The sequence below is a fragment of the Aythya ferina genome (assembly GCF_964211825.1).
Source record: "Aythya ferina genome assembly, chromosome: 10".
NCBI lineage: Eukaryota > Metazoa > Chordata > Aves > Anseriformes > Anatidae > Aythya > Aythya ferina.
Window position 1 is genome coordinate 2,002,192 of NC_140306.1, and position 542,501 is coordinate 2,544,692.

The 542,501-nt window shown below is 41.6% G+C and overlaps 6 protein-coding genes and 3 long non-coding RNA genes across 18 annotated transcripts; 5 read left to right on the plus strand and 4 right to left on the minus strand.

Moving 5' to 3' along the window:
* The first annotated feature begins 9,909 nt into the window (after window positions 1-9,909).
* LOC311441871 (uncharacterized protein) lies at window positions 9,910-88,264 on the plus strand. The gene is made up of 11 exons (XM_084530446.1): window positions 9,910-10,200; window positions 52,590-52,777; window positions 53,603-53,756; window positions 55,750-55,889; window positions 57,535-58,244; window positions 72,736-72,965; window positions 79,934-80,013; window positions 80,386-81,071; window positions 82,163-82,272; window positions 84,731-84,838; window positions 88,103-88,264. The coding sequence occupies exons 8-11, from the start codon at window positions 81,063-81,065 to the stop codon at window positions 88,167-88,169; spliced, it is 294 nt and encodes a 97-aa protein (XP_084386572.1). The 5' UTR covers window positions 9,910-10,200; window positions 52,590-52,777; window positions 53,603-53,756; window positions 55,750-55,889; window positions 57,535-58,244; window positions 72,736-72,965; window positions 79,934-80,013; window positions 80,386-81,062; the 3' UTR covers window positions 88,170-88,264.
* Window positions 88,265-93,144: 4,880 nt separating this feature from the next.
* LOC311441901 lies at window positions 93,145-120,333 on the plus strand. Its single transcript, XR_014696324.1, has 12 exons — window positions 93,145-100,695; window positions 103,901-103,973; window positions 104,060-104,093; window positions 106,884-107,064; window positions 112,958-113,095; window positions 114,143-114,197; window positions 114,325-114,542; window positions 115,844-115,973; window positions 116,646-116,728; window positions 117,272-117,396; window positions 118,367-118,509; window positions 119,244-120,333. It is a non-coding gene; the product is annotated as an uncharacterized lncRNA (long non-coding RNA).
* A 3,458-nt stretch (window positions 120,334-123,791) lies between these two features.
* CRBN (cereblon) lies at window positions 123,792-140,296 on the plus strand. 4 transcript variants are annotated; one of them, XM_084530525.1, is made up of 11 exons: window positions 123,792-123,974; window positions 126,977-127,089; window positions 127,250-127,452; window positions 128,326-128,475; window positions 129,867-130,029; window positions 133,115-133,177; window positions 133,874-133,958; window positions 134,486-134,601; window positions 136,115-136,179; window positions 137,918-138,049; window positions 139,016-140,296. In XM_084530525.1, the coding sequence occupies exons 1-11, from the start codon at window positions 123,908-123,910 to the stop codon at window positions 139,197-139,199; spliced, it is 1,341 nt and encodes a 446-aa protein (XP_084386651.1). In that variant the 5' UTR covers window positions 123,792-123,907; the 3' UTR covers window positions 139,200-140,296. The 4 variants fall into 4 exon arrangements, with proteins under 4 accessions (XP_084386651.1, XP_084386653.1, XP_084386652.1 ...); XM_084530527.1 differs by having other exon boundaries at window positions 123,819-123,974; window positions 127,257-127,452; XM_084530526.1 differs by having other exon boundaries at window positions 123,824-123,974; window positions 126,980-127,089.
* Window positions 140,297-146,582: 6,286 nt separating this feature from the next.
* Window positions 146,583-152,339, minus strand: TRNT1 (tRNA nucleotidyl transferase 1). The gene is made up of 7 exons (XM_084530529.1): window positions 152,105-152,339; window positions 151,407-151,600; window positions 150,668-150,806; window positions 150,292-150,418; window positions 149,386-149,579; window positions 148,962-149,212; window positions 146,583-148,326 (listed from the first exon to the last, which is right to left on the minus strand). The coding sequence occupies exons 1-7, from the start codon at window positions 152,250-152,252 to the stop codon at window positions 148,081-148,083; spliced, it is 1,299 nt and encodes a 432-aa protein (XP_084386655.1). The 5' UTR covers window positions 152,253-152,339; the 3' UTR covers window positions 146,583-148,080.
* Window positions 152,340-152,423: 84 nt separating this feature from the next.
* On the plus strand, window positions 152,424-172,976 carry IL5RA (interleukin 5 receptor subunit alpha). 5 transcript variants are annotated; one of them, XM_084530533.1, is made up of 12 exons: window positions 152,424-152,593; window positions 155,328-155,420; window positions 158,004-158,162; window positions 159,498-159,643; window positions 160,479-160,617; window positions 161,149-161,281; window positions 161,357-161,547; window positions 162,523-162,668; window positions 163,300-163,435; window positions 165,801-165,897; window positions 170,978-171,059; window positions 172,139-172,976. In XM_084530533.1, the coding sequence occupies exons 3-12, from the start codon at window positions 158,081-158,083 to the stop codon at window positions 172,229-172,231; spliced, it is 1,245 nt and encodes a 414-aa protein (XP_084386659.1). In that variant the 5' UTR covers window positions 152,424-152,593; window positions 155,328-155,420; window positions 158,004-158,080; the 3' UTR covers window positions 172,232-172,976. The 5 variants fall into 5 exon arrangements, with proteins under 5 accessions (XP_084386659.1, XP_084386657.1, XP_084386656.1 ...); XM_084530531.1 differs by lacking the exon at window positions 152,424-152,593 and adding an exon at window positions 154,291-154,572; XM_084530530.1 differs by lacking the exon at window positions 152,424-152,593 and having other exon boundaries at window positions 154,291-155,420.
* LOC311441904 (uncharacterized protein) lies at window positions 160,545-168,177 on the minus strand. Its single transcript, XM_084530535.1, has 6 exons — window positions 168,136-168,177; window positions 167,155-167,324; window positions 165,033-165,104; window positions 164,781-164,928; window positions 164,441-164,634; window positions 160,545-160,664 (listed from the first exon to the last, which is right to left on the minus strand). The coding sequence occupies exons 2-6, from the start codon at window positions 167,211-167,213 to the stop codon at window positions 160,571-160,573; spliced, it is 567 nt and encodes a 188-aa protein (XP_084386661.1). The 5' UTR covers window positions 167,214-167,324; window positions 168,136-168,177; the 3' UTR covers window positions 160,545-160,570.
* A 1,249-nt stretch (window positions 172,977-174,225) lies between the features above and the next one.
* Window positions 174,226-471,868, minus strand: LOC311441873 (contactin-4). 3 transcript variants are annotated; one of them, XM_084530449.1, is made up of 24 exons: window positions 471,733-471,868; window positions 434,094-434,138; window positions 321,677-321,816; window positions 292,111-292,237; window positions 290,873-291,048; window positions 269,880-269,975; window positions 250,958-251,161; window positions 244,417-244,519; window positions 243,612-243,796; window positions 235,089-235,225; window positions 233,526-233,655; window positions 229,054-229,204; window positions 209,726-209,853; window positions 188,862-189,037; window positions 186,270-186,387; window positions 184,227-184,385; window positions 183,372-183,521; window positions 182,766-182,836; window positions 180,729-180,963; window positions 180,083-180,198; window positions 179,184-179,370; window positions 178,591-178,703; window positions 177,093-177,261; window positions 174,226-175,981 (listed from the first exon to the last, which is right to left on the minus strand). In XM_084530449.1, exons 3-24 carry the CDS (start codon window positions 321,729-321,731, stop codon window positions 175,881-175,883), a joined length of 3,087 nt encoding a protein of 1,028 aa, XP_084386575.1. In that variant the 5' UTR covers window positions 321,732-321,816; window positions 434,094-434,138; window positions 471,733-471,868; the 3' UTR covers window positions 174,226-175,880. The 3 variants fall into 3 exon arrangements, with proteins under 3 accessions (XP_084386575.1, XP_084386573.1, XP_084386574.1); XM_084530447.1 differs by having other exon boundaries at window positions 186,270-186,390; XM_084530448.1 differs by lacking the exon at window positions 471,733-471,868 and adding an exon at window positions 446,114-446,187 and having other exon boundaries at window positions 186,270-186,390.
* On the plus strand, window positions 214,910-215,679 carry LOC311441874. The gene is made up of 3 exons (XR_014696308.1): window positions 214,910-214,981; window positions 215,117-215,258; window positions 215,445-215,679. It is a non-coding gene; the product is annotated as an uncharacterized lncRNA (long non-coding RNA).
* A 43,876-nt stretch (window positions 471,869-515,744) lies between the features above and the next one.
* Window positions 515,745-527,445, minus strand: LOC311442372. The gene is made up of 3 exons (XR_014696586.1): window positions 527,334-527,445; window positions 516,817-517,000; window positions 515,745-515,997 (listed from the first exon to the last, which is right to left on the minus strand). It is a non-coding gene; the product is annotated as an uncharacterized lncRNA (long non-coding RNA).
* Window positions 527,446-542,501: the final 15,056 nt, after the last annotated feature.

Below are 542,501 nucleotides of genomic sequence, written 5' to 3' on the forward strand. Positions count from 1 at the left end.
ATGCTCTACCCTTTCAGGCAGACTTTTCCCCACGAGCATTCAAGTGAGAGCTCTTCAGGCCGAAACGGCTGCTGGAAGGGGACTTTAAATCATCGTATGCATGCTCTGCCGAAAGGTACAGCGTACACCTCCGCTCAGAAGGGAAGAGGAATCCTTGCTTTTTTTTTTTTTTTTTTCTGGTCATGTAAAACCAAGAAACGTGGTTTTATTGGAGAATGCTCCCAATCCATCTCTGGGGTTGTTATTTTTAGAAGGATGAAATTATTGAATTAAGACAAATAACTGAAATCGAAACAAGGAAGTCAGTTTGTTTATAGATGACTTGTGAGCATAAAACAAGGCTCCACTTGTTGACAAAATTATTCAGGATGAATTATTTGCTCAGCCCTAGTTGTTAAAAGATTTACAATAATTTTCTCTCTTTCGTGTTACCCTGTTCAGCAAAATTGTTGTTTCCTCTGTGGATGTTATATTAAAATCTTTACATACAGTAAACACTATTTCTTATTGCAAACATCTATCCTGAAAGCAAAAGTCAAAAAATAATAATAATAAAAAAAAAGAATTAAAGAAGGAAAGGAAAATGCAGCATGAAGATTGATTTCTTTTATATTTATTGAGTTGAAACTTGCAGAATTGAATTGAAACGGGGTCTCATTCATCATCAGACTTGGTCGCATCTTTAAATAACGCCCTTTTTATCGAAATATGTTCACAACATAATTTATGAAAGTAGCAATTTGGCAGATTGAGCTATTTTTTTCTGAATCGAATCTCTGTTCTCTCTGATTTAATATTTTAATAACTAAAGCGTATCTGCTGGTGAACTAGATAGAAATGACAACTCTTCTATGCGCTCTGATTAGGGGGAAGAAAATCCTGCAGGCAACTAATATCTTAGTTTTCAAAGGATGCTTTTAAGCTATTCACTTCTTTTTTTCTTTGAATTTTTTATAATAGTTTGAACAACCTTGAATTAACAAATGTAAATTAGTGTTTTAAATCAGACTTCTTAAATGCTTACCTAGATAACTTCAGAGAAGTGAGTTCTGGCTTCCTGAAAACAGCTATTTCTAAGGAAGGTCCCCAACCTAATGATCTCTTTAGCACTGCAGTAACTGTATAAAGTATTATGTTTGAAATACAAACATATTTGTACTGCAGAAGTAAGGCCTAGATCCTGCATGTTATTTAAAGACGTATTCCTTCCACCTTTGGCTTGAGTTGGGCCCATACTTACATCAGAAAATGATCTTATTATTAAAATAAATAAATAAATTAAAGGAAAAATTGTCTCTAGTGAAGCTCTTAGATTATTTTTTTTTTGAGAAAATGCATCCCTTAACTCTTACGGATTTAATAGGCTACGGGAGTTGTCTGTGATTTCTGGGCTGTGTAGTGACGTACAAAAAGATAAAACAAGATGGGACTGAAAATCCCATTTTGCCTGAAACAACCCAGGAAGGAACATTTTTGGAGGTCTGTCTGCCTTTGAGTACGCTGCTGTTCCTCGTTGGAAGCCTCGTCGGGCCCTGGTTGGCACACCAATTCTCGCCCTGTTGGGCTGAGAGTCCCGGGACGAAGCTGTACAGATGCCAGGGACACGCAGACGGAGCGAAATACGGGAAGGATTTTTGTGTGCTATTTCTGGCTGACGTGGCTTTCCATGGCCCCAGCTCTAAAGGCACGGCTGGGTTATTTATGACTGCCTTAAAAAGAGCAGTCTGGCTTTGCGGCGGTGTGAATACGACGGGGTAAGCCCTCGGCCCAGCCATCCCCTGCTCTCCTGAGCAGCTTCCAAGTTCCTCAGCTGTTGTCCCCCTCTCAGGGCTGCTGCCCATGGTGGGGGGATGTGGTGCTGCTGCCCCAGGCACCCCACAGGGCAGTGCCATCCAAAATCTCAGATGCTGGTAGCGACCTGGTGTGTGGGGCTGAGCCCATGGCCGGGCCCCGCGTCACCAGCTTGCTTTCCGCTGGGCCCAGATCAATGTGCAGGATGAAATGTGCTTGCCTATGTACTTATATAGCATTTAAAAATATCGGAAGAGTCACAGCAGCGTTCAAGAGCAAAAAGCCCGTTGGCTTTTCCATTAAGCTGACAAAAAAATAGCAAATTTCAATTCGCTTGATGTGCATCCACCTTGCCCAGCGCAGTCACCCGCTGCTGTCTGGGCATGCCATGGTAAGAGTTAAAGAGCTTTCACCTTTCCTTTTGTTGTTAGCGCATTGGCAGCTCATGGGTTTGGCATAAATATTTGGATGCAATTAGAATAAGGCAGTATTGACCCGATGTCACGGGAAGCCTTCGCTTCAGCAGCTGCCTGCCGTTCCCCCAGAGAGCAGCTCCTCCTGCCCGCCGCCCCCACCCAGGCTGTCGGGTGCCAGTTCTGGTCTCCTGGGGAGCAAGAAAGGGCTTTAAAACTTTCTTTGGGATCTCTCCCCTCCTTTAATTGTGTTTATTCCCGTCTTCCTCCAGCACTTAATTGATTTGTGCTGCCCAAGTGCAGCACCTCCTTCCAGATCCAAGGGCTCCAGGGTGGTGGCATCCCTGTGCCAGGCTGGCTGGTGGCACGTGTGCCCTTCTTGGGGACATGTCTCCTCGTCCTGCACCCTGCCCCATGCCATTAACCAGCATTTGCTCCTATTGGGCCAAGCTGGGGCATTGCAGAGTGACAAAATCATCCCTCGCTCCCTGCCGGCCCCGCTCCGTGGCTTGTGTCGAGCCAGGAAAAACGGCAGCAAAACGAAGAGCTGTGTCATGAAAGATGGGAAGAATAATTAACTGTCCATTTATAATGCGTTAATTAAATGTCGGGATCATTGCACACTGCTGCAATCTGTAATCATACACGCGTTATGGGGGCAGAGATTGATGGCTGCTCCTGCAAGGCCCTCGGGACCTCTCCCGAACGCAGCCTGGGCTGCGGGCTGAGCTGCTGGGGACAGCTCTGAAACCAGCACAAGGACAGCAGCGTCCAGCTGCCTCCCTGGGCACTGTGATGCTGTTCACACGGGGACGTGGACAGGAGCAGCCACGGGGAGGCCAGGACGGCGTGCCAACGGGATGCTCCCCGCGTCCGCAGACCGGCTCCGGCAGCTGACAGCACCCTGCAGGCTATTTCTGCATCCTCAGGCACGTGCTCTCTCTTAGAAAATATGGACTGAAAAATAGCTCTTCACAAGAATCCTGGGACAGGTGAAAAATTTAATCCCCGACAAATGGCCAACAAAAATGTCTGCTGGAGGACAGCTTAAAATAAAGCTGTTACTGAGGAGAAATGAAAGCTTAGTGTTGGGAAAATGTAACCAGACTTGTAATATGTAATTAAAACCCAATTTATCAAGACTAGCATTCATTACGAGGAATTTTTTTTTCAAACTGCAGGAACTATGAAGTTCTTTGAGAAGTGATCAATAGCCCATTACAATAGTGACACAAACTCTGAACCTAATTACCAGCAACAGAGCGGTGCAGCTTGCCTAATGAGTTATAACAATTATTAGAATAGGCAAAGGTGTGGGGGGTTAATATCCTCTTTTTTATATATTTTTCTCTATATATCCTCTCTTGAGTGCAACAAAATTCAGGCTAAAAAGGAGAATAATTAATCTTGTCTTTTATCCAGCCTCAAAGTGCAAGCACAGCATCTCGTTTTCTCTGGATAAAACCAAACCCTGCCCTTCTGCAAACGAGAAGTATTCTGTCAGGACTATGGCCTGCAGTGTGTAGACACATCGTCTTTATGACTGCAGCCCATGCACCAGGACAAACAAAAACTGGTGCTGAGGTAAGTGTGACTGGCTTCACGGGGGCTTTGTGCAGCAGCTCTGGGTGCTCACTATTTAAACACCACATCTGCAAGCATCCAGCACTGCTGTGATTACAAACCGCCTCTCCAACACGAGAGTAAGGCAAGCGGCTGTGCTGAGGTGGCTGGGGGTGGTCAATCAGTGTTCAGGCTGAGGAATTTTCACTCTTTTTGCTAACAATTTTACCTAGGGCTGAGGTGCCTGAGCTCTCCCCAGGGAGCACCTCGCGGTGCAGAACAGGCGCTGGGAGGCACCGCTCGGCTTTGTCGGGCTCTTGCATGTGGATGCAAGAAACGCAGCTGCTTTCCTGCTCACCCACCCGTCCCTTTAGGCAAACACGTTGTGTTTGGCCAAGTGCATTTCTTCCTGAAGGACCCCGGTCCTGATTCAGAAATGTGGCAATGGAGAACTTGCCACTTCCCAGCTTTCAGCTGGCCGTGCTGATTAACTTCGTAGGGTGTTCTCTGCTGAGTTTGTCTGCTTCCAGCATCCAGTCCTTTATCCCTCGTGTGCCTCTCGGTACTGGAGTGAAGAACCCTCCAGTGCTGTTTTTTCCCTGAAAGTAGTCTGGGTAATGTAGTGTAATCAAGTCATCTCTCAGTCTTGTTTTTGATTAAGCCAGTTTGAACCTTTCCCAGTTTCTCCCTGGCAGGCCTTGAATCATTCTTTGGTATCTTCAGCTGGCCTTCCATGTGGTTTTTACAACAATGTGCTTGCTGTAGTAACATTGGTGTCCTTAGTGGGGAGGTACAAAGCTGCCTTACACCTCTTGGCACCTTTCTGAGGACCCCAGAAACACCGGAAAGGTTTGAATCTCTTACATGATGGAGGAAAAGGAAAAGCCACAGAAAATGTCCCTTGGGCCCACAGCTGCATATAGGCATGATTATATTTAGAGATGCGTGCCTAAATTGTCTCGGTATCTACTCTATGTGACTGAGCCTGGAGAAATGAACATGTAGCCAGCCCCCCTGAAAATGCTAAAATTGAAAAATTTTTTGAGATCATGTCTTCATGCCAGGAAGTTATGAGCTTTGTATTTGTAACAAGGCAAAAAAATTCCACCCAATTTTTGCTAACAAAGCTGAATTTGGCTTCTAAGGTTCATTTAATCACTACAATGGCTTAGTTAGAAAGAACGCTGCAGAAGGGTGATTTATCTTTATTTGTCAGCTCCCCAGGGGTGAGTTCTTTTGAAGGGCACAAGTGAATAGGAGGTAAGAATAAATTGTAAGCTGTCTAATTTTTGACCTGTGATTTCTTTCAGACATTATGTTTAGGGAGTTTTCGAGCAGTGGCATCACGAGACATCAGGGAAACCTGCGGGGTGGACCAGCCTGGGATTTGGCTGAGCCTGAGAAACGACACTCGTTTGCACATTTTAACCAAGGAAAATGTGTGCAGGATTTAAAGGGGACAGAAAGGAGCGCAGTTCTCTGTGGATCTGCATAGTTATAGTGGGGCAAATTAACTTAAACAATATAAATTGCTGCGATGGAACGACATGCTCTCTGTTTCAGAGCAGCAGCAGCTGCACGAGCCTTACCCCACGCCCACCAAAGTCAATAGAAAGACTCCTATTGATTTCAGTGGGGCTGGAATCTTATTTAATGAAAACTTCACTAAAGACAACTTGCACATGGCCAGACGGTTGTTGTTGTAAGGGAAACTGCTTTCTGCTGTGCATTTTAAAGTAGGTCACTTTTGTGAGGAGTGCTGATACCTCGGAATGCCGTCCTCGCCTGAATGTGTCAGGGTATTTGGGTAGGTTCTTCCTTCCAAAGGGTCACAAAATGGTTCGGCAATCACGGGAGTTAATTGATGTGTAAAAAAACCACATTAATAAAGAGATATGGCTACAAAAATAAAACGGCATTTGGGAAAGGACACGTTCAGGTTTCTAACAATAACCTTTGCTCACTGGCATTGCGCTCCAGGTGTGCTTTACGGAACACAGTTTGGTTTCATCGTCATGTTCCGTGTTCCTCGGTGTTTTGGTTATACCTGACACTGGTTCATTATAAAATGTGCTCCATAATATATTTTATTACGGAATATCTCTTCAATTGTCCTTAACAGAAATTTTTAAAAATGCAGAAGCAAAAAACTGTTTTTCCAAAGCAGTGCGATGAATGTGGCTGTAATAATAACAGAGTTCCTGGCTGGAATAATAACAGGCTTTGATGAGAGGCAGCGTCCTGAGTTAGGATCCACGTTTTACTCTAGCACGTTATTTTATACGATTTATTTTATATTCTCCTATTTTTCTTCAAACATCTCAGTTTGGTTAATGGGACTTAAGAGGTAGAAGTCATCCTGAATCTTTCCTGGAGGAGGAGAATTCAGGAGAAGGTAAATGTCACTTCTCAGCTATTATGAACGCTGTGGATTCCTTGGTTCCCTTTTTCATTTTTCACTTTGTATTTCATACTTTCTTGCCTGTGCTAATTGATCACCAAGGTATCCTGATTTATCATAGTTCGATGAGTTGACCTGGTGTATGTGGTGACAGGGGATACAAGCAGAAAAAGGCAAGTAGCGGGCAGCGTTTGTTTCTAGCAAGTGACCAACACCAAATTCATGATGGATGCTTGTTTTTACATTGCCCATTAAAGCAGCATTCATCCACAGCGGTGTGCAGACAGGGCACACAAATTCCCAGTTTTATGAGGCTCAACTTTGGTCACTTTATGGGGATCCTCTGCTCGTCCTGCACTGGGCTGGGAGCGCCGTGCAGCTCCCGCAGCTGCCACCGTGCGAACCAGAGAAGCGAGGAGCTCACAGGGCTGAGATGTGAGAAGCGAGATAGGTTGACGGCCCTTTGGGAGGCTGGGACAGTAATTAAAGCTGGCAGTAATTAAATGTGTCCTAGTTCAGGCTAGAGGAAGAGCCAGTGCAGTCAGCAGTTGCTCTGGGCTCGCCCACCTGGCTGCAGCGGGGCCGGGGATGCCTGAGGTGCTGAGACCCCACCAGAGCCACCCGCAGCTCAGTCCGTGTGCAAGGGCTCCCGAATTTTCTGCTCCATCATCAGCACAAGTGTAGGGTCAACACAAGAACACCAGCTGGCTGTCTTTCTACTAAATTTTCTCTCTGTCCTTCCTGCCCCGTGCCACAAAGCTCAGGAGCTTGGCAGGAGGGCAGGAAGCTGCAAGGGATGGGGCAGCTCGGTGTGGGCACGGGGGGCAGCAGCGAGAGGGGCTCGGGCTTGCACCGCCCCTGCACTCCTCCGTCCTCGTCAGCTACTGCTGCTAAACGATTCCAGAAATAAAGATCTTTGTTCCCAAAAACATTTTAGGTTGCTAAGTGACAGCAGCAACTTGCCTTTTGCAGCACTTGCTAAGCCCAACCATTGCAATCAAGGGAACGAAGAGTTAAAGGCATCACGCAATTCAGAGAGCTGGGTGCTAGATGCAATATCCTCCCCTGGGGAAAAGCAATGGGCATTTCAGCCAAAGGGAGCGCCCAGCCTGTCCCTGCTGTCCAGTGGGTGCTGGGGGCACTGGGGGCACACAGGGGCTGAGCCCGTCCCCTCCACCAGGTCCTGCCTTCATCCACCCCAGAGCTTTTCTTTTCCTTCTGCCAACAAGCAGACCGTGGGAGAAGTTGCTCAAACCCCTTTTTCAACATCCTGCTGATGTTTTTTCACTTTCGCTTCCCTCCCGGAAAGCCAGGCATCATGGTGAGAAACGGTGCTTCTAACAGGTGCACCCGCTTCTCCTTCTGGAGGGCTTCAGCCACACCAAACCCTGGGCATTTCCATTTTATCTCTAGGACTGCTTTCTCCAGAGATGGATACAAATGAGCATTTTGGAAATGCAGCCATACAAATGCCCCAAACATCCCGAGGTGGCTTTCAGGTGAGTGTGGAGAGGACGGCAGGGCTGAGCTCCTCCACAACACCCCGCTCGCAGCGTGCCCCTCGGGATAGGAAAAGCAAGCGGGTGTCACCTCGGCTCTTGCCTTGAGTTTGGCACAGTGATTTAACTACCTCAGCATGCAGGGGAAAATAAACCATGCCAGATAAACATCTCGAGCTGCACGCTGCCTCCCGGGAGGAAGGGATTGGAATTGAGAGAGCCTAAAAGAGGACTGCTGAATAAAAGCTCATTAACAGTGCCTGCGCCGCTGGTCCCAGCGCTAACTATGACAAATATGTATATTTCATGATCACAGGAAAGCGCTATTCAAATATAAATAATTCCTTCTGCACGGCACATTTGAAACAAAAATTGTCAGATATTTTCAGTCAACAGCAGTTGGCTTTTCAAAACTTCTCATCAGCTGTGATAAGCTATTAGGGGAATGTTTATGGACACATCTAAAATAAACTCCAGAAAGCATCCATCATCTTTATCGTCCCATTCCAAAGCGAAAGGGCGAATTTTGTTTGCAAAGCACTGCCTGAAAGCGGGGAAGATGGAGGGAATTGGCGTGGGTTAGGCGTTCTCCAGACGTGCCATTAGGTTTTGATGCAAGAGAAGAGGGATAATTCATGTTCCCAGACTGCTAAGAAGGGCAGTGAAACGATGCCGGTCACAGCCGTGAGTGGTGGATGAGTGCCCTGCTCGCTGGAAAGCTTTTGTCAGCCTCTCGTGCTGGAAGCAGGCAGGGGCAGGAGGCAGCACGGGCAGGAGGCTCTGCAGCATCGCCGAAATGGAGACCTCGGAGCTGCAGGAATCACCCAATGCCTTGTGGTACTTGGCTTGCTGCAGCTCCTCACACCTCCCCACCCACAAAAAATATAAAAAACGAGCACATCTCAGCTCAGGTGCTTCAAACCCGTCTGCAAAGGGCTTTGTCCTTGCAGTAGCAGCTGGGATGTGCTGGGTTGCTTTCCAGAAGTTTCAAGCAGAGCTGGCATCTGCAGGGAGAGACGGTCACTGAGCTCCAAGGAGCGGGGCTGCTCTCACAGCTCAGGCTCCGCTGGCACTAAGAAGTTGCTTAAAATCTGCAAAACCTCCAAAAAGTGAAATGAAAATTTTAAAATAACAATTATAAGGTAGGTTTGCGCTGCAATCCATTGTGCTTCACCTGATGTGGTAATTACCACCGTTACAGAACAATTTAATTACAACCATGAGTCAGGCTTCTGCAGCTCTTTAAAGCTCCTGACTGCAAAAACTATATTATGTATGCACAGATACAGGTTTTTTAACTAATATTTCCCTTTTTATTTAACCGAGACTGATTTCTGCTGGCACCGGACCCCTGCTTGTTTCAACGTTCCAAGTTTTTTCCAGCACGGTGTGGAAAACAGACACGTTTTCTTAGAGACTTACTAGATTTTTTATGGACCCTCATTTTTACAAACTTGCTTTTAAAATCTAGTAGGGCAGGGAAAGTATTTGATATGGCAATTCTGCAGGCTGCTAGTGAGAGGACTGCAAATTCAGGTTGGAGTGATGTAGCAGATTTGCAGACATTTGGGGAGGGTGAGATTAGAAGTAACGCAGGTCTTTAAAGGAGAACTCGGGGAACATGAACATAAACAGCTTTTCAAAGCTAGTGAGTGCTGTCCCAAAACAGTTGGCTTTTTAAATGAAATTAAGCACCCCCCTCCGTTCTTCAGTTGATTCTTAAAACAGCTATGGAGAAGATAAATCAAAATTAATTTTGCACACCATGGGAAATTCTTAATGGGAAGCTTACGTAAAGCTTATGCATTCAGGAAGCACTCTTTCAGGTTCTCTTTTTTGCTGCACACTTGGCTGTGAAATGACTTTAAGTGATAATAGCTATTTCCAGTAACCACCGTTGGGTTTCATCCTGGGCTACTGATAATTTCAGCTGGAAGTGTTTTGTTGTTCCTCACAGACAGAGCTGCCTCTAAAAGCCCTTCACCGTCACAGAATCACAGCCAGCCTATAAATGGGATTGCGCAGCCCAGCCTTAACTCAGCAGCAAAACTGCAGGTGGGCTGGGAAACGAGGCACTGACTTCCAGGTGAGAAACGACCTGAAGCACTTCAATGAACTTCAGCTTTGGCCTGGGGGTGCTGGAGCCCAAGGAGTGTTTGCCACCCGTCAGCTTCCCAGGTCCTCAGCACTTGTGACCCAGCAGCGTCAGCGGCGTTGGGCAGGTATTTGGGAGAAGGTCCTGAGTCTCCTCTTTGGGGCAGCTGGTAACAAGACCTCGCCCTTCTGGGGGCTGAAAATGAAGTGGGAAGAGGTCAGGTGTGTGATGAAGGGTTGGGTACCAGCTGATGGATGCAAAAGGCACCAACCAACCAACTACCCAGTGATATCCATCCAGCCCTGAAGCAGGGGCTTGGGCTGAGGCTGTCCTTCAGCCTTCCTGATGGTGACCACTGATGGCTTTTTGTTGGGTGCACCCATTGGGGTGGTGAGTCTCTGCGGCGCTGTGTGGTGAGGTGATGAGGGCAGAGATAAGGTGAAAACATGTCTGTGGTCTGTGCTGAGATGTTACAATATTTAAGTAAAATATTTATGAACTGGTATTCATGAGCCCGTGCTTGTTCGAAGAGCACTAGCGTATACCCACAAGTACTTCTCTTTGATGTTTCTTCGGTCTTCAAGATCAAAATCAACCTTGTGGCTAAAAAACATTATTTGCAAGAAGCATTTGGCCATCTGTGAAAAATGGTTGCGTTCCTCTAATCTGCAGTGTTCAGCCAGCCCCGAACCAGGCTTTCTGCGTGACCACCCTTCCCTATTAAAACACTGCCCAGGAAGAATGGGAGAGATGCCTGGTTTGCATTTTAAAAAGCTATTTTTCTCATTTTTTTCATTAAAACTCAGTAGCTGTTGCTCTGTTTGCCTCGTTTGGGCAGGTCAGCAGTGTAGCACGGAGGAGGGTGATGCTGTGGGGTGTGGGTATGACCTGTGCGTGCTGCGGGAGCACCCAGCAGAAGCGTGGCTCTGAATTGTGCTCCTTGCAGTGTGTGTGCCAGGGTGGGGGTGCTGTGGGGGTGCTGCTAGGGGTCACGGTGTTCAGGAAGAGGAGGAAGGTAGTGGGTATGTAGGCAAGAGCGAAGCTGGCATGTTATGGCCTCACGTGGTCGGGACAATAATTCTAGTGAATCAGAAAAGCAGGGACGCTTCTGGCCATCGTGCACTATTACTTATTTATGACCCGCTACTTTATTGACGTGGAAATGTGTGATGGAGAGCAGATGATACAGGTTTTGCAATGTAATTGGTAGCTGCATGGGATGGCTGTGTGTTGAGAACCTCACCCGATGTGCTGTAGAAGGTGTATTTATTATGTGCTTATTATTATTGATCCCTCCCCCCATATTTCTGTAAGGTTCAAATTGATCCTGGGAGAATGGAGCACAAAAACATGCACAGCACCTAGATTTACCACCTAACCATTAAACTACACCTCTTTTTTTTTTTTTTTTTTTTTTTCCAGGATTACTAAGGCAGAATCAGTTCCTCAAAGCATGCCTGAAAAACAGAAATTTCTTTACAAAGAAATTAATGAAATGGTTGACAAAGAGGAATTGTTAAATTCATCACTCTGCCACGAAATAAAGATTTATAGTCAAACAGTTTATGTGAACCAGATCCCATGCTCTAATGTCTTTACTAGAGAAATCATCGCGTTCAAAATCAATACGAGAAGGGGACGAGCCGTGGGCCTATTTCCTGTGAAAATGAGTTGCAAGACTTGAGTGGTTGTTTGAAAATGGACTACTGCAATTAAATAGTACTGTCTACTTACATGGAAAACCAGCAAATGAGTAATTGTGGGTTAGGGTTCTTCAGTTCTGTGGTTGTTTTTTTTTTTTTTTTTAACATTTCTGTTCTCTGTACAAGTATGAAGGAAATGTTTGGGGTCTTTTAAATAAAAAGGCCCTGTTTATTGCAATCTGTTCATCATTTGTTCTTTGTATTCTTGCAGTTGTTCTTGAAGCAAGACAGGCTTGGGGCGTGAGAATGAGGCAGAGACCAAATAGGCTCGTGACAGAGCTGTTTGCTCCCCACGTTTACATCTCTGACTTCTGTCTGCTGGTGCGGAGCAATGGAGCCCTGTTCTGTTATTTATAAAGCAAAGCTGCACCCCACTTGAGTAAAACCAACCCCCAGTTTATCCCAGAACTCGCTCTGGTGTCAGAAATCTGGTGTTCAAACCCTGGGACACCAGGAGCAGGAGGACAATGACGTTTCACTTGAATTCTTACACGTAGGCTGGAAGTTTCAAAGCTGCGCGAGGAATTTGTCCTCTAAGAGCTGAGCACCCACATAGCCTGGGTGCCTTTGTCAATGACATTAAGGAAAATGAAGGAAGGTGTCTCTGGAGTATAGGGAAAACTAGAGCAAATGGTTCTATTTTAGGGGCCAGGTATGTTTTATTGTAATCTCTTTCCAGAGTGAAAATGGCATTAAATGTTCAGGGGAACATCTTTTTCTTAAAAACTAGTTCCTACTTCAGGTTTTAGTGACGATGTTAAAAAATATGTCTAGGAATGATAACACTTTGCAGTTGTATAATAGCCAGAGAAGTCTCAGTTTGAATGTGCTTATAGTTTGCAGATACAGAAATTGTACCACCTGCTGCTGGAAGAAATTAAGCATCAATGAATATTATGGGAAGTGCTCCACAACAGTGTCTAGTAGGGGAAGGCTTGCAAGCAGATGCTTGCTAAGCAGCTGGTAGTAAAATCACAGTGCTGTGATTAACGTCAAGGCTTTTAAGATCATTGGCAGGCAGGGCCTCCATTGTACACCTTGATAGAAATATGCCCAGAAATACATAAAAACGGCAGAAAACGAATCATATTGCCAATTTTCTATGAACAGGATACCTGCCAAGCTCGCTTGCACACACTTAAATTATGGTGTGTGGCTTTTTGTTTTTGTAAAGCAGCTATTTTATCTCTCTTATCTCAAACTGTCCCTGTTAAACAACTTCTGCACCGGCGTTGTTCCCGTGGCTTTGCAGTGTCTGCACAGCGTGTGGCTGCTGTGCCGAGCCCACGTGGCCAGCACTGCTGCTCCCTGCGCCGCCTGCTCGGCACAGTTTGCTCTGGCAGCTCCTGATTTCCTTCTACTTCGGTGCTGGTCTGCAGTGTCCTGAAAAATGCTTCAAGGTCTCCAAGTGAACTGGTCCTCGGAGCACTTTAATGGCATTTTCAAAGTAATATACCGCTAATTACTGCGTAAACTCCTTGCCACCATTAATAAGATAAATTGGTGTTTTCTTGATTCTTATGCACAGTTTATGTTAATTTTAGGCCCTGCAGAAAGTGGCTGTTTCCATGAACAAATGTGGATAATTAGTTGTAGATAGTTATTATGCAAATTCGGTGATCTGCACCTTTGAATGGCAGTGGATGAGCAGGTTGAGCAGAATGCCCTAATTCTGCTTGCAAGGGGAAAAGCTGTGATATGTAACTTGGCCAGGGCGCCACGTTTAAGATCAGCTGCAGAAATTTATCTAGGAAATCAAACCCAGAAACCACCCTGACCTTTTCTTCTACCTCCAATCACAAATGCATGTGGGATGGAAAGCCTTGCAGAGCTGCTCTAGCAAACCATCCTGCGTGGTTTCCCAATGCATGGAGCTGATGGGGACATGGAATAGTGTGCATACTGCAAGCTGCCCGTGGCAATACAGGTTTCCCTCGTGCAGGCTGCTTGCAGTGTGGTGCAGGTTGTGGTGCACAGGACTCAGACACCAGCTGCTTGGCATGGCTATGGCAAACGGGCTCTTCCCTGCTTCGAGTTGCGTGTGAGCAAACCCTGCTATCAGGGGAATGCGACCGCCCGGTGCTGACAGTGTGGGGGCTAATGTTGTGTGTAATTAGGGAGATGGTGCCTCTAACTAGCTGTGCTGTCTCGGGTCAACGACCAGCAACCAGCGCTGGGACATGGCCCTGGTGGTGGCTCAGGTGTCCCCGCACAGGGAGCGGTGTGGGGGCTACAAGGGGAGGGTTCGGCTATGCCTGAAACAGCCGCATGTGTGCTCGTGTGCCAAAGCTGCTCTCGTGCCATTCCCTGAAAAGGGCTGGTCAGGAAGTCCTGTTCTGGCCTTTTATTTATTTATTTTCGTGACCAGAAGCTCTTAATTCACTTTAGTGGAATTAAGACCTTTAGCCAAGTGGTTTTTTGTTTGGTTGGTTTTCACTTCTCCAAGGTTAGATTTTTCCTAAACAAACCAGTTAGGTAATATTTGGTTTTAATGCTTTTATCACCACATCTTTTCATTTGGGTCTGTTCTGAAATAACTTCTTAATGGATGCTTGTCACATACACATACACACACACATTCAGCACACCAAAATGGAAGGGGGATACTTCAGGTTACAGGCTGCAAGGCTCAAACAGGCCCGCAGCGTCGGTTCAGGGCTCCTGCGGAGTTCAGCAGAGGACATTTTAAGTGGGCCTGGGCCCTCCTGTGAATGCAAAACCCGGCCTTGTGCTGTGCCAGGGCCTCCTCACCCCACACAGAGGCCTGCAAGGCCACAGCCATGGGGGCAACTCTTCATCATCCTCCTCCTCAGTGAGGCCTGGAAGGCCGGGGGATGCTCGCTCCCAGCACGGCCCTGAGGTGTCTGTAGGACACGAGTGAGGGCAGCATGAAGTGGGCTCCTGCTCCTCTGCAGGAGGACCCAGCGGGTTTATTTACACTGTGCAATGCGTGCTCTGGCTGACAACGCTGTAAAGTTGTGTAGACACGCTGAAATCTCCACCTGAACCCTGCAGGACTACCTTACCGCTCCGTTATCCTGGGGCGGGGAAGCACATTTCCATAACAATAGCACGTAATGACCAGAGGTGGTGAAAACTCAAGGTCTAATTTTGTATATGGAAATAAAGATACGACTTCTCTGCAGAAATATTTGAAGCTTGTTTTAAGAAAAGATGCTGGTGGAGAACAGATGGCCGCCTCCTGCCATACATATTCATGAGTGCATTTATTTCATTATGTCTTCCCCTGGGAAACTCGGCGCTTCAGCTTTTATAAGTTTGCCTGGCCATCAAATTGAGCAGTCAGAAGCCCTCTGTCAGAGCTCTGCTGCTGTGGAAATTGGAGGAAAGCATGTGAAAGGCTTTAGCACTCCTGTCTTGACTTTTATCACGGCAACACCTGTTATTTTGAGATGGAAAGCAGAGGTTTTTATCAGGTGTAATGCATGTGGTGATTTGATAGAAAAAGTGACATGTTCGCTTTACTTAAAGCACTCCTGCTGGGAAGTTGTGACGGCCTCGGGCAGTGCTGGTGGTGACTGCACAGGGCTGAGCCCTGCCGGTGCCGCGCGGCTCGGAGGTGCTCACAGCCAAAAACTCTTTAGGGGAAATAAATTGTGTGATTCTCTGCTTGAGATAATTGCCCAGAGTAAGTTTTACAAAGCAGCAGTTGCTTAGATGACAAAGAAATGAAACATGGAGATATAATTACAAATAAAATCTGAATTTCTTTTCACGTGGGAGAGCATGCTGGTGGGCACTACTGTAAGCCGAATGTGTTTGGGGGATTATTTTTAATCTACTCCTCAGGCTTTCATGTGAAATCTGATCTAAATATTTTGTATTTTTTATTTTTTTCTCTGATGTGCCCTTTCCCATTAACCTCCAGCTCCATGTGAAGGGGTGCGCCCTGCTTTCTCTAACCACTGACCACAGCTGGCTCTTGATGCACTGCGGGCTGTGCAGGTCTGTGCTCCACGACAAGCACATCTCAGCTGTGAGCTGCCTGTTGTGACCAGATGTGCAGATTTCTCTGTCCTATATGTGCTTGTACGCAGGCTTGGGTGTGTGTTCTTTTATGCATTTACTTCTGAGCGTATCACCAGCATTCAGGGACGCTTGTTTATGTGCCAGTGACTGCAGGTGGTTGTTTTGCTCTGTGGTGGACATAAGTAACGAGCACGTGGTAATTCTGTGGTGCTGCAAACTGCTGAGGCTGGGCCAAGGTCTCATGGAAAAGCTGAAGGTCTGGCAGCAGAGATGCCTCCTACAAGATTCAGGCTCTGCCGCTGAGCCGGACACCAGTGATGCTCTGCGTGCAGCTGGAAGCAGCCCCGTGGGCACAGCCATGGTGCCAGGCTGGGGAGCTGAGCTCAGGGCTGCTTTGCCAGGACCAAAACCAGGAGCCAAGCACACAGCATCAGCGCCCAGGGAGCTCCACGTCCATCCGCAGGAGGGGAGGCACTTGTCCTTCTGCAGCGACTGATTGATGGCAGGGCCAGTGTCCCTGGGACTTCCCTAGCCTCGCATTCACCACCTACCTCCTTTTTTTTAAAGGAAAGTTTAGCAGCTGGTCCTTTGATTTGCAAAATGAGGTTTAGCCTGAAAGAATAGGCCAGGATAGAGGGGATTCTGCAGATTTGGGACTTGAGATTTCTTTTATCTTTCCCTTTTTTGTAACTTCATTCCTTTCTTTCAGGACAGAAGTATTTTTGTGTGCTCTTCAAAAGCGGTGCTGGCATTGTTGCTTGGGCTCCACAGAGGCAGAAAACTTAGCACATGAAATGTGCCATTGGAATTCAGGCCTTTAGCAAAGCTTAAAGGGAGAAAAATTGGTAAAGCTTAAAATGTTTCCTACTTGGACTTGATCGATCATTAACAGGGTATGAGATGGAAGTGTTCTTTTATTTTAGGATCTTTGCTGAAGCTGAATAAAATTACAATGGGCATATTGTGACGCTTTAAGGTGTCAGCTGTTGGGGTTTAACCATGACAATGCAGAGCCTCCGGTATTGTATTTTATTTTTCCAGAAATATAGAAAAATAAGGTTAATATTCTCCCATTTAGTTTAGTTGATAAAGAATACAGTTTAATTAAATAAAATGAGCACAACTGCAATTTTTTTGCATTATGGAAATGTCAGTTTAGTGTACAGTTCCCGAAGGGTACTCAAAGGATCATTTAATTTTCAAATGATTGTAGCTTTGAAATAACTTAAAAGGCACTAATATATTTAATCAAAGGAGGTAACTGGTAATAGAGAAATAAATCATTCATGCATATAAATAGCAGGGTTTCAGCGGGTGTGTGAAGCCATCAGGGAAAATATTTAGGACTAAATTCATTCCTCTGGCCCCTTTCTGCCAATGTCAGTTAGGTTAAAGACCTGATCTGTGCTGTCAAAGGCCAAATTTGGCCTTTCTGTGTATACAGTATAGCAAGAAGCACTGTCAATATCTCTGCCTATCCCCATGTGTAATTTGTGCATGTATTATCCACGTTATGTATTGTTTCCTGATTCGAGGGGTTCAACATCTCTCTAAATGTCAGAATTCAGGTTGCCTGAATAGCCTCAATTCTACCCTTTCATCTTATTCACTGAGTGGGAAATAATGAAGAAAGTCATATGTGGTTGTGCAATTAAAACACCTTTGAGACTGAAGTGATTTTATTTCTGGTATTACCTCATGAGTTTCCCTGACTTTGTATAGGCAATGTTGTTTTAGCAATATGTGTTGTTTTTTTTTGTCGGTGTTGGTGACTTTTCTCCATAAAGGTTTGATTTTCTTTAATTTTATTTTCATTTTTCAGATGGAAAAGTATAATTTAGTATATGCAGTAGCCAGAACTGAAATGTATCTGCTGCACTGCCCAGCGCTCCCATAAGCTCTCTGGGCTCAGCAAAACCAGTCTCCTCTGAACTGATTTCTCATGGTTTCAGGAATATAGATTTCTGTTGGTGGTTCCCAGTTGGTGTTTTATTTTTTAATATAAATATACATTCTTGTGCAGGAGGGCTTTCCCCAGCAGTCTGAGAACAATCGGGGTTTGTGCTGTGCTTACAGCTATTTGGAGTCAATTGAAGTTCACATCAAGTGCACTTTGCATGCACTTAAACATCTGAAACACTCCAAACCTATAAATCTTTTGACAAAGTACCCACCACAATTTGATTTTTTTCTGCTCTCAAGTATTATATTTTCATTTGTAATTTGCAAAGTCTCACTCGTGCTTCGTACCAGCGTGAGGAGAGGAATCGTTCAAGCTGGCCGCTCCTTTCATTACAGAAATGAACATGGAAATGGAGTCTTACAACGCCCAGCGTGTCACCTTATAGAAACTTTGTGTTTTTATCTCAGTGTGCTGTGTAATGTACCTGCTGGTACAGTTTTTCAGCTTGGGAGGACTTTGGCATCTTTCAGGACTAAGCCTTAAAAAGTGTTTGGTTGACCACGGAGTTTGGATTGTACAGAAACCTCTGCGATATCATTTCCTTGGGTTTCACCCAATGCTTTACGTTGAGGGAAAGATGTGCAGTAGGTAAGAAACTGCACAAATGACCTTGTCTAATTCTGGGAAATTTCCCCAGAAAGAGAGGAGCACTGAATTCCCAGTGGTCTGGGGGCAGTAAAGCTGATGGTGGTGCCTTCCTAGCACCTCCCGTCCTGTCCGCTGGGGCTCAAGCACCGGTGTGTCTCGGTTGGTCATGGCTGGAGAAAAACCCTGTCCTGGTGGCAGTGGGGTCAGGAGTTTACCCAGCCCCTGCAGCTGTGAGCAGAGCTTGCTTTCTCAGGGCTGGGGAAGCAATAAGCAAACTCTTGGCCGTGTGCCCCAGGGGGGCTGCAGTCCCTGCTGTATTTCCCTTTTTGCTGATGTACCTTCTCTGTGACCTTTGTGTGATTTTTTTTTTTTTTTTTAAATACTTTTGGTTATAAACAGTGTGTAGCAGTTCAGCACACAAAGTGAGACAGCGAGGAGATGCTGCCCCATACGAGGAAGCAGGGATAAGGGAAGCTAATTTGACAAAAGTGGTAATGAGACATCTGCCCTGGGTATTTTTTTCACTCTTTGGCTGTCATGTATTGTTTATTAGCAGGAGTGTCAGCTTGCTAATTGGCTGAACACAGACAGTCAGCCCTGTCAGAGTTTTCTTACAAACTGTCCATTATAGGTTATCTTTCCTCCTTGAATGAAGTTCAGTTAATTCAAAGATTTTTTTTCAAAGTGATTTAATGAAAAATGAATTCTAGGGAAAAAAAAAAAAAAAAGGAAGATGGCAGGTCATAAATATGAGATACTTTCCATCTGCTCAGGGTACATGACTCAGTGATACTTGCATGCACCTGGACAAAAGACGAATAACCTGCAAATCACGCCAGAGGAGCCTTTAAGCTGGCCAAGGTCGTTTAGGATTCTGGTATAGTACCAGCTTGTTCAAAGTGACATTTCAGCAGCATAACTATACCTCCGAGAGGGTTACTGTGAGGGAGGAACTTTGAGGAGAAAAGCTCCAGTGGCCCCAAATCCCAACCCACCAAGTGGAAGCGACGGCTCCTGGCGTTGTGTGGGCACAGTGCTGGGACCTGCAGCCAGCCCCGTCCTCCCCTTGTCACCTGCATGATCTGCTAGGAAACACGCTCATCCTCCAGCCGTTTTTATTTTTTCCTTGCATGGTAGATAATTGAATTTTGTTCCATTCCAGGATGTTTCTGGGTTTTGGTGCCTGACCTCAGGTTTGATTAGGACACCTAATTGGTGCAGGTTGGAGTATGGATACAGCAAACGCTCGCTGGATGTGGCTACTGGAAGCTGATGGGATTTGTCCCACAGCAGGGAGGATTGCCCCCCTTGTTCCTGCTCCTGCTGTGCCCATAGCCGAGGTCGTGGGGTGTGAGAAACAAGGGGGGCCTCTGGATGCTGAAATAGATGCTGAAGCAGGAGGGGGAAATTCCCAGTAAGGTATAGCTTGGCTTCACATTTCCCTAGAAAGCAGATCTATGACTTTAGTAGATAGAAAAAGATTTTGGGAAAGTGCCACTAAGACATTTTAGGGGAAAAAAATGAAGAATGAAGTAACTGCTGATGCTGTAGAGTGAAGATTTATTTTACTGCCTTGTATGACACACAAGTGATATCCAGTAAGGGGCTGTGAAAACCTTGCCCATGGCTGAAAAGAGGTTTTCAAGCAATAATTTTGCGCGGAATATACCACCAAATTCAGCAGGGCAGAGAGTGGATGTTCAGGGACAAATAAAAGCTATCAGCTTTTAAATCCATTACATTGCATGTTGTTGTTTCCATTCATTTCCCCGGAGTGCAGGTGAGTCGGGCTGCCCCAAACCTTGTGCCCTGCAGTCTGGGTGTGGGTCCAGCCGCATGGTGCTGGGGCTCCTCGGGTCCTGTGCGTCCCCCTGGCTGTCAGGGGGTGGCCATGGACCTGTCAAATGTCCTAAAACCTGCCTGAAAAAAGGCATCTATGATTAAACAGCTGTGGACTAAATAATTGAAGTTCACTGCCTCCCTTAACATAGAGATGATGCTTCCAGATTTCATCACAAGCTTTCCTCAAGCCAGGGTGAAAGATGCTGTAAGGTGACTTCGTGGTGTTGTAGCAGGCACACTGCTGGCTGCTCCTCCTAAGGGTCCCTTTGAGGGTTTGTCTGTAAAGCAATTATTTTTGTGTGCTGGCAGTCACCATTAAGAGGTTATGCTGATGTAAATTTTAAGAGTTTTTAATTTTGTTCGTTGCCTTGCCACTCCCGTTCCTCTCCTGGGGGGTGAGAGAAAAACAAGTGGAGGGCAGTGACCTTTTGGTGTGGTGGATTTTAATTGAAAGTTTTTATATATCTTTCTTAATAAGTAGGTGCTGTAGTGTTATGTTAATGTAAAGGGGAGAACCAAGTGGCTAAAATCCTGTTGTCCTGGGGCTGCCATACCCTGATCTGCCACTCCACGTGCCCGCAGGCTGGGAGGAGATGCTGATGGCACACGGACGTTTGGCTTCTGGTCCTTGGGATTGCAGGAAAACTTGTCTGTGTGCACATAGGCTGAGAGCTAAGTGAATACATGTGTAATGTCACGTTACAAGTGCTCATTCCTACGTGTTTGTTCTTTTCCCTGCAATACCACAGCCCTTTGTCAGGGCCACCTGGTTTAAGCTCTAATGGGGATGCTGAGAGATGCTTGGTGGTGATGGTGTGAGGTTATGGGGGAGCTGCCAAAACCAGCCTCCAGCATCTGCTTCCTCTATTGGTTTTCCACCAGTTTATCATGTCTGGAACTGGAGTGCTCTGTCAAAGGGCAGTGCCACTGGCTGCAGTGTGGGGCATCGGTGGCAGCTTGTGGCTTTCTGTCATTTTTGGGAGCACCCCCTGTGTGTTCTCTGTCCCTGCTGGGTCTGGCTGTCCCCCCCGCCCCGGGGCTGAGCTTTTCTGCACTGTTAAGAAAAATGCAGAAAATACTCAAAGAGATGTGTGAGTGCAGCTTCTGGTTGTTCAAGAAATCAGTCTCAAATAAACAAGTTCCATTTCTCAGGAAATTAGTAAATACAATTGTCTGATCAGTGAAGTTTTCAGTAAGAAAAGCTTTTAAAAAAGAAATTGTTTCTGTATAGAAAATGAGAGGGTGAGTGCCTTGCTGTTGGCTTTATTGCCACTGCCATTCAGTTCTGTCATCGTAAAAATAAAGCCAAGCTTTCGGCATGGGATCCTCATTTACAGAGCAATAAAATTTCAGGAAAAACTAGCAGCGGTTCATAGAAGTACAAACAAAGCAAATTCCTTTCCTGGGGTATGTCCAGCAAGCCGAGGTGATTTGAGAGGTGGTGAGCAGAGGCGCAGGATGGTTATTTTCCAACTGGTAAAACAAAAATCAATGGACATGAAATGAGCTAATAGAGTTTGAAATTTTTCACTCGTGGCACTGCAGGCGGCTTTCGCTGCAGAATTATCTGAAGAAACTTTTCAGCTAGCACTGATGTTTTTTTTTCTCTTCATATTAAATTAGCTTTTGGTAACGCTGGCGTTTAACTGCACCCACATTTTTTCATTAGACAGCTAATGGGGAATTTCACGGAGTGCTATCCAACACTTTTTATATCAGTTCAGATTGCTGTCTGTAACGCTGTGATGCGGCTGAGCCTGGGCAGAGGCACAGCGTTGTCCAAAAAATCCCGCAGCCCAGCTTGGATGAAAAACCAAACGAGCTGCTGCTGACAGGTTTAATTTTTTGCTCAGGCTGCCTGCAGTGACGTGGCATCTCACTGCCGTCCTGGGGCTGTGCAGAGACCTGCGTGTCCCGTAGTGTGACTGGGTGGTTGAGGAGAGCCTGAGGCATACCTTAAAGGTTGGTGTTGGCTGTGGTTTTTGGGGTGGGCTGTGCCCCCGAGCCTCCTTGAGTGAATCACTCACCCCGTGTGGACTCCACTCCCATGCGACACGGGCTGGGACAGGATTCTGCACGGGCTGCTGATGGGGATGCACTTGTAGGCAGATAAACCCCTGCCTGCATTCATCCACGTAATTCATTCTGTGCTTCCTGAAAGATTAGACCGTGGCGAAGTGTTTTGTATTAGAGCTGCTCTTCCAACACATACTCATATTTATCTGGGGAGCATTTGCAAATGATTGAACATTTTAATCTTTTTGTTGCGTTTTCTCATGCGTATTCTAGTAATGTGCATATGGTAACAGCAAGTGGACTATGACCCAAAAGGGATTTATGGGCTTTGGCACAATGCGCCTCTACTGTAATTTCGTTCTCATCTTCATCTCCTGCCGCTGTATTCTCATCTAACTTAATTCTGTGGTTTTCTCAAACAGCATTTATGGCAGTGCTGTTTCCTAGAGGCTCGTTCCCCTGGCCTGAGCCCAGCCATGTGCTTCAGCAGGAGCTCCACAGGAGACGCTGCTGTTAGATGCACGCGGAAATCCTGCTCCTTGGGTAGGCAGCATCTCTGCGTGCAGCTTGTGGGCATGCTATGCGCAAAGCTGTTTGCTGTGTGTGGAAAGAAAAGCAAAGGAAATGGTGCCTCAGCACAGCAGGACCTATATAATGTTCTTTTCCACCCACACTTTAAGTAGTTTCCACATTCGGTTGCTTTATGGTAAGCACTCGTGCAGCAGTGATACAGTGGCTAAGGAAAAGTCTCTGCAGGTAGGGATTGATCCCCCTTGGGGGAACGTCTGAACTGACTTTGAGCTTCTATTGTGGTGTCCACAGAGCAGAGAGCATTCCTCTAGCCTGAGGACAGCCTGCTCACCTCCTTGCAGTCATACGGCAGTCCCAGGGCTCAGGTTTTTCTTTCCCAGCAGTAATAACCATACCTCCGTGATCCCTTCCTCCTACAGCCCTCAGTCCTAAGCCACCAACATTCAGGTGTGCACACAGCAAATGCACTTGGCCATTAAGCTCAGCGTGTGTCCTGGTCCTGTTGGTGCCACAAATCATCTCTGGGACCAAAGCCTGTGTGTCTCATATCATACAGCTTCTGGTTTCTTGTGCTCCAAAGACTGCCACGGTATCCTGCCTGCCTGGAGGCTGGGCCTGCTGCCCCTCAGGGGGTCTCATTGTTTGTTGTATTTTGAGCCAGGCAGTGAGAACAGCTGGCTCGGCACTGAATTCAATGGATAAGGTGATTTTCGTAAACCTGCAGCTATTACTTCCTTGCTTAGTCATCACTCTGCAGGGTGTGAGCTGTAAGCGGTGGCTGCCACTCGTGCGCTGTGCCAGTCCTCACGGCTGCTCCGTGAAGATCTGGCTGATAGCTTGCAGGCTTTGGGAATTGGGTTGGATTTGTGCTCGTTTTTAACTTCATTTGCAGAGCCAACGATAATAACTTGTGGCTCCCTTCCTACAAAGTGACACGCTGCAGAAAGGATAGACGGGATCTTGCTTGAAAATTCAAACCAGCAATCTTTCTGCCGTCCAGCAGGATGATGAACTATCTCAGCTTACATTGAATAATGGCAGGCTTTCCTTCATGTTCCCACCGTCGCATTGTTCTACCGAGTATCACCCGATACATCTTCACTATCGTGACATTTCTTCCTTGACGCACAATTAGAATTCTAACACCTTTACTTTATCCTCTGAAAAGCATTCAATATAATTAAAAAGATTTCTTTAGAAATAATAGAACCCTCGTTCCTCGCCATGGCAAGTAATAAAATTACAGAACGAGTTTTTTAAGGCAAATTATGCTGGCAGTTCGGGCTCTACATCAGGCTGTAGCAGGAGGATGCATTTCTTGTTTGTTGTCAGCTTGCTTTTCATGCCTCATGCAGATTTGTCTTGGGTTTCCAGCGCTGGGGAAGGAAACCTTGATTTAGGAAACCGTGTTTCAATAAAATGAAAACACTTTATGATCTATTGGTGGAAGACTGTCACCTTTCTCCTTGAGTTGCTCCACTGCTTTTGATGTAATTTCAGGCAGAGGACTTGATTAATTATTTTAAGGGTGACAAATTCAGCCTGTGCGATCCTGTACTGCCTCTGTGGAGGCAGTGGGGTCCTGTGGGGGTGTGGGGCTGTGCTGGCAAGGTGTGAAGTCAGCAGGGACCCAAACCCATCGTTGTTCCAAACCTGTCACAGTGGAAAGATTTTGTCAGTCCGCTGCCAAGCCCCTGCCAACCAGCAGCAGCCCCTGGGTTTTGGGGTGCGGGGCACAATGTGCTGGGGGGAGTCCTGCTGTATTCAGGCTTTGTCCCTGGAGTCCCTTCGGGATGATCAGGGATTCTTATATCCATCTTATCTAAATAAACAGAACAGAACAGAGGCACCGTTCAGCTGCTGGATGTTGTTTCTTTTCTCCTTCTTGCACAAGGAACCAAACCAAACCCTACCCTACTGCTCTGGCAGAGCGCCTATAAATACATCGCAGTGTTTGTGCTGCTGAAGCTTGCTCAAAAGTCTGGTTTGGTATCTTTTGTCTGCTAGGGATACTGGCATCTTCTGTCTATTTTCAATTACATGATAAAGGAAAAGATGACCTTCATGCCTCCAACATGCCTTTCATTCGTGTTACTTGCTAGAGCTGCAAGGGGAAAGTTTTGGGTGGAGCCTTTGAAATATATTTTGCTGCAGTGTTCGCTGGCTGATAATTTAACTTTTCTTATTACATTATGCTGCTAAGCAACATTTTAACGGATTGTAAGTTTCCTTTTTGTATGGGTGCCTGGAGAGCATGCACAGTCTTTATAATATGCTTGAAATATAAATAAAAAGTTAAGTATATAGCACTCTAAGTCTTCATAGCACTTTAATAGATTTATTTAATCATCTTTTATGAGCTCGGCTAGCAGTTACTGCCTCCGTTCTACCGGGGTGGGGGGGAAGGATATATCAAAAACTGAATTATTTGCTTTGGTCAGGAGCAATGTCCCTTGGACACGAGCTCCCACCCGTGCTGTCTTGTCCCCAGTCGCCTCCATTGAACTCCAGCCTGTGCTGTGCTTGGAAGGAAAAACCAGCTGTAGGCAGTTGTTTGGTATTAGATGGTCCTTAAGGCCTCTTCCAACCCAAACCCTTCTGTTTTGTTGCATCGTTCCTGGCTGCTGGTTGGGTGCCAGTGGTGGCCGTGCCCTGCCTGCCTCTGACTGCACCACGTGGCAGCAAGCAGGGCCCGGGTTTGCACGGGGTAAAAATCGCTATCCAAGATCTGATTTTCCTCATCTCAGGATCTGACTCATGGTTTGCGAGTTCTGTCAGAATAAATTAGCTGCTAATTTGTCATCTAGTCAGGTGATTCCTGAACAGGTTTGTAAAAGCCAGGTCACATCATGCATATTTCCCATTTGATTCATGCGAAACACTCGTCAGGTCTGCATACCGATGACCGTGGTTACCTGGGCAGGATTATTTAATAACCTCATAAAAAAATATGGAAACAGATACTTAATGAATCAAGATGCACTCAAATTAAATGATTAGAAATTCCTGGTTAATCACCAGAAAGGAAACTAATTAAATTACCATTCAGTTTTTATGGGGGCCTTGGGGCAGCAAGCTAAAATAAGTCCCCTCAATCACTTTTTTTCATTAGATGGGACAGGCATATTCAAGGTTAGTGAAGATAAATGCAATGTTCTTTGCTTGCTCTTGAAATTATATTATTTAAATAGTGTTTTATGCTTCAACACCTGATGTTAAACCAAGGTACACTGGGAAGAAGAATCCACGGCAGAGCTCAATAGACAGGCACTTGCTCAGAGCAGTAGCTGCTCGCCACGACAGCGGTTTCTAGAGGTCTCTCTGCTATTGCATGGCTGGCAAACAAAGGCACTATAACCCCAGGGGTTTCTCAAAAAATGGAAGGGAAATCCCACAGTGCTTCTCACCCAGAAATAAATACAATTCTGTAGCCTATAGCGACCCTGCAGAGAAGAAAGAGTAATAAATCATAGTTTAAACATAGTTCTAACTATTTTGGTGTTCATTTTTTAAATTAAAAAAAGAGGAAAAACATTTACAGGCTCACAAATGGAACAAAAGATCCCAGTGATGCCCCTTTTGTTCGCTGAAAGGGAGGATTTTCACAGGAGAGTTAAATTGGTAAACTCCTTTCACTTTCTGTCTTAGCTTTTTAACATCCATATCCAAGGTTTCTGACATTTAGAACTTGCTTGAAAAGCTCAGAAAAGATAATGCAGCTGCAGGATTTCAAAGCAGGTCACAATCAAGTCAAAATAATCTTACTTCAAAATCTGGGGTCCTTTCATTCATTCTGAGGTCTCCGCTTGTATAACTAATGGAGAAATTAGAGACCCGAGGTCGTTCAGCGTGCTTGTTAGAGTGCTGCAGCGTTACTTACAGGAACCGTAAGTGGCCTTTTGTGGTGAATGATCAACTGTAAAACGTGTTTGCTAACTGAAGCCCGGGAAGCCTTGAAGTGTTGCTGGATTTTGTTTCCTGGTAATGTTGGTAGTTATGCTTATTTTGGCAGCTGGGCTCATACCTTCATACGAGAATCTTCACTTTCATTAAAATAACGTTTCTGGATATGCTAATACATATATTTAACTTTTTTCTCCAAAGGCCTGCGAATGCAAACACCAAGCAGGGGAGGAGCAGCTGGCACATTTTCAGGCCAGTATCCGTGTTGGTGAGGGAGCTCTGGCACATGTTCCATGTTGTGCGGCGGAGCAGAGCAAAGTGCTGGCTCATCCTCCCCAGACAGCCAGAGCTGGCTGCCCTGCGTCTGCACCAAACACCTGGAGGGAAACCCGGGCTGGGAGTGTGACCTGGAGCATTCCTCATCCCCAAGCCCCTCTTCCAGCCTGCACCTTGCTCTGAACGAAAGCCACCCCCAGGAACAGCCCCAGCTCCTTAACCAGATGCACTTTCCATCCCAATCTTTATTTCTGGGGAGGTTTCTGTCCTGTAGGAAGGGAGAGGATGTCCAGGAGCTACTTCTTGGCTCGTGGTTGCTTCTGGAGATGCTTCTTGTCAGTATGGGAGGGATTTGGGAGTATTTTCCCATATGTTTCTTACCGAGACTATACCAAGGAGCAGTGTGCATGAGCAGAATAAAACCTCATCAAAACGTGAAACAGGGAGAGGTTTTCCAGCTGAAGATCTCTCTGTAGCTCTGCCAGCAGTGGTCTGATCTGAAGACACCGAATCTCATTATTTACTCATGGCTCATTGAAGCAAAATTTTACTTCATGATCTAATTTCTCACATGGTTGGTGTTTGTCCTATATTGCTGAGGTCTGGCTTCGGTTAATTTTAGTGGGAGATGGTAGCAATAGATACTAAAGCACCCATGATGAATAGAATGGCTTTTTACGAGTTTGATGTTTTTCATTTCATAGCAGTAGTAGTTCATTATGGCAGTTTACAGAGGCCTAAATATGATTATATCTGTGTTAGTGGTATTGTATTGGTGCCAAAAATGTAATCACAGTCCAGGAATACCTTGGTAAAATTATGAAGCAAAAAAGTGTTGATAAAGCTTTTCAAAAAAAAAAAAAAAAAATTGGTCTTATTCTGATTGCAGTTTTGTGGTGGAAAAGGACTGCCACCCAGGAACAGATCCCAAAGGGTGGAAGGAAACAGCTCCGCATCCCAGCTGCCCATAAGCAGACTTCAGATGAACCTCCTGATCTGCTCTGCAGCCTGCATCTTCAGTATCAGCCTGGGCTGAGGTGGCACAGCAGCCTCATCTCATCCAAAATGATCTTTAGTGTTCAACGGGAGCTTACTCCTGGTTACCGACAGGTCTGAGGAGGTGAATTAATTGCAGGATAGTTAAATGTCTGTTCCCTTTTGTAGCTGCCTTCCACCATAGCTCAAGGATATGGCTTGCATTTTAGGCTTTTGATCATACACTGTTAATTTTGTCATTATTTTGTGAATCTTCCAATATCCTACAGTCAAGCCTGATTGGAATAGTTAAAATAAGCAGAATGAAAAGCAAACAGGTACCATGAGTATCCATGAGTATCCAAGATACTGTAATCTAGGGATAATCAGAGGGCTGCTGCTGCTGAAGGTCATAACTGATTATTTTCATTCTGAGGCTCCAAGGCAGGTTTTGGGATAGTCCCTGCAGCCTGGATGCCCAGAAAAACCCCTGGTGTGTGCAGCGAACGGCTGTGCAAAAGTATTCTTTAAATGGTCACTCTCATTAGGGAAAGCTTGGCCTTGAGTTATGTTGAATAATTGAAAGAAAGTATTTTACCAATTTTATGAAAAGCTCAGAAAAGATGAAAGCTGAGAATCTGGCAAAGTGTTTTTCAATGTTCTCTTGTTTGGAGCCATTACCGTGGATGCTGGGGGAGGAGGGCAGCGCCCAGCACTGCTTGAGGTTCAGCACCGCTGCCTTCTGCGGGCAGGGGCGGTGATGGCAGAGCTGTGTTGGAACAAAGCAGTCTGTGGGTGCACCTTGCAAAGTGGCAGTGCCGTATTAAATTGTTATTATTAGTTATACAGCTGCAGGTGTGGATTTTTTGCTAATTTTTTTTTGAAGACAACTTATCCTCGTGGTGTTTTTGTAGTGTAAATACTGCCACGCAGAGAGGATGAAGGAATGATGAGTTGGTCGAAGTCCTCAGTTCATTAGTGCACGTTTTCCTAGTGGTTATAGCAGGCTTCAGGTATGTAAAGAGCTGCAGTGGGAAAAAAATGTACCAGGGGAAATTGGTGGAAGTGCTGAGGGTTCCTGGTGGTTGCAGAGCTGCTTTACAGGCAGAAAGAAACCTCAGCCTGGTGGGGCGCTCAGCCTGGTGTGAAGGTCAGAGTAAAGCCTGGTGATGCATGCTCAGGAGGCTGAGGCTGGATCTGAAATCGCTGAAGTCAGAGGTGGAGCCAGCAGGGAAGGGACCTTCAGCTGCCCTGAGGCCCCGGGCAGCACCTTGGGGAAGCCTCCAAGCTCAGCTGGCAGTCGGTGTGGCAAGCAGCCTGCAGGTAGCTCATGGAGGCAATCGTGTGAGGACCTCGTCCGTAAAGGATGTGATAGAAAAGAGAATAGCTTGAGTAAATATTGACATATGGGTTTCAATCTGTACGAGTATTTTGTATTAAAAAGATACAGATATTAGATAATTCTATTCCGAGTTGTAGGATCGGTCCACACCAGACTGCTCATATTTGCATGCCTGGTCTCTAACGGCTTCAAAGTAATTCCCAGGCAGGTGTTATAGACTGAATGAGGTCTTCTAAAGTCTTTGGCAAACCAACAATTACAAAAATAAGGGAAATGTAGGGTTTGGGAGCTGTCAAAACAGTGATGATTTTCCGTGTGCCTGAATCCCTTGGCGCAAGCACTGACGCGAAACCTCACTAGCAACTACTTAAGATGAGCAAGGAGTTTTTGGGGTTCTTTGATTGTAAAAGCAGGGTTTGAGCACTGAACACGAAGGTCTGCTCATTTATTCCTGCTGCTCGGTGAGGGAAGTGTGAGATGAGCGAGGCAGCAAGTCGGAGACCTTGAGAAGGCGCAAACCTGCGGCCGCTGGGAGGCTGTAAAATGATTGCCGGGGAGTTCTGCTAACGGCACAAACACTGCCCTTGGGAAGATCAATGGGGTGAGGGATAAGGGAAACGAACCAGGGCTTTTGTCTGAACTGACTCTGCAAGAAGTTCTCAGTGGGTGCTGGGAGGAAAAGCCTAAGAGATGCTGCATCTGTGCAGTGGCAGCTGTGCTGCAACCCCATGGACGTTTCATCCCCTGGGCTTCTTGGACCTCCGAGGCAACCTGCTGATACCAGCTGGGCTCGTGGCTGCTCGTACAGTTTTCTTTGGTTGCTGTACCTAAAATAATGGTTTTGAAGGAGTTTTCTTTCCAAAATGCTTTTGCCCCATCCAAAAGCATTTTTTTCTTCTAGATATTTCACTTCCTTCTGTCTTTGCAGGGATAGAAAAAAAAAAAAAAAAAGAAAAAGAAAACAGTTGATTTTATTTTTTTTAAGTTACCTGATGACATTGGAATAGGAAGACATTTGGAAGAAATATAAATGTTCCTCTTTAAAAGCCCAGAGAATGGAAGCTATGTAGAAACACATTTGGTAGAGAAATACCTTTTGTTTTCCACACCTGCTTTCAGAGAAGCTGGGGAAAGGGCATGCCCTGGGCAGTTAGGGGATGCAGGATGCAGTTGCACAGGGTTTTCCCTTGGCTCGCTGCTGCCAGTGCCTTCAGTGCTGGGAACAATGAGGAAAGTGGATGGTCTTAAACGATTGTGTGTTAGAAGTGCCTGATTTTATTTTATTTTCCATTCAGAAAAGCTATTTGCAGGGGAGTAAAACTGTTTGGGACTCAAATTCTCCTTGACAGAAGCCAGCTGAAACCTTTTGGTGTGTTGGACTTGGAGGAAGGTAAACAAGCAGGAGGCTCCCTGATGTCCTGTGCTGATAATACTGACGCCTCTGCACCGGGGAGAAATTAGCACACTGAAATTTCAGTTGAATTGCTAAAATGCTCTTTCAGCAGATCATTTATGTGAAAGAAACCTGAAAATTATTCTGTTTGAAGCTGATCTGCAGTCAGACTCAGACTGAGACGGGGAGAAATGCCCGGGAGCTCTGGTGGTGGTATGCTAAGTCAACGCAAACAGAAGGTGCCAAAGGTGCCACCTGCTTAAAGACCATCCTGTAAGGAGAGCCTGGTCTGGGGGAGCTGATGAAGGGCTCAGCTACAGGCACAGTCCTGACCTGATGCCCTGGTGATGCCAATGTCCAACACCAGTGAGCTTGGTCCCTGCACCAGGGGGCATCACCTGCACCACAGTGAGTGTGCGACGGGGTCTGTGGCTTGAGAGCATCTGAGAACACGAGTAATTAGATTTCAACTTCATAATAGTCCTCTTTTCTATTCGAAAGGCTTGCCTGGAAGAAAGCTTTGTATTTCATCAAACTGCATGTTTGAGTCCGGTCCCTAAAACACACGCACTCATTCTATTGTGAGGGCCATAGTTTGACGCAAGCTCTCACATCTTCACATCTTCTAACATCTCAGCAAGCTTGAAAAAGCCTTCTCCTTGTTATCCACCAGGCCAAATTGTGCAATTTTTCAATGGATCAGGCCCATAAACCTGATGTAATATAACCGGGTCGCTTTATGCTGGTGATGTCATGCAGGTGACCTTTTTTATTTATTTCTTTATTTTTTTTACAGCTCTTAAATGTTTTTATGCCATCCATGTCTAAATTAGACCTAAAAGAAAACTTCTCTGGCAGGTTCCTGGTGCTCGGGGAGCATCCCCACACTGTGGCACAGAGCGAGCTGCCCCGTGGCCTTGTCAGTGCTGTTTCCTTACTCCAAACTGTGCTCATTTGCTGAAATCTGGGTGGAGTCCCCAGCACGTCCCTGTGCCATGGGTACCCACACACAGCTTTAGAGAGGGGACGGAAAGCCCTGCTGGGGCTGGGGCTAAGGCAGCCTCACCAGGTGCCAAAGCCTTTTGTAAATGCTCTTGGCTGCGCTGAGTGAAGCCCACTCCTCAGCTTCGCCTAGCAGAGAGACACGTGAAATATCCCAAGTCATTAAAACAACAAGCTAATGTCTGAAACGTACTTTGAAGAGGAGAAGGATTAAATAAACAGGAAGTGTTAATATTTTTAATAATGAAAGCTGGTATGATGAAGAGCATTACGCTGTGTATTACACACCCCGTAACAACAGAAGAATTAACAGACTCTCTCCTGATTTCAAGATTAATCTTAGGGCACTGTAGATAGCTCAGGCTTTTATTTCCCTCCAAATAGCTTAAAAATTGTATTCAAGCATTTCTATATTCCATACTTCAAGAAGGGCAACATGACAATAATCTCCATCACGTACCCTCGCCTCAGCCACATAATGGAGCTGGAAAAACGTTTCCAAAGAACGGCTCTGCTGCTGTACTGAAATTGTGTGAAACTCCCTGGGAATAAGACACAAAGGTGGATAAAGAAATCTGGATTGCAGTGATAAGCTCCTGACGAGAGGCCCAGGCACAATAGAGTGAGAAGCAGGAGCGTTATGTAAGTACATTATTTTAATTGAAAAGCAAAATGTCCTTACATTTCTTGGGAACAGATTGTGTCACGGACTGTAACGGAATACAAAAAGTGAGGGCTTGCCACCATCTCCATATATAGCCCATCTTGCCTCACTGAAGTCAATAGGAGGCTTTCACTTACTTAAATTAGGCTTTGGATTTCGCTCCTCAGTTTTCAGCTGTGGCTCTACGTGAGGGCTGCTCTTTCTTCATTGGCCATCTTTGGCTCGGAAGATGGTTGGGAGATGCACTTGCTGCCTTCTGCTCAGCACACTTTGGAAGTTGCAGATAGCTGGGTCTTTGGAGAGCTCGGCTTGAGCTGGAGACCTGCCAGAAAGCCATTCTGCTGGTGCTAAATGGGCTCCATCAGCCCTGGCCTAGGCATGGCCGTTCCCTCCTACTCCTCTTTTTCGTCCTCCTCTTCACAAGTTGGTCACAGCAGCATCTGTGCTGGAGCAAAGTGCCTCCCAGCCAGTGCTCCCCAACGTGATGGTGTCCCACCTCTTGCAGAACAGAGAGGTCCTGTGCTGGAATCAGAGTTCAAGAAGTTTTTAAAGACCAGCTCCTTTCCTGAAGCCACCCAGGCACAGGGAGCCCAGCTGGGGCTTTTGCACAGGGCCAGCATCCATCGTGGCTGCTGCTGGAGCAGGAGAAGCTCTCCTTGCCCAAAGCACAGAAGAAATCACAGCCTGGTCTCATTCATTAGAAAAATCTCTCTTGTGGGCTTAGCATTTTTTCTGGCAACAAACCGTGGAGCACTTCATGTAGCACACGCATGCAATTATTTTGTTCAGTGAAATATATTATGAGAAGATCCACTGTGTATGCAAATAAGGCAACGTGTGAGAAGGAGCTTTGATTATTTTTTTTTAATCACTGGAATAATTTTCCCATGGCAACTATCAAGAAACACTGTTTCTCTGCTTGAAGTTTTCTGAAAAAAATATATATTTTTTTGTTTTCTTTTTTCCCTTTTATTCCATTTACTGTAAAACTGGCAAAAAAAAAATTCTCAAATGATAGCTTGAAATTTAGGATAAATATTTTTCCTTAGCACAGCTCTCCTTGGAGACAAGATTTGCTGACTTCTTTGAGGCTGAACAAGGAGGACAGGGAAGTTCTCAGGATCTCTTCTGTAGCTGTGGCCATGGTTGGGTATCAGCAGTGTTTGCTGGCACCCCACGCCCTCGGTTATGCATGCTGTTCTTGTCGTGGCCAGCTCTGTTCTTCTACTTGAAGATTACTTCCGAATTTGTCTCATAAAAAGAGCAGGTGCATGCCAGGGGGCTGCGGGAGGTGCTGGTGCAGGGCTGGGATCCTCCATCGCCCCGCTCTGCCCGCACTGTACCTGGGTGTCTCTGTTAGTGCTGCAAGGACTTCTCGGGGTGAGAAGCAACAGCTGCTTCGCCGTGCACTCACCTGCCTTTGTGAGCACTCGAATAACCTTGTGTGCTGCTTTCCAGGGAGCCAGAGCTAAACCAGAGGTCATCCTTCAAAAGTCAGGCGCTTCAGGAGTCAGCATGTACCTGTGTACGTGGCCTGAAAAAATCTCAGCAGTGTCTCAAACTATCGCATGTGGCACCAAAAAGTACAGTTGTTTCAAATAATGTGGTATTATGCCCCATAAATTCAGTAAGGTGACCCAAGAGTGTTCATTTGAATTTATTTTAGCCTCACTTATTGTTACTTAACAGACTAAACAAGAACTGATGGCTCTTCGAGCAGTAATAGTAAATTATAGTTATGGTGAACACAAATGCCTCATTACGTCTAGTCAAGGTCTATTTCCCCTTTATAGCGGCAACTGTAGGAAAGCATTGTTTTTAATTTATGAATAAGGATGCACAGGAATCTCAGCTTTCCTATTTACATAAACATGATCGACAATTAATCTTCTGTAAAGTAACTAGAGCAGTGTCTAAAACGCACAGGCTCCTTCCGAAACACGCTCCAAAATGACTGGGGGGTGTTTGTATCATAGTGCCTTTTAATGATAATCACTTACATAGATGAATATAAACAGCAGGAAAATAGACAATTTATTACTTTTATCTTAAGTGTAATTTTATGCTGTATGATCCTTTCAGCTCAGACTGATGCATGGGTTTTTATTTGCTGAGGCATTGGGGTGAAAGTAATGTCAGAGTGATAGAAATAGCTAAGGTAGCAAAATGTGATGAATTCTTATTGCAGTCTGGCTTGTCCCATCTTCCCTACGTGAAATAGCATTAGGATTAAAAAAAAAAAAAAAAAAAAATGAAAACCTTTTATACTAATGCTGCAGTATAAATTATGGAGTGATGGAGAAAAATTGAACTTGTGTAAGTGTTGAGATGAGTCCTGCTTGATAAGCAACTTTTGTTTTTAGCAGTTTATTGTTGATGCATTGCCTATCTGTGTTCTGGTAGCAGCCCTACGACCTACATGGAGCTCTCTGTGTTACAGATGAAACTAAGGAAAGTGCAGCCTTAATGGGGAGAGAGGGCACGAGCAGGTAACACGGGGCTGGCAGGCGAGGCTGTTTTGGTCCAGGCTGCTCAGAAGGGCTGACGGTGTGCCACAGGTATTAGGGAATTTCAGCCAGTGGACGAGAAGGCAGGTTGGGATGGAAAAGGAACAAATTGGAAAACATTTAGGCACTGTAAATACACTGGGATCAGTGAGAGGTGTGGGGACATGGGGGGATGAACTGAGCGGGGGACCCAGGGAAGGCGCAGCGTGTCGGGCACGTCGTCCTTCTGCCTTCCTTGTGCCTGGCACTGCGCTTGGTCTGGGGCTTGTCCCAGCAGCTAAAGGAGGTTAAAGCTGTTTATCTTCTCGTGAGTACATAAAGCAAAAGGTGGTCCCATTAAAATTGGTGTCAATTATTTATTTTTAAAATATATATTTATTTTAAAAAGTACTATATAAGAAGAGGCTACAAAGTAGGGCCCATTCCAGTTACAGAGCTGAATATTCCCTTTATTTACTGTTCTGCAGAAGTTGGCAAGTTCAACCTGAAAATCTTATCCCTCAAGCTGTTGCGTGAGCCAGAAAGAAAATGAATGTGGTTTTCAGGGCTCATAGCAAGACTTTTGGGCTCCCAAGGAGGCAGGGAGAGGATGTTTGCCTGTGTATTGAACGCATCTCACCTCAATGTCCTTGAGCAATAACAGAAACAAACTTGAAGATGTTAAAACAAAATCATACCTGGATGTACTAACTATGTTTCAGGAAGAAACTATTTTTTGCAACCATTTCACTTTTTTTTTTTTTTACTAGTTTCATTTAAAGGTTTGTATTTGTCCGATAAGACCTTTAGTTTGATCCCGTCCACATTTCAACCTACTTTATTGTTACTGCAACAGATACATTTTTTGAATGCCACCTACAAGAAATATACTCTTTTTAATGCTTTGGACATGGCACAGTTGTTCTTTGCACTCTCTAGGACCTCTAAGATCAGTAACTGAGGTATCTCCCAGGGCATAGCTATTTTTCTAAGATTAATTAACTTCCGAACATCTACACTGATCTTTTCCCATGGAGACTCTTGTTTGTATCTCATCCAACAGAAAGTAATAAAGTATGGAAATTGTAATAAATGCAAAGAATGGAGATAACATGAGAATAAATAACATCCATGGCATAGTCGGCGGGGCTTGATGGCTTGCTTGCCAGTCTGTGGATTTAGTCCCACGCTCATAAAAGATTTTGGCACTAAACGGTTTAGGAGATCTTGGCACTGCTTTGGATAAATCGCTGTTGTTTTCAGAACCCAATTATTTTTCTGAATTTTACAGACAGAACTTGCTATCTTTATTCTTGTCAGCAATCTTCTCATTTAAATGGATGCCACTGACGTGATTATTTCTGATTATTTCTGTTGGTAATGGAAAAAAAAATAAGTTCCATTTTCCAAGGGAATAGCATCACACAGGGGCACTTGTAACTTGCCCAACTCCCTTCTGGTGGTGTATTCCTCATTCTCCTTTTACTTGTGGAAAAACTTGTGCTGCTGTCCTGACTCTGCTCTAGCTGAGTTAATGGCAGCTGCTTTGTGCACACCACTGCTGAGCATCTTTTAAAGTTGTGCTAGGATTTACTAAAGCAAGACAAAACTAAAAACAAAAACTGTGTATATATTTTACTCCCCCCCAAAAAAAACAAACAACAACAACAAAAAACTTTGGTATATTTTTTGACATCAGACTGAGTTGCTGTCTTTGTATCCTAAAATTAAATTAATGCAAATGATTATTTAGCTTTTCTTAATAGCTGCAAATAATTCCAATTAATTCAGGCTATCATAATTCACCTCGCTTCGTGCAGAGCCCTTCCTGATGCTCCAGGATGCATTACATGCCAGAGCTTTCAGCCTGGTATTGATTGATTCTTTGCAGCGGACCTTAAAAATCCATTAAGGAAGAAGTTAGAAGATGTGAATTAATTCTAAATCCTTTGTTGGTATGTGCAGCTGAAGAAAGCCTTTTCAAAACCATTAATCATAACTCAAAATAGACTGCTAACTTTAAAATAAGCTTTACAGTAAATTGGAGGACAAATCCAAGCCAGGTATTTAGATTCGCTGTCCCTGTACCCAATGTGCATTGAGAGTTTTCTCAAGTGTGCTACTGAATGTGTTTTCAATATTTTTTCAGTTTGCATTGTTCTGATAAAAAAAAAAATGTCAACATGCAGCCATCTGTGCCAAAAATGAAGAAGATGATTGCTATTTAATAGATAAGATGTCACCAATTTGTAAGATTCTGAATAGAAAAAAACAATAAAACTTGGCATCTCCTCCCAGGTAACAACATTCATCAGCAAAACTCAATTTAGTACAGGAAAAAAAACCCTCCTTCTGCAATCCTCCCCCATTATTAATTATTAAAATTAATTTTGCATTGAGTAGTTTGTACACCCACTGCTCCCCAAAACATCTCAATCATAGGCATAGCTGCACAACCTTTAAATTTATGTGGAAATACATGATGAGTAGAAGCAGAGAAATCTGGACTGAAAGAATAGCTGTGGATTTATTCAAATGGAGCTCTGTTTACATACTGTCTATTTATTAAGCTATGTGAAGGTTGGTTTCGGCACGTGTTTGTGTACAGGACACTGGAGGATGTGTCCCCATGCCCCCTGAGGCCCCAGGCCCATCTGAGCATCGCTTAGAAGGCTCTTCAGGGGACTCAGTGGGCTGCTGGGCTCCAGGACAAGGTGCTCTGGCCTCAGTGGCTCTGGATTTTCATGCCAGGCATTGGGTTCCTCCTGCCTGCTACCTAAATGCTCTGAAATACCCAGCCTTTGGTCATTCTGTCCTTAAAATTACCTCTGTTGGGGCAGTTTTATTCTCCCAGCTGATACGGGAGCTGTGTGGTGCTGCAGTGAAGTGTTCCAGCTCCCACCTGGTGGCAGGTTGTCTGCTGGCTTTGTGTTTCACGGAGTCCCCGCTGTTTGTTCCTGTGTCATTCAGAGCCCGATAGACACTGCTCAAAACAGGGGGAAAAATGCATTTTGGCAGGTAGTCCTTTGCCCATCGAATTCTGGATCCTGCTCGGACTGTGCTGTGCTTTGTCATTGCAGTCACGGTTCCAGGTTCCTGCCAAGGACGTTTCGGTACCCTGGCAGCCGGAGCTGTTGTGGGATTTCTGGAACAGGGCCGGTGCATCCCAGCAGGGCCTCCCCATCACACACCCCGTGCCTTTACTCTTGTCTTGGTTAAATTTTTGTCACCCACTTTGATGCTCTGATCAGCCCCTGGGACTCGCTCATCAGGATGCCTAGGAAGGGCTGTGGGTCGTCAGATTAAACAGGAAGATTTTTCCTAAAATGGTGAATTCCCCCTCAGGGAGGAAAATCAAGAATTCTGCTTCCTAAAAGCTGAAGGTGAACTAAAATAACAGACAAACAAAACCACCAAAAATATTCCCATCATTCCCCAAAGGTCCCATATACAGTAGTAAATGGCTGAAGTAATTGAGATGAGGCTGGCAAGCTGTGTAATAAAGATTAATCCTCCTGCACTGAGAACACACAGTGCCTGAGACAAGTGCTCTAATTTGAGACGTATAGCACAGGGGCACACAGCTAATTTCCAGGCGGTTATGGACTGCATTAGGGCTTCGTGTCAGCCTGAGGACGAATGGGCAGTCGGTTACAGATGTGAGCATCACAGCAGCGAGGTGCTGCGTGGGCTGGGGGCTGCCGTGCCTTTTGGGAATGGGGAGCAGGCAGGTGCTGAGCACCCGCTCGCTTATTGAAGTGATGCATTCGTATGCAAGCCTGCAGAAAATTGGAGTAACATCCCAACATGCCCGTGGAAGCAATTATTAAGCTATGGGAGTTGTGAGTTAACACTGAGGGACCAATGTCAGGGACCTTTCCCAGGAGCTGCCATCGCTTCCAGAAGTCAGCAGCTCAGGCTGCCTGCTGGAAGCAGATTGTCGTGGCCAACAGTTTCCCTAAAGTTTATGCAGCAGAGTAGACGGGAGCCCACACTTGTAGCAGAGTGTGTCACATTACTCACTCGTTAAATATATGTCTATACAACTTGGAATGGCTTGCTGCAAAATGTCTCAAGAGCTAAAGTTTCCATTACTGGTTCCTTATTTATTTATGTATTTTAAAGATCTAGCATTGGAAAACATTTGCATCAAGCTTTAAAGGACAGCATGCAGCACCAATTATAACATAACATCAATGGTACCTGTAGAGTAAAAAAAGGCACGACTGTTAAGCCAGATGTTATTACTTCTTTAAGGATTTGTTTTCCCTAATTTGCGTAGAACTGTCTTAGATTAAAAATTGCCGGTCCCGAAAGTACCTCAGGGATTTTTTGAAGCAGTCATGGCTCCTTCTAATGAGAATGTATTTTATGCAGAGGTACCTTTTCATTCTAAGTGTACTCTTTAATCTTTTGATTGGTTGTATCTTAGCGTATTCAATTAAAAAACTGTGTATCTTGCTGTGTTAAAACTGCTGATAATTCAGCTGCAAGGCTGCGTTTCTGTTAGCGTGGGTCTAGTTAGGGACCGAAGATGTGTGGGTACGTCTGTCTGGAACAGTTTTTGGGTGACTGGCATCACCTCTGCTCCAGAAAAGCTTAAGTGTCAAATACTAGAATGCAATGGGCAGGGCTGAAAAGACAAATTATTGCAGTATCTGGGTGTGCTGTGTCCTCTTCCTAGCAATTATTGTCGATAGCATTCATTTACATGAACAAGTAAATGAACAAAACTAATAAACGTTAAAGGTTGCTCTGTCAGAAGTCAACCAGAACTAAGCAGAACACCTGGAAATTTGGGAGGTCTTACTCAGCTCATTTCACTGACCACTTTTAGTCTCTAACTTTTTTTCTATTTCTCTTATTAAATAGATTAGATTAGAAATAAATAGATTAGAAATTAAATAGATATAGCTAAAATCACCTTAGCCCCTCTCCCCCAGTTATCTTTTCCTCTCTGAACTCCATACCTGCAGTCAAAGGCCATCCGCACAGGCAGTCTGGCTGTGATACCACGTACCTCACACGGTGAGAAGTCTCACTGCGTTTTTTAGCCACACAACGAGAAACCCCCCAAAATCTTAGCTCTGTACTTTCCATGTGATTGATGTTGCATTACCCTGATGGATGGGAAGGTGAAGCCCACCCTGGTTGCTGAGTGGCAGGAATGGACCCAAGAAGTCCCCCTGTGCACCCCCAGTGGTGTGCAGGGCAGAGCAGTCGTACCACCTGGTACAGCTCTCAGAAGAGGTGTTGCCCAATATAGTCATTTGCAACAGGCTGTTAACACTTTTTTTCTTTCTTTCTTTCTTTTCCTTTTTTTTTTTTTTAAATTCATCTATAAATACCATGATGAATTTTTAATGCAAATGCAGAATTCAGGCTTAAAGCAGCAGTGGCTGGATTCAGTTTCAAAGTTTTGTGAATTCTCCGATGGGTTTCTTAGCACATCTACCCAATAGCGATTTTTTAAATTCTTTTTACGGTGCATGTGGTCTGTTTTTCTAGCTTGTAATGGGTATTGACTACTTCCTTCATTTTTTTGTTTATTAGCTTCCAGTCATAAGATTTGTGCAGACAGCTGGTTACAGCACGACCTTTAGGAGTGCATCCCAGTAGTCTGCCCATTGTCCTGGAAGGCTGTCTACGGTGAGGCTGTACAGATATTATTTAAACTTGAGCTTTTTATAGACTTGCAATGTAATCTGCATTTCCCGATACTGAACGCATTCAGCAAATGCTCTGTGCTGAGAGCAGATTGCCTTTGTTTCTGCAGCGCCAAGATCTGCGCTCTCACGCCCCGCAGAGCCGAGCGAGGTGCTCTCCACAAACCAGGCTCTTCCTGGGGTCCTGGCTGGAGCTGGTGCAACTGGCAGTGAGGCTGTGGCACGTGTGAATGCATGTCTCCCTGAAGTGCTTTCTAACCCCGATATATCCGAACTAGAGGAACTGGCAAGGGGCACGAGCAGCAGATGCCTGAGCCCTGCGGGGCTCCAGCACGCAGGTAGGACCCTGGTGCACAGCTGCGTTGTGGCTGGCCAGATGTTCAGAGGGAAGAGAGGGCTCACCAGACACAAGGTGCAAAACACACACAGGTGAGCCCCACCAGCCAGCTCCTTGCCAGTAAAAAAAACCCCTCGCTGTGCAGGGCACCTTGCTCAGAGCACCCAGAGCTTTGGCGGTGTGTTTGTTTTCCCTTAAACTACTATTATTTTTTTTTAATAAGGTTAAAACTGAGGTTTGTGGTGTTATCACGCTTGGTAATTCAGAAAAATACTGTACTTTCTTAGCATAATGGTTCCCACTAAAATTATACATTTTTTTTCTTAAAAGAAGTGGAATTGAGAAAAGCATGTTGATTAATGATATTCTGAGACTTGTCAGTTTAAAGCCAATTTCACACTGATTTTTTGGGTAATTCTCCAAGTGCAGTCATACAAGCGTTTCTAAAAATCCAGAAATACTAACCAGGAGCACAAATAGCAAAACAGACCTATGGTAGATTTTAATCTATTGATTCAACCTTTCTTTTGAGAAATATGGGAAGCCCAAACTAAAATGTTTAGAATGATATTGGCAGAGTATAAACAACCGTGAGATAGACAGAGCTCCAAACCACATAATTTGCATGATTTTCTGTCAAGTTTTGAAGGTTATTGTGACAAACGGGATGTGTTCTTTGGACACTTGTATTGATTGCTAGGAGATTTTGTACTTTAATGCAGATGGCAGCATGAATATACAATGTTATTTCATATTGCTGTTCTGACAGCTGAAGTAAAATTGTGAAGTTAGAAAAAATGTGATGAATACTTCCAGGGCCAAATTTCCACTTAACTTGAGTTTGGAACATTGCTTAGGTGGTTTGCATTATCCCATGCCCTGGGATGAGAGGTGTTTCTTTGCTTTTCTTCCAATAATTAAATATCTGAGAAGAAAACAACATTGAAAGTTAGATGATGGTAAATTGGGGAAACCTGCAAAGGAAAAATCACCTTGGTTGGCATAGTGTGGCCTGTTGATGCTACTTTTGTTGGGCTACATTTCTACTGGCTGAATTCTTCTGTGTGTCAGAAGCATGACCCAGAGCATCATATATTTGGGTATGTGATTAGCAGCAAACTTGTCCCCTTGCCCATATGCCTCCTATTTTCAGAATGAGAGACTTCAACAGTTTGGTCTACTAAACATTTCTGAACTGAAATTACTATTTTCTCCTCATGGTCCCTCAGCAGAATTGCCATTTATTTTTTTTTTATAATTCTCTCTGTACCTTAGCAAAACACGAGGTGAGTGATTCCTCTGCCCATGGTGAACATGTTACACTGGAGGCGTGTTACAGACCTGAGCAGAGCTTTCTTCTCCCACTACGGCTTCCCCAGCTCCAAAGCTGTGCTCTGAATTAGTTAAAGCTCTGAGTCAGAGGCATAATGAGTGGTTCTCAATAGCACTAAAAGCCAGAGAGTACCCAGGGCTACTTACATGAAGCAATATGCTTTACACTAAAGAATTGGATTTGCCTTTTTCGAGATGGTCTATCACTTCACACGCTGTTGTCTTCAAAATGGAATGTGTTTCGCTCAGAAGTGCTCACACCTCATAAGTCTGTAATTGCCTCCTGCATTAAAGCAGTGCTTCAGCAGTTCGACTGTTTTAGTCCAACCACTTTTCACACATGGTTGTCTTGAAAGTGCAATAGAGTTTGAGCTATTTGACTCCATCCGACTTGCAATTCTTGTCTTATCATCTGAGAGGACACCAGCTGAGATTGTGTTCGCTTCCTCTGACTAACACTGGACTTGTTTCAAAATCCCTCTGCAGTATTTTATATCTTACAGGCAAAAGACAGTGCTTGCTAGAAGGGTGACATCTTTTCATTTCCTCTAAGAATGAGGTCAAGTGAGTAATTTGCACAAAATGCCCCAAAAGACAGTGCAGATATTGATGCCACTCTTCATGAACTGGTAATTAAGGAAGGCTTAACTTTTATGTTTAAGATATGATTCAATATCATTAACCTAGTGGCAAGAGTTGTGCCTGGGTGCTGTCCCCCCAAACTTTTGTTTCCTTATAGACCACAGACAGGTAAAAAATACATTTCACATATGCTAGAAAAATCAAAATTGTCTTCATGAATATGCTGGAGAAAATGATATTTTCTTTGACATTAAGGACATCGAGATTAAAAAAAAAAAAAAAAAAAAAAAGTGCAGTAAAATGAACTTTTTTTTTCCCCATGTGGTTTCTGGAAAAGTAAGCACAGATGATGTGTAAATGATCTTTAAAAATAGGGTTATTTCTATTAAAAAAAAAAAAAAAAGGAACAATTTGAACTGTCTTCCCTCTGAAGATCTTGTCAGCACAGATTCATAAAGCTGCGCTAGTCAACAAATTGCTGAAGACTTGCAGTTAAGTTCAAGTATTTATAATTGAGAAATTGTAAAAGGTGCTGTTCCCACCCTCACATATAAAGGGCTGGGATAATGACCCTGAACTTTAGGACTGGAACATTTTGGCTGTGCTGATAAACTTGCTTGATGCATTTTTAGCACCTGGTTGCACCTCTGCCCTGACAGAGGAGCGCTGCTGGTCCTGCACAGGTGTAGGGCCGGTGTGATGGTGTCTTCCACATTAACATTGACTTATCCCACGTGTGGGCTGGCAGAAAGTTTTTCTTTGGGGTGAGCAAAGCCCATCACAGCAGCTCTACTTAGAGAAGGACGAGCTGGAAAGTGGGGCTGGTGGGGTCACGCCATATCCCTCCTTCCTTCTGCTCCTCCAAAGTGGGACTGGTGTGGTGTTGGGCTTGGGTGTGCACCACCAGCACAGCACGGCAGCCCCAGCAGCTGGTTTTCCCCTCCCTGAGGCCAAACTTCAGGTTTTCCTGGAGGGCAGTGTGTGCCTGCACTGTCCACTGCCACGGGCTGTGTCTTAATAACGCGGAAAAATATGGAGATGTGTAAGTGGGTTTTTATTTCTTTGCTTTTAATAAAATGTCTGCAGTGCTGCTTGGGAAGGTCAGGTCTGTTTGACACTGCCAGGATGCTGGTATTCTTGGAACAACCATCTGTTCAGAGCGCAGTGAAAAATTGGTTTGTGACTGCCCAAAGTCACTTTAGCTCATGAATAAAACTTAAAAGAAAAAAAAAAAAAAAAAGGCACACCAGTATTTTGCACCTAAAACAAAGAAATTGCAATTTGAAAAATTAGTGTTTATGACCGTGACTCGGTGAGCGGTGGTTTGTTAGTGATCTGCTTGAGGTGTTATCAGCCAAAAGGAGGATATGGAAAATTGAGCCCCTGGGACCGTCACCGTGTGGCCAAAAAAATCTTGGTCACTGGCTCAGCTGTAATGAGTTGCACAAGGGCACGCGAGAGGGAGGTCAGGGACTAGCCATGGTGAACCACGCTGACTGACAGAGCTTGAAATAAGAAAATAAATAACCTGAGCACCGCTCTCCTGTCTAAAGCAGAAACCAGTTATAGATTATTTTTCCTTTCTCTCTGCTACATTAATACATTATATTAAATTTTGAAAACTTTGACAGTTTGAGACAGTTCTGACTCCTTTCTCCATTTCTTTATTCCTTTCTTTTTTGCTCCTGGCAACTTTAACATTTCCACTTCTCTCTACTTCTCTATCTTATTCCTCTTTGTGGGTTTTCATGTTCTTAGCAGCTGCTGTATTTTCATCTCTGTTTCTCCTCTTCTTCCCTTAAGGCATGATCCAAAAATAAGAGCCAGCGACTCCTGTGGATTTTGTAGTTGTCTGGTTGGGCCCAAAATGTGCCATTTTTCTGTCATTATGTTCTACAAGTCAAATACTTGCAGACCAGCACAGCTTTTATCTGCTGCTTCTTTGCTAACTTGAGACTATATCACTGCTTAAATCAGGGTGAATAATTTTTACTCAAATGTGATGTGTTGATTAGTGTGTGTGTTTTCCAAATATGCTATGGATTATTTTTTTTTCCACTGAAAACAAGTATTGTGGCATTTAAAAACAAAAACAAAAAAAATTAAAGGAATAATGATGTTTAAAAAATTATCTTGGCAATGAAGGGAAGGAGAAGCAGATTGACGTTTCTGCAGGCTGAATGTTTCAAGTTAATGACTTTTCTGGAGGTGTGCCTTTCTGTTCGGTGACACTGGGTGCTCTGTTTGGTGCCGTATTCAGAGAAAGGGCAAAGCAGCGTGTGTAAGGGTAACTAGGGAATAAGGGTAGGCAAGGCAGGCCCTATCCAACCAGCTGGGGGGACTGGCAGACCCCTCTTATCGGCACCCAGCTTGCTTCCAAACCATGTGCGGATGGGACATCGAAGCATGGAACAAGGGGAGCTTCTGCCTGGTTCAGACGGGTCGGTTCATCGCCATAAAGTGGAAATAAGAAGCTTTGGGAAGATACCGTGCGTGGCAGGCTGCTGAAAATGATTAAAATTACAAAAAAAAAAAAAAGCTTTCTGGTGTGGAAAGTTTCATTAAAAGTTACATTGCTGAGTTCAGTCGCAATTTAATAAGAGATAGCGTCTCCGGCTTCTTAAAATTTAATTTGATAGTTTATGAAGGAAATAATTAAAACATACTGTTGCTTCAGTCACTTTTTATTTCGTATAAAGCCTGTATAAAAGTGTGTCACTCATACCACAGTGAGAGCTTATATTGGTCTAAAAATTTGTTTATCCTTATTGACACAGCATCCACTAACCTAAAGTAAATGGGAAGGAAATGATTGGATTTTAAAAAAAAAAATTTTAATAACAGGTAATCTTGACCTTGAGGCTACATAAAGTGGAAGTTAGTGGAAAGTCTGGAAAAGCTGCATCTTTCTGGGGAAAAAATGGATGGTTTTAGTGCTTCACAGTAACCTGTTGCTGCCTGTCCCCAAGAGGTAGGGAGATAAGCCTAGAGTGTGTGGTCCCTTGCTCATCGCAGAGTGTGTTAGTGCACCGAAAGTTGTGCTGTGTCGTGTGGAGAATAACGCCGACAACAGCAATGTGCCCGTGGTCTCCATGCCATGGTCACTAATTAATGTCTCCTCTTCAACACTGCTCGCTGCAGGGCAAGTGTGCAGCTGTACTGGAGAGCAAAATGCAACCCGGCGTCTGTTCACTGATCCGAGGGCTGGATGATTAAAAGCTTAACGCTGCAGGCTGTGTTCCCCTGGGCACTGCCACTGCCTTCGTCCCCTGTCCAGCACACTGACATTACTGACACAGTTTGTTTTGGGGACACGCACCAGAGGAACGGCATCCTCGTAGTGCTTACTGGAGCACCTTTTGTTCAACATTAAACTCCTCGTGTCTCTTCCCAGGCCTCTGCCTCCTGTTGTGACAAAAAATATTCAAGAGCTTCATCTCGAAGGCATGACAATAGCTTTCACAGAGTGTTTTGAAGATTTTATTTGCCTCTGGAATAGTTTTAATCAAAGTATTTTTTTTCTATCACTTTTTGGACACTTTACAGTTTTCAGTAGCTGCCTTGAATCAAGTCCATGAGTATGTCTAACATGCCAAAAATAGATTCAGCTGAAGCCTCTATTACAATTATCACTTTGGATTTCGGTGCCACTTACCACTTAAGTGGTTTACAAGCAATTACAGCCCAAATCTTCGAGAACCTGTTGGAAGCAGAGCGTTTCCTGCCCCTGGTTCACAGAGAAGTGGAGCAGCTCGGTGCGATGCTGGTCTGCCACCGGCTGAGCTCTGGTACCAGAGGAAGGGAAGAGGGGAGGATGCTCCTCGGTAAGCCAGCCCCAGCAGACTTGCCTATGGTAACAGAGCAGCAGGGGCAGAAGAGGAGAATCCAGATTGCCTGCATTCAGTCCTATCCCAAGAGCAAACCAGCTTGAGTGCTGCTGCTGGCAATCCCTCTTCTGTTCTTGAATTCTGCTGGGAAGGGTTAAAAGCCCTTAAGCCAGATAGATGGAAAGACAGATAGATATTCAAGTCAGTGTTCATGTAAAAGCAGCATCAAATGAGAAAGATTAGCTATGTATTTGGCAAGCTGCTTGCATATGTCACATTTAATCCCTTCATCATGGCTTCTTAGTACTGAGCAGATTATTAGTGAGTAATGGAATGGTGTGAGAATACCTGGTGACATTATATCTGCATCTCTCCTTTGTTATTACCTTGAGGAACGGATAATGTGAACATGAAATGAAGAATTACCTGAGGATTGTGTTCAATGCAGGACCTGAGAATCCTCCTGGAGGGGGGCTGCTGCAACAAAGGACTTTGAGCAGACGTTGGCTGGGCTGGGCTGAGCTGTGTTGGGGTCCTGCTGGAAGGGCTGAGTACAGGAATGGTGTCTGAAATGTAATATTGCTTTGAATTCAGAGCACGGATTTGAGAGGACATTTTCAGTCACATCTGGGAACTGTAGGACCAACACTAATGTTCAAAATGTAATGTTTTGTGGTTATGCAGACATGCAGCATTATTCTGCCTTTTCTGCTCCAAAAGCTACGATGTGCAGCAATATAGGACTGAAGAATCCAAGCACTGTTGAAAAGACATCTTATTTTTCCTTTAAGGTTGCTTAATTAATTTCTTTCAACTTCTTTATACTGTTTGATGAATGTTATTTCAAACTACTGTCAAGGGAAATGTGAGGAGGGAAAAATGAACCACCTACATACTGCTTCGAATACAATTGTATCTCCCTTGACAAACAGAATTAAAAAAAAAAAAAAAAAAAAAAGGTGTTAGCCTATATGCATGACAGAGAGGGTTTAGAATAATTGTGCTTGTTTCTATTTTAATTATCCTTGTCAGGACATTTTGTAAAACACTAAAAAATCTATAAGTTAAATAAAAATCAGAGGCAGGCCAGGATATTGGAGGCTCCTCTTTCAAACCAACAAACCCAGCCTGTTTCCATTATGTGTACTCTCCATAGACCCTTCCTGCCATATTCCCTCTGAAAGAAAAATGAAGGCATCTAATTTTTATGAAATTTATTATGAATCTGGTGGGTTTGAAGGTTGGTAGATATCTACTTGAGGAAATCTAACAAAGCTGGAGAGCTGTGCATCTTGTGTTTAGAAGAAAGTCTCCAGACAGAATTAGATGGATATTCTTTCACGCCCATTTCTTATCATGGTTTAAACTGAAAGGCCGTGTTTTTGTTGCTGCTAGTGCTTTAGGTTGTTTGTGTTTGGAGATGTCTCACCGTAGACCCTAGACTGACACAGAAACATGTCCTCAAAGCAGTCACAACGCAAGTGGGTATGAACAGAGAAGGGCCGAGTCCTGTTTTTAGGTTTGGGAATGTCCCTGTGTTGGTTAAAGATGGGGTCAGAGGCTGCTGCAGTTGGTGGCTCTGGGGTTTTGTGCATAAAAACCTGCCAAATGCAAGATTGGGCTATTAGCAATGACTCCAATTAGTACAGTTCTTGGGCTGGGTCCAGGATCTAGAGTTTGCAGGGAGGTTGGTATGAGCAAGTCAGTTGTTTGCTGCCTGCACACAGCTGTGTACTTGACTTAAGCGGAGCTGCAGCTTCAGGCTTAGCTTGCCGGGGTGTTTCTTCCCTCGCAATGCTGAGTGAATAATTTACAGATGAAGTTTGTCTTTTTCTCACATTTATATTTGCCATTTCAAAAATCTTTGCTGAATAATTTATCAAAATAAGCCTTTTTCTTTGGCTTTTTTTTGAGCAGGCCGTACAAGAAGTTTCTGCTGCATAATTGGAGGTTCCCAGAATCAACTTCCTCCTGCGAATGCACACCAATTTAAAGTACCTGCTTCATGAATATTTGCTGTAACCTGAGTGAGTTACTTGGTAAAAACTTTCCGTTCTGATGAATGTTTCTGCCAGGAAAGTTCTCTTTTACAGTATTTGTGGAAAACACACAAATGACAAGGACACAGTTGAAGTCTCTTTTGCAAATGCATTTGAATATTCATGATGCATATTTTAATATTCGCCCATTTTCTACTCATGTGAATGCGGCATTTCTGTTTTAAGGTCGAATACAGCTGTGGCAGTTTATTTTGTTACCAGAAATGTTAATTTCAGAAAAAAATAATGGTGCGGGATTTGGCCGGCAGGAATCCTACTGCATGACCAAGGCCTTAAACAATCCCATAAATCATGGAGCTGGTCTTTCTCCTGCCTGGGTAGAAAATCTTGGGGTAGAACATGTGCCCTGCTTTGGGGGCAGTGAGTGGGGCTGTGCTGCAGGGGATGCTCTGAAGTGCCACCTCCCCTCTGCTGCCTCACTGCTCGTCACCTGCAGTACTCCAGGGACTCACATCGTGCCATGGCAGAAGGAAGACAAGGGTGGAAGCGCTTTGGGTGCAGCAGAGCCAGAAAGAAATTAATTTTCAATTTGAAGCAAATGCTTGTGAAAGCCATTCCCCGCTCTCTTTGCTCGGCACGCAGCGTTCAGCACCTCTCTCCATTCATCTGCTGCCTGTCGAGAGCTCTTCAAATTGTCTTATGGGGAAATTTCCTCCTACGCGTTATTTGAACGTTTTTTCCCTATCTTGATAAATGATGTGGCCAGCAAAGATTACTTTTTTACCCGAATGGCAAGCACTATTTCTTACCTGACGGCTTTCTTAGAATCCAACCAGAAAAAACGCATGAACGCTTTTAGAAAAAGCATGGTGGAATAAAGAGGGATGCCCGTCTCCCACTTAGCAGTTGGAAGCGGAGCAAGTTCCTGCTCTGATCAGCTGTGCAGTGGGAGATTTTTCTTAGATTAAGGTGATTAAGTGAAGCCTTGGTCGGGCTGTTGGCTTCCCCAGGTGGCTGGGGCTGGCAGGGGAGCAAGGTGCCAGCCGCTGCCACCTCGGACGCTGTGGTGTGGCCCCTCTGGTGGTGTGGTGGAGGAGATTTTTTAGTAAAATTTCAGTACTAATTATTTATATAGCACTGATTTGCTATCAATGGAGGGAATATTTATAGATACCCACCTTTATTTTTCTCTGGATATGTCATATACATCCTCCAAAAATGATCTATTTTCAGAAGCAGATAATTCATTGAGTGATTCAAAGGATAAGCTCAAAATCTCAATACCTTGTTTTATTTCTTACTCAGTTATGTCAATAATCCCTTTATTGAGTGTCATATGTGCTTGTTCGTGTATTCATTGAATTGCACTGGGAAATAACGTGTTGGAAAAAAAATTATTATCGGTGATTTTATTACTCAGCCTAATTGCAGGATAGTACTTATATATTAGGGGAGGGAAAAGCTACTAGCCAGGTTTATTGCAAGAAATAAGACACCCTAAAAGGCTTAACTTCCTGAATCACCAGAGTCCGTCCAGTTAAGCAGTAGCCATCCACACAGACACTTGAAACTCTCAGCCAAAGCATCCCTGCTAGGTGGCAGGATATTCCGGCTGGAAGCAAGCCCTAGGGAACGTACTTCTTACTGCATCAGCAGCAGGGGAGAGGAGCTGCACAGTCCTGTGGCTCTTACCTTAGTCCTGGATGAGCAATATGAACGTGAGTGCTTTCTGCTTTTCATGCTGGATCCATATGGGGGAGCAGGGAGGAGAACAGCTGTGAATCCTAAAGCTGGAGGGAGTTCTGAAGAGTCAGCACGTTTACCTCAGACTTTGTCCTGACCTTCAAAATTGCAGGGGAAAGCAATCAGTCCCGAAAAGAGGTTTCTTCAGGACTTAGAGACTGTGTTTATCCTCCCCCTCTCTTATTTCAATTACCTAAACAATTGTAATTAAAAAAATGTATTTCACTGCAGCAAAGAAAACTGTAGAGCAGGAACTCTATTTTCGTTGCTGTGTGGCCCATAACTAACAAAGCATCAATTTCTTTATTACAGGATGAAAGCATATCTAAGAAATATGCTGCCAGTGGCATCAGGAGGAGCGTGGCACACAGCAGCATTTCTGAGCATTAATACTTTCATTTATTTTCAAATAGTTTGCAGAGCAGCCGCCACCTGGTATATACGCTGTGCACCATTAAATCAAATTGAACAAATGAGTCTGAAAGATTTTTTTTTTTTTTTGAGTTATTGTATCATTCAAACTGTACTGTCACAGTAAGGCAAAAGAAAAAACGTATGCTATTAAATTTTCTTCTCACAGGAGGCTGTTCACTCGCCCATGCACTGTTTGCACAGAACTCACTCTGGTAAATTTAGGGTAGCTGCTGCTCTGCATAGCAGTGGAGCAGATCCTCAAGTCTCACTGAAATATAGGAGAAGATGGGGATTACCAGTCCTTCCCGAGGAGCGAGAGCAGAACCCATTAAGGTATTGCAAGCCATGCAGTTCAATGGCCCTCGAAGTATAATTTGATTGTAATTCAGAAGGTTACTAAAAGGAAATCCATAGCAGGCTGCAAGATAAGAAAAGAGGGAGGTGTATTTACTGTGAGTGGTTAAATACGAGGTGTGCGAGTCCCTTATCTCTTTTGTCTGCAGTTTATCACCACTGAAGGCAAGTAAAAGGGGAATAACTTCTAGTTCACAAGGGAAGATTGGATTAAGCTTTACAGAAGGTCTTATGGGAGTTATTTCCATATCACTTTCCTCTAGGTTAGCCTAACTCCTTCAGACTGTATTGACATCTGTAAAGGAGAAGGTTTTGGTGCACAGGAGGGACAGGAGATGGGCACTGCTTTATTTCTTCCTGGAGGAATTTGCCCTGGGCTTCTGTGAAGGAGTTGGGAGGCCTGCAAAGTCCTTCCTGAATGCAGGGCTTCTTGTACTGTGGGGTTCTTGTTTCAGGTTGCATTTTATGGTGCAAGCTTACTGCTTTGTATGGGTGTCTCTCACAGTGGTTCATTAGAATAGTTATTTAGTGAGAGAAACCTGTGTGCTTCAGTATCTTGTTATGCCCTGCTCTACATGGCCACTTCATGTCAGTTTATGCCTGTGACACAGCTAATGAAATACTGGGGTAGCCTTGCCATGGTTCATTTCTGTGCTATGATGCTGATTTTTTTTTCTCTGTTACCGTGTACAGCCTTGGAATAAGCCCTTTGTAAAATACACCTGAACAAATGATAGATGCAAGCAGCGTAACAAAGAGCTGTGTGACAAGGAATCCTGCAGCAGCAGAGCACGGGATGTGCTCGGTCCTGCTCTGAGGCAGGGGAAAGGTGCCTCTGCTTTTCGTATGGTCACATCCCAGCTTTGTCAGTCCCTGCTCCACCTGCGTTGTATTAATTTGGGTAGAAATTATGCAGCCTGGGTGCAGGGTGGCTCTTGATCATGGCTATTAGCTCAGGCAGGGTGGGTTATCCATGTGAAGGGTGATTAAGGAGACGAGAAGATTTTGTGATTCAGAAGTACTTACTGCCCAGATACACTCCATTTCTTATTCTTTCCTTTGAATGCTTCAAATATATCATAACTTTCTTTACATGCGTGTATGTGAAAAAGAGAGAGCACTTAGAGAATATTACATTTTACTCTTTGTAGTGATAGCTGAACTCAGAAGAAGACAGCCCACATAAACACTCATCACTCTGCAGCTCATACCACGCTGTTTGCAAATGGAATGGGAGAGACCCTGTGCATCTCCACGGCTCGGGCAGGTCACGGCGACAACATTTCAGCAGCCCTTGGAGCTGAAACGAAGGGCAGCCTTCCCTGCCTTTGTGCTCTGAGCAGGCAGGCAGTGACACTTTCTTGCCCGCTGATGGACAGCGCTGATCAGCACAGCATCTCTCCATTCACTTCAGACCTTTTATTTTGAAGGGCTGCACTGTGCTTTTTTTAACACTTCTTATTTCTCCGGTTGCTGTTGTAACCGCTGCATCTTCCTTGAGCTCCTAGGCACTACAAGGCATCTCCTAGATGTTGAATCTTGTCATTTTTGATAAATCTCTGTGAACCACAGAGCTCAGCTGAAAGTGCAGTTCAGCATCCTGAAGTGCCAGTTTAATCTATTTCTAGCATTGAAAAAAAAAGGGGGGGGAAAGGCAGGGAGGAGCAAAAAAACTTATAGCTTTAGACCGGTAATAGGGACGGCAATGAATAGGCTTTCAGAAAATAATTTATTCCCTAGAGTGTTGGAGATGGTTTCTGAGTCTCGTGTTTAACAGAGCCTAAGGTAGGGGAAGGGGAAGTGCCTTGTTGTTGTGGCTTGCGCTGAAGGGGGAAAAAAATCCCCACCTTTTTCCTCAAAAAATCATTAAAATGCAGGTTTATTTTACTGTTTTCCAGACTGAAACTGCAAGTGGAACGGCCTTCCCATGGAAATGTTGAGGACTGCTTTGGCCCTGTGGTGGCCTGATTACTTTTCCTTGTGCGTGTGCCCTTCGTGTTGTTTCCTGAAAGCAATCTGAGGCTTCGTTATGAAGGCGGAGGGACCAATGGCAGCTCTTTGTAAGAGATGATTGATCGCTCACCAGGTGATCCTGAGGAAGCTTTTAAAGCTAAAAATGGGTGCTGGCTACCGATTTGCCATTGGTAGCCAGAAAAATTAGGTCACCGTGTTTTAGGCTGAAATTTCCCTCTGGGTTTACGGGCATAAGAGAACAAATTTCACCACTGTTTTCCTAATTCCACCTGGGCTGAGGCAGTCCCTAGCACAGCAGTTGCCATCAAACTAAATGTCAGCCGAATGCCGCAGAAGACGAGAATTAAAACTTGCATGCCTCGTCTGCCTGGCTCTCAGGATCGGGGTTTTGTTTCCTGGCAGATGCTCAGCAGCAGCCTCGCGGGCTCTGGGCAGGCTCAGCAGGCAGTTTCTGGGTGTTGCTGGTGGGAGGCAGCTCAGGTAGTGTCGTGCCTGCAGTAAAATGGTAAAACCCATTCTGGTTGCTGAAAGCGTTCCGGGACATGCTCCTTTTTGCCCCATTTGTACTTACGGATTCCCTCGGTGCCTGGACATCTCTCTCTCCCTCTCTCTCTGAATCAGTAATTCTAATTAAACCTATTCAATGTGATGTCTTGTCAATATTCATGTCTTTCTAAAACAACAACTCTGTTTTGCTCCAAATACCCTTAATTATCTAGAAAATCTGTATCTAGCTACAAGTAAATGCATCTGTAAGAGCATGTAGAGCAGTTACTAGGAATAATCAGAATGACCTGTTTATTAGGAGCAAACAGGATGAATGCTTAGCATTCAAGTTCATCTATCTAAACTACTATTTCCATTTGGACTGTAGTTGTGATGTGCAAATCAATGCCCAGAGAATAAAAATGCTTTGTCTGATAATCCTTTGTGCCAGGGTTCTCTACAGCTTGTTAGTCTGGCTTTGCATCTGTCAATGGAAGTTGCAATTGAGGAAGGGGGAGCTCAAGGAAAGAAACAAGTGGATTCTGTATGGAAAGGAGTCTTCTGCTGTGGTCCCCCTTTCTCTCCTCTCCATCACAGACTGCATGGTAAGGTTGCTTGGCATGCACATTCTCTTTACATTTACAGTTACATTCTCTTGAAACAGCTTAGAGGATGGCATAAAGTTTCATTTGTTCCTGAGGAGCCCCAAAGGGCTGTAGAGTCTCTGAGCTGTATTCACACCACAAAAACGAACGTGTGAGAAACCTCCACAACAGGATCAGTAATTATTTTAGCTGCCCTTTGTGTTTTGCCACTCATCCAAAAGGCAATCGTGTGAAGGCAAGTGTCCCTTCCTGGCTGGCAATCAGCGTGCCTCGGACCGAGCTGACAGCGCGCTACGTGTGACTGATGAGTGCCCCTCCCTGGGCCGTCGAGGTGCTCCTCACTCATTACCCCGGTTTATGGAGCTTGACATGAGAGCTTGGATGTCATCCCAGCAAGGTGGCATGGCTTCGAGCCATGGTATTTTACTCACATAATTTTGCCAAGTTCATCTCAGCAGCTTTTTGTGATCAGGATCCTCTCGATCTGCGTTGCCAAACGCTGCACAACGTGCCAGAGACGGTTTGGGTAGCACTTCGGTGTCATGGTTGACTACAGAAAGCTTCAGCACGCCTTTGGTAGTGTCAGCTCTTTGTCAGGTAATTAGGGCTCTGCAGAGTTCGACCAGGACATCAACAAATAAATTGCTGTTAATTAGATATCAAATAATCAATTTGGCTGCTGGAATGCAACTTGATTTCCTTCACCATGACCATTATATGGTTATAATAGGTTTTACTAATTATTAAAATTAAAATCCATCAAACCAGTAGATGTTGAGTGGTGGAGCAAAACATTTGGAAGTCCCAGTCTCCTGCAGCAGCCGTGTACCCTACAGGAGCCTTGGCTGGGTACATTCACTGGGTACAAATGGGTTTTTTGGTCCTGAAGGGACTTCTGGTCAGCTGGAGGGGGAACAAGGAGGTGCAGAGGCATGGGTGTGTGTGCTGACCTGCAGCAGGGCTGGAGGCAGCTCTGCAGGACGCCACCAAGGCTCCACTGTGACCTGGCAGTCAGGGTAACCCTGACCCTAACCAGCCGGGGTCAATGCAGCACATCCGAGAGCAGACAGCTTGTATAGCCCAAGGAAGCAGCTGCAAAGACAGACCTCAAGGGATACGTAGAGCTTATTCTGGAGGAAAAAAAAAAAAAAAAAAAAAAGGCTAAGTGAGACAAAACCCTCTGGCCTTCTGGTATGCTAGAAACATATCTGTGAAGGTATGCATACCGCGTGTAAGTAGTTAGGTAGACCTAGTGAAAGGTTCTCACCGAAAAAGCATTTTGTCAGCATACTGTGTCAATGAATGTTTCATGAAAGTGTTTTGATTTCTTTAGGTTTTCCTGCAGAAAAACATTGATCATGGTTTTGGGTATTTCTGGTGAAAAAAAAATTCTCCCTCGTCCAATTTATTTTATTTCCTTTTCCTTTTTGCCACAGGAAAAAGAACAGAACATTGAAAAGTTACGGCATCTTCAGCATAATAAACCATTTTCTCATACCCTTTGTTTCACATTATACTGTTGAAAATGACAGAGAAAAAATACCAAAAAAAAAAATTGCAAACTGAACAAAAATAATTTATTTTGAAGTTTCTCACAAGAGGTACATTCCTTTTTGGAAAAGTACTGTTTTTTTTTTTTTTTTTTTTTTTTTTTTGTATGTAAGCTAGAAAAATGTTCTGATACCGCTAGGCTACTGTTGAACAAAAAAAGATTTGTATATAAAGGACTGCGTGAATTCTGAACTTCTTCTTGTGTTGCAGAATTTTCTATCAATATTTCATCACAAAAAGTCATTGCAGAGCCTTGCTTTGAGTCTGGCTTTGCTGGAGCAGGTGAGCTATCTCATGTCATTCTTCGATGGTTTTCTCTGCTGATAAAAGTTAGATAGGAGAATGAAAAGGGTATGATGCTTATAGCTGCGCAGAAACACAAGGAGAGAATGAAAGACCTTTGGTCCTGTTTGATACGAATTCTCTTCCCTTCTGCCTGCAGGATTCCCTCCTCCTCAAAGCGAGCCCCAAGCCTGTGTCCCCCGATCCCTGCGGCTCCCCACTGCAGCGGGCAAATCCTGCCTGCAAACACCCTCTGGGATCCCCACTTTGGATGGGGCAACGTGGAAAGGAGGTGCACGGGTAAGTGGTGCTGGGGATTAGGAGTCTGCACTTGGGAGGATCGGTGACGGGAAGCTTCCGATGTGTCCTCTGCTCCGGGCCAAATGCAGATGTCCGCCTTCCTTAGGAAGATTATCCGGTTTTTCAGCTGAGCTCTCCTCAACTAGCTACAAATTTTATTGTTATTTTTGGAGCCAAAGCTCTGCAGTGCCCTCACCACACCAAAACACAAAAGTTCAGCTCTGGACCCGCATGGCCAGCCGAGAGCGGCTGCAGCAGCGCCAGGCCCAGCCCCAGGAAAATGGGGCGCTTACAAGGGCAGGGGGCTTGGCTCGGTTATCCGCTGCCTGCTCCTCGCCAAACTCTCCCAAAACCTGGCGGTGGCTCTGACTGTCGCACTGTATTTGGAGACCAGCTCCAAGAAATGACTCAGGGCCCATCCGTGTTGCCAAACAACTTCACTCTGCTCGGGTTGCTCGCTGCCTGGCTGTCCATGCTGAAGGCAGCCAGCTTCTTCCCTCCCCGAGGGAGCTCTCCGGGGCCTGCTGCCGCAGATGCCATCTCATCATCACGCTGTTTCGCGGCTCTAATGAGCTGTGAAACGTCTCTGGTATTATCTCAGCTATCTTGGACTAATGTCACCGTTCGGCTTTAGGATTCCCCTGTGGGTCCAGCTGGTGTGTGGCACAAACCAGGCCGTGGCAGTCGAGGAGCTAGTCCTGAGCAATGCCCAGGTCCCCTCCTGGATGGGGGCCGTGCTCATAAATAAAGTATGAGCAAGAGCACCCCTCTTCTGCCATCTGTGTTAGAAGAGGGTGGTGGTTACGGATGTTACCATGGGCGTTCAACTTTAAACGCTGAAGAATTTCAAGGCAAAAAAAGACAACACCTCTGGCATCGGAGACACCTCCTCGGCAGGTTACCTCTGAGGGAAGCAATTTCTAGCACGGCCATGCATCGCTGAGTCGTGATTTGTTTCCTTGGCTCTAGTTACCTATTTTTTACGAAAGCAGGGCCCTGGGGCCTTGAGCTGGTTGGCCACCAGAGGGAAAAAATGTTACTTTAGTTGTGACCAAGGCACATTTTAGTAATAAAAATTTACAGCATACTGCAGAGATAGCTTTGTATGGGAATCCACGGCTCTATTACTTTTTGCTAGTTTTGTCAACCAATATAGCCTTTATTAACAGCCTCTCTACTCTCTTGCCGAGCAATTTATTTTTGAATGTGTTATAAATAGCCAATGCTCTAGATCAGGTCAGCACCCTAGGGGAATAAGTACATGCCACTTATATTAGAGGTTAAATTCTGCCCTGCCTTGTACTCTGCTGAGTGCAGCATTAGGGGAGGTGCAAGGCAGGAGAGAACACGATGCTGTGTACAGAAAATGATTTTAAAGAGTTACTGCATTTTTAGAAACCTTATAATAAGGTCAATTTATTTCAACAAATGACCAGTAATTAATTCTACAGAAGATGTCAGAAGGCAGCAAACTCTGAACAGTGTGCTCTAGCCTGATTCTTGATCTTAGAAGTACCACTGTGCCTGCTGCCTGGGACAGCTGCCCTCTTTGCTTCATGCCCATGAAAGAAGAGTTGTCTTTTTTCTCCATCCTGCTACGTTTCCTGTAGCATTGATCCCTGTTGTGCAACTGCTGCCTGCACAGGACCAGTGTCACAAGGCTGCTGAGAAGATGTGACTCAAAGGAGAAACTGAGAAACATGCTGACCTCTCCCCAGGCTGCACATCACCCACTGGTGTTTTGGTTTGGCTCCTCGCTCAGAGATCTCTGAGAAAATAGTGAGAAAAAGTGAGATTTGAAGACACTGTGATCTGGTGTCCACCACTGTCCACTGGTGAGACAAAGTCCCCCTAATCCAAAATTAACAGCAGTGAACTCTTCAAAATTGCTGAAGTAAGGTAATGTACTCCTTTCCCATAATGAAATATATCTAGATATTGGTGAAAAAAACCTTCAACCTATTTTGACCCTTTAGAAAGTCAAAAGCAAAACCGAACTGATTCAACACTGAATTTTTTTTTCCAAAGGCTGCTGTTGAGGCTTTGCTTTAGCAATCCAGCATAGAAGCAAACAGCATGACTAGAGCCAAGGAGAGGAGTTGAGCGAGTGAATAACGACAGCACAAATCAGCAGTAAAGAAGCAGTCTGCTGCAGCACCTGTACAGAGAGCCTGAGGCCAGCAAGGAAAGTGGCAGAAAGATTGCAGTGGGAAATGGCATGGGGAGCACCATATGCACTGAGCACCGAAATGCTGAGAATGGCATTTTCAGCTCTCCTAAAGATGGGGAAATGTCTGTGTCCTTGAGTAAGGTCAAAGATGGATAGACCAAGACCATACTTCTAATGTCAGGCAAGTGCCGCTTTGCTTTCATTTAAAATAGTGTCTTGGTGCTAATCAGGCACTGCATTTCTCCACAGGGCTGCAGCTTTCTCTGTGCAGACAGGAATCTAGCACGGCTGTTGGGTATTTCTTTAGATGGGAAACAAGTATCAATATGGTTGCACAAGATTTAAAATAAAAACCAATCCATTAGTCAATGTCAATCCAGCAAATTAACCATTCTGAATGCAAATCAAGGAGAGCTTTTGTGTTGCTTTGCTGTGTTCTTGTTTTACCTAGAGTTTGACGCAAAGAAAATGTTTAAGTGGTAATATAGTTGAATAAGATTCTCAATATAACCTCTGCTGCTACTACTAATAGGACACTTAAAATCTGTGTAATGCTAGATTTTATGTCTATATTTTTTTTTCTTCCTATTTTTTGAGTTTCCCTAATCTCCTGCGTTCTCTAGTTGGGATAAAATAAATGTATTCTGGTTGAAATCAAAGCTGGCCATTAAGCCTTCCCATAGGACAGAGCGATAAGGTCCCTTCCCCAAATCAGGCAGAAAATAGGTTATTGTCTTTCCTGGTTTTTGTTTTGTTCTTCCTACTTCTTGTTCTAAATGAGTACTGATGAAGGATGAAGGATGACCACTGACACCCCCGACTTTGCTTGGTACCTAAGTCGGGGAGACAGTTCATGGCAGTGGGCCTCAGAGGCAATTCCCAGGTTTCTGGTCAGGGTGAACTGATTTCATCCCTCAGGCTTTCCTCCTTTAATAAGGCCCTTTGAATGACCTATATATTTGGCTTTTTTTTTTTTTTTTTTTTTTTTTTATTATGTTATTTGGTCAATATACCATGTTGTGAGCCTAGAGCTGAAGTTCAGTGAGCATTTGCTGTTGATTTCCATGCGGTGGGGAGCAGCCAGCACCCCAAGGATATGGGAATGTGCACCCTGGGGCCAGGTAGCACCCTGAGGGCTTGGCCAGAAAATCTCTACCAGAGCCCCACAGCTTCTCCATGTGTTTCCTGGTGCCTGCAAGGCATTTTGCATAGCTCTCCCTTTCTTCTTACCTGCATGTGAACACATGCAGATCAATCAGTGGAGCTTGAAGCGCTCTTTTATGAACATTATGTTTCATTATTCTTTTCATCTGTTCTGGGCAGAACAAGTCAACACCAAGAAAGACATTTTTGAGGATGATTGGAAACACCTTATTTATTTATTTATTTTCTTGCTTTCTGGTTTTCAAAAAGCAGTACATATAAATTGGATGTTGTCTGTACATGGAGCTGCCGTTTTCCATATATAACCGAGGTGTCGTGCAGCTCATTATTTCATAATGTTTAGAAAAAAGCATCACTGTCAACAACCAAAGCTTGACTGTCACTGGTTTTATTAAAAGCACAAATGTTTGATCTTTCGAAGAAAGAAAAAAAAAGAAGTCAGCTCCTCTATTTTTTTTTAAATACTTTGCACTTGGTCTTATCTCAAGGAATCAAAAAGTGAAAAATCTAACGTGACATTATACATTTTAGTGGCCCCTAATAGCCAGTCACTCCACCAATTTCTCTAAGTTTATGTTTAATCTACTACTCCCAAACTAATTAAGGGCTGAATGCCTTTGGACTGATTTTCATTTTGTCGTGAGTTATTGCGACATTTTTACTACAAATTCTTTTTCAGTCTAATTAAATTCCTGCAGCATAAATGTCATTATTAATATCATCACCTTTGGTAGACTAACTTTGCTTTGGTCTCCTGTTAACTCTGCATTGTAGAATAACTCCCTTCCTTCCTGGTTAATATTTGAAAAGTTTGGCTTGAAGTAAGAACATCTCGAGGCTTAGCATAGACAGAGAATCCATTAATATAAATATATTAATTCAAATTGATGGGTCTTATTAAAAAAATCCAACAGTTATGCTATTATAGTAGTTTTCAGAAGAATATTTCAAAACTCATTTTAAACTTTTCTTTTTATCTTCAAAAAATTACTCCAGGATGGTGAGACTTCTAATAGCTTGAGGATTAAAAGTAATTCCCACTTATATGGCTAAAATTTCCAATCAAATCATTAATGTATGTGGAAAGGAGACTCACTAGAAGAGTGTTGCCAGGATGGCAGAAGACTGAAAAATTTTTGCAAAAATGACTCTTTTCTTCAACCCAAGCTTCTGTGGGCTCTCTACAGGGTCAGGTCATCATGCCAGGGATGGTGGGAGCTTGGTGCAGGACTCATAGGCAGCTCCTTTTGTCCTTAGCAGGTAAATATTAAAAAGACCTACCATAAAAAATAAAAATAAAAAATAAAAAAGGCATAATCTGTCCATTAGATTGGCTAGTCTTGATAATTTCTTGTTATTAGTGATCTTAATAATGATTTTTTAAGCTACAAATTCATCAATCAGTAGCAGAGATTTTCTGAAGGAAGCAGGTGATGTTGGATTGCCTCTTGCGGGCAGTGTTAGGAGTAAATCAACAAATTGATTCCTTGTCTAAAGAATCAATTAATTTCTTAAGGTGAAGTTTTGATCTTTGATCTCTTGAAGTTTTGACGAGCATTAGTGGTGTTAGCAGTGTTGCAGGTGCAGACATCCAGGGCAATCTATTAAGTTAACAGGCACTGAGAGTTTGAGATTGATTGCTGTAAACATAGCATGAAAGCAAAGATTTGTTTTGTAGATACGGAGAACTCAAAGTGCTGGTGTCAATGCAGGGATGCGTGTTAGGACAGAAATTGTACGCTTAAATTCTGATTGAAATTCAGGAGAATAAAACACTATCCAGAAAGGCAAGGCTGAAGAAGTGTAGGAAGGCTGTGAACTCTGCATGGTTAGTGGGGAAGATGATGCTACTGCATCATGTACATGAAAAGTCGTGATGCACGTAGGCCACGGAGACCTGGTGCCTGCTGAAGCAGCCCCGTGTAACGCGTGGCCAAAAGCTCTCCAAAGCCCAATTGAATTGCCAAGGTGCTGCATTGAAGTAAATGCACTTCAGTAATTAAATCGGTCCAATGCAGTTGGTGCCTTACAAGATTATTTTTTGACTCGCGTTCTTGCAGAAATTGTGACTATCACTGAACAAAAAGCCACACTTCCAGAACTTCCTTGGTGCTCCCCGAATTTTATCCGTAAGCCCTCAATGCTGCTTCTTCCTCTGTGTCTGTCATCATGAGGCTTGAAAGGGAATGGGGTGGCTCACAAACGCTTGAATGTCTTGGTCCCAAACCATGAAGCTGGGCAGACTGTCTGAGCACACCCCCTTGGCTGAGAAATCCTCGGGTCTGACTTTGAGCAGAGCGTGGTGGTTTATCTGCTAAATAAAATCTAAATGATGAATGTTGATATTTTAATGAAATGTAAGTTTGGGGATTTCACATAAGAAAGCTGCCGTCTCTGCTTTAATTTATATGGGGACAGTTATGTGCAGATGGTATATACAGAGTTATTTCCTGACTGTAGTCCAAAGTAAGTTGATTTGTGGTTTAATGACTTTTATCAAAATGAAATAAGCATTTGATCTTTGGATTTGATCTGGCTATATCTGCAGCTGCTACACCGCTACAGCAATTACTTCCAAACTGGGCTTTTTGCCCAGGCAAATGGAGTTCGTCCTTGTTTCATGTCTCATTGACTGTCCTGATAATACGCACTGTGGTGCTGGAGGTTTTTTCTTCCTCTAAATTTGATAGGTGTGAAAACTTAAGTAGTATGAGAGTAATGCCCTTTTTTTTTAGTGTCTGTGTTGTCTAATTATAATACGTTCACCACCACTGGTTAATTTTATCTTGAAGCTGCTCCTAACTAAAATTGAGTATAAGGATGTGTAATTTTCTCTACATAATCCTGCTATGTCCTTTTTATAGAGAAACAGAAAATTCATTTATGAATTCTAAATCTAGCAACTGTAGCGGTAATCTTCACATCTGTCTGTCTGTTCTAAGGAGGAAATTGTACTTCTATCTTGTATACCCATACTGGACTAAATCCACTCCTAATGCGTTTCCTTTGAGGGCAACAGAGTTACACTAGGAATAATTTTACCACCTATTTCTGAAATAGCGCTCTTTCGCACTACTGGCTAATTACTTACTTACAGCCCTAAATCGCAGTGTGTTAGCGTTAGCAGTTCTTTTTCCAGGACAATAATTCTTTTTCTATTTACTGTTTGGGACGAGATCCCCCAGGTTTCACCCCAAAAGCTCCTGGTGAGAGATGGTGGTTAAGTTGAGCATTTCTTAGCGCTTGATGCTGCCAGCTGTTACTTTCATGAATCGTCCCAACTTGTGCCAGCTGCGTTTCTGACAAGAGCATAGGAGATAGCAGCGAATTTGGCATCTTAAAGCCAGCTCACCTGGGTGAGGATCAGGAAATAAGGCTTCTGCTTGGGTTGGCAGCATGCAGTGTGCTCTCTGGCTGAGGTGATGCTGGGCAAGGCTGCTCTGCAAAGAACTTATAGATACAGCAAGCAGGGCTCAAGGCTGTGGATTCGCGGTGGCAAGTAGCTGCAGTCACAAAGAATTACAAAACAAATTAAACATTTTTGTTCTCCCCTTGTTCAGAGTCACCTTGAGTGAAAAAGCACCATGCTTTGTTTCATTAGAAGCCACGTCTTAAATTGTTGTTCTGTTTTGTTTGTTTTGGCAGGATGTTTCCTGTAAAGAGACATATGTGATAAAATGGATATAACTGGAAAGGGGCTGGTGAATGGGTTGCCTGTAGATCTGTGCTCCTACCAGTGACTGTGTGAGAAAATGGTTAGTCGTGAGTGCTCGGGGAGGACTGCCTGTGCCAGGGCTGCTGCTATATCCTTAGCAAATCAAACTCCTTGTGTAGTACTCGCTTCTTAATCCAGGAAAATTAAAACCACCAGTGATAGCTACATTGTCTAGCCATCTGCTCTTCCAGGTGCTCCCATGCTGGATCAGAAATGAAGAGATGTGACCTAGAATCCTGCTGTGTCGTTGGGATGATTCCCAGCACAGTCCCAAGCTTCAATCTTCTGCATGACATCAGATAAAGTAAACACCAAGATTTGATTCAAGAGCATATGTCCATTGCATAATTCATTAGAATTCTTCTCTGGAACTATTTTTAGATACATTTTTTTTTTTTTCAGTCAGAATTAGAGGGTGAGGATTACTCAGGAAAAAAAATGGCAATTTTCAGAAAAATATTTAGGTACTTCTAGGTCTGAAGGCAAGCTTGGTCACTTAGTTGCCAGCATTTCTTAAATAACCACTTTGGTCTTGTATGGTCCTTTCCTGCAGTTTGGGTGTGATATGGTGTAAGTCCAGTAGTGGCATGGGAATCCTGCTCCTTTTTTACTTAACACTACTGCTAAATCCATTGCCAGCTCAAAAAGTGTAATCATCATCTGACACCGGTTTCATAGCTGTACAACTCCACTGCCTTGAGTACAGTTGTTCCTGGCTTCCAAACATGAGAAACATTCAGAACTATTTACCTTCTGTTTTGCAACTTCCCCACTAAATGCTGGTACTGCTTAGCAGGTGAAGTAAATTGTGAGCCTACCAAGCTGTGCGAACTGCTCTGTGACTGCAAATCATTGCAACACTTACAGCTCGTTCTCTTGTGTCAGCAAGAAAATTTGAAATGCGTTCAGCTTGTGTGGGACACCTGGGATGTGTGTTGTTCTCTAATGAAGCCGTTGCATGCACCCTGCTCCGTGCCTCATTTCACCTGACAGGCAGTGTGAGCCAGTGGCTGGGTGGTTGTTTTGCTGTAAGAAAGTGTTTTTTCTTTTTTTTTTTTTTTTAAAGAAAAACAGCACCCCAAAACCATATTGTACAGTGTGAGTCACTGAGATGAAATGGGAGGAGGAGCTATTTTGAGGGCTTTTACATCTTCCTTATTGCTAGGAGACTGCTTCCCATGAGCGCGGTGCTCTCGAGGCTCTCAACAGCTGCCTCATTTGTACAGCAGTGTTGAGGGCAATTTACAGAGCAGCTTTGTACAAGACAAGGAGAAACAAACTTGGATGGGAGCTTACTGTCATTTCTCAGGCTTCCTGAGATGAATGCAAGAGTGTATTGGAGACAACTGCTGGTGTCAAGGAGAGCAGTGCGCCTGAAACAGCAGGGATCTGGGGCGGATCTTGGCACGTTATCCAAGTGTCAGGACAGCCAGGGGTTGCTCCCTGTGAAGAGCTGTTTCAGGCCTGGGATTCAGAGGAGGAGGGTGCTTCGCACACGGCTTTGCTGCTGTTAAAGCAATAAAACCAGCACCTATCAAAAAAGGAGGATACTGGGGGCAAACCTTGGATTTTATTCCTAATGCTGAGAGTTATTTGCAGGTATTGGGTCTAACATCAAGGGAGGTAAGACTGCCAGTGCATCGGTTTGCTCTGAAGTCATGAGACTGGTGCACGTTTTATGTAAGCAAGTACTCAGTCACATTAACTTCAGGCATCTGAGACTGTATTTATGATACACTAAATCCAACTTTATGCTCCTCCTAGTAATCAGACATGTTGTGGTCCTTTGAAGCAAAGCACCGAGTGGTTACAAGCTCTGCCTGCTGGTTCAGAAAATGCTGATGGGTCGATTCTGTGCAGCTAAGGCTTGGCTTTCATTGGGTTTTGTCCTTCTGCCCACAAACAACATGAGTGGTGCAAGTAATGACGGTTAGATGCAGTAACTAGTGCTTTAGTACGACCATGGTGTGATTATGTATTTACCAGATGTGGGTTACATTTGTAGTGCTAAGGAAGCCACTAGTGCAAAAACACAGTATTACCAACCCTGAAGGTCAGCTCTGGCTCATCCCTGCAGGTTGGTCCAGGAGCTCTGTGGGGAATTTGTGCTGTGGAGCCATCAGTGCTTTGAGTCACACCAGAGGCAGATGCTCAAAGCAGCGTTCAGGAGGAGGTGTGACCGGCAGCCAGGCACCGCACGTGACTCCAGGTTATAAAATTCTCACTTCTGATCGAAAATTGTTTTCTGGGAACCACAGATTTAATAAGGCACCTGAAGTAATCTGATTGTGTTTGGGATTATAAATGGACAAATCTCCTAGGGTTGTAGTCATGGCTGAGTAAAGCCTAGAAAAAAAAAAAAAGAAATCTAGGTAATGAGAATTGTGTGAATTTATCATCCAGAAGGGAGTTGCTGAGACAACCGTGTAATATCTCTTATTGTATTTTTCACACTAATGCCAGATGGCCAGGAATGGGATCCCCCATGTTCTCCTTCTTGTCTAAGACAAGAAAATCAGGAAAATGTCCGTGATGGTATTAGTTGGCTGCCTGATAAGATGAGTCACTGCTTTTGATTGCTAAAATAATCAGGACTGTTTTCTAATTTGATAACCACAGTAACTTTTTCTGTGCCTTATCCCTAGTTTTGGGTTTCCAGCAACAGTTCATCTTTGCCAGTATCCCCTCTCAGACGCTGCCCTCCTCGTGTCCCCATCCCAGTCCTGCCCCGCAGCTCTCCAGCTCCCCGTCACCCTTTTGCCTTCTCCTACTTCGCCTTCTCCCTTCGTGCTCCCTTCTTGTGACTAATGCACATTTTCGAAGGGCAGCCAAACATCAGGTGCCGTCAGCACCGTGCTGTATAAATAGACCAGCAGATGTAAACAGTATGTTAGAAAAGCTTTACTCAACAAAAATTAATAGTTACAGGAGCCAGCACGCCCCAAGGCAGGCCAGATGGCCTGTGCCAGCGGGGGGCTGCCAGCTCATGGCCGGCCCCGGCCTCACCCCAGGGCCTCTCGCTTGGTTTCTTCACACCGGTGGGGTGGTGCAGTCTGTAGTTCTTGATTTTAATTCCCAGAAGCTGGGAGCTATTTGCTAGTGCTGACCCCAGTTAGGGAGCACTGGCCATGGAGTGCGTGGCTGGGCCATGGTGCGCTGTTGGGACGGTCTTCTCCTCAGGGCCGCGTCCTGAAGGAGCACCAGGTTTTCATCTCTTGCCCTGACAGCAAGGCTGTCACAAGATGAAGCTCTGATAAGAGGCTTCCCGCAAACCGAGTATATGTGCCCAGATGCTTTTGATCAAGGCCTGGTCCTTGTCACTTCCTTGTCTCTGGCTGGACTTTGAAAGTGCCTTTGATCCATCTGTGCCAATGAGATGGACTTGTTTGAAGTCTTTGATCCTTTCTTTGGGTAGACTGTGCCCAGGAAACTTGACAGGCTCGGGATATTTATGAGATTTCTTCCATTTTAAGAGTCATGAAAGGCAAGATTGAGCAGCTCTTTCCATTTGTGCTATCTGAGTAAACCCAGAACAGGCCCTTTTACACCAGTCGGTAGGCTGGTGTACCCATCCCTCTGTCCCTCTCGTCATCTGTGGGGCCGTGCCGTGCGTTACCAAGCTCAGCCCCATGCTCAGTTGTCCTCCAGCTACAGGATGAGATTGTGCTAGGAATCACAGGAGGAGAACCACAGGCAGGAAATTTTCAGGTGTAGTTTTAAGAAAGATGAAAATGTTGGCAGAGCGTTTAAAAAAAATACTGCTGTGGGTTTGTTGACAGGCACAGACTGCCTGGATGAGATGGGAACCTGCCAGGTGTGCCCATGCAGGTGTGGGTGCCCTCTGCTCAGGTTTTATTTTGGGGGTGCTCAGCTCACTGTATGATGCCATGCTCCCTGAAATCTTGGCGTGTGTTGTACACTCAGTCTGTGTGCACATTTATTTTTGCGCTATAACATGCTGCCTTTCCTACCCTGACAGCGTACCAAAGCAAGTTTGTTCCCTAGCGAATACCAGAAATAACTGTGTAAGTAAAAATGTGTTTCTAAACAGCCTTGTTTGTGACAAAATTGTGAACTAAATCTTCACAGTACATCAGGGCTGCAAATATTCGAGTCACATTCGGACAGCAAAGCCAACGGCACGCAGCTTTAATTACAATATTTCTCTCAAACAGTCTTTCTCTCATGTTTTTCTGAACATTGTTTAAAGAACTGATGAAAGGGCTGAAAACTTTTCAAACTTTCCTTTTCTTAGGGTCTCTTCAGCTCAGTCTTTCATCACACAGTCAATAAACAGTTGAAAAGGGCTCTTCTGAACTGCAGCAGGAGGGAGGAGGAAGAGGGGAAAATTAATGATATCACCAAACTGAAAACTCTTTCAAGTTCCCTTTAATTGCAGAGGGCACAGGCAGCTCATTCAGTTCTTAATTCTCTGATCTCTTGCACCCCCCGAAGGGACCGTGCCTCTCCTCCCACGTTGCAGGCATTTTTCCTGGAGCGGCTGAGCCCGGTGGCAGCGGGGTGGACGCCCAGCTCCTTCCTTGGGGCTCCTGAATCACGGCTCCAACACTGTCGCCTCCACCAATTTTCCATCACCTTCACTAATTTTTCTCACCTTCCAATTGTACTCTTGCTGTTGATGTCCCCCAGACTCCCACATCCCCATGCAGCACCTGAATTCAGGGTAGGACTTTGTGTTCTTCACCCTCCTGCGGTCCCACACCAGGGCTGGTCCAGCCTCATCACCCGACCTTCGCCTTCACAGTAAGAAAAACTGAAGTTAGACATCCTTTAAACAAAGCTTTTATCACCTGGTTCAAGACATTGCAGTCTTTTGTGCAGCCCTGGGCTGCCCAAGCAATGACCTTTCCCCCATGGGTGCTGGGAGCCCTGGCCCCATGTGGCACCCCGATGCTGGTGCTGTGCAGCACCCGCCTCACAGGGACGCCTCCGTCTCACTTCGGCACCTGCACCTCCCCATTTCCAGCCTTTCAGAGAAAAAGATAAAGTCTTTAGAGCAGCAGGGAGAAGATGTGGGAAGGTAAATTACATTTAGGCTTATTGTATTTAAGCTGGGTAATGAAGACCAGCGTGCACACAGAAGCCTTTTGTCAAGCTGGCATTATTTTAGGAGTCTCTTTTAAACAGTTGGCTTCCTTAAGAACAAATTACGACACTTTTTGGTAACTTTGTGAAATACCACGTGTGTTAGAAACATCCTTAAGTTGTATCTTGCCCTGAGAGCTGCCAGTCCTGCTCACACCCAGCCTGTGGCTGCAGGTGCTGCTGGCTCAGCACCTTGCTCACCCGCCTGTGAGCTGGGACACGAGCTGTGCATCCGAGCAGACCGAGGTTAAAGAGAAAACAGCAAAAATGCCAGGACTGTCAGAATATTGCCACTGCCCACCCAGGAGCTGCTCAACCAAATGTGCCATGTTTGTGCTGCCTGCATTTGTCTCCGTGCAAGTGTCAGTGCGATGGGCTGAGAATTGCTCCAAGAGCCGCTTCCACCATCTGAAGGACCAAGGATTGTGATTGCAGCACGTCCAGGGGCACAAACATGAAGTATAAAGCTTTAAATCCAACTTGCTCTGAGAAGTATGACCAATAAAGAGAACAAATTCCCTTAGAAAATGGGATTACAGAGGCTGATGGGGAAGAAATATTTTGAAGGAAGTTAAGGAGAAGTTAATCAGCTTTATACAATTTGTTTCCCTGTTCTTCCTGGACTGCCTTGCTCCGGAGACAGCTGCTTTCAAGCTTTACGGCCATGCATATGGGTAGGAGGGCTGGAACTGGCAGCAGATTGCCTGACAGAATGATGTCTAAGTGGAAAACTAGCTGGGCACATAACTTACAGACAATATGACCACATCAAAATCAGTGGAATACAAACCGTTCATTTTCAGTCTCCCTCTCACTGCTGTGAGCCGCCGGCCGCCTCTCCTCCCTGCAAGGAGGGGATGAGGAGCATGGGGCGGGGTGAGATGGTGAGCCTACAGGATTTTTTTGAAGCTTGCATTTTGAAACTTCAAAATAGTCCAGGTTTGAACCCCCACTGGCTAAGGGAAGCAGTCACAAATACTGCATGCAATACCACTGGTGGAGATGCAGGGCCCTGACAGTGGCACTCTGTTATCTCTCACTTGAGCAGTTCAGTGGGCTAGCACGAACTGGCTCGAGGTTTTCTAGTTGCAAATTGCTGGCTTTTCCAGGCAAGCAGTGTGTCAGGTCTGAAATACATTCTGCATGGCTTGGAGGGGGTCAGGCCACTGCTGCCGAACCTACCAAAAAATAGCGTTCAGACTCATGCGGAGCACAGATAATATTGGTTTCGCTGGCTGCATTTTGTTATACAGCGTGGCCTTGCAAAGGAGGAAATTACTCCATGGTCTCAGTCAATATAAAAGCTGCCGTGTCATTTAACAGAAGCAGTGCCAGAGTTTTTATGGAGTGTAGTTCAACTCTTTCAAAATTCTGCTGAAGGATGCTTGAGCTACCAGGAGTCAGTGTTCTCCAGTGAGGAAAGCCATGCCCATTAGCTTTATTGTCAAGACATGGTACATAGCATTTATTACTTTTGGCTCGTGTACAACGTCGGGTTATTCTGTGAGTTTACACAAGACTGTCTATTTGTAGTTGAAAGTGAATTATTTGCTCATTAGTGGTTCAGAAAGGTCTGCCTGCTCCCACTGTGCAAGGCAGCTCGGGCTCCTTGTGATGAAATGTGCCTGCGTCCGCCCCTGCTCGACAGAGGCTCGGAGCATCTTCAAGGTGGTCCAGAGGACGTGGCATTATGAAAATCAGCAACTATCGTAAGAAAAATATTCAGCTTTTTTTTTGTTTTTGTTGCACTTGCTTGCAGCACCACCATCCCACTCTGCCTTGGCACCAACATCCCAGCCTCAAGCAGGTGAGCGTTACATGGGGGCTGCTGTCAGCCACCAACTGCAGCCTGCCTTTTTGGGTGGTCCCCTGAGATGCTGAGCAAGCTCTGGCAGATTGCAAAACTGAGTGTCTGAGCAAGTGTTTAGCAGAAACTTCAACAAACTTTTGGAAAAGTACATAAATTTTCCACTGACCCACATTTATTTGTTTCAAAAACTGCAGCACAGCAACATTATATTATTTTGTCCTACTTTTTTTCTGAAAGAAAATACTTATTAGGCTTTGAACAGGAATATTACCAAAGCTGGTGCTGTACAGTAGGCTTAGCATATTTTTACCTTTCCTTTCTGGAGCACTTGCAGCTCACCGTTTTCCTGCAGAATTGTTTTGTAGCACTGGCAGCCTCCCTGCTTTCACAGAGAAACACGTCCAGAACTGCTCTGCCTCGGCACGGGCAATTTTCCGATTCTAGTTAGCTTTTCCTGGTATGATTTCTGTCCTATAGGAGTGGAATATCTAGAAATACGAAAACTGCATTTTATGGTGAGCTGCAGCAGTCCTCTTCTGCCGGCCCCACCAGCTGAGGGGTGAGCACAGAAACTCGGCCTGATGCAGAGCTGGGAGGACACAGGAACCGATGGAAATTTGAGGTGTGGATAGCTGCAGGGGCTGCTTGAATTCCCCTTCCTCTCTATTCTATCTGTTTATCTGATCAAACATTAAAACACATCTGTATTTTTAATATTCAAGGATAGCTTAAGACAATACCACCTTGATGTTAAATGATCATTACATACTAAATTCTATCAAGTCCTCCAGCAGATTTAGTCAAATCAAATCAAACTCTAAGTCCTCAAAGCTTTATGTGTTCTCCAAAATAATGACACCGTGGTGCCACTTTTAAAGCCGTGTTGTTCTCTGTTCATAATTCAATGAGTGATTCTCTGATACATCAGTTCAGGAAGCTCCAGCCAGGTTAGTCGTGGCCCCCTCTTGGTGAAGCCATAAGCAAAACGCCGATTCTTGTGGCTGAGTTACAAAATCACTAAACAAAATGGAAATGTTGATGTTTGTTATTGATTTTATTCCTTGCTGCCGTGGAATGGTGCTAGTGGGAGCTGTTCTAATCAGATTACTTTAAAATTTACTTACAGAATGAAGTGCTTAATTTATCCCCCCTTTTTCCTTTCCTGCAGTGGTATAACTTCAGGGTATCACCTGTGCTTCTTGTAGCACAGCCCTTCTCTTTTCGGTTTTCTCTTTGGGCTTGTGTAATTTGTTTGTTACCACTTCCTGGGGTTTTCTTTTTCTTATTTTTTATTTTTGGGGGGGTGGGAAGAAAGAAAGGAAAACCATGTTTTATTCCCTAAAGTAGTTGCTCATATTTGTTACGGAATAGCACGGATAATGATTTTTAAAGATGCAAGAATGTTTCAGATTCCAGGAAATATCTGTCAAAAACTGCGTTTGCTAACCATTCCTCTAAAGCTCAGTGTGCTGTCAAGTCACAGATGTGTGCGTGTGCAGCCTTCGTGTGCTTGGGATTTGAGGCAGGCAGGTGGATCCCCGTCTAACTGAGGGGCTGGGAGCTGCTGCGTTCAGAGTGATGCACTCTCCTAATCCTCGAGTTTCAATGGGTTTTCTGATGTGATTCTGTACTGCCTTCCCTGTTTTGCATCAGATGAAATCGGGTGTGAAACGATAGGAAATCAAACCAGTAGGCTCACCTGCCCTCCCACCGCTCATTCACACCGGTGTGAGTGCTGGCAGCAAGCACAACAGAGAGCGAGTAATTAGCCCTTAATTGCCCCTGATTAGTCATACGCAGCGTGCCGATATCAGTGGTAATTTCAAGGGGCGATGTGTCTGGGGAAACACCACTCTGTCATTACCCAAAGGGGCTGGTGGGGCTGGAAGGGGTGGTGGGGGAGGCCTGCAGCCATGGGGTGGGCTGGTGGGACCTGTGTGGGGTTTTGGCCTCTAAAGCCAAATACAAGCCCCTCCTCGCTGTGTCCTGGCCACGTTCCCCACCAGGGCTTGGCAGTGAGCATCTCTGCACCCAGCTGTGTCCCCACCACCACTGACCACCCTGTGAGGAGCGGTGATTTGGGGAGAATTTAGCTGAATAGCAGCAAATCCTGATACCTGCCTCGCTGTCTGGCTGGGGGGTTATAATGATGTATTTGCTCGAGCACCTAAGTAAGTGAATTATATTAAGGCTCTGCAAATGGTCATAAATATGATAGTCTGTGTGAGCTGAGGTAATTGCCTGCTTTATACATGTGTTTATCTTCACCGTGCTGCATACACAATGTGCATTATGTCAAAAAGATGATAAGAAGCAGCCATAATACCCCTGAACTGCATGCGTCTCTTTGGTTTATGGCTGAGGTTCCAAGTTATCTTATGCAGTTACCTGCGGCAGGCTTAATGGAAATGAACCTACTTACAAAATGTCAAGGAGCATTAATTGATAATTTCTGAGGCCTACCTCACTAAATAGCAACTCCGTGCTGAAACCTGGAGCTGCACGTTTCCTGTATGGAGAATCACGTGTATTCATGGAGAATAATGCGTATTCATGAGAGGCTTTTATAAGGGAGTTAGCTGCGTGGCAGCCCCAGCTGGCTGGTGCAGGCAGTCCTACAAAACAAGGTGCCGCAAATAAAGTTTCCTTCCCCACCAGGGAGCTCCTGGGATGGATGTTCAGCGCTTCAGAAAACCAGGCCACGTTGTTCTGCATGTAAACATTGCCTCACTAACCTAATTCTGGACCCATTTTTGACAGAGACCTGGCCTACATGAAAGCTTTCACCATCAGCACGTCTCCTGGACTTGGAATGAGTGTGGCAGACGTGTGCCCACGCGCCGGGGCAGCTCCCCCTGATCTCACTGCTCATTGCAGGCAGAAACCTTGCTGTGCTAGGGCTGTACCAGTGCTGTACCCTCCGAGTGATGTGATGCAGCCAGGACCGGCTCTGATTTTCACAAGGCAGGAGAAGGAAAGCGTTTGGGATCAGCACTGATCTCCTTGCATCCACCGCTGCACCTCCAGGACATTTAGGTAAACACGAAAAAAGAAAAGCAGCCTCCTCGTCTGCAACATGGGGATGATGCTGAGCACCTCCAGCTGAAAAAGGTGAGGCAAGCCCAGGTTTATTTATTTGAATAACTAGAAAAATGCTGTGGGGTTCCTTTGCCTGTCCCTTCCTACAGCTGGCGGTGTGGTCATTGCAATGGGCTAATCCTGAGAGCCAGAACAAACATTAACTTTTAATTATGATGGGCCTGGTTTATACAAAACCTCAGCTTCTCCCTTCGGTGCTTGGTGCCAGGCCCCAGCAAGGTGCTGGCATCCCCAGGGGAAGCTGGGCTCCTCCTGCCCATGGTGCCAGGCTGTGCAGTTCCTGCTCCGCAGCGTGCCTCCTGTCAGGGCTCGTGGGACCGTGACTGCCTGCCTGAACAGAGCTGCAGAAGGCTGAAAGATGAAATTTTAAAGCATTTATAGATTTTCCCGTAATATGTTCTTATTTCTTTTCCATCAATACAATATTCGCTTTATCTAGCGCGCTGAGGATAGGCATGCTCCCAGAAAATGATGCCGATAATGTTATTTTCATATACAGGTACGGGGATATAAAATGAAAGATTGCCTGTAGTGCACGTGGTGGAAGTAACACAAGCCTTACTTAGGAAATTTGGCTGTATTAGCACAGCAGCCTGCAGCTTTCCATGCCCCGATTTTCTGGGCTGCAATGGGGTGGGGAGGTGTTCCCAGGGCCCCACGTGCACAGATCGGCTTCGGTAGCATCAGCAGGGGTTTTGCAGCGGGTTTGGGGCCAGAGAGCTGTTCAGTAAGGGGTTTCTGTGGCAATGATGTGGCCAAGCCAGAGATGAGTGTTTTCCCAAGGGGGCTCAGGGTCCTGTGGCCACCCATGTGGTTCTCTTTGAATTCCTTTAAAGTGTTGTGTGGTTTGGTGTATTTTTATTTTTAGCTCTCAGATATTGTGCCATCTTTTTTGGAGATGCTCAGCCTGGCCCTGCGCCAGCCACCCGTTCCCCTGCCAGCCCCCTCGGTGACCTGCGGGGAGGCGAGTCCTTCCTTGCTCAGCACCTGCCTGGAGCACTTCATATAATTTTTTATTTACTTTAACCATTTTGATGGCAGCGCTGAGGCTGTGTGGAAGGTGTTTCCCTCCCCACCTGGTGCTGTGGATGCTGCCTGTCATTGCCAAGGGCTGGGGCAGGAGCAGGGGCTGGGAGCTGTGCGCCCCAAAACACAGCCTGCAGCTTGCCACCGCGATCAGCTCCCCTCCTGCACCAAGCTGGCTGTTAGTTTCGCACACCACACCAGTAATCATTTTGTCTTCCCTTGCTTGAAACATAACAAAAATGCCTTAACCCATCTGCCAAGCAACTGCCTCGAATTAAATTTTGCGATAAAAACAAATGAAGCGTAATTGAGGAGAGACAAGAGAAACTTGCCCTGAGAAAAGAAAGATAAGGAATTCCTGGAGATGGTGGTGCAGTGCACAGTTACCCTCTGCATGCCAAACGTCCCTGCTTGCTGCTGTATTGCTGGCCTTACAGCACGTCCTTCCCATCCCCTTCTGTGTGAGACCTCCCCTCTAAGCCCTTATGCACGTAACTGGAGGATTTAGGCCTGTTGGCTGCCACCAATTAGTCAAAAAATGCACTGACAGGGTCCTGGAGATGAGGCTTGAAGGAGATGCGTTTCACAGAGATGCTCGGATACCTGCTGAGAACAGCAGAACGTCCTCCTGTCCCAGGTGGGCTGCCTGGCCGTGAAACTGCCCGTGAAATGCGAATCTATTGTTTGTCACGCTAATTAGTAACCCAACATCGCTCAGTTAAAGATCGCTAGGAAGCACTGAGAGATGTGTGTTAGTGGGAGAAAAATCAAGGAGTCATTTTTTCCAATTATTTAGTACAATATTATGCTTAGCATTTAGGATAATTTAATGCACATCTCAGAGTAACAGGGGAGTTGAAGGGAAGTTTTAATGTAACTGAGTGTGAAAATAGCCTTCAGAATTTGTTTTATTCAGAGATTTTTGCATCAAAGCTCCTCTAACTATTAATTTCCAAAATTCCAGGATTTAATGGCAAATAAGAGATATTTCAAAGGAACTTTAGAGTTATTACTGCATGAAATACTTCACAAAGTACTGTCCTCTAAAGCACTAGATGGCTTTCAAATGTCATCGAGTGCTTCAAAGAGCAGCATTCCTTACAACATTTCTATACAATATTTCTTTTCAGTTTTCTACACTGGGCACAGCTGACTCATTTCATGTAGCACGGAAACATTCTCAGATGGGCAAAATCAAGTTATTGTTACATTGCAGCAAAATGCTGGACTCAAAGCTGCTTTTGTCTGTTGAGCAGGAAAGTTGGCAGTGAAGGTGGGGGAACTTAGATAAGGGGGTCCAGACCTGGCGCATGCCAAAAGGGGACCCTGAAAGGTTACTGGGGAGAGAAGTTCCTCCTTGGATGCTGTAAAAGAAATAGGAAGATAGGAGAAAAATAAATTTCCTTCATTCACCATCTTACCGTCCCAGCACTGAGCAGGATTTGGGCACTTCCAGTGGCCTGGGGCGGCAGAGGGCAGCGTTAATGACAGCTGGAATCACACCTCAATCCCATTACCAGAGTGCTACTAATTGTAAATTCATGCATGCCGAGGATTAATTGCCAGCAGGTGTCAAAGACATATTTCTCTCTGATCTGGGTAGGGGGTAACTTTGTGGTTTTGCTTCTATTGTTCTGCTCTTACCATTGTTCACTGGAACATAAAATGGATCTTTAGGGGAAGAAATGGGATAACTAATCTCCCTGTCATCAGAAAAGAAAAGAAAAAATAATAATTTGCCAGTGCAAGACTTCAAAGGGCAAAAATTGTTAATTAGGAAATTAGTATTTGAAATAATGTAATTGGAGAGGCCAGACGGTTCTTAAAAGCTAGCCTGTAATTTTACAACCTGCCTGCATTAACGGGCTGTGCATGCTCTGCCCCAGCCATTTACTTGGGCTCCTCGCCTACCTGCGCCGTAAGGAAATGAGTGAATTTAAACCATTAGTGGAGCTGGCGGTGGCCAGGGCCCTCCCAGTCACCACCAGTCTGTCTGATCTCGGAGGTGACTGGTGGCCGCCCTGCTCTCTCCATCCCTGGGCACAGATCCCAGTGAACGTTGGCAGGGTGGAGCAGGAGCTCCTGCTGCCGTGCTGCAGAGGTAAGCTGGGCTCGGTGCTAACTAAATGCTTTAATTAAGGGGCTAGTGCTCACGGACAGCAAATGGAGAGCAAATGGAGCAAAAGGAGCAAATGGGGAAGGACATCACTTAGGAGGTGACTCCCCCCAGCTCCAAATTGCCTTTTTGCTGTTGTCTTTGCAGAGGATGCAGGGGTTGCAGTTTTTGTATGTGTTCGGTACGTGCAGGGCATTCACTCCTCTTGGAAGTGAACAAGCTCACGTTCAATGAGGCACACTAGGAGCACCCACGAAGAGAATTACTGCTGAGAAGTAGCACTCTATAAATTCATGCCTTACTTTGCTCCTTGTCCAGATGGATAAATCTTGATAAAGCTACAAATGAGCTAGTCCTAGGCACAAAGAAACTAATTTAAATAGTCTGGTGGTGGTCTGCAGGGTCAAACGCAGCATCGCAACTGGAACAGCCAAGTTGGAGAGGAAGGGTTTAAAATTCAGTGACTTTTATGGGTTCTTACAACATGTACAAAATATGTCATTTCAATCAATATATTTGAGAGAAAAGGCATGGCACTGCTGCAGTAATGACAAAGCAGATGGAGCAGTCAGCAATAATTAACTACACGGGGAGCATGAGGTTGTCTGACTGGGCTCTTCCAGTAGCTTCCTTACAAGAGTCTGCAGTGCAATAGATGATGCTACTGCATCTGGTATCCTGACGTGAAAAAAGACTCGTTGGGTACTTGAAATTATAAAATAATAGGGCTGTAGGAAATGTTGTCACCTTCAACAGGAGCTGGGACACAGCCATTAATCGGGAACTACTCTACAGCACTTATGTTGATGAGAACAGAGAGTGGACCTTTTGGGTTTACTTTTAAAAATAAAAACACTGCCTGTAGCCTTGCATGCCTTTGCAAGCATAAGGCTGACAGCCCACACACCCCATAAAAAAGCCAACTTTTTTTTTTTTTTTTAAATTAGCACCCAAGTTCTTGCCAAAGGAAACAGAAGTGAGCCAGTCCTATGAGTTTCTCTATCTCTGATCTCCCAACAAGCCAATCCAGCGAAGTATCAAAAGCAAATGCCTGTGAGGCAGGACATTTATTCAGTGCAGAAGGAACTCACTTATTATGCGCATCTGCTGAAGTGTAAGTCTTGACCAGCCATCCAAGAAATGAGAGATCCCTGTGCTCTTAGCATGCCTTATGTTAAAGGAAGGCTGTCGATCTCTGGCTGATAGATTTAGAAAATAGAAATAATGCTCATATGCCGTGCCTTGTGGCATTCTCCCGTTGCCATTTTTCCAGTAAGTAGCAGAGTTAGTGCTTGTGCACGGTCACTGGCATTGAGTCCATTGCAAAGCAGCATATCAAGAATAGGCTTTAATTATTTTACCTGTATGAAAACAGTTTCTTAATAGTATTATGGATGGCTTTTTGTTTAGGTTTCAATGGTAAAGTAATTAAGAACAAACTTCAGCTCAGTGCAATGACATGTTTCTCATTTATTCATTCTCTCAAAGAATGGTACTTGCGGGAGTCACTCCCTCTGAGTATGCTGAGCAAGATCTTTATCTCCTGAAATAGCAAAAACTTGCCTTTGGTCTTTGTCTCTGTATCCATTTTGGACCATGTCAGTGCATATCAACAAAGTGAAGTAAAGCCAAACGTGACTGATTGAAGCACAGAGGAGGAGGCTCTAATGGGCATTTCTCAGTTTGACAGCTGTCCTTGCCGTCATGCCCAGCGATCTCCAAGCCTAACCAGGTGATTCCTCTAGTAGCAATCTTGAAGAGCCCGCTTTGGTGAACAGCAGAAGAGCCAGGTTTCCAGGTTTCCATCTGCACAGGTTTATTTTCCCTTCACTGCAGTTAAAAGAACACTCAGCCAAGCAGGATTTGAAGTCAGTAGCACAAAATAAAGGAGCAAGATCACATGAAGGCAACTGGAGGAACTGCAAAGGTGTAAGCAATGGATGGAATAGTAATGAGAGAATTAGATAAAAGCCAGGGAACACGTAGCACTTTGAAGAGTAAGAGATAAGCAAAACTAAATGCCCAGTGAATGTCCCAGCAACAGTTTCCCAGCAACAATAAATTCTGCTTGTGATAGGGAAGGCTGGGGAAAAGCTGAGGACTGCTGGTTTTCCAATCTCCTGCCAAAACCCCGCGGTCAGCGGCACCACTGCATAATGCTCAGTGCAACGTGTGAAAGTTGCATAGGTTCGTATGGTTCTGTGCAGCAGCTGCTGCCAAGGAAATTATTCAGAGAGAGGGAAGCTGACAGACAGCGCTGATGATCGGCGCTCGAGCTCTTTGAAGATGTATCTGTCTGCTCCGAGAATTAATTTGACTTCCAGTTCAGCTGGAGGATGCTGACAAAGAAGTCATATTGCTAGGTGGGCAATTTGTGGGCTAGGCTTTCTGCACAGAAGTGATGTTGGCCTCTTGCTTATCTGTTACCAAGGAACGGGGACGGGATGGCTTGTTGGCACGTGGGTCGGTTTATCAGTGTAACTGGGTCTTGCAGATTGAAATAAATGGGAATTTCCTGTGGATGAGCATCTGTGTGGCAGTAAAGGGTATCAAGCAGTTGAAGGTTCACACAATTTTTGAGGTGAAGGAGAAATGAGGCTCAGGCAGGTACACTCAGGTATTCTGCCATTGTAAGGAAAGAAAGTGACAAATAGTCAGGGGTCTCAGAAAAGCCTGGATGGAGGAATAATAACCATAAGTAGTCAAAGACATCTGAATTAGATGGATTCCCACTTCTAGGAAAGACTATCAAGATCCTAGGGTTATTATTGATGGCACTGAAAGTTTTACCTCTTTCATTTTTTTCTTCTCCAGCGCTCTGGTTGGTATTTCAACGTGCAAAGGCACGTGATGGAGGGATGCTGGAAGGAAAGTGAAAAGCAACATAAATGGGCTAGAACAACAGCTGTGCACTGGCAAGGAGTACAAAGACAAGCAAAAAGAACTGGAAATAATCCTAAACGACAAAGTTTGTTATCCTAGCAATTTCTAAAACATGGAGGAAAGGGAGTCAGGTAAAAGCAGGTCACCATTTCCATGGGCTTTCTCAGTCTTCTCTTCTCCTAGATAGTGTCCTAGACCAGATTTTAAGGGTACCTGAGCACCAAGAGGTTCTGATTAGCATATAGAAAATTCACTGCTCCCTGCTCAAACTCTTACCCATCTGTCAAGTCAGAAAATTCTGCCCTGCATCCTGCTGTAAGGGATACCAAGATGGGCACCGTGGGTTGTCTCAGGGAGAGCCAGGGAATATTCAGGTGAATAAGTATTGCAGAGACTGCTCCATACCGAAACCGTTTCAGGCAATGAATCATTTCTGGACTTTTGAAAGGTCATTGTGAGTTCCCCTGAACTTTTAAAGTTGGCTGCTTAATAAAATAAAATAAAAAGAAAGAAATGTTAGCAGAGAGAAATGCCAGTCACGGGAGGTACCTGAGGAGCGCTCCGGCAGGTCGTGCCACGGCAGCTTCTGGGGAGAGCAGCCAGCAGCGCTGCTTTGCCCGATAATGGCTTGAAATTAAATGCAGTCTCTCCTTACTGCAACATACTTAAATTGAAGTTCATTGCCCTCCCGGGCACCTAGGTTTTATCACTGAACTCTCAGAGGTGAGGAAGCCAAAATTTTGCCTGCACTTCTGCTGGAAACTGAAGCCAGGCTGGCAGCCTGGACTGGCAGAAGGCAGCCAGGTGGAGGAGACCTGGCCAGCACCTGCCCCTTGTTCCTGAGCCTCCCCAGGGACTGCTCTGGGTGACATCTGAGTGATTCCTGGGGCAGGTAAGGTGCTGAGCATGGCTTTTCTTGGTGTTTGCCCTAGTCTTTAATTCTGCCGCCCTGCAGGTACCGAAGGAATTTAAATACCGAATTTAAAGCAGCACCAATGATGTTTTCCTTTGTTGGTAGAACTACTTCAGTTCCAGGTATGTAGGTTTTTTTTTTTTTTCTTCTTCTCCAAATCAGTAATCAGCCTTTGTCAGAAATGAGGAATGGATTGGTTTTTCAGCTCTGCTGTGCTTTGGGTCAGCTTGATAACATGGGAAATGGCAGCCTAATGACAGTTTAACACCAATTAACAGACCACTTTATAATAGATTAGCATTCTGAGTCTGTTGAATTGATAATTACAATAATTAACTCTCTGAGCTTGCACGCACTTCTGAGCAGAAATTCGGTACCTTTGTTTCTGCTGAAGCAGGAAATGCACAAAGCAGACATGGATCATGTCAAGCACTGCAGTCACTCACGATCATAAATTTGCTAAAATTGGGCTTCCTCTTGAAATGTGCTTGCAGGTGACATCCTTCCAGGTGGAAGTGACTGTAAAGATGACTATTTCGGTCTTTGCTAAGCGCAGCTGTGAGCAGAACCTGTGTTTTAGCATGTTCCTGTAGTTCAGATAAGAAGCAAAAGGCGTTTGTTCTGCAGAGCTGTTCTGCTCATCCCTGCTTCAGGATCCCTGCTTCCAAACTGACAGATTTCTCAGGCATTCAGGCCAGTTCAATGTTTAGTACTCATAGTCGAAGTCAGATTCCCAAATACGTCCTTTTCTGTTGGGAAAGCTGATAATGAGAAGTGTTTTGCTGGTGGCAGCTCTGTACAACTGCTTACAGGGAGACTGAAAAAGGCTCCATGTCCTGTGTGTCTGTGTCCCCCAAGTTCCTTGGGATAACTCCATTTGCTCTTGAACCCTTCAGGAAATGGAAATGCTGCCAGAGAGATTTCTGTAAATGGTTTATGGAAGGCTGCTGACGCCCAGGTGTGACTGCAATTAAACATTTCCTCCGAGGACCAGATGCAGAGCACAAAGTCAGTTTGACAGAGATTTGCTGAGTCTTAGGATTCATGGACAGGTCTCTGGTCACATTGTCTTGGTGGCTGCAAGGTCTTTGTAATTCATGGGCAACTGATGACTGCATGCATCTCGTTTAATTTCACCAACCTCCTCTCTTAAATACTGTGACACCTCCTAATGCACAAGGTGAGCTTTAATGACTATTTCTTCAGTACTTGGGTAGTGGGAAGGGCTAACACAGCAGGGGAACTTTGCAAATATAGCCTGTTTGGCTATTTCCTCAGTCCTGCTCAAATTATCCAAACAAACCACTCAATGCAAGCAGCACCAGCCCTGGAGAGCCCCAACCCCAATCTCACTTCCTTGGAGGGTGCGGTCCCATATCACTAAGGAGCCAGCATCAGGCCTGGCCACAGGGAAGGAGAGTTTTAACAGAAATGTGGATTTTTAATCTAAGTTTTTTTTTTTTTTGGCTTGTATGGATGGATTGTTTTTGTCAAGCCGTGCTGTGCCCAGATAATTGGATGTATGCAGGGCGCCACGACAAGCCTGGGTGACAGTGGGTTTGTCAAGGAGCTGAACAAGAAACCTGAAGGCAGAGACTGCAGATAGAAATCATCAGCGTCTCCCTTTACCCCAGCAGAGCTCACGGCCCCTTTTCTTGACATTTAAATCTCTGAATCCCTCTGGAAAAATTGCATGTTTGACCATCTTGACAGAAAAAGATGGGATCAGTGACAGAGTTATGGTGTGTGTGGAGTGATTAAAGTAACACACCAGGGACATGCAGATAGGGTCCTTAAAAGAGCCCATTTCATAGGGCTGAAAGCAATTTTGGGCTAAATCAGCTGGGAAAAGGAGTATTTGGCAGGAAAAAGGGAGTAATTGGCAAAGGTGACAAGGAGTCCAAAATTCTTTGGTCAAGAAGGGTAGCTGCTGCTGGAAGGAAGCTCTGCCTTGCTCAGACAACTAGAAATTTGTGTTCCTTCAACATCAGGAAAGAACTGTTTTATTTTAACATTGCTCTAGAACTACTTTTTTAAAAAAATATTATTATTTTTTTTATCATCTTCCTGCATATTACAGGGCATTCGCTTTCATCGCTTGCTCTTCAACATAAGGTAAACACTATGCTGATCCACTTAAAATATAAATAAGTGCTGCATGCACTCCGTGGGGTGTGGAACAGATGTTTGAAAGCACAGCTGCGAGACGCTCTTATTTTTAGTCACTCTCAGCTTTTTAGAGGCTAATATCTCTCCCCGGTTATATTACAGCATGTCTTCCAGCCCCAGAAGCTCCTCTTCAGCTGCTGCCCTGGACCAGGAGGGAGCCTGGTCCCTTTCCTGGCTTTGGCTCACTTGAGGAAGACTGGTCGCTGGCACAGGTGATAAAGCAGTTAATGAAACGGGGGTCTGCAGAGATGCATCAGCTCTTCCCTGCCCAGCGGAGGTGCTGGGCCAGGTCCTTGGTCAAGGGGAAGCAAAGGCAGCAGAGCTGTCAGGGATCAGGCTTGCAGGAGCTCAACTCTTACAAATAATATTGTATTCGTGGCCTTCTATGCCATATATCAAATATTGCAGTTGCTTGAGGCTTGTTTCCCGGTGAGTGTAAGAGGAGGACAGATTTCAGACCTCTCAGAGAGCCCTTGTCTGTGATTGAAAGCCCGCGGACAAGACGGCGTTTCTAACAGACGTCTTCATAATACTTAACATTCAGTGGAGTAAAAGGAGAATAATGAGCACTGCAGCTATCCCAGGTTAGTAATTACCACCATCATTATTAATTTTCCAGAGCAATCCCGTCAAATGAGTCATTATTATCTCAATTCCTTAGCCAGGACTGATTGATTCTTTCTCCCTGTTGTGCTTAATTTCATATAATGTCTGAGTACAATATAGGACTATGGAGCCAGTGTAATTCTAGTGCAGAATAATTCTAAATAACCAAATCCCTTGCCTCCAGCGCTTTATAGATCTGATGCTTTATATTAGTTAACTGAAATAAATACCCCCATTCAAAGAAACCTCACGTTATTTTAAAGCTGGTTGTAATTATGCCAGAGGAAGAAAAATGATACCAGACGTGATTCATTTGGGCATGCATTCCATAAATACGTCTGCCACTGCCCTTCACGCCTGGGTCTGGTCTGTGTTTAAATGCTACATCTGTGCTGGCACCTTCCACGAGTTTCGCAGCACGTTGCAGGAGCTGTGTGGAATAGTCTGGAATAAGTGCTGGTAATCTGTCTGGTTTCATTAAATTCATCTTAGCATGCCACAGTGAGGAGAAATGAAAGCCTGTTTCTGGGAAGGGATGTCTTGGTTGGTATTTGGCTGTGTGGGCATTTCTTGGCTGGGATGGTGATCCAGCTCTGCTTCGTGAGCACTCCGTGGTCTTTAGCCAGCAGCCGTGAATATGAAGAAGTTCAGTGCCAGCTGAGGAGAAAGCTCCCTGAGGAAATGCTCAGATGTTTCTAACCTCTACAGAAATAGGAGTAAATAAAAAATAATGTCTTTGTGCATGGTGCAAGGACTGGGTTTATGAAAGCTTCTAAGAAGCCTTCAGATGAGGTGGAACAGTCCCCTTTCCTTTAAAAAACTGGAAATCCACTTCTTGTGTTTTTGTTGGGCGGTCAGGAAGGAGAGGAGACAGCAGTTGTTGTACAGCTTTGACCTTTTTGTCTTCCAGACGTCACACACAGCTAGACTGGAGAGGAAAAAAGGGTAGACTATGAAGCCAGGAACAGCAAGTGGCAGATGATACCCGTAGTGCTGGGCGTTGCTTTTCTTTATTTTTATATTTTTAGACTAGGTAGATAGGATGGCTTGAAGTCTTTGCTGTGGAAGGAAGATCCCTTTGGGAAGGAATCCTTGTCTGCTGGGGAAGGCTCCGTGCAGCTTTGCCACACGAGCTGTGTAGGATCGCAGTTCTGCCTTGCAGAGCTTCCTCTCGTGCTGCCAGGAGCCAGCACCTCTCACAGCCAAGGCTCAAACTCCATGAGTGGCTCTCAAGATGAATTTTACCCACACTCAGCAGGCAGGAGCGATGCCGGCAGGCTGGGTTTATTGCCCAGACACTATTACACGTGAAGCAGAGGAGAGGCTGTGCATTTCTGCCAGGGCACCCAGTGACCTTTCTGCTTGTGCGACTTGCAGGGAAAGGGGGAGAGGCACCTGTGCCACCACTGCGAGCAGCTCTTGGTTTTGCATTTCTAAAGCCAGCCTCGCTCCCCAGCGGCAGGCGAGTCCTGTGCCAGCCTGGCTTGTTTCTGCTCTGACATTTAAGGATATCAGTGTAGGTTGCTGTGGACTGGCTTGGGGGAATTAGAAGTATTGAGTTGGATGCTAAATAAATGAGGAGATTCTTGCGACATTTCGATATCTTGGCCGCCCAGCATTCATTTATTTCTATGGGTCACTTCTCAAGGCAGTTCCGCTTTAGTCTGGTACTGCTGAATTAAAAGTTCTGTGTCCTTTCACGGTGTGTGAAAGCAGAACTTGATTGTGCACTTGGAACTGTTCTTGGCTGGTGCTTGTGAATATTTAAATCCAGCAGGAGCTGGGTGTTGCACCAGGACTGGGGTGGTCCCGCCTCTGTTTTTTGCTATCTGGGGATGTGGGGAGGTGGAAATCCGTACGGGACATGTTGTTAGCTCCGTGCCCTTAGTGCCACCTTCTTGGAGACATTTCTCTCATGTGGGTTTCTGTTCTTTTCTGGTGTTCCTCCTTGCCATTAGGATTTGGCCAGCAAGACGCAGCTAACGTGGTAATTTTACATACCATTTTTTCTTATTTACAGTAAATAAGAATACCCTGTTAATTGTTCCCTTATCAGTTTACTAGGTTTGAGATGTTGAAGCTAAAGCAAACCTTGAATCAATCAGAGGATCCTTATGGGCACATGGAGTCCTTGGCTGAAGTCAGTGGAGATGTCTGGGTTGTTGGCAGAAGGTGAGCACACAGCTGGTGAACAGTTTCTGCCCCCGAACGGGAGCTGATTTGTGTCTAAATCCAAACCTATGCATAGTGCATCTGAAGTCAGTGAAGAGAATGTCTGCAGAAAGGAAATGTTTATAGGTACAACAGTATGAGGATTGTAGCAAGCTGGCTCAGTTAAAAAGGAAAAAAAAAAAAAAAAAGATATTACAGCAGGAATCTGAATATAAGTTAAAATAAATGCAACTTCTTACATACAACCAAGCTTGGAGATAAATCTCCATGCTTTTATAATAAATGTTATTTTATGGCAACCACCATATGCTACCTCTGGTCCTGTTTTGAGTATAAATCATAACAAGTGTGTATCTTAAAATGCTTTATTGTCTTTTTATGGCCACATACGGCTTCTGTTCTTTCCATTTGTGATTAATTTTTTAATGGTTCCCCCTAGAACCTAAAAAATAATTAAAACTAATGAATACTCTGCAGTGACAGTAAAGGAATGAGAATATTGCATCCCTTCTCACTTCCCAGATCTGATCAAAACCAAGCGCAGAGCTGTGAAGTTGTGACACTGACATTTTGTACTGAGCTTCCGACCACCTCCTGAGACCAAACGATGACTTTGGGGAAGATCATGAATTAGAGTTCTCATTGTTTCACAGGAACAGTGCTGAGAGGATAGAATTAAAATTAGCTGAAGTAGCAATGTTTATTTCTTCATGGAGGCTTTTTAACAAATTAACCTAACATATAAAAGATTTCAAGATGGACAGATTTTTTCTTTATTATTATTTTTTTGTCACTGCCTCCAGCTCCAATATTTGATGTGTTTGATGTAATAGGAGTGGCTGGACTATTTGCTTCAACAAAAGCTTGTAAATATCACAGCCCCTCTTCCTGTGAAACACTGCTGTGCAGCTTCCAGCCACCTACACACACATAAGCACGTGCATGATTGAAGTTATGGCGAGTTTTGCATGTTGGCTTGGCAGCCCAAGAGTGTCGTTGGCTTTCCCAAACCAAGTAGCTCCTCCTCCACCATGCCCAAGCAGATCTTCAGCCATCGAGGGGCCGTAGCACCAACCTCTTTGGCCATTCGACTGCTTGGCCTGCTACCAGCTTGGATTTGGCCAAGGAGCTGAAGACAGTAAAATACTGTTCTTTTGCTAAAACAGGCTCAGTTACAAAAATAAGCAAATAATGGGGAAGATGTTTCATCTGATAGCCAAGTGTCACCCAACACGTAAGTAGCCAGCTGTAGGATCAAAATATTGAGTCTCAGTCTTCTGAATGCCAGTTTAATGTCTTAAGCACGATACCATTTCTTACTCATCTACAACTTATTTTGATTAATCTTTGGTTATGAGAGGTTTAGCTATTTAACTCAAAATGCTTTACAAGGGAGAGAAAAGCAGTGCATTAGGAAACTGCTTTATCAGTTCTGAAGATATCGATTAAAGAGGGAGGAAAAGTTATCATTAAAACTCTATATAAAAGGAGAAAGGCCATTGAAGGCAATGCCATGATTCTGCTAGGGGGTCAAATTTTGCTGTCCTTACTCCTTAATTAAAAATAATAATAATAAAATTGGAAGTAATAATAAAAAAAACAAAACATTGATGACCATAAAGTTAACATTTGCTATGCTAGGTTTCCAGTGAGCTTCCACCCTGTACAGTTACACAGTATCATGAGTTAGAGTGAACCAAATCTAAACTGTTGTGGCATATAAAGCAGCAAACAAAGGAAGGCAGCTTTTTTCCCTAACCCCCTGAGATTTATTCTGACAGTTTGCAACTAGATGAAATGGATAATGGAAGTCCCTTGTCACAATAACTCAGTTTAAATGTATTGTCAGATTAATAGACTCAGTTATCCACTCTTCCAAGGAGAAAAATGCCTCGTGGCTCCGAACGGTGCCCTCACTCCTAGCATCCAACCAAATCAACCCAACGGCCCAAATTTAGGCTCCCAGCAGAAGCCAGACAGTTTATATATTGTGCCATAAAAACGAGTTTACTTCTTTGGTTTTAAGGCTGGCCAAATGACCTCCAACAGCCATGGCAATGTCTGTTGGTGACTGCGCAGCCGGGCACCACGACGAGGCCCCGTCACGGAGCCGTCCTGCGGTGTCCCAGCAGTGTCCCCACATGGCCACGCACACCTCTGCCCCTCTGGGGACGTCACCCCAAGCCAGCCCTCTGCTCAGCCATCGCCCAAGGCACACAAGCCATCTGATTGAATTGCTGAATTGCTAAATGGGGTGATAAAAGCTGCTCTTGAAAGGACCGCAGGGCTGTGTTTTGTGCTGCCTGAACCTGATGTCGGGGAGTGGTGCTTTACAGCTGGCGGAAACTTGGCTTATGGACCTGCTGCAGAGGTTTGAAGGCATTCAGTAGGATTTACTGTGGCCAGCTCACAAAAATGCCTGCAGGAAGGCTCTCCCTGCCCTTCTGATCCAAGGGAGGAAGTACCTCAGGTCAGGTCTATTCACACCTCGTGTTCCTTCAACCTCACAAGATAATTTCACTTTCTTCCCAAGGCTACAAGTTCACTCCACGTTGCACCAGCTAGGCAATAAAAGCCCGTGCTGCTGGGGATGTGCCAGGGCAGGCCCTTTATGGGCTGCAGGAGCTACAGCAAATGATTACAGCCACAAGCAGCCACTTTTCCTGCCCTTGGCCTCGCTCAAAGCTGTGATCTGCAGCAGGGTGAGAGCTCACCAGGAGGCAGAGGCCACCCCGGGGGTGCACTGCTGCCTGTCTGCTTGGTGATGCTGCATCTTTATGTGCTGCTGGTTGGGGTTTGGGGGTGCATATATTCTGTTTTACATGTTGTCAGAAAACAAATCTGAATTTCCAGTCCACCAGCCCATTGCATGTGGGGCTGTGTTCAGGAAGCGGTGAATTGTCCCGGTTTACATCTGGAGAGTGGCAAATTGTTGGGTTTAATAGCCGTAAGCTGCTCTGATCTGCAATCACTGTCTGGTAGATTTTTTGATCTGACAAAGCTTTGTGCGAGCACTGCCAGGATCCTGCCTCAGCCTCTCGGGGGAAATCCTGCTGACAGGCTGCAGACGCAGGGCACGTGAAGTGGTAATTTTGAAGTCTGAACCTCTCCGAGCTCAAGATACTCTTAGGCAGCAGTTTGCCTTCAAAGTCGCCTCCCTGGCTGTGCTTGCCACCTCTTGTGATTTAGCACTACAGCTCGCGTTTTCTCCACAGCTAGTCATAAGGTTTACTTGCTAAAATCTCATCTTCTCCTCTTAATTAGGCATTTTCATGCAATGAACCATATGGAAGTCAATGCAAAAGGTGTTGATGTGCGGCAGGGATGCTGATTGATAAAGCTGGCAGATGGGGAGATCATCGGCTTTGAAGACTGTGAGGTTTCCTCTGGAACTAAATAAATAAGGTGGGCAGAACTAGATGGCAATGCAGCCTGGCTTCTTTCCTGCATCATCAGCAATTGCTAGGGTCAGTGGGCCTCCTGCAAGCATCTCAGTTCACCATTTTCCATTTCATAGACCCACAGAATGGTTTGGGATGGAAGGGACCTCAAAGCCCATCCAGTCCAACCCTTGCCATGGGCATTATCTCCTCCCACCAGCCCAGGCTGCCCCCAGCCCCGACCAGCCTGGCCTTGGGCACTGCCAGTGATGGAGCACCCACAGCTCCTCGGGGCAGCCTGGGTCAGGGCCTCACCGCCCTCTGAGGGAAGAATTTCACAGAATCACAGAATTTTCTAGGTTGGAAGAGACCTCAAGGTCATCGAGTCCAACCTCCAACCTAACGCTAACAGCCCTCCACTAAACCATATCCCTAAGCTCTACATCTAAGCGTCTTTTGAAGACTTCCAGGGATGGTGACTCCACCACTTCCCTGGGCAGCCTGTTCCAGTGAACAGGCTAACATCTAACATTTCCTGCTAACATCTAATCTTAATCTCCCCTCTTTTAATTTTAAACTGTTCCCCCTTGTTTTATCACCATCTTACCATGTAAAAGGTCTCTCTCCACTTCCATTTTCTTGTTTTTCCATTTCCCCCATCTCCTCTTTCTTGTGCTTCCTATGCAGTTTCCATCTTCTTCATGTCATCTTTGCATGTCTCCATTGTGCTTCCATTTTTTTCAAGAACACAGATAGTCAGTGACTATTTGGGACTTTTCCCAATGGAGACAGAGACTTGGTGGTGTGATGTGGTCCATGATCTGAATTCCTGCATGTAATTCTGCACATGTTGATTTGGGAAAAGGAATGAAGAGCACATGTTCGCGAGCAGGTTTGAGTGCTGGCCAGCACAGGGCTATTGGAAATATTCTTTCTCCTCTGAAACTTGTCGGTTGTTATTTCTGTAAAACTTCCCCTCGAAGCAGTAATTCCTAGCAACACCTGGAAGTTTTCTCCATGTGGCTGCATCAGAATCGAAAGCCACGGCACAGAGAAGGCAACACTGGTGTGACCCTTCCCTGACTAGCAAAATCACTGAGCATATCATGTCCCTGAGGCACGTTGGAGCTCTTTTACTTTAAACTATAACCATGAAATAGGAAAAAAGCCCAATGAAGCAAAAGCTCCTGCCCTTTTATTTTTGCTCTTAGCATGTAAAAATGGAAGCACCTGCTGCCTGCTGAGCTCGTTAAGGCTTTTTATTTTCATAAATCACCGCGGTAGAATCTGAATTATTTACTCGGTAAACTTGAGGCTACATTAATTTCCCTTATCCAATTTCTCGTAACCACTTTCTGTGCATTAGCTCTGGAGCAGTTTCCCACCCACCTTTTGTTCGGTGCCCACCCCGAGCAGGGTCCCACCCCCCGGTGACTGCGGGGCTGTTGTGAACTTCAAAAGCAGCCCGAAATGCCAGCCGCACGCAGCCCTTCTGCTTCCGCTAAATTATGCAGCAGAATACAGCAGATCAAACATTTCAGAATTATTCACTTGTGGGTCTTTGGTTGGTAAAGTAATAAAAAAGTCAGCGTTTCTTCTTCGCTAATATGTGGGGTGGTTGTTTTACATGCTCGAGAGTAATGTTATCGGGGGTGTGGGGGTGCGTATGTAATTTTTTAAGCGAAGCACTTCAATCAAAGCTTCATTCTCCTGTAAACCCAATTAGCTTCAGTCTGCCAAGTCAGCTTGACTGTCTGCAGGAATGTGTGTAAGGCTATGAATAATTGCTAAACATGGGTTTCTTTCCATCTAAGAAATGCCACGAGGCTTTTGTTACCACTAGATAAACCCTCTGCGCTTGTCTGTGAGGTTCCAGCTGAAGACATCCGTTCAGAAAAGGTAAATGTGTTTGAATAGCATTCTGTGTCTGAAGAGGCTCAATGAAAAGCGTGTGCTTTCTTTGCTTTGGAGCAGAAGATGGCTGAACCCAGGTCCTGGCCTCCTCAAAACCGTCAGGGGTTTTGCCATTAGCTTTAGCGGGAGCAGGACTGAGAATTCATGTGGCTTTATGGCACGTTGCTGCAGAATGAGCCCATTACTGGAGGAAAACACCAGCAGGGCTGTCCCCTGGATCACACGAGAGGAAAGGTTAGAAAATCAACTGCTCCAAAAATACGTGCGGAAAATGGGTCACCTACTTTGTGCAAGGAAGCGTGCAGGATGCGCTCCCTGCGTTTCAATGCGCCGTGCTCTGGTTTCCAGCACTTTGGCCTTGGTTTCAGGGCCAGGATGATGCCAGATGAGGTTACCACCTGCTGGCGCATGGGATGCTGGCTCCTCCATGGCCCTGGCTGGCAGATCATATAGGGGTGACATTGGGGTGCCCAGGTGACTCGGCTGCGCACCCCCCCAGGTCCCTGTGGAGCAGTGGGGGCAGAGGCAGCCGTGGGCATTTCCTGCTGTGAGTTGCTTCAAGGAAATATTTCCTTGTCTTTCTACCATGCAGGTATAACATCCCTTTTCTTCCCTCTCTGTCTATAGGCCATCCGAAAAGTTGTCAGGGGGTGCTGAATTCCCCATCTAACTCTAGCCGAGAAACTGGACCATGATTTCTGTTTAGCATCCCTTGAGGATGGGCATATTCCAATGGCATCTTGAAGACTCTACAAGTGTTTTCTTTCAAAGTGTTTTTGTTTTGTTTTGTTTTAAATATTCCTTTAAGTCCCAGGCTCAGGAAGCAGTGTTATACTTTGTGTGATGGCTACTGGTTATGAGCTGTGCGATGAAGTTTTGACGCTTCAAGGAAAAGGTTAGATGTTTTGCAAGATTTGAAAATGTTTGGATTTTTATTACTTAAGTGTTAAATGGTGTGTATTTACACTGACACACACATACAGGCAGCGTTTTTTTCCAGATATGGCATTATATAAAGCAGCATGACATTATTCCATTTGTCTTTTGTAACATCTGCCAGAGTAATGTGTTTGCACTAAGACTGAAACATTTAGGTATGAAAATATTTGCAATGCTACGGGGGAAGATACAATTTTGACTAATTTTATTATAGCAGGTACGTGAGTGAACGCCTGGCCTGACAGCTATGAACTAAGTTGCACAAAGCAGGAGTGACAGTGTGCTTCCCAGCAGCAGGAGCCGGTGCCGTGCTGGTTTGTCACAGCTCCAGCTTCCCTTTCCTCCAGGAGTGACGCTGGTGTCTGTTATCCTCTGTACACAGTCATCTGTCAACAAGTACTTTCTCAATTACTTCAGTGTGTGTGGGGGTGGCACGGAGGAGCAGATGATACCTGATAATAGTACATCTTCAACAGGGGAAGGCTTCACTCTCTTTAAATAGAAACTATGTCGGAATAGTTGCGAGCCTCCCAGACACTGTGAAATCTAAAGGGGAATTTAAACCTTCTTTCTGTGGGATTACTGAGAAAACACATGTGCGTCTTGTTTCTTTGGGTATTGACGGGCCGATGACTGCTGCTATGTGTGGGCATGAACCCAGATATATAGGGGGCCCAAGAGGACTGGGTGGTCCTCTAATGACTCTTCCAGGCAGTGTAAAGCACGCAGAGTGTGCAGGAACTGGGGGCAGCCTCAAAGAAAATATGGGAGGAGTTCTGGTTGATGGAGGACTTGTCCCAGGCAGTACTTACTCAGTAGCTGTTTGTTGCTGTTAGTGAATTAATGCAGGTTAAGAGATGAGCAATAATTCAGTGCCGTGACTCAGCTGTGTCCTGTCAGTGCCTGGTGACACCACCTGGCACCAGTGTTTGCCGTGTCAGTCCCTATAGCCTCTCTTTCTTGCCGGGTAGACCCCATCCCTTCTGTTTTGCCCAGAAGCCCTTCAGAGCACACGCTGTTCCTGTTGGTCCTCAGTCATGGGGACGTCCAAGTAGGGGGGGTTATCTGGAAAGAAATACTACATGTATTAAACTGGATAGTTGAGAAATGTCTTGAGAAATGTCATTTCTCAAATGTCTATGTCTTGAGAAATGAGGGTTTGTTACATGAGGGTTTGGGGTTTGTTGCTTGCTGTGGATGCTGGCTGCTTTAACTTGAAGAGGAGGAGTGTCAGCCTTCCCTGGTGGTCTGTAAAGGGCGACAGAAATTCTTAATGTACTAGGTGGGGGAGAATGCAGGAAAATGGTCATGCTTCTTCTTCCCGATTTCATTAGTAGCCATTTTGGTACGTTCATTACGCAAGGACATTATCACAAATCCTATTTTGTCCTGGGTGATTATGCCATTGAGTAAAATGTCAATGATAGTGCATAAAACAGCTGGGAAATTAGGGATAATTTCAGTAGCTATTAATGAACTACAGACTCCCTTTGTTGACAGAGTTTTCAGAGAAAGGAAAAACCAAAAGGTTTTGTCTTTTTCAGTCATTATACTTCCAGCACTGGGGTTTGGAGCTGGGGCAGGGCTGCAGGGCAGCACGGCCAGTGGTGGTCCTGCTGCTCAGAGCCCAGGGCAGCGCCCCGTCTGCTCGGGGCCTCTGCCTATTCCCTGCTTTCACCTCGCTGTGTGAGGTGCTGGCCCAACGCTCAGCTTCTGCTCTTCTTTTGCTGGTGAAAAGCTACTGGGAGCCTAGCCCAGGCTGGGCTTTGTGATACCTGCGCCGAGAGAAGATGGGAGTCAGTGGGATGCACGTCTTGGCAGAAATTAGCATGCTTATCTCAGCGATTGTAAATAAAGAGCTCTGCAAGGGAAAAACATGTGCAAGCTATTTTGGATTTTATATATATATATATGAGTGAGAGAGATTATATATATATTCTATATAAATATTTATATATTTTATATATATAGATTTATATATATATATACATATATGTTTTTAAAATGCCATTAGTGAGATTGGGTTTTATGTTAACTCCTTGGAGCATGGCAGACGTAACCGATCCTCCCAGCACAGAGCTGCAGTTTGCCCCACAAAGAGAGGCTGCAGAGCCTCTGCTCCCGTCCCCACGTCAGGGTTAGAGTATTTTGGGGTGGAGAAGCAGGTGGGCTTAAACATTCATCTGCATGTTTAAGTGCGTGCTGCAATTTCTGTATTCATTAGAAGTGGTATGGAAGGATTCTGCAGGATGCAAAACCTCTGCGTGCTGCTCCTGGCTTTGCAGCACCCTTGGTATTCTGGTGAGGCAGAACTTAAAAATGTTGGAGCCCATAGATGGAAATACTCCAAGAACATGCAGTCCGGGTATGAAGCCATACAGGGCCCCAGGCCCTGCAGGATGTGCAGGGATTCTGAGCCCTGAGAGCCAGAGCCCACAGGAGTGCCTCAGCATCGAGGCTGGACCTCCCTGCCCTCGGAGCAGCCCCTCGGAGCTGCCCAGGAGGAGCGGGCACGCTGCGGCCACTTGTCACTTGGGCTGGCTCAGCTCTGCTCAGCTGCAGCTTAGAGCCAATTAATTTTATGAAACCTATTTGTAGCTCGTGTTCCTCCTTATATAATCCTCATTTGTTTCAAATGAGCAGAGAGTGTGCCCCTGAGATTCTAAACATACTTCTTTATTAAAGTTTAAGCAGAAATTGTTACCTACAGAAGCTAAACTTAGCCCTAATTTTTGAAGTCAGATGAAGATGCTTTTAAATCTCCTACCAGGTGTTAAATAACACAGCACTTCAAGGAGAGGCGGGGAAGGTGACTGCACAGCATTAGGAACATCAGCGTTAATGATCTATTGTATTTATTTCTGCAAGGAGCAGAACTAGATTAAAACCAAAAATACAGAAGTTAATTGGGTGATTGCACAGCAATTGGCATTCGCTTTTGTTCTCTGCTCCCTGCAAACAGCAGCACGTGGCCGGGCAGCGCGTTTCTCACCACAGCATCCAGCTCAGGGATGGAAAATAACGTTATAAGGAGGCCCTGTCCTGTTAAACCCTGGGGCAGGGAGCAGCATTATTTAAGGTATTGAAGATTTTAATGAGCCCAAGTGTAAAATGCTCAGCTTTCCTAATAAGCGGGCTGAAGAGCACGAGGAGAGAGGCAGCAGCCACCTCCAGCCCAGGAGCCACCGACCTGCGTTGTCGCCCTGCGGGGCACTGCCTGCTGAAATCAGGGGGAGGCAGCGCTGCCTCGGGGTGATGGATTACTTGGAGATCTCAGTGGAATTTTTCTCCAAAATGCGATGTGAATCGGGTAAGGGCGTTACAAATTATGATAGCCCTGGCCTGAACATACATTAATTTCCTGGCATGCTTTTCATGCCGCCGTGGGAGCACTAGGCAGAGATAAAGAGGACGAGAGGTTATCCAGGGGCTCTCCAGTGGACCTCTGTGCTTGGAGGAGTGGGGCAGCCCAAGCCCTGGTTTGGGGGAAGGAGCTTTCCTTTATGAGTTTTTGGAGATCTGCTTTAGCAAAGTGCTGTCTACTCTGTCCCTGGTCCAATTTAGAGCTGGCTGGATGTGTGTAGAAGGCAAATTCCCTACTACCACGAGCAGCTCGCCCTGCAAAAATTGTTAAGGTGAATTAACTTGGAGGATTATCTATGACAGAACATTTGCTTTTCCTCTAAGGTATACGAGGATATTTGTCAATTCCTTCCCATTAGAAACCTAACAAATTCAGAGTCAAAGATGAAAAGTGAAAAACCCGTGAAGATCAGACGAAGGGATGGAAATTATCATTCAGGTAACCCAGCTACCTTAACGCTGTCACCATGGAGACCCCCGATTATCTCCTGCTCTTTGCATGCAAAGTGCTGAGAAACACTGGTTTCATAATTGGCATCATATTTCTCCGGGTATACTAAGCTTGCCTGTGGAATGAGGCTCATCAGGTTCTGAATGATTTCAGATAACTAGCTATAATATATGGAATCAGATGATTTGGCATTCTGGTTTCCAATCCAGGGATTATTTGATGTGTCCACGCTGTATGCAAGCACGGGGATGACTGTGGTGGTACTAGGGGTGAAGCTGAGGCTTGGGGTCTTGGTGCTGCTGAGAAGATAGCAGTGGGTTTGGGGGATGGCTGGAGCAGTACAACAGCCTGCTGGGGCTTTCTCTACATTCTGGTGTTCACATCTTTCTGTACTCTAACTTGGATTTTCCTGGATTTCAGATTTCAGGAAAAAAAAAAAAAAAGTAACTGCAGTGCAATACCTGTTCAGAAGGGTACAATAATATTTTTTTTTACTTTATTGGTTTTGGTGGTGGTTTTTTTTTTGAGTCAATACATGTGAGTTCAAGCAAGTATTTTGCACAAGATGTACAAGTAAGCTTTTTAGATTGTCTTTCTAATCTGCCTTCAATGCATCAAATAACTGTCTTGGATAACTCAGTCCCTCCTGCCCCATGCAGCATGTTTCAGGGCTCACAGCAGAAAGGTGCCACAGCTGAGGTTGTATCTTTAAGGGAAAAGCAAAATTTGTGTTCTATACTCTTGGATTCCTAAAACAATTTAGTTTTTATAATTATTAGCATTCTCATTAAAAGCTGTTTAGCTAAGAATCAAGACACAGAGACACAGTGACTTCATCAAAGCAACGCAAATCCAGATAAAGCTAGGTTTCTAATTCGACTTCTGTGCTTTGAAATAAATCCTCAGAGCATCAATTACTGTATCTGTTGTAAAGCAATTATGGGCAGCCTCCATTGCTCCCTTTTAGATATATTAATTTAATTATTATTTTCCCTTTAAAATATGGGTAAGAATTTTACAGTTCCTCATGAACAACAACAAAAAGCAGACAACAAAAAATACCCATAAAAGCAGAAATTGCTTTCTTTCGTAATCAGGTTGATTAGACTCATGTATAATCATACGCAGCAGGTGGGAAGATTAACATTTCACTAATTCCTAGTGGTCATTACAGCAAGGAAATTTAATCTGCAGAGTTCACAAGGATTGCAGTTGCATGCTGGTAAGGCTCATTTAAGAGCCAGAGCAAAAACAACACAACTTTATATTCCGGAATCCAGTTTCACTCAAAACTATTTTGGCCTGCAGGCAACACACATACAAACAGCATCTTCTGTTCAATTGAAAAATAGATTTTTATTGATCACGGACACTTAAGAAATACAGTCAAAATCTATGTCTGTTCTCCGTTATTTTGGGGGGAATGCAGTCTGACCCTCAGCAAGTTAAGCACATTAATAAGATAGATAGTTTTGCAGCAATTGTATTTTTTTCTGTGCAGGGGCTATATTAGCACACAATACTAACAGAATCAGCTCTTATATTTTATATAATAAATAAAATAATATATATAATGTATAAAATAAAAAAATATTTTATTTATATATAAAATAAAATGTGACAGTTCTTATGATCAGATTCTGCTTCATTAACCAGGATGTTGTTCTTTGGGTTTCGCTACTGTGAATCCAGCACAGTAGCTGGATTCAGCTTGGTTAGGACAGGATGGTGTTCAGAAACAAATGACAGTGTATTCCTCCAAATAAGACAAGTGCCTATTGAGCGTATGTTTTATTGGTTTTATTGAACGACAGAGACCTTTACTGTGATGATGATTATGATGGCATTACAATGACAATTCTGGTGTCCTTTTTCTTTGAATCTGGGCCCCTGTGGGACTAGTGATGTTTTCCTTCTCTTGCAGGAAAATGTGTCTGTGGCTTAAATATCTCGCCCAGCCCCACTGCTCTGCCATTGCTAGGCTAAGCTCAGAACTACTGACGTTTTAATGAGGATAGCAAAAATTCAAATTCCTGCATCCAAACTCAGTGCCCAAGGTTAGGTCAGGTGGGTACTTCCCTGCGTGTCCTATCTTCAGGTTAAAAAAGATGGACAGGAGCCTTGTGGGGCTCTGGGAGGACTCCAGGGAAGAGTGAGGGGGAAGAGGAGTGAGGGACTGTCACTGCAAAGATAACAAAATTAAACAGTGAACTAAGAGGTAAGTTATACCATCAATATGCACAGTAAAAAATGGCAATGAATCACTGGAGATCTGTTGCTTTAATGATGCTGTTGTAAAAATGATGGCCCTGAGCTATTTCAGACCACGTATACTGAATTTTGGCTGATGCTTATCAGTTTATATGCAAGACAATTTATTGCATGCAACCTAAATGAAATGGTCCTTTGGACAAGAAGAAATGGATTGCAGGTGCAAGCAAGCATGAAATGAAAATCTACTAATGAGTTTCCATTAGCAGCTAAATACATAATCGAATAATTTTAGGCAGCATAGAGCAATGAGAAAATCAATTTATTCATCATAAGTACTACAATATAGATTGATATGGATTGATGCTCTAGTACATCTAAAACTGGTTTTCTTAAGTGAGACCTGAGCTTTGGATAAAGTTAAAGCTCAGCTAATAGCAGCAGAACATGAGTTTGCTTTTATGGAATATGAATGGAAATTATTTTCTTTGGAAACCCTAAATAACATAAGCTAAAGGAGGCATTAGTTAACATGGAGTACTTCTGTCTGAAAGTAGAGACAAAATATTTCACAATGATGGACTAGCTTTGGCAAACCTGAGTTTACCCAGGAATATCATTAATGACATTAGCATTACTTTTTATCTGGTTTGAAGCAATAGGATCCTCAATTTCCTTCCTTTTCGCCTTAAGCAGCATCTAGCCTGACATTTATTTGCGTTGTGCTTTCACTCCTTATTTAACTGCAGTAAATATTTCTCCTTCAGCTATGGAAACCCTCAGTTCAAGGCTCTGGCAGCTCGTATGTAAACGAAATAGGTAGCCAGGCAGCTGCTTGGAAAGTGCTCGCGAGGAGCCTGTCCACTAGGATTTGGGAGCAGAAGGTAGGTGGGTTTCTGTGGTGTCCCCTGGGAGCCACAGCTCTGCGAGGTAAGAAGAGCCCTCAGTGCTTTTCAGGACAAGATACTGAAATGAAGAGGAATTTTAAATGGGGTAGACTTGGAGACTGACATTAAGTTAGTCAATAATTTAAGACCCAATAGTTTATGAATCAATGTATGCGTATTATTTAATAACCCAGCAGTCACAGGAAATAATAATAGTGAAGGAGAAAACCCAAAGTTTTTAGGATTGCTTTTCAAGAACTCATTTTGACGAGTCGGCTTTATTAGTTTTTAAAGACAGCATCAGTGATCGATGTCATGAGGATCTTAAATCAGAAGGGGTTATGCAATAGGGACAGGTTTCAGTGGGCATTATTTCTCAGTGGAGCTTATACATGGACATCAAATCTCACCATAAGTGCATCAGCTGGAAAACAAATGGACTTGCTTGGACATATAATACCAGACAAGCTTTCAATAAAATGCATGGCTGCACATAAATCTCCTATTTTGGCATGGCAAATACATCCCATTGTAATAGAAAGTTCAGCGACCTCTGAATGGGAATGTGCCACCAGGCTGCGGTTCGGGCTAGGAAGATGCTGGAGCCCACGATGCTGATGGCCACGTTAAAAGCCTGGTGTTCAGCCACCAGCTCTACCCAACGAGCAGCACCGTGGCTCGTCAGATTGAATGGGCTGACAGCCTGTATTCACACAGCACTTTGCGTTTGATGGGATCCCTAAAGGATTTACAAATTTGTCAAGCTGAAATCTCATCCATTCACCACTGAAGTCAGCTTCCTCGTGCGAAAAGCACGGAGCTCTGTGAGGCACCAGTTTAGAGCAGGCAGCGATGAATAATAACACGCTATGGAAGCTCTGAGGGGGAATTTGGGCAGGTGCAGTGCAGTGATCTAAGCTGACGTGTGGTAAGAGTGTGGGAGTTTCTACAATTCAATTTCTGAAAAATACAACATGGCATCTCTCGTGTATTCAACATTTCAGGTGTGGGTTTCTTCTGAAAGCAGATCCTCTAGCTTTAGGCAGCTGTCAGATCCAAGGGCTGTAAGACAGCAGGAAAAAATCTCTTTTCACCCCAAAAAAGATGTATAAGAAGTGAGTAACTTGTCTGTTTCTAATACTAGAAAAGGTTATTGCCTTTATCCTCATTTGTACCACTGCCACGGAGCACAGCTTCATTAGGAAATGCTGCTGGCTGAAGGAATGTGGGGTCTCTGTGGGCACTGGTTCTGCTGGGCTGCAGCCTGCCTTCCTCACCCTCCTTATCCTCTGCTTCCCACTGCAGCCTCCTCTGCCTGCCCACAGATCCGCAAAATGAATATAAAGGTCATTTTCAAATCCATGAAGTAGATTTTTTGAAAAGTAATTTTCAAATCCATGCAGGTTGCCATTCACCCAGGGTATTTCCTTCCGATTCGATGTAAGTTAGTGCAGAACAAATGCCTGATAGAAACCCATAAGAAAAGACATCTTTCTTTCTGGTCCTTCCCGATGCTTATTGCAGCACTGGTGTTTTTCACTGATGTTTTTTTTTTGCTTTGTACTTTTGTGTTTGTATTTCTGCATGTCCCACCGGCAGCCCTCATGGCTCAGGACTATGCTGCGCTTGGTGCCTGTTGCTCAAGCAGGCTGCAAAATGAATTTCTCCCCAAAAGCTCACAATCTAAGATCAGGTAAGTGATGACAGACTAGAGATCAGGAACCCGACGGGTAAATATTGCTTTGTTCCCAATTAAGTGTGGTCAAAGCGTTAGGAATGTCTGCACAGCCCATCCAGCTCCACCTCAAAGAGCCAGCTAAGGCATATCTTCCTTCCCATCTTCCTCTGAAAATCCAAATGAGAAACAAATAAAATTTTTGTAACCTTATACAGCCGCTGTCATAGCCCTATGTATCAATCGTCATCCTTTATCTCTCGCCGGCTGGAAATCTCACATTTTCATTGCCCTGAATCACCAGATGCATTCATCAAACATGACAAATGCCTCCAAAACACTAAATCACCCCACTCGATCTCAATGGGCTACATAATCATTGTCATACTGACAATAAATTTAAAAATATCTGTGTTGCAAACTCAAATACCTACAGCTCCTAGCAGAGCTGAGAAACCACAGAAGGAAAACTGAATCCTAAATTAAATTTTAGAGCTTTTCACTCCCTCAGAAATTTGATAACCTCATGCATTTTTGGGAGGCTTTCTGATTTGTTTTTGAAAAAAAATATATATTTTTTTCTACCCACAGGAATGATTCATGGACTAAAAGATGTTTTCCAAGAAATAATGTTATATCTTAGCAAGGAGGAAAATGTAGATGTGAAAAACTTCTCTGCTTTCCTGGGGAGCTGCCAGTTTTGTGGGCTTGCCCATGTGTTGCCCCAATCCTGCTGCGTCCCACGGCACCAAACCTGCCCCGGGGTGGCCTCGCAGGGGGCTGGGAGAGCAGCCGTGCCTTCACAGCTTCCAGGGGACCAAAAGCACCTGAGCAGCCTCCCAGCTCTGATGGGACTTCCTTGCATCCTGGAAAGCACTGGCAGGAAAACCCTGAAGTCATTGCAGGTCAGACTTTGGGTATTACATAAAAAGGAGATTTGGGCTGTGGACACATGAGCACGTTGCCCTGAGGATCCCATAAATCAACTGACCTGTGAGAGCCGCTTCTTATCTGCGGCGAAAACCAGCCCGTGCAAGGTAACTTGATTTCCTTAATTAAAGAGATTCTCATTTTCTTTCCTTGGAGCTGGCCAAAGGCAGTGGAGCAGCAGTACCTTGGATAACCCCATCTTGTGCAGGAGCACACGGGCAGGTCCTGCAGAGACCCCGGCACGGCTGGCACTATGCTCTGCGGCTTCTGCTTGTGCAAAGCCAGGCCTCCCACACTGGTGCGCTTGAACAGATGTTTTAAAGTAAGCTCCACGAAAGACACATGAACGTGAGCATTTCCTCCTCGGTGTTTGTCACCTCAATTCAAGAGCCTTGTGTGTGCATGGAGGATCATATCATGGGCACGTGGGAAGTCTTTGTGCTCAGTCCATAAGTGAATCTTGCATTTTTTAAGGTCTATTCAATATAAGTATGTACTTGCACAAAGACATAAATGTCTCAAAAGCAAGCACATTTGCTGCCATGCAGTCATACAGCGTTTTCTTAGATCTCTGCTGCAAGCTATTTATTGCATTTTTAATTTTAAGTTGGTTCAGAAAGGAGACTCGGCTGGGATTTTTTGCTGCCGTTTGGCCACCCAGTTCCCACTGAAGCTGAGTGTGGGATTTTGCTGTGAAAAGATGATGATTTTGCAAGAACGCAAAACCTGTGCTGACATGGGTGGGAGTTGTGCCTCTGGAATGATTAAAGACCAAAGCCAATGAGATGACTGCAAGGCATTAGCCTGGGATCTGGGAAATCTGTACTCTTTGCTCTGCAACTGTGTCTCCTTAATAAGGGGCAGCTTAAGGTTACCAAAAACTCAATCCTGCTGATCATCTGCATCACGAACTTCGAAATTCCTCTCTCAGCAGTTGCCCGGTTTGACCTTGAAAGCTGCGATCAGCATCTAGGTGTGAGGGCAGCTCTCCTCGAGCCTTTTCGCCTCCATGCCCAGAGCAGTGCGATGAGCCAGGCTCTCCACCTTGCCTGCTCCTCCAGCTGCGCTCCTCGGTGTGTTATTTCTTGGGCAAGTGGAGCCCGAGAGACCACCCACAAGATGGGCTTTCCCATGTGCTGTGGTAGAGGGATCTGTTAAATCACTATGGCTGTAGATCCCTTCCATTACTATTTTTTCCCAAATATCCGATTTGCTCCAGTGATAAATCCAGCGTGCTACATAAGCATTTATTTCCCTGACAGTCTAGTAAAAGTGCCCAGACTTGGGACCTATTATGGCAATTGACAGGTAAAAATGCAGCTTCTGTAAACTCATGCTGTCTGGGTTGCATACCCAAGGAAGGAGAAGCTGCCGTGCATCACAAAGCCCCGGCAGCCTCATTATGTGGAGGCAGCCACGGGGGATGCCCACGGTGACGAGGAAGCCAGGTTCCTTTCAGCCCTTTGTCATAGCCAGAGTGTTAGCAGCGCCAAGATGAAAGTATCAGGAGTGTTTGGTTTTCTTGGTAAGAGCTCTCTGGGCAATGATTCTTGCAGACTGATCGCCCCCCAAACAACCACTTAACCCCGTTTGATGCAGTTTCAGCTGTCAAGCTGAGGAGAGGTGTCAGAAAGCTAAAGCTCTTTAGGAAGCTTATTGCACGTGAAGAGCACGGCCAGGAGCCCACCGTGGGAGGACTCTGGTGAAGAGCATCCCGCTTCGGAGGGGCACTGCGAGGCAGGCACGGACCCCCACGGTACCACCAGGAGCACTCAGCCTCGGTGCAGGGTCGGCAAGGATGCCTGCTGGATCCCAAACACCACCGAGGGGTTGCTTCGGGTTTCTCTTCTTAGGGCTGAAGTTGGAATCAGGCCTGGTGTGCTGAAGGGACACCAAACACCAAGCTTCAGGTGCTGCCAGCACAGACAGCATGGACATCACAGCCACCCTCAGAGCTCCTGCAGAAGCAGTGGGGCCGGGTCCAGCAGGCTGTGCCCTCCTTCTGCTGGCAGCGGCTCAGGACCGGCTGTGAGCAGAGGCTGCTCCAGACCTGCTGGAGTGCAATTACCTCCGGGCTGCTCCATCAGCGTTTTTGGTATGAAGAGCGTTTTAGCGCGGAAAAATGCTTTGTGAGATTTAAATATCAAAGAGGGCTAGGAAGGCTAGAGTGTAAATAAGCAAGTGGCCAAGTCAGCTTTCTCTTCCTGGGGCAGATCCACAGCACAGATGCAGCTGAGCACTTTGTCTTTTGACCGGCTTGGTCCCCTGCCTTCGCAGCGACCGCTTGCTGAGCTGCCTGTCCCTCTGGTTCTGCTGTGGCACCGCGAGGCTCCCTGCATTGCCACTCCTGATTTGTCCAAATAATGGCCTTTTGGAGAATAACGCCCCTTTCCTCAGGGCTGGGGAATGGCTGAGTGGGTGAAAGCAGCTCTGGGAAGCTCTCCTGGCAGGCTGCTGTCTCGGGGGCTGGCAGGACCTCATCCAGCATCGCCTCTTGGAAGCGCTGACACGGCAGCCCCAGCTGGTAGCACTCGGGAGTCTGTCACGTCAACCCCCCCCCAAATAACCTCCCTGCTACAGAATGAAATAGGAACCTCTATTTTTTTGTGATTTCCACAAGTCAACCTGTTAACCTCCGGATACAAAGCTGCTCTCCACGTTGGCGGCCATCCAAAGCAGATGCAATTGTTGAGTGAAATTGTCATTAATGTCACAGTGAGTATAAATCACAGCTTTCTATAGCTGTGTTAACGTGACTGCCTTCACTTAAATGGCCCAAAGCATTAAATCTGTATTCCAAATATGTTTGGTCCAAGCAGGCATGCTATACCCTGTCAGCTGCTGTGTGTGCAAAACTTAATGTAAACCTACATGTATGCCATTATTTTCATTAAATTAATATCTAGATGTTAACGAAGCAGCTATATTTTTGCATCTAACTTGATCTGTTAAATGAAATATTTATTTTAAAAATTAATAATGCTAATATTCATTCTATTATGTGAGGTGTGCATACTCACTGCTTTGACTTTTTCTGTGGGAATACATCACTGCAAGGAAAGGATGCTGCATTTATACTGGCAAAGCTCATCAGCCACAGCCTTCCACCAGAACAAAACAGCCCTCCTTTAAATTAAATGATTTTGAATCAAAACCATTGACCAGCTAGAGTTGAAGTTATAGTTTCACTCCTACAAATACTTAAGGTGTTGCTGCCTCTGCTCTGGAAGCATTTATTTCAGCACAGAGAAGTCATTTCCAACGACTGATCTGAGCTTTCTGTCATTTGTCTCTCCTTTCTGTTGCTGCCAGAAGGAATTGGCTCTTTCCTTCTCTACGAAGATGCATGATCAGACTTCCATGGCACATCCAGCTTTGCTCGAAGGTTTGTGCTTAGCAGAACACAAGAGGCTGAGAAATGGCGCATTATGTGTAAGGTGGTGCATTCACGGAGAATTACATCTCTTCCAGAGAGAGCCCAATCGCCTGGATGCGCTATGAAAAAGTAAGCACCTGCCTGTTTTTATTCCTGAATGACAATTTATGTTGTTCTTATCGGTACCTGCACAAGGCTGAGCACTCTGGCCCCGATCCAGCCGAGTGCTTGCTTTACTTTAAGGCCACAGATAATGTCATTGCCTGGAAAGCAGCGCTCACCTTCCCACAAATCTCATCGCCCCTTCCCGACAGCCGCTCTGAAAGAAGCCCCATAAGTTTCTACCTGGTTCAGTGGGTGGGTGAGCCAGACGGAGGTGACGAGACCTATACATTTATTGCACCTGGTCAGGGATAACCACACACACAAACAACCACCCCTGAAAAACACCGTGGAAAAGTACCATCTGCTCAGGAGGCATTGCTGCTATTTCTTGTGCTTTCCCATGTTTTCCTGGCTTCTCCACTTTAACAAAACCTTTGGTTTAGCCTGTGGAGGGAGAGGCAATTCACCTGAGGCAGCAAGCAGTGATGGCATCACGTTTATCTGTAGTTTCCTGTAGAAAAGAAGAGGAAAGCAATCAGTTCTCCTTTCCCCTCCAAAACCAGGTCCCAAGAACTGAAATAACAAAATAAAGAGCTAAAATTCACCTAATAACAAAATAAGATAAATCATTTTCGGCTTAGTGGAAATGATTAGTGAATTTAGGCACAATTTGTCAAAGTTATAAACAAAAAGAAAAGAAAATGATCACAAAAAATGACAACTTCAAGAGATGTTTCTGACTTTTGTTTTCAAAACAGTGTTTTTATTTTATAGCTAGCTAAAAATGCACTCATAGACTTTAAAGGACTGTAAAACCTACGTGGATTGGAAAAAAAGCTACAAAGTCACCTTGAAATAAGTTTTTCAAATATTTAGCCACTAAAACACTGTTTTGGGGCTGGATCAACTCTAAAATATATTTTAATGCCTTTTGCCTTTCTCCTTTACATGCTTTGGCTACAAATTGAAAAAAAAATAATACAAAATCTCACGCTTCTGTAGACACCATCAGGCTGGTCACATCTGCAACAGCAACTCAGAATTTACCTAACTAGCTCTCCAGTGTCTAGGTTCAATAAAAAGGTAAAACTCTCTCATGAGCTTTTTTTTTTTTTTCATCCCTCTCCCTTTTTTGAAGCCTGGAAGGCACATAAAATGCAATTCTCAGCAGGACAGTAATTGGGAGAAAATGTAATAGATGGTCCACATTCCTCTTTGAAGTTCCCATTGATCAATGTTGCTGAGACTATTTTTCCAATCCATAACTCAGAAACATGAAGAAATTGTCACTTTATTCTTCGGGTATATGTGGTTCACCTCGTAAGAAAATAGACTCTGAGCTCCTGTGTAGCCTTTATTCGGGTTTTTCTTGGGAGATGGTTTAAAATGGGGAGGAATCAAGACCCCCAGTTGTAGGATTTTCTTCAATACAAATGTTCCTGAGGTTAGCCAAAACAATAGTGGTTTTGCGATTTCTTTTTTATGTCTGAAATTTGTGTAAGAAAGTTGGATACATCCAATACCTTCCCCTCAAAGACTGTGCTCTGCAGCCAGCCCCATGCTGAGAGCTGGTGTTAATTAGGAGGCGATTAGCCCACCTCCTCGTGCTGAAAAATGAACCCTTTTTCCACAGACGTGGAAAAACCATCTGTCCAAATGACGCTTAAGAAAGAGATTTTTGTTTATGCTCACGTGAGTTGATCCTACATGTAATAACCTGTTTTCCTAATGAAGCTAGTTAGGAGGATGAATTTCCGTGCCCCTAATTGACAGAGCTGGGCTGCCCATCGCAGCTCTGGCCGCAGCTGTTAGGCAAGACAGGGATTTATAGCCCAGCACCTAACCAGCATGGGGGCGATGCTCCTGGGTTGTGCAGCCAAAATGCACCTGCATTTTAGGTGCTAATTGCACCGAGACAGCCATTTCTCTGCATTGTCACGTGCTGCCTGCTCTTAATCTCTTTGCATTTCTGTATCTCAAATTAAAAAAAATATTAATAATTAAAAATTAAAAAGGTTGGCTGAGCATCTCCTGGTGCTCATCTGCACTCAGAAGGGCCAAAATCTGGGGACTGGGAAACCCAGCCCTGATATCAGCTCTGTCCTGGCCCTATCCTAATGACAGAAAGCCCAAATATTCAGATGCAGCACAGAAGAGGCAGAGGAAAGCTGATCAAAGTTGAATGTAGAGAAAACCCATTTGGATCCTGCAGTCAGGAAAGGCAGGCAGAGGGCTGTGGTATTTCTCTGAGCTTTTAGATTGCCTTGCAGTCTCCAAGCAAGAACACAGTGGATTTCTTGTAAATATTTAAAGAAGGAGTCTGACCCTCCCTGTGCGGTGCTATGCTGCTTAAAGGTAAAGATTGGCAGCGATCTTCAAATATTTAGATGTGTTGACTCTAAAAATGTAGTTAAAATGCCTGCTCCCATCATGGAGGTACTGTTTTTTAATCAGTGTATGACTGTTTAAGGACATAAAACATCTAAGTGTTATTTCTGAGATGCTGGTTAACCTAATCAGTGGAAACTTTAGGTGAGAGTGTGCCAGGATTTCCTCAGAGATGACAAGGGGCTTCAGAGGAGGGCAGCGCATCACTAACCTATATTGGTTAGTCTTGTCTCGTGGTTTCATGCTTTTGATGTTTGCTGTGTAGTGGCCAAGGCATAACCCTTACTCTGCCCGTGGTGGAACGTGACATTAAGGATTACTTTCTGGCTGGAACAGTCTCTCTGAACTGAATAATCTCTAAGATGTTTTTTTTTTTTCTTTTTTCTTTTTTCTTTTTTTTTTTTTTTTTTTTTTGTTACTTTGCAGAACTAGGAAGCAGCTTCCTACGTGTTTTCACAGGAGATGGCATCACTTCCACCAAGGTGTGCAGCAAGGTGCAAGACACTAGGAGAAAATGTTACAGGCATTTCTTCGTCTTCTTGGGCCCATGCTGCAGTACTGATGGGCAGCACTGCACATGAACCTGCCTTTTCCTTTACCCACATCGGTGAGAAATCAGTGCTATTTAACAGAAGCCCAGATATTGTCTGTATTTCTCTTGTGGTGGTGGTGCACAGACACAAACAGCCTCTGAGCTGCTCTGCAGCTCCCCTTCCTCCTTTTCCAGTGTCTTTCCCCATGCCAGCCATGGACCCAGGACCATGGGAGAAGGAAGCCCTTTGCTCCATTGCAGCTGCCAGGCATCATAGTTCTGTTTCCAAGTCTGTGAGCAATTTATTTTAACTTATTCTTGTTATAGATTTTTTCGGTTTCTGTAAATTCTCCACCCAAAATAGATGGCAGTATGGGTTTAAATGCTAGGAAGCAGAATGGCCGGCCAGAGGAATGTGATGTCCTGGCCAACCTCACCTTACATGTCGTGCCATGGAGCTGTGTAAGAGGAGGGAAAATCACGTCCCGGATTGTGTTTGTGCCACAGAGCAATGGTGGGGACAGCTCGTGCTGCTGCTGCTGCCTCCGGGCTGGCGCTGAGCAGCACCCAGGGAGCATTCACAGCACAAAAACCATCCAGGAGACGTGCACGTAACTCGCAGGTTAGCACGAGTTCGAATCGATTAGGGCGACAGTGTCATTTTGTTTTGTGCTGAACAATCCCGTGGCTGGAATTGAGACCTGCCAGAAGCTGAATGAGTTAGCGGAGCAAATTGGAAAAAGCAGGGCTATAAATTGCAAGGGAATTCACTTCGTGGTTAACACTTGTGCGTGCTGTGAGGGACAGGGTGTGTGCAAACTGCCCTTCCATGCAAATCCCAATCAATTTGCTGACAAAGTGTCCTGCTGAACCCTAGTGCCTCGCTCAGTATTTCTGAAAATAGCCATGGGTTAGGAGGCACAGGGAGATGTATTCTTACCTTAAGTGATGCGCTGATGGGAGGCACTGGGGAATTAATAAGGAGAGTATGGATGAGCCTGTAGCAGCCTTATTGCATTTCATTTCCTATGTACTGCTAAACCGAATGAAATAGTTGTAAGTGAAAAAGGACCTGTTTGATATATGTAACACCATTTCCTTTCTCCGGTATGTGTTCTGAAAAGTTAGTACAATGTTTTTTCATGGGTATAACTCCAGGATTTGCCAGAAAACTAGGTCAATACATTCATGCGGGAAGCTAGTCAACCCACACACAGCAAGTTCACGTCGTGCCAGTCACAAATCCCCTTCCACAGCTGGTACCTGAGCAGCATCTCTGCCCTGCCAGGAGCTGTGGGAACCTAAATCCTCCCAGGAGCCCCAGGACTCTGTGCCAACAACCACGCTTTGCTTGGAGGTCTTCCCCGGCTGCTTGAAGGCCCTCCTCAGTTTCTCAGGCATCTCTACCCGGATTATCTTCCCTGCAAAACCTTATTACCCCAGATCACTCTTCTTTAAATTACAGATTTTCTTTGTGACCAGTGGGAATGTGACATGCTTCGATCCAAGAGCAATTGTCCCTTCACTGGGAGGCCCCGAGCAGCCCGCAGCAGTCCCCCCACCTCACCTCTCCCTGCCACGGGCCCGTGGAATTTGGGGGAGGCACGGAGGTGGCTGTGAAAAGTACCAAATGTAAGGAAAAATTTGGACCAACGCTTGACAACTTTTCTCTGTTGTCAGTTCCAGAAGAATTTACGTTGAGTGATATGTTTTCACTTGCAAATGTTTCAGATATGGCATTTTTTTTCTCTTTTCCACTTATTTTAAGCCTATAGCATTGCATAATTTATTTTTTTTCCTCTGTCCTTACAGAAGAACATGCAGATAGCAACATCTCAGGAATTTGTACAGAAAAATAATTCCCTTGGAACAGAGGTTTGGTATTGGCCGAAGAAAAAATAATCCTAAAGATGTTAATAGTTTTGATTTCCAGTTGTGTAGGAGCTGATGCTTCTGGAAAGGCGTGATCTTTAAATCTGTAGTAAACTCAGATGTCCCTTGGCAGAGCTCTGTGGGAGCTCCATGTGTGCTGGAGGAGCCAAACACTGAAGCTGTGAGGCTGGTTTGTCTTAGTCGCTGGTGTTGAAACGCAGCACTTTTTGTTTTTGGAAGAGCAACTGAAGAAGAATAAGGAGTGTTAAACCAAAAGGCCTGCAGTGCGGTGCTGGGCTGGGCTGTGTTATGCTAGGAAGGACAGGAGAAGCCAAATGTTTCAGGAGGGCTGGAAGGGAGTAAGAGACAGCAGTGGGGGATGTTTACATCAACAATAAACAGCCCACTGAGCGCAAGGATAAAGAGACCAGTGGGAGAGAGGCGTAAAGAGAAATGAAGGAGGAAGAAAGGATTCTAACAAAATGCTGAGAGGATCTGGTCCCCAATGCATGCAAATGGGATTTGTGTCCCTCACGTCAGTGCCCACCTGCTCTTGGGGGAGGCTCTGGCTGCCAGCAAGGGCTCCTTCAGGCCCGTGGTGGAGATCCCTGGTCACACCGAGCGAGGTGTGAACACTGAGGTGGGGAGGAGGCCTGAAGGAGATGGGTGCTCTTCTCTCAGGGCCTCTGGCCACTGTCATGGAGGAGGAGAATGAGGAGGAGGAAGAAGAGGATGAGGAGGGCAGATCCTTCATGGGAGAGGAGGAGAATGGAAAGTTGCTGAGGAAACAGGATTATGTTTCCTGGTGTGGTGTGGTGCGGGAGTTTGATCATCTCCCAATAAGAAAAATGTCTTTGCCAAAATTCTGGTTGAAAAAAAAAAAAATCAAGAGAATTTAGTTCTGTGCCCTAGAAAGGAGCTGGGACAGAATTCATGAGGTGTTTGAAAATCCTTTGGGGCATGACACGGTCAGTGTAGCACCTCCGCCTTGAATCCAGCCCAGCGGTAATGCACTGTGAGCAGGGACAGGGCAGTTAGTGCACAGGCACATGGCTCAGTTATCTTCTTTCCTTTTTTTTTTTTTTTTTTTTTTTATATTTTTTCATTACATTCCACTGTTGGAAGCACAACTTGGGTACTGAAAATGAGGCACGTGCCTTCCCCACTAGCCTTTCCTCCTCCTCCTCCTCCTTCTCCTCCTCCTCCTCCCTACTGTCTGGCTGCTGCTCTTCATCGTGCTCTGCCCAGGAGCTCCCCACAGCTGCCAGGCCCGCTTGCCTCTGGCGCTTTAGTTAGGAAAATGAAATCGCTCTTCCAGTGCCCTGTGATGGATGTGAGCTGGTTGCCGTATTTAACATACCCTCGGATAACATTTAAGTACGTACAGGAAACTGAGCTGTGATAAACCTCACACAATGAGGCGAGAGCAGGCTCGTTTACAAAAGTATTGTGGTAGGAATTAAAATAAAATTTCCATTTTCCGCGGTTATATTCTGATTCTGGTTGTCGTTAACTTACTCAAAAAGCCATTCGGTATTTCAAACTTTAGTAAATCATCGTGTCTTCCAATTAACTTTCATATTCCAGACAACATAATGTGGCTAATTCCATCCAACTCTGTTGTTTAATAAACATCTACACAATTCTTTCTTTCGGAGCCGCAAAGAAATGCGCAGTTATGTTACATTTGTACATGTGGTAATGGGCAAAAGGAAAATTGCTGGAGGGAAATTCATCCTGGTTCTGTGGTTTATGGGCTCTGAAGAAGCCGTGCCGTGAGGGTGTTGGGCAGGGCTGGAGGCAGTGCCCTCCTCAGGCAACATTATGGGTTTTTGGCTGTCCAAGCGAGGACCCCACAGGGGGCAGGTCAATGCCTGGCAGCCCTGAGGGTGTGGAGAGGGTAGCAGGGATGGTGAGCTGTGGTTATTTCCAGCCAAGAGCCAGTTTAGGGGATCTGGGCAGCTGAAGCAGAAGGCAGAGGTGGGCTGGGAGACTTATGCTGCTCCAGGGCCAACTGGGTACCTGCAAAGTCATCCAAGCTAAGCAGAAGTAATAACAGATACTGCAGTGATGTAAGCTAAATGATTGTATTTCAGTAGCATAGCTGAGATGCTGCATTATTCAGTATTGAAAAAAACGAGAGAAGTGAGTGCATAACTTTGTTGGTGTAACAGAAAAGAAAAAACTCGATCCCATTAGTTCTTTGTGAATTGCTGATGCTGTCCAACGCGTGCTGTGTGGCCCCTGGTTTGGAGGTGGAGGACTGCCCTGGGTGTCACTGCCCACGTTCAGGAGACTTAGTCTGAACACTATCTGAAACACCCTGTGGTCCATTCTATGCCTGAGAGCAAAAATGTGTGTGTGGTCACAAAATAAGCAACTTGGTACTGCCTAAACCGGGGGAAGACGTTTACAGAGGCAGTGAGTGCTGCAGCTGAACGCAAGCAGGCGGTGTAGGAAAAAGCAGGGAGTTTATTTAGTGGTAAATGAGTTTATGCTCTGTTGTTTTTCTCAAATGCAAGTGTTTGCAGATCCATTAAAAGCTATGTTTAATCTCTGCTCCATTTGCAATCTGATACGCTTTTGATGCTCCCACAAGAGGAAGGCACAGCTCGTGGGTTTGTTTTATGGGTGGCTTTCCTGGCACTGTGGGGAGGCTGGGGAGGGTCTCCCCCCTGGGCTGCATGGTGAGGTGTTCTAGGGAGCAGCCCAGGCACAGGATGAGCTGCTGTCACCTGCTTGTGTGTGCTGAACTCGCAGCATTTGTGACTGCATGAAAACTTACCTGAATTAGTAATGACATTTTCATTTTGAAGGGACTCAAGCTCGGGCAGCATTTTAAAAAATGAATCATGATTTTAGGTGATTTCTCTCTGCATGAATGCTCGGAACTGTCTGAAAATTGTCTGTTAAACCTGCTTCAACTTCTGCCTCTGATGGAGCTACTCACACTCTCTAAACTGGCAAATGCTGGCTGTAGTGTCTCATGCTCCTGATTACGTCCCATGCATTTTCTTGGATATAGAAAGAAAAAGCAAATCAGCAACGAGCAGCACAATTAGAGCAGGAAGAACCGCAGTGCAATAATTGGGCCGGACCCCCAGCTGGCCCCTTTGCAGCGGTGCATCCTGCAGTGCTGGGGCTCCCGGGGCTGGTCCTGGCTCCTTCCCGGCCGCCTCACCCCTGGGATGCACAGATGAGAGATGGCAGTGCAGCCAACAGGGCTCAGGTGCAGGGTGCTGTGGGAGTTTTCCTTTTTGTCTTTTTCATTTATTTCATCAGAAGAATATGAAGCTTGATACTTTAACACTTGGCCTAATATTAAGCAGGGAAACGTAGCAGCTGCACTTCATGGTATTAAAGATATAAGCAGTCTCTAACGGTCTGTTATTAATGTGGGTAGATTGACTGAAAACGTTTCACTCTTAAGAAATTCACAGTTCATTTCCAGTCATTAAAATAATTAGGTGCTGTGCTCTGAGTGCTCGGCTAAGGGCATGGCTCAGGCCCTGCTGCCCCTGGTGCTGTGCTCCCAGCGCTGTGCTCCCGGCCTCTGCCTGCTCTGACCCCACCACTGCGGCAAGGAGCAAGCCCCAGAGGTGCTGAACCAGCCCAGGGGACTGATGAAACCCACAGGGATGCAGCACTTAAGAAGGAGTTTAATGCTTAAATGGCTCTGAGAAGCTGGGCCCCCGCTCCTGCCAAAAAGCACATGAGTAACCTGCCCCCACCGTCCCATTTGTTTTAATGAGGCGGCTTTTATAATAGAGATATTTCCATAAATAAGTGATTAGAGGTTCGAGCCAAAACCAATCAATAAGGATTAGATGTAACTCATGGGATCAAGAGAAGCCCTTAGTTTTATTGGAAGAAAGGGGGGGAAAAATCTATTCTTCTTTGCTGGATCTCGCTATGTATCACCTTCACAACGTAAAGGTCCTTTGAAAATGTGAGTTAACCTACCGAGGCTCCTTTGTGCTGTTCAAGTGCTGTAAAGGATGCGAGTTTGAATGAGCTCTGTAATTGCACTTCTCTTTCTATAGTGTTTTTCAACTAGCGCTTTCTTAATCTACCAATCTTTTATCTGTTTTGAAAGAGCAAAGAGATGTTTCTGCAGTGCTGGTGTTGGGCAGCAGGCTCATGAAAGCATTTCCGTAAATACACTTGGAAAGTACAGAAGTGGGCTTAAGGGAACTGCCAAGCTTTTCTCTCTGCATCAGCAACTTGGACCCAGGTGAGGTTTATGGAGGGAGAAGGGCCTGGGTGGTTTTGGGACCGTGGCAGCAGCATGAAGGCAGTCGAGGTGCTGCACCAGCCAGGACGAAGCTGCCCCTGGTGCTGCTGCAGTGTGCACGAGGGGCTGGGAGCCTGGCACTGTAGGGGCAATTTTCAGGACAGCTATAGTTAAGTGATTAACAGGACCAACGCTTCCACTGAATAAAAATAAATTTATATTACATTAATTATACCGATTACTTAAAAGGCAAAAAGTTATAGAATAATATGCGTTAGAAGATGTATCTATTTCCAAAGTCCTTACAACCATACTTAAATCTTTGGAGTTATTACTCACCTTTAACATAGTTCCCATCAACTGCAGTGTAAGCCTTACAGCTGACACTTCAAATAAGTACATGATATAGTTCAGCCCTAAAACCCTTAACAGCAAATACATCAGGACTTACTGTAAAATTTCATGGAGGATTAGAGAAAATATTAAGTCAATAGTTCTCTAGTTATTAGGGGCTTTTAAGGTAATCAATACCTTCTAGCCATATTAGAGCCTGCGAAGATAAAAGATGACATTAATATCCAACTCTTCTTTTGTTGCTCTACTTATGTATATCCTGTATATCCTTTCTTTAGTCAGCCCTGCTAGAATCAATAGCAATACCAAGAAAGTGGTTATTTTTAAAACGTGATCAATATTGATTTATTTATTACTGCCAGCTTCAAGAGGAACTTGGTTTCAGGTAAAATTTTACTCTTCCATACAGAAGAACTGCCAGTCACCCTAAAACTTCGGAGTACCACCTGATTTGGCTATGGAGGCATTCATGTTTAGCAGTTTGCTAATGCTGCAAAGATGGTTTTAAGAAAATGTTAAATAGGATTAATTCCAAGAATTCTTTATAGTTAAATGCTATTTTATGCCTGGAAAGCGTTACACAGATGATAATTAAATTTAATTGATATAATTCAGTCCTAAGCCTATTTGCACGCAATTATTTAATAATTGTTTTATCAGTGACATGTATTCTTTCCTTTGGTTCTGTTTCAGAAAGACGAGACAGCCGTCCTGTGTGCAGTCTTCAGACTCTGTCTTCCTCACTGAGGTAACTCAGGGATACAGCCAGTCATACGACAACATTTCAGATCTTTTCCAACCACACTGTTCTTGAGTGTCCTTGCTTTTGTTTCCCACTAATCATCTGCTGGCTTTGTTCTGTATTTCTCAAGCAGGAATTTGTGTAAGAGTCCTGTGGATACAGTGTTAATTGTCGCACACCCAGGACCTTGTCTTTGAGCTTCTCATTTCCTCGGTTGTTCCCAACCCATTGCCATCTGCAGACCTGACAAGGATGCCTTCCCTAGGTTATTGCTGGTGCACAGGACAAAGCTGCAGTTGCAAAAGAAGGCTGGCCTCGCAGCTCTGAAGAACACGACTGCATCAAAGCACGGTCAAAATTTAAATTAATGTCTCTGTTGAATGGCATCACTTAGCTCTTTTGTAATTAACAAAATCATAAACATTGCCATCTAATCTAGTCAAGAGTGGCTGTGAGATCTGCAGTGTTTGTTCTAAATATGTTACAGACAATACGTGTCAGGGATAACTAGCAGCAGGTCTGTGACTTCTGCAAGCTCTTGTTTTCAGTGAGATGCAGGAGTTACCCGACCACAGGGACTGCTTGGCTGCCAAGCGAGCGCCACTAACTGACAAGTGCACACATTTAACTGATTGTGGGATGCAGAACTGCAATTTAGGCTAGATTCAAATAATATTGAGCTACAATTTTCATCTTGTTTCCAACCCCTTTGTATGTTCTGAGGGACCTGGGGACCCAGACTCCTGCAGCGGTCACCAGGAGAGATTTCTCTTGGGAAATTAGCCCCCAGATGCCTCAAGATAAGCAATGCTGTTCATACAGCGTCCAGTTTGTCCCTTTCTGGCTAGATCTAAGGCAGCTGGAAAAAGGTTCCTTGATAACCATCATTGAAGGAGCTGCTCCTTTAAAATATCCCTGAATCCACTGATTTTAGGAATTATATTGGGAGCTGTCGCAAACCTACCCCCCAAAATAAAGTGGTTTGAAAGAGCAAGAAATCCATCAGTTGTAGCACGAAGCATGAAGTGCTTGATATGAAGTAAATTGGGCTGCAGCACTTGGAGACTTCCCTGCATGGAAACCTATGAATTATCATCAACTTTCTAAACCTGTGTTCCTGGCTGCCAGCGTCAAAACCCTGTTGTGTCCGCAGACTAATTATGCAGAAAGTACCTTTGTCTGATGAACGGTAAAGCTCGCTGAAGTGTGATGGGGAAAGCATCTCCACTGCGGTATCGATTCTTGCTCCTCTCGCTGTCGTGGCTGCTCTGGGCTGAATGCAATTAGATGTGATCCCTGCACTCAGGGGAAATGGGGCTTCTTGGTTTGTAACTGCGCCTCCTTCAACTCCTAATAAATAGGACATTAAAAGAGAATTATTCCATTTTGTGTTTTACAAAAGGACTAGTCTTCTCCCATTTCATTACCGGACCCTAATGATCCAGTCAGTGAAAACATTTATAGTCAGGCCTCTTTTTTATTTCAGACCCTACTTATCCAGGAGAAAAAGCAAAATATTATAAAGAAAACACGGGGAATTTTGCATTTAGCTGACCTTCCACCATACATCATTTGTACAGCTTTCCCTCCGTGTTTCCAAAAGGCCATTTAGCTTAATGCTCTGCTCCCCATCTCGCTTCCTTACGTTACAGGTGCTGTAGGGATGCTTTCCAGAAGAACAAAGGAATTACATATGTCCCAGTTTGGAAAATGAATCCAGTGCTGCTTTAGGAGTATTGCTTTTTTTTTTTTAGATTTATTTTCCATAACATGGCATGGATGGTAAGATTTTAAGAAAAACATAGGAAATTTTAAATGAGAGAATAAATACAATTTTCTAGCCCACCACAATCTTTCAGACCATTGGCAAGTTCTTTATGTGTCTGCATTTGTAGTAAAAATTAATTGACTGACTGAATTTTCTGAAGTTTAGGCAAAGACAAAATGAATTGGCCTCCATTCTATTTTGTTCAACTTTATGCTAGTAAAAAATGACATGTACAAAATATATTATTTAAAAAGCATTGGTTATCATATAAAAAAGGCATGCCCAGCTTTATGATACTTATATAGACAGTGCCTACTTAAGATCTGTAAGAGCCTACAATATTCAATTTACATGAAAAAGAATGAATGAAATGCAATGGGAAAAACAGGTATTTACCTGGAAATTTGGACTGGAGTATATCTGTATATCAGTATATGTATATATGTATATCTTGCTATTCTTGTTTGCCACTGCTAATGTCAGGTCGCTAATAAAGGTCAGTTCGTTGTGGAAGAGTTTGTGAATGGCCAACAAACTATGATGCATTGCTGAAAAATCCACTCAGCCATTGAAGGAAATTAATCCTAAGTGGGACTTCTGTAGTAGAACTTCTACTTCAATGAATTTTTCATGCTTGATAAATCATGATATTCAACTAATAATGTTAATAACCTTACTGTTTGCAGGTAATTATCCCTATAAACGAGCTGTGATGGTTTGAAAACATCTGTTTCCTTTTGGATTCTCTGTACATCTGCCCTTAAACAAGGTGAAAATTTGGTGTGATAACTCTGAGGAATGAATTGCTGTTTTTTTTTTTTTCCTTTTTTTTTTTTTTTTTTTTTTTTCTGTAGTGCAGTAATTCCCTGCAATTAGGTAACAGCTTAAAATACGATTACTGCATTTTTATGTATCAGTGTGTATATTTTTAGAACGTCTCCTTCCATAATCTCCCTGCTTTATCTAATATTTTAGGCATTAAACAAATCATAGGGTCGATACAAGCTATGTGTTTTGAAGAATTGGTTTATTATTTTGCGTGTGAAATCTATTCAGTGGAGAAACCCTTTTAATGAGCATTGCCACTTCCTACCTGGGGCAGTGCATATCCACCCACCCACTCATCCGGACCTCTGAACCTCCACTGGCACACGCAGCCTGCACTCAGTACACAAATACATTAAAACTCTTCTGAGGTTACGGCTGAGAGCTAATTGGGTGCCAGCTGAATGTTCAGCCAGTCCTTTGAAACCGGTGGTAATCAAATGCCTACAGCATCTTGCGATGAGTAAGAATTTCCATTTTCCAGCAGGTACATTTTCCTCTCGTTCCCGGCAGAGGCGTTCACTGGCACTTTCTCTGAAGCCCTTCGCCGCTGGTAGCTCCGTGCTCCACTCGGAGCCTCTCGCAGGGAGCAGAACCCTCTCAGTGTGACGGGTATGCTAGCAAAGGCAAAGTGCTGCTCTGTAAGTAGTTTTGAACATGAGAGAGGCTTCCTTATCCATACAGTTGGCAGTTGGATCTTTTTTCTTTTAACCTTCCAACGGAGACAAAAGTGGCAGCAGGATGGATGTTAAATGTGGGGCAGAAGGGGAATGAAAGCGCCTCTCTGAGGCTGTGGCTGCGCTCCAGGAGGACAAGCCACGGGTCCCCATGCTGGGTAGCAGCGAGAGCAGGGCTGGGGTTGTCCTCAATCTACACAGCTGCAGCTGGTGTCTGACATGAAGTAGCATTGACTGTAGACTTGTGTGAGCTCAGTGGAGCTGGGGTGCCCAGAATGAGTTGTCAGGCCAGGTTCTGTGATTTCCATCTCTTTCATGTCTCCCGTGTTCTTCAAAGTGGCTGAAAAGCAGTTTAAAGGTTTTCTGAGATTTCTTTCAGTGTGACTGTTCTGAAGCATCGCACCAGGAGATAGCAAAGAGCACGCTGAGGCAGGTAGAAAGTACAGCTAGTCTCGCTATATTGCCCGACATGCCATTACCCAGAGGATCCAGGCTGCCCTCACCTATTTGAGGGTCAAGGGCAATGGAACTGTGAGAGCTGCAAAAGCATGAGAGCATCTCTGGAGTACCCATTCCTCTGCTACCTCAGGCAGAAATTCAGCAGAGTTTGGCTTTTATGTCTATTACACTGCAGCTTACAAAGTGTAAACCTTTTCTTCTGTCTTTGCTGTACAACTACCCCTGGATCGGAGAGATGCAATACTCAGTAGCAGTACTAAAAAAAAAAATCAGGGAGCGAAGCTAACAATCTAGCTTTCTGCCCAAGTGATGGAGAAAACCTGTGGAAGCAATCTGCAAAGAAAGGGTACTCAGTCTCTGCTAGAATTCACTATATTGTCAAGAAAAAAGCTCAGAAAAGGCTTGGTTTCAAAGCCTGTGCTGTGTCTCTTTCACTCCCTTGTCAGTGTTAGCTGTGGCCTGGGTGTACGTTTCCAGCTCCATACTCTGCTGGGGCTACACGCCTCGAGATAAACTGCCGCCATGCGAAGCCAGCAAAACCTCAAACAGAACTGAGGCTGTTTTCCCCAAGATAAAGGACAATATTAACGTAAGTGATGTCACCATATTAACTTCTCTGAATCTTCTTCAGTCCGGAGTGAGTTTTCTGCATTGATAATGGAAGTAGCATGCTCCAATTAGATGGTGCATGAGCGATGGCACTTTTAGCTTATACTTAGCACTCTGTATTTTAAACTGAAGTCAATTTATTAATTAGTTGCCTCTATCTAAATGTATATAAACCACTTACGTTGTTTTACATAATATATGGGAACAATTTGATCGTGTCCCTTGGTTAATATATACAGGTATAAAGCTGTCACCACTTGCACTGTCAGGGATTGCTGAAGTGAGCTCCATGGAAACTTCAGTTCAGACAGATCTTCTTCAGCAGTACTGTCTGGAACTATATTTACAGCCATCTTTTTGCTAAGATGGGTGCAGCCAGATCCAATAAGAACAATGGAGAAAGAAAAATAAATGTAGGATTCAATTGAATTGTCCTCAACTACACTAGCTAAAGCAAAGGCAACCCAAACAACTTTAATGGGAAAAAAAAAAAAAAGAAAAAAAAAAAAAAGGAAAGGGAAGATCAGACCCTGAGCTCTGATAAATGCTTTGGAAGCTTACACCACCTGCGGACACATCAGGTCTGTGTAACCTCTCTCTGAAGCTACAGAGATGTTTCAGGGAGGGCCAGGAGCTGTGAGAACCACAGTGGTCTGCAGTGCAGGTTAAAGAAGCCCCAAGAATTTTTTTTTAATTTTTTTTTTTTTTTTCAAGCTCAGGAATCAGCATGGAGGAACTGGAGCTGTTCTCTGCTCATCTTCCCATGGACAGTTCTGAAGGTCTCTGTAGAGTCCAGTTCCCCACAGCCACAGAAGGAGTCTCTGGAGCAGCTCAGGATCTGCCTTTAGGGCCCATCTCTAATTTACACCAGCAACTGGAAAAGCTGCCCATCGGCTGCGCTGATTTACAGCTCTATTTGTAAAGTAGCAGTCACACAGGGACAGGTCTTGGCCCCTTTTCTCAGACGGGTACACGCATCTCTAAGCTGTCTGGAAGCTCCAGATTTATGCAGAGCCAACAGTCCTAAAGGACATGGGGTCCTCTTGACTTGGTATACCCTTCCAGCTAGCATTACCTAAAATGTTTTTTTTTTTCTCACTTTCTATTCTCTTTATTGAACCGAATTTCTGTTTATAGTCACATTTTCTTTATATCCCATGCTGTCTGTCACTTGTGTTGAATATGGGTTTTGCACACATGCCAACTAGATTGTTACTTGGCGAGAGTTCACTGGCAAGAGAATTTGCTGCTACGCATAGTAATAGGCATGTTTGGCTAATAGGCTCTTTGTCTGAAAGCCTCTTGCATATTCAGAGCTGCTCATTTGTCACGCTAGCCTGACCTAGGCAACAAATATTAAAAAAGAGTCATAAATTTGCCCTGTTCTTTCTAGAATGCCAACTGAAGTAAGCACTAGCTGTTCATGATGAACTGGTCACCTGCTACCCTAACTTCACAAGCGTTGTTCAACCACACTTATTTCTGGAGTAGTCTTCCTGCCCATCACTGATTTTTTGCTTTTGGAAGTGCCTTGCTCCATTCTCTGTGTTCTGGTCGAGTACATTTATATATTGAAATGGACGGCTCTGATGATGTGGCAGCTTTGGGATGGCAAAGTTGACACCCCAGTACTTGTGAAGCTGACAGCCTAGAGCCTGCCCTGGGTTTGCAATTAATGGCAGGGAATGTGCCTCATTTGGTGGGCGGTGAGTGTAGCAGGCTGGAAGCACCGTGCTGACCCTCTGTGCTCGCCTGGCTGCCGTGCTCCATGGATCGGGCACCAGGCACCTGCCCGACCTGGCCCAGCTTCCCAGCGTGGTACCTCTTCAGCTGCTCACTGACTTCTAAAGTTGTGATTTCTGTGACTTCTACAGCCAGGAATTTCCTTAGGCATTGGGAAACGGCAAGTGCTGTTAGTGCTGGGACTGACTGGCTGTTGATATAAGCTGGCTTCACGTATCCATTGTAACTGTTTTTGTTTTTTTTTTTTTTTTCTTCTTTTTTTTTTTTTTTCTCCCATGTAAATTATAGATTTTATTGTCCTGGAACTGCTATCTTATTTTTAGCATTTAATAATTATCTAAAGATTGAGAGTCACTTTTTATTTTGAAATAGTTAGACATACTACTTTGTTCTGCCTAGAACTAGCAGACTTGGTGTATAACAAGCCAATTTATTGGCAGAGTAGAAATCAATGGTGTGCATACGTAGGACTTTTCCTATTTTAATTAGCCTATACAGACTACTTTTCAAACAGTAGTCAAAACAGCATGTTGTAGAAATACACAAAAGCCTAATTTAAATGGATTGGGTCAGAGATCAACCTTTTCCACTGTTGGTTGTGAATCCCCTAAAAATAAAAAGCCCAAAGCCAACAGTGCAGTATAGCTGACAGTCTCGCAAAGAAACAAAATCTGCCAAAGTGTATGTTACAGCACCATCTAGCGCCTCTTAATCCCTGCAATACAGCAAATTTAATGTTCTGCTTAATTCAGGTATGTAGGTGGAGAGGAGGGAGTGCATTGGCTGCTTCTACATTCTGACAACTTATTTTCTCTCAGCTGGTGCCGAGTTAGGAGGGAGTGGAGGGATGTAAATGAGCTTTGGCATCTTACATGGCTGGAGGTTTTGCCAGTACAGATGCTGGTAGCTCCTCCTCTTTATCCTCTTACTACTTGCATAGTTTTTCCTCCTGACAACAGTTGGGAAGAGGACACAGGAGTCCATATGCTGCGTATGGCCCTTAGCAATGCCCAATGAAATTCCAATTATCACGAGATTTTAATGTCCCTTTTTTTTTTTTTTTTTTTTTTTTTCTTTCCAGAAAGGTGATTAGTGTCCTCTGACTCGAAACTGCCAACAGCAATTTTGCAATTAGCCTCTAGTCCCAGCCATCAATCGCAAGGTACAAAAGAAACAGTAACCTCCACAAGGTCTGGTAGCATGGTATTTACATTTGTTTCTAAATTAACACTGTTATAAACAGCCCTCCTATAAAAAAAACGAAAATCCATCACAGCTGGCTGTGTGTATCTTTGATAAACAGCTGCTAAAAAGAAAAAAAGCCCTTCATCATAATGAAGTGCTCCAACTTCATCTAAATTACAGTAATTTGGGCTACTCACAGACAGATTGGCACTGACCAGATTAACATACTTTGGCATACACTTACACTTGCCCTGATCGAATTCAATAAAATAACTTGGGATTTACACAGTTGCTCTTCAGCCTACAACCTGCTGCTTTCTGTCTTTAACCAGACCCTGGGTTAATGCCGCAGGAAGGATACCAAATAGCTCCTGGTGCTCCCAGTACAAGCTGGGGAGCACAGCACTGGGATGGATTGATGTGTGAGATTAGTGAACCTCACACTCTTCAAACTACACACTGGCTTTTGTGATGATAAATTTAAGCATATACATGTTAAATGTACTTTCTAAGAGGTTTAGGTTAAAAATTTAAAAATTAAGCACATATCAGCATATTTAATAAAATAAGCATCCTAATAACAACATGTAATCTGTCAGAAACACAGACCTTAAGAAAAATCTTCACTGTGTCTTCATTATGCCCTTGTAGGAAAGGCTGGTGGATTTGAATAGGCGTGATTTATAGGCAGAGACTAAATTAGAGTTTATGGCCAGTTTGTGGTTTTGGACTTAGATTTGAGGTGCTATCGAGAATTATACATGCTGCACATGAATATAGCTCTTAGCAGTATTAAGGTTAAAAAGAGATGCAGTATCATCCAAAATAAGAATTTTGGGGTTTTGGTCTCAAAATTTCCAGTAGTCATAATTTTATTATGTTATCTATTTATTTATTTAGTTATTATTTTTTTTTTATTTTAAAAAAAGCTCCTTCAGTCATGTGAATTATTTGAGAATCTCAGTAGTCATTAAAAAATAAGTTCTATCCCTCCTAACTGCAGAAACAAGCTTTAAAAAGTGATTGAAATGTACCCATAAGAATTAAAAAAAAAAATCAAAATATATTACCATATCAAAAGAAGCCAAAAATATTTAGCATAACTGTTTTTAATCAAACCCTAGGGTTTGTAGAAGAAATGGCTCATAATTATTTAATATTTCAGTTTGCTAGACTGCCATACAGAACGACAACAAAACTATTATATGTTTTTTATTATGGTTAATATAATAGCTACAATATCCTGGAATTATGTATATTATACCCAGACGGTGCAGAAAAAAGCCATGGAATCACTGAGAAATTGAGTGTTCGTTTTATTCTTATAAATGCTTTATGTATCATCATAGGAGTGTTTGTGGTACTTTCCTCTTTCAGCAAATGTGTTACTGAATCTTGCTCATATGCAGGTCAGTAGACGATGAGTATTTTGAAATTTCCCACCCATGGCGCCGAGGAAGTCAGCATCCCACTGGAAAACTGGGGAACGACAGCCTGGCCGTGGAGATGTGATATAGTTTAGTGGGGGACCGGTTAGGTCAGAGGTTGGACTCGGTGATCTTGTAGGTCTCTTCCAACCTAGGTGATTCTGTGATTCTGTGTTCCCAGGCCAAGGCTGATCAGCACAGAATGACGATGCTCAATAGTTAGGTGGAAGTGAGTGGCCAGCCCCTCGGTTGATATGTGTCTGTGCTTTTTATCTTTAAAATATGTTTCTCTAAAACACCTTAATTCTGAGAAACGTAGGAGCATGCGGTTGGGAGCATTGCATGGGATTTAGTGATTTGTGAGACTGCAGCAGAGGCCAACAGCAACAAAAAGTAAACATTTTAACAGAACGGGAGAAGTCCCAGAGGCCTGGTACGATGGTTTTGTTTTTTTAAAGGGAGAAGGCAATGTATAACTGGTGGCACTGGGCAGAACTGGGCAGCAAACCCACTCGGCCTTTTTGTCGCTGTGTCAGCCAGCCCTGCAGGACAGCTGTGACCTGCTCCTGGGGATGACGCCAGCATCGTGTCAGGACATTTTGCACTTTTAGCTGGAAGCCTGAAGCATTTAGTTTCGGCCGTGCTACAAAACACAGTTTTCATCTTTTATTTTCTGCGTGTAAAACCACTTTTCACTGAAGTTCTCAGAGAGGGAAGGGACCCGTGTGCACCACACACGGCGCTGAGGCACTGAGGACGCCAGGAGGCCATGCCACCACCTCGGGCACCCGCAGCGGGGCAGGGACACCCTGGGGGCGGCAGAAACGCCCTGAGGCCCGGTGCCGCTCCGAGGGACGAGCCGGAGCCCGGCGGGGCTCCCCGAGAGGCACCGGGCACCGCCAGAGGCCGCTGCGCCACCACCGGGGGCTCCGGTGCCGGCCGCGGCTCCTCCTCCTCCTCCTCGCCCTTCTCCTCCTCCTCCGGCGGCGGCGGCTTCCCAGGCTCCTCTCCGGGTAAACAGCGATGGCCGCCGAGGAGGGAGGCGGCGAGCCCCGCAACAACATGGGCAACCACCTGCAGCCGGCGCCCGGTAATGGCCGCTGAGGGGAACGGGGGAGGCGGCGGGGCCGGCGGGGGGCCGGGGGCAGCGGGCGGGGACCGGGCGTGAGGCAGGGCCGGGGCGGGACCGGGGGCAGGGGCAGCGGGGCGACAGCAGGGAGGACGATGAGGGTGTGCAGGGCACCAGCCACACTGTCCTGTCCTCTCCTGTCCTGTCCTGTCCTGTCCTGTCCTGCTGCCCCTGGGCCTTTGGGGTGCTGGAGCTGCTCCTGGGCACGCTGCTGTAGCTCGCCCTGACATATGTGTGAGGCCAGGCAGCAGTGGGAGGTTGTGCAGAGGTTGGCCACACCAGGCAGGGTTCAGAGAAGGGCAAAATCACCTGTTATTGTACATTTTCTGTCGTTTTTATTTATTGACCGAGTCCACCAGTCCGTATTGGAAGAATAGACGCTCAGGCACTGGGCCTTCAGGTATTAGGCAGGTGGTCAGGTGAAAGCACACTGAAAAGGCGTAGTTTCCACCAACATGGGCAAATGCAGACACTTGACTCTGCAAATTTGGGCTGCTGTAAAACCTAACAAAACTTGAGGAAATCATCCGTCATTTTAGAAAGCCTCCACTCCGTCTAAATGCTCTGTAATGCCATTAGTAAACAGGGAAGCAGGATGTCCTCTGTACCGCACTTGAGGGCAGTGTTGAATTCCACCCCGTGTCCACACTTCCTGCAGTATTCGTGCTGGAATTTGTAGAGCAGCCTGGTTTCTCTGTCCTCACACACCGTCATAATTCCTCGTGTAGGTACCCAGTGCATAATAACGTGCATTTTTCTGATTTAGCATATAGGGCCTCCAAACTGACGTGAGCTCATATTTTGGTTTTGGAAGCAACTCCTCCTAAACAAGATAAAAATATTATTTCAGAATAATCATGCACATAGCTCTAAGTCCTTCTGGTAACCGATGCAGTTTGCTGTGGAAGAAGATTGCATGAAAATTGTGCCTTTGGCACTTGCCTTTCTCTTGTTCCAGTGTAATCGAGGTCTCATTAATCATGAAAAAAATCAACAAAAATACAGTGACAAATATACAGTTCCTTTTGTCTTCCGTCTCCTGTTCCTGTAGTGTGACTGAGTAGGAGAGTGAAGCCGGCAGTGTGTTTTCGACATTCACGTGGTGCTGCTGCAGTAAAATGAGTCATCATTCCTCTCAGCCTTCCAGCTTCCCTCTGCCACCACGCAGCCCTCAGTGTGCGATTTGGGAGAGAACGAGCAGAAGTTTGCAGGACGCAGTTGCTCTCAGATCAATGACTGTTAATTTCCTTTGTGTTCAGAAGAGCAAATGAAACAGCCTCTGTCTAAAAGGCTATTAAAACTGCTAATGATTCATGCAATTTAATGAGTGCATGTAAAGCAGAATATAATTTTCGGAGGAGATAGCTTCCCTCCCTGCAGCCCACACTGCTGCACCAGAACCACGTAATATTTCTGTTTGATGTAAATACAGTATTGGCTGGATCTGTAGCATGCGTGTGTCATGCTATTCCTCCTACAGAGAAGGGTCTGTAAACTGCAAGATCTAAAAAAAAATAAGTGAGATAAAACCAAAACATAACCATCAACTAAACCTTTTGTAAAGAGTAGGTTTAACAAATGTTCCTGAAGGCCAAAGAAGGGAAGTACACGCTCTCCAGAGACAGCTCATCTCTTCATTGTTCTCTCGTCCTCCCACTCAGAAGGAGTAAGATCTAAGTGAGCAAGGGTGCTGGTGTTTCTGAAGGAAGGATCCTTCCTTACAAACCCTACCCCTTCATATGGTTTGCTTACAGTACATTTCAGATGAGATAATCGCTCCACCTTTTAAGTTGTCAACACTAATTGCAAAGACAAGCAACTAGACAGCCTGCTGTAAGGACATTTTCCTGCTGACGTATTAGTTTTCAAGATCTAAATGATGTTTTTTTGGCACCGTTGGGATTGTCTTTTACTCAGCATCTACTAGCGTAACAATCCTGCAGATATGATTTGCAAAGTTTACAACAAATCTAATTTAGACGTGTCCTGGCATATAAATATTATTTATGTTCCAAGTGTCAGGAAATAGGATCTAATAATACAGTTACAAATGTGTGTTAATCCCATTATATTTGTTTTGGGTGAGTATTTGCAGGCACACATTATATGGTTATACATGGAATGGTCAGTGAGACAGCATTTTAGAAACACGTTTTTTGTTATTTTTATTTTTTTTTAATTTAACATATTTGTATGAATTTTATACAGATGCACTGGGTATGTGTTTAAATAATAAAACATACTGATAATTTAGCTATCTTCTTGCCCGAAAGTGATTTCAGGATTGATTCCTAGAACTGAGAAATTACAAGAAAGTAGTAATTTATAAATTCTGTTTGGTATCTTAAGATGTATTTGTAGAGTCATAACATTCCCTTCCTTTGTAGTTATCTTTCTTGTGTGTGCCTTCCTGCGTGTGCTGGGTTTTGTGATTGTGTGTGGTACACAGAGAGCAGAGGCTGACAGCAGTGAAAGTGTCTAGAAACATCAGCAAGAGGCTGTGTGAATGTGGAGCTTCAGATTACTTGGAAGTCAGTTGCTTTATGAATAGTTATAGTGTACAGTGTTGTAGCACTGTAAGTGATGTATTCAGCAGCCTGTAAGAAATTAAGTTAGCTGGTATCCCTGCGTTACAGGCAGAACATGTTAGGAACTGTAACTAAAAGCTACTAGTGGGAAAAAAAAGTCTGAACTGACAGAATTTGGATGATATTAGCTGCCCAAAAAAAGGTTGTTCCTTAGCCTTTCAAAAATAAATTACCAGCTTTTGACCCTTTCTATAGAACAGTGGTTTTGCTGTAACAGCAAGAATTTTTCATAGGTTTTACAAATATGCAAGCTGATTCCCTGTGAAGATGGGCTTTAGCCTGGGAATTCTGAATGCGTTTCTATGATTCTCTTGATTTTTCTCCATATTTTAATTTTCATTGATTTGTACACGGTGTTCTGTCTGTGCTTATTAGTAGAGAGTGAGGAAGAGGATGACAATGAAATGGAAGTTGAAGATCAAGATGGTAAAGAAGCCGAGAAGCCTAACATCATTAATTTTGACACCAGTTTGCCAACATCACATGTGGTATGTCTTTATGTGTCTTCTGTTAAATGCAGTTTGAAGAAGTTTTGATTGATTGCATAACTGTTGTAAAAGCCTTAGGTTAAAGGCCTGATTTTATTTTATCCTCTTAAGTCAACAAAGCCTGGTGTACTGCTGTCATTTCCTTACTTATTGTTTTCAGTATTTAGGTTCTGATATGGAAGAGTTCCATGGGAGAACGGTGCACGATGATGACAGCTGTCAGGTGATCCCAGTGTTGCCCCACGTGATGGTGATGTTGATTCCTGGACAGACGTTACCTCTTCAGCTTTTTCGCCCTCAAGAGGTTAGCATGGTGCGGAATTTAATTCAGAAAGACAGAACATTTGCTGTTCTTGCATACAGGTAAAATACACGAGTGGGTTTACTGATGGTATGCAGCATGTATTTGTAGCACAGTAACTTTGGATACTTAATCAAAAGCAGATGATTGCATCAGTTCTGTGGTGAATAACTAAGTTGTGATCTGAAATTGTTAGGCGAAAGATGTCTTCGAGTACATCAGGAAGAGGGTTTCATGTGTTACTGGGTTGCTTCATGACAGTATCACGTTTGTATAAGAGGAGCAGAAAGTGTCAAACATTCCTTGTTTGAGCATCCTCTTCATTTCATTAACTTTGAATGCATTGCCCCATTTTGCTTAAAGAAGCATCCTTGATCTGAAATACAAAAATGAGATTCTTGTTTTGACAGCTTCATTGTCATAAAGGTGTATTTGCTTGCTTTGTGTACAAACAAGCACAGACAATGGGTTTGATAAGAGACTAGAGACATGAGATGTTAGAGAAGTGGAAAAGATAAAGGCTGATATATCCCAAAAGAAGCTGGGAGCATTCCTCCCTCTTCCCCTGCATTTACTATGGTTTAATTATGTAGGAAATGGGAACGGTTGTTTTCTGGAAAGCTGGTCTAAAGAATTTTGGTGCTTTCAATGTTGGCATTTCTAATACAGATACTTTGGTGATCCCCGTGTTCCCAGATTCTTACCTCTACACACTTAAGAAAACCAAATTAAATGGTTAAAAAAGAAAATACTATTAGAAGTTGCTTTTAAAATGGAAAAATAATGGCTATATTTAATTGAAACTATTTTACCAAGTTTAGCTTTTTGGTAACAGTAAGTGGTACAACTGTACAGTCAGTGCAGGTGGGTTGTGAAATCTGGATGAACAGTGCTATTTGGAGGGTAGGTAACCTTTTAAATTCTGTTGCTTTTAGTAATGTACGTGAAAGGGAAGCACATTTTGGAACAACGGCAGAAATATATGCCTACAGAGAAGAGCAGGAATATGGAATTGAAACAGTCAAGGTGAAAGCAATAGGAAGACAGAGGTTCAAGGTGCTCGAAATACGGACCCAGTCAGATGGGTAAGAAAATAACCCATTTAATTTTACCTAATGCAAATTTTCTTTCACCAAGGCATATACCATATATTGGGGGTGCATCTGGCCTGTCAGTCACACAACTGACTGATTAGTGTTTTTATTTTTAATTGGTGATTTCTTCAACTATGTGTTTTAGTTGTTAGAGCTTTGCTCTAAAATTCTCTCAGGAATGCTTGTGTGTATTTGATGTGGTGTGTATGTGAAAATATCTCTCAGAACAACATTGTTTCAGAAAATAAAGCCAGAAAAAGATGTTGATTTGTCTGCATTGTAAGTGGTAAAACTTTCAATACCTCTCACATTTGTGCTTAAACCAGATGTGAAATGAGAAGATATTCTCCTTTATCAGGTATGTGTCTTGTGTTGTCTTGTGGGAAGGCTCCCTGATGCCGTAGATAAGCTGCCTTGGCACCATGGATACCATTCTTAGGCTTTCAGACCTTCAGCTGAAGAAACAAAGAATACCTGTTAAACTAGCTATTTCTTACTATCTAGCCTTTTGGTTACAGTTACCAAATTCTGAATTTTACTATTTAAAAAACCCAGTGTTGAACACAAGATGGCAGCACTTGGATAACTGCAGCAGCAATGGCATTGTTCAGAATGCTGTATCCAGAAGCAGTTACGATAAAGTGTTTATTAGACGTTAAAGCGTTTTATTTTGATGGTTTCTTATCTACTGACTAGGAAAAAACACTTTTATACAGCATGTCCACAAGTTTCATTCATAAGTCTGAATTTTTAAATGTACGAAATAAAGGAAGTAAGATGAATTTTCTCTTCATGGCAAGCTCTAGATTTGTTGGAGTGACTTAAACTTATATACAGTTACTCTGCTTTCAAATACTTTCAAATACAGCAGATGCCCTGTGCTTTAAGATACACAGGCATTCCCATTGTATCCCATGGAAAAGGAAGTTAACTGTGAGAGGAAAAAAGCAAAGTACCTTTTGATGAAAAAGTTAGAGCAGTGATTTTCTGGTTTTGTATGCCGGTGCAAAAATATTTGGTAAGCAGCTAGTTCTGATTTTTAAAGGCAAATGAAAAATAGAGATTGAAGTATCTTCAGTGTATTGCTTCTGTCTTCAGTTTAGGCATGCTAAAGTCCAGTCAGCACAGTGGCTTTAATAATTTAGCAGAGGATGCCTGTATTTTAGATGCATATGTTTGGTTTGCTACAAATATACTGTATGTTCCCTATGGTAATTTGATTTACATTGCTACAGTTTAAAAAAAAAAAAAAAAAAAAAAAAGAAAACTTGGATGAAATGGATTCTTGCTTGAATTCTATAGTACCATGTAGTGATAAACAGCAAAATCAATTTTTGAAACTCTAGTGTATGTGTATATATGTCTTTTTTTTCTTTTATCAGAATCCAGCAGGCTAAAGTACAAATCCTTCCTGAGCGAGTGCTGCCTTCAACAATGTCAGCAGTACAGCTGCAGTCTCTCAGCCGATGCCACATATTTCCTTCTTCAAAACCTACAGCGTGGCAGGACCGAGCTTTACGTCAGTGGTGGCAGAAATATCAAAAGGTCAGAAGCTAATTTTTTTTTTAAATTACTATGTTTGACAGTATTTTGAAAATGAGTATGAAATTCCATCTGTCTTCAGAAGTGGATGCACGACTGGGACACTAGATGCCAACCTCCTGCTTTTTCACAGGCTTTGTGATTATTTATCAGCTGTTAGCGGCAGGGAAATACATGTTTTGTATGCGTTATATTTGTTTTTAATTATAGTAGTATTTGATTAATGCTATTAACATAATATTTCATGTAATAATATTACAGTTGTTACTAATTTATACATAAGCACCTCAAAGAGAATGCTGATCGCTAAAGCGTATAGTGTTCATGAAAAAACAAAAACAAATTAATGTTTTTTTATTCGTAGGCAGGTCAAAGAAACATCTTGATGTTAACAGTCATTGCTGTGGCAATAAAAATAGTGACAGTCAGTGTTGACAGTGCTGTGGGTCTTGTTTTGTACTTACAGTAATGTTTGGCTTTGAAAGTGAGGATGCTTTTATAACTCTTTCTCTGTGGCTGGTTGATAGAGGTAGAAGAGGTTCTTAAAGAGCAGAGGTGACTCTCAAATTCCAACAGTGAAACGGAAGACCTTTGATGTCTAAAACGTAAGAACTTGGTTGTTTGGAATCATAACTACATTTGCTAATTTTGTTTTAAAACCTGCTTCAGTTAGAGAATTGATTTCTGTACCTGCAGTTCCTTATTTACAGAAATTGTGGATCCACTGTAGAAAGATGGCTCTATTTTTTAACTCAGTCAAATATTCCCACCCAGGCATTGGCTAACAGCTAGGCTGAAGGTCAGAGGTGGTCTGAGCATGCTTTATGGTGCACTTTCACCGTCTTATAAACATTTATCTATCTAAAGTTTTTGTTAATTTTTGTGCTTAGTAATTTTCTTTCTCAGTTTGCAGCAATATTTCTATACAACAAATTTATTCAGTCCAATTGCACATGCATTTCTAATTTTTTTTTAAATTATTATTTATTGGTATTTGTTTAACAGACTTCCTGGGATAGATAGTATGGAATCAATTTTGTAAATTTAATTTAGAAATTTTCTTAAATTTTGTTATGTTACCAAAAGTGACACATTAGAAAAAGGTCACAAATCTCTAATTGTTTCATGCAATCTACATATGTTGATGTGTTAGCTAATAGAGGAAGAAAGTGGTTTTACACATGAACAATGTGGGTGAACTAGCAGTTCCATATTATTTCCTAGAGCTTTCAGAACTTTATTTGCTTTACTCTTTGATTAAAAAGAAAACCAAAACAGTAGGAGAGAAATAATCACTATCAAGGTGTTGGTATGGCCATTAGGGAATTAGGCTCTACTTTTACTTCACTGGTACAAATTCTGTCATTGCTTGTTTACACTATTTTTGCAGCACTGCAGCTGTGACAATACTTGGGAGGGAATTTGCACTAAGATCATAGGGCAGAATTTTCAAGACTCCTAAGTGGCAGATGCCAAGCCTAAGCTACAAACTTCTGCATTGCTCAGGGGAATGATAAGGTGTGATTTGTGCTAGAGACATCTGTGCTATTTAAAAGGTGCTAAAATATGCATTTATTCAAGCGAACGTGCGTGCACTTTTACCAGGATACAGCATTTTCCTTTAGAAGTCTGAAATAAAGCATGCTGTCAAAAGGATGGTTTTGCTGCAATAAATTACATTCCTATAATAAGCAGCATGCTAGCATGTTGTACTAGCAGAGCTGCACCACCAAAGCCTTTCAAGTGTAAACCTGGCTCCTTCTCAGGCACAAAGACCAACTGTCATTAGCAGTCAGTAAGTGTGCACGGTGAGGTTAATGGGACAAGAGCTAGCACTGAGGACACGAGAGAGGATGTGGTGAAACTCTAAACAATTCGCCACTGTTTGCTTGGAGATACTTCTCTCACTGTAGAGAATTCATCAACTAATTAGAGAATTAACTAAGCAAATACCTTTTCACTGCTGGTAATTGGTGGCTAACAAATTCAGTTTTGTCAGATGAATGCAGGTAAAACCTAGGGCTTCTTGTCTGCAGGATGTGCGCAGGGTGCACACATGCTGAAGATAATTCAGAGGTATGAAGCAGCCCTTTTTATTTTGTTCCACCTTACCTGCTGTTTTTATGTGTGCAGACGTTTTAGTACACAGTTCAAGTGCACGCATTAGTCATGTGCACAGTGAAGTATGATGCAGCTAGCATGGCTAACTCCTGCTAGTAAAATTTTATTTTAAAAGGCTAGAAGTCAGTAAAAATAATTATGAGACCTTTGGAGCACTTTTTTCTGATGTTCTTGTTTTCTTCCTCCACGTTTGTTTCTTACTCCATAGTCCATTTGGGTATGTAATTTTATTCACAGGAGGCTGCTAGATGGATATTGTGCAATATTTTGTCTTTGGGTAGTAATAATAAAGCCATTTAATAAATTTTCAGTAGGCTGTCATAAGTATCGATGTTCAGTAAGCATTTCTGAAAATATTATTTCCATTACAAATAGATACAAGAACAAGAATGGATAGCAATATGTGATTAAGCATCAAGGCTGCCCAACAGTTTTCTTAGTCAGAAATGGTTCTGCTGTGGGAAGGCATCCTCTGAAACTCTTAACTTGTGTGTTGTTATTTTTAGTTATGTTTTTAACACATCACTTTTCCACTTTAAAAGTATGACCATATATTCTTTGAATTTATAGATATCAGCTTAAGATACCTACTGTGGCCCATTAATCTCCTATGGTGACTAAGGAACAGATGCGCTATCTAATAGTCCTTAAGTTTTTTAACTGTCTAGATTTCAGGTAGATGCTGTTTTGAAATGCGTATTTCTCATCAGTAAGCAGTAAAAATACTTCTAATGCTGAGACAGATTTTCTGAGAAAATCCATGTATAGTTTATTTTATATAAAAGCCTTTATACAAAAGTCCTCAGTGCATCTGAGAAGTGTTTTGGAAGCCTCATTTTGAAGTACTGGTTTTGATGGTGATAATTTGTTGATAGTCAAATATGCCTCTGGTTTATTTGTGTGAACAAGAAATGTTGGTAAGATCTGCCAGTGTTTAAAAAATAAATATTTGTGATTTTGGTTTTAGAGGAAGTTTCACTGTGCAAGTTTGACATCTTGGCCCCCCTGGCTTTACTCTTTGTATGATGCTGTAAGTATTACCAAGTAATATCTAATTACTGGATAATATAAAAGTTTTAATTTTGGCTTGTAAGTTATGTTTTAAAGAAGGGTACAGCTTTCAGTTTACTGGTAAGAGCGGGAAGGACTTGCCTCTGTATAGTTGTTCCCTGGTGCTAGAGCATGCAGCTGGGATGGATAGAAGAGGTTCAGGTTCTTGCTCTTTTATCGTGGAACAAAAAACTTGATCCTCTATCCCACATGCCTCAGATGAGTGTCCTAACCAACTTCAGTCACAGGTGTTGGCTTACTTAAAAAATATATTTTATAGGTATAATATATGTAATCTTCATTTACGTATGTATATATGTATATTAATACATAAAGTAATTACTGTAAGGGAGGGACAGGTAAAGAGGAGGCTAATTCTGCCTAGCCCTGATCTGTTTTATGCATCCCTAGAATTTGAACAGTTGTTTACTTACCTGAGATGAGATTTATACCTACCATTGGTTGATTTTTGCCCATTTCCCATCTCCTTTTACACTTAAGTTAAAAATACACAAGTATGAAGTGTTTATAATTATTGTAAGTCTTAAAAGCTAATGTCCACTAGGGAAAATAGCTTACTCTACATCTTGCTTCCTTTTTTTTTTTTTTTTTTTTTTTTTTTAAAGAAAACAGAAATACCTATGTATTTAAATTAGGCTTTTCTTCTAAAAAAAAGGAAACCTTGATGGAAAGAGTCAAGAGGCAGCTACATGAATGGGATGAAAATCTTAAAGATGAGTCTCTTCCAACAAATCCAATAGGTATGATGTTCTTCAGCTTATGAATTCAAATTTGATTTAGGAAAAAAAAAATCCTAAGAAAATAAGAGTTAGATAATTACTTTCAATTGACAGTCCATTCCTCACTTCCAGTTTCCAGCAAATTTTGATGGCTGATTTTGACAAAAAGACGATAGAACTTTTAAAGGTGTGATCATCTCCAGCTGTTTTGAAAGATGTTCAGTAGAACAAATAGAACTCTATTGTGCTCCATGGCAGGAAGAATGTGATAATCTTTCTTATGAAAGCATGAGCCAAAAGAATACTAGATTTTAAAAATTATTATGTAAGTCCAAGTGGTCCATCACTGGTGATCTTTAACTATAGATTAGACTAATACGTTAGAAGTAGTTTTAGGTGTACGTGATCCAGCTTTAGGGCAGAATGATTTGCTGAGATGACCTCTGGAAGTCCATTATAAACTTAAGTTTTAGCACTCAATCTGTGAGAACTAGTACACTTTATCTCTTCCTTAAGTTCTAACAGGTCTGATACTTTCTCATTTCTAGATTTTTCTTACAGAGTTGCTGCTTGCCTGCCAATTGATGATGCATTGCGTATACAGTTGCTTAAAATAGGTAGTGCTGTTCAGCGACTCCGGTGTGAATTAGATATTATGAACAGAGTGAGTATTTGTTTTACCTGTTACTTACTTTAAATTGTTCTGACACACACACACACACACAAAGTGACTGTTAGAATCTATAACAAGTAATTCATCTAGAGAGTGAGTTTGCAAGTTTTTGTTTTACCTTCACCTTGAAAAGTTGGTTTAAGAAAGAAAATGTTGTTAATTCTAGACTTTATTTGGCAGCAAGAGCCACATTTGCTTTTGTCAGAAATTATTTGAAAACACGCAGCAATTCCTTCACCAAGAGGTGGTGCTAGTAGTCTAGTGTTGTTGGTACTGATCTTCGGAACATCAGAACACCATGTTGCTGTATAACATCCTGCAATCAAGTAGCATTGTGCCATGAAGACTTGATGATTTTGTAACAAAAGATAAATCTTTGTAGTATTGAGTTATTGAGTATAAATCTTAGACTAAAAGGATTTTGGCAAAAGACATGTATTGACTTGTTAAGCAACACCTTTTAAAGTTATTTTAAAACTTCTCTTTTCTTATTTTCTTTCCATTCCATGGCCATGTAATGCTCTAAATGTAGGATGTAGTTTTATTTTTACATAGTACATAGTGTAATAATAACATACTATAAATTATATATTATAATGCAAGTATTTGTCAGTCAAACTCATGTCAAATCCATCTGTTTTCGGAGCAGTGTTTGCTAAAACATCTTGCAACATTTGCAATAGCAGTTCAGATTGCTATTCTCTTTCCAAAGAGAAAACATTTAAAGAGTCATCAGTTAAAATGTGCAAGAGTCATCAATTAGAAGTTTTAACTGTAAACTTGCTTATGTCTGGTAGTGGTAGTTGGAACATTTACTATCCACTTTTTGAATGGAGAGACAAATTAATGTTTTGTTAATGTATTCATATAACAGTGCACCTCCTGAAAATTCATGGTAAAGCGTTCTACTAAGCTGATTTTTAAATGGATATTTTCTTGGTAATGTCAGCAATTAATTGCTTGTTCTGCTTTATAGAAATTATAGGAGAGAAATTGCTCTGTCATAATCTTTAAGAAAAAGGTCAATGCATCTTACATATTTGTCTTGAGAAATTCAAAATCATTGATCTACAGTATTTGCAAATTTTAGCAGAATTTAATGATTGCATTCATCTTAATGATTGTATTCGTCTTTCTTTTGTGTTATATATTAAAAGAGCAAAGTTTCTTTTTTTCTAAGTTAGATTTTAAAGACCTTAGCAAGTTGACTTGCTTATTGTGTAGTCAGATTATTCAGATCCTCTTTTTATTTTAAAAAGCAAGTGTATAAAGATTTTTTTTTATCTTTTGTATAACAATTAACATTTACCACAAGGAACGAAAATGCGTATACATTTTTATCCTTTGGTATAAAGAGAAAATGTAAGTGATTCCTACCCGGATAAACAAAGGAATTGGTACAAAGCCTATTGTGAGGGAAGGGGAGAGAAATTTTATTATTTGCCAGTGTGATGACAAGTATCTGGAAATGAATGAAATTACCATGTTGGTTTTTCTTTTCAAGTGTACATCTCTTTGTTGTAAGCAATGCCAAGATACAGAAATAACAACCAAGAATGAAATATTCAGGTGAGTTTATTGCTCTTAATCTTTGTGAGGTTCTTGATCAGAAACATTGGCACAGCAAAACATATTTTGCCGGGGTATGTCTTATAACTAATGTGTTTTCCACAGCTCTAATAAAATTTAATTAAATATTTATAGGGAATTTTCTTTATAAAACAAACCAGGTTATTTGAGCTTTTTTAATAAAAAGTTAGTAAATTCAAACGTCACCATGTATATTGTAACACAAGGCCTTTCATAGGAACTTCTTTTATCACCTAGTCCTGCATCTTGCCACGTGCACTCAGTGATGAGTTTTGAACTCCAAAACTCTACGTATAAAATTTGGGACCTCATGAAATAATAGGACAAAAAATACTTTCCTGGCACTTCATTTTGACTTTCTGTATGCCAACAAACTTGAGCAGCGGATTAAAATGCACTAATTGTGTGACACAGATAGGATCCCAGGGTGTTGTTGTGTAAGCAAATTACCTGTGTATGTTGTTAAGCATTGTGATACCTCCCTCATTTAAAGAACATAGGGTTTAAACCTAATAACTGTACTAGGCCCTCACTGTATATTCGACCTATACAGTATCTTCCATGTTAAACAATGATAAGACTGTAAGTTTTCCAAATGATTGATACTTCTGGCAGTCTTGTCATTGTTTTCATCTTGGATAACTAATGTCTGTCCATCACCTATGATAATATGAAGGTTAAAAGATACCTTGGTGTAAGAACGTAAGACTCCCCACAGTTTTCTTTTGTCAGTGTGAAAAGAAGCTGATGCGATAATTAAAACCCATTTCTTATCTTCCAATTAAATGATGGATTCCAGAAGTGACAATTCCTGCTGTGTTGACATGATGTACTTTGACAGAAGAATGATGAGATGTTAGTGTAATGAATGCACATTTTTGCTGACTTTTAAAGTTCGATTTAAGAGTAGCAATATAGATGCTACTTGTTTTTATTGGAAGCTGTTACTCAGTAAAATAAACTATGAGTCTGTCATGCTTTTTTTTTTTTTTTTTTTTTTTTTTTTTTTACAACTACTGAGCTGTACTTTTTTGAGGGAAACATTAATAACAACCTTAAGTGGGGGAGTTGCATAACAACATCCTGTCAGCTATCCTCTAATAACTTGTCCTCCTTAGCAATAACTTGTCCTCCTCAGCTGGGCAAGATGCAGCTGAATATTTTAATCTGTACTTGGGATAATATCTTTTTAGCTACCTTTACTGAAGTAGAGACTTTTAACTAGATAACAGGAGTACGTTAAGGCAGTCCCTTCCCTCGGCCTGCCAGCAGTGCTGGGCCTGAGGCACCCCAGGGCATGGCCGGCCCTCCTGGCTGCCAGGGCACACTCCTGACTCGTATTCAAGTTGTCATCAACAGCACTTACTAATTTCCTATCATCTGCAAACTCTGTATGCTTTTGAGTCCCATATGAGATCATTTACAAAACCATTGAAAAGAAGTGGCCCCAAAATGGAGCCCTGAGGAACCCCTCTAGTGTCTGGTCACCAGCCTGAAGTAACCTCACAATACTTGTTTGCTTGCTATTTTACATAACTATTTGCTTTCAGTTTTTAATAACATAATTAAAAGTAGATTTTTTTTTCCACAGACTGATGTAGTTCTTTTGCTGTGCAAAATAGTTTTAACCATCATTGGCTATTTTTCATCTGTTTACATCTGAGAGCTTTTTTTTTCTTTCATGAACTTTGTCTAAATTCTTAATTGTCTGTTGTAGTTTATCCTTATGTGGACCCATGGCAGCGTATGTGAATCCTCACGGATACATCCACGAAACCCTTACTGTATATAAAGCCTGCAACTTGAATCTCAGTGGACGACCATCAACAGAACACAGCTGGTTTCCTGGGTAATACAATTAAAACAAAATTTATGTCACACCTCTCTGGTAGGAATTATTTTGCCTAGATATGCATGCTTCAGGCACACATTCAAAACTTTGAATATTTAACCTCTCAGCAGCAGCTGAAATGTCAAAATATATTTGAGTTACAGTTTAACAAAAACATTATTTATAGTTCTACAAAAATACTTGTTACAGCTTCACCAAATCACTTTTCTGTGTGGCCCTTTCTGTACTGCAATGTCAGAAATCGTTCTTTTGTCCCTTTGGCTATTGTATGTCTAAAGCAGCATAAAATATTACGTTGCTGTATTTCTAGCCAGTCCAAGGTTCTTGACTAATGCATGCACTCATTAACTCTTGCATTTTTTTAAATTTCATTTATTTTCTGGACTGTCACATAACACTGAGTAATGACTTGGAGGGCAGGTGGCATATCTATCTTAAGAATTGCATGCTTCAAGATTCCCTGAGAAAAACTTTTAGCTTATAGTATCTGGAGTTAATTTTTCTCATCCTTACCTGTTTTCTTGGTTCTTTTCTTCTCTGGTTTTGAAATATTCACGTTCTGACTTTTGAAGCTGTTAAAGAAAAATCTGTCTGGAAAATGTGGTTCCCTTTTAATTTATCAGCAGTGCAAAAATCACTTTTATTTCAGTTAAGCGAATTACTCTCCAAGAACCACTTTCTGACTCTTTTTTTATGGCACACAGCATTTCATTATATTGTTGAAATGCTGTGCTACTAAAATACTTCAGTTACTTTCTATACTTGAAGGCTGATTTATTTTTTATTTTTTACGATTTGCAGGGTTTTAGATGAGAGCTGGATACCTTGATTCCCTAAGATTCTTTGAAAATCTAGCTTGAAAGATTATTCTCTGTTCACTTCTGTAAGTGAACTGTGGTCTAGTATTTTGAAAGTGTCTTTTCTTTACACGTTAGCATCAACCTTTTCTTTTGTTTTTGATAGGTATGCGTGGACTATAGCCCAGTGCAGAATCTGTGGGAACCACATGGGATGGAAGTTCACAGCTACGAAAAAGGATATGTCACCTCAAAAATTCTGGGGATTGACACGGTCTGCTCTCCTGCCTCGGATTCCAGAAACAGATGATGAATCAGGCCAAGATAGATCACCGTTACTCTGCCTGTAATCTAGTAACCTGCTTTTGGAGGTGAACAGGCAGTGGTCTGTCTTTTAGATGCATCTGCTCAGTTCTGCATCTGATGCTTACTTAACCTTAAAACAGAATAAAAAACGACCCCCCCCCAAAAAAAAAAAAAAAAAAGCACACACCAAACAAGCAGGCTCACTACGCTTGGATTTGGTGTGCATCCACATTACTGTTGCTTCAGCCACCCTGAGAACTGAAGGTTGAATCTTTAAAATGACAGCTGGGGAGAGAAGGTGGTATGAGACACCAAGAAATCACTTTGATTCGTCTGGACAGAGTTGACTGATCTTTCTACTTCTGTGTATAATTTCAGAAATGTTTACTGCTATCAACCTACAGTGAAAGAAGGAGACAAAAACTAAGATTGCAATTAAACAGAGTATAATTTATGCAATATATGATGGTAGATACCAGTTACTTACTGCGGAGTATTTCCCGTAATATACTTCAGTGTTTTTGATGAGAATCCCTGTTTCTAACTATGTGGAATACTTCCAATTTTATGCTTGTGCTGTTTCTCAATTATTAACTGAATAACCATAAAAAAGAGTACAAGGCTGAAGCATGTATTTTGACTGATACTGTGTTGGAAATGTTAGTGGCAGTATGTAACTGGCAGAAGCAAGAGCTGCCTGCAGCTAGAACAAGCATGTTACAAAATGCCCTTTGAAAAAAAGCTATTATTATGTATATGGTCCGTATAAGTTATCTGATGTATTGAGCATTTTTGACTTTAAAAGTCTTTTAAATTTTAAATTATTTATACAAAACATACAGATCAGTCCCAGAACATAAAATACATTGTCATTTACTGTTGAATGTGCTTATATTTACTTTCCAAAATTATTTCTGTGAAGATTAGTTTACAGGTATGCATGCCCAGGGTTCCATGAAGTATCCTCTGCAATACGAGACTGTAGAGACAAGGTTCTCTGGTTCTCTATCCTTTTGATAAGGGGGAGGCAACATATCATTTTTTTTTTCTTGTAGACTTTCATATCAGAAGGTAAAATTTTGCATTAGCACCTTACCCTACAAAAGGCAAATGTTTCTGAATAAAACAGAAACAAAAGGCAGTGCTTTTCGTTTGTTTTTGTTTTCTGGAGTGCTGTCTGTGCTACAGACATGGGTGCCAAAACGGGGCAGCTTTTGCTGCTGCTGGGTTGATTTTTTCATCAGAATGCACTTTGATGGCGGAAACTGAAGATGGCAAGATTTCTTCAGTTTGTGTGTACATACATATTTTCTTTTTCTTTTGAAGCTTTTTCATTCACTTTATTTCTTCTGTGTAAATCTTTAAGAACTTACATTATTAAATACTATGACACAAAACTGCTTAAGATTGAAGACATAAGCCACTAATTGTTCCTTCTCAGTCACACTCTTACATCAAACATGTAGCATGGATAGATTACTGCAGTGAAAGGCTAAAGCCAGACCTCTACAAGACAAGTAGCTGATTTAAGTGGTAATGTGGTATTTGTTACAGCACAGCTGAGAAAAAATCCAGATGTGAAAAGACGCTAGAAGCTGAAAGGCTGTTAGGATAGTTTATTACGCTAGGTATGTAGAAACTAATGATTGTGTAACTCAGGTTTAGTTCTTTGAAGCCTTCTACCTCTGTGCTTCTGTGATAACTTTTGTTCTCTCCGTAGACATCTTTAATACCATATTTAATTGTGTGTGCAGTGCTCTGACTTGCCAGTGAACCATGAAAAGCAATACTTCTTTGAATATAATTCTGAACAAATAGAGGGTGAACGATGGCTCATTTTCTTAAAGAAAACATTCTCTATTTTGATTATGTTTCTATAATAAGCTTTCAAAAGACTGACACGGGAAGCGCTAGTGTGAGCGAGAGACTGTGAAACTTCTGTACTTAGCAAGCACCTAAGTCATACTTTGCTTTCCCCCTCACTCCCTGCACAGGCACAGACATACATGCAGCACGCAAATGGATGCACACAGACACGTGTGGCTTAGCTGTAGGCTTAGTTTATTTTTTTCCCTCTGAGATACTCAAGTACCTGTTGTTCCTGTCGCCCTCGGTAGGTCTTGTGGGCAGTGGGAAGGCTGAAGGTGCTTTAAAGTACCTTCTGCTGCCATTTGCTTTAAGCATCCACAGAGGGTTTGGTGAGTGGAGCTTTTAAAATGATCGTTTTCTCAGCTCTCACTGAACTTCATAAGGTGTTTTGGGTTTTGGCCAAGTCTTTCAGATTGCCTCAACTGAAAAATGGCATTATGGTGGCAATGTTTGAATACAAAATAAGCATATTTTTGGTATTGTGTATATATAGTCAAATGTAAACTAATATAATCGAGATAAGTCAGAAGTAAATTTCGCTCTAACTTAATTTTATTGTTGATGATGCTTTTCCATCTGCCTAACCTTCTGTGTAATTTGCCATTTCAAAGTCCATGACAATTTCCAGGTTGAAAGCAAGTATAATTCACCTTGCTGCAGAAATGATGAATCCTGCTGTGGTGAAGCTGGCCATTGAAGTGGTACATGTGTAAGAATTCCCAAAATGTACTGCACGTGACTTCCAGCGTGGATGTAGAGTTGTGAATGGTTCAGTACGTTGGTTAATATTTTCTATGCTTTTTTTCTCTTTTTTGGAGAGAAAACTACTAGAATGTTGGGATTGTGGAAAATTATTTCTGACAAATATGGGCATCATACGCTTTTGAGAGCTAAGTACAAAGGAAATCAGCAAATTTTATGATAATAGCTGTATTTACTACGTTCATTGGTTGGCTTGTAGTTTCATGCTGTAATTAATCCAACTGACATGCTGGCTGCTGCCAAAAGGGACTGCTTCTCTCTTCTCTCCCACTGTAATTTGTGTCCGTACGTGAGACCTGGGAATTACAGAGTCACAGGATCGGAGCACTGATCGCACAGCCACATCGTGCCAGGTCTGACAGAGGAAGGATGAAGAAGCATCTGGGAGGGATAGACTGGGGACTGCCCCGTTGAGCAGAAGATCTCAGCTGGGTTGGAGTACGAGCAGCATAGAACTGTTCGTTTTCAAGCTATCATTGCCGTAGCCGTAGAATAAAGACGTCATACAATCGGGGCCTGTAATTTTGCAAGTTTTCATGTATTTTAGTTTAGATGATTAGGTAGAATCACAATAGGACATTTGCACACCTGTTCTGAAATGTTCAAACTGTTCTTTTTTTAAAAAATAATAATGCTATTTTTGTATGTGCTGCAATTAATTTTGTTCCTCATTGTTTTTCACCTTTAATTGCTTTGTACAAGCTGCAGAAGGGGTAGCACGTTCTTTGCTTTAACTCTTCCTCTGTCTGCCTTTTGGGACAACTTTTTCTGAAAAGTCTTGTTGCTTGCAAACATTTGCAAAGAATAAAATTCAATCTGTTTCAAAACTGATCTTGGAGGACGCATTTTTTGCTGACTGGAACAGAAAGAAAATGGGTTTACACTGTGTTTTGAATTGTATTGCTTACAGAAAATGATGCTAAGGGAGTTGAAGAGCAAAGGACAAGGCACAGAACAGCATGAAGATAAAGCATAGGTTGTCATTCCAACTAATAACTAAAATGAACCATTAGGACATTCATCTCAAACTCTTCTGTCTCATCTGTACATGTATTTTAATCTGCGTGAGCAATTCCTAGATAACACTGCTAGTGCAGGACTTGTTCCTACTGCAAGAATGTCCTGCTCTTACTAAAGTTCTGCAGCATGCTCTGGACCTTACCTTCCCCTGTATTTTCAAATCTTAGTGTCTTATGAGAGCTTTAAATGGCTGCATGACAATCCCCCCCCCAAAATGTGCAGGTAGTATGAACTCAGGATGGGTGCCACGCTACTGGAAAAGCCCCACAGTTTTTCTAAGTGTTATTTAGAATCACATGGAGTGTGTGACAAAAGCACAAGGATTACGATGGGGATTGCCATGCCGCTTCTTCACAAAGCCACCTGCACATGCCCCGGAGCACGCTTCCCGGCCTCATATTTCTTTTGGTACAGTTTTATCTGAAGGTACAGTGACTAAATGAGGCTATAGGATTGTAGTTTAGGCTATATGCAGGTAGTGGAGCATGCTGAATTGAATTTCAGACTCTTTGGGAGCTATTGTCTTACCAAGTTATAAAGAAATTACCTAAAATGTCAAAGCTTTAAATCCTTGTCCCCTTGCACAGCCTGGTAATGAAGGATGCTGTTAGTCTTGCTAGCACAATGCTCTCTTAATGGAACATAATCTGCACTGTCCCGTCGGAGCTGGGAGAAGCTTTTTAAGGGAGGAAAAGGAATGATTACACTACAGCCGGTCCTGCTCCACGATATTCTGTTAGATTTGTTAATTTATTGAGGCTTGTAAGAAAGGTCACCCACTTGAACGAGAGCCTTTATAGAAGACTGGATACCTAAAGATGTTACCCCTGATTTTACTGGCTCCATAGAGAAATTATAACTGGTTTGATACGGGAGTGTGTTCTATGGCTTCCTTAATCTTAGAGTGCTCTTCTAGAGAAGGCAAATGTGACTTTTAGAGTGCTGAGAGGCTACACTAATTGAAAAGATTCATCAGTGTCCAAGTATTGTGGCACTTGTCTGCATTCAGTTTATGTTTTCCTCGCTGTACACGTTTTTCCCTGCCCATTGGTACCTCTGCTTCTGGTACATGGGAACAAATAGGTTGGTATTGCCATCAAAAAACTATTTGAGTCCTAATCCCTCGAGATTCCCATTTAAATTAATGAGCCATTTGTGTCTGTACCATATGGGGAAGTAAAATAAGGATAATAATCCTGCTTTTATGTTCAGCTAGATGAATTCCCATGTACAACGCTTATTTATTGTGCAAGCTGTAGATACAGGCGTCGCTCTTTCCCCAAGCTGAACAGAAACAAGGTCTGGGGGGGCTGAGGCGTAAACTTAACAGACCATGGCACAGTTCATAACTGTTTAGGAAGCACAGCTCCCAGAAGTGCATGTGCGCTGGAGATTTCTTTGTGAATCTACTGCACCGTGTTACTGCGTTTGGAAACCCAGCGCAGCGCCTGGCCCACTCTAGCCATGACACTGGGGTGACTTCAGGGGCTGTGCCTGGTTTGTGGGGGCGTGGGGACAGGGCTACAGGCCCTGCACACACCTGCAGAAAATGTTCTTTCAACAGGTGCAGGGAATCTGAAGCAAGGGCACAGGGAACACGTTACTTCAGGCTGGTGACCTGACACACTTGTGGGGTTCCTCAGGACTCCATTTTGGGGCCACATCTCTTCAGTGTTTTTATACAAAAACAGTGTTTTCTGCATTTATATGATCAGGACTCAAAAGCATACAGAGTTTGTGGATGATAGGAAATTAGGAAGTGCTGTTGACGGTCAGGAGTGAGCCCTGGCAGCCAGGAGGGCCGGCCGTGCCCTGGAGTGCCTCAGGCCCGGCACTGCTGGCAGGCCGAGGGAAGGGACTGCCTAGAGTGCAGCCACCATGTGCCGCACAGGCCGGGCCTCCACAGGAGAAGGCCTCCTCACAGCCTCTATACACATATCTATGTATACATCAGACATATATATAGCTATGTAGATGTATACACATAGATGTAGATGTATACACACAGGGGAGGCCAATGTGGCAGTGCCTGGGGGAGCTGCTCCAGACGCTGCCCTCTGGCGCAGCTGACATCCTCCCAAGGGTTTACTGAGCTGCCATGCCTCCCCCCAGGTGGTCGTGGGGCATTTGTGATTATTTTCTTCATATCTTTCCTTCAGGCCTTGGGTTCACAGGCTCTGCAGGGAGAATCAGCCATGCCCTTTCCCCTAAAAATTCATTCAAGCCACTCTGGCCTTTCAATCATTTTTACAGATCATTACATCTTGAGAGAATGGTAAAAACGTTCATTAATCCTCAGAAACCATCTGTGAGGGAAGCCAGTTTGGATTATTTACCATTTTGCCCTTCACACAAGGTTTCCCCCCAGGGCAGTGATGAGCTTGGGCAGGGGAGGCACCTGTGGCTCCCTCAAACACAGGGGCTCTGGGCTGCAAGGATGTTTTTGGTCTGTGCACTCCTGTCCTGCTGCTCCAGACTCCAATTTGAATGAAAATTAGCTTCACACACAGGAAAAAGAGAGTTTATTTCATTATTCTTTGCAAACTGTTAAGACATGTCCCCCCAAGGACAAGAGGGCATATGGGAAATGTTAATCTTTTGCATTTTTTTTTTTTGCAAGAAAAAAAAAAAAGAAAAAACACCAGCCAAACAAACTGAAATAGGTTGATTTACATCAATACTGGCAGCTGATTTTTAAAAGGGACATCACAGTGGGGAGTAGTGGACAGCTACCAACCAGCAAGTCCCCAGGTGTTTCTGATACCTCACTTTTAATTAAAACACATTGTGCACATTGTCTAACTAGTCAGGTAATCCTTTGGAGAAGGGTATTTTACTTGACCATATATGTTTAAATGCTTCATCTCTTATCACCGATGTGATATTTAAATATTTTGTACTCTATAAAAAATGTTTATTCAAACAGATCATTTTCCAGAACTCAACCTGTTACTGCTTGTTTAAAATATGCCATTGTTTTGATTGAATGCAGTTTCCTTTTTACTAGGATTTAATTTCTTTGAAATGTAATAAAACAGAGATGCTGGAAAGACCAAATGGAAAGAAGTATAACAAGACTTTTAAACGAGCTATTTGAGCACATGTGCTAACTACACTTAATTCAGAGCAGGAGTATTTAATTATGATGCTTTCAGAACAATCTGTGCTTTTTTTCAACTGGCACCAGAGATCATAAAGCTTTCAAGTTGCTGTCCTTAAACATCAGAAAAATCCTACCTCCAAGTGGGGTTTGACCCGGACAAGAATTGTGTGTAACATAAAGCATACTCGCTAACATTTTAGCATCTCCACAGAAGTTGCCTTAAAGGATGTAGTTTTGTTAAGTGTTCTTTAAAAGAGAATAGACTACTAAAGCACTAAATTTTATTACTTGTCTCCCTCCCAAGATTTTAGTAGTTCAATAAATTGCACAAGCACGCTTCAATTTAATTACATAATTAAATCAAACACCATTGTGTTATCAGGTTTGCCTTATTAACAGAGAAAAACAGCACATTTTTCCCTCCCTTGCTGTCTCCCTGAAGTTCTTAAGTACCTTCAGAATAATTTAAAGTAACTGATTTCCTAGGGAAAAAAAAAAAGCAGCTGGTAACTTGTCTATATTAAAGCATAAAATGCTGGGGTTCGTGCCACTGCTCTGATGTTACTGCCATCTAGTGTTACAAAATGGTATCTGAGGAAAAGGAAACTATTATAGTAACCATGGTTTTGTAAGAAAATGTAAATGCGTTAATAAAATTTATATACACAAGAGATGCTTTCATTTAGAACAATTTTTAATTTTTTTAAAGTACACCAAAAAAATCCAGGGATGTTATTACATGTTCATTATGACCAGCCATGAACAAATCAGTTTCAAAAGTCTATCTTCCACAGCATTATTTCATGCCTACAGTTCAAACAGACTACGAACTACTCATCAAGTCCAGTATGAGTTGTTAGGTACTACATGAACACAACTCTCTCCTCTTTTGGGTTTCCTTCTCCCCTTACATCCCATCAGCTTTAACTTAGAGTCAAAACCCCTTATTTCTCATATTTTCCAAAATGCTATTGATATATTTATTAATGTTGAGGGGACAAAATATTTAAATTTCCTTTTGAACTGAATTCAGAGTGCATTTTTAATGTGGATCTGCTCAGACAGAAGATACGTATGGACAATTAACACAGAAGCAACACAGCTGTTGCACATACCCTGGGAAGATCCTGTAGTGATAGTAGCAGGGATGGTAAAGATTTCTTCCCCAAATAATTCTACTGATTTAAACAGAATGTCTGCAATGAGAGACGAGGTGAACGCCTCTGGGTGTAACTGCTGTGAGCTACAGAAAAAGATGTGTGGAGAATTACTGAATGCAAACCAGTAATTTATTGAGTGTCAGTAGTTTGAAGGCAACAGATACATGACTTAGGCAAGATTCACTTTGTTTAGGCACAGTAACATCGCCACCGTAATCCCACTTAAGTAACTGGAGAAGAAAAAGAAAGAGTCAACTACTGAACACAAGGAAAAAAACAAGTGGGAAAGCTGACTTCCCCTCACTTCTGCAATTTCCACTGACGATACAGTTCAGTTATATGTTTGAGAACTGCAGGACCCTTCACCAGTTCTCTATGGATTTTACTCCTTATAATGAGAAGTTACTGAAAAACTACTGAAGAGAGAAAGAAGTTCATGAGACTGACTCAGTTAAGAATCCATACTTTCAGAATCAGTTTTAGCTTAAAAGGGTGACTTTTTTTTTTTTCTTAAAGAAAACAGATTTGTTTTACACGGTAAGGCTGTGACTGGGAACTGCTGAAGTGGGTATTTCAGTTTTATACATAGCTTTAATGACAAAAAGATTTATATCACACTTTGTCCCTCTCCTAAGCACAAAAACCCATGAAGAAGATGATTTTATCTACAGAAGTATCTTCTTTTTGAGATGTAGCAAAGTCACAATGAGAAAAGTCTTTGTGTCACCTCTACATTCCCCAAATCAAGATAAAGTAGTAAATATTTATCATTAAAATATAACAAAAAGAGGTAGTTTGTGGACTTTGCCAAATAAGATTTTACATCACTACAAAATTAAACCTCTGTTTGCAGAAAATACTTATTAATAAATGGGAGAACAGTGCTGTCTGTGAAGATCTTAAATACACAGAATACCATATTGGTTGCTAGTATGTTGACAAAATAATTACTGGTATCTCAATTCTACTTGGAACAGGGCACAAACAGTTCTCTATTATTATTCAATTTTGCTATTTCTTCAGGCAACTTAACAGTTCTTCTTTATCCATGTGGTATCCACTCTTCTTCCACTCCTCCCGTAACTGCTGTAATGCTGTTCCGATTTCTTTCCCAGAAGACACACCCATTTTTCTTAAATCGTGGCCGCTAACTGGAAAAGAAGGAACAGTCCATTCCTGCAATTCTTTTAAAAGATGTTCTTCTCCTTGGTACTTCAGAAGCTCCATTATCTTGGAATTTGTGTTAGCTTCCCTAGACTAAAGAAAGAAAAAAAAAGGATTCAGTATGAAACATTACAAACAGCTCAAGCTGTGCTCTACATCATATCACTCCTCTGACATATTATGAGGCACAACAAGTTGGAACTATGTAAGTGAGGATCTTCTGTCTCACAAGTTTTAAAACTCAGTCTGAGCTTGGAGGCTCTGGGAGATCCTTGGAGGCTTCCTGAATTCCAGGTAAGAGCTTTAACCGTTATCTTCAACCTACAACTGGAGAGGGATTACTACCTTTCCTGTGGGAGGCAGGCCTCACTGTGGAGACTGACATCTCTCACCTTAGGCCTCAGGTACTGCAACAGATGTGCAGGACTTCACTTCTCTACTGAATAATATCACAAGTTGCCTACTTAACAGTACTTTTCATAAAAAATAAATACCAATGTCCCAGGAACTACACCAGCTCTCAAAGCACAATTCAACTATTGCTTTTTTTCAAAATAATTTCTTTAAAATGAATTTAGAACCTCAGTCTTCTGGATGAGAAAGGGAAAAAAAAAGAACCCTTCACAGCCCTCTCCTTCCTCTAGGCACTGCCATCTTTGCTGCTCTGTAGAACAGGCAACTCAAATTTACTGTGAAGAACGAAGTACACCAATATGAAATACACTTACATCCATGATGAAATCTTGATACGGTCTAAGAGGTTCTGGACCCACTGCTTTGGTTAACTCCTGCCGGTGTTTCACTAAAAAGAGGCCAAGGTTCTTCTCTTCTTTTGAGATTTTCAGCCTCAAATCAAGGTTTGTGACATCATCCTTCACCTTGAACAATGATGTCAGAACAGTCATAGGTTTTGGACACAAATTTTGAATATTTTTAGTGACTCTGTCAAGTTCCTCTAAACTTCCATTAAGTGGTAGTCCTAAAGGGATACAGACAAGAAAGAGTGTTAATAAAAAAGGAAAAAAAAAAAAACAGCAAAAAAAAGACTAATTTATTTCTGGGTAAAAGCAAACAAGTTTTATCTGTTTGCTATTCTGCAGTTCCTTTGGATTTCCTACTCCTCTATCATTTACAACCTGTGTTCAACTTTACCTATATATTGGGCAACATCCAGCTCATACAGAAGTCGAACCAAATGGTTTACATGGTTTCCAAGAAGAATTTTTTTCAGTTCCACCCAAATCCTTTCTCCTGATATTCCAGCCAAACCTTTGGCATTTTCTTTAATTGCTTCCAGTGTAGTAGGTTCATGATCATCAGGTTTTTCTGCTATTCTTCCATAAAACCTGCCCAAATAAATTTTTTGTATGTTACAACTGAGAACAAATATTCTACTTGTTACTGCTATTCAGAGAATTAATATCACAACAATATAAAGTATTGTACTTTAATATACTAGAGGACACTTTAAAAAAATATGACAACCAACTCTTTTTAACATTTCTGCTCTGCTATCTTTTTACAATATTTTTCTACTACAAACGTTAAAGCTCTTCACTGCATGTCATTGTACCAAGCAGTACTAAGAGAAAACTGAAGAGAGACTACATGACTCGAAGAAGTTCACTGTCAAAGAAAAAGGTGCAACATAAGTTTGCATTGTCCAAAGCAAATAAACTCAGTCCTGATCAGACCAACCCTCATCCCCCTTCTTCCGCTTGCGGAAAGGTTCAAGGCAAGTAATTTTAGTCCTGTTGATTACACGTAGAAAATTGAACTGCATTCAATCAATAAGCTTATTGTTTCCTTTTAAATTACGTTTATTATATTTCAAACAGAATTGTTGAAAAGCCTTATTTTGACGAACAAAGGGTATTCTTCACATGAATGGAGAAAACAGAAGCCAAAACATGTAATTGGTTCTTTCATCATTTTTTAAGGAAAATAGTATCATTTCAGTTCTGATTCTGAACTTTCTCTGTGAACCTACTTTTCTACAACCAGTCATCAGAAATACTTTAGTTCACTTCCTTATCTAGAAAAGGCAAAACCAAGTACCTGAAATATCTTAGGATTCGTAGATAATCTTCTTGTATTCTTGCACTTGCCTTTCCTACAAATCTAATTTTCTTGTTTTTTAAGTCTTCATATCCATTAAAAAAATCATACAGCATCCCATCCAAACCTAGAAGATGAAAAAAAAGTAAGAGTAGAAATCTACAAACATTACTGCCATAATTAAACACTCTCATTTGAAAATGCAGAAAATAAGTTGTATGATTAGAGTGGGTTGTCATGTTATCTCTCATATTTGTACAGACTTTTTGGCCGACAGCAATATAACTGAACAAAATGGAAACAGACTGAGAGAATTTACTGGCCTAATTTGAAAAGCAGTGATATATCTAGATATTTGCCTTTGAAATAATTTTACCTAAAAACATGGAATTGACAGTCAGATCCCTCCTTTCAGCATCCTTTTCCCAGTCGGTGGTGAATTCCACCTCTGCGTGTCGTCCATCGGTGACAACATCTATTCTAAGAGTAGTAATTTCAAAATTCTGTTCATGGAGCTGAAAATCCCACAGATACTGTTATTTCAACATAATCATGAATATAAATGTAACAAACACACATTTTTAAGCCCCATGTTGGTTTGCACGTGTCTGGCTTGAATACTAACTGTACACAAACACATATCATGTTTCCACACAGAGCAGACAATCAAAAAATATGAACACTTGAAAATAATCCTTGCATTATTCATTTTCTAGACAGTCTGCAGAAATCTAGACAGTCTGAAGAAGATGGAGTAAGAAGCAGAGGTACGAGCAGGGCAGAGAAAGCAAGACTTGGGAGGTCAGGAGCAGGAACAGAAAACCCTACAATCAACTTCCCTACTCTGCATGAACAGGGCAGCTTTTCTCGCAATGACGCAGCAGCATCAATGGGTTATGCAGAGGTAAAATGCATTAAAATGTTGCAATTCACTGAACTGTACAAAGAGAAAGTAATCAAAAAACACTACACACTTCAAAGTGGGCTATCACTTAAACTCTTAGTGTGACACTTCGACACAGCATGAGCATGCTACCAGTTTACTATTGGATGTGCTGCATATTAACTGATACATGAAGCAGTTAGAGAAGATCCAAGTCAAATCATAAACCAACCCTGGCAGTAATGGTTCCATGTTTTTCTCCTTTGTTATTGATCAGACGAACACCAGCGGACGTGAACATTTCCTTCATCTCTGCTGGTGTAGCTGTAGTGGCAAAATCTACATCTTGTGGTGTCATTCCGCTCAGCAAATCCCTCACAGCACCTCCTGCTATCCTCAGCTCATAGTTCTTCTTCTCGAACAGCTCTGGGAAGGAAAGGAAAGCCGTAAGGCACAATCCAAGATAAAAAACCACAGCACATGGGCAGCCATAACCAGCCTGCCACAGACTTAGTTCACAGAGGTGGGGATAAATACCTGAATATGCATTACCAAGTGTGTACATACCTGTTTTTTTTTTTTCAAAATGCACAAATTAGGTACACAGCTGAGCACCCACGTGTGTTTTTCAGGTCATGTCTGATACACCTTTCTGGTGCATTTCCACCACGCTGCACATCAGCGGGCTGGCACCACGATGCTGGGGGGCTCAGCAACCCGCAGGGGGAAGGACCCCGGTGCTGCCGGCCCCCCGAACCTGCACCCCGGCCCCCCAAACCTGCAACCCGGGCCCCCCCCGGTGCCTCTCGGCAGGGCCGCGCGGGCCCGCACAGCTCCTACCGGGGCCCTCAGCAGCTCCGTGCCGCATCCAGCCCAGCCCAGCCCAGCCCAGCCCGCAGCCCCCAGCCCGACCCCGCGTTGCTCCCCCACCTGCCACACTGCGGAGCCCCGGCGTGAAGAGCGCCTGGAACTGCGGCGTCTGCAGCCTCATGGCGCCCGCCTCGCCCCGCCGCCACCGCCGCGGCGGGAGCAGCCGCAGCCGGGCCCTGCAGGGCAGAAGGAGCCGCTCAGCCCACATCGGCCACGGCCGCCCCCTCCCCTCGCTCCCCCGCAGCCTCCGCGGCCCTCACCCCCCGGCCCGGCGGCGCTAGGCCCGGCGGCTGCGAGCGGCCTGGCCCCGCCGGGAGCTCAGCGCCGCCGCCCGGCCCCGCCGGGTACCGAGGGCAGGGAGCGGCCCCAAGCCCGGCCCCACCGCGGTGGCCGAGGCCCCGTTACCGCCTGCTGCTGCTGCCGGGGTTCCTCAGTGCCGGCCCGCGAGCCCCTGCGCGATGGTGGCGGTGGAAAGAAGCCCACACGAGTCCTTGCAAAGCACTGAATTCACGCCTTAGGTCGGGCCCCGTGTAGGCAGCACTTCCTAAGGTGCTGCCTTGCTTGTTCTGTAATAAAATAATTAGTAGCTTCTGAGACAAGCACAGCCACGCTACGTTTGAGACGTGCTGCCTCCTACAGGCAGAGCAGATGGAGCCTGTGCTTTGTGGCTCCCTGCTTTCCTCTGAAATAACAGCATTGGTGAAGTATCTTGGACAGAGCTGGTCCGAGCTGGCACGGGGAGCACGGGTTGCATGAGTCGCAGGATGGGAAGGGCTTGGCACACTTTACTCCCGTGGCATAATGTTGTGAAGCCTTCAGAGGCCCACCAACACACCTCATCCATCAGCTGCGGTCATCTGGAGGGGATACCAGTGCTCGTTCATCCTGTGTTTGGGGGTGCAGTGAAGAACGTGCTTCCACTGAGCAACGGGGCAGCGATGTTCAGGCCGCTGGCAGATTGCTGCTCTCCTGGGGACAGCAGAGCCGGTCATGCCGACCTCATAGCTACGGCTATGAATGTATGGGAATGCTGGTGAATGTTTGTCCTGCCAAGAAATAAAGCATGAAAAAAGGGAATAACAAAAGAAACACTACAAAACAGATTTACCGTGGCTTCGTTTCAGCTTAGAGAAGTGTTACAAATGGGACAAAAATAAACATTATTTTGATAATGATGCAGCCACGATCAAAGAAATGGGTTCATTGCTCACACAGGGTTTATAGCCAGTGCACCACTTGTGAGATCACTTCAGCAATCACCAAAGCAGCGTTAAGCTTGGTGGTTGCTGAACTATTTCCAGTAACAACTCCTGGATTGATTTACATTTTCTTTAATGTGTAGAAATATATAGACAAGATGAGAGTCGTGGGGATTTGGCACAGCTCTGGGTATCTGTCGTTCCCTCTTCACCAGTGCCATTTCGCTGCTTGGCCGAGTGCACTTCCCCAGGGCAGGGCAGAGCAGCAGCTCTCCTGGCTCCTCTCGGCCCTACTCGTGCCCAAGAGATTTGGAGCCTGAGAGATTTGAGTGGAGCCTGGAGGAGCTCCTTCAAATACTAGTTAAATTGGGAGCTTGGTTCACTTTGAAGTTTCAAGCCTGAATAAATCTCTGTCTAGGCAAAGATTGCTACAGGTTTGTACCTGAAAGGAGACGTTACGCAGATCTGTCCAGCCTTTCAAGTACCTAACAGATCAGCACCTCACTGTAGAAATCAGAATGCTTGTGAGCATGAAAGGTTTTTTTTGGGGAATGACCTATTCCAAAAAACATCTCAGGTTTACAATAACATAGGCCCATGTAAGAAGGTAAAAACATAACCTTTTTTACCTTTTCTTTGTGACTATTTCTTTTGTTAAATATCCTGCCTCACCTTTAGAAATGATCTTTCTGCTGAAACATTGTGCTGCGGATGTTAGAGCTCTCTACACAAAAATTAGCTGTTTACTCCAGGAGATACAGATGTAGAAAATAGAGTGCCTAACTTAAACTCTGTGCCTCATGGTAGGATTCTGACTTTCATTCCCAGTTGATGTTTGTCTAAAGATGTCCAGTGATACAGTTTCTTTCCTATTCCTTTGTCTCCCTCACCTCAGCAATGAAAACGTTCTCTAATATCTAACCTGAATTTTACCTGTCATCATCTTGTGTTTCTAGTTCCAGCCCAATGGACTTAGAAAATGTGTGAAAGACTTAATATGAGCTCTAAGATTGCACTTTGCATATGTCTTCCCTTCACTTGGTTTGAGGAGTTTCCATGCTGATAGTTCTTAGGCTTTTCCTTCGATGTGTGCTAACCTCTCATTGTTTGCTCCATGTTTTTCTTAAGTGCAATATGTGAACTGGACACAGCGCATGTGAGCGGAGGCTTTATCAGCGCTGTGCAGGGCGGAAAGATTACTTCCTTGTGTCTTGCAGAGGATGCTGCCCCGGGGTACCTTTCTCACAAGTGCATGACATTGTTTACTCCTGTGCAGTTTATGGCCCACCAGGACCCCAGGTCCTTTTTGGCAGAACAGATACCTAACCAGTTAGTGATAGACTATTAATAACTTGTAATTTGCAGTTTGTAGTGCCTAAATGTAGCTAAGAGCTTGTCCATACAGAATTGTGCCCGATTTTCACTGACTTGTCAAGAACTTGAATAATTCTTATCCTATCTGCCAAAGTACTCTCCTCTCCCAGCTTGCCACCTTCACACTTAGTTTATTTGCAGGCCAAGTTTCTAATGAAAATAAGTCATTAACCTTCTCACCTTTCCTATAAGTTGGTTACGAATAGCTGCACTTTCTTTAGGGTTTTTTCTAGACCCCATGGATGGTTTCCACTGCTTGTCCTGGTTATAAGCCTGTTATCCAAACCCATGGATCACAGCTCTCTGCACGTGTTTAGAAAGCTGGTCTTGCTCTGATATTGGTAACTTCTCAAAATACCACTGGTTTCCACATAGCAGGATCATTGATCATGATGCACAGTCTTCTGACAACATCAGGATTTGATTTTCTAGGGAGGAGAACAACTTGGGATATTGGCACTGGTCAGTAGGTAGCTGTCTGTAGGTTATTTCTTTGCAGTCCCGTGTTTAAACATTGGTTAACTCTTGCAAAGTTATTGGAGAATTATCAGACTATGGTATATAACCGTCAATAAATAAAGTAAGACTGTGTGCTAGAATAGAGCCTTCCACCCTGTGGTTAAATCTGTAGTTCCCTTTTTCAATGCATGCTTGTCTAACTTATCATCTGCTATCATTTCTGAAGTACCTATCACATTTGTACTTAAAAGACAGCAGTTATGAAAGAAACCCACAGGGAGATGACCCAGAGGACGTTTGAACAAACAGAGCAGGCTCTTCACGGAACTTTTGAGACTCCACAGGTAACCTTCTGGGATATGTGTTGTAGATTGTTGGTTTTTTTTTGCCTTGTTGTGCTTTGTTTGAAGACTGAAAAGGTCCCACTTTGAAAAGCCATTTTTTCATTATAGTGGGAAATCCATCTGGAATCTGCTTCTGACCAGTTGCCTCTGAGATGGTGGAACATATGTCAGCTAAAAGAAAATCATTACCTTTTAGAGGCTATTTTCTATGGTTTAGATTTATACTGCACTTTAAGAAGGAATAAATTCCCCTTCATGAAGGGAACGTATCTTTTACCTTCTGCTTATGACTTTTTACTGTATATAACCAAAACATAATATAATCAAGGCTTTTATTCATCCTGGGAAGTTATTATATCAATTTGTGTGAGGAGCATAATCCTGTTGTACATTTCTTGTTAACTTCTTTACTTAAATTACTTATTTAGATTTTATTTTCAGTAATTTATCACATGAAACACCCAGGTTATCACATTTTGTGGGATGTTCATTTACTCAGCTCACACAGCTATGGAAATACCTCTTCCAAAAGCTAAATTTCAATGTTAGGCTGATAGCAAGAAAAAGAAAAGTAACATTTTTGAAAATAAGGTAGAGAAAAATAAAATGACAAGAAAAACAAGAATAATTATTAAAATCCAGTCTACATTATAGTAATATTTTATACCAAATTACAAATTAGCAACTGGACGTCAGGAGGGGGTTCTTCACAGAGAGGGTGGTTGCACACTGGAACAGGCTCCCCAGGGAAGTGGTCACTGCACCGAGCCTGTCTGAATTTAAGAAGAGATTGGACTGTGAACTTAGGCACATGGTCTGAACTTTTGGGTAGACCTGTGCGGTGTCGAGAGTTGGACTTGATGATCCTTAAGGGTCCCTTCCAACTCAGGATATTCTATGATTCTATGATTCTATGATTCTAACTGTTTGCCAGGAAATGTTAGATCTCTGCCTAATAATCATATGCTTTTAGACAGCTAAAGTACTTCTGAATCAAAAGTTGATCTTTAGGGTCTTTTCAAAAGTACAAGGAAAAGAATGTGCCTAAGAAGAATTAGAATACTTACTTTTTGAGGGCAAAGTAAAAAATGTTTAGGCAACTGAAGCCAATATAAGCAAAGGAAGGAGAGTGTCAGGTTTTTAATTGTGCTGAATGTCAGAGCCATCCTGAAACCAACGTACTGAGATTACTCAAGTTAGTAGATGTGAATCCTAAGCAGTTGTAAAACATGAAGCTTTTTAAAGACTTTTTTTTTTTTTTTTTAATAATGTACTGAAGTGATTGCTTTAAAAAAAAAAAATAAAAAAAAATAAAAAAGCAAGTACATCCAAAAGTTACAATCCAAAAAGAACAGACTTTTTATGAATGGTAGTGTGATCAAGTCTTAGTGGCGTTGTGTAAGCATAAATGTATGGTGTCTATAATAATTACTTGGTTGCGATTCACATACATTTTGGAATAACCAAAATGTCTTTCAATAACCCAGCTTACATAAAAGCAAACCCTGACTCTCCAGGAATAATCTGTTAGAAAACTCCAGAGGTTCAATTAGCCTCATGCACATTTTGGCTAGCAGAATACTAGATACATACGGAATACGAATATAGATAATGAGTGGACTTGGACATTAAGAAACACACTGTATTGTGGATTATGCATCATTTTAATGAACTAAACATTCATACACCATTTTTAAAAATAGTTACTGCATAGCAGAAGTACCCCAACTGTGATCAATTGGATTGCTTCCAGTCTCTGGGTTATTTATTGGAGGTTCACTGAGAACTGATGGGTTAAAGATGCTTTCTCTGCTCATTACCATCTGAAAATATTATGTTTTCCACACAAGAAATTGCTATAGATGCCCCAGGGAAGCAGTATGATTGGGCTGGGAGGGCGTATTTCTCTTCAGTAAGAACATTTTGGAAAGCTGCTGTTCTGTATTTCCATGTTGTTTATATTAGGTTATACATGAATGATAAGACACAGATTTTTCCCCCCAGTACTTCATGAAACAATCTGTAGGAAGCATAAGAACATGCTGTTTTTAAGCATTAAAAATAGTCGTTCATTTAAATTAGAAACAAACAAAATCGTTTCTCTTACACCCCATAATTAACACTGGAGAATTAGCCTTGAGGTGAGCACTGAGACAGCTTCTTTAGTGAGCGTTATTGAAACAGAAACTGGAAAGTACATTTGAGTAAGTAGCCATTTTATATATAGTGGCAGCTAAAAATATAGATATTTCTGTTCTTGGAGTAAAGGGGACTCCACTGAAAGGCAATATACCTGTACCTGACTTCCTGCTCTCTGTGAAGAGATGTGGTAACTCCGTGACTGCTGCTCTGAACATTCACACATGACAGTGTTGAAAACAGTAGCTTTTTCAAGGGGGGCTGACAAAAGCAAAGGGAGCAAAACAAGATGTGGTTATTGGTACTTAAGTTAGATTTAGCTGCAACAAAACGCATTTTCCTGCAAGGGAATGAGAAAAGTCTATGCAGTTTTGTCCTTTTGATCATGTGGCTATGTGCTCCATGGTTTGTATGCTTAATGCTTGGGCTTGGGTTTGTTTTTAGCTCTCAGCGTTTGATGTGAAATGATGGCAAGCCACGTACACTGATATACAGTCTTTCTCCTTGACCATCTAAACATTATGGCCAGCATGATGAGGGTTTTTCTGATCCTCCTATGGACAATGATTGTGGTTCAGCTACACGTACCTCAAGGTAAAGCAGGTAAGGTGTGTTCCTTCCTACCAACGTGGTGCTTCAGCACTGGGGTGACCAAGGTCCCATGAGGTGTTAGTCAAATGTGCTGTTCTACACGTAAATGAAACAGGCCATGGCATGCCCTGAGGAAAGGCCCACAGATGTCCATGCTGTGTTAAGATGCTTCCTGGGATCATTTTACCCTATCTCTGTGAGATTTCTCCCAGCCAGTGCCCAAGGACTGCTCCCAAGGGCAGTCTGGATCACCTTTGCTGTGAGAGGGGAGGTGTGCGGGGTGTGTAGGTGCAAGCTGTGTGCCACTAGGCCTCCAGGCTGACAGTGGCTCCTGGCCTGGTTTATTTATCCATGTAAATTTGGGCAGAACAGCAGCATCGTTCAGGATTGCAATTTTACTTCCAGGAATAAAACTAGACTTAGGTGCAGAAACTTGATGACATAAAGCATCATTGGCAGCAGTCCTGGTATACCAAGAACCTGAATGTTGACCTTTTTTTGTGGACATCTCAACAAGGAACATTTTAAAGAAAGCAGTTCGAGGCAGTTTGTGTCGGGGTTTTCTGACTCTTTATGAGGCAGTTTTTCTAATGCGAGGCACTTGTTTGAAAATGGAACAAATGGGCATTAAAAGCTGCGTGAGAGATGGCAAATAAGGGAGGACGGGCTCTGAAGAACTCTAGAAATGGAGGGGAGTAGATTGATTATTTCACTGTGTTGCTATTTATATGCTAACATTTTCCCCCAGCATGAGACCTTCATTTCCATAAGAGCTCCAGGAATCCCTCTTGCCCTGTCATTTTAAATTATCATTCCCATCCTTCTATGTTTTCTTCCATTTGTGCTTAATTCCTCTGTTCATCATACTTTTGTTTCTCTCGTGTATGACTTCTTGTGGCTGTCAGCCTTCACTTAGAAAGCCCCCACGTCATGCTGTTCTGCCAGCCTGTGTGGGTGAGAATTGATCACACGGCTGATCACTTGATCGGCCCCATTCAGTATGGATGCCCAGCGCTTATGTAGCTGTCAGGATCAAGATTGAAAAACCTGAAACTAATTAATAAGCGAAATGCAATATGTCATTGTGATTTACAAGTTGAAACTATTGTAAAAAGTCATTTTTTAAGCTAAGTTTTAAGTAGACTCTTATTTGATGAAGTTTTGGGTGTTACTTAAAGATGCTTTTCAAATATTAGAAACATTTTATTAGAAACTGCTGAGAGAATACAATATTGAAATAAAATCTGTTATGGTTTTCTTCTACTACCCTTTACTTATAAATAGCTAGTGGTCTAAGCAATGCACTGGATTATTGCATTGTGAATATTTTTGTTTTCTTCCTTACAGTTCAGGTTTTCCCACCCGTTAACTTTACCCTTACGGTCTCTGCATTAGCACGAGTACTCCTACGCTGGAAGCCAAACCCTAATCAAGAACAAAAAAACTACACTATTAGATATGATGTGAAAATCTTAGCTCCTGTGTCTGAAGAGGTAAAATTAAGTCCAACATCCTAAACAGTCTGAATTCCTGTTACAGCAGCAAATCAGAGTGCAGTATGTGTGATATGTCTCTTGAATGATTGACATATTGAGTCACTTACTCTCTTCCACCATAAACAAGTACTTTGAGCACTGGGTAGATTCCTTTTCATCTGTGCTTATGGGTACAGTTCTGCTGGGACAAGGGTTAGGAATTGCCCAGGGAATTGGCAGTTTCTGCAGCATTCATCTTGAAGGGAAAGTTGTAGACTGGGTTTACGTGATACTGCTCCTCATTCCAGTCAGTTTATTTAATTCAGATTAATGCTAGGTTATCGTTAAAATGTTAGACTGTGTTTTGCCACAGCTATGCATTATAGGCAAATTTAGGTAAGATAAGGGTCCTGTTGTCTTGACTGAGAAACTTTAAACACTTGTGTGGATTATTTGTCCTGTCTAGCTTTATACATTTAATATAACCAGCTCAGCTAGCTAGCTGGTTTGCCTCTGCTCCTGACACTAGATGGCTGGTTTGCTCCTGTGGGCTATTTAAAGCAACTAATTTAAGGCTTTGCTGTGAGTCACCATCTACGGGACTCCTGCTGTGGAAGCACAGGATGGCCAGGGCCAAGCTAAGTGATGAGCAGGTAGACACTGCCTTCAAGGTTTCAAGTAACCATATAGTGAGGCAGTTGCTAAAGGCCCACCCTTTGTAGAAGATCACTCTTTGCAGGTCCCTTAATTCAGCTTCCATCATATGTTGCTTTATTATTATTATTATTATTATTATTATTATTATTATTATTATTATTATTATTATTATTATTATTATTATTTATTATTATAGTATGATACAAAGAAGACTCACAGTTTCCAAACAGCTGCACTTCACAATGGTTTCTCTGCACATATTCGGACGTTACTTTTCCATAATGGCCTTCAGATGACAAGTGACTGGGTTGCAGCAGAACTCCAGCCTCCACCAGGTAAGAAGAAATGCGAGGGAGGTCTGAAGTTTGTGTTCTGTACTCGTCTGTGCACTAGACATCAAAAGGTGACAGGTTTAATACTACATGGCATTTTCCCCTACACCTGCTATGTTGGTTTTACCAAACTATTTAGTCCAGGCCTTTCTCTACAGCTGTGAAGTCTGGAATATAATCTGGAGAGGCACAACATGGATAACTCATACAAAAAGTTTCTAAAAATTCCTTGCTAAGGCAAAGATAACCTACTTTCATACGTTTTATGATAATGAAATATGATATTGCCTTGAATTACAAGGTGTATGTGAAATATGTAATGATGTGTGGTATAGCTTTACTTACAGTGGCTAGGAATATTCATCCTTCCATTGCTGATAGAATCGTTTGATATATAAAACACAAAGAAAATATACAACGTAGATAAAACATACCAAAGAGTTTAACCAGTGTCTTAGAAACATGATTTTCTTACAACTTCTGTAATGAGTTATTTTTCTTGTTTTTCTATTTTATAATTCTGTGATTCTATAGGTGCTGCAAATACAGCTGTCACTAATTTGTCCTGTGCTACTCAATTCACCATTTTTAGTACCGTTTCTCTCCACTGCACTTGGCTTCCTGGCAAAGGGGCACCAGAAGATACCAAGTACTTTCTGTTTTACAGGTTGGTGTCTTCTCCCAATTTACTCAGCAACAAATTTCTTTAAGAACATCATTTATCACAAATGTTTTAATTTAGGTATGAGACCTGCACTGAAGAATGTCAAGATTATATCAAAGACAAGTGGAACAGGAATATAGAGTGCAGATTTTCAGTGACTCATATTATTCCTGATGAGATCGACAAACTCATTGTAATACATATTAATGGGTCTAGCAAGTATGCTGCAATCAGACCTTTTCAGCAATTATTTAACCAAAATGCCATTGGTGAGTAGAAATGCATTTAAAAAAAAAAAAAAAAAAAAAGTAAATGTCTAGCAGGGTTGTCAAAAGATTTGTAAATTAATATTAGTGAACTGAATTGTCCTTGATGCAGGTGAAAGCATGTGCTGGTTTTGCGTGGATGTCAATGAAACTGGAAGGGAGGATGAGACAGAAACTGATGGCTTCAACTAACTTAGATTTTAATAATTTGTTATAGAATGACAAAAATTGAAAGAAAAACTAGAAAGAGAATTAATATTCTGTAGCCTAAGGATTATTTAAATGTACATTTTCTATTGAGTTAATTAATATACCTTCAAGTAGTTTTTACTACCTTTTGTTTTACATCTGTTCTTTAAAAGGAACACAACATTCAGGATAACCATGCCTTAAAGGAAGGCATTAGACTATAGAATAAAAGGTGTTAGCCATCAGTCTCTTCAACCCAAGGAATTTATTTTCCTTCATCATTAGTTCCATGCCTTTCACTTTTTTTGTACACATGTAACATTTCCCTTTCTCATAGCTTTATTAACATATAAAACATTTGACATCGTTTATTTTTAGAAATCAGCCTCATAATAGTTGCCGATCCATTTCTATGATTTTTTCCCCATTTTGAGCAACTTTCCTTCCTGCATTTTCTTTTTATTTTTAATAAAAAGATTTTTTTCTAAACAGTCTATTATTAATTTCACGCATTTGTGAAAAATAATTTAATAAATACCTCCCTCCCCAATAATCTACTTTTTGAAAGCTTTTAACTGGATTTTTAAACTGTTTTCCCTTAATTATTTTCTGTAATATAGTTATTCCTCCCAAATCCTTTTTTTTTTTTTTTTTTTTTTTTTCCCAAAATGTGAAATAAATTCAAGGATTATAGGTCCTACTTGGAAACACTATCAAGTTCTAAACTGCTCCAATTGTTAGAATTTTAGCTTTGCTCTATAAATAACTGGTATGATTTTCTTTTTGTAGAAAAAGTGAATGTTCCCAGAAACGTCTCTGTATTCTTAGAGCAAAATGATCTCCTGGCCACATGGGAGAAGCCAATTTCTCCTTTCTCTAAAGAGTGTTTTGAATATGAATTTTACCTCATCAACTTGAAGACAGGTAACGAGCAGGTAATTGCTTTTCTGGTGCCCAAGTATTACATCATGATCCCTCCTCTGAGCTGAGTGTCCTCAATAGCTAGAAGTTGCCTTTATGCAGCCTTGGGAAAAAGCCTCGTATTCATGGATATGGTACAAATTTAAAATAATTTTAAATAAAACCTGCATCAGTGCATTTTTTGAAACTACGGATTATTGATGAAACGTGTCCCATTTGTGACTTTGGTACAAAAAAGCCAAAGTCTCATCAGTTTGCACATTTTAATTCTTTTTTTGGACATCATTTATGTCTACAACAAACTACTTCCAAGACAGCTTGGAAAACAGAAGGACAAAAAGGAAAGTTTTATTGCATCTAGCTTTAACAGGATGAAGGTAGAAAATTCTGAAACTCCAGCGTGAAGCGTCTTAAGGAAGAATCCAAAATGAAGCATCTTTCAAAAACTTTGCCTAAGACATAGGTGTATTAGGAGAGAAATTACACTTATAAATAGAGTTATTTCTTCAAAAGCAAGGCCTGATGCTCACTCTTAGTCTAGTAAAGATTTTTTTTTAAATAAAAAGATGAAAAAGTTTTTTTTTTTTTGCCTGAGTTGCCTAGCCATAAGTGATCTACAACAGTATGATATTGTTTTTCTAACAGATATGGAACACATACTCAAATGAATTCAGATTACAGATTGACGTTACCTGCAAGTATTCCATACAAATAAGAGCGAACCATCATATATGTTGTAGAAGAGGATTTTGGAGTGACTGGAGTGAAATTCTTTATGTTGGTAAGAATGATATGCCCTTGTCTTGTAAAAAAAACAATACATTGTAGTAATTAATACATTAGAAATAAAAAATATCCCCCCAACTTTTGGGCATGTAGATTATTATTATTTTTTTAAACAGTTTGTTGTTTGTATATGCTTATGTTTTCAGAGTCTATGTCTACTTTAGACTAGCTTAAGGCCTAAGTTCTAGCTAAGGCCTTTTAATTACATTACTTCTTTAGTTTTCACATATATTTCCCTGGCATGCACCATGATACTCATGCTGGAAGTTAATATGAGTGGTCATGTCAATTACTAGTTTAATAGAGCTAGCTTAAAAAAAAAAAAAAAAAGAAAAAAAAGAATAGAATAGAAAAATGAAAACAAAACCAAAAACACAACAAAAACCAAAACAAAAACAGCATGGTTTTAGCATCTTTGGAACATAATAATTTGCCTCACTTTGTTCGTATTTTCTGCTTGCTGAACATGGCTTTTTTTTTTCTTTTTCTTTTCTGGAAATAGCAGTTTTCTTATCATGGCACGTTATCGACTGTTTGTTCATAGACATCCTGCTTTGCTGTTATCTTTTGAGTTTCTTCACTTCCTGGTTTTCACAAAAAGAAAAGAAAAAAAAAAAAGAAAGTAGTCCCTTACTCTCTCCTGTTTACTATACTTTTTCCTGTAGCAGCAGTCCTCTGGCTTTGCTAAAAATTGAAATATAATTCTGCTTCCTTTCCTTGAGCTGTGGTGATCAAACCAGATTCAGTGCAGCCATATGCTGCCAAAAAGAGCATTGTGAAAGTGGATCTTGATGCCATCTATCTCTGAGAGGTTGGTTGGAAGCACTACAGTCAAACAAAGCTAGATACAGAAATCATTAATGCAGCTGAGTAGGCCAGCCGGCCTTATTAACTATGCATGACATCAAATCTGTGAGATGGTAGGTACCTGTGAATAGCTGCTGCCACGACTCACAGTTTAAAAGAAAATCTATAGGTCAAGTTTGGGGCAGAGAAATACCTCGCAGCACATTTGTGCTGTCCTGATTCTGCTTTCCCAGCAAAGCTGAAGCATTTGAAGGCACCTCTACAGCAGCTGAAATGCTTTTGGAGCCATCTCTGTTGTGCAGCGTGATGATAACTGGGGAACCTGGGAACGTCATCGTTACAGACTCCTCCACTAATGCTCAGCAAATACCAGATATGGAAAATCCACTGGGATGATAAAAAGAGATTAAAAGAAAGTTAGTCTTCTGTTAAAAAATGACTAAAGTCTCAGACATACCAGGATGGGCTGTAACACTGGCTTGGGCTGAGAATCCTCAAATCCTACTTTCTTGAATGAAAATTAGCCATCCTACCGTGCTTGTTGAAAAGCTGACTATGTTCCACTGCCACGGTGGTACAAAGGCCCAGGATAGATCCGTGCAGGCATGCTCGTGACATCGCCCTGCTTCTGGGGCCTGCTGTGCCACTGCAGCCTTTGGTGGAGATGGCAGGCTCAGCTCCCTGTTTCTCAGAAAGAAATCAGGCCAAAATTGAATATTGTTTTTTCTACAGCACCAATAAACCCATCAGGCCTGCTGCTGGCCGATTCATGTCCTCTCAATTACCTGGTAATGGCAGAGCTGACATCTTGATGCATGGGACAGGTAGTTATCGGAAGCACACACGGACTCAGCAACCTTTTGAAAATGCAGTTCAATGTAAATGCTTTTGTTATATGGCATAATATGGCACAAAATAATGGTCATGGTCACTAAGCATGCCTTTTTAAAATGGAAACGTTGACCTTGATAGAAATACCTGTCTGCTCCCAGGCAGAGGCAGTAGAGAAATTCTCCCCGAGGAAATGCAGCAGCAACAGCTCACAAGAAAAATTGGGCGTTTCAACATCTTTTTTACAGGGAAGCTAACAAAGTCAGAGAAGTGTAGTTGTTGGCTAGACAGGATTAACAGAAATGAAGAAGGGTTTAATGGAGAACTAACAGGTTGTGCCTGAGGTTATAAGCAAGCAGTGCCTCTGCTGGGTACCAGCCATGCGAATACTGCACGGCGTGGTGCATCCCGGGGTGCGGCGTAACACAGCCTGGCATCCTGGTGGTACTGGCAGAGCAGGCACTTCACACTTCTCAGCTTGGTGGCAACAAAATGAAAGAAATGTATTGATGAAATAAAAAATTCAGCTTCATGGCAACTATTCTTGAAGCTCTACACTTCAGTTTTAAACAGAGGTAGCAGGTCTTCATAGTTTGTGTGTTAAACTGTGATCTGAATATAAAACAGCTGATGAAACCTTTTGTAAAAGATGTGCTTAAAAATAACCTGTGATAAAGTGTATGTTTTATATATATTATTATTTTTTTTTTCTTGAAACTCAGGAGAAAACAAACAGGAGAATTTCATAGCTTGGATTCTGGCTGTGCTCTGTGTGTCCATGTGTGCTACAATCGTGCTTGTTGGTATAATATGCAAAATGTAAGTATCAATAACTTCGTTGTAATTACAGTGTAACTAAATAGTAGGTGTTGAACAGGTGTGGGGTGCCATTAAAAGCTTTGCTTAATTTTCAGGAGGGGCACCAAGTTCAGTATTCAAGCATAATTATGCAAAGCAAAAGTACCGAATCCTCATTACACTACATTACAGTACATCCTCATTAATTATTTATAATAACATTCAGCAAAACTGGAGAGGTAAGAGGGTTGTTCAATTTAATTTTAAGCAAAAAAAAAAAAAAAAATGTATATTTATACTGAGTTAGGAGAATTTCTTAAAAACCTGTTTGTCCACATCTCATTTCCTCACTTAAATGGGTATTGTTGGGTCAACAATTTCCACAGGAGGATTCTGTCTTTAACCCTGGTGAAACTGCTAAGAGAATCTTTCATGGCTAAAATGTACAGTCCGGTATTTTCTCAGTCATGTCTACATCAGCCTGTACAACTACACTCAATACTGGGCTCCAGGCATGTGGTCTGAATTACAGGTGACATCAAGGAGTGTGGTAGATGCTCTGAAGATGTAGAAATTCTGGTCCTTTGAGCTTGTTGCTCCTCCTTACCCCTTATCAGGAGGAAGCGTATTGAACTGTTGCTTGTTATGAGCTTTTTAAACTATTTGTTTAGCTTATTGTTAAATACTACAGAGGCTATAGATGCCAAAACAGATGCTTTACAGCCCAGCTTCCCAAAATGTGCTGTAAAGAAACCCAGCTACATTGGATTTCTGTAGCAGTGACTGATCAGGTCATAAGTGATGAATTAAAGAATCAATGTAATTACAAGCTTCTTCCCTGAAACATGGAGCAAGCAGCAATTATCAGGTCCACAATAAACACAGCTCCCAGTAACTTAGGTGCTGTCCTCAACTCTGCTACTTATTTTAATTAATTTCTTTAATGCCTTTTAAATTATTGGTCATCCTGATAGGTCCATGACTATTTTCCTTTTTTATCAAATAAAGAAAGGTCTTCTCTCCAGGAATGTTATATTAAAATAAATGTTATTAACTCTCCCAAAGCATCTGATATCCATAATAACCTGTTCTTAAGTTAATTTAGTTAGTCTAGCAGGTCTCAACAAATAATTGTCTTTGGAAAAAGAAAGATTAACTATACAGAGAGTTTATATTCATATTGCATTTCATATACACATGTTCTTAAGCAGCCTTAGTATGTTGGTGGATATCTCCAAACCACCCTTGCAAACACCACAGATACCTGTATGGACTGACCTCTCTGTATGGCTGTAGGTCCTCCACTGCTCTGTCACCAACTTGATCAGCTCTCTCATCTCTGTTTGGGATAGCCACGAACATCTTTGTCCAAAAATAGTTAGTAGCACTCATAATGCTCCTTGTTGTCCCATGGAGTTTAGCAACTATTTGGATATTATGCAAATACCCTTGGAAAGAGATGGGGAAGAAATTGGTATAGATTTCTACTCAAAGACTGGCTTGAAGATGCTGTACTAATGCATTTTATGAACTTTAATCCACTGAGCAAATTTAAGCTAGTATTTCCAGGATCAGATGTTTGACACTGCACTGGTAGCTTCTAGGATTTTCTCTCTGCCTGACTGGTGTATAATTCTCTAGCACCCAAAGGCTCATTACATACCATCTTTGCCAAAGCGATTAAAGTTTTATCTGCCTGCTGTACTGAGTTTCATGGTTTTGCTATCTTTCTTCCGTCCATCCCTGGCAGTTTCCTACTCAGTACCTTGTCACTTCTCTACTCCATTGTCCCTTTCTCTAGTCCTCCAGCCCACCCTGGGAGGAGGTAGGAAGTGCGAAAAGATGAAGCGTAGTGCTTAGCCTGCACGTTTATTGAATGTGCAGATATTAAAAGTAGAACAGGTTCCCTAGATCACAATTTCATTATTACTCTCTTTCATTTTTACTGCTGTTGAAAATTCATGAAGTGTACCATGCAATTCAAGCCACAGAATCATTTCAAATTTCATACAATTTGAAGGCATTATAAGGAATTTCATTACACCAAAGACTTCTATAAATTTTTCTGTATAATTCTTGGTGACTACAATCATCAGAAATAAAGACCACTGCTTGGGAAAAAAATATCCCAAGGCAAGACAGCCCTCTGTGACTGGATAATTGCTTGCAGTAGCTGATGGAGATATTTTCTTGATAAAAAGTACAATCGAATGCTTCCCTAGTTTGCCCTCTGTCTTCATGAACGAGCATCTTCTGTACCTCCTTAGGCTGTGCCTCAGAATACCACTTTCTCCTGGAGGTGAGCCCACAGGAGGATGTAGTTAACAACTTGCTCCCAGCGGCTCTCCACTTAACCGAAATCAGGCCAGTGAGCAGCCCTCTGTGCCCTGCAATCAGAGCAGTCATCCGGCCCTCCACCAGGTTCCCCTCCCTCCTCTGCATGCCACACCAGTCCCTGACCAGCAGTCACCAGCCACCCGCTACAGGGAAGTCCTTTGGAAAATGTCACAGGGAATCTCTGGGGAGGCAAGACACTAGAAAAGGCACTCCAACATACTGTGAAAAATGTTTTATCAGCCTCATTGTAGAGGTTAGAAGAGGGAAAAAAGAGCATGTTCTCTTACTTATCTCTCTTTGTTTATCTTAGGCCTTTTAATGCCACAGCCCATGGGAAAGTGGCAAATTTCAGCAAGAGAGACAGCACAATAGCTAGAGTGAAAAAGCTGAAACACCAAGTTAAGCCACAAGGGTCCTGTAGAGTGTTTCTAAAGCCTGAAGGTGCAAATAAATGCTGATGGAAAGGGCCATGATCTTACCCGAATAGAGGCAAACACAGATGTCGGGAAAACTTTATTGGACAAAATATTTTAATCACTTAACTCCAACTTTTCAGTGTCCTGCCAAAAAAGACCAGGACCATACTGAGAGCATCACTGTAACCACCCCACCACCGCCTCACTGCAGACTCTTGCACCTGAGGGGCATGCAACCACCACGAACCCGTGTGCTTCGGCCTCATTTCTGCTGAGCGTTTGTGCACCCCTCCTTAAGTGACATGTAACTTACGCTTTTTGGTGACTCAATAAATAATTTTGGTATGGCTCCATCAAAATCTTTCATTGATAAACAGCACAACTAGAAATGCATCCCTGCTAGGAGTTGGGGGGAAGAGGTAGAGGACAGACCAGGCCCTTGCTTTGCCCCCAGAAGTGCCAGGCCTGCTGCACACCTCGCTACCAAGGGCCCTTTCAGATCCACCCTGTAGGAAGTGATCCTGTTTCTGTTGAGCATAATAAATTATTTAGATTACATTAGATGTGTCCTTATCTAATCTATATCCTAATCTAATCTAATGTCATGTACCAGTGTAAACCTGGTTTCAGAAAGCAAAATGAGCCTTTGTCATGTCACAAGGCAACTAAACTTGCACAGCAGTAGCAAAGTAATTATTGGCTTTCTCCACACAAAACCTTCCCATGGTCAAGAAGAGAGGCCTTGATTTTGACCCTGGATTAGCTGCTCTTGTTGGAGTTTGAAGCTGAACCCAGGGTCTGTCTGGAATTGGTAACCAGGACAGAGGTGAAACCATGAGGCCTCTGGGGCCTGGCCCCTGGAAGGCTGGGGAATTGCGATGGAGTGAGGAGCCATGGAGTACCTGCACACTGCTTTTCCTCCCCATAGTCTAGGTTCTGGCTTCACACCCCCTTCATAGACCCCAGTCCATGTGCAGCAATGGGGAGACGTCCCATAGTTTGCTCAGTCAGGTCTTCTGTTGTGCCAGCAGTGGTACGTCCCTTCCCTTCACCAAGTAATTAGTTATGCAGCAATGTTTCCTTCAAGGCAGCAGCAGCTCAGCCAGGAAGTTTTAGCTCTAAACTGATAGTCAGAAAATACTTTGAAGAAACTCTTGCACAGGGAGGGTGTGGGAGAGAGGGAGAGAGATGAGGATTTTTTTTTTCTATCTCAGAATGAAAGCTATGGAAAAGAGTAAGAGAGCAGCAGGAATTTATTTTAGACTCCCTGCTGAGGAGGAATAACAGGATAAAAGAGAACTTGGCAGAAATCAGAAAGCTTTCAAAAGAATAGTCATAATAACATAAGCGCTCGGCTAACCAGGCACCAGGCAGAATTGTCACCAAGTGCCATGGGCAGGAGCAGCCCTGCCCTCGGTCCCAGCGGCAAGGAGGCAGGAGGGCTGCTGCCAGGCCTCCACACCTGGGCCACGTCTCTGCTTCATGGACATCAAAGCATCTCTGCACACTAATTCTGGGCAAAATCCTCTAATCTCCAGTCAGGCCATGTTCCCATTAAAACCTGACCCTACTTGGACCTCATGCTACCCAGAGGTAGAGACAGTGAAGGCATTTTAGTGACTGAAATGCAAACTCTGTACGCTGGGGTATGTCAAAGCCAAGAAAACGTTTGCTCGGCAGCACTTGCTATCACAAAAATACCCAAGCCTAGTACATTTAGCCAGGCTAAAGAGCGTTGGGCAGGACAGGAGTGTCTCAAAGGGTGCTAGCAGGATGAGTTATTATCCCGCTAAGTGGAACCGTTTACTTGTCAGCCCTCTCTGGCCCCACTCCTTGCCTCCTCAGTGCTCCCTCAGCACACAATTATTTGCACTTGCTCTCCTACCATAACGCAGTGGCAGATTATGTCCAGAAACCATGATCTGAGCAAGAGGCAGCCTGTCCTGAATGTCCAAACAAGGCACATGACAGCGCAGCCCTTGGGAAGCAGCTGTGTGTGAGCAGAGAGATGAGCGCAATTAGTTTCTCTCCAAGATGGGGCTGTTACTGCCTCGCTGGATGGGGCAGTGCCCCGGTTCTCCACTACAGCTGCAGGGGACAGGCTGTTGGGGCCCCTCCTTTTTGTCATCCACTTGTCCCCAGGGTCCAGAAGTGTCCAGTGGACCATTACTCTCTGCTCTGATCCCTTTGAATCCGGTGCTGCTGCTTCCAGCTGCGGATGCAGGAGGGGAGCAGGAGGGCTCACAGGGTAGGACCTGGCTTCTCAGGGAGAAATGCGCTGCTTGTCAGAGGCTTCATCCATCAGAAAGAGCAGTCCTTTCATAGTCCTCTGCCACTGTTTTTCACAGGAAATTTGTATGGCGTAAACTGTTTCCACCAATTCCAACACCCAGCAACAAGTTCAGAGATCCCTTTCCAAATGAGTATGAGGTAAAGTAACATTTTTATTTATTTTTTTAATGATTGAAGGAACATTTGTGCTTTTGTGCTGCTCTTTCCCTGTAGGACTATCAGCACAGTCTGTTACTGCTGAGTTACAGCCTTTTGACCTCTTAGAATTTCTAATGTCAGCATTGAATGTGGGCTCAGTTGCCAAATGTGTTGTGCAAAACCTGTCAAATGGGAAATAGGTGGGTGCAGCTAGTGTAACGCCATGCGTTGCCTTACCTATGGTGTCCCGTGGAGTCAGCCCTCACATTTAGCCATTTGGGAAGCTGTGTGTGTAGGGTCAGAGCCCACCTGGCTTTGGGACCACCTCCTCTGCCAGGGGGACAGAGCGCCACAGATCCAAGCCTGCAGTAGCCCTTGGTTTGACCTTGTTTGTGGAGGATAAAAAACAAATGAAAATAAGCCCAACGGGGAAAGGCCTATTCCAGAGTACAGGGCTGGGGAAGGATTAAGTGCTGCTGTCTGGTTTCTATCATGCAGGGCATTTCAGCCACAGGGTGCCGTACCTGTGGCTCTGCCTTCTGCACAGAAAGCCGCTGGAGCTGCTCCTTGCAGGAGCCAGGCCAGGCAGAGCCCTGCCTTGGCAGGGACTGCAGCTTGGCTTCTGGAGAGCTGATTTATTCTGTGAAACCTAACAGTGAGAAATGCTTGGGTCCTACTGCTAAGCTGGTTTTAAGCCTTATTATGCTTGCTGTCACTTCCTGGTAAATACATTTGCCTTACAGATAAGATAAAACTCCTCATTGTCTGCTCAAGGGAAGTGCTGCTCAGTAACTTGATTTTAATTTGTCCCGTCAGAATACTGGTTTGATTTTCTGGGCATGGTTATTATTCCATGGTCTGGTCAAGGAAACAGGCTTAAAAGATTATAGTATAATGTTTGTTTTTAATTAAAGTTGTTGCTCTAAAATAATATGACTTAGGGTATCACACATAAGAACATGAAAAATAGCAAATATCAACACTGCAGCTAGAAAATGTGAGCTCACTTAGCTAACGGAGTCAGTTGATAACCTCTGCTTACCTGCAGCTCACCACCTAAATCTCCTCTTGCTTTTCAGAGAGCACGCACCTGCACCAGTGAGACAGAGACGGAGCTCGTCAGCTTCGACGAAGATCTCTCCTGCAGTGCCCTGGATGACTCTGTCTTCTGAGGCAGCGCAGGCTCACACAGCAGGGCCATGCCAAGTCCCAGGGCACCCCACGTGGGGATGAGCTGCCCCACAGAAAGTCATGGAGTAAGCAGGGTGTAAGTGCACGGAACTAGTGCCATGGTTCTTGCATGAAAAAAAATAATCCTGGAAAAGAGTTGGTGGCTTTTTTTTTGGTAGGCAGCTTAGTCTTTTGGATTTGTTTATTTGTTTGTTTTAAATACTTCTGACAACAAGGATGTAAAATGCAAATTGGGGTTTTTGTGTAGCAGTAAGGTACATGGTACTGGTGCAGGCAGTAAGGTACATGGCTGGGGCCCCTGGCAACTGGCAACTGTTCTGGGAAATAGCCATGAAACCCTGCAGAAAACTGACAAGCAGCTCCCTGAAAAAGAAAGAAAAAAAAAAAAAAAGGAGAAAAAAAAAAGGGCACATACTGATAAATTTCTTCAATTGCATCTAGAAAACACAGCCTGGGAATGCAGAGTTCTCAATTACACAGAATTACAGAAAATTGCCATGGAACTCTTGGTGGTTTTAACAGGGCTTTCTGAGACAGGCACTGGACGGCTCCTTTGTTTGTAATTTTAAAAATCCAAGCCCAGTATTGCAACCTGTTTTTCTTACCTATCTGTTGTTCCATCTTAAAGGAACCGAGTCTGGAACATTGTGGGTTTCTGTTTGTGCTTTGTGTACTTCTGTTGTGTAATCCACTAAGCAAGTTAACAAATAAACCTCCTGCCTGAAACTGCTTGCCCCACTCAGGCTTTGAACTCATCCGCTGCTGACCGCGATGCTCTGCTCCTCTTGCAGAGTCCCTTTGGCTGCCCAAGAAGCCTCCTACCTACTGAGCTTCCCAGAGGTGGGGTTAAGCACATTAACAGAGAATAAAAAGAAAAAAAAAAAAAAAAAAAAAAAGAAAGAAAGAAATTTGACCTAGCAAGTAAATTGTTTGGAAAGTGCCTCAACATAATGGAGTTCCCAGGTGCTACAAACTAAAAATAATTATAATAAATGAGCCAGTTCTCATCTGGGTGAAATAGCATGGCTCCATCAAAATTAATGTAGCTCATTAATATAACAATGTTTGTGCCTCAAATGCCTCTGCTGCGTGTGATTTTAATGGATTTGAGGTGCCCAATTTTAACAGTCTGAAAATCAGAATTTCATTAGTAAAATCCTAAAAACGAGTTGAAAGAGAATTCATTTACTATAGTGTATTTCATTTATGTCATGCCTTCAAGTACCCTAATAAATAAAATTTCTAAATATAACTTCATTCCCATTAAGGGAAAGATTCTGCAGAGATTAATGCAATGCATTTAAGTGCATTTTGCACTTGAGCTGTACATTTGGTAATTCAAAAGTGTGTGTGTGAATGCTCGGCACTTCCCAGTGAAAGCTCTGCAGCCCTGGGCACTCCAGGCACCAGGGGCTTGGACAGGTCCCTGGCTTTCTGCTCACAGACCTGGAAGTGGAAGTGAAAAATGAGCTTTTGATTTTCCATGTCACTGGTAAGGATGCAAATCGCAAGAAAACCACACAAACAATTGCAATGAGTCGGTGATGATGAGGCCAGCAGCCTGTTGGTTTTTGTGCCCAGCTTTCTGTATTTTTTCCATGAAGCAGCACTGGGAGTCTGTAAATATCCAGTTGGTGCCTCCACCCTCACTCAGAAGTGGGGCTTTTTGCCGTGACAGCCTGTCCTGCTGGCCGGCAGCCCTGGAAGTTGGTGAAACTCTCGGCCAAGCAGCAAGGCTGAGCGTCAGGTGGCCCGGCACCCTCAGCACAGCCCCTGGGTAGAGTCAGCAGAGTGACTCGGATCACAGGGCTTCTCTGCGCTGCCACACCTAAAAATCAGAACTAGAATTGCAAAAAGTTGCAAAAATCCACAAAGACAATGGGAAAAGTGATATCTTACCTGATGTCTCACCCTTAAAAAACTTATCACCAGGTGCAACGAAGCATGGAGGACAAACGTTCCTTGCAGACAGGTATCTTTACAAATGACAGAATATTTATTACCAATACCTTTAAAAAAAGATTACATCTGCTAGATCACTGATAAATATCATTTACACCGGGGAGAAAACTACAGAAGCTTTTTTTTTTTTGTTGTTCCATTTTTTTTGGTTTTGTGTTTTTTTTTTGTCGTTTTTATTTTTTTACATAGAAGTAACCATATCAAACTAAGAAAGGAACACAGCTTGAAATACTGACAATATTTCTCTGGTCAACACCCCTGACTTTTACACAAGTGGAATCCTGATTATGCGTTACTGAATAAATATATTTAGAAGGTCTAAAAGTTAACTGTATTATTTTGTAAGCAAAAAAGACAAGTTACAGGCAAATTCAAGCTATCAGGAAAAAATAATAATAAACCACTGCAGCGCATTTAAACTTGAAAATTTTATAGAAAATTCCATTGCCTTGTACTAGCATTATCCCATCTGAGTGAACTTACAAAATTACCCCGTAGTAACAAACAGTCCTTCTCTTAAGAAGAATGATTTTGCTGTGGATATCCTCTTTTTCCGGCGTGCCTCCGTGACGCCTCCAGGTCTCTCCGAAGAGCTCCTGCAGAACCGCGGCCACCCTGCAGGCCGGGGGGAGCCCCGTGCGGCCAGGTCCCGGCCGGGGGTCTGAACGTTTTCTGTGGTGGACTTGGGAAGAATGATGAGTTATGGGAAAGCACACGTGGGGAGTGAGCGCCGGTGAGCCTGGTGTCAGAGCCGCTGTACCCTGACGTCCTCGGTGCGACAGGCAGAGCAGCGACGTGGGCTGAGCAGGGCTTGCGCCGGGGGCCCTCGGTTCCTGGCTCCTTCTGCCTGCCCCTTGGTGTCAGCAGAGGCAGAGGTGATGTCTCTGCACTACCTTAGTCCCTACCCAATTTAATGCTAATCATGATAAAGCCAAAGCTATTTCAAGACGGTAAAAATTGAACCTTACTGCATGATGCCAGAATATCAGCTACATGTCCTGTAGTCCGCAAATAACCAGAAGCTGTGTGGTTTTTCAAGATTATAGTGTTCTTTCTGAGCCTTTGGAGTTTGTCTCGCTTAGTCCTCCGAATAAAATGTAAAATCACGTGTGTTAGAAGCACTTGATTTAACACAAGAATCATGGTAACTGCCCTTAAATGCAGCTGCATTGTGAACCCGATCTGAAGCAGTTCTGCCTTGCGTAGCCTTGTAAAACTGTACAGGAAAGTTGCAGCCAATTTACTAAGAACAACTTTGAACTCTCGGTCATAAAGGAAAAAATTCAAACAATATTTTCATGATAATGTTGTCCATAGCATTTTATAGCAGAGGAAAAATTAATATCTACATCATATGTTAACTTTAAAAAATTCTATAAAACACTAAATATATAATAAAAAATATGCATATAAGGACATATGTAAACTGCTTTGGTAACATCATATTACAGATGTTTTCAGTGCATTGCAGAGTTTCCAAGGAAACTTCAGACAAAGCTATATTTGCTTTGAGGAAGTACTGTATAATGCCATTCCTAAAGAAGCATAAACATTTTTCCAGTAGTAAGATGTACTCAAACCACAATATTACTTAGTACTGGGTGTCTTCGAAACAACTAGCTAAATGTTGCTTATATTATAAACAAGAAGTCCTTTATGTAATTTTTGTCATAAACTGGATCGAGCTGTGAGCGAGATCATTATCGTGCTGATGGCTGACAGTGTACAAGCGTTGGAGGTTGAAGAACCGGATCCTCTCGCATACGCATCTGAGCAAAGGAGAGAGGGGGCAGATGAGCCACCAGCGCCGAGAGCAGCCCTTACACATCCACCCTCTCCCCACTGGGTTGCTCTGTGCCCTCCGCTGGTGATGGCAGCAAAGGGTCCGACCCCTGCCCGGAGGCCTGCACCTCTCCAGCTGAACGCCTGCTTTTCATTCAATTCCCACCAATCTGGCGCTGAGGCTACTCTCACATTATATTGCTTCATGGCCTCTTATTCTTTAATTTCTTCTTTACATTTATTTTTCCAGCTATACTATATTCAAGCTGTTCTTTATGGCACCAGCCTGGCCCAATCCACAGCCTGAAGGAGCTACATGGATACTCCTGTGTGGAGCCAAATAGGAACTGGCATCTTCCTTCACTCTCCTGTGCCTGCCCATGAAATCCTTCTGTATGGTTTATATGGCTACAGCACACAGCCTGGTGGAGATAATTCTGATCTCGCCCAGAGTTTTTTACATTGCTGTAATTTTAATGCCATATTCCTGCATTGCAGAGGCTTCTGATTTAATGCAGCTTATAAACTGCGGTGTTATTAATGGAAGATGGGACACGGAGATTTTGCAAAAGCAATGTTGAGTAATAAAATACTCTCTTTTCTGTTTGTTCTTCTACACAACCTCATTTCCCTAAATAAATATTTATGCATCCAACACACAATGGAATATTGCTATACAGTAGCCTTATAAATTTAAAAGCCTCTGAACACCGCATTTTATATTTTGTTATAGTGAATTGCAGTGAAACAATATATTCAGTATATACGAGCATGGAAGTAGGAGAGCAGAAAGTGTCTAGAAATCTTAAACACGAATATAACCACTTGTGCTGGTGTTTCTCATGGCTTAATCTTTGCTCGGGATGAAACCAGGAATTTGGGCTCGAATGTCGGCTGATGCTGCATTTTAGCTCCCTGAGAGGCCAGTGCTCAAGCCAATGCCTACCCTGGCTCAGCCCCGCTGGCAGTTGCAGCTGCTCCCTAGGGTGATGCAGAGCTAAATTAAAACCTTTTAAAACTGCTACTAATGAAGAGCTGCCCCATCACGGAGCAGAGGGGCTGGGGCTCTGGCTGACGTACCCCGCTCCCCGGCCTTACTTGAGATCTTTGGGATTCGGATTTGCTCGCTGCTGCTGCCGTCGCCCCCGTCGCTGAAGGGCTTTATCTCTATGATGTAGTCCTCGTCAAAGGGCAGGGAGAGCTCCACCGAGGTCTTGTTGGTTTCGATCACAGAGGCGCTGCTCTGCCTGTTCCACCTGTACAGAACCTGCAGCAAGCAGGAGAGAGACGAGGAGGCAGAAACAGCAGAAAGGTTCATTGCTGTAGGAACATCCAGATTTACTGCTGCTCTTCTCGTGTCTCGAGAGCCTCTGGTCATACCCATCAATGCCCAGACACACGGTCTGGTCACAGAGGTGCCATTCTGACCCCCACAGTCCCTCCTGGCTTCCCAGAATAAATTGCTTTTTTGATTCACCTTCTAAGATCTGGAAGTGGTATTAATTAACATCATAAATTGTGACACAATATAGAAGTTTTCCAGGAAAAAAAAAATAAAAAGATGAGCAACGTTTTGCTCATCTTTTTTTGGGAGCCAGGAAGGAATAAGACTGTGTTATTCTAACAATAAGTTTAAAAGGTTTTTTAGAAACCTGCTAGAAGGATTTTGCTTTTTCAAGGCTGACGAGAATCTCTCTCACCTGTTTCAAGTGACTTCTTAATTTGCATTTCAAACCTAAAAAAACTAGTGAAGAGATGGTCCAAACTACTGAGACTCATCTGAGGTTTTTGACTGAAAACCCTGAGGAATTACTTATTTCTGATAATCCAATAGAGTGCACCAAAGATACTTAAAAGTGAGGGCAGAAATGACAGCTGGCACAGGCTCCCAAGGCTGATGCCGCCAGAATTTCAGATTGTGAACAAAACACGAAGCATGCCCAGGTTCTTTGTTGTTTCCAGCTCTGGTGGAAAACGTTTGCACAGTCCAACCCTCAAGGCAACGGCTGGCAATTGCTCACTGATGTCTTCTTTGGGCCAAATTAAACCCTTGTGTAAGGTGATAGAGCTGAATTCTTCCCAAGATTTCTCTCTGGCTAAATTAAAACCTATTAAAACTGCTACTAATGAGGATTCTCTTTCCTTTCTTTTGGCTTTTCTCTCTGAAGAAAATGGAGCTATTAAAAAAGCATTTTATTTATCTGCAATTAAGGAGCCAACTATAGCCTCTGGAAGGTTTCCACCCAAGGCAGGAGAGCAGTCCTGCAGGTGGGCTACGAGCCTCATGGGCTGAGCTGCAGAGGAGGCAGGGGCTGGGGAAGGGGAACCGCAGGTCCATGGGCTGATGCCTTCATGGGCACAGCCAGAGGGTCACTGTTTCTGGGGCAATGGTCCCTTTTCAACACATAACACCAGGCAAGTACCACGAAAAAACACCTAATCTAGCTTTATTATAAACCTTGAACTTGACATGGGATTCGTGGAAATGTCCTTTATATCCCAGTACAAGAATCTGGAGGCAGCTAAATCTAAATGAGGATTCATTGCAGGTCCCGAGGGAGGTCGTGCAGTGGCGTCGTGCTGACACAATACTCACTTTGTAGCCTCTCACTTCTGACTCGTTATCCAGTGCTTTTACTTGGTCCCAGTTCAGGATGATCTTGGAGTCTGACGAATTCCATATGATGTTCCCAGGGGGCTGACTTGGTGCTACAGCAAAATATAGGAAGGATTACATTACTAAGGGACAGCCTTTCCAGTTTAATCCCTCCCTGTACCAACCGCCCCAGCTGAGCATGCAGAGTCCTACTCCTCTGGCAAGTTAATGAGCTGTTTCACTGAACTGTGTCCTCAAGGTCACAGAAGGTGTGACACAACATACTCCTTTAAATGAAAAAAAGGATTTACTCAGTTGCTCAACATGCCTGAGACCAGAATAAAATTTCTCTTGAAGGATGAGATAAATATTTAATTTTCCTGCACAGCTATGATTTCAGTTTTGCATGCTCTGCTTACTTAACATGGGGAAGAACCTTACAAAAAAAAAAAAAAAAAAAAAAGGCTGGTAAGCCTTGTGCTCAAAGCAGCAGCAAAGAAACATCTCCCAGCTCCTTCAGACTCAAGAAAACCTGCAAACCAAAGGAGAAACCCTTCCAGGCAAGAGCACCGGGTGTTGTCAGGGGCACTCACGTGGCTTCTTTGTGGTGACGTTGACTGTGGCGCTGGAGGGCCCGGTGCCAGCAGTGTTGTAGGCCTTGACTGCCAAGTGATAGAGTGCGTTGCCTCGCAAGTTGGTGACTTTTGTGGATGTTTGGTTACCAACTGTCCTGATCTTTTTCGCGTTCTCTTCCTTTTCGTCATGTCTCCAACATCTGACCTGGAAAACAGAGCAGGTACTTCAACCCCCAGCCACGCATTGCTGCATTGCTCTCTTCCCAAGGGCTCAGCTGCTGGCTGGCCATGGAAGTACATTTTCCTGCCTGCCCCGGTATCACTAAGCCTTTCAGGGCCATAGCTTTTTTGTAGCCATTACTGGCAGTAAATTAAATACTGTGCCTAGTGTGAAGTTTATCTGAACGGTTAATGCGAGCCTAATTACTGCTGAATGGAGCAGGGCTGTAGACGCCATCCTGGAAGTGAAACCCCATTAGGACAATGCTCTGTCTCATCTCGGTAACTCTTGATGTTTTTTCTCTCTCAGGGGAGACCCCAGGGATTAGACATGCTAGCTTCTGTCCGTAAAGCTGGTACTGCTGACCATTGCTTTGCTCTGAGATGGAGAAAATGACACAATTTTTGCACTTCAGTTTCCCACTGAAGCATGCTGACTTCTGAGCAGCCTCTCCCTGCCACCAGCGCACACAGGCATCCCCCAGCAAGCTCTGATCTGCATTTTCAGCCAGATTAGACACAGATAGATGCACAGCCTTTTACCCTGGGAGAGAAGACTCTGTGTGCTGAGGAAACAACGGGAAGCCAGCACGCAGCAGGACCCGCCTGCCCTGCATCGCCACGGCACATTGCCGCGGCACGTCCCCGTGTCTGCTCTACGCCTGGTGCTGAAACGATACCACGGTTCGCTTCCATACCTCATACCCCTGTATTCTTCCTTTATGCTGATTCTCTCGAGGGGGAGCCCAAGAAATTTCAACATCTGAGGCAGAAAGACTTCTGGCGAAAACAGTGGTTGGAGCTCTGGTTGGCTCTGGGTAGACGAGTTAAAATAAAGTCAGTTTTCAATTTTATGTTCAATTAGTCACAAAATTCAAGGGATTTTCGTCACTGCATGCAAAAAGAGGCATGCTACAAAAACAAACTTTCCCATTTCAAATCCAAGTCCTGTCAGGCCTGTGCCAGACGGCGCTTCCCCTCCGCAGAAGAAATAATAAATGTCATTTCTAAACTCAACCCAGGATACCATGTACAGTAATTAGGACAAGAGGGAACATTTTCTAATCAGTGGACATTAATTCATACTAATTCTCAGCTGAATTCTTTCCAGATTACATATTACTTTTCCATTAATATCAAAAGATTTCATTACGATTAATGTTATTTTAATGACTATCAAAAGAATTAATCGTGGCGCGCCATTTATTATAAATCAGAGCAAGGATCGGAGTCAAAGGATGTGTCGTTGCGGATGCTAAACCCTTTCAGGCCCGGTCAGCACCTCACACGGCCAACATGAGGCAGGGGAAATAGAGGGGCGGTGGGGTGGGCTCCTTGCCCTACCTTCCTCTGCCGAGTACACGACCGTCACGGGGCTGAAGGACCCTTCCCCCTTGTTGTTGTACACCCCCACTTTCACTTCGTAGGGGGAGAAAGGCGGCAGGGTCTCGTTGCGAAAGACGTATCTGGAGGCGTCCGGGGAGGCCACGACAGTCTGCATCCAGCTGACAGTGCCGAAGGGGCGGAAGGCCACCACGTAGCCGAAGCCACCTCCGTTCTGCAGCTCCTCGGGCACCGTCTGGGGGCAGGCAAACAGCGGGAGAACTCAGCGATTCATGCATTTATTTCCATTCCCCTACTGCTTCTTGCTCCTTCTAAAATTACCATCCTCAGTAAGGATTTGGAATGGGAGGCAGCTGGAATTCTGCTTTGCATCTAACCCGAATTTATCCCATCCTGATCTTAGGCGCTTTGGTGACGTCTGTGCTAGAGGCCTTGCTGTTCTGTGTGCTCCCTGTGGTCAGAGCAGAAAACATCTCCAGAAGTCACTTTGTCTAGGACTTAATCCATTTCCACAGCTGCCTACCTCCCTTCCCTGACTAGACACGGAGTCTGGTGTGACAAAGTGAGTAATTTTAGGCCCTGCAGTGACTGTGTCTGAAGTTTGGTGGGGTGAACCCAGGACACAACTGCTTTCCCAAGGCATGTGCAGCTGCTCTGAGATTTGGAGTCACACGTGAAGTCCTAAAGAACATGTCCTGACTGAAGTCCCCCCACCGCTTGGGGCAGGTGGCCCCGCACAGCACCCACAGTACGTGGACACACTCACCCACTGTTATAGTGACCTGGGCCTGGTCAGCCGAAAAGTCACATCCCAATGTCACGATCTCTTAGAAATCACGACAACAGAGAGTGATTTGTCACAAACGTGAAGGAGAACAACTAGAAGGAACAACCTGTCACCTCTGGGTCACGTATATGCACACTGTCACTGCCTGCTCGCAGGCTCATAGTGCCCCAAAAGGCCTATCTGAACCCAAAGCTCCAATGGGTGAAAATAATCTGTAATTGCAGGCCACTGTCCCACAGAGGCCATGGTGCTTAAGCACGGTGCAGGGTTACTTTTGGTGACTGCTTCTAGCTCTGTTGTCTGTGGCTCAAAAAAATATCAGACTATTAGAAAAATGGTCTCTGGACATTTACAAGAGTAAACTGACTGTTCTATTGGAATACAAATTATATTTCGTGCAAATTATGAGTCAAAGTCACGGCTGATGTTCTTGTGTTTTTGAGACATATTGGAGTATCTGTAGGAGATACAGCGAAACTAATTAGTCCAATAGAGGAGGAAATTTAGCACATTGAGCTGTGTGGTAAGGAGAAAAACCCATTTATAGTTTTTTAATAACCTTAAAAATATCTCTGGTGATTCATTCTGCCAGCCTGGTCAGGAATAGTGCTAAGTGGAAGTGTTAGCATGTCTAGTGAAGTTCATTATTAGGAAAAATACGCCAGCTGCACTGCATCATAACATGAAAATATGAGCAGACAAATGACTAAAGTTCTAGCCCTGGCTGCCTTAAGGAATGTTAAACATTTTTCATCTCTGTATCTCCTCTTGCTGGCTTTCATTAGCAGCAACGAAAGCCAGCATGCAATGTGTCGTGCTAACTCTTAACTGTTTGCTGCCATGTACTGCAGCACAGGGATGAGGGCTGAAGCTTGAGAGCCAGCTGTGGTTCTCAGCTGGGCGAGAGCATGCCAAGCTTGATTTCTCGAGACTCTGTTTTACCCCTTGGGTGGTTTCTGCCTGTAGGCAGCCCGTGCAGGTTTTGCCATACACACTGTGCTGAAGCAGCAATGGGCACCTTGTAGTCCCCTGCTCAGTGTTTCTCTGCTGCTTCATTGCACCACAGCCTGGGATGGGGCATGGGCTTTAGCTCGATTTCAATAGCTGGACTGTTTCATCACACAGCTGCGACTTTCTACCTCAAACTATTTATAGGAGCTTCACTGGGCTCTGTGGAAAGACACTGGGGTGGAAGGGTGCCTCTAGATCACCACTGTATTAATTTTCCTCTTGGTTTGGACTCCACTTACCTCCCATGTAATGACTAGCTCAGACTTGCTCCCGCCGCCTCCACTGACATTAGCTGGGGTCACTTCAGGAACTGCAAAAAAAAAAAAAAAAAAAGATGCAGCATTGTAGATAGCACTGAAAATGCACGTGATGATTTTGAAACCAGAGAAGTGTGTTGAAATGAAACAACTACAGGACTCTGCTGGCCTTCCCCTGCTGGGTATCAGAAACATTAGCAAATGACTAATTTGCCATGGCAAACAGCACATTAAAATTATGTCAATAATAGTATACGAAAAGTATGTCAATTAACTTGTGTATTCAGTCTCTAATTGTTTAGTTTAAACATTTATCTTCAATAAAAAAAGGCTTTTACTTATTTTCATGTTTCACATTCTGTTCCATTACAAGCTAAAACGGAGCAGAGGAGGCACCTACCACAACTGAGACACGGATCCCTCAAACCACCACCCTGAGCCTAATTCTGGCTGTGACCCCTTTTTGCCAGACCAAAAGACAGGGGCAGCATCAAGGAGTATTACAGTTCTCAAGACTTGGCAGGCATCCTTAAATGATGATTAGCATTCATGCAATGAGATATAACTCAGCTGCCCGACACTACTTACGAGCTTCTTCAGTTCTTCTCTTCTCTGAAGGTCTGCTTGGCTCTCCAATCCCAATTAGGTTGGCAGCCACTACTCGAAATTCATACTCAACCCAAGGGTTCAGACCCACCACGGTCGCTGTGAATGTCCTACCATCGATGACCTCTGGAACTGGGAGACAGCCAAGGGTCAGGAGTGCAGTGAAAACCCACTTAAAGTATTAAAAACAGCTGAGAAAATGTCCTAGCAGATGCCCTTAGAAGTGAGGGTTTAACATAAATAGAAAGCAAATACAGACTGACAAACCCTTTTTATTTTTTTAACATTTTGTTAATTGCTAAAGCTAGCAAATCTACTAAAGCAAGAAAGGGACAGTTAAAACATTGTGCTTTTAGCACGGAAATTCCTTAAGAAGTTTCTCCTAAAAAGACACTTTTTGAAAACAAGGTGTCAAGACAACAGGTTTACATGGTTTTTATTTTTCTCTTTTTAAACTACATTGTTCTCTCTCCTTAACGGTTACTGGAACGAAATTAACCTCTGGTGGAATGAGCAATTACATCATGGAATTTTCCCCTCTATCAGGGAAATAATTCTACTTAAAGATAGGCCAGATGACATGGCCTGTCCCCGAGGGATGTCTTTATAGACCACAATTACTGCTGTATATCTCCAGCGCGGCAACAAAAGATAGGAATTCATTCTGTTTTCCCTTAAACATTCATGAGAAAAATGGATGAGTAATCGCACTGACTGGACCCTAAATCTTTGGGTTGCCTAACTTGAAACTCGTTGAAAAGAGCGCTGTTCTGTAGCCAGGGAAATGACTTTTGGGCAGAGCTGCTCCCCGGGGTATGCTCGGGGCTCGGTGCTTACCTGTGCTCACCGCCTGCCACCCCACCGAGAAGGGGGTCCTGGCCTGCACCACGTACATCGTGATGGGGCTGTGGTTGTCTGCTCCAGGTCTCCAGGACAGCTGAGCGGTGGTGTCGGTGATTTCGTCGATGGTCACAGCTTCTGGTGGGCCCGGGGGACCTGACAGAGAAGTCACAGGGGGAGAGCACTTGAAGCCAGGCAGTGGTTGGGGGAACAGCACCCAGGCCTTCCCTCCTGACCCAGAGAGAGGTGGCTCGGTGTGGAGCTGCAGCTTGGCTGTGCTGGGAGGCTGGTGAACAACAAAAAACCTGCCTGTAATGGGCATTGTGCCTGAGTATGGGCAGTGTTTTCCACTGCTGGGTAACAGGTAAAGCACTGCAGGACACCTCCACCAGCGGTACGATCTCTCCTGCATCACACGGCCATTCCTATCGGCAGGGGTACCGAGGTGACATCTCCCCCCAGGAGCACCACTTCACAGCCAGCTTTCATCTTGTGGTTCATTCCTCCATCCTTGGACTAAAATTGTTCTCAAATGATACTAAGACCTAGATATATTTAAATATCTGAAATACCCCAAAACCTTCCACTATCTCATCTTTAAAATTAAAGTTTCAGCAGGTCTAGCCACATTTAATTTCTAAGACATTAAAATTCTAAATCATATTGCTAGGCTGTGGGGAGTGCAATCACGCAAGGCAGCCTCGCTCAGCTGTTAGTTCCTTCAATCCTTCCCCCCAAGTTCCACAAGAGGAGTGAAACCTCATTGCATCCTTCACAAATTACTCCTCCTGCCTGGCAGATGCTGACATGACCCATTTTCACTTCATGTCTTGGAGCAGTGATGGTTACTCCCAACATTTCCTTATACGCTTCTTAACAGGGTGCAGGGAAATACTGTCAGATTAATTCAGAGACATTCATACAGATGCTATCCCAAAGTCAAGAAAAGGAAAAGAATCTTTGGCATCCTCATGTAATTATCAGAACATACAAGAGGGAACTGGTAGCTGCACACTGACGCAAGAAGGTGAGATAACAGGTTGGGGACTGGGGTGGTCTGTCACCAAGGGTACAAATCCCCTAAACATACAGGACTGCCAAAGACATGCAAGGGGGTAACAGCCTTTCCCTGGGAAATGCTGCGTAACATTATCTTGACATAACTCTAGTGACTGTATTTTTAACAAAATTTAAATTTATCATGGATGCTCTATTTATGCAGCAGCTATTCGCCTCCCCCATCCAGTCTCACAGCCCAGCAACACCTCCCAGTTTGCACACTGTTGGTGGCATGATGCAGCAAAACTCCAGGTGCAGCCATCCCTACTGATGCTTTGGGAGAGGGACAGGACCGGTATTCGTGCTGTCACCAGCGGCCACTTTCTTGTGAGAATTTAATGTTCCTCCTGTTTGTTTACAGAGCCAACGCTAAGGAAATTACCTAACTGAGGTTCTCACAGCAGGCTGTTTTGAAATGTTTGTACAAAAAAGCAAAACAAAACAAAAACCCCGACAGATCTGAAATAATGCTGCAGCAAAAATACAAGAACTGGTATAATGGAGAGCCTGGGCACTCTCGTGCTTCTTACGGGGCCATCGGTCACCGTTGCCCACCACCACGCATGGTCTGACCCTGCTATGCAGTGCAGCCATAAACGTGATGTTAGCGGATGAAAAGAACCATTCAGAGAGACCAAAGCAAAACGACCATGTTCCCTACCTATTTCTGCTGCACGATTCACCAAATAAATGAGCTCAGTTGGTGCAAGTTTTGCATTCTGGACATGAACGTGTACTCATGTGTTTATCTGCTGCGTCTGCTGTACGAGGATGCATATATGAAAGCAGCTTTATACATGCTGCTTGAGAATGTACCGTGAACCACAGCTTGTAGTTAGAGCTTATTTCTTAGATTAATTACAAGATGCTGGGATCCTAATGAATGTGTCTGAGCACAGAAATTGTCTTACTAGCAGCAGAAGATAGGAAAAAAAGAGAAAATTTCCAACAACAACAACAACAGTAACAAAATTCAAATACCTCTTACAATCAGGTCTGCAGCAGCCGATAGCTTGTCCACACTTGTTTGCACCATGCAGACGTACTTCCCAGCATGCTTCAGCTGGATGCTTCTGATCATCAAATCACCAGCTGAATCCTGCTGATAAAGTAGGGAAAAGTGGTTACAATTACTTTTTAATGAGTGCTAAACATCATTATCACATGAAGGACACTGTGACTAATGGATTTATTTTATACTGGCTGATGAAAACATTCGTAATGCAAGCCGTGGACTATTAAAATTATGCGAGTTCGCCTTGAAGATCAGAGCGGGAGCGTTTCTAAAATTACGGCTTCTGCAAGGGGCAAGGGAGCCAGGTTTGGGTCCGTTAAGCAGTTTCCCCATTAAAACAATGTGACAGAGCTTATGTGGGGCAGGCTTGCCTCAATTCCTCCTTCACCTCTCTGGATAAGCAATTTATAGCCTCTTCACTGTTCACATGTCTAAGTCAGGTCTACATCCATTTCACAAGTGCAAACCAGCCCAAATTATGAGGCATCTGCAAGAGTTTCATGGCCTTGTATTACGGCCAGCATTTTGATTGCCTGGCGTTTTTGTACTAAAGATCATGAGAACAGCACTCTCCAAGGAAATCTCACATTACCTAACAGCAGTAATTTGTTTTCCGAACACCAAATGCATGTCTGATTAACTGTTGAATAGAACTAATTACGTTTCTGTATGTATAGGAGGCTCAAAACTCTTTCTAAATTTTTCTCTAGACGCAAAACATTCAATACATTAGAAGTCTCAGGGTAATCTTGTGATCGTGGCTTTCTGACTAAAGAATATTAATAAAGTTTGTAATTTTGGCTTTGTAGCTCAGTCACTGGGAAGAGCTGTCAGTGCTGATGTGCACCCTAGGCATAAATCTTTAAGTGCATCTTTTAATGATTTTTTTTGGTATAAAAGCAAGGCTTGTAAATTGTATTTCCTTTTCCTTTTAGCATCAAATTTCACTCTTGACAAGTGTAAACATAGACTGCCTGTCTGCCCGAAACCCAGTGCAGCACGTGACTTTGTCAAACCTCCCTTAGAGTAGCATGCAAAACTCCCTTCTGTCCTCTACTGCTGAAAAATTATTATACTTCTTTCCATCTTTTTCTTGCAATGTTCACTCAATAAAAGTGGAAAAAAATCATTTGTAAGGATGATGGGAAAAGCAATTTTTAATTGCAATTCAGTTAGAAATTAAACTCCCACAAGGCCAGTACAGCATTGAGCAGGGTAAATCAGATGAAATCTGAGCTGTGAAGGAAAACATGAGAATTACAAAAAAAGTAAACTTTTCACTTATTTTCTACACATAGTCTGTGAATCGTCTGGTCCTGTTTTATCAAAAATTATTTGGAAATTATTTTTATTCAAAAGAATAGCATAAAAAGCTGGAGGAAGGTCTGACAGACAGACATGCTTCATCCTTATGTGAAACCCCTTTCCAAGAGATGGCTTCCTCGGGTATCTTGCATAGCAGTGACCCTTTCCAATTCCCCAAATTTAGTCTGCAACAATTTCAGGGAACCTCAGACTGCCCACATTAGCCAAGGGGCCATGTCAGCGCTGCTGTAGATTGTCCCCTGGGGTATACTCCTCTCTGGGGACCGGGGCAGGGCACTGGCCAGCCAGCACACTTGCCTTGTGAAGACTTTCTGGTCCTAAACCAGAAAGGCAGAAAATAGCAGACCTAGCAGGAAAAGCGGACCTTCTCCTCTCCTAAGGAAGGAAAGCAATGCCTATCTGTACTACAGCTTCTTCCCATACCTACCACTTGATCACGTTCTTGAATGACGGAGATGGCTACAGCTGTAATTAATGGAGGGTCTAAAGATCACCTCACACCTGACTCTTCTCCTAGTTATCAGATTTCCATTAACATCACCTTCAAAACCTTTAAACAAATATTTCATTGGACATTGCAAAAGTCTGCGCTGTCAGTTGGTGCAGACTGGGTTTCCTATAAACAAACAAGGAACCTGAAGATACCAAAATGACATCACCAGGAAACTTGCGCAGATAACGCCGAGGAGAAAGATCATTTCCAAAGGTCAAAGACGGTTCTAACTCTATGCAGATCATTTTGTGTGGAGGAAAAATACTTTTTGCAAGCATGTGGTCACAAGAGAAGGACACAGACATATAAATATGCCAAATAAATATGAATTTTTCCCAATTTCTGTATAAATACAAAAAGTTCTATAGTGTTTGTTTGTTTGTTTGTTTTTATAGATGCAGCAAAACTAGTATGAACTTCTGTGTGGGGAAGTGAGAAGGCAGTTTTTTCAGTTTTTTTGCAATAAGAAAATGCATTGCAGGTCTTCTGACATACAGCTCACCACAATGGTAACACATCATTCATGCCAGCAGATATTTAAGGCATGTCATTAAGCAATTATAACAATTCTACATAAACTATCACAAAGTAGTGTACTGTCAACATTTATTTTCTCAGTCTACGAGCTATAAGATGTCTCCTAGTGTTAACTTAATTCTATGTTATGTTCAGCTATAACTATGACTGTCAATAGAGAAGAGGAACACTTTGGGGGTATCGCTTTAGTATTAATACTTACCCCTCCAACTCTTTCAAAGTGGTCCCCATCTTTTTCAAAGTCTATCAGGTGTCCATTGAATGACCAGGTAAACATGATATCTAGCGAGTGATCGTGAGATACCTGACAAGGCAGGACAATACTTTCTCCAACGGTGACGTCCATGCTGAAAGGTGACACCATAACCCTTGTTGGATCTACAAATGAAGGCAATAGAGAAAAAAAAAATTAGTCCTGTCTTCCTGAGAAAGGGAGGCCCATGTGGAGCTGAAAATGATCCTACATGATCTATCACAATAGTAGCTCTTGAACTTTTTCAAAAAAATGAACTATCACATCTTTGAATTTATCCCGATACCTTTCTCTTTTTGTTGGATAGAAACATTATCAAGAAGTCTTCCAGAATCCTCTTCTAGCTGCAGTCCAGATGAACAAGGAGAAAAGAAAAAGATGGAAAAGAATGCAACAGATTCCTCATTCACAGCTGGAGTTCACGTGGATCCTTTACCACTAGTTTAATTGCCCATTTTTTCACTTCAGTCATGCAGTACGAACAAAATGGTGGCATAGAAAGATGAGCCATGACACATTATGCCAACTTCAGCTCCTCATCTGTGCCTATGAATTCCCTCTGCCTCTAAAGTTAACATTTGTCTTTCATTTCTGTTGATAAAAATGCTATATTTTTTTCTACAGGGGCCACAGAGGAAATGAAAAGAAGAAAAAATATTGCTTAACAATGAGACCAAAAGTCTGAAAATCATATACAGATAGATATTTTTACTTATTCCAAAAGTCTATTCCACACAGCTGTCATGGTAAAATACTACGGGCATTATTCATTCTCTAGTATATGAAACCAAAATCTTAACTACTTCATCCAGGGACTACTGTCCAACTGCTTAACTCTCTGCTAAAATAGCTAGGATATTGCAAAAAATAATTGTCCTGGGCAAAACTGTTTGCTGAAATTCAGTGGACATGAAGCTATTACTGGGTTTTGAGAAACCTCATCAAAAGTCTCCAGGAGGCAGTGAGAAAGGTTTGATCACTGGCTTGAACAGGCTTCAGATCAAGTCCTCAAGGACATGGTGGTATTACCTTGAGCAAATTTAATTAATGTCTATTTTGGTTTCTTTGGTTTCCCTTTCTAACAAAACAAAGTAACTCTTATCATAATCACAGTAGCTGTTATGAGGTTTCAGTAATTAATGCAAGTAAAACATTCCAGATTCTCAGGTGAAAAGCAGTACAAGTACAATTTGCTAAAACAATATTTAATTATTACTTTGTTTTTATTTAACTGATGTGTCAGGATTTTACTGTCGTTTGGGATTGCTACTGCTGAAATGTGGAAGGATGTGAAGCATCCAGAGCCTGGGGTGCTGCAGAGACTCCCCCAAGTGCAGTGGCGTGGAATCACTCACTTACAAAATTCCTCACAGCTTCTGGAGTTTAGTTTCTGTCCTGCTCAAAGTCCATAGGAAATGTTTATGAAGGACGTGATTCTGAGATGCAATGAGTGCCTCCAACAAAGCTCTGATTGTTCCTGTTTGTGTCTCACAACGCACCATATGTGCCGTGGTCCTCAACAAGCATAAGCAGTGAGGTTTTTCTGCAAATTGCCCTCACCTGCCATTCACTTTCTACAAGAGGCGAGAATTCCATACCATAAACCTGATTCTTCCTGATGAAATACACAGAGTTTATAAAAATATAAAGAATGAAGCATGTATGTTTGCTAACGACCTATTTTCCAAAGCAGCTTAGCACAGCTCTTGTGGAAGTTGTAGGAGCTGCAAAGTGCCCAGTGCCTTTGAAAATCAGGCTCCCAGGTTTCAATCTAATCACGTCAAGAAGCATTGCAATCTTACAGCTGGACATACCGGGTTATAGGAGCGGCCGATACGGCAAGATGACAAACGACACGCAGGCAGGGCTCTGACCCAAGTCACGCTCAGCATCAGCAGGAGCCCCCTGTAATGCACTTTACAAATCACCCCAAGGAGAATGCTTACCAATCTCTTCTCAAGGACTAGAAAAGCTGAAAAACAAAACCACCTCCTCCCCACCCCCCCCCGAATAACCTGAGCAGAGCAGCTAATGGAAAATGTTATTCAGAAGCCAATTGAGGGCAGCCAAGTGTAGGCACACCTTGGTGATATGCAGCCAAGTGGTAATCAAAATTATTAGATTTGCATTTTCAAAATCTGTAACATCAGGCACCTTTTAAATTATGGTGAGTGCTTTAATGATACCAAAATTGTGTTGGTTAGCATCCAAGTCAAAAATAAATAAATAAGTAAATAAATTTATATATATTTTTTTTTCTACTAACTACTCATTTATTTATTGTCCACCTGCCAGGCACAAGAGGCAATCTACAGAGTCAAATACCTTGTGTGAACTGAGCTCACCACTCTGTTACTAACCCAAGTGCAGATTATTTTCTTTAGATGTCTTTACTCAGTATGGGCACTGTTACCAAGGACAGCTAATTTAAAGAAAAATTGTGATTTTGTTAATACTCACCTTTAGAGCACTCTGGTGCATTTTGAGATATTTTAAAAAATGTCTGAAACAGTCAGTTACAAATAAAGGGTAAGAATTTCTATCAGTAATGTCACCCTGTGCAGTTGCTTTCTGCAGGTTTGTGGGCGCTGCAGAGGGAGGTGGCATCGGGAACTGCCCAGCAAATGCCCCAGGGAGCACGACTGCTCCCGGTCAGTGCTGTGAAGGTGCATCTGGCATTGCTGATGAGTTTCTGTAGGAGAGACAAGTGAATGCTGAATGCTAAAGGGAATGCTCTCAGGGGATGGAAAGCCCTCATTGTCAGGCGGTAGAATAATCTGGTGTTTGGGTGTTTGGTCTCTCTTGGTGTTGCTGAGCAGAGGCCGGGTGCAGCTGCGGTGCCCCCCTGCCATGCGCCCGGCTGTAGGTGTCACTGAAGGCTTGGGAAGCAGCGAGGCTCCCTCTTTGCCTTCCTTTCACTTCAGCATTTTCACCACTGCAGTTTTTGTGCTTGCCATGTGAAGGAAACACGTGGTGTTTGTTTTACACATAGTTTTTCTCTCATGCCGAGCAGGCTGGGAGCTCAGCCTGCTGCTTGTGTGAGCTGGCGGGGCAGACCCTCAGCGGAGCAGAGCCACGCCGGGGCAGCTTGGCTGGCCCCCAGGCCCCTTCAGGGGCAGAGAAGTCATCTTGGCTTTTCTTACCTGCTGTTGTCTGAGTGACATCCCTTAGTGTTACTGCTGCGGTGCACGCTTGGAGAATTTGCCATATTTCTGACCGATTTAATGCATTTGGCTTATATGAGCAGAGATCTTCACAAAGCTTTCCTAATAGCTTTCAGTCTGGAAGAAGAAACGGACCCGAGCAGCATTTCCTACCCTCAGCTGCTGCTCTTGTGCCCCTCACACCCTGCTAAAGGCAGCCATGGTCAGCTGCCCGTGCTGTGTGTCCCACCTGGGCACGCTGAGCTGCGTTCCCCAGCTGCAGAGCCACAGGCTGCTGGCATCGTGGTATGGGCTGAGGGCAGCAATTATCCGAGCTGAAGAGAAGCCTTCCCACCCCGGCTTGCTATTGATTGGGTGTCCATTAGGGGGGATTACTTGTTTAGGATAAACAGCTTTGCAGGGCTGCACTTGCTTGCTGTAGCTCACGCAGGGCTGTGCTGCGTCGCATTGATCAGGAGGACGTGACACAGCGGGACACCAGCTACAGAGGCACAGCACAGATGACATAAAGCGAAGCAGAGGCTGACACTTGGGGATAATGCTTGTTGGTTTTTATTTTTAAAGTCAGTCCAGGGCATGCAAATGTACCTTGAGTGATACAAGAGGACCAGGGCACAGTGAGAAGCGGCACCGTGTGCGTGGTGCCAGCCAGCAAGGTTCCAGCCGAGCAAAGGGTTTGCACCTACGGGAAGGCTGCTCTGTTTGCACTGCTCGGCTCCTTGGCACCCCCCTTCCAAATACACTCATTTCCAATTTGGCTCAGCTGTGGCGGCTGTGTGCTCAGCTCTGCGGGGAACGGATTCGGCGATATTAATAGGCGCAGTGCCTTTCATTTGTGGATATCAAAGTACTTAGCAAACAACGAGGTCTGCTTTGCCAGCCTGGGGTGGAGGAGGCACACACAGTGCTTTACCACAGCAAAAGATTGAACAGGAGACACAGCTCCTATCGTTGGACTCAAGTCAGTGGACTTGAGCATCTCCAAGACTAATCCAAAGAAGAAATAATGACAGTATTTCCAATGCTGGTTTCTGAAACTTGTGTACCTACTGCTTAAGTGCTTATTTAGACATCTGTCCTGGCACAGAGGAGGAGGTCAAAAGAGATGAAGGAGAAGGGAACACTCAGGCTTTGGATATATTTTTTCATAGTAAAAGAAAATGGAAGGAACCATAATTCATCCCCAGACTTAGCAGTGCCTATAGAGGCAAAGTGTGTAGCAAATATTTGTGCCTTTGAATGGAAAACTGTGGAAATGGACACAAGTCAGAAAGGCAAAAACTGCAGCAGTGGCTTATAGAGAGAAGAAACAAAGTCTGGCTCTTTAAACAGAAAAAAGCAGTGTGCGCTTTTGCAAAGGAATAAGTTCATTTCCTTCAGGTAGATAAGAAATACTCGTGTCCCACATACTGTGCTCAGAGGGCATGGCTGTTGCAGGAGGGACACGAGGCTGCCACACGCAGCATGGCCATCGCAGCACACGAGGCTCCAACTCCCTGCATCATGCTCTGGGATAGCAGCATGCCAGGGCATCTGTTAGCTGCTTAATGAAAGCCGGTGTGGCTGACAAGGTAATTTCAGGTTCAGGCATGAATGCTCAAGTGCAAGAGTTTATGTGCAATTACCAGATGCTTCAAACAAGCAGCTAAGACAAAGAGAGGCAATGCCAAGCACACAGGGCTGCATCCAATGCTAAGGAAAAGGGACAGTGCTGCTTTCCTGGGGCTGAATTTCCACCTACATTGCTGATATTCTTTATGTAGACCTAGGCAGATAAGCACTACTTGCAAGTGTGATTAACCATCTAATTACCTGCTTGTCTGAGGCAGCAATTAGCGTTACCGTGTTAAAGATTCACCTCCATTTTATACTTAATCCGCGTAATTTTACCTACAAGATTAATTTTTTTTTTTTTTAATATAAATTATAATGCTATTTTTTTTTCCTTATGGAAAACCAGAGGAGTTACTGTTTTCTTTTTTGTGTTGTTTTTATAAGAGGGAGTTAATAAATGCATTACAGATCAATGTCCTCTATTTGCAATGACATTTTACATTATTATATTGATTTCAAGGCAAATCATGTCTGGAGATAATAAAAATCAATCTTGGAGGTAGAATCATCTGTTTTCTATGAGCAACTGAAGAATCAAAGGCCAATATATAAGTGCTCAAATGTGCTCCAATGTTTCTTTCTCTCCTGTTTGTGACTGAAACATTTATCCAAGACCATGAAGCCCAAAGCAGCTGACGTCTAGCTCAGCTTCAGGAGCTCTCAGTGCTCTGGGCACCATCAGACACTGTGAAAAATACTAAAAACAGGAAAATATAACCCTAAGCTAAAGAGATTTATAACTGGTGAATAACTAAACACATAGTATGAATTAGCACAACAAACTACAGCTATCTTCATAGATTGTTTAAGCACCCTATGGGGCACGGCCAAAATTAATCTGAGAAAGACATGGGGAAAGCCAAAGATAAATGGCAAAACATAGACTGCTTTACACTATTGCAGACTTGAGCTGTGATGGCCACATACGTGCTTTCAGCTCGTCCTCATGCCAACGTAACTCTTCAGTTCCATGCTGTCAGCTGTTACACGTGTGCTCCTGCAGGACACGTTTGTAAGTGGTTTATAACTGGTTTATAAGGCACATGCCTTAACGGGCACTGTTGCAGCACTTCCTCGTGTTTGTAGTATGGTAGTTCAGCCTCATAAACTGTAATCTTATTAAAAGGGAAAGGGACACCATCAGCTTAGAAAAGGGACTTTAGGCTTAGGACTAAAGTCATTTTTTGATTTTAGAAATATTTGTGGTTAGCGGTCTAGATCTTTCCATGTAATCAGGCAGCACTGATCTTTGGCACCGCTGGCAGTGACACGTGGCCACATATTTTACAGGGATTAAGGGGTGGAACGTTTGACCTTTCCTGGAAGAGTGGAGACTCTTATTCAGCAATACACTCAGTTTAGCTGGGCATTTAAGACGTGCTAAAATTGCTTTCCTGAAAGAGAATCCTTATCTTGCTACTTACTTGGCTTAAATCTTGCCATATCAGAACTACGGCAGGGTGGGGGGCATGCAGTTATTTTCAGATGTGTGCTTCAGCATGTCGCTTGAGCCCGTTTCTCTAAGGAATGCCTCTTTGTTTTGGAGTGGACCAGTTTTTTTTTTGTTTGTTTGTTTGTTTTTGTTTTTTAAGTGAGTATTTTATATTCTGCTCCTTGTGACTGCCCTCCTCAGTAACCTGCCCATCCAATTGCTTCAGCCTCACCTGTGAGAATGGCAGCCTCCTTCTCAGCTTCATTCAGAGCTGAACTGCAGTTGCGGTACAAGTTATTAACATATTTCTTAAACTGACATTGAAAAATAGCTTCCCACAGATTGAAAACTGTCTAAGTCTCCCTCCCAGGAATTAATGCCTCCCACCTCCCAGACAGGGACCCGGCAGTCAATCAGCGGATTGCATTTCTGCATACTCAAATACACATCCTTTGTGTGGCTGAATAATAAATGAAGGTTAATTTAAATCTGAAAACACATTAAGAATGGAATTGTATCAAAGGATACTGGGGAGGGATGTGCCGTTATAACAAATTCAAAGACAAAATATATGAAAATATATCCACTCCACTGAGAGTACAACGAGTGTTACTTAAATAACAAGAGGGCACAATACTTCATTTCAACCTCCATTTTACCCAGTGCAAAGCAATCTTATAAAATCAAGCTCTCCCCATACAATTGTGACAAAGAAAATCATACGTAATGGGGTCTGCAAATGACAGTCAAATCTGTCACTCATAGAAATTCATACTTGTTCTTTATAGCAGCATGCAACAGTGCCTGATTACGCGACAAAACCCAAACATACCTTCTCTCTCTTTGCATTTCAGACTCAAATAAAAGCCACTCCACTTCAGAGGTGCCTTAGATGAAATTGGTATATTTGACAAACGATTGAACCATTTGTGACACACTTTATAGATAACCCAGTGAATCCGAGGTGTCACCTTTTGTGGGCTATTGATTGAAACTAGCTGATATCCATCTTTTCAAGTATGGAATAATCTACTGCCATTACAAAAATGATGGCCATCTTACAGAGAAGGTTAATCAGATACAGGAGAAATCATATCTAATCTTTGATAAATTTCAAGTCACTCAAGGATCAATCACCATTCCCTTTGTACTACAAGCCACATGTAATTGTGCAAATGCAGCACTGTGCAGTCTGTTGTGCAGCCCATGTACGTGGGCTGGGGCCAGAAGATTTTTCTCCATTTGAACAGCTTAACCTGCTGGGATTGTTGATTTATGGGGCTTTTAAATACATTTTGAATGGTAATGACCACAAATAGAAAATTTCAGAAAGAAACGGAGCAGCAATAATATGATAGGCAGGCATTCAAACTGAGACATTATAAAGTGACTGGCACGGTCTTTGCACTTTTATGGTAGAATATGGTTTTAGATTTTTCCTAACTGAGTTCTATGTCTGTTATCTACACCCTCCTCCTCAGGACCAAGATGTTAGGAATAAGCTGACATGCAAGAATAAATCCCAAGTCAAGAGTCATTAGAAGCTGATGTCTCTTGAGCTGTCAAACCTACAGAATGGCATGAAAATCAGTAGCTGGAATTTCCAGCTTCCCAGTGAATGATTCACAGCTTAACCACCCTTAATGCCACCCAGATCAAGTCTTGCATTTGTCATGAATGTCTTGGAATAAGCAAGTCTTGGTGTACAGGTGATTTATCAAGTGGTCCCAGACACACTGAGCTTTTCAAGCAGCTGATGTGAACACAGCACGTCACCAGTCCTACCAGTAAGGAGGGCTGGGCGGGAGCACCTACTGATATCTCTGAAAACAGGAAAATATTTACTGTTACATTAAGATCCTGGGAAAATTTTAGGGTATTCTAATTTATTTCCCATGCATTATAACTTTGTTAAAACAAACGTTTACGCTAACTGCTACATCAATATATTTACCCAGAGTTAGTAAAACTCCCATACATGCTGTAATACAGGTACCTATACAAATACCATTTCATACAGCAATGCAATTTGTAGGAAGTCACCACCTCTTAGTTCTCAAACATAATATAATTAGTTCTCAGTGATACTCTGCTATTGTTGCAATCAGAATGAACATCCTAGAGAGCCATACACACACACAGAGGCTGTCACAGTCTCAATTCTAGCATATATCTACACACACCTTAAAGTAAATCTTTTTTGATTCTTTATTATGTGTGTGTGCATGTGGAACTGTATATGTTCAAGGATGTCACTAAGTTAAGTCCAGCACTATATTCTTTGTGTTGGGATTTTGGCTATCCTATGCTGCAGTAAAAAACTCCCCAACTTCCCTAAAGCTGTAACATAAAATCAGCTGAAGGGAAGCACCTCCTTTTTATTTCATTTGGTTTTCTATTTGGTTTAGGGATTTTTGGCCTTGATTTTCCCCTGAGAACCTCAACATGCTGCAGACTACAAAAGCATGGAATATAAGATTCATTGTGGTAACGAGCTAAAGATTCTCGCTGGGATGAAAAAAAAATTAGAACATAACAATTTTTTGCATGCCTTGCAGACTTCATTACCTGCCCCCTGATGGACCTGTCGTACTGAAAGTGGCTGGGGATACTTTATGAAAGCCAACAGAAAGATGACATAACTTAGGTATCAACACCAAAAGTCACATGTGAAACGACGAGCGCTGTACTGCACATCAGCAGAAGATACTGAATATTTCCATTGCTAATTCAGTATGGTCAGTGTCTCCTGAGGGGTAACACTGCAGGGATGTGGAAAATCTTGCATCCACAAAATAACAAGACAGTTTTGTCCTTGCTAAATCATTTTTACTGATTTCCTATGACTGTGTCTGTCTGTCTTCATTATGGAGGCAGAGAACTGTGACCTACTGAATATACGCTCATTTTTAAGTGAAAAAAGCACCAGGGAGGATTCCTGGACAGAAAACAGGCTACAATTCACTAATTTTAGTAAGCACCAAATATATTAGTTCATTAAATGGTTAGAATCTCCACTGGGACACAAAACTCAACATAAAAACCCCAGGAACAATGTAAAGAGTTTCCCACTTGAACTCCTGGCTATCTGTCATTAGGAAGGATGTCCAGCTCAGTTTTCATTGCTGAGTGTCTGTCTCCTGGTGTTATCTCAATGGCTTAGATGCTGGTTGGGTTGTTGTTATCAATCCCATGAATGCTCTCAATCCAAGTATTTCTCTAAAACATCATCTGCTCCTACTACTTTATAATTAGAATATAATTAGTAGAAGTTCTTGCAAGGAGCTCCCATAGAGAAATGCCTCTACCACACTAAAGCAAAATCTGTAATTCCCAAGCTTTATGCAATCTACACTAAAAAGAAATCTAGGCATTTCTCTAGTGCCTCAGGAAATGACATCCTGACAACAAGACATAATTAAGAAGTTTTTGTCCACTGGGCAGGACTAGACACAGCCTAATCTGCAGGCAGGTAGGGCAATCAATTATTCAATTTTATTTTATTTTTTACTTACTTTCAATTTCAAAAATATCTTCTCAGGTCAGCTTAAAGGTAAACCTCAAATGAAAAGTCAAACTTATTAATAAACTGAGCACTTAGAAAAAATAATGCTGTCCCAGTAACATATTTTTTTTTTTTCTATTTTAAAACATTTTTAAAGTTTGTTTAAATAAAATATTTTTTTTTTTTTTCAGATGGAAAATGTCTGTCTCTAGTTACCCATAACACTGAATTCTTATTCAGGTTTTACATATAAATAGCAGAAAAGTTTAAGCCTATTCAGGCCATGTGGATATTACACATTGTCAAAAAGTACTTGCAAGTTTAGAACTAATTAGGAAAGCACAATAGCAGTTACCCAAACTCATCTACAAACCTCTGGAATTTAGAAGTATCCAAAGAACTGAGTCAGCCAACAGGGAGAAGAAAAGCAGGAAAAAGAGAGCTATTTTAACTCTATTTAGTAGCTATTTGCAGAGGGAGCATATTCAAAACTGCCGGCTTGTAAATCGCTCCTGCTAGGGGCAAGCACAGCATGTGAACCATCCTATTAAATACTAGTTTGAGTTTTTAGAGTTTGAATCACAACCAAATGTGAACAATTAAGCTTAACAGAATTACACTGAATAGAGAATTAGATAAGCAAAAGAGGGGGAAAAGCACAGAGCGAAGAGCAAGCCTGCTCTGTGGCCAGCAAGATAACAGATCTTGGAGCGAAAGGGAATAAAAGCTCTCCTCCTTACTTTCCTTGTCTGACCTTGAGCTAGTCATTAAAAGTCTCTGCTGCCTTATTTACCCGGCCTATCAAATAGATATAAGACCTTCATTATAAAGTGTTTTGTCTTCTGACACCGCTGTGCACAGTAGATATTTTTATTTAAGACAAACTTTTACTTGAAACCCTGTTGAGACCTCTGCTACCACAGGCGAGACTAAAGCCCAAACACCTACTTCCAAAAAAATCAAGTTACTGTAAGAACAAAACGAATCTTTAAAAAATATTTTCTGGGCCACAGAGGTCTAATTTGTTTCCTGGTGAAGGTGAGACTGTCTGTCAATGTGCTTTGCTCTTTTGCAAGGCAGTGGCTTGTGTCTCCATGTCCCAATTAGTGATGAACTGAGAAGAGAAGCCTTTCTGAGGGACGTGCTACTGTTTTGCTCTCTTGTTGGTGAAGCTCTAGTACTGATGTTACAGGAAGGGGCAGGATCAAGGCAGGATCAAATGTGGAATGAGAATAATAACCTGCAAGACTGTTCTGTCATTATAACTTGCTCAAAATTCCCAGCTCCTATACTACAAATATACATCACAGAGCATCATTAAAAAGTGTCCCTGACATTTTTTCCTGTTGCGTGGCATTTTACTTCAAATTAGTCAAATTTTTCTTACACGCATCACCTCAAAACAACAATCAAGATCTAACTTGTAAAGAATCACACAGGGAGGAGGAGGAACAAAGAGCACGTCAGCCCTACCATCCTTCCTTCCAGCCTGATTTCAGTGATGGATGAGTTTGGCCCCACGCTTCTCAGCACACAACTTTGCTAGGACTTTAGTCATGGTCTACAGTATTTCTCCCTGACACTACCACTTGTGGCTCTCTGCTGCAGGGAATGTCATTCATCTTCAATTACAGCAAATGGTTTAGTTATCAGGGCTAATGGATTCAGGCTTGAATTGTTACGGAGACTTCCTACTGAGACATAAAAAGAACTGAATTTTTCACTGGTGAAATACTGCTGACTTTCTAAATAAATTCAAATAAAGATTAATATTTAGATGTATTCACAATGAAGCCAGAAGAAAGCAGCACTAAAACCTACAGCTTTGATCATTAGCTCTTCATGATACAATTAAAAACTTCAAACATAATGAAAATAAAATTCATATTTCAAGTGTGCATGTGTGTGTGTGAGAGAATCAACCCAAGTTCATGACAGAACTTCCTTGTATTTTGGGATCAACCTGCCATTGAGTCATGAAGATTTCTATTTATGTCATGTTCCTAAATAACTGTTTTGAATGCTGTGCTACAGCGCTCCCAGAACTTAACCTATTCTGGTGGCCTCTGATATTAAATTCTCTCTGCTGTCATGATTTTGGGATTAAGACAAGGAACTCTAGGCTTTATATTAACTTTGATGGGATTGCTCATAATCTTACTTAAATTGCATTAGAAGAGGTGAAAATCAGGTTGCAGAAGTCTCTAATATTGCAAACACCACCTCATCACTGTTGGGCAGTGTTTTAGTTACTCCGTGACGTGTTAAGAACCATCACACGCAGTCTTTATCCACGTGCCACTTGGATATTATTATCTGATAAGCAACTTTGAGTAAACTGTCACTAGATTCTTCTTTCCAATCCACCTAGGGCCAGAGAGAAAAAGTCAAAACTGTTCAAAACCTCAGAAGTTTGGTTCTGCTAAGCTGCTTCCAGAAATGCTTCTGAGAAAATGCACAAAAGGACTGATATTTCCCCAAGTACTGTCCCAGATTCTTTTCTTCACTGCTCACACATTTTCCTCCTACTATACAAAATGTGCTCTCTAAACACTTCCTCTGTATCTTTGATGTAAAAACCATAGCCTTCAGGCCAGTCTGTTCTTAGTCACTATTTTCTAGGATATAAAGTTCTTAGGAGTAACAGAGTCACTGCCACTTTCACTCTTTATTCTCCTGCAGAGATTCCTTCATCTCTCACCTGAAATGGAGACTGGCAGTAATTTGCTCAATGCATGTAATATTTACATCATTAGCTCCCCCATACCTAACTGCGCAGCCAGACTGAATTACTCAGGTATGGAGAGAAGCAGCTGTAGGGACACCTACTCCCATCTTCCACAAGGCTACAATGATCTCACTTTTCTCTGTTGTATTGTTTTCTCTTACAGCATGGCCCTGAGTTATTCAAGACATGTGGGATTCCTGTGAAGCTCACGTTTGGAAGTTTATTCCACTGTATGCCTTGGAAAAGGATAAACTGTGTCCTCCTTCGGGATGAAGATCAAACTCATGCTGTTAGTAGACTTACAATGCAGTCTTCTTGAATGAGCACAAAGAAGATAGATACATGGGATTTATATCTCATGGCAGTAGAATTGTCACATTTAGTTTTCTACAGACCAAAACAGTTGCAAGAAACTAAGAGTTCCATGAGACAGATCTCCTACTGCCAGCAATTCCCAGTGACTCCATTAAGAAATGCAGTCTCAGGACGTGAGAATATAGCCCCTTATGTCCAACCCCAGCTGGACTCTTTTCTTCCTCCGCAGCCAGTTTGTGTGCAGAGCCAACAGCCCGAACTGTAACCAGCAGAGCCCGCCGACACGGGAGAGGTCCATCAGTTCAGCTACCTCCAACTGATTTAATCTACTGAGCACACTTCTGGCCTGCTCAGCATGGTGGCACTGCCTCGTTAACCAGACCGCACGATTCTGGCTCGTCCCACAGACCTCAGCTTTTCCTACTTCTCCTAGTAGCTCTTTGAAATCTAAATTAATTCTCTGCAGCTACTAGCTAGGGAAATAGGTGGAAAACGTTAAGTTAAATGTATTCCTTTTCTTATGAATTTGTAAGTGTCCCCAGTCAGATAATAATTTCCAGTTAACAAGCTCTGGCTAGTTTTCTTTAGCTATGAAATGAACTACTGGACAAAGTATTTATTACTTACGTTTTATATACAATGACATACATAAGGACACATACATAAGTGAATACACTACATCTATTTGATTAATATATATATATATCAGAAGTCCTTGATCTGTGGTTTCATTTTAACTATGCTGGATTTTCATTTGTATTCAAAAACTGAAAAATATTTTAACCTTTCTGAAATGGATCATGTTAAAATAAATTGAAGCAAGTTGATGAAAAGTGTTAATTAACCTGCTTTCGTCTCATTAAGAGTCTGTGTTTAACCTATAGGTCATCTCCTTTTTCAAGAGATGTACGGATTTGATCTTCAATGATGAGCTAAACAACCCAATCCCATATTGATGACTGAGTCAACTCCTGAACTTCCTGCTTTTTTTTGGGAGAGGAGAAGACAAGAAAATATCTAAAAAGAAACTGCTGAGCTTTGTAAGGAATTATTCTAAGTCATTTTATGCAAGAGAGGTTGTAACGATGCTGACCCTGCAATATCATGGGGGGCTTAAGACAAAAATAGACAATAAAAATGGGATTTATTTTTTTTAACCTTACAGGTTATACAGATATAATGTCTGAACTTTTCCAAAAGAAATTATTTTTCCCACGTTTATGTGCTGAATTGGAAACATTTGTAAGAATCAGCCAATTGCTCATTTTGACTTCCTTTTTTTGTCTGTGCAGTTACCACTTTCAGGATCCCCAATGTGACTAAAGATTGTCTGGAGGTTGCAGGGACATGGACCAGAAAGGAGAAGGCAGGGAGAAGCAGAAGAAGCATCTGCTGCGTTTACCCAGAGCAAATATTTCATGCTGACTGGCTCTCTGTACAGCAGAATTTGATAGGCAAAGATCCTGGAGAAGCTGCTCCATGAGAGTCAATATATTTGTTATTTCTGCTTTTAAAAATATAACTCTAATAATGCTATAGATAGGTCCAAAATTGGCAGGAGAGATAGGCTGAAGATCTATGCTTTTTAATATCAAGCTCTTCACCGAGATGACTTTTATCACATTAATGGCTAAATCACACTAACTGTAAAACAGCCAAAATGAGGCAATTAGTAAGGCTTGTGACAGCCACAGAAAATGAAACGCACTAGGTTTTCAATGCAAGCCAGATGGATATCTTCAATATATTTCTTATTGTCTGCTTGTGGTAATACGTTCAATTAAACTGAGTCAGTACTACAGAAGACCATTTGAATTGCCTGAAAAAAATTAATTGTCTGCTGCAAATTTAATGAAGCTTAACAGTTATATTGTGTTTACAAGTTTTATTTGTTATGATCAGTAAGTGTTTACAAGAAAAAAAACTAACTTCATTCAGCTAGCCCTAAGAGCGAACCATCGGCATTTTACAGTTTATTTCATTTACATGTTTCTTTGCCACTTAACTGTTTTTGTCCTTAGGAGCTGACCTAATTTTGTCTCCCCCAGCTAAGAAGCAGACCTCGTGGTGCTGCTGATTCAGGAGTGTCTGTGAGTTAAGCCTCACATGACAGTCTGCCCACAACACCGTGCTACGACACATCTCCAAAGAGGCCGATGGAAATTACCCCTCTGATAACCCCACGCCCCACCCCTGGATGCTTACTATGATCCTAATCAATGATTAAGCAAGGCCACTGGCCTTCCCCGGCACAACACAGCTAATAGCTCCTGGCTGTCGTGTCTGACGAGTTCACATTGAGGAAACCCAAAGCACAAGGCCAGTACCTGGTAGGTACTGGCTTTGGGGAGGGCTTGGCAGCAGATGGGAACCTGCTTCTCATATTTCCCCCTCTGTAATCTTGCAACAATTACAACCTTTTTCTTCAATTATCTGTCAGAAAAATGGAAATGCTGACATGATACACAGTTACTTCATCTTCCCTGGGGTGCTTTGGGGCTGACCTGATTTTTCTGAGGACCTCAACTTCTCGTGTGAGCAGAGCTGGGAAAAAAACTACCTATTTATCAGGCTCAGGTATAACCCACAGAGAGTAGATGCACCTGCCAGCTTTTCAACACAAACAACATGAGCTCCATACAGCTGCAGAAGGAAATTTTGGATAGGCACCATATAATAACCTTTACTGTTGTTTGCAATTGAATATTCATATCTAGACTACATATAAAAACGGTGTCCAGTAACTACTAAAAAAAAACAACAACAAAAACAACAACAACAACAAAAAATTAAAACTTCTGACTTTTTCAGAGTTCTAAATTTTTGTGTAGAAACCCTTGCTTTTGATATCAGTCAAATACACATGGTGTATGCTACCAAGCATAATTGCAAAAATCCCATAATATATGGACAGCCCTAAAGTGCTACTCTGAGATTACTTTAAACTCTGCAACTCTTTTTTTTTTAAGTTATATTTTTTTTGCTTTCAACACTAGGTGTCATGTACCTATTTTTTTTTTTTTTTAATTAATTAATTTATTTTTTTTTCCTAAGGACTGAGGCATAACCAACAGGAATTTAAATTAGATTGAGTAGAACAGTGAGGAAAGAGGAATGAAGACCTTGCATGACCTTAAACATGGCTGGGTCAAGACAGACCTCAGGAAGTGTGACAGAAAGGCTATTCGTATTTCAAAATGACTGACCACTAAACCCACGACATACAGATGGTACAGAAGATGCCTGCAATAGCCTCCTGGGACAACTTTCTATATAAGCAAAGCAGCAGCAATTTGTCTGACCAGGGGAACTTCTGGGAGGTACAGAGGATTTCTGGTAACGTGGACCGTGCTTAAATGGGTGAGCATATTTAAGTATCATTTATTGCATTTTCCCTGTGGTTAATGTGAAAAATCAGCCAAACACACAAATAAATCCCATCTTAACGGAAAGCTTATTCTCCCTCTTATGAAAAAAAATAACACCTTTCGCCCCCACATGCACTTGATATCCCAGTTACTCAGTAGTCAAGTTATAGCTCAAAACAAAGCTGATAAATTCATGGTGCTAAGTTATTTCTATTCACTAATTAAAAATGAAAGGGACAGTCATGAAAATACACATGCAAAGTTTTGTGCTGAAAGATTAGCATTTTGTGCTACTGCACAGTAAAACCATTGCACAGTTCCTGTACATTCAGTTCAGGGGTGTACCCTAAAAAGGACGGACACTTTGTTAATGCACCCAACACTTCTGCAGCAGTAGGTAGATATATCTCAAAAAAGCTACATGTATGTTTGACTAATGAAATCAGTAGTGGCACTATCAGAGAACTAGATCAGTTGTAGGCAAGACCAGCATTTGCTGATCTCAGTAGCCCAAATAGCCATACAATGAGATTTAGGGCTGTTATACGGAATCTGTGTCTGTGATGAGGGAAATAAATGATTTTTAAGTATAAAACAAGGTAGGAACAGACATGTACATCATCCTAAGGGTGGAAGAGATCCTGTTAGAAACGCACAACTGTGCTAGAGCATTAAAACTCATAATACTCTGGATATTCACCCTGGATTGACTTTATCTATGAATATCCAACAACAAAAAAGTGAAGCGTGGTAATGTGTAAACAGTTCCAAAAGAATAAAACAATTCTCTTAAGACCCATGAGGGATATCACTGAGAGTATGATCTTCCATATGAGCTTTATCTCTGTATTTTCTGAGTTTTGTTAGACTCCAATAGCATAAAAATTGAATTAATTTATGGGTCTGCACCCACACTGATGAGCACGGTACTGCCTCTGAACTATGAGCTCAGCTATTTTTAAAGTGCCAGAATAACACAGGGAAAATATCAGGTTTAAAGACAATACCACTGAAGTCTCTGACAGGTCTTTTGAGGTGTCCCTGCTCATGGAAGGGGGGTTGGAATTAGATGATCGTTAAGGTCCCTTCTGGCTCAAACCTTTCTATGATTTAATGATAATGGACCAGAATTTACAGTACTTAATCAATCTTCAGTTTTAAATGCAATACACCAATTTGATGTTCACACAAAGGAATAGGCTTGGAAAGGAAAATATGCAATTTTATAGAAAATAATTTGGATCCCTGTGCTGGACAAAGTCAAGACAATCAGTCTGTTCAAGCGTGAGGAAAAAAATAACCTACTGACATTATCTTTGTATTATTTTTCTGCTAAAATGATACAGATACAGGCTAACAAAAATTCTCTTGCTTTTACTGCTTTGAGCCTTCCCATGACAGTCAAAACGAGACAAGCTAATGGCAGTAGAAAAATGTTAAAAGTGCTTCATAATGAAACAGGCAAATAATGTCATCGGAACTTGCCCTTGTCAGAGATTTAACAGTATTACCAAGCAGTATTACCAGCATTGTTGCACTTTACTACCAGAACAGAAATTACAGACTCCACCAAGCGTTTGCAAACTGCTTCACTCTGTTATAAGATACTGATAAGGGGACTGGAAAGGATGGGATCTTCCTGCTCTACACTCAAACACAACCAGATAATGAATGGTATGAGAAGCCCTTTCTGGCAGGCTGGAGTTCTTTGAAGCCATAGAGCACCTCTGCTGTCCTGCAGCAGGGATGGCGACTGCTGCCACTGCCCCTTTGTGGCTGGCTCCCAGGAACCTCCATTTGGGTCTCACTCATTGCTCCTGAAGGGAACCTGAAGTCTTTGCAACAGAACAGTTCTCCAAGTATACCACTTGGCGCCAACTACGCCACTTAACCAACACACGGAGTCATGCTCAAGAGGTGGGAGCTGGTGCCTTCCTTGGCAGGTCCCTGGGGAACAAATCACGCGGTGGCTGGGACATCCCGGCCAGGAGCAGCTCCTTCCCTCGGCTTCTCCTCGTACTTAGCATATTCAAGCTTCTATTGCAGCACCTTGAAATTAGATTCCTATTTCAGAGCTGCTGCTATATTAGCCAATTTATATAACTGCATTAAATACAAATAAACTTGTATTGTACAGTATACGCCTGTTTATACTCTTTGTCATGTAATTCCCTGGTGCTGAGAAAGTCTATAGCCTTGCTATGTGTAGGAAAAATTGAACATTTAGCCTCGAGTACGGTAAAAATGGAAAAAGAAAGATGGAAAATTAATATTTATGTATTACATGTAAATACATGCCATGTTTTACATAGCTCTGAAGACAGTCTGTGGGATTCTCCTCCATCCTTACAAATTCAATCCTGCTTTTTAATTTAAAGGTCAAACCATACATGCAAGTCTGCAAGATTTTAGGTCTCAGAGGCCAGAATGGATCTCACTGAGAACAAACCAACACAAGAAACCCAAAACACAACCTCACTGGTTCGGGAAGCCACTGAGGCTCAACAGCTCTGACAACAGCATGTTAATACACAGCCCTATGGGCACCCATCAGAATTTCATATTTTGTAAGCTGTCTAGTCATGCATAATATGAATATTTATTCATCCCTCTCTGGTTGTTTGCCAGAGATTTATTTTAAGCTCCTTGGTTCTGGTGTAGCAGATATTCTCCTCCTCCTTCCATCCTTGCCTACACTGTCTTTGACACTGTCGACATCTCTCCCTGAGAGAGAAAGAAAATTAAAAAAAAAGAGAGAGAGGGAGACAGAACCTGCAATGTTAATGGAAGAACAGAGGAAGGTTAGAAAAAATGTCTTTTGACCTTCACAGTTTTTTCCTCAATGACATAAGATGAGTTAGGAGAGAATATAAGCACGTCTTAAGGTCAAAAAACTCATCAGCTGATAAATTAGTCTTTTTTACACCACAAAACTGAGTTAAAGTAAGGTATTCTGTCATATTTCTGTCAAAACTTGCCTGTGTTTTACTTAGGGCAGAGAAACTCAAGCATTTCAGTATAAAATAGAGTATTTTACACAGTTCATTTGGAGTTCAGAATAGTTTCTGCTCTTTTATACTTTTTATGGGATAGACTTTGAAATTGCATTTCTCAGCCTGCTGTTAATATCCACATCCCGGGCTTAAGAGTTTATTCTCTGCTTCATGCACACGTGTCACTCCCATTAATGCTAATGGAACCGAGTGAAAACGGAGCACTGAGGGAGAAAAAAGCACTTGCTAATCCTTTATAACCTCTCCGCAAAGCAAAGTGATTTGTAAACCATGTGAGCCCAAAGATCGGGTAGAATAGCTGCGAACTTTGTGCCCGGAGTTACTGCCTGTTCCTTGGGTGCTACTAATAAGGGAGGGCATGCCGTGAACTACAGAAGCATGACTCTCTGATAGCAGCGGGGAAACACAGTTCTGTTTTTAATGACTGGCTTTTTAGGGTGCCACAAGCAGCCAGTGAATTGCAGAGGTGCTGCAGACCCAAACCCAAGTGCTTGGGCATCCTGCAGCACTGAGATATGGGATAGCATCAGCTGTGGGTGAAACGTGGACCCTCCTGCCACAAAGATGCTCCACCTCCATGGGGTTCCCAGGTAAGAGGCCCAGGCTGTGTTCACCCTTTTTTTGTGCTGCCCCCTTTATTCCAGGGCAGACAGTCATCGACCAACCCTTGCAATAGCAGACGTGGGCTTTGTTGCGCCTGCTTTCCCTGAGCATTTCTTCTTTAGCTATTTGCTGCAGGCTCCTCCTCAAGACAACACAAAGTAAAGGCAGAGTCAGCTCATGTGGAGATCAAGATCTTCACTCATCTCTATTTTTGTTTGCAGGGACAGATGCGGGCATGGGCAATGCCATACAAGCTACTCAAAAACCCTGTAACTATAATACCTAACAGCATAGCTAAATCAGAGGCACACATTTTGCCCTGAGAAGGAAGCTGCTGCTGTACCAGTGTCACCTGCAGTTCATAAATACAACAGGGGCTCACCAGCTTTATCAGCACTTGCCTGACATCACTTGCTGAAATGTGCTCTGACTGTAAAAAACAGGGATTAAAACTTGCATTGAAACATTTTAAAGTATTCCCTATACACCACACAAATAATTGATGAGAAGACCCTCTAACCAAATACTATCCATCAGTGCCAATACATGGGAGAATTGAAACTGACAGCATTAGAGCTTCGTGATTGATTTATTGCTTTGTAATCAATCATCCTGATTTGTTATCCAATATAGTTTTTTCCTCAAACAAGAAGTAGAAGGAGACCTATTAAAAGCGTAATAATCTATATACTCATTACCTATAACAATTCCTCAGACATAGGACTACTTATAAGCAGGGCAAAAATTAATTTAAGACATTTGTCAGTGTCGCTCCGTTTAACAAATTATTACTTTAAACATCTTTGTCAAACATTATAGCTTCTGCTTTTGAAAAAAAAAAAAAAGATGGAAAAACTCAGAATGCTCATGAATAAACACCTGGATTTCCTGTCCCTGACACACGAGGCTGTTTTGCAGCCGGGAGAGCCGGAGTGTGGAAGAACCTGCAACTCCCACGAGGCTGCTTTGGCTCAGCAGTGCAGGGGAAGGAACAGTGCACGTGTGACTGCCCCGGGAGCTGGCAGAAGCCACGGTGGGGTACTGTGCACCCATGATAAGAGCCACATTACCTTTCACAACCAGACTGCCCGTGCTGCTCGCCGTGCCGAAGTGGTTGGTCGCCACACAGGTGTAGCTTCCCGCGTCGGCTTTGGTGACGTTGACAATCCGGAGGCTTCCGTCATCCAAAACCGAGATTCTGGAGAGACAATCAGGAGCAGAAGTTATGTATTTTTTATGTTAACATAAAATTCTTCTGAGTCTGCATTAATTATTAACAATTTGAACAACAGACAGTCCGCTGCCCATTACCGAGTGAGTTTAGCTGACGGAAATCTCTTAGGACGCAATTCATAAATACTGAATACATCATTTACATGAGTTTTCCATGTCTTTACTTGAGGGCAACTCTAATTTACACACCGGCAGCTTGTGTAGGTTTTATGTGAGGCTGTACTTTGGTACCGGGTGCTCGCCATGACAACCCCTGCAACATGTGCTACGCAGGCTACATCTGAAGGGCTCGACACTTGCTGCTTAGCCATGCAGATACCTCTGCTGAGCTGGGCAGTGCTGCAGGTGTTTCCTTGCTGCTGTCTTCCAGGAAATCCAGAGGGTTTGCAGTGAGGGTCCCACGCTGCCAAGTTTCCCCTCCCTGCTCCCCACCTCTCTGCCTGCAGTGCTCGGCTGCTTGCAGGTTAAAAAAAAAAAGATCCTATTTCATTCTCGTTCCCTCCTCACACAGATCCTCCCCATCATAGAAGTGCTTCCGTGGGCACTGCTAACTTTCTCTTGGAGGCAGAGTCCCACAGACCTAGTGTCTGTAGTGGGTACTACAGGCCTGAGATAATGTAGGAGACACAGGACAGCAAAGGAGCTTCAGTTGCAGTGGAAAATTCAGGTATTGCTCACTGCAGTGTCCTTAAATATTCCCAGGGAAATTCCAGTATCAGAAGCATCTTTGACCAACATCATCACTGCAACTGGTTAGCACAGTGTTAATAGACTGTGGTTTTAAATACTTTGCCCCGACACCCTCTCTTTATTACTCCAAGTACTTCAATGCATCCCCTATTACATTTTTGTCATTTTCTTTTTAATTAGTACATTCTTACTTCAGCGTCTAGCAACCACAGAAAATACAATTATTTGAAGACGCACAAAAATAATCTGTAGAAACTCCAGGGAAACCTTCCCTCCAGCTGAATAGCATCTCTTTTAGCAAAACACTTGGTTGTCTGCTCAGTTCCATGTCTCCTACCACAATCTGCTTTCTGCCCTTCAGCCACTTTCAGACCTGCACTGAAAATCTGGTATTAATTCCTGCCTTCTCCTACTCAATTATTTCCTAATTTAACTAATTTGAAAGAAAATGAAGAAGCCTTCTTGCATCCTTAATGCCAATCAAGCTCTGTAAAACCGGATTGAGAAATTGGGCTGAAAGAAATGTAGCAAACAATGCCTGCACTCATTGCAGAAATGCTCTGGGCCCTGCCAGGTGAGCACTGCTGGGCAGGGAACAGCAGCAGGCTGTGTGGCTTGGCAGCAGCCTTTTTGTGTAACCATGGTGTGACATTGGGGTAGGTTTGTGTCAGACAGAGCAGGAGGACAGAGCTGGCTGACAGAAGCAGGACAGCTGGGTTAAACACAAGCCCAAGGACAGCCGTCCCCACCAGCCAAGGGACTCCCCAGGCTCTGCACGCTGCAGCCACTGGGACAAGCACGGTCTCCAGAGGGACTCAGGAGATGTCGCTTCCCCTAGGAGAGCTGGTGCTGGTTCCTTCTGTCACACCATACCCTCTTGGTGGGCACATATGGGTCACCCACTCCACACAAAAATGTGACAGCCTGAGTGTCTTTACAGTGTCGGTATGGTGTGAAGAGGAGGAGGTTGGTGCATGATGCTCCGACAGCAGCCACCAAACCTCCCTCCTGGCCTCTCCCTGACCTGCTCTTGCAGCAGCACAACAAGTAGACCATCTGTCAGAAACCAGGGGCAGAGGTTATATTTCACACATCAATAACAGTGATATTAATAGAAGTTTCTCAACTGGCTTATAGGCCTCCAAATTGTTGCAGTCAGTAGCATTCACTATTGTAATTTATTTTTGCAGGAGTCCAGTGACATATATTTGCTTCGGTAGCAGTTGCTCCAGTTCAATAATTGGAAGAGAGTAGTGTATAGCTACTTGTCTCTTATCTTTACCACTGTGTTGGCACAAATCAATGCATGTATTACATTAAATGTGCACTGGAGCACAGGACTTGCCATACTGGCCTCTAGTGCATGAGCCTGGGCAGCAGCACCACCAGCAGCTCCCAAGGAATTACTTACTGCTGTTATCAATTTCAGGTCTTTGGTAACAACAATGCCTTTCTGAAGGATGAAGGTGCCCTTGGCAGGCATTAAAATTCAAATCAATATAGAGGACAGAAACAAGCTCAGCAAGATGCTCCAGCTCAAGAAGGACCACCCTACACCAGCCTTGCTCTGCCAGGCTGTGTGCACTAACTCCCTCAGCATTTCTGCCATCAAGAAATCTGAAAAAAGTGGTATTTTAGAATGTATTTCCATGGAGTTGAGATTTTATTTTTATTTATTTTGATCCATGTGGTTCAAAACTGTCCACAAGACAATTTCTTCCATGGGTCATTTCAATTGCATCTGTGGACAAAACTAGCATCAATTTCAAATTTTAATATATTTTCTGTCTGTGTCTTTCCCATGCCATTGGTTTCCTATTAAGTCATCTTTACTCCCAATGTAAAATTAGTTTGCAGTTAATGTGGACTGGATAACTCTAGGAACAACCTCTGGATGAGGTCAGCAAATCCACCACTGACTCTGGCACAGTTACTGTTGTCTGTTTCTTCCCATCTCTGAGCAGAAAGCCCCAGCTGGCTGGTTTCAGTTTGAGCACACAGGCACCTTCTGACTCTGGTAACACACTGCAAAATGTTTGGGTGGGACTTGCACCAAGTTCTCCACACTCATTCCCCAGTGGGTGTCCATGCACGCCTCATTCGGGTGTGGTAACCAATTCCCTGTACACTCCTGTAAATTACCAGCATTACAAATAACAAATAATTGTGCAAGCTGTTTATTTTACTTTAATAAATCAGACTACTAAAATCTTAGTGTGAGTCATTGATTAGGAGGCCTTATGGTTATGTGGCTCTTTTTGCTGAAGGTGCTTTTCTACACTGAGTGTTTTGTGCCTTAATTTGAATCCAATGTGCTAGAAGTTAACAAGTAATTATTTTAACACTTTGAAATTTGTTACAGTTAGTTGAGAAAGTAAGAATGACTTTCACTGATTTTGCTACTTCACAAATTCTCTTTGCAGAAGTATTTGCATTAGGGGGGAGGAAAGGCTCATTGCAGGCCATTGAAGGTTCTCAAACTGCTAATTGGCTTGAAAGCAAACATCCCCTGATCAGCCGCTTTCAGCAGTTTGGTTGAACAAGTCCTTACAAGACCCAAAGTTCAAATTAAATGAAGTACTGCTCCCTACACTTTCTCTTCTGAAAAATACCTACAATATGTTCTCTAGTAAGAAGCTAGGAAGACTTAAAAATAAAGCACATTTCCCATAAAGGCAGATTACTTCAGAATAAAGCAGTGGTTGCTGAGCACACACCACTTTAAACCACCTCAAACCCAAAAACTGAGCTATTGACCTGCTATTGAGTTCCCTGACACTGCTAACCACAGCACTGGGAGGAGGAACTAAAAATGTAAATCTGTTCTTGCACCAGTTAAAGCAACTGATAAACCGGCAGTTAGTCACTGCTGGTATCACAGAACAGACAAAGAGAAAAACATCCACTTAGAAGTATCAAGATGGTATAGGATATTTTAGCATCCTTACATAACAAAAGGTCATCTATTTTGAACATATTATATCATTTGTAGGAAAGAATCTGTTGACTTGTGTTGTCAACTGGAGATTTCAGATCCACAGAGAGCAAAGACTCAGCTGAAATTAGGAGATGAAAGGACTGGTTGTTTCCTAAACTGAAGCTTTGGGCTCTACCCCAGGAGGAACCGACCTTGTCAGATACTTGATTAGAAATCTTCTGGGGACAAAGGACCTTTAAAAATGCTGAAAACATCTCTCCCTAGCCTTCCTTGCCCAATTTTTGCCACTTCTGCAGCAGCTATAAAAACTTGCAAGCTGAACACTTTATATTACCCTAAAGAAGTCTTTTGCAAAATTGATAGGCACAGAGCTTTCACACTAGCCTCTTGCTGATGCTGTACACACAGTGACTGCCCGTGCCCTGTGCCAGCTCTGCAGGAATGGAAGTGCCTTAAAGCATTTGTCTGACTGGTTGGTGTGAACCCTGAAAACTACATGAAGGAGAAAGATGTGTCCTTTTGGATGAGACACTTCTAACTTGCACAGAGCAGTGCTATTCACAGATACCCAAGCCAGTGAGAAAGGATCTGCTCTGGTATCACGGCCACATCTGCACAGTCCTCTCTGATTAAGGCAGCAACTCCAATTTGCCCAGGATCTTCAGCAGCTGCTAGCGATGGATGGAAGAGGCCAGGCAGTCCCGGAGCAGTGTTAGGACAAATACCAGCACACAATCACTTGATCTACTACCCCCTGTTTTTCAAATCATGATACCTCTGCCGTATCGGTTAAGTCACCCGTCAGCAGGTTATGCTGCCCCCAGCCCGAACTGAGCACAACAGATCTGATTCATGGAGCTCACCTCGGCATCTCTCACTGCTGGGCAGAATTCCCAAGAGCAGATAAATATTTCTCAGCAAGTAACACATGCATTTAGAGATAGAATACATCCCGTTGAGATCAGTAAGAGTTTTATCACTGACTTAGTGAAAACAAGATTGAGCCCTTATTTGCAATATGAGTGATGGGTGAAAGCTGCAAAACGCCCAGAGCCCATCATAAAAGTGTTTATCAGTAATTACCTCCAGCCCAGCCCAGAGGAAATCTGACCTCTGGGTGTCTGACTGCAGCACTTGCATCTACCAAGGCATACCTACGGTCTGCTGCTTGGGTCGACCCCATGCTGTGATACAGTATTTGCCCAGAGATTGCAGACTCACAATATTTACCGCAACGTCTTGCTCCATTGTTTAATTAAAATGATTCAGTCCAGGAACCAAATATACCAGCTCTGCAAAGCTGGGGATTGATAAATCTCATCTGTATGTCGTGGGCTCCAGGTGAAAGCCTTTACAGGATAAGTGGCATGCTCATGTGCTGACCTTCTCACAGGGAATTACTTGCTCACTCACATCGTCCCCGCATCGCTGATACAAGATTTGCACCAGACAGATGATGCTGCAGGTATCCCTCAACACACTCTTGTCAGCATGCCCTCTATTTTTCTGTTCAGCAGATGGAAACGTGTGGAATAAGAATGGACGACAGAGGCAGTGCATATGGCAGGCTGCGTGTGACAGCAGCGGTTTTCTTCCCCAGGGACACGGGGCGCAGGCAGGCAGCCGAACTGCTGGACTGCAGATTACAGCTGGAGTCTTTCTTTGGAGCAAAGTACTCATAATTATACTGACCTTTTTTTAAATCTCACATGGTTTTATTAGTTCTGCTGCAGTGAAATAAGGTATGTTGCTTCTTATCTGATAATTTCAGCATTTTAATTTAGGAAATACAAGCATAACTACACTTGCTTTCACTGTTGATTAAACACAGACATCCGAAATATTTCATGCTTCGCCAAGTGAATATTTTTAATTTTTTTTCCCCCAGGAAACAATGCTTAGGATGTCCGATCCTTTTTCTATTACAGGGAGAAAAGATGTCTTAGAGCAAGCATTTAAATGAATGTCAGTTGGAAGAAACACACACTGAGTGCAATTTGAGATAAAACTATCATTGATCCCTTCATGTACAGCCTTTGTGGCAGTGGTTGACATGGCTATTGAAAAGGGACTGCGGTGCCAGAGTTCTTCTAAGAGATAATCCGTCTTCTGAGAGAAGATTTAGGGTAAATGTACCTGTGAAAAACAGTGTATTTCAGCCTACATGATGAATGGCTTATTGTCCTTCCTCCGGAGCCTCGCTTGGGCTGGGGGGTGGAAGCAGCAGGAAAGGAAAGGCATCAGGCAGAGCAGCCTGAATTCTCGGCAGTGTGTCTGCTCAGCCCTTACCTAGCTCATAGGCAGGAGTAGCGAGAGCAATTTTTAGCCTAACAACAACTTTGCTTTGTGCCACAACTCCACTACAAATGTAAATGATTCCAGGCAATTGCATTATTTATCAAATTATTTCTATCACATGTCTTTGCAGCAGTTTATTACCTTTTTAATAATGCTTCCCATGCAATGAGGCAGCGACTGGGATTATTAAAATGATCTCATAAAAGCGGTATTGGCCATTAGGCTATTTCAGGAAAACACAGAGATTTAGAAATGCTCACGGGTCTGAATGCAGAAGCCTGGCTGTGAGGGAGGATTTACTACTCACAGCCCTCCCCGAGCCAGGGACAGCGCTCACCAGTACCTGCCCGTCACTGTGAAGGATGGGCTGCTTCCGAGTACGGTCCACAGCCAATAATTCCTGTGGCCATGGGATGCTCCCGCTGTGTGTGACTACAACCTTTATGTGGCACAAATAAATAACAGTAAGGTTAGAGCTGTCTGCTTGATAGCATTAATCCCCATTACAGTACGCGCTGAGGTCAATGTGGGCTTTGCAGGGCTCCACTCAACACCCTGGATGGCTGCTAGAGCGTGCAGGGAGGTAAGGACAAGAGGACAGCCCTGATCGTGACCCCCCAGCTTCAAGCCACCTGAGATTTCCCACCCTGTATGAACACAGACGAAAACACCGTTATCTCCCTGTGCATGGACGGGACTTTCCAGGCTTGGGCTTCACCCACCTGTGCCCCCGAGAGCGGCTCTGGCTCCAAACATTTCTGCCTAACTGGGAAAGGTGTGAAGCGGATGGTGTCCCTGTTGCCATTACGCCACCATGTCCTGAGGGCTAGGGCCAGCAAAGCACCATGAGCAAGGACAAGTTGGATTCGTGTCTAACCTGGCCATTAGGTTGCATCTGAGTGAACTGCAGGAAGATATTGTCTGCTGGAATGGCATTACAGTGGTTTTTATTTGATCATCCATCTAAACACATAACTGGTATTGACAGCCAGACGACGCAGGCAGCCTTTTACAGATACACAACTTCTTGTCCAGGACCTGTTAGTTTTGATTTAGATAACCACCTACAGCTGCTTCAGTACTTATTTGTCTATAACTACTTGTCTTTTCATGGTTCACGGAAAAGTCTGAGCTAATTTAGAGCCTCAGTCAAAGCCCATTTAATTTAGTACATGTCTTTCTCTTGGTGAAAGCAGGCATTAGATAAGGCCTTACTTATCCATGACAACTGGCAGGTCTCTTAACAGCAAACTCACTATAATTAATTTCCAGGTAAGAACTATATTTGCTCAAAATAAAGTGAGCTAAAATCCTGCTCCACTTAGTTTAATAGGAAAGTTTCCACCACCTTTGCTGGAGCTGTGTCTTACATGGGACTGTAGAGCCTGAGGATGAAGTGGTCATGTGGCACAGGGCTGCAGGACAGCCAGGGCTTCTGTCCTGTGGGTGTTCTTGACCTCTAAGGCAGGATTCTTAAATATATATATATATATTCTGAACAAACACTTGCTGGCAAAGGCCAGGAAAACCACCTTTGCACCGTTTTTACCAGTACATCTGAGTCAGGAAGGACACTAGAAGGTTTCCTGCTACAATCAGGGCAACTGGGAATTAGCAAGAAGCCTGTGATGTACACAGTTTGGGTTCGGTTGGTCTTTGCTGTGCTCTGGGACTACAAGGAATGCACAAAGATTTAAAACAGACCTTTTCAAAAGCCTTTCTTGGTAACAGCTGCTCTTACCTTGCTGCATCACAAATACAGAGTATTATGCTATTTTTTATTGATGTGGATCTTATTGGAGGGATGCAAATTGTGTGTAAACTTGTTTTCATCTTATGCTTTTCATTTACAGGCTTGCTAAGGATGAAGAATTAAAAGTGAGGAGAGTACAAACTAAAATTCTTTCTGATTATTGTAAAAAAAAACCAAAAAACTAAAAAAACTAAAAAACAGTAAATATTTTTCCAGAGATAAAGAAAAATGGAACATATTTTGCTCGAACAAATATTTTTGAGAAAAAAATGGGGCCCTCCTTGACATCCAACAGCATAACTCCACTGAACTCAGGATCAGTCAGTATAAACGAGTGATGGAGCTGGCATCCTAAGTTCTTCCCACAATTTTATTTTTCAGCAAACTGTTTACTTGCACTGACAGAGCAGTCCAAATAAATAATATAGCACCCAGCATATATTAATATCTATCAACACAAAAGCTGTGTTTTGTCATCATCCTCCTTTTTGCCCAGAAATTTTAAAGGCAAGTGTGGAACTGATGAAACCCTGTCCTGAAGGAGTGGGCAGGAGAGAAGCGAGCATTTACAGCTATTAGAGACTTCATGTAAATTGTTCAGAGATGCCTAGGGTCATAATTCAAATATAAAAGTATCCCTGGGTTATCTAAGAAGAACAGTTCTCTACAAAATATCTTTCTTAAGGGATGCTGATAACAGGAAGAAACAAATGAAAACCAAACACAAACACAGCCAGGGACCCCGAAGGAAAAGAGAAAGCTGTTGTGAATTTCAAATAATAGAAACCTTTAGTCTTCTCTCCCTTTACACTGTTTTTTCATTACACACAGAATTAAAATAAATACAGTAAGAAAGACCCTGTCATGAAAATAAATATTTGAAGAAGCAGATCTGAGCAAAGCAAAAGGACGCTCGTTTTTACAGCTTTCATTCCTTAGACATGAAGCAATAATTTGAGCTATCTGGGAAGATTTTCTGAGTCTGGAAGGGTCCAATGGTGCAAAGAGCCAATTTTCCATTGATTTTGGTGGGAAACAAAGACCAATCTTCATGGGAAACTGCCCTTTTAGCACAGCTCTCGCAGTTTATTTTTACAGATCGAGTTGGCCGTGTGTCACAGAACACGAAAGCAGCACTGGGAAGGAAGGGGTGCTCAGGGTCCTGAGCGTGCCCCTTGCACAGCCCAGGCTCTGGTGCTTCAGCAGCCCCACATCTTCTCTTCCTGGCTGGCATGCTCACAGACCACCCCACAGAAGGCTAAAGCATCCATGTGTGCACAGCTGCCCACCCATGGGCATGCAGCTCCCCACCAAGTATTCTCGCACTCAGAAGCGAGGTGAACCTCACATAAAAAAGCAGCAGGTGCTTTGAAGCCGTTCCTGCATTTGCTCTACCTAATGTTCGGTGAAATATTTGCTATGCTCGTTCTTCCACAGCAGTGATTAGAGCCAGAGGCATGGAGATTAAGTGACTTCTCCCAGACGATAAAGAGGGACGGTGCTGATCTGAGGAATCAAATTTGGAAGCGCAGCCTCCAGCCACCTTCGCTAACAACTCCTTCTCCATCAAGGAGAAGCCAGCACCCTCTACCTACAGCAAACGCTTCAGAGGCTTGACAAACATAACCATTAACACAAACTCCACTGAAGCTCATAAAAATTATTCTCTTATGAGAAAAAAAAAAAAATCCGTAAGAGATTTTCTGTGCATCATCTGCTGACACAAACCGTTTCTGGGAGCATTCGTGAGATTAGAGCAGAAGCAGTAAATGCATTCTCAGCTTATTCGCTCCAGCTGATACCATCTGAATACATGCCCAAAGGCATAGTCTTTCAAAGATAACACATCTTTTCCTCTAGTTTCAACAAAAAATGCCCACAGAACAAAGATAAATTACCCACTCCACTTGTAATCGACATTAACATAGATTTGCAAGATCCAAAGACACATTTACGTCACCTAAAAATGGTGTTAAAATAATCATCAAAAACATCACCGAGTCTGGTAGAATGTCTAAAAAGTTCATTAGAAATCCTTTCTTTTTCCCCAGTAGACATATAATTATTTCCTTGGATTTTAAACATGCATTTCTTAAAGCGTAAAATCTGTAAAATCATTATCTTTTAGCTCCTAATTACGAAAATATCCAAGAGAAGAAACATTTGATATATTTTTTTCCTTTCAAGATGCTATAATCATTATTATTATTATCATTTTAAAATTAAAGGACATGTATGAACCATACATGAATTTCAAACTGTGTTTAGGAGGCTAATTACAGGCATTTATTGTTGAAAGGGCTGGCTGCGGCGTGTGCTTGCAACAGAGAGAAATCCGCCTCGCCGCGGGGAGCCAGATCCTGCCTGCGCCCGACACAACAGCTCCGCGGGGGAGAACTCTGACTTTCCTGGAGTGTTTTTACCGAGAGGGAGAAATAATTTGTAGCTGCATGTAGGGTACCTGGAGATGAATTTAATAATCATAAAGATGAAACACCTCGAGCAGGACAAGCAGCAGCTGTTTAACAGCACTCGGCGAATGGCAGTGTAAGCACGGGGCACGTCTCACCGTGCCCCGGGGCTCTGAAGCCTCTGAGAACGGGGCTGCCTGCATGCTTCGCTCTCTCCTCTTTCAACCCCCTACAAGCAAGGCTCTATTTTAAAACAAATTGCCATGCCCCATGGTAAAAGCCTGCTGACTTCTCTAGGTACTCTGGGTCCCACCAACACGGCAAGGTCGGATGTACCACAGCCAGGCTGCGGTCTCCATGCGGTGACAGCCAAGCCGTACGTGTGTCCACGCTGCACCCTCACCACACCAAAGAGAGTCTGCTGGGAGAATGGCAACAGCTTGCTGACAGCACAGAGCAGATAAATGAACGTGCACGTTTTAGGGATCAGCCTAATTACTTTAGACAACATAAAATGGCAGCAAATCTGTGATCTAAATAAATCTCTAACCTTGCTCAGATAACCATTTTGCTAGGAACATTTGCTCAAGAACAGAGGGAGAAGGCAATGCAGCAAGGAACACTGGAGTTGCCAACTTACTATCAGCACTCAAGTCAGACAATTAGGAGGCTGGTAGAGTGAAACAGCTGAACATCTAACCTTTGTGAAAGTATCATTTAGAGGGTTATGTATACAAGCATACAGCAAGTTTCTCCAACTACAGAAGCGATGAGAGTTATTATGGCCCAATATAGAGCAGGAAAGGAAAAAAAGCCTGGTAACTCTCCTCCTGATGACGCCAAGAGCAGTTAGTGACCTACTCCTACAGAAAACTATGCCCAGGCTGTATGGTTTTCACCGACGGACTTCAGAGGAGGCAATGAGCACAGAGCTGCCAGCCGGCTCCGCTCCTTCCCCTTGCTGACACTGTGCCCGCGAGCGCCCAGGAGAGCAGCAAGTGAGCTGGGGCAGACTCTCAAGGTGCTTGTCCCAGAGCTGTCGTTTCAGGCTGACAAAACCACAGTGAGGTGAGCTTGTGCTTCAGCATGCTGGGATCCTACAGACCACACAAAGCTAACATCAGCTTCTGTGGGTGTAGGAATGATCTGTGAACATGAGGCCATCAAGACTCAGAGGGCTTCCTTAGGTGCTCTGACCAGTGAATCAAGTGGTTTCCTGGCTCATTTTAGTTCTCTTTTGCAGAAAAAAATAGTTAAAGTAAGTACATGCCAGTTATTTCAGACATTCCCATGAAGTAGAGCCATCCTCTGCCATTGTCTTTGAAAAGTAAGATGAATGCTGCATTGCCGGCTCAAACTTCAAAAAGCTATTTGTAGGGTGTCATTTTTCATATCGCCTAGGCAGGATGTAATGAAAAACCGACGTGTTATTGATGGTTTGGTTACCTGTCTGCCTTAAAGAAATTGCACAGGTGCTTTATTTTGAAAGAAAAAAGTCTACACAATTAATGCAAAACAATGATAGGAAGCATCCTTTGAGGTTTTATTTTCTGCTGAGGTGTCACCAGACTGCATGTCCAAAAGCCACTGCTAGCAATTCATCTCTCAAGTAATCAGTATAAAAATATTATCATGGTTTGTACTCTGGCACCAGACTGGAAAAGATGTGCTGCCTGTCCTATTGCCATTTTGTTTCTGGCTGTTTAAAGCAATTAGTAACTAATTAGGAAGTTTGAGGCAACAAATAAAAAATGGGAATTCATACAGCTTTTTAAACTCCAGACACGCTGACAGAGTAAGAGAAAAGGCTCTCCTTTCTTGTCTGATTTCACAACTTTTCCTTCTCAAAATGGCATAGCATCGAAATAAACATGTTAAAATTTTTTATTAAAATGACATCCAATCTGACGGCTCTGTAAAGGAACAGCCCTCGTGAGGACATGCTGAGGATGTTAACCCTGGAGAAAACCATGGCTAAGGTCTTTCCTTCTCACAAGAAAAAAGCCTCTGAATGGTTTTAAAGTACAGAAGCCAACAAAGCCATCTAGTCACACACAACGAACATCTCAGCTGTAGTCTCCTGTCTGCTCCTTTCCACCTTCCACTGCCCCATCCCAGTCTCACAAACCCTCATCTTCCCTTCAGAAGTCACGAGGGCACTGAGACTTCTAAAAGTGAGCTTACTCTTCTAGATCATCTCTGACCAGAGATGATATGGTGGAGAGCAGCTATGAAATACCTGGAAAAATCTGGGCCTAAATTGCCTAAATTGTGAAGCACATAAGCACTTCTGCAAATGAACCTTGAGCACTTTCTGGAAACGCAGCTCTCTCCTGACCATTATCTGACAAGGTCCAAGTTTGCTGTGCACGCTTTACAGTTCTTAATGCTGCCGTAACTGAATTCAATGAGTAAATGCCATTATATGCTGCATGTCTGTGCTTTTATTGGTTTTCAACTAAAAAAAAATATAAAAATCTTCCTGCTTTAAGCACTATGGCTTTGTGTGTGCAAGAGTGCGCTCATATATCACAAAGCTTGTCAAGACTGCAAGATAATGGGACCAACTGGGAAAATTTCCATGAAGACAGCGAGCGTGCCTGGAGTATCTAGGTCAGATCCTTCTCTAACAAAGTGCACTATAAGGGTCCCTTTATACAGAAACTTGTTTAATTAAGATAACAGATGTTGCTATTATATGAGTCCTAGTGAGTGCCTGTTTAATTGGACACTTTCATATTCTTTGCTACCAGCACAGAACATCATTTGTTTTTTATGAATTTCTTTCCTTACAATTAAACCGTACAAACAATGCACTGTATATTCATAGAAAAGAAACAGCTCTAATGATATAAGGGCTCTACATGAACAAGAACGGGAGAAGACTAATTTGTTTGGGGGCTTAAAAGTACAATTATTTTTCTGTCCTGGACTGGGTATATGTCTGGTACCACAGTAAATGTGACTTCCAATAGCTTTAGGAGAACATTACAAATGAAAACCATTGTGTACATATTTTAAACATTCATTATTTCAAGGGAAAACACATTAGACTTTGACATGTGCAAGTTCTTACCAAGTGCATGAGATAGCTGACAACAGAACAGGGAGGCACTGGCAACTGTGTGATTGAGCAGGAAACTGATAAATTTCTCCTTGAAATTCTTTCACCTGAATTTCTCCTTTAATTTCACAACTCTAAAGCAGGTTATGGATTCAGCCTTGTGCTCAGACTGTCCATGCCAAACCTGCTGCAGGCCAGGTGTCGGTGTCTCAGGACACTAAACCAACCACATTCAGTGTGCAGCTGGAGCCGGAGGGCACTGCCAGCCCTGCTCACCTCCTTACAGTGATGTCCAAAACCATCACAGAACAAGGCTTCACCAACACAGGACCACTCCTAGTGCCGATATCACTCACTAAACCTGATGACACACTTCACTCCACTGCTGCACCACAGCCTGGCTAACACAGCGGCAGGATGGCCAGGCAGCAGTGCTAACAAACCCCAAGACCGGCAGAAAAGCAGATAAATGAAAGATATCTTGGATTTCCTGCACACAGCCTACACTGCCTGGAGCTGGGAATCAACACAGAATGAGAGCAGCAGGAAGCAATGAGAGACTGAAACGTGATGTCTCCCTCACCTCCTCTTGACCCACACACCACTATGGCTTCATGCTCTGGGAAATGACACGTGCATCTCTGAGAGACTGAAATCTGAAGTGACATCCTCTGTGAAAAATAAATAAATGCAAATCTTACCAAAAGACCTGCATGTAAATTAGAGTAATTTCTTGAATCTCAAAAACAAGTAACTGATGAAACAGGGAAGACTCATGAAGAAAGTCATGCCAACCCTGCAGTACAAACCAGCATCTAACAATCCCTTCCACCTCTACTCCAAGGAAATTATTCCATGCCAATAGCAAAACACATCACTTTGACCAATTCCCTTAGAAATTTTCTTAAGGTACTCTAACAAAAGGACCTTTGTTAGGAAGATACTAAGAGACAGTTCAATCCACGCAGTTGAGTGTGTAAAAGCCCTGGGGTGTCACTACAGATCTCCTTGTCAGCATCAGCCTTAATGCTAAGCCCCACTGGGCTCAGCCCTTGGATGGTGTTTGCCTACGTGGATGAACCTGGAAGTCTGCTGGTAGCAATGTTCTTTTTTTGGCGGCTATGGAAAACCATATGGACATTAAGGAAAATTTAATTGTCTCAAAATTAAGGTTGAATTAACCATTTTCTATTATTTAATTATCATTTCCTGATATATATTTCAAGGTGAATTTCAGTTCTGTTCCAGGATGTTCCTCTAACAGTTTGGAGTGTGGGAGCAGCTGTGACAGAGTCTTATTTTAATTTCAGCTGGCAGAGCTCTGCGTAGCTCTAGGATTTTCCTCTAATCATGCACAGCTCGATTCTCCCTCTAGTACCCAGGAAATCTGAATGAAGGAGTCAGGGACGACAGTGACTTGTGATTTCCACCAGAGTGAGGACGAACTGCTTGTGCTTACAGCTAGCACAGTTCTCTGTGGGAGCCATGCTGTAATTATGAACAAATTGAAAGCTTTCTATGATAAGATCACCTGAAAATAAAGGTTTTAAAACACAAGTCTTAGTAATAAATTTATGTAATGTTGTGGCATTAGGTGTAATTGAATTATTATGAGAGGATTAAGAAAATCCTGCAAGAACAATCTGAGTGCCGTGACTTCCCCTCCCACTCCTGGCAATGAACAGCATATACAGTGTCATACTAGGAAATAATTGTCACAAATGGGAAATTCTGGGCTCTGTAAGATGCTTGATCTGCAGCTGGCATTCAGGAGTTTAAAGGAAAGACTCCCCATTAAGGACTGGCTTTCATTCACACCAGTGTTATGCAGGGGTCATCAATTAATGGAAGATTTTCCAGATTTGTGGGTAGCTGTGGATATCTGTTTTATCTTGGTAAATCTCAGGTGAAATTATCCTCCACCTCTGTAACTCCCACTGACATCTAGGAATGATTCATTTGGTTTCTGAGACAGCTTCTGTGTAAAACATGGACTCGGTTTGTCTTTCACATGGTGTAATAACTGCAGAAGACCATGTCTCTGAGTATAATGTTTGTCTGATCCCTATCCAATGTGTATACAATGCCATAGATGACTATGTATTTTATATTCAAAAACTCACTTGACAATTACTATTGTATTTCACAAAATCAGAGGGATAAGGACATAAGATAATAAGAAGATTAAAATGCCAGTGAGAATTAAGTAGAAACCATACTTTCTGGCTTCTGTAGTCTGTGCCCTCCTTCCTCTCTCTAGTGTTTTTTGCCTGGTTTGAATGCCCTGGTTTCGGGCAGCTGGGCAGTAGTACCCTTCAGCTTGATCTCAGAGGTCTAAGTTCTAAGAGTCATTCTGCTGTAGGTGGTACATGACTCAAACTGAACCTATACAATAGGAATCCAGCTCTCCAGAACATCTCTTCTACTGTTGAGACAGAATAAGGGGATTGGAGGTTAAACTCATCTGGAAATATAAGAGAACCAAATGGCATATGAAAAACATTCTGAAACCTCAGCACTAATCTTTCTGTCTGAAGGAACAGTCTGAAGCAACCCCAAAGATGTAACAGTTTTGCAATAACCAAGGACACTAATTCCACCTTGAGCTCCCAATTCTTGTTGGGAGATGATTTTCAGTCCCATCTGCTACCCCGATGGTGTAGAAGTAGAAGTTACATTGGCAGGCACTGGACTCACCTATTTTACTCTACCAACAGCCACAGCAGCCCTGCAAGGCTGGTTTGTACAGAGTGGCATTAATAGGACCGAAGACCTTCCCCATAGAGCATTACAGCTATTTTGACTGGAAATGTGAAGGAATGTAAGGGAGCACCAGGGACAGAAAATGAACTCTTCCATGTAGAAATAGTCCTTGTTTCTGAAGCATAATTTGCAGTGTATCTGTACCTGTGCTATAGCAGATTCTATATAAAATTTACCTTCTGGAGTCAAGCTACTAACATTATTTTGACTCAGTCAGGCCTCCAAGGCAGGATTTCCATTATTATGGAGATGAACTACCTTTAATGACTGCAATAATATAATTGTACCTCAGGGCAGAATTTCTAATAACACGATTGCACAGTTCTCAAACACTGGTAAGAGATATCTTCAGGGCAGGTTATTCATTAGGGGTGCAGTACACACTAGTAGTTCAGCCTCTAGAGGAGAATATGAAACCTAAAGCAATAAAGCTCTTTTTTTTTTTTTTTTTTTTTTTTTTTTTTTTTTTTTTTTTCTCCATGATAATCTCTGCCCTCTGGGCAAGCATTGAACAACACACTTAGTTTTGCCTCCTGGACAGCCGTAGCCTCCAGAACAGGAGTCCTGGCAGCCCAATCTGATGCACACTATTTCCATCTCCAGAAAGTTGCCCCTAACATTACACGCCATCTGAAAAGTCACAAGAGCCCCAGGACAAATGCCTGAATGATTGTCACCATCAAAGTCAGGCTGTACATCAGAATTCAAAGCAAGGACAAGCGCATTAATGTTACTTTTAACTCCACCTGGAGTTGCAAGGACCATCTATGTTGATTAACCTTCACACAATCAAGTTCAGTTTGGAGAAGGCTCCAGATGTTCAGGTGCCTCTCTGAAACTCAAAGGACTCTGATGCCAGTTAAGCTGGAGATTTCATTTAAGTGGTTTCTCCCACGCCTGTCTCAAAGTTCTCTTTTCTTCCCTAGATGAAGAGATTTCAGCAACAGATTTTCTTGGCATCTTTCTTACTGTATTTCAACAGATTTTTTCAACAGCCGGGAAAGTTCTTGTTTGAAGCCCACACATACGTGTGGGTGTAGGGACGTACTTGGACTGGACTTCAGTCAATGCTGCTGTCCACCAGGGAGGCAGCGAGAAGATAGTGTTTCAGCAAAAAAGAAACCAGAAATTTAACCAGCAAGGTTAAGCAGATGACCAGCCACTTGGCCTCTCTTACCCTTGTGAAGTCAGACAGCACTGATGAACAATGCCGTGATCACAGAAGACAATATAAATCCTTAATTGCACATTTCACACAGTCTCCAGTCACAGATTGTAGGGATGGCATGGTTAATAGAGGCAATGACGAGGATTCAACACCCTTGTCCCCATGGGAGCCACAAACAAGTGCGCATAAGAACTAAATAGGTCCAAGTGCCAAGCCAACGGAGCGGTGTTCATTAAGACATTTTGCCAGATAGGTCCTGCTGGAAGCTCTGGCTGGCAGAAAAACCCCAGGGCTGAAGTAGCAGAGAATTTCACACCTGCTTGGGCACATTTCACGTCTGATTTCCCATCCAGGGCTCGGTGCCCGAGTGGGAGGCTCACGGCTGGGAGAGGTGCGCTGGCAGGCGTGGGACAAAGAGCGTGGCATTTCTACAGTCTGCATTGAGCTCAGCTCTGAGCTACCTTTTTTCTTTTTTTGAAACTTGGTGGAAATTGGTTGAAACATCAGTAGCGCACTGTAATAACCAATTCAGATTTGTTATTTGTGATGACAGGCACAGGCAAACTGAACCACCATAAGGTACAAGTGAACAAGCCCCTTCCCTTGGAAAGCTGGGATCCAGCGTCCTCTGCTGTATTACAGCAGCTGACTTCTAGGAAAGTTTGCAAAAGAAAGAGTAGCACTAGGAAAAAAAATCACTTTCTTGTCAGCATTACATAGCGGTGACAAAGCAAGAAACACAGTTGCTCTCACTTCTTTCCTTTCCTAATCCCTGACTCACATAAATCCCTGCTTCCTCTCCCACTCACTATATTTAAATGAGGAGATTACACTGCAGCATGCCTAGGAGAGCAGCTTCAGAGAAAACAGCAAATGTCAGCTGTGAACTTTGCCAGCAACCTCCAGCATTTAGTACTTTCCCCCTTCCCACAATCTTCACTAGAAGAACAAGTTACTTCAGTTTTAAAAACCAATGTACGTCGATATACTATAGCGTCAGCCTTGCCCAGCTCTGTGCCCTGGCTGCTAAAGGAAGCTCTGCACACCTCATCACCCAACTCCTTTTATCCCAAGAGATGAAGTCAAGCGGTTCATAGACGATTGCATCCTAAATACCAGATATCAGGTGCCAAGTAAGTCAGAAATATGTTGTGCCTTATTTTACTTACCTGGCTGAAAATGAACTACAGCTTTTCACATACTCATACACATCATCACGGTATATATTTTAACGTCCATTATAGGCAGGCTGGCTGGAGCAAGATGAGACTTTGTGAGACCAAAAACCACAACCAACCAAAACAAACTGACAGCTCTAACAGGTTTACACTTTTCAAAAGAAAATTTCCTATAATTTCTGGCTCTTTTGTCTGTACTCACAGGGCATGATTTTTCCCACAAATCCATTGCAGTAAAAGAGGTATGTCACACTTTAAGGTGTCCTACACAACTCTACAGGTCCCTTTCTCAGATGTTGCATGAGTGGAACAGGTAACACACCCAGAGTCAACAACCGCCACAAGCACAGAAGCAATGCATGTGGATTTAAAAAGTAGGCTCTTATTCCTTATAACGCTTTCCTTTGAAATTAAAAAAAAAGAAAAAAAAAAAAAAGAAAAAAAAGAAAAAATGACTTAGCCAGTCTGAAAAAGCCATCTCCAAGTTAGGCATTATGACTGCCAAATTAATTACTGACCCTGAATAACTCCTGTTTGCAGGACATTGAGTAATTTACCAGGAGAGTGTAATTTGCAGTGGAGAGTTTCAGGGATATACTCCTGGGGATATTTTTTTGAAAAACAATGGCTATTTAGAGCAATCCAGAGGCAAAATATTTGCTTTTTAGAATGTATCTTTATCAGCTTCTTGGCAGGGATGCTTTAATAATACACAGAGACTGGGATAAACACAATGGGAATAGAAATCTTGGCCCGAGCTCCTTGAGGTTGAACGCTGGCTGTTTTCACATTTATTTGCAAGTCAATTTTGGGAAGCTATTAATGACAAATTTAGCTTTCATTGCTGAAAGCCCCTGGGTTGGAGCAAGCTAATGAAATAAATGGTTACTTTAAAACATTACCTCTCATTTTCTCTTAGGATGTCTTTTCCTTTCTTCCAAGAATAAGTAGGTCTGGGGGAAGCTTTCGGCTTACACTCAATGATTACTTCACCACCCACTTTCACAAGAGTTAACTTTTTCAAGAGAGTTTTGGAAAAGTCTGGACCGACAGCTGAAAGAAAAAAAAACAAAAAACAACACACAATCAGAATTACCTCTGGAAAAGGAAGTCGGGCACATTAGAATATTCCAGAGTTTCTTCTCACCTGTAATTGCTGAATGATCTGCCTTAAAATTTTATTTTTAATACTTTATATTCACAATTTTTGCCTGAAGAGGGTCTTTTATTTTGATGCTATAAAGCTCAGAGACCTTGACACAGCCAGGTCTTGAACCAAGCAAAACAAGGCAAGACTTCAGTAGTCATCAGGGCACAGAGTAGTCTCCAATCATCTGTCTTAGTTTCTCCAGGGCACAAACTTCTATTTTGTGAGAAACAGTCAAATGTTCATTGAGGCAAACACCGAAGCCCTGCAGACAGTCTGCAAACTGACTGCAAGGCAGGCCCCACACGGAGGAGATTGGTTGGCTTCAGATGCCTGCCTCAAAGGATTTTTAATGATTTATTTGATGAGACCAAATGACAGGCAGAGCTTGGAGGAAGCTGCCTCTAGGAAGACCAGAAGGTTTTATTTATATCAAATAGGATTTTTTTTTTTTTTTTTTTCAGTACAGAAAACTCAAAACAAATAGGTGAGGCAGCTTAAGGGTTTTATGAACAGCTCTTGACCTGCTCACTCCATCTTTGCTCACAGGAGTTTGCTCCCAGACAGCCTGGTGGCAGTGAACTCTGCCCAGTCCCTTCTGGTCCCCACAAATTCTCTCCATCCCTGTGCCTTCTGCCATGTCCTCATATCCCCAAGCTTGCAGCTGTTTGCTCATCTTTCTTTCTTGCTGCACCCTGCAAGGTGAGAGTTTAGATCACTGTGCATTGCAACTGCTTGATGCTCCAGAAAATGATCTAAAGCTCACCTGAACCAGCTGGGAGACAAAAACCTGCAGTGTGATACAGAAAGCAAATTCATTTTTCCTACAGCATCTTGCCTTCCTCCATTCTTTTGACTATCATTCCTGCTGCAAAAGAGTTGAATATAAAAAATAATCCTACACTGATAACACGATGGACTTTAGTATCTAATAGATCTGTTCTAAATTCCACTTTTACGGATCAGAGTTCACAAATCTCTGAGGTGTCCTGCCTGCTATGTCTGTTCATAGAGAGCTGATTCATTTTAGCATAAGTGAAAACACATATGTTATTAAAGACTATAAGAGCCACCTGAAAAACAACACCATATATATAAAACATTTCAAAATTAAGGCAGCATCCTGAAGATACAATGCACTCAGACCCAGATAAAGCTTAGCTATAACATATCATAATTAATACATTATTACTGTTTGGATTTTTTTTCAGATGACTGTCCAAAATTTATTGGCAAAATAGATTTTTGAATAATCTTGTTATTTCCATCTCTAAGGATCAGTTTAGACTTTTTTTTTAATATATTTTTTTTCAAGTAACTTTCTACTTACCTGAGATCCTGCCTGTGACAGAGGAGTTACACGATGTGGGTTTTATTCTATGATGGCTGACAAACAAAGTACATATCAAGTGATCAAAACTACTGAAATTTAGGGGTAGGAGGAAAATCTAGTCTGATTCTTATGCAAGGTATTCAGCACTCAGCCACAGACTGAGTCATCCCTACAAAACACCATATCACTAGGAGTTGCAACAGACTTGTTCAGGTGGTGGTACCTTGTGAAACAGCTTCTTGGGTCTATGGGTTTTGTGAAATAGGTCAATTTGCTAAAAATAGAGTTGCTGGTATGAAGACAAGAAAAAAAAAAAAAAAAGGTCTGTTCTACAGGTACACATGCTTATGGATGAGACAGGGATGTATAATGTTGCATCTGAAATTTAGAAACTCTGGGCTCTCTTCTCAGCACTACCATAGCCTCTCTGTGCCACTCCAGGGGTAATGCATTTAATGGCTCCACACCTTGTTTGTAAAATGAGGATTTCAAATTTTTTTTTTTTTTTTTCTCACTCTAGGCCTCTCTCCCCATTTTTTTTCAAACATTTAGCCTGAAAACTCTTCCAGGCAGTGATTGCATTTTACTATATGCTTTTACAATGCCCAGCACAACAGGATTCTGGTTCTAGCTGAAGACTCCAGGCAATATAATTGGCAACAATAATAGAGAAGAATCACTCTGAGAAAAGCTCTGTCTGTAATTTTCCATTTCTCTTTTTCACTTAATTTTGCTATAAGCTTCACTTGCTATTAGTGGTGTTTAATCATTTCAAGTGCTTAACTTCAGGACCTGTTAAAAAAAACATTTTTATACTCAGAAAGATCTGTTTAAAAGCTAACATTTCTCAGTGAGAGCTCAGAATATTGACCTCCTTTGAAAACCCTTGTGAAAAGGAAAACATACTGTTTTTCTTTAAAAATATGCCGAATTAAATCACTGATCCATAGAAATTAATGTGCAGCACACCATTCTGGTACTTCTCATGTGACACACAGAAGCAAGACTGTGTAATCCAGATGAGAAGTCGGCCAACTACAATTTATCCAGCAGGTTTTCAAGAGCAGGCTCTCCAAAGTCATTGCTCTTGGTGCCAACATGGTATCTACATGGGGATGTCCCTTTTACCTCTAAAGCTTGGTGAGGGTAGAAATCACATTCGTTGTAAATACCCCACATTCTCAGTTTTCAGTCACATTTTTCTGTGTGGTGGTTCAGTCTGCACTGAGTGTGCAGAGGACTCTGTCTTGTTATTGTAGGTGTGGTCTTCAACCTGCAGTCCAAAAATGTCAGTGACCATGTTCTCAGGACCAACATCAACACCATTGCTGGTTCAGGGAGACCACTGGGTACTCAGGGCTGCTGGGCCCCTGGAGGGCTGGAGGCACCACTAACATCCCGCACCTTCAGAGATCTGCCTTTCTGGCAAAGGCTCATGTCTCCAGGGGTTTTGAATAGACAGGGAAAGCATCAGGGGGCTTATTTGAATTTCTTCCACGCAGTAACACACCCAATATGTCTTAGTGCTGTGAAGTCTGATTTATTGAACATTATTGTACTTTTCTTGAACAGCAACAATGACAATCTTTCAAATGATTTTTTTTTTTTTTTTTTTTTTCTATCCAGGCATGTATCGCTGCTGATAAAAATGACCGATATTGAAAATGCCATAATCAGAAAAGACCTTGTGCTTTGTTCTTCAGGATAAAGCAGAGAATTATGCTATTGAACGCACACTTTGAAAACAACTAAAGCACTATTTCTGAATTTCAAATTCTATTTGACTCTTCAAAACTACATACGTATTTTGACTTATTGTTTCCTAGGCCTGTCACTCACACACGAGCTTTAAGAGCAACATCTGGGGGTAAGGTGCAGACCTACAGGACAGCTGAAGTTAGCAGGGGCCTTGGAGGTGGCCCAGCCCCAGCTCCTCCCAGTAGAGCCAGCCTGAGCAGGTTGCCCAGGGCTGTGTCCAGCTGGGTGCTGAATATTTCCAAAGATGGAAGTGACACAACCTCTCTGGGCAACCTGTTCCAGCATTTGAAGCAGTAAAATCCAGATTTTATGTTTAAATGGTATTTTCTGTGTTTCGGTTGATGCCTGTTGCTCTTATCTGGGCACTGGGCATCAGTGAGCTGAGCCTGTTTCTGTAATCCTACTGCCTCCTGTAATCCTACTGCTTCCTTACACATCAGTAACACCCCCAGACCTGCCTCCAATAGTTCCCATTAGGTTTTGTTGAGGAAAACAGCTTGTTAATTCAGTAAAGAGTGTGAGTCTGGAGACTTGAATTCTATTCTCACTCAGAGACACATTGGCTGGATTTCACTTTAAGCCTGATTCTAACCCGCTGGAGGAGCTGAGGACTCTCAGTTCACAGGAGCTTCCCCTGATACTAATGGGGAAAACTAGAGTAGGGGTACACAAAACAGGCGGGGCAGGAGCAGTTTTTCTTGGTGAGGGTTTGGGACTGAAGCATCGTGATTGCCGTTTGGATGGTGAAGGGTCTATTCGGACAGAAGGGTTTTCAACATCTCCTCAGGACAGTCCGTCTCTGCAGCCCACGAGCAGGCAGCTACTGTCCAGTGTGCTTTGAACTGGGGCAATACGTGGGTGTCTCCACAACATGTTTCTAACAGCAAGAGGTGAGTGAGCTTGCCAGCTCTCTGTGCTCAGTTACCTGGATGAATATGAGAATACGGGATCATGTAAAGAAATCTGTTCTCTATATATCTGCTTTCTCAAGTTTTCATTTTATGCTCTATTTAAAAACAACTTGCCATAAATCCTCAGCAGCACTTCTGCTTCAGACACCAAAACTTGGCAGAACCAGTTTGGGTTAAAGCTGTGCCAATTTTGGAGGGTTGTAGCACTCAGGAAAGTAAACTTACCTATGACACTGAGTTCTGCACTGGCAAAAATGATGCCATGTCTGTTTTCTGCTGCACACTGATACATCCCGGCGTCCGACAGGCTGACGTTTGCTATCGTCAGTGAGCCCTGCTCTATCTGAACTCTGCCCTGTAGGAAACAGTGAAACAAATAAAGAAGTGAGTAAGGAGATCCCTCCTTGGAATATATCCCCAGCAGCAGTTGTGCCATACTGCATGTCCAGGTAGACAAAGAAAGGTAGGGGCAACAGGAAAAAATTGCATGCTCCAATCTATTTGTCTGCCAACTAAATTCTTGTCAGGTTACATACTATGTGGAAAAAAAACAATACAGTAGTTGGTAAATGCAATTTAAATTGGAGGACTTTCCCTTGACTTCTCATTGATTTAATACCCAAACCATTTAGATTAATCTCCCTTTCAAGTAAGTAAACTTGAATAAAAAATTGCACTTTTGTTCCATGGTGGCATATCAGAGCCAACCTCATTCTTTAAAGCGATGGCATTACAGGTATATAGGGCAATGAAGGTCTGGAAGACTGGTTGCCATCTTAGCTGGTACAATGGGAAATATTTTTAATCCTCTGCATTTTCTTGAAAAGAGTATAGTTGTTAATAATTTAATGATCCTTTTCTTTGTATCAGCCACTAACGTGATTTAAGTACAAGACCATCTGCTAGTGACCAGCATGAAGCAAGTAAAATTAGTGTGTGGAACAAAAGACCACAGTATCATTTGTCAGCCTAAGGATATGGAGCTCATGTTATCAATTTTAATAAGTAAAGCAAAGTGTTCCCTCCCTTCCCAAGAGTTTCACCATTAAAAAAAATAGTAATATAAAGAGCTATTGGCCTTCTACTTGGCCGTAGGGTGGAAATTTAATGTTTGTGCAATCTTTGTCAGGGTTTGATCAAATCTGAGCAGCCATGTTCTTTCACAGTAAGTGAAGGGGAAAAATGCAGTTTACTGTGAAAGCAGTGCTTTAGTAATTTGTTTAGTTTGTCATTATAATTGAGGCAATCACAGGACTGAGCAATTCCCCTTGGTGGTTTGAGGACGCTCTTGCTCTGCTCCTATAGACCACCCATCTAGGCAGCTCCTCGTGTCCCTGGCAGGAGGGCCGGAGGAATGGGAATGCTGCTAGAGACCAGCAGAAATGGTTTCAGTAGCAGCTGAAGTTCACCTGAAAACCATAAACTGAAAAAATGAATCCATGTCCACCCACAGTCCCACTCAGCCTTTCCCACTTTCTCACATGCATGTTTCTGCACTTAGATTTGCACTGTGGATCCTTCATTTCAAGGAGGAACTTGAAACTCACAGCTATCGTACATGCTACGTCATTAACAACAACTCTCTTGAAGCCAACATCTGCCCAAGAGAAAGGATGGGGCATCTCTGTATCCTCCAGCCCAGGACCTCAATTCCATACAAAGGCATCCACCAAGCATGGCAAGGAATTGCCTACAGAGCATGGGGATTTCAGAACACTGCCATCACTTCCATTTCTATTCCAAAAGTAATAAAATATGCACAATGAGAGCCACTCCAACAGTGCCTACCTGGGGCAGCAGTGGCTCCCCGTCCTTCAGCCAGCGGTACGAGGGCTTTGGCCTCCCGCTCGCACGGCACTCCCAGAAAACACTTTCCTCGATGGCTGCGTGTGCATCGCTGATTTTCTGAATCCAGTTGGGCTGAGCTGCAATGCAGAAGGAATGAATAAAACCTCACATCTGCAAACAATAGCATGCTTTTCAGAATGCAAGCGAACAACCATACACCTTTATCATCACATTTAAAGGGTTGGATTTAAAAACATGCTCACTAACCCTGAGGATTCTTTTTATTTTTTTTCCTGAGTTCAGTTCTAATTCCTGAAGGGTAGCACATGCAAGATCAGAACCTTCTCTCCTAACTTTCATTTTAAATAAAAACATTTAATGAAAAAGGAGCAGCTTCAGAAACACAGATCATCATCATCATCACCACCACTATATCAAAACAAAGCAATGGTTCACATGCTGCCCCAGTGGAATAGATGGCATTGTTGGACCACTGAGCCTTCAAAAAGAGACATTTAGTATTCAACTAAAACAAACAAACAAAAAAAAAAAAAACAAAAAAAAAAAGTAATTTACAGCTATCTCTGCACTGAAATTAAGATTATACACGGAACTTTGGCCTGCATGGTTACAGCACAAATTCAGGTACAAATAATATATTCTTAGACTTTTTTTTTAGATGTGGATGAGATCCAAGGAATACTGTCCTATGAAGATCTTCCATGTATATGAAAAACTTTTTGGAGTTGATAATTATATTGATGACATTGAAGAAACGTATTAACCCCACAAGCAGATATTGGAGATAAATTTTAGAATTTGATTAAAAATGGTGCTGGTAGTTTTCAGACATTTATGTAGTTATATTTTTAGTTATGTTTTACATATTATTATTGGAGTTTGTAGTTGTTTGTTTTAACATATAGCTTAAGTTTAGCCAGACCCCACATGCAGATCAAAATTGCCACTTTTTGGAGAACACGCAGAACCTCTTTCTTATGTTACCTTCACAAACCGCATGCTAGATTTATCTACAATACATTTCAGAAAATACCATTAAAAAAAAAGAAAAAAAAGAGAGAGAGAGAGGGGAGGAAACAAAAAAAAAATAGTGAGTTCAGTTTTTTTAGTGGTCATTTGCCCTATTTTGAAGTAAGAAAATCTGAGAGACTTAGTAGGAAGATATAACCAGCAGAGGTCTCCAAGAACCTGATTAATCCCCTTTCACATGTAATCAGATAAAAAAAATTAAGATTACTCCAAGAGAAAAAAAAAATAATTATATTTCCTTTGGACAGAAATAGGGACCAGAAAAAAAGATCTGAAAGGATAAATTAAAAAACGTTATATGAAAATGCTAAGTTGAACTTAGTTGGTATGACTATACCTAAACTATTGGCATGTCTACCATTACGAGATGCTGGATATACACTCTCAGAGAGCTCAGTGCCTTTTAAAACTGTTCAGACTGCGACAGATGTGTGCCTAATCCCACATCCACCTCATTGCATGCTTCCCTTCTCACTGTATCTATAAACAACAAAGCGCAGAAGAAAGAGGAAGAACATTGCACAGAATCTTAAATAAGCCACAAGAAATATTCCAAGGGACTTGTAAGAAAAGCAGAAAGGCAAACTGAACATAATGACAATGCCAGAGCAAGAGAAGGAGCTGAAAAGGAGAGGTGAGTGGTGCTTGCTTCTCTGACCGCCCCTTCTGCCCTGTAGTATGTTAAGCTTGTTTATTAACCGTATCTGAAGACATATGAAAAGGAAAGCCTTTAAATGCAGGAAGATGAAAGTCAGCTCTGTCTTTTGGAGTAAGAACTTGAACAATTCCATTGAGCCAAGACACCCTGTGCTACTCCGCAGGTTCACTGGCTCAAGGACATTTGCAAATTACTCATGAGTCTCCATATTTACTATTCTAATAGCATCTAACTCATGATTTTGAAAAGAGTCTTATGATATCATAAAAAGAGCTCGACAAAACCACACAGACCCATTTGCCTTTCTGCAGTACTGTTTTACTGATTTCCCACAAGAAAACAAAAAAGCAGACAAAACAACTGAAAGGAACCTGCAAAGCTATAAAACGCATAAAAAGCACAGTGGGCTCTACAGCATATAAATGTAAGCTATGTAAAAAGAAAGAAAACAGAAAAACCCTCATGTGAGGAGCAAAGAGGACTTAATATTTATCCTTATTTCAGTTCAATACTGATCCTCATTGCAGGCAATCAGGCTCCCCGACTAAGGCAAGTTCTTACTCAACCCAGTGAAAGACTCGTGCCCATCCAGTCCTTCATTTACAGAGTGCAGGTTACAGTTGTGAAATCCCACCCTACAGAACTGTGCGGTGATTCAGACCCATGGTGTTGGAAATGCTGGGAGCCTGTGGGCAGCCCATTCGCTGCAATGCACGTGTGGCACCTGCGAGCCATGGGCTCACACCACGGTTCATCCTTTCCAGTTATTTAACCTGGTTAAACTTTCTATCCTACAGCTATTTATGTTGCAGATGAGTACGGAACAAGCCTATTAGGTCAAAAAAAAAAAAAAAAAAAAAGCTCAGAGAAAACTGGAGGAGCCCTTTGTTTCCCAGGAACTTAGTTCTCTGCTGCTCTTTGGGAGACATTTCTAATTAGGTCAACCTCTCCTTTGAACAGCTCATTTCAGAGAATACCAGACATGCTCTTGACTTAATATTGAGTAATACACAAGGGTTGGTCCATGGAGCAAATGCGTTTGAGCCACCAAATGAGAGTTGCCATAATATAATGAAATTTGACAGCCTCCCATTGGGGATCATACCAAGACACGGTAATGTGCCACAAGATTTCAAGCACGATAATTAAAATAATTCAAATAAGGGTATGAATCAGCTCTATACTACATTTCCTGGTATAGGTGCATTGTTCAAGATAACTTTTTTTTTTTTTTTTTTTTTTTAATTTAATGACTGACAGCAGTGTTCTTGAAAAAGTCTTTCATTTAATTTCTGTGGTGCTGAGCAAAGAGAAATTCTTCCGTGTGATGGGACTAGACATATGGCCGTATTAGGGGTAGTTTGTTACAGGTTTTGGTTGGAAAGGTCCTGGAGGAAAAGTCTGATATGAAAGAAAAAAACAAACATAGAAGTTGATAAGAATTCATCTGAGTTGCAAAGAAAAGTCATATACTCAATCTATAAACCGGAAGAAAAAGCTTAAAATATAAACATGGCACTTGCATAATTATAGTTTATAGGAGAAATATTCCCCTCATAGGTGATGAGAGCTGCCTGGAATGGGTACTGAAGTGGACAAAAGAATAATGATAAGTATGGGTTAAAAAACCCAAACCACAAAAACCAGCAACCTTTTTCACTTAGCCTTTGAAAACATAAAGTGGGGCATTTTAAACCAGGTGATTACAGAATTATGCCCAAGTATACTCTTGCTTCTTCAAGAGAAAAGAGTCTAGAGCAAGTCTGTTCCCTATAGCAAACTGAGAAGCAAAAGTAGGCACTGGGAATCTGGACCGGAAATCACTTCCTGAAAGACGTTTGAAAATGAAATGACACAGCCGATGATGATGCATCATATCAGAAATAAGAAACAAAACCAAGGAGTTATGGGAGCGATGTAAGAAGTAAAACAGAAATAAATCTGTAGGACTTGTTATGCTCCTGCGAGTTCAAAACAGCCCAAAAGACTAAAGCAAATGAGGTACTAATACATACACAGAATCCAATTCTTGGTCGGTGTATATTGATTTCAGTGTTCCTAAGCCAATTTATAGCAGCTGATGACCTAGAGCAGGCTGTGTAATTCATCATTAGTGGCAGATGAAGGGCTGAATGACTGTCCATTACTCTATCTATTCTGAGGAGATTGAGACTCAGCCCAGGATCAGAAATGCCTGAAGACCAGAAAGCCAAGCATAAGAAATAAGAAAAACAGATGGGAGAAATACATGAGTAATTAAAAATAAACGATACAGCCAGTGTATAAAGTTTGTGCAGACAAGTGCACGCGTCATCGTGGTCCAAATGGGGATATAGCTTCTGTAAACAACACCCATATGGCCCCAATTTGTTGTCATTCCCAACGATCGCAGGAATGTGAAACCAGACTTCAAGTTACCACTTTTTCTCTTCTCTTCCTTTCCTCCTCTTAATCTCTTCCTCCTGACCTCTGCTGCCAACTGAGGACTATTTGAAATCCATACAAGTCTCAAACGTGCAAAACTGCCCCCCCGAAGTCATTTGCTTGAATGTCACATCAAAATCATCTCCCTTCATCTGCCTGTGGCCAATACGACTGCTTGGGCAGTTTGTCTCCTTTCTGTCTTTCTAGAAGACTGACCATAATTCACCAGCTGAAGAGCTCTGTTTATTACTAAAATATTAAGTATCAGAGGAAAAGAAACAAAGGAAAGAATTCAAAGGAACTAATCTAGCTGATAAAAACTACTTAAATTGTCCCTTACCTGTATTTAATTCCTGTTCTATAAGCTATTCTGCACCATTGCATGACTTTTTCCCAATTTATGTCAGGCACCAAAAGTCTGTGTGTATTACAGACACGTTCATACAGACCAGACCTCAGGGATTTATTTATTTTTAATCACTGATGCTCTAGACTGTAGTGACCCAGGAGAATAAGGAAGATGCGGGTATTCTCTGAGTAGCCTTCACTTCATTTCTTATACCTGCTTTAGCCTCTCACGATGAAGAGCTATATTTAGAAGGCAAAATGACAGTAATTTGAGCACTTTTTCTGAATCTCCTAAAAATTGATTTATCTTTAAGCAGGTTTCCAGCTATCCCTAGGAAAAGGGGAAGTAGAGGAGAGAGATGCCTGCTGTCTGTGCAGAAAGCCCTTACTTCCTTCAGGCAGCACATTATTCAAAACTCAGAGTTATTTCATCCTGCATGAAAGTCTGAGAAAACACACATTCTGCTGGCAGGAGGGAAGCCATCCTCATCCAGAGCACTGCTTTTCCCCTGGGAGAGTGCAACCAATGGAGATGGGCACTGCAGTGATTGCTCCCACAGCCAGCTGCAGCTTGCAGAAAGGATGGATTTGGCTGCTGTCTGGTCTTTAAATGGTGGTTAACCAAGAGTTAAATTGGCACAGTATTCAGTAACAACATGAGATTTGAGAACTTTAAATAAAATGAACCTGGAGATGCTTGAAGGTGAGAACTTGATTTCTAATATATCTACATAACGGGTAGCAAACTAGGTTTTCTAGTGAGGCATGTAAATTATAACTAATAATAACATATACTTGTGCTATTTATGTTAATTTTCTTGTATTTTATCAGTACAGTAACTCATATTATTTCAAGTGTTTTTGATTTTTTCCAGCAAGTTATTTGTTATCTGGGGCCTAAATGGAGTAGGGACATACAACTCCCTGATCTTCACTTATGCAATTTTCCTTTTCAGACCTCTAACAACAATGAAGAACACAATGTGATTTACATTTGAACTTGTTTTACAGAGTGGCATAAAGTGGCTTCAGCACAAACAAAACACAGGCTCACTCATGAAAGGGGGACCCTTTTCAGTGTAAAATTAAGGAGCCACATAAATTCCTGGTGGGACTTTGATTTCAGAAATATTTAATCTGAAAAGTGGTCCAGCCAATTAAATGGTTTCTTCCCAGCCAATTAAATGGTTTCCCAGCCCTGATGGAAGGCTTTAAGCACCACGATGAGTGGCAGCAGCAACACTTTACAGGTTCCTTGGGGCTGTGCATTTGCCTACTGCCTCCTGCCCTACACTCAAAACAACCCTTGGGTTTGCAACTCTCTGACAAAGGAAGATCTGAATAAAATAGGACCTGGGAGACTTAACATCAATGAAACACAATGCTAACAAATAATCTTCTTTTCAATACTGGTTTTATGAAAGAAAAGGAAACTCCTTTTTAACATAGCTAGCTAAGGTAATGTTTATGGTAAATTTGGAAAAAAAATCACCATGACGTTGCTTTCTGCTCAGGATATAAATCTGAGCCTCATGGAGGGCTGAATTGAAAATTCATGAATTGAAAATTAATGAGCAGCCAGATTAAAAATAGAATCAGGTCAATGGAAGCACTTCCGAAATGCTGGGATCAGAACAGAGCTGGTGGTGTGGTGAGCCCTGGCCGGCAGGCACCGTGCAGGAGCCATGGTCCGCGCAGTCAGCATCGTGGCACAACGTGCCCTTATGGCAGCTACAATATGGGTGGAAATACGGAAGGCTTGGCTTCCAGTTGAATTTGCTGGAGCTCAGGAGCTGATTTCAGGTACATGGTATCAGGTTAAGAAGGCAGTCAGAACAAGAGAGTCTTACAGCAAGCAAGAATCCAAGTGATATGTCATTCAGAGTTATAATAGTCAGGAAAACAGGTATAAGTCACTGTAATTGCATTAACACTAACATGTTTTCTGTCATATAGGTCTATCTATCAAGTAGGACATGTAGCACTCAGAACAAATGCTGTAGGAGAACAATAAAGTACAGCCTATTGTAGGGGCTCAAAGCAGAGAAAATGGAGGAAGAACAGATCTTGCACATTTAATTAACCTTTCCTGCTGCAACAAGAATGTCAAACAACTTTCATGTCACTGATATGCTAACAGAGGAAAAAATAAACATTGATACAAGAATGAAATACAACAGAAGTCAACCTTTCCTGACAACTTCCAGTAGCACTGAAAGAAGTTGACAACACAAGCAGGGCTGGGTTATCTGCAGCAAGCAGGCAAATTTGAATTTCATTTTCTTTTTCTTCTCTTTTTCTTTTTTTTTTTTTTTTTTTTTGCTTTTTTTTTCTTTACTAGGCACAGAGGCAGATAACCAGGTTGAAAAGAGTAACACTGTTAAAGCCAGATTTTAATCTCCAGGGCAGACGCTGTGACAGAGTGTGTCCCTGTGCAGCACTGCACGTAAGCCCCTGCCTGATGTTCCACATCACACACTCCAGAGCATTTCCTGCTCCGAGCATCAGCCCCCAACCCACCAAAAGCAACTGGTGTAGCTCTGCCAACATTGCTGTTATATTTCCGTAATGACATAATACTTCTCAGTTTTAAAAATAAAAATAGCTTTCATTCAGCCTCAACTATTTATATGAAAAGTCTACAGGAAGTTGCTTTCTTTAAAAAAAAAACCAAACACTGCTATGTGAAATTCAAAAGCCTAGCTTGCAGAAAGGGAGTTTTGTTAAAAAACAATTTGTTTTCAGTAATAAATGGCTGCCAAACACAGGCTATCCTTGAAAACTGGGTATTTACAGACCAACATCTCATCATTCTGAAGACAAGCCTGGTATTTCAGTCTATTATCTTTAAAAGCAGTAATTAGCAGAGATCATAGGCTAACACTCCCCTGTATGAACCCTCTGCTTACATGAAGAAAAGAGGACGTAAAGATGGTTCCCCGCATTACGACCACCAGAGAGGGGACACTGATCTTTCCATGAAGCCTTTAGCTTCTGTGCTGAAACAGTGTGAAAATCGACACAAGCCATGGTGGCAGCATTTGTGTATGATCTGCTGTCCACCAGAAACGGGATGGGACTGGGAAATTTCACTTGGTTAATTAGATTGTAATCTAACGTTTGCTCCATTAGGAGTCCACCAAAGGCTTGATTTACTGCAGCCTTGGCTCTGGGCTGAGCAAAACTGTACAACTGATGAGACTTCATTTACTGTCCACATGGGAAAAATCAAGAGAAACATGCAATTTTTTATTATCTGAAACAGCAATCCTCAAACCATTTTAATTAAAAAGGAAAAAACAGTTTGAATCAACCCCAAATTCTTTCCTTAACATGAAAGATTTCACTTTGTTCTTGCTATTTAACCCTTTTGTAACATTGCCTCATTTTGTTTTAGCCAACTATAAGTGAAGAAATGAAATGGAAGCTCAAAAAAATATATCGGATTTCAAAATTAAATATGTCTTTTAGAAATATTTCCAGTTCTAAAATTTCCAGTTCTAAAATATCCGTCTCATAGGAGCAGGTGTAGAAAGCCTTTAGGTGGGCCTGACTGCAGGCTCTGACATGGTTAATACCTTAATTCCAGGCTGTGCAACCACTACCAGAAACCCATTCTGCAAGCAGTCTTTAATTGGTTATACACAATTAACATTTATTAACACAAGCTGGGAACGACACCTATAGTGTGGAGCGACACATGCATAATAAATCACAAGCTGTAACCACCACCATGCTCCACCAAAATCCCTGCTCTTTACTCGCGGCCATGAGAAGGCAAATGAACCGTTTGCAAGTGTTTTCTGCATGTTACCATGCCAATGTCCTTAGAGCGATGTGTTTTTGTTATCCAGCAACTTTGATTCCCAATCAATATGTGCTATTCAGACAGGTTTTATTCCAAATTACACCCTTTTTGAGATGCGTTGTTTGTAAAGGAAAGTCATTTTAAAAATATCCCCCAAAATGATATTCTCACAAAATATTTACTGCATATTGCATCTGATATAATAAAACCACCTAAAATCAGACAGTCTGCTTACCATAAAATATCAGCTGTCCTCGTGCCACATTTTTCCCTCTCACATTTTCAGCTACACACTCATAGAGTCCAGCATCTTCTTGCTGAAAATTTGGGATTTCCAGAAGCCCACTTGATCTGTGTCTCCTAGCTTTTCGGGGTATCTGTTTCCCATCTGCTCTCCTCCAGCTGATTGTAGGAACTGGGCTAAATGAGAAAAACAAAGCAAAATAAGATTCATAATAAAAGCTACAGGTCTTGTCCTGATAGCATCTTGTCTCGTCAACTTGAAACTGCTTCATGTTTGAAGATGATGAAGACGTGGCCAGTCTGAAGACTCTGTGAAGGATCTGGAGCAATTTTAAGTCGGGTGCCTTGTATATACTTTATATAAGTATATGCATACCAATGGTGTATTGCTCACATAGTCTTAAAAACAGGAGACTATGTTATAAAAGTGATGTTTAGACAAAGTTGAATTTGGGTTTCTGCTGTGACAATACATCAATTTTCTTACCAATCCCACGTTTTCATTTTGAAAGTGCTGCTAGTGCTTACTCAAGAACCAGAATGTGTTTTAGGTCTCGCATGAGACCTCAGAAGTAAAATGTACAACCACATCTTTACAAAATAACTTATATCTTCTCTCCTCCTTGAGAGTTTATGTTTTTGTTGAGTAAAGTTGCTGCTCCCCAAGTCCTCTGTCTGTAACGAATCCTGAAAATAAGTAACTCCTGCTGCGGAAAGTGAAGGATTAGCAAACTTTGCAAACTCCACAGCACTATGAAAGTCAGAAGATGAAGAAATAACGGTGGATAATAACTTACTTTCCCAGGGCAAAGCACTCCAGTTTCACCGTTGTTCCTTTTGCAGATGGAACCGTTTCTGGGAACTGCACTTCTATTTTCGGCTCATACTCCCCCATCACCCCTGCAAACATAAAAGAGACACTAAGACTGGGCTGAAGTTTTGCAATAAATCCGCAAGTGTTTCTGTGCTGAGCTCTTCTCTACATCATTACTTGCCCAATTAATCCATTCATTTTAAACATGGCCCGTTGCTAACAGCCGTGCAGTGTGGGCTCTTTTCCCATTTACTACCAGAGGAAAATCAGAACCAGCGCTCCACACCATCTGCCAAAGATTAACATTTCTTCATGGCTGTGTTACTTTTGACTTTTGAATATTCATGGATTTTGCAGGTAACTTGCGGAATAAAAGGAAGCAATAATAAGGGAGGTTCACCACCTTCTAGAAAATGAAATGCGGAACAAATGCCATTAGAAAAAGTTTTAAAAGTATTGGAGGTAATCAAGGCTTCTATTAACTTCAAGGAGTTAGAGGCACAGAGACCATACACTCCTTGGGCAATTTCTTCATATTTACTGCCCCAGTAAACCACATATTGTGGCAGCCTCTTCACCAAATTGTGTTAGAAAAATTGTGCACATAAAAGGGCCATTACACTCATGATAAATCACTCCGCTTCTTGTCACTGTACTGTCTTAAAACCTGCACATATAATTTCACCAATAGTGATTATCAGCTAATTGATGATTGCAGGTTAAATCCCAACTGTGGGGCGCTGCTGGGGCACCCAGGGGCAGCAGGGTTGGGTATGGTGGCTGTGGCTGCAGCGCTGTCTCCCTGTGTTGCAAGGAGGTGGCGAGAGAAGCCTTTTGGCTTTACTTTTTTTCACAGTTAGAGAGGCTTGAAGCTGAAAATGCTCACTCTGAGGCTTACATCCAATCTCTCTTTACGTGGTAACCTGTGCAACGCCTGCTTTGGTGCACTAACAAGTCACATCAGCGTTCTTCAACCTCGTTCTTTCACTGCTACGTTGCACAAAGAGCAGCTGCTGCACAAAGTCAGCCATCCAAATGAAATGCATTTGTTAAAGATATGAATGCTCTCTCTGTACACACGCCCTGGCAAGCTCATACAGCAGGAAGCCTGTGAGTCTGTGTTAGCACTCCGGCGCTTACCGATCACACAGAAAGGAATCACGGAGCACGATCCCCATTAGCCCTTGGCACATTAACAGCGTAGCCCTGAAGGGCTGGAAGTATCCAGGGCTATTGAGGAAGAGCCTCTCTGTTCTCCTGACTGTGAATTTACCAAATTTTGCCTAAATTTCTCCACATTCCACACTAAACATTTGCTGGGAGAGCTCCAGCCAGGACATGGAGCAGCTATTGCCTGGCTGTTCCCAAGAGCAGGGCTGCGCGTGTGAATGTTTGCCAGAACAGAACTTTTTGGCAGTTACTAACATTTATTGAGATCTTTTCCCAGAAGAACACTTCCACATTGTGCAGTGAAGACCATAGTCTGGCAGAGGAAGAGCTTTTGAGGAAAGCATGACCAGGTGCAGCCATTTTCCTTGCTTTGGCAGACACTGACTTTCAAGTGCTCAGTGGGGACTCCCTTGAAGAGCTGAGCACCTCCCGCAATCACACTCCCCAAGAAGAGCTCCTCAGTGCCCGTGACAGCCCGTCCCCCCCCAAACCAACCCAGGGGCTGCACCAGCAGCGAGCTGAGAGGTGGGAGACACCTCACAGGGCAAGGAACGTGGTGGATGCTCCACAGGAGCAGTCTGCCTGCAGCCAAAGCCAGACACGCTACGTACTTAATCCAGTCCTTAAAAAGCAAAAGCAACAAGAGCAATTCTTTATTCTTCCCTCCCTTCACTCCTAAAGTGATAATTTGGCCCCCTTATGCAAAGTAGTCTGTAAAATATCACTTGACACTAACGGGCTATTTAGGAAATTAAGGCACAATGTATTATTAATACATTATTCACCCGACAGATCAGGAGGGGGGAATGAGGAATGGGAGGGAGAGACAATGGCTTTCTTTTTTTTTCCCCTTCTCTTTCTTCCTTGTTCCTGTTTCCTTGCCTGCGGTTGGAGCAGGAAAGCTGTGACCCTGAGGGGAGAATCGCAGGGCAGAGGTGGGAGGGCTGCCTGGGGCTGCAGGGCACCGGCCACAGTCACTGCTCCCCGCAGCGCCAGCCCCTGCTGCTTTCTCGTACAGCAAGGAACCAGCTAGTTTAGCAGCATTACTGCTAACATTACAACACCAACCACTTCAAAACCAGGACCTGTACCAGGAAAAACCACCAGGCTCCCACTGCAGCTCTAACCTACCTGTAGCTATCGGGTGTGCTGCAAGCCCTGTCTTCTCTGCATTAAAGAAAAAACATCAGGGCACAGAAGACATCTCTATACTGAATCCAAGCCCATTTTCACACGGACAGCTCTTATTTTTCCTGCTGTTCCTGGGTGAGTTAACATCTGACTTAGCATTGCAGGTGGAAAGCAGAGGGGAGAAAATAAAAGACTAAAATAGACCCAGGTTTGTAGCTTGGAGAATGTTTTCAGTGTCATGACACATCAGATGTTGTACGTGTTTGCAGTTCAGAGGATTTCATATTTTTCTCCCAATTTCAAGGCTTAAAAATGTGCTTTTGGATGAGAGTTCCAGGAACTCAGAAGCAAGCTCATTTGTCTGAGGAAATGATATGCATTTCCTGACAACACCTGTGAGATGTTAAAGTTTAATTGGCCCATACAGCTGCTGCTGATGGTAATTTCATTCTGGGTCTATTGTGGCACTTTCTCACTATTACTGTTTTAATTTTGATGTAAAACTCCAAAGTGCATTTTTAAAGAGTAGAAGCAAAGCACTGGAAAAGCACTGCTGTGGCACCAGGGACTGCCACGGAGAGGTGCCAGACAACTGGTTTGGCCATTCATGTTTCAATCCTTTTTCTGTCTGAGCTGCACTGGTGAGGCACTCCTAGCCTTACTTCAGGCATCAGGACCATTTGCAGCCCTCGGTGCCATATATATTTAACTACTCATTATATTGCCCAGCACAGAAATAGTGCAGAGAGCCGTTTCTCTGCAACCGGCTGATACCACCAGGACAAACTGCTGCCAGAGCACCCGTGGAGATTCAAGCCGAAACCTGACCTCAAAGCCTGGGGAACCCTAGAAAACCATAACATCCCTTTCTGCCTTTTACATGGTGTGAAAGTGGGGGAGAACAGAAAGCAGCTCCTTCAGGACAACAGTGCAAAAGGAGGGTGCTGGCATGAGAAAACAATAAAACACTGGGGAGTCCTCAGTGGTTCCTGCCCCAAGCCTAACCTACATGATCAGGAGGCTGCAGGGATGCTCTGCGTTGCTGAGCAGCCCAACCTCTGACCTTTTCCCACCATATTTATCACTGTCCAATAACTTCTGGTGCCAGGAACAGAGAGCTTGGGCCAACGGTGACCAAGACCTCTGCCTCAGCATGGTTTGCTCCCACTACCCTTCCTCTATGATATTTACCTCCCCAAGGAGGAAAAGCTGTTTGGGGATAACTAATGGGGCAAGAGGCAATGTCTGTTCCCACAGCAGCAGGAGAGGAACCTGGTTCCTGTGCCTCTGGTTACAAAAGCACTGCAAACGACATCAAGAGATCTGCAACTGCAGAGCCCTGCAACTGCAAACAAGCAGAAGAGAAGCAGAAAGGCACAGGTGGGGGATGCAATCTGCCTGTAGGATCTGGTTTCATCCCATACACCTGTATCTTTCCCCTGTACAGATTACAGCTCAAAAGCCTGCTATTGTAAAGCAAGCTGTGCTTTAAAAAACGCACTGAAAAGCTGTTTTTCCAGGGTGATTAAATTCAGGCAAAATACCCATGACTAAGATGGCAGGTATTCAGCATACAAAACCCAAATGATTCACAACAGAGTCTAGAAAAATTACTGCTGTACGTTGAAAAAGAAATATGGAAAAAAAACTCAGCGTTGTGGCAGGGGAGATTTCAGCCCAGCTCCTGCAGAAGCGAGCTGCTCTGGGTGGACAAGGACTGCTGGAATGATGGAGATTTGGAGTGCTGCCACTGAACGAGTACCCACCATGTAAGTCTTATAAATATCTCCTATAGCAACTGAGTTTCTTAATAGTGAGCAATGTAGAGTTGGCTGAACTGTGAACGTCCAAACTCTAATTTCTTCCTCATCTAAGGAGGGGGAGTGAGAGAGCGGTTGTGGTGTTTAGCTGCCTAGCATGGTAAAACCACCACACTCTGGAATTGAGAATTTTTTAAGTTTTTGAGTGAGAGATTATCATATGCACGTATGGAAAGTCTCCTCCTTTTCTTTCTTAATCTCTATGATATAATTCCAAATCCAGATAGAGGCACTATACTTAGTTATAAGTGACCAATGTTCTTTTTGTGTAGCATCTTATCCCATCATTTCTTTCCTTCAAAACAATGGGGTTATGTGTGAAACACAGGGACCCACAGTTAATCGTGCACGAGAGCAAAAATGCTTTGCAGTTTAAGAACAACTTAAATTTTTGAGAAAAACAGAAATTACAGAGATTTTTGTAAAGTACTTTGAATTTTTCCAAATTCATAAAATGCATTTCAACATGAAGCCAGCCATTTTTAGTGACAAACCAATTTGTAACAGGTTCACTGGGGATGGTCAGAGCATCGAGGCCAGGACAGGAGCCCTGCACCCCGGGCTGCGGGGTCTCAGGGCTGCAGTAGCCCCTCCCTGGCTCCCTCTCTGGAGCAGGTCAGTGACTTAAATTAATATGGAGTGGTACTTTAGGATTTTTCCCATTAAACTCAGTAATTGAAATTCAATGGAACTGAAACATTAATTGCTGGTGAGCTAACCTCTGAGTCTACCGATATAATGATATAGTGTTGTAAAGAAAATAACATATATATTATTGGACATAGCAAATATGAATGCCAAAGATAAACCTGACACATTTGCCAGTTGCAGCACAATGAGCCTTGCCTTTTGCTCATTTCTCTTCACACTTCCAGAGCAACATATGTAATTTCATTTTTTTTTTTTTTCAAGCACAATAGAGTGTAATATTCAGATTTTACACACTTTTTGGGGTTATTCTATGTGGAATGAAAAGCTGAGACTTGCAGATTTTTAAAATGCAGGTTGCATGTAATACTAGTGCCCTCCTATTTTAAAACACACTCAGCACATGTTCAAATTTGAGTACAGCCATCTTTGCTCTACAGATATTACAGCACCTTTCCTGTTTAACTCAGGAATGTATTTCGGAGCTCCTCAGAGGTTCAATTAAAGTTTCATATCTATAATAAACAGCAGAGTGCACTTCAAAGGAATCGGAGAACATTCCCGAGAATTACCTCGGGAAGGCAATTGGTCTCTGTAAATAAAGCTGAGTGCGTGCAGAGGAGCGATGCATTGGGGTAGAGCCCTTGGCAATGCACTTGACAATCAGGGTGATTAGCAATCATCATAACATTACCCACGTTTCAGAAACAGAAGCAGCCATTGAGCTCAGTTTTGAAAGATGGAAGCGCCTTCTGTTAGGTAAGGCTTGCATAAAAGTCCTGCTAATTTAATAGCTACAAATATTTCTTGTTCAGTACTGAAAATGTTAACATGAGATGAATTTAAATATTCCTCTTTGTCTTTCAGATGTTAGATGACTTATTTTGGACTCATAGGGCCAGATTTACTGTCACTTAAACCACTGCCACTGTGTGTAGAGAAGCAATGTAAGGGAGAACAGATCTGGCACATGGAAAAGCAGTTGTCCTCACCTCTCCCAGTGTAATGGGGGCACTTGCTCATTGCCCCAACCCTTCCAAAACCCCACCTATAGGACACACGTTAACGCGAAGGGAACGGTTACAGGCTGGCAGCACTGAGCCCGTCTTACACGGCAGGAATTTCTGTACAATACTGCTAGGCAACAAAGGATCTTCTAGAAGAAGTTTCTAATAATGCCTTTCTATTTCTGGAACAAATGTCCTAAATGTTATCCTTTAAACAGACACTGCAAATTAACATGCAAATTTATTTTTCTTATCTACTCAAAAATGACTATGATACAAATCAATTGTCTGTATAAATTTAGAAATCCTCCTTTGGTTTCTTTTCACTTTTTTTTTTGTACTATTCCACAGACTACTAAAAATAGCATTAATTCTGCTGGGAAATAGAGCCTGAGCTAACAGTTACCGAAACAACAAAGTATTTTTGTTCACTTTTGGGCTGCATGAAATGAGCAAAGCTACAGTATATCCAAATTCTGAAATCTATTTTATTTTCCGTCTTTGGTCAAATGTCGCCAGGTTTTTCTGTTATAACGAGAGTTCTTCCAATGATGGAAATAACAACCTTGGCCACAGCAGCATAAAACCCACGAGTGACTATGATGTGGAACCATAGCTAAAGCAGAAGTTTTCAGCCTCTCTGAACCTCTGCAAAAGGAAAACCTCTCCCTTTACGTAGTAATATTTTAAGCCATTTGTTTGTTTTTTTTTGGCAACCGCCAGTCAAAGAAACCCAGACAGGCCCTACCATCGTTCCTGAGGATGAGCGGGGTTGGGGGGCCCAGGACCCGGCTGTTGGTCACTGTGTTTGTCACCACGCACGTGTAGTTTCCCACATCTGAAGCTTCCACCTTCGCGATGTACAGATTGCCAGTCTCCTGTGAAACGAAGCGGCGGTTGTCCTGATGCACGAAGGATGGGTACTCATTGAAGATCCAGGCATAGGTGAGCTCTGGAAGCATAAGGCACCACCAGAGTTAGTGACAGCCCATAAACCTCCACGTGACTCAGTCCCAAGTCTGAACTAAAGCCCTGGAAATGATTTTCTCCCTGCCTGCTTTGGTTAGGCACAACAGATCCATCACAGCCCATGAAATGACCAAACAGCACACATTTTGCAAGCTTGCATCTTTATGGCTATAGGCTATAAATATAAATTTCCAAATGTGACTCCTCTGAGCCTGCACACAGACCTTAATGCTCTTAAAATGTTCCTTAAAGATCTTCCAACACAGAATACAATGAATTTTATAAGGATCCCACTTCTTCTGTCATGAAAATTTCAATGTTTCTGACTCTTTTTTCCTTTTTCTTAGCTCATTTTTTCCTCAAAAGTTTGGAGAAGGGTCTGCTGAGCCATGTTACCATACACTGTATGTTTGATTCCTTTGGAACTTCAGAATCAGCAAAAAATTCCAAACACCAAATTAAGCCGCTGTAATCTTCTATGTGTCTAATTAGATAATACTCTGTGTTTCGTAAGGCATCTTTGGAAGTTATTTGTGCAACAAAAAATAACAGAGAGACATGCTGCAAGAGGCTGCAGTTTATAAGTAAGGTTAATGCAATATAACCCTATTATATTTGCCTAAGACTAATGCCCAAGCCCGCTAAAATGCTTGAAGAACTCAAGTGAGTACAAGATTGTTGTAGTTTTCTAAGGGAACAGTAATTATACTAAAAAGCATATTCTTAGTTTAATACTCTAATGAGTCATAACTGTAATTGACCTCAACTACCATTAGGTACTTTGGAAAATAAATTCTGTCCTCATGTTCCACTGTTTACACATACAAGAGGTTGAAAGCAGATTGTTGGCTTTTATTTATTTATTTCTTAACAACAGGATTATAAAATGCCTACTTAGACTTTTAGGAAGATATGATAATTATGTTTATGTGGGAATATCTAATCATCATATTTACACATGTGCATCTAATTATAAGTAACCTCATGCTGATGTCAAGAGGATACTCAGAGCAAACAAGGTAGCACTTCTCAGCTGGCTTATTATTTTCTGCAAGTAGTTTAATTTTTTAATTTTTTATTTTTTTTTTAAATTTACTCTTGGTGAACAATTATCTTGTTCCTCCAGAAGCATCCAGCTTCTCCAATAGGCAAATAAACATCAGTGCCCTGGAATGCACAGAGGCATTTAAAATTGAGCAAACCTTCACACAGCAGGTTTCCACCACAGCCTCCCAAACTCCGCAGTACAACATTTTGCATTGCCTGTGGAATGGTGAATTAACCACATGTTCTTCATAAAAACACAGGACCAGGAGGGTTTTTCTGGATCAACAACCCCTGACCTTCCCTATCCTTCCCCAGGAGGTTGCCTAGTCCCACTCACAAACATCCCAGAAGCAGCAAGGTTTTCAGTTCCTGCTTTCCTATTCAAAGTTGGTTTTGCTTTTAACTGTTAAGAACCCTTTAATTTCTGGGTTAAATATTTTTATTACTAGGCTATATCCATGTGCTTCTGGGCTAATGATGCCTTTAGCTTAATGGGTCTTGCCTCTTCACTGGTGAGAGCAATCAAAAGTCCTTCTGCCTTCATTTCCAAGACAGTCATTCCAATCTCATGATGACTGTAGTAGATTTTCCTTAAAAAAAAAAAAAAAAAAAAAAAAGCTCTGCTGAAACTCTGCTTTAGTTGTAAGTGTTGAAGATATGTGCCATTTGAGCAGAGTGCTAGGTTGGAAATCCTGGATAAGAAAATCACAGGAGAACAGAAAGCAAATGTGAAGTTGTGCAAGAGTAAGAAGGTCTGACCAAAGAGAGCACCCAAATGCAGAGACCATGGATCCTTCCAACACTGGAAGCAGAAAAATGGATCTATTCCTTGAGAGCACACCCTCAAAATCTCTCCAAGACATCTTCAGATTAAATCAGTTTGGCTACATAAAAATAAGGAACCCCAAATCAAAATGCTGGACATAACAAAGACCTGATGTGACAACTCTGCCTTAGTTTCGTTAAAACAAATAATTGTCCACAAAGATGCAACTGCCTGAACCGCACAGCCTTAGATAGTAGGAGCAGTCCATTATTGCTCTAAAATATCTAAAACTACTGGATAATTGTCTCTCTAAAATAATGTGGGACCGATGGAATAAAAAGCACAGGAAATACAGCAGACTGGAGTCTCTGTGAGTGCATTTGCTTTTGCAGCAACATGTAAATAAATACTGTATCAAACTCACTTTGATTTCCTTAGAGATCCTAGTGCAATATTTATGGCTTTTCAAACTTGACGGATTTCTTTTGATAAGGTTTCACATACTAATTGCTCTGGAAGTGATAGACAGTTCGCATCCCATAGGCAATTTGTAACAACTGTGTAAACAGACACTTAAAATACAGCCTGAGATAGCTCCTGGTGACTGCGAGTGATGGAAACATCTACGGGAGTTACAGACATACAGATTTCAGCACAAAGGATGTTCAGTAACTAGCAATTCACACTTCTCTAATTACACATTAAACTTTATATCCTTTAGGATTTATTACAAACTTTTCCTTTTTAATTTGGGGACCTTTTACATATAATTTTGACTTGTTTACCATATTTTATTATTATTTTTTTCTTTTAAAGCACATCCAAGCTGATCTCTTGAACAGAGAAGCTTATCTGAAGTTTTCTGACCCATATTTGTGCTTTGGAAAAATCAGAATCCTCACCAGCTGCAATGCCACAGCAGCAGTGAAACCCCTGCAACCCTCCCCACTTATACTGCGCTCTTCCTCACTGTCTTGATGGTCTGGATTTCCATGACAGATTAGAGTGAGATGAAGTCTGCGGGGAGATAAAGATTTTGGCAGATCTTCACTCCTCTGATGACTCTTACCAGTGGAGGTAGCAGGGGGGAGCACACAGGGTGTGAGCAGAAGTTTGGTTGGACTTTGGGCAATGGCAGGGATGGGCAGAAACATGCAGAGCTGTGAATCACACCAAGATCATACGTGTGACAGGAAGGTCTGCTACACACCAGCACACAGAAGTGTTTCAGCCAACAGTGGCTGTCAACTTCAGCAATTAAAAAGACAATAAATTATTTAAGGCATTTGAAATGCCCACTATGGATTTTGGACATGTAAGTGAGCTCACCCCGCACACTGCAGAGCCATGTAGGGAAAACGAGAGAAACAGAGATATAGTTCTATCACTGTGCCTTCCTGCATCATTTTTGCTTGGTTTTTTTTTTTTTTTTTTTTTTTTTTTTCTTCCTCCCATACATCCCCAAAAATACTGTCTTCCTGGGCCTGCAGTTACTGACCACATCCAGGTCCTGTCATTTTTCTGAAGTAGTCAGTGAGAAACTCTATTAAAGTGTTCGAGCTCTCATTTACTGTCCAAAGAATACTTCTGGCTCAAGACAAGAAACAAAACTAAAGATGCTGTAAATTTTTAATTTTTCTCTAACTGATTGTAAGCAGTTAAGAAATGTTACTGAAAGCTGCACAGAAATTCTTATATGAGTAATTATTGTAATTAGGCCATGTGGTTTGCCAAAATTATGTTCTCTGGTCTTTTTTTGTCACATGCATGCTTTGCATCTTTGCCTTTTAGTACGAGAAACTCTTTTTTTTTTTTTTTTTTCCTCTTTTCTTTTGTGGAAGTCTTTACCATAAAGGATAAAGGCAGGGCTGCCACTTGAAAAGGTCTCTGCAGCTATTATGGGAAAATCTATTAAAACATCATGATTATGGTTACCATAAAGCTGAATGGAAGAATGAAATTATGAAATTAATATTTGCAAAAAAAGGGGTATCATTTATCACTTTTAATAAGAACGGTGTGGTACAATACACTTTCAGTTTTTATAGACTTAACTGAAAGTTACCGAGATTAATCCCATCATTAAGGATTCTTACAATTTATATATTATCACCAACCACGTCACTCGCACGTCGGACAGGTGGGAACTGTTTTTTAACATGAAACAAAAACTCTGCAGCATTTCCCGTAAATCTGAATACATAGAAATTATGCTTCATTACACATTGCAAGAAACAAATATGAAATTAAGAAAATGAAGAAAAATCCTCCCTGCATAATTGTCCCTAGCCCTTCTCACCCCGTTTCAAGCACTTGCTGTGCTCCAGATCAGGCAGTGCCAGGTGCTCACACCTGCCGTGTATTTCATGCATTCAGATACTATAACCATTTTTTGCATTATGGAAGGCTAAACATATCCCACGTCCTCCCCATCTAGTTCATAAAAGCCATTCAAATCCCCAAACCATATAGAAATCAGGCCAAGACGTTATTTTCAATTACCCATTTCCACCACTACCCATGAAAGCACACGGATGCTGTCCCTGGGAAGCACTGAACCCAGCACTCCTAATGCAAATGCACCGTGTCCCTACGAATCCCATCTGAGTGGTAACATTCACCTTAAATGCATATAGGAAAGGTTAAATACACACATGGACCCCCCAGATCACAAGCATTTAATTTCCTTGAATTTTGAAGTACATTCATTATTATGAATAACACCATGAATGGAAAAGAAGGCTTAATGCACAACAACATTTTGCATGACAATGCAGTGGGAAAGAGAAAACAAAGGACTGTCAGGTAGAGATGAATCCCTGGCATTACCTACCACGTATTTGGCCCTGCCCAACCCCCTCCCTGAAGCTCCTTTCCACCCATACCAGCTTGTCTGCAAACGCAGTGCCGTGTCTGGACTTTCTGGTAGTTTTTCTCCTTCAGAGTTTTATTGTAATAGTAGAGCCGCATGAATTATGCATAGTACACATTTCTTTTGTGAGCCTATAGCCCATTTCATTGCCCTGCTAGCACTTTGGATCAATTTTTTATCTTCTCTTCTTAAATAATTGCCGCATAATTTAAAGGAATCAACCTGGATGCAAACATGACTTGATAAACCTCCCCTTGGCCCCATGCTCTCCATCAGGCAGGGCCGGTCAGCCAGGTAGCATCGTAGCCTCTGTGACGCAACTGCAACTTTTAATGAAAAGACTAATGAATAATGAACAAGATTAATCTAAAGTTAATAACACATTTTTGGCTGAACACTCGTCTGTGCTAAAACTGACAGTGCCGTTACTCAGCAGTCAACCACTTGCAAACAAAGGAAGGTACCATCCTTGGCAGCCGGGGCAGGAAACAAGCCTTAATGGTAGCGAATCAATTTGTGAATTTAACTTACAAGAGTATGAAAGGGCCAGTGGTCATTAGTGCCAGCAGTGATATAGCGACTGGCAAAAACCACGTCTTCTGTAAAGGAGTATTTAGCCACACTATTCAAGGAATAGCTCTAACTATTCCAAGACCCCTCTTCAATCCCAGCAACTTTGCAGATCCAAGTGATAGGCTCATATGAGAGATCTTAGGAAGCACTCGTATGATAACCAGGAAGATGCTACAATGTTTAGGAGTTTTACCTGATACTGTACAGTTCAGCAGGTACAGGAAATAACACTGCCACACAACACACTCTTTGAAGCCAATACAACCAGTCAGGCAAATCCAGAAATGGCCAGATTCATGATGTTTTAAAATAGTAAAATAAAGGAGTTAATACGATGGGAATCGTTATAAAGACACAAAACTAGGGAAGGCAATGGACAGACTTTGATAGGTCACCTCTCTGACCTGAGGCATGATCAATCACAACTGAGACATCTCTGAGGTTTTTCAAAGTTTTTCTTAAAACCTTCCAATTGCACAACTTCTCCACGTGGTCTAGCAGGGCATAACACCCTGGTAGAGAACAGGGCGATGCTGCAGGTTGTGTTCCTGCCATCTCCTAACCAGGCACCAGCAATGACTGGAAGTGGTCTCTACTTTGGGGGAAAAACTCATTAAACACAACTGTGCCTATGTGCTTACTGGTGCCGGTGTATGGGAACAGAAAAGCAGGATATATACGTACACATTCATGCATAAAAATGCATTCAGTGAATGCAACTTCCAGTGCTCCCTACCGGAGTTTGTCACCTTTTTAATCACAAACAACTCAAAATCACAGATCAATGTCATGTGCATTAATGAGTCAGAAGGATGAGGAAAGTGTACAGATCAGCCAAGTTTTGTGTCAGACATCCAGACAGCCTTTTGCAATGCGCTCAGGGCTGTGGTTGCTTCCCAGCCCCTTGAGTCCATGCTCGCCCAGCATGTAGAGCTTCACCTGTGGGTAATTAAAAAGGTAAGAGGTCTTCATTACCTGAAGCCCAATCAATAATCACCTGTATCTGCTGCATCTCCACTTTTCAGTATCTCTAAAATAGTTAAATATTTGATGGCTGTACATAATTGACCTGGCTTATCTCTCTCTAACAGCTTCCAGCCCTAGTCGATGGCTGGCTGTACTGGCTGCTGTGGCACCGTAAGCATTAATGACTACTGCACCATGCCATTTGGGATTCTGACAAAGTTTTAACTTGAAATTCCCTCAGGGAGCAAAATCAACATCAGCCTTTATCTATGACCGAATAGAAAACGTTACGAGGTGGAGAGTCCCTTGCTGCTGTATTTACTACAGCTAAATACACAAACCTATTGCAAAAACTTCTGACGGGCAGCTGACACCCTCCCAACCCCACAGCAATCTAGCATGTGGACTGACAGAGTTTGGAAGCAACTATATGTTTTTCTGTCTGACAAACTTCATAAATTGTCTTACAGAAATTTACAGCTTAGCGTGGTCTTGCCTGAAAAGAAAACCCACAAACAAACTCAACCTGTATTTGTCAAAAGGGCTTACAGTACCTTTGGGGAGCCTTGTTCTGTATTTATTGAGACTGGAGAACTTTTGCCTGGGAATAGGTCTCATGCCACTCAATTTCATGCACCTCTGGTTAAAACGTGTGTTTGGCAGTTAGGTCCAGACCAGCAGTGACCCAGGATCTTGGACGAGGGCTCTGAGGGATGGAGGAGCCCTTCCTAGCCCAAGGGAGGTGCAACCTCCAGCTGCAGCAGCTAGCAGCACCACGCCAGGCCCTTGGAGACGCTGGCCCCTGAGGAAGGGAATTATGAAGTGGAAGCCTATGTCTGCTAAGGAACCTCGTGGGAAATCACCAGATCCTGGCAGGATCACCACCTCCGCCAGCATAAAGTGCAGCTGAGTTATGGTGAAATAAAGATTAAAAGGAAATCTTATTGAGCATGCAATGTAGTGTGCCATGTAACTACAGCAAGCCAACCTTAAAAAAGAGCAACAACACAGAAAGCTCTCATGAGAGGGTAAATAGCTATATATTTGCTGTAACCTTTACCTCTACTAATCGCACAACGCTGTACTTCTGGAAGCCGGGAGCCACACGCAAGTCTCCTGCAATACTGGTTTAACTCCAGATGATTTCACAGCTTTTCCCACTGCGCAATGCATAGAGCTTTATGATACTTGCTCTGTTTTTAAGCTGATTTCAATGAGGCTATTCAGGTAAAGAAAGAATAATAGCTTGATATGTTCCATGGAGTGTTATCAACACAAAGGAAACAATAAAGCACCTCTGTGGTAGATACTGTCAGCAGCAAATGGAAAGGAGAGAGAGGCCAGAACAAAAGATAAAGGGGGCCAGACTGAAGCTGCTAATTACTTATGGGCAAACATCAAATGAGAACGAAGCTGGACATGTGCATAAATGATACATTGATTTTTAATTCTGCACAAGATTTTTTTTCAATCATTATTTGTATTTTCCAAGCTTATCCTACATAAAGTGCTACAGATATCACCTTAAGGAATGACTAACAGTTTTAATCCATTAGTTTGTTTTCTGTTTAGAGTCAAAGAGAGTCAGCCTGAAACCTTTTTTTTTTTTTTTTTTTTTTTTTTTTTTGAGCACTTGCTTCAGTAAAGCAAAAGGTCCCTGGGCTTGTTTTAAAACATATTTCAATGTGACCTAGCTAATCCTTTAATACCAGCTTTCACTACCTTTTGATCAGCCTCTTACTGTAGCTGTAAGAGATTAGATCAAACCTTTCCAAAAAGAAAGTTGGTTGTGGAGATTTTTCCTGTTGCAGTGAATTATTATTACGATCAACTCCAGGGCTGAAATACCTGGCCAAGCAGCGAGGGTGGGCAGTACGTCCTTTAGGGGACATCTCTGCATACACCAGACATAATACCTTGCCACTCACCCGTAAGACATAGGAAAAAAAAAATCTGTTCATGTATTTGATAGAAAGAGTTTTGATATATACCAGCTTAAAGCCACATCATGGCTGCACAGTTAGACATACGTTTCAGGTAAGAGAAAATACCTTGTTTATTTTTCAAAAACAAAATAACACCTTAACAGGGAGGAGTGCAGGACTATTGGCTTACCTGGAGCAGTAGGTGCATTCAGAGATACAGAAACCCAACTTTGATTGTAGAATTAGGTAAACATCAGTGCTGTATTTGTGTCAACAGCCTGCTTTCCTTTCTGGCCATCTCAAGGGAGCTGAAAGCAGAAGGCTGCCCAGCCACTTCTGAGAGCTCCGTCTGAAGCGGCCAGGTGAAGTAGGGTGTGGAGGGTAAGGATGGTGGCAACGTGGTCAGAAGAGCCTGGGAGCTAGCCTCAGATCCCTGATTTATTTTATATAGAGATCACAAGATGTCAGGACTTTCAATAAATGCCTATTGACTGAATCCTGTCAGACGACAGATTTCACTCATCTTCAGGCAGCCCCTGCCTACTGCACCTCTTTCAATACTGCTTCAATCTTCATTTAGCAGCAGCCACAGTTTAACAGGGGAATAAACCACATGACTAGCTTGCAGATTATTTCTTTTTAAAGATGTCATGGGCTGTCACTGATAAATAAAAAATCCATTAGTGTCATGTTCCTTATTATTTCAATATTTCCAAGGCCTGTACTGGAGACATGAGCCTGTTCTCTTCTGGTTCTGTGGGAAGGCAGCATGAGGTAGGAGTACCAGATATCCCACCTCGCTGCCTACCCTGCGACAGCCCAACGGGGACACAAACTTCTGTGAACAGACACCACACAGTATGAGGGAAGACTCTAAGGACATTTACTGTCTCATTTAAAATTGCATCACAAATGCATAGGGCCAGAGCAGCTCTGCTGGCACCAAGGGTGAATAAACAATGTATGCCAGATGAAAATTTGGGTCTGAATGCTTGTGCCAAATTCTTTCCTCGACTGTGAACTTATTTTGCAACTCCTGTTCACAAAACCTATCCCTGCTGAAATGAGGCAGAGACAGGCACAAGCAAGAGGCACAAAGTTGGGTCCCTACAGTAGCATAAATCTAAAATGAGCTTGGCATTTATGTTATTGGAAATATTTGCAATTTCACAAATTTCTCAATTAAAACAGCACTGTATATTCTCTGTGTTGTCAGAAATATCAATCTGTTATACAGGCAGAAAAGAAAAGTGGTAAGTGAGTTACAAAAGCACTTTTCCCTCTCACGAATTAGGAAATAATTTATCTCTCTGCCTTATCACTAAATATGTTGATAAACCTGGTACACGCACTGAATCAGCAGTTTTAGAGAAAGGATTATGTCAGATTAATTTTAATCTAATCCATTTCTATCTCCTGAGAAGCTTTTTACTTCTTGCTTTTAATAATTTAAACACCGACTGTGGCATAATATAAAAAATAAATGACGGGAGATGCACTCTAAATGGAAGCTACAACTCTCAATCACTTTTTATTTAAATGAGAATTTCATATGCCTGGTTCTAAGTTTAATGAAACCTCTTCTTGCTGAACTGTTATAATCTTCAACATGCAGAGCCAGGCACAAAAGCATGCTGCTTTCCTGCAGCTCCTGCTCACTGGCTTGCCATAATGCTGCTGCAGAAAAAGATGCTCCCAGTTAATGTTGTTCTGGCAGGCTGTTGGGAGCCAGCAACAGCTTTCAGGAGAGCTTCTCCCCTTTGTGTGAGCAGGGGATCTCACCTAAGAGGTGCACACTGCAAGGCGCTAGAAATTGGCAGCTTTGTGGATGTTATTTTCTCATTCTTGGCCTGAGATAACTCACTTGGAGATTTTAGAGCACAACAACATATTCACTGGAAATCACTTGTACATGTTGATACTTTCAAACACATTGATTTCAAACACATTGAAAGCATCCCTTGGTCAGTGCTAATCCAAAACACTTCTATTCTTTTTTTTTTTTTTTTTTTTTTTTTTTTTATTTTCCTTCCCCAGCCACAAGGGAGTGGCTTACCTGCTTGTATTTTGGCTCCAATCTTTGCAGCAACCCATGAAGGCTACTCGATGACCTTGCAGCATTTTGACAAATAGTTCAACCAATAAATCAACACTTGCTAACAGCTTAGCAGATTTTTTGCTTCGTTTCCTAGAGAAATGGAACTTTTACAACCATGTTGCCTATCCGTCTGTGAGATACTCCTCTCTAAATTAACTTCTCACTAATTGGAACCAAATTTGACTGAGCAGCAAAGGCTTAAGAAGCCATTAAGATAGGAACGAAAGAGGAGAAACTCTTAACGACTCAGTAAGGGAAAGGCGGGGTAGTTCAGCACTTCAGCAGCCTGCTTGGCAAGAGGCAACTGGACAGTCCTGCGTATATGGATTGTGCAAGAAGCACATTTTAAGAAAGCTCTGGGCATGCTGCACTGAACGAAACTGCAGGAAAATAAAGGCTGAATATTTAGGTTACTGTGGTAAAGCAGGGTGGGGATGTAAAACACCCCAGGCCACATGCCACGTAAGAATATGGCAATTGTCATCCTAACAAAAACAGAAAAGTAACGGCACTTGTCTGATTCAACTTTCCATCCCTCTAAAGAATTCACATTAATGGGAATGGGCCATAAGAGAAAGATAAGGCACTGAGAAGCTGATTTAATACTTATGGGAACATGTGCTTAAAGGGCCTTGTCACAAATCACGCTGAATCGGTCACACAGCATAAGAGCAACTTGCATTTATGCATTGGCATAGATGTTGCACAGTAGGCAGAGCAGGATAATGCTGCTTGGATAGAATGAAATAATCCATTGGTTTTAGATAGGCATTAGATGGAAATGTCCTTGGCCTCTTTAGCTGTATGTTCTTTTTATTTATTTTTTTCCTTTCTATCGCCTTTTCCAAGGCTGACTGTATAAATGCTTTCCTGCTTTCCAAAGTTTTAACATAAGGTTTCCTTAGTGTTGACTCTAAGGGCAGCAACAGAGAATATTACAAATTCTTCTTCCCATTTTATAACAACATTTCTAACATGCTTGGGGGTGAAAGCCCCCATACGTTGCTCCTGATATGCTATAAAAATGGCTGACAATTGCCTTTTGCCATCTGCACTGCTCTGAACAGTTTTTCAAAGTTCTTTTTTTTTTTTTTTTTTGTTCCCCTTGCACTCTGCAGTTGGGGCTGTACAAGTGAGAAGCCCAGATCTGATTTGTGCAATAGATTATTTACGAGACAAATTCCTCAAACCATTCATCACGTAGCACAACACAGGCTATCAGCCATCCTCACAGCCAAAACATTTTCACTGTTTCCAGCCCATGAAGTGCCCATCATCACTTTTAAAATATATATAAATAAAAGGAGAGAAAAACTGACCAGATGAGAAACCAGGCATTAATCATTTTTCTGCAGAGCACAGAAGTGGTCATAGCACCACTGTAATCAGTAAAGTGCTTTCTGAAAAACATGTCTGGTGTCTACACTTCACTACCTACCATACAGCATGAAAGGCTGAGATTGAGATGAAATCAGAATTGCCATCTCTTCTGTCAAATGCTAAAATTTAGTTAGTTCTACTTGATTAAGCTGTGCAACAGAACTAAAAGTTCTCTCAGATATTGGGGGAAAAAAAGGCAGGAGAGAATGGGAAAAACCTGAACACATCCATTATGTGAAAAGATGTGAAAATAATTCTCTGTCAACATTTCAGCTCACAGACACAGACTACATGGGTATATTTCCAACAGCAATAACAGCATAAGTTAGGAAAGAGAAATTTGAAACAAACTTTAATAAATTCCCTCCTCTTTGAGAAGATGGACTTTTTCAAGTGTATCTAGGACATGGGTGCAGCAAAGAGGGGCAGAAAACTTGTTTTTCTTTAGTGTTTTGTGTGTGTAATAACAATGTAAATACCTCCAAAATTGGGCAATTCTGGCTAGGGCTTTTCCATAGAAATGAATGATGAGATACAGATGTGCAAATGCTAGCACACTTTTAATTGGTAAAATGTAGACGGTTTTATGCATTAGTAGATCAAAATGATATAAAAACTGCTGAACTGGGTCACTGTTTGCTCAGAGGTGCTGTTTCCTAATGCTCAGGAAAGTCACCCATTGCTGCAGCTAAGAACAGAAGCACCTCCATGTCAGGGAACTGTGGGTCAGGACCAGAGCTGGTGTTGGGAAGGTTCAAGGTCCTGAACCACCAAGAACTTCTTCATTGGCCATAAGCGTGTGGGCTGGAGGAGGTGTATCCTTCAGAAATGGCAGAAAGTTTTCATTTGAATATTTAAGCACTTCCCAATCTAAAAAATTATCAGATAATTTATTTTTTTTTTCCACAGATTACAGAGATGAATTAAGAAGAATGAGAATAAATGTGTTATAGATGTGAAGAGCAGTGGTACGGGCTATGGAAAGACAGACCTCAGAACATGACAAGCCTCTAGGGAATGTAAAGGAAACACAATTTAAATAATTGAGTAATTCAGAGATCATTTTCATCAGTTCTCCACATACACTCATCACTTCTCACAACACTTGGAAATCTTTTATTCTATAGGATTTTCCCACAAGGGCAGGAAGGCAAATGTCACGAGAACATTGTGTATATAGATCTTTCATAAAGATGAATAAGAGAAAATCTGGGGAAGGGAAAAAATAGTGAAGAAAAACCCCAAAGACAAATTCATTTATCTTCCCAAAGACAGGAAGGGGAAGGATTTTAGGGATGGATTTACAGATTTGTTTTTCTGCTTGTTTATGGGTGTGCTACCAACTGTCAAGTGAAACTTTCACACCTTTCTATGACTGTATTTTTCTAATCTCTAGACTCGCAATGAAATACCAGGGATGTTAGAAGGTAGCTGGAAACTGTAGTTGTTAAAATATTAACTAAGTCTGCCCTGAACAGCAAATAAATCTTATAAAAGTGGCAGCTAAATAACTCAGTTCCCACAAGCTTGAATAAAAACAACTATTTGGCATAAAAAATGGTTTGCTCTTTTAAAATTTGGAGATAAAGTTAAAAGGGCAAAGACCTCCAGGCACTTTGTGGGCATATCCTGTATGGAATTCATTTGTGATTAAAGCCCTGAGATATACAAGGGAGGGCTTGCTTCATTTTATTTTATTTCATTTTTATCAGGGGGCGTTCTTTTTTTTCTAATTAAATTTATCTTCCCAAATTTTATTAACAATACTAGAAAAAAAAAAAAAGAATGTTTTCACCAACAGCTTTAAATTAAACAGACTATTTTACATTTCAAAATGCTTCATTGTCTCTAAATATATCTAAATGTAATAAAAAGGCTTAAAAATACAAAATGGAATGAAACACTTCGGACAAATCCAAGTTATTTTTTGTATTTTTGTTTTCATTTTGGCTAGCTATGCCCCCACATCAATTATTCATACAGCTTTTCCGAGGAGAGACAGCAGATGGTATTGATCTAGGAGTGTTTCAAAAATGTAAAGCAATATAGCGTTGTTTTTACGGTACCCAAATTATAGGGCTCATCCTAAGAAATGCTGAGGTACCATAACTAGCCTCATCAAAACAGTCATGAAAACTTTTTGATTCTTCATGTTTCCAAAACTATTACCGTGTGATTTAAGTATGTAAGAAGCACCACCAGGTATACGTGGTCTAGTCGAGACTTTCAACTGGCTTTTCTTGTCTACAATGTGCCCACTTTCTACCACTGCTCATTGAGCTGTTACACGTGCACCTTGTACCATGTTCCCATAACTGCATTTACTCTTACGTTATTTTTTCCATAGAGCTTCATAGGTAGACTGGTTGACACATGAACATCATTAGGCTTTTAATTAAAAAGCAGTGGAAATAATGAGGGAAAACCCTACATGCTCAGGATAATTATTTCAGAAAAATGTTAACAACTCAGGTAGGCTTTTTCCACTACTACTTATGCTGATTTAGAGTAGTGAACAAGTAGGAAAGGAGAAAAAAAAAAAAGAATTTAAAATTTCTAGCAGGAAGGCAGTATAAATACAGCAGGACAGGCTTCAAGGGCTCAGGCACTGACTGCTATGAGAGCAGAAAATATGACAGAAGCAAATGTTTGATTTGCATTTATTCTGGTTTTCAGCCCAGTGACTTCCTGAGCTCTGGATGAGCATTTATTTTCCAGATTTCCAGCATTCAGCAAGCACTTCATCATAGGATGCAATCACATCATTATACTTCTTAACAAAATATAACACCAGGATGCACTGACCTGAGAAAATAGTGACTCCCCGTTGAAAATGTACCACAAGAAACACATTTTGTTTCAAGGAAGAAGCCTGAATTCATATGGTCAATCTCCAATTCATGGTAAAATAAAAAATTAGGGCACGCATGGAGATACCGAAATTGTTCTGTGCAAGCTGTATGTGGTCCACTTTATGATGCTGAAAATACTTGTTAATCATTTGGACTTGTTTTCAGGATAAAATCCTGGTAACATATGAGTAATAGGAAGCTTTTTATTTGGCATCATTAAGAAGAAAAAACCTCTCAACAGCCAGTGTATGTAGGCCAATATAACTTCACTTTTAACTGCCAGCTCTTTAAAAATGGGTAATTCCAAGTAGCAAAGTATCAGAGTGAATTACAGATGAAAGGATAAAGGTCTGGATGCAGACAGACATTTTAATTTTAGTACAATCCCGGATCTTAAAGACCAAGATGACCAATGACACAGCAGTGGACAGGTAAAGATTCTCTCCTAATATATGTAAATTTCCTTTATCAAATTTCTGCAGATAATGGGGGCTCTAAGCCTTGCCACTTGAGTCAATTCAAAGCTGAGGAAAAGCTGGAACTGATTCCCCCCCTCAGACTTGGGAGATTTTTACCATCAGGGAAGAACTGCACCTCTGGCACCCTGAAGGATATCCTGAACTCTGTACTCAGGAATCAGCCAGTTTATTGTTTTGTTGTTTGTTTTTCCCCAGGCTTCTCCCATTCTAGTGAATACCTTCATCATCAAAGCAACAGCTACTCTCCAGTTATATATATATATATATATATATAATGTCATTTTCAATGCAGAACAGAAACCAAAATCAAAAAAAAAAAAAAAAAGCCATAATGTAGAATTTTTCCCCAGGCAGTCCTCTGTTTCAGAGTTGGTCATTAATGTCTCCAGGCACTTTTGCAAGGATGATAAGTCAGCTTTTCTGTCCTAATCAAATTCCAAAATAAGTAATTGCATTTCCTCCATCTTAATGCCACTCACACTTTGAACTAGATGTATTACTTCTCACTTCTAGCCTGACTGTTTTCTGCTGTTGCACTACCATGTTAAACAGTTGCAACATTATATCCCAGAGGTGGCATAGCAGGGCATGGGGAGGAACTGCTCTCTACAGCTTTGCAAACACTGCCTTGGACCCTTGGGATGGAAGCTGCCAATGAAACACCGTCATTTTCCAACATACAGTTAGTTTCCAGTGATATCTGATATTCTCTTACGAAGCTCCATCTGCCCAGAGCTGGAATAGGAGATAGCTGTGGTAATTGTGCAATAACTGCTAGAGACCAAATAGTTTCTATTACACTGGGAGACATACAGTTGGCTGACAGAAATGCGATGCACATGATTGAAAAGCATTAACTTTGCAGTTGTGACTTTTAAAATTCATCCTTATTTCTCAGCTTGCAAGGAAGGAGTAGGAGGAAGGAAGAGAAAATGAAATTATTTTCACAGAGAAGATTAATTCCTGCAGAACAAAGGTCTCAGTCTCAATTACCTGGAACTACTTTGACTTTCCATGAAATACTTTCTATGCAAACCAGTAAACCACCAGGGGAGTACCCAGCCCAGCTTGGGTACAAAATTGCAATAGTATCAATTTAGACTAATTGTGGATCTGGCTTGATACAAACAAGATAATTTTCTAGCTGGAATAAAGCAGGCACTAAAACGTGGCCAAGTAGGAAGACATCTCCCATCCAAATGACAACAGGAAATAATTACCCTTCAATTTTCTGCCTGTCTGGACTCCAGAAATGCACTCACCTCTGTCACTGAAAGGTGCTCTTTCCTTCCTGCAGAAATCTGAAATAACTTTGGGGCCTTTCTGGAGAGTGTGTATCATCAGTGAATACACTTGGATCAACTCTTCCTCCTGAATGACATCTCCCATAGCATCACAGACTCCAAATGAGTTTATGGCTGGTCCACAACCCATCTTCGGTGTTTTTTGTCTAGCTTTGGCAGCTTCCTAATGAGGTGCTGCAGTGAGACCCATTTCAGGGGTGGGGAGGTGGCAAGCTCCATCCACACAGACCAGAGGGCACGTAATTCTGGTGTATCCCTAATAAATACAGGAGCCACTCTCATAAAAGTTATGTGATGCAATAACGAGTAATTTTGTGGGTTTGGCATTACAGGTGTAAGAATCACCTTCAAGTAATGAATATCAGAAATGTGAGATATTGAAGCTCTCATGATAATCTCCTGAACTAATAGGAGAAATAACATCTGAAGCCAAAAGTGAAGGAGGCCCTCGCTGAATAAATGAAGTAGGTAGGTATGTTTGCCATACAGCTCCTTCCCTACGGTATGAAATAGTGAGGTTTCCCATTGCAGAGACTAGTGCCTGGCACCTGAAACATGCCTTATATAAAAGTACCACACAACTCAAAGGCCAACACATTTAGTACTGCAAAACATTTGTTTGCTCTGCTGAATGGGCTTTATCCTCATTCCAAAGAGCTTTTGGGTCAGGTTCCCCTGAGAATGTTTACAATTCCAGCTCTTGATGTGTAAGTGGTAGCAGGCCTCATGGGTCACGACGCCTGCAGACCTAGGCCCTTTCCTCATTCTGCTGTATGCCGGTGGCACTCTGGCTGCCCTGACAAGGCCTTTGCCAGCTGGTCAGAGTGGCTGGGGAGCTCTGTAAGCGCTTGTCTTGTTGCATTTGAGCACAAAAAGCAGCCTAATGGCAAACGGCTCGCAAGGCAATTCTTGTCCGGCTGACAAGCAAGGAAGAGGACAGACAGATTTCAAAGCATGATTGCAAATTTCTTTAAAAGGGACGCAGAGCTGCAGAAGACGACCACTTGCTGATGATATACTGAAATGCCTTCTGATAGACCAGCTCGGTGCTGGGGCTGGTTGTTGAACTGCAGGCTGCGCGGTTCCGCACGCCTCGCCCCCAGGCCTGATGGCAGCCACAAGGAAGGGAGACACAATGGGCTGACTGCTTCTCTAAAGCTTTGTTTTGGGTATAACAGTGCAAGACATGGACTTGCCACAAGACAGGATTGCCACATTTAAAACAAGTTTTTGCTCAGTTGAAAGAATCGTTGTGTTAAATATGGTACCGGTATTTAAACCTGTATAGATCAAACTGCACTGAAATAATTGCTACATTATACATTAAGACATATATGCCATTTCCCCTGTTCTAAAAAGTGAGTATAAGAAGTGACAGGTGCAAAAAAGACAATTTAGTAAGATTTTAAGAGGGAATAATTTATTTTATTTTATTTTTAAACACAACTACAGTATGGTCTACAGAGGACACATCAGTAAGACCATTCTAACATTGCAGATTTCTTTTTGCCTGTCTGCTACTACAGCTTTTCAATTTCTCCATAAAAGTCACAAATCTGCCTTTTTTTTTTTTTTCTTTTTTCTTTTTTTTTTTTTTCTGGTGTTAAGAGATACCAGCGACTATCAAGAGAAGACAGGTTGAATACTTTTCTGCACAGAGTCTGTATTTTCAGACATTCAATGAGCCTTGAGTTACAGTTAGTACTGATCTATTATAATTCCAATGAATTTAAATATGTTGTCAGACAAAAATGATAGTTCACAGAGTGGCATATCGTCAGAGACTTTTGGTAGTGGGGTTGCCCATCATTCTGTCTGGTGCTTCAGATTATGATTTCCAGAAAAACAGGTGGTGGCATGAGCATCAACGGCGAATACTGCAGTGCCTGCAGGATCCCTATGTAATTTATTAGCATGGTATTTCCTCCACTCCCTTACCACTCTGCCTTGCCTCTTCCTCTCGTAAAAACAGTAGGAAAAATATGTACTGCCATTCAGAAATAAATCACTGTATTAGACTTGGACAATCACTAACAAGCTGAGTACCCACAAGGCAAAAACAGTGACAAGTGTCTGAAAAATTAAAATGATAATGAAAAGATTATGTACAAAATAACTCTAACAACAACCTTCAACCTTTTTTTCAGAAGATACACACACAGAGGTCAAATACAAAAAGGCTTCTGAAAGTTCCATGTTCCACAAGATCTTGGCCATGCCTTCTCCCTATAACATACTGCTCTAGTTTGCATAAGCTTTCTCTGCCCTCATACCCAATGGGAGATCTCCCTCAATGTTTGCTTAGCATGACCACTCAGAACAAACCATTCAGACTGGCACCAACACAGAGCTGCTCTTTAAACTTTCTGAAACATAGCCTGAGAATGAGAACATTGCAAATTGCCACTGAAACCTCAAAGCAGAAGTAAATGGCCTTACCTCCAGAATGAGGTGGTGGTCCACACAACAGCACCATGCCCTGGCCCTGGCGGACGGATACAGTGCTTCTTGTTCTGGTCTTGAAGTTTTCGAGATCTGCCAAGAGAGAAAGAAATCATTTAAAGGGAATTGTTTTTTTCCTAATGAGGACAGAAGGTTCATTAGGACTTTGCTGTGTGACAGGGAAACAAAGTGAGCATCAGCTTGGATGAGAAGTTCATGTGAATTGGGTGGACTACAGTGCAGCAGAAGGCTGCTGTGGCAGCCAACTACCAACAAAAAAGCAACAAAAAGATCAGAAAACATCTCCACAAGTTTCAAGGTGTTGTTCAAGGTAAGGGGAAAAGCTTTTGACTTATCCAGGGCAGAAGAAACATCCAGAGAAAACTCCACCAACCCATAATGCTGCTAGAGTTTTTTCTTATAAATTTAAGAACTATTGCCTTAAACGATCACAGCCCCCAATTACATTATAACCCAGTTCTGTTTCCCTTTAGGAGACTTGTTACCGATGCCCTTGCAACCCATGTGTAGAAACCCTTCCTTTCCCATAAGGAAGTCTCCTGTTAATAACTATGTTAGCCATGCAGTGCTTTAATTAAATTCAATTCCTTCTTCCACCTCTCTCCCTTTGCTCTCCTTCAGGGGCCATGTACTGCAAAAATGCAGCTCCCTCTCTTGCCTTGCTCACTGAATTCAAGAAACTTGCTATTAAATGATGAGGTGATGCTCTGCGAGCTGAGCAGCGGCACCACTTATTGATCAGCATCATTGGCTGCTGTGGGAGCAGTAACACACTGAATACTTTCATAGCCTTTTATCTTTAACAGTCCCTTGCATTTCAGGTTTCATTTTTTCTGCTTTCCGTGTGGCTGAGACATGGTTTGGTGATTGCAAACCTGTTAGTGCAGTTGGGAACTAGAGGAAACATAGGTGATAAATATTTAACAGCAGGAATTAGTAGGAACATCATTATAATTTTAAAAGTGTGAAAAATTAACCCTTGATTTTTATCCACTCTTGATTTTTTTTTTTTTTTTTTTTTTTTTTTTTTAAATTATTACTTTTTAAGCACTGGTGTGCATACTTAAAAAAATTAAAATTTTGTTTCATACTGACTAGTATGCAGGCCACCACCTCAGAGTGGCCTGAGTTGGAGCTGAGTGTGCCACATGTGCACAGGCAGTGCTTGCTGCCTTCATTCGCATCATGGTAAATTAATCATGTACATAAATACAAACCAATCTGAAAGAGCTGGGCTGTCATGCAGATCAGCTGTTATTCTAATGCTAGTACTTAGAAACCTTGCTCATGGACATGTCCTGCTGAAGTCAAATTCAGGACAAAATCCAGGCAAAAAGGGAGCTACAATGGAATCAACAAGTAGAAATTTTCTTGTGCTAGTAGTCATCATGAGATTTCCAGCACAGGTCTGTCATGCCCTCATGCTCTACGTTTCATCATTCCAGGGATCTCATTATAATTTCATCTTTTTCATTTGCATTTCAGAGGCTAAATATTGTGGTTTGAGGGAGATTTTAAAAAGATGCTGCACTGCAGTGAACTACTCATGAAAACAGAACCAGTCCAAAATTCTGCTTCAATCCATGGACAGAAGCAATGCTGACCAAATCAAGGTCATGGTGCTGCCTGCATCAGCTGCCAGCTCTGTTGTATAATCAAACTCCTTGGGCAAAATGGGTTCACACAAAAGGTTCAAAACTAGATGAGTTTAGAACTGGTCCGAATGTAATCTGGATATCAATTTAGCAGCAAGTTCACAAGTGTGAGCTGTTTGCTCAGACTCTTGTCTAGGCAGAGCAATATATAAGCAGAAGATCCTCGTGAAGATTCAAGGTCATGTAAAGCAATTTGTGATACAGCATATAGATAAGGGAGAGAATAAAGCAGACAATCACAGAAGAATTTATTAGTTAAATAATATATAATATGGAAGATTCTTCATATCGGTATTTAGCTGTAACTGTTTTCCTCTGTCTTTGCAGCAGTAACTAATCCATTATGCCCTCTGCATATACACACACCATTTTAGAGACTGCACTGGATTCAGTTTCCATGCACAAATTTTAAAAGAGCCATATGCAGGTCTGCTTTAGAAGGTAAGAAGAAAAAAAAAACTGCATCCACTCAGCCTGCATGGTTAAGCCTACTTGTACAGTGCTCTAGGGAACGCTTCAGTTAATCACGGGGGAGGGAGTGGGAGAGGTCTTTCATTACCAATCATAAGAAACAGCACCTGCTTGGTGACCCAGCAACTCCCAATTATAATAGCGTGGAGAGAAAGTGCATGACTCAGTAGTCTAAATGCAAATCTAGTCCTCAAAGTTTTTCTGCAAGGAACAAATAACCCATTTGTTGACAAAACAGCCATATATTTATGACAAGAAAAGAGCTGCTACTAGGAACAGAAGTCTCTGTGTGGATGAACAACTAGGAAATGATGGAAGAATGGTCAAAATCAATTGGAGGCAGCAAACAAAGCAGAGCATTCATCATTATCATTCCCGGTGCAAACTATTGAGTTTTTAAAGTCAATTGTCAATTCCAAAAAGCCTCATGCATGTGCTAAAACTCTGTCTCTGAATAAACTAGCAAGATTAAGGTAATTATAAGAAAGGCTAATGTCTCATCAAACTGATTGGACTGATTATTCTGATGCCTTCTGAAATCCACATTTTAAATTTATTTGTGCAATACCTAAATAGTAACATGAATTAATAATAGTATAATTATGTTTGAAAAAATTTATTAGTAAGAAACTTCATTTAAACATCAACTTGCTATGCGATCTTTGCTGAGAAGTTAGGAATCGTATCAGTATTGTTGAATGGTTGCAAAGTGTACAGATCAGTGATGTGCTGATTCAAGAGGTTCTTCTGCTTTCACATGCTGTGCAAAATGGACAAAAACATTTCCTACAAGCTTCTGCTCAAATGGGTGCAAAATATTGCGCTGAAATTTTGCACAGTTGAATTCCCCATACATGGAGGTAAAACTGGTTGGTAGACAAAAGTTAAACACACTTGCTGGATACCTCCCCACAGGAAGCTTTCTTGCAGGAGTAACACTCTAACACTTTTTCCTATTTCTGTTATCGTCTTCCAAAGGAAACACAGTTGTCTAGTGCCCTGCCTGGAGAGCAGCAAGAAATTATTCTGTGTACTTCTGACATTAAAAATCAATGGGACAGTAAAGCAGGAAAAAAAATACCCTTGCGGCTAGAGAATGACTCTGAACTACAATGTAAATGCTTTAGTTGCTTGTGTCTCCCTGATGAGCCTCACTCACATTCTAGTTTGCCTTGCCCCTAAACCCAAAGATCCTAGCTTTGGGATAGGATTACATGTGACGATTTTTGTTCTTATATGTCGTTAAAAAAACTAACAACATACAAACACACTGAAAAAGCCCAGAAGACTTACAAGCCAGCAAGCTGCCTGACTTCTTGGCACACTTACTAGTTTGGAGGAATGCTTGAAGTTGGACTATCATACTTCCATGTTTCTCTCGATATCAACACTCTTTCTATCAAAAAGCACACCTGAGCAGAATGAGGAGACTTGGGAAATCTGGCTGAGGTTTGCAGGTGCCCTTTCACTGGACCTGCCCGCTGTGCTGGGGCCAATGAACCCCCGGGGCAATGGGGCTGTTCAGCACATGCTGCAGCAGGGCTGGTCACTACCCATACCTGTCCTTATTCTGCTCCCCATGCTACCTACACCGTGTTACAGTCTTCTACACCTTATTGTTCATCTGTTTCCCCTGTGTACATTGTCAATGCAGTCACTGTCCCCTGATACAAATATTTTTGCCCTGTATTTTGAAAACAAAACAATTCAAGATCTTGAAAAGCTGCTGAGCATATAGACAACGATAGGAAAAAAGACAATTTCAGATTTGGGAGGGAGGCAGTGAAAGCCTTGAACAGGTCACTCTACTTTATCAAAAGGAAGCAAGACATTTCTGGTTTACCTGCATAAGTATTGTCATGAAGAGACAATGCTATCTCTTCAACTGTTTGCTAGTGGAGGAGGATGTAACAAAAACTAATGGTTAGGAAGCTGAAGTCATGGAAACAGAAGTTCTGTAAGGCTTATTGTGAGTGATGATGATCAGCTGCTGGCATAAATTACAACAGAAAACAGAGGGTTCAGCACCCTTGAGGTCTGCAGATCAAGATCACCTTTCTAGAGCATGTACAAACAGTAACTTCTATCACACTTACGCAGCCAGGTTCAGTTAGGGATAAACTGGTGGAAATATGGCAGTGATAAATAGGAGCTATGTTACAGGGCACTACATCCTTCTAGATGTCTGGTTCATGAAACGCTGGTGAGGAGGAGGAGGTCTGGAAGCCAGGGTGATGGTCTGGTGGCTTGATGCCCACTGACAGACCTGGGAGGCCTGGAGGTGGGCTCCTGGGACTTGGCAAAACAGTACGCAAGAAATCTGAAAATAATCACGCTACGATTAATTATTTCAAGCTCCCCACAGGGTACTAAATACCTCATAACAGAAATAAAAGACATGTTCATTTTCAGACTTTACAGTTAAATGTTAGATATAATGCACTAAGCATCAGTAAACAGAAGGGAGAGAACAAGATGAAGCAAAACAATGCCTGGAAGAGATAAGTTCATTAAGTTTTAGCACGCAGGCATCTTTGAAATTTAATTAAATTTTTTAGGGTGGGAATTGCTTCAATTACAGTGATCTTTCACTGTGTAGATCAAGACAGAAAGGAGCCTTAATTTCAATAAAAATATTTACACATTAAACAAACAATACATGACCAGAATCAAGGACTGCTCACATGGGCAGAAAGATATATTGTTGGAGCCAGGATCCCTGCATGCACTTTTGGTGAAAATGTGTACATTCAGTGATCCATATTGGAGGCACTAGACAGTATACAACCATTAAGAAATACTCCTTTTATTCATAGAATGGAAAAGAAAATTGCACAGTATGGCAGATGCAATAAGGATGAAAACCTACCCTGACTAATCAACACAGCAGGCATCTGCCTGAAAAATCCTAGGTCATTTGAGTGAGCAAAAAGTGCAATTCACTGTGTTTTGTTCATAAACTCATCATTGAAACCACATCAAATGGCAGCAAAATACTGATTGCCAATGATGCCTCTCTCTTCATACACTCATACAGATACAATAAAACTGCAGGCCTGCACATTTCTACTAAGTGGTTATCTTTAAATGAAAGGAAAAAATAATTAAAAGTTACTTTAGACAATAAAACCGTGATACAATCATTAAAATGTAAACAATGAAAAAATACAACTTTAATAGGTACATAAAATCTACATAAATTTGCCTGCATATAAATTTCTGTGTCCTTTGAGGTACAAGAACTAGGCACAATCTTGTTTCCTAATGTGTAATTATTTAGGACTGAAAAAGAGAAACAAAAATTAAAAACTCTCAAATTTTATTATGATGTGTGATTCAAAATAATTAAGATCAGATATTTGTAGATCTGATATTAGATATATAAAATAATTCCCTTGCATGTTGTTTTTTCCCTATTTAGTTTGGGCATTCTCTCTATTTATTAGGTGATTGCCAAATTGATCAAGAGAAATTACTGAGGAAGGAAATAGTAGTACTTCTCATTCTGGAGGTCAATGTACTGCCAAAGCCTATTTGCAGTGCACAATACTAAACCAATGACTCCAATGAAAATAGAAAATATTGTAAAAGCTCCAGTAACTTCAGTACTATATGAGGAAGAGATTAGCAATGTTTTCAGTGCATAAAGGAGACCATTCTGAGGGTAGTCTAGCAGAAACACACACAGGTTAGTGTACTTAACACTTAATCAGACCTCATTCAAGGAGTGAGTGAGGATACCATTTAAACTTTATCTCCACAGTGTCACTTCTCAATCAGATTTCATGGACACACACGAGTATAAAGGGACATGTATTTAATCTGTGAAAAATACATTGATTTGTGCCGCTGACTCTATACTAGCAATTGCATGACCTTGGGAAAGTCACGTAAATTCTCAGTGTCAAAATTTGCACTCTGCTAATGATGAAAAATTATTAAATCTTAAAAACACCTAATTAGCTGACATTTGTACATAAACTTGACATGTAACAAAAAGACTATACATGAGTGTGATACACTATTAGCATGTACACGCTAACACCCATCCTTTAATATGAACTTGAATATTTTTGGTTGCATTACTAGATCATAGAACAGAATCACAGAATGTCTTGAATTGGAAGGGAGCCACCAGGATCATCCAACTCCTGGCTCCACACAGGACCACCCCAAAATCAGACCCTATGTCTGAGAGCATTGTGCAAACACTCCTTGAACTCCAGCAGGCTCGGTGCTGTGAGCACTGCCCTGGGGAACCTGTCCCAGTGCCCGACCACCCTTTGGGGGAAGAAGCTTTCACTAACATCCAGTCTGACCCTCCCCTGTCACAGCTCCATTCTGTTCCCTCAGGTACTAGATTTTTCTGGGACCTCCAGTAAAAGTCTGCCTTAGCATCTAGTAACACAGCGTAAGCAAGTAACAGTGACTGACGTCAGTCTAATTCGGATTCTCATTCCTCAAAATCATTCAAGAGCCAAGAACATGCCAGCAGCAGCTGTCCCCATACCTTAATCCCATCACCTTTTCATTTTGTGCAGGGTATTGAATTGAATGACCTCCTTCCAAAACCTCAAATGTGGTTTAATAAAAGCTTAAACAAATTGAAATGATCCAAAGCCCCTTAAGACTTTGTAGTTTGTCTCAGAAAATGGCATACGAACATTTTAATCGAAAACATATGGATTTCAGAGTAACAATTATCCAACTTTGTCTAGAGTAATGAAAAATTTCCCCAAATTTCAAGTACAAAAGCCAGTCTTTAGAGCAAGGAAGATTCAATTATAAGCAAAACAAGAGTTGTAGCCTTTTATCCTTTATTAGGACTTACTTGTGTTTGTACTTTATTTATGAAATTCAGGTAAAATGAAATTTGGTAAGTCTTTTTTCTAAGCGATTACTCGATAAGTCTCAGAAATCAAAGTTTGCTCTTTCAAAGAAAGATTTCACAGATGACATCAAAGCACCAACAAGTTAGCAGGAGCAGATTAGCTCCTTGTTCTCTTAAGTTCCCCAATATCAAGGTTATCAGGGAGTAGTGCAATATCGGACCTGTGCTTTTAGTATTTATATCCATTTTCATTTATAGCTCCACTGATTGTTCTATTTTAAGGTATTTACCCAAGCAGAGTGTTTACAGTGTGTGTACACAAGGTCCATTTGGTTCCCGTTATTGGCTACAACACGGAAATAATTCAGCTGCTGAACTCAGCACACCCTGGAAACAAGAGTGAAACAATGAGGCTTCCCTTAGGAGCTGCAAGTCTCAGGTCATTGGTGATTTGACAGAGAGATCCGTATTTTTTATGAAAGCTAAGCTCTGTTTTGCCTTACTTTGTTTGCCAGAGGAGTGTTTCCATGGTTTTTCCTTCTTAGGCTTTTTTTTTTTTTTTTTTTTTTTCTTAAATGCATAGCATATTTTTAGAATCCAAAGTACTTTTATAATTATGCCAGTTCCAAAATTAAGAGAGAACTCTATGCAAGAAGGCTATTTTAGATCTAACAAACTCTTAAACAAAAACAAAAATATTATAGAAAATTACACGAACAGAAAATGATTCAAATTGATTGTGACAGGTGTCTGCATGTCTTTTAGAAAGCCAATTTCTGTGACTATATCACGTAGAAAGAAGCACTGCTGTACATCTCCTTGAATGGCATACTGTCAAAAACTCATACACCATTAGTGAACCCTTTGTCATTACATTTAAGATTTTTTCCTAATGATTAGAAAAGCGCTGTCAATGCTATTTTTATCTATTATTCTCATTCTTGTTTAACTGATATGAAACTATTTCTCCTTTTACTATACTCTAGCCAAAACATACATACATCAATCACTTCTTTATACATCACTGAATTTTAATTTCCAAAGGAAAACATGACTAATATTCAGGCTTAGAGAAAAAAAAAAAAAAGAAAGAAAAAGTGGCTTCTGTGGTGCTGTATTTGACTTAAAGTCTATCTCTAGAGATCTCTGTAAGCAAATTTGGTAACACATCAGTGATACTGCTGTAGTGAGCTGATGTTAATAGCAAGCAGCTACTCAAGCATAATACCTTTATCTGTGTGTTTATCTATATCTTCAAACGGATTATTATTTTTATAGAGTGAGCTATTCAGTGAACCTTAATAGAGCATGCATACAATTGAAGGAAAAACAAAGGATTGTAACATGGGAACCCAAAAATACAAACACAAGATAATTGAAAGGCTTTGATGATGCAGACACAGGATACAAACCGGTCTAGAAGCTATCTGTAGAAACCCACAGCTACCCTTCATTAATGGAATATAACCTTAGGACAAAGCAAAAGTGGGTTTGAATATAAAAAAACAAGAATCCAACCTATATAAAACGTACACAGTAAAACTTGGATATAACAGAGAGAGTGATCAGTGAATAAAGAGCAAGTGATGCAGTAGTAGTAGCTAGACCGCATGAATCTTTTCCCATATAAATTGCACGGGGTGTGTGGTTTCATATTCCAACCCTGAGGTTTGGTTGCAATGTGGATACAAGAAACTTGAAAGGTTAAAAATGAATTTGATAAGTTAAGAATTGGCACACTAGAAAACTAAAAACAAAACAAAAAATTTGTTCACTGACAATTTGGGGTCTCCATTAGTGGAAAAAAACACGCACACACAAAAACACTATATACATTAAACTTCATACAAACTTTGAACAACCATGCACTGAGCTCCCAAACAACAGGAAGTATGGGAAATACTGTAATGACATAGGTAAGGTGTAGTTAATTTAAATGAAAGAAACTCAAAATCCACTTACGTACACACATACAGGCAAGACACCTAAAGTCAATTTTCAACCATGACTTAAAGAGATTTACAGAGCGTAACGTGGTTTTCCTTCTCATACCCCTTAATAATTTTAATATGATCCCAGCAATCTAAAAATTAGATTGATGTTTAAGGTCATATTCGGTCCTTGAATCAAAGTCAATTGGAATTCTTTGATTAAGGGCCATATGATGTGATGGCAAGGGGATTCGGAACAGGCTGGCAACACCTTATTCAACAAAACAGTGACCGGTGGGATTGGCTAAATCTTCCTCATTCTGACTGAATAAAGACCCTTCTACCAAAACATAAGCCCTCTTCCAAATTGTTTTCATCAAATTTGCCTAACTCTAATACACATACAACAGAGCACTCTTTAATATCCTGGATAAAATACACAACCAGATGGAAAAAAAAGTAATTTGCATTGCCGTCCATGGAATAATATGACTTCATTGGATGCAGGCTATAAACTATGCTAATTTGGCCCATAATACAGTCTTGAAGATGAGATTCTAGTGCATCTCAATCAATTACAGACTTTAGAGGACATTGGTTTGAAGAAATCATAGCCTGTCTATACGAAGGCAGGCTGAAAGCACTTTAACTGATGACTAGCACCCACAAAAGCATTAAAGCTTTTTGCTCTTGAAACACTTGACAAGATTTGCCTCTTGATATTTATGGCTCTAATATCTCTAAACACTGTCTCTATAAAACCTGTGCCTGACTTTTTAAAAGCAGGGTTTTATGTCATCCCTTTCACAAATACACAAAGATTAAGTTCTTCTGCCCATGTCCTTGCTGTTGTGTCAGGACTACACAGCTGGCTGTGCAGTTTGGAATAAAAACCCCTTTGATACAGAGCTTAATAGAATTTTAGTTTAAGAGCTGGTGTTTGAATGAATAATTTTTAGAGTCACTGATTTGAGAAATGGTTTACAAGTCTGGGGATGAAAGCTTTCTAATCTGACCTTTAGAACAGAATTTTCACTGGGATTTCTACTTTACTGGAAAAAAAAAAAAGTTGTAGATGTAAACATCTTGTCATTCTCCCAGCCTGCCTCCCCTCTGGAAAATAATTCAGGTTGGACTTTATTACTGTAGGCATTAAACATTGTTCTGCCTGTGGATTTTTACCAAACAACCAGGTCCAGTTTGGACTTCCAGACCTTTACATTCCCCATTTTTCCTGAACAGAAACGGGTAGCATTTTCACAAGATGCAAAAATTCTCAGATAAGCCTTTGCTGTAGGGACATGAGATGTGTACTTGGAGGACTCCCAATCCTGAACTGAAACCACACATTTGTACAGGAGGCACGCTGCCTCCTGCTAGGGAGAATGGCTCTGTGAATGGCCACGCTGGTGGTTACAGAAGGAAATATCTGGTGTTTGGATGTACGTGTTCATCAGCCTCTCCCACAGCTCCCAGGGCTACACACTAGACCAGATTTGAGCTTCTCCCACTCGTTCCTGGAAGAGAGACCTGCCAGCAGTGGGGCTGCCCACAGGAGAGGGCACAAAACAAGGACACCCAGCCCCTGCCCTGCAGCAGCCTGCCTGTGTGCTCTGAAAACAGATGCTGCAGAGACTTTTATTTAAGAACATGGACCAGCCCCACTGAAGTCAAACGTCTGTTTAAGTCTGCAGGAGACAAGTAAAATATGAAGAGCCAGCAAGAAAAACAGAATGAAATACGTGCCAGCCAACAGCTTGTTTTCCTCCCCAGCCCTCCCCGCCCTGCCTGTCACTCAGATCTCTGACCTATGCATCATCTTGGACTTTGACATCTCTATCTGGGTTCTCATATTGAGACTGTGTTTAAATCTTGCCAAGTCTTTCTGACCACCATCTATCACAGACTGATTTGTCTATCCGCATGGCTACAATTTCTCCTCAGGCTTTTACCTTGCATCTCAACGACTGCGAGAGCTCTTCCTGCAGTTTTACAAGTGCCGCTGGCCAAAACACAGCTGCACAAGTCACGGATGCCCGCGCAGCACTTGGACCGTTTCCTCCTCCATCACATCACGCCTGAGCTGCTTGTCCTCCCTGGGACGGCTCCTTGTGGCACGCTGTGGCCTTAGCACCTTGCTGGGATTTCATCTTTTCCCCTGAATAGGCAACAGTACAGCCCCAGTGCTTTTTAACCTTCTTTTATGCCACTCATCATACTGAACAGGGGCTCTTATAAATATCTGCAACCTGTCCAAGCTGTCCACTGTTCTCTTCCCAAATAAAATTACTCTTTGCTATGATGTTACCAAAAAAATAAAATAAAAAAACACCTCCTTGACTTTACGTTCCTTTTAATAAAAACTGCCTGTTTACTATCCTTCTACAGGAAGTATTTCAAACATTCATTTTGAAGAAAGCCTTCTGCTTGAGTCAAAATGCTGAGGACTTAGAAAATTTTATTACTTTAATCTGGAAAACCTGGGCAGATATTTTCCCTTGGGTTAACTTGAACAGAATTAGTTTACTGCTAGATGTATTTTTTTTTTTTTTTAGCAAAACAATGCAATATTTGCACATGCTCTTCCAGCACAGATTTTGCAATAGCCATCAGAACTGCCATCAGTGGCAGGCAGGAGATACTGCACAGCCCCCTCGAGCTTGGTAACTGAGCGCTAACACAGCAGACACCTTGTGTGCTCCCTACTGGACCGTGCTGTGCTGCACCTTCTTACTTTGTACAGCTAAATGAATGCAAATACAGACCCCTAAATAATGCAAAATAATATGACACAAGCTTGCTGATCTTGACGCTTCCCTTTACTTGATAGAAACACAAACAAAAAAATTACCCTGCAGAGATCCTGGTCTTCAGAGGTTACACGGTTGCTCAGGTTGCCTGTGAGAAGATACATTATTATGCCAGGCAGCACTACTTAGAGAAGAGAGATTTTTTTCATTCTGTTCATCTCTCACTTCTAATGAATTATGAGATGGCAGTCACATTTGCTGCAGACAGGAAAACTAACAGGAGAATTTTTGACAAACATATTTAAAGTTCCACTGTTCTTTGAATGCCAACACTGACTCCCTGTTTTATTTTACACAAGGAAAATGGGAAAGAAAAAAACACAATGAAAAGCAGCCTCTAGGCTAAAACTGTTTGACATTGGCCTTGCATTCCATCAGCAGAAACAGGCTTTCTTGCAGTGATAGGGTCCACCTTTGGGTACAGGCTGTGCTTGATCTAGGGATCCTGGAACTGCTATTTTGCATCGATACAGAATTAGTAGAGATCAAACTAAGGATTATAATTATTTCTTCAAAATATGTAAATAAATAAATAAACATTATTTAATTTGACAGATGTGGAGTTTTAGATCCAGAAGTGGAGACAATACAAGAAGTCATTTTAATAATTAAGAATATTACAAAGACCTCTTAGTTTCTTTGCATGTACTTATACAGCTGCTTACTTGGCTTAAGCCTCATTATATTGCCCAGAAAACAAAGGTTCACTGACCCAACATACTTCTAAGGTTTGCAATGGAGAGAGAGAGAAGGTGGCGACTACTCCTCTTGGAGACTATGCCCAGATCTCACCGTTGTATGATAGAAGAATGGCTCCTGTGGCTGCTCATGCAAAATCAGGAGCATCAGTGCAGGCAGAGAGTCCAGCTCTGCTCTGACTTTTTAAGACTACATTACAGGCAAGGTCGTTATGGGATTCTTAATGAAAATTTTAAGATATTAACATTTGAAGGAAATATCCTGATCAACTCTAATAAATATCTGCAAGTCATGAGTGGAAGACTTTAAAATGTACAGGTTTCAGTTGGCTATAAACCATCTTCTCTTTTCAAGAAAGTATGGTTCAATCTCACCAGATAACCAAGATCCCTGCAGGGTCAATGCACTCGTAAGGATACTGCTTTATATTGGCATTTGCATTTTGAAGCTATTTCATCTATTGTCAAAATAGTAATTTAAATTTATGATTTATTTTCCTCTGTAATTTATGCATCCTTCTAGCTGTCATCAGAACAAACCAACTGGATATCAATGATTTGCAGAGGTAAGGCTGTACTCAGTGAAGATAGCTGGGCTACAGTCTGAAGTTATGCCAAAAGGAAACTCTAATAATATCTACATGACTATTCAGCTGTTTTTCCCTTTGATTTAAGGAAAAAAAATAAATTAGAAAAATATTCTGTAAATATAGCCCCATTCAGAGGATTAATACAACTGCTAGGGATACATTAATATTCACAGCTTCCTATAGTAGTGGCTCTTAGCCTTTTAAAAAGAGGCCAGATTTCAGGTGACTTCCACTGTTTCTGTAAGAATCCAATGGTAAAGAAGCAAAGGGTCCATGACCACTTTGTTGGTTACACAGGTAACTTGTAAAGGCTTCAAGAGGGAGAGCGAGACCAGGGGATTTTGCTGATAAATGGAGCAGTATCAGGTCCTGCACAAAGCCGAGGGGAGACAAGGAAAAGAAAGACCAAGTCCTGATCTCCCCTTAAGCTTTCTGTAGGAGCTCTGCATTTGTCTTTATGACCTACGCATCAAGGCCATAAAGGGAATGGTGGTATTAAGTTAAAAGGTGAAAAGTCAACGGGACTGATTAAGCCTCAGGTCAACAGATCTTCAAATGCAGAAATATCTATTCGATTTAAAAGTTAAATTGCCCCAAATATCTGTGCTAAGAACCTGAATACTCACTGTTTTATTCAGAACTTCAGAGAAAATGAGAAATCTCTCTTATTTCCTTCCAGGCCCAGCCTGAGTTTTTCATAGCATGATTTAGCAAAGATAATCTTCTTAAGATTAGAGAGTTCAGGTAACAGCAAAGCTTTCTGCAGGGTAACCTTCACATCACCAGACCATGCCAAACTGTGATCAAAGCCAGGTCCACATTCAGTTTCAACAAATGACTATGTCTACATTTGTTCCTTAGAGATCCAGCCCCTAGGTATCTGGATAAATATAGACTTAGAATGTACGGTATTGCTTATTTTACATATTAAAGGTAAAATTAATAAACATTGAGAGGGATGGAAGAGACCTATTGCCTGTGCCTTGCACCCTGAATTTCTAAACCAGAGGAAACCCCAGGCTGTGAGCAAGCTGGGACTGAAGGTGCTGGGGGCGAGGTGTCCCCACGGGACAGGGCTCTTGCTCTGTGCCCCACTGCCTGCAGCAGCGCTGTGCATGGTGCAGCCAGGATCGCACTCCCAGAAGAGCTGTGAAGCCTGGCAAGAAAGCCAGCTTTGAGAGAAGGTGTGCTGATTATTTACAAATGCCCTGCCGCTGTTTTAAGTAATCATGTATTCATCTTATTTATAACCCTCAGGTAGAAACATAGCTGAGAGGAATCCTATGTTCTATGGCAAGGGCCCTTCTATCACAGATTAAAGTAAAGTAGGTTATATCTCTATCCTCACTTACGTACTCCCTGTTGGTCCTATTCATCATCAAAAAAAAAAAAAAAAAAAAAAAAAAAAAAAGAAAATCTTATCCGAGGCTTAACCTAGTTTTCTGTCCCATTGGAGACTGTGTGGCAAAGGTGTGGAGGTGGTGAGCTGATTCTCTGATGGCAGTGGCCGCACTTCACACAGATGAGTTTGGGTTTTAGCAAAGAAACATTTGTGCACATACAATAACTCAAATCGATTTACTTGTTTCCTTGTTAAAGAGCACTGTGTGTCACACCAAACACAGCCCTGGGAGCCCACTCATTACTGGTGCCCAAGTTTGGATAAGACCTTTATTGATATAAATGCTATTTTTCCTTGAAAACAAGCAAACAAACAAACAAGCAAAAAAAAACCCACAAACCAACAGAGGAGGAACCAGGGATTATTTACCTGCATGCAAGAAGAGACACTCTTGAGCCAGATTTCTCATACCTAACTCCCAGATGCTAATTGTCTATACAATTATATTATACCTGCATTATACCTTTGCAGAAGCAGGGATTATATTTTTGCTGCATTAACCTTTGTAATTATATTTTTGCTGCGTTATACCTTTGCAGAAAGGGGGACACCAGAAATAGCTTGTGCCTGTGCTCTTAGAAGCTGCAGCCTTACAGCTTCATTTGGGTAAGAGTGAATGCTAGAAGGTGGGGATGGTCATCACACATCACAGCCACACTGGTGGGACTGGGGCAGCCCGGGGAGATGGGTGTCTCTGGCACAGAAGCACACCCACAAGCTTTGAAACGATGTTTTACTGGTGGAGTTTCAGGAGCTACAAAACTACCGTTCCTTTTGGAAGGGTGAGAAGCTTAAGGAAAACTCTCTTACCATAGAATCTGTACCAAAGCAGATTTATTTATTGGACCCAGAACTAAAAAAAAGTATCAGGAGGAACTTAAAGTGAATAGGAGGCAGTATCCAGACTAAAAATCCAACCTGTGGGAGGAGGCACAGACTTGAAGCCAAGGCTCCAAACAAGCACAGAAATACCTGTGCCAGGAGTGCATGCTCACTGCCCCAGCTGTGGTCTGACACTGGAGAAAACAACCCGCACCCCATTCTTCTTCATTTCCAGGAGGTTTAAAGCACATCATGCTTTCTCAACACTCAGATATTAATAACGACTGTGGAAATGATTTAATTTGGGTGCCAAATGCCTCATTCAGCTGAGCAGAAGTGCATCAATTCATTGATCAATCAATGCAATTGTTGCTGCGTTTGTTTGTTTAGCCAGGAAAACGCAGATACTTTGGTGGTTTTCTGAATATGTTTTCCTTATTAATTGTTCTTGAAAGAATTACTTCATTGATCATTTAATCTTCAAAAAGAATATGAATGCACTTCAGGGCAATAAGAGGGTACAACAGTAAAGAATTTGAGCAGCAATTATAATTTGTTTCTTAGCAACTAATAGCAAAAATTATGGGATTTGCTTGGGTGCAAGATATAACAGGAATTATTCCAGCAATGGGAATATGGAAAAAAAAATCCTTTTCAGTGTAATGTTGGGAGTAATTTTCTTTTTCTACCATCATAACGAAATTATTTTGGGACGGTAGGTCAAAGCCCCAAAGTATTCTCATTACAACCGCATTATTATTGTATTTTCTGCTACCGTTTGCACTGCACAGTGCTGAGTCTAATCTGCTAATTCATGCATAACAATTATTTCCGCAGAAACACTTCTATAAAACAAATCCCTTCAATAAAGTGGGGGGAGAAACAGTTTTCAGAAACAATAATTTGATTCCCTGCAGTTAAAGATGTACTCAGGGCAACAAAGAAAGTTAAAGTTTTTAGAAACGATTTGAACAATTCAAGAGAAAAATGTATAAAAAGGCAGCGCTGGGGCTGCTGCCCCGTCAGCACTCGGGGATGGCCACCTTCAAGCCCATCCCTCCAGGCACAGCGTAATCTTCAAACGCAGTGGAACAGCTTGAACTAAATTCCACACACAAACTCAGCCTTCTTGCCTGACCCGGAGGAGATGGCTGCTCCCTTTCCATGTTGTCTCTCTCCTCTCTCTGCAGCCCAGGGAAAACCCTGCACCTGTGTGCTGCTGCTGGTCCAGGCCAGCACCCCCAGGGCAGGACTCAGCTGGCTGCTGCCCAGTCCTGGGGTCTCATTTCTGCTTCCCCCCCCACATGCAGTAATATTTTACCAGCTGCAGAAAATAGCTGCTACATTAGGGTGAACCCGTTAAGTTACAGGATTAAAGAAAACTCCAGGTCAGTAACTTCTTTGGAATAAAACCTCAGGTTCTATTAACATTTAAAATACTAAGTCCTATCAAGCAAGTTTCAACAAAATGTCTGTCCCGACTGTGAAAAAAAAAGACTTTCAGAAAATTTGTTTGCAAGCTCCATTTCCAGCTAAGCTGAGAAGCAGTTCCTGTTTTCCTTCCCTAAGTGGAACAGGGATGGATACCAGGCAAGTCACGAGCCACATGGAACTGGCAGTTTTCTGTGGTCATTGACACACGGTGGTAGGTCAGGGACTTTTGCAAAGAAATTTCTGCTGGGAAGACACTGTGACTTGGTGTCCCAAAAGCACACTCCTTCAAACAGCTCTCACATTCAGAGGCCAACAGAAGCAGGGAGGAATGGACTTGAAAGCCCTTAGACCATTACCTGCACAGCACATGGAGCACACGTGTCCTCCAGACAATCAGTAGTAGCTGCTCAGCAGGTAAAATGGGCAAAGGTGGAGTGCAGCAAAATAAATGAAATGAACAAATGAAATCTTACTGAGTATTCCTTTGCCCAGTCTTCCAAACACATATGTCTGGTCTGCAAACACTGTGCAGAACAAGCTCAGGGCTGCTCCAGGGAAGGCGTCAATGCTGCCTCACATCGGGCTGGCCAAATCTTGCAGCCTTTCCCAGTACTCTATTTGCGAGTTCATTTCTATGTAGATGTGGGCATAAATGCAACTTTCAGCACCTGTGTGCACTAATGTTCCATTTTGTAAATTATTTCTGAGTCAGGAGAAATAATTTGGCAGGGACATTCACTGGGAGCACGTCCTGCCCACCACATGCTGCTCTGCATGGGGCTGCACCAGGCTCCTGCCCACGGCTAAGAGCTGCTCAGCACCTTCAAGCCATGCCAGAGCAAATGAGGAACTACAACTTGCCCATTCATCACTTTCTGAGAGGTATGGTCCAACTCTGGTGCCACTAAAAATCAATACGAGTTTTATCTTCAACTTAAACGGAAGCAGGATCTGGGCCATAGTAAACAACTTTAATCATGTGTCTGAACAAGTGGGTACGTCTCTGAAATGCAGCCTGAGAGCTGCACTTCTTCCCAGGCATAACTTCCTATTGATTTCAGTGTTATTTCCAAACAGAAACTACTGTACAGTGAATAAAATTGTCAAGCTAAGTTCCATACCCTAAAATAAAAAGCACATAATTTAATCTAGTTCAGCTGTGTTTTCATATATCATTTTGGAAAAGCCGTTATTAGAATCCATACTCAGAGTATAAAGCCTTTTTTTTTTTTAAAAAAAATATTTATTTTATTATTATTTTTTTTTATATGGTGATAACCTCTGCTGGTATAAGCACAGCATTTAGGGTGTCATTAATCGATATTCTGTTACCGTGGCACAGCAGATTCCTCCCTTTCTGAAAATATGTTGAATTTCAGATGCAACTAACATAGGAGGAAAAAAAAAAAAAGAACAAATTTGAAATGTAAATGATATATCACAAAGCAAGTACTGGAGGAAAATATTAGCACTTTTATCGTAATGAGTTTGTAACCTAAATACATATTTCAGGGATTAAATTGGTGACCCTCTCTGACCTGCACAGGAGGTTGAATAGCTGGATCACAGTTTAATCTTCAGTGAAGACGCCAGAGAAGAATAATATAGCACATGAAGAACGAACGAACATATATTAATGATGCCCCAGGACTGAGAATTTAACCCCCTGAGAGAAAAAAAAGACAAAGCTCAAACCCCCAGACACCAGTCTCAGAAGAACCTGCAGTAACTTTCCTCAGGAACAAAATTGAGAAAACAAAAATCAAACAACACATGGGTCAGGCTGGAAAATAACAGCTCACTCGGATGAATGGGGAAGCTACGGACTGGTAAAACACAGTCGTGAGTCTCTAACAAAATGTTTTTCCAGAGCTAAACCGTAACATGCAACAGAATGGGGATTACAAGACCCCAGCTGCTGTCCTGGAGCCAAAGGTGGGGCAGAGCCTGCCTGTGCCGCCACAGGCTTTCAGCAGATCCAGGTGATGCACAAGGGGGCAAACTCAGAGAAAATAACTTGTTAAAATGGAAAAATCCAGAGAGAGCAAACAGGCTCCCTGAGGGCAAACAGGCTTAGCAGAGCTGTGCAGTGGCTAGAAAGGGGCTTCCCCACACACATTATTTTAGGTTGTTCCACCCAGAACCTACAAAAGGCAACGCAAAAATAGTAATATTTGCAATAAAAACACTCAGGGGCAAGCAGCACTCCTGCATCCTGATGTCTTGGATGTCAAGGCTGAAAAACAAGCATTACTAACACACATGCCTAATTTTATTGGTTCTTAGAGGCAGAGCTTTTGGAATATGCTCTGCATATTTTATAATTCAGCTAATTCTGGCTGCAGTCCCTTTGATTACACACCTTAAAATGTCTAAGCTGTTTTGTGAAAGCATAGAACCTAGTTTGATAAATGTTATTTTATTTTTAATTTAATCCAAATGTTTCTAATCTGATTATACTGTTTTAGTAATGTAAAATAAATTTCAGGAATTGAAAATTTGTTGAGGTTTGCCATCATTATTTTAACTAGAAAAGAATAAGCTTTGTTTTTGAATTCAATCTTAATTAAGAATCAGTCAAACCAAATTTGTTTTTGGTCATCTAGAAAACCTGCAAGATTATTGCCAGATGTACCATTCATCAAGACAGATAAATTAATCAGAATTTAATAAACGTTCTGTATCTGAAGCTAAGTTAAAATGTTGAAGGTTAATTTTCTTTCTCCCCCCTCTTCTCCCCCTCCAGGATCCTCTGTGTTTACAAGCTCCTAGTTAATTAGTTCATTTAAACATGCAAGGAAATTAATGTATTGCCACTGAGTCACACAACATCAGGATCCTCTCTCCTGGTCCCCCATCCTGGACTTTGAAACCCATGACCAGTGTCCACAGAGCTGGAACCTGGTAACTGGCTTGTCCTTACATGACTTTTTTTTTTTTTTTTTTTTTTTTTTTTTTTTTTAAGAGTATGGTCCCAGCCAAAGGGGTGCTGAAGTGCTTAGCTCTAAATGATGGTGCTTCATAAGCTTGCCCTGATAGCCAGCAGAAGGCCACAATGAGTAAGAGGGGGCATTCCAAGAAAATGTAGTCTCTCGAGACGTAGACCAAGGTGGTATTTATGAAGCAATCACCTTGACATACTGAAATCTGGAGTTACCAGACTGGTATTGAGGAAGCTGTTCATTACCCATCCACAGTGAAAATGCATCTTCAGTCATGGACAAACACAAGCAGGTCAAAAGCAAACTGACAATATATTGTAAATTATGCGTGGAGATGGAGGACTTCACTTTGTGCACAGTAGTATTTCTTGTTACAAATCACCTTTCTGTATTGTGTGAAGCTGGCATTTATTGGCATCTTTATCCTTTTATTTGGATTTGGTGCCTTTTTTTTTTTTTTTTTTTTAGATGGAACACACAAGCTTCTCTTACTAGTTCATCAAAAGCATCTTTGGGATTAAACTCAACACCCAGCTCCCCGCCACTGATGTCTTTATGTCTGTGAGGGCGTGCCTTGATCTCCTGAACTCTGAGCACGGATATTCCATAGTAGGTCCTGCTGTAACTACTGAGCTGCTGTGTACACCCCTCCCACGACAATGGCACAGAGGCATCACTCAGATGACAGATGAATAAGCCCTTGTGTCTGTTGTCTGCCTTTCCCTTCATGACTAGGTGGGAAAACAGATGGTTTTCATTTGCCCATTTTGCTATCATTTGCCCATTCTTATGGACCCTATCCTGTACCCCAAAACAGCTTTTCCTAATTTCTTATGATGCTGATTCACATTAAGAATTACATGTATATCTTCTGTTATCATTAGCTTTTGATGAGAAGCTGTAATGCTGAATGTAACCCCAAATAAATATGAAGCAGCCTCTGATTTCCTTTCTACGTACACGGGTACAAATATCAGCTGTACCTCCAAGTATTTGTGCCTAACTACTGAAACTTAAAGAGTTATGAAAAATGTCACAGCAAATTTGTTCTTTACAAAGAGCATGCCCCTTTAAAAGCGTTTGAAGCATTAATTCTCCATGGAGTGAAAAATCAATGGTGAAACCCCATTTACCAGCTACTTTGCCAGGTGGTCCCTTTCTCAAGAAATAAAGACACTGTACCCCGCATACTACAGCTAAGCAAGCATAAAACAAGACACCCATTCCTCACACACATTTACCCTCTTGATCCAGGTGGTTTCTGTTCCATGAACAACTCAGAGCATAACACAGAACAGATCAGAACAGGTCAGAAAGGCAGGCATTGCTCTCATACTTCTAGGAAGCTGCAAGAACCTAGGCTGCGGTGCAGTTGGTACTTACAGGCAAACTGCAGCTTTGCTTCTCTGCTAACGATCCTTCCAAACGGGTTTGTTGCTACACACTGGTACGTTCCACTGTCTTGGGTTTTGTTGGGATTATTGATCAACAGGTTGCCTTCCACTGCACTGTAGCGGTAATCCATACCGATGTCAATATTGGTCCCATTTAATTTCCACCTATAGTACAAAATGCCAAAGTTAAATCCTGCTAATATTAATGGGTACTCTTGTGTATTTGAAAATACCACATGTAGGAAATAAAGATTTAAAGCATCTTTGACTACTCAAAAAAAAAAAAAGCATGAAAAATTTAAGTTTCTTGCACAGTATTGAAATATTCTAGTATGTAACTGAAAAAGCAATATCCTTGACATATATTTCAGTCCCTGATATGATTAATGTTTCTGTAGTTGTTGCAAGTGCTGCTGCTCTTTGGAATTAATCATTTTGCAAGAGGAAGTCCCAGAAACAGAATCTTTAAACTGTTCAAGCCCACAGAGGCTTCTTTCCCTCTCCTGACTTAAGCTGGCTGTTTGTTTTTAAATTTAAGAAAATTCACTCACAGCAGATGTTTTCACTGACTGGGGCACTGAGAATTTCTAACACCACATTGCCCCAATTACAGCAACTGTCATCCCCACTGCTCGCCGTGGAGCATGCGAGGGAGCCGCAGCCTCAGAGCAGCTCCCTCTACCCGAACCTATGCAGAAAAAAAATGGAATATTTTTGCATGAGCAAAACAACAGTCTGCTACACCAAGTAGTCATGGCAGAAGGCAGCAGGTGGGCTGAGGTCTTATGAGTCCCACAGGTTTCAAAGCGCCCTTTACTTTGCTTAAAAACAATAAAAAAGGCTCTAAAAGGTGGGGTGGGAGAGGGGGGATCAACCAAAATGATTTACATCAGCCCAAGTGGATGTGTAGAACAAGAACAGCAGCATCTTTTTTTCATGAGGACCTCAAAGCAGTTAATAAAGCTGAAAACCATTGAGAGCTTTGTCCATGTGTATGGAAAAATGAGGAAGCCAACATGATTTATAGTCCCTTCATAACCTTTTTGAACCAAATTTTGCAATTGTGTTGCAGCACATGCTTGGTGCCTTTTTCTTTGGTATCAGCACTGCGAGAACCCCAGGGGCACAGCTGAGTTAGACTGGGTGACATGTGCAGGAGAAAGGTTGCAGGATGACACGACCGTAGCGCAGTGATGGTGCTAAGGAGCAGTTAAGCATTCAACAAACCCAACAGTTGGTCTGGGATTTCCTTTGACTTCACAGTTCAGCTTCACTTTCTTTTCCTCTGAATCCAATGGGAAGATCATGCTGCTGGGTTCCTGCAGGAAAACTGGCCCATGCAGTGTGTTGTCGTCTGTATTAATGAAAAGAAAAAAGTGAGAGAGACTTGCAGGAATCTCCATGCATCAGAAGCTAAAATAGCACCTTGGCAGAAAGAGACTGGCTACCACTCACCCTAAAAAGAAGCTGTAACTACACTTGACTTTAGAGAACCCAGATGTTGTTTTTTTTTTTTTTTTTTTTTTTTTTTTTTTTTTTTCAAAAGCCATTGGACATTGCATGGACTCAACATTCATGAAAACGTCTGCATGCTAACTAGAGGACAGATTGAAATTCTACCCAAAGCTCAATGAATGGGAACAGGCACAGTCTTATGATTGTAACACAGCTCGAGTAAAATTGGAATGCTTAAGCTTCGCTTTTAAAAACTGAAAAATTTCTCTGTAAATTAAAAAAACAACAACACAATTAAACACAGCCACACAACACGTTATCTGGATGTTGACCAGCAGGTACAATTCCCCAGAAAATCCCTCAGCAGGGCTGGATCTGCCATCCAAGGACTCAGCACTCTTCACAGTTGGTGGCTGTAGCTGCACAGCAGCATCTCAGAGGGGACGTGGCCTCGCTTAGCATCCTGGCTTTCACCACCTCAAGCACACAGCTGCCACGTTACACAATGCTATTGATTTTATTTCTCTGGCCACCCTTTTCAGCATTATCATGACCGTAAGCAACAAGAAGATAAGCAGCAGCATCAGCAGGGTTTGTACCTGGCAATAGCAATCACACTGCGTTGCAGCGCAGCAGCCAAACACCAGGTAGGCACAGCTCCTGTTTCTGCCCCCCTCCAATCTAAACAGTAACTGGAAGCACAGAAAGGCTTCAAAATACTTTATTTTTCATCTCCTGCTGTATTTGGCATCTCTGCTTCTGAGAGCAAAACTAGCGCAGAAGTGTCAGAATCAAACCTGTGGGAAGAAGCCCCAGTAGTCGGTACTTCTGATTCCTATGACACCAGAAAATACAAAAACCGCACCAAAACCTCTCTTCTTGTAGGACTTTCATGCCAAAAATGCTCTCTGACCAAAAAGTGTATTGATAAAGGACCTGAAATGCATGTCTGCGTTTGAACTCATTTCCTAGGAATTACATTAGACAGAGATGAATAAAGCCCAGTGGGCCACACTCCAAATGCTGCTCGTTTCTCCCAGGTACACATCGAAGGCCACCAGAAAGCCTGGCTAACAGCATTCTCCACAAGTACAAGTGATGATTGACATCAATCCACCCATGGAGCAAGGTAGCTGGAAAGCATCCATCCATGCCATGACCCATCCTAATGTGGCCAGGAGGGACGTGAGCCCACGGCACTACAGGCTGCTGTGGGGCCACAAGTCTGTCTGGACGGACATGCAGGGAATTTGTTGGTGTAGGAGGTCAGAGAAGAAAGAATAAATAAAATATAAAGATGATAGGATGTACCAAAAAGTAAGAAAGAAACGTGAAAGAGCAGAAGAAGATGCATCTTCCTGACTGGAGGAGAGTGAGGATGACTGGGAACAGCCCTTGCAGCCCCGCAATGCTTGGGGAGCCAGCCGGGTGTATCAGGAGATGGAACAACAACTCTGCACTCCGGGGAGAAAATTCTGTCTTTTCCACAGGATGATTTCAGAGAGACTCTGCCAGGAAGATTATAATAGAGCAACCTTTCCCGTGTCTCCTCCCTCAGGTACTGCCACAAAAGAGACTGTACGAAGAATATAGTCGTATCAGTTGTATTTATCTTTATTTTTAATTATATGTTAACAATATCTGACTGAGACTCATCTATTATTCAAAACACATTCTGCATAATCTCTAGCTTTAAATTATACCTGTGTGCAACTTACTGTTGCTGGCAGAAAAAGATAATAATAACCGTAAAGCATAGAGGGCTAGATGATTAAATCCTGACTTGTTTCTGAGACCCAGGGCTGCTCGACTCCTTAACCAGTTGCGCTGATTCATTTACTGCGAGAAAGAATATTACAATCTGGCCCATAAAGATTATAGCTCTGAGTACTATATTAATGGATTTGAAAACAAAAGAATTAAAATACATTTTAATTTTCTAATGGTAAAATTCAGAAGCTGGCCTGGAGCTTGGGTCCTCATTTTAACTCCCATAAGCAAGGAGCTTCAACATGCTGGGGCAGGCAGAAGCCAAACCGTAGCAGAGAATTCACTTACTGAATCGTGCTGGCTTGGGCTGTGTCACCTGTGTCCCCACCAAAGGACTCAAGTCACGCCACACTGTCATTTAGTGTTATTTCAATTATCATGTGTCCACCTATATTGTGTCACATCACGCCAAAGGTCAGATTCTCAGTCAGGAAATCAGTCAGGTTCCCTCGCAGGAAAATACACCTTGTGTCAAAAAGTAGATGGCATTAGAAAATGCACAAACAAATAGAAGGACCCAACCACCCAACACTAAATGTGTCCCCATATGCCCAGGACATCGCTCGGCTGCAGGAGCAGGGCCTGGACTGTCCCGGTGCCGTGGCAGGGGGTGACACTGCTCTTCAGGGTACAGTGACATGGTGCCAAGGGGGCCCGGCCAGGAGTTATGCTTCTGCACAACACTGCAACCTGTCTGCATCATTAGTGTATGATTCAGAAGTCACAGACACCAAAGGTAGAGAACTACAAAGTTAGAAATGCTCAGAAATGGGCAAAAAGCCTAATGAACTTAATTTGCCTAAGCTACATATTTTCACACAATAGAAACTCACTAAAGATACCAAACGAAGCCACTCTCCAAAAATGACATCATCTGCTGCTGTTGCTTTTTAACATTCAGCTTTTATGCAGAAAAAAAAAAAAAATAAAAATTGCTCGCCTTCCTTTAACTGGAAAGAATAGAGCCTGGGCACAACCATGGGGCTGCTGCCAGGGCCGGCAGAGGGGCTCTAAACGCAGCTGCATGGATCAGAACACAAGGAGAGGAAGCAGCCTCACAACACCGTGCAGATAAAATTATTTTAAGTGCCTACTCTTTCTTCTTTCTCTTATTGCTGCCAGTGTATAACCCAGATAAGCAAGTCCAAACTATTTAATCTCGTCTGTAGTCCTTTTTCTACAGCCAAATGCCTGATAGAGAACACTGCAGCATAGACCCTGCTGTGGTGCGTGGAGCCATGGTGCCTTTTAGAAGGTGTAGATTTGGTTCAAAGAACACTAAACACTCAATAATAAATAGAACAAACTGCATCTAGATTCTTATAGGGAGAAAACTAGAAGTATCAGTACCATAAATATTTTTAACTAACTTATAATACTGCTGGATAAAAAGGGATCTCGCATGCTTACTGCCAGCACAGGCAAATGCATTACTATATTACAAAAACAGTGCAGTGTTTTGTAGCAAAAAAGTTTTACTATCCAGATAACTTCTAAATGTGAATTTCACATTTTATTTTTATAAAAGTGGTTACTTCATTCCTATTGCAGTGATGCTCAGGGACTTGCAGCTATTAAACAACAATTTTCAGCTTATCACTGATGAGCTCTAGGAGCTTGATACACAAGCCCACCGATGCCAAATGAAGGCACTTTTCTGAGTTAAACTGGCTTTCTATTTGCCCTCCTTTATAAAAAATCAAATCATGTTCATTAGGCTCTCTTTGAGATATTTAATTGACCAGCATGATGATGCAGTACATATAGGTATGTACAAATATGACAGCTGCTCTTGCTCCCTTCAGTTATTACAGCTCACTTTGCTCTTCATGATTTTCAGCAGCTATTGCATAACCTCTGCGACTCCTTACAGGTTTGTCACTGTCCTGGGAAAATGCAGTAAGGAACCTTCCTGGACAAGCTAACTGCTGAGCCTCTCTCCTAGTGACAGATTTTATTTTTCTGAGTTACGTTTCTTTTGCTCAAGCCCAAAATGAGCTAACCCAGAATGAACACTGAGCTGCCCTGAGCTTAAGACAAGTTGCAAACAAGATTGGTTACCAAAAAGCATTTTTTCCCCCTGTCAGATGAAACAAATGTGCTACGACTCTGGTTTTGCCTCCTTCGAGAGAACTCTGTGTCTTTCAGGAAAATGCAGGGTATAGGAAATTTCAGTGATTTCATGATAAAAGCATCAGTTTTAAACACAGTATGAAGTATATGCCCATATGCTGTTGGACAGAATGTGATAGATAATTTAGCAGAACATTCTGCTATCCTAGCTTCTGCTGATATATATATATATTTATAGTGAATAACAAAATCTATTGAAAAACACCAGACTCATTTAAATATACTCCAAATGAAGCAGATATTTTATGTATCCCTCCAGTAGCCCAGACCTGAGAGCCAGCACATTCAGTGTGATGCTCATTGCTTGTTGTCTTCCTGCACTTCTGAGGAATTGAAACATGAAGAATGTCAGCTGAGGTTAATTCAAACGAACAGGTGAAACCATTCTTATTCTCTCTGAACATTAGGCCCAGTGATGGATATTGTTAGCTAAATAGGACTGCTTTAATTTTCGTTGAAAGTTATGGCCAATTTGAGAGAAGGTTTAATTGAATATTCCACACTGTGGGGGAAGATAATAACTAAAGCGAGGAGAGAATTCTTGGAGTATTTCCAGGATAAATGATAAAAATCCTCCCCTTGTTTGCTGCTGAGGGAATTGGTTTCTGCTATGTATGCCGGAGCGTTTTCATACAGAGCTACAAGTCGGTATTTCTTCAAGACAAAACTGCACCCTGGGAAGATGAAACTCTTCAGGAGACCAGGAAGAGAACTAGATAGGAGAGCTCAAGGGCAGCGCTGATTAACGCAGCGCAGCACCGGCAAGGTTAGCCAGCTGCATTACAGCCTCTTGTGTGGGAAAAGCCTAAACTGGCTGGATCACTCTTTATTTTTTGCCTTTTGCTTCTATTAACATCAACCACACACGCAAGTGGTGCTAACGGCTTTGAAATGATAAGAGAGAAATGTTTATATCAGATACTCCTGCTAAGAATTATCCTTAGGCTTCCTAACAAACAGGACCTGCTCAAGGCTCTTCCCATGCAAAAGCAACAAAAGATGTGTTTCCAAAAAGGAGATTCAAAACGTCCTGCACAAAGCATTGTTTTAAGGGAAGGGTCTCGGCTCTGCCTGTTTGGAGACAGAACCAGCCTGCCTCTGTCCTGGGGCTGCCACCGTGCCTGCGTGCCTCTGCACCGCAGTTGGACCTCATGTTTAGGGATGAGTCAATATACAGAAAGAAAACCAAACAACAACAAAACCAGATACCGTCATAGGGAGCAAAGCTGAAAGAAGCTACAAGGCTCTTTCCTTCCTTCTCACCCATACCACCTTATCAGTACATAAACCCCTCTTTTTGAAGTTCCTCTGTAATGCTCCGTTGTACCTGGGCTGTGAGAGCGGCTCAGCATCCTCACAAAAACCACAGACACACATCACCTGCAGGCTGAGAGTGGCTGAGCACAATGACACCCACCTCTCCTACTCCTCATGGTGCCATCAGTCAGGTCGCTGGGCTGGGCTTGTTCCCCAACACCCTGAGGGTCCCCAGCAGAAGCTGTGAGCTGGATGCCCCCTCCTCTTTCCTGCCTCTCCTCCCTGACAGACCTCTGCTTCCCAGATCCCTGTTGTACTGACACAGTTAAAGTGGAAAGCCGTGTTTGACAGGTGACATGCAATAGGCATGAATCTGATGGCTGAGTTCAAAAGCAGTGTCAGATGTTCCTCAGAGACAGTAACGAAACTATAAAAATCCGGAGGATCCCTAAAGCTCAGACGACAGGAAGAAATAAATCTTCGCTCTCGTAAATGCAGGTGTGGAAGAGCTCCGGCATTTGAAATGGAGACAGCGCTGGCCTGAGGACTCCATTTATGAGTGACCCGAATATCTGAAGCACTCTGAATTAAAGGCAGGGTTAAACACATCCACCCTGACGCGGGCGTGCTCTGACCTTCGAGGAGAGCTCAGAGTCTGTCAATTACGGGAGGTCAGGAGCCGGCCCCAGCCGCTGCCTGTGCTGCAGCCTGCGGCGGCTGAGCACAGCCGGGGTCAGCCCCGGCTCCGGGAATTCACCTCCAAAGCCTCTCCGTCAGCCCGCGTACACCACGGCTGTGCTGTAATTTCACCTACTGAAGTGCCAGATGAGTAATTATGCCAAAACGCCGTCAAGTTAGCGCTTTTCAGATAAAATGCTGTTACCTGATCCGCACACGCCAAAGCAAGCGCGTCTGCCTCGCGCCCGGTCTAGACACCGGGAGGAGGCGATTCCTGGTGCGGCGTAATGAGCGACTTGTACTACGACAAAAACCTCATTTAATGGAACGTAATTGGTGTTATCTTCGTAAGTCAACAGGATGATTATGATCACAGATGTTCCCTTCAGTATATGATAAAAGCATAGTTCTTCATTGCTGCAGAAAATCACAAATTTCTTTACTGAGCCTCCTGCTCCCTGAGTCATCACAGCTGACATCAGGAAAATAAACAGATAAACTCTCACTGCTCTGCTGAGGATGGTATCAGCCCAGGATAGAGCAATGAATGATTATAAGAACAACAACATTGGAGCTTCTTGGCCGTAAGATCAGTTACATAAGTTAACACAGAATGTGCCACATGTTGCACTGCTGAAATAGTAGAAATCACCAAAGGGTGATTTCTGCAAGATAATTTTAAATATATAATAATCAATCTTGTTCTGATGTCTTGTAAGTTAACTTCTAGCCCTGGTGAAACCATGGTGTAACTAACCACAGGAAAAAGAATGATAGGAAATTAAAATACTTCTGTTAATGCTGACACAATACATTATGTTGCAACTATCGAGCAGTCATAAAAATACACATTTTCCTTTTTAAAATAACAAATACACACATTCTGTTTTTAGGAGATTAATAATATAAAAGCTTCCATAGGTTCTCAAAAGCTGCTTCATAACTTAACTGTTGGGAATATTTCCAAACATACTCTGTCACCAGGAGTAAGTACACTAAGCCGGTGTTACCTAAAAACCTACCGTAAAGAGCTCATTCCTATAGACTTACCTACGGGTTCCTGACAGAATAAATGACCTTTGCTGTTCATGTGCAACTCTCTCAGACCTGAGCTGTGACCAGGGATACAGCCACCAGGATGGCACCACCACATTGCCAACTGAGCCTAAGACAAAACCCCGGAATTGGTTCTTCAGCTGCTGGAAATATTTTCCACACTTTCTTTCTTTCTGTTCCCCTAAGGCCGTTGTTACAGCAACTCATGGTACTAAGTCATTACTTAACTGGTCAAATCTGTGGGTTATAGAGAAAAAATGATCACTGCCTCACTTTAGCTCATGCTCATTTGTTTCACCACTGTATATAGACACAATGAGCATGATTGTGGCAACCAAACACTGGGGGTAATTAAAACTCCTGTACGAATGAAAAAGAAATGATAGGTGTGTTTGGCATCATCCATAAGGGCTGCGCTCAACCACCTTTGACGTGCTACACAAATTTCAAACAGCAGTTAGACATCTTCAACATAGCCCCTACTTGTAAATGCAGACGCTGGTTGTTGGCTGCCCTGCTCTGAAATGCTGCATGTCTAAGAACTGAATCTGTGCACCTCAGATGATTGGACTATGTACTGCTTTAAATGAAACACTGGCACAAAATGTATTTCATGGCTTATATATATCTTTTAATTCAATGCAGGACATGACAGATTACACTTAAGAGGTCAATCAATGACAGAGAAATTAGTCCTTAAGGGAGACAATCGTGGCTCGGGGTTTACTCCATCAATGGCACTAATCTTACCCACTGACATGGCAGCTTTGAGCTTTGCCTCAATCCATTACCCTCATCCATCTCCCAGCATGCAGGCGGCCTGTCGCCACAGGGGCAGTGCCACATCCTGCACCTGGTGACCTGTGGCCATGGGTCCTCATGGCCCTATGCTGTTGGCAATGGTGGCTTCCTTCCAGAGAGGTCTGCAGCCTCCTGGGAAGCACAGGGAAAGCCAAACCACAAGAACTGTTCCCAGGATTTGTGCATCCTGACTGCACCTGCTATCCAGCAGGCAAAAATCGATACCAGGCTGATTTTTTGCTATTGGTGTTGAACGCGAGTTCTGGATGCAGTGGCTGAAGATGGGAAAAGATTTTGGTTTCTGTCAGAAAGTGGCTTTTGTCTCATTCTTAAGGAAGTGTTTCCAACAGACCTGAATTTGTGAAATTCTTTCAGAAAGCTGTTGCCAGCATCCTAGACTATTAAAAACCTTCATATTTACTTCTGGCCAGTTTGACATGACTTTCACGTCTGGCCAAGCCACAGCACAGCATGTCATTGTGAATACAAAGCTGCCTCCAACTGCTCTTCATCCTCCTCCCTGGAACTGCAGATTCCTCCAATGCTCTGTGTTCTCATACAGAGCTATTTGTGGATAAGGTACTTCAAAGGTCTAATGGCTGTACTAATTAGCTATTGATTTATTAGTAAAATTTAAGATATTGATATAATTGCTGTCTCCCAAGAAGAACATGCATCGTTATTATAAGATTTTCAGTTGCCTCGAGTATGACAGGTACTATAAAGTGGGTATTAAAAAAAGGCTGAAGTAGTGTATCTGTGTGCATATTTTAAATTAAAAGCCACATACTTCCTATCCACTGTACCTCCCTGAACTTCAATTGATTTTAATGTTTCATGTAATAAGGAAGGTACGTAAAAGCCAGGCTAATAAATGTTATCCTCCCCACCTCAACAGTAGATGCTAAACTGGTACAAAATATACTGAAAAAGCCTTTTTCCTTTAAAGTACTGGAGTCTTGGAAAAGAGAAGTCCCTGGAGCAATAACCTATAATCTCTGCATCATCCATTGCTTGAAAAACAAAGACAACTCTGGCAACTTGTGCCAGCTCTGCATTGATTGAGGAGCCCAACTCCATGGAAACCTGCAAGGTGAAAGGAATGGTCTCCCATGCGTTTTTCAAGGTGAAGCCTGTTTTTGTGTTTTCAGGTTAAAGTACATTAGCCACTGTCAGAAGTAAGGTTGATTCCTGCCAACTTTTTCCCGGCTATTTACAGCAAGGTTTAGACACTGGATCCCACTCTCCAATATTTACCAATAAGCAGATCAAATTGCAGCATCCTGCGAGCAGCGGTGAGCAATGGATAATCAGAGTGGCAGGGTCTGAACGAACGACTGGGAGCCTAATTTGCACTGTGTCACCGGTCAGAAAATGCTGGTGCAGCGGCTCAGCTTGTCAGCGTGGCACTGTAAATCTGCTTGTCTTGGATCACGGGTGCACACTCTGCAATTATGGCAAGAAACCACAGTGCTGTCCCCACAGGAACATGGTGGAGACGACTTTGGCTCTGCGTTTATTTGCACAGCACCGGGAGAGGCAGAGCTGAGAGCTGCTGTACCAACAGGCCCAGCCAAGGCACACAGCCCCTGTTTGAAGCCAGCCTCTAAAACTCATGCAAAAGGAGTTTGTGATTTGCAGTTTTTCTACCTGAATTTCAGTATAAAGAAAGAGTAAGTAATGTTAAGGAAAGAGCACATGGGCAAGGAGTTTCTCCCAAGACATGCTCCCATCCAGGATAACATCCTTGGCTCTCTGACACTGATGTGCTCGTCCGTCCCAGCCTGGTGGCACAGGCACCTTTAAAGCATCACCTTCACCACAGACACTGCATGTTGAGTTCGTGTTACTATTTCTAGCAGGTTCAGCCCATTCCCTTAAGAAAAAACAAACTATTTCAATACGACACATTTTAGCATAATAGACAGAATGGTCAGTGAGGGAAGCCTCATGTTTACAATATTATACATGGATATTTTCAGTGCAAAAATCGTCAGCAGCACCTTGCAGTCACCTCTGGCTGCCTTGAATACAAAGCTGGAGGGCATCCTGAGTACCTGGGGTCTAACAAGAACCACCTTATTTAGGAGGACTGAATAACCTCTCTTATGGAGCTCCACTGAGAGGTTAAAGGAAGCCGTCCCTGCAGCCCTCACGGCGCTGCCTGCCCCCTGAGAGATGCCAGGCAGCCCACTGCCCTGCTCCACAGTGCTGAGCAGGCTCCTGGCCATGGACGGGGAAACCTCGCTAGCTTTTCCCACTGCTGCCAAAGCAATAACATGTTTAATCTTCTAAACAGGCTCTGGTGTTATAATCCCCAGGTGGTTATGTTCTATAAATGGATTTAAGGCATCTGAAGTGTGCTGTGGGGACACCAGCTGGGCACCTCAGCTGGCATAAATCTCCAGCATTTCACTGAAGTCAGTGGGACTGCACTGCCCCAGGGCACATTTGAAGAGCTGTCCCTCTTTAAAAAAAAAAAAAAAAAAAAAAATATATATATATATATATATATATATATATATATATATATAATTACTATTATTTTTTAACTGTGTTTCTGCAGCCCTCAGCAGAGCAGCTACAATAGGCATTGCTGCCCCGACCTGCAGCACTCACTGAGATGCCCCAATGCTTCTGCAAGGGCTGGAAGTCAGCAGGTACCCCAATGGGGCATCCCTGCAGAGGGACCAGACCCTCTGTGCACAAGCACAGGGTCCCACACAAAACCTAAGTGCCACCAAATGCCAGACTGAGAGGAGCTTAAATAAAGTTCCTGGAGTTTAATCAGTAGAAATCAAAAGAGCAACCAGGAGCACAATTTGTACAATCTGTCCACAGATAGAACATGTCCTTTTAATTTTCAAAGGATGTTATGAACTTTAAGTGATGCAGCAGGGGAAAAAAATCAGTAATAGCTGTCAACCCCCTGACTTTTACGACTTCTTACACTGCAATTTAGTACCCTTAGAAACTGCTCTGATTGATGGCATTTGTGAGCTAAATCTTTTCTCTATCTGGTGTAACACTACCAGGTTGAGCTTTCAAACATCTTTCCCCCGCATCTCTGCAGCAGCGTGGTGAGATTGCTCTGGCCTCACCATCCAGGGCCACTTCTGGGAGAAAAGCTCCTTTTTAATTTTTTTTTTTTTTTTTTTTTTTTTTTTTTATAACAGGAGAAAACTGCTCCCTGAAACACAATTCTTAATGCAATATAAGGAGGTTTCTGAATCCTCACAAGGAGGACAGCAATGCTCCAAACACAACTAGACCTTGACCTGATGGAAATAACATTTTCTCCAAATGGTTTGCAAACCAGCATCAGTGTGAGTGAGTGTGAGTGAGGGGTCACACTACCAAACCTCCTAAGGCTGTTCCACCACCACGGTGCCATCCCAGGACTCACAGGGAAGGCAGCAGCACAGACACATCTGGATGCTGCAGGAGGTTTGTGTGAGCCTGCATGGTGCTCGTGGTGCTCGCAGGGGAGAAGTACTCCCTCTGCACTGTGTCACCCTGGGGCATTGCGGATAAACACGGAGTAATTGCACCTCAGGAGATGAAACGGAGCTGGCTGCCCCCCTGCCCCAGGAGGCTCTTGTTTTGATGCTAGACAAAGGATGTTAGGAAAAGCTCCAGAGAAGTGCACTACAATAAAACGATAACAGAGACAATAAATAAATAAATACCACTAAATATCAACAGCTGAATGGCAGTGAGATGAAGTGCTTTTCTTTAGGAGAAAATCATCTGACTGAGGGCTATTACTTTACAATTATAAACAGATTTCATTGTTCTATAAGAAATTATACTTTTTACTGTGTTGATGTTATCCAGTGCAGTAAATCAGTCACTATATGTCTGCTTATGTTGAACAAGCAAGTTGCTAAAGCTTTTACAAAAGCCATAGGTTGGAACTTCAGTGCAAATCAGTAAATGTTATGCCTTGCTGTATTTTACTATAAATAACCCCAAACCTCAGGAAGGCACCAGGAGTTGATGCACATTACTTGTCTGGATGCTGTGACCATTTGCAGTCCTCTGGCAACTGGAAGACACCCAATGCCAGGAGAGGTTTATTTTTAAATTATTATTATTATTTTTTTGTAATTTAGCAAAACCAAAACAAAACAAGTTAGAAGTTAAAAGCATGAAAATCATCAAAACCCATATAATTTCATTCTAGTGGAGGGAGGGCTTAATGGGCAATCGAAATAATGTGCACTGCTTCAGCAATTTTTTCATTACAATTACAAAAAATAATGGGTTTCTTGGTTTTGAAAATTAAGGATTATACTGGATTGAGAACTGCACTACAAAGAGCCTACTGACTGGTTTAGTTAGCTGCCTCGCAGACAAATAAGGACTCCTGCAAGCAGTCTTTAGTCTGGAAATAAGAGCTTGGCTTTTCACTTCAAGAAATATACCACCACACAGCATAATGAGGAAGATGCAGACAAAGTAATTAAACTGCGAGTAACTTTCTGGGATGCTTTGGTAGCACTCTGCTGTCTCTGTTTCTGTTAGCTGCAAAAAATCAAAGCAGCGAAGGAAGTTTCTCTTGACCTGTTCGCCTCAACCTGCTGTGCTGAGAGCGCTTCAAATGCGAAGTGCTTGAAGCCTCTGCCTGCAGGGCTTGGAGGGAACACCTAGGAGGCGGCCAAAAATAGTTCAAAGACATGATAGCGAACGCCTTTTCTTAAAAAAATTGCTATCTTTTAAATATGGAAGAGATGGAAATGATAATGCATAATTAATCCATGGGAGAACATAGAACCAGAACAGTGCTGTCCTGTTTGCTGATGCACGTTACTGGCAGCGCTACTGCCTAATAACTGGGGGTGGAAGAAAAGGAAAGCATGCAGCCAGGTGTGTGAACAGGATGGTTTCTGTCACCTGGGTTTGATACAGCAGCAGTTTCTCGGTACAAGCACATTTGTTACACCCTCAGACCTTAAACCTATACATCCTTCATTCTTCAGTCATCATCCGTCTTAGGCAGTAAAAGATCTTTACAAATGCTGCAAAAACAAAACATCACTCACACCCGGCCCTGCTTATTCTGCAGCATCCCAGGAGTTGACCCCAACCCCACAGGCAGCAGCATACCCACACCCTGTGCTGCAGGGGGGTTTTGGAGCCTGCCCCCTGCCAGGGCACCCACCATGGGGGACCCCAGGACCAGAAACTGGGCTCAGGGTCTCCAGCTGTGGGACTTGCACCTCTGTCACCCATCAGAAGGCCGGCACGGACCCCAATTGCAACCAACTCGTGGAGTGAGGGGTGTGCGACTCCAATGGGGTTTTGCAGTTCCAAGAATGCACCCAAACTGTGCAATGTAAAATAAAAAGAATATATCTGACACCGAAATACAGCCACTTGCAGCCCAGTTACAACAGCGATCGCATGGTACAGTATGAATGAAAATACAGCCCTATAATTAGAACAGGAATTAACTGCACAACAGTCAAGCTGTTAGAGTCATGTGTTAAATGCTGACTTTGCTGGCACTTTAGCAGGTTTCTGGTCCTTGCAATTAACATCTTCTAATTAAGCAGATGTGTCCCTATATTAAATTAGCTACCAATTAATTACTATATCCTCCAACGAACAGACTTGTAAGCTGGTAAGATTTTTTTTTTTTTGTTAACACTGCTACAACTTTCTTTGTCCTTTGAACTTCTGCATAAACTTTTTCTTAACTTTTCATCCAGCAGGAACTTACCCGCAGCCTCTCCCATGTCAGCAAAAGCATGCTGCCTGATTGCTACGGCGGCACAACTCTGCTCACCTCCAGGCAAGAATTACAGGTCCACAAACACCAAGGAACAAATGCGCCTATAGTAAAAACCCCACTGAGACTGGCACAGAGAGGTGCTGACCCCTTTCCCTTACACACAGGCTACTTTTCCACCCGCTGTACTGGTCCCCACGCCTGCCCCTTGTCCCACCATGGCTGGTGCCAGCCAGAGCCCTGGGGAGGCTGTTGTGCCCCTGCCCTCCCCTGCTGCCCCTCCCACAGCTGCTCCAGCTCCAATTCACAAAAGCAAAACCTCTTTAGATCCAAAATAAATACTAATCTTAAATTCAATGTACCCTGACAGCAAATAAGTTTGCTGTGCTTACTTCAGCATGAATAAAAAGCCCGCAAGGAGACTCCTACATAAGAGTATATTTACAAGTTCCATTACCCACTGGAGAGATTGATGTAATAAACCTATAATAAAAAGCCTGATGTTATGGATTTCTCTAATGTTTCTTATCAAACAGCCTGTATTATCTTGGCTTGTGTATTCAATTTAAAATAGGTTTTCAATAAGTGCCTTAGAGCTAGAGGTCATTCTCACTTAGTTTCCTGCCACGCAGGGATGTGTACTGTCTTTTCCTGCCCTCAGAAACTAAAAGCTGTTTGTAGCTTGCTCAAGTGCAGTTTACAAAGTAGGCAGACAGATTAGAGAGAACAAGAGAGGGAATATATTATCTGCACATCTATTCATATCGTGCAGCAACAGCCAAGGCTGGCAGGGTGCGGGCTCTGTGCCGGCATTTATTTTTATTACTGAGCACAGAGGTGTAGTTGTTCCTCATGAGAAAACCAGTGCTGCTCAGGAATTGTTTTGCCACCAATTGTCTCCTCCTTTGTATTTTGAATCTGCAGCACAACGGAGGTGGTTCCTGTGACCTGCTGGCTGCCTGCTGCAGCTTCTGCAGGAGTGGCTTCACCTTTTAGGTAGGGATGCTTAGGTAGAAACAGCGCTGCAAGTGCACTGTTTGGAGAAGTAGGCAATAGCTAAGTACTTCTACCTATTTATTTTTTACTTCTTGGCACTGGTTTTAGCTAATAACCGATGGCTGCTACTTGGGACCCAAAGCGATTTAGTTTAGGACATAACTTAAATGAGTGCAACACAATTTAACAGTATTTCCCTCATTTATTAAATCACTTAAATACATTGTTTTCACTTTCAGGTCTCAAGCCCTCACTCTGCAACACCCCGTGCTCATTTTGCAGCCTTGCCAAGGATATACATACACCAACTCCTTGCTAATCCCTTTCTCACGGACACAACTCCTGCTAAAGCCACCTGAAGTCAAACACTGAGTGAAGGAAGCCCCCAGACAGTTTTCCAGGCTTTGTGCATCAACCCTTTGCCATGAGTCTTTCCCTTTGTAATTAAATCCTTTCATTAGCCATCCAATAATAATAAAAGAACATAACTCCAAGCCCTGCTTTTTACACCAAATGAATAAAACAGTGTTTTTTGGGTAGAATTTTGTATATTCAGTTGCAGTGATTTCCCACAGACAGTTAATATTTTGCAGAACAAGCTGCTCAAAACATTATAATCAAATAAAAGCAGAGAGCTACTAGGCAAACGTGCAATCAAGTGCTTGGGAATTAAACTGAAATCAAGACCCTTAACTATTAGGGGAGATGCAGATCCCTCTGCCACTGATCTCGTTGTGACAAGGGCAAAGGGTGCCCAGAGCTGAGCAGCAAGGTCATCGTCAGGAAAAGGTGAAGACAGGCAGGTCATAGCACCAGCCCACTCGAGCTTGTGCAGTGGATGTTTCGGGACGTTTAACGCCAGCACTGTGGCACTTATCTTTTTAGATAGACTCGTCTACCCCTTTCTTTTTTCCTCTATGCCTAACAGATCTCTTTTCCCAAATTTGGGCAAAATAAACCATAAGGACAAGTGGGAAACAGGGCTACGATCTGCACGCCTCACACGCACTGGGAACATGCTGCCTTCTGCACATCTATATAAATACATCGCTTGCTGACTTCTCAGCCCTGATGAAAGTTCCAAAGACACTTGCTTAGGGGTTGTAGCACTTAAAGATCCTAAATTCCTGACACATTTGCTTTGGTCAGCTCAAACAGACCCTTATTGCTTCTGCACCAGAGGTTAGTTTTCTTTTCATTGCTTTTTTCCGTGTTATTTAATCGCCTCTAAAAGGAAGAAAATACTGAGAACCCAGCTTTAATGCAACATCTTGCGCAAATTATAGTAAAGGAAAATTTGAATCCTCGCTAATTTAAGTGTTATTTTTACTACTAATGTGAATCCAACCCTAACAAATGAAAACAGGAAGAATTAATTGGATATGCAAATGAGATTATTCAGTATATAAATCTAATTACATACCAATTTGCTTTAACAGCATGAAAAGTAAAAAAATGTTCTTTGTAAATTGATTGTTTTAAGTAACCACCTGTAGCAGCACCAAGCAGAAAGACTGCATCCTGAAGGTGCTCATTGTCAGCAGCAGCGAGACGAGATCCAAAGACTGTCACAAGCCCCACGCTGACGGGCACCCTGCTTACTCCTCTGATTTACGATATTGCTTCATTAGTTCCCAAACGCACTAAACCAGACTTCATTTCTCTCCAGCAAGGGACAGATGCAAACAAACCAGGCTGATTTTAGGGACCTGATCACAAGCCCTGATTTCTCTGTGCTGCTGCAGTTTTATTCGTGCTGGAACACAGAAAACCAGTGGCAATGAGGGGGTGCACTGGGTGGCGCAGAGCAAGAGCAGCCGGGGGCGGCATGGTGCACACCGAGCCCATTCAGGTGTCGCTGTCACCTTTAGGAAACAAAAGGGGACAAAGGCACAATTAGCAGAACATCAAACTGCAGGGAGAAAAGATTTCTCCAGGGGAAAAAAAGAAAGTTAATTTTGAACCTTTTGTGTCCAAGAACCAAATTACACAGATAGTCAATTTACTTCTTTGAATAACTACTCGTGGGTAAGAGCAAAAATTATAAATGAGATTACTGAAATTGATTAAGATACAGAATAGCTGACACCGTAATTAGTGCCCACTGTGGCATCTCTGACAAAGGATCCCAATCACCTGCTTTCATTGACTGTACACTTATTTTTTTTCATACAGCTCTGGCTCTGATTCACAAATTGAGTTTCTGAAACCACCTGGAACAAGCAGTATTAAAAATATGCTCCAAAGGAAAAGAATTATATGGTGATTTTGTTGGAACATTTAGCAGCTATCAAAATCACCTTCTCAAAAGCACGGTGTTATTACAGAAAACTAAATACAACCCACAGGAAATCGCTACTCAGAACTGGATTTATACTACACAATATTTACAAACATTAAAAAAATAACTTAAGGCCACAAATGGCTAAGGGTGCATGACTCTTCAGGAGAAAAAAAAAAAAAAAAAACAAACAACTTGGAAATGAGCACGGGCAAGGGGCCAAGTCACAAGCCCCTGTGAGCTTCCAGGTTGCTCTGCAGCACAGCATCTTCCAGCTTCCTGAGCATTGCAGTTTCGCCGTGTCCAGTTTAAGTCAGACAAGGTTGCCCACACCTGGCTACCAGTTAGTTAGTGTGGGCTGGCATCTGTGGGTTTTGGAAGCAGCAGCTGTATCCGCACACATTAAAGGCATACTACGGAGGCAGCGTGTCAGGGCTCATGGTTGAAGAATTGCCACACACACACGCTGCAGCCTTGCTTTGGGTGAAAACTAATACATCTGATCCTCCCATGAAGGATGCCCACCACAGAGGATTATTTTTTTTATCACTATATCATAGCTTCTTTAGGGAAATCAGACGGCTTTCTAATTAACCGGCCCGCACACACACACCCTGACATTCCTGCTCTGGATGCATGTGCTGAACCACGAACACATCGTTCTGAACGGCATTATCAAGCAGGCTGCAGCTCTGCTCAGCCTCACGTGTATTCTGGTTGTTCTTCAACACAACACAAAAAACAACAGCTTGCTGACATCCCTCTGCTTGCTGCTGTGCTGCTAACTGCTGTATTTTCATGCATCCTTTCTATGTGGGGTTTATTTGCAACATTTACTGTTTGTTTTAGATTGTATTAACAAGGAAGGACAGCTGAAGTCAAGCCCTATACAGTACAGACACCCCAGTAATATGTTCCCATCCATGGCTTAGCTACTACACTTTTCATATACGTACGGACTGGGTGCTAATACATTTGTATAGTGAAACCAATACATCTTTTTTATTACTTTAAATGCTATGTGGGCAGCTGCAGAGTAACTGATGAATTTTCATGAAATCATCTGAAGTCCTCAGACACGACGTAAATAGTTTTTAAACTCTCCTGTTCACCAGCTGCAACGATCTGAAGAGAAAGCTCAACTCCTGCACAACATGTGGCTTCCTCCATGTCCCATGTATGGCTAAGCAAAGAAGGCACAAACGCTTTGTATTTTCTCCCATTTCACCTCTTTCCCAGTGCAGAGCAGGCAGTGGGGACCAGCGGCCCCATGCCCGCAGCCTGGCCGCTGGCTGCAGCCCATGGGACCTGCCTTCCTGCAGGAACCCATGTCCGAATCCCCATCCTGCAAACTATTAAGCACAGGAAGATCTACCCTCTTGTGAGCAATTCCACTGGTTTGGACTGGCACATCTTACCAGCCAATACACGTTAAAAATGCACTCTCCATAATATTTTTTAAAGCTCTGTTATGATCTCCACCAAATTACATAAAATCCCTGCTAACCGCCGTGCTGCTAACTGCTGTATTTTCATGCATCCTCTCCTAAATACTTGTAGAAGCAGTAAAACACCAGAGAATATCTACACTTAAAAATAAGATGAGGTGGTTAAGTTTTACCAGTAATGGATGTGACAATAAGGAAAGTTAAATTAGAGAAGAATCATTAAAAGCCTCCAACATAATTTTAAACACAACACCTTGCAGGAGCTGTGAACTGTGCTGCTGACTCCAACGTGTAAGACCTCACAGGCTAACAGCCTTTCACAAATCAATCTTGCAAAACACTGACAGGCACATTTAGTTTGTATCACCACGAAAAACCAACACTATAAGCACATTTTATACACAGCAAGCATGTTTCAGAAACAGCACAGCCACAACTGAACGGACACTCCGAGCCTGACAGCTGCCAAAATGAACTGAAATGGCGACTTCAAGTAAAAGTTTGGTTTGACAACACTCAAAAAAAAAAAAATAAAAAGGAGAAACATATTAATTGAGCTATTACTGACTGCAGTGATGCCACTGGAACATCCTTACCAGGATGTGCCAAGTTCTGGACCTGCTGGGAATAGTCAAAACTCTAAATGCAACAGTTACCTGATGACAAAGTCCTCTGCCTTCCTCTTGCTCTAGGTTTGATCTCATTTGTGAGATCACTCGGAGGGAGAAAGTGTATTTTGCTTGTTTTTAAAACAGCATCTCACTGATTTTCCGTGTCATTTCTGCTCCAAAATCAAATTCACTATTTTTGGATGAGAAAGCACAGAGTAGCTCCGTCCAGCAGTTCAGCACCCAGCTACCAACAGGGACAATTCCCTGTGCCATCTCCTGCCAACAAAACCCTTTGGTTGTATGAATGAGCTCTAAATCCTACATTGACACAACATCCAAATGCCCCCTTTCTTGCACCCTGCAGGGGTTTAATTAACATGACTAATGCCTGTCAAACATTGTTCTTTCATGATGATGGAGACAACCCTATGCTTTGCCTCACACAAGGATTTGCTGTCCTTAGTATCTGCTTGCATGCTTTTATATTAAAAAAAAAAAAAAAGGCATTAGCCACGTGCATTAAACGTGCTCTGGATTATGAAGTTGCAGCTAAAACCAGGCACTGAATGCCTCTGGTTAGTGCTTTTTGGGCATGGCTGTAATATTAAATAGTTCTACACTTTCTTACCCAGGTCACACTTCATATGTGGTAGCACTAACTGTACCTTTTAATTCCACTTTAAGTGGTTTTGGTTGCATTTGCAGAGCTTGTCTTTGCATGCTGCATCAGCGCTGACACCCACTCAGTGCCTTGTGCTCCCCGTCCCCCGGGTCCCCTACACAAGCCCAGTGCACTCCTGTTGCAGCTCCCCGGGGGGAGAGCTGTAATTTAACATTCACACACCGCTCCTGCAGCCAGAGCTGCAGAAAAGGACATGTTTGTAAACAAATGTCCATCACGGGGGTTTGCGCACGCTTGTATTTTCCTGCCCTTTCACCTTTTCTGCTCATTTTTCTTTTGATAAATATGACTGTGGCTGAGTAACCAACACCTAGCGCTGCGCTGCCACTGGCACCGAAAGGGGTGCTGACTAATGACAGAATTGCACGGTGATTCATGCACTGTAGAAAAGATTTAGCTAGTGGTGAAATGCAGAAATCATACAAAAGATCAGTAAGGCAGAGGGAACAAGGAGCAGGATGGCACAACATGAAAATCCTGGGTCATTAAAAGAAAACGAGATGGCTCCTGGGATGATTTAAACTGGCATTCTTTGACAGATGTCAGCCTAAGGACTCAGGCTATCGGAAGACCCCTGCTATTTGTCAGGAGGGACAAATCCTTACTTTTTGGGGCAGCACAGAGGATGCAGCAGCACTGGCAGGGCTCTGTGCTGCTCAGCGTAACCACTGGTACCGACCCAGGGCTCTGCCTGAAGGCATCGCAGTGACCGAATGCTTGTTCCACGCATTGGTGCTGATGCCGTGGAGCAAACTTGGCGTCTACCTACCTGGCTGGAGCTCTGACAAATTATAAATTCATATTACAAAGGCACTTCCTAGTTTTGGAGAGCTTGGGAGACAGGCGTATTAAATGAGCAATAAAATGCAACTTAATAGGGTCGATGTTAAATTAGTTTCAATTATCAAACCCCATTTTAACCAAATGAATGCCTGGCTTACATCCAGGATTCACATAATTTACACGGGAAAGTGCTAGGTTCTCTCCCTTCCTGCTAACTGATGACTTGTCACTGCTTTGCCTTTCATTTGGGAATAAATTCCATATTCTCTACTAAGTATGGGAATGTACCAAAAAATAGAGATAAAACAAAACATGCAAGTTCAAGAAGAAATATTTTGAAATGAGGAACTGACATTAGTGTGCACAGAGGAATGAACACCTGGAAGGGAGTTTTGCCAATGGGTAGCACAAGAGAGAAGTAGCCTTTACCACTAATTGTTCTTGGAAACAGTTGAGGATCATCTTTCGTTAGTAGATGATGTGCTGTGCTGCCTTTCAGATTTGCTTCCTCTCCTTGAATACTTCAGTGTTCCTAACCTGCAGGGACCGAAGGGAGCCAACAGAGACAAACATGCACGACTGAAAAAGCAGCTTCCATCCCACTCTTGCTGGGTGCCTTGGCTACAGCTGCACCCCACAGCCCCTTCAGGAAACCCCCAGACTCTGAGCTTTGGTGCACCTAAGAGCTTTTTTGGGGTCTTCTTCAACTGTTGTTTCAGCAGTACCACAGTAGCCATCATTTCTGTGCTGTGCCACTCAGCCTGTGGTCTGTTCTCACACCTCTAACTCTTTCAAAGTCTTCTTCCCTCACTCAGGAGAAAAACAACAAGAACAAAGCTGCTTGCTCCTTAAGCTGTTTGTCTTACTTTGACGTTAACTGGCAGTGTCACCCCTCTCAGCAGCACTTCCCTATATTTACTTTCTCTGGGTACGGCCACCAGAATACCTGTGCATCAATCACAGAGGAGGTTAGAGACCTTTTTGCTGGCGTACTACAAGCATCAGACCTGTGGTACGCGTTTGGGGGATCACAAACTCATGACAAATGCGCGAGGAGAAGGATCGCAGTGCCTGAAGTTATTGCCAAATCACAACCGGGACTTCAGCAGTCGAGCTCAGAAACATGACAATGCCGTTATTTGTTCTAGACATAATTCCCCTTGCAAGGGACATTATAAAAGAAAAAAAATATATATATCTGAAGAGGATGATTTGACACCAAGAATTTTGCAGCAATTTTTCCGTAGCTGAGGAAGTGTGCTTCTCATCTTCATTCCACCCGTGCAGCTAACCGCCTCCAGCCCCTTTTTATCTTGCTGTCTCCTGCATCACTCCCTGGCTTCACATCTCAGAAAGCCCAACCATCAACCTGCCTTCTTTCAAGTCCCTCTTCAAATGTTTGCTAGTAAAGCCACACAGTGTGAACCTATAGAAAGTGCCATTTCACATGGAGCATCCTAAAAATGGAAGGAGAGTGAGTGCTACAGGAATAAAGCTTGATCCGGCTCTCAGCGAGTGTTTCATCTTGTCTGTTTACAGACAGCAGGCTTGCAGGGGCAGAAATAATTTTTTCTTCCAAGTCCCACAGAACTCCCATTATATTATTTGCTTTTCACAAGTAAAAACAACAATAGCATTTTGAACTTTGTCAGGGATCTCTTTTGCATCAATGAAATACTTAGATGGTGTGAATCAAATAATGATGTGGCAGAAATATCAGCCACAATAAAGAGGAAGCAATCTGAAACATGCTGTCCCTCATGTGTTCAAACAAAGCCTTCTAATACAGGACTTTTTAGCTATGCAATACGGATAAGGGATGTTTTATAAATTACAATTTCTCTTCAAAGTGATGTACTCTTCATCGGTTTCAATTCACAAAAGTGGAAATAAGGTACATTAAGATAGATATATTTTTCATATTTTTACTGGCACCTGGAAAGCTTAATTAAGTTTAAAGTCACCAACTTCAGCTGAAGATGTCGGGTGCTGGATGGTTAATTAGTTGTCTGTCTCATTGATTATCAACTTCAGCAGTACTCGATTATAAATGGTTGTAATGCTTGCTTTGTTTCACAGCCTAATTAATAGGATATAGACTATTTAACAATTGTGTCTTGGTTTGATTATGAAGCTAAATACGTAAATTTTATTGCTAAATAAACATTCAAATACATAAGGCAAAATGAAGCACTGTGGTGATAATGTTCAAATTTTGATTTTTCAGCATAATTCTTGGGAGCACTTCTCTAGAACTTGCAGCAAGAAGTCTGCGCAGCCTGTCGCGAGAACACCCTTAATTTCAGAGTGCAGACCGTCACGGCATTTTACAAACACTCCAATAAACCAGCATTAAATAACGTGCAGATAAGTGAGCTGCACTACAACCTTCTGTTCAAAGCAGCACTTACTGTGAGCAGCCCGCTTACTGTCCATGCACTGACCTGGAGCACAAACTCCCCTGCACCCAAGCACCTGAAATGTTTCATGGCCCCAGTGCTGCACGACCTGGAGCCCTTGCAACAACCAGTGTCTAGGTGGCAGAAAACAACATACATTTCTGTCAGACCCTACCAAATCATGCAGACAGAGTCTTACTTGCTGCTAGGGATAGCATCAGCCAGCAATGCTCTGCCGGCCTGTTTACACACTTTGCTGTCACTAAAGGGTAATTCTGTTATTCCCCACATTTACAGTACTATAATTATCAAAGTTTAATTGACCCTCTCCCCTTTTATTCCATTTGGATGATCACCCTTGATTGCTGCTTAACTGAAAGACCTTTATCCAAATAATAACGATCACCATCAACATCATTTTCCATCAGCTAATGCTCAGCTGCATGAGATCAGGGCAGGAGGCAAAAGCAAGAGATTTAACCCTACCAGTCACAACTGGAAACTAATCGTTCTTCCAGCAACTCCTGCTGCTATTCTAAAGGAAGAAAATACCCACAGAACTGTGGAGAAAAGAGATTTTTTGTGTCTATGCGAGGCAGCGTCAAGGGGTGACAAGCTAACAGTGTCCACACGGATGCAGGTTTCTGCCTGCTTATGCCAGACTTTCCCCAGCAACTCAAGACAAATGCAGCAGTAAATACAAGCTCCAACCAAAGACCTCAGAAAGTCTGCAAACTGTTTTACATGCAATGAATACAGATATCATTATTTCTAGCTATGCACTGTAGCCCAGGATTGCAGCTCTCAGGCTGTGCAATTGTGTCATCTAAATCAAAGCTCGGAGATGGAGCCAACTGACAGCCACGGGATGGAGTCAGCAGCAAATCCCAGTGCCTGACCTGGCAGCCTTCCTTCTCTTCTTCCTTCTCTTACCTTTTCGTTCTTCTCAGTGACCACAGATGAATTGCAAAATGAGGTCCCTTTCCAATAATATTTAGATTTGCTAAGAAACAGATAAGAGATTGTACCTATAAAGCAATAGACTAAGCACCTCAATTTTTTTTCCATAAAACTTCATTCTTATTGGCAATAAAGAAGCATTTGGGGTCCATATTCTTCCTAATTTGATAGATGTTTGGAAAAGTAGGTATTTTTGTAACTCCCTAAGTGAGATTTAATTTCAATACGTACCTACTAATTTAAATGCAAAAAAGCTAAATTGAAAAGAGGCATCATATAAAATGCACAGGGGATCAATACACAGACAGATAGTCAGAACATCTGCTTATAAAAATGTCTGTGTATTCTCTGTTTTATTCAAAGTGCATCATGTTACCTCAGTAATTTTTCCTTGAGAAAGATGTAATTGAACTTGCCCAGGTGGACTTGAGAGTTAAATAGAGAAAAAAATATAATGTACCTAATGATCTCCATGTAAAAAAAAAAAAAAAAAAGAGAATTGCATTGATATTGTCCCTAACTTTATAATTTGTGAAATTATGGCCTAGATCAGAGTCAGGTCACATCTAGCAAGGGCTTCGCTGCTGACACATCAGGAGCACAAAATGGGTACAGACCCCTTGTGAGGTTGAGACCAATCTTCTGCAATCACAGAAAAACTTGTCATATAATCCCTAAACAAGAATACATTACACATAATCACATATATTTTCTAACCTTCCCTCTACAGCAACGCACAGCTGAGTGATACTGTAGAATCCCATTTGGTGTCTAAAAGAGTTCTGGTTTCAATTTAAATTAATTGTTGCTCACTTCAGATTTAATTGTTCTTATCCCAGTGCCCTCTTAGCTCTTCCACTCTCTCCTCTATTTTCCTAGCTTAAATGAACCTTTTTTCATCTCCAGCTCTCCAGATTGATGTAGCAGTTCCTTGTCATGGCTTGAACACCTCCCTAACACAGCCAGGACTGCACACAGTACCCCACCCAAGACAGCATCAAGGTGTGAGCTTTTCCCCATTTCTGCTGGACATCCTTCCCTGAAGTATGCTAAGACCCTGTTTCCTTTTTGACAGCCACATCACCTTGCTGGATCCAGGTCACATGATGGCTACTGGCAGGAGTAAATTACACTCAATTTTATTAAAAATATAATTCAGTCAAAGGAATTCCCAAAAGCCACTCATGAAACTGTTGTTCATCATATTGACGTACTGAAAAACACAATCAATCTTGCTGGGCTCATGGCCCCGGTGCACTGCAGCAATCACAGCTTCTGCTGTGGTGGTGGGTGCCCAGAGTTTTGTGAAGACCAGTGCACTCACAGCACTAATCTCCAGTAATACATTTGCTCGGATGGAAAAGATATACAATAAATGCCAGTAAGTATTTAAGCTTCAGTAGAAAAGCCATGCTCACAGCTAGCACGCAAGGCTCTGTGTGACTTCGTTCTAAACCATTTGAAAGTACAGGAGCTTTAAGTGAGCAACAAACCTCAAATAATTCAGAAAAAAACTACATTGAAGTATTAAGTATCAGATCTCATCTGTATAAACCTTTACCCATGAACTTCAGTGACATCTTACTGAGAGCCATGAAGCCAAGGGCTATGTCACAGTGGAGAAGCGATGATATTAATAGGAGCCATTCAGTGCTTTATCTATTCCAAGTGCTGTGCAAACAGTAATTAGGCAACCGGGTACAGAAACGCAAAGTGTTGCAGAACTGACCAAAATATAAATTAATTAATTATAGAACTGCAACAGATTAATCACTTTCTAGCTACCCACTAACATCAAAGCACTAGTCATGGGAACTACAGAGCACCAGAAAAAAAAAAAAAAAAAGCTGAACAAATTGAATTGCTGCATCATTTACAGAAGACCATCATTTAACATGTACTACTCTTCTTGGTTTAATTATTTATATTCAGACATGAAATTAGTAGAATTTCTTTTGTACATAACCTACATCTGTTTGGATAGAAGCTTGCATTTAAATTGGCCTGTGAATATTCATCTTTGTATGAATTTCGAATTTGTAACAGAGCTGGATGCCCAGATCTCATTGGAGTTCAATGGGAGATGGGAAAGAAATGTCCACATTTCTTGAAAAATCACCCTTCGTTTGATGTAGACTGCCATTACTGATTACGTTATTTTATGCTTCCTATTCATGTAGCAAATGTTCAGTGTTTAAACTAACTAAGGCCTTGTGTTATTCTGAAATTTCAGTCTAAAAATACAGTACTTTGTCAGTAAGACACCATGTGAATATGCAATATACAGTAAGTTTTCTTATACACACATTTGCTCATTAAATCCAGTTCTTTTCACAAGCTGCATTGATGTAAATTACCATCATTTTTGTGTAACAGTGGAACACACTTTAATATATATATATAATTTTTTTTCCCAAGGAATTACATAACCATGCTCTAAATATTCTGTCCTGGACCACTGCTGAGCTATTTGGCTATGCTGTACCAGAATCTGACAGAAGAAGGAATGACAGGACAGGCAGTTATGAGAATATTTTCCTATTAAAATACAGCTTTGAAAAAGCACATTGAAATTAAGCTCTGCAGAAATGTTTTTGTCTTCTCAACTTTTGCTCTCTTGTGCATATTTCTAGATTAGAAAATGGTATTTTCCAGTTAATAATAGGTGAAACAATGCTTTTGTTTTGCTCCAATGAAAAATATGATAGAATTTGATATTGAAAAACATTATGCTGTGCCTGGATTTGTAGAATGAAGCTGGATGTTGCTGGGCCATCCCAACAGTGTCTGAGAGCCAGCCAGGAGCCCATAGCAAACACTGTTATATCTAATTCTGGATACCCGGACAGTGGTGAAACTCCAGCTTTTCACGTAACAGAACGTAGCACAGAAATTTCAGAGTGACCCATAAACCGCCCTGGGGGCGATGCAGAAACTTGTCCGTGTTCAGAACCAGCATCCATGTCCCATTGAGCTGCCAGCCCTACCCACACAGCAAAACCAAGGCCTCCACAGCATGAAGCCATGCTAGCAAGTACACTGTTTTCTTACGCATTCAAATAAATAAAACAAACACTTCATCCTGTATTTTGGCTTTCTGAAGCCACTTCCATTGGCCTGGTCGGAGCAGACAGAGCTGCCACAGCACTTTCCCTTTGACAAAACAAACTTGTGGAAACAGAAGCACCATTACAGAGCTGCAGGGTGAATTTGTTTGTTGAAGCTATTGTGTTTATATGGTGCTTGCTAAGGAGAAAGGAGGGCCAGCCTTGCTTGTGCTGAGCAGAGATCTTTGTGTTTGAAGGGCAAGAACAAGCACAAGGGCAGAAACCAGAGCCTGTGAGGCTGGAGGCAGGACAGAAGCCAGAACAGCAAAGCAAAAGCACTGCTCAAGGGCTGACAGGCTCCTCCTCCATCCTCTGCCAAAGCCTGTACGGATCTTCAGAGGTTAAATGACATTATAAAATATGCATATGCACACTCACACGGGTAATGTGACTAGGACTGCAGCTCATTAACATGCAAATAAGACTTCAACAGTGAAACTCATTGCCACAGGAAGGTAATGAGGCAAAGAATTGCATAAAAGTCACGCAAACACGGGAAGGCTCCATTCAGGCCTGCGCGGCTTATCCCAGGCACCCCACTACAGGCCGTGGACACTGCCATGCTGCTCCTCACAGCCTGTGCTGCCTCTCAGCCCACCCTCTGAACTTCAAAACTATCACCATCACACCTGATACTTAAGGAGTTTGACAGCCCTTACAAATCTGTGTTATCTGGGACCAAAGGAATAATTTGCAGTTGCTGCTTCCCAGAGATGACACCTGAGGAAAAGAAACCGGGAAAGAAAACCAGGAACCCTGGTTTATACATCAGCTATCGAGTCAAAGCAAATGTGTTAGTTTTTATCAATACATCTCCAAACAATCCAGAAAGTTACCCAGAAAGACACAATCTCCAGTTGGGTGGCGGATGAAAGGGGGCATTAAGGTCAGAAAGACCTTTAGTAATGCTGCCACCTCTCCAAGTGCCGTATAGCTCCCAAAATTATGAGATTTGCACTTCTCCGCAGCTGGTTTAAGATATGTCCTGGGATTGATCTAGCTTTCTTATCTTAGCACGTTATCCTGCAGTGAATAACTAACATCTGAACCCCCAGCACGTAAAATCAATAGTAGCATCCCTCAGAGTGCAGGAGCTCCAGCAGCTAGTAGCTGGTAGGTCCACAGCACGTTTAGATACTCTGTGCCACAGATCTGACAGCTGTTTAATGACGTAGAAGAGAAGGGATTGGAAGTTCTCGTGCCATTTCCAGGGAACAGATGTTAATTTTGGAAACATGCAGAAAGCCCAAGTGGCTGCTGGAGCCTTGCAGCAGTCCCTGATGTCCCTTACATCCATGGGGAGTTTGGACAGCGCAAGGCACGAAAAGACCATCCTGAAACAACATTCACTTACTCTGGAACATCACAAAAAGGTCTGTGGGCAAATCAGAAGCTTTGTAAGAAAAAAAAAAAAAAAAAAAAAAGCAAAAACAGATGTAAAAGATGAAGACAACCCCCTGAACACATTCTGCTGAAACTTTCATTTTGCTGACCGTAGACTTTATGTGATAGATGCCTTAAATATGGAAGTCACAGTACAAAACTATTCTGCATGCTTTTGTTTTTCCAAAATTTTGTGTATTTGCTTATAATAAAGGAGCCTATTTTATTTACTCCTGCAGCATAACTTCTAGAGGTTTACAGTTCCCGACACAGGGATGGCACTGCACTGCAGAATCTCTCTGCATCCAATTTTCTGCCAGCTCAGAAACTGTCATAGCACATTTAAGAAGACTTGGAACCAAATTTCAAAAATAGGGACCAATAAGTACCGGAATAAAAGTGGCTTAGTGTTCAGTAGAGCTAAGCAGAAGAAAGCAAACACTATTTAAGCAGTCTGTTATTACCTAATGCTTTAAAAGTACCCTGACAATGTACACACATAAAATAGAAGAAAGCACAAGTTACTAAACAAAATTGAGCACCAAGCAACAGATAAATTAGAGCATTCAAGAACACTAAGGTGACAAACAGCAATTAAAATCTAACAGCCCCCACCCAGAACAAAACACATGTTAGTGAACCATGCTGACTGCACAGTTTGCAGGAGCAGAGGCACTTGCTTGGTGCGAGCTTTTCTGGCCCTTCGTAAATCTGAAGGGTCTTCAAGAACTGTTTTGGCTCCACAAAAATGGTATACTCAGAAATTTCATTTTGCTCAAAACAGTGCAACTCTCATGGAAAAAAAAAAAAAGTTAAATAAGGACAGTTACAGAAGATGGTTTTATTACTGAAATATGTTATTCTAATTATTTGTTAAATGGAGCAGGGTCTTAGCTATAACACTCCTCATAACACCGTTTTAATGGGATTTAAAGCTATATTCCACGTAGGTTTAATTGAGCATTGAAACACTTAGCACTGAGCATGGGAAAACAACGTTTGTCAACAGCAACTCAGAACAGAAGATGGGCAGAACAGAGCTCTGAAACATGGAGCTTTTGCTGTGGCCAATACCAATCAGCGGGAGAGAGAGCTTGCTAAGAGCATCAGTGTGATCTGCACAGCAACTGTTGGTAATGCCTAACATGGAGCAGGGGTTTATTTTGCTGTTTTATCAGTAGCTTATAAAGTGTAGTGGGCTTTTGCCTCGGTGTCAAATACAGCAGCATTCTTGAAGAAGTTTTAAAATGACACTTTACCTGCAAGGCACACCATGAACGATTGCAGCACAAGCAGCTCCCATAGCAACCTCATCTTTAGCTTCCCAGGTCAGAGGAGACAAATTCAGGAACTGCAGGAGAGAATGGGGCCTCCTTAGAAATTTTAGGCAACCTTTATTCTGTAAAAGAGAAAAAAGAGATTACAAGGAGATTTAGGATTGCTGCTCCTTCCATTTGTTGAAGGCTTGTTTTTTTTTTTTTTTTTTTTTTTTTTTTTTTTTTTTTTCCCTCCATAGAAGTCTCATCTTAAGACCAAAAGAAAGTTTTTAAAACATTAAATAATTCTGAGAAGTAGTAAGACTAGAGACTACACTGATCTCAAGAAGAGGAGATGATGATTGTCAGGAGAGATGCACAGAACTTACAGACAAAAAAAAAATCTGCAAAGGCAAGGCTCTAGGTACACTGGGCACCAGCTCAGGATGATGATGTAGCCCCAGATCTGCATCTTCCACCAGGCTGTGGTGAGATTTCTGCAGTTTCTCCATTTTCTCACCTGCAGACTTGCTCAGTGCCTCTCTGGGGTAATCTTACATGTAATTCGTTAACTCTGTAAACTACGGTTAAGAAAAAAGCCATGAAAACTACTCTTGCTTCTCTCAACAAAAGCCCTTTGTGGGTGAAAGATCACCTCTGCAAGGCAGTGCTCGCTAGGAAGAGTTCTCACCCTGTTCAGGAGAGGGGGATGTGTTTCCCTTCTCCTTCCCATTCTCATTGACCTGAAAATCTTAATTAAAAAAAACAAACAAACAAGAAAACAACCTTTCAAACATCTCCATGTGAAAAAAAAAATCTTTTGCCTTCACTCTCTATTACAATTTGTACATAGTTAAAATTTCGGAGCAGGCAGTCTGAAGACACTCTGTGTATCATGGCAGTACCTCCCCCTCACCCCCAGTGAAATCCCAGGTTAAAAAAAATGCCCCATCATGGAAAAAAACTTTTCCAGCATAGGAATTTAAATATTAAAAAATAAATATATCAAGTCAGACACACATTGTTATAATTTATTCATATCACTGAGGGCTGGAAGTTAAGAGGCCTTCGTGCTTATAAGACAAACTGCATGACTAATAGCATGTGAAGGGCCATCATTAGAGGTCTCCGCTTGCTTTTGTGAGGTAAAATTGATAGGATTCTTCTAATAAAGTCAGGTTCGATGCACTGAGAAGACTAAGAATCTATCTTCTGATCTGAAGACGCAATTTTGAAGGGGGTAGAGATTAATTGAATATATTTATCTGTTCTCATGCAGACTGATTAGGCTAGCTGGGGTTAGCAGGAAGGCCTAATCAATGGAAACTAATAACACCTTAAGTGAGTGATTAGAGCATTAATTATTAATTTTTGTAGGAAAATGTCATCATAGACCTTTATATTGATTTACAAAGTTAAACAGTTACTCTGTGTTTGTAGTGATCTCGAGAAACGTATTTGTTTGCACTGCGGAGCCTGCACACGTGGACAAGCACTGGCTTTCCTCTCCGCACCAAATTCCGTCGGATATAATCGTACCCAGAGATTTCTGCCAAAGACAAGGAGTTGTCACTTTTACACTGGTTTAAGTAAGGCGGGAGATAAATCCTATATTCACCAGCAACTGCTGAAATTCTTTCATGCTCTTGTTTCCCCATGTATTAGTGCCATCAATAAGCCCATCGTGTCACTTATAAGGCCCCTCTTCATTACACTGCTGTGCAATGCTTTATGGTTACTCTCCTCACTGCAATAAGCTACGTGGGACTGAAACAGAACAATCACTTACAGCCACTGATACCTAATTAAAAACACAAGAGGTATGGCACTTATCAACTTAACCTACTGCCAGGAACCCAGAGCAAGCGGCCGCAGACCTACCCGCGAGCTGCTGGCCTGCAGGAGGGCTGCAGCACCCCCTCCGCCCTGGGGGTTAATAGCAGCAGCACCAAGCTTCCCGCCTGCAAACACTGTCACTGGGAAAAAAAAAAAAAAAGAAGCATTATATCTGCCTGTTGGTTAAAAGACTTGCAATACAAAGCCCTTGATCCACCCAAAGTCAAGCAAAGTGCCCCTGTTTATTCCATTGGCTGTGAGGATGGAGATGAGGAACCACTCTTCAGGGAGGCCTGCAGAGATGGCAGTCCTTTTTGCAGTTTCCTAACACTCCCTTCTCACTGGGATAGGGAATAAAATACACAAGCCAACTATTTTTCCACAGATGCAATAAAATTCTCAGTCTCCAACTCATTTCTCTCCCCTACTGCAACTTCTTTTACCATAGCTTGCCGTGACCCACCAGCCCTTCGGGAGAAGGCAGGGATATTCTGCTTACAATTTTTCTACTTACAGCTTTTTCATTTTTTCTTCTTCTTCTAGTCAGGAAATCATGCTTCTCTAAGCATTTTAAAAACTAATACAAGACATTTCAAATTTATTAATGTAAATTAGTTGTTAGCTTATAAGGGCATTAAAACCAGCAGGCTCTTTCTTTCCTCCCATGATTTCACACAGTCATTGGGCCTTCCTTTCAGCCAAAAATAAAAGCTTTGCTAAAAATACACATTTTTAGTACTCAGAAGAGTTAATAAACAAGTCCAATGAAAAACCTGTAAGTCTTCCCTATCACTCAGGTATTCAATACATACTCCACAGAACCAGCAAGTATCAGAGGGTCACGGATGCCCTCTGAAGCAAAAAAAATTCAGATATCTGAAGGGAAACAAATGCCTCCGATAGTAACGAATTGCCTGTCCACAGCAGCCATTGGCATCTCCATCAGCGTTAATGGCTGTAAGTGCGTGGAGTTTCCAAATTATATAGCCTGTAACAATTAGAATACATTCCTAGAAGAGGCTCTAGCATATTTAATTTTCTAAATATATGGAATAATACCACATCCTGTGGTCATTCCCAGGACTGCTACTACTGGATAACTGAGGCTGCAGGAACACCAGTTCCCCAGAGCTAGGAGCAGCCTGCCAAGAGCAGCACTGGAAACCAGCACGGAGCCCTGCCTCTGCCCAGCATCCCCTGGCTTTTACTGATACTTCTCATAACACACACACGTAGCACACCATGGAAAGTTTCCTGAAGAGAAACGATGCCTGTCCTATCATAAAAAATAGTGAAAAGGAAATTAGATGATTACCATTACAAATATTTTCCTAGGGTTAAAACATGGTGGTATTCAAGATGCTGTTGCATTTTCGTCTCCCATGATAGTTCCTTATTTCACATGTGAATGACTCCAATCTCAAAAATGTTTTCCTGTAAACATAGCTGCTATTCATATCAGTAGGTCCATTGTTCAGAGCTGTGTAAAAATTGTTGAAACACGTTGATTTTTTTTTTTTTTTTTTTTTTTATGGCAACGACTTCAGGAAAGGCAACATTTGTGCATGAGCAAAAGATATATAATTGAACAGATCCTTCCCATTTCTAAATGTTTTCTGACTATAAAATCTCAGGGGGCTTTGCTCTACTTCTAAAGTGCTTGGAATGGGTCTGAAAACTAGCAAAGTTTAATATTTCATTTCCAGAAGAGAGTATGCATAGTTTCAGCCCCATTCAAGTTATTTTTTAAAAAGATGAAAATGAGATAACAGTGCTGCAGTTTGGAAGTGCATCCCATTAGAAAATGTAACGCCAATGCACACATGCAGACGTTTTTTTAACTTTACTTTTGACAATGCATCCATTGCAAGTTCTTTTGAAAGGCATCTTTGTAATTGGATTTTGACAAAGAAAGTTGACTCTAGGGGCTCTGAGTGTAACTGGGAGAGAAAAAACAGGTGTGCACAGTGGGAATATTTGTCGTTAACTTCTCTGAGTGGATTTGGATTCCTAATGATTAGCACTTTTGAAAAAAATAAAATAGGAAAAAAAAGGCTAAGGTATACTGATGCATTCAACATGTGAAAAATGCCCTTTTGGCTGGAACTCCCTTTTCTCACTCTTTTGTAGCCTTTAGTAGGAGCATAAGAGCCCAGTTTGGACCAAACGAACTCCCAGAATGATCTGAAGGAAAATTTTCAAAACATCTCAGTCCCCTAAGCATTGCAGCAGCAGCAAGAAGTCTTAGCAATCATCTCACGTTTTCCTTCTGCACACCGGTGTGCTACACAGTGCCAATCCTGCTAAACTCCAAAATAAATCACTGTTAATGAAGCATGCTGCACATACAGACAGCAACAGGCATCTTTTAATCACCTAAACAAAGAAGAGCTAGAGGTAAGCACAAACCACTCTGTGCACGAGCGCAGGAGCTGTCAGGAGGTACAACAGTACCTGCCCCATGAGTCAGGGTGCAGAAACTTCCAAAAGATTACTTTTTATTTTTATTTTTTTTTTAACTGAAGCATAGCATTGTAAAAATAACCTTGAGACTTGGGTGCAAAAGAGAGAGCAGAGCTATGGGTTGCCCTGACGGCTGTGGTGACAGACACAGCCTGGGGCCATGCAGCTTCCCGGCAGCACCAAGTGTTGGAGTGCCCAAGCAGATGGGCACACGTCAGATGTGTGCAAGAGTGCCCACACTGAATGCATATTGCTGGTCAAGTCTAGAGGGATAAGTCTCAGCAAGACCCAAGTACAAAGGCTGAACATAAAATCAAATTTATCTTGTCTACACCAAGAAAGCAAGCAAGCAAACAAACAAGCAAAAAAACAAAGTAGAAAATAAGTCATAGAAAGCTGAGTTTGAAATAAATAAAAACCTCACCAACCAACCCTTCCCACTAAGATAAAAGTGCCTTCTTCTAATAAAAACATACAATACCTCTGTCTGCTAAAGATGTGTGTGTTTGGTGCTTTCCATGGCATATGAACAGATCTAAAATTGATCGGTGAACCTACACCAAAATGCTCTTTTCTCCAAAATGCTCCTTCTCTCCAAACCCACTTTCCAAAAGTTTGTTGACTTCACAGGCCCAGCAGTGCAGGAGAATAAGGCTTTTTTTGACAATTCTTCATTTAAGCAGACAGAATTATCTGCTTATTTTTAAAAGCAGACACGTACACGGACCCCCGGCATGCAAGTCCATGTGTGCTTTGAGCTCATTCTCACAGCCCTATTCTCAGCACAGGTGTTTCATCTATCTAATCACCGGAAATTTTGAGTTTAGAGTTCACTGGAGTTACTGAAGGGCACATATAACTGAAGTCATAGCTGGAGGGTAATTACTGGAAGTTCATTTTCACAGTGTGTCTGTCCTTGGTTTCATGTTTTCCAGCATTTTTGCTAATAGCAAGGATGGAAAATGTGTGCTTATTTGGCCTGCTGGTGCCACGAAGATGAAGCAGATACCTGTGAGGATGTGAGTGCAATTCAGGATCATCTTGACAAATTGAACAAATTGCAGACTGAGACAGAAGGATGAAGTCGGGTAAGAGACAAGTGCTGTGTACTGCGGTGAGCAGGATGCTGCGTCAAATAGCACAAACATGCCGGGGGGTAAGCAGCAAGGTGATGGCTCTGCACAGACCCATGCATGGCTGAATGCCTCTGAACGATGCCACGTGGCTGTGAAAGCAGCAGAAACCCTGCCTGGGATGCATAAACCAGGTGTGCAGGTCTTCCTAATGTACAGCTCCCTAGGAAATCTCAAGCACTGGCAGGTCTCAGAGGCAGAACTGCCCCTGGGTTTGGTGCTGCCTGGCAAGGAAAGTTTGCCCCAGGCAGAAGCATCCAAAGGAGAATGCCACAAAGGCATGAAGGTCTGCAAAACACATCCTGCAAATAGGAAGCAAATGGGGCTGCTTAGCATAAAACATATTGAAGAGAAAAATGCTAATGGTACTAAAATCTGTAGAAGACTGCTGGAAATAGAAGAAAATAATTTGCTCTCATGCAAGGTGGATGCAAAAAGAATCAATATGCACAAGGGATTAAGGTTTAGATTTTAAGAATTCTGGTAATGTTAAGGCAAGCTCAAACACAGCAATGGGCTGAGTAGAGTGCAGAATGTCCATTGCTGATGTTTCTTAACAATTTGTAAGATAAATTTATGAACTATGCAGATCTTGAGGACAGACAGAGTACGTATTTTGCCTTCAGGGACACCAGTATCTGGAAGGGGAAGGGGGAGAATTCCTGTCTCCGTGTTGCCAGCTGCACGGTGAGCGAGCTCCACAACCGACAGCAATTGGCAGCAGAGGGGCCCTGAGCCTCTGAGTACTCCAAGTCACCGTCGGGAGACGGCACAGGCTCACTTTAACAGATGCAGCCAGTGACCTACAAAACTGAGTGTCCCAAAATAGAAGGCGCGTTAAAGATGTGTCTGCAAAAGTCCAAATCTTCACAGTAAGACTGTGTAAGACTTTTTTTTTTTTTTTTTTCCTTCATGCACACATCCCTGATTTTTTTTAGCACTCAGGACACCATCCTTTTCTGCTGTGGGAGCTGTTGTTATGAGTCCTGAGATTAATGTTGGCCTTCCAAAAGCGGCCCTTTTGCATCTACAAAAGAAAAGGGAATTCAAAAGGACGTCTGGGGGAGATGAAGGGTAGCAGGAGCGTGCCAGTGGCATCTCACAGCGAGCTCTCCTCGCGTCACAGCACGTCTGTCAGATCCTGATCCATCTCAAGCTTCTTTGCTGAAATTATCCCTTCTGGAGTTGTGCTTATACACAATTCATATATTATGAAATATATATAGGCGCATTGTGCCTGGTAAAACAAATGACACACACACCATGTTTCTGAGACGTGCTTATGATGAATGGGAATGCAACGCTTCAAAAAATTAATTATCTAAAAAAAAAAGAATGAGAAGAGCAATGTCACTTGTTACATTTTGTTTCTTCCTTTGGGCATTCATTCCCACTCACGCGATAGAGATTTCATTTCACTCTATCACGGAAGCTACAGCACCTCACCAGATGCAAGTTCCCAACTCACTCCTGTCGTTTGTATCTGTCAGGCTCGTTGGGGCACACTGTGCCTGAGCCTTCAGCTCCCAGGTAGGCGCCTGCCAAAGCTCAGCTGTCACCTGGGGAGGGTGACAAGATGCAGGGAAGCGGTACAGTTACACAAACACCTGCCAGACCTAGCCAGGCCACTCATAGCTGCTTCTACACGGCAATCGTATTACATCAACCGGACTTGGACAGTAAACGTAGTGCTAACCATGTTAGCAAAGATCACTGAAGAAATAACTCAGTAATCGGCCACTGAAGCAAAGCGTGACCTCTAGCATTTAAATACAGCTTCTGCTGCCTTGTCAAGGCATCAGTGCTCCTCAGCTCCTGCTGATGCTGTATCCTCACGGAGCTGGCTGGCGGGCAGCTCTGCCAGGCATGGGGCAGGGGGAAGCCCTCCCCGCTCACACAGCAGAAGGTGCAGAGAGACACCCATCACTGCCACCACCCCTTTCCCACCAGCTACCTTACAAACTCTTAGAAGCTATATGCCTCCTTCCATCCTTATGTAGAGGTGCATACGCAGCTTGTATATTATTTAGGAACTCGGGATTATACTAAAATAGACAATAATTCAGACACTCTCAACATTTTACTGTGTTGCAGCATTCCTGTACGCCCCTAGCACCAGCAACGTTACAGATGCAATGATCCATGCCCAATGCTGATGTTCCCAGCTGCACAGCACCTCTGTCCCCTGCTGCTCCAGCCAACCAGAGTGCAAATCACCACTGAAGAAAAAATGACAGTAATTAAAGCCTTTTAATTACTACCTACTAACTACCACACATGATGCTCTTAGAGCCCTTGCTATTTGTCCCTTGCTCCCACACATTGCCCTGTAAAACCTGAATCATTTGTAAGCACAAATCACTTCAAGCTAAGGAGATCTGGGTGACTAAAGGCAAGCCTAAATTAAAGCTATCAGTGTTAAATAGGGGTCACTTTGCATTGTTCTGCCTTTTCTATGGAAGGGATATACCAAAACCACCCACCAGGTGGGTGAACAAGCAGTACTGTTCCTGGACAGTGCCTTACATGGTGAACTTACAGCTCACTGACCCAAAAACCACTCCTGACCTCACGCAGGGTAAGATTTTCAATGCAGAATTTGGGAAGTCCAAAAGGAACAGCTACCTTCTGCACCCAATGAATAAATAATCAGCTCTGCATAGGATGCCAGCTTTAGGGATGGAAACACTTCAGTTTTATACCTCAAAGAGCAGAAGAAATTTGGCTTTGTATTCAGCAAGTCCAGCCCATCTCTCCTGGCCACATCAGTAGAAGTGGTACAAATCCCACGACACATTCAGCTTTTGTTGCTGATAGCAGAAGACTGCGGGTGAGAGACCTGAATCCCACACAGCCCCCTCCAAAGCCCCCACCTGGTCCTTCTGCAGCTTCCAGCAGAGAACAGGGATGCACTGCCCAGCTCCGGGATGTAGCATCACAAAGATACACTGCTAGGCCAAGTGAGGTGTTCACCTCCATCTAACTTTTTATCATAAATTTCCCAAGAGAACAAGGGTTAATTTATTACTACCTCAGCTAGACAGAACATTGCCCCGAAGAAACAGGGCTCAGGGGACTCCGCCTGACAATGAAAAGCTTTTTATCCCTAGGTGACTGCGCCACGGTAATGAATCAAGGCAGTTCACTCTCTGAACAAAGACAGACAAGTAACATTCAAAGTTAAATCTAAGCACATCATTCACTTTTGAATGAGTCCACTTCAAAACAGACTTTATAAGAGAGCATAATCTGGTGTAGAACATAAAAAACAATGTAAAAATATTAAAGATCTTTCTACAATGTTTCTAAAATCAGCATCTTGATGACATCTTATTTTTGACTTCGGGAGCTTGTAGAATAATCTATTTGATTTTAAAAACTAAAATACCCTATGTCTGTAGGACTTCCCTGAGGGGAATCAAGTGCACTGGACACAAACGCGATGAGGCGTGTTTTGCCTGGCGTGCTGCCCACCTGATTGCCTGGGGTGCTTTTTACAATATCAAATCCCAGTGATTTTATTTCCGTGTTTCCAAATGCAGCGCTGGTGCCCCTGCCCTGTGTGTTTGGGCTACTCCCAGCAGTTCCCATCAGCACGTGGCTGCAGCCTATTTTCAGTGCTCAATTTCTCACCGTGGTTGCATAAGAAGGCGCAGTTCATGGTGCAAAGCCAAATGCTTGGCTGTTTCTATGAAATTAAGGAACTCATGCAAGGAGGTAATAGAGCAAAATATGGGTAGAGTTCCAACCAGCTGGTACTTCCTGGTACCAGTGCAGTATCCCAGCAGTGAGGCCAGGACCACATGCAGGATGTCCAGGAAAGACACAGCACCCCTGTTGCATGCCCTGTAGAGCTTTTCTTACTGCAGAAATAAATGGTGGTGTCACCATTTCCTTTGGAAATCTGAAGAGGCTTCTGAGTCAAAACCTTGTTTGTGACATTGTGCTATCAAATAGTCTGCTTTTACACCTAAATATATTTGTTTCAAAATAAAATAAGAGCGAATCCCCCAAACCAACCAATGAAACATCCAAGAGAAGACAACTGAAGGCTGGAAGGAGCCATTTGCCACAGTGGCACCACTAGCTGGGAGCAGCTCGAGAAGCAGAGATTCAAGAACCATGACTGAGCCCTGGATGACTTGTCATCAGATAAAGGAAGGGCAGCAGAGCTCGGCCGCTGGGCAAACTGATCCTTCCCAGAGCTGGCCCAGGCGCTGGCAGCTCCAGCCCAGCCAAGCAATACGAGGCGACTCCGACGACACCTCCGTGTAATCGCCACTGTTCATTGGTATACTCTTCAACACAATCCTTTTGCTCTGATTTAATTACTAAACATAAAAGGAAATAAACTTCAGAATGAAAACAACAAAATTGCACTGCATGTAATTTATGGGAGCTATTCTTCAGCTGAATGCCATAAAACCCTGCATGTTTATGATACACTATTAGAGGGCTGAAAACACGCTTGCATTTGCCTATATTGACTATGCAGATTATGTGATATTACTGCCTTTTTCTGCCTCTGCTATTTTTCATAGAAGCAGTATATTTGCTTAAAGACATCCTTGCACTAAGTATTGGCTGCTGCTAGGAAAAAAAAAAAAAAAAAAAAAGACTGGCTGCATGCTCCCTCGTAGCCACAGGCTATCAAGCTGGGAAGCGGCGAGCAGCTGGCGGAGGTACACAGAGGAAGGGGGCATTGCACATGGTTTTGTTCTCAATCTGGAATATCAATTACTGAGGAAGCAACCCCACGGCCAGACAAAACAAGAACCATCTCCGCAGCGGATAAGTATGTCAAATGATCTGAGCTGCGTGGCATTTCAGGAATGGCGGGATGGTAGCATGAGGATTTATTGAGATATCACATTAATCCCTTGGTTTTCTTGTCATAAGAAACAGATGAAAGGAAATAAGGTTTGCAAACTTGACTGGAGCATTGATTTATGTATAACGGCTTCAAAACACATGGACAGAAATTCGTGTTCCTGTTATCCTCAGCTTAGGGCTCTGTGCAGCTTTCACTCTGCAGCAGAAGACCTGGGGATTGTGCCTGCCAGCAGCAGGGCTGGCTCCCAGCTCCTCTCCTGAGCTGCTTTCCTTTTCCCCAGCCACCAAACAGCCCTGGAGGAGCTGTCCGCAGCTGTGCTCCTCGCCCGGGGACAGAGCACAGCACCAAGGGGAGGACCCATGAGAAAAGCAAGGGGCTGGGGGGTGTTGAGGCCAGGTCTCAGTGCACACACAACAGTCCTTGATGCTAAAAACATCTCCAGTGTAGAGATTTTCAAGCTTTTCTCTTTAAGCCATTCCCTGAGCAGCAGATTCTTCCACCTTGCACAGATGGAGTCAGTATGAAAAGCAGGATGAATTCACACCAAATTGAGCCTATTCTCTGAAGAGGTGGCAAGAGTTCATCTCTTGCCAGCTTGCAGATAGTCCCAACTATCTATTGATTTAAATATAAGCCGTATATCCTAGTACTGCAGTCACAACACTCCTTTTTACTGCCTATTAAACCCTCTTTTAATATCTCCTCAAGCACTAATTGTCAACGTTTCAACCTTCATCTATGCCTTATCTTTACGTGCCAACTCTTTGCCATCCGCAGTCAATATCTTCCGCTTCTTGTTTTGCATAGATGGATCTGTCAACACAGATTTAATACACTCAGTATTTGACATAACTTCTTAGGGGTTTCTGGGACAACTTCTCTTAACACATCTTGAATTGAAAATAAATAGTTCAAAAAAAACAAGGAGAAGTATGAAATTAGAAAACTAAGACTGAGAAAGACATGAAAAACATGTCTGAGGAAAAATATCATCTACTTTAGCTTCATAGACTGGAAGTTAGGAATCCATCTTGCTGAAATTGTCATCTTAATCATTTCCCTGAATCACTTCTGAAGGGAGAGACAGATCCCTCAACGCTCAGCCTACAGTTTAAGGCTTTTCCTATTTAACCTTTTCATAGTATTACCATAATGCCAGGACCAAAAGCAGGATAAAAAAACAAGGGTAACAGCTCAGGGATGTTCTTTTGGTTTTCCAACCTTCAACCAGGACTCCTAATGCATGGAGTCCTTCAGGGAGTCCTGGAGAATGACATCAGGCACTATGTCATAACCCCTTAGCAAGCCTCAGCAAGGCTAGCAGGCCCTCGCTGACCTGGGGATGTCAATGTGCAAGATGAACAGAAGAGCCACAACACCAGAGGTGAAACCACCCCTACAGCTGGTGGGAGACATCGAAAGCAACCAGAGCCAGCACAGAGAGGCAGTTTGAACAAGGAGGACAGACCCAGATTTCATTAGGGCTCTCCTCTGCCATACAATTAAAGTGATCTTTGGAATAGCGAGATAAGAATTTAGTGCGCACGATAAAACTTAAACTGTACAATTTCAGTTACAACAGTAGTATGTTAATTTATCTCCTGTTAAGACAGTTAAAACAATGACAAGTGGCTATAACCAGAGAGCAGAAATAGCCCATTTTACGGCCCAACTTACAGATCGTTGCTGTAATAGGAGCCTATTAGCTCCAACGGGCTTTGGATAAAACCACAGTGGAAATAAAAATGGTGCTGGACAAGAAATACTGCAATGTGATAAATACCTGCATCACAGACCTTGTCAGTTACATCAGTTCTATGTACAGGATAACTTGTGAGAAACTACGTTATAAACCTTCACCAAAATTTAACAAGGAGCCCTTAATCATTTTTCTTTAATTAAAGCAGCAGCTAAAGGCACAACCATTACATTCCCCTGTATTTTACAACAACCATATTGCCAAGGGAAACTCGACGAAATACCCAAAGTGAGCTAGAAGTTGCAGATAAAACAGGAGAAAGATAAATATTTCAATCAAAGCAATGCTTGTAAGAGAACTCGCTCAATGGCACGACGTGAGCCAGACACCGGGCGGCAGGAGATAAGCCAAGATATGGCTCAGGCTCACGGAGATGTTATAAGCAATGCACATATGCTGATTTTAGCCTCCACAGTGGAAGGATGAGTGCAAGAAAGCTGTAGTTTCCCCGAAAATATGAGACAGAAGGCAAAGTACCAGAGCTGCTAGTTACAAACGCAGCAGGAAAAATCCGATTTCTTTTTTTTAATCACTATGCATGAGAAAAATCAGAGTAAAGGCACAGCAGGCACTGCTATTGAGTGCTAATCACAAGACTGAATTGCTTTGAGTTTGGAGAGATAAAAATATTTAATTTCAGCCTATAAAGTTACTATTTTTAAATGTCCCTTGGTTTATCTGTCTGTGCCTTCTGTCTGCTCACTTCTGCAGAACTTCTCAAGCCAAGCACTCCTCAGACTTTTAAAGCTTGTAAGAATATTAAACTCCGTACAAAGAGCAATTAATATTACTGAGCTCTGCCTGCTTATAAGCTCAAATGGGAAATTACTGCTGTTTATGATGATGAACTCGACTGTGGGTTGTTTCCATGTCTTCATTCACAGAAACGTTCAGCTAAGAAGTTCAGAAAAAACAATTAAAAAAATCCACACAGAGGATAATTTCAATGAGGATATTTAAGAATTCAGGCAACTCCTGACCTACAGTTTAAATTTATCACAAAGACTACGACCAGGAAATTTTTCTCCTGCATGGAAACGACACTGATGTTTTGCACTGTGACAAGGAGTGCACTGGCTCCAAGTGGGGACCGAAGTGCAACGCTGCCCACAGTGCTGCTCGCTACCAGCACTCCCTGCTACAGAGTGCACATACCAGATGAGGAAAGGAACTGAATTCACAATGGCGTTAAATATTTATGTATACTTGCACAGGGGAGAAGTGGCTAACCTAAAATGCTGACCTTCCAATCAGTGCAGAAGTATTTAAATATACTCAAACAACAACAAAACCAGCAACTGGCATGCTCTTATATAATAGAAGAGCCAAGTCTGTCTCCTTAGCTCACATCATTAAACAGCATTAATGTGTGCTCATTAACAACTCTAGCAAGCTAAATTCCCTGACAGAGTACTCCTTCCTTGCAGGAAGGAATCACGTCACAGCTGGGACAAGACTGCATGAGCCATGCAAGTTATTGCGACACTTCTCCCTCTAGTGTCTTCCTTTGGCCTACATTTCTATGAAATGAATTTAAATATGATAAATGATAAGAATTTCACCCTTGGCTGGGAATTCAAATTATCATATTGATTAGCTTTGCCACATATAACGGAAAATATTCACAAAATTGGCAGGCTTTAAAGAATAAAAGTTGTCACCTTGCAGATGCAGAACAGCAAGGCAGGACAGAGCTAACAGAGTGGCAAAAACAACTTTCTTCTGAACCGAGAAATAAAATCCCAACCTCAGATTATTTTACTGCAATATTTTGAGTATTGACCCATTTCCTGTGTGAAACGTGCCCTCAAATCTCATAGACAAAAAGTCAATTCCACCGATTTCATTTTCTGAACCACGAGTGCATTTGTTAGGGACAAATTTTATTAGAGAGGAATCTCTAAGCAGCCTGGGAACAGGAGGTGCACAAGCAGGGAGAATTCAGAATGGCTAAATATTCTGTGGGATGTAAAGAACATTAGCTATGTACAACATAACTGAACTCAAAAACCACTTGATTTTCCCCATCTGATAGGCACTGGCATCATACAGGCATAGTGGGGAAAAACAGGTGTCTTTCCCACAGCCGTCACTTGCACCAAAAAAATGTGCAAGGCTGTGAAAGAAAAATAAGCCTTTACTTGGGGGATATCCTCCTAGCAGCACCCAGTCAACTCCCAAAAAACACAGTGCCAAGGAGAATATAGGTTCTGTTCCAGACAGAACGTCTGTGTGGCAGCAACTTGAACACTAAAATTTTGTGTTTTCACCATGAAGCAGGGTGTAGTTTTTTTGTAATCCCTCCAGTAAGTCTAAGGGTGTACTGCAGCCTGAGGACAGAGTGATAATAGACTAGATGGCTTCTAAACACATCAACATTTGGAACTTGAAGCCAGTGGTTATCAGGCTTTTCAGCCATATTTCCTTTACTTCTCATTGAAAGACATTTTTCCTGCTGCCCCCAGGGCTGGAAAATGGAACAGAGGGCATGGAGCTGAACACACAGCTGGGGCAGGACATGTAGCCTGTGCTCTGCACCATTTACACTGCCCCTGAACAGCGACACATAAAATTCCTCACAACCAAAATTTTAGCTGAACAGATTAAATACAAATGGGAAATCTCCTTATTGCCTCTCTCAACATCAGCCTCCAACAACTTGTTAAACTTAACTGTACAAAACTTTGGAGAAAGGAAGTAACTAATATATGTTGCTTACATGATACTGAACTGCTGTAATACACAGAGCACATTAAATTTGACATCCTGGGAAAATGAAAATCTATACTCAGGTGTGCATAACTCAGCAAATTGATGAAAAACTTAATTCACAAAAATTATATCTTTAGCTATGATGGAATGTAAGAAAATATACCTCAACCTTGAGATTTTAAGACCAAATATTTTTTTCTGTCTCCAACTAAGACAATTTATTTACTTGTCATCCTGTTGATTCACTCCTAAGAAATATCATATGCATATGTGCAGGAAAAGGATTTTTTTTTTTTTTTTATTTATTTCTAGTACTATAAAAAATGTTTCCAGCTGTCCACAGACTTGGAACAGCGGAGGCAGGGTGTGATGGATTAGTGAACAGAGTGCAGGTGAAATGGTCAAACTTGCATGCCAAAGACAATTTATCAGGGGACTTCTACAGCTCTGCAGCACCTCTCTCTCACACAGCTCTTAGCTGTACACCATTTGTAGTATTTACTTTTTCAGTATTTTTCACTGCAGTCTACCTCCTCTTTTCAAAACCAAAGGGCTGCTCAAGTCACTTTTTCTTTCCTGGCTTCTCTCAGTGCTTGCTCACCCCTGCCTGTCCTCTGGGCACTCCCAAGGATCCAGAGTAATGTTTTCACCCATCCCCAGGCAAGATGGATTCTCTGTGCATCAAGAACAGTCATAGTCAATTAAAAGCAGTAATTAGACAGGGCCAAAATTAATTCATAGTGATTTTGAGAACTTGGCTTAAATGTTATGTGTCATTCTGTGACAAGAACACGTCATTATGCTTATATATAGCTTAACACATGTAATATCTAGGGAACACATTGAAGTAAACAGCAGTTAAGCGGTGCCTAATATCAAGTACAGAGATCAGTCTGTAGATTTCTTGTGGGAGCATTACACTAAACCCTAATATTGATGTAAGGTTAAAAGATATTCTAAATCAATTGATATTTAAGGCTGCATTGCTGTTAGTGTGTCTGGATAATGCAAAAACCTTGTTAACCCTCTTGTATGGATCTTTAACTTGAAAATGTTACCTCAATTTGATACTAGGAGAAGACGTTTAGTATTATCAGCAGTCTTTTAGGCTACTAAGAAACAGCCATATGATATATTTTCATCTTGAATAGCATGGGCTGGAACCCAACACACATAAACTAACCAACTTCTGTTATTTTCAGTGGAATACGTTAACACTGGCAGAGAACCTAACTCTATAGGGAATACAATTGTTTTAGGAAAAACGGGAATAATTTTCTCTATTTCATTACGTCTTGTCTTGATTCTTCATTTAGACCAGAAGAGTTCAGCTTTGCCTGGAAAGGTTAACCCTGACATGGCTGTACCATAAAGGAGAAAATGCTGTAGCTCAAGCAACGTAAAGCCACGAGGGAAGGGACAGTTGATGTGGTCTTAGTGGCTATCAGCACAAAAAGGGGCAGATGGTTTGGTTTCATTCCTTCTGCCCTCTCTTATTCCACCTGTCCCCTTCCCTGTGATGAGCTGGGGGCAGTGAGGATGCTCACTGCCCTCAGCTGCTCCCTCAGTCACTCTTGCCATGGGTTTGCCCCTGGTCCCTTTGATGTCTCCTTTGGGGAACAGCAGCCTACCTGTGGCTCTCGCTGATCCAGAGGGGGCTGGAAGGATGCAGAGCAGAAATGTCGTTATTGTGCCTCCCCAGTTTTCTTGTAGCGTCCCTAGGTATTTGCTATTTTCCCTCCCTGGCTATGTTTGAGATCTGCAGCACACCCTACCTCCTCAGCTGCTTCACGTGGTGTTTACATGTCCAAGCCTCTTGAAGAGGGTTTAAATTATTTCCTGCTTCTTCAGTCTGGGATGTGGTCACCCGGCTGTCTCTGATGCTTCCACTCCAGTAAATACCATTATGGTTTAATGACCCTCTATCATCCCTCTCTTGAGGGCAGATAGTGAGTCCACACACACGGAGACAGCTGAAGATACACAGCTTCATCAAATCTCCTCAAATCCATAATTTATACACAGGGAAAATCACCAGCCATCTAACCTGATTAGGTTCTCATGCCCCGCTTGCAAGAGATAGAGATACTTCGAGAACTGTTTATAAAATCAGTGAGAGGTGAACCAGGCACCTGCATTATAAAGGGAATTGTGTCTGAAACAATCAGATGGGCCTTGAGGTGCTTGGGAATCTCAGAGCTGTGCCTGAATGTCTTTCTGTGGAAGAGCAAACAGGGTGTGGAACCTTTTATTCTGTAACACAAACCTGATTTTATTAGCTTTTTTTCTAAATTCAGTATTGAAAAAAATCTCAAACGTTTTAGAAAAAAATCCTTTGTTTTGAGGACGACGGAACCAAATGCTGAACTTCATAATTTAAGGCCTACAACAAACTCATGTTGAAGGTACCATGATTCATTGGTGAAGCCAGGTCTCCTGTCCCTTTAACTAAGAATAGAAGCTTTGTGTGTAAAGCAGAAACTGCATTGGTCAGGATAAGAAGATGAAACTTTGCATGTTTAAATATATGCACTGCATATACATTTTAAAAACTCTTGCAGAGTTTTTAAAAGCAATACTGCCTGAACTCCACAGTTCATGAATTGAGTTGAAAATGACATAATAATATTTTTCAACATACAAGGAAATATTATTGCAGCTGAATACAGAATGCTGTATGTTTGACTTTGTGCTACGCTCTAAAGACAACATCTTGCATGAAAGAGAAAGCCCTGCAATATTCCTAGGTCCAGTGCAAGGCACGTTGCTGATTCTGCACAGCTCAGCAGCTCTCCTGTCGCCTTCCCTCCAATGTCATTTCTAAACGCTCCCAGACAGTTTGTGGGACTTGGCATTAACTGCAACTGCAGTTGCTCCATTTTACTTGAACAAAGAATTCAGAAAACTCTTTGTAGGCTTTATCTGGTCTTTCACACATTAGACCAGTTCTGTCCCACAAACAACTTGCAGGCGACTACACATCAGATAGTCTCAAGTCAATGTTCCTGATGGAAATCTAGGTTTGTGTATTACCTTCATCCCATATTTCACACTATAACCCATAAAGATGAAAACTGCAGAAAACCAAGTTTTATAACACCTGCTATCACAAATGCAACACCTGACACATCCACTCAAATTTGGTTATTGACCAGTATCTCATAGTCCAGAAGATCTGAAAGGGAATAGCCTTATCATCACTACAACTAACTAGGAGCCTTGATTAGTATTAACCTTGCATGCAGCAACCAGAGACATTTTGTTAACTACCTGCAACACTGAGACATTGCTTGGGCTCTGATTCCTCAGCTGGGAGCTTGAAGCCCAAGGTGTGGTGCAAAGAAAGGTCTCTCTGCTCAACACATCTACCTGTGTCCAAGCAGTCATTTTTTGTGCACAGAAATGTCTGTTAGGACCCCACTTTTCCCTTACAGCTGTAAGGGTAAGTTGCCATGCCAAACGTACTTTGTGTATGTAATTTCATGCCATTTACTGAAAACTAGCAAGCAAATAACTCTACAGAAAAAAAAAGCAAAGATCAGTCACATCCTAGTACCCTTCTAGGCTGAGCATTGCTACTTACTACAAAACACTATTTTTTTTTAGCTTATGCAGAGATGTTATTAACATGTTTAGGCATCAGCAGTAGCTAAATGCACCTTTTAAATCTCTCATCATGCTATGAACTACTCAAGTTTCATAATAATTCGTACAGTAACTTACCAGTGCATGTGACAGCTGTTCCCAAATTCCTCCCTGTGGTCTTACACTTGATATTTTCCCACGTCCAGCACATCTTCCCTCCTCAGCATGAAGCTGTTTCTCTGTTTCATTTGACCACAGTCCTCTTAGACATCTACTGCCTTATTTACATTTTTTTTGCAGAACACTTGAATTTCATTCCCCTGATATAGGGTTTCCTTCTGGCAAGCCTTAAATTTGTCTTCTTTAGTCCGTTTGCCAACTGCCTGGGATAGTCAGCTTCTGTAAATACTGCCATGTCCTTTAAAGTCCACAACACTGCATTTTATACCTTGCCATAAGACATACTTTATTTCTTTGGTATCCTTCTGACACTTCCCTCTCAACATTAAATCACTGGTTTTCCTTACCCAAAACCAGGCTGATACTGGTGCAGCCTGTGGCTTTATAAGCAAAACTACTTTATAGGTTCCTTGAGAATACGTATCTTTTAATTGTACAGAAACAGAGCTCTAACAAAGGCTTTCTGTGCAATAAATACAGGCAGGGCTTACCTGTGATTTACAGCTTGCCTCCTACCATACAATAAAGCTGTCTGGTGCGCCATCAGAACTATTAACTAAGCAGCATTGAGCTGAACATTCAAAAATCCTCTGATTCATTGGTTCAAAGCCAAATGTATGATGTCGAAGTCAATACATAAAATTGCAGCTAAGGAATTAACAGCTTACAGAAATCAAAGATCCCTGTCACCTCCACACTCCGCACAGCAGAGCCGGGGTAGCTGAAGGTACGCTTTGCTTTAACACGGATATACATTTCTTAGGGAAAAAGGCTGCAGTAAAATAGGGCAGATCTTGCATCAGTGCTTTCTCTTCGCTGACTACTTCAGCTCATTTATGGATACTTTGAAACCCAAAACCAATAGGACTTTCATTCAGCTCACAGAAACTTAACTATTTAATGGTTCAATGTTATACCATGTCAGCTTAATCAGAAATGACATTATCAAAAGTAAACTAAAGCAGAGAAAACTTAAAACGATATCTGTCGCTCAGCAGTGAAAGATTCAAATGATGTGCAAGAAAGCCTTTAAAGCATACAGAAAACACTGCTTTTCTGTTACATTCCTCAGTAGCTCGAGAGTACCAGTGATTACTCCCTGCATTCTTTAAAGAAACCTCTTGTTAAATCATTCTTAGTTTACTTTTGAGTACAAAGCTGATCTTTTCACACTTTATTCCACTTGCTGGGTGCTCCCACCCAACTCTATCCCCTTTTCAATTTCTACACTTGTAGAAGAAGAGCACCAGCATGATGAACTCGGGTATCCTGGAGATATGTGATGCTCACAGGAGACAACAGAGCTTTACACAATGAATACTGAAGCATTCACTGAACTCCAGGCCTGTAAAAGCTTTTTCTTTCAGAAAAAAGGAGCCATGCGCCTGCATCACACTCACATTTCCATACTTTGCCTAATTTGATGTCTTGCTCTATGTAAGAGTGGACAAGTCACTCCTTTGCTGGATCTTGCCATGCTGCCAGCAAGAGCAGTTGTGGTCTTGTTGCTAACAACACTGCTGTTAGCGGGTTTCCCTTCCAATTCCTCATCATTCCTCACACATGTTTAGGCAATTTCGGATCCAACTGAAACTGGCTTTCAAATGTGCTTGTACGTGCTGGGTTTGCTAGGAGCTTTGTTAGCTACCACGTGCCCAGCACGTGGAGCACTGTCGAGGGATTCAACTGGTGTTTTCAATAAAGCCAGGCTGTTTGATGGGGGGTTGCAACTGTTTTACACCAAGGTTTTCAATCATCTTTCAACTTTTTCCTCCACACACAACAGCATGAGGATACCAGAATTCACTATTTTTGTTCTTTAGATAACCAGGGAGGGAGGAGATATTACCCTGTAGCTCATAACATCAAAACCAACTTGGATTCTCTGTTGAAAGTAAAGCAAAAAAAATTGATGGATAGAAAAAGAGTATTTAGAGAATTCATACTATTTATAGTGGCAAAATAATACAAAAGTAATTCTGCTAGGTAAATTTGGCAATGGGGTTGTTTCACTACTAAGTTGAGAAACTTATAATGTAGAAGCAAGACTTCCGCATGGGTTTACTTTTGTGCTATTAAAGGGAAATGTACATACTTTCCAGAGCCTGATACATTACTAAGTATGCTGTTTCTTTTGCTAATGTGATGCACGTTGAAGCAGTACCACTTTTTTTTTTTTTTTTTTTCTTTCCCCTGCATCTGCTTATAATTGTTAGAGAAATGCTGAAATTACAACATTCCTAAGGAAATACATTATCATCATAATGTTCACATCAGCCCTTTCACAACTGGCACTCATCGGGGATGCCTTTTATTCTGAAATGAGGGCAAGTTCTTTCAATTAAGAAAAAATGCTGAAAACAAGAAACCTAAACATACTTATTGCACATGCTTAATTTGGGCTTACATTTTCCCATGAAAGCAGGAAGATTCATAATGAAACCCCAGCGTACCTTTGAAGGGTAAGATGCTAATTCCTTGGGGTATGGACCTAATATGCACTGATATTTCATCATCTCTTCTTGCTGTGTGCTACACCTGTATTATTCTTCTCCTTTTTACTCCTTGGCTGCAGGAATACCCTGAGTACATGGGTAACCCACTATTGCTGCTTTTTTTCTGTGCTGTTCTCCTCAGACAAACCTAATGAGCATATCCTCCGTCCTCGCTGGTGAGACACTTCCATACTTCACAGCCCGTGGTTTTCTCTGCTTTGGGACTTATTGCTTATTCAGGAAAAGAAAGGTACTTGTCTTTTTGTATGTACCACCCACACCACAGAATATGCGACCCCTGCATCTGCTCTGGCCCTCAACTAAGAGCAGTTCTTTGCGACTTCAGATTACTCCTGGGCTTTGAGCTCTAACCCGAGAAAAAACAAAACCCAAAGACAGCACATTTAAACCAGTGTGCTACAAAAGCATATGAAACTAGAGCGGCATTTCCTAACATGCTGCAATGCCCCCAGATCCATACACCTGGATACAGGCTGTTATCAATCTAAATGCTACTACAACTCAGAAATTGCTTGGCCGTGCAAAAATCACAGCAGTACCCAAATGTGAGGTTAGTATTTGAGGTATTATCGACTTCTGCTTTTGGCTAAACATACTTCAGGAGAATGAAGAGAGGATCAGCGCAAATATGAAGTAATCTGAGAATTTGTTGAGAACAGCCCAGCCCGCAGCCACTGCTGGGCACTGCAGAAGTGCAGTGCCAACGCCTTCTGCATAGCATTAGCTTAACGCATCTTTATAAGGAATTTAAGTTGCTCTGAGTTTACAGTGATAGTAAGTATTTGCAAGAAGTATTTGTAAGACCAAAAGCAAATAGCTAATTTTTCATGCAACTCTAATTTCAGTCTTTATATTCCCCCTAGAAGACACAGTGAGGTCTCCCTGAGCAAAGCATATGCTTCTCTTAACTCACTTCTAAACATTTAAATGAAACAAATCAATGCTGCTGACATTCCGTCAATGCGCCACAAACAAACCAGAAAGTTTTAAGCCCAGTGCAAGGTACCAGATGCTTCACTTTCCCACCCCCTCCATCCCAGCTCCATGCAGATCACACAGCTGATGGCTGCAGCAAACAGCTGCTATGTCAACAAGTAATTTCTACATCCTAGCACAGCATGCAACAGACAAAAATTCTGCTTATACTAAATAATTTTGGTCCTACTTTTCTCCCTGATACACCTGGCTGAACAGCTCAGGCTTGCTCTTAAAGAGTTTTATTGATGCTTGGCTCTGAGGCCATGCAGCACTACCCTATGCAACAAGATCTTTAACTTTTACAGAAAGCATTTGGTCTAAAGAACAGATACTGTGCTTAAATTGATCAATTATATGCATGGAAAAAAAAAAAAAGGTGAAGGAGAGAGCAAGCTCTGAGCACTACTCTATCTCACCAGTTTGATCCGGCAGTGAGCAGCAGAACAGATATAGGAGGCAGCCGGCAGAGCCACATCCACGCCGGCAGGACCACGCAGCACACTGCCGTGCCACCCGCTCCTGCTGCAGCACAGCAGGACCAGGCTCCGCAGCACCAGTGGGGACACAGCCTCGTGGCTCTCCCCCTGGGGATCCCAAGGAGCAGCTCACAGTGCCAGCCGCACCCCACGAGCCAGCCCCATCTGCTGCTCTCTGCCTTTTAAAATTCAGAAAAACAAACAAACAAACAAACAAACAAACAAACAACCATGCACAACACATGTACTTGCTCATAGGCTGCAGTGAGGGCTATAACCTGCTATGACCATGGGGAGATGATTATAGAAATGCCTAAAATTGACTGAGATGCAGGCTAGCAAGCCCGAGCCATGGCTCCGCCACCCATTTGCCATGCCCAGGCTGCACCCACTGGCTCATCACCCTGCTGCCCTCTGCCTGGCTCCTTCCCTTCTCTGCTGGGTTAATTTCTGAGGAGCAGCCTTCCTGAAGTCTCCCCCTCAAAGGGGCTAAGAGAAAATACCATCATGTATCATTACAATCATTAATTTCTCCCTCTTTTTCTTTTTTTTCTTCTTTTTTAATTTCACTACAGGCAGCTATGTAGTTGCATCTTTCTCCTGTATCCACTGCAGGTTTATTGCTTTATACATGTTTTATTTAAGCACCAAATCCAGTAGCTCATAAGGTCAATGTAACAAGCATGTAATTGCCACATTTATTATTAAGTAAACAGATTCCTTCCCCATGGCCACTTATGAATCAGTAAAGACTGCAACTGAACCTTCTAAACACAATCCAGGGCACAAAACGCTGTATTAGAAGTGTAATAACTGCACAAACACATTCAACAAAAGGATGCTGAGAAATATTTACAGAAGAGTAAAAAGTAGCTTTGCTGCAGGGCAACACCTGAAGGACACCTTCAGCGTTTGTCCCCGAAGCCTGTGGATGCCCAAGGGTGCAGATCCCAAGCTCCATCCAACCCTTGCCAGGTGGCTGGTGGAAGCAGGGCCATCCGTGTTTATGGAAACAACTTCCAGGGCTTGAGCAAAACCTGTATTTCCTTAATGCAATATTTACTGCAGCAAACCAAAGCCTTGAGATACAGGAAAAGATTGGGACTAAGACTGTCAAAAGTGATGAGCAATGGACCACCATCTAGCTTCCATACAATATGCATAGCCATTGTGTTGCCTGGGATTTATTGCAGACCAAATTCTTTGTAATGGAGACTAGAATACATGTTTCAGTTTTGTTTGCATGTCAATTATATAGTTCTGCATTCACTTATTATAAAGTAAAAATTATATTATTCCATTTTAAAAAATGCTCTGAAACTGCACCTTTTGAGGAGATAACCATGCTTTTATTATAACTTTATGTAAATTGCCATAGATCCATTGAATTCAATTAACTGAACTGAATTCCAATTTACGGAGAAGCCTAGTCCAATAATTCTAAAACTACTTTTCTTGAACTTTTTTAATTGACCAGTGCTTACAGATCTGTCATTTCTACTTCCCCTATTGTTACACAGCCGTCAGTATACATATTTCACAGAAACTGAGATGCACACAAAAACAGGTTAAGGAGCTTTTATATCCCAACCCTATTAACAAACAGAGCCCATGAGCAAACAAAAGGGGAAGCAAACAAAAATATTCTAAATATTTATTTATTATTAAAATGAAAGTAAAGTCTTTAGTTGCCTTTAAGTTCCATTCAGTCTTTGTCTCCTTAGCAATAATGTAGACTTTTTTTTTTTTAATTGTTCTTTGGGTTGGATTCACTCTAGTGCCCTGTGACTTGTGTTTGTTTCTAAATGCTGGTGGCAATTAGCAAATAATTCCCTCTAGTTCTGCTCATCCCTGATGGGGTGTATTCCCCTGGAGACAGGCCATCAGAGAAAGGAAGGCTGGTAACTTTACATTGTATGAAGTCTCAACGATTTGTTCAAAGTGGAATGCATTGCAATAAAGTAAACACAATTACCGAAAAGAAAGCACATATTCATTATTAAATCATTCCACACATACAGAAAGACCAACATAACATAAGTAGCAGATAGATCCTGGGCAACAGAGCACTATCAGATTGGGCAATACAGGATACGAACAGCAAAATCTTGCTGTTAGTCTGCAAGGACTAGTAAACAGAGAGCCTTGATCTGGTCTATCTTGAGTGCTGGGATGAGAATATCATAGGTATAAATCTGGGCTTTCAGAAAACTGCTTTACAGAAAAGGTCACTATCCTTAAATATTTATTTTTAAAATTTATTTATGAATTTATTTATTCACCCATTTTCTTATCACAGCCCACCCCAGAGAATTACTGTACTGTCTATATGAGGTGATGGCTCATTGCATCATGGTTTCATCCTGTATAAGACTAGAAGGTAAAGACATAGAGCATGCAAACAGGAGGCTAAGATGCTTGCAGAAGATTGAGCACTTTTTATGGCAATAGTGGGTTTAAAATCAGGTTTTAAAAGCAAAAGGAGACAAAGTCTTTTTGCAATGCTATGATATACAAGCACCTTCTGAAATACATATCAGAGAAGAATCTACCATGTATCACTTCAGTGTGGTAAAACTGAGGACATGGAAAAAGGAACAACTCAAGTGTCAGATTCCCTTCTAGAACGTTTTTTGTTGTATATGCCATTAAGGAATTACTTGTTAGGAGCACCATATGCAGAAAAACATTCAAAGTACAATCCTTATTGTTTTTACGGTTTAGCTAAGTCATCTCCAGTAAACAAAAGAAGTAAAGAATAACTTTAATTACTCAACTTCAGCAAGTTCTCCCATAAAAGATGAGAGCTATCAACTGAAAGTATAAGCTGTATGATTAAAAAAAATCATACTGCAAGATTCCCAGAAAAGCACTTCGGTTTAGAATAAGAAGGAAAATTACCCTATGTGTTATTTCAGACTCTATAAAGATGACGGTCACGAAAGGGTAGATTTATTTTCTCTTCCATCTTTGATGACTTACCAAATGGATCAAAGTCATCAAAGAGAATAGCGATGCTTGGCAACACTCATTCTTTTAATGCTATCCATACTTTTCTTCCATTAATACTTGAACAAACAACATTTCTAAGATTATCAGTAAATATTGAACAGTTAGGATAACCTGTTCATCATCCCACCAAGACAAAAGCGTATATTTTCAATCTGCAAATGTTCCATTCGTTAACTGGAAAATATTCTGTAAACCAAAACAAAGCCAAACAAAAGCTAATGTAAGTCAGCAAGCCTCAAGATGTCAACGCTAAGATGAATAGCTTGTCCCTTTTGTATTTATATTGTCTTTTTTATCTACAAATTCTGAACTATTAACAGAGATGGTGCCCACACTCAGTTTAAACAATATTGTGACAGTGAGTTGTTTCCATCATTCCTAAAAGCCACTTCTACTGAAGCTGAAGTTAATGAGCTCATATCAAAGGTAGGTTTTATGCTGCCTCCCACATACTCTGTAATTGGGTATGAAAGGAATGTCACTATGCTATGGAATTACTCTTGCTCACTTTCTCAAGCAAACAAGACCTTGAATTGCTAATTGTTAAGACCATGCATTTTAGATAATTACTGATTACGGTATTTGAAGTATAAGTGATTGTTAAATGTGCTGTTTGGCTAATGCCCAGAAAGCCAATGTGATATCATGGATAATTATAGACAGTTTAATTGCTTTGGGTCTTTTAATTGTCAAAGTACATGGATGATGAGAGACCAGATGAAACTGAAGGGGTCGGCTGAGCCAAGGTGGTGTCCGAAACTGAATGCCATGAGCTGACCCTCTGTGTTTTGGATTCACTGTTTAGGGAAGAAAGTAGAATAAAAGGACAACGTCATTTTAAACAGGAAGATCTAACCTGTACAGTTAGTCTTCACTTGTGAGAAATCCCTCTGTTCATCTGCCAAAAGCTGCCTCATATTTTCTTTTCAGCCACATATATGCTCTGCAGACATGCATTCCTGCTGAGACATTGCCACTTGTATTGCCTAACCTTCTTTTGGTGAGCTCTCTCATTTAATCTGGTAGGAAGGGTTCCTAAGAATTACAGGCTTGAGTCATGGCTGTGGTTCCTCCCAGACATACCTGCTGGAACGTCCTTTCCTTTAGCATTTCTTATCACATTGCTTGTCTGATAAGTCAAGGAATTTTGCAATATTGTGTTCTGGGAAGAAAACATCAAAGAAAGGGGAACAAAGAATTGTCCTACTTCAAAAAATCCTAGGAGACTCTAAAGTACAGTAAACGTATGACTTTTTAGAATCACTGTTTCCCAAATGCCTGAATTATCTCCAGCTATGATGAATTATGTCTTCTTGCCACCCTTTCACTGAAAATATCCAAGCAACAGACCTGTCACCACCCCCTCGAGATAACATCTTTCAGTTCTGCAAATCCTCCTCAGAAAACTTTAACCATTGTCATGTTTTCTTAATTATGTTTTCACCTCTCGCTCAGTTATACTCCTCTTTGTATGAGTCTAAATGGCTGTTTTTCCATCTAGCAGCTTTTCTCTGATGGTTCTTGTCCTTTTGATTCTCAGAGGGGCTGCTATTCCCTGCTTAGTTTTGCCTGTGAAATCCTGGAAGATCATGGGGTTTCGCAGGTGTAACTAAGAAGAATTCATCCTGTGGATTCTTTATTACTGATGGAAATGTACAAGCCAGAAAGATCACAGCTTGAGCTTCAGAGCTCACGTAGTGTTGGCAAAGCTAGCAGCTAGGAGAATGAAAAATACCTTTTCCTTGTAAACTGAACAGATTGAGGAACAATAAAGCATGAAATCACACACTGTACCACTTACAGACAATCCTTAGAAGCACATTTTGATATAAAATACAATATAGCTATTTTTCAATTGTCCTGGCTTGGACATTTTGTTTACAGCCAATGATACATAAAAGACTCTGAGCCTTGTTCACTTTGCCTGCAACAGTCTGTGGCAAAGCTAACATTCTCTTCATCTTAAAGCAGATTTTCTATGGAAGCACTAGTGCTTCATGCCTGATGGCGGAAAGACAGGCTACATACAGTTGTCAGAAACATTATTTGGAGATGAAAAGAAGGTACGGTCAACGCTGTAGGCTTGGGTCAACCTTAACCCACTTGTATCTGACTTGCTCAGTTCTCGGACCCAGACCTCAGCCTCTTGACTCTGAATTTTGAAAACCCTTTGTCACCCCAGGATCAGCAGCTTGCCTGTACAAGTTGAAAGCTTAAACGTAGCATATTTCAGGTATCTCTAAGCTGCTTTCACTGTGAATTTTCACAGCTTTTTTCCAAATACACTTACCCTTAGACACCACCTACTTCCCAACCTCAGCAGAGCTCATCTTCCACTTTGCAGGTTGTCAAGTGACTGCTCAGAGACTTGGAGAAAACAGTCTCTGCAGAGTTTTAATATAAATGTTAGTGGGTAGCTAAGGATTAGCAATGGTCTATGGTTATGCAAAAGAATGAGAATTAACCCCTTACTGAGACTAAAAGCCTCCTAAAACCTTGCTCCTCTAGGTTGTTTTCTATTCACTGCCACTTACCTAGCCACAGTTCCTACAGGCACTATGTCTGTTAAAACAGTGATTTGTTATAAAAATGGACAGAACTGATGCTACATTTGGGCAGAGCTGGTGAACAGGACTCTGTGACAGTATCTGGACAGTAACTCTACTTCTACCATCACTACTAGTAGTACTGGTCTATTCCAGAAAGTCATTCAACCTGTGTGCGTCTTCAATGCTGTTTTTTTTTTCAAGCCTGAAGTTGAATACAGGACCACAAAACTTTTTATTTTTTTATTTTTTTATTTTTTTCTTCAATTCATAAAGCTGGGCTGATGAGAGGAATTAAAAAATACAACAGAAAAGCAAACACACAATATAGAACCAGAGAAGCAACATGCAATTAGTTGCATTAACTCACTACGAAGGAAATAACGTAGAAGCTGAGTACTACAGTTTGGGTAGGTCAAATGTAATGCAATTAGCACTGAAGTTAACATAAATATCATGACCTATGTGACACTAGAAATTAATGTATTTAATCTGCTTTTAGGTAAAGAAATGATTAAGAGATCTATTCTTCACACTGTGCTGAATAAGAATAAAAACAGTCAGTCAGTCAGTGGAAAAAATAGGTTTGGCAGAGAGTGCCTATCACTGGTAGAAGAAAGATGGGAAAGAAGGTAATATCAGAGCAAAAGGAAAGCAGAAAAATACATCTAGAAAAAAACTTGTGGGGCAAGCAAACCAACCACCTAAACCCTAAACAATCCACAACCTAAAAACACAACTTATTTTGAGATTTTACTATAAAGTACTTTCCCTAATGTCACAAAGTCCCTGTATGGCAATATGTACCTTATTAATCGAAAAACAATCACTGAAAACATTTAAGTTCATCAAGTGACTAATGCCCATTTGATAGGAGCGTGGCACACCTGCAATAATTACCAGCACGATATTAGCGAGCCTTTTCTATGCTCTGACGGCTTCATGGAGCATCAGTTTAGTGCACCAAAGTGCATGTAATAGAGTGAATTCCCTGGTGTTTTCCGCAGACAGCCAATTACAAGCTACCTGCACACTCGATGTTTTTGACCTTGCCCACAAGAATGCCTGAACTGATGCACTGAGTCGCTTCCAAGTGATGAAATTTTTCAACAAGCCACCCAACACTCAGCCCTCGTAAGAGCATGCAAACATTAATATGGTAAGAAGCATTAGGAAATTTACACTAGATTATTTTAATTAATCCCTTAAACCATTACTCTTTAATTTAAATCCTTCTATCCCATTTACCCTCACTGTACTAGAAATTAAGAATGGGAAGGTATCAAATAATTTCTTCAAATGCAAAAAAACCCTGCAGAGTGAAATTTACTTCTTCAGAGCCAAAATGTTAGCATTTCCAAATAGCTACATTCATACTCAGTGCCAAATTATACCTATGGCTTCAGCACAAACTAGACCAAAATAGACTCACTTTACCCACAGTCACACATTTCTGCTGGTTATTACTGTCTGATGCAGACTGCGCTTCTTTTTAGAAGCAGATGGGAGCTATGTGGGTCGCTAACATTTCTTTCAGCATATTGTCTTCAGAAAGCCTTCATTAGCTTTAAGACTGAGTAGTGAAAGCCAGACTTTCAGACAGTACTCAAGGAAAACACTATTTTTGTTTTATCCAAGTTGGCGTGCTTGACTGCCATACCTGCATACAACTTCTGTTCTGGTCATGTGTAGGAAAATGAATTGCAATACATTTATTCAGAAACATTCCCTTCCCTCCTCATTTTTCATTTTCCTCCTGTCAAATGTCTTCTAAATGGGAGTTATTATTGCCTTTATAATTTGTGACTTCTAAGATCCCTCAAGGTTAAACAGGAAAATTTATTTTCTGCTTATTATTATTGTGCCTTAGCTATTGTGCCTTTTGAGAACAATATTTCCTAAAGATGACTGACTAACATAAAAATAAGTAATAAAAATAAATAAAAGTACAAATAAAAAACCAAGTCCTTCAATGGACAACCCAGTTATGCAGTCGGACTGGGTGATTGCTACGGTAGGGCTTTATGCAAAAGCAGGTTTGTGCTACCTTACTGGGTGTCTTACATTCCTTAAAATCACACAGTGAGAGGAGGTGGCATGTTTCCCTATGTGCACATATTGATTTGAGGGTTAGTCCTCTAACTTCTGCACTTATTTGTTATTACATTTATTTTTAGGAAAAGGAGCAGCAGCAGAACCTCAGCAGTGCTGCCCATGGCAAGCAGTGGCCCTGACTCTCCTACTCGACTGCCCAAGGTCCCCAAAAACAAATGTCCAACTTTGCTTTCCCTTGCAGGGGCCCCACACCCTTGGGGGAGTCTGCACCACTGCTCTCAGACCCAGACAAGATGCCCCTGTGGGTGATGTGTCCCTAGCAAGCCCACTGTACTGCTAGTTTTGGCTGGGCTACCCTAAATTTATTTACCAGAGTCATTGCTGGATCCTCACACCTGCCCATCAAAACCCAGTGGGCATCCCATTTGTAGCCTGTGAAATCGCTGTACAAACAAGTACCCAAGAAAAGAGGTGCCATCACTGAACACCACCCTGATGCTTTCCGTGTTTTGTGATCAGAGTCTTCTACAGTTTTTCTTGTTTCGCCTACATTAAAAAAAAAAAAAAAAAAAGCCAACAAAAACTATATTTTCACCCCTTCCCTGTTTGGTTTCTCCAGCAGGTACCAATGTTTAACATTAAAGCAACAAATTCTTTTATGTTTGAACCCGTCTTAAAAATGACTTTTGTATTGTGCCTTTCACCAAAGGCACAGCACAACACAGCTTCCAAAGCCTTCACAGGGAATTACACTGGCTGCTGCAATGAATTTGGTCTGCAGCATGCAGCACAGCCTTTATTCAAGGTTCACTTTCTTAAAAACCACAGCATACGAACACTCTTGTTAACAGCTGAAACCTTAAAAGCCCATGGCAGTGAGCCAGGAACTTGATGCACCCCACGTTTGTGTTCTGCACAACTGAGGAACTCTTGAAAAAACAACAAAACAGCCAAGTACCAACATAGGCCACTCTTCCAAATATTTCCCACCCCTACCAACCGCACGGAGCCAACACAGGGCTCTCACCAGGGCGCAAACAGTCAGGTTCGGAAGGTTGCACGAGCGCAGCAGTGAAAGTGTCAAACTTTCTTATTTTTCACTTGAAATGACATAGCCTTGGTGATGTGGCAAATATAGTAATAGGGTGCCTTGGAGAATGAATTTTATTCAAATGGAGATCACAATTATTGAAATTAATATCCAGACTGACGTAAACATGAGTACTTCCACTATACAAAATTTGTTAAAATTAGCACAGTTTGGCCTATATTAATGTATTTAAACAAGAACATTCCTAAAAGCTACACCAGAAGTTCCTTAGTGTGGGTTTTCAAACCTCTGTAAATACATGGAGACATTGAAGACAACTCCCTCCCACTGCAGGTGAAAGGAGAGCATTAATGTGGCTTTTTCCTTGAACGATAATCCTGCTCCTTTTAGACTCTTTTGCTGAGATTGCAACTCACTTGCCTCAGGTACTAAGCCTATGTAATTTTCTTAACCATGGGGTATCCATTTATCAGATTTGATGCTGATACCTTTTAGTTGTTTCAGCTGGAAAAAGTGTTATTTCCCAGAAAGGTTATTTAAATGTGACTAGGAATAACCAGAAAAAAAAGCCACCTAAAGCTATCAGTAGATCTAATGCAATAAAATTTGGTGACTTCTGGAAACACAATAGCCTAAACCAAGGCATTATTAGCTGGATTTAGCAATTTGTGTTCGTCCCCATGAGTTTATTTGCAACCAGTTAGTAGAACCTCTAATGAAAAAGGCTAAAAAATAAGTACTTTGAATTCCACAAAATAAAGTCAAGGAAGTTATGCTTTCTTTTAGTCCTAATCCTCATAAGATAATTACTAGTACTTATCGATGCTGTTTTTTAGTGGGGAAAAAAATAATTTGTGGAAAATTCATTAACAAACTTCATTGGTTTGCTAGCATGGTCACAACAAATGGCCACCGCAGACTGCTAGGAAGCCAAATAAGATAGTTTTAATGAAACTAGCACATTAAGGCCATGTTTGACTATTAAGTTGTAAAAATTATTTTAATTATAAAATAAATAGCATACTAGACTTAAAGGAAAGATCTCCCTATGATGAAAAGTGTACATCGCTAGACTGCTGGACAGCTCAGGTTGGGTGTAACTCCACTGTCCTCCTGCACTTTATTTTAATAAACATATACAAGTTAGCAATATATTATGTAAATCAGATTCTTGATATTAAAAAGGCATTGCACATTTCAGTGCATCAGCTTGTGAAGGTTAATTATCTGCCTATGATTTGTACAGTTAAATTGCCACGGATACACAAGCACTACCAATCCCTAGGACAGCATCTCCGTCATTTGTTTGACTTAAAAGAACCCTGGGTCCTCCTCGGCTGGAGGTACCACGGTGGTAAAGGAAGGTGCTCAGTAGCCCTGTCCAGGAAGTTTGCAATTCCTGCATTCCCCATTCCCTGTAGTTTCCCAGGCCAGTTACAGAGCTGGCAGAAGACAGAGCAAGAGATCTTATTGTTTGAGTGGTCCTTGCACTGGGCCCAGGTTCCTGAATAAATGCAGATTCGCATTCAGGAGAACATCAACACTCTTCATTTTATCCTAGTAAAATCTCTAGGATAGGCATAAACAATACCTCTGGTATTGATTCAGTTATTTACACTTTGAAGAAAGTGATATTTAAAGTTTGCTGTGAATATTGGTTATAGTGTTAAGATCAATTCTCTTCAAGATCTTCCCTGACATTGTTTTCTATGCATCGTGTGCAATTTATGTCTGTTAACATAAATAGGCACTGAAAATGCATTTTGAAATTATACTTTGCAGAAAGGAATTTTCAATGCATTTTCAGCATGCATTCCTGCCAAAGTTTTTGCGTGTGTGTTTTTAATCTGGATTTGTGATTACTCAATTAACAAAGAAATCAGGAATGATAACCAATAGGAACCATGCAATGCTATGAAAAATTGAATCAAGAATAAGTGATATAGAGAGGTCACCGAGTCATTTTGAATAAGTACATTTGAGATAATTATGTGCTTTAAAGACTTTCTGAGAAAAAGAGGCAAAATTAATCAGATACATTAAATTATGAATTATTAACTCAGCTCTATTAAATATCAAATAGAAAAGCTTTTTAGGATTAACCATGTTTTTAGAAATTCTACTAACTACAGAGTAGATTTCTTTGATTTAAAAATGATTTTTATTTAGACTTGAAGCACAGAGGAGTCCCTCTAGGGTGAGCGAAGCTTTCCAGAAGTGGCAGATCCCTGCTGGGGCTTACTCTGAAGCTACGCAGATAACGACCTTAATCCCACCACACTGAACCTCTTCAGATTATGAATGGCAAAAGCACATAGAAAACAAAGTTTAGGAGTACTTGAGGACATGGGCAGACAGACTCACAATCTCACAAGCATTGAAGAACTATTATGAATAAGACTTTTATTGAATCTGCAGATCCATAAATGAAGAGTGGAAGCTCAGGTATTGCTGCATTCAACTCAAAATACAGGCGGCACTTGTTTCATATCTCCCATACTGCTGTGGGTATTTCCACCAGCAGATGCATTGTGGTTTTTTTTTTTTTTTTTTTTTTCCCCCAAGTAACAGATTCCTTGGCAAAGGTTCACATGGAATTGTGCCAAAACTACTCATGAAACAAGTAGCCATGGCCTTCAGTGAAATCAATAGCATTGAAGGAATAGTGCTTGTCACTGGATGCTGACTTTTCCTGGCTAATAAATACTTCTCCTGTCATTCCCTGAGCCACCAGAGCAGCTCCAGCATGATGAAAGAAGAGTTGTTCCTCCAGCTGAACAGCCTGCTTTAGGTCCTCCGTCACGCCACAGCCTCTCGTTTCCATGCCATCTATCAATGAGGTTGGCTTCTGCTTCTGCAACTGCCAGCAGATGCAAGGCAGGTAATATTTAGCAGTGCAGCCACTCTTAGATATTTATGACAAAACACACTGAAAACTATCCATCTTTCCATTTCTAAAAGGTTTACAGAATTACAGCAATACCAAATTTTGACCAAAGTACTGGTTTTGTTGGTTATTTAAAGGTAGTATTTCTATAAGAAGGAAGTTCCTGGTGGTTAAATGCCTCATCTCTCCATTATTTTGCTTCCTTCCTGCCTATGACACAGAAAAGCAGGCCGAGTAACAGCACACCATGGCGTCAGCTACCCTGAGTGTTCTCAGCCACCCGATTCCTCCTGAGTGTTGGCCCCACTCCACCCACCCCTCGCCATATGGAAACCTTTCAGCCAACGCGCCCTTCATCCTTCTCCTTCAAAGCTTAGAAATAACTTCACAGAATCACAGAATCACAGAATTTTCTAGGTTGGAAGAGACCTCAAGGTCATCGAGTCCAACCTCCAACCTAACGCTAACAGCCCTCCACTAAACCATATCCCTAAGCTCTACATCTAAGCTTCTTTTGAAGACTTCCAGGGATGGTGACTCCACCACTTCCCTGGGCAGCCTGTTCCAATGCCTCACAACCCTTTCTGTAAAGAAGTTCTTCCTAACATCTAACCTAAAACTCCCCTGGCTCAACTTAAGCCCATTCCCCCTCGTCCTGTCACCAGGCACGTGGGAGAACAGGCCAACCCCCACCTCGCTACAGCCTCCTTTAAGGTATCTGTAAAGAGCAATAAGGTCACCCCTGAGCCTCCTCTTCTCCAGGCTGAACAAGCCCAGCTCCCTCAGCCGCTCCTCGTAGGACTTGTTCTCCAGGCCCCTCACCAGCTTCGTCGCCCTTCTCTGCACCCGCTCAAGCACCTCGATGTCCTTCTTGTAGCGAGGGGCCCAAAACTGAACACAGTACTCGAGGTGCGGCCTCACCAGAGCTGAGTACAGGGGGACGATCACCTCCCTAGCCCTGCTGGTCACGCTGTTCCTGATACAAGCCAGGATGCCGTTGGCCTTCTTGGCCACCTGAGCACACTGCTGGCTCATATTCAGCCGACTGTCCACCATCACTCCCAGGTCCTTCTCTGCCTGGCAGCTTTCCAACCATTCCTCTCCCAGCCTGTAGCTCTGCTTGGGGTTATTGCGCCCCAGGTGCAGGACCCGGCACTTGGCCTTGTTAAACTTCATGCAGTTGACCTCAGCCCATCGGTCCAGCCTATCCAGATCCTCCTGCAGAGCTTTCCTACCCTCAAGCAGATCGACACACGCACCTAACTTGGTGTCATCTGCAAACTTACTGAGGGTGCACTCAATGCCCTCGTCCAGATCATCGATGAAGATATTAAAGAGGACCGGCCCCAGCACCGAGCCCTGGGGGACGCCACTAGTGACTGGCCTCCAACTGGACTTGGCTCCATTCACCACGACTCTTTGGGCCCGGCTATCCAGCCAGTTTCTAACCCAACGAAGCGTGCGCCAGTCCAAGCCAAGAGCAGCCAGTTTCTTGAGGAGAATGCTGTGGGAGACGGTGTCAAAAGCCTTGCTGAAGTCAAGGTAGACCACATCCACAGCCTTTCCCTCATCCACCCAGCGCGTCACTCTGTCATAGAAGGAGATCAGGTTCGTCAGGCATGACCTGCCTTTCATAAAGCCATGCTGACTGGGCCTGATCGCCTGCTTCCCCTTCAAGTGCTGCATGATGACTCTCAGGAGGATCTGCTCCATGAGCTTTCCTGGCACTGAGGTCAAACTGACAGGTCAAACTTCTTACACATCTGACACTTTCCTTGCCCATTCTCCAGTTAGCACTGACATTAAATAATTAGGCTGATGCCCTCTGAATTTTCATCTCAATTTTCAGCACTGAATTCCTGTGTAGAGTTTTATGGAGGCAATGAGAGTATTTTCACAGCACTCCAGATGCTATTGCAAAACTTGCAGCAATTTTTTATATTGTTTGATGATTCTGACACAACTGATTCTCGGTGAGTTAATCATATAATTACAAATTAGTGAATTATTCTGTACTAGAAAATTGTTTCATAAATTAGGTCACTGTCATTTATCATTATAATTTCTTTAACACATCTTATCCTTTGATCCGTTAACATTGCTGCTCTGCCACATCAATACACGCTCTCAGTCATCACCATGACACAGCAAAGAAGTAAGCTCAGGGTTTACCAAGCCAGCAAAATGCACTTTGCCCTCCTTCTGAGCAGCCACATGAGAACAAACCTTTCCAAATCTAACCCCAAGAAAATATGGGTTTTACCCTGTGACTGCAGCTCCTCCTGGCTGGTACCTCTCCTCCTACCCATCAGCTCATCATCAGGTTTCTGATCATCTCCACTTCTCCCCTCAATCTGCTTTCAAATTTCTCTACATCTTTCCTTGCTCCATAGACTTCACCTCTGAGTCACGTCCCAGTCGCAGAAAAATGGTTTGAAAACCACACTCCTCTAGTCAAAGACACCTCACCTTAAAAGACAGCCCTGGCTGGATCAACACATCCAGTGCAAAGAAACCACCCATAGCTAGGTTCTTAACAATCAAGGCTAATTTACAGGCTGAGACCTATTCTGTATTTATTTAGGGAAGACTTATGAAGCTCGTTCATGCGTAATTTAAAAAGTAATTGAATTAACAAGTCAGGGAGGTTTACCTGCTGTACATGACAGAAAATACAAGAATTTCTGTCAAAGTAGTGAAGACATTAGAAGTTGTACACACCTCAATGAAGACCAGATGTAGAATGAAATACATCAGACACTTAAAATTATTTCCTATAGCTTTTCCATGCATAAAATTATCATAATGTTATCTCATAGAGAGAAGGTAAGGTGGTCACATGAATGGAGATTTGCACACAATTTCAGTGAACGTATCCTAGTACATAAACCAATTGCAGCCTGAACAATGCCAAAGTGTGCAGCTCTTCATTTGTCCTACACACAATGCAAACTACAGATGTCAGCCTATAACTCCTAATTAAAAAAAAAAAAGTGTATTTTGCAAGGATATCTTGGAAACATGTTACCAATGTGCCAAATTTCTGTCAGCGGCTTATTCTGGATAGCCTCTTGTACACACCAGATAGAAGACAGACATCCCTGGCACAGGCGTTACATCTCTATTGTTTGACCCTTCTTAGTCTGAATTAAATTAGTCTGGGATATTATCTATACACTTCTCAGCTGAGATTTGTTTCAATGCCTGATACTGGATGAACTCCAATGCCTTTATTCCAGCCCCACCACAGCTGGTTCTTCAGAAAGTTCTGTTGAAGAGAATGAAAAAAAGCCACCGCTCCCAGTGAATTTCTGCTTATATTTTTGACAGGACAATAAAAAAACCCACTACTTCTCTTTTACAATGGCAACAAAACAGTACAACCCATTTTCCTGCAGTGGCACACAGATGCACCGGGTGTGCAGCAGGTGGCCATGAGCTGGCAAGTGAAGGTGGGACAGAGGCTGCTGGATTGACCTGAAAGAGTGCTTCTTTCATCATAACTGACTCCGAGTACTTGGTCCAAATCTTGTCTAACAAATGGAGAAACAAACATCCTAATCCTAAAAAGCTGTTTTAAAAATATTTTCAAGAAAATATTTTTTCTCCCTGTGATTTAGCACATGATATAGAAAATGCATGACAACGGGCAGCTGCGATGGCATTTATCTTGTGAGAACAGCTCATGAGTTTGAGATAGCATTGTAGACAACACCTCATTTCAGTTTGTTTTCAGAGCCTACTGAAATGAAATGGATGAAGCTTGCTGACGTTGCCACTGAATTATATAATCCTAGAGAAGACATTAATGGCTGCTCTAAAAATCTAATTAAATTTTAGGGCACTAGTAATGCAGCCATAAGGCCCATGTAAGCCATTATCTACATTAATAAAAATTAAAGTCAAACAGTATCTATACAGTAATAATGTACCTAGATTCAAGGTCACTTAATTCCCTTACTCCCATCATTTTCTTTAGTGTTGCTATAAATATTATTATTTAATCAAGACTTCAAATTTATGTACATTTGTTACCCTGAATGCTCTCTTAATACATCGTATTAAGACAGGAATCAATCTAATTGTTTTTCTGAATTGTTTATTTTCTTGCCTTCTACATAACTCTTGCCTTCAACCTTTTAAGCAGTTGGCATACTGGGGCACAGGCTCAATGCCAGGGGCTGTCTGTAGAGGCAGTGGGGATGAGCAAGGGGGTGATGGGGATAACAGCTATTCATTGAGTCCTGCTGAAAGAAAGGAGAGAGAACAATGGCTTTTACCTGGGATAAATACTGATAAAGTTTTTCTCATATCGCTCGCTTACTTCCAATTCTAATCTTGGCTGGCACCAAGGGAAATTAAAAAAACTCCCTCACATTTATTCACTAGGAACCTCGCCTTGTGCAGCTGCAGTCCTGAGGGTAAATACTCCAGGGAAGGAGCAAAGAGCAAGGGGAAGACAGAGCTGAAGGACAGCATGCTTCTTTCTGGAATACTTCATTCACTTCCAGCAAACGTGTCACTTTCTACATTGGTTTATAACTATTTCTAAGCTATGGATGAAATTCAGTTTACACATCCAAATGATCTATGCCTTGCATATATTCTTCTTGTTTGCTTTTTCAGAAGTGACACAGCAGAAGCTTGTGCCCAACCAGAAATATCAGCTCACCAGGGAAAAGGCATTCTCTGCTTTGCCTTTCTCTCTAGCTTAAATAAATTAGTTAACTGCACAACAGCTTTTTATTTTTAATGAATGCAGCCCAAAGACCTTTCCCACTTGAAGAGAAAAATTCTGCCAGTGTTATTTCCTTCAAGCAATCGTTTCACCACAGGGTGTATTAGGGAGGCATTTTTTTTTCCTGCTATCAGTGACAAAGTATGTTTTCTAAGCTTCGACTCTTAGAAAAGATGTTATGAAAATTATATTTAGAAAATTTTAGAATTGTTCTTTTGGCCCAAAATGTTTTGGCTGGTGAACGTGAGAAAACTTCATTTTGGTTTCTAACACCTCATTTATGGCTGGCCCTGGTGTGTGTGGGGCAATGCAGGGGACGAGCAGGTCCCACCCACACTGGCAACGTCATGATATTCCTACAAGCATGGCCCAGAAGTGACAATGTAAGAAATACTGAAACAGCAGACATGGCTTAGAGTGCATCCATAGTGAATTTTTACTTGCCTAATTGTCCTGTGTTTTGCCCGAAATGTACCACAAGCACAAATCCATAAACATTTAAGATAAACAATTACTTTTAGAAGTTTCACGTGAAGCAATCTCTGTGATGCACTATTGTGTTTCTAAGCACAAACCCCACTGAAGCACTCTTCATTACACAGGGAGCTTTTCATTCACCTTTTATTTTTCCCTCCCTTAATTCTTCATCCTTCATCCCTGCAGACCCCAGCCAGCTGCCAGCAGCACAGGGGACATGGTGGGGACTGGGAGCAGAGGAACCCTGCAGCTGGTGGTTGTTATTCCCTGCCTTGCACCATCTCATCCTGCCTTCGGGATGGGCTGCTGGTAGCTAGAAAAGAGCCTATAAATCAACTGCAGTGAATGGAGTGGTCCCCAAATAACATTTCCTTTGCATTGCACCAGCAGGGATTGGCCACTCGTTATTTATGTTCCTACTTCAAGCTATGTTATGACTTAGGCGAATAAATTGCTTCAGTAACTTTTTGGAAGAAAGCATTTAACTAAAACCGATACTTCCCGCGGTGCTGCACTTCTCAGTCTCCTTTCAGCCTCACTGGAGCTTGGTTTTGAATCCCACTTTGGGATTTTAAAAAAAAGGCAACAAAATAAATCCTACGTGGTTACATTGTGAACATCAGAGATGCAGACATAAGCACCTGGGGGCCTCCAAAATGTGTGTGTGTGTGCTGAACTATGCTGCTGTGGGCTCCTGTGACTCCCTCTACTTAGCAAAGGGACTGGCTGGAAGCAGCAGATATTTTCAGGCACACACATTATTACCGGTCTTTAGTAAATTAGCAAATTTCAGGGTAATGATGGATGAGTGCCTTAGTCACAACAGGTAATGCCTTTGATTCAGAATGTCCTCAAACTGCTTCCAGCTATTTCAAACCAATTTTCATTATCGAGTCATGTTCAACCCTATATTTTTGGCTATTATGACATGAATTTACAATACAAAAATGACCAGCATTGAACCCCAGCTGGCAAAGACCTGGGAGGGAAACAGACACAAATAAACCCATGGTCAACATTGGGTCTTGCTGGAAGCCACAGCAGCTGTCAGGGGTCATCCCCGTGGGGACAGGAGGGACCTTATGGCAGGGCAGGATGGAAGCACAGCTCATGGCACTGCCACCACAGCCGTGGCACCACAGAGCCTCACTGGGGCTGACTGGGAGCGGGCAGCACAGCATCTATCTCCCTCCTCTCTCCAGCAGCCCAACAAATCCTGCCTTGAGCCACATGACAGTGCTGAAGTGTCAAGGGATTCCCTGTTCATTTGTAGCTGAGGTATAAAACCAAATCGGAGATCAGGAGATTACCTCAAACTTGTCTTCAGTGCTATTCATAACAGAATAAAATTAGCATAATTTCACCTGAAAAGAAAATTTTGAATTACCTCTAAATGAGCTGTTAAAGGTGAGTGATTGAAAGATCTCCTAAAGCTGCACTGTAACTCCTCGACGAACCACACCTTGGAGCCACCACCACCCCCATGGTCCCCATGTGGGCACTAAAGCTAACACGCTGAGGACCTAACTGTGACCTGGCAATTTATTTTTATTAGATAAGTTTCCAACTTTATATCTGACAGACTCTCTGTAATATTTCCTATTTGAAATAGATTGTAATGTACAAAAGGCATTTCGAGCACTCCAGATATAGGCTATTTTCCCTTTACCAAATGTAAAGCTCTTTGAAAAAAGAGGGAAAAATACTTTCAGCTGTTTCAAGATGCAAGCTTCTCTACTTGAGCTCCAAACTCGGGAATAGTTATATTATTCCCCAGAGAATAAAAACAGAGCAAGGTTTATTTCTGAGCAATCATTCTCCTTGCCCCACCAACACTCCTACGTGAGCTGAGCCCAGCCCTGCTCTCAAGGCAGGGCTCAGAACCCAGGGTGGTTTGCAGGAGACCAGAGCCACTCCCGCAGGCCAAGGACAGACCCGTGAAGGCTCTGAGCACTCCTGCAGGAAGGTCCCACATCTTCCACCACAAGAACTGCCCCACATCTCTCCTGGTGTCCCAGTTCTGCCACGAGCTGCTAGCAGGGCCCGAGATCCAGGTTAGGCGCTGGCAGTGTGTGAGAGAAATGCTCGGTGTGACTCGCTCTGTAAAACTCATGTTTCTGGGAAGACATGCTACGCTTCGTCTGCCACATCAGCGGGGCTATTTGCATTTCAGGCCTCTCTCTCAGCCCTCTATTAGTCAGATAAGAAATGGAACATGTAATGTATTACACATACACCACACATCTTTTGGTAATTTGCTCCTCAGCTCTCCCCGAGACTCCTGAAATTCTCACACAGAAAGATGACACTGGAACTTCTCTTCTGTAAAGCCCTTGCTGTAAATGCTGTTCAACAGTGGGTCAAGCAGGTTCTGCATGCTGCAAATCCCAGATTACAAGAGCTGACCAACATTCCAACATTTTTTAGAAACTAAACATTAATAAAACCCTCAAGAATCAAATATTATTTAGTATTTGAGTTAGTATTATTGTATTCATAATCGATAATTTCATTTACTTGCTGCCAGAGGCTCTTCCCTCTCACTTAGCACACAGAGGAAGAGGTTAGCCTCCTCCACAGGCTTGTTCCTATACAGCTGTTTTCCGCAAATGAACACACAGCATTAAGGAGTGTGTGTAAGGTCTGAGCTGTCTCTGGGCTGCAGATGAACCAGGAGCCTCCGGCTGCAGAAATTGAAGATTATAAGTAGAAGCCTCTAAGAATCAAAATATTTTAATATTTGCGTGCTTTATTGCCTTCTCACTTGACTTGACAGTCTCATCTACCCGCTGCCATGGGCTATCTTTATCAATGATTGATCTTTGTCTGCCCCCCAACCTTATGGGGAAAGCTGGACAGAATACATACTTTTATTTTATATAATAACAAGGCTTACTGTAAAAGAGACTGCCGTGTGTTGAACACTCCATATGTGACTTGACTCACTTATAGACATTTAATATTCCTCTCTGCCTCTCGATATAAGCACTGGAGGGACCTGGGCCTGCAGAGGAGCAGAATACAAAAGCACCCAGCCACCAGCAGCCTTGGCCCGGGGGGCTTCTGTGGTGACAAAATCACTAATCAACTCCACTAATGCAGCAGACAAAACCCATCTATCTTCCCCAGCTGTCCAGCTAGTGAGGTTTTCCTTGAACCAGTGCCTTGGAAATTTTCTGTTAAATAATGCTTCTAAAAGATCGCTTTAATTTGCAAATATCACTTTAATTTTTAAATCCTGCAATGAGAGACCATGAAGTGACCGCTAAAGGAGTTATCCCTTGTAAAGCAGCACACAGATGAGAGCGTGGAGAAGCCCTGTGCACAGCTTCACCCGGGGCTGCCTTGCTTCGGAAGGCATGGAATACATCAGGAGGTTAAACACCATCGAGCAGTGGGAGAGGAATACAAAAGAACGAAGAATATATGAAAATAAGGAAACAGCAGCAAGAAATTCCACCTCCCTGAGCAAGTGCAGTCCTCTTCCTCCTTGCTGGTTTATTTCACTGGCATTTTAACCGAAGGGCCAAAACAGAAGGTGCTGTTTAACCAAGACTTGTGCTGGAGCTAGCATACATTCAGACCCCAGGGCAGCAGAGTCCTGCCCTGTGAAGGGGACTCTGCTCCCAGGCTTCAGTGAAAACATTTTGGTCTCAAACCAAAAAACATTTTAGGTAAAATTTTAAGTAAAATATTAGAACACATTTACTGCTTTAAGTTGTCTTTTGTGTAAAGCATAAACTGCAAAGTTTACAGAAGAAGGAGTGCTCCTTTGGATTTTTTGTTAAATAAAAAGCCAAAACCACCTCAAAAAAAAAAAAAAAAAAGGCAATTCTTCATTCTTCCTGTCCTTTAACCTAAATACAATGCACTGAAAAATAATTCAAAACTACAGAAAAGCTGAAATTAATTTTTGAAGAACCTTTCTGAAGAGCTTTTAGGGAAAACAAAAAACAAAAACAAAAACTTGCTGGCTATCAGCTTTCAACCTTACACCACACTGCAGCATTTTGAAGAGAATATCTGTGGGTAGATTTCAAGTTTTATAAACCACAAGGATCATAGAAATATTTATTCTCACTTGAAAATTGTAAGGAATTTTCACTGAATAAATTATTTGCTGGTTTGCTCCCTGGAGAGCAGGTTAGCTCACAAAAAAAAAAAAGCCTAAAAACCTATTTATTCAAGGGAAAATGACAAAATTCTGGTCATAGCTCTGAACCTATCAGAATATAAATGCACTAGGTACTGCCAGTATGAAGTTAGATAATTAGGATTATCATCTGATTGTCATTAGATATTCCATTTTCTGCAAATTCCAAGCCAGCTCAAATTCAAGAGGTTATTGTTAAAATTATTTGGGAAAAAAAATACAAAAAAATCTTAAAGCATTGTATTCAACTCTTAAGCCCTGAATAAAGGAAACCACCTATAAGTTTTCTACCCTCAAACACAAGTCAGTTATGAAAGCTCAGCACCTTACAAGATCATTATGTAAATAACATTTAAGAGTGACTCCTAAGCTAATAGTATTAGCTTTATTCTTGCTGTAATGACCTATGGATTTCTTTTTAATATGGCCATCACAAATGCAGAGCCTGCAGATCAATTTATTTGGCTACAGACTTCACTTGAGCCCTTGGCTTAAAACAAACATTGGAAAGTTTTTATTAAGATCAACCTATAAAACATTTTTCCCACTTCTGCAGACATGCAGTTTCTTTCAGTTACACAACTTGCAATAAATTCATTTAAAAAGATTTATTTACGGGCTTTTCTTTTCCATGACTGCAATACAATAAAGAATGCAAGCTTCCACAATATATTCTGCCATATCTACATCTATTTTAAGTATTTTCTCTGAAACAGCCCAAGCAGCAATGGATAATGAAGCAGGTTTGGGGAAAGGAGCATGGCAGTTTTAGATCCCATAATAGACACTTTCCTATGGAATCCCTGAAAATTATTTGTTGATTATGGGTTTCCCCAAAGACCTCATGTTGTCTCCATCACCATGCCATGGTTTCTGATGTATGTCTTATAGAACATGTGCAAACCCTGCCATAAGTGGGAGGGAAGAGCTTTTAAAGGAGAATGCAGTTGCTGGGCTTTCTTGCTGAATGCCCCCCAGCCTGCTCACGGCGCTCCAGGGCACGGGCTCTGCTGATCCAGCAGTCTTGACTCGAATCTGGCTGTGCAACATTTCTATGCTCTGCATTTTCTACCACTTAGAACAGTTTTAAGCAGCAAAATAAATCTGGATGGCCAAAGCATTCACTCAAAGAATCAGAGATAAGCATTATTTCCCCAATTACACTACAAAGTTCTGCAAGAGCTGAAGAGATGTTTGTTTTCCCCAAGGTAAAAGGGATTGCTTAAAGAAAAAGATAGATTATTGAGAATAAGGTCCCTGGAACTAAATTTCTTACATGATTTTAAGAAGTTATAGTATGCTGATAAAAAAAGTTTAAATCCATCTTTGCGAGATGACCAAAGCAAATATGCAAATCCTTTTTCCACTGAGCAATAATTCTTCAGAGATGGGAATTATTGGAAGCTATACATACTGCTCACTGGAAAGGATAAGTCTCTTCAGGTTCATCCTAATACTGAAAAAAAAAAAAAACCAAAAACAACAAAACTTGACACTGTTTTCAAAAAATTACTTTGCATTCACTTTATTCAAATAAACATCTGGATGAACGTGATCAGTGTTCATTAAAAGCTCTGAAGTGACAGGTACACAACCAGCACTCGACATTTGCACAGCTAAGCTTTCACAGCTGTAATGAATAAATGGAGCGTGTGCTCCCACATGCAGCTGACACCATCCATAACTTGTGTTTGACACTTGACTGCCCTTAGGAGGGATCTGTTTTTCAAAAATAGTTTATTTACAGAAAAAAAAAAAAAAATCATCAGAATAACCTCCTCAGTAAGAAGGCTTTGAAATGCATTTATAAAGAAATGTCAGAAGGAAAATCCTTCTAAGTGGTAATATTTATGTGAGCTGAAACTATTGCTTAGCACACACACTGTCGTTTAATACCAGTTATTTTAAATATATGAAGATGCAAGCGTTGCTTGGGTGGGAGAGCATCATTCAGGAAACCCCTGCACACTCCTGTGCCAGCTGCTTCAAGATCTCCCCCAGCCAACAACCTTGGGGCAGGAGGTAAAACAATTTAAAAACAATTCCTGGTTGTCCCCTTTTGGGTATCATTTTTCTTGTTTCTGATATCCAAAGCATAGTGAAAAGCCAGGTAGAAGAATCCTAGCAGTTGGCAACAAGCACAGCCTAGAAAAACTAGAATATCAGCTCCAAATATCTCATCAAGTTTCATTTCAGGAAAACAGAATGAATGAAAGCAAGGGAAAACACATACCAACAAATCTCTTCTCGCTACTCCTACATGATCAACCAACTCCAACTGCCATGAAATCTAGCTACAGTTTCTAATTGCAGAAAACCAAACAGGCATGCAGAAAACAACCAATGTTTTGGATTTGTGAAGAAATCCTGAAGCAGAGGGGAAAAAAAAAAATGTAATTTAACAGTCTTTTTTTGCCCCAGGCATATTATTGAAAACAGTAGCATGAAGCTCCAAAGCACAGCTCTCCCCGTCTCTGCAGGGAAAGCACTAAAATGGAAAAGGGTTTATTTGCTGTTTTCAGTCCTTCTGAGGTTTATTTGTCCATTTTAGTCACAAAATCTCTTTTGAGGCACTTATCTTCACAAATTTGCCTTCCCCCTTAGCTGTGCCCAGCCGTGGGACACCCTTTCCTGTATCCTGTCTCATTACATCGATCAGCAACTGAAGACAGTAATCGTTTGTGATGGACACCCCCTGGAGGCTCAGCTGGAGCCAAAGTTAGCCAAACCCTTCCGGGCTTGAATCTTGTGAAATTGGACTTCTTGGAAATTTCACCATTTTGTCGAGTTTTGGCAGCCCTGGGCAGCAAGACAGACAATTGTCTGTCCTTCCAAGCAGTGTGCTCAGGCACTCTCCCACCAAGATGCACCTCATTGGGAAGGAGACGACAAGGTCTGCCAGGGACAGAGGCTGAGTAGCATTATGTTCAGTCTCAGGCTTTTAAAGAGAAAAATAAATAAAAATCAATTTCCTTGTTTTGCATTTTATTTCTGCATTTTCTGAATATGACAAATACGGGCCAAAAAAAGAAGAAAAATACTTAACTGTGAGCTAGAGTTTTTGCTCCTTTGAAAATCCTTGGAGATGGCTATTCAATGTTTTTGAGAAACTCAGAAATATTTAAAGTGGTTGGTATCTCTGCAGAAACTGAGTAAACTGAACAATTATTGCAAGCTACTGTAAAACTCAATCTAAACTGTAATCAGTTGTTACAGCCAAGAGGCACAAAGTCTTTTACTGTCTCCCCACGATCTGTATTTCGTTTTCAGCAGAAAATTTATCAAGGGGCCATTATAAACAAACCTCAAAGCACCAATACACTGCAATTTTTCTCTCATTTAAATAGATGTAAGCAGTTGCTCAAAATACCCACCTGTATAAACTGATTATTCCTAATTCAGACTATGTTTGGAAACTTATTAATACTATCATAAAAGCCACCACGTTCTTGTCATTAAGCCCATTGACAAACCTGAAAAATGCATGCTGAGAGCAGAAGTGGATGGGTTCAAGCACAGGAGGCCAGGCAGGAGGACAGGGCTGCAAGGGCTAGGTGCCAGAGCTACGCCAGATAAATCTGACACCATTTCATCCTGGTTCATCTGGAATTTATTGCTACCATGCCTCAGTGGGGAACCTTCCAGGAAAGTATGAAAACTTCACACAACTCCTCAACCTCCCCACACATTTCTCAGCGGGGGTCTATGTAAAATAATTACGCATTTTGCCACACATGCAGAAAAACATTTTTTCATATCCTAGACCCACAGAGTCATGAAGCAATTGGTTGGGCAGCTGAGGCACTGCTCAGCTGATCAATACTGTGCTTTTTATATGCACAAAGATGATCCGATCCAGCCCAGATCTCAGCGAGACCCAGCTCCCCAGCATGGGTAAAGCTGAGCCTCCCCATGCCTCTGCTGCTGCCGGGGACAAGAGGTGAGCTGCCTCCTGCTGCAGCCAGCCACTATAAATACCAGAAGTCAGTCTTGTAATTCTAAATCTTAATGCAAGAACACAAAAATATTTCACATCACACAGTAAATGGTCTGAAAATTGCAGACAAAGTCAGGCTATGAATAACTGGCAAGAAAGTCTCAGATAAGCACACAAAATTAATTATGTCATACTCAGAAATAAATAAAATCTCCATCTCCAAAGCTAACACAACAGTTGGTAATAAATAACATGCAAACATTTCAATGTACTTATTTTGGTAAAATTAAAATCAATGTTCCTGTAGCAATAACTATTGAGTAATACTTACTCTGGAACAAACCGAGAAGACTAAAATCCAGCAATTTGAGCATCCGAAAACACCACACAGTGAGAAACAGCTGGAGCTCATCTTTTATACCATTTCAAGGTCTTGAGGAAAACGACAGCCAAAAAGAAAAAACAACAACCCTACGTACACATCTTTGGGGATGTCTAAAAAAAAGGATTAGTGGGTATGAGGGCAATCAAACTCTTCAGGTTGAATTACAATTCCACTTAATAAATCAAACTTCCACTCCTGTAAAGGTTCATTTGATTCACCCATGCTATTCTAGTTCTATACTCATTTGATTAGTTACACTAAAAATAAATCCCACGCAACAGAACCGAGAAATAAATGATTGGCCTTCTAAAATAAATGCCACCATCAGCACGGAGAACAAGCCAATCCCACCAACTGCCAAACTCCCGCAAACTCGTGGAAAGAATGTGGAAAACTCCCCATTGCCCAAGTTAGTTTTTCTTAAAAAAAAAAAAAAAAAAAAAAAAAAAAAGAAGTTTAAGAACTTTTTAGAGCAGCATCTGCTCCAGTGGCTCCATCCTAGCTTCAGCCTCCACCAAGCACCGGCCCTGCCATCCCCTGTGCAAGCCTTTAGGGGAAGAGATGGATGAAAGATCTTTGCATTCTGGTGCAGCTGTTACCATCATCTGGAGAATGGATAGCAACTGCTGGGCATGCTCCCCTTGCTGCCCAAAGTCTGCCATTACTTCAATTTAATTAGGGACCTCTGCGTTCCTGGGGTAATTTTTCCTTACAAGAGATGTCGGCTCCTCACTCTTATTTTTCTCACCACGACATCCATGGGTGACAACATGACTTTATAGCAAAAAGGCCAGGAAAAATAGCAACCTCATTTCTTTTTGAAAAATAAAGATAAATGTCTGTTCTGACAATGGTCGGCACCCCTCTGAAAGCCGAGCCCAGCCTTTGCCATGAATAGTGGTAGCTCCCTACTTTGTTTTGACCTTTTCATTATTATGCAGCTTGATTAGCTATCTGAGATGACTGCTTGCAGAAGAGAGTGAAATCAGCTACTTAAAGATAAAAGATGAAAATGATCAAAGTAACGTTTCATGCTCTCGGAATGCTTTTTAGAAAAAGGAGCCACCGCGGCCCCCCACCAGCAAGGGGTGAGCAGCACTGCCAGCACTGCCAGGATCCCCCCAAGCCTTCCAGGGGCACACAACAAACTCACTGTGCTAGAAAAAAGACCTCCCCAAGCTCCAAGCCTGCCACAAGTGTACCATTTCCTAGAACAACTGCATACATGTATATATACACACACACACATATAGATGAGTATAGATGAACTTTATCAATGTATTCATCTATTCACCCACCCACCCCGAACTACTACAGATGTGAAATGGGACATGCTGTCCAAGCCTGCCAGCAGAACTAGCACAGACATCTTCTGAGAAGCAACCATGGGGTCATGGCAGCCTCTCAAAGAAAAGAGACAACAGCCTGCTGCAGGGCAGTCAAATGCAAAGACTCTTGTTAAAAAACAGATGTGCATTTGCTCACCATTAGCCTTACTGCAAGTCTGACACCAAAGCATTAAAGAGCAAAACGTGTGCTCCAGATCCAGGTGAAAACTGCCTTGTCCAACAGCAGGTTCATTCGTAATTTAAACAGAAAGAACATTTGCTTATGTATTAACTAAGCAGCAAGTAAATGAATAAAATTCAGTAACAAAATGCAACATCTTTAAATCATTATGGAATTTGTACTTGACTTGGGAATCCCTAATGTAGCAAGAGCAACGTTGCAGCAGGCATCATCCCAACATGAGCATGATGGAATGACACCATACAGGGCTCTATCACTCATGTTTCAACTCCAAAACAACTGCATTATTAGGCTTGATTAGCTGGTGCTGGTGATTAGAGAATATTTCGCAAGGACCACTTGAACCTGGAGACCCAGAGAGCAAAGCAGCAAAGAAAGCAGAGGAGGGAACATGCCAGAGCAAGGACAGGGACAAGCGGCACGGCTCTGCACAGCTACCTTTTTTTTTTTTTTTTTTTCATTCAGATTTTATTACTCCAAGCCACAGACCCAGATATGTGCACTGAAAACTCCCTGCATCTATTATCTCTATTTATTACATGAAACCACATTGATGCTTTACCAGTCCCTTTCACTGTGCTTCCATTAGCAAAATATTGGCCCGACTTCCTCTCCCACTCCCCCAATGACAATTATAAAATATACCCCCTAACTACTCCTGTTTTTTAAAAGTACATTTTCCTAATATTTAATTTATAAATCATTTCCCACATGTATTAGTAATAAATGTTTAAAGGCGGCAGACAGGAATACAACAGGAAAGCATAATGCTTGCTGTTTACTAGGAGGCCTCATTAAAAAGGCATCAAGAGCAAGGAAAATAAAAACAACCTTGTGAACCTTTGTAATTGGTCTCAGGAGAAGCGTAACAGTAAGGACATCAATGCAGAAACGTCCCGGCCCCTCCCAGGGTCAGAGACTGGGGGAAACAAGAAAGGATTTTGCTATACCTTTTGCACTCCACAGTTCTTACAGCACCCTATATATGGGATGTATCCTATATATCTAAAACAAACTTTTAATATTTTCTTATATCTGTAATGTCTCCACAGAACAGGTATTCAATGCTGTGATATGCAAAATAGTTCTTAAATCATCCCTTTCTGCCCAATGAATAATTTTATGGGCAGAGAAGCTACCTGCTATTTTTAACTATTTTGACTTTTTTCAAAGTTCTGCTGTAGTTTCTGTGGTTCTCTCCACTATGCTGCTTGGTGCAGCCTGTTGTGCACAGTTTACTAAGTCTCCTATCCCCATTTGGTCTCCATTTTAATTATTAAAATGGATGCGTTTGTGATTTTAACTTGCTGTTTGTAGAACACAAGGGGCAAATAATTTGAAACACAGTTTTAGCAAAAGAAAGGGTTAATCCACCTCTGAAATGAGCTGCTAATTCAACCAGCCTATCCCCCTGCCAGCCAGCTTCCAGTTAAACACAGATGTCACTTGCAAGGCTTAATTTTTAAACCAAACACAGCATACCATTTATTACCGAGCAGACTTCAAAATTCATATTTAAACCCAACAGGTCCCAGAGGCTCCTTTCAGATACTTCTGGGCTTCCCAGAAGACTCATGAAAGTTGATTAAACTAAAAATTGCATTTCATTTTCCTGTTTTGTTTGCATTTAAATTGAGAAACTTGCAGCTGGATAATAGCCATATATTTTCTCATGTACTTCCACTCCAGCAATAAGCATTTTGTCATGTTTTCTGTCACCTAAGTATATACTTGTTACTGCCTCTCCGAATACAACTGGTTCTTTGTGCCAAACTGCACCGCAGAAACCCGAGTAAGGCATTCCTAATAGGTTTAATTTGTGAGATTCAAAAGCCATCAAAGCATGATTATTTGTCACGTCTTCATTTGGAGATGCAGTTCAACGCATGATAATTTCATCGCATAATAATTTCACTGTGTGATAAGTTCCCTTGCACAAACTAATTCTATTCCAGCCCTCCAAACTTACAGGTCCCTGCGTGCAGTCTAGACAGATTTCTCCTCCCCAAATGCAGCTGCAAAAATGGGATGTGGGCCCCAGCCAGGGTGAGCCATAAATGGACAGACAGATAGACAGACAGGCGGGCGGTCACCCCATGGAGCTGTGTGTGGCAGCAGCGGGAGCAGCAGCGCTGGGCTCCCAGCACAGATCGGGGTCTTCCAGCAGTGCCACTGGGAGCTTCTACAAAAAGCCATGTTCCCATCCCTTCCTTTGGCCATTTTAAAACCCCTCCCGAGACTGACCTGTGTGTGTGTCGCCTTCTGCAAGCCAAGCCTGGGAACCTCCTTCAGGGGAGCAATGTCCCCAGCCTGTACTCGACCGCAGCACACCCAATTAAAGCATTTGGTGCTGTTAGTTCTGCCCCATGTTGCACTCAAAGAGCTTCTCTGCCCCTGTGCTCAGGGCCATACACCACGTCTGCTGCTCACAGCACTTTTTCCAGCAAGATGTGGCCAGCAATTTGAAGGCAGCAACAAAGGTGAATTTCCAGGACCCTCAAAAAAACTCTTAGGGTATATCCGAAGGCATCATTACCAGCACTGCAGCCCCAGCCCAGCGAGGCTGGGTACCAGCAGCAGGCTGACAGCTCCCAGCCCATGCTGGAGGCACTGCGGGGACTTTGCTTTGAAAGCCACCAAGGCAGCTCTGCTGGCTCAGACACAGCCCCAGTGCCGGATCAGCAGCACGCGTGTGGCAGGCTGGATATCAGGCTAGCTATTACCACTGCTCTTGCAGCTCTCAAGGGGATTCATTTTGGGTGTAATACACAACCGAGGTGGGAGATGGCTGCTCCCCACCCAGCCTTGGCCCTTCAATGCCATGCATGGCACAGCCCTGTTGATGCAGCCAGGGGTGGGTCACGGCTCTTCCCAGGAGAAAAAAAATCACCCCCCTAAAAACACTGATGAGAAAAAGCCATCCCAATTTGATTTCACCTATTTAAAAGCCTGTAAACTTTAGTGTTATTTATAGGCAGATTGGTCTGCTGCAAGCTGATGCTCTGCAGAAGGCTCACCAGCACGTACCTTGGTGTGCTCCCTCGGAGCAGCCTTAAATTGCCTTCATGACCTCTCAGCACCGTTCTGGTCAGTTCTGCTGCGACCCTTCTGCATGCACCAGAGCCTTCATGGGGAGGGAATATCCTTGGCACTACTTGCCCAATTCCATCATTGCCAATTTCCCAGAACGCCGAAGATGAGCTCCCCCCATGCCCTGTCCTCACGGGTCTCCTCGTGCTCCACCACCAGTGAATGGTGATCAGCCCAGCACAAAACTGGACTCCAAAACATAGCCAGGAAGGGTGAAGGGTGCCAAACTGCTTTCAGTGACTGCCAGGCAGGAGTGGAGCATGCCCCCAGACCAAGAAGTTAACTCTGTTGGTACAGGAGGTGCTCAGCTTAACAGAATCGTGTAAGTGACGGTTATTAATTCCCCATAGGAAAAGAACATTTTGCGAAGATATAGTCCCTAGAAGTCAGGAAAAGAACAAGAAAATTAAAGAAACTTTAATTCACAGCATCACCTACCAAATTCTCCTGTCATACATAACCATGGAAGCAAGAATGGGGGTAGGAGCTCGCACCCTCCCTGGAATTGTGCAGCCTGGTTCATCAGAGCTGCCCGCTGCTCGGTGCTAACACTGCCCACAGCACCCGACAGCAGCAGAACTGCTGCTGTAAATCAGAGGCAAGTGGCAGCAGCGAGATTGTTTCAGTCCCGTGGAACCATCTCAGGTAAAATCCACATTAGAATTTCATTACTGTTTCTCCCTGAAATATTGCTTTACATAAATTCTGTAATATAATGCTTATTAAAAACTCAGTGCAAAAAGGGACCTAATCAGTTTCTTATTACCCTCGCCCAATTTGTTTATAAATTAAAATGTATTTAAAAAAATAGATTATGATATATTGCAGGAGAGACTTCTTATTAAAATAACTTTTGATATGGAAAACAGCATTGCAAAAATACTAAAAATGTTAAAATTAGATTTCCAAATTGGAAAAGTGCTGAAGTATTTCAATTTTCCATTACATCCACTTAAATTTTGCAAGATGTGATTCAATAAATCACTGCTTCACCCAACTCTGAAACAGCCAAAGGCAGACTATAGCTGGGAAGGACAGAGTTTTGGTATAGTCCTTAAGATTTTTTTCAAACACAGAATTCATTCAAACAACATAATTTTTTTCCCCCCTTATAATTATTATTTCTCCTTGCCAGCCCCCTACAGAGCACAATAAACTCACTGAGCATCCCCCAGACCCGCTACTGGCACAGCTCCTACGAAATTAACACCAGACTTGCATGGCACAGTATTAAAATAGAGCACTACGTTAGTCAGAAAGGAAAATTTTACTTACAATTCCAGACTTCTTTGTATTTGGTAAATGCTACCTTTCATTCATTTTAGCTTAATTTCAAGCCTCCACAGACTTCTCTTCTCCTAAGCACCCCCAGCAGCTAAAGCCTTTACTTTCCAAGCGTGCCCAGAGCCGCTGGTCTCCCTCACAGTGACGCTTTGCAAATGGAGCAGCTTCAGCATTTCCCCAAGTCCAAGCCCCTGAGAAATCCATGGGTATTCATTTCTTTGAAATTATTTCAGAAGAGAAAAAAAAAAAAAAAAAGCACTTCCTTACTTTGTGTTACATTTCAGAAAGTTTAAATGGTCTAATATCCTATTCCTTTTCAACATACCACAAAGTGCTAAATGGTAAGAATTACATTACTGCCACGGCTTAGATCCTGGCTGATAAGGTGAGCCTCTTACATTTATACTGACTTCTGAAAAAGCTGTTGCTATACTGGTCCAATAATTAATAATTCATGGAGCCAAATTACAACTCTAGAAGGATACAGACATTTTTACTAGTTCTTTCATATTCCTCTGATTTATGTATGACTAGACAGGAGACTGAGCAAAGGAAAAAAAAATTAAAACTTAACACTTCAGGTCTGAAATTAAATCACTGTTCCGTTCTCACAAAGGATGGATGGAGCAGGATGTAACAAAACTTCTTTTGAGACGAGCACATGTACAAAAATTCTGAACATCGGTTAATTTCATTACATAAAAATAACTTTCGCAGAACTGAAATTGTAGAAACTTGGAAATATTTATCACTAAAGGGTCTTTTAGTATCATGGAAGTGTGGCACAACATGTTGATATTTGGAACACCTTCACATTCCTCCTCCTTTCAAGTTGTCCTTGATGAACTGACTATTTTTTCTGCCCATTGTATCTACCCTCTCCTTGTTAAAGATGCATTTTTATTGATCCATGTATAGAACAAGATTCCCCCTAAAGACAAGGATCGGTAATTTATTTTATTTCTTCCAGAAAAAGAGATGATTCATAAAATGAGCTCTGTCAATGTACCAAGTGCATTTTAGCTGACATTTTCAGAAGTTCCTAAATCCTATCTTCTAAAGGCTACGGGCGCAGATTTGATGCTAAAAAAAGTCACCTAAAGATGCAGGCATGTACTGGGGCTTTCGGAATTTCTTAGTCCAGTGTGATTTTTTACTGCCCTTTTCCCAACATTTCAGCCTGAGACCCTGGCACTGAGAAAATGAAATCCTGGAACTCGGGAGGTGATGGAGCATTTTTAGTGCACCAGGCTTGGGTCTAAAGCACCCCAAGCAGCTTTGAATATTTATGGTGGTCTTGTTGCAATCAGTACCTGTACGTTGCAAAACTGGGAAATCTGAACTTTTTCACAGCTATTTTTAAGTATAGCTTATTAGTAATATGGTTTATTTGTAATATTTAAAAGATGAAGTATTGTCATTTTATGGTTTCAGAGAATACCACCCATAAGCAGGTACTGCAAACTCTGGAACACCCACATCTGTTAAAAACACTGTCCCGAATGCCGATACCCCTCTGTCTCACTATTTTATCCTTCGTGGCACAGTAAGCCAGAGCTGGCTATTTGCTATTCCCCCAGCAGATGCAGACACATGCCACACCACCCGCTGCTGTTAGGGTACACCAGCTGAAACGGGACTCCTGCAGAGCTAAGTCTGCCTTCTCAGCTGGGGTTGGGCAACTGAAAGCCTGCAAGAAGCACCCATTTTTAATACATAGTTAGAGCCAGAAAACAGCCATTTAACTTTCTGATCAGCACATTTTAATGCTACAAAATCTGCTTGAACAATCAGATTTTCAATGGAAACCGTGCTTCCTGGGAAGCCATCTTTTATATGAGATGCATTTGAAGTGCAGAATTTGGCAGTGCTGTGGGAAATCATCTAGTGTCTAAAAGATGTCTCATTGTTTGTACTCATACAGGCTGCCGATTCCCTGGCTATTCACTCAGCCTTCGTTTTGCATATCGCAAATACAAATCTCAGAAAACCTAATTAATGCCGCTAGACTGTTTCATGTGTTTAAGAAGAAAATAAAATTAAATCGGTGCCAAGAAGAAAGGAACTTCTCTCTTTGGTTTTGGGGAAACTGCATAAGGGTAAAATTTTCATAGCTGTTAAAATAATTAGGTCTCAAATTGAGTTTAGCTTCCTAAGTTACTTTGAAAACTTAATTCTGTATCATATACAATCTAACAATTTTACATTACCCACTATCTATTTAGATCTTTGTGATTCTATATCTAATTATACAAAGTTATTTAAGCAGAAAATATTTAATTTTGGAGTCCCTGTGTTTATCTTTGTTGTACCTACATATTTACATCCATAAATATATTTTAAAGCAAAAAAAAAAAAAAAAAAACCAAAAACTAGAAGGTATTGCAACAAATTATTCAAGACAAATCCTTCACAAGCCTTTCAGAAAACAGATATACACCAGTACCTTAAAGAGGCAATTGCTAGATATTAACTATAATATTAACAGTAATTTACCTGATTTTACTCTAAAGATGAGAGCATGAGAACTTTATCATGAGTGGTTGTGTCCTTTCTGAGGCTGACCAGAGCAGTGCTTCTTCAAGTGACCCCCTCCTCTGTTTATACCATGCCTGGTTTGCATACCTCACACCGCTATAATCGACATTTTACAGAATCACAGAACCACAGAATTTCTAGGTTGGAAGAGACCTCAAGATCACATATCACATAAAGGCCCAGTAAATTTAAAACCTGCTCCTAGACCCTTTAATATTTTTCATTTGTCCTCAATATTTTATTTATTTTTTTTTCCCCACCACGGATTGTTAAAATGCAACACGTCCAGACAAGATATAGAATCCTTGGAGATGCTCAAAACCTAGATCAAAAAGCCCCTGAGAACCTGGACCATCTTGGAAGAGGAGGCTGGTGATCTCCAGATTCCTTCCAACCTTTATTACTTATGTTAACAGCAAAACAGACACACAAGCTCCCACAGCATCAGAGACTAGAACCAGGAATGATCAGAAGTGGCTGCACACAGGCACACTTCCATGTTTAAAGAAAACAGACATTCTTTGCTGAGCAGTTCATTCAAAGAAGTTGAGTTGTCTGTTAAAGTTATTGGTTTGACATAGAATAACTTGATTTGTTAATAAGAACTATCTTCTACTGGACTAAAAGAATGTCAACAATTTCGATTGGAAATATAACAGAAGTCAACGTTCAGGTCATGGAAATATTCAGCATCCCAGGGGCACCTCCCCAAACTTGAACCAGGCTTTGATATTTAATCCTGGCCCTGCAGTAGGCACGGACCTGGCTGGTCTGATTGTGCTGGAGAGTGACCACGGGGAGGTAGTGGGTTAGTGGGAACTGACCGCAATTCGGTTTTAAAACCAGTTCCGTCTCCATCATTTCCTGAGGAATCTGAAACCTTGCGTTCATCTTCTGGAAAGGCTGAAAGTGCAATGTAATTGTTGAGCCATTGTGACTAATATAGAAAATGGCAGGAGGTACCTCAGGAGAAGAATTGCATCTTTTTGTAAAGCAGAAACATTACAGAAAACCTCTTATGAAAAACAGTGACCTTATCCTCGAAGCATCTAATAATTCAAGGTGAATTTAGATGTGTAAGTTTATCAAAGGCTTTTTCACTAACAAGTTTGTTTATGCCTTGTTTTTTTCCTAGAGATTTAACAGCATTCCTTCCTCCACACAAGCCGTATCTAGCTTGTACAGAGGGCAGTGTAGCTCCTCACTTCACACACACCAGTAATTAGAAGCTTTGCAACTGTACTTAGCTCCACTTAGGCTGATGAAAGATGCAGATGTTTGCTTTAAGTTCTGATAAGCATTCAATTTGATCAGCCTGCACAAACAGCCAGCAACTCATACTGTGCAAAATTTCTTAACCCACTAGTCACATAAAAGCGCACTCTCCCAGCAGTTAGACTTCTAAAGCCTGACGTTTCTAACCCAAACATGAGATCATACACCATAAGCATTCCAATAACTGAGGACACATTTGCCAAAGCCATTTGGGACCCTGGTGAGCTCCAGCAATCACTGGAGCAGCCCAGCAGGACCTGGTGACAGCACCCTACCTCCTGCAACAGCAGCTCCATTCTTATCTACTTAAATTTACTCCTAAATCCTAAAGTCAGCAGTAGAAATGCGTTAGGATGTTCTTCATGCTGAGATCCTAAATATACATCTACCATGTATGTAAGCTCATCACCTGAACAAGCTAGTTGGCTTGAAGTTACCACCATCAGTCACACCGCTGTTACAAGGGAGCAGGAGGCGCTGGTAGGCACTTCTGCAGCTAGACCTTGGTCATTTTTGAAAATGTTATGACATTTCTTTGTATTATAATAAGAATTATTTAAGCTTCCTTACATTAACAAAAATCCTACACTAATAGAATTTTCTTTTCTATTAGCTAAATCAATCAGTGCAGTAAACAAAAGCAAAGGTATAAATTTTCAGTTAGAAAGTGAAGTAAAGTCGAAGTGGAGAACAGAAGATAATTGCAGATTTACATTTTAAAACACAGCTAGCATTCTCAAACCCAATTAAAGCTGGTTTTGTCTCTCCTCCATCTTAACCACTGCTGTAGCTTTCCAGCTCTGTGACCATCATCGTGCAGAGCACGTTGGAGAACACAGAAGGAAACCTGCACAGCTCATAAAGCTCCACACACCACTCAAACTCATGCAATGCCCAACAGGAATAAATGACTTCCCTCTCTGGCAGCCTCACAAATACCAGCATCGCAGCAGGCACAGCTCCACCTGTAAGCTGCAGGTGAGGTCCCAATTCTGTACTCCTACCACCAGCAAAATCATTTGCTGTGAAAGCCGAAGGACCACATCCATCCAGGACATGGGAGCACGTACAGAGCCACAGGAAAGTGAGCGTGTTGTCCTGTAAATACGTTTTAAATTAGTTAAATGCATTCATTTGTTGGAAGTACCAATGGATGCTTGAAGCACATGAGCATTCATTCATAACTTTCCACCAACATTCAAGTTCAATTTGAGAGTCAAATAAAGGATGAAAATCTCAAGCTTAAAAAAAATGTACCTATTCCTTGACTAAGGACGTGTGAGGGGCACACCTGCTAACGTGGTGGTTCAGAGCTACATCTAACTTTTATTTTTAAATGGGAAACTTTTTTTTTTTTTTTTTTTTTTTTTTTTTTTTTTTTTTTAGAACTGCTGCTAACTTCCATTCAACCTTTCCTTTGATAAAAGCCTGAAAACGAGACCTCGGTACTGCCTCCAGAACTCGCAGTGTGGGCAACGCTGTCCGACTGCCGGTCCCTGGCAAAGAGCCACGTCTGGCTCGAAGCAAGGACTGAAAGTTTCCTCCCTTGGATGAATCTAATCTATTTATAATCTACAACGTTTCCTCTAAACAGCACTCCACCTCTTACCTTGTATCATTTTCCACATAAATGCCATGCCACAGAGCTAAAATGTATGTCCAAATAGAAAAGTGGATTTTTAAGTGAAATGTTTCAGAGACTGACCTTATTATAATCTAATCTCCAGTCATTATGACCAGAACGACTCAAAAGCAATTCCTCTCATCTTCTCCACTGCAGGGTTTTGGAAGCCAGGACCCCTGCTACAAGAAAGCAATTCCTTGCTTACTGCACATCTTTTGATTAGAAAACTGAAATACTGACAAAATTTATTATGCATTTCTGGACTCTTCTTTCCAGGAGTGAAGGATTTCAACCCATGTTCTTGTGAAATTTATTTTGGTAATTACCATCTTTTGTATATTCTTTGTATATGAAGAATTTGTCTGGACCTATTAAGCCGGCCTCCTTTTCCTTTGCTCACCACAATGTCACACCCTGCCCTGTGCACCAGATCTTCCCTTCCCTGCAAGGGAGAGGGGAACTGGTGCCTCAGGCACAGGTTTTGAGGGACGAGGCATAGCAGGAGTCTGTCTGAAATGGGATAAGCCTTTTTTTAGCATCCCTTGGAAAAAAAAAAAAAAAGTGCTGTGGATGCAAACATAAACATCCATGCAATTTGCACTTGCACCTTGCTGGGGTGCCACCAGGGTGGCAGGGACATGGACATTGGTTTCTTTGCATGTGCCTTCACCAGATGTCTAGAACAGAAACAAACCAGCAAACAGTTCAGCAGCTACAAAGCTTTTAAATACCTAATTTACTCTTGCAGTACAAGTCCTTATTTTCACGTGCTTTTCACTGTCATCTGTTTGAACTGCACAGGCAGCTGGCTTTTGGGGCTGAACTCTGTGCTGTGGGTGGCACCAAAACCTCCCCATGCCTGGGGATTGCCTGGCCCTGGCACTGCAGGAACCACAGAGAATGCTCGGTGACTGAGAGCTCAGAACAGAAAGGAGGGAGTCCAGCTGTGAGCGGGTCTCCTCGAGGTTACCACATTAACAAAATGGGGACATGTTAAAGAAGAGGTCTTGTGAACTGCTGCTATTTACTCATAAGACTATATCTCCCCCCCCAAAAATACTATCTTCCTCCACAAAAAAAAAAAAAAAATAAAATGTTTTTGGTGCAATTTATGTGCACTCTAAGCAGAACCTTAATGCTGCTTTCTCTTAAAAGCAGTTGGATGAGGCACCTACATGAGCAGCAAGGATGCCTGTCTGACCTCCCCCTGGACACGCCACCCAGCTGAGGCCAAAACTGTGCAGCTAAAGGCATCAGATGGGCCAGCTTGACATGCAACACAGGCTAACCTGAGACAGAGCACAGCCAGGACGAGCAGGCACTGCTGAGCATCCTACTGAAGCCATCTGCATTAAGGCACAAGCGGGTATTTATGTCCCTGATGCTCAGATAGCGAGGTGCACCATCCATTTGGTGCCTATCAGATGGCAGAGCTATCAGGGCGAAATCTTTATCTGCTTCATGTCACACCGCTGGATAGAGTGTTTGGAATTCAAGCCTTCCGGCAGCCCTTTTTCTATTTCAGGACACGGCAATGCCCCGGTGAGGCGCAGAAGGCAGGCAGAGGGAAAGGCAGCAACTCAGCAGCCGTGTAGGACAGCAGCAGTGATGTCTGCCCCAATGCCTTCCCCCGTGAAAGGCAGCAATGCCTAGACCAGCACAACCTTGCTGCACCAAGGAAAAGGCCCAAGGGTTGTTTTTTCCATCAACACTAAGTATTTTCAGTATTTACAGCACCATGTCTCTGTATCTATTTCTGCTCACACCTGTGATAATTACACCTGACTGATACAGTAATTATTTTTTACGATGCTGCTAAAACGCCACATTTTACCGTGCATAAGAACATCTTCACTTTCTTGTGATTGACAGAAGTACACACTCCTAGAAAAACATCTCTACACTGGTCTGACTCAACCAGGTTCCAAAGCAGTCCTGAATCTTTCAAATCTTTTGGTCAGATGCCAACAAGGCACAGAAGAAGGCATAGAGCCGTGCTGACAGGTGGGGGGACTGTGAAAGAAGATGTAGGTAGAAAGAAGTAGGTAGAAGTTTCTGCTTTATTCCAAAATTCAAGAGTATCTTTTCCTTGATATGCATCATTTGTTTTCATCTCTGCTACTGACGTGGGTGCTTCTTCAGTACCATTCTTACTGTAGGTCATATTCTCATTACATTTAGAGATGTTCTCTAAAAGACACACAAGCTTATTGCTGCAAGTTGGCTAAATGTTTGGGGATTGATGCTGTGTGACCCCCAAACAGGCCAGCAGAGAAGACTGGCAGCAACCTGCATGAGAAAATCTGACTACATAGGACAAACTGCACCCAGGTCATGCACAGCTACCAGCCAGATGAACATCTGGAGCAAACCCAACGTACTGAATATTTTCAAGAAACCCAGGGTCAGGAAAGATTTTTCTTCTACTTTGCAGTGGGCCATCTCACTTTATGATTTTAGAGGCAGAAAGAAACTAAGAAAAACTTATGACTAATATTCTTATGGATATGCATAAATGGATTTTAATGTTATAGCCTTTAAGGCAATGCATCATGAAATTTACTCTTTTCAAAGTGAATTTAAATGCATCTTGAAATTAGAGAAAAAAGGCTTTTGTTCCCATAAGATGGCAATCGGGAAATTTTATTTCCAACATAAAAGATTCCTTCTGTAAAACTTTGATTAATTATTTTGCATCAGGAAGAATGAATCTTGTTTTAATTGTAGCAAAAATTTTCATTATTGATTAAAATGTCATTTTAAGTAAGACATTACAGAACCAAAAGATCATTTCTGCTCTTTCCAAAATAAGCATACAAAACTAAATTTTAAACTAAGTAAAATGCCATATATCGCATTGGAATGAATTTCCAATAATAGTAACTATTTTATATCGGTACAAACAAACTTTATCTTAATTAGATTGACCTTTAAAAAGCTTCTCAGGCATTTGAGAAATGTAAATACTTAACGGTATGATTCATTCACATTCCTGTTTGCTCAGACAAAACTGAGAGCTTTAAACCATGGAGCCTAAGCTAGTTCCTGCGATTTGGACAATCGTGCCTGTGAATGGGTTTGGTCCCATCTGACTGCACAACACTTCATGCCCATTTGCCTCAGACCATGAATGCTCTTCAGAAGATTTCTAGTGCTTACCATGAGCATACCAACTATGGTGTGTCTCTTCCCACTCAGATTTCTGTATTCTGCCCAGATTCTCTCTCATTTGGGTGCTGACCAGGGAACAATCCCACAGGGACGACCCCGCACATCCACACATGGAACCTGCAGATTCTGTCTCAAAAGAGCAATTTGCTTTTATTGATGCTGAGCTTATGTCTGCTAGAATGTTTGTTATCAGGGAATTTATTTCACTCATTTACGAGGCTGTTTCACAGGATGTGGGCCTCACATTAGAGGGTAAGAGAATTCATGTCTTGATGCTCAGCCATGTCATCTCCTTCCATCTCTTCTTCTGAGTTACCACTGCACAAAACTTGAGACCAGCAGAACAACTAACAGATTTCTTAGCAAGTGAGTATGTATAGGTGTAGAATTTGGCCTAACAACAAATATAATTTTAAAAAAAGACTTTGTCTGAAATGAAAAAGATGGATGTATATACACCAAGGTCTTGGAAAATGAGGGTCAAATCCTTGGATCCAGTGCTTCTGCACACTGTTATAAAACCAAGACAACCCTGCCCAGCCTGCCTGCTCTGTGTAGGTGTGTACCATCTTCCCTTCAAAGGTAATTTGTATCCTAAGCATTCACCAGTGCCAGCACAGCTCACCAACAGCGAGAGCATTGCTGCATCCACCGTTACAGCTCTTACCTGTGTCCACTGACAGCCTGCTCTCCCTCATCACAGTGTGCGCTGGTTGTTTGCTTGAAACTGTCAATTTAAAACATTTCACTTATGAACTTTAGCTCTAACTAGACTACAGAGACTGTGAATGTTCCTGGCAATAAAGGAAGATTAAGGCTGGGAAGGACAAGCTAGTATCATAAAAATAACAGTGTCTAATTGGGTAGCCTACCAAAGCTGGTGAAGAGAAGTGAGCAGGTCAAGCAATCGAGAACCAGAAGAAATGACCTTAAAAAGTTCTGTCTGGGGACAGACTGCCGATGGTCTCATCAGCATTCAGCTCCACCACCACAGTCTGGAGGAGGAAACATAATGCAGAAAATGGAAAGGAGGGAGATAGAGTAGTGGGGAGAAAAACATCTTTCTTAATTCAGCCAGGGAGGAGATGGAAACCAGCCATCTGCAGCCTTTTTCCCTTTTTTACGAGTCCTCTGGTCTGTGACCCACCTACTAATATATTTTCAGTATCACATATAATCTTTAAGAAGAAAGATTAGTGGCTTACAAAGGAAATGGTCGGTAGAAAGACACTGTTGAATCTTTTCCTGCTTATTCGTATTGTTTCATGCTAACAGAGAGGGGCTTTGGGTGGGATTTTCAACAATGCTCAGAGGATTTAGGTGCTCAGTGATTTTCAGCAAGAGCAAGACACCAATCTGCCTTTTATGTCTTTGAAAATCTTCTTTCACTCGTAAGCTTTTCAAGGCAGAGATTTTGGTTTCCTAGGTGTTTACACAGCTCCTGCATTTGGGCGTTACTGCTATGTAAAGCAATAGAGAATTGGTTCCCTTCTGTCACCTAGCTTTGCCATCAGGTTGGTACAGCTTTTTTTTTTTTATTTTTTTTTTTAAATGAAAAGGGAGTTGGAGAAAGGGGAACAACTTTGTGAAGGCATACATACATACTATTTTAATAGATGTTCACAGGTTCAGTGAAGAACTGAAAACCTCCAGGCTTCCTCTGACCCCACCAGGATTTCCGTTCCTCAACCAAGAAAATACTCAGACAAAAAGCATCAAGAAAAACTACTCTTCCTAAATTTTACTTCTAAGCCTTTGCAGTAGGAAAGAAAATAAGCTGTAGGTGCAACGAGAAGCCCCATTCACCTGACAGCACCTCTCCTCCTGGGAGGATGATGCCCTGCACTCACAGCCCCTGAACAGCAGCTGTGAACTGCGGCCCCTTTCCAGCATCAGCTCAGTTTCAAGCCTCTAGGTAAGGACAGGTGCAGAGTCCCTGCACACACACAGTCATTCTTACATTGAGTTATTTCCCCAGACTGTTGCTTCTCAATTACATTAGAAATACTAACTTTCAGCCGGCAGAAGCACCCAATAAGAGAATGCTGTCCCCAGATGAAATAAACATGCAAAAGGCAGAATCAATCTCAGCAGGGGGTTCCCTTCTACTCCTCTCAGGTTAAACATGCAGACCAGCAGGAGGAGGTAAACCCCTATCTGCTTTGCCATATGTCACCCCATCGTACTTATCCTCAGACCAGTTAGCTCTTTCAAACGTCATTAAAACTGACTATATTGAAAATTGCCTTAAGATCACTGCATCTGTGGTGCTCCTGACCCGTGATATTTCCGTCTATAAGAGGATTTCACCAAGATGCTATAAAAGAGCAGGCACACGCTCCATGTGCAGATATGCAAGACAGTCCTGCGAGGTGATGACAGCCCTCAGCTCCCATCAGCCTTACAGTGATGAAGATACTCAGCAACTTCTAAGGTCTGCCCTGCACTAAATAAAAAAGGAGCCTTTTCCCACACAACTTCTTTAACTTCTCACTGAAGCTAACAGAAATGTAAGACCTATGCTATTATTAATGCTACCGTACATTTTCCCATATTAACAAACAATTAAGAAGTACTCGTAACACACTGTCACCAAAGTGTTGCTTTCTGCAAGGCTTTTAAACAAGTCTATGGGCTGAAACCTGTGCAAAACCTCAAGGAAAAGTGCTGTACTACTGCTCTTATGGACAATTGCACAAGATCTATTCTGGACTCACTGGATCCTAAATCATCCAGAACGTCCGCGTCATTGTGGCCTCCCCCCATGGCGTGACATACCTGTACCTGCCACACTGTGGGCACTTCAGCTCACACTTTGCGGGCTAGGAGCCCAGCATTTCCACTGAAAGGTCACTGAACCTCACCCTGACTTCTTTATTCAACCCCCTCAGTGCTCTAAGTTTCAGGAAATTTGGCTGAGATTCTAGAATATGTGATCCCAGAGGTTTCAGAAAATGAAGGGAAATCCACGTGCTCATTCTTACATCGACTCCTTGATGCTTGTTTTCACGTAGGAATTATTTCAGCAAGGACTAGTGATCTACAGCCTCGTGGTGCTCTGACAGCAGTTTGCTATCAAAACCTACATTCAGCTCAGGCAAACACTGAAACCCTGCACAAACCCACCAGCAAGAGAGCAGTACATGGGAAAACTTAGGGTTTATTTTAAAGACATCCTCCTCTGCTCCATATTACCAAAAAAGCAAGCAATGAGGTAGAGAGTTAAATTTCCCAGGTGAATTGGTCATCCACATCAGACTTAAGGTGAAATGCATCCTTTCAGCACCTATTACAATACTGAAAACAGCTGCAGACCATCCCAGCACAGGGTACAGAATCTGGGTCGAGATCTCTAGCTTAAGGTTTTGTCTCACCTCTTAGCAAAATTAATACTTCTGCCTTTGCACCTGCCATCCCCAACCTAGAAATGAGTGAGTTTTCATTAAGTTACCGACTGCTAAATATATCTGTGCCACACTATGAGACTTCACCTCCTGAGTAACATGCAAGGGGTCTCCTCCTGATGAAAATGTCTTTGGGCCAAAGACGTATTTTGCCTGTATTCATACAACCTCATGAAACATAGGCCAGGCAGGCTTACGTGACAAACCTATTACAAAGCACAATGCTCATTAAGTAGAAAACCTTTAACAACAACAACAGTTTAATTCTCTGACATTATATTTAAGAGCTCTGAACAAAATTACAAAGAAGGCATGCCATACAGATTCCCCATCGGGCTTGGTTCCAGATAGAGGGGTGGAGATGATATCTACTCCACAGAAACTTGGCTACAGCAGCTATGAATTTCTTTTACTGGGAACCAGAATTGTACTAAGAAAGTCTTGGCAACTTACACAAAACAATGCTCTGTGTATCTGCTTTGTCCCACACGTTGGAGACGCGTACATCTCAATTATTTGTTTGCTCAAGAGACTTTCCCAAATAGCGAGTAAAGGCTGGCTGAGCAGTCTCTCAAAGGGCTGTGTTACTCAAATAACACACACAGGCTTTGTAACATGAGATGAATCCACAAGCCATCAGCTACGTAAGCAGCATGGAGTGATGTACTTCATTAACCACACATCCGGCTGGATTATTATTGCTCCAGTAATAATTCCCTCACCTATTCTCACATAAAAAATTCCCAGATAGAACCGTACGAGGAGAATAAAGAGTGCCCTTTGCTCTGCTCTGCACTGTGATGTCAAATCACTGGCCCAGAGGATGCTCCGGTGATCAGCTTCTCAAACTCTACCCTCCCATTGTCAGCAAGAATTACACTGCACTTTTTCTCCAACCAGGCTCTCCTGGAGCCCTGCAACTGCAGGGACCTGCTGCTGAATAAAGACTGGAAGCTATTCAGTTCATTCACATCCCCTTTGCCTCCCATAGTCCCAGCCTTGCAAGCACTTTCACGTGGTTTCCTTAAAGCACAGACAGAGCACTGTTGAGTTGCTTGGTACTACACAAATCCTTGCATGTGTTTTAGATGAAGATGTGGGAGGGCAAAATGCTCAAAGTTATTTGCGACATCACAGCTGTTTTCGCTTGAGAAACATGACTACATCACTATGGAATTAGAGCTGTGTCTTATTTTCTATACTACACCCACTAGAACATTTCTATAAGCCATGAATACAAGAAAAAGACCCTACTTTTAGAGTTCCAGGAAATGTTTTTGTCTGTATAGGTGATGGTTTAAGTTGGTATTTCTCAGGCTACTTATGCCTCTCTACTTCTCTCAAAGACCTCAAAAATGCCCCATTACTTTTGGAAGAGCCCTGAGTTCAAATAGTTAGAGACACAAAACACTGCTAGACTTGGAAAATGATCAGGTTGCCAAACACAGACCATCTGTCACTGAAGTTCAAATGCAAAAGCATTATGGTCTGAAAGGCTTATTACTAAGTTCTGTTTCAGTTGCACCCAAATTCAGGCTAGATTTTCAGCTGGTGCAAGCAAGCAGAGGAAAGGCAACCACAAGGGCAGATCCAAGGCTACCAAGTCCACAGCTAAGACTTCCACAAGCCACTTATGTGATAAGCTTTTTCAAAGCATTTCACGTCTATTTAGTAGTTTTGTCCACGTGCTTCCTAAAGAGCTTAACAAGCAATATATGAAATATAAAACCCACATTCCTTTCAGCTTCAGACTAGACTAATAACAAGTCCACACTAGGTTTATTAACATCCTCTTATCCCCACCAACAATACATCACAGACACTTGACTCTACAGTAGAAACAGTAAAAGTATTAACAGTGACCTTCCGAAATTCAGACAGAAGGGACTGGATTCCATTAGTATTCCTATTAAGACAACAGAGCATCACTGTAAATTACTGGTTATTACCAAATTAAATGGTACAGAACAGATTGCTTCTGTGTGCAGCATCTGACTCCGCGCTGCTGCTCAACCTCGCTCCTGCTTGTCAGGACAGGCTGCAATGGATGGATCATGCAGTGCTGCAAAAAATAGGCCCTGGTGTTACTGAGCTTGACACCTCACATACAACTAAGTGCAAATGCTTTTGCTGCTTCCAGAAGATGAGGACCTCCTGGATCTTCTCACTGTTAACAGTTACCTCAGCCTGGCACACAAGGCGCCAGGGCTGCTCTGAAAACAGTGCTGGGCTGCTGTCACTTACCGTGGCTAATTGTGATCGTCCTCCTCAGAGGAGCTCAAACAGCTCCAAGGAAGAAAGCAATGAGGTCATCAGCACAGCAGCTCATCTAGGACAGATGAAGTTACAAACCAGGAGAGGGACTGGCAGGCCAGGCAGGACGAGCCCTAGTCACGGAGGCAGGAAGGTGAGCAGCGAGCTCTTTTCCTACAGCCAGAATGGCTGGAAAAAGACCCTCTGTGGTTGCAAGGGCAACCAGCTGACACGGTTTGGAGAGAACATGAAGGTTTCTTTTCCTGAGGTTTCTTTACCTTACTCAGTACTTTATTAGGGCTCTAGGCCCCAGAATGCCTTTGCTATTTAATACCATTTGATTATGTGATAGCCCCAAATTACACTGCACAGCTTTTCAGTTTCATTGTCTCCCTACGTATGGGTTACGGCTACATACAAGGACGAAGCGGAAAACCATCTCATTCTTCATACTGTTAAGGGTCCCCTGGCACTCCCATTTATCAAGCCAAAAAAAAGAAAGAAAACATTTAAGTCATGCCTTATTCCATTTAGGGGGGGCATCTAGAACGCAGAAATGAAAAACCTGCTTTAATACAGTAGTAATAAGTGTTTATGCAGTGGCTCACTAACTTATTGCCTTGTTTCTGAAAATAAATAAGAGCATATGAATCAAGCCCCCTGAAATTAATAGGAAAACTCCCATTTGCTTCCCTGGGCTTTCACTGGTGTATTGGAATGCTCTAATTGCTTTATAAAAATGTTTTTAATGTTTTTGTTTTTTCCCCGCCTACCCAACATTCTTTCATCGCTGTGGTACTAAAAAAGGACAGCCAATTTCAGAGGGAACTACAGATGCTTGAGGTTTTTTATATGATGCTAACATCTCCCTGGATGAATTTTTCCTTCAGGTACATCTTTCCTTTTATCCTGTCTTGGTCCTTTATCATACAGTAAAGATTAATTTTGAATTTCTGCTGATTGTATGATCTTGGACTTCACGAACAAAAGCCTCTTTCATGGGAGACATTAATATTCACACTGGCAGTCCTGAACATCTACTTTCAGAAAGGTTTAATAATTTTCTAAAACCTCTTGATTTTGTCATAATGAATTGTATTCAGGCTAACATTTCTACTTGTCTTGGGCTACATCATTTACCCTGAGCCTTGTCTGGGCAATAAGCACTAGTCAAGTCCCTTATTCATTATTTCACTAATTGCGATTCTTTTTCTATTATTTATAGCAGAACTTCTGAGTAGAGCAGAAACCTGGGACAGGAGAGAAGTGGCATGAAAGTACTTTTTGGGAACTTTTCACATATAAGGCCATGCCTTTCTTTCACCCCTCAAAACCAAACCAAACCAAACCAAACCAAACCAAACCAAACCAAACCACAAAACACACAAAAAACAAAACAAAACACAACACCAAAAACCTTCAACAGTAGAAAAAACGAATGAGAGGCTGGCTGGCCCAGCCTTTCCCACCAGCCTGGGATTGCACCCGCTCCACTTATTCCTCTGGGAATCAGTGACAGAGAGGAAAACAGCCCTGACCATAAATCGAAGAGTTGCCCTTGATGCAGGGCCCCTTTGCCAGCCCAGGCAGTGCTGCCCACAGCAGTTTCTCTCCCCTGCAATGTGGTGCAGATACCCCCAGCCCCTGGGGGATCCTCACTGAACAAGCCCAGGGTAAAGAAAAGAGCCAGAAAAGAGCTTCCTGGATTAAATATCCCATTTAAGCGGGTCACTTGCTTTTGAAGGGAGGTAAAAAGCAGATGTGAATACGTATCACTGAGATGCCTCCTTGAAGTGTGAAAAAGATTTTTGTGAGCTGAAGAGTTTTGCTGCTTAAGATTAGGAAAAAAAAATTGGGCTTGAAGGAAAGAAACTGGCACACCCCAGCAGTTTCCTACATTTGCTAAAGCTAGTTTTAAAATACTTATTTATGTGTCTGTCCTGAACCCCTTGTGAACAACACAGAAGCAGCCACAGGAACTCCTGCCTTCAGAGCAGGGCAGCAGGGCAGCTGGTGTGAGCTGCAGCAGGATGAGAGCAAAGACTATGGGGATGCTGTGCACTGCCGGGCTGCTCTTCCCGACTGACCCCAGGGGCAAGGATGCTGCACAACGGACTAAAACCTGTTTCTTCCCAAGTCATCTTTACTTCTGTGTGTCTATCAAGGGTGTGGAGCAGCAATAGAATTAAGTTCAGCTGCTTTAGATAGCACAGCACACTCTGAATGCCACCAAGTCTGCAGTGATTTCATACGGATAAAAATTATTTGAAAAACATTCTAAATATTTTGTCCTTAAAATATTTAATAATCCACTAATTCATTATTCTGTACTGATCAAGAGATTTCAGACAACCACACAGGAAATCTCTGTAACAAAGTTGTTAGCAGAGGGCATAGTTAGCTTTCAGCAGTGCCACTCCACTGGCTTTGATCTCCCTTTGTTTCACTGCCATCAGCAGTGCAGCTCCCCCAGCCAGCCTCCTATTTTGCCCTGGTTGAGCATTGATGAGGTTAAGAGGATTATTCAGTAGCTGCATCCTACCACCTGCTCTTCTGATCCCTGGCTTTCAGGGTTTTTAATAAATTGTACACATACCTTGGGCTCAGTTATTACAAACACTGATAATCTTCTACTTCTTCAAGGCTTGTTTCCATTTTATTTGAAGATAGCTGTAATTACTGATCTCCTTTTAAGGTCTAATTTCTTTTTAGTTAAAGTCAACTTTCATCTCATTACTAATCTTCCCTGTATTTCAAAGGAGACTCTAAAGTTAGAGAGTGAACAATGACATCTGTGGAAAATAATGGCATCTGTGAAAAATATTTAATTGCTTTTTTAGTATAAAAAAAGATGACTTCCAAATAACTATAGCTTTATCCTGATGCTAGTGTTTAGCAGACCCCTCATTTCACTCATCTTCCCCTCTTCTCATTTCTCTCTGCTTGCAGACCAAAAATGCTTTTATATCATAGTGCTGAAAGATCCTGACTTTTTCTCCCACAGATTTCACTTGTATTTTGTTTCTACTGCATTCCCATGGACTGTTCCTTCCAGGTCAACAACCACTTCTCAGGCTGCAGAACTCGTGGTATTGGAACAGAACTTTAGTTCAGGTTTTGGGTTAATCTACACATGGAAGACAGCATTAGTCATTTCATCACTGAAACAACTTTCCTCAAGTCCATGTCCAAATCAGATGTCAGAAAGTGTAATGCAGTTAATTTGCTGGCCTTTTTATTTATTTTCCTTAAAAACATTCAGCTTCCACAAGGCAAATTGTCAATTTATGGCCAAAAGGCATCCCTTCTGACAATGGAAATGCTTTTCTTATCCTGGTTTTCAATCTAGTCAAAGTCTTTAGAGGTAGAATTGACATTTAGTTGCTGCTTTTTCCTCCTATCTTCTTTAATACCTCAAAAATATCTAGGTCCACTTGGTGAAACATAGGGATAACAACTATATTGGCTCTCTTTTTTCATGTGGAAAAATAATCTGTAGATTATGTGCACTAATTACATCATAAAACCATGTGTAGGTTATACAGAATTTAATTATTCTAACTCCAAAGAAATAGATTTCAAGAGACTTATAGTTACAGTGCCTGACAAGCACACAGTGTACATACTGTCTGAAGGCCATTCCCACCCCCAAAATGAATTTTTAGAAGCAAAGGTGTGAAATAAAGCAGTAAGAAAACCATCTAATCCATATGCAGAGCAAGACAATTTGATAAACTAAGATGCACCACTCTATATCTATTTTACATTAAGTCCTAACACAAATTCAGTTTCACAACCTCCCCCCCATCTGAGCTTTACTGCATTTCACCACAAAGAGATTCAGCCCTTCCCCCTCCCCCCCCCCCCCCCCCAAAAAAAAAAAAAGAAGCACGTAATTTCTTACATTTCAATCCTCTCTAAGATTAGATGCATCACATCAAGAATTGTCATTGACCTGAAGCTGACTGGTTATCTGCTACGAAGGTGGTATTTTAATTACCAAAGTTAATTACCATCTCCATGGAATGCAATTTCCTAACTTCATGCAGTTATAAAATGGGGAATGGAAAGTACAAGCAGTGCAGAATCCACAGAAGGTCTACACAAAGGCTTCTGTATGACTAATTGGTCTGAAATTTAATCAGTTAAATTTGTTTCATGTTCCTTTGATAAGATTATCTTAATTACTTTTTACAGTATCTAAGTAGGAGAAATAAAGGAAAAAACAAATCTGCTGAAGGGGAAAACTAATTCATAAGCCTAAAGGGAGAAAGGAATATAAGGGGAGGGGGAATACACATCTGTTGATTAGTCTATATAAAGCTCAAGTTCTTACACTTCCAACATGATTTCATGTTTCCAAGTACTCATGAATATATAGAACTCTCCAAAGATTTGAACTTACACCTGATCAAATTGCCTTTTTTTTTTTCTTTTTCCAGTCCTTATCTTCTTTAAAAGCCTTTACAAATTAAAGGCAAGGATCTTAAGTCCCATCACCTTCAATACTGCCTTTTGATGTAGTGATACCATTCTCACCCTTAATGTTTTCAATATTGCAGTTTATACAGTCTCTATCTATCAAGAGAAAAATATGAAAATTGAAACAAGGATTTAAAATACAAAACAGATTTTATTTGCAATATTGAAGGTCCCACAGTGACATAATCACACCAATAGAGAGCTCTGCCCTGGCAGCTTGTCCCCATCCTCACGTAGCACACCCTCTTGGACAACAGTCACATGATCCTATTGCACTATTTCTGTATTATTTTTTAATGAAGTTTTGTATCATTTCATCCAAATTGTTTGGCAAACTGCAGAATTATTTAGCCTCAAATGAAGGCAAGAGAAACCACTTCTCCCACATTTGTAGGATGCTTTAAAAGATCTCTACAGACTGATACCCTTCTCCTTAAAACCCACCAGCTCTCTACAGGTTCTGAATAGAGAAAAAACATTTTTAAAAATCACATATGGACCCTTGTGTTGGAGCCAAATCAAGTTAATGAATGGGGTGTAAAAGCTGTTTGTTTTTATTTTGATTGAGAAGGTTTCCATTGTTTCCAAATGCAAGTTTTAGAAGTGTGATTTCTATGAAATTAAAAGTGAGTAAAATTCATATTTTTAGTTTTGTTTCAATTGTGTCAACTTCATTTGTGTAAGATATAGTTTTGATTCCTCTTTAGTACAATTTAAAATAAAGCTCTATTATCTAAACGAAAAAAATAAAAAGGCTCTGCAGTAGCTTGGAGAACCTTTGCTAAGAGTAATTTCAGGTTTGGTTTCATTTAGCAGAAAAATAGAAGTCTGATTTTTCAGATAACAATTTTTTTTTTTTAGGGCAAATAGTAACCTCAAGTCTGTTTGTTCAGTATTACTGTAGGTTTCATCTTGTTATCCTCTGACTTCTGCAGTAAAAATACCTTACGTTAATAGCAGTGAGATAATGTTTCTCAAAGAATAGACAAAAAGAAGTGACAAAAGAAACCTTATCCAAACGTTTTGAAGTCAAAGAGCTATTTTCACCTACGTACATGGAGGCTGAGCAAGGTCCTCTTTGAAATGAACTGAAGAATCTGAGCCGACTATGGTTTAATTACACATCAGCTATGTCCACAAACTGGAAATGACAAGAGCTCCATTGTGATTCCAAACTTCTGCTCCTTCAGTCCCAGAAATTCAGGAAATATGCAGACTTTGAAGTGTTATATTATTTGTTCAAGAAAAATTGAATCCTAAACACATTTGAGCTTCAACCTCATGGGATTTCTGATCCCTGTGATAATTAACAGAGATGGAGTTCCAGTAGAAGACACCTTTTTCCCTGTTGTCCACAAGCTACCTATGAATTGGAAATAACTGCTTCAGCTAAATGCTCCAAATAAGCTGGCAATCCCACTGTTTTCTACAACTACTCTCAGTAATTTTGATTCTCCAGACATGTAAAAGACAGGAGTTATGCATTAATTATCCTCCAATATTCTTCATCAACTTCAAGTATAAAATTCTTAGTCAAGCTCTTGATCACAAACTTAATCATGCCTAGCCCAAACTGATTCACCCTGTTAAGTGGGATTCATTATAAAAGGCTCCGCTATCACATCAGACTTTTTTTAATATGATGCTTTTTTAGTGACAAACAAAATCCAATTGAAGCACTCGCTGCAGGGGCAAAGGCAGCATTTAATTAAATAGGATGGACATTTGGCTTCGCCCGAACTAGACAGCTGCACAATAAAAAGGAATGTAACGCTCCAGCTCCACAGTTTATGTCATGAGCTGCTTCTGAAGAACCTCACGATATCCGCTGGTCTAGCAGAGAGAGTAGAAACACGGTGAAAAGTAATAATGAAAACTTAAAATGGATTTTATGCAGTTGTAAAAGATAACAAGTCAGGGTAAGTAATAACCAGAAGCGTAATTACAGCTCCCTTGGGATGTTAATGCACATTGCATCCCAGCCAGCTAAAACACAGAGAAGACAGCACCTGGTGCACAAAGCTCCAGTGCCCGTCACATCACACAGCTGTAGTGCCTGGGAGCTCCCAGGCACAGCATCCCACACAACCCAGGCAGCTGTGGTTATGTTTTCCACCTCTGGAAATTCTCTGGTGCCTCCATACGCTGCAACCAAATATCCTGGATTGAAATACTAGGCAAGCCTGTTACCTGGGATCTCTGGGATATGAACATATTCCAGGAGAATTCACTGTGAAATAATTTCTCATTTCCCCCTAGATTTTTATGCAGCCACAGGGAAAATTACAGCAGGGAGCATTACTTTTGATCACTTGGTATCTGTAAGGATAAAGTCTGTGTTATTAACACAGGGTCAATCAAAATGCACAAGTAGTCAAAGTGTGTGTTGGGGTAGGAAGAAACAGTCTTTTTCTCTCTCTATCAATTGTGAGCAGATAACTCTTCTTGATAGACAGCCTGGAAATCCAGGCTGACTGTTCTGTAAATCACTGCAGTCTATAAAACAATACGAGGATAAGGTATCCATTATGACAAATAAGTACTTAATAAAAGTTTGAATTGTTTTTTCTACAACTCAAGAAAAGACAAAAAGGAACTGGGAAAAAAATCACAACATGTTGACAACTGAGAAATTCCCATTCATCCAACACACGATACATTTTAAAGACAAGTGAATTCCTTGGACAATTATGAATGACTGCTTACTATGTGAGAAAATATCTTTTTAAAATTCATTAAAAGATTTATGCCACTCATGAGGTATAGTACAAAAGGAACTTGAAGCCTTTGAAAATTAAATGCAAGCTCGTACCTGATGTATTACAGTGATGCTGTAATCAATAACAGAATTGAAACTTAAAAGGACAAGGTCTCATCTGACAGTCCCGTGTCATCTGCCCTGCCTGCACCAGTGAACTTCTGATCCATCGCACCTTTGGTAACAAGAACCATTGTGCCAAAGAAAAGACATCTTTCCTTGATGGGAAGAGAGTTCAGCCCATTCTCCAGCTGCTGCTCTCTGCTGTAGGTGCAGAGAGGGCTGAGATGTTATCTGGGATGCTGGGGCTCCCCTAAACCCCTGCGGGATGGACCCCAGGGAAGCAGCTGACATTTCCCTACCTGATAATGGGGAACGACACACATACAACGTTTTCCACTGTGAGCTCACACTGGATAATCAGCAGTAGAGGTGGCTACCTTTACATCAGGAGTCAAACTTCCCATTAAAACGTTTAAAAAAAAATAATACTTTAGGGAAATTTTTGAAATCATGTGCAGAATGCTTATGGGATGAATATGAAAATTATTTTTAGAGCAGTGAGTAAAACTAAATTACTGCTGCACTTTTCTCCATCAAAAGGAGTTCTCTAAGCGATACGCCCTCTGACTGATATTTCATTTCAGAATTGTGTTGTTCAAACACATTCACTGTGGGTTAAACTTTCTGCGTTGCCTCCATATGCTATATATAGGTGCACAGTGCACAGAACAGATATGTATATATAGGAATGTCTCATATCTAAACTTTCTACTAACCTCATAGTGGGGGTGCAGCTTATATTTTAACACAGCTTGCTTCCTTCTCCATGATCTACCAGTACTTTGCATGTTTTATATATATCTGAGCAAAATCACTAACAGGTAACTCCCAAATACAAGCAAGGATGTCAGTTTTTCATGCGTCATTCTGCAGCGCTGGCATATTTATCATTATTCAAAAGCATTCATAACTTGATGCATCAAAAATTACTCATTAATATATAATGCATATAATCGTATATGCATTGAAACTTAAGTAGAAAGCCTCTAATTATTTTAGAAATGTCAGGACTTTTTCCTTTTTTACTTTCCCAAAGTAGTTTGGGCCTTCCTCCATACCTTCAAAATCTCACTCAGCTTTCATACTGCTAACCAGTGCATTCTTATGTTGCACATTCATCTCTTGTGTGTATTTTCAGTATTTGCTTGTGCAGCACTACTTACAACATCCTTCATATCTGAAATATTAATAGAAAATTTAATCACTGCCAGTAGATGTTATGATTTGAACCCAAAGTTGTTCCAAAGAAATAAATCTATGAAGCCTCCATGAATACATATATCACAATTTTGCTTAGACGTTATTTGAAACAATATTTCATACTCAATCTTCGTAGTGTTTGTCAGATAAAGCTTCCACTGGGCTCTGAGCAGCGAGCACAGCGCAGGCAGCAGACAGGCTGCTATCAGCACGGTGTTGCACATTTTCTACCTAAGGACTGGTCTGACAGAAATAAAGGGAAAGACTTCCCTCAATTCGTGTGCTCAGGTAGGTTTTTTCATTGTCAATTAATTTAAGTTCAAAAGGCCCCAATCACCCCAACAGGCACACTTTACCACTACTTATTGTGTGCAGTCTTTCTTCTGAAATGCGTGTCTAATTTGCTCTCTAAAACATCCAAGGCTGCAGCTCCTACTGTACCTTGCCAATAGACAGTAATTAGCCTATTTTCTCTCTGCTTCTGAGGGTATCAGCTCTTCCTGGCTTCAGCCAAGGTCTCCCCCAGCGTTAGGTGAGACATGAAATATTTAATCCAATTCAGCTTCACAGAAGAAAAATTAAGCAATAGGGTAACAAAACATACAATTAAAATCCAAGGATAGGAGATGAGTTAACTGAATTCGCAGGGAACGAGAATTTCATAAAAAAGCAGAATTTGACCAAGTATTTAACAATGTGCCAGCAAATACAGTGCCTATAAAAGTACTTCCGAACAAATTACAAGTCTGCTTGAAAAGTTCTTTTAAAGCTATATAAGCAGCAACAGTCATTCTTAACTCATTAATCAACCAAATTATTTTATAGATCTTGTTCATCATACAATAATTAAGAAGATGTCACCAGTCATAACCTCCTTAAGGATGAGAAATTTTCCTATACAAGATACTTGGAAGTGCAGTTTGTTACTCAGGTAGAGGTATTTACCAGATCCTCAGCAGTGCCAGCAATTTGTCAATAATGACAAATACTGCATTGTAACAGTAGGATAACGCATTTACATTCAAGATCTTTCTACATTACATTTTGTGAAATCTGAACACAAATCATTTTCCTCTGCAGGTTCTATGAATCCCTGCCTGGTGTGATGCCCTAGCTTGGGCACCTTTAATGTTGCTAAAACAGTGTCTTGTTACCTCCAGCTCCAGGCAGCTTCAGAAAGTTCAGTGGCATTACATAGGTGTTAAAAGAAACACCCTAAATTTTGTACAGGAAAGAAAGGTTATCTGGATATGAAAGTGTTTGTTTCCAGAAATCCTGTTAACTTTGCCTTAAGATCAGCTGCACAGTAAAAGCTATTGAAATACAAGAGGAAGGAGATGTCATTTAAATACATTCTCTTTTCTTCAATAACTGGTTTAATACGTTTTGGGCTTTAATCTGGCTGCCTGATACCAGCAAGCAAATGGTCACTTTATTCCTATCATTACCACAATGAATAAAATCAACCCCAGAGACTACAAATGTTTCCTCCACTGTAAGTAAACAAAGCTTAACAGGCGAGAGAGATATCCAGAGATAATCACATCCTTGGGACATTTACTGGGCACAGTAAGTACCGCTGCCTGAATATGATTATCTTCTGATAACAAGAAACCCTGGAGTTTTGACACGGCTGTAGAAAACTCATTATTGGGATGAAAACATGAATTTATTGTTCCTGAGGATGGAGCTGGCAGCTGAGAGGTTCATTTCGTGGCTCTGGCTCGAGGCGACCAGCTAGGTGCCAGGCTGGCCCCTTGGCTACCCCTAAGCTAAAACCACCTGGGACACCCACAAGAAGCTGGCACATCATTTCACACCCTTCGCATCAGCTTCCTTGACTGAGGTGCAACTACTTCCAGGGAATAGGAAATTGCATGTGCCCACCAAAAAAAATCCAGAAAAGAGATATTAAGGACGGTCTTGTGAATAAGGCAAAAAAGTTCTCACAAATATTGTGGCTGTATTTGCCCCCAGAGGCCTTTGGAAGAAGAATGGAATCTCTCAACGCTCTTGTAATAAGGACATAGATAAGACTGTATGTGGAGTGGTTTTCCTCTCTTGCCAACACAACCTCAGTTCTGAAAGGAAACCCAGCCCCTGCCAACACACTTCCAGCTCCATAAATAAAGCCAGTCTGTTTGGGGACAACCTCCCTCCTCCAGGAAATTTACTGCGAGTGAATGAAGGTCATCTGTTCCAGAATAGCCACTCCATCAGATACTTTAAGCTACACTAATGATCCTTTGCCAAAAAAAATGGTATAGAGAATATTTCCCAGTACTGGAGACAGGAACATATGGGAACAAGACCAGCAAGGGGACATTACAATGGTCTTGGGCAGGGGGTTGAAGCCTCTCATAGAAGGAGAGGCTGGGAGAGCCAGGGCTGGGATGGGGAGGCTCAGGGGCATCATGTGTAAATGCCTGGTGGGGGGATGTAAAGATTATTCCTAATGAAAAACAAAACAAGAATGTTCATGTGGGAAACTGTTTGGGTTTTGACTAATTTCTCATTTTAAACAAAAAGCATTGCAAAAGAATCCCCAGCACCGGCATTTCAGCATAGTGGGAAGCATTCGGTCAGGATTAGACTTTCCCTCCCTGTTATCAGGCTCACCTACGGGCAATAATAGAAAGATGGCCTAATTCACCGCCTCCAGTTTCTTGCCAGAATCAAATCAAGTTTAAGTACTGGATAACTTCCACACAGTCAGTTCCATTTTGTTCTACCAAACCTATTTCACTCAGCAAAATGTCAAGTATATCTATCTGGACAAGAGGCTTTTGCATCATAATTTTCTCCTGTAAGCACTTGAGAGCACTTGGACTCCTACCTCTGTGTGCACCAAAGGCATGAAGGTACCTGCTGAGAAATGCCCTCTCCTTTTCTCCTTAAGGGTGTTATTCCCTTCCTGGAGCTCCAGTCTACTGAATTGGTATGATTAAAGTGGTATTATTTTTAGTTATAAGTGCTTGATTTTATTTGTATTTGTTCCTGATAGTTATCCCATCAACCAAAAGGACATCCCCTCTGCAGCTCCAGGGAAACAGCTTTTCTCTGAAAACATGGAAAAGAAAAACAAATGGGGTTTTGTTCGCCAGTAGTGCAGAATGCCTCTAAGAAAAACCTGTCATGCTGCATCTGATTTTTCCCACACCTGTGTCACACCACTGCTGATTAAGGTGTCACTGCACACGATACGGAGATACTGTGAAGTGGGAACATCATTCTGCAGGTATCCACCCACCCTATCATGTTACAAATAGCTCACTTGATTTTTCCCACAACTGGCAAGCTCAAACTGCTCTCAAGGAACACCAGCCAGATTTCGATTCTGAATGAGACCATTCGGTTCTCCATTATGGATTACTTCTCTTACTCCCACGTACACTACCACAGATTTAGTCCACAAACACAAAGATTTGGAAAACAAGTCTAATAAACCTTTGATTTTTTTTTCTCATAATCTAAGAGCAATATTTTCCTAATCCTAGAGCTTTTCCTCCAGCACTATTTATATATATATATTTAAATGTAAACAGCATTTATGTTTTAGAACTGGGACATCATTTATACTTAAGATTAGCCAGAAACATCTCTGAAAATTCATATGCAGTATACAAGATGGGTTTGGTGATGGCTGTACTGAAGAATGTATGTTGTCTGCTGTAGCTTTATTCCTGATTGACAGAGGAATCAATCAGCAGCACAATTCTTCTGCCATCCAACATGCTGCATTCAATGTTTCTGTAAATTTTAGTCTAGTTCTCATTGAAAACGTGCATGCTGTACTTTGCCACAATGCGAGAATCTTTGCAGTTCAATTAGAACACAAAGTATTCTTTAGGAAAAGTGCATGATACAGAACTCTGGTTGTATTTCAAAGACCTGAGATACACCCACGCAGAGCAGCAATTTCAAAAGTGGAGCCGAAGAAGTTGGCTTGTTCCCTGTTCCTGTAAAACATTTTCCTGATTCCAAGTGAATTACTGCTAATTGCTGCCATGAAGCACACAGATAGGCAGAACTCTGCCTTTGTTTATAGAAAGCTCACCACACTAATCCAAATGACAAATTAAAGTTTTCCACAATATTTTAGAAAGATAATTGTGCCATCTGGGAAGCCATGTCACAGCTGTAAAAGAGTGAGCAGGCCCCAAGATGTGTAACAACTCCTTCTGTGCTGAATTAATTTCCACTAATATATTAATTTTGGATCAATTTTTTTTTTTTTTTTTTTTTTTTTTTTTTAGTACATCTTGGGATTTGTAGCATTTTAATAGGGCTGTCTGCACAGACATCAAATGAGTTCTCTGCAACAAGAATACACAAACATCATAATCACAGCACCTGATTTATGTGAGCACAAAAGTCCATAGCTGCATTTGCAAATACTATTCAGTGTCTTAGATGAATCAAGAAAGAAATCAAGCAAGCAACATGGTTTCCAAGAGAAACATTGCCAGGATCTCCTTGATGCAGTAAACTTTTCCACAACTCCATATATAAGAAATGCTCTAAAAAAATCATATCAGAAGTCTTCTGTATTCTTCACAAGATTAGGGGCTTTATCAAGGAACTATGAATAGAAACTTATTTCATCAGTACCAGCTTCTTTCCTCCTGCAGCTCTGTGCCATTCTTCACTTCATAAAGGGGAGAGAAGAATTAGATAATACATAGCATGGGTTTGTTTCCCAGTCAAAGTAAATGGCCCAGTAAGAATGGACAGCTATCATACCAAATGAAGTCCAGTACCAATGAGAAGTTCCATATTTGGATAGAAATATTTGAATAGGAATATAAAATAGAAATATTTTAGCTTTGAAATAAAGCTAAAAAAATGCCATCTCATGCTATTTTTTTTTTTGCTCAAGACCCAGTTAAAGAGACCAGCAGAATTTCTGCACGTATCCAAACACAGTCTAGAAGTCCTCAAAGAGTGCTGCTTGTTCCTGTCATCACGGAGGCTTGCAGAAAACTCATATTCAGAATGATAGCCTTCAACACCTACTCTCCAGCCCCAAGAGTACAGCAGCAAACAACCTGCCTCTTAGAGCCATTGTTAGGGTACAAACACCTGAACTTTTGTTAGTGGCTCTAACTGGAGGGTAATGGTTCACAGCCACAATGTGGTTTTCTTTCAATTTTCTCATACCAGTAGAAAACCTCCAAGGACAGTTAGAGCCACTAACAAAAGAAACACGAATAGATACTAGAAGACAGTGACCTTGTATAGGCTCCACTCCCCAAACGCGCTGGACAGCTCCTAAAGTACTAGCAGCACTCAATTTGTCCGAACAGGCTTCTCGATCAAACAACAGACCTCATGCCATATTGAAAGGCTCAAGTGAGCCTCAGAGAATCATTTAGGTTGAGAGAGATGGCCAATGTTTTTAATTTTTGAAAGAAAAAACAAATCATTTCCTTTCATATGATTCTTAATACAGATACCTTCAAAATCACGAGCGACTCTAAGGCAAAACTAAGTGTACAGCATGCACAGTTTTCTTGGAGCAGACTCCCAGAGACCACCACTGTAAGTTTTAGAGTTACCAGAACCACTTCTCTGAAAGTGGTACGACAGACTGTAGCAGCAGATTTGTTTTTACAAAAAGGAATATACAAAAATTATTAAAGTTAATTACTTTTCCACTTACACAGATTCAGCTTATGATCTAGAAATGAAAGTTATTTGCAAACCATATTAATCTAAAATTCTCGTAACTGATAAGCCACAACTTATCTCTGAAAGATTCCAAGCATTAGTACAAGATTAAGCAGTGAACATTATCCCCAGACAATGGCAAGATAGAGCAACACCAACTTCAAAAAGGCTTTTGTAGAAATCAGTGGAGCCATAAATAGGGCTCTTGGCACCACCTGCATCTGGATTTTCTCCCACAGAAAATACATTGAGAAGATTTCTTTATCTGAAGCAGCTTAAATCTAACTAGACCAGACAAAAAAAATAATAAAAATCTTTCTACCTGAGTCCAAAATCAGTGACTTACATCTAACCAGGCACTCTCAGCTACTCAGAATTTGGCTGAAAGTCTTAGTGGAAGTGCCAGAAGGGACTTCTCCCACGGGCTTATCTTCACTATTTCTTATTGAAGCAGAGGGAAAGCCCAGTGGCTATTAAATACTTCATCAAGAAAGCAATACTGTGTTAGAAATTACAAGGCATGAAAAGCTCCTTTGATCCAAGGACATGGTGAGCAGCACCCTGTGCAGGAGTGCATAAGAAACCAGAGACACTATAATGTAAACAGCACAAAGTGCTGCAAGAAGCTTAGCATTTACATTGAATTCTTATTAAGGCAAACCCACAGCAGCTGGGATGAACCAGCACATGACAACAATTTGGTACACACAAGAGAAGGAGTATAGCATGTCCTGCCAGGACTGTGAAAGGGACCAAAGTGACCAAATTGTAGGAGCACAGTGATCCCTGGAGCCGGCTGCGTGCCAGCCTCCCACAGCCATGCAGGGAGGGAAGAGGTCCTTCAGGTGGGCTGGTGGAAGGCTTGGAGTGAATGCTGGAGAGAAGCTGCCCTTCGTTATGCTGAGAAAATTTGCTAGTGTAATCAGGCAACACAAGCAGCCCAATGCAGACAATTTGCTTCTGTGCTTGTTTCTTTTTTCTTACCTGGCTTTGGGGCCAAACTGAAGTTTTTGGGTTTAGCTTCACAGCAGGCTTTTTCAAAACCAGTTCCTAAAGAGGTGTAATCAAAATTCAGTGAGTGCTGATGAAATCCAAATGGAAAGACAGGCTCCCTGGTGCACGCCTGCTCCTCCTGACGAGCACTCGAGGCTCTCATGAGGGCTGCCCTAACCAGGAATCTCCGTTCCTCAAGCCCTGGCTCCTGACCCACAGCAACCTTCAGCAACCCGACAGGCTGCACAACCTGCAGCCCCACTGCTCTTGGGATCTTTTAGGAATTTTTTTTTTCTTCTACACTCTTCAAGAACACATGCAAATAAAACATGTAGAAGTGTGACAGCATCAGAATGAAGAAATGCAAGAGTTGAGGGGCTTAACAGGCAGCTGGGAGAGCAGGGCTCACCGGTCACCACTGCAGGAACCTGCAGAAGTCACCTACAGCCAGGACAGAAGTGTCTGAAGTGAGAGATCTGTTGAAAGTATAGAATTAAAGATACCATTTCACACAAATACACTGCAACTGAAACAAAGTCATATAGGCAAAACTTCTAACTTTTTGGGGGCTTTGCAAATCCTTGAAAGTTATTTTGACATTTCTTTGTGTACGTATAATACCTTAACAGGAGGAAAAAAACCTCTTAATTCATGCAGAACAAGTAGGTAGATAATGTTCTTATCTATTCAGTAGGAATGTTTAGTGTCTTTTTTTTTTCAAAAAAACATGCTCAGAACATCCTACAGAAAGGACCAATTAACTGCAGATTTGTGCATTTTTTCTGAGCAGCAGCATTAATAATTTGAAAACAGTGGTATGCACAGAGCTGAATTCATACTGATAATTGCTTCAGTGTAATTTATGTCAGTAGGTGCTACAGAAGGAGTATGGTATACTAGCAGATAAAAGTAAATTAAAAATAGAATTTGCATAAAATTAATGTACCATTAAACTTAATATTGATAGAAGTACACTGAAGGTCAGTAGCAAGAACTAGAGCCCCACACCAATTTACTGGCACATGAAGAATCACCTGAAAACTGCAGTATGAAAGTTCCAGAGCAAAGACAAACAAGAGGTTACTGAGAGTGACCAGAAGTCCAGCTCAGCCCTGGTGTAATGTCATTAACTTCAGGGAAACCGCATCAGGCTCCACCAGAGACCCTGCATTTGGCCCCAGCTCTGCAGAATGCACACAGAATAAACACAGAAGTTGCTAACTCCTGTGAGCTGGGGCAAATTGCTTTGATCTTGCTGAGCTATCACAGAAGTCACTGCTATTTGGATCTGGGAGCATTAGAAATTGATAAAAACCAATTTAAGATAAAGAATATTTATTCATTAACCTAAAATGCAACCACATAATTCTAAATCATTATATAGTTATTCCTGTTCTTCCATTGCTGCACTTGAAAAAAATAATATGCAAGTGTATTGAAATACCCTTTGAAAAGCACATATTTATTTTTAACCCCCATGACCCATCCACACTTGTAAGCACCCACACCTGGCCCCTTAGTCCCATGTTGGGCTCATGCCCCAGCCCAGCTGCACCCTCAGTACAAGGCAGCACAGGGCTGTTTCTCATCCCACCAACAAGCAAAGCTTCTTTCCCTGCACAAGATCGTTTGTTCTCAGCTCACAGAAACCTTCCTGCATCAGGTCTTCCTGCCAGATCTCCTTCCCAGATCATTCCTGGGTCACAAGCTACCACTGCTGAGCAGTTACAATGCTAATTTCCCCTTTGATTGTGCAAAATACAAAAAAAAACTGAGAAAGTAGGAAGGCGTTATAAAACGTGTGGATTTAGTTTCAAACTATCCTTCTTCTGAAAAGGGACAGTATAACTATGTATGAAGTTATAGCTTTATGTATAAAAGTGTAGACTTTGAGTTTAATTTCACCATTTCTTATTTCTAATGGTAGCTTTTATAATAAGAAACAATTCCAGCAATTCCCAGAATAAAATTTCCTCATAAAGTGTAGTGACAAACATATGAAATTTTTACCCCATTCTTCCAAAACGTTTGAGAAGCAAGTGAAAAAAACAGCAGACAGCTAAATAAACCACATCATTATGTGGGACAGTTTAAGCATGCATTCTGCTAAGTAGTACTGAGTGTCAGGTGTGGAAAGCCAAGCTGCAGGACATTGCAACTGGCTAGATTATAAGAAATCCTACACTATCAATCAGGTAAATAAGAAACATTTTGTTCCAAAATCATAGCTATAATATCAACCACAATACGTTAGTTCCATTCGGGGAACAATTTCTAGGAAACTTGTGTCATTTTCTAGCTAGCCAAGTTTGCACTTGGGAATTCCCTGGCACAGAGCCTTCCATACCATTGCGAAATACCACCTTGCTGAACTCTGAGAACTTCTCATTTTCTGCATTGTTGAGAAGGAAATGCGAACAGAGGCAATGGCATCCAATTGTTCATTACATGTAATGACTACAGAGACTGATACTACAGATTACAGATCCTAATGATGGAGGGTTGGGTTTTTATTTTTTAAAATTATTTTTAATAGCTTAGTTTTGTTATATCCTCACAGGTAACCCCACAGGTTTACCTCCACGAAGGGTGACAGCCTCTGCCCACTGCTGCTTGGCCAGTGATGTTCCCACTGTCATTCAGAACATCAGCAGCCTGCATTGTGAAATCCCTTCTGGAGCATGGAGCAAGCCAGCTTCTTGCTGTGAAATGTTTGCTGTTGCTCGTAAATATTGTAAGGGATAGATCTCAACGTGAAAAATATTTCAGAGATCAATTAGCGTAGTTATCATAGAAGCTATGCATTTGACATCCACATGGATGTCTTGGACTTGAACTACCAGAGACAAATCAGACCACGTAGAGCAGAAAGTCATTAGAAACAAGAAACTGGGTGAAAGCTTCCGAGCACTGTGGAGTGTATTTAATAGGCAGCACCAAAATGTCAAAACAAATGAAAATGAAGCATTTAAACAATGCAATCCTTTTCGATGAGGCGTGATGACAGCTCACTAGGACAGAGAATCGCAGCGCTGGAACATCGGCAATTTTAAAGAAATCACTGGCATGCTGTGTTTGGTTTACTGTCTCCCACCTTGCATTTTACAAACTGCATCAAAGCACGCAGTATAACAGCTCCAATTTCTTTCACAGCAGCTACACCATGTGAGAAAAATTGACAGATTAAATGGAATGTAGCTGCCAAAGCAACTGCGAACTGTGGCTGCCCACGAGAAGAAAATGATGTTCCTGAACATCACGTTAAGAAGCGCTTTTGTGATCAAATGCAACAAGAGTCCATTTCATTACAGTACTCTCGGAAAAAAGAAAGGAAGTCTTCCTTCACCCCCCTCCGTAGACATAAAACATCGCTGCAGCTCATGTAACCTCCGGTCTGCTCATCTGAAGAGGCTGTTGAGTAGAAGTGCCGCAAGAAATGCATGTACTGAATTATTTTATTTATTTTTTTTGGCCATGCATGCTTTTATTTAGATGATTTCTCAGATCTGTCCTGTTTCAAGTAGGCAAAAATATCTGGTCCTAACAGAAATTGATGATGTTGTGCTAAATGAAGTCCCACTGCTCCAGTGAAGAGATGAGCGCTAATCTAGTCCAAACACTGGAAGTTCACTACTTTATCAACGCTGACATGCACATCCTTAAGTGCCAGTGACACAGGCATACATGCGTTATTTATCTTGCTCTGCATTCATAAGTGGACAAATTGGTATCTCAAGCATTTTAAACTCCTGCTGTCTCCTCAGAGCGTTACGGGCTCAGCAGAGGGGGCCACTGCAGCTCCAGAGGCTGTGCAATGTGTGGTTATCTGGACTGGATACACAAGACATGAAAAGGTGGAAGACGCCTTACAATATTGCAATATGGTAATAGCAGATGATGCCCCAAACCAGGGCACTGTCCTGCGTTATAATGAAGATTTCATTAAGAGGCTCGTAGTTCCATTTAGCAAGTGTGATAAAACTTGCAATGACCTTTTTCTAGGCTACGCGTATCTGCATTCCTGTGAGTGCAATTTCCTCAGCACTTACTTAAAAAACAAGCAATACAAAAAATATTGGTCTTTTGGGGGCTCTGACAAAGGTGGGCAAGGGGAAGCTTTAATTCTCCCAAGGGGTAAGAACCCAGCTACCACACACGGCCTCATCTACCTGTCAGAGCTGATAGACAAGCTTGGCTGGGCAGCCCAATATAGCTTGGTATCCCAGTCTCAACAAGGAGGAAGAACAGGGTATTGTAACGAACCATCTGCAGTGTAAAACTTCAAACTGAGCTCAAGTACAGTCTTTTAAACTTACAGGTTTCAAAGATTTTTTTTTTTTTTTTTTTAATAAAGCGCCAGAGTCAACTAGTCCCTATGGGAAACAGTCCAAATCCCCTGGGTGTCACTTCGCTGATTTTTATTGACTGCAGGCAGGAGTGAAACCACCCAAATGCCAGCCACCCAAGCCAGCAACTAACATCCCTACAGAAAGGCAAAACACAGGTCAGCTTCTGTAAATCTTTGTGCACAGAAAGGCAGTTGTTGTAATACAACCATATTCTTAATTTAAATATATGTTAGGTGCCTGAACAGAAATGAGGCACTTGCTAACCACAGTCTATGACTAGTTCCAATACAGGCATGCTATTACGCTACACCTGTCAAGAAAAGTACCAGCTGAAGCATGGTTTCATGTTGCTGAAGTCTTTTTTTTTTTTTTTTGCCTTGATAAAGAAAGGATGTGCAAGGTTCTTTCCCCACTTCTATGACAGTAGTGTGCATAGATCGTCTGCAGAGCAAATGTTCTCCTCCCTCTGTATTTCTCCATAAGTTCCATACACGTGCCAGAGGATCTGAATTTCAAATTGAAATGTAAACATTCATCCAGCAACTAATTCTCAAGGTCCTCTGTCTTGCCAGGATTTTGCAAATTATTTCTAACTAATGAGTTTTTTCCATTGTAAATAAGAGATAATTGGCCAGGTCATTAAACAAAACAGCATGAAAAGGTTAACTAACATTAAAAATGCACAGCAACTAGTAGAATGCTGAAATACTTGAATTATACATTAATACGGCAAGCTAGTCAGTACAAACTCAACACTGAAAAAAATATTAAGCAACTGATTTTAGATGACAAGAGCAAGGATATTTCAAATCAAAACAGACAATTCATTATTAACACAACCCTCTATAGCTATGTCCTTTGAGTTACAACACAGTACGCTGAGGACAGCATGAAAGCTAGAAACTCCTCGCTTTCATCAGTTCCAGTCAGGGTTTAATGTTGTTTTAATGGAAGCTTCTTGTTTTGACACTTGGAAGTCAGTATTTTCTGCTTTGAATTCCTGCCATATCACTGCTTTCATTCTTATTTTGGCCTCTGCACTCTTTAAGTGCAAACCCCACTGTCAGAAGATGCCTAACCTGTCATGGTCCTATAACCCCAAGGGCAGGAAGACAATTCAGCAGCTACATTTGTTTTGATGGTGTTCTGAAGTCCTTTGGAAGACAGTAACAGTTACACAAGGTCTTTATAGGCATCACAAGCTCAGCCTGATAACACCTTATTTCTCATTTATCCATAACCTCCATAACCAAAATGATTTACAAAGAGGAGGTACATTACATCAAGTGAAGTCAGTTGTAAAGCATTCACATAGAAACAATTAATTGACTACAGTATAAGCTGAAAACCTCGTTAAATAAATACTGGAATCTGTCCTAGTCATCTCTTCCTGATGCTTTTTGCTAACAAATGGCTGGAAGATGAACCAGCCTGTCCCGTGCTAACAAACAGCTGGAATAACACTTACAGAACTTCACTTCTGTATGGTTCTGATGCAAGCTGGGTGGTAGGACTTCCACTACCACAAAGTTTGGGAAATAGCCGTGGCTTGACAAATGAACCTCCTCTAACACCACAGTCCAGCAGTAGTTTCACAGAACTTGTATCAACCAAAACCAAAGCAAGCCTTCACAACCCCCCTCAAAAACAAATCAGTCACTTCTCACAGCTTACCATGCTGGAATTAGACATGGGCATTTGGTTCAGAGTCAGGATAACTTTTTTAAAATCTCTAGAGCAATCTTATTTAAAGACTGCCATATGCATAGAAATAAAGCAAACTTCATTTGCACAGGCTCTTCTTCATTTTCTCTTTGAGTAAGTACTGGAATAGGTAAACACACTGAAGATACACCATCGTTCCTGAGACAGGTGAACCAATAAACATTAATACCAGTATCAGCAGAAAAACAGAAGGAATGGAAAATGTTAGGTAAGTCTTGCCAGTCATTACTCTGAAAAATAAAACAAAAGTAAGAGTATGACAAGAAAATTCAGTTGGTGTTTGGTTTTGTGGGCAAAGCAGTAAGCAGGCAATCAATGTGCACTCTTTCTCTGAGATAAATGTCCACACAAAAGGTTTTTAAACCAAAGAGGACATTACTCACAGCAATATTGAATGATCGACATTTTACATTATGTCAGAAACAAAGGGTATTTCTTTGCTGAACTAGTCTACTGAGAAGCATAAGAGCTTAAAAACATATGCTCATGACAGTACAACTACTCCAAAAAGTAGCATAAAAGACACCAGGATAAAACACATTTTGGGCTAAGAAGGATGTCTCTCAATGTTTCAGAGTGCAGACTTTATTCAAAGGTGAACTCTACCCAAACCCTCCCGAGCAGTGCTCTGCTAGCGAGCACCGAGATACCGTGAGACATTTTATAGGTCAGCCCACACAACACGCCTGGTTACACCAGCTCATTACTTTCCTAACTGCTATGGTCATCCATGCAAAATATAAATTATGCTGTAATCTGAAGCAATAAGAAGTGATTTGCACCCCGTGTCCCGACTTCCATATCAATTAAACACTAGATAGTTATGAAACTATTTCATATAATAGACTATATGCAATAGTCCCAAGTAACAACAAAATATCAGGGTGGATCCTCAGACATCTTCCTCGTTGAGAAGGAAGATGGAAGATGCATAGCCACCAGCATTGCCCTTCGGTGTCTTATTTCTGATCCATGGGTACACACATAGCAGACAAGGAGGCATTTGTCTGGACCTGAGCAGCTCAATATTCTCAAAGGACTACTCCAAGCTAACAGATCAACGTTGCCATTTCTTGATTACATGCAATCCAACTCCACAGACAAGTGGCAAAAAAGGAAGATGGGGGTATTTTTGTTCAAGACCTGCCTCTCACATCCTTCTGCCTGCTCGATTGCCCTCACCACAGTTCATACTTTCACAAACATGTGGAAGTCAATGGAGCTTGCTGCTCCTTGAACTGCCCAGCTCCCTGTAAAGGTAACTGCTCTGCCTTGGGGTCTGGTTCATTTCTGCAGCACACAACTAGTAACAGATTTTATGCTAACAATCCCTTTGTGTTCCCACTCAACATGTTTTGACCCCACATCAAGCATTCACTTCACCCAGTTTCAACCCTATGTCTTTTGAGATGTTGGAAGTTAATCTGATGCTTCAACATTGAGCCTGATGCTGCTTGTAGCTTTCATTCATAACGAGCAAGAGGAGGATTCACCACCTAAATCTGACTTGCTGCCATCAGAGAACACGTTTATAACACAGCCAAGCTGCTGCTCTCAGCTACACAGAGATCCTCAGCCTTCAGACTCACAGAAGGTGTTTCGCCCACAAGGCTAGTGGGACGTAGGACTAAGATATCAATCCAGAAATAGTTAAATCAATGCATCTCCATCCAGAAAGATGTTGCACCAATTTTAACTTCAACACTGGCTCCAGATTAGGTACTATAAAATCAGGAAGTGTTTGTCTGAAGTTAATGAGGTCATTGTACTTCATTAACTAAGAAAAAATAATTGGGTTCACAAGAAAAACAATGTTTTGTTAAATTCATCTCTTCCTTTCTCATACTCACATTGAAAAATACACTCAAATAAGACAGTGAATGTTAGCAGCAGCAGCCAAAAGCCTGCAGGACATATAAAGAAACATTATAAGCTCAGCGTGGCACAGGAGGCATAGAGAAGGGAAGAAGGATTATTAATAGGAGAGGATAAACTTTAATAAAAGCATCTTCTGAAACCAAAGAGTGAACAAGAACAATTTAACCTAGGAAAGTGTTTTGGTGCATCCACTGCAAATTGTCTGACATATGCACTTTATTTTACTGTTACAGGTAGGTTCTCTTCTTTAAGAAACTCAACCTCTGGAATCAGATTTTTCACACTTTTTTGAAAGTTTGTATTTAATTTGAGTTTGGTATTGCAATAGATGGAAGAATAGAAGGAAAAGTTAGCATATGTTTAGGAGAGCTCCCGCATTTGCGAGTTTTGTGGAACCGGGACAATTACAACTTAGTCCAGTGTTCTCCAAGCTCTCCATCTTGCAGCACGGGAAGGTATTTTTGTACTCTAAATGGCTTGCCTTCTAAAGGCAGATAATCAAATTTCTATGGAATCAAAAAGAATAAAACATAGGTGAACCTGTTAAAAACAGCCATCAACAAAAAGGTCAGGGCCTCTGGCAAGGAAATAAAAAAATTACTCCTGCAGTCTTCAAACAGATTTATTCTTGATATAAAGCAGGACCATTTACAGCTCAGCAAAATTTTAAAACTGGTAGTAAAGCACATTACAAGCTTTCTTAATTCAATTTTCTCTGGCATTTATTGTGGTTAATAAAATACCTAAATGTCATCTAGATTTATAAAAATGTATTTATAGGTTAATAAATGCATAAACTGGATTATTCACAAAGCCAGCTTACAGAAAGCCTAATATCCCAAATTGATACAGATTTTGTTTTTTTTCCCTGTCAGGAAGGTAATTAGTGTTTATTTACAAAGTTTTTACTTTTATAGCCCTATAAAAAATCATCTGCTGTCTTTCTCCGCTCTCAGAGGTCAAATTCAGCTTCACAGGGTCTTCCTTACTTTTAACTCTGAACTTTTATTCACTTAGAAAAAAAAGACTAAAAGCTCAACAAAATATGCTTTGTAGCTGATCATTTCTAAAATACAACCTTTCTAGTCAACATAAAATAAAGGGGCCCTCTGACAGTTAAAACAGAGCAGCAATGACCCTGTCCTGTTTGCAGATGATGTTAATAAAATTAAGTCAGAGAAATGACGATGGATCCAGATTTTAGGGCTAACTAAACTATGTGATTTGGTTTTTCAACAAATAAGGGTCACCACCTAACATGAGAACGTACAAATATTTTTTTGAACCTTCTCCCTTGCAGTAGAAACAGCCCCTTTTAATGGTGCTGGCTTCTCTGGAAGACTCTGGCAGAATACTGAACACAGCGCAAGGGCTTGCCTTGTCTGCAGTGGCAGTAAATGGCTGCTTACGGGGGGAAGGGGCCTTCCTTCTGAGCTTAAGAAACACACTCTTAGGAAAAAAAAACTATAAAGCTGTTGGAACAAAACTAGCACTATTGACAGGAAGGAAAGCAATCTTTGCATACACGTTACTGTAAACTGTTGTCAGCAAACAGGGTTTGAGTGAGAGGCACAAAAACTACTTACTAGCTTGTTATAGTTCTGTCAAGCTCAATAAGCTTTGGGTAGTTCAGTCTGTGTACGTATGTACAGAAATGCATATTTTTGTGTGTATGATCTTAAATGGAAATGAAAACAAACATACCAGATTACTAAGGAAAAATCCACCAGAAGACTATGTATTCTAGGTATGTAGAGCAAATACCCAAAGTCCACATGCACCGTACTCATCCCCCAAAGAGCATTCTGCCTTTTTCTGCCTATTTTCCAGCTCTGTGAACCTCCTTGCAAGCTGTTAGTTAGGCAGTTGTGCTCACAGCAGCAGGCACCTTGGGCAGCCCCATAGCCACCTCTGCCCTGCCCGGCCACAGGATCCTCATGGCCAGAGCCATCACACCTCAGACCAGCCTTCCCCAGAAGGTCTGCCAAAACCAGGGCAGATTTTCTTCTTCCTCATCCAGCATAATTGTTCAGCCTTCCCGTTTCTGTTTTCAGGTATCTGTCTTACCCAGAGTCAGAACTTCCTTCAAATAAGCATTAATATTCTTTAATATCCGTGCTAATGATGATGATTGGGAATGGTCTGTTTTTAACAAGTACTTGAACATTTAGCGTAACCAAAGCTTTTATATGTAATTAGTGCTCTGAGCTGAGTTCTGGTACAATACCATTTATATCCAAATTATTTTTAATGAACATTTGGATGCACCAGACTAAAGGACTACGGATTTAAAAGAAATATTAATATTTTATTTTAAAACCCATCTAAAATACATTGCTGTAACTAATAAAAACAAAAAAATAAAGTAATTGCTAAGATAATTGGCTAAAAAGATCATTTTGTAACTTATGAAGCATTGCATGAAGTTTCTTGCTGGTTAGTGCAAAATCGTAGAATTGATTTATGTACACAGAGATGTACTTTCAGGAAAAGAACAGAGACCAAGGATGTATATATACAAATAGCACTGCTAAATAAACACATTGCTAACTTATGGGTGCTCTGCCGAGCCTTTTAAGCACTGAAGCATTCTGAAGGCACTCATCCTAAGAGGTATTTCATGCAGCGCAGAAGCAGTGAGCTTCCCAGAAAGCTTTTACATACAGGTCATCTCTTTATCACAAATGCTTCCTGAGCCCTCCCAAATACAGTAAATTATAAAATTCTTGGAAATATAGTTCTTGTTCCAGAAGCTGCCATTTTTTAAATGAACACTTCTGTATTATAGAAACAGAAGTAAAGAGCAGTGCTGGTTTTTAAATGCTTTGCATTTCCCTTGAAACCTATCAGTGAATTACACAGACATTTCCAGGCATCAGTGTTAAAAGACATTAGCAAAGGAACATTTCAGCTCCTTAATGCCACAACTTGCAGCAGACACTGAGCTCTCCAATGACAAGGTAAAACTCAAAAAGGCCAAAAGACCAATTTTAACATTAAAACCAAATCGAAGAGTAACATGAGGCCTGTTAGAAAATTTTCTTGTTACAGAAAATTTAGTCCATTAACACAGTCCAAAATCATCAGTCAAGGGAAATGTTCACAATTCCGTGGAGCCCAGCACCATTTCCTAATAGAAAAAACACCTCATATAAAAATTTAAACAATGCAAAAAGTTGGAGTAAGGGTCTTCCAATATTTATGAAATTCTGGCTATTTTTTTCCAGAGGATTTAGTATTCATTCAACATGTAATTACGTTTTCTTAATTCATAATTATAATTTTCTAGGTTTAAATATTGAAGTGTTAGACTTTGGCTTCTTATAAAACAAAGGGTTTGTGTATTTTGAATACTTGTAAAGTTGATGAACTTGTAAAGGCTAGAAGTGAAAAACATCAAGAATTTTGAAAACAGAAGACTTACAATTGTTTTATACCCCTAATTGTAAAAATATGCAAAAATATACTTGTCTGCTATAATTTACACCTTTCCTGTTATTGCATTATAAACAACACTTCTTAATTTGTCATCCTATTAAGTACCTAAACAAAGGCATATGGTACAAATAACAATGCCTTTTCATCGACTTCACTGGGGTTTGGAATGATCCCAAGGTGACTTGTTTTCAGCAATTCTAAGCAATTTTAACAAATGCATCATTATTGAATGAAGATTTAACCAAATGGCACAAATGTTTTACTGGGAGAAGACAAAAAAAGATACCAGCTACTCAAACATGGATTTTTGCAATCAAGTCTTTAAGTCTTTGCAATCAAGTCAATCATGCTCTGAATGCTTCTAAATCCTCGCAGAGTCAATAAACAATGAAATGTCAGTGTTCCGTATATTCTACCATCAGCTTTATTATGTGTTTTTCTTCATGTTTAGCCAATAGTCTGCCAAAACAAGTGCTCGTACTCAACTTCAGTAATCATTCCTTTGGAGAAAAGTTATTAACAGCTATTTATTAGCAGCATCCTATGTTATTGAGCTGAATAGCTCAGGTTCACATTCACTGACCTTTCATAGCATGACACAGTTCTTTAATGAATTTGTGTCAAGCTTGTTAAGGTCTGCCACCAATTCACAAAACAGGTACGATAAATGCAAAGCCTATTAAAATCCTACCACCCTCCAGTCCAGCAAGTCTCAGTCTTCCAGGATGACCCATGCCTTGCAATAAGCAGTTTCTGGCAGCTTACAAATCAGAGGATTGTTGTCTTACTGAGTTTCATCAGGTTAAGAATAGGTACTTCATGATTTTGATTTTCTACTACATACAGTCTTATAATCATGCAGCTCCATGATAAGGAGCTATTTCTCCCCCCATAGTTGACAGTAAACATGTTTTGTAGAATCTATTTTGTTTTATTATTGCATAAACATGTACAGGACCATAAAATGTGCCACTTCACTTAAAAACCTTCAAGATCCTGTACATCTCAGTGTCAAGGTTTCCCTTCCCAAGATAAGGCAGACAGCAGTTATGGACAACAACCATCATCATTACCACTCCTCCTGTCAAATAGCAGAGACTTTTTTTTTTTGTAGAATTAGGCTATCAAGCTACCCAGCTATCAAGGATGAAAGCTTGGTTTGCTTGCCTAGTATAGGTATCCCTAGACAGCAGGTTTTTAATTTGGGTCCCCAGCCAGCACCCACCCTGCCCTAAGCACCAGTCATTGCTGAGCACCGAGCCTTCCATGTGCTGCATCAGAGCTGCTATTATCTGAGGATCCCTTTATTATTCAAGCATCCCTCTCCTCTTTTGTTCTGAGATTACCCTTTTGGTACTTTATGAGAGAGAAAAGACGCCAGAGGTGATGCAAGACCACAAGGTTGCCATACGCATCTGGGCAGCCTGCCTTGCCTGTATGGGAGCAGTCTCCCAAAACAACCCATGACATCAGACAAAGCTACAAGAGCCACATTTGGGAACAACTTGGTATTAGAAGTGACATTTCAAATGCAGTGTGATGGCTCACAGACTCCTTCACAATTAGAACTGAATAGTTAAGATTCGAGTTCCCTTCCTCTTTAATAATAAAGGACTTGCTATGAAAATCATGACACTATTTTGGTTCATCTAAAAACGTATGGAAAAAGCAAAAACCCAAACCCAAGGCTAGCTAAAAGGGCAGAAGGGGCAGGAGCCAGGCAGAGCATAACTCCATCTTCACCCGGTGAGGCACAGCACTTCTGCTCTCAGTAACACCCACACTTCTGAGCCATAGCTGACAACCCCAGGGGTTGTTCCAGCCCTGAAACTTTGCAGGGGTTGTGAGCTGTGAAAAACAACTTTCTAGTTTCCCTGTTTTTCCCTATCTCCACTCCCAATCTCTAATCAGAGCTTTCTGCCTCTTACTCAACCAGATGCAAAGGGTTCATGACATTAAATTTCTTAAAATAACTGATTTAGAGACAGCAAAAATGATGCATTACAGATGTTTGCTCAGATATAAGGATGTTGCACAGCATCACACAGGTGGTAAGTGCACAGTGTGCAGCAAGCTTGGAGCTTTAGAGCAATAGCTAGTTACAATAAAGCCATACAGAGCAGCCTGTGTATGACTGAGAAAGTGTTCTCATTAGCTTTAAATATAATTTGTATCAATAACATTTGGCATCTTTACCATGAGTAAAGATGCCAATATTCACCCTTCTCTTGAGGAATACAATGTTTTAGTGATGACTTGAAGACAGTAAAGATGGGTAGATTCACTCCAGAAGAGTGCCCAGAAAATTCACAGATCTGTCAAGAAAATTTACAATTTATTCAAAACCTTTTGATACCAAAAAAAAACCCACGAGATTCCACAAACTTTTCTCAGCAGTTACTGCCCTTTTAAGTGACAGTCATTCAAAAAACAGTCAAATAAACGTTCATTACAGCCTCCCTTTCTCAGTGAAACATTTTATCTGCAGCCTGCAAACTGAATAAGGAGCAACTTCATCACTCTGCAAACCACACTTCTTTGGGATGGCTTTGAAGAGCACAGGAGAGTTGTCACATTATTAACTTATAACATGGCTTAGTCCCTTATTAGGGCACAGGGAACGATTATCAGCTGCATGTTTAATACAAGCCCAGTTTCTACGTGCTTTCTGAAGAGCAAAAAATACCTATGTTTCCTATGGCTTTATAAACAACTTTCAGAAGCAGAGCTCCTTTTTTTTGCCCTGTATGAGCACATTTCCCAAAACACCTGAGCAGGGGTGTGACTACCCCAGCTAACCCTGCATGATTCAAAGAGTTTGTATATCTGATGAGTACAGCCCGTGCTTAAAAAACAAAACAAAAACAAAACAAAACAAAACAAACAAACAAACAAACAAAAAAAAAAACAGAAAAAGTTTAATGTCTTCATTCAAAGTCCATTGGATCCAGTGGAAAAATACAGCCTCGTTCAAACATGGTGGTAAGTGCAATTTGCATTATTTTTAGGAAAGATTATCTTAGAGCAGAGATGCTGAAACACTTAACAACTCTGAAGTACCACTCGAGACCCAGTCACAAAAGCTTTATGCAGACAAAATTCTCATTACAATCAGCAGGGGTTTGCTTTCATAATGAATATTTGAGTCAACTGATTGGAGTGCTCAACTTCTGTGATGGTTGGTGCACAAGATATTCTTGACTGTATGATTTCTCTGTAATGCTCCATAATATACAGCTCTGATTTCTTAGAAACAAGCCATTTTGACAGGACTGAAAGGGGTGCAAATGGGTAAAGTTCTTTCTAAAGTAGACTGCTTAGATGTTTAGCATTACCTCTCAAAGTTCAAATTGTTCATACTTAAATGTCACAGTTCAAAGTTTCCATCAAGTGAATGATCCAACTATTGCAACTCTCTGAACAGCAGCTGGGCCTGAATTCTCACCCTCTCATGCAAATAAGCCCAGAAAAAAGAAGTTCTTGTCCTATTAAAATCCAACTTAATTCACACAATGGTAAAGATATGAACTCTGCCATATACAGAGCAGCAAGAAAAGTTGAGTTACAGTCTGTAGTAACTAAATCCCATACTAAAAGTTCTTACAGATCACATCTCAATGATTCGTAACATCTGTCTACTGATTTTAAATGAACTAAGAACAAATTGCAACTGTCCAATAAAAGTGTTTCTTAAACCATTGCTGCCTACATTCATACTTGGCCACCTAAAATTCTCAGCTTATAAACCAGCCACACAGAATGTCATTGCAATTAATTTTACTTGCTTGCATATTCAATTACTTTTACTTGCATATTCTTCCCTTTTTCTCCCTAAAACAGAAAATATTCCTACTACATAATTATATTTAAACAAGCACAGTAGATTAAATAATGTATTTGGGTCTCTGGAAAGCTGGTAAATTCTGTCTAGGAGGAAGTAAGCATGACATTTTTATTTTTCCATAATTAGGCATAATAATTAGCATAATAATTAGGAATGTTAACAAGGATATTATATGCAACTAATACATCAATACTTCCTAGAATGAAGCCAGTTACCTTTTGTGTCCCATCTGGGATCATATGCATCCCCACAGGCATAAGCCAGTGTACTGATTGCTGAGCAAGGACAGTACAGGAGGTAGCCTGACATACAAATCAAAAGGGAATAAAAAGTTATTAAAAGTAATAAAATAGCTCCCAGCCAGGAAAAGTGTTCAATAAACCCAATGCATCAAAAGCACCACTGGGTTCCTCAGCCATGAAGTTCTGCCACTTGTTCTTTTGGACAAGCCCTGCTCACTAATCAGCTCCAGCACTGGCTCTTGGTTTTGCCTTGGGTCTGACTACACGAACTGAGGGACCACTTACATTTGTACTGCATATTGCCATGTCACCAAGCTGTTCAGATTTGCTCTGCTGGGAGGCTGTCTCATTCCAGGAATAGAAATTAATTAATCAGTATATTTTCCACCCCCGTGCCAGGAAAAAACATCTCTGATTAAAATGGTGTACTGAAGTTTTTTGCAATCACTGCCGACACGACTATTGATTAAATGAAAACCTTCTGAGCACTTACTCATTTTATAGGTGTATTTATTTCATTTCTCTCAAGCTCCCTTGTTTTAATTAAACGGTATATATTCTAGACACACTATGACTATTATACATCGAAAACACCTTTGTAAAGGTGAGGCATCTCCTTTTTGAAATGAATGCACTCCATACATGACTGAAGCACTACACTCCCAAGTTTAGATCCTTAAAACTTCAGTCCAGTGAAAAGTTAGCCTTGGAGGTAAATACCAAAATTTAATATTGATGCTCTAAATACATCCACAATGTTGCTTCTGTGCAGAAAAAGTGCTCCTTGCATTACTATGCTGAAGAGTTGGTGCATCCATATGTAAATCCCATTGAGACTGCAAGCTTGGCAGTGTTCTTCACATCCTGCTTGGACTGGGCTCCCCATTTGCAGAAGATTTCTACCCAATAAGCTATGCCTGCAGTGAACAACGGGTGCTATTGCCTCCCTTCAAAAACACTGACATGAGAACCTCACTAGCTCAGCCTTCATAGAAAGGCAAAGCAAGTTGAGATGTAATTCATTGAGTGGGCGAGCTCAAGGACCACCAATCGGCCCTTCTGCTCCAAAGGCAGTTTCAGTACTAGAGATTGGACTAGAGCTTGATACATCCTCACTAGGTAAGCCCTTCCTGGCTGGTTTCTCTATAAAACCTGCTGCCATGGGCCCCTTTTATTTAGATTGTGGTCTGGCCCCCACCAGATATTGGCCTTAAGAAGGCAGGACCTTAAGGGGGCCCAAGTCTTCAGCTGCCTGTGCCAAAGGCATTCCTGACAGGGGCAGTCCACCCCACACTCCATCCAGAGATGGACCATGTTCAAAACTCAATGCTAACACTATTCTACTCACTAGTTTACCCCCCCCCCCCCCCCCAATAACTAATATGAATGGTGTAATTAAAGGCCTGTCTTGCATACATTTGCTGGCACAAACTGAACTCCAAGACGTTCTGTATTCCCTAATGTTTCATACATCTAGAAAACACCAATTTTATCTGCTGGACATGCCAATCACTGTCTGTTTCATTAAAATATGTATTGAAATTGTAGTATTGAGGTCAACTTTTGATATTCACCATGGATATGATGCATTCTTGGGGCATTTCAGCACCAGTAACCAGGGAGCTGCTAGGCACTTGCTCCCACACTCACAGTGCAGGATGCAGAGTACATTTCTCTGTGTCACATTCCTGTCCTTTTTCTAAGAAGTTATTTGCTTTCCCACTACTACCTGCTACTACTGACTCATGAAAGTAAGGGTTGGTGTTTCCTATTGTATCTTGTCACAGAAGTGAGCCATTAACCTTCCAGCTCTTCTCATATTCCATGCTCCTAGGAGCAATGGACACAAAAATTTTCTGTGAGGATGAAACCCCGCTGCATAATTCAGGGATTATACCTCTAATTAGCAGCATAAAAAAGATTGACATCATACTTGTCCATGCCTTTTTGTATCTCACTGCTTTTCTCCATATCACTACAGAGACAGATGTTCACTGATTCATTTTCAAAATAAGAGATTAATTATCACACATTGTTATAATGAAATCATGGTAAATTAGCCCAATAATTACAAATTGCAAATTATCTGGTCAGGTCTGATAAATGGAGATCAACAGGGAACTTTAAACACTTTTCAGCCTACATACCTGACACTGCTTGGTACTCCTCCTATTACACATGCTTTGGAAAGAAGCTTCGTGTTCACATAACCCTTCAGCCAGTTTGCCATTTTCCATTAACCTACCCAAACTGCTCATCTTGTAAAGAAGCCTAGAACATTTTCAAACCTCAATATACATAAATTAGTGGTACTGCATAAGGCAACCCTAATTTATGCACTCACTATGGACCCAATTAGTTCTTCTGTAACAGAATGTCAAACAGATTTTCTTAATAAAGCAGAACATATCATTTCTAATATTTATATAATATGCAGAGCTTTAACTTTGTCACTTCACATTACTAACCCCAGACTGAGAAGGGGATTCTGAAATTGGCTATTTCTCCATGAGGCACTACTGGCAGAGCATGAGACAGATAATCAGTTTGGACAGATCAACATCACTCCAGTGCAGCTAATCAAGTGGCATGGATTTACATCAGCTGAATGCACAGCACGTCCAGATGCTCTCGGGGAGGTCCTACAAGCCTCACAGACAGAAGCAGCCAGAAACTTGCAGGGAGGGCTCTGAAAGTTTACTCTCCTCCTGCTCATAGCAGCCCTGCTCACCTCTTGGCACATGGGGCTACACCTTAGCAAGCAGCAGACAGCTGCTAGGGATGCTGTTGACAATGCTGTGAATATTTAATCCCTTCCATCCCAGATGGCTTACTTACATGGTTAAAGCTGAGACAAGCCTGAATGCTTGCAAGCTGAGGCTCTATTAAGATAAGTGAGGTGACATGGTAAACTGGGAAGGAAAAAGTGATCGCGTTTGTGCTTCTAATATTACTCAATTAAGTCAGCAACCAGAAATCTTGGTAGATGTCCACATGTTGTGATTATGCATCAACACATCTATATCTGCAACCTGCTTTGGCTATCTCCCATATTTTGTCACTTCAAGTTTAGGCTACAGTGACCTGCTCTGGTTGGACTTTACATAAATCCATTTGCCAAAGGACCATCAGCAGCCTGCTTCCATTTATGCTAAACCTCCTGCTAGTAGGTTAAGTGCTGCAATCCCAGAAAGAACATTTCTCTGCAGGTCACCACTGTGAGTGGTGACTAAGTCCTGGCTGGTTTCCTCTGTTTGAGGAGTCTTTGAAAGCTTTCCAGTGAAGGGAAATCTCCTGATGACCCAAAAATAAAGGAGCAAAGATCAATTTTTTTTTTTTTTTTTTTTTTTTTTAAACTGGAACTGAGCAAGTATGTTTTGTGACTAAAGCCCTTTTGGCCCCACAGAAGCTTAAGGGGTTATACCTTTGTTGTTACAGGTGATTTTTCTAAAAAGTTCTTAAGAGTTTAACAACCAAATGCAGTAAGATTTGAATGGAGTTTTCACCCTTGTGGAAGAAGAATTCCCCCTGTGCAAATGGCATCACAGAGTGCAGAAGGTATCACATCCCACTGGCCAAAACTCAGGCTGGAGCATGAGTGAACTCTGGTTTGTATAGTTAAAAGCATTCTTATATAGTTAACAAGCATTTATGAGATAAAACCCAATGCTACGTAGATAGCCTAAAAGAACAAATATTTTGTCTATGAAGTGTCCACAAGCTGGTCCCAGAAAAAAACAAGTGAGTGGATGACTTTCTCTACATCCTTTCTGGAAGTGATAATGCAAGATATTGCCATCCCACATGAAATATGCTTACAGTTGCTAGGAGTAAAAGTAACACATCTGATGTACAGTAGCAGAATCAAGAAGTACACTAAGTCACTTCAGATGACAAGCACAATATTTGTCTTTCTGGTATTTATTTCAAGCAGATTAATCAAGATGAAATATTTTGATATTGATGCGTAAATTACCCTCATTCTTCTTCTGCCTAATGACCTCCCAGTCAATGCTCTTATAATAAACTAAAATAATTACATAAATATTTTAAAACAGTTTTACACTTTCAAAAAAAAAAAAACTTTACATTTTCATATCCACAAGGAAAATCCCACAACACTGGAATGGCAACAGGATATACCTGAGATGAGGCTGATCCAGGCAGAGCTTGCATTTTCCATTTCACGAATACCAGAGATCAGTCTCCCAGACCTGTGTATGATCCAAAGCCCTGAACAAAAGCGTTACCTTTTGCTCATGTACATTTTGTTTTAAACATACAACTATACTATGAAGTTTGGCATTTCTTAAGCAGAGGGCAGTATTACATCAGTAAATGGTTATTAAAGTTACCTAATCTACAGTACATGAAATTACATTTCTGCAACACAAGGGTACGTGTTCCAGTTAACTGACTTCAGATATATACATAAAGCTTTGGAAACTGCAACTATATTTAGGTTACTGCAGGATATGACACAGAATAGACTTCCGGCCTTCTCCCCCCTTCTCCCCTCCTTTGCTATGGAACAGTAAAGGAATAAATCGACAACAAGACTTTGACCAAGTCTATCTCCTAACTCCTTTCTCAAACTTACTCCCAGAAGGTTTCCTCATCTTTCCTCATTGTACATCACAACTACCAGTTCATTAAATATAGATGCAAGATGAACACTGTCCACTATTATTCTTTAAAACTGCACATTGCCCTGCTCCTCATGGACCTGGCACTCCACTAACAAGAATAACTACTTTGAGTCTCCCTTTGATTCCATGATGCTCTGGTCCTTTTGGCTCCTATAATCCCAAAGCACTCTGCTGATGCTGCCCCTCTTAATGGAAAAGTTGGAGCTGAAAAACCTGCCAAGAGATAACATTCACCAGCAAAGCCTCAGCCCTAAAACTTTTCCTACTGCTTTGACATTTGTGTAACATTCAGAAGCCGCTTGCTCACACAGAGTCGTTATTCTCCACCAGTGAAGCACTTCAGATGGAAAGTATTATCTATTCCTAACTGACATCTTTCGCTAAATGGAACATTTAATTAATTTGGTCCGAGGCCAGTCTGATCTCTTCTGCTTGCATGAAGACAAACACAACTTGCAACTCTTTGGCACCATTCCTTCTCCTCCCCCTTAAAAAGAACTTTGGTTGTTTACAGAATAGATACAAGAAAATCCAAGCTGGTACGGTGACACATCATTAGTTAAAAATACACCACGGCATAAAGAGCTTTAGTACAGAGATAGCGCTGGAATGCAGAATTATGCAAAAATGGCTTAAGAAAGAAAATGAAAGTTCTCTGGAAAGTGGTGATATTTTGCTATGGGTTGCAGCATAGGAACAAAATGACTGCAGCCACTTTGTGTATAACTATAGAAAGCAAACTTGCTACAATTAACTGAATTAAATATATAATACAAGGGGTTATAAACATATTTGAAATATACTTATCTATAAAATGCAGATAGTAAACACATGGGAGAAGGGGACAATCTTAAAAGACAAAAAATCCAAAAGCCTACAAAAGTTGCATGTCACTAACCAGAGACAGGCTTGCATAATGAGTGGTTTGTGTGGTTTACAGCAAGTTGCAGAAAACACTAAAGACGATCAAATGAAAATCCAGCAGAGTTGACAGCATCTCCTTGGGAGACTCACTGTGCAAAACCAGAGTTCCTTAACATGCATGCCGCATTTACCATCAGGCAGATGTACGTGATGAATTCTGACAAGACAGTAACACTGGGATGCCCAGACTTACTCCAGATCTGCAGTTCTATCTGAAAACTGAAGCAACTTCCAGATCTGAGCAACACTCCACTGAAGAGCATAGTAGCACATCTGTCTGAAGTTATTTGCATTGTGGCACAGTGACTGCAAGCAGCTGTAAGAACAAGCAGAGGTCTGCATTCCTGAGAAGAGAAAAATGTGGCCAGAGGACTTTCCATAAGAAACACTTATACCTGGTTAGAAACAAAGTTCACACTAATTCATTGTGTATATAGTAAAAACCAACAGATAAATTTTAGTAAGGTAGCATCCATCCCTTCAACACATGCCACAGCCACAAGCCCTTCTGGCCTGGTGCAGAAAGTCACACATTACCTGGGATCCTGTCTCCGCAGGAACTACTGAGACTTCAGGGCCTGCATACAACCACATCCATCCCCAACTTGTGTAGCTTAATTAAGTGGCAATGGTAATTAGTGCACAACATGCGAGTCTCAAACATGACAAAGAAAAAATACCACCAAGTGCTGGTAGATCTTCAGCTTCTTAGCAGCCTTGGTGGGGCATGTAGACATCCCCTTTCATCATCCTAGTTGAAAGGGAAACCTAGCCAGGCTGATCAACGTACTCACAGTACAAATTGATAAGGAAGAACGTAGCCAGCTGTAAAGTGCTATGAAGTACAACCAAAGGCAATGATAAGGCATAGAGACATAAAGAGAAAGACAGGCAAGTTTCATATGTGGTGTGGGAACCTGGAGCACATCGGTGGCTTTAAGAGCAAGGTTGGGCTGAGTCAGACCAAATATGAGTTGGCCCAAACAGGATGCAAATAGCTTAGGATGCTTGGATGCTAATGATCAGAGAGCATAAGATCAAGATGTATAGAAAGAAATGAGCAGCACATTCTTCAGCATTTCTTTTTTTGTAAATATTAGGTTGTCATTGGTGAAGGCCAGAGTTCATGTTGAAGTGTCATAACGCATACCCTACTGCATCCATAGTAGCGTATACGTTTTGTAAAAAGTCATCTAGAAAAAAGTGAGAGATAACTATAGTGATATTTTACAGAAGGAGGGAAGAGATGGCTCTAATCAGCCTCTGACGAGGTGTTTTGATTTTAGAACAGACTGGCAAAATCTAAACAAAAACCCATCAGGACACATCTGTTCAGCATGAAAATGTTTCTCCCCCCATCTGCTTCCTGTGGAAGAAAACAAGATTTCAAGGGGTGTGCTGAAGATAACATGTGTACCAAAGCAGGTGATACAGTAGAATTGTGGTAATTCCTGAGGAATGGCAGGAATAAAGATTGAGAGAAAAATGTGAAAATAAGGCATCGTTAAACTGCTTTGAAGTGGGGGCCCCACAAAGCTGATCCAATTCCCATGAACTTCACTACTGGATGAAATACTGTTTACTGGTTGCATGACTCTATCCTCTGGAAATATTGGTTAGTCAAACTATTGGAGTAAGTACATTATAGTAAGTTACAACTAGCATATACCACTGTATACTCAGAGCTGGTAGTAAGTCACAAGCACAAAGGAAAAGAGACCTAGTGGTAAGAGTGCTGCAGGGGAAAAAAAAAAAAGGAATTGTTTCATGTGAAGAGGAATGAAAATAGTGGTTGTGAGAGAAGTAATAACTCCTGAAAGATTTTTTTTTTTTTTTTTTTTTTTTTTTTAAGAAGTGGCAAGGGAGCTGAAGATGAGAAGTGATAGAAACAAAGACCAGAAGGGATTACACACTAGGGGCAGAAGAAGAAATGATTCCTTCTTTATGCTGCATGATATATGAGCGGCATCTGTCCTCAATAACTACTGAAATAGCATCTTACAAAAAAACCTTGGAGCAGGGCAGTTGAACTACATCTTTACAGATCGCTCTATAAGTTCCACCATTTAAAAAAGCAATTATGAGAAATTAAAACAAAATGCATCTCAAAGTAAGAACACAAAGATGTTCTTCCTAAGATGATATTTAATATATACAATGATCAGGTTCAATGAATTAAGGAAACAGGCCTTATTTTCTTTTTCAGTAAAGACGTTAACTTCAACTGTGCTTGAGTAAAAGAATCAAAATTCAAAATAGACTTCCAAACTTGCCCTAAGGAATATTTCTCATTCCTTCTGTTGGCAGACTGATTATTTGAAACAACACATCAATTCACCAAATAACTTTGTTGGGGTGTGGATGCAAAAATGCACCTAAGACCAAGACAAAAAGATTTCAGTAGTAAAGTAAGTCACACTGCAACATCTTTCTGCAAAACAGTTATATTTTGTACAAAGTCACAGTTAAGTTCTGGTAAACTACACTGAATAATTTAAAATTCATTTTTTGTTTTGCAGATTATGGTCTTCCAGAAGCACCTTAATTTCTGTGTCTCCCCCCTCCCCTTGGGAATCAAATCTTTTAAAAGATGACAAAACAGTGATGTGCTATAAGGAGCCTCTGCTATTTCATCCAAACATTGGTTTGGTTTTGACTTTCTAATTTCTAGCCAGAGATTTTTTCCCCATAGTGGCCCAGCACCAGGAAACTGAGCAGAGACCTTGCATAAACTGGAGCAGTATCAAAACTGGAAGCAATCATTTCTTGTTTTTTTAGTTTCAGCATCAAAACTCATCTGAATATTTGCTGACTCAAGTATTTTTTGGCTTATAAATATTTTGCTTAAGGGGCACACGAGATGCAAAATTGGTGTACTTCATTTGCATTTCTGTAAGTAAACGTTTAACACTCTACTAGTCTGAAATGAACTTCCTAAATGTTAATTGATGCTATTGAAAGTTGCTAAGGGCATATTCAAGGCATTTCAAACAATTAACAAAAGATTTGATAGCAAATAAATTATTTCAGTAATGGCCCAAGCTACTGCCATACCTGTTGTATCACCTGTAGCAAGAACCTTTTACTTATTGAACAAGTACAGTAAACTGTGCAACTTAACATGACTAAAAGCAATACTCATCTTAAACCTGATTTCTTCTCATTGGAGGACAGGACTCCTTTTAGGGGTGTTTTAGAGCATTTTTGATTTCTGCCATGGATCTCACTGTTGAAAGGAGTTGAGGGTATTCCAGCTGACACATCACTCAGTCCCTCAAACACTACAACCACATCTTGAAATAATTAAACAAAACTAAAATGAAGCCTACACTTTGCATCTCCCAAACCTGCAGGCCATGCAGCAGAAAGCAGCTTGAGGTGACCCCACAACCTGTGCTGGGGTCCTCAGGCTCCTGGACACACTCATGCCAAGCATCCAGAAATCCTGCTGTGTTCCCTTCAGTACAACAGGACCCTGGAAGACAACCATTTCCAAAATCCTACAACAAGCTAACGAGAGGTAGAAAAGGTTTTAAAGGAAATTGGTTGATAGTTGTTTCTTGTTAACATCTACATGGATGGTCTCTCCAGTCAGGTCACCAGCCAGTTATAGAAATCAGAGGAAATCAAGGAGAAAGAACAGCATTTCAAAAACGAGTGATGTGCCTTGCTTACTCATTCTAGGCATTACCTTAGTGTACTGAAAAGCACAGCTATTCCATATTACAAACTCCACAGGACAAAGATGCTGTGCTCAGACACATCTGTATGGCGGAGCACACACCATGCCTCCCCTGCCTCCCCATTTATCCCAAGGCCTTCTTTCCAGTCCAACCTCAAAATGTATGGAAAGCCAGGTTGAAAAAGAAGAGATCAAGTCTCCTTTCGACAAATCTGTTTAATGCTTACTGCACATGGGTTGTCATTGCATTGCTGTTGAGGAAGGATCACTGCAGCTGTCTTGCTAAAGCTGTGGCTTTACCTTCTCAGCCTTTCATTCCTGTGTGCCGCACACCTTCCAGCAGGCTGCCTCCAAATGCTCTCTCCCTTGCATTAAAAGCCTGAGAGAATGATTTTCCACATTTATAATTGCAACAGCCATTGCTTCAACTAAATGACAGATTCTGCTTTCAACTTTGTTGCACCACACGGCTTCTGCATGGTTGTATGTTCAGACCTCCAACACCTGAGGAAGCTCCTTCATGTTCATTTTGATGCTGGATGCTTATCAAACTGCTTGAGCTGAAGAAATTCTCTCAAAAGGGCTTTGTAGCTTACTAATGCTTTTTGCCCTTGTTAACTACAAAATATCGAGTATAGAGACATGGAGGGTCTGAAATTTACTCATCAGAATAAGAATAGTGGATGAATTTGGAGTTCCTCAATCCCAAGGAGGTAAATATGAACTGAGACTGGCACAGGTGCTACAAGGAGCTAGTCTGTCTTTTAAACCCATTCATTCTAACAAAGGGGGGCTTTTCTAGCTTAAAATGCTTCCTAAAAGGAAATTTTTGAGGGAATAAGAAGTTGTTTTTGATTTTAAAAGCCCAGCCTACATTCACAGTATCTGTAAGATAAATACAATAAATGTCATTGAACTAGGTATCTTGGACATTATCTTGTTAACAATTATTTTTCCACAAGAAACTTTTAACCCTCTTCCTTTTTGCAGGATAATGTGACATTTGATTCAGAATAGCAATCTACTACAAATGCTAAATGCATAAAGAGCAAGCAGAAGTCCAGACTCAATAGGTGTGTTGGGAAAATGCACATGTCCGCGTAAACAAAGGATCATGTTCTGCAGAACTGTCACTCCAGCATTTTTGCCAGAGCACTACACTCACTTAAGTATCCCCTGGGGCATCAACCATCAGGAGATACAGGATGACAGATGTACCATTCCAAACAACAAATCCTACTGTGATTTTAATTGAATTGCAGCAGCCATTTTATTTTTTTGCAGAGCCTCTAAGATTCTGCATTGCTTACTTGCTTCCAGTGATTCAGCAGTTTATTTTTCAATACAGTAATCCCTCCTTAAGACAGTTTCTCATTCCTTTTAAGCAGCGCTTTGACAGCAGCTACCTATATCTTTGTTGTTTAAGGCACTCTCCCTTTTTTTACTAAAGGGAAGTAGTTTATCTCAGACATACTTTTGTTCTCAGACTCAACCATTCTTGCATCCATTTGAAGGCTCAGTCTTTTAGCAGTTCAGGTACTGTCCTCACAGCACAGTGTTCCTCTATACATAAGCTGACCTGACTACAATATTGCAGAAGTTTAAAAAGAGACTGAAGGAAAGCTAAAACCCAGAGGATAAGCAGAAGTGACACAAGCCTACAAATATAAGCCATCTTTGAAATGTTGTTCACAATATCTGGAAAATAGATTTATTCTTCAATTCTTCAATTACTCCTACAAAACTGCCAAGTGGCTGTTTTTGTTCCTAACCTATCTAAAGAGTGCAGATAAACAGTGCAGAAAGTTGAGTTAATAGGCCAAAAAAAAAAAAAAAAGACAAAATAGGCAAAAATGACTACCTGCTCTGGAAGAGGCAAATCCTGGCACTGTGGAAGTATCAGCATGTCAGAATCAAGGCTGATGCATCTTCACCTACGTTAGCAATGGCTTAAAGCTTCCTTTTCAGTTTAGGGACCTTTTATTAAAGTAATGAACATTTTTAAAGTAGCATCCTGGCAGTAAGGAGCCCAAGGAAGGAGACTTATTCTCCTTGGATCTTGACAAGCAAAGTGATGCCTGGAAAGCAGACAACTCCAGTCTTTGAAGGAGCAATCTAAAAAATAGATACAGCAAGCCTATATTTGAGTGACTTACTTGAGTAACTTACTTGAGTACTTACAAACAAACCCATAGTTCCTCCAGTTGAACAAGTTTCCAACTGGAACAGTGGCAGTTCTTCAGATTCATATAGCCAACAGCTACAAGACAAACATTCACATAAGGCAAAAAGGAAACTATCACTTTGTTGCCGAATGCCACTGGAAGAAAAACCTTAGTTTTAAACCATTCTTAATTAACTGCTACGTAGACTATAAGGCAGAAATTATATCCATTATAATTTTATTTCCTAGAGCTATTGCCCATCCAGCACATTCAGTATTCCTATGCAGAAAAGAACATTTCTGCAGCACAACTGTAGACTATGTCTGCTGGTAATATGTCTAATTAAAATACACTAAACCTGGTTGGTGAATAACACACAGATGCTGCAAGTTTTTTAAGATGACCATTTGCCTGTAGCTGTTTTAATTACCTTGACAGGTAATAAAGTAGTATTTGATAATTACACTATTAAAATGCACAAATGTTTCCTTTCAAATCTGTACTTACTGAGTCACTTTGGTAAACATCCAGTTCTGAATTCCCAAACAGACTAGAAAAAGCCTTGGCTTCCTCCTTGCCTTGCTTATGGCTTTGCAATGACCACACACTGTTAAGAACATGGATTAGAAAGCCCTCCCCTCCCCTAGAAGGGAAAGGGGTATATAAAATTTGAATTTACAATCCTCATAAAAGTACAACAGCACTAACATGCAACTCCCCCCAACTCCCTAAAAAAAAAATAAATAAAAATGCTTTGCTCAGCTTGTTGAAGACAACATGCCTGTTCTCAAGGTATACTGGTAGCCAAAAGCCCTGCTTATCCTCTTAGCATTTTTAATACCACTTTACTGCAAACCCCACACAGGTTACACCACAGAATTGAGGTATTTAACACATTTTGATTACATTTTGCTAATGAGAAGTGTTTACGAAATAGAGTTTGTAAACAGAAAGCAATTTCCATTCTCCTGTAGTAGTGACATTATTCACAAGCCATCACTACTATGCATATAGCTGTCTGCTCCAGTCCTTCACACTTACTGTCAAACTGGCATTTAAGGATTTGGAATGCAGAGCACAAGCCTGCAGCCTAAAAATAATATCCTTAGATCTGATCCTGCACTTCTTATTCAGGTTCAATTAATCAGCGTTGCCTAAGTCTTCAGAGGTACTTTTCATCTGCAGATTTTGATAAAACCTTCCAAAAGCAATGGGTATCAGTACCTCCTGTTTACTATGGGAGAACCATATGCAAGATTTGACCCAAGAAAGGGCTTTGAGGCTAATTTAGGAGGACTGTCCAAAGGTATGAGAAGTGCATTATTCAAAGTTATCTTTTATATAAATAAGCTTTTCCTTTCAGACCACTAGAAAGCGATATCAAAATTTATCATAGTCTTTGAACACCTCACACAGGGAGCTTTGCAAGTGTAAGTCCCATGCTGAATAATAGCTTACTTCATCTAAAACAGTAGTTCAGTTTGCATTGTAAACACCCAGCACTGAGATACATCTGAATTACTCAAAGAAAAAGAATCAAGATACTATTTTGATAAAGCATCTGTAACCTCTCCAAACAGATAGACCAATAACATCAAAAACTACAAAGGAAACCACGTTTAAATATTTCATTGTAAACTCTGGAAAGGTTTTGTTCTTTGGTGATAACAATATAATTCATTCTCAAACATATGCTGTTCTTTGGCAACAATTTTATCTGTGGAGATCAGCCATATGAAGCCAAGATTTGAGAGGCAAAGGCGACATAGCAGGGATGCAAAATGAAGCCCTGCTTTGTACTCGTGCCTGGATCAGGGCTAGGCTCTGAAGCACAAACTATCACAAATTTAAGTGTGTTTAACACTTATACTATTCCAGAAAAACACAACAAAACAAGAGCATTCAGGATATATAGGGCAAAGCCTACCTCAAATAACAGTATTGATTCCTTTGTACTTTCAAACAGATACCATTAAGATATTTGAGTTTCAAAAGTGACAGCTTTGATAATTAAAATTTGACAGTCTTTTGATAATTTAACTGTAGAGTCATTTAACGATCAACTAAACACCAAATTTAAAAAAAAATCAATTAAAAAAAAGAAGAGACAAACCTGAAAGTGCTCTGAGATACCAATCTCCTTTTGTAAACTGTTCATTCAAATTAGATACCTTGCTTTAAACAATGGTATGTTTACAGAAAGTTTTCTGAAGGCAAGCCACTCTATGCTTTGTACAAATCTTGAAATATAAAATTGCCTAAATGCAATATGCACCCTGAGGATTTTAAACAAAGATTTCCACCAGTCATTCAAGAATTAAACAAAACCCACTCTCAAGGTACTGAGAAACTCAGGGACAGATTCTGTAGTTTCAGACACAAACAACACAAAGAAGATCCAGACATTTAATGCAATTGCTTTAAGACCATAAAAAATAGTATCAGTAAATCAAAATTAGTATTAAAGGACTGTTACCTTCTCCAGTGCATGATACGTAGTCTTCAGTCAAGTTTCCAATACCTGAAAGAAGTAATTGATATGGAAAGTCACTTATAAAGATACTTTAAGTCATTACGTTTTTTCTCATCCATATTAACTATTTTTGCAAAGAAAGAATCCACCTTTGATGTTTAAGTTTGCTATTTTCAAGGTACCACAGGACAGAGCAGTGACATGGTTGGGTACTCTGTAGGAAGTTCCCACTCCTGCTTTGCAGCTCGCCAAGCGCCCTGCAGCCCAGCACTCCCCAAAGGCACCCTGCAGGACACCAAGGGTCAGCAGCTCCACCTGGGGCTGTCTGAACCTTCCTACCCAGCCAGAGCAGTTCTACAGCCAGAACACATTCAACCTGCTAAAGCCTCTCAGTGAATCCCCATCTTCCCCAACCACACAATGCTTTTGGTCTCACAGGAGGCAGAAACCCCCAGCTATTCTCCCATTTCTGCTGAGGAGCAATGTCAGAAGGTGACAACCCAGCATAAATCCCAGAGAAAGGGCTGAAGCACAGCTGTTTCCCACAAAGTCCCGGTGAAACCATTAGATAATCCAAATGACTAATAGCATTCTGAAAATAGAAAAACAATGGGAATTTTTGATACCTATTTCTATCATAATAGTTCACACATTTGATAGCTGGCTATGAGACAAAACATACAGCAGAGTCAGATGTTTATGAAACCACAATTTTGTGAGCATCATAATGGAGCAAGAATAATACAAGCTTTTTCATACTATTAACACAACTCAGAATAGGCACAAAAAAGTCTGACATTTTGCCTAAAGACAAGTGTTTGGACACCCATTTTCCAACTCAGTGGTTGTAGGCTGTACAAGAACTTCACCTGAAGGGTTCACACCCAGCAGAGGCTCCAGCCCTTTCTCTGGGATTTATGCTGGGTTGTCACCCCTCCTGCCTTTGCTAAGTCTCTAATACAAAAGGCTTCCATGTCACATGCCCTTACCAGTTTTGCAGTTGGAGATGGTGCTAAAGAATTACATCACTGGTAGTCTACATGCACATTATGGCCCCATTTAACAAATAGGGACCGCTCACAGGTGGCTGGGAGGTTTCAGTAGGGGCCCCGTGTGCCATTTTCCAGCCCACACTTCAGAGTTGTGCTCACAAAGCAAAAGGAGTTGCACAGTACTCGCTGCCTCTGGGATTTGCTGGAGGGAAGAGCAGAGGCCTGCTGAGCAGCACCTGGGATCCAGTACCAGGAGTAGGGAAACGCATTTGTGGGGAACAGGCTCCAAGGCAGGAAGCACCAGATGGATCCCCACTGAAGTGGGCACAACACCGGGTGGAGCGGGTAAACATTTGACATCGGGAAGAGTGAAGGGTTTCATACCTATCAAAATATTACTCTATTTACTGTGAGTGTTCAACTCATCACTACAGTCGCAAAGTTTAGAACTTGTATGAGAAATGCTCTGACACCTACATCGCTATGTATTTTTAGATACCTAAGAATCCATCCCTTGCTGCTAAAAGCCAGAAAAAAAATCCAGTTTTTACTTCAAAAAAAAATCTGACACTCTATACTTGCTTATCCATCTCCAGCGTATCCCTCAGCTTGTTTGAGCATAAGGCACTGAGCCAAAGCAGAGAAGAGGTTTCTTTCAAAACACCTGCCACACGACCTTCAGAACTGCATTTGTGTTTTTTAAAATCCCTGTCATGCTTGCATGCATAATTGAGCTTGTTTTTTTTTGGTGTTCATGTGGGAGACTCTGGCTGGATCAAATCATTTCTCTTCCCCCACAATCCCTGTGCACTGAGCACCAAGACTCCTGCTGCTTGCTTCGGTCGGAGCCGCTCACATGCAATGTTGCTCAGGCAGGACACAGGACCTCCTATACACCTGCTGAGTGCACTAGACACCAAAATATCTCGGGTAGCACAGACAGGTGACACTAGTTAAAATCTTCATTATGGCTTCTAATTCTCTGATCAAGCCAGCAATGTATGTGAACATGTTTAAAGCCTTCAGACCTTGCAGCTTCTGACAACAGAAACACTTCCATGGACAATTTCTTACAATGTTTTGTGTTGGCACAGAGGTGTAGACTTGTAAAACAGGGAATAAGCAAATTCAGGATGTTTTACTTTCGGTACAGTATTTCATCCCACAGTAATTGCAAAAGCTGAACATGGCTCTTTTTAGTCACGCATTTGAGACTGATTAAAGTAATTGTACTTTATCCTCACAAGCAGCACTGAACCTGGATTTCCAGGCTTGAAAAGCTAAAGCATTTAAACTACATTACCAGCAACCATTCAGCAGTGCCCAGGCAATTTTGCTGAATAAAAAGCCTCCCACAGCTTGGGGGAGGATTGGCCATAGCTTCCAGTCAATTCAAATGCACACTTCCAATTCAGGTGAAGAACAGACTGAAACAGGTACCAGGGTACAAGGTACAAGCAGCGGTCTCCCCTAGGTGACACTGTGGAAGGCAGCATGCTAAAAACTGGATTTAACAGCTTCAGTATTTTCTGCATCTCTTGTCAACAGAAGGATTTGAAAAAAATCATCAGAATGCAGATATGAAGTTGTCTCCAAAGGAAAAAAGCAACAACCCTCTTTTAATGTGGCTCCCCAGTCACCGCTCCAGTTGTTCTCAAAGCTGCAACTTCCAAAAAGCCTAAAAAGAAATTCAGCTTTACACTACCCTCATTTTCTGTAAAAGAGCAGCACATACTTCAAGGGAAAAAATCACTTAAGAATAGAATAGAGGCACCACTTCGTTTCACAGAAATACTGCATAATTGCACCAAAAATTTACTTTTTCAGGTAAAGACAGCTCTCTGGGAGCTGGCAACAGAGAACCGATGAGAGCCTGAAGAGCTGATCTCATCTGCTGCTTGCAGACAGCCTCACACAGCACTCCATGCTTACACTGACACACTAACAAGACTGAGCTGAAAGAAGCTCTCCCAAAGAAAGCTGCGGTGCCTTTCACACCTGGAGGTTTATCATCTTAATACACAAATACTGATGTTCCTAATGCACCTGTCCCCAGAGTCTTGTGCAAGTACAAGACTACACAGTAAGGGTAATATTTCTGTGGGAGACAGTCAGCCCTGATCAATGGCAAGAACATTACTGATGCATCAGGCCCTGAACCCCCAAAGTTTTCCTTTGGTCACTTCAAACACAACCAACAAAAATTTGGTGTTTTTTTTTTTTTTTTTTTAATCATCTTTTTTTTTTTTTTTTTTGTCCCCAGTTCTATTCTGGGTTGATTCAGCTAGCCTACTCTCGCACAATTTTGCTTCGCCTGCCAAACCAACAGACTAGTCTTGTCCTGTTTTCCCATCTTCCAAATTTATTTTTAAGGAAAGCTTAAATTGGGATACTATAAGATTTTGCATCTGTCTCTGCTTCCTTCCAGTCTCAAATTAAGCACTCCAGAAACTCTGACTGCCGATCTGCCTTTACCCCAAATCCTCTAGGTACTGTTTAAGAGCTTTCGCTGTTTCTGTTTTATAATATGAATTTGACATCCTTCAAAGCTTTCATTCTTTCTATAAAGACAATATTCTTCACACCACAACAAACTAAAAAATGTGAGAACCACAAGCCTGCTAGCCCACAGGCTTATTAATACAGGTTATTAAATAACCAAGTGCTTTTGAACCTGCTGTCTCATTTTCAGCGGTGCTACCAACCTTCATGAAAAAAAGTGTTCACTGCAATTGTTTGTATTGCTTTCCCTATTCCTGCTCCTGGAAGATACTCAGAGCAAACCCCATACCACCCTTCTTTGCCCTAATCCTGGCTCAGCTGCCCTCTCAAAACCAAAGAGGACATTAACTCTGAAGTGCCACCATTTCCCTAGCTGTATCACTGGGTGAAAAAACTCTTTGTGGGACCACTTGCTATCAAGCATCAGCCACATCATTTCCTTGCTGATGCACAACTTGCACACCAGGAAACCCCACTTGATTCAGCCTCCTCCACCAGCTGCAGCTGCTGCAAGGGGCAGCCCTTCCTCAGTAAGGTCTGAATCCTTGGCTTGCCTCCTGTTCCCAAATTCAAACATTGTTATTAACACAATAGATTGATGACAGGAGCTAAACAGGAGAGTTTTCTGAAGCTGAAATATAAATCCAGTATTCATTTGTCGCAGAAACATTTCCCGTGCATTTAAACATTGTTTAGCGAGTCAGCCAAAAGCATTTTTCAAGTGTAATCTATCTCATGCAGAAAAACTCAAAAAGCCTAATCACCATCATAGCTCTCCCAGGATTTGATAGGTTTAGCTTCAAAGTAAAATGCCATCAAAATAGAGATCTCATGTAGTTTATTGTATGAAAAAAGGGAAAATTAAATATTTCAAAGTGTTATTTTTAGGTAGCAAAATACCTTGTCTCATCAAGTGGAGAAGAGCATTACACATTTATATTGGATTTCTAGGCTTTATAAGGCAATTTGTTTGATGCCATTTGCTTCACAAATGAAAAGAACATGACCTGCATGACTGCATATTGATAATAAAATAATCTTTAGACAGCAGAATTCTTCAGAGATTGTCAAAGAAATCTCAAAATGATTCACCAGCTGGTTCATAAATTGAGCTCATAAGCTGCATAACCCTTAGGATTGCCTGTTACTTAAAACTGGCTTCCCTGCTCCATTCGATGGGCTCAAAACACATGACTTACTGACCCCACACAGGGAAGAGGCCCATGTATGTAAAAAGACTCTTTCAAATCCACGTAGAGATGCAAGTGAGTAGTCCATATATCAGTAAAAAGCCCTGGATAACTACAGGAGACTGCATTTAGAGAGAACGCGTTCATCAACTTTCTACTTTAAATGCAAAGTAGTGAAACACACGAGGTTGTTTTGCATTGTCTGAACTGCTGATTAAGAGATCCTTTGCTCATTTGCATACAGTACATCAACCGAGTCACTTACTGAAGGTTACTAACAGAACATGTCAGGCTTTGATGACAAAGGGAAAATTCACTGTGAATAGTTGGTACTTTTGCATGTGGTTCCTCATTACCAAGAGGTGTAGCTTTGCCTCCATAGTCCTCTACAGCTTGTTTTCCAAGCACCAGAAGGGGATGGGTTGTACCAACTCCTTGCTGACAACCATGTTTTATTCACCATCATTGTAAACTGCAGGTTTATAGTCTTAACTGTTAATGAGATGTTAAGAGCCCATGCAGTGGCTCTAATGCTGTACAAGGTCTAAGTTTAAGCCTTCACCCTGATGTTTCTCTCCAGGGAATGGAAGCAGGCCAAACTCTCCACATCACCAGCAGCCATGAGCCATGCCACTCCCTAGACACTTCAAAGATCAGCTCTGCCCCAGACTTAAATTAACAGTTTTTGAAACACCAAAGCCAGTCCACCACAGCTTTGCAAACACAGATGGGAGCTTCTGATGCTTTTGCATTTCTGTGCTTTTCCAATTTCCCCTTGGTGACTTGTGCAGCTGTACCTGGGCAAACACCCACACAGCTGAAGGACAAGGCAGAAAGGACGTTGTTCAATGTCATATGTGAGCGATTCCTTGCGTGAAAGAGCAAGCTGAAGTTAACAGGCTATTCCTACCAGAGAAGGGAGTGGACCATTAGTTCCCCTTCATTTCTTGCTCCTATCACTCTGTTATATTAAATCTTCTCTTACTGGGATTGAAATGCCAGAAGCCAAGATCATCAGTCTGATCAGGAAAAATCTCTAATCACTTTAACCAATTACAAAATACCAAACAAGAAAGGTCAGTGATGAAAAAGCATCATGCACTGAGTAATTAATATCTATAAAGCCTGTAATAATTAGCAGCCTTGATTGTTGATTCCTGCTTTGCATGTTTTACCATTTTGTTTTTATTTGAGGTGACAATTTAGTGTTTATTTGCAAGCTAAGGTATGTATTCACATAGTCCCCTGATTGCTGTAAATGAAGGCCTTAAATATTTACTGCTAGTAAAACATTTTAAACTTTTAGCAAGATTATCTTCCAGTATTCAGCAGTGTGAGATTTTATGACCTTGTGTGTTGAGGAATAATCTTCTGCAACAAGATAAAATGGATGCACACCCACAGTCTTTCTTTGCTGGAGCTACAGCTCCATCACCATTAAATTGTTTGTTTTCCTTTTTTTAATTTGTTCCTCACCCTTGCAAACCAGAAGACATTTCAGATCGCCTACATACTCCGTCAACACCATGTTCTCCAAAACAAGGTCTTTTGCTTTCTAAGTTGCTTTCTTATACAAATTGCCAAGTTACATAATGAGGTCACAGTGCACAGATACATGGAGCCTTCACAGGACTTTGCAGTTAAACATATCCACACAAACCACATAAAATACACACCTCCTGGTGCTCAGCTTCCATTCTCTTATAATAGAGCAACAGCTATTCACTGTCAGAAGACAGCAAATAAAGTCAAGTACAAACTAAAAATCTAACAGCAGGAAAAAACACAGCTGGTGAAAGTAACTGAACAAAAACTTCCAGGTCTGAAATGAGCTCAACGAGTACATGCCAAACACAGGGCAGAGATCAGACCGTCCCCCACCTGTGACAACTGAAAGCCATACACAGAGTCAAAAGTGCAGAGGTGGAGAAAATCTACATTAAATGCACAGCTTGCACTTTGGTTTTGGTGCGGGGGGAGAATAGGGGGAAGGTATACTAATAAGCAAGTCCCAAAAAATTGGCAAAACTGAAATACTTTGGAGCAAGAGATATAAATGAAAGCCTCATAGATGTATTATTTGCAACAAGTACACCAAATACTAATTGTAAAAATCAGAGAAAAGTTTAACATACAGTAGTAAATCACATCCTTTAAATTAATTTTATAACTTGATTTCTCAAATCTAAACAGAAACCATAAGGGACCATGACAATTTTTCCCTCCAGCAGGCAGGCTGCCTCTTCCCTTTTAAATTGCCACTCCTGCAGCAACACCATGCAAAAGAACTAGGGAATATTTTATCAATTAATTCTCTCAGAGTCACTAGGTTATGACTAGGGGGAAAAAAAATCTGTTGCAACGTAATCTATCTACATTCAGAAGCACAGAAAGCTATTAGTCTGCATCCTAGTGATACCAAGCCCTTCTCATACAAACAGTAGAACAAGCTAAGCTACCCAGCCTTGACATCTGTCAAAACAGACCAGGTCTCAAGTAGTAATTTATATGGGTAGCTTTATTCCTCTCCTTCCACTGGTTCAATTATTGCAGCAGTATCATGAATAAACGGTATTATTTTCAGGGGAAATTAGAAAAAATGAAATATAATAAGCTTAGGATTTGCCCAAGATCCCTTCCTTTTTTATTTTAATATATCTATAAATTGCTCTCCTTCCATGCATTGTATTCTGCTGCTGTAAACTTACCAGTTCACCTATTTCCTCCTAATTCTGATTCACCTATTTTGCCATAATGACCTCTCCGTTACTGAGCCCTGTTCAGCTTAATCAGACAATTAACTTGACTACATTAATAGATGTACAAGACAGAGGAAAATAGCACGTACCTACACACTGGCTAATCTACAAGTATTAATGAACTTAGCTATAAAAACTAGCATGTGAGGAGAAGATTGTGTCCTTGGTGACCAAGTGGAGTGCAGTCATACCTTCACACTGTTTGTACATATATATATATATATATATATTATTTTTTTAGTGTTTTTGAACAATAAGTCCTTTGCTTATGGACTCAATGGTCCACCTCATGTAAGCCAAGCAATCGCCTCCTTCCACGGGCACCAAAGCTGACACAACTGGAAAAAAAGCTGAAAAGTTCCTCAGTCATTTTGGTAACAACAGCATTTTAAATGGCAGTGAATATAAAGCACAGCATTTTTCATTGCTGTGCAGTTCTCTTCTGTTCTTCGTAACAGGTACTTCTGCCTTGATCCTTTGGCACCTGACACTAAAACTCAGGCAAGAGCTAAGGCCATGCTTCAGTAAGAAGAGCACATTAACAGTGACATGCTTTTCAAAGGCTAATGCTCCCAGCAGCTGGTTTTGATGGGGTGACAGTCTTAAGCTGATGCAGCCCACAGGGTAGAGGAGGGAGATCAAAGAGGTGCAGCTGGAAGCCACAGCCAGACCTGCTCAAGGATCATGAGTAACCCCACCGAAGAAGACAAAATCCTGTTCATGAAGGTCACAACTGAAATGTGGCAACAGTAAATGTGTGAACCAGGATAAAAGACTCAGCCTAACACTCAGAATTTCAACCGTGTAGGCAGAACACCTAGAAGAGCGAGGCTGACCCTGAGCAGAGTAAAGCAGCGCTGGATCTGACTTTGATCCCGCTGATCTCATGTTCTGTTGGCCATAGGAGAATTACAGCACAGCACTACTGGTAAGGGCAAGGCATCCAGGACCTCAAAAAGTAAATTAAAAAAAGAAGTTTGGATCTAATTCGAAACAACCAAACTTTTAAAATAACAATGTTTTAAGGGAAGAAGTAGAAGCTTGCAACTTCTCACTGTGAAGCAGAATGAAGCCACTGCTTGTAATAGATGGGAACATCACCCCAGTGGGGCTCACATTAACAGAAGTGCCACTGCACCAAGATGGATGAGCTCAGGAGAAACAACAGAAATCTTTGCTGTTTTTGAAACCCATACAATTGTTCTCCATTTCATCAGTACAGAGCTTGAAACATTCTCGCCAAGGCAATCGGCTCTGGGACAGACGTGTGCTGCAGCAGAGGCAGGCAGGGCTTTTTTTTTTGGTGACATGAAGGCCTCCTCTCAAGGCAGCTGAGGGAGCTGCCAGGCCCCAGCAACCCTGTGAGGGAGGCTGAGGAGCCATGGACTGAGCCAGCAGCATCCCCTCCCTGGCCATTCAAAGGCAGCCCCCAGGGACCAGGGGCAAATGGCAGGGAGAGGTCCAGGGAGACCACATTGTGACCTTCCAGTACTTGAAGGGAGCATATAAACGGGAAGGGGACTGCCTGTTTATGTGTTGATAGCGATAGAACAAGGGGGAATGGTTTTAAACTAAGACAGGGAAGATTTAGGTTAGGCATTCAAGGCCGGGCTGGATGCGGCTCTGGACAACCTGCTCTAGTGGTTAGCAACCCTGCCCAGAGCAGGGGGTTGAAACTAGATGATTTTTAAGGTCCTTTTCAACCCAGGCCATTCTATGATTCTAAGATGAAGGAACTTTTGCACATCACGCCCTGTGCCCCAGCACACCAATGGTGCAGGCAGCAGTGCTCCTACAGCTGCCACCCAGTGAGATGGGCAGAACAGCTCCTGCTCTGGGGGAAACCAGGACCATCTGGAGCAGGATTTGGGCTTCTCCCAGCAGCTCCACTTCCCCAACTGCAGCCTTCACCAGCAGAACAGAGAGATGGCTCATTACATTGTTTCACCAAACACGTATTATTAGTAAAACAGATTTGTTGTGGCTGCTGCACCACAACCAATGCAAAAATATGTTCTGAAGAGAAAAAGGAGAGCATCAGCTTTCCCATAACAGAGAAAAACCTGAAAATAAGCAGAGATGTCCATAGTAGATAAAATCAAATATGTTGACATTCAAGGTGTATACATAATGTACAAGTAATCTACATATGCATGTATGTTATAGAATCTTGCAAATAAATACTACTGTTCATGAAAGTTCAGACTCCATAGGATGGTAAAAATCTATTTTGTATATCTTGTAAAATGGTATAAATATGTTTTGGATATATTTTTGTATCCCACATTAAATATTCTAAAAAATGTAGTCCTGACAAGACAAGTTCTTGCATGCTTGAAACTTTCAGAAATCAAAGATTTAACAAAACTGATGTTTTATTCCTTTGTGTATGCATTATAGTTATCTTTTAAACAACATACTTATCTAAAGCCTTGGGTTAAGCACAGCTCTGAGGTAAACAAGTAACACTATTGTTGCATCTACTTGAATCAGACTCTAGCCTTTCCTCTGCAATGACATAGGCTAGCAAACATTTGGGAGAAGTTAAACTAAGGTTACATTACATTTTTCTACCATCAATTTAAGGAGTATTGGATTTTTAACAGAAGTTCTAGTTGTTTTCTTGGGGGTGTAGGGGATAATAATGTTACAATTTTCTTTTATAAATATTAATTTTATATTTAATATAATTAATTTTAATATATAAATATATTTTCTTTCTTATAAATATGGATTTGTTTTTCTATCTAGCCAGTTCTACCCAAAATGTCTAATTTAAATTTCACAACAGTTTCAAATAACCCCATCTCTAACTCTTAGTTCTACTTGAATCTGCTGCTCAAAGGTGGCATGTAGCACTAGAGATCTTGCTGTGATCTAGCTGGAACCAAGTGCAGTGATTCAGCTCCCCTCCTTGCTCCTCTTGAAAGAGTTAAGCCCAACATCTCCATCTTCAAAGTCATTATTCTATCAATAAGCTGAATAATTTAGTAGGCAGCTGTTTGACTTGACATTTTTTTACAGGTCATAAACTTACTAATACACCAAACCCTATGCCTTAAGTAGCATTTCCAAGGGGGTAAAGCTGCTGGGGGACTAAGCCACATATATGGCAATTATATACCACAGCTGCCCAAGTTTCACCCACCTTTCTTAGTTATTTTATGCAAATTTTGATGACCAAAACCAATTCTCACCCCTACAGAAGCCATAACTAGGGTTATTTGTTTATATATTAACACTGAAAACATGAACTTTAGACTATCTGTACAGTGTTACAAATATTACATAATCTTCAAAGGCTAAGCAACTTATGATTAGTAGCATTGGGCTCTCAAGTAGGAGCTATGAGCACAGCTTTTTTTCTGCTTTTTGGCAACAACTCCTGGTCATTCATCCCCATAGCTCCAAGCCACTGATCAAGTCACAAAGGAATTAGCTAAGTACCTTAAGGATGCTTCTACTTCAAGATAGCTATGTTTTCAATTAAATTTATTTTTCTGCATATCTAGCAGATTTATGAGATAAGCTATTCCTATTCTTTTTCAGTATTCCTTTCAGACAGTTAAAGTCTTTAAAAATATATAGGTATAAGAATATAATTGGAGGGGTGAACAAGCAGAAGGGAAGAGATAGGAACAATGGAGAAATCTCCAGTGAAAGAGATATGATGAAGAACACAAAACTATGCTGCACAGAGTAACTATCTACTACGGCTCAAGTACAGAAAACACTCATCTCACAGTACTTTTACGTAGTCTGAGCAGGAATTACTGAATGGTTCTCTGAGGTTTTGAGCAGCTTTAGACCTTAATTGACCACTATACTTTGTGTATGGCTTGTGATGTGATCATGCAAATAAGTATCCAGTATGCTGTTAAAGCAAAACCAAATGAGTCAGCGCGAGTCCAGCTCCTAGATATTTCCAAATACAAATTAATTCTATTAATCCTTATTTAGATCCATGAGAAAAACAGTAGGTATTGCAGAACACCTTCCAGAGGTCAATAGCACACAAGACATTTCATAGAAGTCTCATTAGCTACAAGGCTTCTCCAGCTGACATAATGGTAACTACTACTGCCAGCACACCTGGAGACCTCTCAGCACCTGATGTTTGTTAACAGTTGTCTTTACATCAGCCCTACAGCACACCTATTAGGGCTTACACTTGCTATGTAAGAACGAAGGAAGCATATTTGCAGGACACTAAGCAGCAAGTCAGTAATTAACTCCAAGCACGTGCTCACATCTTCTTGAAGCCAAAACATTATCTACATAATAGCATTAGTTTTACTAGGGGAGTTGCACAAGACATATTGGGGTTAAAGAAAATAAATACAGGAAAGCTCTGAGAAGAAGAGTTAACAGTGGTATAAACAACTACAGGCCAAACCCTGCTTTTGAGCAAAGCCATGTATCCAATCCCATACATAACCTTTAGAAAGGCTGACACTACCCCCAAACAAAAGCCTTATTCCACCATGCTCAGCAGCTCCCACAAGGTTTTGCCAGCTGGTGCCTCCCCCAGGCACGGTGGCTAGACCCACAGCATCACCCCACCCCGAGGGCCAACTCACTAGGGATGGGGCCTGGAGAACCCCTGCCTGCTTTGCTCTTCAGTGTGGTACCAGCAGCCCACCCTGACCTCCTACACAGAGCCAGTCACCCTTTGCATGCCACCTTCTTTAATAAGCTCCCGAGGATCTCAGTCTCCTTCCTTTCCCTTTAGGTGTGTCCTCATCCACCAGTGGTACCCAGCTGGGTGCAGCAAGGCCAACACCTGGGCAAAAGGAGCAGTGGGTACACAGCCTGTTGTCATTAACAGGTTTTAGTCCTGCCATCGGACCTGTGGGGAAGTGCTGGGGTGGGGAGAATGTTGATGAGGGAGAAAACCGGAGTTTAAATGTAGCTTTGATGCCATCTACCATTTGCTTCAGCAGCGCAGGAGAGGCATCTCTCGCATCTCCTCCGCCAGCCCCAGCAGTGAGATGATTGCTATCTCATAATGTTGCCAGACGGTGTAAATCTGACAGTGACACAGCTGGGAGCTATTTTGTTAAATGCAGAAGCGGCACTGAGTAGTGAAAAGATACTGTCCCTTGAGCGTACCTAAGATCCTTCATGAAAGTCAGGGGTCTGACCCGCTGAGCAGAGAAAACCCGTCATTACCAAGGCACCCAGCAGCTCCTGCCCAAGAGCAGACACAGACTATCCCACAAGATAACACTGTCCTTCACGCCACTCAAAGCTGCTTTGTGAATCCCAAATATCTCACACATCTTCTGATTAGAGAAACGTGAATGCTGATGAGCAGGCGTGGAGTGAGCAGCAGCACGGAGCTGCCCTAGCAGCGTTGGGGCTCTCCTTTGTCCCCCAAGGCACCTTGCAGGATGCATAATGAGGTACAGACTTGTCCCAGAGCTGTTAGACCCAAGGTTTCCCTTCCATAACATGCCAGGCGGACAAAGGCCCCTGTAACAGAGATCCTCTGTTATAGTAATTCTTAGGAAATAGTATATTTCTTTCAAAGGACGAGTACTGTAGGCTGGGGGATGTGATGGCAGAAACAGGCCGTGGCCTTGAAGTCTGACATCAGAGTGACCGTCAGTGGGGTGATGGAGGAGTGAGGAAAGCAGCAAGGGGAAAAAAATTACCATCACAAGTACTGGATGTGAAAGCCACCATTGCCCTTCATGCCATTCATAAAGTATACCTTTAGTAGGTATTACTGTAATAGGGTAATATTTTTTGTTATAGCTGCTCCATGGAAAGCATTCATCCATGCCAGGAACGGAGGTCACTGTCTCGCTGCTTCCTCATGGGATTTCTGTTCGACAGACCCGATGCTCTCTCCTATTACAAATTCCCTTTTTAAGGATGAGGAGCAGGTTAGTATAGGGAGATAGGGAAAATATTTTAAAATGGAAAACAAATACAGATCAAAAGCCATGTGCAATTCTGGAGGCCTCAGCTTGCAGATAGCTAACCTAACCCACCCAACTTTGTCCAGACAAATGGAATTTTGGACATAGAAACTGTTACACACATTGAAAAGGAAGAAAAGCCAAAAGATTTGCAGAAAATGCCCCTAATTGCAATTATTTTTACTACGTACAAATACATCACTTTCTTTACAAGGTATAAATAACTATATGCAATTACATGCTAATTACTTACAATTAAATTGCAGTGTAAATACAGCAATGCACAAAGATAATCAGATGGTTACTTGTACAATGTAAATTAATTGATAACAGGAGATTTACAATTGCAAATTAGAACGATTACATTTTGAATACTATGTTAGATGCTAGGTATTACATGCAGTTAATCACCGAGCCATTTTTTTCCCAATAGGGTAACTTTGTGCACGACATGGGGCAGCGGGTACCCCACTTTAGGGTGACAAAGGGAGGACGTAGGTGACAATTCTGTAAGCCAGCACGTACAACCTTTGCTGTTCTTTGCAACATAATTATCCTACATAATTTCCATCATTATCTGTTATCTGAAACGTTCTCCATGCTGCTGGCAATAGGATACTTAGTTCTGATTAGCTTTGGAGAGAGAAATTTCTACAACCTTATCTTTCTCTTGCATTTCTGATTCCCTCTCCCTTAGCTCCATCCGGCACTCAATTTAGTTTCACTTGTGTGGCCATCTACAGCTATAAACACAAATTGTCTGCAATTTTACGCCTTCAAAATCCTGGGATTTTTTCATTATTTCACCAACATGCAGAAGGCAGATTTACCATCTATTCATAAAATAACAGCAGTGGGTGTTTTTGCTGCTTACTGGAATTTGTTTGTCCTTTCCTTAAAGATTGTACATGCCTCTGTGTTTGTACTTGTGTTATCCTAGAGCATCTGCATGCTGTCCCTGGTTTCTGCTAGAAAAAAAGATGTCTGCAGTAGCCATTTGTTGATTTTCTATTGAATTCTGTTTGAAACTGAAGGTGGTTCTCATTACTTTCTTATAATACAGTGAGGATACCAATTTAGCTACATTGACCTTGTAATGATGTTTATTTCTTCTTGTATTAGTGCCTGTGTTGAGCATAGGTTTTATTACTAATTCTGGATCTGTGTTTTGCATTTTTGGGGTTACATGAAGCATCAAGTAGGTTCGTTGTACCTGCCTGCGTGCGCCCAGCAGCCTTGAATTAAGTCTCAGTTTTAGTCCTGCTATAGTGACTGAAGGGATTTTGAGATGCAGCTGAGTTGGTGGGACAGTTTTGCTTAAATGTCCCTGATCTGAAAGTTACAAATCAGACAGATAATTTAACACTTCATCAGTGTCAAATCAGGCTGTGACATGACAGTAACCTGGCCTCAGTGCAAGCACTCACAACATGATGACCAACCTCAACCACTCAAAGTAACTTTCAACATCAATTTGTGAGAGTTGAAATTTTTTGCCTTCTGGCTTATGACACTTTCTGTTTCATTGTATAATTAAAGTCTCTCAAACTTCATTCTGCAAATAGCAAGAAACTTATTTCAAGTGGGAGGGGAAAGAAAGTTCACCATGCTGTACCAACAGAAATAATTAGTTCCTCCTAGGATAGTTAAGGCATGCACTGATTAAAACTACAACTGCACGTTTGTACATTAGGAAAAAAAAAAAAAAAAGTAGTCCAAGTTGCAAAGAAAAAAAAAAAGACAGTTTAGTAGTCCAAATCGCTGAATTTTTAGTATTTTCTCAATAAAGATAAAAATGGTGCCAGAAAAAATTACTTGAAGCTATTGTCTCAGTTCTCTCTAAATTAGATTTTTGTTACGAGAAAACTCGTTATTTTCAGGTGATAATTGCATAACACTTTTTTTTCCCCCTAAAATAATGTATAAATCCAAACCAAATGCCCCAATAACTTTGAAAATACTTCCTAGGATGTGAATTTTTTCCCAGACATTGCATCTCTTACATCTCATCATTGCAAGCCAAAACCTGGTGTATCGTGGTGCTATGGATAACTGGACTAAGCTCAAATGCAGAACCTGCAGAAGTTGCACTGCAGATTCTCATCCCACTGCGGTACAGTTACCAATCTAACTATACAGGTTCATCTATCTTACTAGGGTAACAGTGTAATAGTTACATTAGTATTTGCCCTGTAATGCTTAGCAGAAAGTGAAGCATTCGTGCAATCTACACTGGGGTTATCAAATTAGGCACTTTTGGATTAATCTGCTTCTGGATCATTTTTTTGCCCCTACCGATTGCTTAGTTTGCATTCAAAATAAATTCAAAACTTTGTGTTATCCAGGGAAGTAGAATTTCTGTCACTCAAATTTTGAAAAAAATATTTTTTATTGAAAGGCGTCCCTTTCTGGAGCTCCTACTACATAAGACATAAGTATACGAATATACAAAAAAGCTTCAATTTCTGGGAAAGGGTCTTCTTAAGGAAGCTTTCTCCAAAGAAGCAACTTCAGTGACACCTTTTACCATCCATCTGAATACTGAAGGGAATAAGCAGTACACCAGCAGGTGAGTTGGAATTTGTCCACCTCAAACCCCGAAGTCCAGGTCTTCTCACTGACAGGGGAAGCAAGGAGAGGGGAGCTTGCCTGACTTGTTCTCTGCAGATGGCCATAGCAAGTGAGATGCAGTGAGATCTCCTGGCGCTCATGACTGCAGGAAAGGCGAAAGGTGAGAACAAACCTGTTGTGAGCAGAGCACTAGATCACCTGGAGCTTGGTTTGTACTGATATGGAAAGGCAAGGCCCAAGAGCACTCACAAGCAAAGTGTACTTCTGGTTTCATTTCCCCAGGGGGTCAGGTCACAAGAGAAGGACAGGAGAAGACCAAGGCATGGTGGCCCAGGTAGATGAAAAATTCATTTTCTGTGGTTCGGTTAGTATCTAAAGTAGGGGCCTGAACGTGTGACAGGATAATTCCACTCAAAATCTCTATTACATTTTTCGCGTACAAAATAATAGATTAGCAGCTCTGTGATCTGTAGGTCACAGAACGAGCAAGGCCACGTAACCTGCGGGTTAAACATGCGTGATTATATATGGCTTGTTAGAAGTATGACTGAACTAATTGATGGAAAAATCGTGCTGCACCGAACTGACCTTATTATTGTTCAGATTAAGAAAAGGTCCCCGCAGAGCAGTGACAGCCGCAGCTTCAAAAGTGTTTTCGAATATAATGCAGCATTTTGCCAGCATGCAGAGATATTTCACGCTGCAGTCACCCCTAACAGCATCCTGTATCAGACGACAGAAAGGACTCGCCACCCATCACAGGGAGACCGCGTGGTAATCCTCCGAGAGACACCGTACTGGCAGCATCATTAAAATGCATGACATACACTCTGGCTGCTATCAGATCAGCGGTGCATGGGAATATGATGTCTATAATAGGGAACATACTGGCTCCAACCTTCATATTCATTTGGGATACCTTTACTACACCGGAGTCGGACTGACTGATATCATAAAGGGGAATGGGCCATATGTACAGGTCTCCAGTTGGCAAGCTTCACAAGGAAATGAAACCCAGGAAGCATGTGAGTAGCTTTTTACTGCAAGTCCAGCTGAGAATGAGGTTATGATTTTCAGTTTGCAAATTATTAGTGTATGCATATAAAGGCTCCCTTGCAAACAGAATAGAATGAAACAGAGCACATTTTACTTATTCTTCGGCTCTATTATATTTTCTCTGTAGGAGGTGAAAACTGGCAATTACTCTTGAAGATGCAGAGATAGGAGGACAGAACATAAATCAAAATAAAAAGAATACAAATATCTTCTCCAGTTATTCAATGGATATTTATTCAACCAAGGTGCTTGTGAAAGACTGTTATAGCAAACCACACAGTACATTACAAGGAGTTTCTCTGAGCTGCTTGGCGTTACTTGGCAATCAGAAGAAAAGAAAATGAGGAGAAGTGACTATATTGTATGCAGCATACGATCCAAATAAAGCCATTTGGAAAGAAAAGGTCAGTAGCAGCCAGGCTGACAAGAACAGTATTTCTACAAGACGCAGGTAGTTCAGTGTAAGAACACAGATGAATTTTAGGAACACACACAACAGTTCTATTCTTGTACTCTAACGGGATTTTTAGGGAAGAGAGGAAAACATTCACACAGACTAAATAATTTTAAAGACCACACTCTTGATCTAAAAAAACATTTGTGTACTTGAAGGTCAGAATTCAGATGAACTTGCTGGAATTCATATTCATCAGGAAGAAACAAAATAAGTCCTGGGAAGCCCATTAAAAAAATATAATGTGCTTTTTCCTCAGGAATTACTCTGAAATTGGGTGTCATGTATCTGACTTAATGCTCTAATGGTATGACTTGAACACTAGAGAAGGATTTACAGGAAATATCTGTTCCTTATCTGATTATAGACGGAAACCAAAGTCTTGCCGTGTGACACTCCAAGGTGGCTTGCTGTCAACCTAAACCTCCAAAATTAACTATTTATCATTGGATTAAAACAGGGCCCACTGTCGATCAGATGCATTGTTTGAGCTCAAAGACTACCAGACCCCAAAGGAACAGACAAAAGACACAAAGGCAGGCACGAAAATAGAGAGGCACAGAAAAAGGAGGCGACCTGCCCACCATTTCGGAAGAAGAAATACAACACCAGCCCCTCGGGCCAGTCCTACAGACTCTGCTGCTCTCCAAGGTATAGGCTGGTAATTGTGACAAGCCAAGCTTGGTGGCAGTTGTGACCAGAACAAAACACCTTTAAGAACAATTTCTGTATAAGAAATGATTCAGGAGATTGCCAGCTATCAAGAAATCATTCAAAAAAATCTTTTGGAAAGTCTTTCGTAATGGAAAATGCAGAAGCTCATCACGAGAGCCTCGCTTTTCGAAAAGAGCAATATGGAGTTTTTGTCGAGGTTAGAGCTTTGCAGGTGTGATTTTATCTTAAAAGCAGGTCCTTGAAAACAACTAGGAGCACGCCAAGGAGGCACATGCACACTTCAGGGAGCTTGAAAAGGTATCACGGTGTACAGCAGGAGATAAATTGTGAAAGCAGTTAGGCGTGCAGGGTGCAGGACTCGGTGCAGTGCCTAACAAACCCTGCAGCAGAGCAAACACTGCGCAGGGCTGTGCTGCCTCTGGCCAGCCCTCAGCCTCTGCTTCTCTCCCCAGGCCATGTGGCATTGCTGAGAGTAGTCCGAAGGATTTATTACGCACTTGCTACACTCAACTGGATTACATTCAGTTGAATGAAAACAGTACCACCACCAACGCATATGCCCACAATTTATAAAATCTACTGGTAGTAGTTGAAAGGGGTTATGTTAAAGGACCAAGGGAAATCCAGGGAAATTCATAAAAGAGTGTCACTTTTCTGTTAAAAACTTCAGCAGTGCACTAAGGGTGGAGTAGAAAAGGAGGAAGGTTAACTCTTTTTTCAGAGTTAGTCTGCCACAGAGCCAGCTGCAAAAGCAAAGCCGGGCAGGGATATCTCTCACGGGAGCTGACAATTATTAGAGGGCAATACTAAAAGTCAGTGTTGGGAACCAGGCACTCCATCTGTGGCAGGACCAAAAAAAAAACCTAAAAACCTTGTAAATGTTTGGAAAAAGCTGGGTTTAATTGGAAAAAAAAAAAAAAAAGTGGCTTCTGAGGAGAGCTTTGTCTTCTTGAACCGCACAGCCAGCAGCTCTGCCAGGCCACCGGGCACAGGCAAAATTCTCGTGAGGTGCCAGCACAGGCACAGGTAACACAGAGACAGGAGGCAGGGAAGAAAATAAGAGAGATATTCAAGCATGCATAACTTCCCTGATGGGGTATTTCCCAAGCAAATGTGTCGTAGACTGAAGACTAAAATTGCTTTTTTAGCAACTGCAAAACTGAGATTATTTATGCATGAATGCAGCACTACAGTGCCATGGAAGTTAACACTGAATTAATTCCCCTGCCTACTGACTTAAAGGACCAGGTCACAGCCTTGTCAGATACTTTCACATGTCTGAGTGGTCCTCAGCAGACCAGCTCCACTGCTCCCTAAGGTTTGTGGCCATGCAGACAGCTCGCAGGCAGGGGCTGACAAATCTCTGCCATCATTTTTTCTTGCATCCAGAGACATCTGAAGGATCTAAAGGATGCCCATAAATCCATGGACCAAGCACCTGCAACCTCCACTGCCACTTGCAGGGCTGCTAGAATCACCTGATCCTTCCTTAACAGCATTAAAGAACCCATGGGATTGGGAATTCAATGCTCATCTCTACTTTCACCGGTGCTAGATACCAGAGTGCCTTGTTATATACCCAACAACCACCAAATACTGGGTAATGCAACATATGCATGGTATTTGCACAGTGTGGGGAGTAAAGATCCCAATCCATCAGCATTTAGGTGTTTATCTGTCACTCTGAAAGTTGCCCCCTCAAAGTTTTTTATTTTTAAATATACTTAATTCCCAGGAGGTTTTCACATTTATTTAAAGATGCTCCATCTTGAGCACAGAAGTCATGTGTCTTTGCCCAAAACAGTATGCACATGAAGGAAATTCAGACTGACACGATTTCAAGACTGCAAAGACAAACTGATTTAGCAACACTGACAGGCATTTATAAGAAAAATAAAATGTGAATCTAATTTCAGTCTACCATACTGAAATAATTTGCAACGTGTTTTGATGTCAGAACATGAATATTTCATATATGAACAGCATCTTGTTCAGCTGCGGGATGCTTCCAGACACCAGCGAGAGGAGGTCCTGGGAGACAGAAGAAGCCTAATTGCTATTTTTCAGTGAGCAACCCAACAGTACAGTAACTTTCAGATCCTTATTGACTTCTTAACTGCTTTGCCAACTGTCAATATGTAAAAGTTTAGAAGTAAAAATCATGACTGGACCTTTCCTTCTAATTAATGGCTATATTGATCAGCCAGGATTTCCTCCTGCCTTAGAAAACACTGGATTTCAGAAAGGTCCCTGCCAAATAGATATTTATACTTATGGCTTGCTTGTAAAAAGCAAAGCCTGAAATCTCCAGCATGCTAACAGCATTGCTTTTAAAAAGTGCACTGATAATGAACATCCCAATGAACTAGGGCAGAGCTGGGCATTTAAGGTCTCAAGAGCTTTTTGTTTTGTTTTGATTTACATTGAGTTTCAAGGTTCAGCAGTTTAATAGCCAGCATGGCCACAGTTTCATTTCCTTCATTTCGAATTTAGAAAAAAAAAATATCTCAAGGTTACATCTCAAACAAGAAATCAATCCCAAATTCAACCTGGCAGTTAACCAATGTATGCAGAAAATAGAGTCCAGTTACTGCTGAAGTTGTGCTGAATTTTGCTACAAAACATTTGCACAGCCCTTTAAGTTGCCCAGTATCTCCTGGACTAAAAATATAAGCAACCGAAAAAATGCACATAATTTAAATGACACTGAATATTCAATAATGCTAATGACCTAAATATTAGAAGCTGTTTGATGTGTATTTCTGAGAAAATTGGATTTATCCTTGACCTTTGCTTACTCATTATTTTGTCTACACATAATTAACACATTCATAATATCACATAAATGCCACTTATTGATACTGTCCCAAAGGCAACTAGTTATCTGGGAAGAACGTGGACACATTAGCATTTACTGACTCATTTAGCTTCTTTTCTGCATTAAGCTGAAGAAATCTATTTGTTAAATCGCATGGAAATGTATATTAAAAGGCAATATTTCATCAGGTAATGCTTTAGGATCTCTCAGACACCAGCTACAGTAATTTCCAGGGACAGCTCCAAATGAGGGCGTCCGCGACCCCTGCATTGTGCTGCTCAAGCAAGCAGCCAAACAGGCTCAGATGATGGCACTGCCATGCGATTGTACTTACAGGCTGTAACTGATAGAATTTACTTTCTTAATTTTCATAAACTCACCCTGACAAATAATAAAGATGCAAGCAGAGAAAGTTGCTGTGTGTACTGGATAAAATCTGCAAATTTCTCTTCAGTGACTTGAGCCCACCAAAAAGAGCAACAAATATATTGCTCAGCAAAGCCTGGGGTCAGCCAGAAGTTCAGGTATTCATTCATGTTACGTAACATCTCTTACCTACAGATTTCACTGTTCTGTGGGTTGTTGAGTATCTGTAGTAAGAACCTGGCAAAGGAGCTATGCAAAATGAGTAATAATCTTGAATCCTCTTTTATAAACCTGAACACCTTCTCCATTATTCATCAACACAACCAGATATTCAGGGCCACAAAAGACTACTTTCAGCGTTTTGTTCACTGTACTTAGATATTTTTTTTTATTTTTTTTCCCTGAGAATTATTCTGAAAGATTTCTGTAACCAATATCTGGTAAAACACATGTCAACACTTTGGCAGGGCTGGCAAATTTTGAGCAAGCTTGAGATAAATTTAAAATGGAATCTGGACTAATTAATGATTGGAGATGGAACAAAAACATGATTTCAGCATCTGACTAAAATGGAACAAGGCAAAACGCGAGAAGCTGGCACAATTGCTGCCAGGATCGGGGCTGTGTTAGCAGAGCTGAGGGCTCCCCAGCTGCAGCCGTGCACAAGTGTGCCCGTGTCACACCCCAGGAATACGCGCAGCGCTGGCTGCAGCTGGAGCAGCAGCACCCAAAGAGAGATGGAGAAGGGGGTGCTGGAAATCTGCACCCCGGGTACATGACAAGGCTACAGGTGGGGCTCAGAATAATGCATTGAAAGTTTGCTGCTTCCAAGCTGGACTCTTTCTGTTCAAGAAAATAAATTGCCAAAAAGTGCTTGGTAAACAGGCAAGGAATACACCACATGAGGCACCAACTTGGAAAAAAAAAAGAAAAACAATAAAGCAAGTAACTGCAACTAGGTTTTTGTTTTGTACTTTTGTGATAGAAGAAGGAACAGAAATGAAATATAACCTAAGCAAAAAAGCAGGTGATTTAAGGAATCAATGCACAAAGTTACCAAGTAAGCAAAGCTGTGTGCCAGAAGAGACCCTTCTGACAGATCCCACTGGAGGATATTCTGAGCATTTCAGCATTAAAAAATAAAAAAATCATAAGCAGCCTTGGGCAAATCACAGATTTTTTCTCTGCTAATGTTGATTTAAAATATGTAAATGTATTCACAAGCTAGAAGGTGTGGATAATGACTGTTAAACATGCAGAACAGTGACCATTAAAAACAATAGCAGCAAATACACAAAAGAAAGCAGTTTTCAAATTTGATTTTTTCTACTTTCACCATGGAAACCTTTCTCTCAGCACTAGTATCAAGTTCAGCTGAAGAAACACAATAGGCAAAGTTTTACCCTCCTTTTTAGCTTTGTAGCAGAGGACAGAATTGAAATAGGTGTGTTTGTAATAAACCATGCCTTGTTTTCCATACAAGTAAACCCTCAAACCCCTCACAAATCAGGAATTGCCCATTACAAGTTCTCCATTCTGTTTCAGGGGAAAGTATTGAAAAGGGATAACCTGAAGATGAGCTGAAATAAAGCCAAAATGGATCAACTTCATTGTGTGCCCAGCCTCCCTGCACAACATGCCTCTGCTCTGGCAGGAGCTGCACACAAAATACATCTGAACGTGTCCAGGGGCTCTGACAAGCTACTGACAGGTGATGGATGGATCAAACCCAACATCTGGAATACCAAATGCTAAGGTTCAGAAGCAAAGGGAACGAGTGACAGAGGCAGAGGAGATGAAGGGATGGAGGAACCTTGGCAGCAGAAGACTGAGTCGCCTTTTCCTTCGTGAAGAGGATAATGAACAGGTTGGTGGCAGCAGGATGCCCTTTCAGCAGTAAATATTGGTCTTTAAAAAAACCTTTGCAGTGCTTTTATATTTGCCAGGAGTGTCGCTGACACAAGGAAGGTATTTCAGACTTCATGAAACTTAACTGTGACCAATGATAACGGGTGTCTGAGTCAAGGTGTTATCACATCTGAAATGCTCTCCCAGACCAGGAGCCCAGCCCGCTCATATTACCAACACTCTGCCACTTTATTCACTTCCTAAAGCTGTGAAGGTCACCTCAAAGGCAATTTTATGAGTTCTAAACATGTTCACATTCAGAAAAGTACAAAAAAAAAAGTGTTTTAACACATAATATGACTCAAAGAGTAAAAGGATTAAAAGAAGAGAGGGAAAAAGAACACATTTTGGATCAAAGTCTATGTTCTGCTATGAGACACTCCATCCATGCAGTTTTTAGAATTTTTAATAATTTGGTAGGTTTTATCATTAGCAAATATAAATGGTGTTATAAATTAATTCTCAGAGGTGTCCTACTTCGCTGATATTTTCCACTGGAGAAAGAAATTGCTCAGAGGGAAGTTTCCAAGAAGTAACACTTCTATAGACTAGTACACACATCTTTTTATTACTGCAACTTCCTCTCCCCGAAGCCCAGCGTAACTGCTCTTTCTGCCATGCTTCTATTTTCAGCTAATATATTTAGCCATTTGCAGAGAGTGGAATATGAGGAGCCATCCAAAATGGACACACATTTCCTGTTTGTTTTTCAACAAACTAATTCCACTTTCTTCCACATCCTGCCCGTACAAATGACATCCTTCCTACAAACTAGCCTACAAGACCACAGCAGCATTTAGCAGTCAAAACATAGATGCTCATTATCTGCTTCTCTTTCTGCTATCTACATTTATTGGCCTCCATTCTCCTTTTCTTTTCAGCCTACACAGTATTTGGGTCAGTAACTTTGAATTCTTTTACTTTTGCAGTCTCTCTCACACACTGTCAGGTGTGATGGGAAATACATCTATTCTAGTTGTGTTATTAATTTATAAACATTTACAAAAATTATACAGGAATATACTTTGCAAAACCACAATATCCTTGGGATAGATGGCCAACTGGGTTCATAAATACTTATCCCAACTTTCTCCCTCCTATTTTCAGATTTAATATTTAATTTAAAGTTTGTTTTATTTTTTTTTCTTTTTTTCCCTAGAAAAGAACTCTAGGAAAACAAAAAAAAAAGAAAAAAAAAGAAAAAAAAAAAGAAAAAAAAGAAAAAAAAAGATGCTTGGTTAGCACAGGTTAGCACAAGGGAAAGAAGAAGAAGGATGAAGCTGAAGAAGTTATTTTTCCCGCTCCCAAGTCAATCCTGTGGGAAATCAGTGCAATTCAGGGGGCTTTTTTTTCTTCCCAACCAAACATCTAAGTCAGCTCATGTTCATCTGAAACTCAGTTTACTTTAGAAAGGCTAAAGAAATGAAGCAGTCCATCAATTATTTAAAGTGTTTGGCCCTGATCCTGTCAGGGCTTAGGTACACGCTTAATTTCACTGCAGTCTCAAAGCCAGAGCCTTCCAGCCAGAGGCTCAGCCCGTGAAGTGTCTGGAAAAGAACATGCACAAATCGGTGGTTTTGTCCAAAAGCACACAGTCGTCCTGGCCATGTGGGAAGGGTGGTGGGAGCCAGTGAGGCTGAATTCACACCGGGCTTCTCGGGGCATGGTTCCAGCCACCCTGGCGGTGCCCCTGAGCTCAGCCACATCCACTGGTGACCACGGGGACCAGAGCCAGACTCGGGGTGTGGAGGTGGGCTAACGAGTGCCTGGGGATGGGTGCCCATGGGCTGCACCCCAGGGTGGCTGAGCCTTGGCACCGGCACAGAGCCACAAGTAGCCCCCAGGCCTTTTCAGCAGGGATGCAGAATACTGGTCTAAGAGTTCAGGAAAAGGAGTTATAATACATATAAAAACATAATACATATATAAAAATAGAAATGTGGATGATACATACCGTCTTAGAAGTGAATCGCAAAGGAGAAAGGCATTCATCTGTTCTACAGAACTTAACTAGCTACTAAAATTAGATATTGTCAGTATAGTTATAAAGGATTCTCTGCAGTTGGATTCAAATATTATACAATATTTTACATTTTATACAATGGTAATGGACAGCACTACATTAGTATAGGTATTATCAGGTTCTCCTATATGAATGCTTATGCCTACTCAAAATGTTTTAGCTAGTTAAATCATACTTGGTTATACATGTATTTTCAAAAACACATTATCAATTCTAGGTATTTTTTGTTTTAAAGCAAGTATTCAGAGAGACCTTTTACCTGACTATTTCAATGTCCAGAAATCAGCAAGGCTAGGGAAGGACTGATCCAAAGCAAAAATACAGGTGCAAAAAACCCCTAAGTCTGTTTTAAGCATGAGACCGAGTTATGATGCATCCCGTCGGGGATAAGAACACAGTGTGAAAAATTCTCCTCTGCCATAAATGTATTGTTTTGAATAGCCCTGTAGCCCAAAATTCAAAGAGTTTGGATAGACCTTTTCAGAAACTGCACTGCCTAAATATCTCTGTGTCTCTGACCATCTCCATATGTGTGCCTCTGTTCTTCACCTCTGATAAACCAGCATGCTGGTAGCCCACGAGACTGCCACATGGATAATTAAAGACCTGAAATTTTAGGCCTATTCAGAGTCTGGTAATAAGGGTCAAGTAAGTTCCTCATTTCGATACAAACTACTCCCACTTCACCCTTCAGGACTTCACAGGGTGTTTTCACAGGATCACAGCGTAGTTCAGTTGGAAAGAATCTGCAAAGATCAAGTCCAACTGCCTGTCTACTTCAAGGATAACCAAAAATTAAAGCATTTTATTAAGGGCATTATCCAAATGTCTCTTGAACACTGACACAGGCATGAGGCATCAACCACATTGCTAGGAAGCCTGTCCCATTCTTTGACTACGCAAAATGTTTCCTAGTATGTAGACTTGGCCTGCCATTCCCACACAGCCCATTATTGGGTTTGTCCATAGCAGACACCCATGACAACATCTTCTTTACACCCCTTTAATCCTCACCCAGAGGCTCCCTACCACATTGTCCCTAACTTTTTACTTGCTTCTTTCTTTATTATTATTTTTTTTTAACAGACTCCTGCAGCTTTAACTGCTTTGCAAGCTCTGTGCCTCTGCAATGTATGGGGCTGCCATCTCGGGTCTGCCTGAGAGAGAAGCTAAAGGATCCAGAACCAGAAGTGCCATTTTAAAATGTGACCCTGAAGTTTATTTTTGACAGATGGATTTTCTAGGTACAGAACTGTGTTATCTCTGTAATATCTGAACTCAATTTAAGTTTGATCTATAAGATTATTTTCATTTCAACCCCTTTGGACACTTGCAACAACAATATTTCCCTTCTCCCTACACGAATCTAATTTGGTCTTGCACTGCAACTCTGCTTAGAAAGCTGTTTAGTGGCAATGTTTCAGAAATATGAATCAAATTTTCTTGAGTGAAATAAAATTAGCTACCCAGGAAAGGATAATCCACTTTTCTAGGGGCAGTGATTCCATATTTTAGGTAATGGTTCTAAAATACAATAATAATCATAATAATAAAATGGTTCTGAGATACAGTGGGTGCTGATAGCAAGCAGGCTATCAGAGGTAGCCTTGCTGTCTCTGAATATGCCAAAAATGACTGCAAACATTAGCTGGCTCACAAAGCTGTGCACTTCCACCATAAATCTCAGAACTTCCTGACATCAGAAAGCAAAGGAAAAAGACAGCAGCTTAATAGCTGAGGGTTTGGTCCCAGGGCTGGCTTTAATTTGCAGAATGCTCCAGTGCCACATTAAATGCTTTTAAAATGTGATTTGAAAGATTTTCCTCTTGGAGTTTTTTCATGTTGCAAAAAATATTTCAGTGAAAATGTTTGTAACACATCGTGTTGGGCACAGGCTGACTGGTGGAAGGCCCAGCTGGGGCGCACTGGGGTTTGGTGCTCAGTGTCTTTGCAAGGATAGGCAAGGGGCTTGCTGTCCCTGACCCTGTGAACCACATGTCCTCTCCAAGACTATTCATATGCTGACATGTAAGAAACTGAGGCACCGTGTGGAAACGTGTGCTCACTGCCTTCTTCAGGCAGAAGGGGCAACCTCTTCCCTTTGGCAGCAAGAAGGAAGTTCCTAGAGGATGGCAGAAGATCTGAGTGGGCTGGTCCAGCTAACTGCCCTCAGTCCCTCTTCTTCTGAAGCAAGGAGTCTTCCCTGAATTCTGCTGACAGAGGAGAACCATAACTGAGTCTTCTAAGAGATGTTATCTACCACTAACTACATGAGTGACATGGCATGAGACACTATGTGCATGGAGCCACCACAGCAGTATATGACACAAGAACTAAAGTAAAGGATAGAAGAAAAATCAAAATGAAGATTTTTTTTCCTCGCCTTGTGAAGTTTTCCTGCTATGCTCTATGCTTTGCCCTTTTTTCCACTTTCTCTCTAATTCCCATAGTTTTCCTCTCCCAAAGCAAAGAGGCAACAGAGCCTGCAGACGTCTGGTTTCTCTAAGTACCTTCTGATCATCTCATGAGCACAGGCTGCTCAGGAGGAAACTCAGAGGCACGGCTGGTCAGGCAAGTGTTTACAGAGAAACAAATCTGAAGTAATTAAATAAACAGCAATACAAAGATTGCCCTGCTCTCCATTTATGCTAGCTGCTGCAGATTGGGTTCCTTTGTGTAATGTTTGCCCAGGAGCTGTGATGTATCACTTAATCTACTGTAAGGACTCTGTTCATACACCCTGAGATTGGCCAAAGGCTGCCAGCTCTCAATTACACAGGGCTGAACAAACTGAGAGAGGGTATTCCTGAGCTATTAGAGACGGGCTTTGCCTATACAGGTTCTAACTTCAGTGGTCCAGGAGACTGAAGCAGAAAAGCAGAAGAGACACTGCAGTATGGTTGGACTTTATACTTACACTCTTGAAAAATACTGATGACCTTGAAACCTGGTCTTCAAAGGAAAGAAACAGAATTGAAACCAACACCTCCCCCCAAAACAAAACAAAACAAAACAACAACAACAACAAAAACACCTTTGCTGGAATTGGGTTCATCTCCTCTTAAAGGTGTCAGAGTTAGAAAAAAGAGATAAGCTCAAAAATCAGGGCCAGGGAGACATGGAGCTGCAGACCCCTATGGGCAGGTAAGTTCCAATACTCTAAAATGTGATGGCCGCTGACAGTCAGGAGAAAGATTTATGTTTTAAAACAGCCTGCATAAATTCAGACATGGACAAACCTCACTTGCAGTAGCCCAGACTCAGGGAACCCTTCATCTGAAGGTGATCAAATATCTGCTCGAATTGCACACCCCTTCCCAATGGCAAAATGCTCAGAGATGCTATGTAATAATATTGTAAGTATTACTGGCATGCAGGTCTTGTGGCTTCAAGTTCTCTTTTGCCTGTGGATGACACTGAAAAAAACATTTCTGTTAAAACAAATGCATCATGCTCCCAGAACAGCTTACAAGTTTTTTTTTTTTTTTTTTTTTTTTCCTCTCCTTTAAAATCTTTCCTAGAGAAGTACTTCAAACCCAAGAAGTGCCAGTCCCAGCCAGTTGGCAGGAGGGCAACACTTCCCAGGGATAACGGACACACAAACTCCTAATGCACACACTTGTTGAAGAAAACCTTCAGCCGGTGAGACCACACCATTTCCAGCTTCCATTCAGCTGAGCAAGCAAAGCCAGGAACCCATTAATTTGCTGCATGAGTTATGGTTCCCTGCAGCACCTTTTGTTCACTGTCAAGGTTCTGCAACAATGACGAATGCAGCTACACTCAGCCCCAAACTCCAGGATTTGATATACTAAATCATTCCAGATATTAAATGTCTCGGTGATAAGCCTGGCAAATGAATTCCTCTGGAGCCGACACTTTGTGCTGTACACGAGGCAGGAGAGACTCCCGGTACAGTCCCATGTTGTCTCCTAGAAAATTATGTGGCTTGGTAGCACTGCTGCTCCCAGGAAAGAAAGCAGAATCCCAGGAAAATTCACATCATTTCCAGTAGCCACTCAAAGAAGCTGCAAATCTGCATAAATAACTGAGGAAGCAGAAGGCAGTGTGGGGAATTAGGAGCTCACCACTTATTCCTATTTTAATAGCACGAGCTGCACATGCATATAAAATTTCCACTTTCCCTAGTAAATAAACAGAGAAGACTGCAGCAAAATAAACAAACAGAACCCAGCCAGAATGCCTAAGCAGCAAGACATGGGCAGGTTTTTAGCCATATTCTCATCAAGCTAACTATTATTCTTCCTTGTTTAAAAAAGATCTCCCTTCAGCCACAGCTCACCAAAGTCAAGAGAACTAAATAAATTTAATCTTAACTAATCGGTAAAGAACATATAACTTTTCAAAGGAATCCTAAACCAAAACAGATTAAGGCATACAGAGGGTGGAACAAGTGATGCTTCATTTTTAATTTCTCAAAATCACCAACAGATATATCACCATGGTTAACACTGGGAAGATTTTGCAAGCTTCATAAACAATCGTGGCATTAGCCATTATCACCCAAGTACAAATTAGTTTGACCTTTTCAGCTTTCTCATACTGGGCTTCCTTTTTTTCCACTTGACTTGAGAAAATATCGAGTCAGTCCCTGTTCTGCACTCGTCATTCTCAGATGTATCTGACTACTGTTTTTCCCTCCATCTGCAATTACAAGAGGCCCATCAAACACTGAATTCACCTGAGCAATTCTTGCACTCCAACCAGCATGTTACTGCAGCTCTGCAGGAGGGACCCAACTTTGTGCTAAGCATTGCACTGTATTTGCTTGTTCCATCTCTGCCTCCCTGTTAAAATGGAGAAAATGTGTGATACGTTCCTTTAATATTTATCGTGGGAAATGCTGGCAAACAACATGAAAAACAGGCAGCAATTGAAGCAGAAACATAGAACAGTGTGAATGACCATGGCCCTGCTCACACAGCTCCGTGCCTGCAAGAGGGGGGACAGCAGTGCTTTAGTTCAGCACTGCGGATCACCCCGTGGTGAGAGGGGTATCTTCCTAAAGCATCTTCCACTTCTCCCAAGTGAAGGAGCTGGGAGCAGAAAGTCACTTTGTATATGAAAAGAGCATGACAGGGTGTATATGGGAGGGCTAAGTGGGAAGCACCTGTGGGAGCTGTGGAGGCAGAGGTCAGAAGGAAGGATGCTCAGTGCCTGTCCCTCCTGTCTGCAAACCTTACCCTGCCACTGACAGATGCCCACGGAAAGCAGAGCTGGCAAAGCAGCGTGGATTTCTATGTGGATTTCTGGAAGCCCAGACTAACACTGAGCATCCTTAAGACACGAGCACATCCCCAGAAAGCCTTCTTACAAATCATCAGGGAAGAGCTGCACACCGACAAGGCTCCCTGATGCCACGCACCTCCCAGGACAGCTGCTCTGTACCGGCTGGGCGCTCAGTGCCCATGGTCACTGATTTCTGCCAGGTCTAAAATCATCTCTCGTGAATCATCAGCACTTTCTAACAGCACGTCTGACTGCACTGGCTCCAGCAGAGGAAGCCTCGTGAGGTCTCAATCATCTTGTGTGGAAATCAAAAGAGCTGGGAAGGAGCAGGGCGGGCAGTACCGGGTGAGAGGACCTGCTGCATCGGGCTGTGTGAGTGAAGACAGCAGCAAGTACAAAACGCTGGGCAAAGCTGGGGTAAACTGTGGAGCAGAATGGCTCTGTGGGTTAGTAAAGAATCACAGCACCGATGGAGGAAACAAGTCGAGGAAAAAAACAATGCGGTTGTGTATGTGTTCTGCAGAATTACAAATCCTGAGCAAATTACATGGGGGAAATTGTGTGCGGGGGGTCATAGGCTTCTGCAGCAGCTGGGAGGGGCAGCAGCCTCCCTAAATCCCCCCAAATCCTCCTCCCAAACCTGTGAGAGCGCAACAGTGACAAGACGAGGCTGGTAGCTGAGTGCTGCCCCTGCGGGATCAGGCTCAGCCCAGGGTGGGCACTGCCATTCTCAGTGGCACAGTCCTGCAAGGGGCCGGGGGGAGAAGAGCCCCAGCGAGCTGTTTTAGAAGCAAAACACAATGAAATACAATAGGCTTTTTATTCTGAGCAGAAAACATTTAAGACACAGAAAAAAAAAAAAAAAGTTACTGAAATGTGGCTAGAATAAGAACAAATCTAACCCCAAATAAATTGCATGGAGAAATCACCAATCTGATGTATTTACACAATTCATATTTACTCGTGCATATCAAGGCCTGAACAGAAATCCAGTGCTGTACACTGCTAAGAGCTGATTCTGTCTGAAATTACTCTTCTGCTGTACTTCATACTTCATTCATTTCTCCTTCAAGCTATACATGCACAACAGAGGGCATTATACATCTCCCTAATTGAACAATACAGATCAATTAAATATGAAAAGTCATTCTTGGACTAAAACCCTCTTAGGCAAATGTTCTGCTCTTATGCTAAGTAACTCTTTTTAGAGCTTGGAGTTGAGTGCTGTTCAGAAGCTTTTTTCAAAAGACTGGGAGACAAAGACCAAGAAGATTCATTCATTCATTCATGACAGGATACAGAGCTTTTGCCTCCATTTCACAAGAGCAGGGTAGTAGTGATAAAAAAAAAAAAAAATTATTTGATGAAAGCTATTTGCTACTCTGTACAGGAGGTGAAGCACCCTCATCTGCTTAGCACTGAACATGCTTCTCAAACACATCTCGTGGGTCACACCAGTAATACAAAGTACAGTTATTCAAATAATAATATGGAGAAGGAACCACATGAAATAAATTTATGCATTGTCTGTAGCCCACCACCAACAGGTTCCTCACACATGTGCTGTATAAAATATGGTAGTCCCACCCAAGATCCAGGAGTGGAAGATGCAGCACTTCAGCAAGTAATTCACACTCTTGATGGTGTCAGAAACCCAGATGTCAACAGGCAGTGTAAAGCCTGCCTGACAGCAGCTCAGCACTGCAGCAGTAAGCCATAGGAGATGGTTATTTTGCCATTAACCCACCAGTACATGTCCTTCACTAATGTACGAAACTGGACTGTAAAAGATTATTGACATAAACCTGGTACAAACCTAGAACAGCTGAGATAACAGAACCTGGCTCAGGGTTCAGAGCAGAACCCAGTTTTTCTATTGACTGATAATTAGCAAAGCCCAGAAAGGGGGAAATGGCCCAAAACATGGTTATGAATCAAACTGGGAAAAGATCTCTGCTCAGGGTTTTACAGCTATCACCAAAAATAAGTGCAAATGGGAGATCAGAACCATTAACATACAGCCATGAGCAGGGAAAGCAGCAGTCACTAAATACCCTGTTGACTTTCACAGATGGCTAGTTGGGTTTTCACATTCCTATTATTGGAAGCATAGAGATGGAAATGTGTTTAATTGTTTGAGTATGATATTGTTTGTGAGTCTTCCCAAATAATACCCTCTTATCTGCATACCAGTTTAATAAACCATGCACTTACTGTTCTGTTAAAAAATACTGATAGGTTATTGCTATTCAGTACTCGAAAATTAAATTACCATTCATAATACAGGTTTTTCTATTACAAACACAAAGTATGGTATTTATTTCCTTTCTTAGTCTAATTGACTAAGATGACCCGCTGAACCTTATGTAGATTGGGTTTAAATACTGCATCTCTTCATTGGCTAAACATTTATGTAAATAAATTGTAAACACAGATTTTGTGCGAGGCCTAAAAAGTTCTTACACAGATAGGGTTTAGAGAAGAGAAAACCAATCTGGAGTTTAAGCAGGTCATCTCAGGACTCTCTTGCCTCCTGACCAGCTACAAATGCCCACTGCAATCACATCTTTTACCCAAGACCTCACCGGTCCCGTACGTGACCCTGTTGTAAGGCAGCAAGTCCCAGCAGCTCGGCAGTGTCCCTTTGCTTGGTGCAGCCCCCTGCCACTCCCAGCACATTGGTCAGGAACACTGGCAGAGGTGTGAAGGGCACAAATTTGGACCATGCTACTGGTGAACAAGGTTTGTGAAGGGAGAAGGAACATCACAGCATGTTGGCTTCTTGACTTAAAGCCTAACAGTTGGTCTTTCAGCCTACTCTGCAAAGAAGAGTGGGAAAAGTCCAAATGAGATGGCTAATAACAAATATGTCCAATGAGTCCCACCGAAGTCTGTCTCAAAGCCTCTGGAAAAACAAGGAGAAAAGATGGTAAAGTACCATCATGGTAAAATTTATTTGTGTTCTGTCTGCACGTCGATGCTCAAACCCCTTGCCGTACCACTCAAGGAGCCCTGATGGAGATCTGATTTTGCTCAACTCACTTTTTCTCCCCAAATAACTATGAACTCATTCCTCAGGAATGACTTTTAAATGTCCCATAATGCATTTTATGAGAGCTTGGTACTGGAAATATCAAAACATTTATTCATTAATAAAGATGTTTGGCCATATCTGAGACATCTCCAGCCAACTTTCAAGTAACAGAGCATCAGCTGCTGATCAACTGGGAGTTTATGGAAGGATTAACAGAAAAAATAAGTGTTGTAGAAGCACATTTTTGAAACTGATAGTTGTTTAACACAGTTTTAAATAAATCCTTGTAAAGTCAATTTAAAAAATATAATAGTTGTAGATTATTTCCTTGAGTCCACATCATTTATTTTTTTTAAGTGGTAAGCGTGTCACTTACCTTACTGAAGTCCAAATGCTGATACAGCTATGCTGTGATTAGATATCACAGGGAAAAAAATTACATTGCAGAGTCCAAACTTGCTCCTTATGCTTTAACTTCCTAAATATGAATCATGAATATGGATTACAACACCAGATTAATTGTTTTTAAACTGCTTTGACCCTCTTGGTCCAGAAGGTCTGACTTTCAGTGATTTAACTCAGCAATTCAAAGAAAGAAAACTCTTTCTTTTTCTTGCTGTCATGCTGAAACAGATTTTTATCCTACAGATTAAGATAAAAAGTGACTGCTTGTATCCAGGGAAAAGCAAAGAATGAAGTTATTTCCCAAGTACAACACATACAGTACTGGAAACACTGTTTGGTGCAGAAAATATTGTTGTCTTAGCTCATAATGAAACACGAACCTTGTTTATGCTAAGACTGTAAGCAGATTTGACATGAGAGTTTTTATTTTAATATCAGCATTTTGGGTGGATGATTGTAGGGGACAGGGAATAGTGTATTCTCATGAAACATTAAATTGGGTGGATGGCATCATTATATATTTGCTTTGCTAATAATAACAAGAATGAATCACTACTGTCATGATATTCATATTTATATTTGATTAACCACTGTAGCAGATAACAGTAAAGATGTGTGCAAGTTTAAATCTTGGCAGCACGCCTGGATTAGCGCTCCGGAGTTGACATTTGTGGATTTCATGTGATTCATGTTACTTCCCTGGGTTTGTGATTACCTTCCTGTCAGGGGCTGCGCATCACTCATGCAGCAAGCAGCAGACTCACAATTTCTGCATTTGAAGGAAAACTCCCAACTGTTGCACCAAGCCCTGCTTGAAATAAGCCCGTCCTCTTTGTAAGAACAGGGCTGAGCAACGGGTCACAAGCAAAATCAAAGGCAATGTGAAAACAGCTTTTACAGGGACATTACCGGGTCACTCTAGGCCATGAACAGAGGTGTGGGAAGAAAACCCAGACTTGTTCTAATCTAGCCTGGCTAAAAATAGAGCTGTGATGATTTATGAACTTTCAAACACAGCAGAGGACCCGCACGCAGGAGCAGCCTCTGCTGTGGTGCCCGGGCTGGGGGCTGCGGTCAAGGGGGGGGATTTGGGGGGGTTCGGGGTGGCTGCCCCGACCCCACTTGTGCGGAGCCCTCTGGGGGCAGCATTGCTTCCAGAAGGCTCCACTTTCGGAGACCACGAGAAAAAATGAAAAAAACGTGCTCTGGGTATCCTGGGGCTGGCATGCCTCCGGCTCTGCCTCATCTTTACTCCCGGTGTGGGTTTTGTTTGTTTGTTTTTAAATCAAGCCAACTAAGCAGAACTGTCAGACAAAGCCAACTCCCTGATTCAAGGGAAATAAATTACTTGGTGCCAGAATATATAAAAAAATATATCCTAAAGTTTTGCAAATTTGGCAAAATTCTACAGGAGCTTAACAACTACACCTGGTTTCATAGGTGCCCCCGACAAGTTAACACAGACACATATTTTAAATCAAGGCAATGTTAATCCCACAAACTGTAAAGGCTGAGGATCAGATGTGGATATCAAGGAGAAATACTTCTCTGTACAGCAGGAGGTGCAATTTGGGAGCCAAGGGGGGTTCTCTCACCAGCCTCTTGCTGTCTTGCAGTGCCACTGCCTTTGCCTCTGGAACAAATGCTCCACAGCTGGTGCTGGAAATTGGTACTTAGGGAAATACCCAGTGGAGGGATTAACACTCAAAATGCACCTACAGCCACCACAAGGAATGTCCCACAGACCATTCAAGAGGGCTTATGCCACACCACTGCCAAAGGGGTCTCTGTGGTCCAGCATGGGGTGCCAGCACCCACCACCACCCACCACCCAGGGCACACCGAAGGCACACTGCTCCTTGTCTCAACCCATGGGGACCTCGGGCAAGGGGCTGTGGGGATCCAGACATCACTGATAATGCACTAGGGCACCAGTCATGTACAGTTCAGGCTAGAAAGAAATATTGTTTCATTCTGTTTAGTGTTTGGATGCTAAGGAAGAAGTGACGTAAAGCAAGGTAAGCTTCTCTTCTGCTGTCTTTCGCATCCAGTGCATACAGCTTGTCCTCAGGTAGAACAGAACAAGCTTAAAATTCTGGGGACAGTGGATAGACTAGAAGAAAGCTCAGCTCCACTGCAGCAGGTACGCATGGGGAAATTCCCAAGTCACCCGAGTTTTGCCAGGCTCATTCAACTCCAGCTCTCAGCAGGCACACTGCGCTGTATGCCTCCAGGCTGGCTAACACTCGGGGCAGGAGCCCCCCAGGAGCCCCGGGATGGGTGCCATTTACAATGACACACAAAGTTTTTGGTGTAGCTTCCTGCAAGGGGTGCGTTCACTTGGTGGGAGCTGATGAAAAACCTCCCGAAATCAGGCAAAACCCGGCAGAGGTATTTAGCTCAGCTCAGAGTTGAGCGTGGCAAGGAAGAGGTTGCTGCACCCAGCTGAAGCCATTGTCTAAAGCAGGCTGCTCTGGGAAAATTAGCAGTGTGCACACCCCTAAATGAGGCTGTACAGCGAGTAAAAGAGGGATTAGCCATGTAAAGTAAGTCCTTTTGGTATTAGATTAAAAGGGGGGAGGTGACTTTGAAGGATTATTCAAGAGCCATTTAAGCAGTTTTCAGGGATTTACAAACGCAGGGTAAAAAAACGCGAGCTCGCTGGGTCCAGCAAAGAAGCCAAATGAGTGTCCTGGCCGGGAAGGCAGCAGCAGGGGCTCCAGGAGGAGAGGCTGGAGCGGGCTGGCCCCGAGCGCAGCAGCGGGGCCCCGCTTCCCACGGCCGCGTGGGGCGCAGCTGCGGGCGGAGCGGGGCCGGAGCGCGGCGGGGGGCGGCCGGGGATGCTCGGGGCTACCGGGGAGCTCGGGGAGGCTCCGGCACCGGGCGGCCGGGGGCTCACGGAGGTCCCTACCCTCGCGGAGCGATCGACATCCTAGGACGAGGGTCCCGAGCCGTGCCACGTAAACAGGGGGATGCGCAAGAGCAAAGACAAAACCCGGCTCCTCTCCATAGCCAAATGTTCCCCGTGTTCCCCGCACCTCGGGGCGCCTAATCAACATGCTGGCTCTTAATCCTTTGCCCACATTAATCCAGAGAGAGGAAATGAATGCACTGCTGCAAGACATCAGGCTGCTTTATTAAACCCTCCTCGCAGAAACCAGCCCCTGCTTAGTCTAAAAGGTGATGGATAATTAGTATGTAAGATACAAACTATTTCCACTTGTTATGCAAGCTGCATCGTTTAATTTGTAGTTTAGAGAGCAAGTCACTCCTGTCTGGGATAAATAAAACAACATGCTGCATTATGTTGCTCACGACACGGAAGCAACATCAGCCAGGAGAAAGCCAAAGAAGCCAAAACTCGAGCAGGAGAACGCTGGCTGCATCAAGCAAAAAGTTATGCATGCATTTCTGCCAGCCTGCCAGGGAGCATCCCTCCGGCGGCAGAGCCGCGCACACCCCCCCGGCCCCAGCCCCACGCTCCCCACCGCCGCCCCCAAGCCCCGCAAAGGCCGGCTCTGCCCGACCCCGGCTCTCCTCCTGCATCCCCGAGGAGCATCCCCGGCGGCGGCGCTCCCCGAGCCGCTCGGCATCGCGGGGACCGCTCCGCACCCCGCGCTCCGCACCCCGCCGCCGGTTCTCTCCTTCATCCCTGATTTCATTTCCACCTCCCCAACCTGCCTCCCTCCTCCCGGCACTGAGCTGCGCTTACCTGGACGGGGCAGGGGGCATGCTGGGCTGTGCTAGGCTGGGCTGTGCTGTGCTGGGCTCGGTGGTCGCTGCCTGCCCGCCGTGCGCGGAGCCCCGAGGTGCGCGGCTCCCGCAGCAGCCCCGCGGCCGCAGCATTGAGCGGCAGCGGCCGGGAGCCGGGCAGCTCGGCGCAAACCCCACCTCCCAAACCTGCGCCGTGCACGGGGGGCGGGCGGAGGAGCGGCGGGTGCGCGGCCGCCCTTAACCCTTCTCCCACCCCGCTCCCCGCAGCACCGCCGCCGGGGCTCGGCCGGGCACCGGGCGGCTCCCCCCGGTCGAGCTCTGCCCGATACAGTCCCGGTGCCAGCAGCCGGGGAGCCGAGAGTCCCCCCGGTGCGGTGCTGGACACCTCAGCGCTTCTCCGAAGCTGCCTCCGGTAGCGCTGCCAGCTTTGCCGTGATTGTGCTCACTCTTCCCAAGCTGCCTCCCTCCACCTGCCCAGTCCGCCCTCTCCTCTCATCCCCTCGCTGACCCTCCTCGTCCAAGAAAAGAGAGTGTTTTGGGCAGAGAGCTGAGCCCGCAAGCTCCCACCCGTGCCCCTTGCAGCCCCCTCACCGCTGCTCCACCAGCAGCCGTCCTGCGCTGGGACCTTCCCCAGGGTCGCTGGTGGGGGTCTCCACTTGTCACTGCAACGCAAATAATGAGGCACGAGCTGCTTTGAAAGTCAGGGTTTGAGCTTAATGAGCAGAGTGATTTAAAGGCAGAAAGAAAAGCAAAAATTGGATGCAGAACTGAAGGTGGGACCTACCTTTTCCCCTGTCCTGGAATATCGTACGGGGAAGTGCTTTTAAATGACTGTGCAAAAAGTGTCTTTCAGTGCAAACAGGGTACTCAGCCTTAACTGTGCCTCCCCTGGGTTTTGAGGGATTAAGTGAAACCCTTATTATGTTTAATTATCTCTAGAGTTGCTCTCTGTGCTTGCTGCCTTGCTTTATGGTTTAATAAACTGCACATCGATATAAACTGAATGACAATTAACATTAGTGCAGGTTGGATTCGCGTTTATTGCTGCTCACAGGTTCGCATTCAACGTGCCTCTGCTCGGAGGTTTCATTGCTGCCTAGCAGCACCTCTTCATTAGCACAGCTCCCAGCTCCAAAAGGCAGCTGGAAAACACCCCCAGCAGCTCGGGGGCATGCAGGGACCCTGGGATCAGACCCTCGTGCTGGCCCGTGGGGCTTGGGCAGCAGCAGGGCTCCTAAGGGTGTGTCTTGAACCAGCCCAGTCCCAAACAGCCACCCAGTACCACTGCCCCCAGTGCCTTCAGGACACCTGGCTCCCATATGATGGAGGATGGCCCCAAGGACAGACCAGTGTGTGCAGAGAGGTCAGGAAAGGTGCTGCCTTTCCTTGTCCTGGTTATGCTCTAGTGTTGGATGTAACAGCAAAAGCGGAGTCTGGAGGAGCCAGGACTGTTGTACTTGAGCAGCGTATGAAGGAATCCCGCATGTTATGAAACGTTATATAAATGTTATGTGTTATTTGTGTAATCTCATTCTGATTTATACAATGGTGGAGACTGCTCAGTAATCCAAAATAAATATATTTCAAGTTTAGCTCTGAGTGTTTTCAATCTGGGAGTGCCTGTGTCTCCAAGGTCACCTCATAAATCCTGGCACTGTGGCACGGCGCTGCCAATCTGTGTGGGGTGTAATAACTCTTGAGGGAAATCAACGCTGAAAATGCTGCCGAATTTTTCAAAAGGAACATGCGTAGAATACATCATCACAACCCATCTGAGCATGCAACAGCCGTACAAGCGCCAGAGAAAAACATCATCCACTCTCAACTGGGTGGCAACCAAAAGCAAATGAGATCTGAAAGGTAAAACCATGCAACGGGGGTGTGCAGACAGATGGCTCCCCTGGAAAGCCTTTTGGTCATGCCACCATCTCTGCATACGGTGTAACTCACCGCTGAAGTGATGAGCAGTCGAGGTCACCTGCTTTGGTTCTAAATGAGTCCACAGACAAGGCCAGAGGTGGAGGAATAGGAAATGAAAGACTCCATTCTAAAATTCAGACAAATTCTTTTTAGCAAATAGTCTAAAATACTTCATAAATCCAGCAAGAAAAACTGCCTTGCAGGTTTTTAAGATCACTCAAAATAATATAGCTGACACGTTGAATAAAGCCTTACAGCGCGACCTTCATCGCACGCTGCTGTGCGACTGCATGTAGGCTTGGCAATTGGGATATTCGTGCCAGAGCACTGCAACGTTACTTAGTGTGGTAATATTAATTACGTGAAAACAAACTACTTTTAATTGCCATGAAGGTTGTCACACAGGCGTGCAAGCACAGCCAGACAGAAGGCCACACCAGCACCATCCCTGAAGCGTTTGTGCTGCCCTGCCCGACCATCGCTGTCCGGTGCATCCACGTGCTCCCAATGCCTATGGAGGTGCATGGCCCTGCAGCGCTTCCACACCAATTTACAGGGATGAAACAGACACAGGGCCAGGCTGTGATTTATGGATGCTAAACTCGCAGCCCGAACTTGGCAGAGGCTCCTTAGTTTAGGCTCCAGTTCGTGTAAATCTTGGAAAGCGTTTGGGCATTGTTTTCCTAATACGATACGACTTTGTTAAGCAGCTCCTCTTTAAATGTCTGATACAAAGCATCTCTAATGTTTACACTGTAGTTTTGTCTGACCTTTAATTAAAATACCAAGAGCATCTTTACAAGGTGATGGCTATTTGGAAAGTTCTTTGAGGGGCTGTTTTAGTCTAGGGTTGCTTATACCTCAGCGACACGGACAGTGATACAGCATACAAGTTTTGTAGAAATTTGCCTTTCTTTTTAACCATTACTAGCCTCATGTCATGAGTTTCATTTCAAGGTAATGCAATAAATTCCTCATTTGAAAGGCGATAAAGCAAGAAAAGAATAATCAACAACTGGCTGCGAGTTATTTGTAATGTGATCTGTAAATATGCCCACATCCACAGATAAGTGACAGCACAGATGGTGAGATGTGGGAGAATAAATCTTTTAGACAAAGTTGAAGTGATATTAGTGCTGTGGAAAGGTGGTAGATGGATGGCCTCAGAGGCTGATGTCCTGTCTCCATGTGAGGAAGAAACTGAAGCAAAACCTGTGTTTTACCAGCACAACCCAATGTATGTTTCAGAAACCATTGCTTGGAGCCACAAGGTAAAGATTTCTCTGAATTGATTCAATCTTTGGACACTCTGTTGAGGTTCCTGCTAAAGATGTCAGTGAGTAGCAGTTTCAGTGAAGTATTTTGAAGAATGTGGATATTTATTCCTAATAAGGGCGTTGAGAACCAAACATCCAAGCCTATGAGCTTAGTGGTATCAAATAATCTTCAAATAGTACCTTCTACAACTTTACTATCCAAGGATAAAGTACAGCACTAGGCTTTTCAAGATGAAGATTTTTTGATAGAGTTTTAATTTTCTTCATTTAATTCTAAATTTGTTAGGCCCATAAAGTCTCTGGATGGCAATGGCACTTCTGCCTGCCTCAAGGAGCACCAGAATGGACCTAAAAATAATTCAGTAATTGCTGGAAAAGAAACTCTTTTGCAGTCTAAAAAGCTCATTTCAAGTAGCAGCTGAGTCCAGATTCTTTGTGTGTTGTTCATTGGACTTCTGTACCAAACTCTCCCTGAACCTTTATAAAAACCCCTTGGGGCTTACATTTCCTAGACACATTTGATAATAAAGCACATTTTTATGACCAAGTTACCAAATAATGAAATTCAGGATTTTTGAATGAAAATGATGCAATCCTCAAAAGGTAAAACTATAATTTATAACTCTAAATTAATGCCTTAGGTTACAAAGCAAAGAATTTTAACGTTTAAAAAAAAAAAAAAAAAAAAGCAGAAGAGGAAGAGCCTGAAGCTTCTCAGTCTAATAGTTATAAATTATTTTTGTCATGATTAAGATTCCAATGTGACACCCACTGCTACATTTTAGTAGTTAGAGAAACACATTAATATAAACTTCATTATCTGCAGTGTTTTTTTTTTTTTTTTTTTTTTTCTTTTAGATTAGATTTGAAATGCAATAATCTAATTACTTCAGAAATTAAAAAAAAAAAAAAGCTCACCATATTTCTATGTCATTACAAAGGGGAAGTTTCAAATGATGCAACCTTAGTAATATAATATGCATGTTAAAAATGTTAAAAATAAGTACCTTTAAAAAGACAAAATTCAGAGTGTGTTGCCATGATAAGGTGCTGACATTTATAAATGCCATGTGATTAGCATGTGAAGAAGAGATACACATTCATTGTATGCTAAGACCTATTAATCATCCGTCACCTGATAAACATACGGCATAATGCCCTCCCCGTTCCCTTTCAAAGTCCTAACAGCGATGGCTGTGGGCGCTGATTACTCAAAAACTTTGGTTTGGGTGGTTACCAATGTGGGTCAAAATTAAAGAGTGGGTGCAAGAAAGCGTCAACCAATAGCCTCATCAACCACCCTGCTGGGGTTCTTCTTCCAAAGTTAGCCTACAGTGCTCTGGTACATTTTCTGTTGTAAATATTCTGTTGAAAACTTTGCTTTTTGGCCTTCAGGGAATGAATCTGCACTTGAAGCTTCACAAATGAGCACTCCAGCCAGGTGAAGCCCCACTGATTCCAATGTATCCCTGCATCATTTTCCATGAATCTGACTGTATGAGCTGGGGAGAACTGACAGCTTTTCTTCCTACAGAGAAGCCTGCCTCTGGAGTCAAGCTCTCCAAGCCAGATAAAATTCCACACATCCAGAGAAAAGCCAGCTCAAAGCACTTAGGAGTTCATGTCCCAGAACAAGAGTTATGAGCTTAAACACATGGTCCATCTTATCCAGCATCTTGCCTCAAATCATGGCTGCCATGAGATATTCCAGAGAGAGGAGCAAGAAATGCCTCCTTCCTCTAGGACATGGAGCAGCTGAACATCCTGTATGTGTACTGCCAAATGCAGGCTTGAATACTTTCACTCTGACACCGTAGCTGTTGATGTGTACGTCTCCTACAAACACATGCAGACCTGTCTCCTTCCACCAGCAGAGCCTCCAACTTCAGAGCTGCCTCAGGACCTCAAGGAGGCCCTCACACAAGCCACCCATCGAGCTTTCACTGATTTAGAGTTACAGGGTTGAAGTTGTAGGTGGCTAACTAAAACCCCTTCAAAATACGAAACACTCTTCTCAGTAATGAGAACTGGAAGGCCGTTAAGGCTTTCCCTAGAATGGGAGCCACGGAGACAATTTCGAGCAAGACATAGTCTATTGTTAATGTACAGATAAGGAAGGACAAAAATAGAACTGGATTAATTTCAGCACAGAAATACAGGGAAAAATATATTTGTGCCAAGAAAAAAGAAAGTAATAAAAATTTTTATATGAAAGATTTCTATAGAGGCCATTAGAAACAGCAGAGAGGAAAAAAAAAAAAAAAAAGAGTATAGGAAAACATCTCTCTGCAGCTTATGAATAACAGATAAACTTCATTCCAGTAATGATAGGGCAAGGATTTATTTGAAGAGTAGTAGCCTGCCAATAATAAAGATAAATACTTTTATAGCCTTTGGAAGAATAAAAACAAAGCTGAGTTTCTTTTTTTTTGTTTGTTTGTTTGTTTGTTTTGTTTTTAATTGAAACAATTATTTCGCCCAGGACATTCGACAGATAAGTTATTAACTGCCATTTTTGAATTTTAACACTGTACAGCAGTTACCGACATGCTGATTCTGCAGACATACTTTCCTAACAGGGATTGTATTATTGTGGAAGGCATGTGGGCAGTACAGGAACATGCATATTCCCGTTTAAGTCACCACCTGAAGATAATATCCTGGACTGGCTACATCTTATGGGAGAAAACAGAACCAAACCACTTTGGCCTAAATGTATTTATGATATTTAAGTATAGGAGTGATTTTATATATACGATGAAGCAAGAAAAAAGTCAAATTTGTGTAAGCATGTTGTAGAGCATTCAGAATGCTGCACCACCAACACTGTGAGACATCTAGCAGGTGCCAGGCAATGTGTTGCTTACCCACGAATCTGTATCTCCCAAACTTGCAGGTACCACTACTTGTACTTTACCTGTGAGAAACTATCTTCATTTTGGGGACTGTATTAAAGGGAGCAGTTGGGGAGCTGCTGTATAAACCTGATCAGAACACAGCATTTACATCTTGTGCTGCAGTTGCCTGATGGTGCATACAAACTGGCTGAAATGTTTGAGTTTATTTCATGAGCAGTTGCAAAAGCAAGTATTGCTGTAATCACAGTCCTCACTGGAATTACCTCCCCTGCTGCACCACAAGAAGTTTGTTGTATAACTAGAAGTAACACATTAAAGCTGGTGCAAGAAAACAGAGGTCCAAGGACACAAAATTATTTGTCCTGTTGAAAGAAACATCCAGAAGCTGAGTCTTCTTTCTACCTTGACATCTCAGGAACTAGGCCATGTTGGAAGCCATGGGTGCAACCACCACCTCTCATGGTCTCCTCTGCAACTGAACTTGTCTGCTGCTCCAGATCCCCACACTCAGAGGTGATGTTTCTGCCCTAACAGACACTGAGCCCACTTATTCCTGCTCTTCTCTGGTAGTGACAAAGAATAATCCATATATTTTCAATGCCTGGATTATGTCTCCATTTTGAAAAGCAAACCTTTGCAGAGAGATCACCAAAACTGTCCATAGCCTCGCTCACACCCCAGGGGCTCCAGCCCATCACACCCCTGAGGGTTATGGGGGCTTCAGCACAAAGGTGCCAGGGTCACCATGTCTGTTGTGGGCCGTGTGAGCATACTGATCTCTGCAGATGAATGCAAGTTTCTGGTGTGGTTGGTTTCACCTGAGCTGAGTATTTACAAGGTGAAGGCTTTCAGGATGCCTCTGTCTTGAGGAGAAACAAGTGCATGGAAGCAAGTGGTAAATTAGAGCTAAATAATGAACATAAATGCTTCCAAATTTTTATTTTTATTTATTTTTATTTATTTTTGTGTGTGTGTATTCTACAAGCTTTGTGAACCTTCTTGTAGCGGCAGAGCTGCTGGTCATTAAATAAAAGGAAGCAGAAGAAAACGATCGCTGAAATTTTTCAAAAGCTAAGTGTTGTTGTTTCTCTCTCCCCCCCCCCCCCCCCCCCCGCCCCCTTTTTTTTTCCTTAAAGAATGGATTTAGCTCCGCAAAGGAAAGGCGAGTGAACCATTTGAAACCCTAAGGAAATGCTTACTCCTTCCTTTGCAGTGCTGAGATGTTCCACTAAGGCTTACATTATTAAGAGTCTTCCAATGGATTTATGAACAGAAGATTACATTCTTAATGCTGCTTCTCAGAAATTGAGTGAATAATTCAAGGCACACCAATATACTACGGAAAACAGAAAAGTACCTTGCAGCTTGGTACCATACAAAGAAAGTGAGCCTTAAGCTCACTCAAACTATATAAACTTGATATATGTAGCCTAAAGACCACTGCGTATGAGACAGCTGTATGAAGTGAGGTGGTATAAAGCACTGAGCGGGAGCTGCAGAATATGTAAACAAATGCTAGCAATAATGCACAAGTATAACATAAGACTGATAGCACTACCCATGAAAAACATAGTAGTTGGACCATTAATAAGATCCTTTTGTGCTTCGTATTGACAGATTTAGAGCATCTGCTCATCAGAAGTCAAAGAAATTAGAGTGATAGCCCAGGGCGGTGAGTCAGCTACCAGAGGAGGTTCATCTTCGTGTCAGGAGGAGGAAGCAGCCGCAGTTGGAAGCTGCCTCTTTAAATACCTGCACTGTACCCTTTAACAACATTTTTTTCCCCTTTAAGAATGCTCTTGGCAAGTAAGGTTAGGCTTCCATCAGATGTGCCAGGATGGGAAGAGGCCCTATTATGCATGTGAGATATTATAGCAGAGAATGGTACTATTCTGCTAGATTTGACAGGGAGCTGCTAAAATGGGTGGTGGTATGGGGAAACTTGAAATGGGAATGGTTTGGTTGGAGATTGTTGTATGCAGCTCAAGTCATTTTGAAGTAACCAGTAAACCAGTCATCCCTACACACGAATTCCTGCTGAGGTATGAGAAGAGGCCTATATCCAATGACCAGTGGAGGTTAAGGCCAGTGTAGACCCAAGCAAAGAGAGAGGAGCTTAAGATTATCAAGAAACTGTATTGAGGTATTCAAGGAAATGCCTCTTCCATTCTTGCCCCTTCTCTGCCTACCAGAAGCTGGCATCACCCATTCTTCCCGGCCTACCCCAGAAGCTGATAAGGGACCTTTGTCTCCATGTGGAGAAGGGAGGCCTGCGGCAAGCCAGGAGCCCACACTGTGTGCTGGAGGGGATGGTGTGAGCGGTACATTTCCCGGAGGTAGGGGCTGCTGCCCCCCGAGAGCCGTGCTGGAGAGGGTATGGAGCTGATGCAAGATGCAGTGAGCCAGCAAAGTGATCTCCAGGGAAACCTCTCATCCAAGGCTGGCTGTTTAATTGTGAAATAGGGACCGGTGTTGATTTGCCTGTCTGTCCCCTGTGAACACTTCTTCTTCCGCAAGGAGTCAGCCTCCCTGAGTGCTAACCCTACAGCGTTTCCATCAAAGTCATTATCTGCCAAAACCGTCCTCAAAATGCTTACATGCCTGCTCAGCTGCTCATTTGAGCAGTGCACAGGGGACACCCAGCCCGGGATGCCAGGAGACTTCTGCGAAGCATTTCCCACCAGGGCTGGAGCTGCTGGGGATGTGCCAGGGCTTGGGCTGCACCCTCCAGGGCTGCTCTGCCCAGCCCATCAAGGAAAAAGGATTTTATCAGGGTACTGGTTGTAAGCTTTCTGATTCAGCCTTGGTGCCTGGGGGACTCAGAGTTTGCACAGTCCCACCAGGAAGGCCCCTTGCAAGATTTTACATCTGCTAGAGCCTGCGTGAGCAAAGTGGGACAGTAATATCTGCTTTCCCCACTTTCAGCATAACCTCTTCAGGAGAAGAAAAAGATGGCATAAAAGAGCAGATCTGAGCTGCCTTCATCAGAAAGGAGCCTTCCCCTTCTCAAACACGCACACCTTGACATCTGACTCAATATCACAGTTAAAATTGATCCCTGTGTAATGTCCCAAAGGCAATAAGGGTGAAGAATGTGTGTCCTTTACTACTGTTGGGTACCCGTTCCCTATCTTTATTTTAAATTACTGATGATAAATAAAAAGAAAGAGCAAAAGAAGATCGTAAGAACAAAAGATCATAGTCTTTTCTGTGCTATGGAGTGATCCAGCTGATTTAAGCATGTAGAAACGTTTGATGCTCACTGCAAGTTACTTTGTTGTGTGCTCAGATTAACTGTATGTGGTTTGTCTCACTGCTGTCTTTGTTTGTGGGCTATTTTTAGATCTGAAAAATGTTCAGCAATTAGCTGCCTTCTCACTGTGTTTGTTCTTCACCAGACGTTGCAGGTTCTTTCTTTCCTGCGGTAAGCCTAGCTGTAGCTGCTGCACGCTCGGCTTGCCTTGTGCCATGCGCTCAGCAGCGTGAGGCTAGGAGCTGATTCCTGACCTGTTTGCCATTCCCAGCCTCCTGCTTCTTCTTGGGTAATCTGAACATTCAGTTTTGCATTACGCAGGCTGTGCTGCCTATATAGCCCACAACTGCAATAATTGTTCTCTTTAAACATTGTCATTTGCTACCCAGCAGTATTACTGTGGATAAAGTCAGTAATAATGAGTTTTCTACTATCAAGTAAAAGAATCAAGTAGAGGTAAAAATGACACCAGAATGTTAAGTCAGTGCTGTTTAAGACTGAGATAAATTTTGTTTTGTTGTGCAATCCCATCCTCTTCAGCTTTTGCAGAGCCTCAGAAGATCTACTCCATCCCACATTCACCTGCCGTGAATCCACACAGCACTCATGGCAGCTGCAGACCAGGCAGGTAGCTGGATATTTGTTTAATGCTTTGGCAATATTCATGACATTCTTATTTAATGTCAACTCCCACTTGATTTTACAGGCAATTATGGCTCAGTTTGGGCTATTGTATCAGCCTGACTTTTCTTCCTTCCTTTATCCCCTTCCTTTTTATTCCTGGATATTATACCATTCGAAATCTGTGTCAAAACCTGTTTACACTCATTCCCATCTACCACTTACACAGGCACTTTGATAATGTGCCTTTGCTGTAAGCACATAACAGAGGCTGTTTCATATGGAGAGTGACACAAATAATGAGTAGAAAACGTGTTGCATTCTATGGAAGTAATTTATTACCAGCCAGAAAGCCAATGAAGGTCCGTACACTATTTTTGCCCTACTTTGATCTTTAGGGTGTGAAGCTGATACAGTGGCATGTCTCCAAGCTGGCTCCTGGCAGAGAAATATTTCATACTTTGGTTTGGTTTGTTTTCCTTAGCATTAGTTGAAGCATAAATTCTGTTTTTTTTTATTTTTTTTTTTCTTCTCAGAAAGGAGGGGCCATGAAGACAGAGGATAGTGTCCCCCCATCAGCATCCATCAAAGCTGGTGGCAGCGAGGCTGTGCTCTACCTGTTGTGTCCTTGCATCTGCACAGTGTGTGTGCCAAGTGCTCGCTGTCTGTCTGCTAGAAGAGGGAAGTCAGCAGAGCTACTCTGGGTTACCGCCACTCATAACTTCCCACGTGTACTCCCTAGGAATGCGTAAGAAAGAGAAATCCTCTGAAAAGTATTGTTTCACCCAGTTCTACACTTTTGCCTCGACAGTATCTCCTGCAAGAGTACAGCCATCACAGCTGAAGGAAAATAAAATAAGAAAACTATGTCACTCTCTCATATCTTCTGACTTTTACAGTTTGATATTCACAATCAGATAATAGCAGCTCAGATCTTTTCTGTCATTTTGCCCAGCACGCACTTGGAATAGCAGTGAAATTTAAACCGCTATCTGTAATATTTTTATTGAGAACTATATGTGAGGAAAGGTATCTCACTGAAATAAGCACCTTAGCCATTTCTGCATTTCAGGAGGGTTCATTTTTGATGACACACACTGCGTATGAACCTTCATGATATACTGGCTAGGCAGTGGAGAGCAAAGTCACATGCAGACAACAGTGATTTCCAATATTGCTGATATTTGTAATTGAAGGAAACAGATGAACAAAACTTTCCTCTCTAACCTTCCTGACACATCAGCTGAGCCCAGGATGACATTCATAAGTAAGTGTTTTGCCCAACCTTGTCTGAATCTTCAGGCTATCTTATAGTATTATCATTAATGTCCACGAATGTCTGTGGCTTTTGTTAATTGAAAACTTATTTCAAGTTTAAACTAGACTTTCTGGAAACCTATCTTAATGCCTCCTCTGTTGGAGGTGTAATTTCATTCTGCAATTAGATGCCAACATTAAAAGCAGTGACTACAGCAGCAATGATATTGTAAATGTGTGCAAAGATATTGTAAATGTGTGGAAAAATTGAAGCCTCACTTATACTCTTAAAAACCAGCACCATCTTATTTTCACTACTTCCTGAGTCAAAGCAATTCGATTAGTGTGCAAAACAGGTTCTTAATTTCTCTTTTGTTTTCTGCTTGTTGTAATTATTTACTTTATAAATAGGCAGCATCTCTCAACATATGTTTGCTCTGCTTTATGTTTTTAATAGAGCATGCAGGAGTAAGGAAAAAAACATATACGGTAAACAGGATGGCTGTATTCCTCTGGGAATTTATTTTTCTGTTTATTTTATGTTTCCTAAGACACCTTTCAGTGTCCTGAGCTAATGTCATTCCGACTTCTCTACTTCAGCTCATTGAACCCTCTCTCCACTGTCACACCATCGACAAGAAATGAGAAATTCTGAGGGTCAGTGAACAAAGCAAATTTTCCCATTACTGCAAGTGAAACTATTTAGTTTTGGACTATTTGTATCTGTGATGCAGTGTGCCAGTACACTAAGATGCACTAAGAACAACACTTCTAAAATACAGTTTTCCTTGTTTGGCATTGCCATATAGATTTCTGCTGTAAAAAACTCATAGGTTAATACTCAGGAGAGGGTTTTTTCCCTTTCAGCTGCTGCTGTTTTTGTAGTTGACATCTATCAGTTGTTTTGACTTCATTAAAAACAAAGAAACAATCAATCAATCAAACAAATATAAAACCCTAACAACCTATAGATACCACAAAGACAAAACTCAAAGATAAGTGAGCACAGCTTCCCAGTCTGACCTCTCCACCAGTCTGCAGCCACGTGTGTGCCTCTGAGCCTTACAGAGGCTGGGTAGGAGAAATGAGACTGATTCTGCCATTCAGCTGCAGATGCTTCTGTTTCCAAAATCTGCACTGGAGCAAATATTCCCCTGCCTACTAAAATCAGACACCAGCATGTCTGTCAAAAATCAAATGTGTCAAGGCTACCTGTCTGGGTTGAGAACAGTTTATTACACTTACAACATTTACAAGTTCTCCAACCTAGCTTAAAAGTATTTCTTAAAAAAAAAAAAAAAAAAAAAAAAAGTGAAAGATTTTGGCTGTACAAATAAAACTGCTAAAAATCAGAACAATCATAAGCACCCTGTGCAGTGCAAGAAGTCTAGAATGCAAGTAAATAAATCACACTAACACATGGTCAACAGAAGACTTATGGCATAGCTCCTTGTCAGGTGCCAGTCTGTGACCCTTGCCTCAGAGGTACTGTTTGTTATTTACTTTGTGAAATGGCTGATCATAACATTAAATCCTGCAGGCCTTCCAACTTACTCGCTTGGTGTGTCAAGAAAGCAATAATAGGTAAATTTTGGAGCAAAAAAATATTGAATCATTTCTAAGGTCAGGTTGTGGAAATAAAGAGACTAAAGCAGCAAAACAGCAGGGTAAGTATCTCCATAGTAATCGTTTACACGACCAGATAATTCAACAGCTTGGAAACAGCAGTCAACAGATCTCTTCCTATCCATCACCTGCCTTGGAAACCCTTACTGAATAACTATGTTTGTACTAAGTGCTGATGCAGCGCTTGTATTTCTTCCAGAACCAGACATGCAACACTTCAGCAAGCATATGATAGCATAATTGTTTCTGATGCTATATCTCAGTTTGGTACGTTCTTCAGAATTTGATGGGGATAAAATGAAGTCCTTTCCAGAGATGTGTAATATGTTATACCAAATTTGTACTAGCTTAAGATTAGCTGCTGAAAGAGGCTCCATATTTTTATATTTTTTCCTTTTCCACAAGGCATTATGGAAAATATGACATTTAACTAAACACAGTTCACTTAAAAATATTGTTATCTAAGTATAAAAATTGATCACACTCAACTAAGGATCTCATACTAACCTCTGAATTTAAAAACATTAAAATAATCTTGCAGCTTGATAGCAATTGGTTCTTCTTTTAAAACTGTCCATTTTAGCCTTATTATTCCCAAGTGGTTTTAGACTTCTGTCAAGGGGTTTCACTGTTTTAAGGTCCTTTTTATGAGCAACACAGAAAAGGAAATGCAGATGCTGATTTGGAAACCTTTTCACGTTACCTGTTGACACGGCTGTCAATTACTGCACTCTGTCTGACTAGCACCTACACTGTATACTGGCGTGGAAGGATTTTTCTTGTAGTTATTACTATTTCATCTTCCTAACTGATCTGACCCTACCTTCATCAGCTTAATTGGGTGAATCATGAAGAAATGAGTTTTAGTTTAACTGGAACGAATGCCTCATTTCGAATGTAGCATGTTTGAAAAGCAGAGAATTTTATTTGCTGAAAGATTTTTTTTTCTCTCTCTCTTTTTTTTTTTTTTTTTTTTTTTTCCTCTTAATGCTGTAACATTTTTTAATTCATTTGGTGCAGTGCCTTCTTTCTGGCAACAATGTCTAAGTGTGTGCAGAGAGAAAACTGGAACAAGACTTTGAGTATTTGAATATAAATTAGGCTAGAGGGTCTATTGAGGAAAACACCCCAAAAAGTAAAATCATGCTTCTTGTTTTGCTTTTACTGAGAAATAAAACACAAAGCACTGCAGGAAAACTGAGCTGGCATGGGAGCTGCCCCAGCTGGGCTTTGGCACCTTCGCTGTGCTCCTGGGTCTTCACCTCAGAGGGGATTTGGGTTATTACCACACGTCTCTCGACTCGGCAAGGGCTTCATGCTCTCTGCGTTTTTACTCACCAGAAAAATGTACTTGATGCATAATATTGGTCTTCTGTTACAAAGGATGGTAATAAAGGGAAACCCTGGTGTGTTACAGAGAAAGGTTACCTTGAGCCATGGGAACTGTCCACATACCACAGACGTGATATTAAGCTGCTGGTTTGATCTTCTCTCCCTCACAATTTGCACTGAATTTTTTTTGCTCTTGTCCACATAGTCTCATGAAGAAATTTCAGCAAATTAGTGATTTTTACTCGGTTTCTTTATAAAACCAGGAGACCCACAAAGTGGTGATTTGATTCAGTTGAAACTTCATTGCCTATAATGTTGCAATAATACTTTAATGAAATTTACCCCGATTCAGATTTCAATAGAAAAAATACACCGTAACATAATTCTCATCATGCTAAAAAGCCTTGCCCCCAAAACACAAGCAAAGAAAACAAATGGTTCCAGTAATTAAATTCTACATCAGCATGGTTTATTGGTGGTGATTAATAAAATAATGGCACTATGCAGCTCCTGAGGGCTGACACAACTGGCGGTGTTCTGCTGAAGTTGGTAGAGTTACAGCCTGAGACTACAGTCCAAACAATGCCACTAAATTAGCTGCCATTAAAAATAACTTTTACTATTTCAGACTTCATTAGCCTTTTCTAATTTGGATGTTCTCCTCATGTAATCCTCAGGGTTTAAAGCACTGCTTGGTGTCATAGGTACAGCATACATGTACATAGGTACAAAAGGCTTCGCTCTGGGGCTTTTGGAGAAAGTGGCCACAGCCTGCCCACCCACGAGCATTCTGGTGCTGCTGAGCTCTCCAGCTCCCCAGGTCCATTGCCCAGAGCCCCTGAGCAGCCCTAAGCTCCTCTGCACCTGCCTGGGTGGGAGTCTGTCCTGCTTGCATGTGTGACCAGAATTGCAAAACTCGGGAAGGGAAAGCACAGAACTCTAAGATAAATGGGGTGCATCTGGTAGAGCTGCTTCAGACTCCCTTAATTTGCTCGGCCAGCACTGACTCAGCAAATAAGCAAAGGTCTGCATCACCTTGGCTGAACGGGCAGGCTTGTAGCACCCCGTGGATGGGCACTCTGAAAGAGTTTCACCAGAACTGGCTCCCACCGGTCACCATTTCACCTGCACAGCGTATTCTCCCTCTCTCGAGGCAGTGAAGGCAGCATTACAATACTGTTCCATTTTATCGCTAGATGTACGCCTCTAGAGGGCAAAGCATTCTCCCCCCAGCACAGCAGTACACACACTGGACCCTGCTTTCTCTCCTCCTCCTATTGGAGTGCTGATTTGGCCATACCTGCACTTTTCAGGAGGGTTGTGTTCATTTGGAAAGCTCAGGTGATGGGGGAGTTCAAACGACCATCTCCTCTATTGATCTTTCATATTTCTGAAGCGAACTGAAGGTGATCTTTTCACTGCCTGCTCTAATGAGACCAATAGAATATTTCAGGGGAAAGCACTGGATAAAAAGAGAAGTGATTACTGAAAGTCTGCTCCTCAAAAATATCCCGCCTATAAGCAGGAACTGTCATTAGACTAATGTATGTTTTATAATTACCGAAACACTTTTCATACTATAAAAGCAATGGCACTGAAACCAGCCCCATGCTGCACAAAGCATCTAATATTTGATTTGTATGGGTTCAGCCTTACAACACTGTTAATGACGGCAAACGAGGGAAACACAAATACTGGAAATAGCTGAAAACAATTTGGAAGCAGCTAAACAAAGGATGCATCACTTTGCAGTGGCAATCTGGAGCAGATTTCAGTGAAGCAGGAGCTGTGCGTGCCGGGTGACCGCTGGCCCATGCTGGGAGGCAAATCCCTTCAGACCCCTGCCTGGCAGCCCCCACCTTGCTTTGCATCTCCAGTAGCTGGCTGAACAGAAATTGAGAAGAAATAAAGGCTGTAAGGCTTTAAACTGGCAGGGAGGGAGGCAAGGCTGGATACCTGGGTCCTGGAGCCCCCTCTCTGCTCGTGCTGATGTGTGAGGTCCCCCCAGCTCCAGGGACTTCATGAGCAGTGATGGAAAGGGGGAGCTCACCCCCCAGCAGCTCTGTGGGCCTGGGTGGGTGGGAAGAAAATGAGCATCACCCTACTCCGTGTCGGAGACACACTATGACAACAGCAGAGACTGCAGCTGCGGGATTTACTCCTCGTGTGCATGCTGTGTTTACAGGAACAGGCTTCACTCTTCCATATGCAATTTATATTTAACTGTAAAAGAATTCCACGGGAGATCTATCAGAAGTAATAGGAGATGGAATATTTGCTAAGAAGACAGTATTTTCTACTTGCACCAGCAAATGGATCTGCAGCCAGATTAAAAAAAAAAAAAAAAAAAAGCAAGAAAACTACAAAAGTGCAGCCATATGCACAGCTGGGGCACGAGGAGCTGCCTGGGGCACGGGGAAGGTGCCGGCACTGCACCCGCCTGAGCACCAGATCTGGGTGCCTGCACTTTCCTCTCTCTGACTCCTCCAACCCTGCTCGTTGTAATTATTTATTAAACTTCATGCCTCAGGACTGCTTTTGGAGGCAAATCATGGGGCGTGAAAACACGCTGGATTTCAAGGAGAAGGATGGATAAGGCACCTTCCCATCTGCCTATTGGAACTGCTCAGGCAGAAACAGAGATGTGGGGCTTGAACTCCAACTGCATTGGAGTATTTGCATGCCTCTGGACTCATTCTCCTTTAGATTTCCTCATGGAGCAATTTACATGTTAATGAACCCTAGAAATAATTCCTGAATCAAAACACGTTTCCTATGAAAAAAATCATATGGACCTTGAAGAGAACTGTATGACAGCTTCTAATTCAAACACTTTAAAGTTGAAAGGGATCATCATAATTTGTCACTTTAAGCTTTTACTCATTTTCTTGGGGTCTGCTTTGAACAAACTCATTCCATAAAGTCCTAGTGTTAAGAAAGAAAGAAAGAGAAAAAAAAATCAAATAACATTACATATTTGGCATATTTTGAAGCCAACAGGTCTTTGGGAATTATGTCTGATCAGTCTGTGCTGCATCCACCTGTGCTGTACCTCTCCAGGCAGATTTGGATCTGAATTTTGTCACCCACTCTGATTGCCACTGAATGTTCCAGTATAGCTCCAGGTGAGGAAGGAGGAAGGTGCTCAATGTTAAAGTGGACTTTCTTCTGGGTACATTCAGGTTCCCAAACCAACTGCTCCACAATCATACCCAGAGTAGACCCAGAGCCATCCATACCCGCACAATGGCTTTCACTCTGACATCCCCCACAACCATGAAGATCTCTGTGATTTTCTTGGTGTTATGGCTGCTGACCCATGAACCCTCCAGTGGGTAAAACCACAGTTTGTTCCTCCCATCCTTGCTCTCGTGGTGAGGAGAACTGAACCTGGGGCAACGTCCGTGCTTAGTGCGATGGGGGCCATGGCATCTCCAAGCTCAGGCACAGCATCAGTAAGCTTAAATTCAATAGTTTGTGCTCTGCTGCCACCTGAGTCTGCAAAAAAGAGAATATTAAACCTCTCGGCTTAAACTCCTGCAGGTGTGCTGCAGATCTTTGGCTAAGATGGTGCTGTTTGGAGATATATCCACGTAATGATATCATAAATAATTGCTTCATTTTTCTGTATTCTTTTCTTGCCATTGGCAAGAAGTTATTAGAATAAGCTTTAAATAAGATCATCTAAAATTACTGGAAATGCTAAAAAAATCCAGAACATTACTTTCGTGATCTTGCTTGCTTTTTTCACATCCTGCCTTTTGGTCTAAGATGTGAATTTCATTAACTGTAAAAATATTATTTTTCCTCTTCTCTTTGCTTATTTAATTCAGTAAAATAATCTACAAGAAAAGAACAATTTCTAAAGGACAAATGTAAGGTCACCTTTGATGTAGGATATCCAGTGCTGAGGACAAGGGAAAGAGCACTCCTCTAAGACTGAGCACAGATGTGTCACGGGGTGCAGGGAGGAAAGAAAAGATGTTTGCTTAGGCTTCCCTTACATGGAAGTGAACACAGAAAGGGCAAGCAGATGCAGGAAAATATAAGCCTGTTCAGGGCATAATTTATCTTAGTCATGTATCAATGGAAATGGCCTTTATTTGAAAAGCAGCCTAATTACTGAAATTACTGCTGCTGAGGTCCTGCTACACACCGAAGGAATCTATATATGCTCTGCCATTAGAAAGTTTCACACATTTTCATATAAGTTTCTAATAGCAATATTGATCAGGCAATTATCAGATTAAAAACAGCAACAAAGCCCGTGAAAACAAGCAGCATCTCTGTCTGCCCAAAAGCGTCTGAAACACATTTGTGCGTGTGTGTGTGTTTTCATGTAGCTGAAAATTAAACCAAATCACATCTCGTGTTCCAGCAGGTTTATTTTTCAAATGGGGGAAGAAAAATCCTTGAAAAGAGAAAAGCTTCCCTGATGCTGTTCAAAAGGCTTGAGGCAGTTTCTACCCCATTTATTCTTTTGGATTTTTTCTCAGCCCCATCTGTTTATTTTCTGTTGAGCAATCATAGCAAAGCAGATAGCCAGGCTATAAAGATCTGAGAGCAGGTGGGATTGGGAGATAATTTGTGAGGCACAATGCTATGTTCTCTGAATATAGCATCTCTGATTTGATGACTCGACTCGTAACCTAATTTGTCCACTTTTATTTATTTATTTTAAAATAGATATACTTTGTGTGTCAGGGAAGTGCTTATTTGTGATTAAATACAGAAGGGAGATCACACAGATACTATGCTGGGGAGCATAGCTTCCTGCCAACTTACCTATTTTTCAAAGGACCAGACCTCACAGTTGCACACAGAAGCCAAAAGCAAACTTAAATTCCTCTCTGCTCCCTGCAGCAATTTACTAAGTGTCATTTGTGCACAGCAAGCTATTAGACTGGATGGCAGAGCATGGGAGAGACACTGCTTGCCCTCCTTGTGGGACGTGTCAGAGAGAGACCGGGCCAGGGCAGAAGTAGGTTTGTGTGTGCAGCTTTACAAGTATCTGTTAAATAAACACCTAAATATACATATGTAAAGATGTATTTATGTTAAATAACTTGCTGCTTACATTTTTTTTTTTTTTTCAGTGGCAGAACATCTGGAAGGTCAGGCAGGTTTCCTTGTGCACCTGGCCTGGAGTCAAAGCATGCTTCATGTGCATCTCTGCTGCTCACAGTTGCTGGCAGGGTCACGCCAAGCTGCAGAGATGCCCTCTGGACTAAGAGGGTAAAAACACACATACACTCCCAGGCAAGGCAGCTGACAGCACTGTGAGTGCTAACCATCACCCTAGATCACCCTAAAGGAAGGGACCCTCAGTGATTGCACCTTCTTGGTTCCATGAGGGAGAAATTGTAGACTCTGAGTTATTTACCAGATTCTAAAGCTGAAAAGCATTAAGCCCACCTCATCTCATCTTCAGATTCTCATAAAATTGGCACCTTAATTACCTTTACCCGATCAGTGTACTAATAGAGCAACTATGGTGCTTTTCCCTTTTCTAGAGCCGTTGGTGTGGTATGAAAATTTAATACTCCTGTTTCTTCTATCTAAATAATACCTAATTGCTTTAGCAAACAAGCAAATTCCAATATCCTGTCTATATTTTTCTCAGCAAGACAATATAATGTTAGATGAAATTGTCTTTCTCAATAATTGAGTGAGTTTCAGAATGATAATAAGTGATACAATCTATAAAGGTGCCTATGTGATGCAGGCTGCTTCCTTCCATGGGTACTGATGGAGAGGTTTCATTTTTTTCATTTATTTATTAACAAATATTTCTCCCTTAGGCAAAGCTAGTCCCAATTAAGAGCCATATTTTCAAATGCTAAAAGTAAGTATTCTAATAAAGACGCTAATTGGCAAGTATGCGCTTTAAAGATAAACATAAATTATAATATCTCATGGCAAGTGATGCCATTTCTATTAGCATCTCTACAATGAAAGACAATTTCCCTATTATCCAGGTTTACATTTTACAGTGTTGAGAATGCCAAATGGAAATATCCTCCAGGACATCAATAAAGCAGCCATGGTTATGAGCTAACCAATGGGTAGCTGAGGCATCACTGATTTATTATTCTTCCTGAATCCACAATTAAAAAGCCAATAGAAAGACAATGTAAACTTTCATAATCTGAACAGTTATTGAGGGATCAAGCCAAAAAATATGCCTGAGAAAGGAACTGCAGAAAAGATTTATACGCAATGACTTTTAAAGATGAGTATCTATAGATATGAAGCACTGGAAAAAAAAAGTATTTTGAGTGCGAGAAAGGTAACAGAATAGAAGAAATAAGCCCCATTCACACAGCTTCAAGAAGACAGACCCAGTGAGCTTTTTATGTGCAGATCTTGAAAAGCTCCTTATAACTTCACAGAACTAGAAACCCATGAAATGGCAGAGCTGATCACTGGAGTTATCTCAGTGCGTCGGGATCTTCCCAGGGCACGCTGCTCTCGGGGTCTGGGCTGGTAGCACAGCTGCTTGCTAGTGCTGATGTCCAGCAGCATCCAAGCAGCTCCTCAGATGCACCAATCCCACACTAGGTGCTTTGGAACAGCAGTCAAGCTAGTTGTGAGCAGCTGGATTAATAGTTATCAATTATACCATGTGGGTATTTCTAGTCAGGCAAGTGTAAAGATTACTGAGGAGTGGGAGCTAAACATGAGTTTGAACTGAATTTAAATAACAGAGATGAGGAAAAGTTAGGGAATGGTGGCAGGGATGGGAATGGTGGGAGTATTAGGAACAGCTGTCCCCCATAGAGCAAAACTGACTTAAAAAAAAGCAGCTGTACACAGCTTATTACTCATGGTCTGCTCTTTTTTACTCCCCTCTCTTGAGCAGAAAGACACTTCCAGAGCCCTTGCCTGCCCGATAGAGAGCATGAGCTTCCTGCTGCAAGGGTGCAGCTGCCCTCACCACAGCTCTTGCTAGATTTGGTCACTCTTTGCATACATGGGCAGCCAGAGATATTAGTGTCATAGCTATTCTTCAAGTGACAGAATGTTTCTTCTATTTTCTCTGCTGGTCCCTTCACACAGAAGAGCTGCTGTGTTTCCTGAAGAGCTCAAGAAGCTGAGGTGCAGTGGGGCACTGCACTGCCATTGGAGCAGAGCAAAGACTGCCAGCATAGGGGACAAAGGGCAAGGAGGGCCTTCCACTGACAAATGGCTGCATCTGTAAAGGAAGATTTTCCTTTCCTGTAAAGCATAAACACAGCCTCTAAGTATCCTGCATGCCATACTTCTGAGTAGGCAGGATGTGCCTTAACAGGGTGAGGATGAGGAGAGGAGGATCACAGGTGGTCCAGGGGAACAGGATCATGCACACCTCTGCTCTAATCTGTCTAAGCTGTTGCCTTGGGGTCTTTCTTGCCCATCAGTGATGGATTTAAGAAAATCTGCACGGTAAAAGAGAAGCAAATAAGAATGAAATATAAAAAGCTGTAGAAACCTTGATGTACTTCTTCAGTAGGGTACAGCAGGTTTAGTAAATATGTCAGACTTTACTGGTTGTCTGCAGGTCTACTTCAGATAAGCTTTTATGGTGGTAACTAACAATTGTTTCAAGTCCTGTTTTTTTACTAGTGATATTGGGAAAGGAAACAGATTTGCTTCCCTGTAATAAAAAAATATGACTTGTCAAATCAGGTGTGCTAGTGAGTGTGCTCGCACCCAGTACTTAATAGGAATAACCTGACTGATGCAATCTGACATCTCAAGTAAAACAGATGGCTGTGGGATGCGTTGCCATCCTTAAAAATATTTGAGACAGTGCACTGAGAAGTGGGCTATCAATAGACACTTCTTTAATACATCACACTGGTGAAATCTCTCTTTGGAATTCAGAATCTTACAATGCAGTAAATAATCACCGTATACATACTGAAGGTCTTTGTAAATGAAAACAAGTCCATGTTTATCTATTCTGCTGTCACATTTCCTACTCTCCCACCTCATTTCCATGTCGTCTAAGTATATCTCTGTACTCAGATTTATCAGTTTTATTTAATACTTCCCATTCATAAATCTCAAAACTTTTCACAAGGCATGGTGAATATTAAATTGCTTTGAATTGCTTAAGGGAAAAAAAATGGTACTGAACTACAAAAACACCAAATACATGACCCTGAAGTACAAATGTAGATCAGTAGCATTGTGAACTTTGGCTTTTTGACCTCATGACAGCATAAAACAGTTAATCAATGCTTTGTGGCCTTTGCATGGAAAAATCTCCAAAATTTGTTTTTGGTTGGACTTACAGAACTGTTCATTTTATTTATTTATTTATTTATTTTCTTCACAAATATCAATATTTTCTATGTATATATTTATAAAGCAGTATGGAAAGGATCAAATCATTCTTATGTTTAATGACAGATTTCATGGCTGTTGGATCAGGAAAGCTGGAGCTATGTTACAAGAGAGAGCAGCAATGTCCACTGAGCAGTTGGATTTATATGATCACTGCCAATGAGATTTTGTGGAATTGTGTTACAGTTTGGTACAGATGAACAACCTGCAGCGTTACAGAATTTGTGATGCTCTGTCTTTAATTAACCTCTTTTACGAGCGAAGCCAAACAAGAAAGAACGCTCTCCTTTATAAAGGAATACTTTTACAGTCATTAAATACAGATTAATACACTTCATAGTATATAATTTTGTGGGTGACATGGGCACTATTTTTACAGCTGTTCTTTAGAGGAAGAATAAGTTTCTCTTCATTAAAGACTAATAAGTGATATTACATTTAAGTGCTTACATTAGATATGCTTCTTTGAATTTAATGATGGGGCAATGAGGCCTTTAATTAAATAGTCAAAAAATTTCTACTGGGAGAAACAAAAACAAATTTACCTACAGGTTTTCCTCCCAATACAAAAATAAAACAGAACCCATCTGGTAGATAATCAATGCTTTTATCTCTAGAACTAAGCCTCACACTGTTGTCTTTAAAAATGTGGTTTTAGTTTCTGAAATCCGTATAATGGGCTGAAGAAACTCACTTCATTGCTGGATGTAGAGCTATATTCAGTCATACCTGTCTCACGTCTTTACACAAGGTTTTAGGAGAAAGAGGTGGAAGGAAAACGCATCTATTCAGATACTTTGTATATGCACACAGCACTCTGACATAGAGCAGTGACTTGTAAGAAGCAGTATTCTAGCATATTTTCTGACATTCTATAAATATTTTTCATTTGAATTGCATTCATTCAATTAGAGTCCCTGTAGATACATGGTAGGTGTTATCAAAATTGCATAAGAGTCTAAAAAAATCTAAAATCTTAGTCTAAAAATCAGCTAAGTTACCACATTATGGTAACCACAGACTTCTGTGATGGACTTGTCATATAAAATAAAAAACAAGTTAGGTGAGTCTCATTAATTTTTCTTTGTTAATTTTATTTTAATCCTGATTTTTTTTTACCAAGTTTTCTGTATTCTTGAACATGAACAAGAGAAGAAAAAATGGCACCAAATGGAAAATTTATTTATTAGGCAAATCTATATTTCATAACTTTTTTTTTTGTGTAAATTGTTATTCCTTAAAATATAACACTGCAATAAATTGCACTAAAATGCAATTTGGAAGCTTCCCAGAACTGTCAACAAGTTACAGTTAATGAATCCTGAAGAGGAATTTTGTCTCCTGGACACAATCAGTGAACAAACTCACCCGATTTCTTCATTCTACTGTACTTTTCCATTAATTGAAATGGGATCCTGCTGTTTCCTTATTTTTATCACATTAAAATTTATTTAATGAAAATGCAACAGATGTTACCTAATTTTCTATCACAGTTCCGTTTTCCAGTATGACCAGCCAGTTCAGCAATAGAAATCCCAGTATTTCTATATTGATTAGTGGAAGTTTTGAGTGGCAGCCAGCAACATTCGTTAGGTGAGTCTCCCTATGCTGTAATCTCTCATCCACAAACATGAAAATTTACATAAATATGTGCAGGTGTGAAAGTTTGAACAAGAGTGCACAGATAGTTCTCACTAATGAGAAAGGAGATGGGACATCTCTTCAGCTGGGGTCCTGGACCTCAGTGTTTCTGCATGGTTAGAGGGATAAACATTGTGAGTACTTTCAAACTAATTCAAAGCTTGATTTTGCTGAATACTGAGCAGCCAAAAACAGTCATTGAAATAGTTTGGCATATGAAAATCCAGTATCACTTTGTCCTTGAATACCATTTACCCTGCCTCTGAGTTTGAACTTCTTGAAAAAGACCAAAGTTCTTGTTTTTCCAGTCTAAGTGTTGTTAGTGAGAAAATGAAGAAACAAAGCAACACCATCAGCCAGAACTAGAGTACATTATCATGTAGAAAAGTGTTCACAGCTCACTGCTCCATCTGTTCTACCAGTGAACATTAATTATTTTTATAAAATTCTCAGCAATTAGAAAAAAAAAAAAAAAAAAAAAAAAAAAAGAACTTAGATGGTGGCTAAGGAATCGTTTCATTTTTAATATCGTACTGGAAATGGATTCTTATTGCCATAACATCCAGAATGTTACAAAAAGCACATGAACAAATAGGAAAGAGATGCTGAAAATAGATGTGATCCAGGAAAGAATCACATACTCACAAAAATATATGCACACAACCACTTGTAAGCTTATAGGTTCCTCCCTGAAAATGCATATAACCATATTGGATTTTAACTTCTTGGATAGTGACAATTACAGTGTATCACCTCACGGTCATAATCTCTAGCATGCATATATTTATTAGGCACATTGCTAAGGCTCTTCCCGAATTAGATTCCAAGTGACTACTTGTACCCCAAAGCTCTGAGACATGACTGCTCTGTCTGAAAACTAATTTTCTCTAATAACTAGAAATTTACCAGCATTCCGACAGCTGTTAGCCAAAACTGCTACACAAATGCATTATTATCAACAGCTACTATCACACCATCAAAATATTGTGCAGATGTGCAGCTACCACAGAATTAAGAATTGGCCACACTTAAAAGAAAATTTTAATGTCATGAATTTGAAGTAGAATAAAAATAATCAGAAATTGCAGGCATCTGATATAATAGCTCTGAAACATAAGGAAACATACAGAACGTAATAAAAGAACCACAAAATGAAGGCTTTTTTAGTCGTAACACAAAGCGTCTTAAGGTCTGTACTTTCCTGCTTCACATCCAGATTATATATAGGTGTGATTAATCTGTGCCTGGGAATCCAATAGCTGCAGCTGCATTTCAGGATTTCTGTGACTTTAAAGGCCATGCTTTGAAATGCTATGGTTATTAAAAAAATGACAAATAAACCAAGTAGAATGGGTGTATTATGTGGAAAGCCTGAGAAAGAGCTCCTGAAATTCTTAATGTAGATCACTACGCAAAATATTGGAAAACTAGAAATTTTATTTCTACACAAACTTACCATATATTCCCAATACAATATAGTAATGCATCTATTTCCATGCAGTATGTAGCTCCCCACGCTAAATACATATTTGCAACACTGCAGGTATAGGCAACACATGAACTGTTTTTACTATTTTATGAATTGGTCTAATTTAGAGTACTCAGCTTCCTATAGGTCGGATTACTGCTGAATTGCTATGTGAACATTTCTTTCCTTAACACTTCATGGGGCTGAAGGCTATATGGAACCTGTGATAAGCATTGAAAATAACCTGAACTGAGAACTACTGAACAAATGTTCGAGAGCTGAAAAACATATTTAGGATCTGGGGACATGTAGAACTCTACTGAATGAGAAAATCAGGACAGTTCATATAAGACATCTGCCGGCTGCACAAAACCACTGGTATTCTCTCCTGGAGTTTCCTTGTTGCTATGCTTTCTGGCTAAAGAAAAATTTAGCATCTATCTGATCCAAAGGCAATGGCCTCTGCTCTGGCTGCTCTCTTTAAACGTTTCAGGTCATTCTCCTGCTTGCTGCTCTTGCCAACTCATTTTCTGATTAGGAGATACTGTTACGTTTACACTCTCTCGTTATCTTTTACTAGCAAACGTTGTCCAACGGGACATTCCCTGCCAAGGTAATGTTGTGCTCACAGCTCATCTTGGCTATAGAAACATCCTGGACCTCTGCTTAAATCAACGCTAACAGAAAATCTATTGCGCTTTGCACTGTAAGCTTGGTCCGGTTCTTAGCATTAGCGATGTTAGCAGCATTAGTGAGAATAAATCAGACCAGAGCACATGGACAAAGAAAATGATGTCTGAGCCACATAATCTATAAAACATTGTGCATGAGAAGAGATTAAAACCATGGTATAACAAAACATTCAAGATCCAATAATAATAAAAGTGTTGCCCTCCCCATTACTCTGCCCACCTTCCCAATCAGGATTTCTGCATTGGCACCTAATTATCTAGCTCTTCATTCACCTCTCCAACTTTCTGTCATGGTGGAGTCAATTGAGAGACTCCCTTTAAAGGCAAAGTATGGATCTCATTAACTTTACAGATGCAGGCACACATCCATCTCTTGTGCACTTCATTCTCTGTCAGCTGTTCATGTACTGTATCTCTCTTTATTTTTTTTTTTTTTTTTTTTTTTTTTTTTTTTTTCTGCTCTTGTTTTCCTGGTTTATTTAAAATGTAAAACATAAAGAGCAGTCACTTTCTCATCCTGGGTCTTTGTACAGTATCTAAATCAACAGTGTCCTGCTGGGTTAGTGCCTCTCTCACTGCAATACAAATAATAATAATACTGATCGTATCTTCTCAGCTCTGCTCCGTATAGAAGAGGACACTTAGAAGCCAGTTACATAATAGCAATAAACATGAGGTATCGTATAATAGATCTTCAAAGATACATCAATAATACATTTCAAATCACCGCTGCTTGTGCAGTGTTACTGGGAGGGAAACTGCTGGGGAAGAGAAACACTGAAAATATCCATCATCTTTTAGTGTCTGTGTAAATGTTTTGAAGATAGGCTGTAAAGCTGCATTAAGTTTACAATAAATTTTGAGGTTCCTAACCTGTTACAAAGTGCCAAAAGCCAGTGTTCATCCACAGGGCAGAGTCTATATGTCTGCAGTTTCTGTAATGCTTTTATGCTTGCTTCCCTGAATGGCAGAACTGCATTCCACTTTACTTTGCTGTTTCCAGTTGCTGCCCAGTGGTTTCCAGTTGCTCCCTGATTTGGGAGGAGAAGCAGGAATGTCAGAAGAACATAACTGCAGGAGAAGCTTCTTTGACCAAAGGAAGTGAGTTACCTAGTAAATATTTTGTGTTCTAAGTTTTATTAAATAAAGATACTTGGAAAAAAATAGCTTGTAAATTATCTTTGTGTGCAGTCTATCTGAATAGTCCCCTGTGGAGACTTTGGAGATGCTATACATGAGGGTGCAGTCAATTAGTTTTGCCTAAGTTATTTATAAATGTGGGAGATGCATGTACCTACCTCATCTAGAAGTTAAGTCCTATCTTACTGCTGATTTCTTAGAAATCTTAGTCAAGGTTTTCAAGGCTTTATCATTTTTCACTGTGGGAAGCCAAGGAATATAAAGAACAGCTAGATAATATCTAGATAATAGTATAAAAGTCTCTCTCTCTCTCTCTTTTTTTTTTTTTAAAGGGTAAGATAGCTTTTCTACCTTTTGTGCTCCCCAACCCTTATGATCCCCAATTGCTTCCCCAAACAGCAGTGCTGCACAATCAATATTCTGGTTCCTATAGTGTTCTTCATTATTTTCATTATTCCCCATCATCCCTTTTGAAGCTATTCTTCTATCTCTGAGAAGGATGAAGACAAAGTTTAGAACTTAATACTTCTGCTAACATGCACATATTCCCAGGAAAGCTGAATGCTGAGGAAGCCCACTGACCTCGAGCTCCTGCCTGCTGAGGAGGAAATCATGGCCATTGGAGCAGAGCCCACCCCAAAATTGGGGAGGGCAAGTGGAGGGCTTGGGTGAGCATGTGGAGCTCCTGCACAGGAGCTGGGGCTGTCCTATGAGAGACATCTGGAGTAGAGGTTCATCTTTAGTACAGGCTATTGTGTCTTTTATTCTTTTGTTTTTATGCAGCTTTTCAAAACCTTAAGAGACACTGTACTCTGTGCCTTTGCAAATATGGGTAAGCATACAGAGATGGCTAATTAAAAGTAAACAGCCCTATATTTAAGGATGTTTAATTTAATAGGCACTTAAAATCAGTTTTCATAATATTGTCACTTGAAGGTTGTGTCATTTAGAACGGAGAGGGCAAACATTGAAACCTGACTTAAAGTAGGGATGGTGCTAAAAACCATAACTACCAGCATTATACCTAAGTCCAGGGAAGTATGACTCAAGCACTTGTACAGATAACAGAAGTGAGTCAAGGTTGGATAATAGACCATTTTGGACTTTTTGGCATTCAGTGACCTCCTGTTTTCTTTGCGACTTAAACCAGTAGAGAGCAGATAGCCCAAGGCTAAGAGGTGAAGTTTGAAATGTAAATTAGACATTTGCCCATGAAAACATTTTGCTGCCCTCTAAACTTTCTTGGAATCTCAGCTTGTTTAGAAGGCCCAAGATCTCCTTATCTTGCCCATGCAAGGAGAAGCAACTTGAGACAAAGCACTGAACTCCACTGGACTGCAAACAGGTTAGCTTATCTGGGGATGCCAGTGGATGATAAATCACTGAAAGCACCTAATAACTCTCTCAGTTGCTGTTCTCAGCAAACTGAGAAGGCTAAACCCAGCCCCCCATACCCTATCCAGTTTGGTTCTAACCAAGTGGCAGAAATTTTCTACCAGCTTTCTCTCATCTGATACTGATAGATGAGCACCTTTTCAGACAAAGGATAGTGGAAGACTTTCCAGCTCTTCTGTAAGTCATTTTTTTCCCTGGCTTTCTCAAAGTCTTCCTAAAAATCTCAGATTTCTTCGAAAATAGATTTGACACTAAAAAGCATTGATGATTGAGCCCAACAAACAGGTCTGCAGTTCTTTTCCTTAAATTAGCCCAAAATACAACTGATCAGACTGTATATGAAAATTTTGTATCTGCCAGCATGTTCTCAGACACATCTGTGTGCTCCAGTGCAGCTACAGACACCTCCAACTCTACACATCCTGGCCTTGGCAATGTGCAATATCCTGAGCAAACCTGCAGTAACCTTGCATCTCCCACGGGAGAAGAAACTGAAGGCAAATAATTCCTCAATAATTTCTTCATCTAGGCTATATTTAATTTTCTTCTTTAGTTACATCTCAGTTACATACAGTTAATAGTTTGCATAACATGCACTCAGAAAATAGGCAGAGATGCAGTCTCAGAGAGAGAGAAAAGTTCATTTGCATTCCAGATACTAGTTTTGATGGCATTATTGACTCTGAGTGATGCTCAGAACTCTGAAGGGTGGGTTGCTATCACTGTATGACTGTGATGGTCTTCATTACTCAAGGCATCCTGACCCTTATTTCACTTGATATCAACTTTGTGATCAGGAATAACCATGCCCAAATATCTGCAATGAATCATGAGATGCATGAGACAAATTTTCAGTGTTTCTAAAGAAAGTAAGAGACCATTAACACTTTGTTTTCATAAGATAACTAAATATTCAAGTGAGGAAGGTTGCATTGCAATTTGCAGTTGGATGAGTTTTGTCATTGTTATTTTAAATAAAAGCAAATAAATAGGAGATAAAAGAATATTAAAAGGAGTGCTGAAAATAAGTGAGGTTTTCTCATTTGATCTGCACAAGTTTGTTAAGATTTTGTTTACCGTGCCTTTTTTATTTTATAACCCTGTTAATTATAAGCATTTTGGACAGATACACACTGAAACACACTCTTTGCTCAAAGATTCTGTTTTGGTCTTAATTGTCACAAAAATATTGTTGCTCTATAGCTCAAACACTAAATCGTTATTTTTCACTTGGATGATTGAAAGGATAATTTTTTTTTATTTTTTTTTTCCAGTAAAGAAAGGTGTTTAGAAGGAGTTTTCAGAGTAATTGTCAGTTTAAAACTGAGCTCTACCATGCGAAGCTAATGGTGGGCTTGTTTTTACCTCTTTCTAGGTACTAGATAATTTTGATAATGATTAAAAGTGTATTTAATTGGTGTCAATTCTGTTCCTATGATAGAATGTAGTTAGAATGAACTTCTGACAGATATTGGTGGACCAGTAATGAATACTAATATGTCCCGCAACATGGTTTGGATTTAAAGACCTTCTGGAAAATCATGGAAGAAGGAAAGCAATCATTCATTCCAGTCACAGCATAGGCTAAGCTTTTAACAAGTATGTTAGATCTCTACTGAAATTTAGCCCCTAAGTCTAACAGAATTATGCATAAATATATTGATCTATCCAATTTATTTGAAATGGTCAATGGTGACAAATCACATGCACCCCCATTCTACAAATGGCTAGATGTGTTTTGTGAAAATTATTTACCTTCTGGGTAGCACTAATGTGAAAACAACTAAAAAGAGATATAGTAATAATAATAATAAAAAATAAAAACCTTAAAAACATTGCTGTCATTGGAGAGCATGAGTATGCTTTCATATTGCTTCATACTATTCATTACAACCCTTCTCCAAACAAGTTTTTTGGTGGAAATGGAAACACAAAAATATTATGTAGTGCAGAATATTTTTTTTTGTATAAATTCAGTTTAAAAAATGAAAATAAACATTTCTTGAAATGAAACAATGGACTTACTGATCACTTACAGACTTGCAAACCCTTTTATTTATTTATTTTCCCAATCTTTCTAGAGTACATCAATCTAGTCTGGAAGATTAGAAAGCTGCCTTTTTAGGACATCTGAGGGTTTCCATTTCCATTTATCATCCCTTTGGATACTACATGCTGTAATAGATACTACATACTTGAACCAAAGCCCATAAAAATCACTGAAAAGATTCACAGAAGATTTAATGGATTAGATTTAGATGGTTCTTATTGTGGAGAAGGGCTTGGTCCTGTAAGGTGTGCCTATCTGACTTTAGCAATTTTTTTTTTTTTTCTTTTTAATTCAGGGAGCAGTTTTGCACTTGGAGCTCAATCCACAGCCCATTGAAATTAATAAGAAGCTTTCTGTTGACCTTAACAGGCTTTGTATTGTGCTTTGTGTGAAAAACAGTTCACTGACTTAACCAAGGAATATTTATAAAGTAAAAGCCAAAGGAAACTTAGAAAAGAAAAATCTTCCATTTCATGTAGTATCAATTTTAGTGCCAAAAATATAATAAAAAATCCTGCAACGTTTTTCTCTTTATCATCTTCCTCTTTACAGGCTTCATGAACCTCATCTAAAAGGTGCTCTAGGTAAAAACTATTATCATTTTGATGAATGCCAGCCCTTTGACATGAGGAAGAAGTCTTTTATTCTCTGACAATGTCCCTGCCAAGCTAAGCAGAAGATATAGGCAGAAAGCTTTGGGGAAACCCTGATGCTGATGAATTAGAGCTCCCTGCTGAGCAGCAGCCTGATGATACCCACCATCCAAACAGTTTAGTACCTTTTCAGCAGGTATAAGAATCTGGTTTGCCTTTTTGTTAGATTTTTAAAGGCTAGAGTCTGAACCTGAGCCTGGCTCTTCACAGAAGGAATGAAATCTGTTTTCTCAGGTATGACTCTCTTCCTGTGTTTTCACTCTTAAACTTTAGAGCACATACTCTTTTGTTGCTTGTCTGAGGAACAATGCAGTGAGCTGTCACCATGCGTTGCCAGCTGCGCCAGGGGTACCAAAGACAGAGACCTTATGTTCTTAGGAGCTGGGGACTTACAAAACCCATCTAGACTAAATGGACCTCCAAAAGTAAGTCAAAAGAGCCTCTTTTGATTAAGCACTTACAGTGCTTTATACTTCTGATTAATTGGAAATACTCTTAGGATGACACGTACCTTAATTTTTATTACATTTTTGCATTACAGAACAAGACAGGAGAAAAAGCAGACAGAAATATGAGTCGGTATCGTAAAACAAACAAAAACCAAAAACACACACACACACATCACCATTTAGTTTTTTGTTGTTTGTTTGTTTTTTAAACTGGAAATAGATTACCTCTATCCTAAAAGAAAACTAAGTGCAACAGCTATATATTACAGAATATTTCTATGAATGCAGAGCCTAAAGACTTAATATCAAGCTGGTGATACATCATGGCACACACTGAATACACTTACATTCCTATTAGGAAAACCTTACATGTATAGCCCAGACAGAGAAAGAATCAGTTAAAATCAGTTTCCATCCTACATGAATAGATCAAAAATTGGGATATGTGAAGCAGATACAAAAAGGAAGAGAGAGAAACTTTCTAAAATACCAAAACACCCCTACAACATAAGACAGGCTCCCCATGGAAAATAAGTGGAAAAATTAATTTCATGTGCCCTGATAGTTGGAAATAACTAAACTTTTTGTTTCTGGTCAACCAGAAATTACTACCAAAAAAAAAAAAAAAGAAAAAAGAAAAAAAAAGAAATCAGGTAATCAGACCTGTCTCTGTTCTTGGCCCCACATCCAAGACCCTTTTGTCTCACCTGAGTGTCTGGGGTCTGGATTACCTCTTAGTAGAGGGAGGCTTGGTGACATTTCAAGTAGTTTGGTATATCTCTTGGCCTACAAAGCAGAGTACACATTAGATTTTGGTATTAACTATTTTGGCTGCTCTATCTGTGTTTCTTGTTTTATCCCCAGTTTGGTAACATGTCACGCATGCTATATTATTGCTGACTTAAAGCACAAAACAAGATCAAGCCTTGAAAGAACAGTTTCTTTTTAGAAAGTGGAAAATTGGCAGGAGAAATCACTTCTGCTTTCAGAGGCAATGGCAGGAGCAGATGCTGAGTGCATATTGTGCAAGGATAGTGAAGCAGAAGCAATTGAAAGAGAGAAACTAATATAGAAATCACACATAATCTGGAGAATTTAAGAAGCAAGAAATACACACTGCCCAGCTACTGCTCAAAGCACAAACTGAAGCAGACAAGGTGAAGGAAAAAAAGAGAGCAAGCTGAATACTTTAATCACTTCATGTGAAGAAAGCTTAGTATATGGGTGCCAAAACTGTAGATGTTTAGAAAGTAAAAAATTGATTACGAAGAGATAAGAGTGTGCCAGCTTAAAGAAGACGGCTTGGATACAAATGAAACAGAGGAATCGCTGGTATGAAATTGTCATAGCATGGAGGAGAATTTGCACAAGGTAATGAATCAAAACTTCAAAGTCAAGGAGAAAAACAAGAAAAGAAGTGATCAATTAGAGCCATCAAAAAATGCTCATTAGGAGAGCTTGACTGTATATATCAGAATTTTTAAATCTGAAGGTTTTGACTTGGTGAGCACTTGGCTGGCTGAATGTCAGTCATTAGATCTTCCAAAAGATTCAAGCACAGTCACCATGCCATGCAGCTGCCTTTCCTCTCATTATCAATACTGCAAAGCACAAACAATTCCATCTGTGATAAGAGAAACATCTGACCCAATATCTGATCGATCACAGAGATGGCTGAGAAGGAAACGTGTGTTCTCCTGCTGTATGTTAGCTGGTAGGATTCCTGAAAATAGTGATGCTGTAGAGGAGACAGCAGCTCACACCAGCACTTTCACCACCTCTGCGGGCTCAGCTCAATGTTTACCACCAGCTGGTGTCCATGGTGATACTAGCTGGGTTTCTATTACCTAGAATTGATAATTAATGCATTGTCTAACTTATAGAAAAATAACTGCAAAGATCATGACCAGCAGATGGTCCCTGTAACGGAACCTCTTGTCCAGAATGTCTCCTCAGCATCTTTGTCCAGTGGGAATCTATGCAAATGGAACAGATTGTAGGTGTTTTTTTTTTTTTTTTTTTGGTCAGTTTCAGGCAAACCAGTCAGATCTGAGTGAAACTGGCTTACTTCTTCTGCATGGGTACTTGGTCACAGTGTGGGAGGATCAGTGCATTTGTTAAGTCTGGGATGGCCACATCCAAAATTATAGCTTCCAACTAAAGGCATAAGGATTTATATAACATTGGAGTAACAAATACAAAATGGCTTGGTATGCTTAAGTTACAGGTGTAGCAAAGCTTAAAGACGTTGTAAATTAAGGACTGAGGAAAAGGTCAGCTAAATATTTTAAAATATTTTCCTCACAGTTTATAATAATCCTTCTATAAGCTTGAGATCTGTTTGCTTACCAAATATTCATTAGCCACTATTTATACAGTGCTTTGAAAATGTAAAGCACTAAATATGTGCTAATTATAATTACTTATTATTATTATCAAACTCTTTCTTCTCTTTGTTTTGTGTGACAGTATCTATGGGTAGGCACAGAGGTTGCTGCCCTGGAAGCATCTTTGCCTCCTATAGAGCTGAATTAAAAGCATTTTTTTCCTGGGAAAAAATAACAATCAGGACAAGCTTGCAGATGGACGGGAGAAGCAGCAAAACCATACAGCGTATCAGATTCACTAGGGCTTTTTGTTATATTTGTCTTTACAAGCCTGATCCAGTGTGGTACATATATCATGCTCTGTCTGGAAGACAGGCAGTAGGATTAATGCTTTATTTTCCAAGGGACAAATGATGGCCTTTTGAAAGGCTATTAAGCAGCCCATTTTAACCCTGGTCCCGCTAGGAGGATGCTGTTAAGATGTGGGTTGGGTGCGGAATCGGTGCCCCTACCCTGGCACATCCAACCCATGCGGCCTGTACGGGATCGCTGCCTCACGAGCAATAGGCCCAGAGCTGCTCACCACCACCACCTTCCCCACACAAACAGCAGACTGCATTGCAGCTGTCCTCATACAGTATAGAAAGGGGGAAAAAAAAAGTCCCATTCTGCTAATGCTAGAATCCTTTTCAGATTGCTTGGCAATGACACATATGGGCCTGTCCTTGTCTCACTGGTAGGCCTGCTTGCTGCAGCTGTGGCTGCAGGCTTTATTTCTTCTGCAGTCCCTAGTTCCCCAGGTGATCCAGCGTTTTGCTACCAATAACTAAAATTAAAGTTCCCCATGCTGCTGCCAGCACCACACACACTGCCACAGTCCCCTTGCTCCCCAGGGGTTTAACTCGGGTGTGCTGCATTATTCCTCAGGCACAGCTCTAATGAAGGAAAAGACTGGCTTTTAATTTGGATATCCATATACACACCTAAGAAAGAGGACAGACAAACACTGGAAAAATGAAGCCTTTCACAGGTTTGTGAGATGGAGGGAGGACAGAGAGCTTTTCCTGCACATCACTGAAGGCCCTGGGAAGGAGATTTGCCTTGCTGCACTGTACAGCCAGTGTCACACACTCTGCTGCCAGAATAGCTTGGGAGTGTGGGGAGTTGTTTTTTTGTTTTTTTTTTTTTTTTTTTTTTTTTCTTTTCATTTTCTTTTTCCTTTTCCACTTTATATGGTGGTTCCTTGTAGTTCCTAGCAGAATGTTAAAGTGAGCTGCTCAGTGCATACATTTCTATGGTGGTGGTTTCCTTCTGTCTTGTCTAGCACGAAGTGACACAAGAGCAATACTTTCTATAAATAACTTCCAAAAAGAAGCTACTAATTATTAATGCAGAGAATTCCGAAAGAGAAATAAAACAGTGTTTCACAGCAAGAACTTTTAATGAGAATGCCATTAAGGCAATCAGTCTGCAAACCACAAAGTGAATTGCAGGGCAACCTTTCAATTTCTTTCCTCTCCACTGAAAACATACGCACCTTTTTGGTTATATCTCTACCAATGATGAGATATGAACCAGAAAGATGGTGTCAGCTGCTGGGCAGCTGTCAACAGGAAAGGTTTCTTGGATGGCACATCTGCCTGGTGCTGTGGGAGCCCAGGCTGAGTAAGTGGAGGGTTAAATTTTGACCCCCAATGTAAAAGACCTGCGGTGAAGACCCATGGAGAACTTTCAGCAGGTATGGGCTACATACACATCAGTCAGCTTAGAGCTGCTGCAGGATCATGCTGATGGTTTCAGAGTCAATGGTACTGTACATCAGAGGTGATGCAATACTTGGGTAAGTACCAAATATACAGGATGAGACCGTGAACCAAGAAGTAACTTATCCGAGCACAGAGAAATAACCCAATGAAATAGGAATCAAAATTCCTATTCTAAAATGTTTAATTGCAAACTATAAAAACTGTCCAGAAATATATTTTACCAGCAAGTTTATTTAGTAAAAGTCTATTGTGAACACATTTGTACTCAAAAAATGTTTTGTTTTTGCGGTCTAATCAACCACCTGATTTCCTGTGTTTTAGTGTTAGATATTTGTATTAAGTGCATTTTTATTAAATATCTATCTTTCCAATGATAACAGTGGTTTATCAAGGTGAGCATTAAGCAAAATCATACTTTAAAAGTCAAGCATTAAGCAATGATTCCATCAGCTTCAGAGATTTAATGTCCATCAGATACGCAGAGGCAAAAGCCTGTTTATACCTTTCTAACTCAGATTTGAGAAGGGGGAAAAAAGAGATTGTGGAAAAAAATAAACCATGTACACAGATTGATGTTACATGAAATTAAATAATGTGTGTGGTAGTTTGATTGTTAGCCTGGCATGTTTTACTGCAGCTTTTCAACCAAGATAGAATTTCCAAATGATGAAATAGAAAATAGTGTTTAAAAATTTAATGTATATGGGACAAAGCTATTTGCATTTTTTTTTTTTTTTTTTTTTCATGTAGGCATATAAATATAAATACTGACTCCTCTGCAAGGCAGGTGGTCTGGCAGCTGATGATTTGTGTCACTTTTGGAGAGTCCAAATCTCTGATTTCTGATGTTCTTGTGAGACTGTTGCATTAAAGCTTTCACCTCTGAAAGTGATTTCTATTATTAATATTTCACAGACGAGGTCTGAGGATTATGAGCCTTCTGTCATTGTAGTATTAAACAAATATTTTAAGAAGCATGGTGGTTTTCCCAAGAAGTATGTAAGATGATAAATGACTTAATCTGACCCTAGCTATTAAAATAGAAGTCACATTTATTTGGAAAAGAAAGCTGTAACGAAGTATATAAGTAGAGGAGATCTAGAAAATCCAGAGAGAAATCTACTTTTTGGATAAATACTGTACAATGGAAAGGAGCAAACTCCTAGGGCTTTGAATATTAGCCCTAAATCCTAGAAGTCTATCTTGACAATGCTGGAGAAATGCTGCACCAAATGAGTAAACATTACAACATTTTGTGCTTTGTCAACTCTACTACTTTGCTCTTTTCAAAAATCCAGAAATTTCTTTTGAGTTTCTGGTCATCTCTACAACTGGATAATGCTTTGCTTTAGGGGTGAGCAGGTCCAGAAAAGGAAACCTTACCCTGTTGTGTACAGCCTGTATGTAGTGACTGTAATTCCCAAGACAGCTTTTTGTTGGTGGACATGTCAGCCTTCTGCCGAGACTGTTTTTTGACTACTAGAGCAATAAGTGGCAATAACTGAAGAAAAAGGTCTTGGGAGAAAAAGTCTTGAAAGGAAATTTAGAACAGGTAAGAGAGACATGAGAAAGGAAAGTGGAAACAAAAACAATAACAACAAAAAATTAGGCTCTTTTTTTTTTTTGGCCTTGCAACACATAATAGAGAAGCTGCAAAGAAATACAACAGGTTGGTTGGGTACATTGCCAGAGGAATTGAATTTAAATCAAAAAAAAAAGGAAGCTTTGTTATCAGTGCAGCTTTTCCTAGGGTAAGTTTTGAACTGGTCATCACAGAATATCTTGCTGTTAACCTAATGTTTTTAGAAAAAGAATAGTTTTAGCAGAGAAACAGTATGTCAGAGATCTAGGTTATGGAGGAAAGGATAAGAAAATTAATTGCATCCTCGCTGCCAATACGAAAAAAAAGTAGACTTCATAATAACTTAATTAACTGGTTATAAATAAATGATGAAGAAAGTATATATAATCAGTCCACAATCCTTATTACATTGACACCAAAACTCTAGTGGGAAAAGTGACTTCCATGCATACACCTGAAGCAATGCAAGGAGATGAAAAATTCAGGGCAACTGAATTGAAAGCATCCATCCATGTTACCTTCCAAAACCAAAAGACCCTTGTGAAAGAGCTTTTTAAATAATCCTCACAGAGAGGGTCAAATCCATCTTGTACCCAATCAGAATTATCCAATCAAAGGGAAATAAGAAGCTTCACATACCTTTGGAGTAAAAGCACATTGAAATGTTACCGATTTTTTTCCTTTCTGAATCTTTGTGGTGTTTTGATAAAATGTTGTGCCAGAATTATGCTGAAGAAGTATACAGCAAGACCAAGAATGGATTAAATTTAGGAAAAGAATCTTGTTAAGAACAAAATAAATAAATACTTCAGTTTTGCAAGATAGAAATGACAGTCACAACCATACTGGGAAGCGATCACATTATGATCTTATCACATTCAGATTTAACACCTGAGTCCCAACATTGTCTGTGTATCACAGAGTGCACGAGACAGGCTGCAGGAACGCATCCAGAGCAAATGTTCCAATTTCACATCTGAGCTCCACCAACCATTTCAAGTCTAGCTTTGCAACTCTGGCAGCTCAGCTGAGAGTACAGACCCCAACTGCACAAACCTTTCTATGTGGATACCATGCCCTTGCCTTGTTGAGGCTCCGTAGATGGTAGACATGAGCTTGGGAGGAGAGCAGGAAGGCCATAGGGATGGCCTTCCCTTGAGGTGGGCTGGAGAACGCCACCAGTTAGGGAGTCACAGAGGAATGAGGCTGTGGAAAGGAATCAGCAAGGTTATTGTGGGGCATCCCACATGTAAAGGATGAGAGAGAATAAATCAAATGCGTTCCTCATCCCTGCTGGCAATGGCTTGGCAGCATGCAGTGTGCAAGTTTCTCCAGCCCAAGAAGCCATTATGCCTTCACAGACAGCGCTCTCTGTCCTGCTCATAATGGAGTTCAAAGAAACAGTTGTAAAAGCGGGAGACAGTGCTGAAATGTATTGTTCAGATTACAGAAAGAATATGAGGTGTGCCTGTGGTTGCAGGAATAGTTTCATCTGCACTTAAAATGAAAAGTTAAAGATATTCAGCTACCGGCTTCAGTTACTGATTGCAGTGAAAAGCAATTATTGTAACTATGCAACCTTCTTCCCTGGCTGCTCTCAAAACTGACCAGTAGAAGTACATTGAGCCTTAGGATAAGAAAGCATATGCTTCTTTTGGAAGAGATGAAATACCTCTCATGCAATCTTTTTTTTGCACTTTTAGAGTCAGTTAACAATTAAAATAAGCCCATATCTAGTTAGTTTCTCTATTTGTACAGGGTTAAAAGATAGCTTGGGGACTTCAAATAAAAACTCTACCTGCTGTTTGGCAAAACAAACAAAACCACCACAAAGAAACCAAACTCTGCTAATTGAATAAATTTAATCTGATTTTTATACAGAAGAATGTTGATTGCTGACTGAGATCCTACTTCTGAAGCCCACAAACCTCTACCAAAAATAAGCAGCTGCAGCTCATCTCATCTTTATTTTATTGCACTCTGGACAACTTCACTGCACTGCTTTTAGGTAATATCCTTACCACTGAACCATTTGTTCTCGAGAAAACTTAGACTTCGTAAATTATTATTTTTTTCCTCATTTGTCAGCTGACTGTCATGAGCTTTCATCCACACCAGTAAACACTATTTAGTGATAATTTCACCCCTAGGTAAAGGATTGGAAGCCATGAGAAGGCTTCTTGCCTTTTGATTTTAAGCTATAATCTTTGTCATTGTTTCTCAAGTGATTTTTTGTCAGCACGTGAGGTCACAGCAAAGGTGGTCATTGCAGTTTTCACTCTTCGGGTATTTTATTAGTGATTATTTGGACTGCTCACTATGGTTGCCATACTTGAAGTCCAGAGCTGCTACAGTCTAGCGTTTATAGCACTTGAAAAAAATAACCCAAAAATATTAGTTACCACCGCCACTACCCTGCTTAGGTAAGCCTGAGTTGCGCTGCATGCACAGACAGGAAGATATTCAGTTCTTCCCAGGTGACGCCAACAAATTTGCTCCAAACAAGGCAATTTCTACCCTTACTCAGATTCACCACTTCCTAAAGGAGAAAAAAAAATTAATGGATGGTCTTCATCCTGGCACTGGGCTGGTAATGAAACACATACTGCCATATTCACATTGCTGTGTCTGTGTAGACTTATCTCCTCAGTTTGTAAACAAATTCACTTTATAGGTGCATGTTCTTTTGAACACAGCAGTCACAAAGCACTGCCACCTCTGTGATCCACAGCTTCAGCATGGATAGTAGGAAACTAAACCATTAAGATGTCATAATGTTAATGGAGTTAACGTTGCAAGTTGCTTTCTTCAGTGCAATGAGAAATAGAATATATACATGTGCAGATGGACCTAGAGGTAGGAGAAATGAAAGGACATGGAGGCTCTAGGCATCTTTTTCCTAATTACTATTAATCAATTATTTGCTCTGGTAAGCTTGAGCAGCTCAACAGCACATTTGCCTTTACTGAATCTTGCTGCTTGCACTTCATGCAGTTATATAAATCAGGGTATGTTTTGCTACATTGCTTCTCAGCTGGTCATATATAAGCATGAAACAGTAGAATTTGAAAAATCTTTTACAAAACAAATATGCCTTATGCTCTCCAAATACCAGAGCGCTTGGCTGAAATGACCAACTGAGGAGTCCTTGTGATGTTTTTTTGGCCATGGTTCATGCAAGAAACAACTAAAAAATGTGAACGTTGTTCCAGTAGACTGAATTCTTATGAAACTGTCTTATATTTGGAAAATTCCTGGTGGTCTATAAATATTAAAAAATTGAAAAAAAACACTGATTTTGGTGCAACAATGACTTTATAAACAAGACAACAATGGCAAAACATAAGCATCTATGTCAAAACTAGGGCAAGCTTCTTGGTCAAGGACTTGGCTATTTGATCACCAACGTAGTTTCCCTGAAAAATCTATGGAAAGACAAGCCAGCATGCACTAACAAAAAAACAAATTTATGTGGAAAATGGAAATAGGAAAGTGGAAATGGAGAAAGTGGAAATGGAGAAAAAGTAGCCTTTCTGCAGAACTACACGTTTAGACAGATGTTACCAGTGAATGTTTTTAAATGTATAGAATGACTTTTTTTCCTCTCAAAGTAATCTAGGATCTCATATCTGGATGAAAAATGTGACTTCATGATAGCATTTGAAAGAAGATAGGGGCTCATGAACATTGCAGAGTATTGGTTGAATCAAAACTCCTTCAGTTAAAGCCAGTGAGTCATACAGATAATAGACCTGTGAAAACGAATGGCAAACCGGTCCATCCATTCAGAAACAATCTGTTTTCTACAATTTCACACATGGCACCATTCATACAAGTCTGACTATTACTGCAATGCTGTAAACAACAGAGCCGACAAAACAAGCTGATAGTGTCATTCTTAATTGGAATGAAAAAGAGCAGGCTTGCCAGCCTCCACTGCTGCTGTAATGTTGTGTTGCTATAAAGAAGCTACACCTCAGCCAACTCTTATTCCTTAGCATTTAGGTCAAATAGTTTTGACCATGATTACCCAGCAGAAGTTCAGAGCAAGTCCATTGACTTCAAAGTTTTGAGCTACATTGGAATGAGGATCTCCTGCAGCTAAGAACAGATTCCCATTTTCCACCGACTACACAACCAATTTCTTCCCAGATACCCAATCTGCTCTCATCTCACCAGCAGCTGCCCAGCCATCCTCCCTTAGTGCTGCTCTAAGGTTTCTGCCAGACAAAGAAGTAATGATAGAGAAGGCTGAGTTTGGATTAGCGTGTTTTGTCTTGAGCAGAACAAAATATGTTGAGATGGTCTTTTCCTTTTGGCTGCTCAGCAGATTCCATTTATTTCGCTTTTAGAAAGATGTTCTGTAAAGACCGCAAAAGTAATTTAAGGTTACTGCTACTTTCCTTTGTTGTGCTGTTAGAAAGGGAATGTATTGACATGTGCAAACAAAGAAGGAATAAGCTACCTGACGCTCCCATCACAACAGTGTGCTCCTTTCCTGCTGGATGTTATCTTATTATCTTTATCTTCATCTACTCAATTGTATATATTTGGGTGTTGTCATGCTTAATCTCTAAATTTTAATATAAATGGGGAAAATTCCAATATTGGTGAATGGTGTAACTGCAATGAGAATTGATGATGCTTACATGAGGTTTCTCCTTACTTATCTACAAGCATTGAAACATGACAAATACAACTTCTAGTGTATTAAGGTGTAAGGGAATGTGCGTTAAAAATCCACGTGGACCCTTGTCTCTATCTCTTTGACATGTAACTCAAAACAGCTCACATAAAATGACCATTTCATGGTTTTCCATTTGAATGACTACAGAACAAGTATGCTCCAAATTGAAAAAAGAGGTACAGATGCAGCATTTCCTTATGTTGCTTTCCATCAGCTAGCAAATAGAGGCACTGTTATTTATTCAATATAAGCTCTAAATACTATTTTAAACAGCAACATTTCTATCATGTCTTAACATAAAAACAAAAACAAAACAAACAAACAAAAACCAGTAGATTAGAAGTAGACATCATCAAAATACTGAAAGAGACCTATCAATTACTTCTCAGGAGCTATATGTAAAGATAGTAACGCAATGTACTTTTGTTAATGCTCACAAAACTTGTACAACTGCAGGGGTATAAAAATTAATCAGGTATCATTTCACTTGTATTCAGAAAGATACCTACGATACTTATGAAAGGGAAAGTAGTTTACTCAATTTCATATAAATATTAGAGCACAGATTACCCATCTATTTTGGAGATATTTCACTTTGCTAGTGCTAAATGTTTTATGTGGTAATAAAAACAAAAATAAAATGTATAAGTACCTTTCAAAAATGTTAAGTTGCCAAGAACAAGAATAATCTCTTATCTGTGCAATTCTATTAAATATTTGTGGCAATGATGATGGAAAATAAAAGTATATAATTACCTAGCAGGCTGTGACATAAACAAATGCATTATAAGCAATTGTTGCAATTACATGTATACTACAGTATATGTGCCTTGATGGATTTGATTTTTTTTTTTTTTAATTGAGGTTTAACATAGGAAAATGAGTATTTTACTTTGGCTGACTTACATTTTTTTTTCTGAAAGGTTGTGTATGAACTAATCAGCCCGAATGAATCATTAGGTACTGAAATATACATAAGATTTTCATTAAAATGTTTGGTATTGTTCTTGCATAATACACATTCTATTTTGCAGTGGCTTCCCTATGAAATTATGTCTGGAATATGGATTTTTATTTGCATTCATATAGTCCAAAGACAAGGTTGTATAAAACTAATCCATTATTTGAATAATACTGCACATGGACTAGAGAAATCCAACCCTCAACCCCATGGCCCTAAAGCAATAGTAACAAATATTATTTACAGGATGCTTTTTCCTTTATGCTTTCTACTATAGGTGAACTGGATAATCACAGCAATGTCTTGAATGCTTAATTACAGGATGCAGGTGTTTCTTCTTTTCAGGAGCTCACTTATTAAGGTCACCATTCTGAAGATGAAAGTGAGACATGAAACATTTTCTTTTTTTTGTTGTTGCAAAGTCTCATTTCTCAAGAGATCATCCCATTTGGGAGGTGTCTGATTCACTATAAATGATAGCCCTTTGCTTGAAAGAGAAGCACTCAGGTAAGGGGAAAAAGGATTAAGAATAAAGAAGGCATATAAAGCACAGTTCCTTTTATTTTAATTAATCCGTATAAAAATTTATGTAGAATTTAAAGATTGAAGCAATCTAACATGCCAGAATTAATAGATACAATCAGATAATTACTGCATTATCATGAATATTAGATTATCTAGTATTCGTGCCTTGAAGTTCACTTTATTTCTACCGTTCTCTCCTGACGTTTTAATTTCTGCTGAGGAAAAGCTCAGTGCATTCAAGTGCAGAAAGCCAGCAGCTAGATTTGTAGTATCACCCTGGTCCTATCTGAAATCTCATAGAAAGCTTAGGTGAGAATTTAAGAGTTACATGAATTTGCAGTCATATCTGCACAGACATCAGTTCCACATTTTATGACAGAGCTAGTGCTTGCCTCAGATCCTTAACCACCATCTTGTGAATCCAGGCAACTGTATCTGAGCCACAAGGACACCTGAAGAAGCAGTATAATAAAAAACTATTACTACTCTTCATTTCACACTCTCCCTTCCCCAGATTGGCCCCTTGCAGGTTTGTGGAGGTCAGGACTTCTGTTGGTACATCATTTCAAGAGCCTGTAGCCTGGCTAAGATGCTGTGCCAGCACTACTCTGGAGGAGCTTCAATTAGTCTTCCTCGCTAATCCAAAACTCTGCTCTCATCTCTATATACAGAAGTCCCTATAATAACTTTACAAAACCGAATATCTTTTTTGTATATTTTATTTCCAGAAATCTATTATCTGCAGGAAAAAAAAAAATGTTCTCCCTGTATAACTGCACCATCTTTTTCTTCTTTATGAATTTACATTATTAATTAACAGTGCTATGTATTTAAACCACTTAAATGGTGTATATCTATCGTTACTGACTTCTGGGTAAGCAGCTTCAAGGTTTTATTAACTTATAATTATCAAATTAGTTTTACCTATTTTTTCAGCCAATTTACTACTGAATAATTCATGAATAGCAAGGAGTAATCTCAGATACTCTTCGCAGTCATCATGCTTGACACCTAGCTGCGGAGGAAAGCTCAGAGCATAGCAATGCTGATAGGAACTGCCACATGAGTACTGTGCAGGTTTGATGGAGAAAGACCAGTTACCTCTCTTCTAGCTCTGTAACTAAACCTTTGATGACTGATACAAAGAGAAGTCATAGAAAAAACACCATGACACAACACCTCAAATGTAAAATATGCAGCATTACCTACCGCATCAGCTGTTATTGATTTCATCATTATTATGACATGGTTAAAGTCTGAAATATAGATACCTTGCATCTCTGCTGCTCCAATAAAATCGTAGATATTCCAGGAGAATTTTTCTTTCCCTGCCATCTACCTGCCTTTTTCTCCTCTTCTTAGACTGAAGAAAGACAATGAAGAATTGGTGGTAGAGGGATGGTTGGACCAGATGATCTTGAAGGAAGGTCTTTTCCAACCTTAGTAATTCTGATTCTAAGAAGAGGATGAGGAATAAGAATATAGCAGGAGTAGGGAAGAGAGCCAAATTTTAGTGCCGTCCTAGATAAAATGAGCACAACAAAAGTATCGATGCACATATATTTCTTGGCCTTCCACTCAGCCATATTACACTTATAAAAGTCAGACTCGTAAGTGTTAAATTATCAAGGGTATCACATTCAGAGAATTCCTCTCTGTTTTGGTCTGTCACACAATCTGCCATTTTAGCCATCACTCATCACTGCTGGATGCACTGCTCATCTCTGAATCTATAAATGGCAGCAACAGCAACATTGTCCACATCATCTGGATTAAAAGTCTTATTTTTTTGTTTGAAAATGTCAAACATGTTACATCTATCCTTTTCAGATAATGAGTTCTGTGCAAGGAGGCAGTAGGATTCCTGTAAAGATCAGGCATTTATATGAGTAATGAGAACAACCACTCCTTTGCTATTTAGGATATTAAAAAAGAAAGTTATATAAAGAATGACAGCATTTAAATTTTAACAACTTACTGAAGGGGATAGGAAGTCATATCTTTGTCAAGCACAAACACTGCAGACATGATCAGGATAATTTCTATTTCTTGTTACCTTGTTGGCCCCTATGAGTCAAATAAATGCAATCAATGCATCTAATCCTCTAGTACTGCAGAATTTGCAAGAGCCATATCTAGAGAAATGCTGATCTCCAAAACACAGGATATGTTCTTTCTGGATTGTCAGATGTTAGTACGTGAGATATTTGCCTGTAACACTAAGCACTAGGAATTGGTCCTAGCCTTAGAGAACATCACCACAAACTTTTTTTTTTTTTTTAAAAAAAAAAAGCATTTCCTAGCATTTGACCATTACTTTCATTGCTCTGATGTATCAGACATCCATCCCATAAAACAATATAAGGCATAATACAATTTAATTATCATGAGGAAAATATTGAACAACTGTCCTTTGAGTATCTGTAACTATCTGTAACCTATTTTTAAAATGCTATAATTCCTCATACTATCCTTGACATATTGTAACACCTCAATTTTATTAAATTATTTACAATAAAGGATAGTAAATTTTAGTGTTTGAGTGTTTAATTTCACCTATGTGGAATTTGGCAATATTAGCAGTGAAATACCTAGGACACAAGAATAGATTTATTTAATTTTTTTTTCTCCTGGGTGGAGTATTAAGCATCCAGAATTGTGCAGATTTTCTGAAAATTATTACAATGACTGTATCCCATGGCAACAAGACACGATGAATCTCTAATAATGACTATACAATGACCAAAAAAAATACAGGGAAGAAAAAAGTTTTAAATTGCTGATATTATTTTCTCTGTATGCTAAACATTGTGGCAAGAAATGAAAAAGACGTTTCAACTGCAGAAAAATTTAGGTTGAAAGGGACATAAAGGGACACCTGGAGTCCATTTTCTCCAACTCCAGTCCTCAGAGAAGGGCCAAACCCCTTGGAATTGGAATCATTTTGGCCATGAGTAAAGTGGTATGAATTTTGTTTATTTTCAATCACAGTTTTCATAGCCTCTCTGGACAACTGGTTTTGTTGGCCGATTATCATTGACACCCCTAGCCCCCAATATTTAATGAGAATCTCCCTTGCTGCAACTTTTGTCCACTCCCCTTCACTTCCTTTGGTGGTATTCCTCTAAGGAAAGAAATCTGACCCTGCCTTCTCTAAAGTCACTCATTAGATAGCAGCTTCTTGGCCCAAAAGGGCTTGCATTCCACAATAATTGTATAAGGCTTGTATCAGATTGTCACTCTTTTAAAGTATTACAGTTAGCAGCTACCTTCAAGGACAGGTGCCCACTTCCAATGACTGAAAAGTGACCACTGGTTATCCTCTACAGAGTCACTGTAATACAACCAGCAGATTTTCCTTGTTAAAAGTGAAGAAAAAACAGCCTATGAAAGAAACATTCCGCAAATATTAAGAACTTGGGAAACCAGGAAACAAGAAAAAAGGAAAAGGAAAGAAAATTTAAGAAAAAAATCCAGACCTTTTATACTTTGAGAAACTTAAATAGTTCTGACATTTTTGATCATCTCATCTTTTCTTATCTGAACTTTGTACCCTTGAAGAATTTGATAAACCCACTTTGGCAATTTTATTTCAGAAAGAGGGAGCTTGTGTCATAGCACACATTACATGATGATTAAAACCTGGGAAAATACATGGAACCTGGAAGGAGCCCAGTTTTCAGCTGCATCCTTGGTGCTTATCTATTACAAACACATAGCTGTAATAAAAATGAACTGGATGGGAATGCATGAGTAAGCTCTTCAGATGTAACAAACTGACTTGTGAAAAGAAGAAAATACAGCGGTACTCATGAAAGAGTACTTTCTTCTGATCATAACTTTAATATGTGGTAGAGGAGATGGAAAGCTACTGACACAAATGTATTCCCAGCATTGTAATTTAAATAACGTATCTGCACTGCAAGACTGTATCTACATAGACATAACCAGCACCATTGCTTTTCTGATATCAGTCACAGGGAATAGAAAGGGCTGGGCTGAAAGCATCATTTATTTTCTTTAAAACTGAAGAATAAGGGGCTATTTATGCTGCAAGAACTGTGTAAGAGATGTCTGGGGAAAGAAAGTTGCCTGTGAGCAAGATTCTCATTGAAGCCAATAGTGGATTGTCTTGACTTGAAGAACATTTGTATTTTGATCTCTTACAGCAGTTCTTCCTCACTCTCTTCTTCCAGTGGGGTGTACCAGGCAGCAACGGGTGATCCAGTCCCAAAGCAAGTCTTCAGAGCAGAGTGCATGCCTTCAGCCTGACCTTGCCGCTGATCTCATTTACCGATATGTAAGTCAACCTTTTTCATAGCAAGCTTTTTCGCATGGTTTCAGTGACTTTTTTCAAGTATTGTGTGGTACAGGTGCGTGGTTTTCTTATTCATCGTGAAGCTTTTCAAGTCTTGTTTTGTTTGTATTAATTATATGGCACACTGCATTTTCAATTAATAGCTAGGAGTGCCCAGAGCATATGACAGGTGATTCTCACTTCTATAAACTCAAACAAATACATAACGAAATGCAGAAATAATGACCTGTAGCAAATCTTTTTAATTTTCTTACGTGTGATTGTAGAGAGAAAAAAAAACACAAGTAGCTGTTCTATCTTAATATAAAAATACCTTAACGTTCCTTTTGCTGTTCTAGAAGGTTGATACATCTAGAATCCAAAATAACAATCCTCGATCTCTCACTCAACTGCTGCTTATCCTGGAGCTGACAACAAACTCAGAGAGCCTTAGTAGCCCTAGGAAATGCTTGTTTTTGACGTCAGAAATGCTTCAGTGTTAGGTTCCTATTGGTAAGGAAATCTAAGAAGTCTTCATGACCTCGCTGTCCAGAGCCTGGAACACTATTCAAATGGAGCACATGCTACAGTTTTCAGCTGCTTATTACAGCCACAGGTAATCTGCTTTCTGTGAGTAGAGCTGTATGCATTCATTGCTGAGAAACTGAGTCAAAATTGACCTCTGGAAGGCAATGTCCAACTCAAAGTCTGTCTTCAGAGCCTAGTCTGATTAACAGTCCCAGACCCCACACCATAACTCCCAGAACAGCAACAGGATGAGGAAGGACTGCACAGTTCATCATATCTACAAGGCATTGAAAACTGCCACCAATCCTTCAGAAGATTTGGCCCACCTTATGGAGAGGGTTGGCAGCAGATCTAGTACTCTCTTATGTCTCCCAAGTCCAGGTGTGAAACCCCATCTTCCCAGATACTCAGATTCAGTTGTGACAGAACATACTTGTAATCAGGAGTTCTGCTTTTAGAATTAACCATTTTTTTTGTTGGACTTTAATACCAGATCACTTCCAAGGATATTTTTATGAACTAATTTGGATTATGACATCTCCAATTAGAGTAGAAGAGTGCTGTTACATTTTCCTTAATTGTTTTCAACCAGCATTCTCACTGCTGCAATAAGCAGGTACAAGAAACAAAGGCACTTACTGCCCCTACTGAGTACAGCCATAAAATTATCCCCAGGAAGCAAGAAGATGTAGGGACAAAGCCTGTAATTAAGAGTGGATAGCACAAACAGAACGTGAATTCCTTTAGAAATTTTTAGGCAAAACAAACCACTTCCTAATCCCCCCCACCCCCTGTGCGTATTATGTCTGATAGATTCTTGAAGAAAGGAGAAGGAAACAAGCTTAATACGCTGCAATTTTTTCTCTCACTTCCTCTGTTAGCACAGTGCAGATAATGAGCAATCCAATATAAACTATTTGTACTAATCAGGGGAATAAGCCAGTGGCATGAGAAGTTGCTTGCCAGAGGAAAAAAAAAAAAAAAAACTTTTACAGCAGGACAAGCAGAAGGCAACCTATCTTCCTGTTTAGATAGTAGCAGGGCTCCAGAGAGACTGTTCAATAGAGTTAGCACACACTTTTGCTAAACCTATGTGGGCTGGACTGTGACCCTTTGATTTCAGTCTTTTAAATATGCATGCAAATACAGTTATTCAGATTTTTCCAATTTTCTCTATCCCAATGGACATTTTTGTGAGCAATAATCATGCTCTTCATAAGACTTCTTTCTTGCAGAAGTAAAACAATGAAATAAAGTGTTTTGAACAGCAGAAGAAACCAATATTTCCATGGGTGCTTCAGCTGGTGAATAGAAGCCTTTAATAACTTCTGGTGCATTCACTCACATGAAGAATGGGCTGTGGCATGGCTCTCTGTAAACAAATCCAGTTCTACCCTATGTTCACAACAATCAAGTACTAAAAACTCCTGCACTTGCTATCTGAACTTTTTTCTTTTCTTTGGAGATAGCTCCCAGTTACCCCCCCCTCCCTCCCTTTCTGGATGTCTGAAGGAGGGGAAGATAAGGAAGATAACAAAGCATGCAAAAAATAAGTAAAGGTAAAATTAAAATGAAAGATCAAATAAATATGTTCAGCAGGTGGAGGAAAGTAAAGTGGGATTGACATTGGTGATTCAAACTGACCCACACAGCTAGCTGTAGAGATGTGGTTTAAACAGTGCAGGAGAATGAACTGGGAAAATCAAAACTGCAGTATAAGGAAGTCATTAACCAGACAACTACCTCCAGCATTTGTTTATCTACCTCTATTACTGTTTGCCTTGTTTATTAGGATTATAAACTCAAGAGGCCATGCCAACTCCAGAGCAACTATACTGTATTTCTCCCAGCACAACCTCAGTTCCTGATTACAATGCTCCTCTAGGGTGCTACTCTAGGCAAATAAAATAATAAATAATGGAAATGGACCCAGGAGGAAACTTAGATGTTAACTGTGTAGAAACAGCAAACCTGAGGCTTCATTGCTGTGTAAATTTAATGTTGGGTTTAAAGCTCATGCTGTTTGACGGGTAGGTTTTTAGAAACCTGAGCAGGAATAAGATGCCACTTCGAAAATGAAAAGCACTGAGATTTCCATTCTGTCTGCTGTAGCATTAGCACCAGCTCTGTCTCTTCAAATGTTTCCTGCTGGTTCTCCTAGAGCACAGGAAGCAATGTTCTGGTGATTAAGAGCAATATCATTATAAAAGCCAAATGAATAATCATTGTGTTAATGAACTTTATCTTAGAAAAGATTAGTTTTTTTTTTTTTTTTAAATGTTAAGCCTCTTTCCATATGAAAAAGGAAATGCACTCTCATTCCACTTAATCAACCCTGAGATGCTCATGATCTATACGATTTAATTTTCTATCTGCATGTATTCTTCCATATCTGCATATCCAGCTACTTAAAAGATGTCAAATCATTTTAATACATCAGGGGAAATGCACTTTCCTGTTTGTATACACAGCAAGCAGTCTGCTCTGTGCATTATTTGCAGAATAATTTCTCTTGAAGGGATGCCAAGAGACCAGAGGGTCCATTGCCCAAGACCACTGCCAGACTGCTTTGTGGTAAGCAGTTAGTTATCTAGCTGGTAAGTAATTGTGAAAACCATAGAAAAATTGGGTTACTATACAATATAAAGTTTCACAAGTAAACAATTTTGTAAAGATTTAAGAAAAAAACATAGGGGAAACAGCTAATATAGTGAGATCCTGTCTTCTAGTTTGAGAGCACCAGGAACACTTCATTCCTCTGCCTAGGAAGAGCTGAACCTCATTCCTCAGGAGAATGGTTCCCAAGAGAAATCACTTCAAAGTGTTTTGAGATAAAGTAGCCAACTTTTAGCTTTGACTATTTGTGCATATCTGATATCTTATTTTAAGAAAATGGAAAAAAAAAGATGCGAGTGACAGGTATCACAGTGTGCTGTTGCTGCAACAGAGTGATGGGCTGCGTTCAGAACCACATCAAACAGTGGTTTTAGCTCATTTACACAAAAGCTCCTATTCAAATGATGTCCTCAGCTCATGGGAAAATCCTGCAACCATCCTGGAGCATGAGAAAAAGCAGAATATGATAAGGCAGAAGAGGAAAGCCCTCCCCAGGAGCTCATCACAGCTGGAGGTGTCCAATTGCCTCTGCTGCTGCCTGGGAAGCCAAGTCTGTCCAAACTGCATTGCTGAGAAGCACAAGGCATGTGGAGAAAGAAAGCATTCTATAGATATATGCTTACTGGGTTAATTCTGAATATAAACAGCATGAGGTCATGGAAGTAGTCCAAGGGACAGGAGAATCTTTTTATAGTGATGAAAAGACTGAGTAAATTTCATTTGTTATCAAAACAAAACAAAAAAAAAAACCACACACACACAACACAACAAACACTTCTACCAGAACATAAACATCTTGAATTCCAAAATGGATTTAATACAAGAAAGTAGCTGCAGTTGTAGATTCAACATTAATTTAAGTGAATGGATATCAGTCAAACCAATGCCCATAACCACCAAATCTCATCTTCAGAAAATGCATTGTGTCAACTTCTGGGTAAATATAAATTCTTTATTGGTCATACAGGTACCTTTATTATAAATATGAAGGTATGAAAAATTAGGTCAAGGGAAACATTTGTGATTCATTTTGGGTTCTCAGAAAGAACCATTTCTGAATCAACTTGCCTAACACCAGTAGCAATCACAAAGCACATAACATGCTTTCTTGCACACATTTCCTCAGATAACAAACTTGTATCATCATTGCACTATTGCAACTGCTTTTTCCTTTCTTTTCATAATGCGGCAAGAGATAAAGTTGTTGAGCTAAAGTGTGTCTTTAATTAGTGTATGTTCTTCAGTAATCAGTACATCATTTCATTATCTGTAAGCATAGCATCATGTTGCCATGGTATTTTTATCCATGCAACTTAACAAATGACATGATAAACAAAGACCACACTGCACATGAAAGAGAATAGTCATGCAGTCTGACTCCGCATAAGTTATCTTTTATTGGTTTGTAATAGATTTGGGAAATGGATAGCATATGCTACAGAGAGAGAGCCAGACACCAACACATGCTAAGAAGTCCAGAGGGAAACACTCAGATAATTACAAGCTTTTTGTGGATTAATCAGTCTGCAAAAATGTTGGAGTAGTGTTAAACACCCAAACACCCATTCAACTCCCACAAAAAAAAAAAAAAAAAAAAAAAGCAAGTTGTCATACCCCTAAATCATCAGCAGTATAACTGCTGGTTTCCTTTTCTCTTCTACCAGAGCAGAAGGGCAAATGTACACACCGTAAGAGGAGACCGAATCCGTTTTCAGAGCTGCACAGCACTAACCTCCCTCTGGTAGCACTGTGGTGTTATTTTTGCTATAGCCTCTGTACAAGGCAATAATAAAGGAGGCAGCATATGGAACCGCCACATCGTCACTGTAGCAAATATTGATCCCTGCTGTGACAAAATGTGACAAAAACTTTATAAATGACAGCATGGTCTGATATGAATGTGTGTCTGTGTGTTACTGGGACAGAGTACCACATTGCAACTGGATTTGGGTTTCACCAAGCTGACGTTTTCCTGCCAATTTTCAGATCACGCAAAAGTCTCCAAATCCAATACCTTTAATTGTAAGAGAGAAAATGGATGCCACATCATGATTATGGGCAGAAACCAAAACTAAAATACATGCTTCCTTTTACTTTATTCTATCCCTCTTCTGTTTTTATTTCTCCTTAACTTCTTACCCATCTTCCCTCTAACTTACAGTTGACAAGTTTGTTCTTTATCATTTCATAACCTAAAACAAATTGGGTTGGAAGGCATGAAAAGTTTGAGGGAAAGTACTACAGAAAATTTGACAAACAGACATAAAAAGCTTTATATGTAGGCAGATGAGGTGAGCCAAAGGTAAAAAAGTCAAAATAAAGATGTGAAGAAATATAGAGGAAGAGCAAAGAAGTCTGCCTTTTTTATTTTTAAACACTTTATATTGAAATAGAACAACAGAGTGGGAGAAGGTATTAACCTAGAAAAGAGAACAGATTGGGAGGAAACCAGGCAAGGGTAAATGCCATCTGTATTTGTGGTATTACATACCTAAATAATAAAACTAGATAGAAGTTTTCAAAGAAAAAAATAAAAAAGTGACTCAGATCATTTCTAGGAATAGAGCAAATTATGAGGAAAACATAAAAGTTTTTACTCAGGAAGTCCTCATACTTATGCAAATTCTTCTTTATTTTAATGTCTTTTTAAAGAGAATAATATTTGTGCTTGAATCAAACCTGACAGACTGTTTGTCATGGAATTCAAAATCATTGGGGTTTAATCAGAAATCCCAGATTATTTTTCACCTTGACCAGCCCAATATAGATGCTTGCATAAATCTGTTGTTCCATCTGTCAGTGGGTTGAGAAGAGGAGATGGAAGATGGCAGTGCAAGTCCCTCTGTCCCACCCTTTACTTTTGCACCCTAGCAAAGCCAGCACTAGCACATCTCAAAAATGACCTATAATTTCAAGGTACATCTTAACCCCTTTACCAGACTTTTCCTGTCTTTTGTCTTTTTTTGCCCAGTTTCAGCTGAGGATCTGATGCTAACGTAATTTATGGGCTGTTTATTTCTCCCCTTCCCTATCATTAATAAAAGAGGATTGCTACTTTTATAGTTACAGTTAAAATAAATCAACGTGTTAATTGAGATTCAGGTGGGTACCTACAACGAACGGAACAGAGAGGAAAAGATCTTTAATTTTAACTCTAGCCTTTTACATCTGAAGTAGGAGTTTACAGCTGGGAGAGCGAGGTCAGGGGAAGACCATTATTCTTTAGACCTGTCACATTAAAATACGCCCATCTGCCTTGCCCAGCTCCAATTCCCATGCATACATGCACCAACGCCCCACAAGGTGCTCTCAGTTTTCAGGGACGTTGCATCATGGCCTCATCCTGTGGCACAGCGAGCACTAATCCCAGTCACGTTTGTCTATTGTTAATAGACATTTTATATGTGATTAACAGACACAATGCTACTGAGCCCAGATACCAAACATCCACCATCAAGAAACTGAAGAAACATCCCCATAGTTGCCTGCCATAGTTTCACTTTCCTCACCACAAACAATTAACTGAAAGGACTTCTCAAGTCTTCATAAACTTTATGCTTATCTCCCGGTCTTCCTGAAGGCTGTTAGATTATTTTTATAGTATGTTTGCAGAAGTTCCCATTGGTACACACACTAAAGCACCCACCATGATCTAAGAAAGGTTTGGGAAGCCAATAGGTTCCCAGTTTACGTAGATGTTTTCAGTAGCTTTAAATTGCTATGTGAAAGAGTAGGCAGTGAGCTGGTATTCACTGTCAAAGGGCTCACAGGGCCACTGTAGGAAGAGGGTTTTGGAAGCAATTGTCTTGTTTGTAGGTTTTGCTTTGAGTGTTGATTAAATAGAAATTATTGGGAAAGGCATGAGACACCAGGAGCCATTTTATATCTCCAAATCCTAGCACCTTCTTATATAAAAATACTAGGTTGCACAAAGGTTGGAAACACAAGCAGCAAATTGCTCAAGTAGACAAAAGCTAGCACCTTACAAACAGATGTACCAAAGCTTTCTGTGCACACAGAAAAAAATACATACTGCAAGTGCACACTGCACCAGAACACTTATTAGTAATGCCAAAGATATAAGACAACAGGTTTTTCACAACTAATAATCACTTTTATTTAACAAAATATTGTCATAAATCTCTCCAAAACCCACCCACTAGAAAAAAAAAAAAATCAAGAGAAGCACTAACCTCAGTAACACAATTGCTTAGAAGATGCTTGTCTCCAGGGCAATTATTATTATATTTTCAATTAAATATTTCAGCTAGATGTCTCATCAGACCTGAATTTGGTGTCCACCCCTCCCTCCCAGCCCACCCTGGCACCTGCCCTTCTGGAGCCTACCTGGCTACCTGATGAATTTCCTCTGTGCCCAGCAGCAAGGGGAAGTCATGTCTGGGAGATGCTCACAGGCCAATTTCTGCCTGCAAAATAGGTTTATGAGAATCACCTGATTGCTGAAATGACATAGATGATGATTTCTTCCCCCTGCCCAGCCATGAATAAGTATTGTCCATGGAAATCAGGTGTCTGTCAAAATATTATTACACCTGGCTGAAAAAAAAATCAATATGCCTTTGATAGGAAAAAGAGACATCTTTTTCAGTAGACCCTTGTTATAGATGAGCCCATTTCTCTTTGTTTCCATGTATTGCTGAGTAATATATAAAAAGAATTTAAACTGTTTCAAGTACCCTACAAGGTTATTTGCCTAAGGAGTGAAAGATACATTTTGGGATAGACATTGAGCTTTTTTAGAATGTTGTCTGATTTGATTCCTGCTAGTGGACTTGGTTTACTATTTTCTGGGCAGCTTAGTGTCAGATAAAACACATCAAAAGCAAATTATTTAAAATCTGTCAAAGGTAACTTGGCTATGTTTGTAGTAAGAATTTGACACACTGCTGAATCCTAAAGTTTGCTTCTGCTTCAATGACACCAGACATCTTCCCTTTTGTATGCTGGGATGAAGTAGGCAGCAGATTAATAATTCAACATGGATTAAAATGTACAACATGCAGTAAGCAATCACACACAGTTAGGTAAAATATATGCATGAATACAGAGTGAACAAGATCTACAAATCTATTGTAGGCGAAACATCATAATAAGACCTGTATGAGGGTCAAGAAAGAACTGGAACCCTATAAAATATCTAGTTTAAACATACCTTTTTTTTTTCCTTGCCATCATTTGGCTATTAGAAAGATTTTTCACTATGACCATACTGCAAGTATGTACAACGTATTCAGACTCACACCCATTTTCTTTTTGTGCATTAGAACTATTGAGAAAGCATGTTTCTCCTCAAGATCCTTATATCAAATCAGCGTACCTTGAGGCAAGTATATGACCACATAATTGAAGCAGTAAATTGATGACAATTAGCACATTAGCAGTGAACAGCAGCAAGTGATAGTCCTAATTGACAATGCAGTGGTTAGTAATTGATGTTAATGACTCACAAGAAGAGGAGAATAGTGACTAATAACCACAATGTTTAGCTGCTTTCCCTGATTGTAGGCCTTGTACGAGGTAGGGGCAGAGCATGCAGAATTGCCACCCAGCTGGCAATGCACAAACTGGAGGCCGAGGATACAAGCAGGTGCTGAAGAACAAATACAGCTTTCTGCAGCTTAATAAAATACGTTTCAAATTACTCTAGCGTTCAGCTACTTAAAGAAAGTTAGTAGTATATTCACCACTTCCACAATTCATACTTCTCAGGCACTTTCAGAAGAGCTGTGCTTGTTGTGTGAATGCAATCCCTACGTAGGGCACATAGTGATAAGGGGATGTTCTCCCCCTTTGAAAAAGCATTAATGAGTGGCAAAAACAGGCATAAAAATAAAACAATGCCTGTTTAAGAGTTTAAAATGCACTGGGCAATATTTTCTGGACAGATGGTAGATTTTGAGCAGTCTGCCTTATCTGGGGGCTGTCCTGTCGCTATAAACAACCCGTGGAAACTAAGACCTTGATGTCATTTACTGGGCTGATTTGCACCCAGAAGAAGAATGGCAGGATTATGAGCTTTATTTTCCTGTTACTCAGGAATTTCTGTGTTCATAAAGATGTATTCACTACATAAAATACTTATTGTATTGAAGAATAAGGAGAATTAATCATAATTCACAGTAAGGAGAATTAATCATAATTCACAGTAAAACATATGGATACCCATGTGGGTGGCAACAATTATCTAAAGATACATAACATGACAACATTGAGGGATACCTAATTATAGCCTTGGACTTTCTTTCCATGGTGATGTACAACCATGTATATGGGATAATACCTACCTTAAAGATCGATGCCAAAACCTGGTGCTGTGGAGTTTTCTTTACGTAAAGTGGTTTCCTTATATCAAAGCCAAAAATTCTGAGAATGAACTTGCTATGAAGCTCTTTGTTTTTAATGGACAAAAAATTGTATTTTTAAATCAGTTTTGAGAAAGATTAAAAAGCAGTCCATGGCTTTAACAAGGCTGGATTCTGTATGAGAATTATAATCTTCAAGGCAATCATTTCCACTGGAGTTTGAATGAAAAAGCACCCCCCATAAATTTTGAACAGAACTCAGTTCCCTTTATATTCCTCCTCAAGTGCTTATTATTGTGCAGATTCAAATCACAGGGAGTGTATCTCTACAGCCTTGGCAGACCTTCCCATGACCAGTCTTTAATAGAGAGAGCCAGATTCTTAGCTGCAATGAATCAAAACAGTCAATCCAAGTCAATGTCTTTAGGTTGATTTACACTAAGTTTTTTACCTTGCTCTTAGGACTGCTGATGGCTCCTTACAGGAGCAGCAAATCCCAGGTGTCCCCCTATGGAACATATAGCAGGTTTTCCTAGCACTGCTAGTGTACAGTGATTCACCTTGAGATGAATTCATGAGATATGGGACTTCTGCTAGTACCATACTGTTCATATTTTCTTTCCACTAGTGCAAGAAGTGATTTTTTTTTGCCCCTCTTTGCTGCAGCTACAGTCATAGAAAAAGAGATGGAAATTTGGCAGACCTGTAGGGATAAATATTCATTTTATTTTTTCCTTTCCCTGGAGGGATCGTCCCTGTGGGCATGCTGTGCTTCTGTGGTTAAATAAGAATCTGGTGGCAACAGGTTTTATTGCAGTATGTCTTTCTGCTTGGATTTGGAGGAAGGTGGATGAATAGTCTGTTAATAAAGAAAAAGAGAAGAATAGCTAAGGGTCCCCTCCCAGTAGCTGGCACACACAGAAAAGACAAAATGTGAAAAACATTCAGGTGTGTTGAAAGTCCTTCATAGTGAGAACTTTTTTTCCTGCCTTGGCCTGGTTTGTGTAGGTACCTTATTACCATGTAAGACCACAGGTGGGTGTATTAGATAAAGAAAGTATTAATTCTCAAAAGGTGAAAAATTACTCAGTATTTGGGGAATATTTTAATGACTGAAATATCAAGGGCTGTTTATATGTAGCTATTACTTCTCACAATACAAATATTTTAAAGAACACTTTTTAATAATGTTATGTTCATATCCTGTTATGTAGTTTCTTCAACCACAGGGCCTAAAGATGATAACAGCATTTGTCATCAGCAAATGCCTTCATTAATTTTTTATTTTTCAAGAACAGTCATTCATTACATAGTACTCAAACATAAACTTGTTTGTGACCTCTAGTTGTGCATGTTTCCATGTACTGGTACAGTATTCTCTTGAAATTCCAAAGCTTGTAGCCAGTTACGTTTTCACTTCTCCAAAAATTATGAACTACCTGGTGAGAAGGGCTGAAGACGCAGTGCAATAAGACCCTTCCAACAATCTTCAGAAAGTGGAAGGTTCTGTAGGAGATCCTGGATTCCAGCTTGTTGAAACTAAAGTGAATGTTAGGGATGCTCAGAGGATGCTCAGGTGCAGAAATAGCTTTGCTCCCATTCAGTCAATGCTCAGGTATAGTTAGAATTGAAAAAAAAAATCTTCAACAGAAATCACAGGAACGGTGTTTCCAAAAAGACGGGAATCTGTCACAGAGAGGGAAAAAGGAATTGTGTATCACCCAGCTATACACCCAGCTATAAAACTCCTGCGTGGTGTAGGAACTTTTTTTTTTTTTTTTTTTTTTTTTTTTTTTATATATGTCTGGCTACTGGTACAAACACAAAGAAATCTCAGTTTTCTCAAGTCTGCCATGTAACAGCTGTGACTAAAGTATATTAAGGAGATGCCATCTCAGCCTTTAAAAGAAATGATCAGGGAAACAAGAAATCATCTGGTGTTTCTCTGACTTTATTTTGAAATTTTATTCTCAGTAGCGGAATCCCGTTGGGGACTTGAGAAAAGACTTCCTCATAGATGCTTTTTCCAGTCATCAGTAATTTTCTCAACCTATCTAAGGCAGAACTGTGAAAGGATAGAAACTTGTTTAGCTAAAAAAAGGAAAATGCATTCTTCAATTTTTCCTTTTTGGTGTATTTTGCAGAGCACCTCAGTACCCAGCCAGCAGTGCAGCAGTGGGCTTCATGTGCAGGATGACTTGGATGCCCTCACCCACCTGTGCTTGGTAGGTAGGATGTCTGCTCCCGTGCATGTCAGAAAGGCCACATACCATAAAGGTGTCAGCCTGATGGGAGAGATCATCTCTCTGTTTGTTTAACAGCATTCCCGAAGCACAGAGCCCCTCAGAAATGAGTTACAGTGTCTGGGAAAAGGGTCTGCGCCAGGCGGTCCATCACTTGCAAATCTTATGCTGAGGACAGCCACGAGGGAAGATGCTAGATTTCCACTTGGTGTAATTTACTGTTGGTCTTTTGGCCTCAAAACAACTATGTGGGTCCAGGCCCTCCCAGTGAGTGTCCTGTAAATCTGAAGACAGTGTCAGAAAGCTCCACCTGAAGCGATGGACCCTTCCCAGTGCGATTTGCAGCTATGAATTGCTTTCCTCAATGCCTGTGACAAATTTTTATTGATGTCAATGTGAGCCAAGGACCTGAAGCAAGTTCTGTTTCTGCTACTGATTAAAAGAAAAAGAATGAAGGGAGGAAGGAGACAGAAAACCTCAGAATTCAGTAAAGTTTTTTAGTACTAATCTTGCAGTGATTTTATTAGATGTATACTGAAAATAAATACAAAATAATTGAAATATATCTCAGTGACATCTATGTCAAATTTGTCTCTGCTTGTTACATTTCCCCGGAATTATTCATTTATTTTGATCACAAAAACATTTAAAGTAATTTGTAGAGAGTTAAATAAATACAAGAAATTTGGATTTGCATATTACTTGAATTTATGAGCTTTTATAAATCTATTTCATGCAAAACTAATTATTATAATGATCACTGAGTAAGAATCAGCACTGTACAAGACTTAATTCAAACTATGTTTTTGTTATAAACTCCTGTTTTAATGTTCTAGCTTTGCTGAATAACTAGAATTTGCAGCTGTAGCAAAGTGCCTCATATATAATGTATAGATCACATCCTCTTGCCATTTTTCACAGGTGCCTGGCTATTATACGGTTCAGAATTCATTCATAGTGCCTATTAGAGGTCTTTATATGTAACTGACTTCCTTTCTTGAATATTTATAGCTTTTATGAGACATTTATGGGTAGGCCCAACAAGAGTTTCTAAGGAAATACTGGGAAATAGTTCTGTATAACATCATTAATATACTGTTCTTTGATGGTAATGGCCACAAATGTCATCTAATTGCTATATTCTTGCTTCGTCTAAGCGTTGTATTGATGGAGAGACTGACACAGAGAGCTTCTCCAGTCTAAAAAGTCTTCTAGGAAACAATTTGGCTCCCACAGAAAGAAACACAATTCAGTCTAGAAATTAACCATTCAAGTCAGGGTGTCTGTGCCTGTGATTACCACAGCCTGCATCCAAGTCTGCAAATACTTGAATGAAAGTCAAAACAGATAGTTTATGTTAAAATACTTGTAAACCATATAAGATTAACTCATTTTATGTTGTGACAAAGGCAGTCCTAGGAGAACAAGCTATATTACGGAGACTAATGACACATTGCACAAAAGAGAGAAATTGTTTTGTAGAGTTGTAAGTAATAGTGAGATTGAAATATTAGATAATATTTGCCAGCAAATTCAGAAAGGCAATCCTCCTTATCAGAGATACCTCGAGGGTTTAAGACAACATCTGCTCCTTCTAATAAAGTTATATTCATCAGTGTGGTCAACAAGGTTGTAAGAAAATCACGTTTCCTACTCTACTGTCATTATCAACTTATACTAGAAAAGAGGATTGAAAATGTATGCATATATGATTATATATGATTTCTATATTTTTTTTCCTTGTGGGTATAGGGGTTTGCTTCTGGAGGTAGCTAAGGTTTAGGGGACCTTGTATCAAAGAGAAAAACATACAGAGTAATTAATATTTCTGTGAAAGCATAGAGTAATATTTTTCATTCAGAAGTACTGTATTGAGAACATTTTGTATGGGAGGAGCTGCTAAGCCAACATGGTGTAAAGCAGACAGTTACAGCATCCATGCTATTTGAATCCCAGAGCTGGCCAATAATAAACGGATTATGAGAGAAATTTGTGTATGTGCTCAACCTTCAATATATTAAGCAAACAGTACTTAAGGAGTTTCTGTGGGTGGAAAATATGTACACTACAACACATGTACACAAGCTTCCTTTTGTTCTCACTCACTTTGTCTAAAATTATAATTATCCTTCTATATTTTCTAGATAGGTCATTAATAAATAAGGTGTGAAATTTTGTGTAACTGCTGATACTGGGGATAAGTATGTTTACTTCTTTTAAACTCATTCGTAAGAACTAAGGAATCACAGAATCACAGAATTTAAATAGTAGTTGCTTACCTTTTTGGAGGCAAATATTAAAGGATTTTTGCATATTCTTGCCTTTGTCCCTAAAACTGCTCACTGTACTTTCATGCCACTCACTGGTGCTGGGTTGAGACTCCTCTCTGGAGTAGCTCCTGGCATCTGGAACAGCTTTTCTGCAACTTCCATGCTTCACCAGTTCCATCTATTTTTATATCTCATCTCTTCTCCCTTGACTATCTCTTTTAATTTCTCTCCATCTGCTTTTTATATTAACTTTATAACTCCATATAACATTTGTGATGCAGTTTGCATGAAAAACACCAGCTACCCAGAATAATGTTGAAGCTTACCATTAACCCTGTTGAATAGGTTTGCTCCTGTGGAAGACTGGTTCCTCCTCCAGTGCTCACAGGAGCAGCTCATTGACAGCAGTCAGAGAAGAGAATCTGAGTATTTTGGTATTTCAGTGTTAATCCTCAAGATAAAGAGTTGATTGCACTAGCTATTGGGCAAACATATAAAACAGGAAAGTAGAGCTTGCAGTCAAGGATGTAAAATATTTATGTGTACACTGGTGGCAATGGCAGAAGAAACAGCACTGAGAAAGCCTTTTATATTTATCTAGTAAAAGACTGTATCTATAACATGGCTAACTAATTGCATTTTATCTGCCTTGCGTTTCCTGCAGAGTTAATGGAAACTACTTAAGTCCAGTACTTCATTACTCAGGTTTTTACCTACTCTAATTTGGTTCAGCACATGCTACAGATTTTGATATTACATGATCAAGCCCCTCCTTATAGAGAAAAAAAATGCACACCTTTCATTTTCCTGAAGAATATGTATGGGTAAGGTTTACAATGGGTTCCTGGTAGGTCATTCACTGTTTCCAATACTGTCTGTAATTTAAGGCCATTCAAATAAATAAAGAAGAGTGGACTCAGCTGGCCTGTTGTATCTTCCCTGTCAGTTATTTAAATAACATAGCAAGATGTAAAATTAACCTAGTCAGTGTAGCCTGATTTTTGCATGTTTTGGAAGTCCTTTAGTGTTTCAGTTGGAGCAAGCTGCACATATTCTTGAAGATTTTGCACTTTTAGCTGGCTAGTCCAGTGACAATTATTTACTACAGCTAACAATTCTTCAAGGCTGTGTAACCTGTGTTTCACCTATACTGACCTATCACACAACATATCAAGTGCAGTGTAAAATGTCATAAGTATATTTCCTTGTGTACTGCAAAATACCAATTTTTCTTTTTGATGTTGCTGAAGCTCATTTTATCTAGCACCAGTATATTAAAAATCTATTAATGTTTCACACACAAAATGAACACAAATTGAGCTATTGGAAGATTTATACTACAATGCACAAAGACCTAAAAGTAACTCCAGCATTATTACACCACTTCCTGTGCCAAACCAAACTTCTAACACTATTGACAAATGTTCCAGAAATTCTCATGTATTTCTTCCTGACCATTCTTCCAGCCACGAGCTCAGAGCTGTTCTCACTGCAAGTCAAGTTAATGCATTAAAAGTGCCAGAGCTCCTTTCCAGTCCTGCTAAGTGATCTCCTCACCTACTGAAAGAAAATTCCTGATAGAAAATTAGGTATACTTGGAATTACTTCACTAAAATGGGTATAAAATATCTCTTGAAAATCGGACAATATCAGCCTTGCCATTATTATTCTCTGCCTGCCTTTGGAAATACTAACATGGAGTCTAAATACTAGTTCTTTGCTCTTCCAGTCAGGTCTCTTCCGATGATTTCTTTCTCTATGTACTCATGGCTTTAAAACTTATTTATGCCTCTTCTTTTCAAAATACCATGGATTACAGTTTATTTTCTTTGCTTGCATTTTTTTTTGGCGATACTTCAAGATGTCCAGCTTAGCCTGTTCTGACATAGTTTATGAACTTAAGCAAGTGGTAGAAGCAAACTACTGAAGCTGAAATCACTTAGGCTAAAGAATTAAGAAGTTTTCAATGTTTCTGGCCTGACAACAGTAGAAAATTTGGCTCAGAGAGATTCAGAGACCATGCAATCATTCTGTGCTCTCAGACAGGACAAGCTCTCCCTGAATCAGCCTTGACAGATGTTTCTCTGATCCGTTCATGGCTCCCATGATGGAGAGTCCACACTTTTCTTTAGCATTTTTTTTTTCCCAGTGATCACCTTTCCAAATCATTACTAAGAATAAAAAATAAATATCTTTAAGTTTTAAGTATCACTTTCTGAAATTTAGATAAATTAATTCTTTATTCGACTCATAGCAGACATGGAAAACAGCCTAATCTCTTTGTTGAAGTGATCTTTTGGGTATTTGAAACTTGTAAGTGCTTTCAGACTGAGTTATACTGGCAGAAAAACACCCAATCTTCCTATTTTTCCCTATAGGTCATGTTTTTCATAGTAAGAGAAGAAAGAAGGAATACTATGTGGTGGTTGCCACTCAGGTGCACTGGTCATGCTGTTTGGGCATTGCTTGACTCAGAAAATGATGGACAAGTGGGCAAACCTTCACTGCCTCCCCCCTTCATGCAGGGAAGGACCCACGGCTTCCGTAGCAAGGGCCGTGTGTTACACCAAGGTTTTTTTTTAAAAAAAAAAAGCTCCTACTGTTGTCTTTCCCTAATGAGTACATGTTTGGACAGCATAGCAAATAGAACAATGCATTCCTCCTATACAGGACCTCTGTTTGTTCTGTGCTCTCGTCCCACCCTTTGTTGCCGTTCTTCATATTGATTAAATCTTCATTTAGCTTCATGTTTTTTCTTCGTTTTCATCTCACATGCTCACTACACCTGGTTTCATAATCTGTTGTCATGGAAATCAGACAGATGTCAAAAACATGGCTTTATCACTTAATTGCATGATCCACACAGGAGAAAAAATAATGTAGAGAGCCTGATGAGAAGTTTTGTAAGCTAAAGCAAAACAAGAAGACAATAGCAAGTTAAAAAACAACAACAAAAAATGCCTTTTACATGTAACAGTGCTCTCATTATCACCACTAAAAAATAAAAATATACAGGTATTGTTTTCCTTGCCCATTTTTGTTTATTATTTTATGTAATGAACCTTAAGGGTTCCTGCCCTAAATATAAAATAATGCTGCTCCATCTTTAGTGTAATGCTTCTCCATCTTTAGTGTAAAACTAGTGTGATTGTGTAAGGAGTTTTGTGTGTGTTTATTGAGCTCAAAGCTAACAAGTAGCATGAGAGGTTAGTTACATGTGATAAACACGTAAAATATCATTAACAGCAAAGCAGAAGGAATAAAAGCAAATGTCATTCCTTGAAATGTCCAGTGGGGTGGGCAGAGAAATGTCCGTTCTCTGGGGGATAGAGTGAAATTCCAATCTGAAGGTAAAATGACATCAAGTGAAGCCTATGATAGAGCTGGAAAATAAAGCAGATAAAAGCCCCCGTGCTTTTTGTTCAGTACAGCCCTCTTACCACCACAACATCCATGCAAACAAGAAACTGTGCTTTTAAAGTCAGCTTTGTGTGCTTTTAAAGTCAGCCTTGCTACATCTACTGAGAATGTCACCTTCCATGTGTAGGTTAGTACAGCAGTCTTCCAATTAGCTAATAATATTATTCATTTGTACTTTTTTATCGAGTAGATACTAAGAGTAAAATGTGATTTTTTATGCTTCTTACAAAAGTAGTCCCTTGATATCTGCTTATACATCTATTCTGAAATATCAGCCAGCCAAATTAATCCACCTAAAATAAGGCTATATCTAAAGAAATTTCTTACCCATAAGAAATGTGCAGTCCTTCCTTGCTATGTTGTTTTTCAGAGAGGATACATGTATTCTGTGGAGAATGGGTGCAGTCTGATTCATAAAGCACATCAATTCTAGAGACTTAATCTCTGTAAGTAGAAGCATAAAGGTTTTATAAGATAAAACAAAACTAAACAAAACAAAAACAAATCCAACCCACATCTGTATCTTTGTTAGCCTGGATCAAATAGTGGAATTAAAGATTGACGTCAGAATGGGAGGCAGAAGGGAAGGAAGAAATAAAGGATGGAAGGGAAGAAGGAAGGAAAGAAAAAATGAATGAATGAGTGTTTGAACCCAGCTTGAGCTTCAGATCTTAGGATGAATTTGCTGAGTCTGGCTCTTGAAGAAGCAAGCCTGTATTATAAATTGAACACATCTGTACGGGAATCACTGAGAGTCAGCACACATAAAACTCTGCCACCACACTTTCATGCAATCACTTTCCAGATGAGAGCAGCATTTTCCATAGCACGGGATCTGCAAAATAGGCATTGAGACCCTAGCTGCAGGCTATCTGCTCTGGTGTGTGGGGACCTGCTTAATGCCAGCTAGCTACCGCTGAAATTGCTTAGCTTCAAACTGGTGTAAGCATGATGACAACCATATAGTTCCTACCAGTATTTTAATATTTTATACAACAGAATGACTTGTAGCTTTTCAGTATTAATTCACATTGCAGCAACAACAATATAGTCAGAGAAAGATAAAATTAACATGTTATTTATGCTGAAATTACATTGCATCACAAACAGTGTTCCTGGAAGGCTGAAAAACTGAATAATTTTGAATAAATTATTGATGATTTTAAAAGCCTTTCTTATTGATTACAGCTTATACTCTTAGATTAAAAGAGTACAGCTAAGTCCTGTCAGAGTCTTTAAAAGTCAGAGTTCATCAGAGTAAACAAGTGACACCGTGCTGCAGTAATCCAGGTCAGCCAAAGAGGAGTGAATGATACCAACTGCATTGCTTTGTAGTTTAAAACTGCTCTGATTATTATTTTCTTGTTCTCTAAAATTGCCCTAGAACTATACAGAACAAAGTTAAGTAAAACGTCTGAGGTGCTGCAAGGTTTCTTCAGTCCATGCTCACCTGGGTTGAGCACTGGTGCTGGGTGACACCTGGGTGACACCTGGGTGACAAGGAGCTCCTCCAGGCAACAGACACTAAGCAACATGACCAGCAGATGCCCTAATGATACTTAGCTCCCAGCCTTTGCAGCCAGCTTACCAACTGGTTCTCCGACAGCGCTGCATTAGCTCTGCATTGCTATAAACATACTGGCAGTATTACTACAGGCTGTTCCCAATTTACTTCTGGATAATTGAAGTATCCTATTACTAACTGCGTTTTGTTTCTCGTTCTGTTTCTTCACACAGTGTGCTGTGGTCATGTGCATTTCACCCTAGAGGTCTTTAGCAAATTCCTGTAATTACTTCTCCACATCTCTTATTCATTCGTTCCAACTGAAATTATCTCTGAACATTAGTTCCATTTGCTAAATCTGTTCTTGCTTTATTAACTTTAATCAAACTAATATATACTGCTAAATGAAAGGTGGTCTATGATGCCCATACCTGGCTCAGCCCTCTTCCCAGGGGCAAACACCCTCTTGAAACACAGTGACACAAGTTAATTTTCCAAATATCAGCATATAATTTGGCTGCTGTAATTTCAGTTATTGAATAGTTGCCATTGATGCCATTCAAAAGCTGTATTGCTAGTGCAAAATAGATCTGAAAAAGATTCTATGTATAGTTACTCGAATTTCAAAGTAAGTTCACTCTGCAATGGAGATTGCATCTCCATTAATGTTTGCTTTTCACGAAGTTTCAAATGAAAGAAAATTCAATTGGGCAAAGTGCACTCCCTACTCATGGAGAGGTGTGATTAAAGAAAGGAAAGAGAAAGAGTTTGGCTTTCATTTCTATTTATTTTTAGAATTTGTGAGGTGCACAGATTCTATGGTATTGAGAAAACACAAAAGACTGGTTGAACATTTTATAACTCACATAGCTGTTAAGGAAAAAAATTCTCATAGAAAAAAAATAACACACATGAGAAGTAAGACAGCTTAAAAATCCTCATTAAAATCAACCTATCTAGACCTCTAAAACCATTTTGACTTCAATTAGTCTGCTTTTCTATGTCAAATGCACATTAATGGCCCGATCCTATTCCCATGACAGTCAGTGGAAACATTGGTCCTTGCCTGAATAGAACTGAACAGGAGTTCAAGAGTCAAGCCAGAGATCACCGAAGAATGGATAAAAGCTGAGCCTCAAGCTCAGGTTTTCAAAAATTGTTCAAACTAAGAAGATAATTAGAAAAGTTGATTTTTTTAAATATAAAAATTTATGAAATATATAGATCAAGTAGATTTACAGAGACATTGTTGCTGTTCTTTGTCTAGTGAATTATTAAATATAAAGATGAGGGGAGGAGAATATCCTTTGTGCTATGATAAATAGTATCAGATTGAAAGTAATTGGTTGTATTTTTCTCAACTATAAAAGCATTGCTAAAGCCTAGTGATTGTACATATATAAGGTGTGGATTAACTTCAGTTAAAATGGAAATTTTGTACGGTATGGTAGATGGGAAACAGTAGAGGACAAGTATCTTGAAAACCACAAACCTTGGTAGTCTTAGTGCTTTTACTCCTGTTAGGTACTGCAATGTTTCTCTAATCAATTAACCTAGAAATAAACTGTCTTAAAAAGTTACATATTTTAATAGTTTTGTTCACTGTACTATTTTTGAAATGGCAATTCTATTGCAAATGTTTCAGTAGGAGTGTTTATATTTAGCCACATTAACTTGTGATGTGCTATGACAAAACCATTTACTTTACTTTCATAAACTGAATTCCTTCTGAAACACATCTAGTGTGTGTGGCAAAACTTGGGACTGAACAAAATATTTGATACTTGAAATTAGATTGGGACAAGCACAATGAATCATGTTAAAAAAAAAAAAAGTTGTCACCATTGTGACATGGCACGACGAAAAGCATGGCACGACACACAGTTCATAAATCTTCTGTGTCTACAAAAAAGCAGTGGAAAGTCCAAGATTCTTAACATGATTTTTTAATCATGCTTTGCCTAGACAGCTAATGGTCAGCTTTTATACTTTGAGGCTATCCTTGCAATGTGGATGAAGCTGGTTCTACTTTCTAATTGGGGAACAAAACCTGTCAAGCTCATGCAATAGCACCTAATAGCCAACTATATCAAATACTACTTTGAAAATGACTGAACTTATAGTTCCTATGGAGTGACCTATTTCAATAGCAGAATATACATTGTTAGAGAATTTTGCTGAAGCATTATGGGTAATAGACTGAACTCAGAAAATTCCTTGACTTCTGGGATAACAGCAGGGGATATTTATTGATGTGTTTTGAAGTTATTGCAGCTTTTTGGCTTAGCCTGAGTGGAATTTGTAATCTTATATACTACTGGGGCAAGAGCCCACTGTGTTACCCCAGCACAGGGCAGGACCCTGATTGCCAAGTTTGATTCCTGCTTTCCTCACAAACATGCTACATATACCTTTATTATTATTATTATTATTATTATTATTATTATTATTATTATTATTATTTTTTTTTTTTTTTTTTTTTTTTTTTTTTTTTTTTTTTCTGGCACAAATAACTTCTCAGTGACAATGCTGTCACATGAGCAGATATTGGAAACACAAAATTGAAGACTGATCTCACTTTAGTTTCCACTCTGCTCGAGCCTTGCCTGGTCTCCTTTATGGGTAGGAAGACTCCAGATAAAGTCCCAAAATAGCCTGATTCAGATGGGCAGGAAAGTTTTAGAAGAACTGGGCAGAAAACCAGATTATTTTGCAGAGGAATAAGGGCTTACCAATTAAAAATTAATAGGGAAAAGCAACAGGGAAAAAATAATGGCAAGAGCAAAATTAAAAAAGAAAAGGAAAAAAAAAGGAAAGAAAGAAAGAAAAAAAGATGATTCCAAAATTTCTGAGTCTTCAGCATTTTATTTTATTTTATTTTATTTTATTTTATTTTATTTTATTTTATTTTATTTTATTTTATTTTATTTTATTTTATTTTATTTTATTTTATTTTATTTTATTTTAATTTCAGGTACATCTACAGTCCTCCCATTGCCTCACAAAGAGAGCTTTCCTGACCTGTAAAAGTTAGATAGCTGACCTTTTTTGTCCTGAATTTATCTTTATAGGAGTCTCCTTGCAGGTTTTCAAATTAATAACAGCACAATTCTTGTACCTAACCTGAGTGAAGTATCTGCTATTTGGTGTATTTTCATGCTGTTCATCTTCAAATATCTGGCCTGATAGTTTCCACTCTCCCTTGAGAGATTTAAACCACTCAGTCACATACTGGGAACTGAGTTATCATTTTTTAAGGCTTTATTGTAAGACCTAGGCACTTGCTGTCCTAATTATATGTTAGATAAAAACACAGAAGATATACATCTTTTACATCAGTTGTCCTGTAAAATCAGATATCTAAAACAACCCTATAAAAGCTGATAAACCAAAGAGGGCGAGGGGAAAAAAAGAGATAGCAAGTAAGAACAAAGCAGACCTACATTAATGTGTGTCTTTTGCAAAGGCTAACAAATTACAAGAATAAGGAGAGAGTTTTTGACTGCTCTGAACTTGTTCCCTTAAACTGAGACAAACTTTATTCTAAGTTTGTAACACATGGGCCATTCTTAAAATTTTTAAACATTGAAGAAAATCAAATCACCTAGAATCTACATTTCTGGTTTTATATTATATATTTTTCTTCTCTTCCCTTTACCATCTTTATGCTATCAAAATTTAAGGCTGAAAATATCAAGCAAGATTTACTAATTATCATCTGAATGTGTTTGATGAGTTATTTTGATTACTTCAAA

Excerpts from the sequence above, each read along its gene's own strand:
- LOC311441871 (XM_084530446.1), top strand. Across the intron at positions 82,273-84,730 it reads AAGACTGGTCGCTGGCACAG|GTTTGAGATGTTGAAGCTAA; the intron begins GTGATAAAGCAG and ends TCAGTTTACTAG. Across the intron at positions 84,839-88,102 it reads GTCTGGGTTGTTGGCAGAAG|GCATTTTCATGCAATGAACC; the intron begins GTGAGCACACAG and ends CCTCTTAATTAG.
- CRBN (XM_084530525.1), top strand. The coding sequence starts at position 123,908 with ATGGCCGCCGAGGAGGGAGGCGGCGAGCCCCGCAACAACATGGGCAAC. Across the intron at positions 130,030-133,114 it reads GGTGGCAGAAATATCAAAAG|AGGAAGTTTCACTGTGCAAG; the intron begins GTCAGAAGCTAA and ends TTTTGGTTTTAG. Across the intron at positions 134,602-136,114 it reads AATTAGATATTATGAACAGA|TGTACATCTCTTTGTTGTAA; the intron begins GTGAGTATTTGT and ends TTTCTTTTCAAG.
- TRNT1 (XM_084530529.1), bottom strand. The coding sequence starts at position 152,252 with ATGTGGGCTGAGCGGCTCCTTCTGCCCTGCAGGGCCCGGCTGCGGCTG. Across the intron at positions 150,419-150,667 it reads TGTCAATTCCATGTTTTTAG|GTTTGGATGGGATGCTGTAT; the intron begins GTAAAATTATTT and ends TTCATCTTCTAG. Across the intron at positions 148,327-148,961 it reads ATCAAGATTTCATCATGGAT|TCTAGGGAAGCTAACACAAA; the intron begins GTAAGTGTATTT and ends TTCTTTCTTTAG.
- IL5RA (XM_084530533.1), top strand. The coding sequence starts at position 158,081 with ATGGCCAGCATGATGAGGGTTTTTCTGATCCTCCTATGGACAATGATT. Across the intron at positions 160,618-161,148 it reads AGAACTCCAGCCTCCACCAG|GTGCTGCAAATACAGCTGTC; the intron begins GTAAGAAGAAAT and ends GTGATTCTATAG. Across the intron at positions 165,898-170,977 it reads GTTGGTATAATATGCAAAAT|GAAATTTGTATGGCGTAAAC; the intron begins GTAAGTATCAAT and ends TGTTTTTCACAG.
- LOC311441904 (XM_084530535.1), bottom strand. The coding sequence starts at position 167,213 with ATGAGAGAGCTGATCAAGTTGGTGACAGAGCAGTGGAGGACCTACAGC. Across the intron at positions 165,105-167,154 it reads ACCTACAGCCATACAGAGAG|GTTGCTGAGTCCGTGTGTGC; the intron begins GTCAGTCCATAC and ends CATTTTCAAAAG. Across the intron at positions 160,665-164,440 it reads CAGCACAAATGTGCTGCGAG|ACGAGTACAGAACACAAACT; the intron begins GTATTTCTCTGC and ends TCTAGTGCACAG.
- LOC311441873 (XM_084530447.1), bottom strand. The coding sequence starts at position 321,731 with ATGAGGTTGCTATGGGAGCTGCTTGTGCTGCAATCGTTCATGGTGTGC. Across the intron at positions 235,226-243,611 it reads AGGACAGCTGATATTTTATG|CTCAGCCCAACTGGATTCAG; the intron begins GTAAGCAGACTG and ends TCTGCATTGCAG. Across the intron at positions 177,262-178,590 it reads CAGAAGTGAGAGGCTACAAA|GTTCTGTACAGGTGGAACAG; the intron begins GTGAGTATTGTG and ends TGCTTGCTGCAG.